This window comes from Pleurodeles waltl, chromosome 1_1, assembly GCF_031143425.1.
Source record: "Pleurodeles waltl isolate 20211129_DDA chromosome 1_1, aPleWal1.hap1.20221129, whole genome shotgun sequence".
In the NCBI taxonomy this organism is placed as follows: Eukaryota; Metazoa; Chordata; class Amphibia; order Caudata; family Salamandridae; genus Pleurodeles; species Pleurodeles waltl.
Window position 1 is genome coordinate 227,504,828 of NC_090436.1, and position 576,716 is coordinate 228,081,543.

The 576,716-nt window shown below is 44.0% G+C and overlaps 1 protein-coding gene across 12 annotated transcripts; it reads right to left on the reverse strand.

The window, feature by feature from the left end:
- Positions 1 to 369: 369 nt before the first annotated feature.
- LIFR (LIF receptor subunit alpha) lies at positions 370 to 478,676 on the reverse strand. Of its 12 annotated transcripts, none has more exons than XM_069221277.1 (24): positions 478,544 to 478,676; positions 382,891 to 382,962; positions 313,084 to 313,145; positions 270,634 to 270,760; positions 234,549 to 234,699; positions 224,492 to 224,609; positions 211,983 to 212,131; positions 195,925 to 196,088; positions 193,473 to 193,647; positions 161,142 to 161,387; positions 136,650 to 136,782; positions 126,536 to 126,702; positions 114,180 to 114,325; positions 92,564 to 92,729; positions 88,523 to 88,599; positions 86,480 to 86,699; positions 66,267 to 66,341; positions 60,000 to 60,179; positions 55,934 to 56,035; positions 46,571 to 46,738; positions 38,705 to 38,866; positions 26,567 to 26,660; positions 18,369 to 18,447; positions 370 to 9,500 (listed from the first exon to the last, which is right to left on the reverse strand). In XM_069221277.1, exons 5-24 carry the CDS (start codon positions 234,643 to 234,645, stop codon positions 8,847 to 8,849), a joined length of 3,372 nt encoding a protein of 1,123 aa, XP_069077378.1. In that variant the 5' UTR covers positions 234,646 to 234,699; positions 270,634 to 270,760; positions 313,084 to 313,145; positions 382,891 to 382,962; positions 478,544 to 478,676; the 3' UTR covers positions 370 to 8,846. The 12 variants fall into 12 exon arrangements, with proteins under 12 accessions (XP_069077378.1, XP_069077382.1, XP_069077373.1 ...); XM_069221281.1 differs by lacking the exon at positions 270,634 to 270,760 and adding an exon at positions 421,139 to 421,311 and having other exon boundaries at positions 478,544 to 478,663; XM_069221272.1 differs by lacking the exon at positions 270,634 to 270,760.
- Between the last annotated feature and the right edge of the window lie 98,040 nt (positions 478,677 to 576,716).

Consider the following 576,716-nt stretch of genomic DNA (forward strand, 5'->3'; position numbering starts at 1 on the left):
AAAGCTCTGTTCTTTCAATATGGATCCTGGATGTGTTTACCTTGTCCTCAAATGTCTAATTGTTGCTTCCTGGACAGCAATAAACCCCCAATTGAAGATGAATAATCAATGTTTTGCAAAGGTTATGTGAACACAATTGAGATGTTGCTTTTTGCATCACAAAATGGATTTTCAAATAAAACATGAGTCATCTAGATAATGCTGAACACGCTTCTAAAGGTTGCATATGAGAGCGATTATTTTTTCCAGATAAAAATTTGTCAAAAAACACATCATTCTGAACTCCAAACACATTTGACCAATAGACAAAACATTGTGCATACAACAGCTCATTGGAAAATACAGGAAAAGTCATGTTCATAAAATGTGTTAGTGTGTAAGAAAATATATTTATTTGTTGATGATCACGGCAAATGTATAGCACTGGCTTATGGCATGCATGTGTCAGACAGGATATACATTAGATATTACACAACAGAAACTTCAGTTTAGAAGAACTTCACAAGGTAGTATCTTCACCAATTATAATATTCTGGATTTGTAGCATAGATATTTGTAGCAATCAAAATTGGAACAATCCAGTGTTTGAGCATGCATGATTAAGATTGTGCTAAGAAGCTTATTTTATTGATGTATTTCTAAGGTAAACATACTGGGTTCCAGTAAAGAGATCCATATTTTGCATTGGAACAACAAGCATTGACTTCACGTCATACATCTTCTCATGCATTAAGCACTTTCTTTGCACCATTTGTGACTAACTGTTTACTATAAACAGGTATACAATTTGTGACAATATTAAAAGCTTACCAAAGCTTTATGATGTTAAGCTGTGAAAACTGTTTGGAAAAACGTAGCTCGAAAACATGAGAATGTCTCAGTGTTGACACCTTAACACCCCATCCTGCAAGCATAGTGCTGCCTTTATTATCATGTTGATATGTACAAATTCCTTCACAACACATATATATTAGCATTAGATGCTCCTCATTACATATCCCCCAGTAAGGATTGCATATCCTGCCTTACCCCACAAAGACACTACTGTAGACTCACAAGATAAATGGATTACATCACAGTCAGTGTTACACAAACAAAACATTTCACAGTATACATTTTGTTAAATTGGGTATAAGATGTGATATGTGCTAGCTTCTACTCCACAACAAAAGGCATAGACCTCTGCTTTCTTTTCTTTGTGAAGTCTTCGGAAAATCCCAATCATATCAGTCAATGGACAAATAATGTTGCTGCAGGAATATTACATTTTATGTAACAGTAATACAAAAACCTTTTATATGATGCCCAACAGATTGGCATTTATTTATTTTAGGATACGTGGGGGAATCGCAGGTGTACATATTGCAATGCATTCAAACACCTTGATAGTTAGCATTTTATTCACATCAAAAGACTAATTTTGAAACCAGCAAAAAGATGTATAACTGATTGATATTCTATAAGGGTGTTAATTTATATACAATGCTATAACAACAAATGCTGAGCTACATCTATGCTGACCTGCAATCCATAAAGCTTACATTCATTTAATTCACTTTAAATTCTATAAATGATAATTCATGAATTTTATTATGCTGCTCAATAATTAGGTTTGTTTTACATGTCAATATAGCTGCCTGTAATAATCAATACTTATAGAGCATAGGGATGGTTTTGATTTTATGCATGATGCTATGCATTACTGTTGGTTGAATAGGCTTGAAACAAATATAGTTGGCAATTATCATTGATGCAGATGACTAATAAACAGTTCTATATTTAATTCTTGGAAACATTGTCAAATTAAATACTAAAACCAAAAGGTTGATATGGCATTGATATTTTATACACAATATTACTAAGTTACCATTGATAATTTGTGATATGCAAGATTTCAAGGAATAATGCAAAAATCAGAACACTTAGAGTGATTTGAATTTAAGATATCAGTAAATTAGGTTGTGACAAGTCAAAGTTAACAATAAGCCATACAGTATTTTGCCAAAATATGTTTGCAAATGAATGCAGGTACTTTAAGAATAATCCACCAATGACAAAGGATATCAAATCATTACCACATTTGCATGTATCATATGGATAACAAATTGGTTGTAATTATTACTGTTTTAGGCAAACAATGTCTATGCACTCAGCATATGAGATGGATTTTAAAGATAGCACAAGAGATGCTGGCACATATAGTGCTCAGTAATATATTTATACATTGAACAAGCTACAACTAAAAAAAGGTTGATAACATTAAACAGTGATTTATAATTGGAATGTACAGTGGTTATTGAAACAAATAATACACTTAAGTTGAATAAGCAATACTAAACAGGATTGTGTGTATATATACAGCACCACTAATGCAGCACACTTTTAGAATAAACGTCTCAATAGTGTTTCCTGATTAATACCCTTAAAACATTAATAAACAAAAAATACTTTCACAAAATTAACTAGATAGGCTGGAGATGCTAAGCAGCCATATCACTTATGTGTTCAATACATAAAACAATCTAGTTATAGCTTATGTGTCAAAAAAGTGATTAAATACATACAAGTAGTGTTCAACACCAGGTTCAAAATATGTAGTGCCTGTAAGTATATTGATGACATTGATTAACAGCCCATTCAAGAAGCTTTTCATTATGCAAGTTAGATGTGCACTTTAAAGTGTGTAATCTGTACTTTTATATTTTTTTAACAATTCACAAAGTCATAATGGTATATTTTTTAAAACCTAGTGTTGGTCATATTTATATGCCTAATGCACAAAAACTGCATAATCTAAAAAACTGTGAATTTTTTTTGGGAATGTTGGGCATGAGTGTCATTATGATAAGACCATGAAAAGAGTGGGCGCTTCAGAGCAACGCGAGGGATATGCAATGCAAATTTCATCCATTACCAAACCGCAGAGGACTTCAATGGAATTCACATGTTTTTCAATGCACTTGCTTCGGGAGAGGATGCAGAGGATGCAGTGAAGTAAGTGGGACTGTGGCGGGGTGGGGAGGTGGATTAAGGGATTGGGGTGGGTGGGGTATCGGGGTGGTCTCTTTTTTTTAAGGGGTGGCGGTTTAGGTATCTTTTTTGAAAGGCTTAGGGTGGGGGGTTGTGCTATTTTTCTTTATTTTAGGGGCGGGAGTGAGGGGGTTTGGGTATTTTTATTATTTAGGACTTATAGTGGGAGACGGGGTAGTTTATTTTTAAAAGGGTGGGAAAAGGTTTAAAGAAGGGCGGGAGGAGAGAAGAGAAGGAAGAATCGGGAGAGGACGCTGTGAGGCAAGTGGGGTTGGGGCAGGGTTGATGGGTCATTTTTAGCGGTGGGGTGGATTTAGATTTAGGGTGTGTGGGGGTGTTGGGGTACTTTTAGGGACAGGATTTTGTTTAGGGCTCGGGAGGGTGGGGGGCTCGAGGTGATTCTGTTTTTAGTGGTGGGGTAGGGGTCAGGGTATTTATTTTTTCTTTTCAGGGCTTAGGGTTGGGGGTCAGGGTAGTTTACTTATTGGGGGGAAGGTTTTAGGGCTCAGGGTGGGCGGGGTGTGTTGAGGTAGTTTATTTTTTAGGGGTAGGGGGGTCAGTAGTTTTTTTTTTTTTTAGGGCTCAGGCTGGGTGGGGGGGTCAGGGTAGTTTAGTTTTTAGGAGCCCTTCGGGATAGATTATTTTTTTGTTTAGTGCGCAGGGCAGGTTGGGAGTGTTGGGACAGTTCAGGTTTTAAGACCAGGGGTGGTGGTCCGGGGTATTTTTTTTTTTTTAGGGTTCATGGCGGGTGGGGGGTTGGGGTACTTTAGTTTATAGGGCGGGGTGGGAGGGTGGGGATTGTTTTTTCTTTAACAGCTCAGGGCAGGTGGGGAAGTCGGGATAGTTTAGGAATCAGGGGCGGGTAGTTTTGGGCCTCAGAGCGGGTGGAGGGGTTGCATGACAGAACGACGCATGCCGCATTGCATGCGTTTCCCCATGTGCCTTTACTAGGCATGCTTTTACAATGAAATTCGTTGTAAAGCCATGCATAATATAGACATGCAGGGTAAACAATGCGGTTGTGGTTCCGACCGCCTTAAGGCATGCATTGTTCCGACATGCACGGTTCCATCATACAACCATCTGTAAATCAACCCCTTAGTGTATTTATTTCCATTGAGGGCTAAAAGGTTCATTGTGTAGAAACAAGGGCAAACACTTACAAATACAACTTAAAACAATTCATACGAAACAATTTAAAAACGACAGCTTTCAGAACAAACTGAGCTTATTGAAAAAAGAGACAATGCTTGCATAATGTCTTCATTTGTGTAAAAAAACTTAAGCATACACACTGAAACAACCTGAATAGAAAGAATCTTATTGCAGAGCAATATGAAATAACTTGATGTGAACAAAAATTTATCTGAGGGACCTTCTTTGTAGCAGATACCAGAAAGTACCACTAAAAGGAATATTTTATAAAAATGCTAAGAGCAGGCAGATGATAGATTTTCAGATGTGGCTGCCTATGTGAGAGAAGTGCCTACTTTCAGTGCCTTGATCACCAGTGGGTCACCCACCAAGTCCTGGATACGATGGTTATGGCTCATTTAAAGATTAATGCTCCCCATCTACTGCAATAAGGGAGCTCTAAAACGAGGTTAGTTCATTGGCATGAACCATTTATAGTATAACATTTTAATAGGCAGAACAGCAGCACTGCTATCCCCGTTACAGGACACCTACAGCCGTGGCAATATTACAGACAAAACTTATAGGGTTAAGTATGAACTAGACTGTACTCAGACTCTCTGCACCTGCTGCATTAGACTAACTAACTAATTGCCATGCATCATATGTGCCAGAAATAAGGCAAATATATGTTTTTAAGTAGTATATGAAAGAGTTTCAGAAACTATTTTTCCTACTTGCATTAATTTGAGACTTATAAAATGAAGTTATCGTTTTACTTATGATAACAATTTTGAAATATAAATAAATCCACAGGTGTGACGATGATGTAGATAGGATGAATAAAATGTACAGATATATTTAACAAATTCGTCTTAGAAACTTTGAGTGCACACACCTTTCTATGCAGTAGTCTGTGATTTATTTGATAAAATGGGCATAAATGACAAACGAATCCTACAGCCCTCTATGGAGAATCAGGCCCCGATGTACAAACGATTTTGCATTTCTTAACAGACTGAATTGCTATTTAGGGCGGTTAAGAAATGCAAAATCTGCATTCAGTATGTACGAATGCCAAAAACGTGGTCGCAAAATGCGATTGCTACCCTGTAGGAATTGCATTTTGGAAATCACTAAAATAGGGAATCGCTATTAGCGATTTCCTCGCTATTAGCGATTACCTATTTGCGAACTGCAACCACATACACTAAAGATTTCCTATTTGCGACTAGGCAAAAAATGGCCTGTTAAGAAACGCAATTACCACTGACAAAACAGGTGGTAACTATGTGTAATCTATAAAAAGAGCCCAAAGTGCATCTGGCTCTTTCACAATGTGGCAATATATATCCTAGAGAGGAGGATGAGGATTTAGGCTCTGAGGGACAGGCGGAGGAGGAGGCAGGCGAGGATACTTAGGGTGAGGGTACCCTCTTCAACCCACCAGAGGAGGAGATAATAGACAAGTACAGACTGACTAGTCAGGTCATACTTGTCCTGATAGTTGATATAGAACCCCAGTTACTTGCCCCTACATGAAGCAGCAACGTCATACTTCCCCCTGTGCAGGTATGTTGCCTACATCTCCTTGCATCAAGGAGTTCCCAGCCAGTCATAGCAGTTGTAGAGGGGGTGTCAGAGCGCATTTATCAAGGTTCCATCACAAGTTCCTGGATGTAATTGTTGTTGAGCTGAACCAACACATGTATTTTCCAAATACCCCTACAAACATTGCAGCAGACAAAACTTAATTTCTATAGTGTGGCACAGTTCCTCAATGTTATTGGCTAAGTGGATGGCAACACATATTGTCATATGTCTCCTGTCAGCATCAGAATACATTTACAGGAAGAGCACACTCACTGAATGTGCAGCTGGTGTGTGACACCTCCTGTGTCATTACTGACCTTGTGGCTACGACCCCACGCAGCACACATGGCTCATTCACATTCTGGCACAGTAGAGGACATAACTGACTGGCACATGGGGAATATGGCGATGAGTTCCTGCTAGGTAAGGGGATCTCAAAATCAATGAATGCACTGGCCAGGAGTATACATGTGAACTGACCATATGGTTTTCCCTCTCATGCTCCAAAGGTGACAGTGCATATGCCTTGTACTCCTGGATCGTCACACCTTACCTGGCCCCCTGTTAGGAAATTGCATTTTACTCATTTCCTAGATACCGATTTCCTAATTACGATTTCTACTCTGAAGAAATCGCTATTACGAAATAGCTGGCTTTGTACATACAAATTGGCGACTTGGAAACAGCGTTTTCTATTGTGTCGCTATTTGTGAGTCACAAATTTAGAATTTCATACATCTGGACCATAATCTTATAAAAAATATCACATATGATTGGACCCTGATTGGCACAAACATCCCAGTTGTATAACCTAGATGGATTTTATGGAGATGGGTGTTCACTTCCAGCCTTATCCAAACATTTGAAAACCAACTACAATCACAGCTGCCAAGGCAAATATCCAATGTAAGCACATGTACTTTTTTGTACAAAACAGTTAGCTCATTACATGAAGTCTGGACACTGTAAAGGTGCAATGTATGTGAGGCCGACTATACTGTTAGCCAAGAAGGATCTTATTATAATGTAGGAACAAGAACATTGCTATCACATAAAAAGATGCAGATATCAAGCGCACTTCGGTATTCATGAAAGGAAGACTATAATATATTTGGTACAACACACATTTTCCCTGCATTGTGTGAGACCTCACACACAGTTTTCTGGAATTTCATTTGACTGGGCCCGTCTCGAAGACACATATTTTCAGAGTTCAAAATGCAGTCCTCAAGTCATCGACATTCAGACCTTTAAGTGACCATCTAGGAGGTTAATTCTTGTATCACAATAACACTCAACTCTGGTTTCCACAGTGTGGGGGCAGGGAGTGGTCACAGAATATATTGGTAACAGTGTGCATGATAACACATCAAAAATAGCTCAATTAAAGCAAGTTAAAAATAAACTACTTATTTAAAGTTAATTATTTTTAAAACAATGCCATGCTGTCTCTGGAAGTTACATACCACGCCCGGTCAAATCACTAATGACCAATTAGCAAATGCAATGGCATACTGATGCATAGTGGAAGAAGAACTATTAAGTGCATAGTATGGCATCTCCGTAGGCAGTTTCCAAACAATATCTCTGTTTACATTTTTTTTTGTTCAATAACCTACTGTATACATGGCTACCTTGCACATAGCATTCTTCTGAACGAATCTGGAAGTTTTAACTACTAAAGTCTCCACTGACACAGCATCTGGGGTTAAGTATAAATAGCTAGCAACCATTTCTGATTTTTGGAAAGAAGATAAAAATGCCTAAAACCTATCCAAGTCATATAGGTCATGCAGGTGCGAACATCTGTTTCAGAGTGTCCAGGAAGAAAGCTATGTAGGAATAAAAACAGAGGCAAGCAATACCAAACACGGAAGATGCTTAGAACACGCTAGAGCTCAGAGGCAAGCGCTGCAGACTATTCACCACACAGAAAGTTTAGAAGTTTCATGGCCACTGTTAAGAAGCTGTGGCAGGCACGTTTCTCTCTGCAGAGTCTTGGCATCCCAAAAAGGCAGGGTATAGGTATCTTTTGATGGAGGTGAGCCATGCCCCAGACATCTGTAATTTGAAGGGTTTTGAGCGTGCTGATTTGGGGCGAAGAAGAAGTAATTCGCCTTGAGTTCATTAGAATTCTGCATGAATGACAAAGAAATCCATCCTATCAGCGTTCACAATTTCTTCAAGCCTATTACCACTCATTTTAATGCAACAACTGTGTCTTTATACCCTTGGTACCAAACCACACTGTACTCGATTCAAATGGGGCTCAAAACTTATATGAATAGTAACAACTGTGTGGTGAAAAAGCAACACAGTTTACAGGTGTCTGAGGAACGAGAACAGAAAACAAAACAAAAAAACAAGAGCGCATGCTCATCCCTTTTATATCGCTAAGCATAATCACTCTGTGTTTGACTAAATAGTCTAAAACCTTCACAATTTCATACAAATGAGAACCCTGAGGTACAATATTTCATCTGCTTCATTTCATAAAAAAAAAGTAAAGGATGACTTTCCTCATAACTTCGAATAATGGAAGACCCAAGGACTTTGCAGCATTATCCCTAGAGAAGAAGGTGATATTTTGAGGGTGTCAGACCTGCAAAAACAAAGTATATAGCACTTTAAAGAGTGAGGCAGGCATCTATCCAGGACAGCTTTTGATGGTAGCTGGGCATAGCTTACTGCTATGTTCTGTCACATTTTTATACAATAGTCTATTGACCATTTTAAAGCATGCATGCCTACGATACAATTTAAACAGAGAGGCCCTAGATATGTTCACCTATCAAAGTGACGCCTACAATGAAAGAGTAGCTAAGATCGAAAACATTCTTTGGCTAAAACTAAATGTCATCATTTTCATGAATTCAGAGAAACCATTCCAGAAACAGGTTTATTGGACGTGGATCTTAAATTCCTAGAAATGAATACTAAAACTGTAACAAGTGTGGTAACAGCCATCCTTCTGAAATATTCAGTGGGCCTCTTGTAGCAATAAACTCTGTTGCTGTCTTTGCAACACGAGGAAGACTGCACACTTGGGCAGCAGTTTGAAGATGAAGCAAACAAGGCTCTTCCAGAAGCTACTCATCAGGTTTGGTTTGAAAAAGGGAGGTGAAAGACCATCCGACATGGGTGGGTTTGAGCGAGTCCTTTTCATCCTCTGGGGGAATCAAGAAATGTCTAGAATTAACTGAACATGGGCTGCCAAAAGAGGCATTTTCACCATAACTTGCAGCTGATGTTGGTGAGCCTGGAGAGTCTGCGTTCCAATTATTTACATTCACTTGAGGCTTATAACCTGCTGTTTGGTCTATGCCTTCCTCAGCAGGCAAATGCCCATCCATATTCACAGTATTAATAGGCAGTTGCATTTGTGGCTTGTAGCCCGCAATGTCCTCCAAGTCGACATCGGTTTCACTGCTGGCCTTTGTTTGAGGTTGGTACATTGATTGAATGTCAAGATAGATTATTTGAGAAGCATCTGCATTGTCGTCTGCTCCCAGGTTACACATCTCCTCCTCAATAATGGGTGGGCAGTAGGACACAACAACATGATTTTCACTTTCCGAGTCAGTGTCATCTTCAATCAAATTATCTCCAAGCTCATCACTGTATGCAACTGGTGATGTAAGTTCAGTATCCACTATCTTCGGTATAGTTGACAGGGTTTCCACCACTTCTACACTATTGGGAGTGCAAGGATTCATCTCCAATGTTTTAAGGGAAGGATTACCCTGAAATGTAACAAAAAATGAAATTATGTTTAGTCTTTACTGTTAAATAACACAAACACAGAAAACATATTTCAGCAATTGAAAGCTCCGGCACCTAAACAGGTGCAGCAAGACAAGTCACTTTCAAAAACAAGGTAAAGGGAACATTTAATATGTTACAAGTCACTGATCACTGAGACAGACACTGATGTCGATCATGGAAATCAGAAACATTTTGGGAGTACAAAATATGGGGTCACATAAAGTAAATATCTAGAAATGTTAAGTCATGAAACTAAGTTGGAGCAAGAATGTAAAGGAAGAAAAACAGTTTTTAGTAGGGACATTCACAATTCCCTGGAAAAGTACATAATGCGAATGGATCTCAAAAAGGGCAAAACATTAGACCCTGACAATCACCATGCAGTATGCCAAATTTTTAATTATTGTACAACTCTGAGACCCTCCACTAAGATATGCACATCCAACAGACACCATTAAGACACTGCTCCTAGCAGGTATACTACACAACCACAACATGCCATTCCATGGTTATTTCAGCTCTCAACAGTACTTACCACCACTAATCATCTAACACACATGTAATTCTGGTGGGCGATAAACAAGCATGAGCTCCTATAAGATATAAAAGCAATTTGGGACAGACCTCTGGGTTCACTTTCAAACCCGAAGAATACTCACCCCACAATATACTGAAGTTAATACACTGACTTAACATAGGACCATACCCATTCACTCTACCAATAGCACATCATCCCAAACTAATTCATATTCTGGGCTGCAACTGAAATCTCAGATCTGTTTGGAAAGTCTTCCCTGGATTACTAATAGTACCATAATTCGATCCCAGTGCCATATTGTGCTCTGCCTAAAAAGAGTGATGAGAAATCTGCAGTTATATAGAATATCCACCAAGGAGATCGCTACTGAAGATTACTTCTAATCAGATTCTTCACTATTTTAATCAATGCCAAAGCAGTACCCATACCAAGGAGGTGGGTCTGAGAAGTGGGTTTCATAAAAGGAACCCCCTAGCAAAAGCTGCAACAGCAGTGTTTGCACTGGCAGAATGAGCCCGAAGACCATCAAATAGACTCTTCCTTGGCCATAACATAACTTGATACAAAGGACAATCCACCATATTAAGGTCTACTTCTGGATGGCCTCGCCCACCCGGTTCTCCTTAGTCCTATCAATGCACAGATGAATGGCCCATTTGGAATTCAGCGCTGTAGTCTTTCCTCCCCCTTACAGGGATGCGGTGGATCCACAAAAACACATGGAGATTGCTATGGGCTGCCGGACATGGAAGGTCAGCATCACTTTAAGAAGAAAAGATGCCCTACTTCTAAGCACAAACTTGTCAAGACAGAAGGTGGAGTATAGCAGTTGCACAGACAGTACCTGAAGCTCACAGACTCAAAGCACACATCTAATTGTAATAAGGAAAAACATTTTCAGAGTCAATAACCTAATGGAACAACTGTACAAGGGCTCAAAAGGAGAGCACATCAAAAATGTAACCACCATATAAAGGTCCTACTGGACCATAAGAAAAGGCGCAGGTTAAAATACATATTTAAGCCCTTTCAAAAATGCATCACAATAGGCTTGTTGCAGTACCAGGACCTGGACAAACATGTCCTTGATGAGAATCAGTCAGCTGCAGAATAGTGATATGATGCTGCTGTTACATCAAAGACCAAAGTCCTCTAATCTTTACACTGTCCAGTTGGCCCCCTAAGCCCAGAGTCCACATATCCATCACCACTGTGAGATATGGATGAAGTAACACGAATGGTCAGCCACAAGTCAGATTGGCATCTGTTAAGCACCACCAAAATATCCCATCCCACCTCTGCCGAGACGTGGATTTTGTTCAAAAAGCACTCCCAGTGCTCAGTCGACTTAGCCGAAGCTTGCAGTGCAGAGCCTGCATGCACCAACAGATACAAGGCCAGGAAACTAAGCTTCCAAACCAAGCAGGCCAGAACAAAAGTTCAAGTCTGAACTATTGGGATCATTGCTTGAATGCCCTTGACTTGCTGCATGGGCAAAAAGGCTTGCCCGTGAAGGCCCCAACAAAGGTAATCTGTGAGGGCAAAGGTGGGATTTCAGCTAATTGATGGAAAACCCCAGGGTGGAAGGCAATGAGATTATCACCTACAGATGGTCTGAAACTAGCTGACATGATGCTGCCTTTGAAGGCCAATTGCCAAGGTACATGAATAAGTGAACTCATAGAGCTCCATCGCGGCCATAAACAAAAGGTAATGCCTGTGTGCTGCAGGATTGGCACATCAAAGTACATGTTTTGTAACTCCAAGGACACCATTGAGTCTCTATGATCCACAGTTGACAAGACCTGGCAGCATCAGCATTCTGAACTTGTCCTTCCTTAGAAAGGTGTTCAGCAATCTGGAATTTAAGGTTGTGCTCAATTCCATCATACTTCTTGGGAACCAGGAATTATCAGGAATAGCATTCTGTGCCCTTTTCAGCCTTGGGTGCAACCTTGATCATACCCTTGGGAAACAGAAACTGAACTTCCATGTAGAGGATAGTATCTTGACCCACTGGTGTATAACTAGAAGAACATGGGAATGGAGGGACACAAAAAGGAGAGTATAACCAACTTCAACAACCTGAAGGACCCACTGATGATATGAAATAACAGCATTCAAACAGGCAGTAAAAACCTGGATTAGCTAACGTTTCTTGATGGCAATCGCAACAATAGAGGAGGAGGAAGGCATATTGCTGGTGGCCATGGCCTCTGCTACCTCTCCGTTCTTTGGAGCTGTTAAAAGGCTGGACAATCTTCCAAACAGGTTGTGAGGGCTGCTGTAGCAAGGCCTATCAAATAGCTCTGGAACTTTTGGTACTGCTGGTAAAGCAGACGAGTGGGGAAAGAAGCCCCAAAAGGCTTACGATATACGTGTGGTCTTTAGCAAACTCTAGACTCAAGTCTAGAATTAAGTCTCCTTTTTCACCTAAGATCCTGGTTCCATCAAATGGTATATCCATTAAAGAAGCTTGGACATCACTGGAAAAACCAGAAGCACGCATTCAGCTGAGGTGATGAATCACCACACTGGTGACAATGGTAGAAGCGACAAAATGTGGGGCATCCAGGCTGACCCTAAGTATGTTCTTAGCCATATCATGGTTATGGGAAAGAATGTATGAAATCATTCCCATCCCATATCATGGTTATGGGAAAGAATGTATGAAATCCTTAGGAGGGGCAGGCAAAATGTCACTCCTCATGTTCCAAAGAACTTGAGGGTGAAACTGGATGATGACAACATGCTTTTACGCAAAGAATCAATCCTCTTGGATTTCCTGTGCAGCAGAACCATTTGAAAGGCATTAGGGTTAATCTTGCTAGTGGAAGCCTGCAACAAATTAATTTCTAGAGTCAGGTGCAGAGGCAAGAAGAGGGTTTCCTGGGAATGGGCCGTGGGACATAAAATTAGCTGGCTCACCAGTGGACAAGAGCAAGGTTTAGACCATGCTATAGAAAGAAAGCCTATAAGGGCCACATTAAGTAGCACAGAGGTCTTAGAGTAAATAGTGCAGATTGAAGAATTTATTTTCATTTATTTACCTTGGCATCTACCGTAGGCAACTGCAAATCCAAGACCTCCACAGTCTTGCATACCACCACCACAAAGGAGGCATTTTCCTCAGTTGGAGGACCAACAGGAGAATTATGTTTAGTTTAAGGAGTTGTGAAAATGGTCAATGCTACGATCATTCTACAAAGCCATTACAGGCCTTCATCATTATAATTATAAAGGGAGGGGTGAGAAGCTGGACCATATCATCATCAATGTGGGTAATGGATCAAGCCCAAGGATGGTGTCAGACTCCGAGCAAACCAAGGCCCAAGACATTTGCTAATATTGCCAACAAGGCAGGGGGAAACAGTAGGAGTCTTCCAAAACCACACATTGCTCATTTTTTATCTCACAGCATGACATGTAGGAAGCTGGCTCTGTGCATACTATCTCAAAGTGAGAGATAGTGTGCACAGGATCCAGGGGTTCCCCAAGAGGCTTGACAGAGGTAATAATAGATAATACTAATGCTCTATTTGTGGTAGTGTGGTCCAGCAGTTAGGCTTATCAGAGGGTAGTGTTAAGCATTTGTTGTACACACACAGGCAATAAATGAGAACACACACTCAATAACTTAACTCCAGGTCAATAGGTTTTTATATAGAAAACATGATATTTTCTTAATTTATTTTAGAACCAGAAGATTCAAATTGCAGGTAATGGCATTAAATGTAAGGTACTTTGCATAGGTATAGATAGGACATTGAATCAAAACAGTAATGTACACAGTTTGGCATTAAATGGCAATGAGCTATTTTAAAAGTGGACACTGCAAAATTCAACAGTTCCTGGGGGAGGTAAGCACAGGTTAGTTTTTGAGGTAAGTAAAGCACTTACAAGTTCAGTCTCCGGGGCATAGGCAGCCCACTGTTGGGGGTTCAAGTTAACCCCAAACACCCAGCACCAGCAACACAGGGCCGGGCAGGTGCAGAGGTCAAAGAGGGGCCCAAATAACATAGGCACCTATGGAGACTAGGGATGCTCCGGTTTCAGTCTGCTAGCAGGTAAGTACCTGCGTCCTCGGGGCACAGGTGGGCTTCTCGGGCCAGCCACTGACTGGGCAAGGGTGAGTGCTGCCTGCTGGTCACTGCTGCACCGGTAGTTGGTTCCTCACGGGCCTTGGGGCTGCATGTGCAGTGCTTCTTCCAGGCGTCGGGTTTTTTGTTACCAGGCAGTTGCGGTCAGGGGGGTCCTCTGGTTTCCCTCTGCAGGCGTTGTTGTGGGGGTGCAGGGACGTTGGCTCAGGATGGACACGTTGTTGGAATCGCCTGGGGGTCCTCTCTGCGGCGTTGGTTTCTCTGGACACGGGACAGGGGCATCAGGTGCAGAGTGGTGGGGACTCACGCTTCAGGAGTGAGGTGGCAGTCCCTTTAACGATGGTTTCTTGTTGCTTTGGACAGAGCCGCTGTCCACTGAGTTTTTTGGTCCTTCGGAGTTACAAGGCAGTCCTCTGAGTCAGCACAGGACGCTTGGCCCGCAGGATGCGTCCCTGTTGCAGGTTCTTTGAATCAGGAGACAGGCCTGTAGGGCTGGAGCCAAAGCAGTTGACGTCTTCCTTCTTCTCTGCGGGGTTTTCAGGTCAGCAGTCCTTCTTCTTGGTAGGTCATCAGGAATCTAAAGTTCTGGGTTCAGGGTCGCCCCTAAATACTGAATTTAGGGGTTGTGTTAGGGTCACAGGGCAGTAGCCAATGGCTACTGTCCTTGAGGGTGGCTATACCCTCCTTGTGCTCCCTCCCCTCAGGGAGGGCGAGCACATCCATATTCCTATTGGGCTAAATCCTCCAAAACAAGATGGAGGATTTTCCAACGAGTGGGTCACTTCAGGTCTGGTCACCTTAGGGGTGGACCTGGCTGAGGGGGTGACTCCTCCTTGTTTTTCTCATTATCTCCCTGGACTTTCTGCCAAAAAGTGGGGGCTGTGTCTGGGGTGGGGCAGCCATCTCCACTAGCTGGAGTGCCTTGGGGCATTGTAACATGAAGCCTGAGCCTTTGAGGCTCACTGCTAGGTGTTACAGTTCCTGTGGAGGGGAAGTGTGAGGTACCTCCACCCAGTGCAGGCTTTGTTTCTGGCCTCAGAGAGCACAAAGGCTCTCACTTCAGGGGGTCAGAAACTCGCCTCTCAGTGGCAGGCTGGCACAGACCAGTCAGTCCTACACTGAAGGATTAGGTCAAATATAGGGGGCATCTCTAAGATGCCCTCTGTGTGCATCTTATAATAAATCCAGCACTGGCATCAGTGTGGGTTTATTATTCTGAGAAGTTTGATACCAAACTTCCAAGTATTCAGTGTAGCTATTATGGTACTTTGGAGTTTGTTTTGACAAACCCCCAGACCATATACTTAATATGGCCACACTGTACTTACAAAGTCTAAGAATGGACACTGTAGGGGCATATTGGTCATGCAGCTATGCCCACACCTGTGGTATAGTGCACCCTGCCTTAGGGCTTTAAGGCCTGCTAGAGGGGGGACTTATCTATGCCACAGGCAGTGTTTTGTGGGCATGGCATCCTGAGGGGGATGCCATGTCGACTTTGCATTTTTTTCCCCACCAACACACACAATCTGCAATGACAGTGTGCATGCATGTGTTAGGTGAGGGGTCCCTTAGAGTGGTACAACACATGCTGCAGCCCTTAGGGCCCTTGGTACCACTGGTACCTTTTACAAGGAACTTATCTGGGTGCCAGGGGTGTGCCAATTGTGGAAACAACTGTACATTTTTAGTGAAAGAACACTGATGCTGGGGCCTGGTTAGCAGGGTCCTAGCACACTCTTAGTCAAGTCAGCATCAATATCAGGCACAAATTGGGGGTGGGGGGGTAACTGCAATAAGGAGCAATTTTCCTACAACATGCAATTGGATCAAGCTAAAGTCTGCTCTGGATATGAGATCAAAAGTGTGGGATGAAAAACTGGTGCAGATTTTGGGCCAATTGTATGACCCGTTGTGGAGGCACTAAGGCGTGTGCGGAGCATGGTAGGCCAGACTGAGGCCAAACAGTGTCAGATGGTCCCAGGGAAGGATCCACCAGCGGTATTCCAAATGGAGCCTCCTATGGATCCATAAGGCCCAAAGAGGCGCTACAGGGAACTGGACCTGCTATAAACAATTGCAGCATGTCCTATTTCAAGGCCTCAGTTTGCTTTGGAGGCGACAATGAAAACTTTGGATGCATTGGCTCCAGGACTCGAATCAAACACATCACACAGAAGTTATGTTCAGACCTCAAGCACCAAAGGCAAACCTTGTGCAGATCAGTGATTTACATCTCCTTCTGGCAGCTGAAGCACAGTTTGTAATCTGTTATCTTTTGGGGGGGAGGGGGGGCGGGGCATCACTAACACACTGTGTTAGAAAATGTTTTTCCCCCAAAAAAAGCAGGACCCCATACAGGGAGAAAAAGGGGAAGCAACATCAGCATGCAGGGGTGATGCCCATATGTGGCTGTGTTTGGTCATGGCTGGAGGAGGTGTTGATGTGACGCAGAACCCGATTGCGCTACGGATCCGTGTGCAGGAGCTACTGCAGAATTGGGGGAATTCAAAAATTGGGGAATCTGCAGTTAGAATGGTCTATTAGAAACCAGTGACTGACAAGGCAATATTACTTCACCAGAAAGGGTTATTGAGGGTAAGGTTGAGACTCATGATCTAGAACCTTGTTGAATATGAGAGTGTAGCTTCTGAAACTGTATATATCGAAAGAGTTAACAAGAAGCATTGTTTCTGAGATGAGTCCCACCATACTAGAAGAGGCAGAAAACAGAGTCAGTATGGAAAAATTTACAGTCTGATGAACAGAGGGGAGCAATATAAACCGCCCTCCTGCAGTTTCAAAATCAAATTCTAATTTAGCAGTTACTGGCAACAAGTCAGATATTGAAGATCGTACCTCGAATAGAGTACCCAAAGAAAGGTCTTTCTCCTGCTTACTAGGTGCATCTCCTGAATGAGCTTAATTTGGATATGGAGGGGGCAAATGTAAAATATATCGCAACAATGACAAAAGCAGAAACGTTCACTGGGAAATCAGAATTAAAAGCTTAATTTTCTACTCAGCTTAGTGACTTAGAAAGGCGAAACACAAGAGACATGTTTTACTGTGCATGATATTATAGGTTTTTGAACCAAAGTATCCAAAGTAGGATATCACAGGCAGATGGTAAAAACCCTATGTAAGTGACTTGCCTCTACTACTTGGCTTCTTTAATCGCTTCAGGACTTCAGAAAGTGGGCATTTAAGTTCTATATCATAATAACTGTCTGCTGTAATTTTGTACTGCGTGTACCAAATTCTAGCCTTTTAAGCATTACCCTTCAATATGCTTTTGACAACATGCATTTCCCTGGTGAACATGGGGTAAAATCCCAAAACATAACAATATGGATTACCATAACAGGACAACCAATTGTAGTTTTCAAGACATTTACATTACCAAATGAATGGGAATATCCCTTTCTAATCGGCCACTCATAATATATGCAATGTGGTCAATAATCAAATATTGAACGGCATTCTAAGCTCTGGAAACAAGCGTCAAAATAGAGATTTCAGCTTAGAACTCGTGTTCTCCTCTAGCTCTCCCCCTGCCTTCCTTACAACCATCTCCTCGCTTCAACATCTGCCTCTCTTTCCCCTCCTCTCCTCCCTATGGTCCCTGCCTCTACTGTTCCTGACGTGAATCACAACTGGACTTTCTTTAAAGGGAGGGAGAGAGATGGAGGAATGAAGTGAAGCAAAAAAAAGACGGGAGAGAGTGGAATTCGCGAACCTTCAGTTGTAGCCCATAAATCAGTGGTGTTGGTGTTCAGTCTGCTTTTCAATAGCACCGATCTTATTGCGTGAAATCAGTTAAGCAATTTTAATCATAGGAGCACATGTTTACCAAAAGTGCTCACTTCAAATGTGAAGGTATTCCCAACTGACTGTTTGAATTATCCATTTTGTGTCTAAGACAAATAAAAACACGTCAAGTAGATGCTTCTGTCCTTCAACTGGTGACTAGAAACACATTTCTGTAGTTATCACTGCACACACTCTACTCTGTGGACTGACTACAAGTTGAAAACTTGCTTCTAATTCCAGTGCTTTACTTCTAGCATGGAAAAAGCAGTGCTATCAATCTTCCACTTTTTATTCCCACAAAAAAAAAAACTACGCTTTAACCAAAATAACTGCATGAAATATATCAATGTCCTACCAATACATGAAAATATTTAGAGTACAATGAAAATTATTACCTCACTGATACTGTTTTCAAACTGCAGTGCCTTGCTGTTCTGTGGATTTGGAATTTCAGGGTAAAAGGTTTCCTTTAGCCTTCAAAAAATAATTAAATACATTATTTGAACATTATTAGCATTTACAGAGAGACAGTAGGGTTTCAATCATGCAAATTGTATAAAATGGATACAAAATAAGGAAAACAGATGGAACTGTAGAAAAGTGAAAATAACATCTGTCAATCTCACCCATTATCATGAAACTATCTGACAGTGATTCCACAAAAGAACACAAACCAGAATAAAATCGTGGGCAGTGGCACAAAAACAAGGCGTCATTTGTATACATTAATTAAGCTAACTATCTCCAGGAGGGTTGAATGATGATGGGAGATGTGTAGCACTGCCTGAAAAAAAACGCCTGTCTGCTTTGAAGTAAATAAGTCTACTTGAAGGATGCACGTGTATGCTTTCAATCCTTGTTTCTCTCAGTGCATCTTTTATTGCAGAGAACATGCCTCTTATGAATTACACTTAGATGTTCACTATACATTCCCAATCCTTAACCACTTACAGTGTCTTCACAATGAATCAATGGAAGCACTACATCATGAACTATGTCTGGCTACAAACACTGATAATATTTAAGGACAAAGTGAAATGTATCAACAATAGACAGGTATGCCCCAAGGTTTATTTCATGATAAAGACGTATACGATCATCAATAGAAACCATAAGCTACTTCTGATCTGATAACAGCTTGTAGGAGTTGCAGCATCTCTAATATGAGAAATGACTAGTGAATATTTTGATGGGCAACTGGAGATACTGTTTCCACCTATTGCCTCAACTGGCATGTTTCTTTTACTTAAATAATCATTTCTCTCCTTGCTGTTATCACTTTTTTCAGATAAGGCACATAATAGTGTGCATCATCTGCATGAATGCAACCTCTCTACAGATAGCATGTAATCATCTTAGTTTTTAATGCGTCCCTCTTGTCAAAGTCTTTTCGTCCTCATGAGTTCTTATATTCCTCTACTCACTATCAATAAATCAATCAAAAACTGTATTCAATCATAAGATATATAATCATCAATATTAAAAACAGTAAGACAAATCATTACATAAATAGTCAATCATACATTGAATTACGGCAACACACAATGTATTTAAGAAGACTCAACCGTGAGGTGAACCTCACCATCCCCAATAATTATAAAACATGTGAAGCAAAGGCACAACTTATAAAATTCATTTGTTTTAAAAGGGGAAATAAGAAACTCCTCATGTAAAATTCATAAAATGAAAAAAAAAAAAAAAACATGAAAAGCAACAACGTCTGTTTGGAAGAATCATCGCAAGGGCAAATGTCGAAAGTGGAAATGTTGTATTAACCAAGGAGAAAACACAAGTATCGAATAGTGCCTGACCGAAGCCTGAATAATAGACATAGGGGGTCATTACAACATTGGCGGGCGGCGGAAGCTGTAACCGCTGTGCGGCCGCCAATGCGGCTGCACTCCCGTGGTGCCCATTTGGATATCCCCGCTGGGCCGGCGAGCGGAAACCAAGTTTCCGCCTGCCGGCCCAGTGGGGATGTGGGCCGCAACATGGGAGCCGGCTCCAAATGGAGCACAGCAGACAGCGAAAAGCAGCATGGGGCCCTGTCAGGGGGCCCCTGCACTGCCCATGCCAGTGGCATGGGCAGTGCAGGGGCCCCCAGGGGCCCCACAACTCCCCGTACCGCCAGCCTTTTCCTGGCGGTTCAGACCGCCAGAAAAAGGCTGGCGGTCGGGGAGTCGTAATTCCCTGGGCAGCGCTGCCCTGGCGGATTACATCCGCCGGGGCCATTGTGGCGGTAATACCGCCGCGGTCATAATATGCCGGGAGGCACCGCCAGCCTGTTGGCGGTGCTCCCGTCGTTTTGGCCCTGCGGTTGTAATACCGCCAGGGTCATAATGACCACCATAGTTTGTAACATCACCCAATGGCAAATACTGGGCTTACACAATTCAGTTTGTTCTCATTCGAGACGTTTTACCTCAAAAAATAAAGTCTTATACTAATGTCCTGCTTGCAAATGGAAGTAGGATTGCCAAACTAATGGATTTTGTAAGTATGTTTGATATAAGACAACCATGGAATATCTAGACATCTGTTACACAGCAAGCAGTCAATGATGACATCCTGATTAAAAGCGGCACGCTCATTACTCCAGATAGGTATCCAAAGTACCAGAAGAACAATTTTTAAAATATCCTTGATGTAAGAGTCCAAACTCTTCATGACAAATGTAATGGGAACTACTGGGGGGTAGTGAAAGTAAGAGCGGACAAAGTCGTTTTTCTTCAGTTTGTAATGAAGAAACATTAGTGTACTCCCAAATCCTGTCACCATATATAGCAGCTGGAACATACCGGGTTTTATAAATATTGAGAAAAGACACTAGGGCTGTGCCTCCTAGAGCAGGAATCAGATTAGAAAGTGCACCAACAGCTTGGGGCCATTCTAGTCTCCAGTCGTGCTACTGTGCCAGCACTCGGTAGACTGAAATGTCACAGAAAGAAGTATGGGAAGCTATCGACCTATGTGAGTCTGTTCTTGTTGACAGTAATGGTATGCATACTCATGACTTTTTCCTCCAGAAAATTAGCTGAGTCCTGGAAAAAATAATATCCAAGTCTAGGTCGGTCGTAAAGCTTTCAAAAGTCTCCCATCAAGTTTTTAGATCGAGCATAGCAGCGCACAAGCGCTGCTTTTTCCACATGTTGGTATCTATGTAGGCTTTTAACCATGCCCACCTCATGCCCATCACTTTCACTCGTTCGAGGGCTTGCCTTTTAAAAATCCTTTGTTATCATTGGTAAACACTTTATGTTTGTCCCTCCTTGGGACAGTTTTGTTACTGCCTTGGCCATCAACCATGTTACATGGATAATTGTATTGGTGACCGATATGTTTGACTGAGAGCGAACCGTGGCGCTTTGAATCGGCTTGTTTATGTCAACTGTTTTACTTTACATTTATCAATTTATGGGCAAGAAAAGTCCAGTAAGGAATTTACAGCGCTAATTATTCTAACTCGAGCAAACGCGAGACCCATTGCACTGCAAATGCTTGTTTAAACTGTTAGAAGTGTGTACAAAGAATCTGCATTGTCAGCATACAGGAGTGCTGGGATGGCTATGTATCTAATCTTAGGCACATCCTGTGATAGCTCTACCAGTACAGTGATCAGTTTATTTATAAACAAAATGAAAAGAAGAGGGGCTAGGATACAACCCTGGCAACTCCACTCTCTTAGCTAAATGAATCAGTACACTCGCCATTAGTGCCAAACCCAAACCTGGCAGATAGGTTATGAAGCACAATAGAGAGAAAACAAACTAATTTAGGGTCCAGTCCATGCCCAAGAGCATTGGCCACATTTTAGATCTGTTAACCCTGCCAAAGGCACTGGAGAGATCCATTAAAGCAAGGTACAGTGGCCAATGATAGGTCAGGATATAGTTACCAATGATAAAATGAAGATTTAAGCACTCCTCCATTGTACCAAGACTCACATTAAGCCCAGGTTGACAGATACTCAGAACCCTATGCTCAGTAACCCATGACTTAACTCGATTAAAAATGACTCTACCATATACCTTAACAGTGGAGTTTTTAGGGATACTGGCCAATAGTAATGTGGATCGGCAGGATTCCTCTTAAAAAAAAAAAAAAAGAGGCAATGACGGAATTGAACCAAGAGCAAGGCAAATTGTTCACATTTAGCTTGTTAAAGACACTGGTGAGCAAAGGAGCCCACAGGGCGACACTATATTTAAATAAGTCTTTAGCAATGCCACTAGGTCCGAGGGCCTTGTTGGATGGCTATTCATGCAAGGCATCAACTAGTGGCTGGAGATACACTTCAAGTTTAAAGCAGAAGTGTGATCACCCATGGTCACTAATCGGTAAGGAATAGATACTAGAAAAGTGTTAATATTGGGTTAAAAGATGTCGATGTGCAAAGTGATATTTCATTAACGAATGTAGTCTCATCACCATTATTAGATTCCCCCATTGTGAACTCTCCATCAACCCCAGCACTTAGCCACGTGGTCAGGCTGCTCTGAGACCCAGGCCTGAGGGTTAATATCTGACAGGTCATAGATGGGGTAACAGCTGGCAGCCAAATGTACAAAAAGGGAAAAAATAGATAGGATCCCATAGATGGGCAGCAACACCATAATGGTTCCCAGAGTTTGACCAGAGGGATGCGTGCATTCCCAAAAGCACTATAAAATTAGATATCACATGTAGTTAGGTACACTTTACTAATCCGGACATAGCACACACAGCACATGCAGTGATGATGCACCCCTCAGGCCGGACATCTAGACACATTCTTGCTGGTCCACATTGTGTACATGCAAGGTTGGGCCCACCTGTGTCCACTAGCTGGAAGTGTGTTTTTGACTCCTTGACAACTTTTCAAATTTCTTTTCCAAAGAATACCTTTTATGGTTTTATTGCACTCAGAGAAATGTATAAAAACTTGCTTCAGTTCGATGTACAACGAGAGACAGTCCTCAGACCTCGGTTTTGAAACTGCTCTCCCGACTGTAATGTTTAATTAAACAAACCTTCCTGTTTTGCCAGACACCTCTTGTCTTTTGTTTTTTAAGGTAAATTCTCACTGGAGCAACAAAAGTGTAAAAACCCACTCCTCTGCTGGTATATGGGCGCTCACAAGCAGTGAGTGTCTTATGTTAGAAACAATCGAGTTAAGGGTATACCAAATTACCTTGGTGTTTTTTTAATTTGGATGCTGTGGTCAAACCTTGGCATTTGATATGCTTAATCATCTCCTTACGCCTATCCATTAGGGAGCACTTATATTCTTTGTAATGGGTGGCTACTAGGCTGGTGGACAAAGGTTTAGCGGACAAGGCACTTCTCAGATGCCTATTTGCTGCTGAGTAAGTTACATGAAACCACCTTGGAGTGGATGGCTTTCTGGATTTAAAGGGGTATAGTTAAAATACTTAATTGCAGCACCTCGCCTGAGAGACCAATAAGGAAGGGACATAGACTAGACTTAATAAGAGGCTCCAAAAAAAACACCAGGACTCAGTAAATTCCATACAAGCTGCTATTATGGGCTCTCATAGTAGAATGTATCTTAGAAATGTTAGGAGACACAGGTGTGGGAGCTACCAGCTTGGTAGTTAATGGATTATGGTCTCTAATATTCATATTAATGATTTTGCTGGAATATAGGTGACTGAAAAGACTACTTAATAAAATAAATTGTCTATGGTGGACAAACACCCTCTTCCAAAAAAGATAAGAATAAGGTACAACCTAAAGGCAAACCATTTGTGTATGAATAAAAGACGTGCGAACTTTAGCACTATTTTTTTAGGCCAGCCCACAATGTTCTAGCTAACTATACTTCATGTAAAAACAGAAAGCACTGATGGAGAAACAGTGCAGTGACGTTTGGACAAAGTACACAAAGTTGAGGAGGAATCACAATAGGCACCAAACAGAGTGTGTTGCTGTCAATCCAGGTGATCAAAGCTCTGCATAGTGAAGAATTTGTTATAAAGTGGTATAGGATTACTACACTCAATTGGGAGTGTGTTGGGAACTGAATCAGAGTGAGACATAGTACAAAATAATGATGGCCTATAGAAAAGAAAACAAGTGGCAAGGCTCTAATACAACTGCGCTCATCACATTGATACAAGTAGCTAGCTCTCCTAATAAGAATAGTCTTTCTAAATTTATGATTATGCAGTGACCTTGAAATAATTTCGGGGAAGGCCCAATACACAAGACTCTCCTCACAGTCAAAATTTGATTAAGACTTATAAGCGTTAAATCCTAGATTATAAATTCACCGTAAAACTTTGTTCCATAATTGTGAAGCATCTTCATCTAAGACTGCTCTTAGTACAGGAATGTTTACAAGGATTAAGACACATGGGCAGGCCTCTAGAGAGAGGTTCAAAGTGGACTGTGGAATCATATCCCACTGAATACCAGCAACCTCCCTAGATTCTGCAAACCAACACCACTGCCACACTTAGCTCTGTGTTGATGGATCTAGAAGTCCCTGTGGCTTTCACCATGCCTCCTTCTGGATATAAAACAGGGCCTAGACAGTTCGACCAGCTGCAGACCCAGGGCCTGCTAAAAGCCAGAACCAGAGGAATGGTTGAGTCCAGGGAGGATTTCTAGCATTGACAGGCACACCTTGGCTAAGCATTTCCGGAATACGTTCCACCTTTTCATAGATGGACTTGGGTTGCCCCTTGACTAAAATTTCAGGTCTCAACGACAAATTCAGGTAAGGGGGGGCTCAATACAAGTTGATACAGTTAGATCGGACATACAAATTACCTTTTCAAGTAATCTTGGATTCTTTCCGCTCTCCTTTTTCAGTTTGTAAATTGACTCACTAATAACTTCTTTTTTTGTACAGGGCTGAAAATGTCCAATGATTCAAGGGGTGTGTCACATGCAAGAACATTAACAGGTGTAGGGACAAAGATCTTTGAACCAGTGCTTAATTTGTCAATAAAAAGGTGCCAGCGCCCAAAGCCCTCCCTTGAAACTCGTGGCTGCTGCAATTAAATGTGTGAACACGGAACACTGCGTAATCCTGAAGCCATCTCGGGCCTCTTCAATCCATGTAAAGCCACTGCTTGCCCCTTCAGCTCACTTTTGCAGCTTTCTACTTTCTCCCTTTGTGACACTTTTTTGTTTTCCAACCTCCGTCTTTCCCATATGTGTCTTTTGCTCGCAGCAAATGCTTGAGGCAGAAGAATAAGCCCCGGCCCTCAAAAATAAGTGCTGGTGCTCAGCACCGGAAACAACAAGCACAAATTAAGCACTGCTTTGAACACAAGAGAGCATCACTGTCAAGTGAAAGTCTCCTTTCGACCAGCTCGATTTTCCCTACTCACACCCCCTGCTCTGTGGACTAAAAAAACAAACCAAAGTGAAACCTGTGGCAGTAGTACTGGAAGTAGCAGTGAAAGTAAAAGTGTTCTTGTTTTCACATAACCATAAAAAAGCTTCTGTTGCAGGTGAAAGAGGGGCGACTACCTGGCATCTGTCGAATGCAGATGGACCGGCTGGTTGCCCAGGCCCAACCTGCACTGCAGGACACAAGAATGCACTATAAAGTGCTAAGCCACTCGTCCAAGTACAGGGCCGGCTGGAAATTGAATCCCCCCCTGCTTCCTGGACGGGTCCCAGGCAGAGTACAATCTACAACGCACCCCCTTCTACCACCCTTTGTTTGCTTCCATACCCTGTGTTTTTGCTTTGGCTACTTTTCAGTTTGAAATACTACTGATTGGACTAATCAGGTACTGAAATTCAGACCAATAAATATAAAAATGGCTGTAACTGTGAAGTGTGCTAACAGAACTACCATTGTTTTGATTGAATATCTGTTGCTTAGATGTCCAATGTTGGTATTCTGCAAGGCGTCATACTTCCATATTTTCGATCCTTCCATAGTAATGCTTTGTGGATGACATCTGTAACTTACACACCTGCACAGGTTGCACATCAATAGCACCGCAGACAGTGACATCTTCCTTCATCATCAGAACATTTGGAGGTAACTACTGTTTAGTGCTTGTCAACTAAACAAAGAGCCTCCATAGGAAAACATATCTAGTGGGTTGGTCAACAAGGGTATCCGCTCCTCCACTGTGCAGGCATTTTTTGGTATTGGTGGGTAAGCCAGCAGTTGTACCCTTTCAACCACTGTGCACTTTTCCTTGATACAACAATGCACCAGAACATTGTTCAAAGAACATTTTCACTATACACCAAAAATAACAAAATAAACTACTCACTGTATTTGCAATAAATAAACAGAACAACGAAAGAAAAATGTAATTAGGAACTTCATACTTGATAAACAGTTTATATCTCACCACATATTCTGGAAGTACGAGATGACAAAGGCTCACTGAACTTACTAATAAGCAAGTAGTAAAGACTGCACTATTGTTGCCAAAGGCAGTTCAAGTAAGCTATCCTGTCTAATTTTCTCTTTGCCACTGGCATTTCACTGCAAAAAGTAACTATAATGACAAGGAATACTTTTCTAAACTCAAATAATCTGTCAAAGAAAAAATGAAAAAATGAAAAAATGAAAACCTAAGACAAGGAACACAAAACATGTTAAATTGTGCTTTACCATTCTCTTTTCCTGTAGCAAACTGTACTGGTCACAACGCCAAACAGCAAAGCAACAGCAATTGGGATGAAAATAGCCAGGATTAGGCCCACCACTAGGAAAGAACAAAAAGCACCAAATTAAAATCATACTAATTTAAAGGTCACGTTTTTCTTTTTTAAATCAAAGTTGCCATAGTTTGGTACTAAGATATATTATACAATTCTTTATAGCATGGATGCCAAACAAACACGTTTTTCGCTGACACAAGTTGTTCCTCTCTAGCACATCGGGGAACCAAAATGATATGTGCGATGTAACAGAAACCTAACATCAAGGAGCAGAAGGGAGCTTCACTGAAACCACTTTTATTGCAAAAGGAGGACCTCAGCCTTTAGATGGTGTACAAAGAACTTTGCACACATTTAAAATCCAGGTCAAAGAAACTGTAATCCTAGAAACTAGAATGAAGTCCTTCAGTTTCAAGGTGAATAAATAAGCCATTAGACCCCATTTCCTAGTATTTTACCAAAATTACTATATATTTGAGTTACAAAGTTTTTCATGAGTATTACCTAGTGGCGGTTGCCACTAGCTAGTTATAGTGAGGACTTAGTTTCTATAGAAAAAGCGTTAGTTTTTGCTAAAAATGTTGGTGCCGTTTGATGAATCATCAGAAAATTTTCCCCCAAAATATGACGCTCATTTCAGCGTCTGTCTGGAAAGTTTCGGAGTGATCTGTCAAGTGGGGGACGAGAAAAAGGGGGCCGTCCCAAAATGCTTTTTTCCCATGCATTTTTCCATCAGGATTTTGAAGAGGAATAGCGCTTGAACCAGTGGACGGAATTACACTAAATTTGGCAAAAAGGTAGCTGTTGGTCCAGAAAGGACCCTTTTGTTATCTGGTATAAATCCGTTCAGTAGTTTTGAGAAATTAAAGAGAAATCAAATTTGTATATATAGGGATGCGAAGGCTACGAGAACCCTCCCAATCTTGTGCTGCGATCTGATTGCCTGCCAACACTTCAACAAGGAAGTAATGGCAGCCATGTTGGCATTCAGCTTAAGCCGATTCCCAGAAAAAAAGATTAAAAAAAAAAAAAGAAAAGAAGAATAGTGGTATGGGTAGGGATACCCTCACCCTATAGCTCTGGTGCTGGGTCCCAGAGGGATCCTCCGCTTCCCCAACCACCTCCACCCCAAAAAGCAAAAAAAGCATTTTTTTAAAAAAGAATATTCACCAGGAGTTGCAGGTATCCAGCTAAAAAAAAAGAAAGCACAGGCTCCCTTACTTGTCCCGGGGGCACATAAAAAAATACTGAGGGTGGCACATGGAGTCCCCCTCCTGTATTTACTAAAGCCCTAGGACCGCCATCTCTACAGCCCCGGGGGCTGCCACCTCCCCAGGGCAAAGACTGAATTGAATGCAGAGGAGCTGCCTGTCCACCTCCCCAGGGCAATGACTAAGTTGTATGTGGGGCTGTGCGGCCCACCCGCAGCCCCGAGAACCACCACCTCCCCGGGCTACAATAAAAGAAGGAAAGGGATCGGATGCAGGCTCTGGCCCTGGGGATAACCACGTCCCCATGGAAAATGCAACAATGGAGGGGGGACACCAGGCCTCCCTCATGAAGCCAATAATGGCCAGGGACCGCCACACCCCCCAGGGCCGGCTACCACTATGCCCATGACCAACGGCGCAAGTTATAGTTACCTTAAGGCACGAGCTATAGTTACCTGAGATAACTCTAACTATAATGTTCCTGTAACCCTTGTTTTTTTAAGTGAATTCTACTGATAAACAAGAAAGATTCATATTTACAATAATTAGCAAATTATTCATAATTACGAACTTTCAAATTACAGCAGTCAGTGCATATCTAATGATGCTCTGTATTTTAAATAATGCTTTTCATCAAATCTGTCCAGGAAGCATGGTTAAAGCACTAGGTATAGCACTCCAAACCGGTCATATCACGAGGCTCCTTCTATTCTGCACTTCCGAACAAAGACAGACTCTTCTCTTCAAGCAATACCTCCATGCAGAGTAAGCACTCAGCTGCTGGATCCACCTGAAGAGTCCCTAAAGCTCCGCACTCTCCCTCTCCCTGTTCATCTTGCCTCACTCTTATCCCTCTGCAATCGTCCCTCATACTACTTTCCCATTCTCAAATCTGTAATCCTCCATGCTGCCTTACACATGTGAAAGGCCTTAGAACCAGAGTCTTCCACCTGGGGAGCCTCAAGTGAACCCAGAGAGGGCGCCAAGCTTTGGCAAAAAGAAGCATTATGGAGATAACAATGCTTTGTTTTAAGCAGAACAAAAAGTTATTGTTTTTTAAAAATGTAACAGAACTCAACTGCAATGTTTAAATATATAGGCGACAAATTTAAACATTGCTAACTTAATAGAATAATTGTGAATAATTCTGAGGAGGGGGGGCTGATTTTTTTTTTTCCCACCGGGGTGGGGGCGTGGCATTAAAAAGTTTGAAATCCACTGCCCTAGAACCTACTATCACTACCCAATGATAGGTAGTAAAAACAAAATAATTTCAGTTACCCTAAAAAAAAGATGAAAAATGCAGTCGGCTAATTAGTCTTAGGGGCCCTCAAATCAGAACATCAAACATAACAGGGTTGAGTGTGGTACAACATTGAAAAGCACAATGTGTGAAATCGAAATTAGTGATGTTCAAGTGACAGTTTTTAAACCCCAAACGGACACGGCAAGATACTGGATTAAGAACCTTTTTGAGGTTTTAAAACTTATCTTGAACTATTTATGCACACAGCCAGAAATCGAACAGAAAAAAAATGTCAAGAATTCACCAAATTTTGCCTTCCTGCTAGCACGAAATTGGCAATTTTTCCATAAACCAAGCAATATTCACGGATGCTATGAAAGGTAGTGCAATCACCACCTCGCAAAACAAAGGTAATTCCATTTGATCTAAACAGCTGCCATCATCTAATTGCCCTCTCATTTCCTGAAAAAAATATAATCTGTAGCTTAATTATTTACAAAGTGTATCATGGTAAACATCCCACTTGGTAGTCCACAATCATCAGGCCTGGCAGGAGTAGAAGAAAAGCTAACTTGAAAGTGGTGGATGATGCCCGCTTTGTGCAGTTTACAGTTGAAGGCCGTCTTATAGCTGATGAAGCAGAGATATGTTTTGTGTGATGCTGCTTTTCCACTTGTTCAAATAAGATTGACAGGGCCAGAATGTTTGTAATCATACCAAAGGCTCTTCTAAAGTCAGTTTAGTTGGTGGTATTTGTAGGAAACTGGCCCCTTATTTGCATTACCTCCCCACTTTTTGCCTGATGTCTCATGCTAACTTGACTAAGTGTGTGATCATATCCTGCTATCCAGGCCCCAGCACCTGTGTTCTTTCCCTAAAACTGTACCATTGTTTCCCCAATTGGCACACCTCCGGCACACAGATAAGCCTCCTGTAAAAGGTACCAGTGGTACAAATGGCCCTGTGGTCAGAGAGAGAGTTCCTAAGGGCTGCAGTATGTGTTGTGCTACCCTAAAGGACCCCTCACCAAACACATGCAAATTGCCATTGCAGGTTGTGTGTTGGTGAGGAGAAAAAGGTAAAGTCAACATGGCATCCCTCTCACGGTGCCATGCCCACAAACCACTGCCTATGGCATAGGTAAGTCACCCCTCTAGCAGGCCTTACAGCCCTAAGGAAGGGTGCACCATACCACACGTGAGGGCATAACTGCATGAGCAATATGCCCCTACAGTGTCTTAATCCATTATTAGACATTTGTAAGAGCAGTGTGGCCATATTGAGTACATGGGCTGGGAGTTTGTCATTAGAAACTCCAAAGCTCCAAGATGGCTTCGCTGAAGACTGGGAAGTGTGGTATCAAACTTCTCAGCACGATACACCTGCGCTGATGCAAATGTGGATTTATTGTAAAATGCACACAGAGGGCATCTTAGAGATGCCCCCTGTATTTTAGTGCCCCCTTTAGTGCAGGGCTGAACCAGTCTGGGCCAGCCTGCCACTAACAGACACGTTTCTGACCTCATGGGGTGAGAGCCTTTGTGCTCTCTTCGGACAGAAACAAAGCCTGCTCTGTGTGCCCCTGCAGGAACTGTAACATTTGATGGTGAAGGCTCAGACCTCCTGTTGCAGTGCACAAGGGCACTCCAGCTAGTGGAGATGCCCGCCCCCGGACCAGGCCCCACTTTTGGCAGTGAGAAAATTAGGTAAAACAAGGAGGAGTGACTACTCCAGCTAGGACCACCCTGAAGTGTCCAGAGCTAAAGTGACCCTTTCCTTGCAAAATCCTCCATCTTGGTTTGGAGGAAAAGGACCAATAGGGAGAGGAAAGGGTGTGGGCACAGGAAGAGTGTAGCCACCCAAAGGGACAGTAGCCATTGGCTACTGCCCTCTGACCCCTGTAAAGCCCCTAAATCTAGCACTTAGTGGCACCCCTGAACCGTACTCACCAGATTCCTGGTGACCTCAAGAAGAAGAAGAAAGAAGAAGGACTGCTAAGCCAACCCCAGCAGTGAAGACTACAGATGGAAAATGACTTGGCCCTAGCCTTACCAGCCTGTCTGCAGCCTCAAAGACCCCTGCTCCAAGTAGGCGATGATACTGCAGGACCAGCAACATCTTCAAACCCCAGAGGACTGCATGCTCAGCAGAGGACCAAGAGCTCCAGAGGGCAGCGGCCCTGTCAAGAAGAAACCTCCAAAAAGGACCCCACAACCGCCTCGGATCTGTGAGCCCTGCCCACTCTGCACCTGACGCCCACGGCCCGAGTCCAGGTGGCCACTGGTCCAGAGAAGGTCTTCCGACCTCAAGTCCACCCTGGATTGACCCCTCCTGGCCAACACGACACCTGCAGCCTGAATCCGGAGGACCCCCTGACCATGACTGGATCAGATGAAGATTTCCAAAGACCGAGGAGACCCCTGCACCTGCAGCCCCCTAGCCTTGGGGAATTCAACTAATGGTCCAGCAAACGTCCAGCGGTCACCTCTCCTGCTTATCCAGCATTTGGTTTCCCGGAATGGACCCCCTGGACCCAGCCTGTAGTGTCTTTTGTGACGCCAAGGGTCCCCCCCCATTGAACAGCGTTGGGTGCCCGACTCTGTGTTTGCATCCTGCACCTGGAAGCCCCTGTGCCGCCGAGAGTGTATGTTTATTGTGATCCTATGGCCCCCAGGTGCAGACCTAAACCCCCCAGGCATGTGCCCTGGAACTTTGGGTACTTACCTGCAATCTGCTTTATACTGGGCACCCTCAGGCCCCATAGGATTCCATTGTAAACCCAAAGCCAACTTTGACCTCTGCATCCGGCCGACCCAGTGTTGCTGGTGGTGCACTGTTGGGGTCAACTTGAACTTTGACCTGTGGACATCCTAAACCCTGAAGACTGGAATCGTAAGTCGTGTACTTACCAGTTTTCTGTGCTAACAATTACCCCCTACCGCCACCCCTGGACTCTAATGACTCCTAAGAAAAATTGCACTGTCAACTTTTGAAATAGAAGTGTTACTTATTTGTAAACTGCTTTATCTACAACAACCAAACAAAGTACATTTGATAAATATGCTTGTTACCTATTGACAACTGTACTTACCACCAACAAAGTTCTTCTGGTCCTAGTAATAAAGTAACAAAATATATTTTTGATATATAAAAACAATTGGCCTGGAGTTAGTCATTGAGTGTGTGCCTCATTTATAGACTGTGTGTGTATAACAAATGCTTTGCACTACCCTCTGATAAGCCGAATTGGTCATCCACAGTATTCTACTTCAGCCTCTGGTTTGCTTCTGGGGAACCCCTGGACTCTGTGCACAGTATACCTCATTTTGGTATAGGATATACAGAGTCAGCTCCTACAGTATTATCCTCTTTAATTCCGCTCAGGGAGTCAAGTCCTCTAATACAAGAGTCTTAAAATATTTTGCTTCATTGTCTAGTAGTGTAATAAGGTGGTAGTCCTCTGGTAAGGTCGTGCTCCCCACCCCACTTTATAAATTGGGGAGATGATTGAGCCCGGCAACGACTCGGGTATGCTTCCAATGGAAATTGAGTTGGAATAGAAAAGTGCCAGCTTTCTGGCCCATTACTGCGGATCAGAGCCGTAAATTGCCCTGGGTATTGCACTGGGCCAGGGAGAGCCATCCATCCTTTCTGTTTAAATTCCCCTTACGATTTCTTGTTCAAGAGGACCGTCTTCAGCTAAGCTGAGGGCAGTGTAAGTGGCTGTGCCTGAGATAGATGTACCTTGAGGTACTTGAGCTCTCTGAGGAGGCAGGGGCAGCTGCAAGTCCATAGTGGGAGAGTAGTCTTCAGCTGATGTCGCAACTTTATGAGGTGCCATTTCCGGGGTAGGCGAGTCTTTCCATACTGGCATTCTGCAAAGATGGACTAAGCTCGCTGATGGGGGCAATGTAGACTTTGGATCCCAGAGCGTGGTAGTTTTTTGCTGCCAAATAATGTTTTTGGAAGAAGGCTGCCAAGCTCTCTTCCCTAATAGGAATAATACTTAGAGCCCGCTGTTGTTGGTTTAGATTGTTCACAGATGCCCAGAGGTTTCTAGTTCTATGTTGCTTGCTCAACTTTACCCAGGTCTCCATTTCTTTTTTGTCAGCTCAGATAGACTTGCTATATTCTTTTTTTTGAAGATCTCAAGATGTCTAGGCTACTTCAAGTTTTGTCACTTACCTTCCGAGCAACTCTCAGTGCCCAGTTTAACTTCATGACCAAACAGCAAGCTAGAGATCTTGTTTTTGATTTTTAACAGTTTCCTAAAGGTGCCCTTTTTTTTGTGGTTGGGACCCTCTGTGCCACTGTTGCTACTTGCAAGTAGATCAGTTGTAGACCTGTGCATTGTTGTTGTCTAATCTAGGTTTAACCATTCACACCCTTCTAATATGGCCATTGCAGTATCAGTGATCTTCATTATAGAAGTTTCCGACCATCTCAATTTCTTGTAGTTTATAGTATATTGTTTGCCAAGCATGGTGGGTTCATTCGCGTGACCACTCTTTCCATATCTAAGACCAAAGTTTGTAGAAGATGGTCGCTCTCTGAGCGTTCTGCGATTTGGAAAGAAAGGCCAGCAAGATTAAAGGATGCAAATGTGTAATCGATAATGGTAGTGTTGGAAATGGCCCCTTTCTGTAGGGTCCCCCCTGTTTTTTTGCATCTGACCTCCTGTTTTGATCCTGTGCTGAATTTTGTTTTTGCTTGCTTTAGGACTCTGGGCACCTTACCACTGCTGACCAGTGCTGAAGTACCAGTGTTCTCTGTCTAAATTGGATTGGTAATTTGTTTATCCATAATTGGCATATATGATTTACTCTAGCAAGTTCACTGTAGGTGCCCAGTGCCTGTGAATCAAATGCTACTAGTAGGCCTGCAGCACTGATTTTGCCACCCACATGAGTAGCCCTGTAAACATGTCTCAGACCTGCCACTGCAGTGTCCGTGTGGGCAGTTTGGATCTGCCAATTTGACCTGGCAAGTGTACCCACTTGCCAGGCCAAAACCTTCCTTTTTACTACATGTAAGTCACCCCTAAGGTAGACCGTTGGTAGCCCCATGGGCAGGGTGGAGTGTGCTTAAAAGGTAGGCCATGAACTGGTGTGTTTTATATGTTCTGATAGTGAAATACTGCTAAATTTGTGTTTCAGTATTGCAAGGTCTCTCTCTCCCATAGGTTAACATGGGGATTGCCTTGAAATATCTGTTAAGTGTAATTTCCCATTGGGAGCAGATAGAGGTGGAGTTTGGGGTCTCTGAACTCACAATTTAAAAATATATCTTTTGGTGTACTTGTTTTTTAAATTATAAGTTTGAAAATGGCACTTTTAGAAAGTGGACATTTTCTGTGCCTCTGCCTGGCTGTAGAATACACGTCTGGGTCAGGATGACAGACAGTTGAGCTGTTTGTGAAGTCACTCTAGACAGTCACACAAAGGGAGCTGAGATGTGCCCTGCATATCCATATGGGTCTTCCTGGGCTAGAGTGGAAGGAGGAGCTGAGCCTAGCAGTAAGGAACCAATGCCTCACTTCCCCAGTAGCAGTAAGGAACCAACGCAGCTTCAGTGCCACCTCACTTTCCCGATGCCATGCAATGTATTTGTTTCCTCTTCATTTTCAAAGGTACTGTGCCTGGGGTCTGTGCGACTCCGTGACCTGCCCGCACTCCCTCACGAGTGGCTTGGATGGTTGAGAACACTCCATCAAGAGGTCATGATAACCCCAGTTGAAGCTATTGTGTTTCAGCACTTTACTGAGATTTAGGGCCAGATGTAGCAAGCCTTTTGCGCCTCGCAAACTGTGAAAAACGCAGTTTGCGAGGCACAAAAGGCCTCACGCGATGCACAGCCGCAAATTGCGAGTCGGTACCGACTCGCAATTTGAGGCTGCGACTCGCAAATAGGAAGGGGTGTTCCCTTCCTATTTGCGACCGCATCGCCATGCAGAGTTGCTTTGGGACCGCGAATGCGGTCGCAAACCAACTTGCAGTTACCATCCACTTGAAGTGGATGGTAACTCATTCGCAAAAGGGAAGGGGTCCCCATGGGACCCCTTCCCCTTTGTGAATGCCATAAAAAAAAAAAATTCCGAGTAGGCAGTGGTCGTATGGACCTACTCTGAAAAAAACGAAACCAAATGGTTTCAGAATTTTTTCTTTTTGCAGCTCGTTTTCCTTTAAGATAAACGGGCTGCAAAAAGAAAGAAAAAACTGCTTTATTCAAAAAGCAGTCACGGACATGGTGGTCTGCTGTCTCCAGCAGGCCACCATCCCTGTGAGTGCCTAGACTCGCTATGGGGTCGCAAAATGCGACCCACCTCATTAATATTCATGAGGTGGGTCTTTGCGACCCCATAGCGAGTCGCAGAAGGTGTCTGAGACACCTTTCTGCATTACGTTTTGCGAGTTGCAATTTGCGAGTCGCTGTGATTCGCAAATTGCAACTCGCAAAAATCTACCCTTAATCTTTAACAATGAGTATCTTTGCTTGTGTGTTGCATTTTTTGTTTCTGAGATAAGCTTGACTGCTTGAGCCAAGCTACCAAGGGGGTCAGCAGGGGTTATCTTAGCTGTGTGGATGCCTTACCCTAACTAGACTCTGACTAAAGTGAAGGTCCCTACTTGGACTGGGTGCAAACACTGCCAACTAGAGACCCCTTGTCTAACATGTAGGGTGTACAAAGGTGGGTACCTTGACAAGACGATTGGGTGAGCTTCGGGCGTGTGACCCTACCCACCTCCCTATTACTAAAGTAACAGTGAGCACATGGGAAGTGGTTTAATAAAATAGTGTAAATAAAGTTGACCGGGACGATTGAGCATTATTTTTGAAAGTGACTGAAAAGGCAGGGGGTGCAACACTTCACATGTGTAAATGCTATATACTTAGATTATTGTATGGATGTTGATAATGGATCAAATGATTTGAGAACCCTTTCTCTTGTGGACATGAGGATATCAATGTTTAATTAAATTATTACTATCTTAACTGATTGAAACCACAGAGTGTGTACCCCAGTTACCCAGTTTACTTTCCACTTGTGCAAGAGCTGTTAGAGCATTGCTAACATGGAATTTGATATCAGAGACTATCACAGGGATAGACGGACACTTAAATCAACAAGCACCCAATGCAGTGGAGAATTCAAGTCTCCCTTCACATGTTTATTCTTGTGCTCACTGAAGGCAGAAACTGCCACACACTATCTAACACCTCAGGTACAGAGCTCTTCAGAACCATTAGAGTCAACAAGATAAAAGCAGCTTACAAATAAATTAGACAGTCTAATTCTCCAAATAGGATTAAACAGGTCAACAATGGTTCAACTCCTTTGCAACAGCAGAGGTACCTCTGCCACGAGACAGAACAGCTCAACACCATTATTCAATATTTGTTTGTGTTCTCATCTCACAGTGTAAAGTATAAATAAAGGCCCTTTTGGTTGTATTACAGCAAGCAGTAGTGGTCTTCCAGTCCAATGTCGGCAATAAACAGCGCATCACCCCACTGTCAAGATCCCAAGAAGCTCAGTGAGATTATTCTCCTAGTTGAGAAGTGAAATTTGAAACTGATGGAAAATAAGCAATGGGAATAAAACTAAACACATACGTTTCAAATCAAAACACACTATCTATACTCTTCCAGCTCAATAAGCATCCTTCCCAATCAAACATACCCCTAATCAAGACAAAATGCACTCTTCCTCTTTGAGGAACATTTGCCCACAATAGTCATGCTTAGAGCCAACTATGGCATAATGGCTACTGCAATTGCCTCTAAATTTGACTTACAAACCCCTAACATTCAAATGTTTAAATTGTCATTCACACTCCTTGCATGTGGCTAGTCCTTGTCCATAGCAGACAGTGGTGGAACCTAGCCTAGAGTAATTACCAGTTTCTGAAATTACTTAAAACACTCTGTCCATCATTTTATCCCACTCAAGTTCATTGAATTCCTGTAACTGGAAAAAATATGTCAGACCTGTATCCCTAATCGACAAAATGATTAACAATAAGGCTTCAACTTACCTGCGCTGTACGATTTCTATAAATGTCCCAGCCTAAAACCTTTACCACACTAAATAGGGCAACCTGACAAGGTCATCAGGAAGGTAGCATATCGAAGATCCAGTAATAGCATAAGTCCAAAGAAAGGGAACTACCACATGCAAACCTATAGAGAGGTCAGGGACTTCCAAAGCTTGTAAAAATCTTTGAAATCATATGCCTTCCACTGTTTAGTTCATTAATCTCCATCCTCCCATTCTATTTATGGTACTCTGACATAACCAGTTTTTGACTGTTCTATAGATGTACATAAATGTACTATTAATCAAACTGTTGAAGACATATTTATGCCTGTGTGATGAATTAAGTCTATCAAAGTAGTATTATTGAGAGTTTTGTTGTTCACCTTTACTTGATAAAAAAATAAATCAGTGTAATCCCCCGTTTTAGTGCCCACAGGAGACTAGACACAAATAACAACATAGGGTAAATTATTGCACTGGTATGTCTGTGAGGAACTATACATTGATGCCATACTACTGTATTTACATATTGGGCGTAATTACTGGGAGGTCTTAAGAGTATTCAGTAAGGACATATAAATAAGCAGCAGTAAGAATGCTGCTGCTACTTATTCAAACAATTTAGAGGGCACTGTATAAATAATGCCGTTTTGAATGTTTTAAAGGCTATTATTTCCACAGCACTGAACAAGATTTTAATAACTAAACCTTAGTTTCTTAAACTATATTTAGGCATCAAGTACCCTGAACTGAATTAAATAAAGGTTTCAATTTTTCTCTTTAAAAAACATCTACTTTATATTTGGAGCTGGAATTTATGGTACAATATTGCCATTTCTGTAGTGCTACATTAAGGAAACCTGTATTGGTGCATCTAAGAAAACTGACAGAACTCTGATTCATGAATAAAACCAAATCAACAATCTTAAGATTGCTAATGACTGAACAATTCTAATAGCGTCACCAGGATTTCGAAATTTGTCCAACCTTAGTCCTAGATGCAATCAACTACATATGTAACACCAGGTTTTTTTAATGCTGCTTGGCCGTAACTATGAAGTACAAATCGTTTTCAAGCACATCCTTAATGAACAATCACTTCAGAAACTAAAGCAACATAATAACAACAGTCTTTGTGAGTCAAATTATTAGGTAGACCTATTTAGTAAAGCATTGCTCCATTTCTATAATCTTTGTAAACTAGTGTTGTTGTGGGTACCTAAAAAGCTAATAAAAAGAGCAAGACTCTCTATGTAAAACTCAGGTTGACTTCTGTCCAACCACAGTGTCCAATATATTAAAAATAATGAAACAGCAAGTTAAAGATCTATAAAAGTAATTCACTATGTACTTCTTAGCTATTCAGAGCAAACCTATTTGCTTATCTGCTTGGAGGATAGTGGCTATCCTTTCCTGCATTCATCCACGCAACTATCCATCTGCCTAGCTGATGATCAAATATGCCAGTTTCTAGCCACATAAAGATACAGGACTATAAGTAAATGTGGTTCTGAAATTAGCATCTTGATTTTAGGTACAAAACTCTTGTAGTGAAACAGCTAGAAACTTACACTATATCAGTGTCTTACTTACAATTGTCTGGTGTGTCCACGAACAATAAAGTCAGTGGGCTTTTTCCACCTCCAGTATAAGCTTGCAAGCCCAGCATATAACGGGTTCCACTTTTTAGGTCATGTATTGTCAATATCTTTGTTTCTGTATCAGTGATATTCTTAACTTTCATGTCTGTACGACCTAATTAAAAATAAATAAAACATTTAAAAGGTTATAGCATGAACTGATGCAAATTAGGTTAAATGTGTATTTGGAAAGAGAATCTTACAAAAGCTCTAGTTTCAAGAGACAATAAAGGTCAGAAAGACAGACTACCACTGTAAAAAACATGTCAAATGTTACCAGTAAATAAAGAATAGATTAAGAAAGCACTAAAGCTTTGTCCATATATGCCCAATGTCTGGGTAAAAATAATTTAGAAATGGAATCAGTATTACAATATGCGTCAGAAATGTGCTCTACAATGATCCCATCAGCAATGTAGGCATCAAACTGTTGCACCGCAGATAGTAGAATGGCTGAGAGGATCTTGCTTGAGGCCTGATTATAGCAAAGGAGAGGCTTACTCAGTAAACGTGAAAAGATTCAGGGTCCCTGGTGGAGTTACTCTTGACATCTCTGTTCTACAGACAGCTCACCCCAGTATCTCTATCTGCAAGAGTGATGTGATTGTCCTATTGCACATTTACCATTAATAACAACTGCTCCATCAAATGCCAATATATATGTGAACCAAGCTTTTGGATGTAATTTGAAACTCATCAATGCATAATTGGTTCCATAGCTCAACAATTTAAAGTAACTGTTGATGCTTTTTCTTTTTGGTTTTTATAAGTCAATAAAATACTTAATATTAAAAAACAATACAGGAAACAGCAAAATTTCATGGGAGATCAATCACTATTTTTGGGACCCCATTCTTAAGACGTTTAGTTGCCACAGTTAAGCAACTGATGTAATCCCCAAAGTATAATAGTCAACATGGGCTGGGAACTAGTGTACAGTCATGTGGCACAACAGTGTGCATGCAGAGAGTGAACCACTTAGCTGCCTGTAAAATATTACCCATCTACTGCTCCAATCTATGGTATCAGGGTATCTATGTCTGTGAGAAGAGTCTGGTGGATTTCTATGAGACAATATGTATTATCAATATCATGCGGAATGAAGGTTATTCCTCTGCTGGAATGGAAAAGTGCTCTGCATGGTAAAGATGTGTACCCCTAACCTGAGTGCCCAACTGTACTTTTGTCTTGATCCCTAATGCTAATTTGTTGTCACAGGGGAACACGAATCATGCATGTGTGCCATGACACAGGCTTGTCTCAAGAATTACTGTCTTGTTGGACTGGCAGAGGAGCCCATAGCGCTACCCTCACAGTGGTGGGAGGCTACCATCTTCAACAGGAATACGGTGGTGGTAGCATATTGTGCAGTGATCCTTAGAAGTGAACATGACCTTTTTACCTTGCGTCACTGGAACAAGGCCTACAGGCACTCTCACTCTTCTAGAGGTTCTGCTGTTGTGTGCTTAACTGACCCTTGGCCTACATCAGGTAAGATAAAAGTACTGCGAAGCGCAGGAGTAGTGACTGTTTTGGTTGTATGAGCGCCTGGGAAGGGTACACTACAGCAATAGAGCAGTACTGTGTGGAGCATGCGTGGTTAGTACATGTACTGGGTGTATGTACCCTAGGAGGAATACATAACATGAGAGATGTAGTGCTGTGCAGTGCATGTGTGTATAAAGTATGTGCTGAGAGTATATGTGCTTGCATGGAGTACAATATGGAGGGTGATGTGTTGTGCAGCGTACATAAAGTGAGTGTGTGTGTGCTGGCAGTGTGTGTGTTTGCAAAAAGGACACCCTGGTTAAAGCTTGAAAAGTTTCAGTGCTGAACAGCGTGCGCAGATTGAGTTTGCCTACTGGATGCATGTGTACGTGTAAGGATACAATGCATGGAGGAGCAGTGCTGGATTGGAAGTGTGCTCTTAGCGTGCTGTGCTGAGTGAGCCTGCAATAGTTTATTGTATGGAGGAACTCGGGTTCCATTTTGGGAAGCCCAGGCCTGCCTTTAAAGAAATGAAGAGGACAAGAATCCTCCAAGACAGATTTGTGTTGCTGAACTCCTGTAAGATGGGTGAGGGCACAATGAATGGAAAAGTGAGAACATCCCTTTACATTTGATAAGACTGTTCTTACATTTAGTGATGGATCACAAGGAAGGGGCCTGGAAACATCTCAGGAAGGGAGTTGGGGCTGGTAAGAGAATCATAAAGAGTAGGTATAGGGGATTGGGATTAACCTGTTGATGCACATATCACTGTGGCTGACATCCAGGTTAGCGAACTCTGGTCAATCCCATAAATTGTGTAGTGGACAATCAGCTCCGAGTCACGCTGTGACTAGCATCGTTTGTAAAGGGAGATGAAAGGTAGAAGTGCCCATTAAAAAAAGCAGAACCCCAACATAAAATTTCAAAGTTTCAGACTCTGAATCACATATGGTGTCTGGAAAAGGACTATAAACCGAGAGGTTGCATTCCCAAAAATGTGTTATCTGCTAAGCAGCCAGACTGGCAGTGTAATAAGGGAAAGCTCTGCAAGACTTCTGCCTGTAAGCAAGATGGGAGCCGGGTTGGGGGGTGATACAAGGCCTGCTAGTCTCTCTGCTGGGTGATGGGACATCACCCAGGGAAACAAAGCCCCCCTGCCCTGGAGCCTGGAGTGCCTTCCTGTTTGCCAAGACTAGTGTGCCCTGTGAGGAAGAGGAGAGGGTTGGAGGGAGCAAGGTCCAGTGGACAAGCCCTACTGTATGAGGTGAAAGGTTTTGGTTGAAAATGATCGGGTCATCACCCATGTGCAAGATAGCTTTCAGCACCTCGTGTATGCTGGAAGAGGGCTGGCGTAGAGTGAATCATACGTTAAGCGGGTATTGCTATGCCCATACCGCTGTGCTGCAGTGACCCCCGTAAGCCAGAGGGCGGCCACCAGTAAAGTTACTGCTTCAAGGAAGGCCAAGACTTGTGGCTGTCTGGGTTTGGGGCAAGTGTGCTGGGAGAGTTTGCGCCCAGATAAACCTGCACTGTGGCAACCCCATATGCCAGCAGGGGCTGCCGGTACTAATGTTGCCAAAGGATTCAGGCTGCCACCCGAAGGAGAGACTGAGGCTACAATCCATAGTTAGAACTACACTGCAAGGGAACTGCCCCCAACTCACCACTGAGGACTGCCCCGAGACGCTGTGGACAGTGCAACCTCATTGGCTCCAGTCGAGAGCTGAAGAAAGAATGAAAGGATTAACTGCCCACCCCTCCCACCCCATTGAGCAGAGTAAACTTACTGCTGCTCCAACATCTGGGTGAGAGAGCCTGCGCAGCTGGGTGCAACCCAATCTCTCTAAACTGAGCAAGACTCACAGGTGTGCATTTGAAGGCGCCTGATGCATTGTTTAACTCTTCTGTACTGCAAGAGCAGGCAAGACATGAACTGGGCAAGTTGGGCACTGGGAGAACTCTCTGCTAATGGTGCTCCATCACCACAGACACTTTTGTCCAAGGGACTGATTTAGAACTCGGCAAAGGGGTTACTCCGTTACAACTGTGACTGATATCCAGTCTGAGGAAATCTAAATCCCATTGTTTTTAACTTCGCATTCCCTGTTGCAGCTACAGTGAAGCGGGAATAACTCTGAACGTTACATGAAGGAAAGTGGGACAGGGATTCGCCTGACAACTCCTAGAGTCCTTACCTCATGGGGGATTGTGCTATTGCATCTTAATGACACATTTCTTTGTTTGTGTAGAGTTAGAGATGAACAATTGCTTTATCTCATAAAAACAAGTATTTGGCTGGACAGTGACTTATTGCTCATACTGTTTGCATTGTGAGCTATGTTCACTGACCCGTATCCACATTCCCTCTAATGGAGCCTTGACTGCTAGACCACTGGTACTACTTAGAATCAAGAGCAGAAGGGGTAGATGGCCCAGTTGAGTGGGATAAATTGTAGGTCAGGCTACGGGACAGCAAGAGTAAAAGGTCTCTCTCACTGCGTTTAGCCATAAACGCCCCTGTGTTCCCCGAGGCCGTCTGAAAGGGGTTCTGACAACCTGTCTGTACAGGTTATATTAGCTACACATAAACTGCATCTAAAATATCTTCTTGAAGCTGACCTTTTCTGTAAATTTGACCAGCACTTGCTAATAGTGTATTGGAATCAACTGCATAAATCTATGTTTTGGAACACAAGAATATTACTATTTAGTTTTCTGAATGCACACAATATCTGAGAAATACACCTAGTTTCTCAAATAGTGCAGAGAGTGGGTAGGATTATGGCTCTAATGTGAGTACAGGCTGCTCATCAACCCCTGGGTGCCACACTTAAATAAAAAAATTATATATATTCTCTTTTTGCCTTAGGGACTTATGTGCAAAGGTATTTTGTGGTCCCAAAGCCTGTGATTCACAAAATCACAGGGTTTAATGAGGCTAAATATGCTTTTACTATTTACAAAAGTTATTTTACGAGTTGTAAAAGTCTTTTTAACTCTTAAAAAAGCTTTTGCAACTCTATCCTAATCACAAATAGAAGTGGGTGGTAAAGAGTTATCCTGCTGCTATTTGTGATTCTGAACAGAATTTATCAATGGTTTGTGACTGCAACAGTGATCCCAAAACACTGATTAGATACCAACAACCCAAAGTGGGAGGTCTCTGATTCACAAAGAGGAAGCTGTCCCTGTGGAACAACTTGTCTTTTGGGAAACATACCCGCAGCCTAAGTGAAAGCAGGCAGAGGTCCAGAAAAACCAGTTTCTGCTTACCCACAATGTCTTCTCAAACAGATGTTTTTTTTCTTTTAAACACCGTATAGGTCTTTTCATTAGGCACAGGTTGCTTTTAAAAACATTTCCTATTTGGAAATACAAACTCAGTGATGTCCCTGCATTTGTAACTCCCAAACTGCCATCACCAGAGAAGCAAAGCAAGTGAGGGCATAATCTGATAGAGCTTTCTTTTTTTCTAAAAACCTCTGGTTGCATAACAATGAAGAGATCAATTTCTCTGTGCTAGTGATTCCTTATTACACTGAAACAAATTCCAGCTCAGAAGATTTTTTTTTAGAGATAGGTTCCCTTCATATGCCTTTGGTCTCTGCCCTAGACTCTTGCAGTATACTGCACTGGAAAGGATTGAATTTGCAGTCAGTCCATCAAAAGAATCTCTGACACAGCCAGGAGCTGGTCAGTATGGGGCCCAGAAGTGGCTAATGGACTGCTATAATCATGGAACCCAGAAATCCCTGATGTAGCTTTTTCAAAGCAGCCACAAATAAAAAAACACTTTTCTTTTGTAAGGTTCTTTCTGGTGGATACTTCCTATAACTGCAAATTTCTCAGCTTTAGAATATTCACCAGGCTTCACACTGGATGCAGATATTTTTACAGCAGTGCTCCCGTGGGGGCCCCGAGATGGCCCCATTTGGCTCAGTGTTGGCCTCATTCTGTCCTGGAAGTTACAGCTGCAAGTAAATGCCACTCCTGCACACCAACGTTAAGTTTCTTGCTTGATTTCTTTCCAGGTCCTTTGGTAAGTGCAGAGCCTTCCCCAGAGGCTTTTTGGCTCTGATTTTGATCAGAGTTTGCCACCAGCTGGATTTGACAATGGGGATGATTTAACCTTACATTTTGATGATGGAAGTTTATACACAAACTTATAGCAGACCAGTGGGCTTCATACCTCTCTGGATACAGGGCTGATTTAGCCCCTTGAACTCCTAGATGGAAGAGAGTGCTTCCTTTGCTGCCATAATTAGAAGAGCAGCTGAAGTTCTGAACCTACAACTGGCTTCTCTTGAAGTCATGACAAATGTCCTCAATGAGGTTTTGCACCCTGGGCCAGACTCTGGGCCCTAAATTCCACTCAATGAAGCCCAACCTGAAACCATTATGGACACTTGGTCTAAGCCTTGATTTTGTCCACTGGTGAACAAGTAGATGGTCAGACACCACACACTGGTGCCCGGCAACCAAATTGTTCTTACACTGCACCCTAAACTTGAGAGTTTGGTGGGCCAGGCTTCCACCAGCAAAGTGCATCCTAAAGCTGTCCCTGTGAACCCTCCAGACAACGAGTCAAAAAGGAATGAGGCATCCAGGAAATTAATGTTCTCTTCAGCCAGCCTAGCCCTGAAGTCAGTCAATGTAGCCTGTCTATTAGGCTGGTATATGCATGCCCACGTGGGCATGACCAGTGAGATAATGTCAGCGGTCTCGGAGGCATTAAGGACCTCCTTGGCTCAAACCATTCAAAATAGCCAGAATATGTGACACAGGCTGGCTCGAACACTAATGATTGCTTGGGGTGGGTGGTTGGCACTACAGTCATGCCCCATCACCATGTGTGGATGCAACCCACAGGCTTTTCCGGAGACGTGCAGGCTTTCATTATGGATATGCCTTTTGATGGATCTTGCACTTTTATTCAGCTAGTAGTTTCTCCTTTTTTTGGTAGGGCAAGTTATGGTATGGCCTAAAGCCGTTAATGGCCACTGACAAACTAAATTGAGGTTCCTTAGCTGCTTATTATAGAGAAGCTTTGGCTCCTCTAGTAAGGGGATGTGACCGCTAAAGAACATTCGCAAGTGGATAACAAAGTTCCATCAAAGAGCAGCAAAACTCTTCTCAAAGAACTCCATGCATCACTAAAGGATCCTCAGTACTAATTCAGCCTGTACTAAGAAAAGAGATACTGGATCCAGAGACCTTTTCACTAGAAGTGGTACTATTGCGATCAGAGGATTGGTGTGGAGAACTTCCCTCCCTTCGTAAAGATGACTCACAAAAGCAGAATATCATGCCAAGTAGTCATCTTCACAGTGCTAGAATACAGAATCACAGAATATGGAAGGGCTGAGCTGACACATTTACGACAAAGCATCCATGCGGGAGCACGCAAGTATAAGAATAGATATCGGTGAAATTAAGGTCTGAAATGAAGGATAGAGCTGAAGTCATGAATAATTCTTCTACTGGTGCTCAAAAGAGATAGTTGCATAATACTGAAAATCAAAAAGAAATTATAAGGGGTGAGGAGATAGACCCATCTATGCTATGTGGTAGTTTAGGGCACATGTTTGGAATCGTGTATTCGAAAATAAACTACGGCAGACATGCGATTAATATTCTTATCTGCAACACCTAATATGGCGACAATATTTCCTCACTAAATGCTATGTGTTTAAGAAAGAAACGCACCTCTACCATAGTTACTATGGGTTCTACCATCACCGTTTATTTGTAGTTAAGCTTTGTCTAGCTGTCTGTGTGCATGGCCCTATCACACTGGTACACCAGACACAAGTATTTCTTCACCTGCCCCTTCAAGACTGCAGTGTCTTGACCTTTTTGTAGTCTGCAAACAGCAACACAAATCTTTCTGCCCCCACGGTGGTAGCTGACTGCACATTAAGCTTAGCCTCATTACTTTGTTAGTAGCTGCAAGCATATAGAAAAACAAAAGACAGCTATTTCCGGAGAACGCAGCATTTAACAAAATTAGTATTCCGTCTTAAACATGTTGAATAACAAACAATATCAGTCAAGTAAAGTCCAACTGATTTTACATCGTAAGAAACCAGATACCTACATTGTTAACAGAGTTTTATAATGATTTCACAACTTCTCTTTTAACAGAAAATACATCTTCTTTCATGAAAGTATAGTATTAAAGCAAACATTCTCATCTCTTTTTTTGTTAAACATTTACTAAATACAGCAGACGTCTTAATTCTAGCATTAGACAAATCGGGGTGGGGGTCAATGCAAATGACTGCCTTGAGTCTAACATACAATACATCATTTATTGTGTTTTACTTACCATTTCCCATAAAACTGAGCACTGATGTGTTTGTGCCCTCCTTAGAAATATAAACCAAGTACCCCTTCAAAAAGCCTCGAAGTGCTTCAACAGGCATATCATCCCACTTTATCTGAACTGAACTCGAAGTGGTTTCTTTCACAGTACAATTTGGAGCTAAAGTTGGTGCTGTTGAAGAATGAGAAAAGATTTTATGGAATATGAATGCATTCATTAATGCCGCCTAATATGCTTTTAGTATAATCACTTTGAATACAACATAAACCCATAAGTAAAAACTTCAAATTCCAGGATCAAAAATAACCCTGTTGACATTACTGTGACCCAAATTTAAGGCTGGGATTTTTTTCTTTATTCTTTGTTAAAACTAAAATGATTATTCCTTTTCAAAACCATACAAATTCAGTAACATATTATCAACGTTTAAAGAGGCAAGGCTCTAAGGGCTATTCTGAGTGGCTTTATCAGAATAGCCCTTGGTGTTTTAATCTTCAAGGGTGAAGAGAGCAGTGAACTGCCAAGTGTGAACGAGAAAAACGGGTTGTGACTTGTGATGTGGAAAAGGGACTAGTAGATTGGGTAGTGATGGAAAAGTAAGTGAAGTTAAGAAAAGGATATGTGCTGCAGGTCGGGTAAGCAATTTCTGGATGATGTCCACAGTTCATAGAGGGTTTGGTACACCTTTCATGTTACAGTTTAGGTCCATTTTCTTTTCTTTTCTGAGGTGATGACAACATACGTAATAGAAAATAAGGCAGGGATATGTATTGCATAGGACATGGCATATTGAGTTTCACCATTGGGTCACTGTAGGCAATCAGAGGATTTCAGCAGGCTATTATCTTCTATGGGGCAACTGGTATTTGGACACGTGGAAGCTTAATTCTCTGTTTCAGAATAGCCTAGGCAGGTCCCACTGTTGAGAGTAGAATCTACTTCTTCAGGGCATAATAGCATCAATGATTTCCCAATAAACTTTGTTACATTAGAGGTGTAGTTGCTGGGAGGTAAAAAGCATGTGTTTATAGTGGAAGTAATGTGGTGGTAGATCCAGCAAAAACTTGATTCTAGACCAAAAGCATGAGGTTTATCAGGCGATCTGTGGAGTATGAAAAGAATAAATGTGAATACAGATGTAGATTTAAGCATTTAGTTTAGTCATGCCAGGATTTCTTTATGACCCTGATATACATTTCTTTTTTTGGCCTACCTGCGGGATTGATTGGGTTATGGGTATTTTTATTCACAATGTTATTTCACATGTAGCACTATTTTTGGATGACGTTGGTTTGTTTTCTGGTGGAGGCTGATGTGAGTTACATTTGCCTGATATGTAGTTGTGTTTTTGATGAAGGATGTACAGTTGATGTTTTTAAACGCAAGAGCCATTAAGGGTTTGTAGTTTCTCTTTTCTTAGGTAAAACATTGAAAAAAATGTTTGGCTTCTGAAAATGGGATGAGGTCATTTATACAGTACACTGATCTTCAAACTCTTTTTTTTTATCCATGCTTTCCAGAAGGGTAATGTGCTATGCGATCATTCTGAGGTCGTTCTCCAACCAAAGCACTTGTGCATCCTGTTCATTTTGGGGAGTTCAAAGGTTTTAGCATATTTGTTCAATATCTTCTAGATATATGCTAGCAGTATGAGATCGGCTTGAGTTTTACAACAGTTTATGGAGGAAAATTTACAAGTCGGCATTATATTATGTTTTACTACATTGCCATGATGCAGGTTTTATAATAAAGAACCCTAACCTCCGAACTGAAAAATGGCTCAAAAACAGACAGAATATAAAAACAAAACATACCTAACTTGTTGATAGTTGTGCATGGACTCTTGCCCAGGCGTCACTGACATAATATCGAAATCAACATTCTCATGTTACTGAAGTATTGCAACAAAAATCTCATTTACAAAAACATGAATTACCTATTCTTATAATAGGAAGTACAAAAATATCAGAAAAAATAGTTTCACACTAATATTGTTAAAAACACTTATGAACATATTGTTTCTTTATATATAATTTAAAGTAGTAAATCTTAGATACTTTAATATGTGCTAGTATATTGTGAATTAAATACATCTCACTAACATTTAATACTATATGTAAATATATACTTACATGAACACACACATATGCATGTATGCTTATGTATATGATAATAATTAAAAATATATATTTTACATTATGTTTAATTCTTTAAATGTAATACTATACAAAGCATATATATAACACAACACAGACAAAATATTAACAATTCAATTCCACAAGACATTTAATAAATTACCAAACAAATAAAATAAATAAAATAAAAGCTAAGAAAAACAATAACGAAAAATATTATAACATTTAAAAACAAAAATGTAAATACTGTAAAATTAAAAGTGTATACAAATATTAAAACAAATAAATATTTAACCAATACTAGGAAAAGTATTGGAGTCTGGGAATACTAAATATACTAATCACATTCCAGATTATACAAAAGTGATGAAACTGTAGGATTTGGAAGGGTTAAATATATTATTAACACTCCTAACAGTGCAACAGTAGGGAAAATGTTGGACTTCAGAGGGGTCAAATTTACTATGCCCGCTCCAATCTGTGCAAGAGTAGGGAAAGCATTGGACTACGGAGGGATTACATTAACTCATCCCACTCCAGTTTGTGCAACAGTAGGGAAAGCACTGGACTTTAGAGGGGTAACATTTACTATTCCCACTCCAGTCCACGCAACAGTAAGGAAAGCATTGGACTTTGGAGGGGCTAACTTTATTACTCCCACTTCAGTATGTGCAACAGCAGGGAAACTATTTCACTTCAAACATATTACATACTTGAATAACCCTATTGATTTAGAAAAAGTAAATATTAAAGTCTAAATAGAAACATGACAACATACAATATATATAAAAATTAAAAAATAAACAACAATTATCAAATTTACAAAATGAATTAACAATGTAATAATTAATTTTCAATTAAAAAGAATGCTTAGTTAATTGTTACTTAATTACCTTTCCACCCTGCTCCCCTACAAGCCTAGCAACCCACACCTAAAATATAATGAAACTAAATAAGTATAACACAATTTACATAACTGAGAAATTATTACATAAATAATTAATAGTTAATTGTTAATCACCCTACAACCTTAGAAACCCAGCAGCCCTCACCAAAAAAATAAATAAAATATATTACACAATTTACATAATTATTAATTCAATACTTAACTGTACATTACTAATTATTACTTTTAATTATAATTTAACTTCTCACCATATCCTCCTACAAACCTAGCAAATGACACCTAGAATATAACTAGAATAAATAGAACATGATGGACATAATTAAAAATCAATTCAATAATAATAAATTATTGATTAACTGTTATTACTTTAACTTTCCACACTATACCCCTAAAAAACAAAGCAGCCTGCACTTAAAATACAACTAAAATATGATTACTATACAATGTACAGTTAAATGAATTAAATAAATAATAATAGTTATAAATGAACTGTTATATAATTATGTTAGTAACTTCCCACCCTATGCCCCTAGAAATGTAGCAACCCGCACCTAAAATAGAAGTGTAATAAATCAATATTACATAATAATATACATATAACAATTACACATATTTAAAAATTATTAATTGATAATTATTACTTAACTTCCCATCGTATCCCCTACAAACCCAACAATCTGCTAAGAAACTATAAATTACTGTTAACAATTAAATTAAAAATTATAACACTTAAAATTACAAACTATATTTTTTTAAAACAACAGTTATGCAAATACTAACAAAATAAAAAAAACTTGAACACGTTAAATTAAGAGAATATATTCACCACTATATTATTGACAAAGATATTTACAACAGTGTTATTCTTTTTGCGACATTTCTGGCTCCTGATATTCACAACTCAATACTTTGTCCAAATACCCTTGCCCAGTATACACAATTATTGCTTGAACTTTACTGAATATCCTATGAAGTTACTGTTAATTTTAGTGTTTAAAAATACTTTTATTTAGATTAATGGTTAACAAAACGTATGTTTGGGTCATCTTCAAATTGAGATGTATGTAGATAATAATGAAATTTACTTCTAGCTCGAGTAGATGTCTGAGCACTAGTACGGCATCCTGAATGGGCTGACCAATATATTCAGAATGAAGAAGGATATATTTTGCTTACATGTCTATGAGAAAGAAAGAAGGCTGGAATGTAGAACAAAGTTAAACTCCTTGCCCTTCACATAGCAACAATTACTCGACAATTCCACTTTTAAAAAAAAGTCAAGAACGTTTGTGTCCTATTTAATTCTATGTTTTTCCTTCTTAGTACAGAGGATTGTTCTGGTCATAGTAGTCATTTTCAAACTTTTTACAAAGTTAACACTCATTTTTAAAATCCAAATAACAATTGGATTGTACTACCGTATCGATCACAGTGCTGCAGCAGACTGAACAGATAACTGAACCATGTGAAATAGCCTGTAGAAATTTCAATTTACTTTTCAAGATTTCAAGATCCTCAGAATAAAGACATTTATGTATGAGCATAATGTCTTAAAGGAAATATGTTTTTCAAATGGGAGCCTAGTAATAGCTGTTCGAATACCTGGCTGAGAAAATACAAGGGGAGAAAGTGGCAACCATGCCTCTACTGAAATCAAATCAATAATTCCCAGTTATACCCATAACATGGCCAGTGTCTGATCCGTAGAATGAGTTAACTCATTGATTAACTGGATAAGACCACTGTCTGATTTACGATCTTCTAGGAGAGAAGCATTATTGTCTTTTTTTTTAATCAAAGTGAAAGTTCATACCACCTCTGATTATACAAAGAGGGTATTACATGAATTAGCACATATGACATCTTTTAAAACTTAGGGGAACTAAGTGGACAACAAATTATTAAGAATGACAAACACTCCCAGGGACAGATAAGACTATTTGCTGACAAAAATTTGGTATCAACTATAGACAAAGAAATTGTGTGGGAGATTTTAAAATGGTGGCAGCACCCACACCATTTTTTCAACCAGGCAGTTCAATTTAATAAAGTTGTCGTTTGTAAAATATAATCTAGAACTTTAGAATCTGAACCTTCATTAAGTTTTGACTCAGGGTCTAATTACAAGTTTGGATGTCTTACGACCGCCAAACTTGCAGTGGTGGTTGGACCACCACACTCTTGGAGGTCCGAATGCCAGATTACGACCTTGGTGGTCCGACCTCCACCACTGCCAGGATCATGGATCCTGAATGGTTGGTGCTGGTCGAGGTCGTGGTCAGCCACGGTGGAGCTGAGTTCAGCACTGGCATGCTGATCACAATTTCCTTTTCCGGCACCATGAAAAGGCTGGCAGAAAGGCAGTGGTGGTGGCCACAGGGGGGGTCCCTTCATTACCCACGACTATGTTGTGGGCAGTGCAGGGCCACCCCTGCCCAGCACCTTCGGAATACGCACTGTCTGCAGTGCAGGGCCACCCCTTCCCAGCACCCTAGGGACCCTTGCTACAGCAGACAGTGCGCATTCCAAAGGTGCTGGAGGCCAAGGTCAAGGTCGCCACACTTTTTCCACCAGGCTCACCGCCGGAGTCAGGCCAGTGGAAACACTGTAGTTGTGCTGGGGGGAACCCTCAGCTTCACAACAGTCTCCTCCCTTTGGGTCAGAAGGGCCGACTGACAGTTGTCCCACCAAACTTGTAATCAGGCCCTCAGTAAAAGAATACTACATCTGGAGAGTTACCAGTAACTCTTAAGAGTGTTTAGTCCATGAGTAGGCAACACTTGATGTATTGGCTATGTTAAGCTGCTGTTATATTATCTTTATAAATAATCAAGTATGAGGTACTGATACAACTTTCTTTATTTTGTTCAGTGATGTGTATGGAATTGGAGGAAGTCCTCTATGTAAAAATAAGGATCACATAGGATAAGGTCTAAAAAACCCTTCAATAGCTTAAAGTCATACAAAGACCAACCATACTGAAAGCGAACTCTAGGAAATAGTTGCGAGTATCATAATCCCTTTGCACACTACGCTCCAAACAAATGCTTCAAATTCAGATGCCCCGTTATCCGAGACTGGTGAAAATGTATTTCGGCCAATTATTAAAATGTTGACCATTTTAATAAAAAGAATTGTACAAAAACTGTATCCATAATTGATTAATAAGACCTGTAGCAAATAAAGAAACTGTAAAGTGTTGTACAATTATTATTTGTTTAGGAACAATAACTATAATATGTTTTAGAGAAAACACATTTAGGTAATGTATTTACAAAAGGAGAGGCTAAAGTGATCTTTACCACATCCTCAACAGGACAGGAAGCACTGGAATGCTGTAACTGGTAACAAGTGGAATTTGTATTGAAAAAATATGAACGGCAACAACTTTGGTATGTGTAACCCATGCATTACATTACCCAAAACATGTGATGTTCATTATTTCTCCAACACATGCCACACTTTAAGTAATGGATATTGTGGTACATATGTAAAATTGGATTTAATGTGTCTTGTTTTAGTGTTGATTCAATTCAGTGCTTCAGAAGTTGAAGACAGACTAAAGGTAAAAGGAAAAGGAATAATAGAAGTAGTATACACGTGGGTATGCAAATCTTAGCATGAAATGTGCACAAAGCAAATTAAGGCCCATGTTTTACATTGGACACCTGACTCACTTTGCCTGCAGTCTATGGGTGGGGAAGTACATCTTACTAGCACATCAGGAAGAGCAACTAGTGTCTGCTTTGATGTCATGCACAAACAATTCTATGGAATAGGTGATGGTTCAGGTGTTGCTGCAGTGGCTGCTGTTCTTGTCACAAACAACAGGTACAGAAGTCTCCATCCTGTGTTGATGGGATGTCAGTGAATTATGAAATTCCAGAGCTTGTTATAGCCTTTATGGCTACTATAAGAATTCCCAATTAGAATAGGCCCGACTCATGTTTATTATATTTTCAACAACAGAGTATTGACTTTATAAGCTAAAAACACCTCTGCAATGTGCTTCTAATTTTGTATCGTGTTGCTGAAATGTAGAAGTTGGGATATAGTACACCTTTATTCCATTGCAGTATGTGCAGTGCAGTCTTGCAAACAAAAGGTGAACAGGAAGTAATTCAACTTCTGGTCTACATTTTTAAATTTTTTAAAGGTGTCTTGCAAGTGGAACTGGCTGCTGTGGTGCCCCTGGGGCACAGATGTGGGCGCAGACATTTGTGCTATCCCTCCTGTGATAGTCTTTGCACGTGGGCAAAGTTGATTTCACTTGCAATGCAGGGACTGCAGTGCCAGTTTCTGCACAAAGGCACTTCGAATGCTGGTCCCTAAGGAAGTAACTAAATGTCACCAAAGTACAGGTGTTCTGGGAGTTTTTAGGAGACTCTAACATGTTTCTGTGTGGGAAGCACACAGTGAAGCTGCATAGAGGTGCAGACTAAGGGTCTCAGAGAGTTTGGCGGATGGAAAACTCTGCCCTCCAAACTGCCGACAGGGTGGCAGCCGCCTACGTTATTAAGAGTTTCCCACTAGGTTGGCAGGTGGAAACCAAAGTTTCCGCCTGCTGGCCTAGCGGGAAACAGGCTACAGCATTGTCTCCAACTTATAATCGAGCCGGCGGCAATGCTGTAGTCAGCAGGGTGCACAAGAACCCTCATAATATTCACTGTCTGCAGAGCGCGAGAACGAGGTTGTAATCCGCAGGGCAGTGCTGCTTGCAGCGCTGCCCTGGCGGATTAGGATCTCCACCACCGCCAGACCACTGGAATCCAAGATCTTGGCAGAGCTGGTGGTTCCCTGGCAGTCAGACCGCCAGGGTTGTTATGTGGTGATCGGGCCACCGCGAGTGTGGCGGTCATAAGACCGCCACACTCTTAATTAGGGCCTAGGTCTCAGTGCATCTTCAATAATAGGCTTGCTGTGTTTCCATTATTTCTGAGCTATGTTAGAGCAATTTTCTCCAATCCCAGAGGTTTCATCCACACAGGTTTACTGACTTGTTTGTACTTAAGTAACTGTACACACTTACATATGACTAATAGGTGAAGACAGTAAAACATCACTGAAATTTAGAACCTGAGATGTACTCCAATAACTGCAAAGGTTGACATGAAGAAATGCGATCATATGCTTACCACAATTTTCACAACCAAGCAGCATATCATTATGGACACTGGGGCCATACACTAGCTAAAAAGCAAACGGACATAATGCTTAAAAGGATCTGGCAAGAAGGAAAATGCTAAATTTTTGAAAAATATTTTAGCAGGGTGGACAGCCACCCAATGTTACTGCAAAATGTTCCAAATAAGATGGGTGTACAACTCTTACTCTGGTCTCCCGATTCGTATTTCCTCACCATTATGTTAAACAATGGCTCAATTTGGTATCATCGCTTTTTCTTTGGCATCTACCTGTCACTACTTTTCAACATCCCTTCCAATCATCTGAAGTCTTTGGTTGAAGGCCACTTCTTGACTTTCTCTTTGACTACATACAAGATGTCTGAATACATTTGGCCATGGATATATTTGGAGTACTCAATTTACCCTACTCCTTGGTAACATTCTTATGCAATTCTTACTTGTGTCCTCCTGTTACTGTGAATCATTTCACATGGCTCACAGGTTGTCCTTCCTCCACGGCAGACGCACGCTACTTATTGACTGTAAGCATTTACACCTGTGCTGATTTAGTGTATATAATACAAAAGTAAAAACTAGAATTAAATATTTTATGGTAAGATTACAGTTATTTAAGTAATCACACCAAGTGATAAATTTTATTTCTGTGGTTTTAAAGGATCATGTGGACAGGGTGCCTACAGAAAGAACATTCTTTCAAGTGGGGAAGTTATGCACCCAAAGCAGTCAGTGCTACTGCCTAAATGATAGTAGAGAGCTTTTTCTGTGAGAAAAAATGTGAGGCTAGCATGCTGGCATGTACGTGACTAAAAAGCAAGACAAAACATCTAGCCATGTCTAAGAAAGGGAAAAATATGTTAAGAATAAAAACAAATATAATATTTAAGTGCATTACGAGATTCTAAATCTTAACACTCAAGCATAGGATATACAACAAATATTTGTTTAAATCAAACAATATATGCTTTAAGTTATTTTAAGATATGCATTCCATGACAAAACAGCTTATTTTAAGCCTGAGTTGTAACAATGTTTTAAAACAAAACAGTCAAATATTGTTTGTAATTCGATTTTGTCTGGTTGCCATACCACATCTATTGTGCAAAGAGAGTTTTGACTGACCATTCTTAAATTACTTTAAGGTATGGTTTAATATGCCAAAGCAAATGAAGATACTTACACAGCTCTTGTATGTATCCAGTTACATTCTTTATCAACTGATACTCATAGTTGTTGCAACTATAGACTAAAAAGGTGTATCTTACTCCAGTCTGAAGTAGTGCTGCAAAGGAAGACACATATTTGTTTTAGTCTTTCAAGCTTAATACTGCTAGAAACATATCCTAATGGGGGAGGCACTCCGAATCCAAAGGTTCCAGATAAGAACAAAACACTTTGGCTGGGCTGATGTGTTTAATTTACAAGATTGACAGTAAAGGATCAAGAGAAACAAGTACTAAATGTATGGTGACTTTGAGCTTTTATTTGAATCCGAACCATGAATTAAAAGCTATGAAGGTACATGCCTAAGGAGTTGTGGCGCACATCTGAAAAGTCTTTGTATTTTTGGGTTCTGGATGTCTCTCCCAGTAGTTCATTTATCGCTTATCTGCTTAGCAGTGTATTCAAACAGTGTTGTAGATGGCTAGGCTCTAAAGGATGAGCACATGTTGTTTGTATGAACATTTTCATGGCAATTAGAAAACCCAGTAGATCTACCCACGCCAGTCTTTGTAAAACAATTTCAGGATTCTGCTACTTAGGACTGATAAGGCTTTCTTCTGACTCAACCCTTCTGGAAGCAAAAGCTGACAGTCTATGGCAATAATGTTCTTGTCATAGAACACTTAATCAGGTCATGTTCTACTTGCAAACTATAAGACGTACATGTGTAACATGAAAATTCCTATTGAAGACGGCCGTCTGAAAGCACTTTCTAATATTTTAACAACTCCTGATAAAAAATGGCTGCCTTTTTGCATGTGCATCCCCGGTAGCCATCTTTGAATGGACTACTTTAAAGTAAAACTAAGTCCTTAAACGATGATAACTGCACAAATGTGCACAGGATGCCACCTTGAAATGGTTACAAAACTATTGTAAAATGACCACTCAACGGTAGTGCACCCGAAGGAAAAAAAAACATCAGGGAATGCTTAAAGAAGGTGGTAGGGATGGGAGAAGGTGATGAGAAGGACCTGGAGGAGAGGCAGAGAGAAGATCATAAAATAGTCTCTCTCCTGCACTGCACTGCAATATAAGGTCTGATGTTACCAGTAAAAGGATACCTCAACCAATCAAGACACAGAATAAAATGCTCCTGCTTGGAAATACACAATAAAAGGGGGAAGAGATGTGGCCTAACGGCCAGAGCTGTCAAATTTGGAATAGGGCAACCAGGTTCAAGTACTGGTATTAGCTCAATCTAATGTGATTCTGGGAAAATCACTTATGGCCTCTTTACGAGTGTTGCGGTCCTCACGTGAACAGACGGACTGCCACACTCTGGGCTGTCTGGCCACCCAAATACAACCCTGGTGGGCGGACCCGCCAGGTTACCGCCGTCCCCGCCAGGAACATTGTTCCCGGTGGGCTGATGGCAGTCTTGGTTGTAGTGAGCCAGGGTGGGGCTGAAGTCAGCGCTGCCTGGCTGATTACAACCTTATTTTCTGTCAGCCTTTTCATGGTATATTCCCTACTATAAAACAGCAGGTGGAGAACAAGTGCAGGGGGCCACAGGGGGGCCCCTGCACTGCCAATGCCCAGCCGGCACCTCTGCCCAGCACCATCAAAATGTGCATGGTCTGCTTTGCAGACAGCGCACATTCTGAGGGTGCTGGACAGTCCCCTCTGTACTATGAGATAGCACTCGGCTCCTTAAAGGGAGGCGAGTGCTATCTCGTAGCACTGTTCCCGCCGGACTGACAGACGGGAACGCTCTATTACAATGTTTCTGTTGGTCAGACAGGTGGGAACATAGTAATAGGGCAGGGGGAACATGGTGCTTCCGTGTTGGGGCTGCCAAACTCGTAATGAGGCCATTAATTTCCCTGAGCTTAAAAAAGGGAAAAAAATAATATGACCTAGTGCAATGTAATGCTTTGCTCAGGCAGAGTGCTCTAGAGCCCTTGGGTCAAGGCTGTGCTATGTGAAACTGCAAAAAATACCTTAAATATGGATGCACAAGAAAGCCAGATGGACAACAAAGTCATCCAATCATATGCAAGGAGATGATGCAAACCACATTCTTAATACATGATATGTGATGGAAACAATATGTCTCCTACAGACAATTAAAGCTGTTAATATCACAGACTTAAAAGACATGGAAGAGAGGCAGAGCATTTTATGGTTGGGTGAAGGCACTGTAGAACATCCTGCCACCAAACTCAGTCACTGTGGACATCTTAGCATTAGGAAGGTGCCAAATTGTGCCTCAACACCATAGAAAGTGTGTTATGTTAGCTACTGAGTCACAATAATATGTTCAGCAAGAGAGATGTGCACCCTAAAGAGCATTCCACATTAAATGGCAAACACAGAGTCCCCATTCCATTAACAATGTGGGCTACAAAAACTTTGTATCTGAAACACACGCACATGCTACACTACAGATATGTGGCAGCAACCATGGTACGTCATGCTATCTTTAATGTCCAACTGTTACCAGTACAAGGGTGAGTTGTAACTAGGCTTTCCTTATAAGTACTAATTGCAGGTATATTAACTATGTCTTCAATTTAAGCTGTACTTTGTGTGGGCTACATTCTGCTTTTAAATGATTGTGTGTCCAAGATGGGCTGAATTTGTGCCAGAATTTCTGACAACTACCTAAGATACATTTATATACCATGAACCTAATGGTATTAATAGACATAATCAGTGGTTAGCCTGAAAATATGGCATCTGTGATATTAAGTGATATCAGAGATGTGAAGTGGTATTAATTTGTGTCCTTCACATATGCATCTTCCCTTCTTATTGCGTATGGATTTTCCATGCTGCCTATCCACCTCTGTAGCTGATGTTATGGGGCTAGCTTTTGTTGTATCTCCTCTGGCAGGGAGCTCAGACAGAAAAATGTTGGAGGTTGGTATCAATCAACAGAGGGATGAGTTCGCTTTGGGGTTCAAAATGACACCACAGTTAATTCAAGCTTTGTTCTTGTTGTATAAAATGATAGCTGCAAATCGTTAATGGAAAACAACCCATCTACATTTTTCATTGTTTTCATAGCAATCACAGAATAAAACAATTTTTGTTAGTACACTGTCTGCGTGATGCTGCTATGGAACCTCAGATGTCGGATTCTGCTGGAGTTTCTGTCTATATTTGTGTGGAATTTGCAATAGACAGGAGAACAATTATAGGACCTAAATCAAAAAAAAAAAAAAAATGTACGTGGATGTACATGCTTAAAACATTAAGGGCCAGATGTAGGTAGGTTTAAAATTGCGACTTGCAATTTGCGGGTCCGTGTGACTCGCAAATTGCAAGTTGCAATTTGCTATGCAGAAAGGTGTCTCAGACACCTTCTGCAACTCGCAATGGGGTCGCCAAGACCCACCTCATTAATATTAATGAGGTGGGTCGCAGTTTGCGACCCCATTGCGAGTATGGGCACTCACGGGGATGGTGGCCTGCTGGAGACAGCAGACCACCATGTCCGTGACTGCTTTTTAATAAAGCATTTTTTTTTCCATCTGCAGCCCGTTTTCCTTAAAGGAAAACGAGCTGCACTTGGAAAAAAAAAAAAAAAAAAACTTTTGTTTCGGTATTTTTCAGAGCAGACAGTGGCCCATAGGACCACTGCCTGCTCTGAAAAAATATTTATTGTTTCCATTCACAAAGGGGAAGGAGTCCCATGGGGACCCCTTCCCGTTTGCGACTGGGTTACCATCCACTTCAAGTGGATGGTAACTGCGATTTCATTAAGCGGTCGCAAATGAAATTGCATAGCATTGCGAGTCGCAAATAGGAAGGGAACACCCCTTCCTATTTGCGAGTCGGAAATGCATTTTGCGAGTCGGATCCGACTCGCAAAATGCATTTCTGCATAGCGGAGAGGCTTTTGCGCCTACATCTGGCCCTAAATATTGAGGGATTTTGAAACATAATAGAACATATAAAAACAAAATCTAAACAAAATACGGATCATGCATTTCCATTTACAGTGCTCAAAACTAAGATATTTAATATGCTACATAAGTCGAATATTTAAAAAAAAAATGTCCACTCAGACTTACAAGAGGGAATCCATGCATCTGCTGTATCCGAAGAATATGTTTTCCAATCCAAGGGTGATGGTACAGACCATAATGAGGGGCGCCACTGCACTGTGATTCCACAGGTGGCACTTGAACCATGATGCCACGAGATGTTGATGCCATCACCTGTTCCTACAGCGTACTCTGTTTCAACTTTTCCTATGAGTAAAAGATTAAGTAACATAGAGCAAAACAATTGAATAGGTATGAATGAGAGAAAACAGATTTTTTTTTTAATTAAAGCAGATACATTTATGGATGAACTTGATATATGGTGGACGCTGTTGAATCTGTTAAAGCTTATGACTATTAGGAGTAGGACTGTGTATTAGGACCACTGAGTACAGCCCATGGCAACTTTCTGAACTGCTTTCCATTTTGGAATTGACCACTACTCGACAGGTAATGGTCCTGCCTGCTTACACTGAGACTGGCTAAAAATAAAATTGGAAATGTTATCAAGAATGCTGAACTAGTTAGGCCATAATGTTTTAGAATGCCCGCTATGACCCTCATTATCAGTTCCCTGTTAACTCCTTGAGGAGAGACTGGGGCCATAATTAAGAATTTCAACTGGCAACTCTCCATGAGTAATGGGGGATCGCGTATAAAACTCCCAGAATGGGGAATAATCAGCTGGACCGGGAAATATTATAGGCCATTTTATGCAGATAGATGGCAGCGAGGCAGGGAGTTCAGTGCAGGTGACAGCAGGTGTAGAGGTCATTTGTTGTCATTCTAGTGGGGACAAGTGTGGCCTCCTGTGTCTCCATACATTTGCAGCTGAGGACTTACCGGATACAGATTCGCAACCAGTAAGACCAGGTCTGATGTTTTCACATCCAGTCATTTCAGGTCCCAAAAGGTCAGGCTACTAGCAGTTGCCTAGAGCATTATCCCCGTGGGTATACAATTTTGATCAACTTGGAATGATAGCCTATAGGTCTTTATTATTGGAAGGTTTTCCAGAATAAATGCAAGTATGCCCAGTATGTGTCAAGGACGACACTCTTAAGCCATAGATAGGAAAATGTCAAGAGTATGTACTATTATCTGCTTTGCCCTCTGTGGGGGTGGGTTTTCAGTGATATCCCCCTTGCCTAAGTCAAGGCCATGGCGAATATGTGCCATAATGTAAGTATTACGGCAGTTCACAACTGTTCGCACTTGCAACAGGGTACCTGAACAGCCGTCATATCTCTTGGGTCTTGCTTGACATCCTTTCTGGGACAGTACAGAGGCATAAGACAGCTGACAGAAGGTCTAGTATATGGTTCGCAATCGCAACCATGACACTAGGGTATTGCCAAATGTTCCAATCCTTCTTAACCCATATCATTTTCTGGGCTCAATAGAACAAGAGCAACTTAAAGATGCCTCATTGCTCAGTTGCAAACAGTGTACAATGGCATCTGTAACCTGCCCTGGCACTTTACTCCCCCTTAGTGCAGAATATTCCCTGCAGTTGACCAACAAGGGAGACGTTAGGGGGAAGTAAATCGTAGTACAATGCACATTTTTTTAATCGCTACCTACGTTGGAGAACCTCAAGAAAGATTACACAGAAGAAATATTTCTTATTTGCTATTTTTTTTAAACATTCCCTGCTCTCTGAGAATAGATAAATCCACATAGTGGGCCAAGGGAGACAGGGTTAAATGTTTCGGCCACTTTCACTCTATTTTTTACAACACCGGATCAGCACTTAATTGCCTTGATCCTACTCTGCTCACATCTTTTTGTGGTCGAAGGGGTAGCAGGGTAGCTAATGACTGAGGCATGTTCGTAACTGTAAATTTAACAACAGGGAAGCTGCCTACTGACTCAAGATTCCCACCTGCCGTTCACGAAAGCAAAAGGAGGATTCCCCTCCACTGTTGGTCAAGGTGTAAACCACCAAGTAAATTACCACTCTGGAGCAAAATAGAGAAGAACACATGGAGGAAAGAAGAAAAAACACAGGAAGGTCTAAATAAATTACAATCCTTTTGCCACTGGGAGAGGCGTAGGGACAACAACCGTCCCAGCTCTTAGGCATGTGTAGGAGAGTTTAAAATATAAACACACTTTCTGTCTTTGGGTAGAGGGTTGTTGGGAACATCAAACTTTCCAACACTTGGTCATGGCTAGGAAGGTCATGTACCTGATGAAGCAAAATGAAATACCCCTTCCTGTCAAATAAAATGGCAGGGTTAATAATGGCCTTTAGGCAAGGCTGAGGAGAGATCAACAAATCCACGTTTTTGGCACTGTAGAAGGAGATGGTAAACAGGACAAAACCAGCACAATAATCTCCATTAATTTGGCAAAGCCAGAGACTCTGTTTTCTTTTGAATCCTATGCCATCTTGCGAGGCTAATGGTCTGCCTTTCTCCCCCATGGTCTCGCAAGGAGTGGGGAAGTGGTGGGTGGCCTTTCTTTACATTTTGCCTCTCTTCTTATTTTCAAATGGGTGGTATTATTTTTTCAAATGGGTGATTTTATGCACATGAACACAAGTCACTGCATAATGGTGGTTAAACCATTTGTGTTGTTTTCTTTGCTTTGATTTGTGAATATGCTAATATTTGTGAACTAATCCTTCTGAAGGATAAAAACTACCAATAGCATTTCCTTCTAAATGGAAAAAACACTTGTATTGTCGTAGTTTTGACTCTTGCTATAGGCAAGACTGCTGGTTTAAGGATGACAGTACTTAATGTTTGTAGGAGAATATGCTAGTCCTACAACAAGTCACAACTGTCATCCCAACCCTCCCGTCTCACAAGCAGCACCTCACAAAAAACCCAAAACAGTAAAAGGTGATTTGTGGCAGCCTTCATGCATGGACTCAAGAGTGCGACATCTCAGGGAGTGCCGTGGATAAACGGAGATTACCCCTTTCTCACATGAACAACGTCTCAATGAAACACATGCAATGAAGGAGATGCAGTAAGGTTTTCAATAGGTTTTATTAATAAAACAGCAATCTACGATAAGTTGCATGGGCTGCAATGATAAGGATAATGAATAATGCAAGAAACAGAATCGTGAACACGAGAGTCGTTAATACAAAGACCTCCACCATCTTGCAATAACATGAAATATGAAATATGTCCTACTACCCTAGCAAGATAAACCTAACCCCTAACCTAAGGAGAACTAGGTGTGTTAAACCTAATCTGCCAATGCCATGTCCATGAGAAGAGCTCCCCAACCCTCATTATCTTGGAATTAAGTCTCTAACTCGGACTCCGTAGGGACAGAAAGACTGAGTCAGCATTAAGGTGACGTGCAGCATCGATAGGTGCAATGCCATTTGGTCGGAATCCCTCTGACTATCTGTCTATGTAAGGTGCATTTATACAATTCTGCTCAGTCCCTTGACGTAGGTCTGATCCCAAACAATAGATAACAAGACATGCTTGGGGCGGCAATTACATAAACAATTAATCGAAATCACAAAGTGGGAAAGTACCTAATGTGAATCCCTACATCTTATCTATCTCTGGCGTTGATAGTGACACCTTAGCAGAGTGGCACTGATAGCAGGAAACTAAAACACTGTCCTAACTGAAAACACTGAAAGATATAATTAAACAATTGAGCTAAAACAGAGCAAGCTAAGTAGGGTAAAAGTCACTGGGTGACGGGGGCACAGCCTACAAGCCAGAAAGCTCAGCTAACTCCTGATTAAAACTCCTGATTAAAACAAGATAGGATTAGCTACACCCTTCCCATTGCCGGAAGTATGACGCCACTGAAGGCGAATGAATCCAAGCTAAAATGCTCTGGAGCAAAAAGGTTAAAATCATTAAAAACTAGCTGAAAAATTGTGTTTAAAAACATGTTGAAAACTAGCTAAAACATACAATGAGATATAAGGTCGACCATGACAAGCACAGCAGGCCAAAGCAAGGGCAATAAATGCTAACTTTGAATTTGGTAAGATAAGCCAATCATCAAATCCATTTAACAGTAGTCATGATATTGAAAAGCATCTTCGAAGCCATTGAAAGGAAAGGACCTCAGGAAAGAGGCCACATCGTCAGATGTTAAATTGGTGACAGGATAGGCAGATGGATCCACGGAGCAGTAGTGCGTGGCAGTCTCATGTGCAGGTCCACCTGCAGGAGTGGCACTCTCTCCAGCGCCACAAAGAGCCAGATCGTTCAACAAGGGTGGCTCATACGTGGCCTCGCAAATCAGCCTTAGTCTCAAGGGGCACAGCTATGAATGAACCCTCATCGGAGACATCAGCAGATCTTGGTCCACAGGAGGCAGTGGCGGAATAGCAAGACACACTGTAGGCAACTGTTCGAAGAGACACCATACGCAGCGAAAGACTACCTGCACACACCATAGGACTGGTTGGAATGACAATGACCAGTCACGCTCCAACTCTTCCAACAACGGAGCAATAAAGAACTGAACCATGCCTTCACAGCACAGTTGAGCTGCTACTCCGCTTAGCTGGAAAGGCACAACCACTGCGAATCAGAACCAATAGCAGTAGTATTCAACGCCAAAATTATAGGAAGGCCGCCAAACACACTTGAAAAGAATGAATGGATGGCTGAAGGAGTGACTCTGAAGACAGTCTGAAAGATGGACACGAATCCAGACCCAACAGTCTTACAGAAATGGCCAATCTATGTAGTGCTTGAAGCATTGAAAATTCTGCATACCAGCTCTCCAAAGTGCACAGGGGAGTTGGTATTTAATAGGGATTGTATTGTGGCTGATGAACTTGCTATCTGGAGAGCATACGTCTCTCTAGCCGATGTCAACGCAACTTGTTTTTGGAACAGTAGTGCCTTTAGTCTGCTTAGCCTGTCATAATTTACCTTAGCAGTATCAATGTGAGGCCACATTTCTGATACTCCTATCTCTCGTGTGTGGGGGGATAAAACATGTCTGCTATACTTTACGACCTTAGAGACTGAAATTGCGTAGGCAATTACTGGTCGCATATTGCAACAGCTTTGGTCGCTCAGCACCACTTAACTTCAATTAGAAAGTACATGAAATGCTGTTCGAATCAAAGGGACAGGAGTACCCTTCAGAAAACAGGCCACGTTTGCGACCCCCGCATTTCAAAGGCCGTGAAGGGACACCTGTTTGCACATCATTGAATGACTAACAGCAGTCTCACGTTTGCTTCCCCTGAGAAAGACCTCTGTTTCGCCGTTTAGACACTTATATTTAAAGGGCAACTCGCACCCTTCTTTAATATAGCTATCGCCTAGCCGCTCGTATCTGACAATGGCAAGATGTTTCAGGCACTTCGAAAAATGAAAAGTGGAAATGGGCAAGTTAATAGTGCCATGTAAAAGCCATACTGTTGATGGACTTTCTACAACAGTAAAAGGCAACTTCTCTAACTATTCTATGTGATGCATGGTGAAACTCGCTTCCCTTTTAGCCGTTGTCTGTTGTTCCTTGGATAAAAGAAAAGTAGTAAGCAAGTCACTACCGTCGATGTACTTCCATGGAACATGTCTGTTTTTCAAAATTTGTAATGTCCAACCTAACTGCAGGATGGAACGCAGTTGACTTTGCCCATGATATAAAAGGGAAATGTCTGTCTGAATTATATCTATCGCAGACGACACTGTTTGTTAGGGAATAAATCCTGCTGGACAGAGTGTTCATGCCATTGTCGACAACAGCTAAAGCCTTTTCTAAGTCTTCCTTGTCTGTCTGTCTTAAACGTGCAGCAGCTTCTCTCTGAGAAAGCTTCCAGATCTCATTAAATATGGCATAGATGAATCTTGTGTGGCTTTCTAGGACCTAACAAAAAGACCTGCAAGTCTACATCTTCAGAAAGAGTGTTAAAATGTTCCTTAACTGTGGCTAACGTGTTAGTATGTACCCACTGTTGGCACAATTTACCCACACTGTATGTTGTAGCTATGCCTGTATGTTGACCCAAAAAAAAGCAAGGGTCTGACTGGCTAATCTTGAACCTCCCTCAGGAATTCACAAAACATGTATGACACCCATTTGTGTCAACTGGCCATAGTAACCACCCGCCGGGACTGGAAAGTGAAGAGTATTAGGTACCAGCCTGAACCTTTGCATCTAGTTTTTCCTCAGTGACATTCAAGAAGGATTGCCAGTTATTAAATTTTGCTGGTGCGAGGATACTGGGCACATTTATTTCTTTAATGTTCGCTATCCCCAGACAGGATGTTTGCTGAATGGTGTCATTTAAAAAGATAATTTGCACAGGAATAAGGAACGCTCTGAATAAAGATTCCCTACCCAGTATTTGCCAATCTTGTATTCCCCATACACTCTTGACGTCAATAGTGTTCTTCCAGTATTCATAACCTTCAACTGCAAGAATGGAAACAAAGGAATCTGAATAAATCAGTTTTGTATCAGTTAGCAAAATTTTCCTAATTTTCGAAGAAGGTAACTTGAAATAATATGACTCTGCATTTTTTGTGTCATGCTCATAAAAATAAGTGAATTTATCTGCATAATGTTTTGGGCTCCCCACTGGTGGTGTTGAACAGTGTTCCCACTGTGTGTAATTAAGTACTTGTCTATGTCTAGTGGCATGGTGCAGGTAGTAATGTCCCCAGTTGTTAAAGCAGATCATTTCTCCATAATTCTTTGTGTTAGAATACACATCATCACTTTCAAATAATGGATAGTCCTTCCTTTCAGTTCACATTGAATCAACTGTCTGGACATCCCAATCATCGGATACAACACTAGGTGTAATTACATCAGTCATAGATATGTTGAAGACATATGGAATTTGAATGACCTCAATAGGCCCGCATATATCAAATGGAACTTTACCCCACACAAACCCATCAGGAATCGGTACAGCTGAAATGTTCACCAGGGACAAGTCTCTTAGGACCTTATGTGAGGAACGATATGGAGTTAAGACTATCCACAGGTTCAACAAAGGAGCGTTCAGAAAGGTGATGACCATTTATAAGCAGAAAGAAAACAGTCACAAAACCAATCCATAAAAACAATGCAAAAAATGTCAAGCAGAACCATAAATAGTTCCAAGGGTGAATTAGATGGTTATTTATAAGCCATATATACAGCTTGCATGTCCTGGAAACCATTTAATTCACAGGAGTGGTTGAAGTGAAAGAAAAGTCATCAATGTCAATGAAGTAAACAGAAGCAGTCTCTGCAAACGCAGGAGCTGGTGCATTACTGGTGGATGGATCCACTTTGCATGGAGGCTCATAGTAGATGATGTTGTCAGTTTGTGTTGTGTTGGTGTAGAAGACAACCAAATCTTGGACAGGTGTTGTCATTGAAGTGGTAACTGCAATCAGCAAGTGCTCGTTTTCCGGCCTCCCCACGGTGGAAGAGGTATTTGTACCATTGTTTGACATGCTTGTGTAGTCAGAAGTATTGCTAGTTCTGCTCTGAAGAGGTATGTTCTGTTGGGTAGTTAGAGGGGACCGGGAAATACCCAAGGGACCCTCTGGCTTTACTATGCAGGATCAGCCACATAGTGAAGTTTGACGTCCTCAATGGAAATGAATCTGTTAGCTTTGGAGCCTGGCAGCGGTGGTAAGATGGCAGATCTGGTACCTTGTATTCCCAGGACTGGAACCCGTGCTCTGTAGAATGGACCGAATTCCTTCTTCACAGCGATCTTCACACAAACCAGATTCACCACTTTAGAAATCTTGCCAGTAGAAGTTGTTGGTAAATCCCTTATTCCTAAGGTGGCAGCACTGATGGATGATTTATCATCACAAAATTGCTGAAGCTCCTGTAAGACAGTGAGATGTTCATTTATGTCAAAAGGTGAATCTGCTGCCACCAAACCAGGGCTATCAAGATCTGGGATATACATAGGCATTCCAAATAGAACCTCTAAGGGAGTGCGCCCCCCCAGGACCTTCTTGGCAGATTAGTCAGTGTTCTTTGGACCCCATATAGGTGATGAAGCCACCTGCAGCAAAACCTAATACTCTACTGGTAAGGACTGCTTTAGATCACGATTCCTCCACTCCACGACCGAATTTCCCTTGGGATGGTATGGTGAGGAGTAATGGACTGCAACACCCATCGCGTTCCTGAATGCCTTAAAGGCAAAGGCTGGGCCCTGGTCCGAATGAAATGCTGCTACCGCATATGTACCAATAAAGATCATCAAGTATTTTTATAACAGTTCGAGCGTCAGCCGACTGCTGAGGCCATACCCACAGGAATCTAGAACAAGAATCTATAGCGATTATGATGTATTTGTATGCACCGTCAGGTTGGAGTGGACCGCAATGGTCCAGATACACACATTGAAGTAGCCTGTTGGACACTAAGAGGGAGAGCGATTAATGTTGGAGCCCTTAATTTGTTGGCAAATGTCACAACAAAGGATGTATTGTTTTGTCTGTTTGTATAGACCTGGCTACAAGAAGAGTTTCTGTAAGAGTATTACCGTGGCCGAAATACCAGCATGAGCAGATGTGACACCCTCATGCGCTGCTTTTATTAGATCTAATCTCTGGTCTTGATTGGGGATCACTTGAGCTCCAACCCCAGGAAGTGTTGCGTAGGCAACATTCTGTGCACTGATGTGGTAAGAGTATTTTTTAGGGTATGCTTTTGGGAGAGGCTTGCCTTCAGCCGAAGCTTTCATGGAAGCCAATATTTCATCATCCAATCTCGTCTGAGAATGAGTCACTGCAGCCACAGAAGCCCTAGCTACTGCAAATTTGGCCACTTCATCAGCCAAATTATTGCCACGTTGGTGGCCCAATGTACGTACTACATGGACACAAGGTAGCATATCCTTGAGATCAGCCACCCTCCCTCGCAGAGATCTGTGTTTTATGGTATTCCCTTTGGAATCTCTAAACCTGCTCAATCGCCAATGATTAAGATCATCATTGTAAGACTGGACGCAGTAGTATGAGTCACAGACAATCAAAGTCAGTAGTCCTGGCTCTGTGTGATCATCAAAATGATAAAAGCATTTTTGTGAGCCAAATGAGAATGCACGCAAGTCCCGACTTTTGTGTGCTTTGTTGAAAACATCCAATATTATTTGGTATTTTTTGCGCATTATGTTATTACTTAGTGCTATGCTGTGTGAATTTTGTATAGCATCTGTGTGTGTATGACTGTTTAAGTGTCTGTAATCTAAGACTATTCTGTAGGAATCGTCTGGTTTGGCAACAGGAACTAACGGGTTATTCACTGCAGAAAGACACAGGGCTCAATTACTCCCTGGTACTCTAGCTGAGTGAGGATCTCCCTCACTGGAGCCTTAGCTTCAAGTTTAACAGGATACAGTGGCTGAGGCTGGAGAGTAGACCTGATAGGTATTACATGACAAGGTGAGTCCTTGTCCCAACCTATATGATTGCAGTACAATGCAGGTGCCTGCACTAAAGCCCATTTGACAGTGTAGGCCTGTTTTACCGCTTCTGGAACAAGATTAGAGAAAGAAGGCAAAATTACACCTTCCCCATGTGGGAGCTTACGGACGTGCACAGGTGGCCAATCCCTCTCGGCCAGCAGGATATCACAATTAAGTACATCCCAGATTATCATACCAATGGTGCGCTCTACGTCTCTCTCAATTTGGATTTTTAGATCATAAACCCTGTCAGGTGGGAGGACACACCAATACGCAGTCTCAACTACAATGTAATTGCTAGTTGCTGTCGCATCCAGATGATCTTTCAGACTCTGGAGACATATTGTGACCTCTGTTGCGCTGTCTAACAGTGTCACTGCCCACATCTTGTTCTTCAGCAATGTTCTCAAGTGTATTGGCATTTTTAATGGACAGTGTTGCCACCTTTTTCTTTTTAAACTGTGGATTTTGTTGTGGGGACTAGTCTTCCTTTTTGTCTGAAGACTGTGGTGACTTTTTCTATTGTTTCATATAGTCAGGACGTCACTCTGACCTGCCCCCTCTCTCGCTATGTCCATCCGACACCTTAGCAGAGTGGCACTGATAGCAGGAAACTAAAACATTGTCCTAACTAAAACAATGCAGCCATCTTTGAAAGATATAATTAAATAATTGAGCTAAAACAGAGCAAGCTAAGTAGGGAAAAAGTCACTGGATGACGGGGGCACAGGCCTGCAAGCCAGTAGGCTAAGCTAACTCCTGCTTCCCATTAAGACAAGATAGGATTCACTATAGTATTTGGATCCACCTTCCCTGATACACTTTGCTTTCTTTGCTCAACCTTACCAGCTGTGATAGGATTAAAGCCTACATTATCTAATATTGTTTCCCAAGGGTTTGGTGCAAATTGGTTAGAGGGGAGGATGATGCAAAAATCAGATTTCCTAAAAAGTACCGTGTCCGTTTAAACTAAGTGCAGCGTGTAATATGCTTTTTATTGACACTGATGAGAAGGTGACATAAATCATGAGAAGCAAAGGCTTTAGTGTCATGATGTCTCTCCTCTTCCTCAACAATAGTAATAGTACATGGCAAACTGATAAGATGCTGTACCTCGTGCTAGAATCCAGACACTCTAAGCCAGATGTGGCAGTGAAGCAGGATGCCGGTACTGGTGCCGCTTGGTTCACAAGATTCACCAATATGCCGGATGTAAGGAAATGCCTCCTTGGCATGGTTACCGTCTGACTTTTTGCCTTTGCTGATGCCAAGTTATGATTTGAAAGTGTGCTGAGGCCTGCTAACCAGGCCCCAACACCAGTGTTCTTTCCCTAACCTGTACCTTTGTCTCCACAATTGGCACACCCTGGCATCCAGGTAAGTCCCTTGTAACTGGTACCCCTGGTACCAAGGGCCCTGATGCCAGGGAAGGTCTCTAAGGGCTGCAGCATGTCTTATGCCACCCTGGAGACCCTCACTCAGCACAGACACACTGCTTGCCAGCTTGTGTGTGCTGGTGGGGAGAAAATGATTAAGTCGACATGGCACTCCCCTCAGGGTGCCATGCCAACCTCACACTGCCTATGGCATAGATAAGTCACCCCTCTAGCAGGCCTTACAGCCCTAAGGCAGGGTGCACTATACCATAGGTGAGGGCATAAGTGCATGAGCACTATGCCCCTACAGTGTCTAAGCAAAACCGTAGACATTGTAAGTGCAGGGTAGCCATAAGAGTATATGGTCTGGGAGTCTGTCATACACGAACTCCACAGCACCATAATGGCTACACTGAAAACTGGGAAGTTTGGTATCAAACTTCTCAGCACAATAAATGCACACTGATGCCAGTGTACATTTTATTGTAAAATACACCCCAGAGGGCATGTTAGAGATGCCCCCTGAAAACAAACCCGACTTCCAGTGTGGGCTGACTAGTTTTGCCAGCCTGTCACACACCAGACATGTTGCTGGCCACATGGGGAGAGTGCCTTTGTCACTCTGTGGCTAGTAACAAAGCCTGTACTGGGTGGAGGTGCTTCTCACATCCCTCTGCAGGAACTGTAACACCTGGCGGTGAGCCTCAAAGGCTCACCCCCTTTGTTACAGCGCCACAGGGCATCCCAGCTAGTGGAGATGCCCGCCCCCTCTGGCCACGGGCCCACTTTTGGCGGCAAGGCCGGAGGAGATAATGAGAAAAAAAAGGGGGAGTCACTGGCCAGTCAGGACAGCCCCTAAGATGTCCTGAGCTGAGGTGACTCTGGCTTTTAGAAATCCTCGTCCCAATAGGATTAGGGATGTGCCACCCTCCCCTCAGGGAGGAGGCACAAAGAGGGTGTAGCCACCCTCAGGGCTAGTAGCCATTGGCTACTAACCCCCCAGACCTAAACACCCCCCTAAATTGAGTATTTAGGGGCCCCCAGAACCTAGGAAGATAGATTCCTGCAACCTGAAGATGAAGAAGGACTGCTGACCTGAAGCCCTGCAGAGAAGACGGAGACACCAACTGCTTTGGCCCCAGCCCTACCGGCCTGTCTCCCCACTTCAAGAAAAACTGCAACAGCGGCGCGTCCCCCAGGGTCCAGCGACCTCTGAAGCTTCAGAGGGCTACCCTGCATCTAAAAGGACCAAGAACTCCTAAGGACAGCGGCCCTGTTCCAAAGAAACCAAAACTTGCAACAAAGAAACAACTTTAAAAGGACTCCACGTTTCCCGCCGTAAGCGTGAGACTTTCCACTCTGCACCCGACACCCCCGGCTCGATCTGCGGAGAAACAACACTACAGGGAGGACTCCCCGGTGACTGCGACCCTGTGAGTACCTGTGTACTCATTATGTGGACACAGGAGACAGCATGCCTGTCAAAAACCAAATTTTCAGACAGTCTGACCAAGTTAAGGAAAGCATCAAAGTGGAAGTCCACAAGATGCTGGAATTGGGAGTCATTGAGCACTCTGACAGCCCCTGGGCTAGCCCAGTGGTCTTAGTCCCCAAACCTCACACCAAGGATGGTAAGAGAGAGATGAGGTTTTGTGTGGACTACAGAGGACTTAATTCTGTCACCAAGACAGATGCCCATCCCATTCCAAGGGCAGATGAATTAATTGACAAACTAGGTGCTGCCAGATACTTAAGTACCTTTGATTTGACAGCAGGGTACTGGCAAATCAAAATGGCACCAGGAGCAAAAGAAAAGACAGCATTTTACACACCTGATGGGCATTATCAGTTTACTGTTATGCCCTTTGGTTTCAAGAAAGCCCCTGCCACCTTCCAAAGGTTGGTGAATCAAGTCCTTGCTGGCTTGGAGTCTTCTAGTGCAGCTTATCTTGACGATATTGCTGTCTTTAGCTCCAGCTGGCAGGATCACCTGGTCCACCTGAAGAAGGTTTTGAAGGCCCTGCAAGCAACAGGCCTCTCTATCAAGGCATCCAAATGTCAGATAGGGCAGGGAACTGTGGTTTACTTGGGACACCTTGTAGGTGGAGGCCAAGTTCAGCCACTCCAACCCAAGATGTAGACTATTCTGGACAGGCTAGCTCCAAAAACCCAGTCTCAAGTCAGGGCATTCCTTGGCTTGACTGGGTACTACAGGAGGTTTGTGAAGGGATATGGATCAATAGTGACACCCCTCACAGAACTTACCTCCAAGAAAATGCCCAAGATGGTAAACTGGACTGTAGAATGCCAACAGGCCTTTGACACCCTGAAACATGCTATGTGCACAGCACCAGTTCTAAAAGCTCCAGATTACTCCAAGCAGTTCATTGTGCAGACTGATGCCTCTGAACATGGGATAGGGGCGGTTTTGTCCCAAACAAATGATGATGGCCTTGACCAGCTTGTTGCTTTCATTAGCAGGAGGTTACTCCCCAGGGAGCAGCGTTGGAGTGCCAGTGAGAGGGAGGCCTTTGCTGTGGTTTGGTCCCTGAAGAAGATGAGAACATACCTCTTTGGTACTCACTTTGTAGTTCAAACTTACCACAGACCTCTCAGATGGCTAATGCAAATGAAAGATGAAAATCCAAAACTGTTAAGGTGGTCCATCTCCCTACAGGGAATGGACTTTATAGTGGAACACAGACCTGGGACTGCCCATGCCAATGCAGATGGCCTTTCCAGGTTCTTCCACTTAGAAAATGAAGACTCTCTTGGGAAAGGTTAGTCTCATCCTCTTGCAACTTCCTACACCTGAAATACACAACTCTATTTGAAAGTCTCCTCTGCTTCAGATGCTCAATGTCACTGCTTGCACATCATCTAGAACTGGATGTTCAGTTCCTAAATGAAGGTCTATTCCACTAAGGCAGAATTTATATTATTTACTAAGAACAGAACATAGTATAAACCTGGCTCAATGAAATGAAACGTGAAGGCTTTGATCCCAAACTCTCACTAATTGCCAAATCTCCTGAATTCACCCTGGACACCAACCTCTCCCTCTAGAAACATATTGCCATAAAATACTTACTTGTTACCAGCTCTCTCTCCTAAAGAAAGTCAAACCATTTCTTTGAGAAAATGCCTTCAGAATTGCTGTTCAAGGCCCTGTATTCTTGCATCTGGATGGTGAAAATGACCTACTCTATGGCCTTCCAGACACAACACTGGCATCCCTGAGGGGCATCCTACACACTGGAGCATGTCTCATCCAGGCACTGAAGAAATCTGACCACATCATACCACCATGCCGCTGGAACTCCATTGGCTCCCCTTGTCAGCTACACTATCTGCAAAGCTAACTGCATCATTTACAAAAGCCATAATAACAATTACAACCATTTATCTTGCAGACTAGCTCACCATCTCTAGGGGTTCTCAGCATATCTACATTCAGGACACCACCAGACTGCAGAATAAGTGCTAAAAAAAACCCAAGAGAACAGGTGTTTTCCAACTATGTAGGATTTAGAACAAAATCGCCCTATCCATCAGTGCTGCTCCAGTTTTGGAAAGAGTTGAAGACACTTCTTTAAAGAACAGTACATCACAATGTATTAACTGTCCAGAACTCAGTTTCCTCTCATATTACTCAGAGACCTTAAGTTTTCCTTTGACTATGTGCAACGTTTGTGCTATAGAAATTCCACATATATACATACAGGACTCCATGAATGCAAAATCAGCAGCATCGATTACACATACCTAGTATTACCATTTGAAAGAATTTTGCACTTCTGGCAAACTCTTTCCCTTGCTTTTGTAAGCGTCAGGGTCGTGCTTAACCGGATCCCACATCTCCTCCCACAGATAACAGTTATATCTTTAAAGCTGGTCAATGTAGTTGGCATCACATCATTGTGTAGCTGACCCCACTGCTACCCACTTCCCTCTGGAATCGATTTTCTTGCATCCCTTGTCAGGCGAAGGGGTATACCACATGACTTGTGTGAAAGCCCTTGTTCGTGCCATATATACAACAAGGGCATCAGATGGGACTTGTCCTGTAAGGTATATAGGGTCTTGTGGAGAAGCTTTATACTTCTTCTCCACCCTTAATGTGACCCTCCTTGCTTCTACTGGGACACTAAAGTTTTAGTGGAGCATTTAAATACACTCTTCAGCATTGGCAAAATTGTAAAAATGGCTCAAATCTTCAAGAGCGCCTCAAAGAGGAAGTCATCTTCTTTCATTGCATTAAACTTGACCTTGTATCTGCTGCCCATTGCATGACTGTGTGATATGTGGTTGTGTCCTATGGGTGGGGATGGCCTGATTGGCTATGGCTTCTAAGACAGATCGCTTGAGGTCTCCACATTATAGTCAGGTCAAGGGTCACCTCTGTCATCTGTGTGTTACTGGGTCTTCATTTAGTTATGGATGATCTGCAGTGGCTGGCTCATCTGAATCTGAGTACAGACTGTGCAGAGGATGGTGGCGATGAAGATGAGAATGCAAGTGGTTGTGTAGGCTCCCTGGGCTTTTTCTTTTTGGGTGTGGGATAAGCCTTAAACTCTTCTGAAACGGCCTGTTCAGGGAAGGTTGTAGGTTTTAGGTGTGAGGTTTAAACTTTAGTGGCCCAACCTGCCTGGGCAGCCAACCCTCACCGTGCATATGGCTTGGGCCATAGAGATTTTTCTTTTTTTTTCTTTAACGATTTTCAGATTTGTGAATCCAAAGTATAATTTTAAACACAAAACTCAGAGTGCACAGCGCTAAGTCATTTGATGTAACCGATGATGTTGTTTGTGATGCCATTGGTAACGCATGCGCTCAACCATGTGTGCTCAGTTACTCATACATGGAGCATTTCAGTGGTAGTATAGCTGACATTTCTAACCATAACTGCACATTGTAATATGATACTATATTGCTACTGGGGGACACTGGTGAATTTACACATCATAAACAATAAGGCCTAAAGCAGAGTAGCTTGTAAATGTCACCAGAACCCTTATGTGGCCAAACTGTACAAACTACATAGTTATCCATACCTGTTACGAACTTTTAAATTACATTTTTTTGGGACAGTTAGCTTGAGGAAGGGTGTTTTTTCCCAGTGAAATGTGAAAAAAAAAATGCTCTAGCCTGTTTGGATAGCTTTAGTAAAGAGAGCAGAAAAAATAATTATGTCACTAAAAAAGAATAATTTTACAGGAAAAAAATCTGTTTCCTGAAGCGAGACATTGTTGATGTTCTTCCCCATGAGGTGCAACAAGGGGCATTGAATGGAATTAGAATGTTCAGATGTTGTTTACTTTTCATGAATAGAATGCTAATTAAACAATGGGAAATGATAAAGCCCCTGAGAGTCGTTTGGCTCTGCAATTATAATGATAATACACATATTTCACAGGCCCCCTGTAAAATGTTTTCCATATTTTACAGGGTCCCTTGAAATATTTTCCTTAGATCATTGAGTCTTGTGATATATGGAGTTCTTATACCACTGCATTGTGAGGTAGAAAATCAACCTTGTATGTATTTTTTACATACACACGCATGCACACCCTCCCCCAATCCCATATATTCCCATAAAAAAAGACATTTAAAATAATGGCAGTCCAGTAGCGCAAACACTGCAACATTTGCATATAAAACAGATATATATTCTAAGAGATTCATTGAACATCACTCAAAGTGACAAAGTTCTACATAAAAACTTAAATCATCCCTAAACATCACCATTTGTGGTCCCCAACACAAACCATAACCTGTGCACCCATTCAACACTTCTGGCAAAGGGTGTTCGTTTGCACATTCAGTGTTACAGAAAATAACAATGTATTTAATAAGGCTATACTAGTTAGCATTCTAAATGAGGAACATATAGGCAAAAACGGTGATATAAGTATGAGCAACACTTTCCCACAGGACACAATGTTCCTTTTGAATTGATTTAATCTTACAATAATGCAGGGGTGGCTGCTTTCTTTGGGCAGAGGGGCTACGCCCCATCACAATCACCCTGCTTGATGTACCATTAATAAGTAATCACATTAAAAGCTGTCTACTTTGATTATTTATTTAAAAGTTTAGAAGGCACATACAGCAGAAAACAAAACACACCTTTCAGAGAGCCGACACTGCCCTTTGTTGGAGTTCTACTCTGACGCTCGCTTTATGCGAGGGTCAGGCAGGCAATTTCACTGACATGCGCACTGGATAGATGACGTGCAGAAGAGTTGCTTTTTGGAGCAGCCCCGGGCGGCATTAGCATCAGCTCAGGTAGTGGCTAAATTGAGGTTATTAATGGTTCTCCATCCACCCCTTCCCAAGTTGACATAGGGTGGGGTGGGATAATTGAGCATCACGGACAAGGACCCTATGATGATTTAGGAAAGGGTGGGATTACCTTACGATCCCAGCCTTCTAAAGCCTTCCTCCCGGCCACTGCCACCCATCACGACTGGGCCACAAGAACAATAGGTAGGCAGGCCAGAGTGGTTAAATGTTGCTTGCTAAGGGACATAGCTGTTCCTGGGGAGCAGGGAGGAAATGAGTGTTTTTGTGTGTTTACATTTAGGAGTCGCTATTGTGGCATCCTGGCAAATATTCATTTCAGGATGTAATTTTTGGGCACATACAGTGCTATTAAATAGCCATTACAACCTAGTAATTGGACAAACTCGAGCTTGCATTGTAGTGTGGTCAGTTTTATGTATCCTTTGCGCATTAGCTGCAGGCTTTAGGCCTTTGTGCACTTTGCCCTGGATGTATTTTATTCCTTTGCTCGCAGCTTAGAAGCCTTTGTGCACTTTGCTCAGATGCTTTTTATTCGGCTTCGTACTGTTATTTTTCAAATAACCAGTTCTACGGTCTTCTTTTATTTTTTATATCACACTGTTTAACCTACTTCAGCACTGGAGTTCTCAATAACGCATTCCTGTTCACTCTGTGCTTCAGTCAAGGATACAGTCGGGTACATTGCCGATAGACGTGGTAGGAGTTTAGTCTTTGGCGTTCTTGCGTAGGGACATTTTGTGATCACGCTGACATGTTAGTTATAAAAACATTTCCTTGTCCCAATACATGCAAGAGGGAGATTCCGACCAGGGAACCACAACTAGGCGCTGACTGCCTTGCTGCAGATGCTGAACCAGATCACAGGCCTTTGCTCAGGTATGAGGGTTGATGTCTTCCCAGGGAATCTGAAATGCAAGTTAAAAGCTTAACATGCTGTGCTCGAAATAGAACTAGTTGAGAGAGAGTAGAAATTGTTAACACCATGATAGCATTATTCTTGTTTCACTCTCCTCGTGACTATTTCAATCCTACTGTGTTGTATGGTTCTGGTTATTGCGGCTCACACCTTAATATCTAAAATGCAGTCGTTTTATTAAAACAATATATAAAACTTAAACTGCCTTTGTCATTTGTATATGAGATCATACTGTAAATGAGAGAGTTGGTTTGGATCTGAGTGACCACGACTTCCCTGAGAGGTTACAAAGATGTCATGCGCTCGGCTGCCCAATCATCCCTTCCCCATGGGAGAGATGAGGCACTGCTAGTTAGCCGGAGCAAAACCGGATTTAGGGTGACAGAGGTCCTTCCAAGTGGGTCAGACTCAGTCCCCCACACCGTGAACGATCCTGCTACCTAGAAATCCAGTAGTCTGATTTAGAATAATGAGAGCCCACGCGACAGCATAAAAGTGGCTAAATAAGTCCATCCTCCAGCACCTCTCTTGGCACGGGACACTAGGATGACCACCTGTCCGTAAATTTCACAGACTGCCGTAATTTCGCCCTGCCGTCCATTGTCCGTGATGAAAGGCTTAACAGACGGCATTTGTCTGTAATTTTAGCCTTTCACCAAAAGGACGATGGATGGTGGGGCAAAATTACGGGCAGATCATTTTCCCCAGCTGGATTGAAAGGCAGGGAGTCTCCTGTACTCCGAGGGAGGGAGGGGCAGACAGATAAGAAATAGACTTTCTTGCCAGGGTGTCTCCTTCCCTACAGAAATGCAAATGTGGACAACTGGTAAATCTGCAAATGCAAAGGGGCTTGAAAACCTGCATTGACTTCAACCACTTGAAGCTTTCTGATGGCAAATACATTTTCTTTAGAGAGGTACTGTAATGGTGTTCCAAGGTGAGCTGTGGAGAGTTTGGTTTTAATGGAGTGTTATAAAAAAGGTTAGTACTAGGTATAAACTGTATATTATTCAAATCTGTATTTGAGAAGCACTTTTTTAATTTAACCAAAATGTATTTGTGCATTTTGTAGCAGCCTATATGATGATGTAATTGTATTTATATAGCACTTACTACCCCTGACTAGGCATCAAATGCATGTTTAAAGTAAGGACTTACACATTCACTGTTTTTCAGGCGCCTCGGTACCTCATAGTACTAACAAACATTGGCAAAGCCAATGGGTCTTGTCTACGCAAGAGTTACGAGCTTTGCTAATGTGTTTTAGCCATGTTATACACCAGAGTGGCTGCTGTTCAGCACATCTAAATGTTAGTGGCATAGTGGTGTGGAGTGGAGAGGAGTAGTGGCGTAGAGCCCAGTGGTGCAGAGTACAGTGCAGTGGGGTACAGTGCAGTTGTTTAGAGTGCATTGACGTACAGTGCAGTGGTTTAGAGTGCAGTGGCATGGAGTGTCGTGGGACAGAGTAGAGTGGCATAGAGTGCAGTTGAGTAGAGTGGCATACAATAGAGTGGCAGAGTGGCAGAGTGCAGTAGTGTAGAGTGGTGCAGTGGCATAGAGTGCACAGTAGACTCACGTGGCAGAGAGTGCAGTGGCATTGTGTAGAGTGGTGCAGTGTAGAGTGGTGCAGTGTAGAGTGGTGCAGTGCAGAGTAGAGTATAGTGTTGTAGAGTGCAGTCGCATAGAGTGGAGTGATGCAGAGTAGAGTGTCATGGAGTGCAGTGGCAGAGTGCAACGGCGTAGAATGCAGTAGTACAGAATAGATTGGTTAACAGTACAGTGGTGGAGAGTGCAATGTTGCAGAGTATAGTGTCAGTGCAGTGATGTAGAGTGGAGTAGAGTGGCACAGAGAGCAGTGGCGTAGAGTACAGTGGTGCAGAGTAGAGGGCAGTGGCGTACAGTGCAGTTGTTTAGAGTGCATTGACACACTGAGTGCAGTGGCATAGAGTGGCATGGGGTAGAGTAGCATAGAGTGCAGTGGAGTATACTGGGATACAATAGAGTGGCTGAGAGTGGAGTAGAATCATGCGGCATAGAGTGCAGTGGCGCAGAGTTGAATATTGTAGAGTGGTGCAGTGCAGAGTAGAGTATAGTGCCTAGAGTGCAGTGGCATAGAGTGCAGTGGCACAGAATGCAGTAGTGCAGAGTACAATGGTGTAGAGTGCAGTGTTGCAGAGTAGTGTGTCAGTGCGGTGGTGTAGAGTGGTACAGAGAACAGTGGCATAGAGTGCAGTGGTGCAGAGTAAAGTGCAGTGGCATACAGTGCAGTTGTTTAGAGTGCACTGGTGTAGACTGCAGGTGCATAGAGTGGCTTGGGGCAGAGTAGAGTGGCATAGAGTCCAGTGGAATAGTGTATTGGCGCAGAACGTAGTAGTACAGAGTAGAGTGGTTTAGAGTATAGTGGCGGCCAGTGCAGTGTTGCAGAGTAGAGTGTCAGCATGCAGTGGTGTAGAGTGCACTGAACTAGAGTGCAGTGGTCAGAGTGGCATAGAGAGCAGTGGAGTAGAATAGATTGTTTCAGAGTAGATGGCAGTTGCACAGAGTGGAGAGGTGCAGGGTAGAGTGCAGTGGCATAGAATGCAGTTGCATAGAGTGGTATAGAGTGTGATGGCATAGAGTAAAGTGGTGTAGAGTGCAGAGGTGCAGAGTAGATTAGAGTGACGTACAGTGTATTGATGTAAAGTGCAGGGGCATAGAGTTGAGTGTTAGAGTAAAGTGCAGTAACATAGAGTGTATTAGCTAAGAGTGCAGTGGCGTACAGTGCAGTGTTGCAGAGTGGCATAGAGTGGAGTTGTGCAGACTAGATTGGTGTTGCCTAGACTGGAGTGGTACAGCGTGCAGAGGAGCAGAGCGCAGTGGTGTAGAGAGGCTTAAAGTGCATTGGCATAAAGTACAGTGGTACAGAGTAGAGCAGAGAGGCATAGTTTGAAGTAGCATAGAGTGCAGTGGCATAATGCGGAGTGGTTCATAATGGGGAAGAGTGCAGTGGCGTAAAGTGGAGTGATACAGAGTAGGGTGCAGTGGTGCAGAGCAGAGTGGACAACACACTGCCATTACAAACAACACATTTTTGCTTGAAATTACCATTACATTTGCACAGATATACAGTTTTTCAAATCAAACTATACTGTGCACAGACGATGTGTGGAAATTGCATCACCTCATGCAATGATTTGTTTTAATCATATAAAGGTATTTGTTTGCAGCACAGATCAGAATTAACAAAAATGTGCTTCATTTGTACTCCTAATTCTGATATATTCTGAAGTGTATTTAAATGTTGTCATGTGATAGAAAATCTCTTTCCTAACCCCAGTATCCAGCAAGATTGTCGCAAAAAAACTCTCACTTTGAAGTCAGAGAAAGAAAAGTAAACACTACGTTCCCACCAAAGACAGAGCCTGACATTTGACTTTGTTCTTTGAATGCACAGCAAATGTGATGAGATTAGAACAAGATTTACAGGCCTGTTGACAGAAAGGGAGCACGTGGAAGGATACTGTAAATAAGGTTTTGCCAACGGAAGGGACGAACTCAAGCTGCATAGCCTAAAACAAATAAAGCGAGCAAATTGAAAGCAACAAAATGTGAGTTCCAAACGACAAGGCCAATGGAAAGCAACGGGCGGAATGCATTCCCAAGGAAGCTCTATGAATGTACTTGAAGTGACAGCCGCGGGATACTTTGTGGGGAAAGTCCAGTATTTAGTCCATTCCATATCTTGCAGAGATTTGACCACATAAATCACCCAGGCAGTAGGACGAGAAGACCTGGAGTGGTTTCCATGTTGCAGGAAAGGTCTGTACACCCATTCTATCAGTTTGCCACCAGTTTCTATGGTGTAGAGCTTCTGGCACACCTCTTGTAGGGTTAGTGCTAGGTGGCAGACATGAAATAGGACACTTAATAATTATTTAAGGTGGTTGTAAGTAAGGAGTTGACTGGAGTGGGGATGGTAGTCTGCCATAAGGGTTTGGAAATTTAGTAGCCCGCCGTCCAGAAACAAATCCCCCAATTTTAAGATACCTGCAGCATTCCACTGATGGAGCTGCACTGAGCACAGCCGTACTGTGCGAGTGGGAAGGCTTAGCAAAGGTAGTGCAGGAGCATAGGGTTTCTTTGTGTCAGTGAGCTTACAGGTTCTAGCAAGGCAAGAAAAAGCTGTGCATGATAACCCCGGATGGTGAGCCGTAGAATGGTCAGCAGGAAACAATTAGCAATGCAGTAAACCCTCCTTAAAACTCTTTATGGATAAACCCCATCTCATGCCAGGGGGCGGGCAGAAAGACAGCAAGCCACCCACTGGAACTGTGCAGCTGAATAATAGCATTCTAACTCCAGAAGACCTAATCCACCTGCAGTCACGGGTAGCTTTAAAGGAAAGAGCTACCTGACGTTGCCACAGCGACCAAATCAGATGTGTGGCATGTCTGAGGAAGGAATGAAGGACGAGCAGGGGAAGGTTTGCAAAATAGTACTATCATTGGGATAGCGGACCATCTTCACTAGTGCCACGTGGCCCACTACAGAAAGCAGAAGAGAAGACCAAAAAGCAAACTGGGCTTGGAGGGACTGTGAAGCTCTGCCGAGATTTCCAGCCAGTAAATCAGTGGGGGAATGGTAGATATTAATCACTAGGTGTCAAACAGTAACTGGTTCCCAGTTCAATCTGAGATCTAATTGTATATAAAGGGGGGAACAGTGGCATATGTTAAAGAAACACTAATTACATTTTACATTTTTTACATTTTGTTTGTGCAATTTACATCCCAAATATTTTGAAGATTATATCTGTACTTGACACTTTTAGGGATAACCCAGATCACTAGTTTGGCTTTTGCTCAATTTCAAAACCATTTAAAGACACGGCCAAAGTGGGCAATTGCCTTGCACAACCTTGCAAGGGGTCTGGCCCCTGCTCACCCTTCACAAGCACGAACAGCGGACCATTGCACCAGAAGAGTTTGCCAAGGTGGATGGGTGTTGCTTGTTCAACCACTTGTCAGTGCCTCTTCTGTTTCTCTCCTGTGTTTCAGAGACAACTCTCCAGGTACCCAATACCTTCTGATAGTCACGGTGGACCCATCTTGTCTAATTTTAGTAATTGTCCCACCTTGTTCTTCTCTTCCTCATTTATCCAGTTCTTAGCAACAACCCTTTGAATCACTTGCCATGGATCTCCTATTTGATCTCAATTTCATCCTCCTCTTTTATTATCTTTGATTGGTAGTCCGGGCTCCAATTTCTGAGATGAATGTAGAGTCCCTGACATACACTTTAGTGCTGTGAGACTACAGACAAGTTGTGGGTTCCTCACATCCTGACATTAGGTGTGAGACTGTCGCCCACACCATGTGTCCTGCCTCATTAATTTTTTTTTTAGGTTGAAAGTCCATGGGCGGTTGGGGTAAGCCAGATGTGTGTGTTCAATTTGTTTAAACTAGCATAAGGTTAATTACCTTAATGCTTCCCAAACTGTTTGCCAGGGGTTTTAAAATGTTCAGAAACATAATAAAAATGTTGCTGTTACTTTCTCTTCAAGAAAGATTGGGTAGATTTGGGTAGGGGTGATGGCCTTTCCGCAGTATGAAGGGCATTACTTTACTACTGAACAAGGACGTAATGTGACACCTGAATGTGGCATACCAGGAGGCAATCACAAAAACACCACAGTGAATAAATAGTGCTATGTTAAAAAAGAGTAAATAAATGCACTGACAACATAGTGAGGCATGGCCTCTCTTGCGTGTGTCTGTAAAACTGACATTTGTTCTTGAATTTTTTTCCCAAATTTTGACCCTTTGTCCTGCATTTTTTACAGTCCTGTCCAGAATTTGCCTCAATGCCAGGTGGTCACCCTACGGGACACCCGGGTAAACCTTTTAAACCTCTTTTCTTGTAATGCTCATTCCCAAACCTTGCTGTCTGACCCCCCAGTTGTAGTTGGAGGGAAGCCTTAGGCTTACATAGCTCCAGTTTTACAGGCAGAAAGGGTGGGGGCTGCACTTCACACAGGCAAGTGTTCGAGTGCCAGTGGCTGCAATCACACCTTTCGTGTTCAAGTTCGCTGGCAGTTTTTCCTGCACCTCACGTCTGAGCAGTGCTTAATTTGTGCTTGTTGTTTCCGGTGCTGAGCACCGGCACTTATTTTCAAGGGCCGGGGTTTGCTCTTCTACTTCAAGCATTTGCTGCAAGCAAAAGACACATATGGGAAAGACGGAGGAAGGGAAAAACGAAAAAGCATCACAAAGGGAGAAAGCAGAAAGCTGCAAAAGTGAGCTGAAGGGGCAGGGAGTTGCTTTAAATGGATTGAAGAGGCCCGAGATGGCTTCAGGATTACCCTGCCTCAGTATTCGGTGTTCACACATTTAATTGCAGCAACTGTGTGTTTAAGAGGAAGGCTTTGGGCACCGGCATCTCTTTATTTACAAATTAATCACTGCGTCTGAGTCGACTTGGATGCCAGCGCGGGTCGCTGCTTTTCACACATTTTAAGTTGTAATCCCAGAGAGAAGTGCAGCATTTCACACGTGTTTTTAGGCGTAAGCTCAACATCCTGTGAGTCTGGGTAAATCACTTGACTACCAAAAATGAATATGCCCTTGTGTAATAAACTGCCACTTACGTAAAGTGCTCCAATGCCTTCAGTTCGAGTTTGCGCTACACACACAAAAAAAAACAAAAAAAACTGTAAACTGTTTCTTGCCTTTTACTAGTTAATACGTGTTTGTCATGTTGGGGCATTTTGACTGCCCAAACACACAAAGGGACACACAGGGGTGGGGGTGAAACTGACAGCTAATTCAAGCTCAAGTTCAGGTGCCACAATAGACCAAAGCCTGCATGATCGGTCCGGTGCCTATTTTCGTCTCTTTCCAAGTGTACTTGCTCCACACCGCACACATTTCCAGTACGGTTTAGTGGATGAGCGCTGTACACAGAAAATAGGTACTTCAATTAAAAAGAGGCATAGATGAAGTAAGTAACAAATACAGTAAGCCAATTATTGAAAGGTATGGCAGGGATCATATTAACATTATGCAGACCGACTCAGGGAGCAACAATAAGGACAGGCACCTCTCGGCGTTCCTCTTTCTGGGGTCGATAACATGGTTACTATGCATTTACTGTTTTGATATGACCTGTTCTCTTATTTTAGGTTTCATATGTGTAGTGTGTTGGTTTATGGAGCACACTGTGCCCCTACCATATCTAATTGTGATCCTACCTTATCACGCTTTTAAAAAAAGTCTCTTGGAACTACAGTGATTACTACTTAATATATAATAATGTTTTATACACTATTGAATAATGGATGGCAAAGTTATCCACTCAGATATCCTGATTTGCAGCCTGTGGTTTGCAATCAGAGCTGGAAGTTGGGGCATAAGTCTATCTTAAATGCCAATAGGGCTGCCCATTAGTTCTTACGTTTAAGGGCCATCGGAATAGAGAATAATAGCTCTCTAGGTTATATGCCCACTGCAGAGAGGTTTTTGTACAGTGCACATCCTGAGCTCACATATTTGAAGGAACTTTTGTGTGTGATAATGAAGAAAAATGGGGGTTGGTGAAGTAAAATATTTGCCTAGGATCTCACACTAGTAATCTGGGATTGACCCAACGTTTTCTGGTTCACATTGTGCGAAACAGTCACTAGATGGGTATCTCTTTCTCCCATTTTACATGAAAGTGTGAAGTGCATTCTTTAATTCTTGCCCCATGAGGTTAGAGCATAAGTAGAAAGTGAAAGCCATAAGAAGAGAATAGGGATGTGAAAAGGATAGGGATAAAGAAAACAGCATTATCCAGAAGGTGTAAACTATAGGGAGGGGCAGACAATATTGGAGAAAGGCACCGGGAAATAGAAACATGGAGAGGTGGTGAGAACAAAACTCACATTTTAATTTTCCAATGACCATGCTTCTTAAGAGACCATCAATCAATATGGCAAGAAGATGTTTCATTTTTACCAGCCAGCTGCAGTGCAGAGGTAACTGTGTGTGCAGGTAAGATAATTAAAAACCTTATTCGTCGCAGTGTACAATCTGCACACTACTGTGAATGCTGAACACATTTAATGCAGTAAGATACGAGGCCATGTTTTCCTGTGATTACATTTTTCAAGCCCAATATTCACAATTGTTTCTTAAACCTTCTTGCTGTGTCTCTAAATCCTTTATTAAAAGTTGCTCTATAATGCTCCACTCTTTTTCCAAGCTTTTCTCGGGGGAGAACCCCTTGCACCCTTCTTATGTCAGTCGGACTTGTGTGCTTTACTCACTTGCTGCGTAAAACTAGGCCCTACCTTTTATGCCCCACCACTCTGAAATGTCACCAGCTGCCACTAAAATAATGATTATTTTATATATAGCATTTCATAACGTCCGCTGTCTTTGGCAGCTGTAAACGTTACCATTACCCAAATGTAAAGGCATTGAATCTGTGAATCGAAAGCTTTTTAAAAAGGGATAGAAAATATTCCGGGGACTGCACAGCAATAACTGAGCTCACATTGAAAACTCACCACTTGTAACCTCCAGTGTCGATAGGTTTGCAGGAGGGGAAACCCCAGCAGCGTTATTTGCCACAACACTGATTACGTAATCTTTGTTGGCAAGCTTTATCCGTGTAGTGTTCTGCGGCCTGTCAACAAGGCGTCTCTCCGGCAAAGAATTCCCTTTCAGTGCCGTCCACTGGACTTCATAATTAAGGATCTCCCCATTGGCAGCATCTTCAGGTATAGGCTAAGAACAACAAAAACGTGTACACTCTTAAAGCAGATGACAGGAAAATAAATTAAATCAGTCAGTGTCAAGAAAAGAACAAGTCATAATTGTGGCATAAATGGAGAAGATATATTTAGAATTACAGTGGACCCTTCCTTTAAACTAGGGCACCTGTTGTGGGTAAGTTCACTGACTAGATCCCATTTCACAATTCCTATTCTCAGAGTAGTTATGTCATTCCCACAAAGGTTACTTACATGGTACCTGCCATGTTTGCCTTACAGTATGATGGCACTTCTTGTTACATCTGATGTCAGGAGTCATTGAGGCAGTACCATTAACACAAAATAAAGAGGGTTCTGGAGTCCTGTTTATTGACCATACTGCCCACTGTAGTAGCAGCTTAGCAGCAAACAAGAGGCAAATAAGCGGGGGGCGAAAATGCACGATGGTACTTCAGTTACTTCTGACATTTTAGTGATTTGAAAGCCATGAGCTTACATACCTGTAACCTGTGAATTACTTCGGAATTTCCCTGGTAATACACTTTTTCTTGTGAGTAGTAGTAGTATCTTATTACAAACACAGATGTAACTTACTTATGAATTTCTGTCACAAAGTGTATGATTCGAAGTGAGGGTGAAGTCTGATCGTCGGGAAACCCCTTTTATGCACAGGAGCGAATTCCGAGCTAGGAATAAACACTGAATCACATCTGTTTTGCCCTAATGAATCTTAGTAGGTCCAACATGCTGGTATTTACTGGAAAGGCCAAGAGGTATATACCAAAACAATCAATATTTTTGTGCAAAACCTAATTTTCCAGAAGAAAACTCAGAATGGACATATTAAGTACACCCGGTGAAATCCGTCGTCTCACCATTTACTGAGTGTAGTAAGCATCTTCCTCGTCCACTTGGAAAAAGGTACATGATAAAAGTGAAGCTATTTTCCAATTATACAGATTCGCTAGGAAGAAAATATATATGTTTATGAGGCGAATTGTTTCAACTTTAAAGACATGAAAAAAATTACTAGAAATTACCCTCTCACACACCTAAGTAAAATGGGTTGATGTCCCATAACGTTTTAGAAAAAAATAAAAAAAAAATCCCACCTTTTGAGAAAGTATGTTTTTCTCTCATTGTGTTTAAAAATGTGCAAAGCTTTAAACCTAAAAAAACAATTCCCACTTTCTGTGCAAGTTTGTTTTTCCACTGCACCTGGACTTTCCAAAAGCTGAAGTGGGTTGTCTTCTCATTGACGCTTGGAGCATTCGTTTATGTTCGCGCCCCCATTGTAAACTACCTTACCGAAGTTCAGGCTCACGTTACTGAAAACAGCTCATAATTAAAACAAACACAGTGTGGAAGGACAAAGGTACAGGCCAAAACCCAGCAAGTAAAGGTCAACCTGGTCAGTATTTAAAGGCCTGGAGATGAATGGGTGATCTAGCACTTTGTGATGTTCGCTCAACTGAGCTACCTGCGTAGAGACTTTGCAAGGAGAGCTGAATGAACTGTTAACCAAGAGTATACCAGGCTGCCTCTAGGTTACACTGGATGGCTACCAATGCTCACCACAGCCAAAACAGGGAGCTAATATTCTGGCAAACCCAGTCCTTCCCGGTCTCCTTTTCCTTTAGTGACATCCGCTCTTCCACTGTTAAGTTATACTGCACGTCTTGCCCTTTTTCCCAACTTCCGGATACAAATGACTTAGGACCAGATGTAGCAAAGGGTTTTACCCATTCTGTGTCTATGGGAAAATGTGTTCGTGTCCATTTGCAGTAAACACAAGAACACGATTGGGTCGTGTACTGTAGTCGCACTGAAGCCTACCTTCCAGTATAAGAAAAGTGTCCGTCCTTCTGAACTCCACACGATTTCTCTCCAGGCATCCGGTTCTCTTTCAGGAGCTGAAGTAGCAAGAATTTAACAACACAATTAGTGACACAAACTAAATACATGCATGTATGTGTGATACAGGAGATGGTGTATATGACCTTTTCGAATTTATTTTGTTTTTAATTTAAACATTTTTTTTCTGCTTACATGAATACAAGACACGTTAGTTAACTAATGAAAGTATATCCCACAGTAGACAATGCATTATCTACCGTTTGCACAAAATTGTAATTATCCTATATCTTTTAAGTTATTTTAAATAGTTAGAAATGTAGTATCCACACTTTTCCGTTGAATTTGCCAAAATATACTACAGTTTTTTTTTATTTTAAAGGAAAGCATGGGTCAGTTCCAGTATTATTGACAGTTATATATACTAAACAAGTAAATCTAGTGCAGCGGTCTAATCTAGATATCTCAATCAACCTAATTTCTTGCCTCATTCCCCCTGCGGCTTAAATACCTTTCAAGGTTTTACGCCAACTTAAATGCCCCTCACGCTACAGGTGTGTAAGTGTCTGGAAACTGTTAAGTATTGTAGCTTAGTTTATTGGTCACAAAGTGCAGCACTCCATGTCCCATTCAGACATCATATTGAAAACAAGTATTACGTTTGTGAGGAAGCATCCCATTCTCCAAACTAAATAAGGCTCTAAGACTTGTCAAGGTCAGCCGAACGGAGCAAGGACGTAATGAGCTGCACACGCAGGCAAGGCAAGCTTGGTAGCACCTACATGTGAGTAAAGGCCCAGCTTGGACAAGTGACACCAGTGGGACTGAGGCAGTGCCTGGCCTCTCTCCCACTCAATATTGTGCAGGCAAATGAGTAGCCAGAAGATTAAAATACCCCCCCACCCTGAACTAAACCTCTGATGGCACCAAGTAAGCGAACCAAAGAACACCAACCCTTAACTAAAAGAGCTTACTTTACCTTTCCATTCAACCATCTATCCATTCATCCTTACACAATTCCATCCACCCACTGATATTCACTATTTCATCTTTACAATCGGTCATCCATGAATTCTTTGATTTATCATTCAATCTTACCCTGGTCCATCCATCCATCCACTCTGCCATCCATCTGTTTACTCTTCTATCCACACCTTCATCCATCCATCTAGCCATCCACCCACCCATACCCTCTGCCATCCTTCTGCTCGGACATCCATCCATCCACTCTGCCATCCATCCATCTTGCCATCCATCCATTTTAGATTCATCCACTATGCCACCCACCCACTAAATTAAGATATTGAGGACTGGAAGTGAGATCTAACCAGAAACAACATTTGCATATTAAACCTGTGGGAATCCACTGATAACAAAAATACAATAAATTTGTGGAGGAACGCCTCTAGGAGCATTTCAGTAGAGACAACCTCTCCCCCCTGTTTGTTGGAAAGAAGGTACACAGATCATTGGACAGTAAGACCTTCACCCTGGTGCTCCACTGCGACTAGTAATCATACGTCTGTAAACTCCTGTGATAGAGACCTGAAGATAGCCAAAGGCAAAATAGACATCCAACATCAATGTGCTAAATTGTCCTTTACCTTCACTGTAAAACTACTGTGCAGGAAGTAAGGGCGACATCAAGAAGAAGCTACACTCCTGTGAAGTACAATACACAAAGCTTTATCCAGCCTAGATACATATACGTTGGGCAGAAAAGACACCTATCGTCATCAACGCAACTGGTGTTACTAAAGTTTTTAAAAAGAACATAACAAGCCAAAAGGAGATGCTAAGAAAGATAAAACTGTGCAGTCAACTGCTTCTCACAGTGATTCCTTGGCCTCTGGCAATATTGACTAAGTAAGCTCCATTATTCAATAAAGAGACTGACTGTTTTGAGGGGTGGAGGATGTGGCAGACAGGTCAGATTTACAATTAACTGTTCTCTCACTGCTGTGTAAAAAACCTCATCAATTTAATATCAACTGATCACTTATGACGCTAACATATGCTACACTGTAAGCCATAAACATACAGTAAATGTTCAGCATTGACGTGGTCTGTGGGGTGGGACTGTTACATTATGTGCCCAATAGCATGCATCACAAGTTTCAGACGGTAAATTCATGGGGAGGGGGAGTTTGTTAGGATGTTTTTGGTCACTGGATGTGGGTGGGTGAACAATAGCAAGACCCTAAATTGAGTCAAAGTCAACCAGATTACCCCAGAGATGCAGAGTTTGGGATTCATATTGCCAGAATTATGTCACAAACCTTACAAACCCTGACTGCAATATTGTGTCAAATAAACATTGCCTTTTGGTTCCATGTTTCTTGACGAAGAGAAGGAATTTGATTCCTTAGGGTATGTATGAAGAAAAAATCTACGGTAGGTTAGGGATGGGAAACCATATGTTCCACCATAGTGACATATTATATGCAGATCCGAAGATTCATGTAAAAATCAATGAACCCCCGTCTTAACTTTTGTTTACCTGCAGGGGAATGAGGCAGGGCTGCCCTCTCTTGCAGCTGCTAGTCGTAATTGCAAAGGAACTGCTAACCTGTCAATCCACAGAGGAGCATCCCTATACAGGATGTCTTCGGTAACAGACGGATTGTACTGTCAATATAGGTAGACAACATCAAACTTTTTGCTAAGCATTCTGTGACAAACTTACCGGTGATTCAAAAGCTGGTGTGGTTTAGCTTATACTCAGGTTTTAAGATCAACTGAGATAAACTGGGAGTGAATTAGGTCAATTGTTTTAAAGTACATGTTCTGGTGGAGCAAGAAGTCTGTAAGAATAAATATTCATAGCTCCAAAGAAATTGCAATCAAAGACAATTATGGGCCTGTCATGGAAAAGTTAGCTAGAAAGCAGATAGATGGATTCACTTAACAATATGTATAGTGGGAAGGGTAGACTCAATTGAAATTATGATTTTGCCCCAATTTATTTCATTTCACAAATATTTTATCCTTCTACCACAATCCTTATTTGCTAATATTTGTACTTTACTTTCACAATTGATTTAATTTGGAAAGCAACCCAGGTTGAGGTGGTATGTCATGACACTGCCATATGAAAAATGTTTTTTTAGTACTTCATTTGGAACCTTATTTATTTGTTACTCTGGCGCATAATGTTGCATACGGGTTCTATCCACTGCCACTCATCCTGCATATAGTGGTGGAAACTGACCTCACAGAAAAAGGTACACCTCATAATGTACTCAAATGTCCCATCCAAAGAACCATGCAGATAATACCACTAATAGAGCGTGGTATATATACACTATGGAAATAGGCAGGCTATTCACAGCTGTATTCTCTACCGATCGCCCTTTAAAACAACTGTACTATCCGTCTCTCAATTGAACTTTCAGTTTGAGACCCACTTTGTTGTAGAGTGGACTTGGTATCTGCACATAAATAAGAAATGTATTTTCCTTAAACAAGTTTAAATAATAATGTTTACCAGACCCCTAGTTAATTTTAGAGGCATTATCAAAATGAAATGCACCTTTTTAACCAGTGAACATTCGGAGTTCTTGCCACAGTAATATATATGAAAGGGGTCAGTGGATGAATAAATATGTTGGATGCCATGATGAGCACTACTGGAGTAGATATGGATGCCCCTGCCAGATGACTGTGGGTATCTCACTGCAGATACATTGCTGATTGCTGAGCTCACACATCAGTCACAAATATAAACTACAGGCATAATCTCTTCCACTTTAAATTCTTACACAGATTGTACTATCGCATGCCAGCCATTGGACATAAGTTTGACTCAAGCGTGGATCATTCATGCCGGAGATGTAAGATCCTATTTGCAGATTCATTAGTATGACCCGGTTTCACAAGCATTCTGCAGTATTGGCAGAGAGGATTGCAAACCAGTTCAGAAATGCATGTTCTTATGCACGATTGCTTTAATTGTTTAGACATCATCATGGAAGAGTTTGTGAAATAAACTCTAAGTGAAATGTAATAACAAAGAGAACGTACGTGCTTCAGGTGTGGTATGTGTCTTTTCAGAACTCCAATAGCTCCACTTCCAGAAGTGCTCCGAGGCAGCGCACCTCACGCGGAAGGCGTAAGTGTTAAACGGATGTAGGTTATCCACAGACGCGCTGTATAAGGCGTTGTAGTGTCCACTCAGAGTGACATTTCGCTGTTGAAAATAAGAATGCACACACAATAGTTATTACCCACGCCTCTAGAAAGCAACAGTTAATGTTACTGCAGGAAAAGGAACTCTAAAGAGGTTTGTGACGAATGTTTAAAACGTTGACACAGTGAGCATGGCTATACAGCAAGTGTGACAGGCTGTTCATTGGCGGGGGTGGGGGGTCCATGACGAACCAGAGCCCCTTAACAACGCTAATAAATGCAACATATTACTCCGCGCTTTTTGCATGTGCAGGAAGTATAATCAAATATATTGAGATAGTACCAAGGTGTGTGGAGATAAATCCACGCAATAATAAAAAGTCTCATTAAAGTGACTGCAGCGTGGAGTATGCGACGTGTAGACAGTGATTTCCTTAGCTGGGCTCAAGCACCGGTAATAATGTGGAGACTGACCCCGGCACTGTAGTGAGAGCTGACCTACATTTATTTTCATTGTGTGACATGCTGAGTTTATATACATTTTGAACAAGTTATGTTCTCTTTTGAAACACGTGCCAAGTAATCATGGCAGCTAATCTCAGAAGGACTGACACACCCTTGTAAAACTTGTTTCACGTTAAATGCTATAACAAAAGAAAGGACTGATAACCTGTCCTTTGGTACAGATTGATTGTTTCGGATGCCCAAGAGGTTAACCTCTCAGTTTCATGCCACAGGGGCAAATCTTGAGTGTCACACGAAAATGATACAACAGGTTGTAGGGCCGAGCTAGGACCTGGAAACATCATATCATTGGCTTGTATAACTTGACTCAGAACTGGTGCCCGAACAAACAAAACAGTCATGGCAGAGTGTATCCACAAGATTCCAAGTGATCTACCAAAGAGCATCACTACACCAATGTGTCCATCACACCAATACGTATTTGTTCTAGCTATGCAAGTGGAAGTCTGGAGGAATACATACAAAGCAACCAAGAAGTAAATTGAGCACTTCCTCAACACATTATCTACAACTACAGTGCTTTATCTCTGACCTTAAAGGAAATTAAAAAAAATACAGAAATAAAAATGTAACATTTTCATAAAGTGTTTCTACTATATTTGTGGAGCATTTACAATACACAAAAACGGCCTTTGGCCAAAAGGATTATTCCAAAGGACAGTATGTTCTTGGCTAACATTGTATGCAGATATGAGCAAAACAAAACAGCAGCATGGATGCCAAAATGGCATGGATATTGAAAACTAAATATTCCAAAATTGATCTGATGTTGCCAGGGATGATCAAAGTTGTGTGGCTGTCTTGGTTTTCTTGCTTTGCTAGTGTGCGTAATCAAAAGAAAGGAGTAAGAAATAGGACATTTAAGCTAAATTATGTATAAAACCTGTACATATTGTGACGGAGAACATTCAGCTACAGATTCCAGAGTGCACTAGGAGAGCATTGGAAAACCTTGGTACAGGCCAAGAATACAAAGAAACAGAAAACAGACAAGTAAATCTAGGCCATGAGCAACAACTTTGTGTCAGAAACACATTGGTGTTCGAAAGCTGTTGTTGTCTCATCTTTTTGAAATAGATATATATATATATATATATACACATATATATATATCACAAATCTAGCTCGGCATAGATAGCATGGTGCTGATCCAATGCTTAAAAACTTTGCTAGATAAACAGACATCTGAGGTGAGCAAATCTAGAGTGTCGCTGGTGTTGCAGAGTGCTCCTTATTAGAGCTGCTCTCCACCTAAACTTGGGAACTACCCAGAGTTCTCTATTCTTTTTTGCATACATATATATATATAAAGATATATTCATTGAAAAAAACAAACGTTACAGAGACAGTTATGAAATAGAATTTAAAAAAAGCATAGAACTTCACTTAAAAAAAACAAAGGTTACAAGAACATTATATATAGGCTCACATTTTTAATGTACAGAACCATAGAAATTCATCTGTTAAGATTTATCTCAAGTAACTATAACTCATTCTCTAATGTAACGATAAGTCGCGCCACTGCCGTGCACAGTCAAAAAATTTACTGCAAATATTACATTGATTTTATCAATGATATTATCAAAGATGTCAGGAATGTCGTAATTTGTGGGGTAATTAGCAGTGCAATGCGAGAACACGAGTTATTGTTACTTGAGATAATTCTAATTATAACAGGTGAATTTTTATGGTTTTGTACGTTTAAAGCGTGAGCCTAAATATAACTTCCCTGTAACCTTTGGTTTTTTTTCAGTGAATTTCTATGTTTTTTTAACATCAAGTAATTTTCATTACTATATGTTAATCCAAACACCGCCGCCCACGGCCTTTGGCCGTGCATGAAGCAGTGCTTAATTTGTAAATAAAAACGTGCCGGTGCCCAAAGCCCTCCTCCTACACTCGCGGGTGCTGCAATTAAATGTGGGAGCATGGAATACCGAGGCAGCGTAATACTAAAACCATCTTGAGCCTCTTTAATCCATTTACAGCCACTCCCTGCCCCTTCAGCTCACTCTTGCATCTTTCTGCTTTCTCCCATTGTGATGCTTTTTCGTTTTTCCCTTCCTCCGTCTTTCCCATATGTGTCTTTTGCTTGCAGCAAATGCTTGAGGTAGAAGAGCAAGCCCCGGCCCTCAAAAGTAAGTGCCTGGTGCTCAGCACCGGAAACAACAAGCACAAATTAAGCACTGCTCAGACGTGATGTGCAGGAAAAACTGTGTCTTTTGCTTGCAGTAAATGCTTGAGGCAGAAAAATAAGTGCCAGCCCTCAAAAATAAGTGCCAGTGCTCCACACCGGAATAAACAAGCACAAATTAGGCACTGGTGTGGTGGAGGTTGGCCGTAGGGCCTGGCCTGTGGTCCTGCAGATAACTCCCTATAACCACCCATGTGCCACACCCAGCCTTCAGCCATGCACGGTGGCATTGGCCACAGAGCCTGGCCTGTGGCCAGTACCTGTGGCCAATCCCTCCAACCACCCAACCCCACACTGTGCACAGCCTTTGGCCATACTTAGTGAGAGTTAATCGAAGGTCTGCGTGGCCCCTCTCCCCTAGATGATTTCAGCCCGGAGACCCCATCCCAAGGGCCTGGCACTAATATATTCATTTTTTTAGGTGGCCCCCTCCTGAGGCTGAACTTGGCCCAGGCACCCCATCCCCTGGGGACTAGTCAAAAAACATTTTTTGGGGGGGGGAGGGGGCCATACGGTCACCTTCTCCTGACCGATTTTGGCCCCAGGGCCCGGCATCAATATATATTTTTTTCAGGGAGGGGGGGCATACCCACCTCCCCGGGCCAATATTGGTCCCAGGGCCCCAATCCCCCCATCCTCCGAGGCTAGGCCTTCTAAAAAAAAAATTGTTGTTGGAGGGCCAGGCGACCCCATCCCCAGGGCCCGGCCAAACATTTTATTTATTTTGGGGGAGGGGGGACATGCGGGCTCCCTCCTCAGGTCAATCTTGGCCCCAGGGACCCATAAACTGGGGCCTGGCCATGTCACCACACCAGGGTGCCCTGCAGGGCAGCCAGTCAAAGTGGTTGGGGACCATGGGGGAGCCTCAAGGCCCCGTGGTCCTAGCCAGCTTCCCACCTCCTGCAAAAGCAGACATTGCTGTTACAGAGAGGCAGCTGCTAGGATGCAGGATGCCCCTATCCTGGAGCCATTGAGGGCTCTGGGGACCATATCTCCCAAGGCTGCCTACCTCTATGTCTTGGGTGCCCATCCCGGAACATAGTGATTTACCTGCTTGCACTGGCGTGGGCAGGTAAACCTGTGTTTGCTCTCACTTGGTAGGAACAATTTCAAAGCTCCCGCCAAGCGAGAGCAAACACAAAATCCACTCCCAGCGGGCGGTAGCATAAATAAATGCTCCTGCGCACTGGGAGTAGACATTTCATATGTTTCCTTGCCCACACTGAAGTGGGCAGGGAAACAGATGAAAATTTTACTTAAACCCACAGGGAGCTGCACTTGTACAGCAGGCAGCAGAAATGCTGGTTCCTGCTGGAGGTGGGGAGCTGGCTGGGGCCTTTCGGAGCCCTCACTGGGCACTGGCACCAATCAGGGTGGGTGTGGTGGGTGTCCTGGGGCGGCAAAAAGAGACCCAGCCTTTGTTATCCGGGCGTAAGAGGATGGGGTTTCTGGGGCCCCTTTTCCATTTACAAGGTGCTGGGTCCCTGGGGATGGGGTCTCTGGTGATGAAATTTGCCCGGGGAGGGAGACTGCATATTCTCCCCCCAAACAAATATAGTGATGGGGTCTCTGGGGTGTAAAATGGCCCAGGGAGGGAGGTCACATATCCTCCCTCCCCTACAAAATAACACTGTGTCCAGGGGATAAGGTTCCTGGGGCAAAAGTCGGCCCAGAAAGTGAGACATGTGACCCCTCCCCAAAACAAGGTGTTGGGCTCCGGGGGATGGGGTCCCTGGAGCCAAAATCAGCCAAGGCAGGGGAGCTGAATGCCCCTAGCCCTCAAAATATGTGCTGGGCCACGGGCCCACAGGTTGGTTGACTTTTGAGGGTTGGCCACAGGGTCTGGATGCAGTCCAGAGCTTGTGGCCACTGAACTGCTGCGCACGGCCAAAGGCCATGTGCCGCGTGGGGATAGCTGAATGCGGGGGCCGTGCGCAGTGGCGGCTGGATTAGCGTATGGTAATTAAATATTCGTTTATTTTAAGAAAAACCCTAGAAATTCTCTGAAAAAAGATTACAGTGACGTTATAGTTAGGATATAGCATAAAACACCACAAAAAAATTCACTGACAAAAACAAAGGTTACAGGCACAGTATAATTAGGAAATAGAATTTTAAAAAAACCTTAGAAATTCACTAAAGAAAACAAAGATTGAGGGGACGTTATAATTCGGTCCAGATTTTACATTTAAAAAAACCCATAGGAATTCAACAGTTAGAGTTCTATTTATCTTGTGCCCTAAGGTAACTATAACTCGTGCCCTCGCCATGCATTGCTACTTACCACACATATTACATCAGTTATGACATCTAATAACACTACAACATTTCCAATTAAATTATTGATGACAAAAACTGTGCATGGCAGGGGCGCCATTTATACATACCTTAGGGAGCGAGTTATAGTTTCTTGAGCTAATTATAACTATAACTGCTGAATTTCTATGGTTTTGTGACTGCCAGTAGATTATACATATATATACACCCATAAACACATACAAGGGAGAATGCCATCTGTATAGCCGAAAACAAGAAATGGCGTAATAATAAGGAATAAAAAGGGACACTTTCAATGGAAGGTATACCATGAATTTGAAAGCAGAACACCTCCAGTCATCCATTGGGAAAGGACAGGACCAAAACACAGCTGGACTCCAGACTTGCCCTGGATCCTTGAGTCCTGCCCACTCTGCTCCCGATGCCCACAGCCTGAGTCCATGTGGCCACAGGTCCAGAGCAGGTCCCCAGATGACTCTGACCTTGTGTCCTCCCTGGGTTGACCCCTCCCGGCCAACAGGACAACGCCTGCAGCCTAAATCCGGAGCACCCCCATGAACGCGAGAGAACCGGTCGAAGATTCCCTACGATTAAAGGTACTGCTGCACCTGCAGCCCTCTGGCCTTGGGGAATCCGACCACCAGTCCAGCAATGTTGAGCAGGCAGCCCTCTTCCTTGTCCAGCCTGTGGTTTTTCGGAACTGACCACCCTGTACCCAGCCTGCAGCATCTTTGTCACCTTCGGGGTCCCCTATTGAAAAGCACTGGGAGCGCAACGCTGTGTTTGTACTCTGCTCCCTGCCACCCCTGTGCCGCTGAGGTGTATGTGTTTGGTGCTGACCTGTGGCCCCCCTGGTGTTCACCTAAACACCCCCAGGTCTGCCCTCCGAAGTCATAGATACTTAGCTGCTAGGAGATCTGTTTACCCCAGTGTCCATAGGATCCCATTCTAAATCTACCTTCAACTTTGACATCTGCAGCTGGCCAGCCCTGTGTTCCTGGTTGTGTAAGTTTGGGTTCATCCTGAACCTCGATTAGTGGACATCCTAACCCCCGGAGACTGGAACTGTAAGTCCAGTACTTACCTCAAAAATGCACTAACACTTTTCCTCCCCCCAGGACTGTTCTGAAAATTGCAACTTTTGTAAGTGAAAAGTGTTACTTGCTTGTAAACAGTTTTCTTTTCCAAATCTAAACAAAGTGCTATTGATACATATGTCCGATACTTACTTGCAAATATACTTACCTGCAAGAAGATCCTTTTGGTTCTAGAAATAAAGTAACAAAATATATTTTTCCAATACAAATACATTGGCCTGGAGTTTGTCATTGAGTGTGTGCCTCATTTTTATAAGTGTACAACAAATACTTTGCACTACCCTCTGATAAGTTGAAGTGATATTGGTATTTTGACTACTGACTTTGTGTCGCACCCCTCTGCACTTGGCTTAGATGCCCACCGTCACATTAGTGGTCACCAGTTACAGACTCCATTTTGTATTCAGATTAGCCTTAGCTTCACTGCTACACTAGAGGTGCAAGTAGTTTTCCGTACAAACATGGTATGTTATTTCTGTGTGTTCTCTTTCTCACCGAAGAGCTGGGACATATTATCACAAAGAGCTAGGTCATAATATGGCGGAGTCAGCACGATAAGGCTGTACTAGACTGATGATTATGGTACAGCAGGGAACGGTTTAGCTTTGGGAGGGACGCCTTGGGATTTTGGCCAATTCCCAACGTGTTTCTTTCAAAGCTTACCTAAACTAGCCAGCATTTTTTAATACTTCTCTATGGGAGGGGTTTTCCAGAAAGCTCCTTCTTTGTTTTTTTTAAGATTAAAAAAAGGGGCCCTGATCGACAGTGAGGGATTCAGAGACTTCAATCAGGATTTTAGACGTCGAATGCCTGATATATTTTCCGTGAGGGTAGAGATCTTTCTCGCAGTCAAACCGGGTCATCGGACTGCTGGCAGGAGAAAGATGAAGCACCTGACAGGCCCTACGGTGATGCATTTTTATTAATTATTTGCTTTGTGTATGAAAATATATGTATACATATATTAATTTAAGTGTTTGTATGCTTGCATGTATATAATTGCTGTTTATAGATTGAAGATTCTTTATACATGGTCTTACTTTGTTGTCGCACATTTTAAAAGTACATTTTTTGCTATTCAAGCCTTCCTTCACGAGCCTTGCAAAAAGCTATAATAAATGTCTTCTTCAGATCAAGAAGTGCATTCCAGAGAATCTTTTCGACTCCTTTCAGTTTGTATATTTTGGCTCAGTCAAAAGTAAAGCAAAACATAAGTCTAATTGACTGACCAGACTGCCACAAAAGAGAGCATTAGTATTATCTATTTTAGCCTTTGTTAAGCCTCTGGCGAACCCCTGGACTCTGTGCACGGTGTATCTTATTTTGATATAGTATTTACAGAGCCAGGTTCCTACACTTGCCTAGAGGCACCTCAACTAAAGATATTTATGGATAAAAGTCATAGTAACGGTACCCTAGTGCACACTAGAAGACAGAAAATTGATTTGTTGTACATAGATAAAGCCCTCCTATCAAAGCATGCGCAGTTCATTGAGCTGCTAGTTTAGCATAAAAGAGTAGGCACACAAACCACATAGCATATGTATCTGTGTGGGATTTATAGAGTGGGAAGTTGGCTACAAAGCAACACATCGCTGCAGTAAGGAATGGGTTCCATGTTATTGTGGCAGAGCAGGAAACAGCGTGGTGCCTTGTATTCTGCTGCTTTCCTGTCCAGCAATCCAGTTTCTCTCTTCTTATGTAGCCCAACACAGGTTTTGACTTTGAAAGTCAGGTGTAGAAGGATGCCTTCAAAGGCTTTTTCATATGTGATGAAGCATGACATAGATAGGGGAGGAAATCTCTGAGTGTTTAAGTGATCTTTTGAACTTTAGTAGACCCTAGATGAACACTTCTTAAAGTGGTAGGTGAGGCTCTTGGGTGCTGGTAGGTAATGCCAGCACAGCTATTCAGAGGATGCTACCTGGAAAAACTGGCTTCACCTTGAGGAGCTGTGTCAATTGATGCCAGGCAATCCTTGTTTTACTTGCGACATGGAACCTGAAGCTGAGGTTCACATTGATGGGGAACCCTAGTGACTTGTGTAGTGTATGAGCCTTTGTTTCTATATTCATTAATAAAGCCAGCACTGGATCTGGAGTTGCATTCTGAGTTCTGTTGATGAGAACAAGCTCAATATTGGTTGGATTGAGTTTGAGGTATGTTTTGGACACCCAAGCTTGGGCGACAGTGAGACGGACTTCAATCTTGAGATGTCAAGAATTCGGTTAATCTTCAGGTAAACTGGTAGTTGTCAGCACCCTGGTGAATGCTTATGTCTTGCCACATTTTAAAATGATTGATGAGAGGCTGTAGCCTCGCAGGTGTCTGCAAGTTACAGGGATTGCATCTGACCTGCAGGAAGTTATCTGTACCAACGATGCTCTATTGTTCAGGTATAACTCAGGAATACATTAATGAAAAAAGTATAAAGCCCAGTTTCACTCAGAGGCATCTTGGCAGTAGAACTGTATTGATGATACTGAATGTGAAAGGAGTGAAGGTTACTGTAATTGGCATGTTTTAAGAGGTTTATGGGCACAAGACCAGAGATACTAAGAAGCAATGAAGGGAATTGGCTGTATAGGTTTGGGGCTATAACTGTAAAGGCTCTGCCTCCTGAACGCTCTTGTCTAATATGAGGATGTGGCTTTGAGATGGGAAGAACAAGCGTATTTGGAAGTGAGTGACTTGATATTTTAGCCTGAATTACAAGGGCCAAAATGCCATGAACACCACCCTGCACTAGAAAAAGAGACTTAACTGTAATTGCTTGTTCAACAGAAAACCAGTGTAATTCGCCACAGCCTTCAGAAGCATGAAGAATTCATTCATCTCACCATCCAGTTTTGAACTAACTGTAACTTGGAGACAAGCTTCTTCCACTAGCCATAAATAACAGTTGTTAACAATAACAGAGTCTGAATAAACTGTGTCATCCAATAATGCCTTCATTTTCTGAAGAATCATGGGGGGTATTGTATTCAGGAGTTTTGACTAAAAGACACAAGCAGCAGTAACTGAATCAGCTTGTTTCTGTAAGAGAAGATCTTGACAAAGTCAGAAATTCACATTTCTGACCAAACTGTAAACAGGCTAGGCCAGAAGCCAGCTTCCATAGATGGTCTGGGTCACAAATGAATACCTCTGTCTTCTTAGCATTTACCTTTAAAATACTGCTTGTCATCCATGCGTGGATAACTAAAAGCCAATTGAGGTGTGTGTCAAGTTTCATCAGACTGACTAGTCTAAAAAGCATGAAAGTGAACTGGCAGTTGGTAAGAGAGAGCTAGCATTGACTATGTTATGGAATTGGCAGATCCAACAACCCTGGTGATGTCCTCAGGATCCAAGATGGGGGTTTTGAGGAGTGGCAGTATCTGTTCAGTTTAGAAGGCATCTATCAAATTATTTTGAAGGCAAGATTGATGAGGACTGGAGTCAGTGTGTGTGTTGTCTTTGAAGAGAGTAATGAATGTGGGCAATGTGGGGTTCCTAGAAAGCTAGGTCAAGGGACCATCAGCATTAAGTGTGCTTTCGATACTGTCTTACATATAGTGCATCTCATTCATTAAGTTGTTGGCGGATTTTAATTCTCAGAGTTAAAGGCAGTTGCTAATTAAGTAGGACAGAGCTGGACTACTCTGTTGAGTTGGCACTTTTATTGGAGGCCTTGCTGATGTCGTATTCATAGTGGGCAGCCTTAGCCTCAATAAAGAGCTGTCTGTTTATGGAGTGGAGCTGTTTCAGGGTTGTGAGTTTATCTAGTACGTGTGTGTGTCTTCACTTCTTCATCTGATGTAATGATTTCTGCAGATGAGCTTCTGGCTGTACCATGGTGCATATGGCCAGGTTTTCTAGCAACAACGTTTCAGTGGGTTGAGGTTATCTGCTGTAATCTAGATACAGTAATAGAGTAATAAGAGCTTCAGCATTGGAGCTGTTCCTCAAATGACTGCTATAGCTGTCAGGTCTTGGCAAAGGGCATCCTGTGAAACGTTTGTGAAGGATATGCTTATGGTCTCTTAGTTTTTTTATTCACTCTGGTGTATGATTCATTGCAAGTTAGGTGGAAGGGGAGACAACCCTATCTATGAGTAGATAAGGACCAGGATATCTCCTTTATGCCAGTCCAGTTGTGTGATTAGTTGTGTGATGTTGTCCAGAAGGTCCAAAAAGGTATTTTTCATCATTGTATAGGATGGTGGAAAATTGCTGTCCATATTGCTTGCAGTGTTGGTTGAGACTGATATAAAAATGTCAAATATCTTATTGTGGAATGCTAAGCTGTGGCCTGTGGGCCAACAGATGAAGCTTAAGGTAATGGGTTTGGTGGGGGTCAACAGTAAGGGGAATGAAGCGAGCTCAAAGTAGCAGGTTTTTAAAAGCTACTCAAATGCACAGGGACAAAATGTTTGGTGAATGACTACAACACACCCCTTGGTCAGTTCAGTCTGTTAATATTGTGAATACTGTAATTGTGTAGTACAAGGAGGTCAAGGAAGAACAGTTTTGAGTCAGGGTTCTGTAACATAGATTGCATCAATGTTGATGCGGGACTTTAGGTCAGCTCTACACAAGTCTGCTGGGTTTGACAGATGAGAATGAGTTAATGCAAGGGCTATGTCTGATCGAAACAGGTGATAAATAGAATGCTCATTAAGTTGTTTTGTGTCCTGGCATGTGATAAGCTGTTGTGGGGGTGCTCTCTGTGCCCTTATGAGTGATGGACAAGATGAGCCATGATATTATACTTTGTTGAGAGGTGTGAGATTTTGGGGTGTCTGACTCTAAACCAGAAAGGTTATGTTGCCCTTTGCTCTGGAAATATGTGGCATAAATGCCCTTAGAATAGAAAGAAGAAGGGGAAGGCAGAAGTTGATTGGCTGAGATATAAAGTGAAAAAGGGTCTGCTACAGAAAATTCAGGGTTTCAGAGGAAGGAAGGAAGCCTCTGATGGGCAGATCATCATGTTGACAAAGGGCTTATGTTAGTTATCTGTTAAAAATGTACATATTTTAAATGCCTCTGATGTGGCTGAGTGAAAAGATAAAGATGGATGATGCTATTTTGCCTTCTTAATGGTCCAAGACACACACCCAACTGCACTCCAAAACCAAGTAATATCGTTATCAGGATGATGCCAACACTATACTTCCAGAAAAATAAGCTATCTGATTCCTGACTAACCAGTAAGTGACAGCGAAGTGACGTTTCGGCACAATTTTGGTGTAATTAATCCTCACTAAAAATCAATGTGAAATTCATACTTACCTATATGTATTTATATAAAATAATTAGACTTTCAGCAGGAATAACACTAATATTAGTAAGGTTATGACTTGTTATTTGGGATGTTTGTGAACTGTTATTGAAAATAAAAGAGGCGTGCATGTGTATAAGTAGAGTCTGGTACTGTGTAAATCTTATTGCACACCAAAAAAAAAATGTTCCATACAAAAAAATCAACAGGCAAATGGGTGTATTTAAGGTACAAAGGATAACAGACTATGAGAGGCAGATGAATATAAACTAAACGTTGGATATAAACCTTCACAAAGACCCACGTACAACTAATGGAGTATTGTATAGCCTATAAATCATATTTCATTTGATCTCCATTTACAACCTTATAGGAAAATCTGTTTATTATATCACAATCTATATCATATCTGTTGGAAATGGCCCTTTTTGCAGGGTTATCTCCAAACTTTTTGCCTTCTTCCTCCTATTTTTGAGGTCTGTTTTTGCTGGTTTCAAGTGCTTAAGTGCACATGCTCCCTATAGAAATTGTACAGTTGATTGGTTTATCCATGATTGGCATATTTGATTTACTAGTAAAGTGCACGAGAGGTGCCCAGGGCCTGTAAATCAAATGGTACTAGTGGGCCTGCAGCACTGGTTGTGCCACTCAAAAAGTAGCACTGTAAACATGACTCAGACCTGCCATTGCAGTGTCTGTGTGTGCAGTTTTAAACTGCCAATTCGACTTGGTAAGTGAACCCACTTGCCAGGCCTCAACCTTCCCTTTACTACATGTAAGGCAACCCTATGTTAGGCCCTAGGTAGCCCTATGGGCAGGGTGCAGAGTATGTTTAAGGTAGGACATATACTAGTGTGTTTTATATATCCTAACAGTAAAATACTGCCAAATTCGGTTTTCACTGTGCAAGGCCTATCTCTCTCGTAGGTTAACATGGGGGCTGCCTTTAAATATCCTTAAAGCGCAAATTCTCTTTGAGAGCAGATAAAAATGTGGAGTTTAGGGTCTCTGAGCTCACAATTTAAAAATACATCTTTTAGTGAAGTTGGTTTTTAGATTGTTAGTTTGAAAATGCCACTTTTAGAAAGTAGGGATTTTCTTGCTTAATCCATTCTGTGACTCTGCCTGTTTGTGGATTCCCATCTGGGTCAGGTTGACAATTGGGCTGTTCACACCTTTCCTCTAGACAGTGACAAAAAGGGGGCTGGGGTGTAGCCTGCATATCTTGATTAGCCATCTGTGCTGGAGAGGAGGAGTGGTCACTCACACCTGAAAGGACTGTGTCTGCCCTCACACAATGCCGTCTCCGACCCCCTGGTGAGTGTCTGGGGCCTGGCCTTTGCCAAGGAACACTTGAGACTTTGCTTTGAAGTTTGCCAACTTCAAAGGCAGAACTGGGTATAAGAAGAAGACCCAAAACACCAGACTTTTAGAATCTTTCTGGAATCCTGAGGAACCTCTGCCCAGGAGAAGAGCTGAAGGAGGAGTACTGTCCCTTTGCTGAGTTGCTTAGCTGGACTGGCCTGCAGTTGCTGCTTCTGCCTGAAAAGAGTGCAAAGGGTGAACTTTGCTGTGTGTCCTGCTTGAGGAAATTCTCCAAGGGCTTGGAGTAGAGCTTGCCTCCTGTTGGAAGTCTAAGGGACACCAAACACTTCAGTTTCCTTGACCTGCAGTACTGGGACCTGTATGTTTTGTGCTGTTCAAGAGGAAAAACCACTGCGATGCCGGCAACGATGCCGATGGCCTGCACAGTGACCTGCAGACACCACACAGAGTCGCACTGTCCCGCTTCGCACCGCGACCCCGGTCTCCCCGACGCTGCCATAGGATGACTTCACCGAGCCGCTGCTCGCACCGCGACCTATGGGCTCCGCACTCCGGCATAGCCTGCTCATACCGCAGCCTGGGCATCCCCGATGACGACGCTCCTGCTGACACCGGCGCCGCTGCCTGCACCATGGCCTGTGGACACTGCTCGTGAGGAACACGAAGCACCGCCCCATCCCGCACCGCAGCCCCAGTCCACCGAAGCCAGCACCATCAACTCCTGTGTCGTCACCGGGCATCCTGCCTGCACCGTGGCCTGTGGACACCGCTCGTGAGGGTCACGAAGCACCATCCAGTCCCGCTGGCTTGGGCCTACCGAATACAGAGCTTCATTAATGATGCCCCCTCTGCCTGCACGGACCTGTGGACTTTGCACCGCCCCGCTCCGCTTCACACCACAGCCGTGGTCTCACTGACGCTGCTGGACGCCGCCGCCGAGCCTCTGCCTGCACTGTGACCTGTGGACACCGCACGTCGTATTGTCCAGCTTCGCACTGCAGCCCAACGCCATCCACGCAGGTGCACCTGACTTCATCAGCCTGGAATTCGATCTGCAGTGCGTGTGACCACAAGGGCCCGACGACTTCTGCACCGACTCCGGAACCAACACCGCAACGTCAGTGACGCCGCTCTCCAGAGCTCACCACGAGGATCACGACGTCCTGCAAATCCAAGGTACTGTTTGCAGGTCTTCCGGATACCATAGCTGGCCCGCAACGCCGTGGCCGGCCTGAACTGTTGGTTTTGTTGATCGTGACGCCGTGATAGCCCCAGGTGGAGCTATCGACTTCAAGGTACTGTCGTTTCGAGTAAATCTTGCAGAGTTCATATTTTTCTTACTGTATGTTGGATTTTTTATCGTATTTGGTCTTGTTTTATATAGATAAATATTAACTATTTTGCTAAAACTGGTGTGGTGTCCTTTTGTAGTGTTTTCACTTATTACTGTGTGCTATTTGCAAATGCTTTACACATTGCTTCTGAGATAAGCCTGACTTCTCGTGCCAAGCTACTAAGGGGGTGAGCAGGGGTTATCTGAGTGGATATCTCCCTTATCCTGACTAGAGTGAGGGTCCCTACTTGGACAGGGTGCAAACCGACTGCCAACTAGAGACCCCATTTCTAACATTGGTTGTCAGCGGTGAGGATAGGACTTGCATTTGCACTTGACATACAGTGATTGGTGTATACTACAACCATATTGCAGACCATTACGTGCCACATACAGTTTTTTGTTTTTGATTTTTTTCTCTTTGACCTATTTTTGATCTTGAGTTCAAGGGAACCCCAACAACATCATGTCTCAATCAAGAGCATCTCCAGTTGCATCCCAGGATTTGGTTTTTGAGGAGGATAGGTTGGAAACCTATTCCATGAAGGAACTGAAGGCAGTTTGTAAAAACCTCAAAGTTCAGATTAGAGGCCTCACCAAAAAGGAGGAGCTACAGAAGGCACTGAGGGCCTGGGTAGCAGCCAGAATTGCCAGTGGGCAGTCTGAGGATCCAAATGGAGAGTCTGCTGACACAAAATTCTAGGGAAGATGTACTGAGGGTGCAGGAGCTGCCGGGGGGGAGGTACCCCCTGTGCCAAGCAGCAGTGGTGGATCAAAAGGCCTGACTCCAGAGGAGCTGGAGGACAGGATAGAAGCCAGGAGGCACCAGATTGAGGTGGAGAGATTAAAAATGGAGGCTCAGAGAGAGCAGTGAGCCATGGAGAAAAGAAAGAGGCTTTTGGACCATGAGCTTAAAGTAAAAGAGCTGGATGTGAGGAGCAGGTCCACCCTAGATGGTGGCAGCAATTCCTCAGTGCAGTCAGACAGAATTGTACACATTCCTAAAAACGTAGGGAGAGAGTACAAGAAGGGAGATGACATACAGAGGTGGTTTCAGGGATATGAGGTGTCCATCCACATGAATGGGGTCCTCGAGAAGAACTGGGGAGCAGGATTGTGGAACCATTTCACAGAGGAGGGGAGGGACACTTTGCTAGCTTTGGGTAAGGGGTACAACCTCACCTACGCTGACATGAAGGTGGCCCTTCTCACTCGGTATGGTCTAACTCCTGACAAGTACAGGGATCAGTTTAGGCAGAGTAAGAAAACTGAGTCCCAGACCTGGTTAGAGTGTGTGGATTCATTTTGCAGAGCACTGGATGGTTGGGTGAAGGGCAGTAATGTGACAGATTTTCAGGGGCTGTACAACTTAATTGCGAGGGAGCACTTATCTAGTCTGTGTTTTGCAGAGCTGCACCAGCACTTGACTGATAGTAAGCTGACTGACCCCTGGAAGCTTGCTATGGAGGCGGACTGCTGGGTGAGTACCAGGGTCAACATGAAGGTTTATGGGGGAGACTCAGCCAAAGGTTGGCAGGGTTCACAGAAGAAGAAGAGGGAAGTCAAGTGAGACGCAGAGAGGTCCCAGGATAAGGAGGGAGAAAAAGAGCCCCAGGCCCCTTCTGACAGGAAGGAGAGAGGTTCTGGTAGGCGGTGGCCCAGGACACCCCATTTTCAACCCTGGTGCTTTGAGTGTTCCCAGTTAGGACACATGAAAGGGGACTCTGTCTGTCGTAAGGCAACCCACATTGGTGGCCCCTCTACTGAGGTGGCTAATGTGGCCTTAGGGGGAGGTAGCCCCCAGGGGCAGGTCATAGACCATGCCATGATATCCCTTAGTTGGGAGGTTGACTCAGAGGGTGAGTTGGTGATCCCTGAGGGTGGGAGTCGTCACTTCCACCAGGTAGCAGTGAATGGGGTCCCAGTCACTGCTCTGAGGGACAGTGGGGCTAGTCATACAATGATTATGGAAAGGCTTGTCTCCCCATAACAGTACACTGGTCAGGTGTGTAGGGTAACACCAGCCCATGGGCAGGACTTCTTCCGTCCTATGGCCCTGGTATCCCTAGAGTGGGGTGGGGAGGTGACCCAGACGCGGGTCATAGTCAGTCCCCAGATGCCCACAGACTAACTTCTGAGGAATGGGTTGCCCCAGGTGTCAGGGGAACTGGGAGGGGTGGCCCCCAGAGGCACCCTCACAGTTCAGTTGTCTGGGGGTACCACTCCAAGGCAGAGGGTACCGGATCCCAGCACGACGGACAGGAGGAGGGAGGACCCACCCCTGTCCCCTGATTAGCCTGAGGGTACAGACCCAAGGGTGAGTGAATAGTCTCAGGACACCACTCCTGAACTGGTGGGAAGGGAAGTAGAAAAGGGGTGCAAGTCACCTGGGGTTACTGCCCCCCACTTTTTTTTAACACCACAGAGGCTAGAGACCCTAGCATGGCCTGAGTCCTGGCTCTTGACACTGACAGCTGTCAGTGGCCTCTGTTGGTTGTTATCTTTGTGGTCAGAGTTTTCCCTGGGAGGGGGACTGAAGTCAGACCCCAAGGGTGGAATGGGCCACATCATACTGTTGGCTCTGGAGGTACTGTCTGCCTACTGGGATGCATTTGTGAGCAAGGTAAGGTTAGGTGCTTCACAGATGAAGTTCTCAGATGAGGAGAAGAGGACCCCCAAGGTTAGTTCAGTGGGCCCCGAGAGTGTTAACCGAGGGATCAACCTGAGTTCAGAGAGGCGCAGAACTGGCAAGAGCTCCTGCAGTAATGGGCCATTGTCCAGGTTCTATCGCCCTGACCAGGTAAGTCCAGCAAGATATTGATTGGCCTACCCTGGCTTTAGGCTGGGAGGCGGTTGTGTTGGAAATGGCCCTTTTTGCAGGGTTATCCCCAAACTTTTTGCCTTCTTCCTCCTATTTTTTTAGGTCTGTTTTTGCTGGTTTATTGTCTCTGCGCACTTTAGCTCTGCTAACCAGTGCTAAAGTGCAAGTGTTCCCTAAAGAAATTGTACTGTTGATTGGTTTATTCATGATTGGCATTTTTGATTTACTAGTAAAGTGCACTAGAGGTGCCCAGGGCCTATAAATCAAATGCTACTAGTGGGCCTGCAGCACTGGTTGTGCCACCCACATAAGTAGCCCTGTAAACATGACTCAGACCTGCCATTGCAGTGTCTGTGTGTGCAGTTTTAAACTGCCAATTCGACTTGGCAAGTGTACCCACTTGCCAGGCCTCAACCTTCCCTTTTACTACATGTAAGGCACCCCTAAGTTAGGCCCTAGGTAGCCCTATGGGCAGGGTGCAGTGTATGTTTAAGGTAGGACATATACTAGTGTAGTTTATATGTCCTAAAAGTGAAATACTGCCAATTTCAAATTCACTGTGCAAGGCCTATCTTTCTCATAAGTTAACATGGGGGCTGCCTTTAAATACCCTTAAAGTGCAGATTCTCTTTGAGAGCAGATAAAAATGTGGAGTTTAGGGTCTCTGAGCTCACAATTTAAAAATACATCTTTTAGTGAAGTTGGTTTTTAGATTGTTAGTTTGAAAATGCCACTTTTAGAAAGTAGGAATTTTCTTGCTTAATACATTTTGTGACTCTGCCTGCTTGTGGATTCCCCGTCTGGGTCAGGTTGACAGTTGGGCTGTTCACACCTCTCCTCTAGACAGTGACACAAAGGGAACTGGGGTGTAGCCTGCATATCTTGATTAGCCATCTGTGCTGGAGGGGAGAGGAGGAGTGGTCACTCACACCTGAAAGGACTGTGCCTGCCCTCACACAATGCCAACTCCGACCCTCTGGTGAGTGTCTGGGGCCTGGACTGGCCAAGGAAGGATCTTGCACACACTTGAGACTTTGCTTTGAAGTTTTCCAACTTCAAACGCAGAACTGGGTATAAAAAGAAGACCCAAAACCCCAGACTTTTAGACTGTTTCTGGAATCAAGAGGAACCTCTGCCCAGGAGAAGAGCTGAAGGAGGAGTACTGTCCCTTTGCTGTGTTGCTTTGCTGGACTGGCCTGCAGTTGCTGCTTCTGCCTGAAAAAAGTGCAAAGGGTGAACTTTGCTGTGTGTCCTGCTTGAGAAAATTCTCCAAGGGTTTGGAGTAGAGCTTGCCTCCTGTTGGAAGTCTAAGGGACACCAAAGACTTCAGTTTCCCCGACCTGCAGTACTGGGAACTGTGTGTTTTGTGCTGTTCAAGAGGAGAAACCACTGCAACGCTGCCAACAAGCCGCTGGCCTGCACTGTGACCTGCAGACGCCACACGGAGTCGCACTGCCCCGCTTCGCACCGCGACCCTGGTCTCCCCGACGCCGTCATCGGACGACTTCACTGAGGCGCTGCTCGCACTGCGATCTGTGGGCCCCGCACTCAGGCATCGCCCGACGCCGCTGCTCCTGCTGACACCGGCACCGCTGCCTGCACCGTGGCCTGTGGACATTGCTCGTGAGATACACGAAGCACCGCCCCATCCCGCACCGCAGCCCCGGTCCACCGAAGCCAGCACCATGGACTCCTGTGTATTCACCAGGCATCCTGCCTGCACCGTGGCCTGTGGACACAGCTCATGAGGGTCACGAAGCACCGTCCCATCCCGCACCGCTGGCTTGGGCCTACCGACGACAGTGCTTCAGGAACGACGCCGCCGCTGCCTGCACCGTGACCTGTGGACACGCACGTCACACTGCCCCGCTTCACACCGCAGCCCTGGTCTCACCGACGAGACTGGACGCCGTCACCAAGCCGCTGCCTGCACCGTGACCTGTGGACACAGCATATCGCATCGTCCCGCTTCGCACCACAGCCCTGACACCATCCACGCCAGCGCACCTGCCTTCATCAGCCTGGAGTTCAATCTGCAACGCGTGTGACCTCAAGGGCCCGACGACTCCTGCACCAACTCTGGAACCGACAACGCGACGTCAGTGACACCGCTCTCCGGAGCTCACCGTGAGGATCACGACGCCCTGCAAATTCAAGGTACTGTTTGTGGGTCTTCCCAATACCATAGCTGGCTTGCAACGCCGTGGCCGGCCTTAACTGTTGGTTTTGTTGATCACAATGCTGTGATAGCCCCAGGTGGAGCTATCGACTTCAAGGAACTGTAGTTTTGAGTAAATCTTGCAGAGTTCATATTTTTCTTACTGTATGTTGGATTTTTATCGTATGTGGTCTTGTTTTATATAGATAAATATTGGCTATTTTTCTAAAACTGGTGTGGTGTCCTTTTGCAGTGTTTTCACTTATTACTGTGTGTTATGTGCAAATGCTTTGCACATTGCTTCTGAGATAAGCCTGACTGCTCATGCCAAGCTACCAAGGGGGTGAGCAGGGGTTATCTCCCTTATCCTGACTAGAGTGAGGGTCCCTACTTGGACAGGGTGCAAACCGACTGCCAACTAGAGACCCCATCTCTAACAATATCAACAGATGATTTAGTTATGACTAGATCATCTATCCTTTCCCTGGGACTTATGAATCTACTGTGTAGTTGGGACTAGGTTGTTTATTGAAAAGGCTCAATTCCTCAAAGCATAGCTATACCCCTCTAAGCATCTAAGGGCCTTTCATGCTTTGCTTAAATCTGATAGAAGTGCTGTCACTCCAAAAGCTGACAGTCAGAGGGTGGTGTCTATTTTATGTTGAACACAGCAATAAGTATAAGGGATCCTTGTGAGTCATATAGGACCCTGACTGCCAGAGTGACACAACTGGACCAATCCGAGCTCCTTGAGCTGGAATCTGCATAGATAAGGCCAGTGGTGGCTGCTAGCAAGAAAAAGTGGTGGGGCAGCGTGGGGGGAAATAAAAAAATAAGAAAAGAAAACGTACCTGCCTCACACCGCCTCAGTGTTCTCCAGCTCCTGACCAGCATGAGAGAAGCACCGGAACTGGGCAGAGTGGGCTGGCTTTACTCTCAAACAGGGAGTGGAAGCCTGTGCCTGCTATTCTCTGTTCAACAAATCTGGAGATATCTAACTGTGCATGCCGGTTTGGCCATCCTAAGACAGCTGGCCAAACCAACATGCGCACTTGCAGTGCCCTGCACCCACCACTCCTCCTGCTGCTGTTGACGAATGGCCACGGTCTCAAGACTCGGCTCCAGCTTCATCACGTACAATTAAATGATCATAAAGCAGTTTTATTAATTGCTTGATTATCATTTTATTTCACATGTATTCATCTGCTGGCTCCAGTGGTGGGTTGATGCTCCACCACCATAACCGAGGAGCCGTGCTGGATAAGGCAGGGATACCGGCTGCAAGTAACCTCAGATAGAATCTCTTGGGGTTCAGACATGTTCCATGCTTTGCTCTATATTCACACTCCAGAGCTTACCAGTCTACCTGTCAAAAGGATGCTTAATTTTCTGACATGTTTTGGACATATATTTCATAAGCATATCTCAATTCCTATTCAGTGTGCACGTGTTCTCTCATCGACGTCAGCTGCAATTCAACTTGAGTGCCAACGATACCAAGACCCTTTTTCTGGCTGGAGCAAGATTTGGATGATTAAAGTATCACCTTGACAGGGGAAAACAGAGGTTCTAATATTTGGGAGTTTTAATAATACCAACGTTCACCTAAACTTTACATGGACTTCTGACCCAAACTAAACCTAGTACAAGTCTCAATTCCTCCAAAACAAAAAGAAAGAATCAGGTTTGATACTGAAAAAGTCCTTTAGACGGCCACGAATGCTTATATTATGAGGAAAGATCACCAGTTTTAACAGACCAAAACAAAAACTAATCAGAATTGAGTTTTAAGTGGCAAGAATGTGCCTGTATATCATTTAAAACAACACACAAGCTCATCCCCCACCCCCTCCTCTGATACCTCCCCACTTATTCCAGTAAAGTGAATAATTTACTTCATGCATTTTACACATGCATTAGAGTATTTCCCTGTCTGCAAATTCTGGCCTCACAAAACCGATCAAGGAGGAATCTGAGGCCCAAGGATGTTTCTCATGTCTGCCAAAGTAAAAGTAGACAAACCAAAGAGAGGAAGATCCCTTAATGTCCAGGGCCTCTGCATTTTGATTGTCATATCGTCAAGAGCTCAGCCTAACTACCCCAAGTTTAGGAAATGTTTAAAGATCTCTCCCTTTAAAGATGCCTTCAGAACACAAATAGCGGAACAAGACTGCCCCAGTCCCCTGACTAGGGATCAAGAACCTCTCTTTAACAGCTTGTATCGAAGAAACCAATCCTTTGATGGGATGCAGAAGTCTGAACCTTCCAGTCTGCCTGAAATTCTCGCTCTCAATTGAGTCTTAAATGGAATCAATTACCTAGCACTCTCAAGTGAAGCAACATGTTTCAGATCTACAAAACTCCTCACATAAATAAATACATACACCTTATTTCATAACATACAGTAGGTAAGTCAGGAATAGGTACTTGGTAACTGGAAAGTTACTGAACTGTACTGATGCAATATTCTTTCTTACAACCATGTTTTTAACAAGTTGAAGGAAAACATTTTTTTACCAGTTCTGAAACGCCAGTTTTTTTGCTAGTTTCAATTTGACAATTAAGCTTCAGTAATGTGAAGTTCCCACGTAACGACCAAGACAGGGTGACATTTCTTGGGCTGGTACTGGAAACGAAGAGGCTTTCACAAGCTTCTGGATGAACTGAAAGGGAACCGGAATCACAAACGTGAATGACCTTTATCAGACCTTGAAAGCCAAAAAGTATTTGTTACTTGTGCCCTGGGTATAAAAAACGGAACCCAATTTGTACCGTTAATATCAATAGCCAAACAACAAAAATACATATAATATAAAATTACAATGCAAATATCTGTTTTAACTTGTATTTCATTTTTTCTTCATTTGTGGACCTGCAATACACTTACATATAAGACAGCCTACTCCATTCCGATATTATACCACAATAAGTTTAGAGTCTACTACACTTTCAGCCAAAGACACGTATTGCTGGTGCAGATTCTCAACATGTGCTCTATTAGGTAAGGATCAGAAAAAGGCCAACACTGCTTTATTGTATACTGTGTACTGCCCCCTTGACAGATTGGTGAAATGTTCACGTGTTCATTGCTATTACTTTCTACCACTTCCCATTACAGTAGATAATACACACATTAAATCTCCACCTCTCATCGCGGAGCAGGGCACAGAAGGCTACATGTGGATGTCAGTGATGTGTTTCTGTGAAACTGACATTAAATGCCATTCTGCAGAACACAAATTTGAGTAGTTGGTGACTGTTTTGGGTGCCAAATCTACACTGCTCACAATACCCTGCACAGGCGGAGGAGTAGGAAAACGTTGCTGAGCATTTCAGACACCAGCAGCAAGGGATGTTCGGATCTGTTTTAAGTAATTAGCGATTGTTTTGAGACTACACTAACCCCAATAGCATGCACAGGTGGAGGAGGAGCACACACGCGCTGCGAAAATGCGTGGGAGGAAACAGAGCCAAAAGTGGTCCCGTGTGCACCATTCAGCAGCTGGAGGAGGCCAGACTGGGCTTCCCCTCTTTATTCCTTAAAATCTGAAATTGTAAGGTAGCAGATAAATCTACTCCCTCTTCTAAGGACTCTACTATTGATTGCTTTTTAGAGAGCCCATTTAGCGTCGTCTCTAAGGAGACAGAACTGGCAGAGACGTCTTTTTGTGGATGGTCCTACTCTCAGGCGCGTAACTTGGTAACTACGCTTGGTGAGATGTGAGTTTCAGATTTCCCAACAACTACACTGGCACATAGGGGTCTATTGCCTAAATACTCTCACAGCGCAGCAGCCAAAAATGCTGCGCTTCGTGCAGGGCCGGCTTTAGGATTGGTGGTGCCCTGTGCAACAGTTTATTGTGGCGCCCCCCCACCCCATTACCTCCTCCTTGGTTTCACTCACTACCACCCAGCAAATGTGCTCCTCATCTCTCCATCGCTCCCCTTTCACATACATTCAAGTGTTTTAAAGCACTTGTACAGGCTGGCTTTACTAATCCACTCCGTAAGCCACTTAAAATATAGGGACAAATTTAACAGCCCCTAGCGCCATTCTAACGCCACATTAACGTAATATTTTTTTACGCTAATGTGGCGTTAGAAGGCCAAAAACGCTGTGCCATAATTACAAAGTGGTGCAATGCATGCATTGCGCCACTTTGCATCCCTTTGCGCTACATTATGCCTGCACCAGGCATAATGTATGCAAAGGAGACATCAACCAGTAGGAGGGCCCAAAAAATGGCACAGAGCCGGCTTTAAAAGGAGGCTTCCATTGGCTACAATGGGCCTCTGGGTGCTTTGCAAGATTAGTGTAAAAAATGTTTACACTAATTCTGCAATGCGCCGGACTAGCGTAAACAAATATGACGCTAGTCCTCTAACAACCGCCATGGTGCACCATATTTTAAATATGACGCACACATGGTGGCATTAGGGGGTCGCTAAGGGGTGCAAGAAAAGTGGCGCTGCACTGTGTGCAGCGCCACTTTTCTTAAATATGACCCATAGTTTTGTTTTTTGCAGAAGGCATATTAATTCTCTATGCTATTTTATGTTGAGCCAAAGCTGCCACTAGGCAAAACTCCCATCTCTCTCTCTCTCTCTCTCTCTCTCTCTAGCAGGAACATTAATCACAAGAGGTATCTTAACATTTTAATCGTTTCTTGAAGGCTAAAAGCACAAGGAACTTTTCAGCAGATGCTTTTAAATTGCACGTTTAGGAAGTTATTGCTAAACACAGCGCCACCCTGAGGTCAGCGCCCAGGGCGTTCCCAACGCTCGCACCGCCCAAAAGCCGGCACTGGCTGTGTGAGAGGCAGAGAGCAGGGGAGCATCATATCTACAGAGATATGACACTCTCCTCCCCTCTCCCTAGTGCCTGTGCACAATCAAATAGCTGTGTGCCATGAACACACCTTTGCACAAGTAGCGGTTCCTCCACTATCGCAGAGGAGCGTCACCCCCCCGCCTGAAGCAACTGTTGCAAATCCTTTAACAATGAAAGGATAATAAACTATGTTTATTATCCTTTCATTGTTAAAGGGGCGAGGCATTGGGGTCCAGTCACGGCCCAGCCAAACACACATGCGCAGTAGGCTAGAGAGAGGTGGCACAGTCTGCCTGGGAGTGTCCTGTCTGGGTGCTCCCAGCCAATCCTAATGCTGCTCTGAGCAGCATCAGGACTGGCCACAGGGCAGGCTGGGAGCTTGTGCCTGCAGCCTGCTGAGGAAACGGAGGAGCAGCAGCGGAGCAAAGCGTGCCAGTAGGTTTTTTTTTTTTTTTTTTTTTTTTTTTAAGTTTTATCAATATTACCTCCCCCGCCACCCGCCTGCACTTCGCCCCACCCCAGGAACTCGTGAGAGTCACAACTGCTTTGCACCATAGTGCAACTGTGGCTGTGTGAGTCTAGCATAGCTTTTGTACTGGAGTGGTACCCTTCCAGTACAAAAGGCAATGCTTTGTATGTGTGCTGTACAGTGCAGCACACATGCAAAGTTGGAAAAGAAAGGAGAAAGAAAGCATTTATCCTCGACACTGCCTATTTTAAATTGGTGCAAAATAATGCAAAGCAACGTTATTCACTTTTTAAAATTACTTTCAAGTGAATTTCCAGCACAAAACAAGTTTATGCTGGAAAGTAAATTGGGAAAAAAAGACATTGCATTGATTTGTGTCACTCTTGTGACACAAACACAGCGCAAAAGCTTAGTGAATATACCCAATAATTTTAAAATACATCATCTGTCAAGCACAAGGCATGAGAAGGGTTGAGGAGCTGGGAAAAGAGAGTAATGTGGATTGGTAGGGGTATTAAGTGAGAGCAAACACATTATGTTGTGGAATAACCAACATTTTCTCCATTCTCTTCCCAAACAGGGGGAGAGTGGGTGCGTGAGTTTTTAATCTGTGTGTAAAAATTCCTGGTGAAATCTAACAGACACCTCGCCATACCTGACTGAAAGCACCAGTACCCAACTATTACAAAATACATCTATTAGGGGGTTTAACACCCCAAACAACCTCCCCCCCCAAGCTACGTCCCTGACTAATCTACCAACTTGTTCTATTCCTTTTGTACATTTTGAATCTGTAACACATAAATCAACTAGTGCTAATCAATATATTACAAGCTGGGGATGTTGAAAATAACTGCTCCCCTGCCCCTCAAATGGGCCTGCAGTAAAGCGTAAGAGGAGAGGTGCTTGTTCCACCAAACATGTGGACAGCAGTATTAGTGCATCTATGGAGCAGATGTTTTCAACGCTGGTGGGGGAGAGATTACCCACTCTAAATTCCAAAATTGGTTGCCTGTTAAAAGCCACTTCATATTAGCCATTTTATGATAGATACCAGCATCCTGAGACATTATTGGTAAATGTAAGTGTGTCCTAATGCATTAGCTGACTTACCCTTGTTACCTTTGTTACCTTTGCTTTCCGCATGTGTGCTGGCAATGACTGCTTTTGCTGACAATGTTCAGACAATGATATCTGGTCCATGTACTGGCGATGCTCCAGTCATACTTCATACTAATGGCAGCCCTGGTTCTGTCACTACCTTTATTCCACCACAGGATATTATGCATCAGGAACCCTCCTGTTTACCTAGCTCATGCACTAACAATCTGAACCACCAGTACTATTGCCCTGTCACCTCTTTTTAGTTCATCCCCTGAAGCTTGTCCGAATACTTGGATAGTTGCCAATGTTTCACATTTCTGTTCTGGGCTGAGGGCATATGCCTCACAACTGAAAAACAAAGTGGTGCACTGGATGGCAAAGCCCCTGGATTTCTACAGTTTTAATTACACGGAGATTTTGTTTTTGAGAAGTGTTCAGTGAATTGATCCCTCTAAAAAACATAAAAGGGTGACTGTGTTGTCATCAATTTGTATTTATTTTTTTAATTTCAATACCGGGCCCATAGATGGGGCTCAACTGAAGCCCAAACACCGTTTTTTTTTTTTTCATAGGCCGACATTCCTGTGTGGCCATTCTGAACTGTTAATTATTCGCTCTTTAACTGTGCTGAGAGCAAGCCTTGCCAGGCTAAGCATTTATAAGCAACACCACTTCGGGGTGCAGAAAGTGGGTCAATGTGTTTCTCAGAGCTCCAAGCCACAAACTTTCCCAACAGCAGATGTATAAGGTTTTTAATGATGGATGCCTGGCTGCCAAGAGGACCCCAAAGACTACAGGAGCAAGTCTGAAGACTCAGAACTATTGTTGTTTAATCTCCAAGCATAAAAATAGAGAGTGCACAGGTTTAGATGTAGGATTCTCCCATGTTGTTTTAACAGGGAGTCAGTCCCGAAAGGGCAGCCTTATCTGAGGAAAGATTCTCATACCCAGAAGTTTTGGATACCATACTCTCTTCACCCAATCCGGAGCCACCAGGATGACTTGGGCCCGGTCAGTTCTGATCTTTTTCAGAACTCGGGGAAGGAGCGATATCGGTGGGAAGGTATATAGGAGCCCCTTGTTCCAGTCTAGTTGAAATGCATATTTTGAACGATAGCTGCTTTGGAAATTCCAGCGTACAGAACTGCTGACATTTCATATTCTTTGTGGTGGCAAATAGATCAAGCCAAGATTCTCCCCAGTCCTGAAAGAGACCTTGAGCCATCTCCGGATGCAGATGCCATTTGTGATCTCTAAGGCATTCACAGAATTTGCCCTCCCCAGCGTTTAGCGATCCCTCTAGGTGGTGCACGATCAATAAAATGTCCTGATGTCCCCGCCCTGTCCAGAGGTGCTGAGCCTCCTAAGACAGAATCAATGACTCAACTCAGTCCTGCCTGTTGCAGTATCGCATGGGGGGAGTGCTGTCCATGAACACCTGGGACAGTTTCCTTTTGATGAATGGTAGGAAGGCTTTCAATGCCAAGCAAATTGGTTTAGTTCCAGAAGACTAATGTTGAGTTAAGTCTCAGATGGAGGCTCTGGGTGGGGAAGGGAGAAAGGTCTGTGAATGATCCAATCTTGCTCCAGCAAACCCACCACTACATATCTTTTGTAGTCTCCTCTGATATCTGGACCTAATCGGAAAAGTTTCCTTGGTGCCGTGCCCACTAATACTTAAGATCCCAATGCAGAGCCTGTAAGTGCCATCCGACATGGTTCACTAGTGGGATGCAGGAGGCCATCAGACCCAGCAATCTCAGAGTTTGAAATAACTGAGATCCAGGGCTGAGGCTGAAACATCTGGATCATAGCCCAAATATCCTGGACTCTCTGCTTGTGTGGGTAGGTGCAGAATTGCACTGTGTCCAGGAAGGCTCAAAAGAAAGGAAGTGCCTGAGAAGAAATCGATGTGGCTTAGGCATGGTGAAAGGGAGCCCCAGCGAATACAGGAGGTCCGCTGTAGTTTGAAGGTGGGTAATGACTGCCTATAGTGAACCCACCTCAAGCAGCCAGTTATCGATGAAGGGGAAGACAGGCATCCCCAACCGCCACAGATGTGCTGCAACCATCACCTTTGTGAACACCCAAGGGGTACCGGAGAGGCCAAAAGGCAACACAGCAAACTGGAAATGCTTGTGGCCCACTGTGAACCGTTGGTAACACTGATGGGCCTGTAGGGCAGGGATATGAAAATAGGCATCCTGGAGGTCCAACGCTACTGTCTAGTCTCCAGGGTTAGGGGCAGACAAAACCTGGGCCAGAGTGAGCACTTTAAATTTCTTCTTCCTCACAAAGGCATTGAGAGGACACAGATCTAGGGCAGGGCAAAGATCTCTGTTCTTCTTTGGTACCTGAAAGGATCGGAACAGCAACCATGACCTGCTTCTGATATTATGATGCCAGCTCCCTCTCAATGGCTCCTTTGACCAAGAGCCTGCAGTTTCTGGTGCAGAATTGAGAGTGCTCCTCCTTTAGCCGATCTGACGGTGGCAGGGGCAATTGGGATTCTCGAAGGGCATAACCTAGCTGAACAATTTGGAGCATCCAGTTGTCCAGTGTTATGGCTTGCCACTGGGGCAGGTTGTGCCTGACCCTGCCTCTAAATGGGTACAAGTGGCGGGCTGGGCAGATCTCTGGCCTTGGTTTCCACAGGACATGCGGGAGCCACATTTGTGCCAGTGAAACTGCTGGGAAGTCTGTTGGCGGTGGTGGCTTTTTTGGAAAGGACATGGATGGTTTCCCCCACCATAGACATGGAAGATGCAAAAGGAAGAGTGTGGCTGGTGTGGTGCCATGGTGCTCTCCAGAGACAGGGCAGTGACCCTACTTTGCCTGTGCCATTAAAGGGCATGTCCATAACGGATGCCTGGGCATGTCCATAAGGGATGCCTGGACATCCCTTGAAAAGCCAGTTATCTCAACCAGGCATGCAGCGGAGTGCACCAACGAAGCAATGGCCATGACCAGCGAGTCAGTTGTTACCAGCCCACACCTGATGGTGAAATATGCTGTGCCTCTGCCATCGGTGATTGTTTTCAAGATGGTTCAGGCCTCCTCCGAGATCATAGTGAGCACATGCACAACCAAGTCCCTCATAGTGTGACTATATCAGCAAAAGAGGCATGGTGTGTTTACTGACCATATTGCAAGGCTGGGGAAAGAGAAAATCCTCTTCCTGAAGATATCCAGCCTCATGGATATCCTATCTGGTGGAATGGTAGCAAACGCACCATGATTCAACTTTGGGGGCTCATACCTGCGCCAACAGGCTCTAGGTGAAGAAAGCTGGGTCCCCGGGAGTGGTACGGTCAAGACGTGCAATATTCCTGTGCAAGGGGTGGGATCGTGCATGGCTTCTCCCAGACCCTGATCAGGACATAAGAGAGGGCTTCGTTGAAGGGCAGTAGGGGTTCTGTGTGGGATACACTCAGCTGAAGTACCTCTGTTAAAACACTAGTCCTGGCTTCCACAGAGGGTAGCTGGAGGTGGAGGCCCTCAGCCACCCTCCTCACCAGTATAGTAAAGGATGCTTACACTAAGAGGAGAGACCAGGCTGTGTTTGGTGAGGTATCCAGGTCACTGACATCAGCCATCTCCTCATACAAGTTGTCTTTCAATTGAGCCAAAGGGTCCTTCATGGGGATTAGGGTAGTCTTAAGCATCCACAGAGCCACCCCAGTCAAAATCTCTGGAGCGCCAGTCAAAGGCCCACAGATGATCTATGGGGTCTGGTCAGCACCAGTGTTGGCATCAAGTAAGTCGGGAATGTGGCCTCAGTGCCTCACAAGGCATTGGCGATGCCAGTAATGGTGCCACAGGGCTGAACCTCAACAAAGGTTATGGATCTGGAATTGGTTCTGATCCTGGAACAGATCCAGAGAGCCCGACTGGTCCCGAGAGTAAACCCACCAGCAGAAATCCAGTCAGATCGCCTCTCAGAATTGTGAAAGCCTGAAGGCCCTCCAAAGGGGTCAGAGTACCCAAATAGGAACTCCCTTTAGTTGGGAAGGGGTCACTCAGGCTCCAGGAAATTCAGGGACGAGCAGAGCGGACTGAGGCTCAATCTCTGCAGATGGAGTGCAGGTGTGGGGCCTCAACTTCATTCCAGCACCTCGTCCCAGGATTTGGACCAGCATGGCAGAGTTCAAGAGCACCTCAACTTTTTATGTTTCTTGAACTTGCACGTTGACAACTTGGACCATGACAACGACCGTCGGGAACGACTGAGAGCATGACCGGGAGTCCTAGAGCAGTGCAGAGTCTTCTGATGTCGGGAGAGTAGCTATGCTTACTGCTCCTGAATCACCTTTGGATTCATGGAGCTGCAGTCCAGACAGTTCCTCAAGTCATGGTATGGCTCCAGGCACCACAGACAAACCAGATGGAGGTCAGTCACAGACATTAAATTGTGACTGGCTCTGCAGGGTTTAAAAATTCACTGGTTTCTTAGGGTACATCCAGAAGGCAAAAAGCTCAAAAGAGTCCACAACATTTAAAAAAAAGTGGTAAAAAATTGATAGAGGTTGTACGTCTGTTTTCACACTGTTGGCACTGAAAGAAAGGTACTGATGTCAGTATACTGGGTTGGCACCTATAGAGGCACTACCCATGTCACACCCGGTGATGACAACCCCTATGATGCTGATGCAGAGCCCTTCGATGCCTCCTAAAGGCACACAGAGGTGCTGCTCAATATTTGCCAGATCCAGTCTGATGCCTGGAGGATATTCTAAAATAAGTAATCAGAGGCTAAAAGTCTCTATCAGATACATTTTTGTAGTGACGATTTTTCTAATTCTGTTAATTGCAACTTTTGTTCGTTTTTCAAAGTTATTGATGAATTGGTTTATTCTCGAAGAAATTCTGGTCAGAGTTTTAAGTTAATATTGAGGGTGATTGTAATGCCAAGATTCGTTCTATTAACTTGGCCTCAAAACCTTTCAACCTATGATATTCTGATCATTCTTACATTCAATCCACTGATCCTTGTGGTTTAACTTATTGTAACTACCTTAAAATGTGAGATCTGCTTAATGTCCACAAACCCGTAAAGAAGGGATGACAAGTTAATTCCCATGTTTACTGGGTGGAGCAGCTCTTCTGTTATCGATTATATTTTTGGTTCAAGGAGTTTGGGTAAGTTCATACTCAAAAGAGAGGTTCAAGTGAATTGTTATATCAATCACAATCCTCCTGCTGTTGATCTTGAAATACCAGTGGCTATGGTACAATTCTTGCCTAGTGTTAAATCACGTGTGTCAAGCAACAATAAAGATCTAAGGTTTGCTTGGAGGTTCCCAGGTCCTTGTAAATTTCGAATTTTAGAAAAGGTAACATGGTTCATTTTGACTCATGTTTATCCAAAGTGGGAAGCCATGTAGAAATTCTTCTTTATAGACATGGATGACTGCATTAAAGAATCACTGCTCAAACCTGCCAGGAGCAACATTTGTGATACTCCCAAATAGTTTGATTCTGCTTGTTCTCTGCATAAAAGAGGACTTTGTAGGGCTCTATCTATTAATCCTAAAGAGAAGATTGTCCTTTGCTGAGCTAATTATAGTCTAGCCTTTAGCCTCTAGCCTTTAACAACAGGACAACTTAAATTAAAACCAAGACTTAGAATGCTGCATGCAGGCTAATAGACCACAGATTATTCTGGAATGTGGTTAACTCAAATATGTCTACTAAAGCATGGAGGCAAATATTATTGCTAACTAGTGGCTATCTCATTTCAAAAACATCTATTGTAATAACAGTTTAGCAACTTTGCTGGCAGTATTCTCTTCCTGATTTTTCACTTGACATTTAATTTGAATATTCAGAAGTTGTTTTTGCTTTACAGACTAGCCCTTCTGGGCTGCGTTGCTTACAGTTCCTGAACTCTGACAGAAAAACAGGCTCCCCCATCCATTGTCTTTTTCACCATTGCCCCAGTGTTTAAAATGGTTAATCAGCTTAATCCTCACTGTTAAAAAACAATTTCCTTGATTGATATGATAGTCAAGGTGGTTGTTAGAATTCTGTTAAATATAATTCTGCACTGGCCTGCGTTGCTTATAGTTCCTGAACCCTGCCTGAAAAACAGGCTCCCCCATACATTGTCTTTTTCACCATTGCCCCAGTGTTTAAAATGGGTAATCAGCTTAATCCTCACTGTTAAAAACCAATTTCCTTGATTGATGTGATAGTCAAGGTGGTTGTTATAATTCTGTTGAATATAATTCTGCACTGGGCTCACAATTGTAATTTTTTTGTGGGAAGCTCAGTACAAATTGCAGTATTAGTTTATCGCGATGACACTGGGCCAGATGTATGAAAAAGTTTTGCACTCGCAAACGGTGCGAATCAGTCAATTCGGCCGTTTGCAAGTGCAAAACAGTGGTTTGCAATGCATGAAAGGCATTCGCAGACCACAAATAAGAAATCGCTAAAATTGCGATTTCTTGCGTTGTGACCTGGAAATTGCGAGTCGCAATTTGCGATCCGCAAATTCCAGGTCGCAAGGCAATGCTGCAAAAAATCGCAAATTGCAAAATACCATGGACTGCAACCAGGTGGTAACCTGGTGCAAAATTTAAAAATGCATTTAAAATGCATTTTTACATTGAACATGTAAAGCACACATGCCCTTATGGCATGTGTGTACTTTACATGTCCCCCAAAACATTTTTGGGGTGCAGCAGAGGGGGCCATAGGCCCCCAGCACCCTGGGGATTTGCATTTAATTTCCAAAATTGCGATTTCTAGTTCAGAAATCGCTATTTTGGAAATGCAAACAGTTCGCAGCTATGGGCCAACAGGCCCATAGCTGCGAATGGGGCCGGTATCGCAATTTGCGATTCGGTAATAGCATTTGCGATTTTTAAGAAATCGCTATTACCGAATCGCAAATGTGATACATGGCACTTTGCGAGTCGGTACTAGCGATTTCTTAAAAATCACTATTACCGAATCGCAAAGGGCCGTGATGAAATATCTGGCCCACTGTCTTTTACACACAGTTGTCTTATGAATTTGGTTTATGCTTTAGTTTTGTTTAGGGGTGATTTGGATCTCAAGACTAACTTCTCGAAATTCCATGTTATGACCTGTGGACCTAAGTTACAGAACTCTGGCAGTAAAACAGTTAAGGGGCAAGTAATCTCTAAAGTTTATGGGCTCAGTGTTGGGCCATCAAACACAAACATTTCTCAGTTAGAAGCGTTGTTGTTTAATTTTGCTACTAATCTAGGAAGTAAACCTATCCCCTCCACAACTAAAGATATATAAAATGCAGAGTGATCCAAGGCTACTGCATGGAACTGGGCTTTGGGTTTATACACCATTGAGTAACCTACAAATTGAGGAGAATCGTTTTGGCCATTATCTCTTTTCTCCCCTCTCTAGTGTACCATTATTGTTGCCATGCAGAACTATGGTTAGCTTATAAAGAAGATGTCAGTAAGTTAGCTCCATTGTTGTTATGGGCCACGGCCTGGATCAACCCTAAAGCAACTTTGAATTAAAATAAATAAAGACAATTGTCTAAAGTGGTCCAATGGCTTACAAATTTCATGGCTATTGTAAACAGAGGCATTAGGAACAGTGTTTTTTTTCAATCCTACTCTCGTTCAGAATTTGAGCAAAACTTGAATTAAGAACTCTTCTGAGGAAAGCAGATGCACTCTGAGAGGCACAGTTGAACTTACTAACCCCTTGGTAAGAAAGAATGTAAATGTTCAAATTACCTGAGGTATGGAACCATACCTTTATATTGTTACACAACTCTGCAAGAGGGATCTTCCTACAAGATTTAGTTCAGTTAAATTTGATGGCATTTGGCTGCTCAACTGAGTCAGTATAGTAGTGATTAAATATGTATTTACTAATGTGAGGAATTCTCCTCTTAGACAATATTGCACTTTATTTTCATTTACAAATTTTCTTGATCGTTTACATTTAGATATTTAGTACCCAGCTGCAAAAATCTAAGTTTAACAGAAGTAGAGCTGCAGTGTGTTTTGTATTGATGTTTTTGTCTCTGGGTTTGTTTTTAAAATTGGCTGTTAGGTAGTGTAAATCTATTTTTCTAATTAACGTCTATCATTCGCTAGCATTTTTGAAAGTTCTATTACATGTGTTAGAGTTATGTATATTTATACATTTATAATTATAACTCTGTAATCAAAGTTGTTGATTGATATGCTATTCTGGAAATCTGACCTTTTAAAACAATTTGAAGACTGAAAGCCACTGTCAGAGTATTAAGAACGGGAGAATTAGAAGAATTTTAACTACTTCAAAGTTTATCAAATAAGAGTTCTCACTCTGCATTGAAAGCCAGAAAATGGCAAGCATGCTTTCTTACAAAAAAGGACAAAGACACACAATGGTCACAATCATACATGTGGTAAGTCCATACACAAAGCGAATATGAATCACATTGCAGTACTTCATGAAACCATAAACACTCATGATTCTCACCTCTTTGTCTAACATCGATTGACAGAGCAGACTGAGATTTGCCTAATGGATTGACAGCACTTAATGTAAAATTATATCGATTTTCATTTTCTATGATTTTAAATTCACAGTTAAACCTCTTGCTGTTTACGGGAGGTGCACCACATTCAATGGCAGTTCCGGAAACCCTAAGAAATAAAACAATAATCTTGTAATTTGACTTCTTTTTACTTAACTAAAACATGTTTATATTCAAGCACATACTGAAGTTTTTACTCGCCATAGATGTTATATATATCATATATTGCTACAAATTATTTATTCATTTGAAATGATTGATACAGAACCAAACATTTTGCCTTTTGGTTACATTGCAGCATTTCTGCAGTGACAAATGTGCCCTAGGTTAAAGAGAAAACAGATGTAAGGTAGAATTTATATCTTGCATAGTCTGGTGAGGAACAGGGAAATATAGCTGTTGCAGAGAAATACCTTGTTTAGGAAGGAAACATTTGATTGCTGAGAGGTTAATGGAAGAGGTAAAGAAGTTAGGGGCAATAGTTGATACATGTGGCAATGAAGGTAGTGCTTAGTTTGTTAAAATAATTACACAAATAAAATAATGGTGGTCATTACGATCTTGGCGGTGTGGTCCACCATGCCGATAGTGGTGGGAAAAACTGCCAGTCGGCATGGCAGGCCACACTGCCACAAACACCACCATGAGGGCCGCCATCGGCAGCCCTCACTCACCGCCAGGCTGCCTCCACCAGGCACCCTGGTGGTGGTCGGAATCATTATCCGACAGGGCAGCAGTGCTGCCCCTCGGATAATGATCCCTAATCCTCCAGCCTTTCCCTGGCGGGTAAACACTCCAGGAAAAGTCTGGCAGAGGGGGTGCCCCTGCATTGCCCATGCACTTGGCATGGGCAGTGCAGGGGCACCCGTGCAGTGCCCCATTGCGCAGGTCAATGCCCGATTTTCAGGCAGTGATCTGCGAGATGGGTGCAGCTGCAGCCGCCACACAAAGGCATTGGCGGCGGCTCCATGTGTAGCTGCCATCAATGTCCCGGCCAGGCATTCGTCTGGGCTGGCGGGCGGAAACAATGTTTCTGCCCGCCGGCCCAGAGGAATGTTCCTAATACAGCCGGCGGGGATCCGCGGACGCTGGCGGTCAGTGTTTTGACCGCCAGCATGAACCCGGCGGTTTCAACTGCTGTGTTCATTATGAGGGCCAATAAGTCTAAGTCCCAAAGATTTTCTTATGAACCCATTGATGCCGAGGGTCAGGGTTACAACATGCGACGTTTGGCAGTCTTGAATTTACCTCACGACTCTTTCTTCTATTACCCTACACTTCATATCACTTTCCTTTTCATCCCTGCTTTCTCCCTTGGCCACTCTTATCATGTCTTCCTCTTCCTCCTCTTTTCTCTATTTGTTGCCCTTCTTTCTTTTGCTTTAGATCAAAGTGATCATAAATAAGTCTTGGTCCTTAACAAATAGTGTTGATGACCACCACCTGCAAAAACCAGCACAAATTAAGCTAATTTTCATTTGTTTACTTATTGTTTAATTCATTAAAATTAATAAAACAGCATTTTTAAGAATTAAGATAAACCTATGATATAAGATGAGAACAATGTGAAGCCAGGCTTTTTATACAAAACCTCGACTGAAGATTAACCACAGCTTCATAAAAGTATTTAGGTTAAGATATACCTCTTCCAACGAGAACAGTTTTAAAAAATATAATCCATAATTACCACTAACTGTGCAACTGCAAAACAATTAGTGATTTTTAAACAAAATGGAATTGCTTCTATGCAGGTTCTAATCTTTGCAATCTTAAATTCATGTTACAGACATTATCTCAAAGTGAACAAAGGCACAATATATTTTACAAAGTTTCTTCCTGGAATCCACAATTTTATAATTTGCCAATGTGCTTTTCAACAGATTACTTATGCAGTCTAAACTGCCACACTGGGATTTGCTAAAAAGAAAACTTAACTGTAAAAATGTAGAGCTTGTCAAATTAGCCTACCTTATTCTCCCTTTGAGTCTAACAAATTTTTTGAAAAAGTGCTCTAAATGTTGTAGTATTGGGCAATCTTAATTTGAGCCTCATCCACTCATCTGTCTATCCTCCCTGTGAACACTTCAGCTCCATGAGCATGTGCAGCTATTAGTCGTGAATTCATCACAGTTAGGATAGGGCCCAGTAAATTGGAGAGGATGTTTCCATGAATATGTCTTAAACCATCATTTATGGCACTTTAATCTCGAGTGCAGAAATTTGTATTCTAGCACTCCCACGCTTACTAAAACAAGTTTCTGCATAACTGTTTGAATGAACCCTTTCCATTTCCACCCCCTTGAACCAGCATTTCCAGCATCACTAATGCACTTTCTAAGCATTGCTATTTTAGTTTTGGTGATGTATGCTGTCGTCTTATTTCTGATAATATAAATGTTTATTTCATTCAATACTCTTAGATGCCAAATCGAGACATAACCAGAGACCACAGAGTCATCAGCATATCACAATGATAGCAGAAAGCAGGACCAACACAATAGCAGGGAACTAGGGTCTAATTTACTCAGGAACCACACTTTGCCAGGCAAAGCTCTAAGAAGTTCAGGTGAAAAGGAAACAAACATGGCCAGGTAGTGAACTTGTTACTTCAGCTTCGAATAGGATAGGTGAAGGTGAGATATTTTATTGTAGGCACATCAGTGTGGAGATGAAAGTGCTGTGTGTTATATGTTAACCTGGGGTGGTTCGTCCAAGAGAGCATTGAGGCTCCACCCCTTTACTTTTTGCCTCAGAATTGTTTCTAATTTCCCATATTATTATTTTTTTAAGTGTTAAAAATAAAGGTGAAAGGGAAGCTCTTAAAAGCACTCACCCTCAATCTCACTCAGGTGGACCTCTGATGCTGCACATACACAGCTATCAGCAGACAGTTTCCTTCAGTCACCATTTGCTGGGCTTACGAGGTCGCAGCCCCGAAGCCTGTGAGGTTACTGGTTCGGCAAAAACATTGCCCCTGGCCTCAACTTCAACCCCCTGATGGCATGGGAGAAAAGTTTGCTCTCAAGCGCTTCAGGCTGAAGCCCTGCAGCACCAGTGCTCCATATCAGTCAGGGACTGGGGTCACGCCACCCTTTCACAACCCGTCAAAGGCCACCCTGCCCTTCCACAACTTGTCACAAGGTGGGGTCAGCAAGCTAATCTGACACCACCTTTCCCAGTGATGGTTAGTGGAAAAGTGTGTTTAGAGGCTGCAGGAGGCAAAATGGACATTGTAGTTTGTGTAGTTTATGAAAAATGTGGATGACACTGCTGGTTCCAGTGCTCAGTTTCCATGCTATCTTTAGTGCCTGTCAGTTTGTGGAAGGGGACAGCACTGAGAAGCAGTGTTCTTCCTACAGAGGGAGTCCAGCAAGAGCGTGAGCGCAGAGCAGGAGAAAATGTAAAGTGCAGCAGGTGTTGCAACTGCTGCAAAACTCATAGCTACAAAACTCAGAACAGCACATGCATGCATTTTGAAAAGCATCTGTATCAACAAAGTACCCGTTTCCAGTGCTGACTGAGTCTCTTCTGTGACTGTGGTGCAGCAGAGAAAGTAAGTAAAATAATCTCACCAGAAACAGAAAGTTCTTTTGTGCAGAAATGCTATAGGTAAACATTTCTTACAGAATGCCAAGCCACAAGGTGATGCAATCCATACCTGTACTTCTTGTTGTGCTGACCACATTACAGTTCTTTCGTTGCAAGCAACTAACAGACTTTTAAAAAGGTAACAGTTGCAAGAACACAGATTTGTTGGGAGTCATTTTTCACTTTGGAAATGTATAAAAACATATTTATTTAACTTAAAATTGTGCTATAGTTTAATACATTATGGCTGCCTAATCCCAGTCCCTCATTCTCTTCACAGGTCTTGGGCTCTGTTCTGCTTTTCTGACAGACAACTATGTTCTCATTTCTAGGCTTTTAACGCACTCGTGTAACTTCTGAGATTAGAGTACATATGATCTAGTACATTTCTGAAAAGCAACCTTACATGTTACAGTCTGAGGTGGCTCTGGCCTTTTGGGTAAGATGGCTGGGTTTTGAGGCCTACACTTCAAATGGTAGCAGCCAACTTCAAATGGCAGTAACTATAGTGTGTGTTTCCTCTGTGTCATATTTTAGGAGTCTTTTGCCACGTGTCTCTTCAGAGGCAACAGGATAAGACATATCACACAAAGTGCAGAATTAAGTTCCTACTAGCCTGATTTTAAAACAGGTGCTTCTTCTAATATGTGCTTTCATCCTGTTTATTGCAAAGAGTGTGGTACGGATGCACCCATCATATGCATCATAGAAAGCACATTTAGTCCGTAGGCTTCTTCATTTCTTTTTACTAAAACTAATGATTTTCATATGTTCCATTATTATCAGACCAGACCTATTCACTCAAAAACAGCATGTCTCCCTGCAAAGCATAGCCCTTCTGTTCACAAAGACTGCAATCTGCACATGCATCTTTTGATTCAGCCCTCCGAAAAACCAGCCTGTGATCACTCATCAATGGAAAATTAGTGGTTTCATTTCACTTTCAAACTTCACCAGCTGCCCCTAATTTTTACTGTTCACTGAGCCACTCTCTCTGCTTGTTTGAAATTCTTGAATGCCCCACGCCTTGCTGCACACACTTGTGAAGTAGCAGCATCCAAAGACAGCATGTACAATTTTTCTAATCAGCCCTGGAACAAGGTAAGTACAAAGCTGGTGTTAGAGAGCAGATTAATCAGTACAATTTTGAAGTTTTAACCTACTAATTAAAAGAATGAAGTGTGTATTAAAAATCTGTTTTGAAATTAATGTGTTTTGAAAATGTGCAGGGTGTAAAGTGGCAAAGATGGCGGACACCATAAACAGTGTATGTTTAATAATGAATAACAATGATTAAATGTAGACATTTTTTATAATATACTAATCCATATTAACATAAATACTAATATCCATGAAGTAAATGATTATTTGATATCAAATGTGAATTACATGCTTTGTTAAATGAGGGCCTACATGAAAAGGCCTAAAGCTAATGCTACATTTTAAAAGCTTGTGCAATGGTTTCTATCTCAGCAATTTCTAGGAGCTTGATGCTCAATGTTCATTGTTCACATAATGCTGACCTCACATAACATTTCAAATGTTTAGTGAATAGATTTTCAATATCCTGTGTAGCTCGTACACTGTGGAAAAGTTATGTTGTTATGTTGTAACATTTGTTTGTCTTCCTGGGACGAGATAATGTGTACCAAGGAACAATAGTCTTCAGTGCTCATGTATAACCTGCAACAACCGTATTCTACTGCGGAAACTGGTGACTGCAGTGAGAGAAGATGAGTCAATCATGAATGCAAAAAAATGAAGAAAATATACTTCTGAAACGTGGAGAAAAGTTAATTGGTTTTGACCTACACCACCCCGTAGTCTGACCAATTGAATCTTAGCTAGTTGCTTTCTAGGACTTTAATATAGCAACGTTTTAGGTGAGGTAAGAGAGATTCCATTTCACTTTAGTGCTGTTTAGATGTCTTAGCTTTTGTCTATGAATCTGTCAGTTCAGATGTATTAAGGCCAAATATTACTGAACTGTTCCCTATTTTGCCATTGCCCAATGAAGAAGACCAAAAAATGCTCGACTGATGAAGACATCGCTGCTTGCTGATCCATTTAGGAGAGGTATAACCAAATGTGCATTTCTCTTTCTTGCAGATTTTTATGCTTTCTCTTTATAGAAACCCAATCACTATTTTTGGTTAGGGCCATGCTCAGATGTTTTCCAAATTCATTTTTGTCTTCTTTTCCTTTTCCTTTCTTTTGCATGAAGCCCAAACATGCTTATCGAAATAGAGTAAAAGTTAAGGATGCCACAATCTAAATGTGACTGTTTAATATAGATTGATTGTGAACAAATTAATCTGCAATAACTAAATGTATTCTGTCTCTCTCAATTATTTGTTATTGTTGTTGTTCTGCCTGGTGGATCTTGAATGTTTCATGATGAATATTTTTCTAGGCTAAGATTCTTTTGAATGTTTGGTCAGCCTGTGCTATTCTTGTACTTTTATCATTTGTCTTTGCATTTGATTTACGTGATCTTAGCATTGTTGATCTAAAGGGCAATAAATGTTTGACCTTTATTAAACTGGTGTGGTGATTCATGGCCACACAGGTCATGGTGCATGTAAATTACTGACTTCAATATTCAAAGTGATGTTTATTGATTAGATCCTATTGATGGTATCTCACTCCTATCCGAGTCCAAAGATTTGTGTCGACTTCTAAGTGTAATTGATGGTTACCCTGTACGTGTTTACCTTATAAATGAATTATCAAAAGAAATATAAGGCTGGACACACCCAGATCGGTGAGAGAGGTATAAAACAGTTGTAACAGGGGAGAGCAAAGGCAAAGTGTATCGAAGTATCTAGGGTCTATCAATGGATAGGTAAATGGGAGAAACCGAGCTCATATGTGAAGTAGTGGTATGCACCCAGAAGAGAGCTGCAAAGTGACCATGATGTCATGCGTGTCACCTTCACCAGTCCTGTCTATTTAGCAATCAGCACCTCAAATACTGTGATTTGGAAGCTCCTATAGGGGGGCAAAAGAAAACTACAAGACCCATAATGCAAAAAGATCTTAGCTAAGAAGCCAGAATTGGATAAATGTGTCAATCAAATATCAATGGTCAAGTTGGCAGCTATTGAGAATGGTGTGAGTAGAAATGTGTAAATGCAGTGAAGAATAAGAAAGAAAGGTGCACTGGAAAGGTGAAGGACAGGATGAAATGAAAATGGACTAAAGAGAACACTCGTAGTCAGAGGAGCCTTGGAACGGCGGGGAAAGATGGACAGTAAAATCAAAACAATTGTTGTACCCTACCTAGTATACTGTTAAAATTGACAGTGAGGTCCCACCCAATGTTAATCCCCCGACCCGTCAGATGTTTACTGGAACATAGTTTGGACCTGATATCCATCGCTTTACTAAATGGTGCTCATCAACAATTAAAATGGGCAGTGCAAGAAAATGGCACAAACTGTACCAGTGATGAATATTATCAAGAGAGGCTTTGCCGCCTAATAGTTAGGATGCACAGAGCCATCATCTATCTGTGTTTCTGTATTAGCATATTTCAACATGTAACCTTCATGCTAAGTAATGTGCTCTAAGACGTTGTAGGAAGCTGGGTTCAGGTTGCAGTATCCCCCCACTTTTTGCCTGTTTTTTTTTTTAATGCAACTTTGACTGAAGTGCACTGGGTCGCTGCTAACCAGGGCCCCAGTGCCGGTGTTCCTTCCCCAAAACACAACACCTGGTCACTTGATACCCAAGTGACCAGGCACTTTAGCACCTCCTGGAGTCCCTAGTAAATGGTACCACTCGTACCTAGGGCTTGGGTACCCAACTTGTGCCACTCTAAGGAACCCCACACCAACCTTATGCAGACTGCCACTGCAGGCTGCGTGCACAGTGCTCCCAAAAAGTGAAAACAAGACATGGCACACACTCTGTATGCCATGTCTCCTCAAACAATGCCTGCAATATTTGGAAGTCACCCCTACAGCAGGCCTTACAGCCCTAAGGCAGGGTGTATTATATTACATGTTCGGACATCTCCACAAGAGCCCCTACTATGTCTTTTTAGATTCTTAGACATTTTAGCATGCAGTGAAGCCATTGTAAATATATGTGCTAGACACCGATCAATATGAGTTCCCCAGCTACATGATAGCTTTACTGAAAATAGGGACGTTTTGTATCAAACATCTCATATTAATAATCCTTTGCTGATTCCTGTGATGGATGTGTTACTACATGCACCAAGAGGGCACCTTAAAACTTACCTACTGCTGGTGAGCTCACTGACCAGTTCTGGCCAGCCTGCCACCAACAGAGTGAGTCTTTGCTCTCTGGAGATCAGAAATGAAAGACTGTCCAGGCTGGGGTATTGAACTCCCCTCCCCAGAAGATGACCTGCATTCCAAGCAGGGAGCTTCAAAGAAGCCCAACACCTTTGGTATGTAGATCTGTCCTTTCTCAGAGGAAGATGCCAACCCCTGTGCCCCAGGGCCCATCTAGCATCTAGACAGGTTGGAAAATAGCTATGCAGGAGGAGTGTCACATTTCCAGACATGGAACACCCCTAAGGTGATCAGCCTGAAGTGGACAGGACTTAGGAAATTCCATCATGTTGCATGTGGTGGAATTTAGGAACTCTGGACAGTTAATGGACAGGGTGTGGCTCACTCCCCACAGGAAGTAGTCATCTAGGGGGTGTAGTGAACCCAAGGGTAAGTATCCCATTGACTACTACCCTTCACTCCCCTTAACGCCTCCTAAATTGAGTATTTAGGGGACCCCATGATACCAGAACCTCAGATCTTCGCTGGACACAAAAGAAGGAGTGGGCAAGAAGCTTGCTGAACCCAAGGACCGAGGAGTACGACTGACTTGGCTTCAACCCAGCCGGCCTGCCTGCTGCACCTGACCCGTGAAGAGCAACTGACCTGCCCTGCTGCCTCCAAGAAACCTGGATAGCTGCCAGTGCTTTGCAAAGCACCAAGAAGAACTCCCTTGGAGTAGAGGAGCTGTTCCCCTGCATCCGCAGGCACCCAAGCAAGAACTGAGAGGACCGGGACGCTGGACATCACCACTGCACCCGAGCCGCCTAGCCCGAGCTGAAGTGGACCAACGGTGTCAGGGTGGTCCCACGCCCTCCAGAAATGAAGCCCACCATGAGTTCACTCACTTTGGTCTTCGAGGTGGCGTGGTCTACTATACAGTGAGGCTACAAATAATTGACAGAGTTGGCAATGTCCATGGTGAACAGCAGAGAAAAAAGGCAATAGCAGAGGCAGGATTCTCAGAGGACGAGACCTATAGGCGTTGCCAGTGCTTGTTAGGTCTTGGAACAACCCCTGTGTGATTCAGAGCAATGAAAAAAAATGTAATTTGGCAAAAAAAATCCTATCACATAAAGAAAGTAATTGCACCCATTTGTTAGTGAAAATGTATTTGGAAGCAGGTAGTGTCTGTTATCACAATAAAAGGAGAAAACATATGTTGTCATATTACACATTTATTTCAAAGGGAAAATGGGCTTCCTTGAGGTGTGCTTAGCATACTAAAAGCATAGCTACAGAATGCAAGAGGTTCAAAAAGATTGGCAGGGAAGAAGAATAAATATAAGTAGTGCCTCAATCACAGTGTGATCAGTGGAAGGACCGCAATGAAGCTGAAGCCATCAGCATTTGGTCAATGCTCCGGCAGGGAGAAAAGGAAGTGAAGCCAGCAAATGCTGGCCAATTAGAAAGCAGCAAATAAGAGAAACCATGAAGTCAATGAAGGTTAAGCAATGGAGGGACTGCAAGCCCCTTGTTATACAATATTTTTCGCAAGAAAGAGCATATGCATGTATATACACGCTGTTGCAGGTGAGACCTAACACTCACAGAGCACTGTGGTGTCCACGGAAACTGGAACAGAGTCGGAGCCCAAAGTTTTTGGATGAGCATGTAAATAGCAGGAAGTACATTTGAACATACCATTTAAGTGTACTTTGCACATTTGGCCAGTTAACAGCATTCCCAACAGGTTCCAAATTAGGAAGACAGATTAAGATACCAGAGCACAATAGCTCAAAACAAGAAGCCCTAAGAGGTACTATGTAGACTCCTGTAGGCTCTGCAGTGTGGTGGAGATCCATCAGTGTGGGAACCTCTCACAAAGTTGTGCAGGATGCTAATGATTCTGGATGGCACCATTGGTCTAGGCAATGCAAGCAAATGGCACAAGCACCGCCACTGATGAATATTATGAAGAGAGGCTTTGCTGCCTCATGGTGTGGATGCATGTTCACCATTCCTTAGTACTACAGGAGTTCAAGTTTTAAAACGCACTAACTTCTAAATGTATTTATGTAGACTAGAAAGACTAACAAACTGGCAACCATAATGTTTCTTATACTAATTTTGCCAACTAACCATAAAATGTAAAGAACAGTATAAATAAGATTAGTAAGTTGTATAACAATTCTAAAATCACTTCAAACAATCACTGCCATACCTTTCGTACAAGAAATACTTTGTTTCACGGCGGTCTGAATACAATCCTGTTGGTCTCCCGACATTCCAACTGCATATGATTACATCATACAAGCGAGTTTCACAGCTTAAGTTTTGTGGGACATCAGGAGGGTCTGCAAGGAAAAACAATAAACATCATCATGGAGGTGTATCTATGCAGCACATTCTTTACAAGTACAATTTATTTGCTGTACACAAGTTTGTTTTTATAACAATAGGCCACCTCAAGGGTGCAGAATGAGTTGGAGAACCTTGTGACAGGATGCACTGCTGTTTCCCAGTTCTAACGTTAATAGTTTTTGGGCAAGTGGTCATATAATTGTTCCCTACTGCTGCTTTGCTTTGTGGGCTCCGGTGGACATCTCAAGGGAGATCCAAGGTGACTGCCAGACGAGCTTCACTGGAGGTGGACAGTGTCAGGAATAAATAAAGCACCTGTCCACTGTTCAGAAGAGGGTTTAATCCGTATTAGAACACTGGAATGTTGGCAGCTCCATTGAAAACAATGGAGTGCTCCGGGCTTTTACTGGCCGGTAAAAGCCCGCAGCACCAACATTCCAATCTTCTTTGTTCACAGCAGCAGCTGTGAATGAAGCCTCACAGAGCCTGATGGGATTGTAATCCCCTCCGGTTCCGTGAAGCCTTTGTTTTATTTAGGAGAACATTCTGCCCTCTAATGGCAGAATGTTCTAATAGCCTTAGGTAGCGGGCTCTACCGGCTATTAAAGGCCCTCTCCCTTGTTAAAAGCCCTCGTCGTGCTTTGAGGCCGTCCGTCACCCTCAAGCATCAGATCCTCAGAAGCATGCTTGGTTAACAGGAGTAACTGAAGACAATTTTACAGAGCACTACTTTGTTAAACAATCCTTCTCCAGAAACAGAAGGGAAACAAGTTAGATGGTCCAGATTACTCTGTAAGTGTGTGCTGACTACTCTGGAGATGAAAGCGTACATTTGGATGTCAGGTGTTGAACAATTGAAGGGGATGGTGATACAGGAGAATTATCATCTGGTTTCTCTGATGTCCTGTATTGTGGGATGACTGGAATACCTAACAGAGCTCTTCCCCATGCTACTTACTCTGACTGGTTAAGTGAAGTTGATGTGCAAGGTAGTAGATTGCAAGGGATATAGCTAAGAGCATGCTGTGTGGTCTACTGTGACTCTTTATTGCTAGGCTGGTGTATGAAAAGGGGTATCTGGGACAGATTGTATATCTACTTCATACATTTAGTTCCCAAGACACAATTCAACTGAGTTAAGCCACATTTAGTGACAACATAAAAATGACAACTAGTAACCAGTACATCTGATACTGGTCTCTAAAAATGATGCAGGTATTATTAAAGCTATAGAGAGAATTACATTTTAAGTTCTAAGGTCACTCTTTACACTGTCGAAGTTAGCTTCTATCGTACCTTCTACATTCAAACAACATATGTTTCTGTGTTGTTCAGTAACTGCGCTAAGCTCTTGCTTGGGAGCTTTGGTGGTTTAGGCATTGGTTGCTGCTACATTATGTCAGCATACTCCAGTGGCTGGCAGCAGCAGATAGGACAAAGCCTGACCTGCACATCTGCTGCTTCTCCTTTGCTATATATGCTCTGCTCCCAGTAGGTAGCAGAAGTCAGGTGGAGAAATATGTGCTGCGTTTGTCCAGTGCTATTCAGGCGTCAAAGCAGCACAAAAGATGAGAAAGGCCAGAGAGTTTCCTAAGGTGTATCGAGCAGAGGTAGTAGGGGTATGTGACAGTGGGCCGCAGTCAGTGTTCAGACCTCTCCTCTGTACCTCCCCTTACCTCCTAGTCTGCACACCATGAGATTTATGGTAAATGATACATGCGCAATAAATGTGACTAATCCTACAGCGACCCTCGCTCACTCACTCACTCTGGACGGGACTATGTCCACAAGAATGTCATTCTACTTCAAACGACCACTGAGTGAGCAAGCAAAATCCGACTACAACTTAGTTCTTCAATGGAACTGCTCTTATCAGATACTCTCATGGGGAAGGGGGGGATGTGGTTGCGGGCTGCAGCCATGGTTATAAGACGTGGTTGCCACAAATATAGCACAAATACTGGCTCATACTCTGAACCCTGCTTCATGTAACAGGAGCAGGAGAAGAAGAAGCAGACGATTAGGGGATATGGGCATAAAACTAAGTTAAAAAGTGAAGAAAGCCACTCACAACGCTCAACTGAATATCGATCGGTGGTATCCTGGAAACTGGAGGTTTCACTCCCTTTGAATTGCTTGTATAGTTTGGCTCCAAACCTGGGTATTACCCAAGCAATGAAAAACAAAAGTGCATTTAATTACACAGGTTTCATGGAAGTAGCTTTGAGCATACAACTGTCCAAGAGGTGTTGATGTTTTTGTGCAGATTTTGTAACATGTTTTATCTCCCCTTGCATGTAAACCCCTTTATTTATTATCTTATTTCATGTATTTTTAAAGCACATAGGCTACCCTGCGGCTAGAGTATTATGGCCCTATCAGCTAGATACTGAGAGCTTGGTCCCATGAAAAAAAATACCTAAGAAATAGAAGAGGAAAAGAGATGAGTTTTCAGCTGTTTCCTGAAAATAAGCCAAATTAGACATTGCTCACAAGGCTAGAGTAAGAGAATTCCAAGTCTTGGTCAAGAGTACTGGAAATAACCTTCCTCCTAAACGTACTTGGTGAAGACGATGAACAGTTACAGGAGTGGCACTGACTGAGTTCAATGGTCTTCTTGTGGTATGGTGCAAGACCAGCTTACATAACTACAGCAGACGTGGTCTATAAAGAGCCATAAGACAGACACAAAACTTTGGTTAGGCGTATTTTTAGATTAAGCAGCCAATTAACAGGTCAGATGAGAGGATGTAACAGTTCTCTTGTTTAGCCTAAGAATAGAATGCACAGCTGCATTGTGTTTGCCCTGGAGTCCACCTATAGGGTGTGTAGGCTAAGATAAAGAGAATTACAGTTTTCCTGAGGCTGGAGGGAAAAAGATGGATCTTTGTCTTAATAATGCATACCATAAAGAATCAAATACTTGAAAGCTTGTAAATTTATGCTGTGGAACGGAGTTGTTAATCGAACATTAACCCCAAATTGTGCACGGTTGTTGCAGGGGATGGAGCAGAGCTCAGAAGTCCACCAATTATGAGTCCACAGAGATTGACTTCTGAAAGACTAACAATTCAGTCTTGCCATATCTAGCTGTTATGAATTTGAGTTCATCTAGTTCATAAGCACACACATGCAATCTTTGAAATGCCCTTGAAGCCAGTAAAAGTTACTTTTCCAGCGCAGAATGAGGTATCGCCTCCATACAAGTAGAAGTTGAGGCCATAGGACTGGCGCCACATAAATAGTGGACAGGATGGCATTGTGTTCAGTGGCAACCGGCATGGAATATGTTTAAAATCCTATTGAACAAGGAAGTGATTAAGACTGCTTGAAAGGAGGCTAGCAATTTCCATGCAATCTTGAATGCAGATGGCTGCGAAGTGAGTCCTAAGTATGGCAAGGGGTACGGTATTGAACGTTGCTCATAGGTACATTAAGGTCACGGCAGCCTGACCTACTTTATCTTGGATCATCCGAATATCACTGACAGAGAAGACTAGTACAATTTCCATGCTAAAATATGAGCAAAATCCGAATTGAACAATATCGAAGTCACTGGAATATGATGAATACTCCGATAGCTGGAGACTTATTAGATTTTATGACAAGACCGGAGGCTCTATTATGCATTCTTTTCTTACTTTATTCTCAATAGCAGCAGTCAAGAACTACAGCTCCCAAAAGGACTAGCAACAGGCTAGCCAATGGGAGAAAACAGAATCCGAATCCAATGTTAGACCAATAAGGGAGACTCTCCAAACCATAGAGACTACCCTTGACTGCAAGCAGCTGTCTTTTCTTGCTGCTCGCAGTCAAGATAAGTACTCTTTCATGGTTTTCCTTTATTCACTGTGAAAATGTATGTTGTTTAACTTTGTACATTAACTTTTATTTCTTTAATAATTCATTTGTCTAATTACTCGGTTTTGCTGCACGTTTAACTTATTCTGGCCCTTCCCTTCCCGTTTACTGTGTTCTTAGGTGGCGCGCGGCTCAACCACTGCGCGTTCTATTTGGCCGCCTTTTCTCGTCCCTGTCAGCGTGCTGTGTTTCCTCGCGCGTCTGACCTCCAGGACGGTTTCGTGGACTGTGCACCGCTTTGGAAGCCATTTTCCTTTCTCAGAACCACTTCTTGGGTGCCCTCCATAGTTCGGGAGGCCCGACTCGTCGCGCTGCTCTTTCCGTCTGGCAGCGAAGGTCTGAGGGGTGAGGCTTGTCCTTCGACCGGCATCAGAGTGCGGCCCCGCCCTCGGGGAGTGGTCTTTCCTCTCTGGAGAGCGTGTTGCTCATTCAGTTAACCCCTGCCTGCCCAGGTTTTTTATATACACTCCAATTCCTACATATTTACAGTTTTTCCTTCGTTTTGGCAATAATTCTTGATAATGGAGCCTGACAGTTCCCCCATAATGCCCGATATTAATGAGGATGAGGAAACCTTTAAACAGGATTTAAATATGTTTATTCAAACATCGGTAAAACATGCTCTACAAGCATTTATGGACAAAATGTCAAAAAACATTGAAAATACTGTAAAGTCCATGGTGTCCAATTCTCTGGCCCATTCTGCGGGGGAAGGCAGAAAACGCAAATTAACTGTGACTAAACCGGGTAAAGGCGCACAATTGGAAGGTGAGCCTGCCTCACAACAGACTGAGGACTTGATTCCTCCCAGGCCTCCTAAGAAGGAGGGGAATGTTACTAAAAAACTTTCATCTCATATAAAATGCAAATTTAAATCAAAACATACTACCGCACCGAAAAAGATAGTTATCTCAAAAATATTGGACACAGATGATGATGACATGGACGATTTATCGAATCTGATAATCCTGATGATTTTATTCCTCCATCCTCTCCTCCTCCTAAACGTTCCAAACTCTCTTCTAATGATCCCGCTCACAGTATTGTCGATTCAGAGGGTGTCCCGATGTTTGATTCATCCCTGATCCAACACCCTAATTCCACTGAGTGGCTTCGTATGGATCACGTGGGCGATTACATAGCTTCTCGTTTGCGTCTTCCTTTAGACAAGCAAACACGATCGAAGTTAAAATCTGAATGTCCTAGACCTACGTTGGATTCCAACATCACAGCCACTCTGACTATTGACCAGTCGCTTATAACTTTTCTCATAAAATTCTGCAAGGATCCCCGTAAAGAGGTGGACAAGGCCTGGACGACGTGCCAGGATTAACTTCTGGACGTAGTGGGACCACTCGCTAGAATTTTCGATTTAGCTGAATCAGCCAGGTTGGAAGATTCTCTGATCAATCCTTCGGATCTTTCTCTTTGGACCCAAACAGCCTTCTGCTTCATGGGAAATGCCAATTCGGCAAACATTCATGAGAGACGTAAGGGTCTCCTTCTTAAGATGGACCCTAAGCTAGCTAACCTTGCCACTTTGGATCCCGGCATTCAGGCCGATGGCAAACTTTTCGGCGATTCTTTCATCAAAGACCTCAGCCGTTTTGTTTCCACTTTCTCTTCTTTGGACAAAGCCCAACAGTCTTTAAAAAAGGTCTTTAACCAGCGGGTTTTTGCCAGGGCCGGTAGAGGCAGGAGCCGCTTTACCGGCCGCACATTTCGGAACCAAGGCTCAAGAGGCTATTCCAACTCCTTCACTACCTACAACCAAGAATTTAAACCCCAGTTTTACCCACAAAGATCAAGGGGCTTCCGCAACCGTGGTCACTGCTACTCCAGGTCTTCCAGTACTCAAGGTAAGCCAACTTTCTGGCCTTTCTGTGGGAGGCCGGTTACGTTTCTTCCTACCAAAGTGGAGGTCGATTTCTTCAGACCCATGGGTTCTAAGCACAGTTCAGGGTTACTATATCGAACTCCTCTCTCCTCCTTTCCCATCCCATCTTCCTCCTTCCTCAAGATTTTCTCTCTCAAAGTCCTCTCTCATTTCTTCAGAAATGAAGTCACTTTTAGACAAAAACGCGATTCAACCTTGCGTCCCAGATTCTTCCGGTTTCATCAGTTCCCTTTTTCTCGTCCACAAAAAGAACAAGAAACTAAGACCGGTTATCAATCTAAAATCTTTTAACCAGTTTGTTGTCTACCGACATTTCAAGATGGAAACCATTATCCATCTCAGGGATATTCTCCTTCAATACGATTGGTTGGTCAGATTGGATATGCAGGATGCTTATCTTACCATTCCTATTCATCCTTCTCACAGAAATTTTTTACAATTCCAATGAAAGTCAAAAACGTATCAGTTTTCCTTCCTTCCTTTTGGCCTATCTTTGGCACCCTGGTGCTTCACGAAGCTGTTGAAACCCGTCGTGGCCTATCTTCGATCTCTGGGCATCAGACTTATAATTTACCTCAACGACATTCTTCTCATGCATCAGAATGTATCTTCCCTTCTGGCTCATCCACATACAGCAACTTCACTCCTGTCAGAACTAGGTTTTCTTATAAATCACGAGAAATCCATGATTGTTCCTTCCCAACAAATAGAGTTTCTAGGTTTTCAAATAGACTCTGTTTTGGCCACTCTTCTCCTCCCTTCTTCCAAGATGGCCGCAATCAAAAGAGAACTGACTCTAACACTGCAAAAAGACCTAATTTCCCTCAGGTCTCTCGCAAGGGTCGTAGGTCTTCTCTCCTCTTCAATCCAGGCCATCTTCCCAGGACCACTGCATTATCACGCACTACAACGTCTCAAAATCCTTCATCTTCGACGAGGTTTGGCCTTTTCCGACCTCGTGTCTCTAGACGAGGAGTCTCGAATGGAAATTCAGTGGTGGATATCCCATGCCTGTAACGGCAGATCCATCTTCCCCTCTGTGCCCGATCTTGTGTTAGAATCAGATGCAAGTCGCACGGGCTGGGGCGCCCGATGTGGTTCGATATCGACTGGCGGTATATGGTCCACAGAGTAGTTAAAATTGTACATAAATTGTTTAGAGCTTCTTGCAGGCTCCTTTGTGATCAAAAGTTTTACAAAAAACAGAGTGCGATGCTCCATTCTGTTCCGTATGGACAACATATCCGTGGTAAGATACATCAACCATCTTGGAGGTACCAGGTCCAGGCCCCTCGCCCTTCTGGCCAAGAGCCTTCGGGAGTTCTGTCTGTCCCACAAATTTTCCCTTCTAGCCGAGTATCTCCCAGGGTCCTTGAATTCCACTGCAGACTGGCATTCCCGCTATCTCACAGATTCCAGCGACTGGAAACTGCACCAGTCAGTTTTCCTTCAACTCGTAAGAAAATGGGGTCCTTTTCACATAGATCTTTTCGCATCGAGACTCAATGCTCAACTTCCTCTTTTCTTCAGTTGGCGTCCCGATCCTCTGGCCATTGCTACGGACGCTTTTCTCCAAGATTGGTCCCGTGCGCTCAATTATGCCTTTCCTCCCTTCATCTTAATCAACAGAGTCCTGAACCAAGTCAGGAGTCAGAAAGCTTCTCTCATCCTGGTAGTTCCCTTTTGGCAATCCCAGGTTTGGTTTCCTCCTCTACTCGAGTTAGCAGTAGATTTCCCAATTCTGCTTCCAGTGTTTCCGTCTCTTCCCCTAGACCCTTTGGGTTCTCCCCACAACCTAATTCTCGACAATTCTTTGACCCTCTAAGCTTGGAAGATCTCCGTCTTCCCCAGCAGACCTTCCCTATTTCGTCAGAAGTTCGGAATTCATTAGCAATGCATGGGCACCCGGTACAAGACGAGCTTACAGATCAGCTTGGTCTATTTGGTCAGGCTGGTGTATGGGAAAATGTGCCAATCCCTTTTCAACAGATCTGAATCTAATTATTAATTTTTTAGCTGCTCAAGCTGGTACAGGTAAATCTTATCGAACTATAAACCTTTACAGATCTGCTATATCTATGAACCATTCGAACATTGACGGCAGGCCAATCGGAGAACATCCTTAAAATTGTCGACTTTTGAAAGGTGTCAAACTTTCGAGACCTCCGACTGTCAAGTATTCCCATGTTTGGGATGTTTCGTTAGTTTAAACATTTCTTCTTTCTTGGCCAGACAATCCAAGTCTTTCTCTTAAAATGCTTTCTGCTAAGTTAACTATGTTGTTACGTTTAATTTCTATTAAACGAGTATCAGATGTCAAATCTCTAGACGTTTCCGCCTGGCAATTCTTGCCTTCGGGTGTTCTATTTCATATTTCAAAACATACCAAAACCAATCTACATTCTGTCTTCTACCCTTTCTTTCCTGACAAACCAAAGCTGTGTGTGGGTCTCTGTTTAAAGGAGTATGAACAAAGAACCTGTAACCTGAGAACGTCCTCCGCGAATCAACTTTTGATTTCCTTTCGTAAACCCCACAAACCGGTTTCTTCTGCCACTTTGGCCCGCTGGGTTAAGTGGGTAATGTCCCTTGCGGGGATAGATATTTCTGTTTTTGGAGCCCATTCCTCTAGGGGAGCAATGGCATCCAAGGCTTTCTCCCTGGGGTCCAGTTTGGAGGACATTCTCAGGTCGGCAGATTGGTCTAGTGACAATGTTTTTAAAACCTTTTATTGTAAACCTGTTAGAACTGCATCTTCGTTAGTTGTTGACAAGCTTTAAACTTGCATAATAGAGCCTCCGATCTTGTCATAAAATGTAGATTTTCCTAGTAATTTATGACGGAAGGTCTTCATTTTATTAAAGACACAGAGGCGAATATTATCCCACCACAGTTTCTATTAACAAGTATTTTCTTTTTCCCCCCCAGCGACTCCAGCATTACCTTCGGCTTCGGAATAGTGCCAGTGGCTCCATCTCCTCCATTTTCAAACGAAATCCTCTGGATTCTTCTCACCAAACTCCTCAGGATCTCCATCCTTCATCAACGGCTTCATGGTTTATTGCCTGTGTTCAGGACTTCTGCTCCGCTTCCCTCGCTCTAACAATTGTTGGACTTATTTACCCTTTGTTTTATGACTCTGTTTGATATGCTCGCTCAAGAAAAGAGGGCTGCTTGCAGTCAAGGGTAGTCTCTATGGTTTGGAGGGTCTCCCTTATTGGTCTAACATTGGATTCTGTTTTCTCCCATTGGCTAGCCTGTTACTAGTCCTTTTGGGAGCTGTAGTTCTTGACTGCTGCTATTGAGAATAAAGTAAGAAAAGAATGCATAATATTCACCTCTGTGTCTTTAATAAAATTAAAACTTTCCGTCATAAATTACTAGGAAAATCTACATTTCCACTATTTTAGCAGGAAAGTTACAATGGGAAATGAGCTTGCACCTGTCCACGATGTTTGGGTCAGCTGTAAGTTTGCCCGTGAGTGGGGTGATAAGACGTAAAAGAAAGACTCATCCTTCAAAGCCGTAAAGGCAGAAGAGGCCAGATCTTGACATCTTTCGTTGGGCAGGGATATAAAGAGAGCTAGAGGAAATCTCAATGATTTTAGAGGTAATCATACCTTCTAATAATACAGGTGAAAACTCTACTAGAGGGGAGACTGAGAAAGACTTTCTTGGCCACACACGGGAACTGGAGGTCACTGTAGAGACCTCATTAAAAGTACTACCAATTCCTTTGATTTTATTATGAAAAAAAAAAATCACAACTCCAAGTTACATTCATGAGAAGGCACTACAGTAGAGGGACATGGTGGTGAATGAGCAAGGCTAAAAACAAAACAAAAATCTCTCCATGAGCGTTTATATTATGCATTTCAGAGGCGTAAGCAAATTTGGCCTCGGGGGGAAATTATGACCCCCATGACTGTAAATGATACCTGCAGTTCAGAGTAATTACAAACAGCTGATATTAAGTCAAACATTTCTCATCACTCTTGTGATTTTCCCAACTTCCCTTGATCAGCTGAAGCAAGGTTTCCAAATAGCAAAAGGAGATTGAAGCCAGACCGTAAGTGAACTGACTGTAAAGAACACCTTGTGAATGAGATAATGCTGCATGACTGCAAAACGTTTCTGTAGTTACATATATAGAATGTTTATATTATTCCAAGGACTAAGTCCACACTCCCATCTTTTTAGAAACAACAGAGTTCACAGTTTTAGTGAATATTAAAGCTTTAAATCCTAAATGAAAAACAAAACTAAATTGTTTGTCTGAAAAAGATGACTGAATGAGGAGGCTAGCGTAGAGCAATAGTTCTAAATTACTTCTGGGTACTTCCAGGATGATCTTTTTAGTGTAGTGAACAGAATGTTTGTTGACTGTTCTTTCCAAGTACTATTTACTCTGAAAAGTAATGCAAATGAGCTGAACTCATTCAATAAATATTACATTATTTGGGTCAGTGAATGAGGACTCATAAATGAAAAGACAGTATTTCAGATCCTAGCCCACACTGCTCAGAGCAGAACAGGTTTGGTATTGAATGGAAGGGGAATTTTCTGGTTTGTTTCAAGGAAGGTGACTTAAGATTTAATAGATCACTACTAAAGCATTCAACTCACTGCAATGTATTTCATATCTCAAGGATTTTCTTAAAACCCTAACGTTGAAACTCTTAATGGTGGCTGTTAAACCTGGCATCTTTTGGTGTGTTTCCCCTGACTTTTTGCCTTCTGACCTCCTGTTTTTATGGTATGCCCGACTCTGTTTTTGATGGTTTATTGTCTCTGCACACTTTACCCCTGCTGATCAGTGCTAAAGTGCAGGTGTTCCCTATGTTAATTGTATTGGTGATTGGTTTATACACGAATGGCATATCTGATTTACTCAAAAGTCCACAGTAAAGTGCACTAAGCGTGCCCAGGACCTGTAAATCAAATGCTACTAGTGGGCCTGCAGCACTGATTGTGCCACCCGCATGAGTAGCAATGTGAACATGTCTCAGACTTGCCACTGCAGTGTCTGTGTGTGGAGTTTTAGACTGCCAATTTGACCTGGCAAGTGTCCCAAACCTTCCTTTTTACTACATGTAAGTCAACCCTATGGTAGGCCCTAATTAGCCCCTTGGGCAGGATGCAGTGTATGTTAAAGATAGGGCATGTACTGATGTGTTTTTTATATTCTGATAGTGAAGTACTGCCAAATTCGGTTTTCACTGTTGCAAGGCCTATCTCTCTCATAGGTTAACATGGGGACTGCCTTTAAATATCTTTTAAGTGCAGTTTCCCATTGGGAGCAGATAGACAATGGAGTTTGGGGTCTCTGAACTCACAATTTAAAAATAAATCCTTTGGTAAAGTTGGATTTTAGATTGTCATTTTGAAAATGCCACTTTTAGAAACTGGGCATTTTGTTACTTAAACCATTCTGTGCTTCTGCCTGCTTGTGTAGTCCACATCTGGGTCAGATTGACAGTTAGGCTGTTGTGAATTCCCTCTAGACAGTGACACAAAGGGAGCTGGAGTGTAGCCTGCATTTCCTGATGAGTCTCTTGGGCTAGAGTGGGGAGGGAGGAGCTGACACTTACACCTAAAAGGCCTGTCCTCACAAAATGCAGTCTCCAACCCCCTGGTATGTGTCTGGGGCCAGGCCTGGGCAAGGCAAGATCTCGTCAACAACAGAGACTTTCCTTTGAAGTTTGCCTCTTCAAAGGTGGAAAGGGGTATAAGTAGTGGACAGAAAACCCCAGACTTTTAGAACACATCTGGATCAAGAGGAACCTCTGCAAAGGAGAAGAGCTGAAGAGATGGAGGAGGAGTACTTCCCCTTTGCTGTGTGTGCTTTGCTGAGTTGGCCTGCAGTTGCTGCTTCTGCCTTAAAGAGAACAAAGACTGGACCTTGCTGTGTATCCTGCTTGTAAAGTTTTGCCAAGGGCTTGAAGGACAGCTTGCCTCCTGTTGGAAGTCTCAAGGATATCAAAGTCTTCAGTTTCATCTGCCTACAGCACTGGGAACTCTGTGTTTTGTGCTGCAAAAGAAGAAAAACCACTGCGATGCAGTCAACGATGCTGTTGCCTGCACGTGACCTGATGACACCACAAGGAGCCGCGCCCCATGTCGCACCACAACCCTGGTCTCACAGAGGCCGCCACCTGATGCCGTCACTGAGCTGCTGCTTGCACCGTGACCTGTGGAACCCGCACTCCGCATCACCTTGCTCACACCGTAGCCCTGGATTCCACAACGACAACGCTCTATGCTGACACCAGAGCCGCTGCCTGCACTGTGGCCTCAGTTCACCACTTGTGAGGTACACAACACACCATCCCATCCCGCAGCCCTGGTCCACTGACGCCAGTGACATCAACAGACGCTCCTGTCTGCACTGCGACCCGTGGGCGCAGCACGGAGCCTGCCCCGTGCCGCTGCCTTGGGCCTACCGACGACAGCGCTTCAGCAACAATTATGACACTGCCTGCACCATGACCTGTAGACACCGCAGGTCGCACTGCCCTGCTTCACACCGCAGCCCTTGTCTCACCAACACCGAGCCGCTGCCTGCACTGTGCTCTGTGGGTACCGCACCTCGCACCGTCCTGCTTCACACCGCAGCCCCGACGCCATCCACACCAGCACTCCTGACTTTGTCATCAGCCAGTAGTTTGACTTCAAGAGCCCGACGACCCCCGCACTGACCTCCGGAACTGACGCCTGCGACGCCGCACTCCGGATCTCATCGTGACGATCACGATGCCCTACATTTCCAAGATACTGTTTGCAGGTCTTCCCGACATGAACTGTTTGATTTGTTGATCACAACGCCGTGATAGCTCCAGACAGAGCTATTGACTTCAAGGAACTGTATTTTTAAGTTAATTCTTGCAAAATTCATATCTTTATTACTCTAGGTTGGATTTTTCTCGTTTTGGTCTTGTTTTACATAGATAAATATTGCCTATTTTTCTAAAACTGGGGTGGTATCTTTTTGTAGTGTTTTCACTGTATTACTGTGTGTTATGTGCAAAAGCTTTACACAATGCTTCTGAGATAAGCCTGACTGCTGGTGCCAAGCTACCAAGGGGGTGAGCAGGGGTTATCTGAGCTGGGCACCTTCCTTATTCTGACTAGAGTGAGGGTCCCTACTTGGACAGGTTGCAAACCAACTGCCAACTAGAGACACCATTCCTAACAGTGGCATGCATTGAATTTATATTTGTAAGAAATTAGGGTATTAGGAGAAGGAGTTCTGTGAGTGTATCTAAAATAATAACCACAATCCTTACCAGGATGAACCAAAAAGTCACTAAATAAACCTACACTTACCCCTCTGTTTGCTTGGCACAAGGCAGTCAGGCTTAACTAAGAGGCAATGTATAAAGTATTTATGCAGTACTCCAAGACTAATAAAGTAAAAACACAACCCAAAAAATCCTAAGTCAAACCAGCAAAGCAGAGTAAATTTTAATAAATAAAACGATGACAAAAGGACAAAAATCCAATAAGTAGAACTAGAGATATACATCTTTAAAATTTGAATTAAAAATAGTAGTTGACGAAGATGGGAAAGCTCTGAACAATCGAAGTCCGAAGTCTGTGCCAAGGAAGTCTCAACATAAATCGGCGTCAGTCTTGGTGAAGTTCCGTACAATCAGACTTAGAAATGTCCTAAAAGGGAGATTTTCAGCAGGACAAACTAGCAAGCTGAGGCTGACTGGTGATGTTACAGCCGAAGCTTTGACAGCAATCCTGGTCTTTGATGGTTCTCCAGGAAGAGGGTTTGCAAAAAGTGATTTAGTCCCAGCTTTTTCAGTGTAGACAGGAGGAGTATACACAGACAAAAGTCCAGTTTCATGACACCATCTTGTGCCCTGTGTGCGGTGGGTATTACTAGCCGGCCTTATGTCATTCCTTGTCCTGTGGTGCCTTTCCATCTTGAGTACTCCATGGCGTCCCCCTCTAAGGAAACCTGAATCTATAACCCCCCCTGTTCTGTTGCATTGCAAGTTTAGTCTAGTTTGCATTTCCAGATGGCACATGCCCATTTAGGATAGTCACGTTTCCACTGTGAACCATTGCATTGTACCATCATGCACTTGGGGCTCCATTGTACCTTGTTGTCAATTACCGTTTGCACTTGCTAGGCCTCATATCCACTGTATGTAACACATGATTTTCCCCAAGTTAATTGGAATATTCCACGCTGCCACATAGGACACGTGCCTTTCTGGAACACTCTTGGCTTTCGGTATAAATAACCCCCTGAAACATGCATTGGGGCTTGGCCTCATAGCTATTCCAGTCCTGCACAAGTAACTGCACTCACCTCATGAGTCGCCCAGATCTTCCTGCTTTGTGTCCAGCACAAGCTTCGTCCCTGCACTCATCTCCCAAGTCGCCTGGACCTTCAGCACTCAGCCCTGTGCAAGCCTCATTTATGCATTCATCTCCTGAGTCACCTAGAAACTCCCAGCGCTCTAGTCTTCCAAGCCTTACTGATGATTCTGTGATCCTGACTTCTGCAACACTTCCAGTGTCTCCCTTCATGAGCTACAATTCTGGAACCTCTTGAACTTTTTACACTGACCCGCCTGCCATCTTTGAACTCCTGTAAAAGTACTAGACAAGGCTAAGTACTTTTCCTTCAGGTTAGTGCACACTAATCCTTTATAGTAGTAGCATGCCTGTCTGTTAACCTTTCCAAAACTCCAGACTTTGCTTCAGTTCCCTCTCCAAAATTCTCCTTCAGCCCTGCTTGATTGTGTTTGTTCCGGACCCTCTCTCCAAACCTTGGTGCTTGAACTATGTTGCTCATGGACTAGAAACTAAATTCTGAATAAACCTTGTAACTTCAATCCATATACCAAGAGTAACCTTGTTTTCTAGCATACCTTGGGAGTTTCAGTAACTCCAACCTTGGGATGAGTGTAACTTTGTGCCGAATATAAACAAAGTACAGAGCGTAACCTATTCCTGAGTGTATTCTGGTCTCTAGCATATCTTCAGAGTTTGTGTAAATTCCAACCTATATACCGAGAGTAACTTTTCTTCTAGTATTCCTTCGGAGTGTCCCCGACTCCAATCCATGTGCTAAGTATAACCTCAGGAGTGTAACTCCAACCTATGTTCTGAGTTTACCACAGAAGTGTCATAGGCTCCAATCAGTTTTTCAAGTTCTTCCTCAAGATGCCCAGAAGATTCTCATTTAAAAATATGGTTGCTCTTTTTTCGTAATTATGAAGAAACCAACAAATTGCAAATGTATTGATGGTAATTGCCTCTTCTTGTTGTTCCCAGTGTATTGCTGCTTCATGAAACAGAGATGCTGGTTCTGTAAACGTCCACCTTCCCATACCCAAAAGATTCCAGGAGTGACGCATCCTGTTAAGCAGAGTAGTACTGACGCTGAGCAGAACCTGTACCGCAAGTTTTCTTTTATTATTTTGGCCCTTACTACTCTGGATGCGGGCTGGATCTAGGTGTCAGTCCCTGGATTCTGAATGTTCCAGAGAAGGAGTGGAGGTCCAGCATCGGCTCTGTTGTCGTCCCCGCAGTTGGATCCAGGTGAATCCATGACACCAGGACCTGGAGGGGCATCATTTGGAGGTTAGGACTTACTTGAACAGAGGGCAGCAGCAGGGGCCAGGACAGGTGCAGTTAGTACTGGTCAGCTGGGCAGTTGCAGAGACAGATGTTTGTGGAAGTTTGCTGTGCTCCTGTAGCTCAAACAGGAGGTAAGTCAACTGCCCCATGGAGTCCCTTCTGGAGGCCTGGGTGCATTGGAAGCAGGCCCGGTCTTCATTCAGGTTCTTCAAACAGCAGGACCGTCCTCTTCCTGATTGTCCACAGGTCCAGGAGTGTTTCAAGTGAAAAAATGTGGTGTCCACTTTTGTGCCCAGTGCCAGCCCATTGCGAAAGGGCAAGCCTTTGTTCAATTAACAGTTCAGTTCTGTTTAATTCCGCTACCCCCACTTGGACTGGTGCCAATGTGACTAGCAAGGCAAAGCGGAGTCAGGCCTAGGTGTGAGCTTCATCTGCCAGGGACAAGGTAAGCTTCATTTGAACCACTGGGTCCATCTCCCTGAGACTGACCCGGCTTATCGAATAGACAGTGAGGCTATGAAACCTGGGGGCTTCCAGCCCGCTGTATGGAGGGAAGAAGCCCAGGACCTTCCCTGTTTCCACAGCAGTGACCCTCACCATCTGGCATGAAACACTTAGTTCATTGGGTTGGAAAACACGATTAAACAGGCTACCCTGTTGTGGAACACTGGACACTTGGGCATTCTGGGCATACACCTGGGCTTTCACAACTGGGACACCATTGATGTAACAAAGGTGGGAGACCTGTGGAGAAATGGCTCAGTCCTTTCTTTCTCAGATCTTCAGGTGGAATACCAATTGGCAGCCACAGACACATACTGATACCTACAAATCCAACACGCACTGGTTAGGCCGCTTCTGAGGGGGGTGGACCCCCTTGAGTTCTACCTGCTCGAAGAGCAACTACTTACTGACTATATGCCCAGGGAGGCCATCTCTCTCACATACCAGAGACCAATAACTCCCCCAACGCTTTTGGGACCTTGAGGAGCCAGTGGGAGCGAGACCTGGGCAGGGTGGATGACGGGGAGTGGCAGGAGGCTCTCACTTCCCCGAGGGAGGTGTCTGTGCGCTCTAGATTCCAGCTAGTCCAGTTGAAAATCCTTCACAGAAGTTACTACACCTGCACAATCTTGGCAAAGATGGGTAGAGTAGAAACCCCCCCTTTGCTCTCGAAATTGCGGCCAGGGTGAGACTTTTTACCACATGTTATGGAACTGCTCGGTCATACAAAGTTACTGTGAAGCAGTGCAGTTATGCCTAACTACTGTGAGTGGGAAGGTCGTTGAGCTTTCCCCTAAATGTTGCTTGTTGAACATCTGGGGTGAAATGGATATTGCCCACCTGGACCGAGTATGGATGACTCTGGGACTGATCACAGCGAAACGCAACATAGCCCATGGGTGGAAGGTGAGTCACCCGACGCACTGGCGGCCTGGAAACAAGATCTAGACAGGTGCATGCTGGCAGAAAGGGTGGTCTATGCCAGTAGAGGATGTCCAAGGAAATGGACTGGGATTTGGAGAAAATGGTACACCTACATAGGGGTGTTTGTGCTCTCTACCCAGCCCCGCAAGAGTGGAGAGATACAGTCAGCTATAACCATATCTTTACCTAACACTTTAAGTGTGCTGGGGAGGGAGGGAATGGGCTTCAGGGAGCCCCCTGAGGGAGGTAGTGGAGCTAAACTGCATCTTAATATTGTCTAATATGCTGCTGCAATGTTATTTGTTGTTGGTCACATGAAATAAAAAGAATTAAAAAAAAAAGAAAGGTAGGGTTCCTTTGAAGCTCAGGAAGAGTTTGGGCACAGCCCCCAAGGCCATCCTGTCAAGGGAGGAGTCACCCCAGCCAGCCTCCAGTCTACTATCGAGGAGCAATACACATCTCACCACAGGAGAGTCAGCAGGGGTTAGGTGACATGTGGAATTGGAAGGAAAGGCTTTAAGTTTTAGGCATAAAAACCCACAACTGTCTAAAAGTGTCATTACCAAAATTGTAAGTTACAATCCGGCTTGACCATTAAGTTGAATTTAAAATTATAATTAATAATGGCCTTGAAACATGTTTCGAGCCGCTCATAAATGGAATTTAGCACCTATTTATTGTGACAGTGTAAAGCAGTGTTATCCTAAGGGGAAGTGAGCCCTGCCAACGTAGACAAGCATTGGCAAAGCTGATAGGTCTTGGCAATCGGAGAGCTACAGGCATTGTCAATGTCCTTTAGCCATGTTCTATAGCAGCACAGCTGCTGTTCAGCCTGCTGAAAGGGATGTAAAAAGCGCTATGACCCAGCCAGTGCTGTATCCTGAGCTCAAATATTTAAAAACGCTTTCATGGACGATAGTGAAGAAAAAAGTTTGGGTGAAATAAAATATTTGGACAAGAGCCCACATTTTAATTGGGGTAGCTGCGATTTATCCAGGTTTTCTGGTTTCACTTTGTACAACTCAGACAGGAAATAAGTATCTTTTGTCTTTCCTTATGTTAAGGCTTTGTTTTCACGTGTCCATTTTGTTGTAGTTTTTAAATACAACAAACTTGACCGGAGGTCGAGCACTATACAGGAGCACTAGTTACATTACACAAGCTCCCATGCATTGTTTATACGGAGAGATTAAGTGATGTGCCTAGAATCACAGGATGCCGAGAGGGTTGGTGGGCGGTTGGTAGACATGGTCAAGAAGCAGATCATATTTCTGCTAAAGAAGACATTCCACAGGGAGATCAATTGATTTTAAGTGCCCTCGAGAGATCTCAGGGACCATCTGTTTTCATTGAAAGCTGAAATACAGGCCAGCTTCGGGGTGGAAACCCAGTAGTAACAGAGCCAAGAAACACACAAAATAGAAAGCAATTCAGGAGCTGCTGCTCGCTATTGTACACAAAGGAGCATCTGTGTGTCCAGTACCCTCTCCCAATCTTCTCCCTTTATCAGAGGGTATGCTTGCAAAACACACCAAAGATGCCTGAAGAAAAAGACATAAAATGGAAATCAAAGCACGACGGCACCAAACAGCTCTCGGCAAGAGGATTGCTGGAGCGCATTGCTCTCCCACTAGAAACTGCTTCATTTCACAGGCACAAAACAAACAAGGACTGGTGGTGGGTGGTTTAGAGTGGATGGATGGGGGATTTTATGGAACAGGGAGTGGGTAGGTGTGGGAGGAGAAGAAGTGGACTGAGCCAGAGAGGAAAACACAAACACTCATGTGGAGTGCTGGAACACAAAAGAAACAGAGTAGGGTAGCGGGGAAAACAGAAGCAGTAATGCAGAGTGTTGTAACGCTAACAGAAAAGTAGCTCTAAAACCGGGAGCATTGGATGGACACAAATACTTGGTCCATGCTCCTGGGCATGGCCAAGCACAGCAGAGGACATGACATAGACATGCCTGCACAAACTGAAATGAAGAAAATGAAAGCAACGCTGCAGCAAGCCAAGGAAATGCTGTGGGCGGGCTGTAAGCCCACAGTGTGTAAACATGTCACATGTCTAGCAGAGACCTAAAAATGACATATAGGTTTTCACTGCCAGGCCATGTAAAACAATAAATGTACATGTCTTACTTTTTAAATACCATACAGCCTGACCTATGGTCCTTTTCGAACCTACCTTTAGGGTTACTTAGAAGTAGTAAAAAAGAGCAAGGGGTTTCCCCAGGTTGAAATGAAGATTAAACTGTGCATCTAGGTTGTAAAGATAGACATGTTTTTAGTGTTATTTTAGTGGGGGAACAGCAAGTGCTGAAGTCCACTATTAGTATTTGTTTTACAGGCCCTGGGTGCATGTAGTACCATATATTAGGGGCTCTCAAATAAACACATCTGAAAATAAGCTGCATATCAGTTTTAAGAGGGTTAGAGAGGAGAGCACTGTCACTTTACCACCAGTTAGCCGGAGAAAAATGTATAGAGTCCTAGGGCCAACTAAAAACTGCAAAAATCTGGGTAACTGCAAAAAGGGCAATTTTCCAACAATACTGAAAATCACAGTTTTGCCTGAAAAGCATACAAAGTAAAATGATTTAGGATATCAGTGTTAATGTTAACAGTTTCTTTGTCAATCTGTACTTCAAGAGTTTGCAGATACACTTTTCCACTACTAGATGATCCATGCATCCACTTGTACATAAAATGTAATATTAGTGTTAATTGTAAAATACACCACCTGCCAACTGAAAGACAAATACTCATCTGTGCTACTGTAGATTTAAATGGATTGTTGATGGTGGCGCATTGTTGTCTTCCACATAGTGAATAGCCCACTTTATAATCCATTGTGGCTGTTGAAAACACACTTACCATTCATTGACTTTGTAGCTTGCTAGAGTATGTGCTTACACACTGTTGTACGACTTGCAGGTCACAATTACAAATGTAGTTGTCATACAGAGAACATATATGTTTGTAACAGTACACAATTTCTCATTTGAAGCAAGTGGTCCTAATTATATGTAGTTCAAACCATACAGTTAAAAAAATATACGCAGTGAGAAAGAAAATAGAAGATAATTAGATTTGACAATAATAAGGAGTTAGACTGTGCAGTAGGATAAAATGTTTAGGGCTAAAGATAGAGTAAGAATGATGTTGAGGGTGTGGCTATGTGCTAGGGTTAGGATTAACATTAGAGTTGTGAATGTAAAACTAGCCTTCAAACTAAAAGACATTTTCAAACAATATGAATTGGGTCCATTTAATATGCACTAGATGTCAGTTCTGTTTCAGGTAAATTGGCACAGTCCAGAATCCTTAGCTGAGGTCACATATAGGAAGAGAAAAATAAAGTAAATTATTCACCAAATAAACTCCTGTGTATGACCTTATCCATTACTGCCCCCAATACTTAGACACTCAAAATTGCTTTGGAGGTGTGAGATGTAAGGAAATGCCTCCTTGGCATGGTTACCCCCTGACTTTTTGCCTTTGCTGATGCCAAGTTATGATTTGAAAGTGTGCTGAGGCCTGCTAACCAGGCCCCAGCGTTCTTTCCCTAACCTGTACCTTTGTTTCCACAATTGGCACACCCTGGCATCCAGGTGAATCCCTTGTAACTGGTACCCCTGGTACCAAGGGCCCTGATGCCAGGGAAGGTCTCTAAGGGCTGCAGCATGTCTTATGGCACCCTGGGGACCCCTCACTCAGCACAGACACACTGCTTGCCAGCTTGTGTGCGCTGGTGGGGAGAAAATGACTAAGTCGACATGGCACTCCCCTCAGGGTGCCATGCCAACCTCACACTGCCTATGGCATAGATATGTCACTCCTCTAGCAGGCCTTACAGCCCTAAGGCAGGGTGCACTATACCATAGGTGAGGGCATAGGTGCATGAGCACTATGCCCCTACAGTGTCTAAGGAAAACCTTAGACATTGTAAGTGCAGGGTAGCCATAAGAGTATATGGTCTGGGAGTCTGTCATTCACGAACTCCACAGCACCATAATGGCTACACTGAAAACTGGGAAGTTTGGTATCAAACTTCTCAGCACAATAAATGCACACTGATGCCAGTGTACATTTTATTGTGAAATACACCCCAGAGGGCATCTTAGAGATGCCCCCTGAAAACATACCCGACTTCCAGTGTGGGCTGACTAGTTTTGCCAGCCTGCCACACACCAGACATGTTGCTGGCCACATGGGGAGAGTGCCTTTGTCACTCTGTGGCTAGTAACAAAGCCTGTACTGGGTGGAGGTGCTTCTCACCTCCCCCTGCAGGAACTGTAACACCTGGCGGTGAGCCTCAAAGGCTCACCCCCTTTGTTACAGCGCCCCAGGGCACTCCAGCTAGTCCCCAGGACCTGAAGGATCCGACCTCCAGTGCAGAAGCGACCCCCAGGTGGCCCTCTTCCTTTCCCAGGTGGTGGCTACCCCGAGGACCCCCCCCCTTGCCTGCCTGCTTCGCTGAAGAGACCCCTGGGTCTCCCACTGAACTCCATTGCAAACCTGACGCCTGTTTGCACTCTGCACCCGGCCGCCCCCGTGCCACTTAGGGTGTACTTTTTGTGCTGACTTGTGTCCCCCCCAGTGCCCTACAAAACCCCCCTGGTCTGCCCTCTGAAGACGCGGGTACCTACCTGCTGACAGACTGGAACCGGGGCACCCCCTTCTCCATTGAAGCCTATGCGTTATGGGCACCACTTTGACCTCTGCACGTGACCGGCCCTGAGCTACTGGTGTGGTAACTTTGGGGTCGCCCTGAACCCCCAACGGTGGGCTACCTTGGACCCAACTTTGAACCCTGTGGGTGGTTTACTTACCTGCACAACTAACAAACACTTACCTCCCCCAGGAACTGTTGAAAATTGCACTGTCTAGTTTTAAAATAGCTTATTGCCATTGTTGTGAAAACTGTACATGCTATTTTGCTGATTCAAAGTTCCTAAGTTACCTAAGTGAAATACCTTTCATTTGAAGTATTACTTGTAAATCTTGAACCTGTGGTTCTTGAAATAAACTAAGAAAATATATTTTTCTATACAAAAACCTATTGGCCTGGAATTGTCTTTGAGTGTGTGTTCCTCATTTATTGCCTGTGTGTGTACAACAAATGCTTAACACTACCCTCTGATAAGCCTACTGCTCGACCACACTACCACAAAATAGAGCATTAGAACTATCTCTTTTTGCCACTATCTTACCTCTAAGGGGAACCCTTGGACTCTGTGCATGCTATTTCTTACTATGAAATAGTGCATACAGAGCCAACTTCCTACGTGTGACTATTGTCCAAACAAAATATAGGATTGAGTATGGTTTACTTCACTACAAATGGGGATGTTTTTCAACCAAATATATTGCCAGATGTTGGACTTGGCCATATCTGCAGGGTGATCCCAAACTTTTTGCTTTCACCCTCCTGTTTTCTGAAACTCCTTTTGTTGGCCTTTAGGACTCTGGGCAGTTTACCACTGCTAACCAGCGCTAAAGCGCTTGTGCTGTCTCCTTTAAAATATGGTAAAACTGGCTTACACCCGATTGGCACATTTAATTCTCTTGAATGCTCCTAGTAAAGTGGTATTACATGTACCCAGACACTGTAAATTATATGCTACTAATGGATACACAACACTGATTGTGCCACCCTCTAAAGTAGCTCTTTTAAACATGTCTCAGGCTTGCCTCTGCAGCCTTTGTGTGCAGTTTTAAACCATCATTTCTACCTGGCAAAGTAAACATTATCCCAGGCCTAAACCAACCTTTTTAATACATACAAGTCACCCTTAGGTTAGGTCCTAAAAACAGTCAATAGGCCAGGTGCAGTGTATTTAAAACGTTAGACATGTACTTTTAATTTTTACAGGTCCTGGTAGTGAAAAACCTTTACATTTGTTTTTCACTACTGCAAGGCCTACCTCTCCCATAGGATAACTTTGGGTTACGTATTACTTTTAATAAGTGATAACTTTCAAATGGTAGGAACATTAGGTTTTGCATCTAATGAATGGTAACACTGGATTTTAAGTCACAATTCTGAAAGCGCCACTTTTAGAAAGTTGCCATTTTCTTGTCCCAACCATTTGGTGCCTGGCCTTGTGTCATATGACTAGTTGTAGTTTATGGTTGGCCTTTGTGCATTGCTCACAGAGAGTGAGACAAAGGAGCATAGGTTTTGGCAGGATGTGCCACCTTTGACTTGAGGAGTTGTCACCTACTACACTTGCATATCATAAATGCTCTGCCTGAGCACACTAACAAAAGGTTCAACACTAGTCTATTATCACTCCAGACAAGCTGGGGCCAGGGTAGGGAGGCACAACATTCCAAACACCTCTGGGGTGGAAACCTCCATAACATTTTCCTACTTCAAAGTGGGCACCAGGGCCAATGGATCCTCAGACACAGTTCTTCAGTACACCTCTGGACCTGTGGAAGACTCAGAAGGACTGCTGTGCTGCTCTGCAAGAGTGACTCCTACTCTGCTGCCTGTGTGGAAGGACTGGAACTGCATCTTGAACCCAGGACTACCACTGCTACTTCAAAGGCTAGTTGGCTGGCCTTCTGATTAGAGTCTCAGGGACAGACAAGGCTCTAAACTACCTCGAACCCAGTCACCTGGACTCGGTCTGTTGTGAGTTCTACCCCATAAGTGGTGCCACCCCAGTACTCGACCCTTGGAAGTGGGCCTAAAGGTGCTCTGACAGTACAGCTGTGGTCCTGTGGGCAGAACTGACACAACGCAACCCATCTCATTGCAGCTCCTCCTCTAAACCGCCTCTGCATGATGCATTCGAGACGCAGGACCTTGTATCGCAGCCTGCCATCTGAAACAGCTGGTGCACAAAATATCTTCGATGCAGGACTTCGCACTGCAAGCCTCACTTCGATGGCACCCTCTATGACGACACAGGACATCGCATTGCATCACATCACAGCCTCAGAAGAGGATCTCGCAATGCTCGTCAACCAGAACTTAAGGTACTCTTGTTCAGCGTCCCTAACTTAGTCCCTGTATGCGGCCCATTCTCAATCATGGCTGGCCTGAACTTGTGACTTTGACCCAGGCTGGTACAGCCAGATTACCACAGTTGGTGCTTTATGCTTCTAAGCACTATTTTTACTTAAAGCTTTAAAATTGCATTGTTCTACTGATTGGATTTTTCTCTTTATTGTCTGAAAGAATTTATTAAATTCTAATCTATTTTTCTAAATTGTTGTGGGATTTTCCCTGTTGTGTTTTCACTTTAAGAGTGTTTGAAGTGCTGCATAAATACTTTACACATTGTATTTAAGTTAAGCCTGAATGCTTTGTGACCGGCTAACAGAGGGTTACGCACAGGTTAATTTGGGATCTGCTTGTGTTTCACCCTGAAACATACTGTGGTTCTTGCTTAAGCAGGGTTTCACCCCTCAATCAGTAAACCAGTTTCAACACAAGCTATACTTGATATCGCTTTAGACAGAATGTGAAAAGAGTAAGCAATGTTATGATTAAAATTATACTAATTAATAGGGCAAACAATGTTTTATGAAATTTTATGTTACTCACATCCAACAAAAACAACAGCTCCATATTCCATATTACAGACAATATTTGTCCCACTGGAATCTGAAACATTCATGTCCAAGACTTTAATTGCACTGCTGTGACTGCTGAGGGGAATAATTGGATATCTTTTAATTCCATACACCAGGGATGTCACCTTCTCTCCTTCACCTAGTATGCAACAAAATGTCATGTTGGAGCCGACAGGAACAACCTTTTCATCAGGAAAGACAAATGGTCCAGGTTTCCCTGTATACAAGAAAAAGCAAAATTACTCACCATATTCTCTCACTTATAAGCACACTCATATTTATTACAGCATTTAGACCACCACTCATATTCATAACTGAGTTTCTGATGATCCAAGCAATCATCCAAATGTCAAGGAAGCACACTCATGTACTTATCACAACATTTCCTAGGAACACCTAAATTCATATCAGAGTTTCTAATGAGCCAAGCAATCATCCAAATGTCAAGGAAAATCTTAAAACCCACCAAAACTATATACACCTGAGCCAGCTATGCCACATAAGTCAGAGATACTACTTCTTGATCCAGACAATGAAAAGTAATTCCTGTTTAACTGGCCTCTTTATATGGAATACCACCAACTAACTCTCTGACCTTGATCTGGGTGTTGTTTTGAGCAATCCAGCAAGTGAACAATTACATTAATAACAAATGTTTCCCTCTGCGTCTTAGAACATGACCTGCCTCTAACTCAAAGGCTTGCCTTTGGCCTTGCAGTGGTGTTGGCCTCTTTGCTAAAGTCATTACTAAATGGGAGGATCCAGAGCTAAGACACTCATTCCTCCTGGTAGGTGGGCTTACTTTAAGGTAGATATCTGTAAACACATTTTCCGGCAAGAATGTGGCCTCTGAAAACAGTGGGGTGTAGGGAATAATACCTTTCTAACCCCTACCCCGGTGACCACTCTGATCTTACCTTTCACGAAAAAAGGTGTGACAATTGCTTACTTCTTCCCTATGCTTACAAGACATCTTCCTCAAGGTAAAAAAAAAAAAAAAAAGAAATCACTGAATGTTAACCTCTTTTGATGAGCCTTTGAGATGCTCATCTACCGATATTAGCTATATCATTTGACTTTAATTTAAGATGAATACTCTTCTACATGGAGTTTGTAACACCATCCTTAAGGTACTCTGATCAGACTGCTGGACTGCCCCAGTACTATATAGTAACGAATAATATAACATATTATAACTTAGCATGCACTTACAATTTACAGGCAATTTAACAGAGGCTCAAATATTTCAAGAGGTTCAAGATGATATAAGTTGTGTGTCAGAAGCCAAACACCATATGCAATGCCTTTTCTGTACATGCCAGGTAAGTTCAAACTCCTGCCTTTAAGTTTCGGATCCCAAAAGCCAAGTATGATTTAGGTGTATGGCTGTCATCCCAGAAAACAATTTCTATGTCAAATGTGATTTCAACAATGAAGTTACATGTATTCAAAGGTGTGCGAAAAAGCAATTTACCCCAAGTAGCTTATTAGGTGTATCACCTGTTTTAAGCGTACAATCATTGATGTAACTGCATGTGTTAAATGTAGTCAATAGAATTATATACTGGGCACCTAGATTTACGTATTTATTTTCATGACGTTTTAGGCGGTGTTTATTCTTTTTTTGCATCTTGTTGTTATTTGTCCATATTTATTTCTATTTTCTGGTCCATGGAAAAAATCAATTTGCAGTTAGTTTAAACATTTTTTTAACTGGTAAACGTAAACTCACACTCCGATATCAGTAAGATTTCCGTGACTAATGCACTCACCTGGACACATCAGTTTAGCAGTACAGATGTTAATATCTTCAGTCATTTAAGTTATATTTCAAAATCGCAGCCCTTGTTTTACCTCATCAGTTAATTTATCTTTCCATTTTTAAAAATGAATATGGACTGTGAAACATGAATACCAATAATACTGGAAAAAAACATTGGGGGTTGCAGACACAAACTGATAGAAAGCACGAAAGGTAAGGAATAATTAAAAGATGAGGGACAAAAGGAAATACATCAAAGAAGAATAAGAGGATCTAATAACAATGTATTTCTTTATTTGAAGAGCATTTTCACAAGACGTGCTGATACATAAGTTAGGATGAGAACAATAGCGTTATGGAATAGTTGAATGGTGGATTTTAACACAGACCACAGAGTAAGAACAAACATTTCACAGATAAATATTTACCATACAGGATTAGTGAGAAGGTAACATGGTGAATGGTTGTTAGTTAGGATGCTAGCAGTCTTGAAGGAGGTTGGCAGAGAGACAGCACATTGGAGTAAGCGGGGAATTCAAGTGCAAGGGCCCTAGTAAATCCAAGGAATAAAATGGATGCTGCATATGGAAATTTGAGACTGAGCACAAGATTAAAGCTGGCTAAGCACAAATTGTGAGTTGGGACATTTTGGTCAGGAATGCGAACTCTATTCTTTGCTGACAGCCACCATCTTGGTGACAGTGGTTAAGGTAGGCATATGCGAGGGAGACTGTAAAGTGTCCTTTGTGCTAACATTTCAAGTGCGGATATAAATACCTTGAATGCGTGGGAGGCTGTGTATGGAATGTTTTTTCAAATGTTCATTAACTTAAATCTGGGCACTGCGACTATGAATGTCCCTAATGATCCTAGAGATGTTGAAGTGTACTCTTGAGAGTCCTGGCTGAAGACTTGACAGGTGGAATAAACAGGAAGTGAATAGGGTAAGGGAGGGAGGCATGTGCTATGTGGCAGAATGTAGATTCTCGAAGTTTATGATGAGAGAATCTGTATTTCAATAAAGACATGGAGGCTAGCATTACACATCTTTAACCAAACCACCTACAAATAATAATCCTTTTGGATCTTGTTCTGGCTCTATTTTTGCAAAATCTGCTAGTTTCAGACTTATTTCCATTAACACTGCTTTTCTACGTTGTGCAATCAAAACAGCATTAATATTCCCTAAAAAACAAATCGCTCTTTGGGTCCATCCACGTAATAACTTTACGTCCATCTAGACCGCCTTATATTTAGCCTCCTCCGCCATACCTAAAAGTCTGGCCAAAGGGCCATTTATATCCAACAGCGTATCCTGGCACTGTTTCAGTGTCCTTTCTAAACCTTTTCAGGAATCACAACCCAATTTAAAGAGAGAACTTATCAGATCAGGGTCTAAATCAGGTGTAACACATGCTTTGTTAACCACTGGATGAGAAAACTCAGATCTCATCACCAATATGGATTCCTTTTCCAGAGGCCTTTTAATCCAAAACTTTATGAGCTCTCTCACATGTGACATCAGCCACTAATCAGCACTTCTATGGTGCCTTATTAAATCAGGACATATTCATTGCCTGAGGATCCTTTATGATACCTTTATCTTTTCGATCTTTTTCATTCTTATCATCATCCATATCCCAACCATTATCATCATAGTTATCTAATATAAATTCATCATACTCATCCTTGTCCTGATCTTGAGCCTCAATATCAGCAGGTCTCACCTGACTCATTTGTGCAGCAAAGGACACCCTCATGTGTGCCGCATTGGACATCTTTTCTCCTCCTGGCACTAAGACCACCTAAATACGAAGACACTAATTTGCTGTTAATCTCTAAATTTTTCTTTTTCATCTTCCTTTTACCTCCTCTTATATCACCAGATTCCTCCTTACTTTCTAGAGACCAATATTCTTCCCCAGATATATCAATAGTTTTCCTTTGTTTCCTTTAATACTGCCTCAAGAAGCTCCTTAACGGAGGCTCTTACCTCATCTTGAACTATTTTTTTTTACAGAATCCTCAGCCAAACCTGAACATTCCCCTACCTCTGACATACTGAACTAATTTGAAAAACTCTTCTCAACAATTAGAAATTCTCAATGAAAAGTAAACGAATTCCTTAAAAGTCTAAAATTTCAATAAATGATAACTATTATTTTGGTAACTATTCCCTGAGCGTCGTGATGAAAAGTAGTTGAACCGCACAAAATCTGGAAAGTACGTTAATTTCAAATGCAATGCGTTGCGCACCAGTCACTTAATCGACATGGCTGCCGATGCCTTCAAAACTGAGAAAAATCACTGGCTATACTGAGCGCATTCAGACGCACGCAGTGTCCTATGTCATTCACTTCGTGTTGGAAAATAATTGCTATGACCGACTGTTCTCTGTCCGCAAGGCTGACATGCGCACACTACAAAGATTAGGTGTCAGCAACCCGGTGCGAGCAGAAAGAACGCCTCCAGTCCCAGCTGTTACTTCGGCCTAAAATCACGCTGCATCAAACAGTATGAAAAACACCTAATACATTTAAAAACATTGTTGAAATTAAAATACTACTAAGATAACCAAGTAAACCACATCAAGATCATTCACAAAATAAACTTCCCATCAATTGGGAAATGTAGAAAAAAAGACTCAATAACCTACTAAACATCAATACCAATAATAAGAACAATAATAAACATTGAAACTCTTAGTTAATCTTGTTTACTGTAACACTAAAAGAGCTAATAAGTATACTTAGCTGACAAAGGATCAGCAAACATTAGAAGAAGGCTGAAGTAATAGGCTTTATCTAGTCATTGATTCTAGATTTTTTAGTTTGGCTACCGTTTTTCTTTGAAGTGTTGCTTTGGAGTAGTAAATAAAAGACTAAAGCAGAATGCTAGCCTCTGGTCTTGACATGAAATTTGTATTTTGCTTGAGTTCAGCACCAATGATCTGATGGTCATTCAGAGAGAGATTGCTTTGAGGCAGCTGGAAAACTGACTGCATTAGTAGATAGGGATGCATATAGTCAGACTATTAAGGTAATAGAAGTTAAGGAAGTGATGATTTGGCTGAGGGAAGAGAGAGAGAGACAAAAGGAAAGGGTTCAGGACTAAGCCCCCTAGGTTAATTGATAGCAGAGGTGAGGGATAGAGATTTTGAAGCAACAAGAAACAGGGAAAGAACATTCAAAGAGATAGAAGGAAAACTAGTTAATGCAACGATATGATGACTGGATAATGTGGACAGTATGGAGGGTAAACAACAAAGCAAACATGGCGAAAAGATTGAGAAGTAAAAGAATAAGGGAGAGGTGATAGTGATAGGCAGTGGTCGTGAAGTTGGGAACAGGTAAGAAGGTAGTTTAAGTAGAATGCATGGCATGAAAAACAGACTGAATAGGCCAGGAAAAAAATGTTTGATAATTTTTTCAGAAAAAACACACGTAGGGACAAGAAGATAATTAGCAGGGGCTGACGGGTCAGATGTGTTTTTTGTGAGTAGGGAGAGGACTAAAACATATTTAAAGAAGGGTGAATAGATGCCTGTTTTAAAAATGATAAAAAGGAGAAGACAAGCAATATAGGTGAAAGAGAGCGGAAGGAGAGTGCCCGGAGTTTGATGATTTGGTGACTGAAGGGGCCATATGGTGTGCAGCATGAGTTGGCAGTATATATTTAAGTTCAGCGGGTTATACAAGAGGGAAAACAGCTAGCTAGATGTAGATATTGGGAAGATTACATATGTTGTAGAAGAAAGGATGTGGGCTTGAAGGGAGTTTGAGGTTACTTCTAATGTCCAACATCAGAGAACAGATGAAAGGGAAGAATGAGAGACACGTATGTGAGAAGGGGAAAGAAGAGTATTGATGCAGTGGGTAAGATGTTGAGTGTAGGTGTGAAGTAAGGAAATGAGGTTAGCTTAGTAAGAGGGTTAGATCCAGCCACTTGTAAGGAGAAATGTGAGTGTGTTCTGGTTGTGTTTATAAGAGATGAGGTGTCCTGTGGTTGAGTTTTTCTCCATTTTCAAAGGATTGAACTCTTGTTGGTTTTTTAATGCTCAAATAGATGAAGACGATTCAAAGCTGTCGAACTGCTGGGGAATAGTATATATCAAATTTAGTTCTCAACGTTTTGTAGAGCTTTTCAAATGATGCAACGTTCAATAAATGTGTGAGTTTTTTTAATGAATTTAAATTAGGCATAATTGCACTGTGTTTGTGGAATACTTGTCTTTAGTGATCAAGGATTTTAGTTAGGACTGGCGGCAGACATTTATATGATGGCATTGTTAAAGAGGGGTGAGCAGTAAACAAGTGTTTTGAAACCGGATCAGAATGAGTGGACTGCCATGTGGGTGTGCATTAGAAACAAGAGGAAACAATGTTTCCAGGTGTACAGTTCCTGAACATAATATGGACACTGAAAGTTGTGATGATCGTACTGAATCACAAAGGATGCAGTAGTCGAGGCAAACATTGCGGTGGGCGTGGTCATAAGTGGCCTGTTGAGCAGGAGGAGGTAAATTCCTCAATTTTTTTCACTGTTATGAGCCATGTGGAAAAGTCCAGTGAATTTGGCATGTAAAGCCGCTAGTGATGCAGCAGGGCTCAAAAACCTCTCAGTGATAGCAATGTAGTAGTGGAAGGTTTAAGTGGTAAGCCATGGCAGCTATCTTGTTGCAGTTGTACCGGGTGCTCCTTAAAAAGAATGATGTGGGAAGAAGTTCACTGTTTTGTATTTGTCTTTGCTTTGAGTTTAATAAAGGGAGATACACAGGGTAGTGAAAGATCACTAAGCCTAAGAAAACGCAGAAAGCGAGGCAGAGGCATAGAAGAGTGAGAGTGAGTAGTGTTGGTAATGTTTAGGGTGACCATGAAAGCACTCGACTTTGTGCAGTAGAAGGCAGACACATGATGTGGGATGGTGTTATAAATATATGTGCCTGTTCCTGGGGGACAAAAAAGAAGGGGTGTTTTTGTTTATGCTCATTTGTTGCAAAATAACACAATTTATTCTGAAGTAAAGGAGTATACCTTGCTTAAAGTACCCCATAACTGCAGGTGCAGAAGCCCCATGTGTTGAGACATTGAAAAATAGTGGCATAGGGAAATGACCAAAATGTACATGAATTGAGTATAGCTTATACACATTTCAGTCATATTTACAATATAATACTAGGGCAGTGTTCTATTAAACATATAGATGTTATGTAGAGTGGATAATATATAGAATGGTTTACAGTTGGCAGTCTTACTGGTTTGAAGGCATTCCAGATCAGTGTAGAAAGCCCCGGCATTATAAATGAATACATGTGTTGTGGTGGTATGCCATCAGTCCAGATTACCATAACATAATGAGTATTGAATGCTGTAAACATATCAGTTTATTGGTTTCCATGGCAGAAAAAAAATATGGAGCCTAAGTTGAATACAGCATGGAATTGGTAACATTGCTTATGGATGGCTTGTATTCGAATAAAAAAAAAAATAATTTAAATGCAGAATCCATCCGGATCTACCTCAAAGTTCTAGACAGTAGCTTGGGAGATAACTCCGAAAATACCTAGAGCAATGTTTTTTTTTTAACTGAAGAAAGCATCAACCACTATGTATTTATATATATATATATATATATATATATATATATGGAAAATGTCACTTACCCAGTGTACATCTGTTCGTGGCATGAGACGCTGCAGATTCACATGCTGTGCATTATCCTGCCTGGACTCGGAGTGTTACAAGTTGTTTTTCTTCGAAGAAGTCTTTTCGAGTCACGAGATCGAGGGACTCCTCCCCTTTCGGCTCCATTGCGCATGGGCGTCGACTCCATCTTAGATTGTTTTCCCCGCAGAGGGTGAGGTAGGAGTTGTGTATATAGTAATAGTGCCCATGCAATGGAGTAAGTATGTATGTACATAATGGGCCTGATTTTAACCTTGGCGGACGGCGGAGGCCGTCCGCCAAGGTTCCGCCGCCAAATGACCGCACCGCGGTCACAAGACCGCGGCGGCCATTCTAACATTTCCTCTGGGCCGGCGGGCGCTCTCCAAAAGAGCGCCCGCCGGCCCAGAGGAAATGCCCCTGCAACGAGGACGCCGGCTCAGAATTGAGCCGGCGTAGTTGCAGGGGTGCGACGGGTGCAGTTTGCACCCGTCGCGTATTTCAGTGTCTGCATGGCAGACACTGAAATACTTTGCGGGGCCCTCTTACGGGGGCCCCTGCCGTGCCCATGCCATTGGCATGGGCACGGCAGGGGCCCCCAGGGGCCCCGCGGCACCCCCTACCGCCATCCTGTTCCCGCCATGAACAGGATGGCGGTAGGGGCTGTCAGAATCCTCATGGCGGCGGAGCGCGCTCCGCCGCCATGAAGGATTCCCCCGAGCAGCGGTAAGTCGGCGGGAGCCCGCCGACTTGCCGCTTCTGACCGCGGCTGAACCGCCACGGTCAGAATGCTCGTGGGAGCACCGCCAGCCTGTTGGCGGTGCTCCCGTGGTCGGTGGCCCTGGCGGCCACCGGCCGCCAGGGTCAGAATGACCCCCAATGTGTCTAAAAGTGATATATATTTACAAATTTACAAATGTACAAGTTTATTTTTATCAACTTATAACGGCTACAGGCTCCCGGGGAGGTGGGAGGGCGCATGTGAATCTGCAGCGTCTCATGCCACGAACAGATGTACACTGGGTAAGTGACATTTTCCATTCGATGGCATGTGTAGCTGCAGATACACATGCTGTGCAGAGACTAGTAAGCAGTTATCTCCCCAAAAGCGGTGGTTTAGCCTGTAGGAGTTGAAGTTGTTTGAAATAATGTCCATAATACTGCCTGTCCTACTGTGGCTTGTTGTAGTTAACACATCCACACAGTAATGCTTTGTGAATGTATGAGGCGTAGACCATGTGGCTGCCTTACAGATTTCTGTCATTGGTATATTTCCTAGAAAGGCCATTGTGGCGCCTTTCTTTCTAGTGGAGTGTGCCTTCGGTGTAATTGGCAGGTCTCTCTTTGCTTTTACATAGCAGGTTTGAATACACTTAACTATCCATCTGGCAATGCCTTGTTTGGATGTTGGATTTCCTGCATGAGGTTTTTGAAAAGCTACAAACAATTGTTTTGTTTTTGTGAAATTGTTTGGTTCTATCAATGTAATACATTAGTGCCCTTTTAATGTCTAATGTATGTAATGCCCTGTCAGCTACAGAGTCTGGTTGTGGAAAAAATAATGGGAGTTCTACAGTTTGATTTAGGTGGAACGGTGATATAACTTTTGGCAAAAATTTGGGATTTGTGCGTAGAACCACTTTATGTTTGTGTATTTATATAAAGGGTTCTTGTATGGTAAATGCTTGTATTTAACTTACTCTTCTAAGAGATGTGATAGCTATTAGGAAGGCTACTTTCCATGTTAAGTATTGCATCTCACAAGAGTGCATGGGTTCAAATGGTGGACCCATGAGGCGTGTTAATACAATATTGAGGTTCCATGAAGGAACTGGTGGTGTTCTTGGGGGAAAGATTCTTTTTAGACCCTCTATAAATGCTTTTATGACTGGCATTCTAAAGAATGATGTTGAATGTGTAATTTGTAGATAGGCAGAAATTGCTGTGAGATGTATTTTAATGGATGAAAAAGCTAGCTTAGATTTTTGTACGTGTAATAAGTAGCTTACAATGTTTTTTGTGGACGCATGTAGAGGTTGAATTTGATTATTATGACAGTAATAAACAAATCTTTTCCATTTATTTGCGCAGCAATGTCTTGTAGTAGGTTTCCTAGCCTGTTTAATGACCTCCATAAATTCTTGTGTAAGGTCTAGATGTCCAAATTCTAAGACTTCAGGAGCCAGATTGCTAGATTGAGAGATGCTGGATTCGGGTGTCTGATCTGTTGTTTGTGTTGAGTTAACAGATCTGGGGGGTTATTCCAACTTTGGAGGAGGTGTTAATCCGTCCCAAAAGTGACGGTAAAGTGACAGATATACCACCAGCCGTATTACGAGTTCCATAGGATATAATGGACTCGTAATACGGCTGGTGGTAAATCCGTCACTTTTGGGACGGATTAACACCTCCTCCAAAGTTGGAATAACCCCCATGGTCTGTTTGGTAGTTTAATATGAGGAACTACTCTAGTAGTGTAGTGTACCATGGTTGGCGAGCCCAAGTTGGTGCTACTAGTATTAGTTTGAGTTTGTTTTGACTCAATTTGTTTACTAGATACGGAAGGAGTGGGAGAGGGGGAAAAGCGTGAGGAAATATCCCTGACCAACTCATCCATAACGCATTGCCCTTGGAGTGAGGGTGTGGGTACCTGGATGCGAAGTTTTGGCATTTTGCGTTTTCTTTTGTTGCGAATAGGTCTATTTGCGGTATTCCCCAGTTTTGAAAGTAAGTTTGCAGTATCTGGGGATGAATTTCCCATTCGTGTATCTGTTGGTGATCTCGACTGAGATTGTCGGCCAACTGGTTTTGAATTCCTGGGATGTACTGTGCTATTAGGCGAATGTGATTGTGAATCGCCCAATGCCAAATCTTCTGTGCTAAGAGACACAGCTGTGATGAGTGTGTCCCTCCCTGTTTGTTTAGGTAATACATTGTTGTCATGTTGTCTGTTCTGACAAGAATGTGTTTGTGGGCTATTAACGGTTGAAATGCTTTCAATGCTAGAAACACTGCTAGTAGTTCTAGTTGATTTATATGAAGGTGTCTTTGTTGAGTGTCCCATTGTCCCTGGATGCTGTGCTGGTTGAGGTGTGCTCCCCACCCTACCATTGACGCATCTGTTGTGATCACGTATTGAGGCACTGGGTCTTGGAAAGGCCGCCCTTGGTTTAAATTTATAGGATTCCACCATTGAAGCGAGGAATGTGTTTGGCGGTCATTCAACACTAGATCTTGAAGTTGACCCTGTGCTTGTGTCCATTGTGTTGCTAGGCCCTGGAATATGTGGGTCTGGCCTGTGAGGTTGAAGGTTCTGTGCTTTGGGCTTGAAACCCCCCTCTAAAGTGTGGCTTCCTAAAGGTGCCTCTGCTCTGTGGGGAGTAGAGCGTGCCCATGGCTTTGGCCGTGTCCGTGTCTTTCTTTAGCTTTTCTATAGCTGTATCCACCTCCGGCCCAAACAACTGCTGTAAGGGCCGAATGTGTAATCTTGCGTTTGGGACAATGGCTATGCATGAAGACATCATGCCTAGAAGTTTCATCACAAACCTTACTTGATACTGTTGGTTTGGGTGCATGTTTAGTATTACATTTTGGAATGCTTGTACCCTTTGTGGACTTGGAGTGGCAATCCCTTTTTCTTTGTTGATTGTTGCTCCTAAGTATTGTTGTATTTGACACGGTTCTAAGTGTGATTTTAGGTAGTTTATTGAGAACCCTAGTTTGTGAAGGGTTTCTATGACGTATTTTGTGTGTTGAAGACACTGTTTCTGAGTGCTGGTTTTTATTAACCAGTCGTCTAGGTACGGGAATACGTGTATGTGCTGTCTTCTGATATGTGCAGCTACTACCGCAAGGCATTTTGTAAATACCCTTGGTGCTGTTGTTATCCCGAATGGTAACACTTTGAATTGGTAATGTACTCCTTGGATTACAAACCTTAAGTATTTCCTGCGGGAAGGATGTATGGGTATATGGAAGTAAGCATCATTGAGGTCTAATGTTGACATGTAGTCTTGTTGTTTGAGCAAGGGAATCACGTCTTGAAGTGTCACCATGTGAAAGTGATCTGATTTGATGTAAAGATTTAGGGCCTGATTCTAACTTTGGAGGACGGTGTTAAACCGTCCCAAAAGTGGCGGATATACCACCTACCGTATTCCGAGTTCCATAGGATATAATGGACTCGTAATACGGTAGGTGGTATATCCGCCACTTTTGGGACGGTTTAACACCGTCCTCCAAAGTTAGAATCAGGCCCTTAGTGTTCTGAGATCTAAGATGGGTCTCAGTGTTTTGTCCTTTTTTGGTATTAGGAAATACAGGGAGTAAACACCTGTTCCTTTCTGATAGTTGGGTACTAGTCCTATTGCTTCTTTTTGTAATAACGCTTGGACTTCTAGTTGTAATAGATCCAGGTGCTGTTTGGAGGCACATTTGGTGGTAATTGCAGGAATTCTATGCAATAACCATGTTGGATAATGGCTAGGACCCACGAGTCCGTAGTTATGTCTTTCCAATTTTTTTAATAATCTGTGAGTCTCCTCCCCACTGGTGTTATGTGTTGGGGATTTGTGACATTGGAGTCACTGTTTAGTTTGTAGGGTTTTTGGTCTTTGGAATTTTACTCTTGTTTTAGGGAACTGTCCACCCCTATATTGTCCCCGAAAGCCTCCTCTTTGGTATTGGCCCTGGTATGTGGGTCTGGCCTGTGAGGTTGAAGGTTCTGTGCTTTGGGCTCGAAACCCCCCTCTAAAGTGTGGCTTCCTAAAGGTGCCTCTGCTCTGTGGGGAGTAGAGTGCGCCCATGGCTTTGGCCGTGTCCGTGTCTTTCTTTAGCTTTTCTATAGCTGTATCCACCTCCGGCCCAAACAACTGTTGTCCATTAAAAGGCATATTAAGCACAGCCTGCTGGATCTCTGGTTTAAATCCGGAGGTGCGTAGCCATGCGTGTCTCCGAATGGTGACCGCCGTGTTTACTGTTCTAGCGGCTGTGTCCGATGCGTCCATAGCCGATCTTATCTGGTTGTTGGAGATACTTTGGCCCTCCTCCACCACTTGTTGTGCACGCTTCTGAAACTCTTTGGGAAGATGTTCAATGAAATGTTGCATTTCGGCCCAATGAGCCCTGTCATATCCTGCCAATAAAGCCTGTGAATTGGCAATGCGCCATTGATTGGCTGCTTGTGCTGCATCCCTTTTCCCTGCTGCATCGAACTTTCGACTTTCTTTGTCGGGTGGTGGTGCATCCCCAGAAGTCTGTGAGTTTGCCTTTTTCCGGGCTGCCCCTACTACCTCTGAGTCAGGTGTTAGTTGTTGCGTGATGTACACAGGGTCCGTAGGGGGAGGTGTGATGGCTCTGCCTTTGACTGGGTCTTGAAACACCTGTTTCGCGTGTTTTAACATGCCTGGTAACATAGGCAGACTCTGGTATTGGCTATGTGTTGATGACAGGGTATTGAATAAGAAGTCATCCTCTATAGGTTCAGAATGCAGTGCTACGTTGTGAAAATTAGCTGCTCTGGACACCACCTGCATGTAAGCAGTACTGTCTTCTGGTGATGATGGTCTTGCCGGGTAGCAATCCGGACTATTGTCAGATACTGGTGCATCATATAGATCCCATGCATCTGGGCCATCTTGGCTCATCCCTGTGTGCGTTGGTGATTGCATCATTGGGGGTGTTGCAATTGGTGACAGTTGCGGTGAGTGCTGTGGCGATGGCTGTGGAGAAAAACGTGGTGGAGTTTTTTCTTTAGCCACTTTTGCTTTTGGCTGTTTTTCAGTTTCCTGGAAAGCGAGTTTCCGTTTCATTTTAATTGGGGGAAGAGTTATTATTTTCTCTGTGTCCTTCTGAATATGGAGCCTTCTTTGTGTATAGTCTGGCTCTCCCATCTCTAGTTCTTGTCCAAATTTATGGCCTTGTAGTTGTGATGAAAGGCCTTGTTCTTCGTATAGGAGCTCTGTTTCAGCTCCGAGGCTGGATGTTCGGCACCAAAACCTTTTCAGCAGTCTTTTTCGGCTTCAAAGCCACCTTTTTCGGTTTCGGGGTGCCGATATCTCGGTGCCGAGTTTGGTCGGAGCCAGTATCTCGGTGCCGAGTATACTCTGCCGGTATCTCGACCGGAGTCGGATGTCTTCGGCTGGTGTGAGCCCTTTTTCGGTGCCGATGATTGGTCACCGTGTTTACGGGTTAAGCCATGGCCTGTCGGCGGTGGCATCCCCTGGGCTTTCATTATTTTTGTGTGAGTTTTGGCCGGGGCAGTTTTACTCACTGTTTGTTGCCTCGCCGGCTGCTCACTCTCGGCCTCGTCCAAGTCTGAATCCGGAATGGAGAAAGTCTCCTCTTCTTCGAAGTTGGGGTGTCCTGCCGGCGTCGACGCCATTTGAAGCCTTCGAACTCTCCGGTCCCGTAGCATCTTCTTCGAAATGCCCGACAGGCCTCGCAGGTATCCTCTTTGTGTTCCGGGGACAAACAAAAATTACAGACCAAATGCTGCTCTGTATAAGGATACTTAGCGTGGCATTCGGGGCAGAAGCGGAATGGGGTCCGTTCCATGAGCCTTGAAGACGCACGCGGTCGGGCAGACCAGGCCCCGCCGGGGAATGGAAGCCCCGAAGGGCTACCAGAGCTCTTATTTTCTTCGGTGTCGATGTGCTGTTACTAACCAGATACCGAGCGCAAACAATACCGTCAAATTTTCCGATATTAAACTAACTTTCCGAACCGAAACACAGGAGCGAAGAGGAACACGTCCGAACCCAATGGCAGAAAGAAAACAATCTAAGATGGAGTTGACGCCCATGCGCAATGGAGCCGAAAGGGGAGGAGTCCCTCGATCTCGTGACTCGAAAAGACTTCTTTGAAGAAAAACAACTTTTAACACTCCGAGCCCAACACTAGATGGCAGGATAATGCACAGCATGTGTATCTGCAGCTACACATGCCATTGAACATATATATATATATATATATAAAAATTCACTTAAAAAACAAAGGTTACAGGGACGCTATAGTTAGGTTCTGAATTTTCTCGCACAAAACCATAGCAATTCAGCAGTTATAGTTAGAGTTACGTCAGGTAATAATAACTCGCTCTCCTGCCATGCACAGTTTTTTCTTCAATAATTTGACTGCTAGTGTTTCATTGATAATTTTATTGACATTAGAAAAGTTGTCATGAGTGCTGTAATATCTGGGGTTATTAGCAGTGCATGGCGAGGGTGCGAGTTATAGTTACCTTAGGGCGCGATTTATAGTTATTTGAAATAACTAACTAAAAGTGCTGTAATTCTATGGTTTTGTTTGAGTAAATTCAGAACCTAACTATAATGTCACTCTAACCTTTGATTTTTTTTAAGTGAAATTCTATGTTTTTTAAATTCTATTTCCTAACAAACAAGTTACTTACCTTCGGTAACGATTTATCTGGTAGAGACTGTTGGAAGCTGGCTCTTTTTATACTATATCAAAATGGAATACAGTGTGCACAGATTCCAGGGGATCCCCGGAGGCTTAACGGAGGATAAAGTAGATAATACTAATGCTCTCTTTTGTGGTAGTCTGGTCAAGCAGTTAGGATTATCAGAGGGTAGTGCAAAGCATTTGTCGTAAACACACAGACAACAGAAGACGCACACACTCAATGACTGAACTCCAGACCAATGGTTTTTATATAGCAAAATTATCTTTTCCTAATTGATTTTTAGAACCACAAGATTCAAGTAGCAGGTAAGTACCTTAAAAAATGTGTATTTCACACAGGTATCAACAGTACTTTGTTTGAAATCGGTAAGTAAGATAGTTTTTTAAATATTGGCAATTATCTGTTTTAAAAATGGACACTGTACAATTTTAAGAAACAGTTCCTGAGGGGAAGAAAAGTTAGTTTGGTTTACCAGTAAGTACAATACTTACAGTTTCAGTCTCTGGGTTTTAGGAAGTCCACTGGTTGCGGTCCAAGTTAACCCTAAACACCCACCGCCAGCAACACAGCGTGCAGAGGTCAAAGCTGAGCAATTTTAACGTGGGCTCCTATATAGACAGGGGTACTTGGAATCAGGCATGCCTGCAGGCAAGTACCCGCAGCTCAGAGGGCAAACCGGGGGGTTTAAAAGAGCACTGGAGGGGCAACAAGTAGGCACCAAACACACACCCTCAGCGGCACAGGGGCGGCTGGCTGCAGGGTGCGAACAGGATGTCGGGCTCCCAATGCTGTATTATGAGACCCCATGGGTCACTCAGAGAGTACAGGCAAAGTCCAGTGTTGTGTCTCGGGCATACCACTGGTCAGACAGGGAGGAGAGCCGCCTGCTGAACGTAGATGGGTGTAGGTTTCTCCAAGGCCTGGGGGCTGCGGGTGCAGTGTGCCTTTAGGCACCGGATATCTTCGTCTGGAGCTTTGCGGTCAGAGGGGTCCTCGGGATTCCCTCTGCAGGCGTCGTCGTGTAGAGGTCAACCCAGGGTGGGCACTTGCTCGCAATCGCAATCGCCTTGGGACCCTCTCTTGCTGAGTGGACCACCTGGACACAGGCTGTGGGCATCGGGTGCACAGGGGTCAGGACTGCCCGAAGGAACCAAAGAGGGGTCAGACTGCCCAAAAATGAGACAAAAGGCCTCATAGAATTCTTTCAATTGGGCAGAGGTCGCTTTAGCTCCTGGAAAGTTGGAGAGGTGTGGAACGGACCCAGAAGTAAGCTCAGAGGACGGAGGCCTAGAGCGTCGACGCTCATCCTGCGTCGCATCAGCTGAGCAACGGGGTGAAGTCGAAGGATACCTAGCATACTTCTTCCTCTTACCTGAGGGACTGGAAATGTAGGACGACGAGTGGTGGTGACTCGAGCGCCGGGCCGTCTTAAGCTTGAGGGAACGCCTTTGGGTGCATAGCCCGGAGCACGACTACGGGTTGTGGTTGTGCTCCAGGCACCACAATCAGACCGCAAGGTTTGAAACGCACATCCTTGATGAACCAAAAACTTCACCAAAAAACTTGTCAAAAGTGTCAAAGCCGGTTAAAAAATTACCTAGGGTAGCTCTCTCTGGATCAGCATGTGGTGCAGAAAGAAAAGAACTGACGTCACCGCGCTGAGGCAGTGTCTATATACGACTCCCGGCGTCATCGCGGCAACCACGATGCCAACGACATCCGTGAAGTTGATTGCTGCCACCTAACCCCGAAGTCCCTGCACGGTGCGGGTTGGCCGCAGGTCCTGGCTGGCAGCCAGGCCCTACAGTCAGCCACCATAAACGTACGGCCGTGCACAGCAGGAGTTGGCTGCAAGGCCTGTCTCTCTGGATGTGAGAACGGGTGTGAGAAGGTGTCTCTGGGTGTGAGAGTGTCACTGTGGGTGGGTGTGTGAGAGCCTTAGTGGGTCTGGGGGTGGGTGCATGAATGTCTGAGTGGGTCTGTGAGTGGGTGCATGAGTGTCTAAGTGGGTCTGTAAGTGAATGTGTGAGTCCCTGAGTGGGTCTTTGAGAGGGTATGTGAGTCTCTGGGTAGGTCTCTGAGTGGGTGCGCAGGTCTGAGTGGGTCTGTGAATATTTGAGAGGGTCTGTGAGTGGGTGCATGAGTGGCTGAGTGGATCTGTGTGTGGGTGCATGAGTCTCCGAGTGGGTGTATGAGTGTCTGAGTAAGTGTCTGAGTGCATCTGTAAGGGGGGGGAGAGAGTTTCTGTGTTTCAGTAGCTGTGTGAGTGACTCTGCCACAAAGGAACTTCACTTGCCCTTTTATCCAATTTCACAAAATATCTACCCAAGTAGAGTTCTGTCTGCCTCCTTGGGTAAATGTCCAGTATGTATTCTACACTAAAGTTGTGTAACATAGCACAAAGAAATGTCATCTTATGTGTGTTTTGGCAACATGACTGTTCCTGTTGCATCTTTCTCTAGAATTCTGTGATAACATAAACCCTCCTATAGAGAGGACAACAAGACTACAAAAACGTAAATTTCCCCCAAACCAGGGTCCTTCCTCTTATCTAAATGACGTTATTACTTCTTTGTTTTGGGGGGATGTTCCTTGGCATCAAGAACACGCCACCAAAATTGGTGGGAAATGCACTGGGGGGCCCCTTTGGTAAGCTGCACATCATCTTAACAAAAGGACGGGAAGACATATACGTACCACTAAGGTGGGACAGTGCGAGGACAAGCAGGTGCAGCTTCCAGGTGATTTGCATATTTGCATACTTGAAGCAATTTAAAGGAGAACCATGGACTCTGGGGAGGGGGTGCTCACCCCTTTCTCAGGCTGATTTTGGCCCTAGTGCCCCCGTACCCCAGGGCCCAGCCAGGTCTCCTGCATGTTCCCCCAGGGCACCCAGTGTGTAATGGGACCACAGGGGAGCCTCAAGGCCTCCGCGGTCCCAGCTGGCTCCCCACCTCCTGCAGAAGCCAGCAGTATTCGTGCACACAGGGAGCTGCTAAACATGCAGCTCCCTGTGCGCAAGAGCAATTGTTTAATCTCTTTCCTCTACGGGCAGGGAAAAAGATGAAATCTCAGATTCCAGTGGGCGAGAGCACTTTGACAGCTCTCGCCCACTGGAAGCAGAGTGTTTGCTCTGACTTGGAGGGAGCTGTCAAAGCAGACAGCTAATGTTTAACTTAGACCCTGGGGGATGGTAGTCCCCGGTCCGGACCCCCTTTCTTATTTTATTTTAGCCCAGGGGAGGTGGCAGTCCCTGGGGCTGTGGTGGGGCCATGTGTCCCTCCCTTAATTTGCTTGAATTGTCCTGGTGAGGTGGGGGTCTCCAGCGCTGTGTGGGGGTGATGGGGGATGGTATATGGGCCACTCCGCATTCATTGCATATTTAGCCCCAGGGAGGTGGAGGTCCCCAGGGCTAATATAACCCCTACAACCCCCATCCACCACCCTCTTTTTTTTAAGTCCCAGTGACCGTAGACCTAGCCCGCCTGGGGGCAAAATAAAAGATTTTTAGGGGTCTTTTGTGGACCTCTACACCAAGGATAGAGGCTCAGAATGTCCCTACCCTGGACTCTTGTTTTGTTTTTAATCTTTTTTTGTGGGACTCAACTGAAGTAGAGTCCCAAGATAACTGCCAACACTTCCTTGTTGAAGTGTTGGAAGCCAATCAGATATCAGCATGGGGACAGTTGGATCTGCAGAAAATCTGTGTCCCTAGATATCTAGATTTTTAAACCTTCAATATCTACAAAACTACTGAATGGATTTTCGCCAGATCACACAAAGCACAATCTTAGTAACAGGATATAGCTTCCTGCCACATTTGGTGTAATTCCATTCAGCGGTTTGGGCTGTAGGCGTGTCTAAAGGCCCTATGGAAAAATGAATGGAGAAAATGTGTTTTGGGATGCCCCAACCCCCTTTTTCTCAGCCCCTGCTTAACAGATCACCCGGAACCTTCTGAGACAGCAGCTGAAACCGACTAAAGTAGAAGTTGTGAAAATTTCGTGAAGATTCATCAAGTGGCGCCAAAGTTATTGGCAAAACAAAAAACCCTCTTGCTATGGAAACTAAGTCCTAACTTTATCTATTGGCGACCACCAGTAGGAGATATATGTAAGTATGAATTCCTCCCTCCTGGAAAACTCTTCCCGTTACTTGGACCTCTTTTTATGGCCTTATGTAACTGAACTGCCCTCATATTTACGAGACACCAATGACTTCCTAGCCAAGATTCACAACATTCCATGGCAATCCAATTACTTATTGGTGACCATGGATGTGACCACTTTATACACCTCATTCATGCATGAATATGGTATTCAGGCTTTCAGTCACTTTTTAGGCACTCAGAAAATTGAATTCCTCCAACATACTAATATGCTTGTTAGCATGCTTGGATTCTGTCTTACCCACAATGCCTTTATATTTGATAATCAGTATTACTTACAAAAACAAGGGACAGCAATGGGAGCTTCATTTGCTCCCACGTATGCTAACCTATATATGGGCTGGTGGGAAAAGGAAATAGCCTGGTCTGATTCCAACAGCAAGCATATGGAACAAGTGATACTATGGGTTAGATACATAGATGATCTTTTCCTTATTTGGGATGGTGATGAACATTCTCTGGCACAATACGTCAATTCATTAAATAATAACAAGCTTAATATCCATCTTGACTTAAAATATAGTGCACAGACTATAGAATTTCTTGATGTTCAGATCACGGTCCAAAAAGACAGCTTACAGACGACTATATATCGTAAACCCACAGCCTGTAATTCCATTCTGCATTGCAATAGCGGACACCCGAAAGCGTTAAAGTGGAGCATTCCATACAGTCAATTCTTAAGGGCTCGTAGGATTTGTTCTAATGATGAATGCTTCAATACTGAGATTGGGATTATGACACAAAGATTTCTTGAAAGAGGTTATCCTCTAAAGATTTTAAAGGATGCACAGTTGAGGGTGTCAAACATGTCCAAAGACAAACTTCTCTTCAAATCTGGAGACATTAGCAATCAGGATCTAGATGATAGATCATTGCCTAGACTCTTTCTTGAATTCAATTTCCAACATTCCCAATTGAATAAGATCATACAAAAGAATTGGCATGTTCTCAGACATGATTCATCTATTAGGGACAATATAGGTTTACATTCTCAAATAACATATCGCAAAACTCAGTCATTGGGTGATCATCTCACTAGAAGTCTTTTCACTTCTAAAGCCAATTCATCCTGGTTATCAAAGAAGAGTTTGGGCTTTTGGAAATGTGGACATTGTAAATCTTGTTTATATGCACAAAATACCCGTTTTTGCACCACATTTGAGGGAAACATCTGTGAAATAACTGATCGAATTACCTGTGAAACTGAATATGTTGTATACGTCATTGAATGCGGCTGCCATAAAAAATATGTAGGCAGCACCATTCACAAACTGAAAGTGAGATTCTTACAACATCTTAGAGCTATCAAGAATCATGATCCTTCCTACCCCTTAGCTAAACATTTTTGGGACATCCATGAAGGCAATTGTAGCTCCTTAATATTTTGTGGGATAAAAACCATTGCTGCTCACCCCCAAGGGGGCAACAGAACTGCCCATTTAAGACAAACTGAATCCAAAATGATTTTATCATTAGGCACTGAAAACCCCTGGGGTCACAATTTGAATGCAGAACTTCATGTACATCTGTAAGTGTAGATATCATTGAAGTCTCTTATTAGATCTAAGAAGATTAATCTAATTATAAACAACAAGTGGAATTATGACTAAGAACGTGTACGGGATATGACATTGATAATAACAACATTTCCGGACAAGGACCCTGTTTCTTTGCGAAACTTATACATAGTATTTTAATGTTTTTACACCTCATTCTTTGTTTTTCTCTTAACCAGCATTTTCAGGGGTACCTTCAATAATCTTCTCTTATATATGTCCATGTCCTCGGTATCATATTTATCTTTTCCTCATTTTTACATTGTCCTTGATCCCCTTTCATTGATCATGCATATAATAATTTTTTGCATGGATATAATATCTACTTCTATATTATCTTGACCCTTTGATAGAACTATTTATTATTCATCTTCTTATTTATAGATATTAATTTGATATTATTACCAGGATAACTTGAGACATCTAAATGTTTGTATCAATTCATGATCATACTTTGTGTTATCGATATATATTAACTCAGTAACTGTCTCTTTTAAAATCTTCCTATTTATCATCTTCTCTTGTATTTATAGGTGAATTAATTTATTTCTAAATTATATTCAGGTTGAAGATACTAATGATATTTATTAATTGAAGATGTTTAGATTATAATGCATATTTGCTATTTATATATTAGGTTTTGTAACAAATAAGTCAAAATTATTAAGTAGATTTGAACAAAATTCATTTATGTATGTGGGTTATTGGTTTTTACAGAATTTTCAATTAATAATTGAAAAAGTATATATTATTTATTGGTGAAAATATTTGAATAAGATCTTTGGGAATCAGAGAATATATAATTATGTCATATTTGGAACTTTGAATTGTATCCTAGCACAAGGGCATAACATTTTTTATTTCTACTTTAAGATTGTTATGTTACAAAATGGCCGCCCCCTTTTGCACATTTCTCTGTGGTTATGTGAAAAACAAAGAAGGACTACAGCATATAAATATTTGGTGTAAAAATGTCTCCCAATGTCCAGTTGAAGGCTGTTGCCGAAACGCGTCGACATTTGGCTGGGACAGCGTGTGTTTATTCTGTTTGTTGTAGGCACTTTTAAGATTTTCTCATTGTGGGACTATTTTTAGAGTTTCCATTTTTCACGCACCTATCATATTTTTCATCATTAATTTTTGCCTTGATATGAACTTATTTAATAAATTGAAGCCGACGATTTTGTACATGTGAGCGATCTCTATTTTTACCGCACTCTCTACATTCCACGAGCTTTGGATATTGTGCAGCCCGTTTTGGTGTCTGATCCAGTTGCACCTTTTCTTGCTTATTATATATTCACATATATATATATATGTATATATATATATATATATATATATATATATATATATATATATATATATATATATATATAGCCACTGCTACTTTCCTGAATTGGTTGTTCTGTTTAAATCACAGCTTGATTTTTACATGAAAAGGGTTATAACTGAATGACAACACCTAGGCTGCTGGTCTCAATTAAATTATTTCATCATTGTACTTGTAGAAATGGCATAGTTAGGGGCTTTGAATATGTCCTTGCGCTCTTTCGTCCAACAAAATGCTATCTGAAGGCCATAAGGTGACATCTCATAAGTGACATCAAGCTCTTAACAAAATGACCATAAGATTAAACTCCTTCTCTGAGGATGTTTGTTCAGCTGGGCCTGCTTTAACATGGTTTTGTGGTGAGTCTACTGTCGGTAAGGAAAATGTTACTTACCCTGTAAGCATCTGTTCATGGCATGTAGTACTGGAAATTCACATGCTGTAAATACTCCTGCCATCTGGTGCTTGGCAAGGACGTGTGCAACTTTTTTTTCTTTGAAGAAGTCTTTTGAGTCATGAGATATGGTGACTCCACCTATTACTGTTAATGCACATGGGAATCGGCTCCACTCTTTGCCGCACAGAGGGCAAGGATAGAAATGGAGAGAAGAGATACAGAATAGGATGACTATGCAACATATGAAGAAAGAAGAGTCTCTGCAATGACCAAAGGCTTCCAGGGATGAGGTTGGGTGCAAGTAAATCTACAGCACTACATGTCACAAACAGATGTCTAGAGGGTGTGTAACATTTTCCGTTCATGGCATGTGTAGCTGTAGATATGCATGCTGTGCACAGACTGTAAAGCAGTTCTCCCATAAGTGGTGGCGAGCCAGGGGACTGAAAGAGTGTACGATTTCAGTACAGTTTGGCCAACGTTAGCTTGCTGAGCGCTAAGACATCCACACAGTAATGCTTGATTAAAGTATGTGGAGTGGATCAGGTAGCTCCTTTGCAGCTGTCAGCTATAGGGATGTTACCCAAAAAAGTCATAGAAGCTCTCTTTTGAGAGAAGAGATGGGTCTGGGAGGGACAGGCAAAGACCATCTGGTGTTAGCATAACAGTTCAGGATACCTTTGACTAACCAAAGCCCACTTTAGAGCGAGCATGGCCTTTATGTAGCTTGGAGAATGAGTTCTTATGTCTTACAGAAAGAATTTGTTCAGTCAGTGTTACAAAAAAGTGCCCTTTTGACATCTAGTGTGTGAAGATGCCTCTCTGCCAGTGACCCTGGATATGGGAACTGCACTGGGAGTTCAATAGTTTGATTGAGGTGGAAAGAAAATACTACCATGGGGAGAAATGTGGGGTTGACCTAAGGACTGCCCTAAATGCATGAACTTGGAAGAAGTGTTCTTGAAGGGTTAGGGCCCGCCGCAGACGTGACCGCCATTTTCTATCTGTTCAATCACTCGATACCTGATCTTTGACAGGAGAGGACCTACACTGCAAGTGCTGCTGTGACCTCGGTCTGGAAGCGACAATGGCTTGTGCGTCTGGGTAAAGGGCCCCTGCCTTTACTGCAGAGGAGTTGGAGAAGCTCGTGGCCGGGGTCCTCCCCCAGTACACGCTACTCTACGGTCCTCCAGACCAACAGGTAAGTACACAGGGAGCACGTTGTATGGGCTATGCCTGTGTGGAGAGGGCTGGTTGTAAGAAGGAAGGGGGCACAGTTCTGCGTGCATGAAGGACTGTGAATGCATGTGCCACATGGCAAGGCTAGGGATGTGGGCCACTCACTTTGACGGTGCAGTTGGTAATGACTTCTCTTCTTCCCCTGTACATTTCATGTAGGTCAGCGCCCACCAGAAGAAGGATATTTGGCGTGCCGTCGCCAAGGACGTCCGGACCCTGGGGGTCCTCCACAGACGGAGCACCCACTGCCGGAAAAGATGGGAGGACATTCGCCGCTGGAACAAGAAGACGGCAGAGGCTCAGCTGGGGATGGCCTCCCAACGTGGGAGGGGTGCCCGTCGAACCATGACACCCCTGATGTTCCGGATCCTGCCGGTGGCCTACCCTGAGTTGGATGGGCACTTGAGGGCATCACAGCAGACACAAGGGGGTGAGTACAACATCATTCAGCTGTCTTTGCGCACGGTGAAGGTGTCTGGGTGGGGAGGAGGGCTGTGGGTTTCCCTAGGCCAGGGCGAGTTCCGTAGGCTAGGTCCCTCCATAATGCAGGCCATGTGGCACCCCACCCCACCTCTGTACAGTGCCAAGTACAGGTATACATGCCCCTGTGTCATCTATGTGTGCAGATGTCGACCATAGCCATATAGGATATATCCCAGGAATTGCATCTGCAGAGCCCTAACAGCACGGCTTAGTGCAGGGGGCTTCTGTGTCTGTATTGTCCGCCAACGGTAGCGGTAAGCCATGCACTTAACCTGTCTTTCTTCTGTCGTCCCCCCTCTTTTTGTGGTCTCCCTGTTCTTGTGTGCATCAGCATCATCAGGCGGAGGTACGGTGGCACCGGAGCATGAGGGAGCTGCATCCCACATGGCCATGGAGGGCCACACCACAGACTCTTAATACACCAGGAGGGCAGCCCGATCGTCACTGGCCAGGAGGCCACCGCCAGAGTCTGTGACCAGGAGGGCAGCCCAATCGTCACTGGCCAGGAGGCCACCGCCAGAGTCAGTGCCCAGGAGGGCAGCCCGATCGTCACTGGCCAGGAGACCACCTCCAGAGTAAGTGCCCAGGAGGCCACCGCCAGCCACAGCCCAGCTACCCAATGAAGGACCGCCAGCCCCAGCCCAGCTGGGCAATGAAGGACCGTCATGGCAAGCTCCGCTGAACAGGGAAAGCACCGCTGAACAGGTCAGAAACTGCAAACTCAAGCACTGCTGACCAGGGCAAAGACCGCCATGGCAAGCACCGCTGAACAGGGCAAAGACCGCCAACGCAAGCAACGCTAGCCCATGGGTGGCAGGGGCAGTGACGCAACTGGGACCGTCACGGGGTGAGTGATGCACTCTGGGCACCAGTCCCCCTCCAGAACCAGTGGAGACATGCATCCACTCCGTCTGTCCTTCACAGGATGAAGCACTCTGGGCACCAGTCCCCCTCCAGAACCAGTGGAGACATGCATCCACTCCGTCTGTCCTTCACAGGATGAAGCACTCTGGGCACCAGTCCCCCTCCAGAACCTGTGGAGACTGTTATCCACTTGAGAGACTGTGGCTTTGCACTCCCCAGGATGGTACAGTGGGCAACCCACCCACTGTAGAGACTTGAGAGACTGTGGCTTTGCACTCCCCAGGATGGAACAGTGGGCAACCCACCCACTTGAGAGACTGTGGCTTTGCACTCCCCAGGTTGGTACAGTGGGCAACCCACCCACTGTAGAGACTTGAGAGACCGTGGCTTTGCACTCCCCAGGATGGTACAGTGGGCAAACCACCCACTGTAGAGACTTGAGAGACCGTGGCTTTGCACTCCCCAGGATGGTACAGTGGGCAAACCACCCACTGTAGAGACTTGAGAGACCGTGGCTTTGCACTCCCCAGGATGGTACAGTGGGCAAACCACCCACTTGAGAGACTTGAGAGACCGTGGCTTTGCACTCCCCAGGATGTTACAGTGGGCAAACCACCCACTTGAGAGACTTGAGCGACTGTGGCTTTGCACTCCCCAGGATGGTACAGTGGGCAAACCACCCACTGTAGAGACTTGAGAGACTGTGGCTTTGCACTCCCCAGGATACATCAATGGGCATGGAGCCCCCTCGTGGATCTGGCGTGGTGCACTCATACGGCTGAGGTGCTCCCCCTTCCCTTCCCCCTGAGGTGCCTGTTGTATTTCTATCTGATGCCCCGGCAGTGTTCTCTCTGTTTTGATCAGGTATCTGGTGTGGGCCTCGCCCCTGCATTTTGGGCCCAGTGGTCCACGGACATTGAATGGTGCATTGCCTGCACTACTAATCGTGATGTATATTTTGTTTAATGTGTATATATATCATCTGTATATATTTGGTTACTGTATTTTGATATATTACAATGGTTGAACTAATTTCCTTTTGTCTTTGCATTCTTCAGGGGGGGTTGGGGGTTGTTACTGTAATGTTTGGATATGCATTGGTGTGTGTGTTCTAGTGGGTGAGGGTCGGGGTGGGGGTTGGGATGTTGGTTGTGTGTGTTCCTGTCTTTTGCCTCCCCCTCCCCTATGTCGTAGGTGCAGTACTCACCGTTGTCTTCTCCGCCAGCGTTGATGATCGTCTTATAGGAGCAGGAAGACTAGTGCAGGAAGAATATGGAGTTCCAGCTCCATGGTGCCCTCCTTCCTCGTGGAGTGTGTAGAGGTGAGCGTTTTCTCTTTGAAATGGCTGTTTCTGCCGTGTTTTTATCCGCGGTGAATCCGCCCCGGAAAAGGTGGCGGATTGGTAGGTTGTGATACTGTGGGAGGTACATTGTCTCCCGCCTGTCTGTTGGCGGTGACCGCCAAGCTGTTTGTCTGTACCGCCGTGGCGGTAGGAGTGTTAAAGTGGCTGTCTTTGTTGGCGGTTTCCGCCACGGTCGTAATTCAAATTTTTTTACCGCCGGCCTGTTGGCGGTCTTACCGCCGCTTTAACACCGTCCGCCAGGGTTGTAATGACCACCTATGTGTTGAAAATTGTGAACACGTACTGGATTGGGGTAAGCGAGGCCCAATTATGTGTTGAGTATAGCCCCCAGGTATAGTTGAATCTGTAGAGGCTGTAAGTGTGATTTTCTGAAGTTTATTGTGAACCTGTTTTTGTGAAGAAGGTTTACTGTGATTTGAGTGTGAGACTCACATTGACAAAGTGTTGGCTTTGATCAGCCAATCATCCAAGTAAGGAAATATGTGTATGTGTTGCCTTCTTGGATGTGCTGCAACTACTGCTAGACACTTGGTGAATACTCTGAGAGCGGTTGTAACCCCGAAAGGTAGAACCTTGAACTAATAGCGTCAGCCTGCCACTACAAACCTTAGATACTTGCGTTATACAGGATGAACTGGCATATGAAAGTATGCGTCTTTCAGATCTAGAGCGGTCATGAAGTCACCTTTTTGTAGCAACGGAATCACATCCTGAAGTGTGACCATGTGAAAATGTTCTGAGATAATATATTGATTTAGGGTTCTCAGATCTAAAATAGGCCTGAGAGTGCCATCCTTTTTGGGAATGAGGAAGTAAAGTGAGTACACTCCTGTTCCTTGGTATTCTATAGGAACTTTTTCTATAGCTTGTTTTGACAGTAGAGATTGAATATTTTCGTTTAAAAGAGCGAGGTGGTCTGTTGACATTTTGTGTTTGTGAGGTGGAATGTTTGGAGGTGTTGATGTTAGTTCTAGACAATAACAATTTTGTCTAATGGAAAGGATCTATAGATCCGAGGTTATGTCTGTCCACTGTTTGTGGTAAAATTGAAGACGCCCCCCCTACTGGAGTGGAATGAGGAGGGGGAATGTGGAGGTAGTCAATGTTTGGCTGCGGATGGTGAACCACGAGTGTTGGTGGTTTTTCTTCTGCCTTGGAGCTGTTTCCTCTATATGTTCCTCTTAAAAAACCTCTGGAATAGGAGGAAGAGGTTTGACGCTGCTACGAAGAAAAAAGTGATCAGCGATAGTTTCTGCTTTGTAGCCACCCCTTTACAGTGGGTGGCAACAACACCCCTGTTTGGTTGGTTTTATAAGGCACCAATCGCTCTAGCAGTGTTGGTGTCTTTTTTGAGTTTTTCTAGGGTAGAGTCAACCTGGGACCCAAAATAGGTGCTCCCCATCAAAGGGCATATTGAGGACAGCTTGTTGTACTTCTGGTTGAAACCAGAGCACCCTAAACAGGTATGTCTCCTAAGAAGTATACTAGTTTTGACCCCTCGTGCAGCTGTGTCAGCCGTATCTTGTGCACATCTAATTGAATTATTTGCAATTGTCTGACCTTCAGAGACAATTTGCTGTGCACATTTACGGTATTCTTCTGGGAGGTGTTGAAGCACTTCGAACCCAACACTAGATGGCAGGATAATGCACAGCATGTGTATCTACAGCCACACATGCCATTGAACCCTTTTTTATAGACGTTGTTTGAATCATAAACACAACATTTCTCAGCAAAATGTCTGCACTAGGCTCCCACACACATTAAAAATATATTAAAGGAAAATGTTTTTTAAGACAAATTAATCAAGGTAATCAGGACAATGCTTTCTACAGAACAGAGCTGGCTCTATTAGGGGGCTCCCTGAAAGCCTGGGGCCATGGGCCAGAGCCCACTGTGCCCATGCCTTAACACATCTCTGGTAAGAGGGGCTCCCTTTCTCATAAGAGTAGCATGGTGATCACTTCGGTGTGTGTGTTTGAGGAAGGAGTGGTGGAGCTGGAGGTCAAGGAGGAGGAGGATGGAGTGTCAGAATAGGTGGAGGAGGTGGTGCAGAGTGCTGAGGTGGTGCTGGACTGGTGCCCCTGTCATGGTGTTTCCTCAACTTAAGTGGAGGAGAGGATTCCTGAGAAAGCTTTGCCTCAAAAGTCAACTTTAGTTTGTAGGACAGATAGTCTTGCTTCTTCAGAGGTGGCTTGGTTATAATTCTCCCTGTCTGAAGGTGGATGGCACAGCACTACTGTCTGGCTTGGGGCCCTCCTGGAGCCAAAGAAGGATAGCCTACCCTTGGTCCCCACTCTCCTCCAACGACGGGGCTTTAGGCGCTGAACACTTTGATGTAGGTTTCTGCAAACTGTATGCCGAATGGCTTTTCAGAGCCAAAGGAATCTTGGGAGCCAAGACAGGTTTCGGTACCTGCTTTGAAGGCATTGTTAGCACTGATGGCCAGGGCTTGAGAGGTTCTTTCATTGCTGGTAGCTGGCTCGGACTCAGCTCTGAGGCCTTCGTTCCATGAGAGCCATGACCTTTAGGCAGTGGAGGACTTGAAGTCTGAGCAAGGATTTTGAGGCTCGATACCTGACCCTCCCTAGGGCGGTGCTCAGCCTAACAGTGCTGGTGTGGAGGTGGACAGGGTGGGGGTGTTGTACTCAAACTCAGTGTCTACTGTTGGATGATAGGCGGTCCCACTGCCTTGGAGTTGGAGTGAGAGCTTCATTCTGGGCTGAAGGGAAGGGCCTCGTGGGCCGAAGTATTTGGCTGTGGCTCCAACTTAATGCCTTGGTCCCCTCCAAAAGTGACCAAGGATGTCATCTTCTTGAAGTTGTGCTACTGTACATCATGCTAGGCGCCAACCTCGTTGGTACTGGAGCATCTTTTTGGATCGGAAGGCAAGGCAGGCGGCACAGGATGCTTCATCGTGCTTTAGGAAAAGGCACGGGTTACAGACCTGATGGTGAACCGCTAAGAGGCATTTCGAATGGCACTGTGGACAATAATGAAAAGGTTTTTTTTTTCTATTATGGAGTGTTCATTCTCGGTGGAAGAAGCTCACGAAGCCCCGAGGGGGATAGTGAAACTAACTCAGATGTCGAAGTTGATGGATGTCACTGTTGTTGAAGCAGACAAAAAATGTTTTTGCGCATCAAGGTGAAAGAACCGAGAGGTACACGTGCTGAACAGCAGAGGTCATTGACCAGGAGCTCACAGGATGCTTGTGTGCACCAAATGTCGGAAATAAACAATCTAACAATCGAGCCGATGCTCATGCGCATTACCAGTAACAAGTTGCACACATCGGAGCCCAACTTACATGATAGGAGCATGCAAAGCATGTGTATCTTCAGCTGCACATGCCATGATCTGGCATTTACCAGAATATCATCACGTTTAAAAAAATCTTTGTGGTACTAGTGATGATAAACATGAGACAAAGTGGTGGAATATCAAGACTCTGGATCAAATATGAGTTGCTGGCATCCTGGGTTTCACTTTACGTCAATGAATGCCATTCACCTCAGCATCCAGGTTGTCCACTGTTAAGAGTCATGTGGCATATCGTGTAGTTCAAAAAGCGCCGGTCCGTGGGTATGAAAAGTTCCCCGTGTTGGACACATGTGCAACAACTGAAGAAACTCAAGGGGCAGTTCATGATAACGTCTGCTTTTCATAGCTCTTCCTGTTAACTTATGACCTCTTTTCTCAGATTCAAGTCCACCGTACAGTGGCTAAGTGTGACTAAATGCACAGTTTTGCCACCATGAATTTTAAAAACAACATATTTTCAAGTTCTAAATCCTGTGAAAAAGATGCTGGAATTCTTCTAGCCCAGCCTCAAACTGCCTAGTCTAGGTGTATAGTGCAAACTGAATGGGGCATAGATTCTCAGCAGAGCAGCAGCCTGATCAGCATCTCAAAGCAATTCAGAGCATTTTTCAGCTGCAAAGATGGTGTCATTAGCCATACGTTTTGTGGCTGAATAAAACCACAGAAGATAGCACGCAGGACGATGGGAGTGTTACTTCTATATATAACCATAGATGCAGAACCTGGTTTTCATGAGGGTTCATGCTGGTTTAAAATACTTCAAATGGTTCTCAAACATGTTTACAACAGTACCAATGTCAATTAAGACTGTCATGGTTTATCCCTGCATGTTGCCTTGGTATTTGGAGTGCACTTTCCAGCAACATGCAATTTTGTCCATCATATAGATAGCACAGATGGTTCAATTTTCTTCAATTTCACCAGTGGAGCAGTTAGTGTCATTGGGCAGATGCAGAGCAGGTGCCATTGGTCCTGCACACCTTTGTGAAGTGACTGATCATTCCACAAGTAAGGAACTTATTTCTTTTGGCTGATAACACTGTGGTTTGAGAGTAGCTGTCACCACAGCTATCCTCCTGGCTTCCTACCCTCAAAATACCAGGCCAGTCAAGTAAAGAAAAGAAGCGTGCTCCATGCTGGACGGTAGAGCTCTGGGAGCAGATTTAGATAGGTAGTGTGGGCAGCAGATCTAAGCAGCTAGGTATACAGTTATCAAGAAATTAGCAGGGCTTCCCATCTGGTCAATAAAGAATAGGGAGTGGAGCCCCATCAACTCCTCTGTAAAAGAAGGTACACTTTCTCTAAGAAATAGTAGTTCCTTCTTCAATTGTTTCTGCAGGTCATGTGAATTGTTTTTACATTTCTTGCAAAAGAATGTGAGACGCGGAAGTAGCCAATCGGGTCTATTTTTAAGTTAGTGCCATTAGCATAACTTACAGTATGCCACTGGTATGGCATTCCAGCACTTTTAGACATTCAGGGGCGTCTTTTCCAATAACCGGGTTGTCAATCACAGGAGTCCAATTGGATGAAGATTCGCTTGTGTAATATGAGTTGGTATGTATTACATACTTTCTCCATACGCATAAGCAATGAAAATCTTCTCTATTATTATTATTAAGAACCACCCATCCTGTTATACAGGTCCCACAAAAAGTAAAACTGCATATTAGGATGACAGAATCTTCAAGACGTGGGGACTGAGTCTGTCCACATTATCAGGAAATGTCAGCCAAATTCCTAGCTACCACCCAGTCCTCCACCTGAACCCCTAACTTTCCCAGGGTAGCAAATATTTTGGCCTTCTCGAACATGAAACTTCTGATTCCCAAGGAAATTGTGAAAACATATCTTACCCTTTTGTTTACTCATACACTCTCAGGGTGAACACAAGAAAGATACAAATAAAGGTTTTCAAATATTTATTAAAATAATCATATTCTTACATAGAGAGAAGGAGCTGTGATTATTATGCAGATAAAACAAACAATTGTAGCCAGCATCATCAACATGGTGAATAGAATAAACAATCCAACCATTGAAATCTTATTTCTCTACATACCTACCTATAACTACCTTCACTCTGAGAGCATAGTGGGTGTACCCTCTGCCAGATCTCGAAGAATAGCTTGAACCCCCATACCTAGATAGCTGGGCTAGGAAGCAGGTCTGAAGTAGAGTTGGTTATCATTCCCTGCAAGATAAAAGGTCAGCGCATCACCAGCGCTGCATGTCGAGCACAACATCGGGTCCAGGACAGTCACTGCTAAAGTGCTCCTCTGATCCGTATGGGGCAGTACACGGTTTATATAATCAAAACCACACTGTGCTTGAGATGCTTGCGATGATAAGTCTGTTTAGACGTTGTCTCCAAATGGACAACGTAAGCACTGGGGTATCTTGCTCTATGTTCATAGCCTTAATCAGAGTATACAGATTACACGGAGAGAAAGGCTTACTGGAAACTAACCGCATGTGCAGTGCATTCTCAGTATATTATTGTGTAAGAGTCAAACATGTAAAATATAATTGCTATAAAAAATGTCAACCTAAAATATGCAACTAAAAATGGAGAAACAAGTTGGGTCCAAGAAGGCCATACTACAATTCCTTTTACCTTTCCAAAACAATGCTTCATACCTGCTCACATTTGTAATAGGACTTCAAACAAACATCAATAAATCAAGTTTCTCAAATAATTGAACACACATTTAAAAGCCCTACCAGGAACTGTCTCAATACTGCTCCAATCACTCCATTTCTTGTCGCCATCATAGTATTTCTCATGCAGGTAGCATCTTATTCTCACTGAGTGTGAGGTACACTCCAAAGCCATATCAGAGGTCCAGGTATAATTAAATGTTTCAGCTTTTTCAGCCCAGGTTGTACTATACAGGTTCTACAATGAAAAACACCCATTAATTTCTTGTTATGAATCATACATGGAACAGTGTTTAACCAACAGCAAAGCATGCTTACTTCCGTTCTAAAACAGCATGTCCATTACTTCTGCAGTAAAAAGCATTCACACTACAAAAGGCATCCATCAATCCATTCCATCAAACAAGTGCATTATGTCTTTTGAAAATCTGAATGGTGCTGTGCATCAGAAGCAGAATTTGGCCCTGTGACATAAAATCAGATTTCAATTAATTAAGTGCCTAAGTCAGTAAACATGGCAACACACTGGTAAATGTTTAGAGAAGTGATTCATTAACAGCATGGCACAAAGTTCCAGTGAACAGATTTGACAGGCAACCCTACCCAAATGTGACAGAAACAAAATTGTTTTTTTGTTTTCAGAAGTTCAATATACAACAATAAGCCATAACTAGTTGAAGGGCACCTCTCTCCTTCAGGCGGGACTTGATTTCAAATCATTCTTTAAAAAAGAGCAATGAAAATATTATATCAAGTCTGAAAACCACATTCACAATGACATCAGGAGTTCTTAGAAATGTCCAGACCACTTTACATTATGGGACATCAATGCAATAAGAGAATGTTAATCACAGACTGTCATAAAAAGACCATCTGGAGATTCAACAGGGGGTACAAACATTTTGGTGGTAGATTATTCTTTGCTGAAGGCTTCTCTCTCTCTTCCTTTACTCCTTCACTCACAACAATATTATCTAGAACTGAGGACCTCCTAAAATACATATCTCTTAAAACACATCAGCTGATATAACAGACTTCTCATCATATTCCTTGCAATGTCTTTTGCTTGCTGGTTATCCTTATACCTGCTCCTTTTACTTCATCCAATCAAACTCATCTATAGCCACCACCTGGTTGCACTATTGCCAGATGCTTAATTTGTGAATAAAAACGTGCCAGTGTCCAAAGTTCTCCTTTAAAACATGCGTCTGCTACATTTAAATGTATGAACACTGAATACTGAGGCAGTGTAATCCAAAAGCCATCTGGGGCCTCCTTAATCCATTTGCAGACACTCCATGACCCTTTACTTAACTCTTGCAGCTTTCTACTTTCTGTCTTTGAGATGCTTTTCCATCTTTCTCTTCCTCTGTTATCAATGTCTTTTGCTCACAGTAAATACCTGATGCAGAAAACTAAGTGCCGTCCCTCAGAAATAACTGCCGGTGTCCCGCACTGGCAACCACTGGCTCAATTTAAGCACTGACTACTGCGATCCAAGAAAAGGAATTAAAATAGAAATCTGATGACAGAAATATTCTGAAAAATAATCAAGACAGCACAGAGGATTGAGAGTCCACGCAAACACTTGCTGGCCAAAGGTTTACAATGAGGAATAACATCAATTATTCAAGTGCTGCAAGTCCTTCAAATGGCTGTTTTATGGCAGTGAGGCTTTTTTATAAAGCTGAGAAGAAGGCAGGACTCCACAAAGCAAATCGAGCATTTACTAGTAAATTCCTCTTACACAGCATACAAACAAAATAGGTCAATTAGTCTAATGTGGAATCGAAGCAGGACATATACTGGCTGATTGTTGCCAAATACTTCAAGAGCACTTTTTAAATAATTTAGATGCTGGTGAACAGGTGCTTTCCTGCTCTATCTGCTCACCGCCTCTGCATATACATTCCACTCTCATTATACTGGAATCACAGAGATGCCAAAAGAAGATGAAACCAAAATGTGTAGATCACATATTCAGACTTCTGTTGTTATCAGAAAACAGAGCTGATTCCCAACAAGCAATATATTTCTAAGAGATACTTAAAACCATGTCTGATTTAAGACATTAAAAGGGAAAACAACCTTAGTATTTTAATCAGCCTTGAAGAGAATGGGTGAACTTTCAGGGCAGCACTGCAGAAGGAAGGAAAGATGGCGGAAGCCAGCAGTTGAGCGTTTGTAGTAGATTGACTAGGTATATAAGGTTTCACAAATAGGTAGAAGCACCACCAGTGTGCAGAACTAAATAATTATGACCCAAGCTGGAAAAATTACAGGAATCAGACTCTTTTGCCTCCTGTGCTCTCTGCTCTGATATGGTCCATTTTACAAGTGCTAACTAGACAAAGTACATTCACCACATGACAAACGTTGATTTGCTTTGCATTGTCCTCTGAAAAAAAACAAGAGTCTCCCCCCAAGGCATTCTCAGCAAGAGTGAATAAAACTAATAGGAAGAATCCTTATTTTGTTCAGTCATACATATGCATATAGAATTTAAAGTACATACTGTTGATGCCACTTCCATGTTTTCAGTGCGCAGAAACTGAATTTGCCAACTTGCTTTAACTCTTCCAGGAAAGCTAGATTCATTTCCTTTCCATTCCACGAAAAGTGAGCTTGTTGCATAGTCAGGGGTCATCCGCACTATTTGAGGTTCATATGGAACGAAAGCTTAAAAGAAAAGCAGGGGTCAATAAGTATGACCGTAAACATAAACAGTGACTACGTTTAAATTATTACAAAATAACATTTCAGGAAAAGTTATTAGAACTACCCATTAAATTTTAAGTTTATACATACATATTGCTAAAAAATAGTAGAAATCAAAGCTACAACTAAGAAGTTCTTAAAATACAAATTATATTTATTTAAAGACGTTTAATGTGTGTTTTAGACTTATGTGGACCTGGTTTAACAGGCCAAAACATAAGACTAAAAATAACTAAGTTTTCTTTCTTGCTTTAAAGTACACAGTGAGGGTTTGGGATGCTGCCTATACGTACACATCCAACTTCAGCACCACCTTAGAGATTTATTAAAAGAAAAATATCATGATGTCGGGAGACTACTCTAGCTCTGATGTGTATTAATTGTTTACCTGAAAGAATATAAGCTCATGAAAACTCAACATTATTAAATGCTCAAAAAGAAGACTGCAGAGCTCATTATGAGGCTGGTGGTCTTAAGACCACCATACCTGTGGTGATGGTCAGACCGCCGCACTCCAGGCGGTCAGACTGTCACATTACAACCCTGGTGGTCTAGTGCCAGGGGACCACCATCACCGCCAGGAACATGGTTCCCGACGGGCTGACAGGGGGTGTAGACTCGTGGTCAGCCACGGTGGTGCTGAACTCAGTGCAACCATGCTGATCACGACTCCTTTTTCTGCCAGCCTTTCCATGGTGGGGCTCCCACCATGGAAAGGCTGGAGGAAACAGTGCTGGGGCCACAGGATACCTGTGGCATGGGCGGAGCAGGGGACCCCCCTGCTCAGCACCCTCAGAATACACACTATCTGCTATGGCAGACACTGTGCATTCTGAGGGAGCTGGAGGCCCCTTTTGTGTGATGACATTGGCCTCAGTTCCATTAGGAGCCCAGACTAATTCTGCTGCACGGTTTCCACTGAGCTGACCAGTGGAAATCTCAGTTTTCTGTGGTTTCCGCTGGTCAGCCCACGGAAACCTTGTAATGGGCTTGGGGGGAGACTGCCAGCTCCGCGGTTGTCTCCTCTCCATGGGGATGGCGGGCTGATGGTCGGCTCGCCAGCTCATCATGAGGCCCTGAAAATTTAAATTAGAAATGCAAGGAATATTTAAGGGTTTAAAAAAAGAACAACACTAAGGAGGTAAGTACAAATTTGTAGCAATTTAATTAAGCAAATGTGTATATAGTGAAATTATCTAGTACATCTCGGTCTGAGCCATCTTTGTTAGGTTCTTCACCCTTCAAGGAAAAAATAAACGGGGGCTATAATTGAGTCACAAAATAAAGGATACCCTGTTACATTTCTGTAATTGATATTCAATGTAATTGTCTGTAATTGACAATAAATGTAAATAATCAATACACAAAATGTGACAAACTATTTTAACAATGAATGCATGGTGAAATATAGAAAATTAGATCCTCAGTCTGAGTTACTTCTCAGTTAATTTGTCTCTTTGTTTAATCAATATCCTCTGTTCAGTCATGTACTCGTCAAAAGGAAGATGTCTAAATTCTTCATGCAAATATCCATTCATTGGCAGATAAATATTAACAAAAGCAGCTGCGAAAGCCTATCCTTCCACTAACAAACGATGAATCTAAAACAACAAAAATATATTAATTAAAACTTCACATGTGTTTAAGGTTCGCAAATGCCATCTTGGAGTTGCTGCAACACTTAGAAATGATTTGGCCATTAGTAATCAATTAAATAACACACAAACACACACACACAAATATATGGAAAATGTCACTTACCCAGTGTACATCTGTTCGTGGCATTAGTCGCTGCAGATTCACATGCTGTGCACATCCCGCCATCTGGTGTTGGGCTCGGAGTGTTACAAGTTGTTTTTCTTCAAAGAAGTCTTTTCGAGTCACGAGACCGAGGGACTCCTCCCATTTCGGCTCCATTGCGCATGGGCGTCGACTCCATCTTAGATTGTTTTCCCCCGCAGAGGGTGAGGTAGGAGTTGTGTATGCTAGTAATAGTGCCCATGCAATAGAGTAATGTACATAATGTAGTTTAAAGTAATATATTTTCAAATTTACAAATGTTCAAGATCAACTTCTTAACGGCTACAGGCTCCCGGGGAGGCGGGTGGGCGCATGTGAATCTGCAGCAACTAATGCCACGAACAGATGTACACTGGGTAAGTGACATTTTCCGTTCGATGGCATGTGTAGCTGCAGATACACATGCTGTGCATAGACTAGTAAGCAGTTATCTCCCCAAAAGCGGTGGTTCATCCTGTAGGAGTTGAAGTTGTTTGAAACAATGTTCGTAGTACTGCTTGACCTACTGTGGCTTGTTGTGCTGTTAACACATCTACACAGTAGTGTTTGGTAAATGTATGAGGCGTAGACCATGTAGCTGCCTTACATATTTCGGTCATTGGAATATTTCCTAGAAAGGCCATGGTAGCACCTTTCTTTCTGGTTGAGTGTGCCTTTGGTGTAATAGGCAGTTCTCTCTTTGCTTTAAGATAGCAGGTTTGAATACACTTAACTATCCATCTAGCAATGCCTTGTTTAGAAATTGGATTACCTGCATGAGGTTTTTGGAAAGCAATTAATAATTGTTTTGTTTTTCGAATTAGTTTTGTTCTGTCAATGTAGTACATTAACGCTCTTTTGATGTCTAATGTATGTAGTGCTCTTTCAGCTACAGAGTCTGGCTGTGGGAAGAACACTGGTAATTCTACTGTTTGATTCAAGTGGAACAGTGATATAACTTTTGGTAAAATTTTGGGATTTGTCCGTAGAACTACTTTATGCTTGTGTATTTGAATAAATGGTTCTTGTATGGTAAAGGCTTGAATTTCACTCACTCTTCTTAGAAATGTGATGGCAATTAAAAATGCAACTTTCCATGTTAAGTATTGCATTTCACAAGAGTGCATGGGCTCAAAGGGTGGACCCATGAGTCGTGTTAAGACAATGTTGAGGTTCCATGAAGGAACTGGTGGTGTTCTTGGTGGTATAATTCTCTTTAGTCCTTCCATAAACGCTTTTATGACTGGTATCCTAAATAGTGAGGTTGAGTGCGTAATTTGCAGGTAAGCTGAAATTGCGGTTAGATGTATCTTTATGGAAGAGAAAGCTAGCTTTGACTTTTGCAAATGTAGTAAGTATCTTAGGATGTCTTTTGCAGATGCGTGTAAGGTTTGAATTTGATTATTATGGCAGTAATAAACAAATCTTTTCCACTTATTTGCATAGCAATGTCTAGAGGTAGGTTTTCTAGCTTGTTTTATGACCTCCATACATTCCTGTGTAAGGTCTAAGTGTCCAAATTCTAGGACTTCAGGAGCCAAATTGCTAGATTCAGTGATGCTGGATTTGGATGCCTGATCTGTTGTTTGTGTTGTGTTAACAGATCTGGTCTGTTTGGTAGTTTGACATGAGGCACTACAGAGAGGTCTAGTAGTGTTGTGTACCAAGGTTGTCTTGCCCATGTTGGTGCTATCAGTATGAGTCTGAGTTTGTTTTGACTCAATTTGTTTACCAGATATGGAAAGAGTGGGCAAAGCGTAAGCAAATATCCCTGACCAGCTCATCCATAACGCATTGCCCTGAGACTGATCTTGTGGGTACCTGGATGCAAAGTTTCGGCATTTTGCGTTTTCCTTTGTTGCAAATAGATCTATTTGTGGTGTTCCCCAATTCTGGAAGTATTTGTTTAGTATTTGGGGGTGAATCTCCCATTCGTGGATCTGTGGGTGATCCCGAGAGAGATTGTCTGCTAACTGGTTTTGAATTCCAGGAATAAATTGTGCTATTAGGCGAATGTGGTTGTGAATCGCCCAATGCCATATTTTTTGTGCCAGGAGACACAACTGTGTTGAGTGTGTCCCTCCTTGTTTGTTTAGGTAATACATTGTTGTCATGTTGTCTGTTTTGACAAGAATGTGTTTGTGGCTTATTATGGGTTGAAATGCTTTTAGCGCTAGAAATACTGCCAATAGTTCTAAGTGATTTATGTGAAACTGTTTTTGCTGAGTGTCCCATTGTCCTTGGATGCTGTGTTGATTGAGGTGTGCTCCCCACCCTATCATGGAGGCATCTGTTGTTATTACATATTGTGGCACTGGGTCTTGGAAAGGCCACCCTTGGTTTAAATTTATACTGTTCAACCATTGAAGCGAGGTGTATGTTTGGCGGTCTATCAACACCAGATCTAGAAGTTGACCCTGTGCTTGTGACCATTGTGATGCTAGGCACTGTTGTAAGGGCCGCATGTGCAACCTTGCGTTCGGGACAATGGCTATCCATGAGGACATCATGCCTAGTAGTTTCATCACCATTTTGACTTGTATCTTTTGTTTTGGATACATGGTCTTTATTACATTGTGAAATGCTTGAACCCTTTGTGGGCTTGGAGTGGCAATCCCTTTTGCTGTGTTGATTGTCACCCCTAAGTATTGCTGTGTTTGACACGGCAGAAGGTGTGACTTTGTGTAGTTGATTGAGAAACCTAGATTGTGGAGGATTTCTATGACGTACTTTGTGTGTTGTGAACACTGTTTTAGCGTGTTGGTTTTGATTAACCAATCGTCTAGGTACGGGAAGACATGTATTTGCTGCCTTCTTATATGTGCAGCTACTACTGACAGACATTTTGTAAAAACTCTTGGCGCAGTTGTTATTCCGAATGGCAACACCTTGAACTGGTAATGTACCCCTTGGAATACAAACCTTAGGTACTTTCTGTGTGAAGGATGTATCGGTATATGGATATATGCATCCTTTAGGTCTAGTGTTGTCATGTAGTCTTGTTGTTTGAGCAGTGGGATTACGTCCTGTAATGTCACCATGTGAAAGTGATCTGATTTGATGTATGTATTTAATGTTCTGAGATCTAGTATAGGTCTCAGACTCTTGTCTTTTTTGGGTATGAGAAAGTACAGAGAGTAAACACCTATCCCTTTCTGTTGGTTTGGTACTAATTCTATTGCTTCTTTTTGTAGCAATGCCTGAACTTCTAGTCCTAGAAGATCTATATGTTGTTTTGACATATTGTGTGTTTTTGGTGGGACGTTTGGAGGGAATTTGAGAAATTCTATGCAATAACCATGCTGGATAATTGCTAGGACCCAAGTGTCTGTTGTTATTTCCTCCCAATGTTTGTAAAACTTGGTTAGTCTCCCCCCCACAGATGTTATGTGTTGGGGATTTGTGACTTGGAAGTCACTGTTTATTTTGAGGAGTTTTGGGGCTTTGGAACTTTCCTCTATTCTTTTGGAATTGTCCCCCTCTAAATTGTCCCCGAAAACTTCCCTGCTGATACTGGCTCTGGTAAGTGGGTCTTGTTTGTGAGGTTGTGGGTTCTGTGCTTTGTCCTCGAAACCCTCCTCTAAACTGTGTTTTTCTAAATGTGCCTCTGCTCTGTGGGGAGTAGAGTGCGCACATGGCTTTGGCCGTGACAGTGTCTTTCTTAAGTTTTTCGATCGCAGTGTCCACCTCCGGCCCAAACAACTGCTGTCCGTTGAATGGCATATTCAGCACAGCTTGCTGTATTTCTGGTTTAAATCCTGATGTACGCAGCCATGCATGTCTCCTTATTGTTACTGCTGTGTTGACAGTTCTAGCAGCTGTGTCTGCAGCATCCATTGCTGACCGTATCGGATTGTTGGAGATACTCTGTCCTTCTTCTACTACTTGCTGCGCTCTCTTTTGGAACTCCTTGGGCAAATGTTCTATAAAGTGTTGCATTTCGTCCCAATGGGCCCTATCGTATCTGGCTAACAAAGCCTGTGAATTGGCAATACGCCACTGGTTTGCTGCCTGTGCCACCACCCTCTTGCCTGCTGCGTCAAATTTTTCGACTTTCTTTATCTGGAGATGGTGCATCTCCTGAACTATGTGAGTTCGCTCTCTTGCACGCTGCCCCTACTACAACTGAGTCCGGTGTTAGCTGTTGTGTGATGTACACGGGGTCTGTTGGTGGCGGTTTATATTTTTTCTCCACTCTTGGAGTAATGGCCCTTCCTTTTACAGGCTCTTCAAACACTTGTTTGGAGTGTTTTAGCATTCCGGGTAGCATAGGAAGACTTTGATACTGGCTGTGTGTGGACGACAGTGTGTTAAAAAGAAAGTCGTCTTCAATGGGCTCAGCATGCAGGCTGACATTATGAAATGCTGCTGCTCTTGACACCACCGGTGCGTAGGCTGTACTATCCTCTGGTGGCGACGGTCTAGTTGGATAACATTCAGGATTATTATCTGACACTGGTGCGTCATAAAGGTCCCATGCGTCCGGGACATCTTGACTCATTCCTGTATGAGTTGGGGATTGCATCATTGGTGGAGTGGCTACCGGTGATGGTTGTGGAGAGCATTGTGGAGATGGTGGCGGGGTTACTTGTTTAGCCACCTTTGCCTGTGGCTGCTTGTCTTTCTCTTGGAAGGCAAGTTTGTGTTTCATTTTAATTGGAGGGAGAGTACTGATTTTCCCTGTTTCATTTTGGATATGGAGCCTTCTTTGTGTATAGTCTGGCTCTATTGTTTCCAATTCCTGTCCAAATCTATGTGTTTTCATTTGTGCGGACAGTCCTTGTTCCTCAGTGTAGGAACTTGTTTTCGGTTCCGAGGCCGGATGTTTCGGTATCGAAACCTTTTCGGCTGCTTTTTTCGGTTTCAACGAAACCTTCTTTACTTTTGGCGTCGTGGTCTCTCTGTGCCGACCCATTTCGGTGCCGCTATCTCGGTGCCGAACCTGTTCGGAGCCACTATCTCGGGCCCGAGATTGCTGTGTGGCGGTATCTCGACCGGAGTCGGATGACTTCGCCACCAGTGTGCCCTTTTTCGGTGCCGATGATCGGTCACCTATTTTCCGGGTTAAGCCATGGCCTGTTGGTGGTGGCGTCCCCTGGGCTTTAGTTGTTTTTTCGTGAGTTTTGTGTTTCGACGTCTTACTCATGGTTTTCGGCGTTTCTTCAGGATCGATCTCATCTGAGTCCGATTCCTGGATGGAGAATGTTTCTTCCTCGCTGTTGTCCTGTCGGCGCCAACGCCATTTGCAGTCTCCTTGCTCTTCGGTCTCTTAGTGTCTTCCTGGACCGAAACGCTCGACAGGCTTCACAAGTATCTTCCTTGTGTTCCGGCGACAAACACAAGTTACAGACCAGATGCTGATCTGTATATGGATATTTGTTATGGCATTTTGGGCAGAAGCGGAATGGGGTCCGTTCCATCAGCCTTGAAGAGACACGTGGCCGGGCCGACCAGGCCCCGACGGGGGATCGAAAAAAAAACCCAAAGGGCTACCGGAGCTCTTCCAAAGTCGGTGTCGATCTGTTGTAACTAACCCGATACCGAACGCAAACAATACCGACGATTTTTCCGAGATTCTAACTAACTTTCCGACCCGAAACACGGAGCGAAAAGGAACACGTCCGAACCCGATGGCGGAAAAAAAACAATCTAAGATGGAGTCGACGCCCATGCGCAATGGAGCCGAAATGGGAGGACTCCCTCGGTCTCGTGACTCGAAAAGACTTCTTCGAAGAAAAACAACTTGTAACACTCCGAGCCCAACACCAGATGGTGGGATGTGCACAGCATGTGTATCTGCAGCTACACATGCCATCGAACATATATATATATATATGTATCTATCTATCTATCTATCTATCTATCTATATATATATATATATATATATATATCTATATATATATATATATATATATATATATATATATATATGGAAAATGTCACTTACCAAGTGTACCTCTGTTCGGGGCATGTTCAGCTGCAGATTCACATGCTATGCATACCGTCTGCCATCTAGTGTTGGGCTCGGAGTGTTACAAGTTGTTTTTCTTCGAAGAAATGTTTTCGAGTCACGGGATCGAGTGACTCCTCCTCTTCGACCCCATTGCGCATGGGCATCGACTCCATGTTAGATTGTTTTCCCACAGAGGGTAAGGTAGGAGTGATACAGTATAAAGAAAAGAGATGTCCATGTAAAAGGAATATATATATACATATGTACAAGTAAATGTTGAACTTAAACGGCTACAGGCTCCCGGGGAGGTGGGAGGGTGCATGTGAATCTGCAGCTGAACATGCCATGAACAGATGTACACTGGGTAAGTGACATTTTCCATTCGATGGCATGTGTAGCTGCAGATACACATGCTATGCATAGACTACAGTTTTTCCTCCCATAAAAGCGATGGTTAGCCTGTAGGAGTTGAAGTTGTTTGAAATAATGTTCTTAGTACAGCTTGTCCTACTGTGGCTTGCTGCGTTGCTAAAACATCTACACAGTAATGTTTGGTAAATGTATGTGGTGTTAACTAAGTAGCTGCTTTACAAATTTCAGCCATTGGTATATTTCCTAAGAAAGCCACTGTAGCTCCTTTTTCCTTGTGGAGTGTGCTTTAGGTGCAACTAAGAGCTGCCTTTTAGCTTTAAGGTAACTTGTTTGGATGCATTTTACTATCCATCTTGCTAAACCTTGTTTTGAAATGGGGTTACCAGTATGTGGTTTTTGGAAAGCCACAAATAACTGTTTAGTCTTTCTAAATGATTTAGTTCTATCTATGTAATACATTAGGGCTCTTTTAATATCTAATGTATGCATGGCTCTTTCTGCCACAGAATCTGGCTGTGGGAAGAAGACTGGTAGTTCCACTGTTTGATTGATATGAAAAGGTGATACAACTTTTGGAAGAAATTTAGGGTTAGTTCATAGTACGACTTTATGTTTGTGTACTTGTATGAACGGTTCTTGAATTGTGAAAGCTTGAATTTCACTAACTCTTCGCAATGAAGTAATTGCAACTAGGAAGGCAACTTTCCATGTTAGGTATTGAATCTGACATGAGTGCATAGGTTCAAATGGTGGGCCCATAAGTCGTGTGAGCACTATGTTTAGATACCATGAAGGCACTGGAGGCGTTCTAGGTGGGATGATGCGTTTTAACCCCTCCATGAAGGCTTTGATAACAGGAATTCTAAATAAAGAGCTGCGCTGTATATTTTGCAAGTACGCGGAAATTGCAGTGAGATGTATTTTTATGGATGAAAAAGCTAAGTTTGCTTTTTGCAAATGAAGCAAAAAACATACAATGTCTTGTATTGATGCTGAAAGTGGGGTAATTTGTTTAGATTGACAGTAATGCACATATCTTTTCCATTTGTTGGCATAGCACTGCCTGGTAGTGGGTCTTCTTGCTTGTTTAATTACTTCCATTCATTCAGTTGGTAGTTGTAGATACCCTAATTTTATGACCTCAGGAGCTAAATCGCTAGATTGAGTATGTTGGGATGTGGATGCCTGATCTGCTGTTTGTTTTGTGTTAACAGATCTGGTCTGTTTGGGAGTTTGATATGTGGTACTACTGACAGGTCTAATAGTGTTGTGTACCAGGGTTGACGTGCCCACGTTGGCGCTATGAGTATTAGTTTGAGTGTGTTTTGACGTAGTTTGTTGACTAGAAATGGAATGAGCGGGAGAGGGTGAAAAGTGTAAGCAAATATCCCTGACCAATTCATCCATAGAGCATTGCCCTTGGATAGGGGATGTAGGTACCTGGATGTGAAGTTTTGGCATTTCTTTGCGTTTTCGCTTGTGATGAACAGATCTATGGGGGTGATTCCTACCCTGGCAGTCATAGACCGCCAGGGCAGGGGACGGAGGAAGCACCGCTAACGGGCTGGCGGTGCTTCTGGGGCAATTCTGACCGCGGCGGTAAAGCCGTGGTCAGAAATGGGAAACCGGCGGTTTCCCGCCGGTTTCCCGCTGCCCCAGGGAATCCTCCACGGCGGCGCTGCAAGCAGCGCCGCCATGGGGATTCCGACCCCCTTCCCGCCATCCTGTGTCTGGCGGTTTTCACCGCCAGAAACAGGATGGCGGGAACGGGTGTCGTGGGGCCCCTGGGGGCCCCTGCAGTGCCCATGCCACTGGCATGGGCACTGCAGGGGCCCCCTAACAGGGCCCCATTGAGATTTTCAGTGTCTGCTTGGCAGACACTGAAAATCGCGACGGGTGAAACTGCACCCGTCGCACACCAGCAACTCCGCCGGCTCCATTCGGAGCCGGCTTCCTCGTTGCTGGTGCTTTCCCCGCTGGGCGGGCAGGGGTGGCCTTTTGGCGGTCGCCCGCCAGCCCAGCGGGAAAGTCAGAATGACCGCCGCGGTCTTTTGACCGCGGTACGGTCTTCTGGCGGTTCCCGCCAGGTGGGCGGCTTCCGCCGCCGGCGGGGGTCAGAATGACCCCCTATGTCTGGTGTTCCCCATTGCTGAAAGTATAGTTGAAGCACTTGAGGGTGAATCTCCCACTCGTGTGTTTGTTGATGATCTCTGCTGAGAACATCTGCCAATTGGATGTGTATCCCTGGAATGTATTGTGCTACCAGGTGAATTTTGTTGTGGATTGCCCATTAGCAACTTGTTTGTGCTAGGAGGGAGAGTTGGGATGAATGGGTCCCTCCTTGTTTGTTTAGGTAATACATTGTTGTCATGTTGTCTGTTTTGACAAGGATATTCTTGTGAGTGAGAAGAGGCTGAAAAGCTTTGAGTGCTAGGAATACAGCTAGCAACTCTAAGTGATTTATGTGTAACTGTTTGTGTTTGGTGTCCCATTGTCCTTGGATGTTGTGATTGTTGAGGTGAGCCCCCCAGCCAATCATTGATGCATCTGATGTAAGTATGATCTGAGACACGGGGTCTTGAAATGGCCGCCCTTTGTTTAGGTTTGTGGAATTCCACTACTGAAGAGACATGTATGTATGGCGGTCTATCAACACTAGATCTTGAAGTTGACCCTGTGCCTGTGACCATTCTGTGCAAGGCACTGTTGCAAAGACCACATGTTCAGTCTTGCATGTGGGACAATGGCAATACAGGATGCCATCATGCCCAATAGTTTCATGACGAATTTGACAGTGTACTGTTGGGCTGGCAGTATTTGTGGTAATATATTGCAAAATATGTGGACTTGGGCTTGCGAGCGCTGTTTGAGTATTTAGTGTTGCTCCTAAATACTGTTGAACTTGCGCAGGTTGTAGGTGTGATTTTTGGTAGTTTATGGTGTTATGGAGAACCCTAGGGTGTATAGGGTTTGTATTACATATTGCATATGGGTTTGACACTGTGTATGACTGTTGGATTTTATAAGCCAATCGTCCAGATATGGAAAGACATGAATGTGTTGCCTTCTTAGGTAGGCTGCAACTACCGTCAGGCATTTTGTGAATACTCTGGGAGCTGTTGTTATTCTGAAGGGTAACACTTTGAACTGATAATGCTTTCCTTGAATGACAAACCTGAGATATTTTCTGTGAGCTGGATGGATGGGTATGTGAAAATACGCATCTTTGAGGTCTAATGTTGCCATGAAATCGTGTTGTTGAAGAAGTGGGACAACATCCTGTAGTGTTACCATGTGAAAATGTGCTGACAAGATGTAAAGATAGAGGGTTCTGACATCTAATATTGGCCTTATGGTTCCATCCTTTTTGGGAATGAGGAAATACAGTGAGTAAACTCCTGTTCCTGTTTGATTTTGTGGCACTGCTTCTATTGGTTGTTTGAGTAATAGAGATTTTACTTCCTCTTGCAACAGGGTGATATGTTGTGTGGAGAGGTTGTGTGGTTTTGGTGGAATATGTGGTGGAGTTTGTGTCAATTCTATGCAATAGCCATTGCGGATAATTGATAATACCCAGCTGTCCGTGGGAATGGGTAGCCAATTGTTGTGGAACCTTTGCAGTCTTCCCCCCACAGGTGAGGTGTGAATTGGGAATGTATGGCTCAAGTCACTGCTTTGCTTGTTGTGAGGCCTGTTTTGCTGACTGATACTTTACCCTGCCTCTGGGGTACTGGCCTCTGTAAGTACTTTTGAAACCACCTCTTTGATATTGAGGTTGGTAGGCCGGCTTTTGATTATGAGGTAGTTGCCTCGGCTCTTTGGGTTCTAAATCCACCTCTGTATTGGGGCTTACGAAAGGATCCCCTGTATTGCGTAGTATACAAAGCACCCATGGCTTTTGCTGTGTCAGAATGTTTTTTCATTTTTTCAATCGCTGTATCTACCTCTGGGCCAAAAAGCTGTTTTTGGTTAAACGGAATATTGAGGACAGCCTGATGTATTTCAGGCTTAAATCCTGAAGACCTAAGCCATGCATGTCTTCTTATAGTTACAGCAGTGTTGATGGTTCTAGCTGCTGTAGCTGCAGAGCTTAGGGCTGACCGGATCTGGTTATTGGTGATGGCTTGCCCTTCCTCTACTATTTGTTGTGCCCTCTTTTGTTGTTCCTTGGGGAGATGTTGTATTATGTCTTTCATCTCATCCCAGTGGGCCCTGTCGTATCTAGCCAACAATGCCTGAGAGTTGGCTATCCTCCACTGGTTGGCTGCTTGAGATTCCACCCTTTTCCCCGCAGCATCAAACTTCCTACTCTCCTTGTCTGGTGGGGGTGCATCCCCTGATGACTGAGAGTTTGCTATTTTCCTGGCTGCGCTTACCACTACGGAGTCTGGAGGCAACTGTTGTGTGATAAAGACAGCGTCAGAGGGAGGTGGCTTATATTTTTTCTCCACCCTAGGAGTAATTATTCTAGTTTTAACTGGCTCCTTGAATATTTGGTCAGCATGCTTTAACATGCCGGGGAGCATGGGAACCGACTGATAAGTTGCATGTGTAGAGGAAAGTGTATTAAAAAGGAAGTCATCTTCTAACGGATCAGTATGCATGGCGACACTGTGATAGGATGCCGCCCTAGCTTTGACCTGAGTGTAGCCTGTTCTATCCTCTGGTGGTGATGGCTTAGAGGGATAGCAATCTGGGTTGTTGTCTGGAATAGGGTCTGGATCATAAAGGTTTCATGGATCAACATTGTCCTGCTGCGAATCGAATGAGTGTGTGGTGATTGCATAGGTGTAGGACTAGTAGGAGAGATAAGTAAATGAGGAGAGTGAAGAGGAGACTGAGGAGGAGGAAACTGAGGAGGTGGAGGTTTCTCTTTGGTTCTTGGCACTTTAGCTGGAGGCTGAGCAGTGTCCAATTCTTCCTTAAAGGCTAATTTCCTCTTTGGCTTTAGAGGAGGTGCTGTTAAAATTCTGCAAGTCTCTTTATGGATGTAAATCCTGGCTTGCCTTTCATCTATTGCCTCCATTTGTGGGTGTTTCTCAGTAAGTTTATGGCTTTCTTTGAGTGTTTGTGAAAGTCCATGTTCCTCTGTGTAAATTGGCTTTTTCGGCTCCGAAGCAGTTTTTTTCGGTATCGAAAAAGTCGGGGTCGAAGATGGCCTCAGCTCCTAAAACAATTTTCGAGGTTTCGACTCGAAGGATCGATGTTTGGTGGGCTCGGAGACAGAGCCTCGGCTCGAGTCGGATGGCTTGGGTGGCATGGCCTATTTCGGTGCCAAAGTTGTGGGTTGGTCTTTTTTCGGGTCGAGTTATGGCCTTCCTGCAGTTGCGTTCCCAAGGCCTTATGTTTGGGCTTGGCTGGGGCAGGGACAGGCGTACTCACATGCTGTCCTGACGTGACCGGTCTGTCCTCCTCAGACTCTTGCTCGGAGTCGGATCCTCAAACGAAGACAGCTGTCTGCATGATCTCCTCCTCTTCGACGTCGAGACGTTCAGTGAACTTGTATGCCATCTCGAGTCTTCGTGCTCTTCTGTTGCGGGGGGTTTTCTTGGAGCGGAAGGATCTGCAGGCCTCGCAATTTTCTTCCCGATGGTCTGGGGAAAGGCAGAGATTACAGATGAGATGTTGGTCTGTGTAGGGAAATTTAGGGTGGCACCGAGGACAAAAGCGGAATGGGGTCCGGTCCTTGAGGCTTCCACGCAGTCAGCCCGACCAGGCCTGAGTTGGGCGCAGGCGCCCGGCAGGGCGAATAAAGATGTTTGACCCGACGGTACCGAAAGTGTGGATAGGAGATGGAACGCGATCAAAACAATACCGACGAGAATTAGAGAGTTTTGAAACTTGTCTGACTCAAACTATCGGAGCGAAAGGAAACCCGTCAAACCCGATGGCGGAAAGAAAACAATCTAACATGGAGTTGATGCCCATGCGCAATGGAGCTGAAGAGGAGGAGTCACTCGATCCCGTGACTCAAAAACACTTCTTCGAAGAAAAACAACTTGTAACACTCCGAGCCCAACACTAGATGGCAGACGGCATGCATAGCATGTGTATCTGCAGCTACACATGCCATCGAACATATATATACATACATACACACACAAACACAATAGACATGAGATTGCAGCAAATTAGTAAAAGTCACAGTTACTTATTTATTTACATACATCACAGAGTGTGATGACAATATGCACACTGTTTTTAAGAAATTCCCAGAAATAGAGAAGGAAAAATATTGATAATGTAGTGGTTGTGTGTACCACCCGGTTCACTGCCTGAAATTTGAATCTGAGATGGTCACCATATTTAATAAAAGGAGCAGAACATTTTTGCTGTGCCAACCATTTATTGAATAATACTTCTGACCCTGGGGTAGATTGAGGCACACTACTACTAAATAGAGGAGCAGAGCATATTTAGAAGGGTCACACGAATGCCTTTGAATGAAAAATGTTCTGAATAGTTGACATTTTTTGTCAGCGTTTTGGGCTAAATGTCTCACTTGTTAATGCTAGTAAAGAATTTATGGACCAGTCGTACTATGCATCAATATGCTCTCATTTACCTAATGGTGGAATCATGAGTAAAATAATCTTATTATTATTGAGAACACATGGGACGAAAGTCTTTTTACTCACGATAACTCAGATTATCTAAACAAAATATTAAATATTCTGAAAAAATGTTACATGGCTCAATGAAGCTTTCTAAATGAGTATGAAGTAGTATTTTTCTGGAAAAACATTTGTATTTCTATTACTAGAAAAGTTTACACACACTTTCCACAGAGCAGACTTCACCACATATTTCAAACTATAATACCACAAGTTCTGTAAACTGTAATAAGTCACCACTCATACTATAATAGAAAAGTGCTTAACAGCTGCCTTCCTCTGGGTAATTGTTTCCTAGAAGATGACAGCTTGGAGCTAATTTCATTGTATCTCTTTACCTATGATAGATTATATATTGAATAAGTAAGTTAAACAGGTTGAAAGATGTTTATGGTAGGGTGTTAGCTGTGGGTGGTTTACTATTTCAGTTAATGAATTTGTTCTTCTCTCTAATTCATATTGCTGCTTTGACTTAATGGTAAACCGTATCTGGCAATTCAAAATATTGATATTTGCCAACCTTTAAAACCAATATACATGACATTGTATAATAAGTTCACAGGCTGGTCTAATTCGCTGCAAGCTAATTTATCAGACAATATAGACAAAAGTAGGTAAATACCAGTGAAAATAACAGTGAATGCTAACTCCATTGAATGTATTACTACTATGTGTGGGGGTTTGGAATATGCATCTACCTAAGTTAGGACAATTCTACCCTTGAAATTCAGTATTCATAAAGGAAAAGATCAACCTAACTCCCTACTAGGTGGCACGTTACCAAATGTTTGGAAGTCAGGGTTTCTACCCACTATGACATGGCAATCACTGCTAACTAACCACGAGTGGCAAATTACAGTAGTTTTATGCTTTAGATTTACAGTCTAAGGTACCTTCAAGTGCAGTTTTCTACACACACTTTTTCACCACATTTTGATCTCAAGTTTTTTTCTGGAAGCTCTTTAATATTCTTTTACATTTCAGCTATGACCACATGAATTCAAACTCTAGCATTATATACTTTAAAACACTGTCTCAAGGCAATCAATAATATTCTTAGATGTCTGAAAATATTTTAAAATTATATTTACAAACACTATCGTTATGGGAACGAAACATTAGGTTTTATTACTTACGAACATCATTTTCACTCAGTCGAAAAGTTGTTTCAGCACTTCGATTTCCATTTTTTGCAATTATCCTCACTTCTGGTGTATGAAAAGACATTGCATCAAATTCAATGCTTGTTTCTTCTGTTACAATGCACTCTTCAGGAGCAGATGTTCTACATAAAGAGAAATCGTTCAGCTCAATGATGATTGTTGCTTCTTCCAGCCAAATTCAATGGCCTCAAATATATTCTGCACAAACTGTTAGCAAAACCCTGTGGAGCATTACGTTTCACATACACTATTTTGATCCATTGATTGCCTAACACTTCTGAGCAATATCCGCAAACTTTATAAAGGTAACATTTAAGATCCTCAATTACAAGTACTTTTCCACATCTTAGTTTTGCTTATATATACAAAAAAAATCTTAAATTAGTTAAATTCAAAACATGTTTCTAAGGCTATCTGAAACTCTTTCCACTTCTTCTGCATTATTTGGACACGCCCCAGAAAAACTTTAGGTAGTTCAGAAAGAAGTTGTGTTAGGAAGTTAAAAAACCCTTAATATGGTATTACAAATTACAATTTTAAGACAAATATATATGTTTAAAAGGTAGAATATAACTTTTAAAATGTTTTAAAGAAATATTCAATTTCCATTTATTAAAATAAATGTTCTATTTTTTTAACCCTTGCATGCAGGTCTGAGTTTGCCAAATCGGTTAAAACATCTCTAATGAATTACAGCCATTTATAGAAATCTAAAACAATTACTATTCACTTTTTTAAAATAACCAAACCATTTTCGTCAATTACTGTTTTTTAAAGTAATATTTCCAATTATTTTGAAATTCAGTTTTTTAACTGTTCAACCACAACTGTACAGAGCCTGAGGATGCACAGTAAGACACAAAGATAGACCTGGATAAAGGGTAGAAATACCATATTACAGGTTCCCCTGGATCTTTACGTCTTTATTTTTGTACCTAGATAGCTGATGTTTTTGATACTTGGGCGGTGAGAAGGTACAAAAGAGAACCTCACTGCATGCACCTTTCGCTAAACTTGGCCTCCATCTTGGATTAATTCAGTGTATGTCAGGGGCAGCTCCTCCATTAGGGTGGACGAGCATCGCCCCCCCAACACCCTCAACAACAGCAGCAGCAAAACCTTTACAAGAAAACAATGATAAACAGTGTTTATTATCAACAGTGTTTATTATTGTTTCCTTGAAAAGGGGCAGGGCCACGAGGTGACTAGCAGTGCACATTACTCCCCCTCAGAGCCCATGTGTGTTTGGCCGGCCATCTCGGGCTGGCCAAACACATGTGCAGTAGGCTCTCTCCAGCCCAGCAACACAGTTGCATGCACAGGCTCCCAGTCTGCCTGGGAACGCCCTGGCTGGGCACTCCCAGCCAGTCTTAACGCTGCTCTGAGCAGTGTAAGGATTGACAGCAGGGCAAGCTGGGAGCCTGTGCCTGCTGAGGAGAAGTGGATGGAGCTTTGCGGCGGTGAGCGAGGTATGTGTTTATTTTTTTAATTAAATTTTTATTCCCATCTGACCCTACCCCGCCCCTTCAGCGAGCAGCGACTGAGAACAGGGCAAAAACTGCTCAAGAATCTGAACATTTTGGCACCCAAGACTTGAACTAAAAAGCAGCAAGACCTGGCTGTGGGTTTGGCACCTAATGATATTTAAATACTAAGTTTGTGATTATATTAGTCATTTTTTCTTGTGCTTTTTAAAAGTAAGGTCCATTTGCATAGTGTTCAAATTTAAAACATGTAGGTGTTAGACCTGACAGCCTTGGTGTGGGGTTCCCCCCAACTTTTTGCCTGTCCCCCCTCACTTTTTGACCTCATTTGTGCTTGTTTTAGTACTCCATGCACTTTACCACTGTTAACTAGAGCTAAAGTGCTTGTGCTCTCTCCCCTAAATCATGGTAACATTGGCTCATACCCAACTGACATGTTATATTTATTTATAAGTCTCTAGTAAAGTGTACTACATGTTCTCCAGGCCTGTAAATTAATTTCTACTAGTGGGCCTGCAGCACTGATTGTGCCACCCAGCTAAGTAGCCCCTTAGCCATGTCTCAGGCCTGTCACTGCAGAGCCTGTGCATGCAGTTTTAAACTGCCCTGCCAACCTGACAAGTTAAACCTCTTGCCAGGCCTTAACCTTCCCTTTTTATACCCATGTCACCCCTAATGTAGGTCCTATGTGACCCACAGGGCAGGGCGTGATGTATTTAAAAGGCAGGACATGTACTTTTAAATTTTGCATTTCCTAGTAATGAGAAACTCATAAATTCGTTTTTCACTACTGCAAGGCCTATCTCTCCCATAGGATAACACTGGGATTGCCTTACTACATCTTATAAGTGCAATTCCACTTTGGAAGAAAGAGGTTTGTCGAGTCTGAACTCATAACCTAAAATCACAACTTATGGTGAAGTCAGATTTTAAACTGCAGTTCTGAAATGTTAGCTTTTTTTTAACTTTAGCCATTTAGTGCCTACTGTCCGTCTCCAATACATGTCTGGGGTGAGGTGACAGGTGGGCTTGTGCCTTTCCTCAAGACAGCCACACACAAAGGGACCGCAGGTGTGACTGTTAAGCCATCAACATCCTGAGGGCCATTCCAGGCAGGAAGGGAGGGCCTCGGTGCACTTCAAAGACCCTTCTTTGAAGTCTCCCTCACTTCAAAGGCACAACTAGGTAGACGTACTGGACTCATGACACTGGAACTGCAGTACACTTCTGGACCTTTGGATACTCTGCCAGGAAGGACTGCTATGCTGCTACAAGGACTGCCACTCTGCTGAGCTGCTACTCTGCTGGACTCCTACTTTCCTGAGCTGACCTGCTGCCCTCTTGCCTGTTAGTGATCTACAAACAGCACCTGAACTTTACCTGCTGTAGGTCCTGCTCTGCCAAGTGGTGCCAACCCAGTGCAGGGCCCATGGAAGTGAGTGCAGAGTGCCGCAATTGCCAGGACTGGTACATCGCACTCAGAACCTCCACATTGTCCCGGATCCACTGCTTTCAAACAAACACATCACTGCCGCTGCATGTGGAAGATCGACATCGCCCATCCAGCGTGAACTGACCCGGCACACAGCATTCAGAACCGCTGCAGAGAATTCCCACACAACACCTCAACCGCGTGGGGATCAACGACGCATCTTATGCTGCAACAAGGATTAAGGTACTGTTGCTCAGCGGACCCTATGTGTGTCCTGTAGCCGGCCTGCACTTCATTGCGGGTGGCCTGAACTCTTGACTTTGTCCCAGTCCAGCACAACCAGATATCCCAATAGGTGTTTCTTGCTTTTAAACGCTAATTGCGCCTTTAATATTTAAACATTAATATCTCTTTTTCCATTTATTGGATTTTTGTCGTTTTGGACTTGTTTTGTTCATTAAATTAAGTTTTATTTTTCTAACTTTATGTGGATTATTCTTGTATGGTGTTTTCACTGTTTTGCTGTTTGAAGTGTTGCACAAATACATTCCACATTGCCTCCTAAGTTAAGCCCGGCTGCTCTGTGCCAAGCTTCCAGAGGGCGAGCTTAGGTTAACTTTTAGTGTGTATCTGATTTACCCTGACTAGTATTGTGGTTCATCCTTTGACAGGGTGCATACCTATGCCAACTAGATCCTCAATTTCTAACAGTAGGATTTAGATATTTGCATGTCCAGCAGGCTCATATGAGCTACTATGCCAAATTCCAAAGTGAGGCCACAGCCACCTCACATTTTGATAAATTTGCACGGAATCAAACACCTATTTGTTCTAACTGTGGCTAAGAAGAAGGGTAAGGACAGCATTCTTGCAACATACAACTAATTTATAACAATACAAATTATTAGTCAAAATACATTTTTAATATACATGACACAAGAATTACTTCTGATAAGATTGAAGTAAGATTGAACACTTGGAAGTCTAAACTTGTTTTTTAACCAATTGTTTAGTCATTTAAGTGATGAGTACATATAAAGACATACTAAAGCACAATCATACGCTAAAGAAAAGAACAAACAAATTGCAGTGTAGACCTCAAAAATGATACTCAGGAGTAGTCCAAGAGTTAACCTAAGTGGCAAAAAGGATTAAAAAGTCACCACAATTCTAATGTAGAAATGACTCTTGCCCATCAGAAAAGGACCAGATGCTCTGAAATGACCATATATTTATCAAAATCCCATGTCCCAAAAGAAAACTGATTTAATCAGCTATCATTGCCTGGTTCTATCCCTATCACCAGTAAATGGTCCAGCAAAAAAGTGAGGAGGTGTCAATAGCCCACAGACCTGAAGATATCAATGGGATTTTCTGTGCTACACTCCCTCCTGTTTGGCAGCTATCCATCAAAGGATGAGCATCCCTTGAAGAAAAGGCTGCTCAGACAAAAACATGAGAGCTTATTATTACCTTCCCCTTCAAACAATGAAAGTTTGATGCCTGTCTTTTCTCACATACAGCAGTGTGCTTTTTTATATGTATATGGAAATGAAAGAGAACAACTAAAGTGGATACCTTTGAAGTTGCGGGCAAGGAAACAACCTGGAACCTGACAACAGAGGCATAGTGGGGGTTGTGTAGAAGGAGCGCTTCACTTCGAACATGAAAGCAGTAGAAGTGGTGGGCTTTTGCAGAAGCTAGGGAGCAGGAAGAAAGATACTTAGCCAAGGGAACCATGAACAATTTAGCCTTGTGGAATAGATTCTACCATATGTCATCAGAACTGGTTTACAAGTCTTGATAATGACAGGGGGAGACTGTGCTGGAATTGTGATGTGATTTGTCCATAGAATTCAGCCTGTCAACTTGACAAAGAACTACTCTCATCACTCACAAATCAAAGAGCTAATTGGATACAGAGAAGAAAAGAGAAAAGACGACTGCCTGAATGGTAGAATTCCGATAAGATGGTGGAGGAACAGCCCACAGTTTTGCCTGAATCTCTGGACCGAAAAGGCTATTTGATGACTAAAGATACGGGTAATTTGCTGAACCCATGTGTGAAACATGGGTCCATGAACGTCCAGGAGAATATTTCCTGCTATGGAGCTTTTTTCTTGTGGCTGAGCAAAATACGGAAGGGTCAAGACAAAGAGGGACCAGCATCAACCTTCAGGAAACCAGACTACTGGAGACTGGACTTTCAGCTATGGTCATGACTATGGGTAGAAATGTGTCTTTGAAGGAAAACATGTATGTTTTAAAACCATACCCTGGGGAGGCATTGTTTTGTTTCAATGTCCAAAAAGAATGCTTTGCTGCCTACCATTGTATTCTTTAAAAAAAAAAAAAATCACAGAACGTTCAATAGAGTGGTTACATTTTAACATATATTGCATTTCATTGAAAAGGTGTCCCATTGATTTTTTGACTATCTACTGAGCTACACATCAGATTTCTTCGTTTCTGTGCCATTCAAGTTCAATTTTTTCATTTTAACTAACTTGGTGTGGGAATTATATCATATGTTATTGGTAATTATAATACTGTTTTGGGTGCTGCTGTTAAAGTGTCTTACCCACGTCTGGGAAGGCCTTGTTGCTTTTGACAAGGTCCTAAGGGTAATCTTGGGGTTTCTCACAAAAACTGTTTATGTCTAGGGGGTACACTGTTTTGACTGTACAGGACCTCAGCCAACTTTCTCATCAAGAGTGATGGTAGTGTCTTTGAAAGCAGAAGCACAGAAATAGGAAGGCATTTCTATGCATAAATTTATGGATGGCACAGAAGAATTTAAAGGCTACTCTTCACTGAATTGGTAACCACTGGATGTACTTAAGCAATGTTTTAGGCATGTCGAATCGTGGGTGACCTCCTGTCTGCAAATCTGGCCACATTGTTCTGTCTGATCAACAGAGGAGACATCACATTGAGTGAGAAAGGCATTTCCATAGTTGAGACAAGAACCTATTGTGGCTGAAGCTATCAAATATCTGTAAAGTAAGAAAATAATTACCTTACGGAGCCTCCGCTGATGGAAGGAACAGGAACACACCACAGCTGAGATATATTCTGACAGACTCAAGTCACTATCAAATTTGAAGCCATCTTTTGTTAGCAGATAAACAGCCAAGGGTAAGAACAGACTATATTAGAGAGGCATGAACCATTACTGACATCTCTCATATATGGGTGGAAAGATTTAGACATTGGTTCTTAACACCCCCACCAAAGGATGAGCTGGGTATCATCAATGTACACATGGGTTAGGAGACAATTGGAGTCGACAAGCCTAGCCAATAGTGGAAAGTACTTATTAAATGCCTACAAGGAAGGGCGGTTCACTGGAGGACTCCATAAACAAGCTGATGCCTAGCTGAAGAGAAAGATGGGATGGACACCCTTCGTCAATGTTTTGAATTAACAAAGGTCAGCTATTGCAGGGCTATGTCTATAAAGCCAGCCTCTCTCACTCTCAACGTCCGACAGTATTGATAGCTGCAAACAGGTGTGATAAAATTAAGTCACTGACAGCACCGCCATCTTCTACAAACAACCAAAGGTTGTACACTGCTGTAATTAGTATATATCCATGCAGCAAGATGGGTGAAAGCCAGAATAGCCATCATCAAAACAGCTTTTTCTAGGTTCTAACATAGCTAACCTTTAGATTTGTGAATACTAAAAATTATAACGTTGGACTAGATGGCTTGTTGGCTCCAGAAAAAAGTGCAATTTTTAATTCTAGACATCTCCTAAGAAAGAGCCTCTCCTTGTGCCTTGTGTTGAATCCATAGCATTGCTAAATGGTCCCTTCTAAATTATCACCTAGAGGAGACCGCTCATGGTAAACTTGTATAGCTTCTTAGCAAAAATGTGCAGAATGCTACACTTCCTTTAAATGCAACTCCTACTGTAGAGTGTATTACTGTTTGTGGAAATTCCTGTATTCTGGGACTGACATAAGAGGCCCTTGCTTTGTTTGTAAGCACCTCTATGTTGCTCAGTGGTCTTGAAAGAAGATAAACACTTTCTGAACAGCAGATGTATGATTTGTCTAAGGCACGAGGGGATTATGCCCTTACCACCACAGCTCTACCAACCATTAGATTAAGGATCCAGAGTTTAGGCTATGTCCAGGGCCCCACACTTCTAACTCGTAAATTTTATTCAGAAAAACACACTATGCTGGGAGAGACACACCATCCCTCTGAACCGTTGCCAGGCCTCTGTCAGCATTATGTTCACAATGTGGGCAGTTTTGAACATTAAAGCAGCTGGGCCATGCAACTCCTCCTTAATTCTTTTTCAGCAGAATGTTTATTTGGTGTATGGAGCAACTTGTATTATGTCAGCAATGTTTTTCTTTGCCATTGCTGCTGGAGAAGACGCTCACTGTTTCATGCCAAAGGTGTGGCGCTGCAGTCAAAAGGAGACTACATCTCTCTCTATGGTCGCCTTGATGTGCATGCCCTTTGGCCATGTGCGGCAGAAGTTGGCCACGGCCTCTCTGGGTGTGAGAATAGGTGTAAGAGGGTGTATCCTGGTGTGAGAGTGCCTACATTAGTGTTTTCGTGGATGCGTCCGTTATGTGCGCGGGTCTGTGAGTGGGTGCATGAGGATCTGACTGGGGTTGTGGGTGGGTGCATGAAGCTATGAGCGAATCTGTAAGTGTCTGAGTGGGGTGTGAGTGGGGGAAACTGATTGAAAGAGAGAGAGAAAGTGAGAGGGAGCGAGATAGAGAGTTTTTAGGATTTGATGTATGATATACTTAGAATGACATTTCTATATTATTTAAAATAAAAAATGTATGTAATTTTTTTAAAATTAAAATAATTTGTACTTTAACAACAACAAAAAAAAAGTCCACCTAGACTCGAACCCTGAGTGTTCATTGCTTTCTTTTTTTTTTACCCTTTTTGGGCTATCTGGGACCAGGAGGAAGCCCTCAAGGGCTTCCATGCAGTCACTTCATATTTATTTATTTATTTATTTTTAAATTATTTTTACAAAATGCCCTTTATGGCCTGTCTGGTACAGCAGGGGAAGCCTTAAGGCTTCCCTCATGGTGCCATTTCTTCAGCAAGCAAGGAGCTGCTTTAAGAGCAGCTCCCTGCTTGTTGAAGCATTTCATCTCTGTTCCCTGCACACATGCGGGGGACGGAGATGAAAGTTTCAGTTTTTGACAGCGGGACCTGTTTGACAGGTCCTGCTGTCAAAAAGCCAAGTGTTTGCTGTGGCTTGCCGGGGCATAGGAAGGGCATCCCGAGACATAGCGGGGGTGGCAGTTTCCAGTTCCATCAGTGGCTCCTTGAGGGAGGTCGCATGGCCCACTTCCAACATGCACATAGCCCCGGGGAGGTGGTGATCCCCGGGGCTAAAGAGGGTCAGAAATGGACCCACTTCACTATCTTTTTTTATCTATGTCCCGGGGAGGTGGTGATCCCCGAGCTAGTGGGAGCACCACGCGTCTTTCCCCATCCCCCGCCACACTAAATGCTACTGAGGCCCCCGGGAGGTGGTGATCCCCGGGCAGCAAGGGGGTGGGAGGGGAGCCAGATGGCCCCCCAATTCCCTGCTTATTAAGTAATTGAAGCACCGGGGGTGGGGTTCCCCGAGGCTGAGGGGGAGACCAACAGGTCTTTCCCACGCCAATGAACAATTTAATCCCGGGAAGGAGGTGATCTCCGCACATGATTTTCATTTCACCCCAGGGAAGTGGTGGTCTCTGGGGCAGGAGGGGAAGCTAGAAGGTACTTCCTGCACTCAAAAAAAGATTGCCCCAGGACTTTACCCACCCGGGGGCAAAATAATCAGAATCGTGGGAGCCCGCACTTCTGTTTTTTCTTTTTAATTTTAGGCAGATCTGTATGAAAATTCCCCCCCCCCCACAAAACAAAAACAATGCTTTTAGCCTGGGGAGGGAGGCGGGGGGACCCTGGGACCACACCACAAATCTAAAGGGTCAGGGAGTCTGTACCATGTCCCCTTTTCTTTTTTCGTACATTTTTTTCTGGGTCTCGGCTACCGAGTCCCAAGATGGCTGCCAACACTTCGTTTTTGAAGTGCTGGCAGCAAATCAGATCTTTGCACGAGATCGGGAGGGGTCGCAGATCCTTCGCACCCCTATATATACAAACTTGGATTTTCTTTCATTTCTGTAAAACTACTGAACGAATTTACACCAAAACACAAAAGGTCGCTTTCTGGACCAGGACCTACCAAATTCCAAATTCCATCCAGTAGTTTTGGTGCTATCACTGTTCAAAATCACTATAGAAAAATGAATGGGGAAAATGTGTTTTGGGACCCACTGTTTTGCTTGGTCCCCCCTGGAGGGATCAGCCTGAAACTTTGCAGACAGCAGCAGAAGGTGACTGGCAAATTGTTTGGGAAAGTTTTGTGAAGATTCATCATGTGGCGCCAAAGATATAGGCAAGTAAAAAAAATGCTTTTTATATAGAAGCCAGGTCCTAACTATAACTACTATATATATATACAGGGAGTGCAGAATTATTAGGCAAGTTGTATTTTTGAGGATTAATTTTATTATTGAACAACAACCATGTTCTCAATGAACCCAAAAAACTCATTAATATCAAAGCTGAATATTTTTGGAAGTAGTTTTTAGTTTTAGCTATGTTAGGGGGATATCTGTGTGTGCAGGTGACTATTACTGTGCATAATTATTAGGCAACTTAACAAAAAAAAATATATACCCATTTCAATTATTTATTATTACCAGTGAAACCAATATAACATCTCAACATTCACAAATATACATTTCTGACATTCAAAAACAATACAAAAACAAATCAGTGACCAATATAGCCACCTTTCTTTGCAAGGACACTCAAAAGCCTGCCATCCATGGATTCTGTCAGTGTTTTGATCTGTTCACCATCAACATTGCGTGCAGCAGCAACCACAGCCTCCCAGACACTGTTCAGAGAGGTGTACTGTTTTCCCTCCTTGTAAATCTCACATTTGATGATGGACCACAGGTTCTCAATGGGGTTCAGATCAGGTGAACAAGGAGGCCATGTCATTAGATTTCCTTCTTTTATACCCTTTCTTGCCAGCCACGCTGTGGAGTACTTGGACGCGTGTGATGGAGCATTGTCCTGCATGAAAATCATGTTTTTCTTGAAGGATGCAGACTTCTTCCTGTACCACTGCTTGAAGAAGGTGTCTTCCAGGAACTGGCAGTAGGACTGGGAGTTGAGCTTGACTCCATCTTCAACCCGAAAAGGCCCCACAAGCTCATCTTTGATGATACCAGCCCAAACCAGTACTCCACCTCCACCTTGCTGGCGTCTGAGTCGGACTGGAGCTCTCTGCCCTTTACCAATCCAGCCACGGGCCCATCCATATCTGGCCCATCAAGACTCACTCTCATTTCATCAGTCCATAAAACCTTAGAAAAATCAGTCTTGAGATATTTCTTGGCCCAGTCTTGACGTTTCAGCTTGTGTGTCTTGTTCAGTGGTGGTCGTCTTTCAGCCTTTCTTACCTTGGCCATGTCTCTGAGTATTGCACACCTTGTGCTTTTGGGCACTCCAGTGATGTTGCAGCTCTGAAATATGGCCAAACTGGTGGCAAGTGGCATCGTGGCAGCTGCACGCTAGACTTTTCTCAGTTCATGGGCAGTTATTTTGCGCCTTGGTTTTTCCACACGCTTCTTGCGACCCTGTTGACTATTTTGAATGAAACACTTGATTGTTCGATGATCACGCTTCAGAAGCTTTGCAATTTTAAGAGTGCTGCATCCCTCTGCAAGATATCTCACTATTTTTGACTTTTCTGAGCCTGTCAAGTCCTTCTTTTGACCCATTTTGCAAAGGAAAGGAAGTTGCCTAATAATTATGCACACCTGATATAGGGTGTTGATGTCATTAGACCACACCCCTTCTCATTACAGAGATGCACATCACCTAATATGCTTAATTGGTAGTAGGCTTTCGAGCCTATACAGCTTGGAGTAAGACAACATGCATAAAGAGGATGATGTGGTCAAAATACTCATTTGCCTAATAATTCTGCACTCCCTGTATATATATATATATATTCTTCAGCAATTCCATAAAGTCACACACGAGTCTCGCAGGAATCCCTTAGTTTCTTTTTTTAGGTGGTGTTGGGTTAACTCGACTTTTGTTTATGAATAAAAAAAGAAACTAAAGGATTCCTGCGAGTGCCGTGTGTGACTTCTTGTCAATTGGTGAAGAACTAATTACAGGGCTGGCCCGTCCCTGACACGAGCACGCCGAGAAGGGCCCATTTGGAGGAAAATATATACGTATCTATGTATATGTATATATACCACTATACCTACCTAATTACAGTGTCATCATATAATCCCTTACTAATGCAATATTTTACAGCTTTAATTATTTTTATTTCATGGTCATGTATTCTAAAATTTCCTAAAGTAATTAAACACATTCTGACACAAAATGTATACCACTGCATTCTTAGAAAAGCCAACAACATTGTCTGGGTGTTGTGTGATCTGCACTGGTGTTGGATTCGGCAAAGATCTCACCCGTGTATCAAGTAGTCTATCATTCTAGTCCTCATTTCTTCCAGAACAAACTTGTCCTCATATATGCCCTTACGTATTACCTCGTTTCTCAGTTCAGAAGGGTAGAAGGCTGTGTCTTTTTAGTGCTGGCTCCATTTGGTGGAAAACTCAACCTCTTTAGAACCAATCACAGACTAATGATTTGGCAGTTAGGAAAGCCGTTAAAATCCGATGTTATGCTAACTAACTAGAAGTATATTTCGATCTAGATCCTGCTTTATCACGTCCGGGCTGCCTTCAACCCCAAGGCACATTTCGCAAGAGCTCAGAGGACTGTTTTTTGGAGGCCCAGGGCCTCCCCAAATTTAACTGCAGCAGCATAGCGGGGCTTCAGAGAGAGAGGAGGAGGAGGAGGTCATCGAAGGAGAAGAGCGCAAGTGGAGAGAGCAAAAGAGACTAAAGATGGATGGGCAGGAAGGAAGGCAGTAGGGCTGGATTTAATAATTTTGCCAATGTTGCTTTTGTTTCCCAGTACAGCCCTATATTTTATCGAGGTAAAACCTTCAACCATATGTGAACTTTACAAGTACACAAATTAGAAATTTATAACAATTAGCGTATGGAAAATGAAAGAAGACTACCAATCTTCGAAGTAGAAAAGCAAAGTTAAAATAAGGATATTGTTAGTGCACGGTTAACTATTTGCAGGTTTAAACAGTGATGGCAAAATTACACAAACTGTGTGCTTTGAAAAAGTTAAATTAAAGGAAATGAACAAAACATACACAAGACTGGAGTAAAATGTTAACCATAACATATTTTAACATAATCAATATCCTTTTCTTTATAACATATAAATATTTTTTACGCCTTATTTACTTCCAAAGTGCTTACAAATCGTTTAAATGAATAGCATCTCCTGTGATGCTAAAAGCAACTTACATAACCACAGTGCCTTACAATAAAACAGTACTAATTAATTCAATCAGTATTACCTTAGAACTACAAACGATACAAAAAGTTAGTGTTAAAGTCTCACCGATAGCACACTTGATAAGTCGTTTTGTTATCTGTATGGGAGGAGCCGTTCCACGAGCACACCCAAGTCTGCAAATTGTGTGTAATACATTTTAATGTCTCTGGTGCTTCGGGGGCATCTGAAACAGCAAATGGAACAGGTGTCACACAAAGTGTGTTCAATCGTTTACTCACTTGCTGTAGAAAAATCTGGTCAACAGAGTATGAATAAGGTCACATACATTTTGAATATTCTTTTCTATTTCTTCCAGTGTTTGTATTCACCAGGGGATTAGAACCCCCAACAGCTCATGTAATTTTTCAAGGTCTATGTCAGGTGCACTTTTCATAGCTTCCATTACCTTAGTTAGCAACTGTCAAACTCAGGTATTTTCCCAATATTAGACAGTTAAAATGTCACGGGATTGTCATGAAGGCTTCAACGTTGATGCTGATGTCAGATGCCTCTATTTTATGAGTTGCCTTCCCTTACTCTGGGAGCATCTATCTGTAGTCTCAGCGGCTTAAAACACAGCAGGATTTTAGGATATCCACAAAAGACAAATGCACATACACAAAATGTAAATGAGACTTATTTACTTAGCAAATACTCTAAAAAGCTGGCAACATTGCGTTCCTTGAGGACTGCGGCTGGGCACAATCAATAAAATATAAGGAGTATACAGTTAGATAATAAACACTATGCAAAGCATTGTTGAGAGAGATGAGGCTTTATTCAGAACTAACAGTAATAATTCAAATCCCCAATGTGACGGGGATGGAAGCATGAACGAAGAAGGGGGTTTACATGCAAGCGTGTATGTATGGGAGGGTCACTGTAATATTTTGTTGTTCTAAGACCAACCTGATTGTGGCTCCTCATTTTCATTGACTGTAGGGTAATGAGCATAGTGTACGCCTCACACAGCATTATGAAATTCGGTTTGACCTTATGCACATGTACATGTGTGTTTGCATTTTTAAGTTTCACGAATCTAGCTAGCAAATAATAAAGCATAGATAATGTGGTACATCGCTTGTGGGACATGTGGCAGTGACTATACTTTTGTATGGGGCATGAGTGAGTCATCAGAGCATACAGACTTCTTAAAAAATGGGACCGAGAGTCTTCCTTGGAAGCAGGACTGTTTAACTCTTTCCTAAACTGCAGGGGGGATTTGATAAGCCACATTTTATTCTACATGGATAGCTAAAGAATGTTTCCAGAGAAAAATTAAATGAGGCTAAACAAGTGAATAAACTTAAAAAAGCAAAATGATTGAAACTCAGGACTCATACATTCTAGAGGTATACTTGGAGATTGTTCAGAACAAGATTGCACTAGCACTAGACATACTGCTTTAGTCTGGCCTACTCGATAATGATACACTTTGGGGGTCTGGTGAGGACAGAGGTGTTGAGTATGCACACTGGGGTCTTGTTGGAAACAACCTACGATTAATGAAACTGGGACAGGCCACTGACAGATTTTCAGAAATACCCAAAATGAAAAGTGATTGTAGCTGACTGCTTCAAGAATAGGCTTAATCATTTGATATTCAGAATATGGCAATCTTCTCAACTTCTGGGGTCAAACAAACAAAGCTGACTAAAGATGCGGACTCTGAGAGAATGATATAAAGGCATGTTGATCATGAAGGCTATTAACGATATATGGAGTAAATTCTTAAACGTTGATAGATTTGACGGTTTAGCAGTAAGTGTAAGCAATCTTTTGCCACACTAGGAAATAGTATTGCTTATCAAGAAATGAAGTGTATTCCTGTATACCTGTTACACTCTGCTGATGATGAACAAGAGTATGTAGTGGTTGATCCTGATGCAGCATATAATCAGCGGTAAAAAGATAAAAATATCTTTTAAAAAAGCCAAGTAAAAAAATATGTACGCTGAACAGGTACAGAATTGTATGGTGGATGCTGTCGTCCGACCTTGGGTCCACGCACACACACTACTGATTCTACATTTCAACACTTCTGAACTCGTCTCCTCACTTTTGTGCGGTTTTTTTTCTTTTATTCAGTGCTTGTGCTTATGTCTCTATATCGTTATGACACAGGGTAAAACAGACCTTGGCGTGCTGACAACATATACATACTAAATAGAAATCGTACTAATAAACTGTGGTCATATTGTAGATGACTTTACAAATCAAAAGGGAAAGCAGTGGTTGCAGTCCCACACACAGTCCTTCATCTAAATGAGGTGAAGGAAACGGCTCCCCCTTCGCTTCATCTGCAGATGAATCTGACCAACAGTTTATGAGGGCAGACATAATTTATACAGCCAGGCTGACAGGGCTAATTCGAATTATGTAGGAAAATTCCAGGCATTGCAACACCGAGGCTTCAAAACAAAAAGGTTTACATTTATGTTAAGACATCTAATAAATAGGCAATAGTAGATGTGCCCCTCCTTCTTGGGCATTACCCAAGGTCACAAGATGGACAAGCCATCGTCAAGTCAATGCATGAGTTTTAACACTATACAAAGGACAACTTAAGACATCGAACTATCTTTACTCTCAGTGTGAGGAAGATAATGATGGCTCGCGCGTTTAAGCAGTTAAACAGTGAATTATGCCCTTCTTCTAAAATGATGTATGTATCGACTATTGTTCCTACCATCTGGATGATGAATATGTATAAACTTGTGGCGACAGTCAATTATTATTTATTGAGTTTCTATAATGAAATTAATTTGATAAATGATTTCTGTTCTACAAACATTTAACACAAATGGGATGTGTAATTCAAGGAGTAAACTACAATGATTTAAAACAGACCCAGATGGCAGAACACAATTTTCCCGAAAAGCTAATTATGGCATTATTTACCAAATTACTTATGTCGGATTAAACAAACCACCAACTGCAAATCAAATTTAACATGTAAAAATGATGCAACAGAATTTAACTGCTGGTTACTGGTAAAAGCATTTCCAAAAATACTTCCATCTCTGTTCCTTTTGTAGCTATTTTTAGGTTTCGGCTGCACAGAGCTTACGCGCTTTCACTTACGCTGTGATTGCAAAATCTCTCGTAAACAAAAAAAACGTAAGATGAGCTTGAAGCCTGTCCCTTCCTAACCATTGGTTGGCTCTGACATCATTCTCATTTCCTTGCTTCCTACTGGTCAAAGCCTTCATCTCGCCCTCCTCCTGGGGATTTGTGTGTCTCCCTGCCTTGAAGCATGGATGAACTACAGGTTTCCTATCTGTGGCCAGCGTGCTTCCACTGGCTGTTGACTACTGCATATATTCTTTTTCCATTTTTCACCCTGCAGTCCGTGCCCTTCACCCCTGCCCTGATCCTGGTATTGCTGCCTCTTCCCTCGTGTTGCCTGCCCCTGTCATCCTCCAGCTGTTGCTTTCCTACCCCGCCCTTTCCCCGCTGTCTGTGCTTGCTTTGACACCCCTTGCCCTCCTCACAATGTTGGTACTTTATTTCCCACCACCCACCCTCCTACCGCTGCCAATGCTTTATTTGCCACCGCGCACTCGCCTCCCACTGTCCCTCTTCTCGTTGTCCATGCTTTTTTCCCCACCCACATCCTCCCTTGCTCCCTCCTCCATCATGTTGCTTGTCCCCTCACCCGTGTACTTTTTACACATGCTGCACAGTGATATGATGCAGCCAATGTTGACTGCGTCATATCGTTTTTAAGGTAGAGCGCAAAGCACTCTGTCCCTGGTGTAATCTCTCTACGGGCTTTTAACCACACCCATCAGTTTGGTTGGTTCGTGGGATTGCCTTTTAAAATTCGTTTCATTTCATTAGTGTAAGGCATGCATAGGTCATGCCTCTTCTGGTGTTTAGCTCTCCTCAAGCGCACAAGCCAACTACTGAAAACATACGAGGCTCCATGTTTTCTGTATGGTTTCTAGACTATTTTTTCTCATTTAGCAGGCAGCACGATCTCGCTGGGCAGTAGTCGAGGGCTTTGCATGACATCAAACTTGTTACATGGCTAATTGCACTTGTGCCGGTTACATGGCTAATTGCACTTTTGCCAGTTACATGGATAATTGCACTTTTGCCCATACATTTCACCGCAAGCAAACTTCTGTTTCCTTTTCTGTGTCTCGTCACGTTTCATGGTGGCTGTGGGCTCGCTTATGTGAAACTGTTTTACTTTTCAGTTTATGTGGCAAGAAAGGTCCGGTTAGTAGTTTAAAATGCGAATAGCTCTAAGTCGAGCAAACGCGAGACCCGTTGCATTGCAAATGCTTGTTTTACTTTTATTTTAAGCCATATTGTACACCAGCTCGTGCTCCTGTGCAATGTGTCTAAAAATCATTGACAAAGCCAACATATTTTGCATAGGCAAAACCTACTGGCTTTGCCAATGGTTGTTACTTCTCCTGTTTATAATGACTAAAGCCAGTAAGCAACTGTGTAAAAGACGGTGTCAAGGAAGCAGTGCATTATAGAAAGGATGTGATGTTTGTTATGTGGCTGTTTTAAGGATTTCTCTCTGAAGCAAATGAATCTGGAAAGTGATCCATTCTCCCTGTTTGACTAATGTATATGTGCACACTGGATGGAATGCCCTCTAGATGGCATAGGTCAACAGATAGATGGCATTTTGATAAGAAATGTAAGGCACCATCCACTGGGAAATTAACACTTTGAAGATCTGCCTGTATGGCGTAATCCCTTCTTTGGTGACAAACAACAAACGTATTTATTTAAAATTCAAATTTATGAAGTGCCCATGGAAGAAGGTAGGAAAATAACCTTGCAGATCGTGTAGACTCAGTGAACATTGTAGGGATGAATATCCTAAATATGTCCTTACGAAAGATGATCCACTACCCGGAGTGAATGTAATATCTCTTGGTCATAGGGCTAAGGTTGGTGCAACAAAAAGCTGTAGGTCAGGAAATCAGTTCAATGCCACTGGCAAACAGGCCTCTAGCCATCATGGCTACAACAATGTGAAAACCAACTGTGCATCGGGCTACTTCCCAAAAAGGATTAATGTATAGGGCAAGTGAAACAATGCCCAAAAGTGAATGGTAAAAGATAAAAAGCCAGTTAACATGGGGAAAAATAAAGCATCGACACTAAACAAATTAAAAGTGAGGCTTTCCAGCTACCTGGATGTCCTCTAACTTTCTATGGTTAAAAGCTACAAAATTGGTAATGAGTTCTGATCATCTGTTATCGACTTACACGTTATAGAAAGAAGAAAAAAGCAAAGGGGAAGAAAAGAGTAAGCCTGTTGTAATAGAAACACTAGGGTGGTCATTCCAACCTTGGCGGTCAAAGACCGCCAGGGCTGTTTTGGTGATTGCACCGCCAACAGGCTGCCGGTGCAATCTTGGCTATTTTGACCGCAGCGGAAGCGCCGCGGTCACACCGCCGGGCAGGCGGTTTCCCACCACGTTTGCCCCGGCGGTGATAATCCACCTGGCAGCGCTGCTCCCAACTGCCAGCCTTTTCCTGGCGGTTTGAACCGCCAGGAAAAGGCTGGTGGTACGGGGAGTCGCGGAGCCCCTGGAGGCCCCTGCACTGCCCATGCCAGTGCCTTGGGCAGTGCGTCGGCCCCCTGACAGGGGTAGGGTGTGTCCGTAGAGCCTGGCCTTAGTTTCACCCTGTGCCCAACCGGCAGGGGATGATCAAAGCTTTGCCAGGCCTTTGTCCAAGCAAAGCTGCGACTGTCCTCAAGGCCAGGCCTTTGATCTTCGCTGAATCTGCCTGGTGCTCACAGTGTACAAATTATGGCTTGCGTATGTATCGACCGAGCTAAGGATTGAGAAGCAGACCATAACAGATGAATTTCAGAAGATTTTGGGTATTATTTGTAATCACAACTGCTCTTTAACTGTACTTTTTAGGTATACATATTATATGTATTCATATGCATATGTATATACAAAAACACAAACTGTATTCTGCAGAGAAATTAATAAGCCTCACTGCAAAATTATGAAAGGTTTTGTGCACAGGAACAAACATGGGTCTGATAAGGCTTCAAAATCAAAGTACAAGAGCTAAACAATGAAATTTTTTGGCATGTGTATTTTCTCACCAGGGAGGGAATCCTAGTACAAAACTGAGTGATTACCCAGTATCCCACTAATGACTCAGAAGGCATTAATACGTCTTCTGGAGCAGCAGTTTTTTTCAGTGATAAAGAAATGTTACAATTGATGGGGCCCATAATAAAGACTTCTACCTCAAGGACGTAGAAACCAAACTACAGACCTACAGGACTCAACATTATTTGTGCAGCATGAATTACAACCTAATCTCATTTAAACATTCCTATTGTGTGACAATATTGCAATGATGCATGACTCTTTTCAGAAGAGTGCATAAACCTCACTGCATAACAAGCATTTGCAATGCAACGGGTGTCGTATTTGCTCGAGCTATTAGCATTGTAAAGTCCTAACCGGACTTTTATTGCCACATAAATTGAAAATGAAAAGTAATACAGTTTTACATGATCTGGCCGATTCAAAGTGCCACACCATGAGCATGAAGGAATACACAAAAGAAAACAGAAGTTCGCTCACAGTCAAACGTATCGGCAGTTATGAAATTATCTATGTAATAGGGTCGATGTCATGCAAAGTGCTTGACTACTGCCCAGTGAGATCACGCTGTGTAGGAGATAAAAAAAAAGTTGTCCAGAAGCCAGACGGAAAACACGGTGCCTCGTATGTTTTCAGTAGTTGGTCAGTGAGCTTGAGGAGGGCTAAACACAGGAAAAGGCATGACGTATGCATGCCTTCCACAAATGAAAGCAAGCGATTTTTAAAAGGCAAGCCCATGAACCAACCAAATTGATGGGCATGCAAAGGGCGTGGTTAAAAGTCCACAGAGAGATTACAGCAGGCTAGAGCGCTTGCGCCCTCATCCCTAAAAAAGGACATGTAGCGCATTCCAAATACCTTTCACTAAAGGCAATCACTACCAACATATTTTCACTGGCAGTGGCCAAAACCAATAGCAGAAGGAGTCTGGTTGGAAGATATCCTTTCGGGAATCACTTCCTGTATTTGGTTCAGCCACAGAAAAGCTTCGGATTGCTAACGAAGCTTCAAGGGCTTATTAAACCCAATAATTACAGGGATGCCACTTGTGCAAGATGCAGTTCTCTGCAGTACATATATATAACACTGAACTCAATAAATGTAGTCTGTTAAGCACACATGGCCTTATGGGCCCTACCATTTATCATCATAACATCAGAAATAGCCAAATAGATATTGGAGACACCCATCCTTGCAGCCTACTTGAAGTGTAGTGACTAAGGATGTCCACCTTAAGGCATGGACACCCAGCTGTCTTTGGACCATCTCCTGTCTCGAAACCGGAGGCAAAATCTAATGTACTCATTTTTAAACAGCTCTTAAACCGTCAGTGTTTTGTTTCCCAGCCAGGTTTACACAGTATTCATAGGCACATACGTGTCCATAGTTGTGATCTAATTACAATAAAGCTGCAATCTGAGTAGGACCACTAATTCACAATTCTCTTTTCGTATAAATAAATGTAAAGCAATTGCAGGCCTTGGCAATCATTATAAGCCATTTATGCAACGTAAAAAAAATATTTAAGGGGTGGAATGAGAAGTGCATTGTCTTTCAAGAACATGCAACATGTTCTGCACACTATCTAATATAACATGGAATGAAAACAAGGCCTCCTTTGATCGTCGGAGATTAAGAGTGACTACTTGTATTGCATGCATGGTTTCCTTAATAAGGACACCCTGTGGGTCTGGACGTTTTTATGTCAATTTAGCAATATAAAGTGCAAGGTGAAAACCATAGCTAAAACAGAGGACACAGAGGACTGTCGGAAGATCCAGACTCGGCATTTTATCCGAGCAAATCTGTGTCCAACACAATCGGCAAGAAACCAGGACAAAATTGTACCTGGACATCCATGCATCCATAAATTAGCCCACACTGCTTTCCACACATTGCTTTAGTACGGTCTCGTAATGGTTGCAATTTCTCTTAGGACCAATAACTGGTAACTCAGTACAAATTGTTCTGTTTTTCACTCACACCAGGGTTTTAAGTAAAATTATATTTTTCACTCTTTTCCCATGTTTAGTTTCTATGCCTTTATTCTTTATCTTGCACTTGGCTTTGTAATTACTATCTTGTGTCATATTTCATACTTTTCGCTTTTGTCTTCTTGCGACTTAAATTTTCACAGTCATATCTCTTTTCATTTTCATCTCTACTTTGCCTTCTGGATCAGTCGCTTGCACCAGGGTTTTGCCTTTATCTACTTGTACCTATGGTGAAATGTGGAGATATATAGGTGCCCTAATCTAATTCTTCACACAATATATGGGCTTTTCATGAGAATAAATAATAAGAGAGACATAAATCAAGTTTTTAGGGTCCAGCCTGCGAGTGCATGCACTAGCGCATGCGTCACGCTTGCGAGACTCTGCTGTGTTCAGTACAGGGCTTGGAGCCTTACTGTCGCTAACCATTTGTTGGTTTGCGTGGCACTCTTCTGTACAGCCTCGTAATTCGTCAAGGTACGCCTGGCATCACTTCCGTTTCTCTGTGTGGATCAGGGATCAAGCACTAATTGATGCAACTTAATTAGTGCCTGTCCGATGCTCCTGATGTGATCGAGGTACTATTTTTTTTTTTTTTTTTTTACTTCAATTGCCCCGCAAACAGAAGGCTTGTGACTGGCAAAAACATGCCAAAAAGGCACAAAATTGCATTTTGTTTTTTAAAGCTAACTTTATTGTATTTTGCCAAGTCATCTTTTCTCAGTTTCTTCTCATGTTTTCTTCTGTTTTTGCTCATGGGGACTGTTGTCAAAAGATGACAGTTAACTTGTTCAAAATATGTGAAACCTATTGCAGTGCAAATACTTGTTCTATTTTCTCCTCTCTTTTGTTTTCTTTTCTGCTATCTAGAACTCTACTCCTGCTTCCCACCAGCCCCACCAGTTCATGAAGTTCTCCCTACCCATTCCCACCCTTGAAACAGGTAGACCTGAAGTCTACGTTTAGACTTGAAGTCTATGTTTAACCTTCAGGTCTAGAGACAGACTTCAGGTCTACGTTTACGTTTGTGGATAGGGCCCCTGGTGTTTGAAAAATGTAAATAAAAAAAGGAATCCACAGTGCTCAAATTCACACCATCAATATGATAAAACAACACATGATCATACGTTTTGAGTGAGATGATTATAATACCATATTTGTACAAGCAAAAATGTTTAATATAAGATCGCAACAAATGTTTTAAAATTCCCATGCATGTTTGAATCAATACAACTGTTACAGAATTAGCCTAAAAATCAGGTATAAGTGCGATAAGAAGTGTAATTCTAAAAACTAGAAAAGTAAAAGTTTGACGGTACACGAAAAATAAATCGTTTTTCGGACTACTGGTGAATTATGACAGGTGGAAAAACATATACTGGCACTACCTAAACATCCCACTATATTCCGCCCAGGAACTGAGGCTCTTCACCCTGGGGGAGGATTTACCTATGTGGAATATCGCACCATACCGTTGTAAGGCACTGCATACATAAATACCTTTAGAAATGCAAATTCATGTTGTGTGCATCACAAAAGCAAATGTGTACTCATAGTAGAGCCATTTGCCCATGTATATTGAAATTATTGTGCATATGGATGGATTTTTCATCCTTTCAAAGTGAATAAATAAGAGTTACTGAGTAAAGTTGGTTATTAGAGCCACAATTGCTAACGATCAAAAAATTAATTCAGTATGTGCTGAGAACTATATATTATCAATTGATTACAATAGTAGGGCTTTAATATTTATTTAAACGGATTATAATAAAATGTGTCAGTATACATATTGTTTTCCTAAGCAGTGAAAGAAATATGTAAGAGGATAATATGCTTTCTTACAGGACATATATTTCCAATAAAACTACTTAATATGCAGAGTGACATTAATTTAGAGTGCATCGTTTCTAAAGTGATGAAATGCTCATCCACGTTGAAATAACATTTATATATGCTCAAGGAAGTAATGTTTAAAAAATAAAATGGAAACATTAACACACAGGTACTTTATTAACTCACCTTTCCCTTGGCAAACTACATGGCTCAGTAAACAGAAGACAACAGTCGCAGTTAGAAGCCAAGGGTGCGGATTACCGCCCATTCTTACACCATGCATTTTTTATGTAGGTAAGTAGGAAAAGCGCTTCATTGTCCTCGCACAGAATTCACCCTGCAGCGAAAAGAAAAAAAATACTTTGTTTTGATATAATAAAACAACTTTCTCAAAGGACAAGCAACAATGTAAGAAGTAAAAATACCACTGTCTCCGTCCACCGCCAGCTTCCACATAAGGCCACGGCTTAGCACACTGTTGCATTCAATGTGAAAATAGTCAAGACCCCAAGATTATACCACTCTTTGTCCTTCCACCAACCTCCCCCCTCCACAAAAGGCCACCACCAACAAACAGCCTGTTGGAATGCATCGTAAAAGACAAGTCAGTACCCAAGGTTATTCTACAATTGTTTTATGATGCATAACAGAGATCTGATCTAGTAATTTGCCAAGATTCCTTAAACAATTCAGGTTCCATCTCTAGAAAAAACAACTGCTGCACTGTTAAAGCAGGTTGAAAAAGGAGTGACCTCACCATCAATTATACGAGTCATCTGTACAGTGCAGGAGTATGGCTGCATTTACCATTGGCCAGAACTGATCAGCCGTTACAAAAACACAGCCCATTTCCTATGGTGGCTCGCAATAGGCAGGACTCGGCACACACACCTACGTAGCGCCAGGATACGCTCACAGGTAACAGTACTCTTTAGAAACATGCATAAGATGTGTGGCTGGCAGCACAATAACAGGGCCTTCTACTGATTTTATTGGGGGCAGTTTGTTGTGGGCCCAAAAAAGAAGGACTGCCTGGGATATTTCAGTGTGTGGGGCCAGGAGCCATCTCCACTCCAATGAATGGGCCGCAGAACTCCCTTAAAGATGGTGGCATGAGCCCAGCCCAGACAATAGGGACTTCACATCCAGCAAAGACATAGCTGCCTTCCACTCCTTTAAAAGGCAGAGCTTCAAATTCTGCGCAAGTGAGAGAAAAATGACTTCAAAGGTCCCACCTCGCTCGGGTCAAACCGGGAAAGAAAGGAGGGAAAGACAGAGAGAAGGAGAGAGCAAACAGGGGATAAAAAAGAGAGAGGTGAGAGCAAGTGAGAGAGGGAGTAGAAGTGCAGGATGAAGGGAAAGAGTGGACATGGGCGAGAGAAAACGACAGGTGAAAAGCGAAGAGAGAAAAAGGTGAGCTATTTCGAGAGAAAAAAACAAAAGAAGAGGAGAGATCCATAAGTAAAGAGCCTTTTTCTCCTCTCTAAGCTGGCCAACACCAGTCTCTTTGGTTGAGCAGAGGGCACTCTGTTCTTCTACCACGGCCAATGGCCCATGATGGCCAACCGGATGTGACACAAAACCCCCTTAAACACAGCAAGTAATGGTCTGATCCATGGTTAGTTATCCAATGGGAAGTGGTGCTTGAGCAATTGAAGGACTTTTGATTCTCTGCTTGGTACTGGCAGTGGCAGAAGCCAAGGCGCCACCTCCACTGCGCTTATGATTACATTAGTGCAGTAACTTCGTAAATATATATATTAAGTGCACGGTCTGCATTCCAGACATATTCAAAAGCATTCTGTGAACAGCTCATAGAAATAGCCAATTTAAGCACAGGGATGCACAGAGATTAAATCCCTGTCCTCAACCACAACTGCAATCCATTGTCCAAATTAAGTGCCGGTAGCACCCACCCACAACCACCAGCACAAATTAAGCACTGCCTTCCTGCCTGGATACTATGGACATACTTTTTATGCAAAGTGGATCTTTGTGTTTTGAGGGATAACACATAGAATTTATTTCAAGATATGGTCAGTTTGGGTAGTGGCGTCAGCAGCAATGGGTAGTCAACGCTCGTTTACAGAGGCACGTTTAGCTTCAGCAGGCAGTAAGTAGAAGGCTGTGCTGTGCAAGTGATGAATTATAAGTGATGCTGGCTGCTGTGCATTTTCACAAAACTACTAACTACATTGGGACGTATTCAGTTGGTATTGAGCTTTCAATGTGACGTCACAGAACAGTTATCTTGCAGGATCAAATTGTTTACACTAAATTCACTTATTAAACAATGGTTCACTGTTCGTGAGTTTTTTTGTTTGCTCTGCTAGGAAAGGTAGGTTTTAAAATACAACTTTATTAAGGTATTTTATTAACTAAAAACAACCAGTCGGGGGTATAGATGACTCAAAAGTTGACATTGCCACAAGCAATAATGCAGTGAAGATTACGGAAGCTTCCATCATCGATTAAAATATATATATATTCACGTTCAAGGGTGACAAAATCAACAAGTCATCTTGACCACCACACCCCTGCCTCTCTAACAGACATTTTCCCCAGCTCCGGAGGCTCTTGATGCACTCGCAGCAAGAACACCATCAGAATGGAAATGAACAGGTGCAAAAAAGAACAAGCATTTGCAATGCAATGGGTCTTGCATTTGCTCGAGTTAGAGCTATTAGCGCTGTAAACTCCTAACCGGACTTTGCTTGCCACATAAATTGAAAATGAAAAGTAAAGGTTTCACATGAGCGAGCCAATTCAAAGCACCACGGCATGTGCATGGAGGAGACGCACAAAAGAAAAAACAAGTTCGCTCACAGTCGAACGTATCGGCAAAAGTGCAATTAGTCATGTAACAGGGTCGATGGCCAAGGAGGTAACCAAAGGAGGGTGAAACGTACAGCATTTACCAATGATAACAAAGGATTTTTGAAGGGCAAGCCCATGAACGAGCGATAGTGATGGGCGTTAGGTGGGCGTGGCTAAAAGCCCAAATAAATAACAGGTCAGAAATGCTCGACCTAAAAACAAGGCAGAAAGGCTAGACCAACATCCCTTTACCCATCAGGATTTCCCAAATTTAGAGAAGAGCTGGACAGATCTCTTTAAGTAATACCCCAAGATTCAGTAACAGGCCTCTTTCGCTATTGGAAAACAGCTTCCCCTCAATCACACAACTATCTTTGTCCTTTGACCCTCTGCAGCACTTAGCAGTCTTTTGGCTACGTATAAGCTATTGAAATAGCACATACACACATGCATTCATGCATACGTACATGAAAGATAATTTAGTTGAAATAATTTAGTTGCCCACAAAATGATTTACTGGCATTACAGATAAATGCCTGCAGTAAATATATATGTGCGATCATTTTACAATAAGCAAAACATCATAAATTGGCTTGCATAAAAACCCCGTATTTCTTTTGCCTGTAAAGAATGGAACCTAAATTTAACAGGAACATAATGACTTTTGATTAAATCGCTACTGAATTGTTTTGTCTTAATTTCCAGAATGGTAGAAAGGGTGCACGTTTCCCTGACGCTTGATGAACTTGGCTAAAGATATAGGTTCGCACAGATAAACTCAGTTCCTATCTCGCCATCATTCAAAGCTGGTCGTAAATAGTGAGTGTGAAACTCAATTCAACAAAGATGGTGTTTTTTTGCCCTCCTTATGGGAGAAACCCGAAAGCTCCTTAATCAGGACTTGCCCATTAACTGGAACTAAGATGGTTTCTCCCCATTTCTTTTGTTCCCTGAAAACTCTTGACATATATTATGGTCCCACCTCTGTAACAATAAAAATGCAAAAACATTATGGTTGAGGCTCACATTCCTGTGTAAAATCGAGTCTCTCTCTATGAGCTTCTGTCCCACTGCCCAGGCCCCGTCTTATGACACATCAATGAAGGAAATTCAATACACCCCTGACTCCAGTGTATTACATGTGTCTTGGGATGCCACCCCTTCTAGAAGCACATGCCTTACGAAGAACAAACGCCAACTTGGTGTCTTGGCAGGACGACAAACAGCCCCCCTCTGAATCTCATACCTGTTCTTCCATGGGGTGCAGCCCTTCCATCCTCCACCTCGTCTCACTGAGATGTAGTTTTTGGATCTTCTCTGTGTTTGTACATGACTGCAGTGCCCAATTTTCATTGTAAACTTACTTCCACGTCCCTGGAGCCTGACATCTCACCTACGTATTTCTGCTAAAGTATACAGCACAAACATATCCAATGGTTTTCGGATTGAGCTTTATAAAAACCCCAATTAAACAAAAGAATTTATTTTAAAAAACAGCGGACCGCATTTCTGTGTCTCTTACTGTATATCAGATGTCTCCATTTATCTCAAGTCAAACTTTTGTGCCCCGCAATTATGACCTTAATTGTGAGAGTGTAAAGGTCAGATAATTTTCAATCGAACCTTTTAATAAAGCACGGTGTTGCTAGAACAGACTTTATTTTGGAAGTGCTGAAATAGTGTGAACTCACACAGTTCAACACCCCTTTTCCTTGAGCTTCGGGTGCAAAAACACAACACTCTCGAAATAGTAATTTTTAGCAACTGTTTTAAAGAACTGAAAAAATAAACAGCAAAGGTATAATTTTTGGGGTTCTGTGAACCTGGTGTCTCTTGGAAAACAACTAATGCTCTCAAAGAGATACTGCCAGTCCTTTATTTTAAACCTTATCCACTGTGCACTTACCATGGATCCTACCCTTTCCCACCCTCAACGCTGCTACAGTCACAATGGGCACAGCGAAACACTGGAATAATTTGACATCTGAGAGGAAAGGAGTTTTGAGGTTATAGAAAAGATAAGGTATTGATTTAAGACTCGAGATGTGCAAAATTAACCACTGTGCCACTCATCATACAGAAAGGGAGGAATCTGCAGTGTCACTATAACCCACTGTTTTGGAGAAGTTGTTCAGATTGTGGCAAGGCTCCTTTGGGAAGTTGATTAGATGCGTTTCCTCGGCATGGACACTGAGGTTAATTTAACAGGAAGCAAGTTCCAGTCTCTGCTAGATTCAAACCCATCAGGGTGACACCTCCCAACCCCAGTAACACGTGTTATGCTGTTTCACTTCTTGCAAATATACCATAACCAAAACCAAAGAGAAAGTAATCTTGCTAGAGCAATATATTTTCCCTAATGTATACTTTCATAGATAGCTTTCAGGACCACATATGCCCCACAAAGTCTGGATGTATTGAGTTCCCCTTCCCAAACTTGTGAGGATTTGGGTATGTTATATGATAAGGCTGAGGGGCCTTATCTGGGGTTCACTCACAAATTCCATCTTGGGTCCAGTCAGGCTTGTTTTCTTAACCTTAAGCTCAACCCTGGGTAGCTGTGGCTGCGAGCAGTAAGGCTTGGCAAGTGAACAATTTGTAAAGCCTTTAACAGCACCACACAACAAAATAAGAAAGTAACATAACAAGAGACACGACATCAATTTATACAAATAGAGCATATTTTAATGGATTTTTAGAATCCTTGACCATCAGACTCCACTGGAAGGTTCCATAGATATGCATTTTTAAAGAATTAAATAACCTTTATATCAACCACAAACAAGCATTATCAACAAAAAGTTTATAAACTTTTGAAAAGTTTGAAAGCGTTAGCCCATCAACTCTGACCCGAGTTGGGTGACCAATTCCGACAGGAAAGAAGTCTAGAAGACCAGAACAGATACCTTAGACAGTAACCTGGCCACCAGACCCTTTTCCAGTCCAGTTCCAGCCTTTAGGATGTGGCCACCATGGACTACAATGGAGTGGTCCTAATGTTGGGGATGCAGGAGGGAAAGATGTTCCAAATGATGTGCAGTCAACTGGGTTAAGCTCAGGGTGAGTTCTTGGTCCATAGCTGAGGTGGGGTGACTTTGGACACTGAACTTGGGGGCTTCACAAAGTCCTCTTTGCAATGGTAGAAGGGCTGTTGTGACAGTCCCTGGTTCTTGCGACACAGTGGTCAGGCTACAAATCATTGGTGGGAGCCCGTGTAACTCTGGGGAGATTAATCCGAGAGCAGACAACACCCACGGGTCCATCAGACATGGGTGCAACTTTTGGTTATCTCAGATAAGTTCCTGAAGTGCCTGGCATTCAGTAGTGGCACAAATTCTAAGGTGGCTACTAAATTGGCGACTTTGGCTCTTCCAGCTTTGATGTCCCTGGTGCTGCTTCAGTTGCCCAGCTGACTGACCCTTGAAGCCACTGCTTCGATCTGGGGCTGGGAATATAGTTTTCTCTGAGACAGGAGTCAAGGACATGATCCATGCTTTAATAGCCCAAAGTGCAGGAGGTGCGTGCAGTCCTTCTTATGGTGCATCATCTCTGTGTGCTTTCAGTGCCAGCAGAATGTCCTCCTTTGGTCCTTTCTCCAAATCCACAGTGTACTTAAGTCTAGAGCACCAGTGGTGCCATATTTTTCCCAAGAAAAGTGCCATGAGGGGACAATTCAGCAACTACCCAATAGGCTGGTAGGTCCCCTCCTCTTGGTTGATTAAGTTCCTATGTGGTGTGGCATCTGGCTATCTCAGAGTGCAACATTTTTGCCCCTTCCCAGATGACACAACCCTCCCACGGTCGTCAGGAGCATGGTAGCCCACCCCAGAGGTGTGGCTACCTAAGGCTTACACGCCACGTGAAAACCGGTTCTGACAGTGGGTTTCTCTTTCTGTCCCTGTCTCCAACCGGTCTGCAGGAACAAAAGGCACCTGCTCTGGACTGTTTTCACCATTTGCCCTTCAAAGGCAGCTTCCTTTTTGAAGCTTGCATTTTGGGCTAACACCCTGATCAGCCATCCCGGCGGAGGAGGTCACATCTCACTCTGTGACAACTGCCGTTGTTTCTGAGCCTGGGAATCGTTCACACATCTCCCCATGTGGTCATAAAGCTATCTATATGCCAGGGCCTTTGTGAGGCCACTTGACTAACCAAGGGAAAGAGTGGTAATTTTCTAAAAGTTGCAGAACTTTAAAAGTGACATAAACGTCGACATGACCATCAAGTTGCATTTAATGCCATGATTAATTTGATACCTTACATGACCATATTAGGTAGTCCCATTAAGGAGTTCGTCGAGTTGGGGTGCCAACTGCTAACCCTGTGTTAGCCAATGGGGCTACTAGCTTTATCCACAGCAAAACGACAATCTGGAAGTGTTGTTGTCAAGACATAGTACAAATATATGTCCTACTTAACAGAATACAGCTCCCTGCCATAGGGCTATATATACCTTTCTTGGGAGAGACTCAAATGTTGTTCAGAGATAGGGGGCCTTTTCCACTGGTGTGAAAGGCAAAGTCGAACTGGCAGCGCAAACACTGTCCTTCCAGTCTGCATTGGCAGGCTGGGAGCCATTTTGCACTTTGTCACACACAAGGTGACACAAACAGTGCTGCAGCCCTTGGTGGACACTCCGCCTTACATGCCCTGGGTACCATACACTAGGGACTTATAAGTAAGTCAGTCCTTGACAACTGGAAAAACCCAATTCAATACAACTTTTCTAAAGGGAATGAACACGGTCAAAGAGGTCTGGATAGCAGGCCTCAGTGCACTCTCAGTCGAAAAACCAGCGGCTAGTAATCCAACTGGGGGCAAAAAGAGGGGGGATCCATGCAAAAAGCCTGTTTCCTTAAAACACTGAATATGGATTTTCTCTAGCCCCAGTCCGGAGTACCTCTACAACATACCCAGGAAGAAAAAAACTTGCAGAGCAGTTTGTAAAATGCCCACAACTAACATGTTTACTGACTTTTGAGACTGGGCACATCTTGAACCACCCACTCACAACTCCTTGCAAGAGATGTATTCCTGTTGAATATTCCACTGTTGAGTATAATATCCTGTGGGAGTAAATGATTTTGTCTGATTGGTCTCCATTTGTGAATAGCTAAAATTTTAAATCCAGCCTATCTTATAGCAAAGTTTAATTTCAGACAGAAAATAGCTTTGTGGATCAACTCAGTTATGTTTTAATCCGGCAACCATAGGGTTTCATTTTTTGGGAGCAAATTAATAATGAAGAAATAAAACATAACAAAATGCTCAAACAAAGAATGCAAATGTATGGTAATATTTAGAAATAGTAATAACTAAGGCTTTAAAACTACTACTGTGTTGCATATAACCTTCAAGATTCTTAGCTAGAGTGCGACGAAAATGTATGCAAAAAAATTAACAGAGACATCAAGATATTCAGAAGGAAATGAAAGGAAATGAAAGCATGTTCGTCATCTTTCAGGCTATAGGAGCCGCTCTGCAGTCTCCTTGTGTGGTTAAGTAAAAAACCCAATCATATTTACAATAACAAATGATGTATCTATTGACTATCAACAAACCTTAAAATCCAGAGTGAAAAACGTATCTGATACCATAAGAATGTAGACATTTTTATGTTAATAGTTCCTGTGTACCATCAGATATGTCAGAAAGACAAACGGGAATTAAACACGATTATTTTTCACTTATTTGTAAGGCTGACAAACTTTAAAATTAGTTGATGACGAGCACATTGAAGTCACGTTAGCTAACGGTGTATTTCACAGGTCCTCAAAGGAACTGCTTGATTGAACTGACAGCATCAGGGTAAAGGTCACGGCATCCTTTGAGCTTTTATTGCTATGAATTACACCACAGGAGAAACAAGAATGACTCATAGAAACAAGCACAATGACAGATACAAACTAGACTGGGAAAGAAATATGAGTGCCCAATTAGATTAGCAATGATGTGTTTTTAACATGACATCACAGAATAGCGTTCTCTCAGGGTCACATATTGTCACTAAATTCATCTTATTTTTTAAGTGGTCTGCTTTGGCCTACAAGCGATTTCTTACACGTGACAGCGTTAATGCGCTCAGACGCCCGTGACTCAGAGGATGACGCAGCCACATCATTGCAAACAGTGATGAACTGTCAAGACGCAATCCTTGCGTGATGAATCGTGTGAGCAAACTAAAGATGAAGAGACTTGATAAAAATAAGACGAGCCTTCAAACCCAACATAAAAATGTGTGTGATGTTTGAAATACCTGAAGTAAACGTGCACTGTGGGACTAACCACGCCTCACGAAGTATCTTAAAAACAAAAGCTCAGCATTTCTTTCACCTCAAATGAATGCGATGTGATTACAGCAGCGAATCACGCACTAATTAAAGTGCTATTGAACTGTACGGATTTATGGTGCAGGTTTGGCAGAAAAGAGCGCATTCATCGCTTTGGCGTCCATGTCCCAGGGTTTGCGGAGTACGAGATTTGCAGGTTTATCGGAAGCCCGATGTTATTGCGATTCACAGTAGCTCCGTAGCTGTCAAGGTGACATCTTTTTCGAGCCGCACCCTAAGGTCAAGCAGACTGGTGCTCATCAGTATTTGCTGTGGAAGCCCTGAAAGCATTTCACTTAAGAGTTTAAACTCAGTTAACTTAATGGAAACCAACACTTTATCTAGGCATCTAAATATGCAGTTTCAACTCATGCAAACCAATATACAGCATATTAATAGCTAGAGATATTCACAATGTGCCCCAGTTTGAGTTTCTTCTAGACAAGAAACTTCTCCCGCAGACCCACACATATTCCAGTGCCTGGATACCCTATCAGGCGATAAGTCTCGCTACAAATCCAGCTAACATAGCAACACAAGTAAATACACCTCAGCGAGATGATAGGCAAACTACAAGCTGACCTTGGAACAGCAGGGTTGAGGGGATAACAGTTTGCTCATCCCTTTTAAAACGTGCTCAGTAAATGTTTACATATTGCTTATTATTAGATTCAGCACATGTGTAGGCATTTCCAATGTTTGTCAAACCGACAGACTGGATTCAAAGGTTCACCCTTTAGAGGAAACAAAATAAATGTTAAAGTGGGTAAACTGAGATGAATACCCAAGTCCCTCGTTTTCTTGTAAATTCATAGTCCGCTATTTAGCCACCAGTACATACTCCTCCTGTTCCACGAGGTGATAATTAAAGGGTGTTCACAATACAGACTCACATAAAGGTAAAGTGGAAGGGACTCACAAAACTATTCCAACAGGCAGTAAACGGACACACCATGCATAAGTACAAGTCAGGGCCTTGACCTAACTGCATAGCAAGCAGAGATTCGACTGCTGGTAAATGTAGCGGGAGACAGAGGTAGCCACTGCAAAATGGAGGTTGTTATCTTGCGAAGAGTCCCTCCCAACATGCAGCTGGTCTATGCCTTATTTTTACTTTAGTATGGTTTCCGATCAGCTTCCGGATTCAAAGGCTGTGGTATTCACATTTTGGATTGGGTCTGCTTAGTCAAACTTGCCTTATTGAGTTTTCAAGTTACAACAATGGCAATGTGATCAGCCTTCACATAAAAGCATAAGCATTACTTCCGGTTGCTAGTATAACTTACAGTCCCCTACTGACCTCGCTTGTCTTTACCGAAATAAGGGTATTTGCTCTATAGATGTGCTTGTTCAAATATCACATGGAGGCTATCTTTGTGTAAATACACCATTGACTGAAGAAATAATAGTGATTTGGTAATTGTTCTGGTTTTTGTGTTGTCTTTTTCACTTGTGGAGCAGCGTCTTGACTATTGCATCTTTTGTGATGACTATGAAAAGATATTTTATGCTTTGATGATTACTCCCAAAAAAAAAAAAGTGTTTTTTTAACGCATCAGAGTACTGGTTGTTATGTGTAAAATTTAGATGTTTTTGACAGAATTGACAACTGTCTATATATGAGCATTGTTATAAATTTACTGATTAACTCAGTGGCATGATTTTCTGCTTTAGTGTATATTTTTCCTTAGGTGAGATTCACATGAATGTGTGCTTTTTTAGATTTTAACCCAGGTTCACATGAACATTTTGGGTTGCTCTTGTGTCTGAGCTGAAGTCTGGACATGCCAATTCTTCCAGAGCCTTCATTAAGGGTGGTCCAAGAGTGAAGTTTCTGTTTCAGAAACCAACCTGAGATCCCTCTCGTAAAGAGGGATCCAAGGCTCCAGAGTTTTGCCCCAAATCGAGTCGAATCAAATCCTTACATTAATGTGGCACTGGGAGGTGAGGAGCAGATGTTGTGATTGTACAACTACCAATGAGCCAGCAGGATTAAGTGACATTAAAAGAGCATATAATTCCAAAGACACTCACTGACGGGCAGGCAGATGCGACTGAATGTATGAAAGAATGAATAGTGTAGCCTGCGTGCTCTGGGAGTCCAGCATAAATTGTGTTGCAATAGTGAAGCATGTAAATCACTGCTAGCAAAAAGGTGATTTGGTGACAAAAGTGCAGTAGGGAGAGTGAACACAAAGTTAAATAAAGTAGTAAGATGCAGAATATTGAATTACAATAGTTATTAATAACACATGATGGATATGTTTTTCTTTTCACTGAGCTACATAATAGGTTTTAGAAATAAACTGGATAAAGTAAGAGAACATTGTAATGACATAAAGTATGTTTGACCACTGACTTTGTGTTTCACCACTGTGCATATTAGTTGTTCAATGTTCACCAGTAGCACATTACATTTTGTATTTGGTTTAGCTGCCTATTGGCTTTAACGTGGCATTAGACATTGCATTCTGTATTCAGTTTAGCTGCCTACTGGCTTTAACGTGGCATTAGACATTTTGCATTCAGTTTAGCTGCTTATTGGCTTTATCGTGGCGTTAGACATTGCAGTTGAGACATTGCAGATGAGCTGTGTTTTTCCACATGGTAAACCAAGCTGTGTTTTTTGTAGATTCTCTCACCGAACACTAGCATGATAAGGATGCGCATATTTTGTGTTTTTCTGTAGTGCAGCCTTGGGAAAAAGAGGCCTTGAAAACTTGGCCAACCTTCAATGCTTGTTTTCTTCCAACTCTGACCTACAGTAGCCAGCATGTTTTGACTATTAGAGGGAAGGGCCTGTTAGCAAGCTTTTTCATTATAAAAGGTGTCCGTGGGCAGCAGTGAGGGGAATTTTCCAAGACTTCAGTCAGGAGCGGACGTCAGCTGCCTGACCTGTCCCGTATGGGTGGACAATCTCTTTCTCGCAGTTGAACAGGAGTCATCAACTTGCAGGCATGAGAAAGATGACGAGCAGTGATAGGCCCTACGGTGATAAATTTTGACTTTTATTCTTTGCTTTGACGATATGCTATAATAATATAACATATATTTGCTGTGTACATTGCAATTGAGAATCACTTTGATATATTTTCCTTTCATTGCTGTGACTATTTTTAAACGTGTGCCTCCAAGCTACTAATCTCTCTCAGGAACCTCGTGGTGAAGTAATAATAAATGTCTTCTTTAAACTAAGAAGTGCATTCCAGAGATTGTTTTCAGCTCAGTCATTAGTGAAAGCAAAACAAACATACATACATAAGATAAAAAGATCATTACTAACAATTAGGTTCTACCTGTTAGTGAAACCAGATAACAATTTCAAACTATCCCTTGCTTTTTAGCAGCTTAAATATTGTGCGATAGACCTGCCAAGATTCACACTTTGTGTTAAAATAACACATTTTTCAATTTGTTTTTTACGTCTTTGCAATGTCCAAATATGCCCCAATATATCATGCAAATCAGGTGATAGCATGTTCCTTAACACATAAGTTGCTTGGCGCTTCATAGACTACGCAGCCTACTGCTTGCTGTGCACAAGAATAGATTAATGACCTTTGGTGGGTCCTTTTCATACATATTCTGTATGTTAGCATCTGCAGCCCATGACCAGTGTGTCTACATGGGTCTGCGCCAGCCCTAGTACCTTCATTTGCAACTGGGTGGCCTAACATTTGCACCCTGCCTGCAGGTAACCTAAAAACCTGAAATCCCTGTGGCAGAGCCTTAAAATGTGCATTACGCAGCCATCCAGGGCGATCACAGTCTGAATGGACAAGTCATCCTTGGCCTGACTGGGCAGCAGGGTGGATCTGATCTGTATCCCAAGCTCAGCCAGAAACGCAACCATGAATAGATCTAGATAGCATGAGGCAAGTGCAGCAGACAACACTCACCCTGAGCTCTATCACATGTCAGAAAACACTAGACAGTTTGGTCGCAGTTATGAAGTCACATCCATCGACAGGCTCAGATGAATGATCCTACCAGCTGCTCTGCTCACTGTGTTACTGGATATTCAGAAGAATCGTGGTGGATAGGCTGTGGGGCCTGCATTAAGGATCTAATGCATGGAGAAAAGGAGGGCTGAAGCGTACAAAGGCACGAAATGCTGCATATGCATGGAGGGACAGAACACAGCTGAAGCCTGGCAATGGAAGGAAGGAAGGAGGGAGCGAGCAGTGCACGAGCAGGAACCAGGATTGAGGAATCATTGCTGAAGATGGACCTGAGGAAGCACAGTAGAGGAAGCGAGGCGTGCAGTAGCATAAAAGGAGGCAAAGGTGCAAGAGGAGGGAGGCAAAGACCACAGCGGGAAGGAGCAGCATTTGAGCAGGGAGTCAGAGAAAGACAAACTGAGAGGTAGAGACTGCTTCAATAGACAAAAGAAACAGAACACTAAAGAGGACTGCAGGGGTGAATGCTGCTTGGACCACGAGGGAGAGCTGCAGAGAAACTGGCCACCTCAAGAGCTTAGCCTGAGTGCCACTGGAGCCTGGAGCTATGGAGCGCTGCAGAAGCCAGCAGCCTTCAGAGAGTGCAGTAGCTGCAAGGGTGTAGCACAGAAGGCAGAAGAGAGGAGGAGCAGTAGGAGTCTAATGGTAATGATCTCTCTATACTCAAGAGAAGAACCTGAAGGTAGGGGTACAGCAGAAGCCTGGTGTGGAGGACCTGCTGAAGCATGGAAGTGGGGTATGATCACAGAAGACTGGAGGAAGGGAATGCACAACAAGCCTAGAGGCATGGATTTCTGTAGGAGTCCAAGGGAGTGACTGCTACTTCAAGCTCAGGGAAGAAGGGCTGATGATAATGGTGTCATGGTATGGAGAGTGGCCACAGAAAGCCAACCACAGTTCAGACAATTCCTTCCAAGCACAATTTGTAAAACCACATGTCCTTTTTAGGGTCGAGCCTGCGTTGCATGCGCTCGCGCATGCGTATTGCAGCGAGACGCTTTAGTGTTTAGAAAAGGGCTCGGAGCCCTGTCAATATCACATCAGTGTTTTTAATTGGTTCGTGGGCTTGCCTAATAAAATCTGCTTGCTTTCATTAGTCGAAGGCATGCATACGTCATGCCTTTTCCGGTGGCTAGCCCTCCTCGAGCGCATCGACCAAGTACAGAAAAGATGCTAGGCTCGCTGTTTTCTGTCCGGCTCGTGGAGTACTTTTTCTCTAATTTCCTAGCGCGATTTCGCTTGGCAGAAGTCGAGCGCTTTACATAGTTAATTGCACTTTTTTGGTTACGTACATAAATGCACTTTTGCCGATAGGTGAAAAGTCGGGCTAGGAGTTTACAACGCTATCAGCTCTAACATGAGCAAACGCGAGACCCGTTGCATTGCAAATGCTTGTTGTGGTTGGGTATCACTCATTCTACCTGTGATGGCCAATTAGGTTTTTTAATAAGGTGTCAATCAAAGTGGCACACACGGCTTCGAAAAGTCACTGACAGGGGCACTGAACACTCGACAACCAATGAGGGATTAGGGCACTACGGACTGAAGGTGTAGCCAGAATCTTATTCAAAATCTATGTTAATTTCTACACGTTTTCTTTAAACAAAATTAAACATTCACATAAAGCCTCAATTGGACAGTGGCAGAAAACGCCAAACCAGACCTTTGGCAAAAATTAGTATTCATTAGGACCTATCAATGTTTTGCAGTTCAAATGCTATATTAAGTTGGCCTGGTTAAACTAAATGTCCTCATTTTGCCTCTCTTCACTTGACATGCTGCTCTGTTAAAAGCGAAAGCTGCAAACCAGCAGGTTTAAAATTGAAGTTTTCCTCTTGACGGCATACAGCTGTGACTGCGGATCAGGCCTTCACAATAAATACTGCGTAGGCGTTTGAGCCTTGGAGAACAATCTGGGCTCGGTTACTGGTGTCCCATGACACAATCCTGTTCCCAAAGACGCCCCGGACGAGAATTTTAGAGGGAAGAGAAAAGCATACATCCCATTTGTTTCAGTGATGCGAACCATGCAGTGAAAATGCATGCAGCTTAATAGCATATTGTTGTAAATAAAGATATATCCTTTGTAGATTACAAGATGTAGGTTTATTCAGCTTAGTTACAGTTAACGGCCCACCAGGAGCAGCATCCTTTCTGCTCAGCCCACTCTCACCAACTGACCATTCGCACCAACCAGGCACTCATTAACATTCCGTGACACACCACACCACAACACACACTTTCTGAGCAGCAGGGAACTGGTAACTAAAGAGAAAATGCATAGCAACAATTCAAGTCACAACACATGTTATTTAGAGGAATTTCACTAACGAACAACATTCAAGCATTTACTTGTAAACTGCAAAGTTTGAATTCCAGTATACCACAATAAGACAACATGGGCATGTGGAAACCACTTTTTACTGACTTACAAGTTCCATGCTATAGTTGCTTTGACATGGAAACAGCTCTTGTTGTGGTCAACAGTCCTTACCTCACTGTATAAATGTAACATTTGCATTTTGGGTTGGTTAATTAAAAAACAAATTGACAAGCATAAAAATTTGCCATGGTATAAACAATATACGCAGGTGGAGATAATTTATTATGATATTTACGACCACAGCTGAGTGTGGGAGTCATGCTGTCCTTCCCTCCCATGAGAATAGTGATAAATTACATTTTACATTCTGTGCAATGTTAGTATAACATGCAATCTGTGTGGTGTTAACTGTAAGGCATCAACAGTATGTACATACTCTATTACATTCTGCACATCTGTATTTATAAAAAATATTTAGGGTGGGGAGAAGGAGGCCAGGGGTGGATCAGGACTCTGTTTTACCATTGCAATTCTATTTCAGGGAAAAATACAACAATAATAGCAAGAACAACTAGACAGATCTATGGACTGTTGCCTTTGAAGAGTTCGTTTTTTAGACAAAGTCAAAATAAATCATGCCTGACTATCATATCGGATTGTCAACACGCCAGCCATTCACTGGTCTGTTTAGGTTAGGAGAATATTTAATCCAAAAACAGGTCAGATGGCTGGGTTGAGCTCAGATACTCCTTAGCCAACACTGAACACTTTCTCGTAATTACCCCCCTAGCATTCTTCCTTACCCCGTCCCAGTTATACAAGGCCACACTATTGTGAGCAAAATGTAGGCTGCACACTCAAGTAACAATACTCTCCTCCCCAGTGATAAAAGAAAGAGACAACACATTTAAATACCCCATTGTTGGCGATGTAGTCCTGAGCCATGGTTCATTTGCAGAGAAGACGCACCAGTTGTGGAGCATACTACCACTCCAGTTCAGAAATATGCCAGAAGATTTGGCACCTATTGGTTTACTATGTCATCTTGATGATGACGGTTTGGTCACCCTGTGTTCATGTCCAGGGTTTCGAGCCCCGACAGCGGACACTATTCAAACAGATACAATAAAATGTAGAAATCCAGATGGTTTCTCCAACTGAGAACACTAACGGGGCTGTTGACTGGCAGCAAGTGGCTTCGGTGATTCAGAGGCAATCCCAGTGCTGGTTAGAGAAATACAACCACAAAACCACTTCACACAGACCACCACTCAGCTGCAAGGTAATGAGTGTCAATTAATGACAACCTGAGTCAGGCTTGAGCCGGCAAGGCTTTAAGACCACTTCTTCGAGGACTTGTCCTTTTACTTTTCACACATGCTGTAAAGTTCAAGAACAAACATGTGAACATAGGAGTTCAATAACAGTATTGTTTTCGTTAATGAATACTGGCACTTTCACATTTACAGTTACACTTTTAATCACAGATTTCTACGGCTGATTTTTGGGGGCTCAGAGGTAAATTCACATGGATGAATTGGTCTTCGAAGGTAAAACATTTGCTGTAATATCCCGCATTAGTATTAAAAAAATGACATAAAGATTGTATTTGGTCTAGATTAACACTTGTATATCTAGCACTATACCTAATTAACAAAAGACAATTGTAGGAGAGACATTAATCTGCCAGTGCAATCCTAAACAGGGTGGTGCACCAGTAGTTAGTTCAAGGTGAGTCTCAGATACCACAGTTCTCTATGTCCTTCTGTAGTCCCTAGAAAGGCCATCGATGTCAGGAAGCATAGATGAGGACTGAATAAAAGCCCTCCTGCCCTCCAAAGGATGGCAGTAGGTGGGTACACACCCACTGTGGTACGACTGATTGTGCGACCTCTAAACAGGGCTACTGTAATGGTGTCAATAGAAGATCAGAAAAGACTAAATTATGCGGCAAGAAAAAAACAAAATATTGACCATATTATCCAGTGCCTTTTGTGGCATCATTGCCTAACCATTGAGGGATTTTAACTCACCGTTTTTGATAAAGCAATACAGAAAACACTATAGAAAATACAGACCTTTTCTAAGAAAAAGAAATATACAAGAAAAGTATACTGGCTATGTTCAGCCGATCGAACGCAAAACGTTATTCTCCAGCAATTCATGAGTAGTGAAACATCAGAGGCACAGAGTTAAGATGCTGAGTTAAAGAAAATATAAGGCAATTAATACCTAGGAAATGAGGACCTTTTTTAACTGATGTAGAGCTGAGACCATGGGCATCGACAATCTAGTAGTGAAACTTCACAATATACAGTCTTACAGAAGAAGGAGATGGCTTTGATTAGACATGTTACAGGGTATGCATGCAGGAATACTGACAGCTGGGGAGTGGATGGGAGAATATCGGCAATGACACAATGGAAGAACGGTAGCATTCTAGGCTTCAACAAGGCTGCCAAAGGAAACTGTACAGTCGCACAAGGAAGGCGCATTTTAATAAGAGGGTCAATGTAGGACACGAAGATATGTTTTTGAATGTTTCTGTGCTGAAGGTGGCTATCAATATTTTCTTCTGTAGTTTTTGGAGGCAACGAATGGCTGGTGTGGATACAGAGGGTGTTTGCATCTTAGGGAGACATTATTTGCAGCTCAGAAGGCACAATTGATCAAACACAAACCACTATATAACAGCCAACCAGGGTGCTCAAGTCATTTGTGATTGTACCTGAAAAAGTCTGGATGAGGTAACAGACCACAGGAGACAGAGTACTTTTACTCAACTGTACAAAGAGGAGGCAGCTGAAGTGGAGGCCACATGCTCAGAGACAAGAGCTAAAAGCATCAGACCTTCTGAACCCAGACCAGGGATAACAGAATGTGTTGTGCCATGTCCTGACCGTCTTCAGCACCCACTTGATTAGAGGCAGTGGTGGCAAGGCGTATAAAACAGACCAAAGTGGCATCAAAGGCAGAACACGTCACCCAAAGACCCTCGAGAGCGAAACTCTACAGAGTAAAATGTTGGGCACTGAGTGCAAACCTTCTGATAGAGATTTGGCAACCAAGATCTTCTACTTCAGAGTGTCTATCTCAAATCAACAAGGCTCTGATCGACCCCTCATGGCAACTTGGTTAAAAGCATTATTTTCTGTGCCCGGTGGTGAATCGCCTACTGCTAGGCATATAGACGAGAGCCTGGTGGCACTAATTTGTTGACTCAGCATTCCACCTTGGAAAGCTTTATGATACAGGTTTCCAGTTTCTAAGTGAAGGCTAACTCCATCCCGGCAGCCCCTCTGGATATGGAGTTTAAGAGAGTTGATGGAATGAGCAGGATGGTTTTTCTATGGCCAGTCTGACACTGTGCCCACTGAATGAGGTATAAATGATTGAGCACTACAGTGACAGCCTTTGGGACATGGACTGTAAGGTTCTTTCCACAGTGCCTGAAAACCTGCATAATGCCTTTGAACGAATGGTCTAAGATGAACAAGATTCAGATTCTACATTTCTATCAGAAAATAATGTACTGGTCAAGGTTTCTGGGATGTGAGGAGCATCCCAGAGGATGTGACCTGAAATGAGGATGAGGGTCCTGTATATAGAGATGGGGCGAGGGCTGCAGTGGATCTTAGTCCTTTCAGAGGACCCTGAATAGGGTTAGCTTGTGAGTTGGGAGATAACCCTTTGTGACCCAAAACGCTGGATAAGGCATTATTAAGCTGAAACAAGCCACCAAAGGGCAGAATGCTGAGCCATTTCAATCCCAACCCCATCTCTATAGCTTCCTTTGTCATGGCTGTAACTAGTAGGAGACAAAGAACCCCAGGTTCTTCTAACTCCTAGAAAGTAAGTAAGGGGATTGAACATGGCGTATCATCATAGCCGGACTGCTTGGCAGAAGAGTAATAGTCTTTATTTGTTGTTCAACATTTATTGTTCTTGAGCCCAGAGGGGAAAAATATATATATATATACACACACATGTACACCCACAGCCACGCACACACACAGTCAGCCTGAACCCATCACCAGACTCCAACAAGCTACTCCTCTCCTGTGCCCCACTGCAAATCATAGGATGATGGATAAACCTGATAGTGGTTTACTGATTACAGAAAGTCCACAGAAACGCTTATAATAACACTTTTTAAAGTAGAAATCTTCTGAAAACCCATCTAATTTGCCCTCTTGCTAGTTAACAGAAGCCTTGCCATTGTGGGTGCCTAGTGTTGTGCACCTACTGATGGAACACTGCAAACTAAAGCCAACTAGAACATTGACATTAGCACATTTATGAAACACTTCACAGACAGCTGGATTTCAAATCAAAGTGCAACTACTAAGGCCATTGTTACGGGTCTCCTGGAAACAGGCTGGATTTTCCCACCTTGGAGTTACTGATAGCAGGTGCACTGGTAACTTGATTTCCAAGTGGCCAGGCCTTTCAGCCCCCAGTAAGTCCCCAGTAAATGGTACCTCTGGAATACAGCATGGATACTGAAGAGGGCCCCTAAGAGCTGCTGCACAACTTGTGCCACTCTGAGGGACCCAGCACCAACCTTATGGAGACTGCCATTGGAGGCTGCATGAGAAGTGTAGGAAGCTGGCTCTCTATATGCTGCACTAAAAAGAAGTAAACCGAAACCGTGCAGAGAGTCCCGTGGATCACCAATTGGTTTGCAGAGCCAAGGGTCAATAGTACTAAGGCTCTATTTTGTGGTAGTGTGGGCAAGCAGTTAGGCTTATCAGACGGTAGTGCTAAGCACTTGTTGTACTCACAAAGGCAATAAATGAGATACAACACTCAAAGAATACATTTGAGACCAATTTAGAAAAATAATGCTTCTTTTTTAAACCAAGGACTTTGTTACAAGGTAAGCATGTTTTTACGCATAAATACTTTTCATTTGCAAAAGTGGACAAACTGCAGTTTTTGAGTTCTTCAATGTTAACATATGGGAGGAAAACTAGTTCAGCAATCAGGTACTAACAACAACTACTGAGCAAGGGTCAAGATCACACCAACAGGTCACTCTGGGCAGCGATGGGGCAGCCGGGTGCAGAGGTGTACCCAATTTATTTCAGTGGTAATTGGGCTCAGTGGAAATAGGCTGCAGGCTCTGCTAGGAAGCCAGTTGGGGAAAACCAACAAGTAGGTAACAAACGTGGGGTGCTCAGGGACGTAGGTGCACCTTTGGTCCTCTTCTCCAAGGCCCAGGTGCGACGGATGCAGAGGAGTCCTTTGATGTTGGGTTTCTGTGTCTGAGAGCATTCGCAGCTGAGGAGTCCTGTGGTCTGAGGCTGCAGGCATCCTCGTGGAGTCGAGGAGTGGTGAAACCACAGTGGACCCGAGCTCAGGAGAGCTGGGGGATGCTGTTGACATCACAAATTCACTTCAGATAGGGCCATAGGCGAGGGGTGCAGTGGTGTCGGGCTTCTCTCACCACACAGGCTGCGGGAGGGGACCTGCATGCAGAGGCTGCAGACGACTTTGGGGAGTTGAAGAGGGGTGAAACCACAATGAACTCGGGAGCTGGGGAACCTTGTTGGCACCAGAGCTCCACTCCCACTCAGGTTGGTGACAGCGGGTGCAGTGGTGACTTCAGATGTCGGGTCTTTGCGGTTTCGGAGGCTGCAGAGTCCTTTCTTTGGAGTTGGTTGGGAAGCAGTTCCGCTGCTCAAGGAAGTCTTGAGCCTTTTTCGAAGGTAGGCAGTCCTCCTGGGTTTCTGGAGGGTCAGCTGCAGGGCAAGCCATTTTTTAGTGCAGAGTCCATCAAGGCTTTAAGACAGGCCGGTGGGGTTGGTAACAGGTCAGCTGCTTCTTTTCTCCTCTTCTGTGGGTGTGACTCTTAAGTGACCTTGGGCTTCTTAGGTTGTCAGGATGAGAGTTCTTGGGTTCTGGGGTGCCACCTAAATACTCAACTGAGGGGTGTTACAGGGAGTGCCAGGTGGCAGTCCATGAGGTGCCCACCTTTAGAGTGACTACACCCTGGCCCTAGAGGTCTAATTCCACCCAAAACAAGATGGAGGAATTTAAAAAGCTGTGTCCACTTCATTTCATCCACATTAGGGATGGGACTTGCTTGATGTGGGCACACTTCCTAATCTAATTAGTCTTCCCGCCTGTCTTGCCACGCAGAAGTGGGGTCAGGACAGGGTGGTTGGTCATCTCCGCCATTTGGAGAGACTTGGGTCGCATTACAAAGGTGGCTAGGCCTTTGAAGCTTCCCACCCTGGAATGTTCATCCTGCCTGGAGGAGGTGTCAATGCCCAGTGTGCGTTTGTCTCTGGCCTTGAGCGCGCAGGATCTCATCTTGGGTCAGAAAAATGGCTAAGGTGGCTAACTGCTCAGGACCAGTAAGTCAACACACTAGTAACGGGTAGTTTTTCAGGGGGGCACTCTAAGGAGCCCTCTGGGTGTGTGTATTGGTAAATCCAACACTGGCATCAGTGTGGGTTCACCAATACGAAATGTTTGATACCAAACATGCCTATGTTCAGTGAACCAACCCATCAAGCAGCTGGGGAATTCGTAGTGACCAGTGTCAAGCACATGTATTTAAAATGGCTTCCCTGGTCACTTTCTATGTCTGAGATTTGACAAAGACACAGCAGGTACATATCTGCTCATGCAGATATCCCCCTCACATGTAATATAATGCACCCTGCGCCTTAGGCCTTTAAGGCCTGCTAGAGGGGTGACTTACCTATGTTACATGCAGTATTAGGGGACATGGCACACAGGTTGTGTGCCGTCTTGTTTTCCCTTTTGTCTGCACCAAGACATGCAGCCTGCAATGGCAGCCTGCCATGTGCTTGGTGAGGAGTCCCTTAGGGTGGTACAATTTGTGCTGCAGCCCTCAGGAATCCTCTTTAGTACCCAAGGCCCAAGGTAACAAGGGTACCATTTACAAGGGACTTAAAGATGGTGCTAAAGGTTTTTCCTATTGAAGAAACAACAGTGCAGTTTTGGGAAACAGATCTGGCATTAGGGACCTGGTTAGTAGGAACCCAGCACACTTTCAGTCAAAATTACATCAGATACCAAGAAACTAGTGGGGGCTCATCATGCTGAAAAGGGTGTTTTCCTACCGCAATGTGCTCCCAAAATTGAAATCAATACATGGCACACACTTGTGTGCCATGTCCACTAAAACACTGCTTGTAATACCTGTAAGTCACCACTACAGCAGGCCTTCAGCCCTATAGCAGGGTGCACTATATTACAAGTGAGGGCATATATGCATGAGCCAATATGCCCCTACTATGTCTTTGTTGATTCTTAGACATAATAAGTGTACAGGGAAGCCATGTTAAATACATGTGCTGTACACTGGTCACTATGAGTTACCCAGCTACATGACGGCTTCTCTGAATCTAGGGATGTCTGGTATCCAACATCTCGTATTAATAAACCATCACTGATTCCAGTGATGAATTTATTAATACATGCACCCAGAGGGAACCTTAGAAGTGTTCCCTAAAAAAACAATCAACTGCTGGTGAGCTCACTGACTCGCTCTGGCCTGCCTGCCACCTACTGACGGGAATCTGACCTCCCAGGGAGGGAGCCTCTGCTCTCAACAGGTCAGAAACAAGAGCCTGTCCGGTCTGTGGTATTACCCACCAATCCCCACAGGATGACCTGCACTCCAAGGCAGGAGCTTCAAAGAAGCCCACTGTCTTTGATATGCAGAACTGGCCTTCCTCACGAGAAGATGCCAACCCCCCCCCCCCCCCCGACTCATGGCCCATCTGGCACCTGCACAGGTGGAAAAATTAGCTATGCAGGAAGCGTGTCACACTTCCAAACTGGGAACACCTCCGGGGTGGCCAGCCTGAAGTGGACACAACTTAGAAAATTCCACCATCTTGCGTGTGGTGGAATTTAGGAACTCTGGACAGGGTGATGACCACTCCCCACAGGAAGTGGTCATCTAGAGGGTGCAGTGACTCCAAAAGTAAGTAGCACATTGGTTACTACCCTCCACTCCCCTTAATGCCTCCTAAATTGAGTATTTAGGGAACCCCCTGATACTAGATCCTCAGATCTTCGCTGAAAACAAGAGAAGATGTGGACAAGATGCCTGCTGAACCCGAGAACTGAGGAGCATGACTGACTTGTTGCCAACCCTGCCAGCCTGCTTGTTGGTCAGTATTTTTCAGCCTAGTTAGCTGTAGCATAATTTATGGCACTGATCAGTTCCTGCTTTGGGGGAGATTAATTTAATTACCTAACTAAATCACACGTTCAGGCTTGGATGTACACTTCAGCATACTCATTTACAATGTATACAACCATAAATGCTCACTCGTGCAATTCCTGTGACACACTGTCTTATACTTTACCCGTAGGTGTGCACTTTTGAATCGTTTTAAAAAATGCCGCAGCAAAAATTACCTAACTGGTTTTTGCCATCTGTTAAATAATAATATTCAAACGCAGAAACGGAAAAAGTGTGTGATAGTAGAGTGCCTGGTTTCAAATATTCTTGCAAGGTTTGTTAGTTCGCATATAGTCATTTAAGGATGCAGAATTGACTGCAAAAAACCTTCTATATCATTTGATTTTTTCAGGTTCTATATATCCTCTATATTGTAATTAAATTTGGCAACAATATAACTGTGTCAAGATTCAGAATGGATTAATCCAGTTAGAGTAAACATGCTGCTAAGTCAAAAGATGTCCTTCATGCAAGGTTTCTCAAACCCACCAACCAGGAGCCCAGAGGTGGTGAATTTGTATAGGGCTCGTGGGGGTGGAATCTGTCCAGGGCCCCCGTCTTCCAATTGTCTTCTGTTATGTTATAGTGTTAAGGAAAAACAATTATTAAATTAAATGATCTAGTTCTTTATGGCATACTTGCCTTTGGTTAGAGACCAGCGTATACAGAAGCAAATAAATAAACCAATACCATGGTAGAGGTAAGGAGGGGGGGTGTATATTGGTTCCAAAGAAGCCAAACACTGTAACCAAACGGAGAGAGCAGCAGAACTTCTTTATAATGGAAAGAAATACCGAAGTGTGATCTGCTACCGCGCCTCCTCTCCCTCTCTTCCTGCTCGTTTCCCCTCAGCTGTTACCTCAAGTACCTTACTCCTTTCTTGCCACCTCTTCCTTTAAGGAAAGATAATGCTCACTTTCACTAAACAAAATGTACAGCTGACGTGAGGACTGTGAAATCCATGACAAATGCAAGGAATTATGTTTTTCTTCTTGTGCACATAATTTACTTGTTGTCCCTTAGGAAACTGCCCTTTGAACCTGCTGGGATCTTGGATTTGGGCTAGAAGAGAGACATGCCACCAGGGCCTGGGAGGCCTACAGCCTTGGATCTGACACGGAAGAGTCTCCGATACCACCGTCTAGGAAAGACCATCCCCACTTGTACTATTACAATTAGTTGGATCTCTTTATCTCATCTTCCTCCGTCTATCTTATCTGTCTCACTACCTCTTTCTAATCCACCTCTCCCTGTTGTACCACGTCTCTCTGGCCTTCAGCAATCACTAATTCTTGCTCTTCTCTCTACCACATTTCTCTAACTTCCCTTCTGACTGCCCCTGGGTCACCTCCAGGGCCCTTTATCGCTCTTTCTCAGGCTTATCACTCTGTCTTAATGCCTTTCCTTACTTCATCTACCCTCTCCTACTGCACCCGTTTCTCGTTATACCTCGCTCAAGCCCTATCTCTACAACTCATGCACCTTCACCCCTTCTCTAACTTTGCTCTCTCTGTCTCACCTCTGTCTTCCTTACCTCCCAGTCAATACACCTATCCCGGACCCTCATCTCTCAGTCTATCTCATTACCTCAAGGCTCTGTATCACAATCTGAGCATGAATCTACCTCTCTATCCCTCTACCTTAAATCTATATCTCACCTTCTCTCTGATCATCAGTGCTCTCCTTCCTTTTCATCTTCTTATATGTCTCCATTTCACTTCTAACTCGCCCACCTCTCTCTCCTTCTCTCTAAAGCACACTTCCCCCTACAATTCTTGAACCTTTTCCTCTTCCTCACCACACTCTACCTCAAATCTCACCTTCATCTCTTTTTCTAAATTTACATCTCTCACTATCTAACTTTTCCATTTATCTCACCATTGATTTGCTACCATACCTCTCCACCTCCTCTTTCCCTCTTTCTACATGTTTTCTCTCACCTATTATCTCCGTAATCCTTTCTTACTACCTCTTTCCTTACATCTACCACGTATTCTGTATCATCTCCTCTCTCTGTACCTTCTCTCACCTCAACTGAGAATCTATCTCGCCTCTGTGCCTCGCCTCTCTTTTCCGCCCTCTCTAGCTCACTACTCAGTGTACCTCTAACCCTCATTTTATTTACATTTCTGTCTCTCTAGCTTCCTCTGTTGCTATATTTTAACCTGTAACCTTACTTAGCCCTTGATCGCTGTTTTACTACCTACTCATCTAATCTTCTTCCCTGGATCTTTCATGTCACTTCTCTCTCTTCACCATATATTTCTGCCTGTCACACCTATCTCTTGACATCATCTCTGTCTTCCTTCTCCCTCTACTTTACTTCTCCTGCTGTACTATTCTCTTTTGTCAAGGCAGCAGAACAGAAAATAGAGAAAAATATCAAATGCCCTCAAAAAGGAATGGTGAAAAATCCTTCGAGTAGTGATTTGATTCTCAATGATGCTATTAAAATGCTAGTTGTGAAGGGGAATTAATACGTGTTTAGGAAACCCTGGAAATTAAAGTTGCAGTTTCAAGCACTCTGTCATATGCACTATTTTCATATTGTGGACCAGCTGAGTCACCTTTACTCTGTTTTTCCTCTATCAATGTTGGAAAGAGCTGTTTTCGTTTGGTTTGATTTGTCTTGTGGGCATTGGGGAACCTGTGCTTTCAGCTGATTTTGCATGTTCCTCTTTAAAAAAAAAAAAATTAAGCTATAGTTCAAAGCTTGAGGGCATCTTGAAGCTTGAATTAGCTGAAACTAGGAAGTCCATTCAAAGCTGTTCCAAGAAAAGGAGCCCAATGTTTTGGCCAGTCCCAGAAGTCCTTAAGATGGCACTGGGTGGGATGAAGTGACCTACATGCTCACTGGGAGTTTAAGGTGATGGTTCTCCATGCCTCAACTATACTGTACTCCATGGGAAGCTGTTGTCTGTTGCAGCACAAAATTCCTAAGGTGTTAAACTGTTACAGTCAAACTTAGTCCTGTTTGCCCTACGTGTGTCCCTCTCTGCACTTAAAAACACTCTATTAGATGACCCTTTCCTCATGATGACTCTAGTGCACCATTTAGGGCCACGCCTCACTGCTCCTTCCTTCTGTGGGAGCCTAAATCCTCTTCCTTCCCTGCCTTTACACCTCCTGTGCAGAAACAGTGCCATCCTCTCTGTCACTTAGGCTAGAAGCACCTACCTGCATTGTCAGATATGTGGTGGTATAAGTAATGGAAAAATAGGCGTGTTGCGGGTCAGATTTTAGTAGAAGAAAAGAGCTCTGGTACTCCACTGGTATGTCTTTTTTAATCTTTAAATAAGCACATTCATATATGAATGTTGCTCAGTACAGCTAAGTATAATACAAACCGCAGAACGTAAACCTATTTTGACCCGTACTTGTGTCAGTTATCCATTTATTTACTTCTATATCATTGCTTGATATTGAGGCTGTGTTTGTAAAAAATACTTTTTGCCCTGAATATCTGTCCTCAACTTGATCCTTTGTCCTTAATTTCAAGAGTCACTGCCCAGATTTCATCTCCATGCCAGATGGTCACCCTAACTCAGCAGCTGAGCCCCTGAGTGAGGGCATCTAGGACGGGCTGCTGGTGCAGGTGGGTTAAAACTCAAATTGCTGACGATAATCTTCCTATTAAGGCAGATATACGCAACTGTAATGCATCATTTTGGTGGAGGGGTGAATAAAATCCTTGGCAAATAACATTTTGAAGAGCTTCAAACAACGCAATAATGTTTATTGAAATGTTAGGAGTGTTAAAATGAATTTCAAATTTTCAAGCTTACGCATCAAGAATTTTCAATTCTATTAAGAACACAGAGACAAGGATTATGCTTCTCTTCCATCACGCAGAAGTCCTCTTTCTTTGCATCTCATGACAACCTTCAACCTGACTACATATGAGCAAACAGAACTGGAACTCTTACAGAAAAACTTGCTTCTAAAAATCAGCACTCCCTGCAACTGGTCAACGAACATCTTGGACTGGCTAGAACCCTCCAGTTGTCTGCTTTGCTGAACCTTGAACTTCATGTCATTAAAACATTAACGCGCCCTGGATATGTGCTAATGAACCTTCTGAACTATTGAGCACCTTCAGGTCATCTTCCTTTCCGAACCTGGAATGAAAAACAGGTAGCAACATCTCATCTATAGGCATATAATACACGAGAGAGGGCGGGGGAAAAACATCCATTGCCATATACATATATAACCAATAAGAGACATGGTATATAATCTAAACATATCCTGAACATGTTCAGTATTCAGTGGTATAATCCTCGCCTCCGTGTCCTTAATGGAATCGAACATTCTTGACACGTAAGCTTGAACATTTTAAATTCTATGTCAGGACCAGAGGCTTCGGATTATGCTAGTTTAAAGTTGATTCACCACTACAGAAGCCACATCCACAATAGGCTTATGATAAAACACTTTAAATTGTTGAATAGGAAGACCAATCCGCCACAGTCATAATAACCTCCAAACGGGAACCAACATAAAAAGTCTTAGAAGCCATAGCGCCCCTCACGAATGAGCACAAAAAATTGAATCATCAATTCTTGTTTCATTTAAAAGCCATTTAACCAACATAGCCAGATTAGCTGATAAGATTGGGTGGAAAGGTTTCAAAAAAGATATCAATAACTGACCATTACCATCCGTTTTAAACTCCTGAGTGCAATCCTCATAGGCTTTGATACATTTAACCACACACAATTTCTGATGATGTGGAAAAGCAGGATAACTAATACAAGTAGATGCCATTTTTGTACGTCTGGACAATGTAAAGGATACCCCCAGAGGAGTAAATACTCTGCCTGCCAGATCCAAAGCACATACGTTTCACACATGTGTGTATATCAGACATAACAGAAGAATAAATTTTTCTGACAATTGCTTGCGAGATAGATCCTCGTTTGCTGGCCAATATTTTATAGAGCTTAGAACCACATCCACATTCCACAAAGAGAAATATTGTGGTTGCGGTGGGCGAACCAATCTAATACCTCGGAGTACCTTACAAACTAAAGGACGTTCCCCAGAGGGTTTAACATCGAACAAGGAACAACCCGCCGAAATAGCAGATTGAAAGCTATTAACCGTATGATAAGCTAAGCCTTGTCCAGCCAAGTTTGAAAGAAAATTCACAATCATATGCGCTCCGGTGCCCATGGAGTCCACATTTTGTTTGTGACACCAACTAACTCATATTTGCCAGGCGGCCTCATCCCACTAGTGAACAGAGGTAGCCCAGGACTGGACAAGAAAAACATAGCGTCCTGCGATACTCCAGGCACTTGCCAATGATTCCTGAAATTCTCCAAGCCATGAGGGACAAAAGCCCCTGAACCACCAGTGGATGTGGAAGGTCCATGGTATCCAAAAGGAGACTTGGGAAAGAGAGAATCGTCACCTGAGGTGCACATGCCAGTGTCAATGCCACTGGAAACCATGACTGCGTAGACGCAAACAGGTCTATCTGAAACGGTCCCCAACGAGCATTCAGTTGACAAAATACTTGCTGGTGAAGTCTCCCATTGCTGGAATCTCTCAGAAAGCGAGAATTCCAATATATGATGACATTTTCCAATCTGTGATGGCATTTTTCTGGCCAGGAATATACTCTGCCGTCACAGATATCTGATATTGGAGGCAATAATGCCAAAAATCCTTGGCGAATTCCACCAGGACACAGGATCTTGTTCCCCCAGGTGGTTGATATAGCGTACCGCCGAGACATTGTCCATTTTTAACAATATACAGCAACTGGTCCTCCGGGGAAACAGGGTGTGGATTGAAAACTATCCTACCCAAAGTTCCAAGCAAATGATATGGAGGCCACTTCCTCCAGGGACCAACGGCCCCCGTTTCCAACTGGCCACATCTGGCACCCCAGCCCTAATGACTGGCATCAGACTCTATTATTACCTCTGGAACTGGAGCAAATATCGCTCTGCCATTCCAGGCATCCGTATCATCCTGCCACCAATTCAATTCCATCCGGGCTTCTTCCGAGAAGACTATTTTCTCAGAGTAAGCAAGCCCCTGATGAAGATGTAAAATCTTTAACCTTTTTAGGGCCCAATAACGTAGTGGGACAGGAAATATCGCCTGAATTGATGATGCTAACATCCCTACCAGGTGAGCCAATATCCTCAAGGATATAGTCTGAGAAGCAAGCACTCTCCTCAATTCCTTCTTGATCGAGATACTTTTCTTTAAGGGGAGAAGAAGTTAAGCTGTGATAGAGTCCACCTGAAAAACCAGGAACTCTAATTTCTGAGTCAAGACCAGAACAGACTTTCCTGAATTTACAATTAACCCAAGGTCCTGAGGGAGCTGGACTGTTCACGACAGATGAAGGACCACTGTATCTCTGTCCTGAGCCATAACAGGATGTTGTCCAGATATATAATTAGACACACCCCTCGTTCCTGCAAAAACTGAACCACTGGTTGTAGTAACTTGTTGTAACACCAAGGGGCCGAGGACATGCCAAACGGCATGGCTGCAAACTCGTACCACTGGTGAGGCCACTGAAATTGGAGATACCTTTGATGTGGCAAGAAGATGGGAACTGATAAGAAAGCGTCCTTGAGGTCCAAACGGACCAACCAATTTCTCTCCTGTAATAGGTCGCAAAGCAAGTGTATGTCCTCCATTTTGAAGTGGTGATGCACAATCCACGATTTGAATCATTTGAGATTGAGGAGTAACCGAAAGCCCTTATCCTTTTTCTGCACTAGAAATACTGTATTGACAAAACCCTGTGGATGCGGCGTAGTGTAAGAAATGTCCCTTTTTGTGAGCTGTGACAGAAGCTCTTCATCAAAAAGCTCTCTGTGCAGACAAAATGGAGCGGGAGCGGGTGGGGGCTTTGATATAGGGTCGAATAAAACTCCAATCTGAATCCCTGAATCGTTTTTAATACTCAGGAGTCTTGAGTAATCAGTTTTCACTGACAGTGAAACACCTGAATCCTTTCCCCAACCAATGCCTCTGAAGCTGGAATCACACTTACCGGAGTAAGAGGAATTGGTGGTGTTAGAGCCCCCCTCTTTGGGCACGTCCTCTTTCTACTCTGCGGAAAGCATAAAAGGAGGACGATCCTGAGGGAAGACCTCTGCTTCTTTGATAGCTTCTGGAAGCCCGATAGGTGCCGAAGCTCGGTGCTCGTCCTTGGAAGCGTCCAGCCTTGGTAAAAAGGCCACTATGAAAAACCTTTTTCATGGAGATTTGAGCCTTATCCAAGGCTGCAAAGGTCGACACATACCTGCGAAGGTCTTTCACAAACTTGTCACAAAACAGAAGACCATTCGCCAAAGTTCCTGCCTCTATGGAGGCCAACTTCGTCAACTTGGGGTCAATACGCATTAACATCAACTTTGGTTGTTCAATGGACATAGCACAGTTTGCCTTGTCCAACATACAGATGGCTCGTTGAGCCCACTCCAATACCTCTCCTGGATCCAGTTGCGTATTTGGCTCCAGGGCTTGGACTGCCAACTTTAAAATCTTAGTAAGAGGCCCATAAACATCTAATAATTTGTCCTGACAAACTCTCCAGGCTTTGCCCAGACCGTTTTTAGGGTCCTTGGTGAACTTCTTTAGGAATGTCGCCATATTTGGATCAAGTTCGGGCTCGTCCTCCCCTTTCCCCAGCAACGATGGGCAGAGCACTTCGCACTTGAAACCCTGTCTGTCTCTTATGCACATTGTGCAACGTCCATACATAGAATCCATTCCGTAGACCTGGGGTGAATAATATTTCCGGGTTCAAATAACAAAGTTTTAGACTGCACCATAGCTTGGTCCTCCGTAATATTGTGTGTTTTTGTGTTTGCGCTTGATGGGGGGATGTAAATCCTCCTGTGAAGCATCTACGTCTGAGGAGGCCTGCGAAGAAGTGGGAGAGACCACTGTGATCTGGGAATTCGCCCCAACAGGATTCTCTGAAACACCAAAAGCCATTTCATATCCATATTCATGGTCCCTAAGAACCGATGTCGCAATTTGCAACAAAACCTCTGCTGACCTTGAAGTAGAGTTCAATGTAGTACTCTCACCTGCGGCTCTGGGTGGGAAATTCCCTCCGTAGTCATCCTGGGCAAGGATTCATCCGATCCACCCCCAAATTCCCTTTGGCCAAAACATACCAGGGGCTGTGTAAATGGCCTCAAAGCTTTAATTAAAGCTTGGTTCACGGAATCTTGCATTTGATTATCCACAAGACGCACTTCCATATGTTGGTCTTATGGTACTTCAGCATACTCTGTGCATTCTTCTCCATCACCTGCGTAGTACACCATGATGTCTGACAGATCTCAAGCAATGAGGGTGGAAGAGGTTAAGGGGGGAATGAGTCCTGTGCAGGTGACAGACTTTAAAGAAGCACCAGTACCAGTAACGCTGTAAGTGTTGAAAAAGTGTGTTAAAACCCTAAATTCAAAGTGGAGGGAGCCACCTGCCACATTCCTTAGAGCGAAGCCCTAAAATTGTTATATTTATGTTATTTTCACCCGTCCGGCGTTCTAAGGGGATTCAGGCTTCTGTGCGCCGCTGTAGTGCACGTGTTACAAGCAGATCAGAAGAAAACCCCTATTCGGCTCATGACGCATTCACGAGCGTGGCCACGGAAAGAGGACAACATTCCTCAACTAGATAACAAACACGATAGGCAGAAATGTTGCGAAAAGTGCTACCCGTCCAACAAACAATGTTTTATAAATATCAATGCACAAAAAATATCGTGAATGAAAACACTTATCTTGGCTGCTACAGCAGCAAAGAAAGAGGAAGGACTTCTGCATGATGGATATTTATAGAGGACTTGAGGCCTATGATTGGAAGGGAACAAAGGGTCATGGGATATGTAGTTTAAAGTTTACTATTTTCTGATGGCTGCTATTATAAGGCAAGTAAGGAGAAGCATAATCTGAAGCCTCCGGTCCTGACATAGAATTACCTTCTTGACCCGAAAAAATTCATTCTCAATGTAAACGACTGCCATGGATAAACTTTGGAGATTTGAAACAATCTAAACAAAACAAGGAGCAATCTTCACCTAATACAACTGACAACACCCTACCCGAGCCAAAATCTGATACATTATTATGTTGAGATTAAGGAGGACAAAGGAGTGAGAGACGGGGGAGAAACGTAGGTGGGAAAGGAGTTAGAATAAAGAAAGAGGTGAAGACAGACAAGAAAGCAGGTATAAAGACAATACACAAATAGTGTGATAAAGAAAGGAGAGAGTGGTCGAGATTATGAGAGTGGAAAAGGATGCGGTTAGAGTGAAGAACGAGGTAAAAACAAGGAACGGAGTGAAGAGAAGGAAAACAGCAGGAGGGCGACGGAAGGTAGGAAAAGAAGCAATGGGAGGAGGAAGATGGGTGAGAGGGCTGAAAATCTTTGCTTTGAGCTTTTTTTTTTTTTTTTGCCGCAACCAAAGGATGGATGGTGCCTCATATATACTATTGTAGGCGCCTGGCAGTCTAGCAGTCAAGGTGCCTCATTTAGAGAAAATACCAATGGATAAACATGAACCTTTTATGAGCACTTTAGAAGAGTTGCTAGACTGTTACATGTCCCAAATGTGGAATCTTCCGATATTTCTCTCATTACATGAACATAACTTCTTCAACTCACTATATAGTGTCACTCAAAGAGGCACACGGCACATTTATATGTCACAGGCGAGCACAATAAAACATGAAAATGCCACATGCAAATTGAAAACGTGCTAGCTATGTGCGTGTTTGGCTTTAGAATGCATACCAATGTTGTTCACTGCTAAAATTAAAAAGCATATACAAAATGAAATATACAACATTAAAAAGTATACAAATTTATTCAGTAGTGACAAATACTGTTTCACAAAAATAGTGGCTGAAAATTCTCAGACCTTGTTAAAATATTTCATCAATATGATATAATAATACGTTATTTGCATGTTGAATGGGCTCGTGTTGTGTTGCTACAGGCCTGCAGAGTGATGTGTTATCACCATTACAAAACTAACACTTGTAATGTGCGTGCATCGGTTACCCAGGACAGGCAGCTGCAGCACGAGCGCCGGTGAAGAGCAGATATGATGCTGTGTGAATTGTGTCACCAGAGTTAAAGAACAAGAGCCCCCCCGGCGGGCCCCCTCAGTACAAAGAGGTGCCATATGGCATTCGCACAGCGGGAACAGTGTGTGGGAGTTTTTCTGCGCGTCTGTCAACAAACCCTATTAGGCGTACCACAAAGCATGTCGGTCAGGTCTCTGTTCACCCGATATCCTCATCCGCAGAGTCAAGAGAGCTGTGCGATGGATTTAACTTTCACTTCTGCATTTGTTGACTCGTTTCCGTTTGTACAGCGCTCTCCGCCTGCGCTTGATTTAATTACTCCATCTTGTGACAAAGCCCTGAGATAACAACATATTAAGCAGGCTGTCTTCTACTGCAGTGGTCCCCAACCTGTGGTCCGTGGACCCCGGGGGTTCCGGGAAGCCTTCTCAGGGGGTCCGCGCGACTGCTCAGAAAATTAAATAATAACAGTTTAGGTCCCCAATGACTCATTGGGAGGTCCCTGGATTCCAATAATGATTCATCGTAGGTCCCCGGGTTCCAGTAATGATAAAATGGGGGTCCACAGAAGTCAAAAGGTTGGGAACCACTGTAATCTACTGAGATCCTATACCTGGTGCTGCTCTCATGCACATCCTCCTGAACACATGCTGTGCCTGACTGGTCTCCGGACCAGAGGCTACCCACACTTTACGCTCGGTCTAGAGACTGTCCTTGCCTACTGGAGACCTCACAGGAGCCTTCCTTCCCTCTCTCACAATGGATGCATCTCTGCTCTTTTAGCCGTAGCGGGATCTCCTCAACTACTGCAACACTTTCTACTTAGGCATATGAACATATCGGATTCGCCTCTTGTAGGGCAAACTCAAACCAGTGGCTCCTTACTTCTCTCCTATGCCTTAGTTGGGCTTTTACTCTTCAGGGCCATCTCCACGGGCTGACCATTCAACAGTAGCTTTCTTTTAATGTACTTCCCACCCTTGACACGGTGCTCTCACTCCCTCTGCGGATTCTTCAGATCTACCAAAGAGCACATTGTGGCCACTGATGACATCTGGACCACCCTTGACCACTGGGAGACCGCAACCCTCATCCTCCTCCATCCCTCTGCAGCTTTCAACACTGTTTTCTCACCACAGCAAGGAGGCTATCAATTTTAGAGCTGGTCCTTGTATTTCGGTGTGGTGCAGTCTTGAGATGAAGGTCTGGTGACAGCAAGCAGACTATTCTTGTGTACAACTGATAAGGATGAGAAAAGAATATACATTTATTGTTATCCCAGTCCAAGGCCCTCCAACTATCTTTCTAGGTTAAATTGTGGCCACAGTTTTTATACTTGCTTTTGTGATTTGGAGTACTGCTATTTATTTTTATACTGCCTATCCATGTTTCTATAATTATTTTAGCACAATAATCGAAGCGCAGAACATCTGTGCAATACTGAAGAAGGTAGCTCTACAATTCCCTTTCCAGCAGCCACATGTAGCTCTAATGGCTAAAAATGAGTACTAGCCTAATCAACAATTACATTCAATCCTGAAAGTTTACTTCATTTTAAATGCTCACGTCTTAAGCAGGTAAATGTGTGCCTATATCCTTTGTGCGGTAAGTGTGTCTTCCTTTTTGGAGATGAGATGACTATTTTAGATGGGAAATGTTATTTTGGAGTAATTAAATTTGGGAGACTGAAAGCATTTCCATTCTTTTCGTTGTATAAAGATAGTTTTAGTTCTGGATGTCACCAGGAATAGTATAATATTATTGCACTGACTGCTGTGCTTATCACTCGTGTCCTAGTATCAATGGTCCCAGTGGCTCCCTGTACAAGTTAAAAAGGCATGGGTGAATGATCACACTCGTTTTTTTAATAAATACCTAAATAAAGTAGGTGTGATCAGTTATTATGAGCCTTAGCAGGTATCTGATACCTGCTGTTTTGTTGATAACTAGTTCCTAGTGATAGTGGTAAGAGATGGATTAGAGAGGCCCTCAATTGGACCCAATTTTAAGTATTCAATTTGATGGGACTGAGATATGAGAGTCACAGGAGAGTAGTGCTGTGAGGTGTGCAGGCCAATCGGTATCATTGCAGATAATGGCACATGCATATTAACATGCACTCTGATATCACATCTGCATCAGTTTTCAGGCAAGCAGTGATTATTAAATGATTCCTACTTTAATGAATTATATGTAACAGAATCATACGAGGATACCCTGAAAATGTGACATCGCGCCGACACCTAAGGACAATTTAGACACTACTGAATATTTTTTTTAGGTTTTCAATGTACCAGAAAAATGTCTAACAAGAGATGCTATGTATCAAACAGTACGATGCGTTGGGTCCAGTTGAGACGATTACAGAAACCAGGATGTCAAATGATAGGGAAAAGGGTAGTAACTTTTGATCAGGACAGTGAACAGATATTGGTGCTGATAACATAACCACACTAGATTAGGCTATATTTTTAGGGTGGAAGTGTGATGGTGCTTGTATCATTAATGGCAAATATACTGTATTCTTTACTTACTCTAAGATCTTTAGTACAGTTTCCCTCTGCTGTTGCCTTCTTTGGCTCTGTAACCTTTAGAACAGTGGTTCTTAACCTGTGGCGGGGGCTCCTTGGTGTCGGCAAAGCCTACTTTGGTGGTCCGCAACTGCTCAGAAAATAAATAGCAGGTTAATGAAGTGTATAGAAGAAGAATCAAAATGTAAAATTTTAGATTAAGAAAGTTCTGTAAATGCGAAGTAATTTGAAATTAGAGGCTATAAATTAAGATCATTTCCTCAGACTGGTTTTTGGAAGCAGCATACGTACATACAATAGAATAGACTTTGGACAATGAATGGTCTCAAATGGTTTTAGGAAAGCTGCAAACTGACATTAAAATTTTGATTTTTTATATTTGTTTGTGAATTAAACAAAATATTTCATAATTTGTTTATTTGTTTGATGCTTGTTTCTGATTTTTTTCTGTATTGTTTGGCGGTTTAAATCATTGAAAATGTTTAGGCAGAGGGTCGTGGATTCCAGTAATGACTCGCTGGGGTCCCTCGATTCCAATGACGACTCAGTAGGGATCTTCTGAATTTTAGTAATGATTAAGTTAGAATCCACAGAAGTCAACGGTTAAGAACCACTGCTTTAGGCCACCTCCTCCTGGGGATCAACAGATGCAAGTATTTTGGTTTCATTTTCCTTCTTTTGCCTTCCTGGGTCTACCCATCCTTCCCATGGCATTAATGAGACTATTTTACATCTGAAAAGTACGTTCTGTTATCACACATGTAATTATATATATATACACACACATATATATATATATATATATATATATCTACATCCATGCATTTTATAGACAAAGCAATACTTTGTAAAAGAAGAAAAGAAAACACACAGAAGAAGCCACTATTTATATTTTTAAGCACTCAAGTGAAGCTCCAAACCTATTGGATTTGTCTACGCTTCTTTCCCTTCGTTATGCACGGAGACTAAAGAACGCCATGGATCAAACATTAACCCAAGTGCATAAAGTACAGCACCGCACATCTGGTCGCTGAATTAGGTGTCCCGTATACTCTTAAGGCAACAAAGATGCCTAGTTTCCTATTTTTACAATAATATTACAGTTACTTTTATCAGGACAAGGAGTCATCAGTTAACCCAGACCACACTGTGACAGATCCAGTGCCACGCAGCAGAGGGCAGCACTCATACGCCTGCAACAGCCAGCCAGGCTCAGCCTCGAGGCGACGGAGCAAAGCGCTACAAAGAGTTACAGAGCTCTTGGTTGCAATAGCCTCGTATTCATAAGGCAAACCAGAAAATGTGTTGTCGTGTTTGACAACAGGAAACAGGCAACATTCTGGAAAAGAAGAGTTGCATGCCAAGAGCACAGTGGTTCATTCTTTACTCCTCTATTTGGTGACAAAAAGAACGGAAAGAAAAACATTAACAAACTCAACCAAAGAACAGCACTTCGCTAATGCCCAATGGGTGGATATGCATGGGCGTAGGAACTGTGGGGGACGCTGGGGATTTATACCCCCCCCCAGATTTTGGAAGTGGGGGGGAAACGGGGTACGGGGGACAAATGATCCTGAAGATTAAAAAGAGACAGTGATGCAGTCCCTGTTGAAACTCCATTCGTTTTTTAGTGCATTAAAAGCAACAGAACTTAAAACGAATGAAGTTTAAACCGGGCTGCTGACTATTTAAGCTGACTATTGACTATTTTCCCAATCCAAGCTCCTAAAGCCCATTGCCCAGGCTGCTGCAGCTTCCATGACACTGAGGTTTATCTGATCTGTGTGCCCCACTCCAGTATTTCACAGGTCATTCAAATGCCTTTCAAATGTAAAAGAGGCTTTGTTTTTTTTATTGCTTCTTGTGCCGCCTGCAGTATCACACTTTTTCAGCCAACTTGCAAGGTGTCATTTAAACACTTGGGGGCATATTTATATTCCATTTGTGCTGAATTTGCATCTTTTTTTTAGCAAATTCGGTGAAAAACGAAATCCATATTTATATTTGGCGCTAGATATGTCTAACGTCAAAATATTGGAGTTTGCACCATCTTTTAGATGTGTGAACCTACCTTGCGTCAATGAGATTGAAGGTAGGCATCCCCATCTAACAAAAATGGTGCTAACTCCATAGCCCCATATTTATTCCCCTATGCTAAAATGACGCACAGGTGGGAGGAGGGGCTAAATAATGGTGCAAAGCTTTGCCATACAACCATCCATGGTTTTTGATGCAAAGTCTTATGTACTAAAAAAAGAGGTAGATGGGACCTTGTGCCAAAAATGTGCACCTCCTCAAGGGAGGCATAAAGAATGAGTAAAGTTTTATTTTCTCTAAACTTTTGAAACTTTATACATGTACAGCACTTTACAGCAAGCACACAGTGGTCAAAATATTAAACTGTTAGAGCATAGGTTTTGTACAGAAGGGTACCCTTCCACTACAAAAAACTTTACTTGACTTCAAACACACACTCCCATGGACCAAAGTGCCTGGCTGTGTGCATTGGTGCAAGGAAGACAAAGGAAGACAAATGTGCACCAGCACAGGGAGAGACAAAACTGGTGTTATATCTTAGTAGATGTGGTGCAGTTCTACTCTCTCCTATTGATGAGGAAAGCAACTTTGGTAACTGTGCTATGTTGTATCAAAAGTTACAAATTTGCACTCAATGTTTAATTGCTCACAATGCTTTCAAAACACATTCGGATTGTATCTAATGCACACCTTTCCTGGATTGGTAATAATCTTAGAGTGCCTTTCAAAAAAGAAAAACTCTTTGACACCATGAAGCTTCAAATGATTCTATGAATTAAAGCCTGTACTGACTCCAAAGAAGACCTTAGAATTGCTTATCAGCCAAGCATCACCCACACTCATCTCATCTGAAATATTTTACTATACTGAATTTCTTTGAGCAAAAAGAAGTTTGCTTGCAGTCAAACATATCGGTAAAAATGCAATTATCCAGATATGCAGGTCGGTGTCGAAGGTGGTAATAAAACCGCCCCAAGAAGGGACAAACGTAAAACATTTACCAATGATAACAAAGGATATTTGAAAGGCAAGCCCATGAACGAGTGAAAGTGATGGGCGTGCGGTGGGTGTGGTTAAAAGTCAACAGATAGATTACAACAGGCCAGAGCACTTGCAAGCTCAACCTAAAAAGGATCCCATCCTACAATGATCAAAGCACATCAATCTATGCAGAAAAAAGGTTAAACAACATCTATTGAAACTATATGAACTCTGTAATACTACCAATGGAATGTACTACTTTGTTTTGAAGCATCTTAACTACAATTTATACTAATTCCGTTGCTGTGGTCATGAAATCTATGCATTCTAAACATTTTTTTTTTTTAATTAAATGGGAGTTTGACCAATGATGCTCCCTGATTTACGTAATATTCATTTTAGCACTGGGGATCTCAATGATATTCACAAAGAAAATGTATCACTTATAGAAATAAAACTTCACAACTCTTCAAAACAAAATACATCGAAAACAAACACTTCTCACAGTGTTTGATTCAAAAATACAATGAAAGAAGGACAAAGGGTTTACGGGCCTGGGGGTAAAGGGGACAGAGGTTAAGAATATGTTTGGGTGGGGTGTTAGGAATATATATGCTTCTAGACTATAGATTTATGAGCTTGGAGTCTAGGGTTGAGGGTGTCAGGTACAGTAATAATGGTAAAGGGTTTTAGTGTATGAGGTAAGAGATTAAGAGTTTAAGATTTGGGGTTAAATCAATAGGTATAAGTGGCAAGGGATTAAGGGTTCCAAGTTAAGAGGTAAGGATTTGTGGTATAACAAAGGATGCGGGTTAAGAGTATGGGGCCAAAGGTATGGGATTAATGAATTGGGATATAAAGTTAAGGATATAAGGGTTAAAGATACTCGTTATGGGTTTGGGCTTTTGTGTACAGGTGTTATGGGTAAAGGTTAGGGGAACAGAATTAAGGGTGTAACGTTAGGACTGGGGTTAAAGGTTTGTGGTTGAGGGTTTGTCGTATAGGGGTAAGGGTAGAGGGTTAAGGATTTATGGTAAAAAGTATAGGGGTTTTGTTAAATGGTTATCGTTAAGTCTTAAGTGCGAAGGATTAAGGATCTGAATTAAAAGTTTTGGGTATCCGGTAAGGGGGTTTGTGTAAAGGGTTAACGACTGTGATTACATTTGTTAAATGTCACTGTTGGAAATGTGTTGATGATTGTTGCAGTTATTTTTAGTCTGTCCTCAAATAAAAACAAACAAGGTTTTACTTTTACCAGTAACACTGCCCGTATTTTATTTCAGTGGAGTAAACTAAAGTTTCAAAGTGGCGCAATCAAAAAATTAACTGATGCTATTTCTAAGTAAGATAATTTTAATGAACAAGGTACAACCACTGGAATTCAACAGGCACTGTAGCTTAAGTCACTTCTTGAGGACATGTTAGTATGAATGGTGATGCAGGCATAGCTACACCAAAACTCCCAAACTATTAACAACGTTTGTAAAAAATAAATAACTTAAAATCAATAATAGAAAATGAGGCACACTAACACTGAAGACTAGTCTGGCCCATTACCGGTCAGCTTTTTTTTTAACGTACAATCAAGAATGAATCTTTTAAAAATAATTGTTCGCCCCAACATACTTAATTTAATAAACAACTTGAGGGTTAATAATTCATGCAAAGGCTTGCAAAAATAATCTCTTCAGGTAGCAAGTTTGGGAAGGGAAGACACCAGTGGGTTCAATGAAGAAATCTGTTTGTGCTTCCCAGTGCTCTGAAAGTGTTGTGTTACAGTACACAAGTAGAGCATGTTTCAAGCTCATATGCTAACCCGCCACGGAAATCACTGCTCTGCATAAAGTTCTTCAATTGCTCAAATAGCTAAAACTCTAAAATCCAGTGCGTTTACAGTCCGGTAGAAAAGTTTAACGTAATTTGATTAGCAATAAATGTCATTTGTCGGTGGTCGGCTACAATACCCTAGTCAAAATCAAAAATCAAAATGAAGGTGATGTAATTTCCTACAAAGCCCTAGGAGAAACTTTGGTCCAAATAACCCAGATCAATTGGTTTTACTCGATTTCAGAAAAGAAATGTAAGGTATTCAAGGACGCAGAATAGAAGGAAGCCCCCGTGAAGAAATTGTCATTGCAAACATTGTTCAAAAGGGCAACTAACTACTATCAAGAGATGATTTGAATGGAAATCACTCCAGCCACAATGTGATGTGGTTATCTCCAACATTCCACCGCCATTTGAAGGGATGTGGAAAAATGCAAACTAACGTCAGGCATCTGGCAGTTTTGTTAATATTATGTTCTTATATAGTGTAGTTCAACCCAGAGAAGGGTGACAGTCCACTCCACAGGGATCAAAATAAACAGCAAAGGTAATACACAATAACATATTACAAACAGAGACAAGACACACAGCACAGGTGCAGAACACACATACTGCAGAAAAAACACAAGAAGAAAGGATGAGGTTGTAGGGGAAAAGGGATAACCAAGGACAATGAGGACCAAAATGTGGCATGTGCCAGGCTAAGGGGTGTATAAATCTATCCAGAATTCATTGGAAGCTTCTTCTAGTTGGATGTGTCCATTGGGAAGGCAGTGCCAACATTCAAATGGAATGCATTCTAGGTTTTAGGCACATTACTTCACAAAGCTATTTTGATGGCGAAATGTTGTACTTTTAAGTTAAAATAAAGGGTTGCTTGTCCTCTCTTGTTCCACCTGAACAAGTCAGTTTGGGGGGTAAAAATGAAGCAGATTCTGGGTGCAAGGTCATCTATGTCATACAGGCAGGTTCCTCAGAACAGTTAGTTTAGAGAATTCAAAACTTGAGTGATGAAATGAAATTTCTGACTCCTAGCCATGGCGAGGACGGGGGATTGGGGCTCACAGAGCAAGGCATGACTTTTTTTTTGCTTCTTTTTCAGATTTTATAGGAGAAAAACAACAACAGGGTACACTAATCAATACAATGCAACGGCCACCTGTAGGAGCCAGGAAACACAAGGGAACACATGGTACATAAGGAGGACACATCACATGGACTGATTCTGGGCCTGGGACATCCATTGAGGAGTGGGCAATCCGAGGACAAGAGGAAAACAGGGGAGTGGGGAAGGGGGAACGAGAAAAGAGGAAAAGGGAAAGGGAATGGGGAGGGGATCGGGATGGGTGGACAGAAAGGGAGAGAAGAGGAAGGGAAGAGGTCCCCCAGACCCAGACGAGGAAGGGGCGGAGCGCAAGAGGGGAAGGGAGAGAAGAAGAAGGGAAGGAATGGTGGGGAGGAGTGAGAGGAAGGGAAAGAAGAGGACGGGAGAGGGAAACTGGAGAAGCAGAAAGGGAAGAGGAGGAGGAAAGAGGATAAGGAAAGCTCACAGGGAGGCAGGTAGAGGCTTGGAAGGGAGAAACAGGGCCATAGGCGTGACCGTAATCCAAGAAGAAGCACATAAATGCAGTGCCAAAGCTCGGGGAACCCCGATAACCCAGCAAGTCCACCCGTTGTGCACCCAGTGAAGGGCACTTAGCTCATGTCTCCTTGGAGAAAGGATGCCCACGTGTGGAGGAAAGTCTCAGTGTTGTCTTGTAGTTTCCAAATAACTTGCTCGTACGAGGCTGTACGGTACATGATCAAGATCCATTCATTATGCTTGGGGGAAGAGGGGATTGCCACTGACAGAGGACGCAGTTCTTAGCTGTTGCTGGTGCCATATGGAGCAACCGGTGCTTGCAGCAGGATGAGGCTATGGAATCCGCAAAGTAATGGAGAAGAATCAAGGATCAAGCCAGTGGTAATGGGATCACCAGAGCGTCACTAAGCATCATGCCAACTGCCTACCAAAAGGGTCAGACAGTGAAGCAGTCACAGAGGCCGTGAACCAGGTTGCACAGGTACCATTGCAGCACCACCAACTGAAGTGGGGTAGGAACTGCGCCGCCCATAGTTTCGCCGGGAACCAGTGCCAGTCATGGAGCGATATAAAAAGACACAACTTCAATCTGGCTTCACTGCCCAGGGCCTCCAGGAGTTTGCGAAGTCTTCTGGCTCATGGTCCACCTGGAGGCAAGCCTGCCACAGGGTGCGCAGGGCGTCTAGCAGGGGTACAGAGTATAAGTGTTGGGTCAGGAGGTTATACAAGCCAGTCATAATCCCCTCACACACCCCATGCTTTCAGGTATGATACCAACAGTAGCGGTGGAAGAGCCCAGGACAGAGGACCTAGATGTTGGGCGAGACAGTGACATGCAGGTTCCACCAGTATGGACCAGATGGGAAATAGAACTCCTCCCACAAAGCCTCTAAGCGCTTGATGGTCCCCTGGGAGAATATATGATGATGGGTAAGTATCCCCACTGTTTTCCACACACTCCCTAGTCTATTACCCCACAGGAGTGCCTGTTCGTGGAGGCAGGCCTCCACTGAGAGCTGGTGGTGGGCATGTGATCAAGATTTTGCATCGGTCTGGAACATCAGGTTCCTGAAAGTGGGGGCAAAGGCATTGTACCAGTAGATGGGATACAGCCCCCAAATGCACTCCAGGAGGTTACGCTCAATCATGACCCATAGCAGAGGGTCCGTGGGATAATATAGGCGAGTTGCGCCAAGTGCAAGACCAGGGCGCAATGCTCAACAGAGGGTAGGCCTAATCCACTACATGAACAGTGGGCTATGAACTGGGCAAGTGGCCAGCCTGGCCAGGGACGACCCCCAGACTATACTACAGATGTGAGGTAAACACCCACCCTCAGCGAGTCCGGTGAGGATTCCAACAGTTGGCCAGAAAGACTGTTGCGGAAACAGTGGAGGAAGAAGAGAGTGGACTCCCTGGATGTCTCAAATGCCATGTGGTTCCCTGGACACTCACCACACTCCTCCTTGATGGGTTTGACAGGCCGGAAAAAGATTGCGCTGTTCTGCGTTGATGCTGCGAGTGCCTCAGCCATGCAGACTTCGACTCCAGGTGCAGTAAACAACAGGGGGCCTCCAGCAGAGAGATCAAAGAAGCAGGATGGGCTAGGGAGGGGTGGGCCGGCTGTCATCCCCATTACCTTGCAACCAGCAATGTGCCCATGGGACAAGTCCAAAGGTTGGGGGAGGAGATCCCCTAGAAAGGAGACCAGGCATGCAAGTAGGGTGGACGAACATGGCCCCTGCCCTTTGTGTTCCTTGTCCTGTACTAGGCCATGGGCCATCCCCCAGTCCCAGGACAAAAGGGTGGGAGAGATCAGGGAGGGCATGCTGTGTCACCTTTAACCAGCCAGGATAATATTGTTCAGTTACAAACGATAATCTTTCAATATACCACACCATAGAACCACAACATTTGCATTTCAAAACTGCTGATACATCTGTGAGAGATAAGCTTAACTCTGCCAACACTTCTTAAGCCTAGGTATACTACATTACAAACAGAGCAATAGCTTGACAATGTATTCTATGTAATCTGTGTTGAAGCTCTCGTGATTGGCTATTGGGCCTAGGCCCCATCTCCAGGAGGCAGATGGGCAAAGATGGGGGAGGGCAGGCCATCGCCCACGTGCCCTGGTGTTTAGGAGTGGGTGCCGCAGGCCAAGTCCCAGTTCTGCGGCCTCCTCCAGCCTGGCCACTCTCTCATTGGAAGCAGGCCGGGCCAACCAGGAACTAGCATCAGCTCCTCATGCTGCAGGCGGCAAAGTAGTCTGCATGGGGGCAGCTGTGTCTAGAGGCCAGCCTCTTGACTAAGCTCCAGCTCCTTGGAGGCAGTAATGGCAAGGATGGGGGATAACAGGCCATCACCCCCACTCTCAGGTTTCTGGAAGTGGGCCCATAGACCAAGTCTCAGTATGCGGCTTCTTTGTGGCACGGCCGAACCCTCAGTTATATCAGGCTAGGTTCGCCAGGAACTGGCGCTGGCTCCTCGCTCTGTGGGTCACCACAGACATTAAAGTGGCCAAAGGGACAGCTGTGTCAAGAGACCAGCATTGGCACCACGATTAAGGAGCTACTGGTTTCGTTTGGTCCCTTGGGGCCTCCTGATGCCACGGAGCTCGATGGACAGATGACCATTACAGTTGGTGGCCGACTCCACCCCCTGAAGAATCACTTTTAGAGGTGCAAATCTGTATTTAGAGAGGCTCCTGAAGAGAACACTGCAATATTTAATATGCAATATTCAATTCCCGGTGTGGCCAGTGCTTCATCTAGTTTAGTGCAGATCTGAGAAAGAAATGCCTGATACATCTTACAGTGTATAGGTAAAGGGATGCACATTAACAATACCTTTGACAGCTTTAAGAGTAGGTTTGATGTGTGGGCTGAGGCTAAGCTTAGAATCCAGAATGACATTTGGAGGCTTCTGTGATGAGATGGGTGGAGGGATGAGGGGTTGAGGGACAATACCTAGGGTCCCTAGCTTTACAAGCCATAGTGGTGGTAACCCTGGTAATCCATTATTAGGTTTAGAGGAGAAAATGAGCAGCACTGTGTTCTGTACATCATGTTTCATGTGACAAATCCAGTTCTGTACATTCTCTAGGCAGTATATTAACGATTGAAGGTTTGGGGGCATTCGAGCTTTAGGTAGATTTGGGTTTCATCTGTGTATTGGTAAAGTTGCTAGGAGACACCACTCTTTATAACTAACAAACATAACAAATGCAAACTTTCCACGGCAGCTGTATTGACCTTGTCTACAAATCAGTACTTGGTGGCTTAAGTATGCATTGAATTAAAATTATCCAGAACGTATTTGCAAACTTTCAGCAACAGAAAGTGTTTCCATCTGGTATTCTGTTATATTGTGAGATTCTTAATAACACTCTTAATCGTGTTCAATACACAAGTCTAAGCTTGGCAGACTGTGTCACCTATAACCTGTCAGGATAATGTTTATCAGTTATAAGCCATAATCTTTTAATATATATCAAGTCCCAGAACCATAACACTGGCACTGCAAGAATACGGATACATCTGTGGGAGATAAGCTTAACTCTGCAAACATGTATTATGCCTAGGTATACTACATTACAAACAGAGAAATAGCCTAACAATGTATTCAATGTAAACTGCCTTGAAGACCATGGAGCCATGTGGCACAATGGACAGAACACACATAAATGAGATCAATACTGCCATTTTCTGCTCCAGATGCGATCATGGTCTTGGCCAGGAAGGCAAGAGGGAGGCAAGCAGTGAAATAAAACCAAAGAGTTACATATTAAAATGACCAGCAGTTGGTCACGTTGACATCTTTCCATACTTTATGATGTTCTCAAGCCACCTTTCTGACATATAGGTACATCATATATCGCTTGTCCTTCCAGGCCCAAACACTTGTTTTTTTAGGTCTGGTGTTAGCCAAGACATTTTAATATTTAATAAAATATATATATATATATATATATATATATATATATCATGCTTATTTGTGAGGCCTTTTAACCAGATTTCTCCATCCATTGGTCTGTTGGTGTGTTATTCACATTTTGCTTCCCCCACTACAGCATATAGCATGGGCAGGGAGTCAGCCCACTTCAGAATCTGGATAACTTCACTTTGAGTGACTGCATTTTGCTCTTTCACAAGGAGCACATCCACACAGAAGCTAGCACCCTTCTGTGCTAATGTATTTTTTAATTCATTTAATTGTGGAGTGCCTGGTCTCTATCTGAGAGGGAGCCATGATGGTCCAGGCTCTCCCTCTTTATCAGCACCAAGTAGTCTTTCTCCTCCCTAAATATATCCGAGGTGTCTGAGATGTCTTCCCACTGCAAGGTGTGTGCCCACTGACATTCCCTTTGGTAGAAAAGTGTTTTCTTTGACCTGAATACCTGGCACACTAGGTCATTGCTGTGGTCACACAAGAAGAAGAGATTGCAGACCTAGTGGTGATCGTTACAGAGCTTCTTAGCATGGTATTGTGGGCAGTATTGGAACAGTGAACAGTCCACACCCATGCTCACTGTTGCATAGGATGCCATATGGAGAGGTTTTTAGGTTTCCAAAGGGGCTGGTCTCAAACCCCGTTGCAGAATGACCACTGAGTGAGGGTTTGGCTACCGCCGAAGAAGATGTATGACCGAAATACCAAGAAAGGACATCGAAAGGGTCCTACAACCTTATGCGTACTATGTCAAAACTAGGAGCTTACTGGGGTGTGCATCTGTACCTGATGCAGAAAAAAACTAACATGGGGTCAATATTCATGCAGTAAGATGTACTATGCTCAGTATGGACAGCTGATGCCCAAATAGGTTTCAAAGTAAAAAAAAAAAAAAAAAAAAAAGGCCATCAAAACTCAATCAGAAAAACAACAACTTATAAACACAGCATATCAACCACAGTGTTTAAAAAAAACAACTGACCGGAACAATATGATTTTATTCAATAGTTTTCACCCATCATCACTAAAGCAACACTGGCCTTTTTCACAATTTTTACGCATGAAATGGATTACATCTGATGCTGGCATCTGTGCACAGATACTCCCTGCATTCAAAAGGCAATTCATAAAGTGAGGCCGCCCATAACAAATACTGGACTCATCTTCACATCGCATGTCCACTTTGGAAAGCCCCAGGTTGTTACAAAAGAAACAGCCAATTAGCTCTTCACGAGAGGTTTTTGTGTCCAGATTCTCCACCCAGTCAACTGCCGTAAAAAGGATCATCATTCGGCATTGGGAACTACTTCAAAGAAAACCAGAATTCAAGACTCTCTTTTGTGACAAACCTTTATTTGCACATGGATGCAAACGGAAATTTGAAAGAAATGTTATCATCCACCAAACAGAAACCTGATACAGCATACAAGGGTATGAGCAAATGTTATAATTGCATATATTGTGATAATGTAATTGTGGGCAGCACTAGTTCTCACTCACAGACGGGCAAGTTGATTTAATTGCAATATACAGCCGACTGCAATACTCAAACAAAGATTTACGCCATCAAGTGCCTGTTTTGCCTCTTTTTATATGCAGGCAAAACAGAGAGGCGTATTACCATACGCATTACAGAGTACAAGGACATGATTAGAAACAAGAATAGAAACTCATCTCTTGCAGCACATTGGATTGGCCTTAAAAATAGCATTGCTCAACTCCGACCCACAGTGCTGCAACGCATCCTGACGAACTCGGAGACTAACATTCAAAAACAGCTATCACAACGTGAAATTTATTGGATCCAGAAGTTGAACAGCTTCATTCCCACAGGACTGAATGACAAATTAGAGATGGCGTGTTTTTTTATAAATCTGTGGACATTGGTGTCTAATCAGCCTTTTTTTTGTCACAATCGGCACCCTCGAGAACCTGTTCAGTAAATGTTATTCAATATAATGGAGGTTTAGACATCTCGCACGTGTTTACAAATTTACATTATCACATGCTCTCGGAGCTGAAGAGGTCTCATGCTTTATTTTCTATTTTCTTCTTTTTTGATTCCAAGCTGTCCTTATGATTACATTATTAATGTTCTGCGTGATACATCATGTATTATGTTCTATTTTCTTCAGTAGAAATCTCTCAATAGATAATAATGTATGGTATGACTCTTGGACTTCTACATTCATCATCATTAGGCAATACCGATATTGCTTTGCATTTGACAGTGTTATGTTTTTGGAGTGTTAATTTTGTGCCCGTTGTCCTGGACAATAAGCGTTGACTATGAAATCTCTTAGGTATTTGACCCTTTGTGTGTCCTTCATCATGCACGTTCGTTTCATTTTGGGCTTTGTGCACAATTAGCACTGTTTGTCTATTTCTTCATGTTTATTTTTCACTATTTATTAGGGTTGAGCGTACAAAGCGCTCTGTCCCTGGTGTAATCTCTCTACGGGCTTTTAACCACGCCATCACTTTGGTTGGTCCGTGGGCTTGCCTTTTAAAATTCACTTGATTTCATTAGTGAAAAGCATTGACTTTTCCAGTGTTTAGCCATCCTCGAACGCACCAGCCAACTACTGAAAACATACAAGGCTCGATGTTTTCCGTATGGTTTCTGGATTACTTTTTCTTTTTCTTTCATAGGTAGCGCGACCTCGCTAAGCAGAAATCGAGTGCTTTGCATGACATCCACCTTATTACATGGATAATTACACTTTTGCCGGTTACATGGCAGCAGTCGGGTCGGCTAGCCTTTTGTGAAACTGTTTTACTTTTCAGTTTATGTGGCAAGAAGAGTCCAGTTAGCAGTTTAAAACACTAATAGATCTAACTTGAACAAACGCGAGACCCATTGCGTTGCAAATGTTCGTTTTTCACTAGTATTTTTCAGCACTTGCAGTTAGCTCTTTAATTGACAGGCTGCTGTTCTGTGGAAGTCTCTCGATTATTTCCATCCATGTGGGTTTGTTTCTGAAGTGAGATTCGCGTTTTATATTCCCAACATTCCTTCAGGGACACACATGGCGCAGAGTTCAAACACAAAGGTTTGGGGTCTTCTTGACCCCCAGGTAATATTTGCACTGTTGACTGTGCACTGCATGTCTGTTGTTTATTTCCACTTGTAATGGTTCGTTGTGTTTCACAGAGCCTGTGTACTGAATTTGGTCATCGGTTCCCGCATTATTGGTATATCAGACTGCTGCTTTTCGTTATTTACAGCAACTTTCATGGTCACGGTGGGGGTGGTGTCTTTGGCTTTTCCTGTTTGCCAGTTTGACTAATCCGGGTTGTTTGTCTTTTATGCAGCACATGCTGCGTATTCATCTGCTGTGAAGCACCACAAGAATGGTTTGTTTTTCCTTTCAGTTTGTCGGACACTGTTCACTGCGGGACGATTCTGCATGGGTTGGGTACTTTCCTTTGCCACCACATTTTAGTTTTGTGCATTGAACATTTGAGCACTTGCCTTTTCGGCACAATCCATGGCACACATTATTTGTCACTAATGGCATGTGCTCTTTCACTCAGGGCTCTGTTTCATGCAGCTCCTTTTCATGTTACAGTTCCGCTTTCTGTTTGTGTTAATTAAGGCACAAGTTATAGTTACTTAAAATAACATGTGAATTTCAGTGGTTTTGTTAGACATTTCCACCTAACTAAAACATCCCTTTAACCTTTGTGTTTTTCAGTTAATTTCTAAGGTATTTTTAAATGTAAAGTAACATTATTACAATTCCTAAATATAATGCCACTTTAACATTATTTTTTTCAATGAACATATATATGTGCATAGAAGTTTTATATATATATATATATATATATATCTATTACAACACAATATCCTCATATGTCAAAGGAAATGTTCGGACACCTTTGGAATTGCGTGCATTCTTTGCTTAAGCAATACTTCCTCCCAACACGTTTCAGCCGTAGCCTTGATCACGGATGGGATGGCCGTAAAATTTACATATTAAATACTAAAATTCACAAATACATAAAAACAGACTAACAAAATAATATCCACACATTGCATTGTAAAGCGGCCGCCATGAAGAAATGTCAACCTGTATCAGTTTCACTGCTATTTTCCAGTACATTTGTTAACGTGAGAGACTGGAGGAAGCAACTGCATGGTACTAAAACTGTTACGTGTTCACTTTCAAAGTTAATTCCAATATTTCACATACTAATGGGTACCAATACATTTAAGCCCACCATATTGCACACTAGTACAAAACCTGTTTATAGTTACCTACTAACATATATACATATATATATATATATATATATATATATATATATATCGAACCAACCAAATTCATCATCAGGTGCAGTTTCAAGAATTGGAACGGCGGTGCAATTATGTACCTTATCTTGGATCTCAGATATCACACAACCTTCAATGCTTTCTCAAGACAGTCTCAATTTCGATCTGCTAACCATACTGCCTAAATGGGGTAATATATATACATTATTCCATTTTACCCATGTCAGATTACTTTCCATTTTACAATTGCATCGTTTAATTTACATATTAGATATTACAATTCCAAAACAAAAAAACAGACTAACATTATAACACCCATGCATTACATTAGGAAACAGCCACCATACTAGAATATCACCATATGTCAGTTTCACTTTTAATTATCAATGCCTTTATCAGCTGTGGGAAACAACTGCACCACACTAAACCTATTATAAGATCATATTGAAGATAAACACCCGTATTTCCACTCCTAATGAGCAACAATACATTTTAACCCGCAATATTGCACACTAATGCTCAGCCTAACTTTAATTACAAATCAATCAAACTCATTATCAAAGGCAATTTCAAAGATAGAACATCAGTGTGATTTTCTTAATACTTTCTATAAATATCCTCGATCACAATCTGTTAACTATACTGCCCAAGTGGGCTAATATAAACTCCTCATTTCATTTTACCCATGCAAAATTACTTCCCCCCATGCTGTTGCATCGTCTGATCAGATATAATCAGCCCTTGTTTTGCCAATTTTTTCCTTGGCACCGGTATCTGTGCCACCCTGCTTGTCTGTGACATTGCCCAGGTAGGTGAAGACCTCAACTTCTTCCAGTGCATCACATTCAAGAGTGACTGCAGTTGTGCTGGCCTCATTAACCTTCAGGATCTTATTTTTTCTCATGTGGATGTTAAAGCCAAGTTGTCCTGATGTGGCTACCACATTGTTGGTCTTCTCTTGTATCTGCAAATGGGTATGGAAGAGCAGGGCAATGTCGTCTGCAAAGTCCAGGTTGTCAGGCTGCGTCCAAGGTGTCCAGTGGATCCCATTTTTTGTCCTTGCTGTGGATGTGTTCATGATCCAGTCTGTGACCAACAGGAAGAGAAAAGGCGATGGCAAGCAACCCTGCCGAACTCTAGTCCTCACTTCAAAAGCTTCTGTGAGTTGTCCTTCATGGAATATCTTGCAGGTAATTCCGTAAGAGTTCCTGATGATTCTTGCAAGTTTAAGTGGCACACCATAGTGGCATAGGAGTTTACAAAGGGTCTCTCTGTCCACGCTATTGAATGCCTTTTCATAACTGATAAACTTGACATAGAGGGGAAGTTCCTTTCCATCTACAGCTCAATGGTGATGTAGTCTGGTCTGTGCAGGAGCTGTCTTTGTAGTAGCCAGCTTGCTTTTCTTGCAATTGAGCATTGACTTGTTCCTTCATTCTGTTCAGAATGACTGTTAAACACTTGACTGGGGTTGATGTTGCATTATCCGCCTTCAATGCCTCAGCAAGAATGTTTTCAGGTCCAGCTGCCTTGCCATTTCTCAGATGTTTGATGGTTTGAGAGGGAGCCTGTGGCACAGGCTGGTGTTCAGCAGTACTTCAGAGTGCTCCATCCATTTTAATTTTTGGTCTTTGTTACCCATGATTGTCTTCCCACCTTTGTCTTTAACAGGCCCTTCTGTCTTGCTGTAACTGCCGGAGAGTTTCCTTGTTATGTCGTTGAGTTATTTTAAGTTCTCATGGCTTGCGGCTTCCTGGGCTTCTGTTCCAAGACCATTGATGAGTGTTCACTTGTCAGCTCTTAAGCTTCTCTTTGCTTTCTTGTTGGTTTTGGTTTATTCGCCTTAAGGATTCACTTATTCTGCTCCTGTTCGGCTGGTGCTGACGCAGCTTTCTTTTCCTTTCTTGCTTGGATTTTGCAGAGAGTCTCGGTGGGAATCCATTCTTTTAGCTGGTGTTTCTTGGGACCCAGTATACCTCCAGGCAGGTTTATATCACTGTTTCTTTGATCGTCTTCCACTAACCTTCTGCTGCATCTCTGTCATCATCTAGTTCTTGCACGATTTTAAACTTAAGGCTGAGGGTGACTGAGTATTCACTAATTTCTGTGCGTCTTTGAGGAGGGTGGTGGTATATCACTGGCTTTGGTTTGTTGGTTCCATTCATGCTTTACTCAGCTTCAGCTTTATCTTTAGCTTGGCCATGACAAGGTGATGGTCTGACTAGTGGTCTGCTTCTCTCATGACTTTTATATCCTTCCAGGACCTCTGGAACGTCTTGGCAATGTAGGCATGGTCAATCTGATTCTCTGTTGAATGCTCTGGTGATACCCATGTTGCCTTGTGTATTCTTTTGTATGAGAATACTCTATCCCCTATCACCACACTTTTCAGGACACAGACATCTGAAAGCCTTTCTACCATTCTAGTTCATGTCACCAAGGCCATGGTTGCCCATGACTTCTGCGTACCCAGTGTTGTCACTTCCAATCTTGGAATTGAAGTCCCCCGTCAGTATGGTGAAGTCTTTCTATAGGACTTTCTCCAATATGGACTGGAGTCTCTTGTAAAAAAAAATATATTTTTCTTCATCTTTGCTGTCATTTGTAGGTGCATAGCACGGGATAACATTAATTTTGTTCCCCTTTCTCTTTGTGCAGAAGGTCGATGTGATTATTGTGGGACTGTGGGGTTTCCATCCAATCAGAGCTAAGTTGGCTGCTGGCATTAGCATCAGTGCTACTCCCTGATTATGTGGGGCCTTCTCTTCCACAAGTACAGAATACATCAGCATTCCTCCTGGAGCCAGTCTTTTCTGTCCGGACTGTGTCTGTCTGGTCTCGCTGATGCCAAGCAGGGCAAGGTTGTATTTTTCATCTCTGCTTCCACTTGGGCTGTCTTGCCTGTCTTGTGGGTGGTCATCACATTCCATGTCCAGATGTTTAAGGTCTTGGTCAAAAGCAGGTGAATCAGCTTTGTGGCTTCCATGGATCACCTGCTTTCGCCATAAGCGTCATAGCTCTCTCTGAAGGATATTCCTCTCTCCCCAGTGCTGAGATGTCTTTTGGTCTTATGGCTGATGTTTCTGTAGCTAGGATCAACATTTTTCAAGCTGTTGTGCAGAATAATGTTAGTAGACACCCCTTGAGGGCCATGGTGTAAGGCACTACCATTGGCACCAGGCAATTGTGTTCAATAATAAACCCTCCAGTTGGTACAACATGCATTATTGCAGGGATTGGATGAGCACCAAATTCAACAAATGCAAGCATTTCTCCCACTACCTTGTGTGGCTGGGGAATGGGAATTTGAATTTGTCTAGCAACAGACAGAGAACCACATACACCTTTCACCCCACAGACCCCAGGTGTCTGGGAAAGGACCACCCCACAAGGCCAGCAGGCAGATCCAGGATAAGGCAACAGAGCAGCCAAAGCAATCTAAGTCAAATAGTCACCTCACCCATCCTCCTGCTTGACAATAAGTAAGGCTTGTCGTCTGCATCTATCACCATGCCAGATCATACACCAGGCAGGATGGATGTCTTCTGTCAGAATATACTGTAAAATGATGATGGTTACCGCAAGGGACTAGACTGTTCTGTTGACCTGTCTACTAGAACAGTATGTGTGAAGGGTAGCCCCCATGTACTGGACCACCTGATCTCTGAGGTAGTTAGTCACCAGGTAGAACTACCTTTGCTTTCTCGGTGTGAGAACACTCAATTTGGTATGGAATGGAGCTTCCCAGAGTAGGTAGATTTATAAATACACCAACAACACCATTCAAACACTTATTCTTGAATACAAATGATTTAGACTGCCCGAACAAGAGTCAACATTACAAATTCATTTAGGAGGCACGACCCTGGTAACATCTTCCAGCAAGAGACATAGCTGTTACAGAGGGACCAATGAGACACAAGCTCTATCCCAGTATTGGGCTTCTGCACAAACAACTTGCCACCATGGCCTCTGGGTGGTGGGTGGAGATGTTAACTTAGCATGGGATCTCAAAATTGACAGGTCCCAAGCTCCATCCGCCTCCAGAGAATTTCTCCTAATAGGAGTACATAGCTCCCCTTAACATGGAGGCAAAAATATTCACAAAATCCTAGCAAATAGGACAGTCTGGCTGCTGGCTGGGCTTAATCGATCCCAACGTAGTAGGTTCCATAAAGCGTAAGCAGGTAGATATAACATCAGTTGACTTGTGTTCTACTAGATAAAGTGCAAGGAAGGATTGGAGAATCTGGTCTCTCCTAGATGCAGGGAGAGTACATAACTAGATAAACGTTGGTTTTCTCATTGCTGTGCTAGATAAAAAAAGAACCGGGAAGCAGGATGAAAAACTGGATTCTGGCGAGCTACAAGTGCCCTACAGCATTCTGTTAAGGTGCATGGTACGCAAGCTCTCAGCCTTTCTCCCTAGGGGTCACAAGGCAAGGCTGCCCACTCTTCCCCTTCCTTTTCACCATGGTAGTGGAGTCACTGGCCATAAAAATTAGAAACGGAGGGGAGATTAAGGAAACACCATTTGCCAGCAAGAAGCATATGCTGTGCCTCTCCATGGATGCTGCTCACCCTAAATGATCCTGAAAGATCCTTACCGGAGTGCTTTTTGAACTTAGCAGTTTGAAAACGTTTCTGGTTTTTAAAGTTAACCTGCACAAATTGGTTGTTCTAAACCTAACAATATCTCCAGAGGTAGTGGCCAACTTGTAGCTTCCATTACTCTTTAGATCAGAGACTCAATCAATAAGATAATTACAGCTCAGTTTAACCAACACCATAGAGAGCTTGAGGTGGCCTAACCTTCTAAAACAAACATATGAACCCCTGCAGCATTGGCACTCTCATTATTTTTCATTTCTGGGGTGCATAAAATGCAATAAGATGAATACATGAAAGTGGGTCTAGTATTCTGGTTAGCCCCTCCTAGTGAGTATACCCAAGTCGGATATATGGTCAGTGCAGAGATGCCTGATGACCTTTGTGGGGTTAGGGTGTGAGTTTGCGTCTTGAGGAAAATCCTGGTAGCCCTAAGGAATAGGTGCAGATTTGCTTGCCACAACTTCCTACAGTCCTATATCAAGACTTCATATAAACAGAGTTGGACATTCAGAGAATCGAAGTAAAACATGTCTGTTTATGGATAGTGTGTTTTAGGGCATTCCCTATGACATTTAGCCTGGCTGGCAAGGGCACACCACTTCTGGGAATGATTATGTGGCAAATCCAGTAAAAACAGTACTCAAGGCATGGGAACAAAGAGTTGAGCAAAGGAGCCTCGCTTCCTTTCCATCACAGCACACAAAGAATCATCAAAACCCTGCTTTCTCTCCTAATTTGAAGGGGGTTGCATTCCAGAGGGGAGAGAGTAAAATGTAGGACACTAGCAGACCCCTTCCACCGGGTAAATATGAGTCATTCTTTCAGTGTAAGGCACACTATGCCATCCACAAATCTGACCGGCTCCAATGCTATCAGCTAAGGCATGGACTAGCCATCCCTCCAATTCTGTAGTCGCTACTGAAAATCTGACCCAATTTGAGAAGCTGGCATGGTCCTACTCAGGATTTAAGGGTCTCATCTTTATCTTTACAGGATGCTGCAGGAATGTGGCCCGGGGTAAAAATGGGCCTACTAGCATAGGTGGGAGAGTGATCTACATAGAGACGCTTCAAAAGGAGAGTGGGACTCTCTTTAGCTAGACACCCCAATAACAGTCCAAAGCATCCACACAGGGCACCAATATATAGGGCTATGTAATGACAATAAAAGAGCCCCAAAACACCTACATCACATCAGACGTTTGTTGGCGATGCTTGGAAGACAGGGGGACTTGTTGTGTATCTGGTGGTCCCAGGCGACATTACAGACATTCTGGAAATAAGTCCTCAGCCACATCAAGGGGTTACTGGGCTTTCCAGTATCAGGGCACCCAGTAACAATTGTACTGGGCCTGAAAGAGAACACACTGGAAAGGATGATCCCATGACTGGGCCCTTATCTTCTATATCACCTATTAGGAGGGGAAAGTAGTGCCCCTATTCAGGAAAAACTGGGAAGTGCCACCTGTTGCTCTATGGTTCACCAGACTACGTCATGTATTAGTAATAAAGAAACTAACCAGCAGCATAAGGCACACAGAATACAAATTCACCACATGATGGACACCGCTAACACAGTACTTTACAAAACTGAAGCCCAAAGCATCTTACCCCAAGGCTGAAAAGCCCTTGAACTATTCTACATGGGTCATTATTTTGTTGTGCTATTACTTTGCTGGCTCTCACATATATTCTCACTGATACTGGTATAGGGGTTGGATGTAGGGGAATTATTATTTCTGTTTTGAACTTACTAAACAACTTGAGCAGCCGGTGTACGGATGTTTTTATGGTCTTGAACTTTATCTGAAAGTTAAACGAGGATGCTGAAAACAAATCACCTACAATACAATACTTCATACACTTTTAATCTGTTGAAGGTATTGATTTGATGCAAGTATTGTGCAGAAAATGACTCCCCTTGGTATCCTTTTTTTAAATTTACTAGAACACACAGATTTTATAAATGCTTTGTAAATATTCTTGCCTTATACTTGTAGAAACTCACAAAAATCCATATAGGGTAATATCCTTATCTTCGCCCAATAGTTTTATTTTAAGTGTCTATGGTGTGGCATTGGTTTCCAACACTTTTACTCATTATATATTTTTTAAGTTGTTTAAAATGTGAAAAACTGTTGTGTTTTAAAATTAGCAGCAGTACATAAAAAATCTATGTCTGGAACTTCCAAAATTCGAATGTGAAGCTGATTTTAGAGTTGTAAAAGAGAACTGTTCCTGCCAGCCCATCCCATGGTAATATGGTTGACCACACTAAGAACAGGGGAAATCTTGTGCCTGTACTTACTGGGGTCTCAGAAGCAACCAATGTTTTTGACAGTACCCGTTTTTATCAGAAAACTTTCCTGCCTTTCTGCTTTTTTTCGTCCTGGATCTCAGCCACATTTTGGATATTGCGTTGCAGTATTAGTTTGGAAAAACTAAGTCAGGCAGGGTTGATGCATTTTCCAAGCTGTTATGACAAACAGACAAAATTATGATTAATTCCCAAACTTTCCCAGAACAAACAAGTCAACGTCCGCTCAACCAAATTCTGTGAACTAAAATAACCAATGTGCACAGTTCACTCATTGAACATGGAAGCATAAACAAATTACCCTACTGTGGTAAAAATGTTAAGAGTTCGACCTTCCACATTTCAATGTCTTTGAAATTATCTAACATCAACCTTTTAAAGGTCAATGATAGTTTAGTGCAGCGGTTTAAGAAAATGAGATATTTCACAGGAAGCGGCATGATATTTCCAGTAGGTATATTTAAGATATCATTTTTTGCTCTTTTGTGCTCGATGCAAGGAAAACAGGATGTGCACGCTGACAAACACAATTAATTCAGTCCCAGCACAAAGAAATATAAGTGCCAAATAATTGGCAAACAGTTCCTTACTTGTTCAATGAGTTATATTTGAAAATGGAATCCCTCCAAAATGCAAACACCAAACATCAAATAACAGATTGAAACTGTATTGTTTTCTTACATTATATTTACAACATGTAAGACCTATTTTAATAAATGTGAAGGTACGAACTAGATATACTGAATAGTAGTACATGAAAAACAATATACTTTGAAGTGTAGTGGCAAGTCTTGGTCTCAGCATTTTCGTTTGTGTGAATACCACAGCTGTTGCCAAGAGCAGCAGTATGCTCTGTTTGAACAACCACCACATCAAGCACAGAATAGCAGTTTCCCCTTCTCCTTAGAATGTTGATGGGTTCATTAAGCTTATTGTTAATTCCTCTGTTAGAAATGGGGTCTGTAGTTGGCAGCGGTTTGCACCCTCTTCAAATAGGGACCCTCACTCTAGTCAGTACAAGGGAGTCACACAACTAAGATAACCCCTGCTCACCCCTTGGTAGCTTGGCATGAGCAGTCAGGCTTATCTCAGAGGCAATGCGTCAAGTATTTGTACACACACACGCTCTAACACAGTGAAAACACTATAAACATACTTCACACTAATTTAGAAACATAGTCAATATTTATCTAAATAAAACAATACCAAAACAACAAAAATCCTACATCCATAAGCAAAGATACACATTTTTTAAAATTACATTTTAATAATAGCTCTTAGGAACTCAATAGCTCCACCTGGGGCTATCACGACGTCGTTGACGGAGTCATTCCCAATAGTCTGGCATCACTCAAGTGGGAGTGCAGGCCGGTCACGGCGTCGCATAGACCCCAGGCACAGTACGTTTGGCAAGTCAGGACTCTCAGCAAGAAAGTCCAAGGGCTAGCAGATGAAGTCTTTGATGTCAGGCAAGCTCAGTTCAAGCTCTTCGTGAACCTTGGAAAGCAGGATGTAGAAAGCAAAGCCCAGTCCTTTCACCCCAGGACAGAAGCAGCAAGCAGCAGACCAGAACAGCAAAGCAACAGGCACAGTGGCAGTGCCTCCTACAGCATCCAGCGCTTCTCCATGGCAGAATGTCCTCAGCTCAGAATTTTCTGAAGTTGTGTTCTCAGATGTCCAATATTTATATTGATCTCTACCTTCGAAGTAGGCAAACTTCAACGGAAAGTCTTTGTAGTGCACAAGACCCTGCCTTTCCTGCCCTGGTCCAAAACACACCCCAGAGGGTGGGAGACTGTTTTATGCAAGGACAGGCACATCCATATTCAGGTGCAAGTGTCAGCTCTTCCCTCCACTCTAGCCCAGAAAGACCCATTCAGATTTTCAGGGCACACCTCAGCTCCCTTTGTGTGACTGTCTAGAGTGACCAGCCCAACTGTCATCCTGACCCAGACGTGTATTCCACAACCAGGCAGAGGCACAGAGTGGTTAAGCAAGAAAATGCCCACTTTCTAGAAGTGTCATTTTCAAATTTACAATTTGAAGAAAAAAAACTTCACTAAAAGATGTATTTTTAAATTGTGAGGTCTGAGACCCCAAACTCCAAATCTTTATCTGCTCCAAATGGGAAATTACACTTAAAAGATATTTCAAGGCAATCCCCCTGTTAACATATGGGAGAGATAGGCCTTGCAATAGTGAAAACCGAACTTAGCAGTATTTCAAATATTTAATGCATGTAAAACAGACTAGTACATGCCCTACCTTTTAAAGACACTGCACCCTCTCCATGGGGCTGCCATGGAACTACCTTAGGCGTGACTTACATGTAGTAAAAGAGAATGTTTGGGCCTGGCAAGTGGGTGCACTTGCCAGGTCGAACTGGCAGTTCCAAAATGCCCACACAGACACTGCAGTGGCAGATCTGAGACATGCTTATAGGGCTACTCATGCAGGTGGCCCAATCAGTGCTGCAGGCCCAATAGTAGCATTTGATTTACAGGCCCTGGGCACCTGTGGTGCACTGTACTAGGGATTTACTAGTGAATCAAATATTTCAATCATGGTTAAACAAATCACAAATACAATTTAGAGAGAGTGTTTGCACTTTAGCACTGGCCAGCACCGGTAAAATGTCCAGAGTCCTAAAGCCAACAAAATCAGGTCAGAAAAAATAGGAGAAAGGGGGCAAAAGGTTTGGGGATGACCCTGCAAAAAGGGCCAGGTTCAATATTCTCATTAAAAATATTTATATTAAGGTTATTGTTAATTTCTCATTAAAATAAAATATATATCTGAACTATTCTGAGGTACAAGTCAAACCATTTCAGGACCATCCAGTTAATGCCAATTTATTTCAAAGTGGGTTGGTGTGATTTTTGTTATTCTACAGCATTGAATGTCACTGTTGAATAAAGTAGGATAGGATCAGGAGCGACCTTCATTGAAGTGGGAAGAATCTCTTCAATAACAATTAGTGCAGCATCTACCGTTCTGTAACCAGGTGGTCAAAATCTAGATGAGGAGTAACAAACACATCATTAGTTTGGTGAGTATGACTGTGTGATAGCTGAGTCAGATGGCGTGTTCTGGCCTATGGTGAAGTCTCCTCAGAAGATGGAATGACGTGTGTGGTTCTGCAACCTAGTTCACAGCAAGGATTTTCTCCCAGGAGGGGGTATATATGTACATGAACCCCATATTACCATTCGTGTGATGGTGATCGCTGCTTAGAGAAGTTCAAATGTAGAAAGTGCTGGGCTGGGATGGGTCAAGTAGGTATACTGTTTCATGTATCCAAGCAATTTAACCGCCCATGTTGCCAAGTCAGTCATGACTATGGATGGAGAAGTTTAGTAGTACTAGAATGCTCATAATAGGAAAAGATGAGTAACTTAGCCTCGTCTCTGTCAGCATGAGGCTGTCGATGTTGTGACCGTTTATGGTGGCAGAGATACCTGTAAAGTTAAAGAACAGAGATCTGCATTTAAGTAAAGCACAGTTCAGTAAAAAGGAGTTGATACTTTCAAGTGAGGAAGCAATGTGTGGAAGGTTATCTGAAATGTGATTGGAGGGTCATGGTTGTCTTGTAGATGTGTGGTGATTCTAGGGACTTGAAAAACTGGGCTATGGGACTTCATATTTAAGTTAAAGATCTCCTACCTTGGCAGATTAGTGTGCAAAGATAAAGCCTTAAGTCAGAGTTTCTGTTTTAGATACGATTAGCTACTTCACTGTGATGTCAAATTTAACAAACTGTGTGCCCATTTACCATGATCCCTATTAGAGTTCCACAGTTGATACAGAAGGAAAACTGTTTTATTAGATGTCCAATTAATGTCGTAGGAAGCGGGCAAAATGTCAGAACCCTAGCCCATGATATTATTTTCCATAAATGCAGAGCTACTGTTCTCATACAAAGACACATCACTGAATACACATTACGTATGGCATAAAGATGCCATGCATTTTACTAACTCTATAAGAGATCCCCCAGTGGAACATTTATTTCTCTGAAAGTGACATTACAAGGACATTTTCCAACCGAAATACTAATCTCTCAACATCACCATTTCTTCCCCCTCTGTCCAGAGAACGATGGCACATAATCATGAGCTCTTCTTTTGATTAAATTATTATAACAAATAAGATTACTTCTTGCTTGAGCATCAACAATTTTAAATAAAATAACCAGGAAAACCTACAAAAAGGTGTATTACCACCTGTTATTAGTAAAGTTACCAACTGAGATGACTCCAGTATTTGAGAACGGAACTGCAGAGGTTGTTCTTTCCAATTTAAAGGCAGTTCTAGGAGACGATGTAAGAGGAGGGTGGTGATTCTTCTTGCATTTTAATAAACAAATATGAATGGTTTCCATAAAATAACCCAACCTAATCAATTGCCAACTGAATTGGATGCATCAGTTTGAATGAAAGCTAACTAAATATCAGGCCAATATATCTGCTCATCAAATTACTTAGCAATATAATTACAATCTTAACAGTCATGTTTTACTACATGTTAAGATTTTATATAACTCAATTTATTCATTTTTTAAGCACTATTTACTCTAATTTAGGCATCACTGCGCTTCAGGCTTTTACTGCTGCTAGGAACTGTTGTACATGTTTGAATGTTGTATTTTTCTGAAGATGGCACCTAGCAACATTTTCAACCCCTCTGTTTAACGCAGTAAAGTATATTTCCTGGTGGAACCTGTCATCTGTATCTGTAATTGCATTTTAATACTGGTCTTCCTTCAAACAAAAATGATTTTCATGGTACCGGTGGTGGCAATCGCAACACAAGGTGTGCCTTAGCTCGTCTTTTTGTTGTTGCGGTTTTGTTGTCTCTGAAAAATAAGATGGCCAGAGAGGCTATGTTGCTAAATGTTAAGGGCGCCGTGGGAGACATTCTCTTCAGAAGCAGAGAGAACAGAATAATTAGCAAAGAGAATAATTAGCTCTCCGAGGCGTTTCTTGTCCTTAAAATGAATGTCAAGTAGAAAAAGGCTCCTAGTGGAAACAAATAAACCCATTAGAAAGGATAAGAAGCAACAGGCAAAAAATTTAAATATGTCTAGATTATATATTAAATTTAAAAAAACTGTGCCATACATTTATATAAAGGTAGTGCCTTGGAGAAACCTTTCTCTGCAATTTGGTCTGTCAAATAATTAACATGTAAACTAAATTAGAAACAAAGAATTTCTTAAACAATATCCAAAATGTTCAAACAGATATCTATCATTGTTTGAATATAGGCAAATGGACAAAGGTCCTATGTCTCTAATCGCAAGACGTTATTGTTGAATTAATTAAGATTAAATAAAAAATGCTTCTCAGAGTACACTATCAACACTGACCTAAAAAAAACCTCTTTTTATGCTGCCTTAAATCCTTTATGTTTTGGATTGTTTTTTTTTATAAACAGTAAAATGTTAGCTCTAAAAATGCTTCACCCATGTTCATGTACCAAATGTACATATTTGGTAATGTAGCTTGGCTATAGGGATTTGGTACTGAATTATGTGTGTAACCTGCCAATACCAGGTTTTAATCCCATAAACGGGGCTAAGCACTTCATTCTGTCAAGGCTGATGAAGAGTAAAATTAGGTTTGGTGACAGTAATACCTTTCACTTGCAGAGCACGGCAATTAACAAAAATGTGCTGAGAAGCGCAAGATAAAGTAAAGCACAGATAAAGCCATTCGTTTTAGTTTTTTTAAGTAAAAGGAGTTTCTAAAGCCTCACTACAGCACAATCTTCTAAACTAAATCCTGGCTATTAAAAGAGATATAAATGTTCATTCTCTGGGTAACATATCATGCCTTAATTAACTGAAGACAATGCATATTGCTTTATCGTATCATATATTGCATATGGAGATTACCATCATTGTTTTAGTCGGCATTTTCTACAAAATCAGAAAGTTTATTTTGCTTAATGTAACCTGCAACAGATCACAGTATTGGATTTCTCCGATTACATCACCCTCTATTTAGTGGAGAAGGTAATTGCTCAGAATGCTGTAATGTTTATTGAATTAGAGTGCAAGATTACTTTAATCGCTTTAACTAGAATTAGATTATAGAAGAAGATCACAAATATTAGTTTACCGACAATTACACTGCAGGAGATTACTCCGAAAAGTTCACTAAATTATTCACTTAAATTAATCATTAAAAGGATTACATAAAGAGAGGATTCCAAATATTTTACTCAACATCATGGGCCAAATGTATGAAAGGTTAGATTAGCAATTTCCAAATAGCGTATTTGTAGATATCGCTATTAGGGAATCACAAAATGAAATGTATGTAGGAGTGTATTCCTCTAAGAGCGATTTCTACTGATTTGTAATCACAATTAGGAAATCGCAATTTAGGAAATCGTTAAATTGCAATTTCCTAATAGGAAACTGCAAAGTAGGAATAGTCATTTTACCTTAGGTTTGGGCTGCAAATGCAGCCATGCCTTCACCCGTCATGCACCCGACACCTCACATAGCACAGAGGAGGATGGAATATTCCCTTCTACCAGCACACATCTCTGCTATTCTTTCAACAGTCACTGCCTTAACTCCATTCCAATGTATCACCTTGTGGTATATCACAGTGGATTTGTCCTCCAAATAGGGACACCACATCTGGATTTGGACCTGGCAATGCAGGGCCCAAGTGTTATTAACCATTCTGGGGCAAATATTCGTAATAGACAGATTTATGTGCAAGGATACTGGCCAGGAAATGTTATTGCTGGTGACATGGTATCCCTGCACATATATCCACCCACCTCATACCTGGGGCCTAAGTGGTTCAGCATTTTGTCTAACCCCCCAATTTCTACTCAGTTTGAAAGAGCACTGCATGTAATGCTCACTAGCTTACATTAGGTAGTGTGATGAAGGACTATTCCAAAACCCAGGTTTGACTACTGTTATAGCATGTCATTACAGATAGCAGTGGCTAAGCATGCACAATATTAAAAAAAGGTGATCATTCGTATTTGACTGCTTAAGTTCTTTTGATGTGGTAAATCACAGTGCTACTGTAATATTGGTAAAACATTCCTGGACCATGCAAGAGATTGCTTCACAGAAATGCAGTGGCTGACAAACTGCCATTAAAATGTGCCCCTAAATCCTGCAATATTGTGTTGAATTATACAGGAAGAGTAATTGTGCATTTAACACTACTTTCATAGTGCAAAAATGCCCCCTTGTGTCCAAAAATGGAAACGAGGCTGCATCTTGAACTAAGAAATAACAAAGAACATGAATAAAGGTACGAGTAGCCACCCGGGCTTGCAAAATGTACCCTCGGGTAGGATTTTCCCCAAATTTACTTCGGCCATTTAGTGCTAGTATCTTAAAGTACAAAGCACCCTTGCATCCAAATTGGACCAACTGATACATTTTGCGCTATGAAAAATGCACACAGCAGTGTGAGCAGACTTGAGCTCACTAAATGTGTTGTTGCGGTAGGATTTTTACCTCCAAAATTACTCTTAATTACATAAGCAGGCATAATTAGGTTAATTTTGGTGATTCTGCATCAAAGTGTAATGCAGAATTACCGAAATTACTCCAATTTCTCTGGTGTAATTGGAATTTCATCCATGCATATAGAATACTTTACACCCCTTAGAATTTAGCAAACTATTTTGCAGATTATCATACTACTGTATTACTCTACAGATTTTTACTGTGCCCACCAAGGAGTTACAAGAGACTCTTCAGATCATTTTCCCCTGCATTACTACAAATGTATTGGATTACAAAAGACAATAAACTGCTCTGACCTTTAACGGGTTACAAAAGATCACTTGGTTTATGGCACCTGTTTTATATCGTAAAAAACGTATTGGATTAATTAACTCACAATACATGAAAGGAGTATTCCAGGAGATGCCATTGTGAGCATTGCGAAGATGTATATAACGTGATGTCACACTAGTGGGCAGAGCATTGGTAAGCAGAGAGAAAGCTGGCACCAACAGGCAGTGAGAGAAGTAGGCACTGTTTAGAAAAATTAGTAAACAAAATTTGTGAGCAGTGAATGCAGCAGGAAATGTGAAAAGTCCGCCTAGGTTATGCACTTCACACAATCCTTGCCAATTCTGGCACCATATCCAGCTACTTCCCTCTTAACTGGTCTGGTCATCTGGTAGTACCATTTCTTTGGCCCCCAAGCAGTCTGTATGACCCTCGCAATCTTAAGAATCACCCACAGTTCACCACACCTTTCTGCAAGATTACCCCCTCTTTACTGATCCCGTACTCTGCAAGCCAAACAGTACTGCCCGTCCTCTTACACCACTGCTACCAAAGACACCTTCAATTTATGAATTATGAATACTTTGAACGAAATATCCCCCCTCATCGTTCCTATCTCCTGGTTTCTTGCTACTTGGAAGTAGAAGACCTCAGACTTGCAATACTTCACTTGGCACAAACTGGCCATCAAAAACATCAATCACGGTATTCAAGATACTCTGGCCTTGTATTACACAGATAAACTTGAGTCTACTCTTGAGAGATGTTTAACTGTCAAAGAACTGCTCTGTCCCCGGGTCAGCTACTCCTCCATCTTACTCTCCCTAAAACTCTCCAGTTCTTCCACTCTACAATCAAACTGTTCCAAGACAACTATCTTCGATAGCACATGGATTCAGTTTTGTTCTTTCCTAGTTCTAAGCCATTATCCCATACAAAAGGCCACACAATTCTTAAATATATTAGGCCAGGTTGACCTTCTGACCCTTGTCCACCCCACATTCTACTCTGAGCCCCTGACAGGGTGATCCCCATCACGGACTTCTGTAATCTCTCAATAGCTAAGGCTACTGTTGCAGATGACTGGAAACATACCCAGGTCATGCCCTTGTATACAAAAATTCCTTAGCTTAACAATAAAATAACCTATTTTGGGTATTCCGGACTACCTCACTCATTGTCTTCAAGTCATCCAGAACTCAGCTGTCTGGCTGATGCTAGGGCTCTCCCTCACTAGTGCAGTTGACCTCCTATCGTAAGTCACTCTACTTGCTTCCCAAGGCTTTTCCACGGCCCTCAATGGAGTAAACAACTCGGGTTCCATCTATTGTAGGCAGAAGTTCACTCTTTATCTACTTTCGTCTTATTTCCTTTGATCTACCTGTCTCAAGAAGCTCATGAGTTCTTGGGATTTTAAAGTCTCAAATGGGACATTCTTTTTCTCACTTGGATGCCAAACTCTGGGATGATCTTCGCCTCCCTTTCAAGTCTGTGGTTTGCCAGTTCACATTCAGGAAAAAACTTAAAACAGATTGGTTTATTTAACCTCAGCCTGTACATAGTTTTCTCAGGCTGCCAGTACTTCCTCCCACCACCCCTCCATTGGTTTCAGGACGCCTTAATAAAATGCATAACAATAACATAACGGAACATAAGAATCAACACAATGATATGAGAAGCTGGTAATGGTGGTAAATGTGAGAGCTTGCCAGTGTTTGGCAATATACAGAGATGGCATCAGCAGGCAGACTATCACCTGCTTATTATGAAATTAGGTGTGCCATTTGCATACATGTGGTCTTGTTCCTCAAATGGCACAGCATTAGTTTCCCCTGGCGCACAAATGCATCAAATGTCCAAAACCATCCAACATGCAAATATATACGTTACAAACACTCTATCCTATGTAGGACATTCTGTTTGCCAATGATCCCAAGGGGAATATGGTCACCACTAATACATCGTAACACTTTGGCTACAATGTAGTGTGCCCTCCACCCTATGTGCTCCCTGAAAAACGTGTGGTCCTCATTAAAGCACTGTCAGCGCTGGGGACAGCTATCAAAGAGGTTTCATGAACTTTAAAGGGTCCATAATGGAACCGCATGACATATTAACCTGCACCAAACATTTAATGTGTGCATTATGACGATTCCCTTGTTACCTATCAAAGAAAGGCACCTATAAGGGTTGCTACGCCCAGTTCCACTACACACAGCTCTCCTTGGCATGGCCCTTGGTCACAGGGCACAGTAAATTAGTATTATAAACCTCCGAGGCTGGCCTCATTAAACCTACTGACCATCCACCTGCTGAGGCTCAAAAGATATGGGGGCTGATCTGTTTGTGTATGAGGATTTATACCCTGAAACACCTACCTCCATAGATTTGAGAAGAATTCTTTACTTGTTATATTATGGTATGCAGATTTGTAGAGCGCACAATCACCCAGGAGAGAATCCAAGCTCCAAGTATGTGAGAGCTTAGCCAAGTCTAGGGCTTCATTGGACTACTTGAAAAGCCAGTTCTCCAGTTTTTTGCGTAATTCAAGAAACAAGGCGGATGCTCTTATGTGTAGGGGAATGTCGGTCCATGCTTTAGGAGCTACGCAGGAGAAGGTATGACCTCTGATCTGTTTTTTGGATGCATGGGGTGTGTGCAATTAGGAATCCAGATAAGTGGAGGTGTCTGGAATTAGATGCGATTGCTGAAGTATGCTCGGCCAGTGTTATTTAGTGCCTCAGAAGTGTGGGTGGGGTCTGAATTGTGCTAGTTGATGTATAGGGGGCCAGTGGAGCTCCTTTGCGTATGGTGTGAAGGGAGTGCGGCGTGGAAAGTTGAGTGATTCTGGCTGCCAAGTTCTGCATGGTCCACAGCCTTATGGGGATATTTTCTGCTGATCCTGGCGTATAGGGTGTTTCTATATTTCAGCTTCTTTGCAACCAGGGCATGTTTGATGGTTTTCCAGGTGCTGACTGGGAGCCATTTGAAAATCTTTCTCAGCATTTTCAGGGTATGGAAGCATGAGACATTTACTTGGGAGGTCATATTGAGTTCCCTTTCAATGACAATCCCAAGGTTCTTGGGGTGGGTGGTGGGGTTGAATGTCAGTCTTACCTCTATTGACTACCAGGTGGAGTCCCATGATAAATGGCTCATCCCGAAGGACACAATTTTGGTCGTATCAGTGTTTAGCTTTAGACAGTAGGTCTACATCCAGTGGGCAATTTCAGCAATACAGGCATTGCTTTTAATCCTGGTACTGGGTGTCTTGTTTGAGTGAGAGTATGAGCTGTGTGTCATCTGCGTAGGAGAGGACGTTGATGTTGTGAGAGCTGATGATGCTGGCTAGAGGGATTATGTATGTGCTCCAGAGTGTCAAGCTCAAAGAGGATCTTTGCGGAACCCCACAGATGAGGTTGCGGACTTCTGAGGTGTACTGTGCCAGGCTGACTTAGACTGGGTCAGGAAGAAGCAGATCCAACAGAGTGCATCTCCTTGGATGCTTTGTAGGCGTTGGATGAGGATGGGGCCTGAGACCATGTCAAATGCTGCTGAAAGGTCCAGGAGGATAAATGACTGCTGTGTCCCCTCTGTCCAGAATCATGCAAATGACATCCACTGTGGCGATCAGGGCAGTTTCCGTGCTGGGGTTAGGTCTAAAACCAGACTGAGTGGAGTCAAGGAGTTGGTGGGCTGTTGAGGTATTTGATGAGGCATCTGTTTAAGTTTTTCTTTAAGACTTTGGCTGGGAAGGCAAGCAGGGAGATTGGGGAGTGTTAAAGGATCGGCAGAGGGTTTCCTCAGCAGTGGGAGGACAGTTGCTTGCAGGTTTTCAAGCATCTGGGAAGGTCATTGAAGAGGTGGAGGCATTCAGAGTGGGTGTGAGCATGGCACTGATGAGTTGCAGTCCCCTAGAGTAGCCGTCTGATGGGGACCCTGAGTGGATGGACTTCATGGTGGTAGCGGTTTCTTCTGCAGTGATGACAGGCCATGTAGTTAGCACTGGTTCTTTGGATAAGATAGGAAGGTATTTTGCTCGATCAGTCAGATCCAGTTGCAGTTTGAAGTTGCTGTAAACGGCTATGATTTTGTTGCTGAAGAACTGAGAAAGACTGTTGCAGAGCGCTTGTGAGGGGGTGATTTAGTTGGAGGCGGCAGCTGATAAAGTGAAACCCTTCACAATGACTTAGAATTCTTTGCTTCTGTTGGTGCTGGCATTGATTCAGTCTGTCATAGCAGCACGTTTGGTGGTAAAGATCATTTGATGGTGGTATCTCAGGGCAGGTTTGAATATGCTGTTGTCTGGCATGTCCAGGCTCCTTCTCCATTTGCGTTCCAGTTGTTTGCAGTGACATTTCATCAGTCTGAGTTCCTCTGCATACCAACTGGCCTGGAGTCTAGATCTTGTTGTATGTGTTGTGGTGTTGTTGTATTATGGTGCCTGAAGAGGGCAAGAGAGTCGGAGCACAAGGTGATTCAATTGCTGAAATTCTTGATGGTTTTGAGGAGGCCGTTGCTGTGTTTAGGTCAGAGGGTGTTGACAGAGGTGCTCCAGTTCTTGCCAGTGATGCTGCTCCAGTTACTGCAGGCTGGTCTGGAGGTTGTGCATGTGTGTTGGACCGGGACAGAGATGCTGAACCTGATGGCAGCATTGTGTGTTCAGGAGGCTGGTGTGGCCTACTCAACTCTGATATTGTTGAAGGTGGTGATAATAGGGTACAGGAGATATCCTTAGATGTGGATAGGTCCTTTGTTGGGTGAGGCCCAGGATTCCAAGGCCTTCGATGGGTGCTTCTGAGTACAGGTTGGCAGGTCTTCCAGAAGGAAATTCAAGTCTGCCAGTAGGATGCAATTGCTAGCATTGAGAGTGAGTGGTGCGATGATGTCTGTGAACGAGTCAGTGAAGATGGTCTGCGGCACTGGTGGTCTGTAGATGAGTATGCAGCTTGAGGTGAAATTGGCTGTGATGTGGAGCTTGAACAACAGGTGTGCTATGATGGAGCATGATGGGTCCGTGGAGGTGGCACAGCTGAAGGTGTTCTTGTGGATGATGGCAATTCCCCCCTCAGGCTGATGAAATCTCTTGCTTGGTGTTTTTGTACCGAGTTGAGGGGGGTGGTGTCTGTGGCAATGTCAGGTGCTGAGGCAGGGTTCATCCAGGTTTCCGTGAGGAAAAGAAGGTCTGGGGCATTGCTGTGCCAGGTCCTAGAACTCTGTAGCATGTTCGGCGAGTGAGCAAGTGTTGAGAAGCATGCATGCAAGAGGGGAATTTTGTGTTAGTGAAAGAGAGTGTGGTGTTGGGTGCTGTAGGTTCAGTAGTGTTGGGTCTGCATCACTACATGAAAAGTTGCAGGAAACAGGAGACCGCACCCTCGGTGTTGTGTGGTGTAGTGAGGCAGCAACATGTAGACGGGCAGCATGATTTGAGGCACAGACTTTTTTCTTAAGTCCGGGAGATGTATGAGAATACACTTTTTCCCTTCGGCCAGCTATGGGGTTGCACTGTGTTAAGTGTAGAATTTCCCAAACAGGAATCACATCAAATTTGCCTATTACATCTTACTCTTTTGTCAATTAGAATACAAGGTTCAGACCTAAATAGTCCCTACTAGACTTCAAGACTTGAAATGAAAGGAATTAAGCTTTTGTCAGTAACTTCAATGTATCATCTAAATCAAAGCATTTCAGAAATTATGTTGAGTTGCTACAACAAGCTGCAATGATATTGAATGTCTAAGATCCCTCCTACGAGCCTGCACTTCAACAACTGGAATGTTTACATCACTCATCCAGGTTTCCCTTACAGACAATAGTGGCAAACAACAACATGGTTGCAAGGGAACTCTATGTGACAAGATATAATATACAGAAATGGGTAATAAACTTAATTTTACAGCACAATATTAAACAATTGGCTAAAAAACAAAACATTTGTCAATGCTTTCAGGGTCTGGGACAGCAATAAGGGACAATATTTCCCAGTATCACAGAATCAATAATGCAGGTGCATCTTTCTTTCGACTTTGGATACTCAAAGCATCCCCATTTATATATTTAGCACTTTTGTATTGAGTCTACGCGCCTCAAGAGCATCAGGGAGCTCGCACAGACAAAGTTAAAACAGTAGCAAGTAAGTGAGCAAAACTAGTAATACAATGACATGTAAAACAGAATCTATGCTGGTAGGTAAAAAACACAAATAGACAGATAAAACCAGAAATAGACAAGTCAAAATGAGAATGACGAGAAATTATGTACTGTCTGGATAGGAGTTAATGTCACTAAACAAATCATTAGACAAATCTCTAGAGTCCAACAAGAGAGTCAGAAAACATATAAATCAAGATGCTTGGAGGGAAGTTCCACTCAAGGAGAAAGTATGTAAGTTCTCATTTTAAGTCTCAATCTATCTCTGTAGAAAAGCAGAGATATTTAGCATAGGTCCAAAGGAGTTGGCTTCAGATCAGATTTTTAGAAAGTCTGTTTACAATAAACACATTTTGGCCTTAAAGGACCTTACTTGGTAGCCCCTCTAAAAACTTCATCAAAGGCTGGTTGTAGGTCTTCATGAACAATCGCTGCTCTTTTATATAGAGAAGTTAAAAGGGTTGACAATCACTTACCTACAGCCAACCTGAAACTGGAGGAAAACCTCAGTCTTTACACAACATACCAAGTATGCTGTCAGCTCTGGGTTTGGCCAGTTCTCATCTCTACCACCACACCTTGATGAAGATCCCTCGCCAAGGATTTTGTAAAACGCAGTCATCTGGTTTGTATAAAAGGGGCTCATCTGATTTTAACTGCATGAACTAACACACCTTTTGTGTAAACATATTAAGTTCTCTAAGTAACACTTTAGCTACTTTTAACCTTTAAAAGCATTGTTGATTGCATTATGCATTGCATGTTTTTAAACTGTGTATGCATTTAGACAAGGTCAATTGTCGATGAATCCATAAAGCAAATAGCAACATTTCATTTTGTTTTCTGTTACCTAGTGAACTAAGTCCTAACACCAATCACCCAAAGTCCAGGTCTGTCCATCTACATCGCCTATCACATCAAATCCATTTATTTCTTTATGGTTTCATTGGACTGGGTTTAATTTTAAAGTACAATGGTGAAAAGGCTGAACAAGATTAGGACGCACAATGATAAAAAAGAAAACACATTTAAACATCACTTTCTAAACTCTATAGGTAACAATTTTAAGAACGCTCTCATTTCTACAGCTATAAAATTGAAAGTTTTTTTACCTGCTATAGCTGCAAAGGTCAATGAGTATAAATGTCACTTTTCAATTAAACCGTTACATTTGTACTCATTCCTCACGACATGAGGTCGTTATCGGCAACAACCAATGAATTTCAGCTCCTGTGCTATAACTATGCAGATAAAAACACAAATACTTCTAAAACTGGAAAGCCTCAAAGACACTGGAAATTCAGAGGTGTAAGGCATCCATTTTAGGACATCCTCATTCCTCATTACTTCTCTTCCATCATCCCTACTTCTCATCCCTGCTTCTCATCCATCATCTTCACTTCTCATCCCTGCGTCTCATCCCTGCTTCTCATCCATCATCTCTACTTCTCATCCCTGCTTCTCATCCATCATCCCTACTTCTCATCCCTGCATCTCATCTCTGCTTCTCATCCATCATCCCTACTTCTCATCCCTGCTTCTCATCCATCATCCCTACTTCTCATCCATCATACATCATCCCTACTTCTCATCCGTCATCCCTGCTTCTCATCCATCTTCCCTACTTCTAATCCATCATACATCATCCCTACTTCTCATCCATCATACATCATCCCTACTTCTCATCCATCATACATCATCCCTACTTCTCATCCAGCATCCCTACTTCTCATCCAGCATCCCTACTTCTCATCCATCATACATCATCCCTACTTCTCATTCATCATACATCATCCCTACTTCTCATCCATCATCCTTACTTCTCATCCCTACTTCTCATCCATCATCTCTACTTCTCATCCATCAAACATCATCCCTGCTTCTCATCCATCATCCCTACTTCCCATCCATCATACATCATCCCTACTTCTCATCCATTATCCCTACTTCTCTTCCATCATCCCTACTTCTCATCCCTGCTTCTCATCCATCAACCTTACTTCTCATCCGTCATCCATCATCCCTACTCCTCATCCATCATCCCTGCTTCTCTTTTATCATCCCTGCTTCTCATCCATCATCCCTGCTTCTCATCCATCATCCCTGCTTCTCATCCATCATACATAATCCCTGCTTCTCCGCCATTATCCCTGCTTCTCATCCATCGTCCTTACTTCTCATCCGTTATACATCCTCCCTACTTCTCATCCATCATCCCTAATTCTCTTCCATCAACCCTGCTTCTCATCCATCATCCCTAATTCTCATCCATCATACCTGCTTCTCTTCCATCCTCCCTACTTCTCATCCCTCATCCCTGCTTCTCATCCATCATCCATCATCCTTTCTTCTCATCCATCATCCCTGCTTTTCTTCCATCATCCCTGCTTCTCATCCCTACATCTCATTCATCTTCCATCATTCCTACTTCTCATGCCTCAGCCATCATCCTACTCTTCATCCATCACCCCTACTCCTCATTCCTCAGTCATACCAGCACATTTTCAGTTTTATGAAACAGGTCACACTGATAGATATGAAACTGAAACCAGAGAGGGATTTGGTTGAACTGTAGATGACCTCTATAACCCTTTCTCCAAGAGCTGATTTGTGGCCCAAGCTGGGGCTCCTTGTATTTCCCAAACCAGCAGAGCTTCCTGCAGAGGCCTGTGTAAACAGAAAAACCCTTAGTTAAATAAAATGAAATGTTGTACAGCCTTGAATTCACTGGAAACAAACACAGAGTTGCATTTCCTCTCCTCAGTCTTCACCCAGCATATGCAATGAGAAGGCTGTTTTTCAGTGAAATAGAATGCAGCTCTCTCTCATAACTCTGATTGGCTGTTACCAACCAATCAGTGTGAAGGTGTGTTTCACAAAACTGAAAATGTGTTGGTATGACTGAAGGATGAGGATTGAGGAGTAGGGATAATGGATGAGGAGTAGGGATGATGGCTGAGGCATGAGAAGTAGGAATGATGGCTGAGAAGTAGGGATGAGAAGCAGGGATGATGGGTGAGCAGTAGGGATGATGGATGAGGAGTAGGGATGATGTATGATGGATGAGAAGCAAGGATGATGGAAGAGAAGCAGGGATGATGGATGGGAAGTAGGGATGATGTATGGTGGATGAGAAGCAGGGAAGGTGGATGAGAAGCAGGGAAGATGGATGAGAAGTAGGGATGATGGAAGAGAAGCAGGGATGATGGATAAGAAGTAGGGATGATGGATGAGCAGTAGGGATGATGTATGATGGATGAGAAGTAGGGATGATGGAAGAGAAGCAGGGTTGATGGATGAGGAGTAGGGATGATGGAAGAGAAGCAGGGATGATGGAAGAGAAGCAGGGGTGATGTATGAGAAGTAGGGATGATGGATGAGAAGTAGAGATGATGTATGAGAAGTAGGGATGATGGATGAGATGCAGGGATGAGAAGTAGAGATGATGGATGAGAAGCCAAGATGATGGAAGAGAAGCAGGGATGATGGATGAGAAGTAGGGATGATGTATGATGGATGAGAAGTAGGGATGATGGATGAGATGCAGGGATGAGAAGTAGAGATGATGGAAGCAGGGATAAGAAGTAGGGATGATGGATGAGAAGTAGGGATGATGTATGATGGATGAGAAGTATGGACGATGGATGAGAAGCAGGGATGAGAAGTATAGATGATGGATGAGAAGCAGGGATGAGATGCAGGGATCAGAAGTAAGGATGATGGAAGAGACGTAGGGATGATGGATGAGAAGTAGGGATGATGGATGAGGAGTAGGGATGATGTATGATGGATGAGAAGTAGGGATAATGGATGAGAAGCAGGGATGAGAAGTAGGGATGAGGAGTGAGGAATGAGGATGTCCTAAAATGGATGCTGTACAGGTGCCTCAGAGTCGTTGCTCAGTGGATGACATGGAGCCACCTCAAATTGAATACTTCCAAAAATGAAATTCACATATGTGGTGATTGGAAAAAATATGACCCACTCCATCTAGGACCACCTTCTAAAGAATCTAAGGAAGCAAGAAACCCTGAAATTACCATGAACTCCATCTTAGCAATGAATGCCCAACTGGACTAGTTAGTAAGATCAAGCTTCATTACTATGAAAACTCTACTACACATCTTCCCCTACCTAGGATTTCCACACAAGGACCTAGCTATTATCTCTCTTGTACTGTCTAGATGCCTATGGCCTCTACCATGGATCATCTTTATCAACTATGAAAAAACGACAACAAATTCAGAAGTCTGCTGCCAGACTGCTCCTATAGGTAAAGCCACAAGCCCACATCTCCCCTGCCCTAAGGGCCCTATATTGGTTACCAATTGCCAGAAGATCCACATTCAAGCTGCTTTGTATCACCCACAAAGTAATTTACGGAGCAGGATCACTTTTCATGAGGAATACAATCAACAAATACATACAACAAAGGAACCGCCACTCATGATTGGCACAGCCCCTCAAAACTCCAGCACACAAGAAGAAAAACATGGGAGGTACTTCTTTTCTCTGTTCAAGCAGCAAAACTATGGAATTCATTACCCCCAAACATAAGAGCCTTAAATAACTAACTTTTCTTCAGAAGACTACTCAAGAGTTGACTCTTTCCTACATGATCACCACACACAAACACAAATGTACATTTGCCTGTGCATGTAAACATGTATACTTTGATTATGTGTATGTATTTAGATATGTGCATTTCTTTGTACAAATAAATATATGACTTCTGGTTTAAAAATATAAATATATATATATATATATATATATATATTACTTTAGGCTTAACATGTATTTAGGTCACTGCATTGTATTCATGAAGTATTTGATTAGTTGCTTATGTCACTCTATTTATTTTAATTATCTATCACAATATGCAAATATAATCATAACAATTACATGTATCCATAAGTGCTTTCACTCATGCATCGGGACCGGCGTTTTACTCTCACCGGCCCCGTAATGATAACAGCGGTCGTTCTGACCGTGATACTGGCTATGGACCCCGCCTGATCTACATTATTAATATTCTCTTGGTGCCTTACTTATGACTGTATTATTGATTTTATTACGACCGACTGGATACTACTTTGCCCTGAAGAAGCCCTTTGTTGATGGGCAAAACACGTTGGCTGTTAATTCTATGTACCTTATGCTGTAACAAGACTACTGTGCGAATACCAAGTATTGGAATTGAAAAGAATGAAATGGAAGATTTGCTATATCACCACTACCGGAGTATTGGACTTTCTTTTTGCTGTATCTAAATAGCTGTTGTCTTAGTGGTGCACCGCCTTTTTGAGTTCATCTATCCATAAGTGCTTCACTATTGAAAGAGAGGAAAATATAACAATAGAAAAAATATATAATAAAAAAAAAAAATATATATATATATATATATATATATATATATACACACACAAATACATAGCTTTACATACTGCAACACCTGATGGTAGGAGTTTCTAGCTATGTATCCATATATGCACAAACAGAACTTTATACAATATAATGTTATATCTTGTTATTTAACTTATACATGTATACCCTTTCTATGTATGTATCTATATATGTACTCCTGCTGTAAAAAGAAATAAATCAGTTTTAAAAAAAGCCTTTAACTCCCGCCAATGCACTACTCTATGTCTCATCCTATACCTGTATCAATATGTCCTCTACCTCCACTCTCTGACTCATCCCAAACCTCATTCTACTACTATGATCTCTGTAAGAACCTTTCTTGGCTCTTACATCCTCTATCTCTCTGACTCACCCCCAAACCTCATTTTACTACTATGATCTCCGAAATAACAGTTCCTAGACTCTTCACTCCTGCATCCCTCATTTGACTCATCCCAAACCTCATTTTACTACCATAATCTCCCTAATAACCCTTTCTAGATTCTTCCCTCCTCTAGCCCTCCTTTATCCTATTCAGTCAAAGTAACAGACACACATGCCCACTGCTCAAATGAAGAACTTATATTTCCCTATACTAATCCACCTCCAATCTATTGGGCTCCGGAGCAGCTTGCTACTTGCCGAAAAGCGCTTCAACGCCTCGTTAGGGGTAGCAGGCATTATATAAACACAATTACAGATGTACAAGCAAAAAAAGATAAAATAGCCCATCCCATAATATTAACTTACACCCAATGGAAGGTAAGACAGTTATTAGAGTTATACATTTAATTTGTTCTAACAGATTGATGCATTTCACTACTATTTTGTTTTGCCATATTTCCGAAGCAACATGATCGCCTGCATCACAGTAGTCCACTCTTTTGATATCCAAATTCTCTCTGCCTGCTAATCCACTAAAACAATATGTAAAGTATTTCCACATCCTTGGACATGTTGGACCATGCCCAATATTGTAAGAGAGATGAGTTGCATTTTGGGTTTCTCCTGCAGTTGCATTCCAAAATGATGTGGAAGTCGTCACTGCAAGATAATGTCCTACCTGTGTGGGGGCAGGTGTTTTTACGGTTGCCCGTGAGATGAGGATTTTCTCTATAATAGTGCTGCGTAGTGAAGGGAGAGACCTGTTGACTCTATGCCCCCAACCTAAGCTGAGTTAGTCAGTTCTAATTCTGGTGTACTTTTAGGCGTAGGTGTGGAGGTGAAAGATGTCTTAGGCCCCGGATAAGCTATGATAATGTTGCCATGTAGGGGCTCAGATGAGTGGACGTAGACAATCGTTCTGCTCTAACTCTGGCATGCCACACCACTAAGTTAATCGACTGATGCAATTTGTGAAAAACGCTGACTCTGAAATAATCGATGTAGTACTGTAATCTCCTCGTCCACACGAGGAAAGTCACAAGAACTTCGATACTCTCGGTTTCCCAGGAAAAGTACTTAAGGCTTCAATTGGATCAATTTTGAATCAATACATTCATGCCTAATTTTAGAAAAGACAAATCTGGAACTTCTTACCTGCCTACAGCTGCACTCTCTGTATTCTAGCAGCATGCCGGATCATTTCTCCCCAGTCACTGCTGTAAGGAAAACATATACATTAATAAAAGACATACAGGTGCAGAGGTTTTACTCAAGCAGTTTAGGAGCCATATTAATCCTATCTGAAGATTACACACGTGCTCAAGAAAAATCCAAAGAACTTTCAAGTAAAAAGAATCACATTGTGTTGTTTTAATGTGTGCTTTCCTTACACTCAAAATTGATGCTGAGTTACGGATAAAATGTAAACTTGACATGCCAAACCAGGCTTCAGATTATTTGAAATTACAAAGCTTGGGAGGATACTTTAAAGGTGGGAAAAAACCCTCATTAACAAAACATCTGTGGTGCAGACTCTTTATTAAAAACACAAGTCTATACACATCTTCCATCACAGACTCATTCTTTTTGTGCTTCAGGAATCTCGGTTTCCCAAGCAATCTTACCACTGTATCGAACAACTGGGAACAAAAATTTGCAATCCATCAATATGCAAGTTACACAAAACCACACATAAAAGTCTCTGTTGTATCGAAATTCCCCTTCCAAAATACTAGCAACCACGTCTTTTGACGTGATGACCTTAAAAGAAATGGTACCAGTAGGAGTAGTTTTGCAGCCTGAAGAGTTTTTTGGATTCATATGTTGTGCATCATTCCGCCATCTAGTGCTTGGGTCCAAAATTGTCTTGGTTTCTTTTTTTCTTTTTTTTTTTCTCTCCTAAACGTCGTCGACCACCATTTGATGTTAGGTCCGTCCCCATAAGACCTCAGACGGTGCTCCGGAAGTTCCTGTGCATGGTAGCCATCTTCAGATTCTTTTTCCATTTCTTTGTTTTCATTTCTTCTTTTTCAATGTCATTTTTTTCTTTTTTCATTCTTGACCTCTTACCCCACCTGTTTGTCTTGTTCTGTTTTTCTGGGAAGGTGAGCGGGTCACATGTGAAACCAGAAAACTCTTCAGGCTACAAAACTGCTCTTTTAATAGAGGCCATAGTTAGATGTTTTTTCTAAATTCGTGTTGCTAAATTGTTTTTCATGAAGCATAACATGCTGATGCTAATTCGAGGTTAGTTAAGGAGTTCACTAAAATCGGATGCAAATAGACAAATGACTGAATTCTTGCTTTGCTGAATAACGTGCTAATGATACTCTGCTAAAGTTGATTCATGTTAACATTGTGCTTTGTTCTAATGTTCATGACCTATGCACTGATAAAGTCTTACTCAAGTTGCCATATTGTAGTGGTTTTGATGTGCTTATTGATATTGCGATTAATGAATATGATCCTAGAGTGTAACTAATACGGAATAAATATCCTAATTCTTACTAGATTTGTGTGGTTAGACATGGCTGAAAGGTCATGGTGTGTTTGATTCTTAACAAATGTTATTGGTTAGTTTAATTGATTAGTTATGGTAAATATTGATGAGGTTATTGATCTATTGATTGCAATGCTAAACAGAGATCTTGTTCTGGGAAGTCCCCAAACGTGGTCAAAAGATTCATTGGCCTAAAACGAATCCCCTTGTAAGTTACATTTCCAAGGTTGGGACGTGTTATCACAGGTGATCAGGGTGCTTATGGTTTGAAAGTTGACCTTAAGTGTGACGTTGTACAATATGTTTTACTAACAAAATAAAACCTTTCTCTGTTTTTCTTTTATCATATTTAGATTTTTCAAGAGTACGTTCTGAGAAGTAAAACTCCAGTCTTGTCTGATGTAGCACTTTCAATTACCTGACTAGTTTAGAGAGTGTCCCTGAAGTTGTTATTCTTTTCCTTTCTCATGCTTTCTTATGGTGCAAAGTGATAGGTTATTTTGGGCGTTCATTTTTTGTATCTTTTGTCCCATCATTTTTTAGGCTGTTACTTGATGTAGAAGAACAGAAGGAAAGATCCACAAAACAAAGAATTTATCTGTTTAAGGCAAAGTATCAGTTGCGAGGAGATTCAACTCTTTATCTGTTGGCACGTCTTCTTCTGAGCATTAAGTTAAATACTGAGTCATGAATTCCAGCTCACAAGTATAAAATAGCATTGGCTAAGCCAATAGGTTTCACAATCGAGATCTACTGGCTACGCAAATAATGACTTGGTTTATTACTACACGATAAACATTCACTTCATTTGTTTGGATTTTATCATATCTTGCCTCTCCAAGGTTGCTGCTAAGAACTGTTGTGCTGGCTTATCTTTTTAATTTATGCATTTGTTTTTACACTGTGTCATGCTTTCTGTGTCCTCTGAAGGGCTCTGCCCCTGCTTCTGCTGTCCCTCCTCCCACAACTGCCGATTAAGAGTTCTGAGTGCAAGTCCCTCCTCCCACAACTGCCAATTAAGAGTCCTGAGTGCAAGCCCAAACATTTGTTTTAAATGCTGTTGGCACATAACTTAGGTAGCCTGCTCCAGAGGTCTGCTTTTTATCTCCTTTTTATCCTTTATGTTGCAAATTGGTATGGACTTTGACAGGGCGACAAGTCAGAGTTAGAAGTTTCCATTTTTATGCTGATATTGTGTTTTTTTATTTGTTTATATTTTGTTTATTTATTTTCTCTCCATTTTTTATACAGCTAGTTCACATCTTTTAGGTATGCTATGTTGCAGGAGAGCAAATGGCAAGCACACTATGTGTGCATGGTGACAACGATCTCTATTGTGTTTAAATGACGCATGGTTTGTAATGAGTTCAGTAATACTTTATTAAGATAAGGAAGCAGCGCCAGTTCAGCACATCTGATTTTCAGCGCAGATTTCTATAACTGTCCCCAGGAATTCCATAATATTACAATGGAACACCATGACACACCATGATGACATAATCCAGATTCTCTAACTAAACACAGATAACCGCTATGCCTAATCCTTGCTATGACCCTCTATTTTCTATTGAACCGTCATAGCTGCTTGGTATGATCAAGCATTTGTGCAACTTTCAGACAGTAATAAAGTGAAACACCACACAAGAAGAATCCCACACCAGATCATAAAAATAGAGAACTTTTACTACATAAAACAAGATCAAAATGGCAAAAATCCAATCAGTAAAACAGGAAAAATGCAAGTAAAAATAGTTCAGTGAACATAATACTTAAAAGCACAAAGCACCAACTGTGGTTATCTGGTCATGCTGGACCAGGATAAAGTCACAAGTTCAGTCTGACTGCAATGAAGAGTGGACCAGATGCAGAGACCCAGTTAGACCTGGTGAACAAAGTACATTAAATCTGCATCGAAGATGTGTCACACAGCCAAAGCAATGCATTGGTTCCAAGATGAGGCGAGCCTGAGATGTGCGGTCCTGCGTCATCGTCAAGGATACCATAGACAAGGGCTTGCAATGAAATGCCCAGTGTCAGGGATGAGTTAAGCAGTCGAGGCGATGCGTAGGTTCCGAGGAGCTGTAAGGCGAGTCCGGCATCACCGTCAAGGCTGCCATCAATGAGTAATGCGAGAGCCTGTGCTGTGGATATGTCATGCAGCAACTGTTCTGATGAGGAGGCGGGCTGCATGGGAAAGATCCATACAATGATGAGGATGCGTTGATTCTGCTCAGGGCTGCGCTGCACAACAGAAGAGATGGTTCAGTTACACAGAATCCACAGTGACTAACAGAGCACCTGAGGCCCACTTCCAAGGGTTCAAGAATGTGGGGGCACCACTTGGCAGGGTAGACTCACAGATGGCAGAATCCAGGTGTGGGGGTCGAGGTTGGGGAGCCTTCTGTCCCTGAGGTTTGAGTCAAGAGGCCAGCCAACTAGCCCTTTGGGTCACTCTGGGGACCTCAGTTCAACAGATGCAGATCCAATTCTTCTCTCCCAAGCAAGAGAGTGGCACACAGCAGGGCAGCACAGTAGGTCAGCAGTCCAGCAGCATGGCAGTCCTTTCAGCAGCACAGCAGTCTTTCTTCTTGGCAGAGTATCCACGCATTCAGAAGTGTACTGAAGAGTTGGTGATTGAATCCAATATTTATTACCCAGTTTTGCTTTTCACATGGGAGATGCTTCTAGAGGCTTGCCTTTGAAGTGCACAGGTGCGCCGCCTTCCTTTCCCTGACTCAAGACTAAATACAGGGGGCATGCAGTCCTTTGTGTGGAGGCAGGACACAGCCTATTAAAGTGTAAGAGAGGCTGTGCCCAGCTCATCCCTCCCATCCCACCAGTGATGTCACATCCAGGCACACCTAAGCTCCCTATTATGTAGGGCTGTCTGGGTCAACTACACCCAGTCATACCACCCAGAGACAGGCTGCAGGAACCAAATGACTAAGGCAAGAAAATGCCAACTTTTTGAAAGTGGCATTTTCAAAACTGTAATTTAAAATCCAACTTCACCATAAGTTAGCATTTTTTATTTCCAAAGACACCAAACATGGATAAGTTACCTGTTCCCATTCGGAAGATACAGCTTATTAAATGTAATAAGGTAACACCAATGTTATTGTATGGGAGAGGTAGGCCTTGCAGTAATGAAAAATTAATGTAACCATTTTTCATTAACAGGACATGTAAAACTTAAACGTACATGTCCTACTTTTTAAATATATTGCACCCTGCCATCTGGGCTGTCCAGGGTCTAGCCCCGGGGTGACATATGAATTAAAAAGGAAGATGTGGGCCTGGCAAAAGGTTTATTTTGCCAGCTCAAAATGGCATATTAGAATTGCACAGATAGGGTGGAATGACAGGCCTGAGGCATGCTTAAAGTGCTACTTAAGTGTGTGGTACAATCAGTGCCGCAGTCGCACTAGTAGCCTTTAATTTACAGGCCCTGTGCACAGGTAGTGCCATTTTACTAGGGGCTTACAAGTAAATTAAATATGCCAATTAGGTATGAGCCAATTCTACCATGTCTTAAGGAGAAAGCACAGGCACTTTAGCACTAGTTGGCAGGGGTAAAGTGAGCAGAATCCTAGCACTAGCAAAAACAAAGTCAGCAAAACAGGAGACCTGAAGGCAAAAGGTTAGGGGGAAACCACACCAAGGATGCCAACACTCACCAATCACAGACCCATGGTTAACTGATGCAAATCAGGAACATCTTGTTACAAGCTGTACATGAAGCTTTAAGACTCCTTGGACTTCGTCATTACCTTTGCTGTGCATCCTGTTATAAAATCACTTGCAACATGCATTCCACTCATGAGTTGTGTGACTGCCTTTAGCAGCTTCCTCGAGTATGAATACCATCATATGGAAAATTATTCAGAAGCAAAATGTCAGAACTACCTTAAAAAATTATACAAAATCTCATTAAAACACGGTTGGTAACTTGCCGTTTGACAGCTGAAAACATACTGAGGTTTCTTAAAAGCAGTAAATGCATGTCAGTAATAGGCCGGGATCCACAAACAATCTTTTCCACATTTACCCAGTGATCATTTGCTTTTCACGCCTCAAGTGGCCATGATTAACTCTGCACTACAATTAAGTACTATTACTAGCGCTATTTTTCTATTTAAACAACTTAAGGCCAATTTCAGATTTACACAATCGTCTGAGAGAGCTATTGACTCAAATGCAGCCTTATCTAGAAACAAAATATACCATTTTGAGACACCTTAAAGCAAGTTTTAGGTCTTAAATCTGCACAGGATCAGATGTTTTAATCATCTTGTGTGATTTGAGAGTGGGTGTGGGTCAAGCTAAGGAGACAGCATATCTCTACTTGTCTCAATCTATGTGTTTTGCTGTTTTATATAGTGTAAACTTGGCACAAGGGCATATAGCACTTTCCACGAGGACCAGACATTTTTTTTACATGAGAACAACATGTTACAGTTTAGTTTTTTAGGCATTGAGGAATAGGTGATTTGCCCAGAATCCCAGGATGTTGAGTTGAGTATGGGATTAGAACCTGGTTTCCCTAGTTCCAAAGTTGGCACATCTTGTCAGTTGGCAGATTCTTCCTTTCAGACATACATCAGCCATGATTAATAGGAATATACTGAAGACCAATCCTGCAGAGAATGAAGTGTGGCAGCTCCCCTGCTACCTGGTGTGAAGCATTGAGATCACATCTCTCCAATCATCCAATCTCTCCAAAGGTTGCAGAACACATAGTTTTAAGATACTGCGCATACGTTGCCATATGTTCTGTTAAATTTAACACAATGTTCCAACGAAAATACAGATTTGAAAGATTAAAATATCCAAAAATAGTTGTGTGGGAGGAAGGTCCTTTTGAGCATTTGCATCTTTTTGCCTTTGTGTGATAATCAGGACAAAATTGCCTTCAGAAAGATCGCGGAAAAAAATATAACTCCTGTTTATATGGACTCTAGTACACACGGATTCCAGAGTCTAGTGCCAAGAAACAACATGAACAAGATCACATCTTGCTTTGTTCGCTCTCCTATATCTTTTTGTCCATAGCTATTTAATGTTCTTTGTCACCTTCTTTTTGAGATTTATGCATTCTGATGTATCAATCTTTCGGTTTATTGCTTAGCTCTGTTTTTTAATTAATACTTTGAACTATTGGGTTATGCTTTCAGGTGTCTGTTGATGCCTGACTGGCTCTTGAAATAATTTGGTTAATTTATGCTGAGCACAATTTAGAGCTTATTTTGGCATCTTGTGATTTTATTTTACTTCAGCTGATCACACTAATGTGAATTTCTTGATCCTGCCCCGTTCCCTTCTAGATTTGATTATGGGTGATGGTAAAGAGCTCCTTTACCCAAGGGTATCCTTAAATTGCTTTGTCAAATATGCAATCATAAAATGATCTTAAACTATATGAACCACTTTTTAAACATCTTCCAATAACGGAGGTATTTAAAACTAGCTTTCAGGGCACGTGGCAAGCTGCATCACGGCCACAGTGCCAAGACAGGAAAGAAGCATCTAGTAAGGCAGCTGTAATTAGATCATAGTTTTAACACGTGTTAGCGCAATTAGGGGTAAAACCTCATGGAATGAGGAATCATCATGTGGGACAGATTTTCCTGGCCATAACCCAAACGGAATTTGCAATCCAATGGAGTTATACCGCATACATGTCCCACCTGCTGTGAGCAGTGTATGGGCTTGTTTCAATACAATGCAAGGGCTAGGTCTTCTGTTAATCTGAGGTCACATTTTAAGGACTTTTTTTTTTTTTACCAGAGCCCGATTCTTGTGCATAATAAAGACCCAGAATGGCTAGATGTACTCAGTTCAGCTAGTCTTTTAAAACTCAAATACTATTTAATGGCTCAGTTCGCAATGGGCTAATAACCTGGTTTTAAAACTACTTGAATGGATGAGTTACTGCAATATTTGTCAGACCCTCATGATAGGAGGGACACAGAATTCGTTAATGAGGGATAAATAATTTCTAGAACTGGTATAAGATGTGTGCTGGATGCAACATGTACTGCTTTTTGCCAGATTAAAACCAGCATGTTTAAAGTTTATTGACAGATCGGAATATCATTTCACCATCATACAAAGGATAAAGCAATTCGACATTAAAAAAATAGCAATTACAAACATTGGATTAAAATATTAAGCTAATGATAAAAAAATCGGTAAAACATCTGTCATAATTTTTTTAAAAAATCATAAAGTTTGAGAGTCTCTAAAAAGGCTTAATGTACATTTATAAAATCGCTCTTAATTCCAGGGCTTGAGACACTGGAGTCTTAATAGTTATTTACGTATAATGGCACAAGCTGCTAAAATGAAATTTAGAAACTGACACCACTACCACTTGAGCTGTATCAGTTTTACAGATCCTGAGGATGTTTATTCGGTCTGCAAGTAGCAGGTTCCTACATATTCGTCAGTACCTATAGAAAATCTGCAACTTCTGGTGCCATCTACCGAAGAAGTTCAATGTGCAGTAAAAGCAGCAATAGGGCGCAAAACCAGCATGTCTTCAAAGCGTTCTCACCAAGGTAGTTCAGATTTACTGTGCTTGCATGCCACCATCTTACAATGGTGCCAGAACAGTGTGGATCCCTTGGCCCTCTTTTGAGAAATGCGAAACACTCAAAAGACATGCGATAAACCACACCAAAAAAGCGGTCTGAACTACTTTTGGAATCTGAATTATATTCCTGAAATTGTTGTAAATTTGCATATGAGGCAGAAGAATGCACAGGGTGCCAGTCTGTCCACATCGCAATTTACGTGCGCTAGTGGGAGAGTATTAAAAGAATGTTTTGTTGGTGGTGTTTTCCCTCCTTCTCTCCACTACCCAAGCTACCGAGAAAAGTTGTGGCGGTGTTCCATCTTGCTCCCCATTTCAGAGAGCCTTGTGCATTCTCACTCACTGCTCTTCAACTCTTATGTAACCACTGCCCCCAAGGTGTTCGGCTCGTGCATCCAGGTGAACGGTTGAATGCCATTTTCCAGTGGCATCTCTCTGCTTGGGTACCGGTAGGGTAAGGAAATTGCCTATGGCAAGCACTCCTGCCTGTCACTGTTATTCCCCCCTTGGAATATTTCATTGTCTTTCTCCATTCCTATTTTCTATCTACATTCATTCCAAAGGTGACAGAGTTTTGTTGTATCACTCTCAGCTCCCATTTTCAGCCACTCAGATTGCTGTACTTTCCGCTTCTGTGAGGGATTCCATAGGCCTTTTAGTGAACAGTCTTTGGTTTCCTTGGGTTATCACTACTGCACTTCTGTATCCCTCCTTGGACCTTTCAATGAGCGGTCTGTGGTTTCCTTTGGGTTTTGCCTTCAGTAATTCGGGGTGGACAAATATAATGTGGCATTACCTGGGGTTGTGCCTTCAGCACTTCCAGGTATTTTCCCAACAGACCCTTTACTTTGTGGCTTTGTAATTTCCTTTAAGTTGCACCTTCAGCTCTTGCACGTGGACCCACTAACAGACCATTTGCTGGGAATCTGAGGGTTTCATTGGTTTATGCCTTCAGCACATCTGGGGATTCCCCCGAAGACCCTTGCTTCCCTTTGAATGCCTTTGGATTGCACCTCAGCTTTTCTGAGTGAACTGCATTAACAAATACTGAGCTGCATTACTTTTCTCCCTCAGGACCATACAACTACCCTAACACAAATGGGATACCAGTTAGTGCCGGCATGGTGGCTCCGCCCCACCTCATTTTCAAGAGCATGTGTCGGTCACCCTGTGATGAGTTAGGGAAGGTCTTCCTCTCGTTGGCTGATGTATGACAAGGTTAGCCAATGGGAAGAGGCGGTGGGATTGTCTCCTTTCTGATACATGAAGTTACCTAAAGCCGTTGGGATCCCACTGCAGCATCAATCTTTCAATCTCCCACCACCTGCTGGTGCTGCTGCCTTCTTTGTGGAGCCCTTGTGACCACAGAAACCCCCCAGTTAAGCGGTTCATTGAATGTCTGGGCGTATGTACGTAGATGTATGGGTGATTGGTAAGGGTGCGTATGAGTATGTGCGTGTGTATGCTTGTGAATGGGTGGATGTGAACGCACGTGAGTACGCATGCGTCATTACATGCCCGCATTGACCCACATCTTAAAAAACTGACCGGTTACCACTGGTGGATTTGAAGATGGGTGAATCTTATTTCAAAGTTATCTGGGAGGTAACATACACATTTTATTTAGAATGTTAACTGATGATGCAGGGCTGTTTAAGGATGACATCGATGCAGATTGCAGGGCAGTTAATGCCACAGCAGTATCATGAGACCACAGCCTCGCTTCATCTCAGCTCTTCTTAAGTCCCGTTGATTCATTTCGATGCAGTCAGCGCGTTAATGTCTGTTTAACAGAGGCCTTCCATGTCTGTAGTTAACTGTGGTTATTCTTCAATGACTATGTCGCAATACACGCTTCATCTAAATCCCCCGTTTCCTTCCACCCCCGCTCGTCCTGCTGGGCTATAATCCGTGGTTTTCCTAAAACAGCCGGCTGGGAGGAGGAAACAGCTTCTGCCAGCTTTTTCCTTTATTCACTGTGTTAACGTCAAATAAAGCCAAACCTTTCATTTAATAAGCATTCCACATTTCTCCAATTTACTTTTATGCATGAATGTGTGAATATCCTTACTGCGTTTATGAGTGTCCCACTGAACACACAATCATTATAATTTCATATCAGATGATGCAAGAAGTGTATGTATTTCAAGGAGAAGGGTTTCATTTTTTGTTCAGCCGCATGGTTTAAGCACGCAAAATGCAAACTATGAAACACAATCTTTCGAAGTACTGGAAATGCAGAGACCACCCAGGAAAGGGACGAGGTCTCCATCACCAGTCTCGGGTGGAAAGAAATAGAAAGTCTGGGGAACGAGGCGCGGGGTGTGCGCGGTCTTTCTGTTCAAGCATACTCAGATCTTGCTGTAATATACAGAGCGCATATAGTGCCAAATACAATGCGCTCTGTATATTACAGCAAGATCTGAGTATGCTTGAACAGAAAGACCGCGCACACCCCGCGCCTCGTTCCCCAGACTTTCTATTTCTTTCTGCAGAATACAGAGTCCACCCTAATTGCTCTCCATCTCCACAACAATAACACTCTCCAAGGCGGCCTACCCAAACCTACAATTTTGCCTCCAAAGTCCACCCTGCAGCACCAATGGTTGTCAATGCATACAAATCCAAAAGCATAGTGTCTATCCTGAAATAACTACACGTTTTACTATTAGAAGCTTGCATCAACATCTAAATACCATTCAAAACAGATAAGACTCTTCGCTATGGGCGTTTTTACAGTTTTATCACTTTACACACAATCAAGGGACGATTGCACTTAATACCTTGGGATTTTCCCCATAGTGATTAAAACACTAGTTTCAAGGAATTAATCATGTACACCGTGCGTGAGATCCACACAAAATGTTCTGTCTTCCTCCTAGGTGTCAGCTAAGGAGATAGACAAGTGCAGGATGTCAATGTCATTGTTTAACCTGAAAAGTTTAAATAGCACTGCTTATCTTTCTAGAGCATCCATGATCATTACAAAGCCCGTCAAGGATGAAAGGACAACAGCACATCTGAATCCGAAAGAGCGAAAAACACAGAGTGAAACTACTTGGGCACCAAGGATAGCAGCATACCTTAGTTACACAGGTAGAGGTCGAATAACAAAGCATTCTCCTTGTTTCCATGTTCCAGAAAGTGCCTAGAACTTCCATTAACCAACTCAGAAGGACTGTGGTGATGCTTTCTTTACAACTGATGGGATTGCCAGGTAATGAGTGCAAGTCACTCAACCACATTAATGAAGGTCTCTTTGCATGAGGCACTGACCTTCCTCAGTCTCTTTAGGATGGTCATATTTCACAGGGTTCGAATACAGTTAGCCCTACAGATAACTTCACTGCAACTGTGCACCCTTTTATATGACATTGGTCAAACCTTACTTACCACCAAACAATATTTAACATTCTCTAATGCCACTGTGCTCTCCTTCATGCTAGTTATTTGAATACAAAATGCCTAGGCGCCCCACTCCTCCCCCCCCACTTCCGTAAGGGCCCCATCTTTCCTTTTCATGTGAGGAACGTAGATTGTATCCAAAACCAGTCTGATATAGAGAGCGAACGAAGATGAATTATAAAAGGAACAGAGATACCTATGAAGGACCTAGGAGAGAAATCATGGATCTTGGGAGTAATAATACTGATCGATACCTGCTGGTCAAGTGTCCTCTGTGACCACAGTGCCAAAGGAGATCAAGAAAATCTTAGCCTGCTTCAGACTGTCTGAAATAATTCTTATTCGCAGATTTCATAGTGCTGACAAGTACTGCCTTTTAACCACTTCACAGTGCTTGACTAAATTTCAAAAGACGAGAATTCACTTTCCTGCCATACGAGCGCTCACAAGCATTTAGAGTTATGCGTAACTCTGAGGAATGTGACCTGGACCAGGAACATAATCTGAAAAAGGAGTTTTGGGCAGATTTTTATATAGCACAGGCTTGGCCGAAAGACATCAGAGCGCTTTACATGAGCACCAGACTACATTACACAAGGTCATTTTTTTTTCTTAAGGCACAGGGAAATTAAGTGGGTTGCCTGGAATCACAGTTGTTGAGTGGACGCCAGGACTACCCAGTCCCACAGTTGACAGCTCAAGCCACGAAGTCACATCTCCTCCCCTAAGAATGTTTTGTCCTCAAAATGAATGTTAACGGAATAAGGATCCTTCATAGGTGGTGCTACTTGCTTGAAAAGCTATGTACACCGCTCTACCGTCCTTCAAGCTGCTGATGCAAGTTATGAAGTAAGGGGGAAGTGTTTTGACATGAAGTGAGGATGTGAGAAAAATATCAATTTTTTACTGAATTTCACTGAGAGATTAGGACGGTGGTGGTAGGTGGTCAGATTGCCAAGGTCCCACTGTGTTATTCTTTGGCTACCTTACTCTTAACAGAGAGAGGAAAAAAATAATGGTAGCAAGGAGAGGCCTGGTGAGTAAAAATAAAGTGAAGTGCCTCCCCTAAAACAAAATGGATCATTAAGGTGTTGGAGGTACACAAGATGAAAGAAAAAGAATACAACGTGGTACATAATTCTGAGTCCCTCAAACAAAAAAGAGGTACTATAGGAGGCAGAGGAACCACGACAGAGGCAGGACTTGGCAACAATTTGAGGGGCGGGGTTGAGGGGCTGGGCTGAACAAAGGGGTCTTGAATAGAAGTTCAACACAGCTGTTTAGGGGTATATGTAGGCCACTCGCGCCCCTTCCAAACGAAGGCCGGTTACTGGTTAACTAGCTGTTGTACTAATAGGCAAAATAATGGGGGGCATAGATAGTAATGTACCACTTTTGCCAGTTGCTTTTTGCTTTGGTGCTCTCACTGAAGTGTCCTGAGTATGCGCATGGGACAGTGAGACGTACTACCATATACCGGAAGAGTGGTGTATACAAGGGCTCATCGGGTGAAAGAAAATAAATCAGCACTCTCATAAGGGATGTGAGTTTTAGACCAAAACTACTGCATCATAAATACTTTCTTTCTTGCTGGTTTTTATTGTGTGTGTGTTGACAATTATACAACTTGAAAAGAAACAACATCCATCTTTTACCTTGAAAACGTAACAGGAGTAAGAATACCGATTACCATATATTGCTGATATCTCGCTATCTCTCAGGTACCTCAGAAGTGAGAAAAAGATATATCCAGCGATAGAAAATATTTTTGAAAAGACCTCTAAAGAGACATGTCACACAGCACACCTTGAAAGGAGAACTGAGTAACATCCGCCGTAAATGATTTAAAGCACCTTCTTGGGCAAATACATATTATTTTTTCTTCGAAGGTATTTGTCCAGACAATACAGAACCTGCCCCAGATTACGTTTTTCCAGGATACATTTGTGGTAGGCAAATTATCAAGAATTAATACAGTTACGGGTGCACTTCCTACAGGGTTTTGTACTGTTTAAAGACCGCATCATGTGTAAGCATACTCTCGGTTTTGAAGATGTGTGCCAATGAATGCCCTGCTGCAGCCGAGCGGCTCCCCAAAATCAGCTTTCAATATGTACTACCTGTGACCCCCTATATTCAAGATGACGCCTTAGCAAGAGCTCTACTAAAACACACTGAGCTAGGCTATACGTTTTAAGGCTCATTGCCAGGAGACAAAAGCAGCTTTGCTGCAAGAAAAAAAGAAATATCTCCATTTAGCAACGTGCCTATAACTTCTGTTCACCTATATCAGTGGTTCCCAACCTTTTGACTTCTGTGGACCCCCACTTTATCATTACTGCAACCTCGGGACCCCCACTGAATCATTATTGGAATCCAGGGAGCCCTCTACTGAGTCATTACTAAATGCTAGGAACCTAATCTTTTAATATTATTTAATTTTCTAAGCAAGCGCGGACCCCCTAAAGAGGCTTTGCGGACCCCAAGGAGTCCCCGAACCACAGGTTGGGAACCAGTGACCTATATTATTTGGGAACTTGTAAGACACAGGGGACAAAGACGATGACGGGATACTACTGCTTTTACAAACACATTTTCTGTTGGAGGACACATTTGACTTTTTGATACGGTAGCTAAAATGCAAATATATCTCCAGTAACCTTAAAGTCTTATGTAATAATATTTAAAAGCTCACCCCAGATTTTCCACAACAAGCTTGGGTAATCTGAGGTTATTTGTTTTAATGGCTTACTCAATCATAAACCAACAGTTGCCCATACAAATGTATTCACTTTTCTTTAACACTGGCTTATATGACTATTTCTGCACCACAGCAGAAGTCCTGCAAAACATTTAGTCATATCCGTCAAACGCCGACCCGGGGTCGGTCTCAAAGCCCTCCCTGACAGGCCATCCTTGGTAAAGCAGCCATTCCACTGAGATGACCGGGTTTCACAAACGTTACGTTTCTCTACAATATGCAGCTCTTGAACCTGCTCTTTCAATGGGTGTTCAAATGATAATACCAGTACTAATCTTCCATCCGAGTAGAGTTCTTGCTCTTGCATTTCTACAATGTTCCTCGTCCAATCAGAATTCAAGAACAGCACAAGCTCCTCATTAGTGCATTCAGACCATTTTAGAAATCTAAAAATATTCTGTATTTGTAACTCAATCTCCTTTCTCCAACATGAACCTTTAGCTCGTAGGTTCATTCGGCACTTTAGGATTCATGGTTCCTTTCTCAGTTTTCCAAAACTGAAAATCTGTAGCTATCCCACAGGCATCGAGGTAAAATCTTTCCCGTTTTTAGGAACTTTGCAGAATATGCATGGAGGTACAATCATCGTCTTTACTTTGTTCTCCGATGTTCAGTACAGCAAGGTACTGCATTTGTTAATCAAATACTTGCCATAGGGGTTCGGCTAGTATCAGGCTGCCCCTAAATTATGTATTATTCCTACAGAAGCGGGTGACTTGGTTCTTAACCTTGAACCAGTAACTGCGCCACATTCCCTTCTCTATAACGAGCATCTTCTCTACTAACCCTCTGATGACTCAATTTGTTTCCCCAAATTTCTAACTAAGAGCTACTCATCGACCGCCTGCTGGTGCCAGGGCTTGAGGAATGGTTTTTAAGTCGGGGTATTTTACTTTCATTTTTTCAGGAATTCAGACTAAAATGGTGTATTGGGATTAAAAAACTGTCCTTATTCTTAAGGGTAGTTTATTATACAGGCAGAAATGGTACAAACATTTGTTATTGCTTAACCTTGGGCATGTATTTTATTGAACCCAAACTTACTTTCTAACTGAGAATGTGTGTAATTGAAATTATGTATTGATCACTTTAAAGCGTCTCTTCTGACCATGAAGCACCAACACCAGTGCACAGTCTTGAAGAACCTTAGAGTCGATGTAACCGATCTGGCACAGTATTACTAGACCAGTGCAGAGGGAATTTTGGATAGTTCTGCTCATCCACTACTACCTACTTGAGTCAAAGTTAGAGGTTTTTTTTCTGCAATTTTATGTAGCGCAAACTCGATCGCAAGCCATTGGAATGCTTTACATTAGCACTAGTTAGGTTAGACAAGATCACATTTTTATTTCTAGGCACAAGGAGACTAAGGGGGTCATTCCGACCCCCCGCCCGCCGGGCGGAGACCGCCAGAACACCGCACCGCGGTCAAATGACCGCGGCGGTCATTCTGACTTTCCCGCTGGGCGGGCGGGCGACCGCCAAAAGGCTGCCCGCCCGCCCGCCCAGCGGGAAAGCCCCAGCAACGATGAAGCCGGCTCCGAATGGAGCCGGCGGAGTTGCTGGTGTGCGACGGGTGCAGTGGCACCCGTCGCGATTTTCAGTGTCTGCTTTGCAGACACTGAAAATCAGAATGGGGCCCTGTTAGGGGGCCCCTGCAGTGCCCATGCCAGTGGCATGGGCACTGCAGGGGCCCCCAGGGGCCCAACGACACCCGTTCTCGCCAGCCTCTTCCTGGCGGTGTAAACCGCCAGGAACAGGCTGGCGGGAAGGGGGTCGGAATCCCCATGGCGGCGCTGCTTGCAGCGCCGCCGTGGAGGATTCCCTGGGGCAGGGGAAAACCAGCGGGAAACCGCTGGTTCCCCTTTTCTGACCGCGGCTTTACCGCTGCGGTCAGAATTGCCCCAGAAGCACCGCCAGCCTGTTGGCGGTGCTTCCTCCGTCCCCGGCCCTAGCGGTCCATGACCGCCAGGGTCGGAATGAGGCCCTAAGTGATTTGCCCAGAATCACAGGGTGTTGAGTTGACACCAAGATCAAACCTGGTTCCCCAGTTCCTAAGTGGACAGTTCTGGTCATAAAGCCACATCTTCTCCCTTATCTTATTGCCACATCCTAACTGCTTATCGAGGGCTGTCTGTGGCAACAAAAAATGAGTTTCAGTGCAAACGCATACAGCTTATCCATCAATACCATTATCTAAAGCATCAGAGTGCAGGAATGGAGGGGTGGTAGCTTGGTGAAAGACCACCCTAAGGCTGACAGGTCTTTTTGCCTTCCTCTTCCACTTTATGCAGATCTCATTTTTGCTGCCCTTAGGACTCTGTGCACTTTACCATGGCTAACCAGTGCTAAAGAGCATGTGCTCACTCCTTAAAACAATGGTAACATTGCTTATCCCCAATTGGCACATTTAATTTATTTATAAGTCTCTAGTAAAGTGGTAGTACATGTACCAAGGGCCTGTAAATTAAATTCTACCAGTGGGCCTGCAGCACTGATTGCCCTACCCACTTGAGAAGTTCCTTCAAACATGTCTCAGGCCTGCTATTGCAGCTGGTAAGTGCAGTTTTTAAAATGCCATTTCGACCGCAAAATAAGCCTTTTGCCATGCCCATACCTTCCTTTTCAATACAGATAAGTTACCTGTCGGGTAGGCCCTGGGCATCCCAGATTGCAGAGTACAGTATATTTAAAAAGAGGAACACATAATCTTAAGTTTTACATGTCCTGGTTGTGAAAAACAATTAAATTCATTTTTCAATACTGCAAGGCCTGCCTCTTCCGTAGACTAACATTGGAGTTTTTTTTGTTTTACATTAAATAAGCTGTAATTTCCACATGGGAGGAGGTCCCCAACCCATGTTTGGTGTCTTTGGATTTATAATGAAAAATCCTAATTGATGGTAAAGTTGGATTCTAAGTTACAGTTCTCAAAATATCACTTTTAGAAAGTTGGTATTTTCCTGACTTCACCACTTAGTGGCTGTAACCTATCCCTTGGTCAAATGACTGGGTGAAGCTGACAGTTGGGGTTTGTGTATTCCTCCTTGACAGCCACACATAATAGGGAGCTTAGGTGTGCCTGGATGGGCCGTCACTGGCAGGATGAGAGAGAGGAGCTGGGCATAGCCCCACTTACCCATGAATGGGTTGTATCCTGCCTCTACACAAAGGTCTGCATACCCCCTGCAGTTAGTATGGAGCCAGGACAGGAAAGACAGGATGCCTGGGGACCTCAAAGGGAAGCGTCTCCTCCACTTTAAAGGCACAAGTGTGTATAAATACTGAACCTCAGACACCAACTCTTCAGTACACTTCTGGATCTGTGGATAGTCTGCCAGGAAGAAGGGCTGCTATGCTGCTGAAAGACTGTCACTGTGCAGGACTGACGCCCTGCAGGACTACTGCCGTGCTGGACTGCTGCCTTACTGTGCTGACCTGTTGCTCTTTTACCTCATTGAGGAGGACTGGACCTGCATCCCTTGAACCCAGAATCTCAGGGTGACTCCAAGGGCTAGTTGGCTGGCCTCCTGAGATGAAGTCTCAGGGATACAACAGGCTTTCAACAACCTTGCACCTTGACTCTGTCACCTGTGAGTGTACCCTGCCAAGTGGTGCCCCCCCAGTCCTGGACCCCTGGAAGTTGACCTAAGGTGCATTGCAAGCCACTGTGGATCCGGCAGGACCGATGCATCCCCTCTGCTGTGAGGTGCAACCCCAAGCAGAACCAATGCATTGCAGCTACTACGTGAACAGGGACCACTACAAAAACCCACATCACAGCCTATAACCTCATTGAAAGTGCAGGCTTTTTGCATCCCTCGTCGGCGGCAGCCTCAACGACAATGATAGACTCTGCACTACAGCCTCACAGCTCCTCAGCACTGACGCATCGCCTCGACTGCACAACACATCCGTGATGCTGTACTTTGCATCGCAGACCCTCATTGATGGGATCCTTGAGGACGATGCAGGACCTCGCACCGCAGCTTCACCACATCTCAGAAATGGCATTGCTTCGGCTTTGCAACGCAGATCCTCACACTGCTTAGCAAACAAGGACTTCAGGTACTCTGCTGACCGGGCCTAACAGGGTCCCTGTAGCCAGCCCGCGCTCGATCACAGTTGGCCTGAAACTGTGACCTTGTTCCAGTCTAGCATGACCAGATATCCACAGCTGGTGCATTGCGCCTATTGACATTATTTTTTATTAAAACCTTTAAAACTGAATATCTCTGGTTCTACTAATTGGATTTTTGTTGTGTCGGTCTTGTTTTATTTATTAAAAATTACTCCTTTTCTCTAAACCTGTTGTGTGATCCTTTTAAGTTGTGTGTACACTATGTTACTGTTTGAAGTGTTTCACAAATACTTTACAATGCCTCTGAGTTATCTGCTCCTTACCAAGCTACCTCAGGATTGAGCACAGGTTATTTTAGGGTTGATTACGGTTTCATCCTGAGAAGAACTGCAGTAGTTGCTTGAGAATGGTTTCACCCCCTCAACCAGCAACCCAAGGATATGGGTCTGCATTGCCAACCATGTGTTTAAATGAGCATTATGGGGGACACAAGTGATGTCAGTCTCTCTCTCCTCAACTAAGTTCACAAAGGCCTCAGGCGTAAACTGCTTGCATTACCTTAAGTGAGAAGTTTGTCAAGATGACGTCAGGTGATCACTTGTGATATGACAGAGTGACCCAAATAGCGCTCAAAGTTTTGAGGTGAAACATGGGAGGAAAGGAAGGAAGGTGAGCGGAAAGAAGGAGAATGGCGGGTAAAAAAGTGGGAGTAGAAGGTGACAATGTTATGTCATTCTGGTTGCTAATACAGTGCCTACATAGTCGTAATGCAAATTCAAAGCACTGCGGGAAGTGGGAGAGGACACATTAGTGGTGAGGCTGATAAAGAATATTTTAAAATATTAGCTGGTTATGCACATAATATGAAGTGAAAAATATCTGAGAGACTGTACGAGCCAAGGGCGAGGGTGTTTGGGGACACAATGATGAAGTAGGAAAAAAGATCAGGTGTGAGAAATACTTCAGAAGAAAACTACGAGAAAAAAGGCGTGAAACAAGATTTGCAGAGAAAAAGGGAGATGTTCTTAAAAATGGAAAGTTGTCCATTGTGCTTTAGCACTGTGAAAACCTTTTATGTTTCAAAGTGAAAAAACAAGGTGGTGGCACTGCCGAACGACCCGAAGCCATGCAAATGGTTGACTTCTGTTATTCAAATACAAAACGAGAACAAAAGTACCAGCGGACATTCGTTAATGAGTGTTAGGATCTGCGTTTATATTGCATGCCACACGACCACACAACCGAGACTGAATAAAAAAAAACTGCGCTGGGAAACACAAGGAGTTCGAGGGCACCCCGTCGAACAGAAACCTGCAGCAGCTACTAAGTGTAGCTGATTAAGCAGCAAAGCGACGTTGGCGAGACGCAAATATACGCACATTTCTGAATACTTTGGTAAAGGAAAAAAGAACAGACAGAAGAGGTATGTCTGAGATACCTACTCCAGCACACGCAAGCGCGCCTCCTTCCTGTGAGGATTCTGGTAAATTAATGCATCTTCAAACGAGGGACCAAAAACAGCAAATATTTCTTGCATGAAAATATTGGCAGAATGTGGCTTGACAAGCGATTTTCGATTATGTAAGAGAGGGGATGCCAAAGGATGAATACGGATCTAAAACGAAAACAAAACTTGGGATGTAATATATTTAAAGGCACTTTGCTAAATTTTACATTGTTAAGAAAACTAGAACTGGCATTTACCTAACAAGTGACTCCCAAAGTAACTGGAAAACATAATAACTTTGCTTAAGTCATTGGCTCAGGTCTGCACATGCAGTAATCTGCCCCACTCCAATTTGTGCCTATGCAATCCAAAGCAATCTACCCCACTCTAATACAGCCCACTCCAATCTGCCCCAGGGCAATCCAAAACAATATGCCCCTCTCTAGTCCAAAACAATCTACCCCACTCTAATATGGCCCACTCCAATCCAAAACAATCTGTCCCACTAAAATCTGCCCCTCTCCAGACCGCCCAGCTCCAATCTGCCCCACTCCTATATAAAATAATATGCCCCATTCCAATCCAAAACAATCTGCCCCGTTTGAATCCAAAGCAAACTGCTCCACTCCAATCTTCCCCAATCCAAAGCAATCTGCCCCACTCCAATCTTCTTCACTCTAATCCAAAACAATGTGGCCCACACCAACCCAAAACAATCTGCCACATTCCAGTCTGGTCCTCTCTAATCTGCCCCACTTCAATCCAGAACAATCTGCTCCATCCCAATATGTCCCACATCAATCCAAAACAATATGCCCCATTCCAGTCTGCTCCAATCCAAACCAATCTACCACAATCCAATCTGCCCCTCTGCAATCCAAACCAATCTGCCCAATCCAACTCCACTCTAATTCAATCTACTCCGATCCACCTACATTACTGCAGTACAACCCACCCCAACCCAAACCAATCCAAGCCACTCCCATACAATCCACTTCAATCTAGTCCTATCCACCCCACTCCAGTCCAGACCAATCTACCACACTCCAATGAATCCAACCCACCCCACTCCAGGCACATCTAATCCACCCTATCCCACCCCAGTCCAAACCACCCCAATCCAATCCCCCCATCCAGTCCACTCAAACGAATCCACCCAACTCCTCTCAATCCACACCACTCTACCCTAATACAATCCACCCCAATCCATTCCAAACCACTACCTCAATTCACTCCAACCCACCCCACCCTATTTCAGTCCACGACACTGCACTCTATGACACTCTCTGCCACTGAACTCTAGTTTCCTCAACTGAGCTCTGCAACACCCTACTCCAACCCTACTCTACGGCCCTCTATTCCAACAAATCCACTCTCCAACACTCTACTCCCGCACTCCTCTCTAAAACACTCCACACAACTAACTTTCAGCCATGTTGAATAGCAGCCACACTGGTGCACAATATGGCCAAAACACACTGCCTACACCAATAGCTCTTGTGTAGGTGAGACCTATTGGCTTTGCCACTGCTTGTTTTTCATCAAGCAAGGTCCAATACTGCCATTTTCATAGCAGCCACTGGATCCTTCTGGTGGAATCCATGCACTCATTAGGAGGGAAATATAATTCAATCTTATTTTTAGAGGTGGGATTCAAAATGATATAAGCTAACAGCCTCCAAATTAGTTCCTTTGGCCCAAAACCACCCTCCCACTTAGCTGTTAGAGGGAAGGGAGAGGCAGTAATCATTGGAAAGCACCTTCCTTGGAGTAAAAACGCCGAACACAAACAAGTGGTTGAGGCTTGAATATGCCTCATGTGCCGGCAAGTGGAACACATATCCTCTGTCTTCATCACCCTGCACGTATCAGTCCATTCCAAATGAAATGCTGCCTTTTTGGCAGCTGAGATCTCCCACCCAAATCAACATCAAGAGAACACTGTTGCACCAGTGCTGGAAAAACTGCTGTCTTCCGAACTGGAAGCACCATCCTGCAACACGAAAGACCTTCTTGTATGGTCCAGCGTCATGGTTGTGATAAGTAAAGGGGTTCTTGGTGCACTCCAAGGTTCAAACTCCCGGGAGAAAATGGAATATGATGAATTCTAAAATGGCCCATCCATCTTTTAGACACTTTAAAGCTCTCCTCAGTGGGCTGCGTCACTTGGAGGATCATTACATTTACTCCTGCAATTCTGATTGATTCTTCATTTTATTGATAAGCCTTGTGAATAGACATTTTTAAATTTCAGTCTAAATGTAATATTACTTCAGTTCTGCAGAAAGAAAGCAGAAGTTCAGCCATCACTTAGCTACGCTTTAAGATTTATTTTCACCAATGCTTAATCGTCCCAATAGTGCCGATGCCCAAAGCTCTCCTCTGAAACACGCTGCTGCTGCAGTTAAATGCTAACTGAGGTAGCGCAGTCCTGAAGCCATCTCGGGCCCTTAAGACCATTTACAGCCACTCCCTTCCCCCTTCAGCTCACTCCTGCAGATTTCTGCTTTCTCCCATTGTGACGCTTTTTCATTTTTCTCTTCCTCAGTCATCCCCATATGTGTCTTTTGCTCGCAAGTAAATGCTTGAGGCAGAAAAATAAGCGCCGGCTCAAAAAAATAAGTGCCAATGCCCCGCACCAGAAACCACAGGCTCAATTTAAACACTGATTTTCACCTTAGTCTAGGAAAAGTCCAAAATGTGGGGGAGCCACAGCAACACCAGGCCCCTTCTGAATTTGTGAACAGGAAAGTAATGCAAAGCATAGGTCAATATTTATTTTCCCAGCCCAAGAACACAAACTCTACTGTGGGTGTGAATGTCGAAGATATGTGTATCTGGGTGTGTTTCCAATAATGTGCGGGTGTCACTGGACAGATGTCCTAGGCAAGCCCACCCAGGACCTCAAGAAAGGGCCACCCCAATGGTGAAGGCCAGCTTGGCATAACTGTCCATGTTAATCAATTGTGCAGGTCTTTCTGATACTTCCATGACCAGCGAAATCACGTTCTTCAGTCCAACATGCCATATCATCAGTAGGAACTCATCTCAAAAGGGGAATAACAATAGTCCCCTGTATACTCCTTTAGTTAGGAGCTAATGGAATACTGTGCTATGTTTTCTTTTAAACAAATTGTGAGGCCTCTATGAGCACTGATGGAACGATAGGACAGATTTAGGGGATGTCTCTAAAGCTGATGTTAGTGATTGGGCAGATGTGCTCTCCTTTCACTGGATGTGGTACCAAATTCCTCTTGCCAGCTAGTCTGTCATGAAACTATTATTTGGCAACTGCCTGCTCGTGGGGATCCCCTGGATCAAACTGAATTGAAATGTGCATGTTCCTGTCTCCTGGTAGTGAATGGGAGGTATCTCAACCCAGACAGAACCGAGACAGGGCCTGCTGAGGCAGAGCTAAGCAAAACCCTGCAGGCGCATCTCTGTGAAAAGGAAGGGGGCGGCTGCTCGACTCCCTCCGGTACTTTCCTCCCCCAGACTGAAGTGTGGGCAAATATGTAACTTTTACAATCCCATAAAACAGAAAAACTGCTAAAAGAGTGAGCATTATCGACCGCAGCATGGAGCCTCTCTGCTAATTCTAAAATACACAAATCTCCTCCCCTCCTCCGTCAACAGCAAAGGACACTGTGTATTGAACAACTGATCAATACCACCTCAGCCACTGCTTTTTGCATTTTACAGTAAGCGTTTTATTGCAGTTTCACGACCGCATGTTTTCATCCCTCATGCACGGACAAGAGAGTTATATCTCTGAAATGGGTAAAGAAATACTTCGGATTTGCACGGTTGTCCTACTCACAAGGGGCTGAAAGGGCCTGAAGGGGACTTGTGCAATGAATTATAGTGAATATAGACACCTAGACGTGACAAAGGGAGAAACTGCATGGAGAGTCATAGGGTCATGAAGGCAGGACGTAAACTACGACTGCAGGATGGCAGCGTACCGCACCACCTCCACGACCCTCCGCTGTCCCTACCCAAGACTCTTTGGGTTATTTCATACCCTACAAGCACAATTCTGCACCAGGGGCTTTCAAAACCCAACCAATGTTTTCCTCTATTTGCCACTGCTCTAGTGTGCGCGAGGACACGGATAGCACTTCCAACTGTACCGATTAATGAGACTGGATAACTCCCCACGGACATTTGTGTCTACATGTCAACTTTGCTACTTATGAGCACACATTCCGAGTGCAGTCATACATCTGTGCCTACACTCGTCATATGTTCAACTTGGATTCCTTCCGAGTTCCTGTTTGAACTCCTGCACCGCACAGGTGTATTAGCCCGTATGCTTCTTTTGAGAACGTGGCCCAAAATGTATATTCTGTAAAAGAATAAACAAGTTTTACATAAAAAAATTAAAATGTAATACATACAATATTTAATGGCACAACTATATTAAGCCCTTCCTTGAATTTATTGGCATATACCCCACTTTTCCTTACCACCTCACAAAAACATCTAATCTGTCTCTGTGTGAATCCAAGTAGCATCTTTAACTCCAGGACTCAGGGCCTGCCTTTGCCAGTTCTAAGCACAAACACATACTGCGTGCCAATCAATTTAAATCTTCTCGTTCTTGTGCTAAATGCAGCTTTGCCCTTCCACCTTCCCCCAAGAGGATATCCAAATCTGCCTCAAAACCAAGGACTTTACAGATCCAAAGCAAGATAATTATCTTAGAGTTTCCACTCTAGCACAGCACAGCCTGTGGATAAACATGCCCGTCATTAACCTTATACTGCCATGTGCGGCGGCCAAGTTCCATGACACTTTGTATCTAAATATGAAAAGAGAACATTATATTAAAATGAGAACTTTAGTCTCATTAGGAATTTTCTCTGTAAACTCCAGAGTGCCCGGAGGTTCACAGTCACTAGGACAGAGTTTCCCGTCCTGGGTTTTCCTTATGTAAGACAGAAGGGGGAGTGAGAGGTTTTAAAGGTGACCAAAATACACACTCCTCATCATAACTAGCCACACAAGGGCACCTGGTCCTGGGATGGTAATTTCCTGGATTAGTCATTCACGACGTGGATGCAGTTTTTTGTGGGATTTTTCATAAAAAGGAGAAACGCTGAAACGTCTGGAGCATGTGTGGGCTACACCTGGAGCTCGTTACAACCATAGTTTTATTTTTTATTTTTGAATTATTTCATTACTCCTTACTTGTTAGGAGCACAAGGACACTAACTGAAAAAAAGTTTGATTCTAGGTATTAGTATACAGTTGTTGGCATGTGTGTACAGGACGAAGGTTCCTATTAATAGTTCATCTAATCAGGATTTCCTACAATATTAGCCACATCGCTGAGAGGTAGTAGCTCATAATCAAAATTAGAACGCTGATGTATTTCTTACAATGGTTTCACGTCATACCCAAACACACAAGAGGTCATAACGCTGCTACAAAACCTTCTGGGAATCTCCAGAATGCTGGATAATTTCACATATTAGTAATCCGGCACACGTGATCAGACTTCATTAACACGTGTGTGCATACTCCTGGCCCTCGAAAGACAGCACAGCACTGTTATGGGATCATGTCCACGTCCTTCGAAGTTCTGTGTATGACTCACTGCAACAAAATTACCTGCTTGACTCGCTCGGCAGGCACCACACAAAAATGTGGTACCTGTGGTGAGGAGAGGACCGATGATGAAGCGTACCACCTCAGTGGGTGATGTCTGTTAGGAAAAATCTGAAAAGGACAACTTAGAACTAATGCACCGAGTTATCTTCTCAGGACCAGATACATTTCTGGACCGAATTTTCATCTACAAAACATTATTATAATAAGATGAGCTGGTCCAATGTATTGAACTCAGGAGAAACCACACCACGACTCTGGTAATGAACTGATTAGTTAAATGTTAGACCAGAGCTGCTAAAGTTGGTGTTGTTGTACAGAAGGCTTAGTAACCCTAAACCTACAAGAAAATAGACTTAACTTCCTGTTTAAAGTTGAATTAATTGATTATTCTGCTACAGAGCAGTGTCACCTCAACTGTCTGTTGCCTTTCAAATAAAAAATTATGTAGTGGGAAAAAATAACTGAGTTGCATAGAAACCAGATGGGGAGAAGGGAAGAAACATTAATCAAGCAATGAAAATGTAACACGCACAGTGATAGTGTGAAATAAAGGAAAAATAGAGAAAAATAACTGAAATATATAAAAAAGAAGATTAAGAGAAGTGCAGAATTACATTAATTTTCTAGAGACCAACCATGTAACATATATGAAGGGGTAGTAAAGGTGAAAAGTGCAGCACATCCATGGAGTAAATACAGTGTAAGTTGCTGATGTAAGCACAGTTCAATATTGGTGCCAGTGGTCAGGTGCCTTACTACCCAGTAGACACAAAGTTGAGTACCAATGTACACAATTCCAATATACACAATATGACCACAGCACACAGATTAATAGTCCAATCAAAAATGCACGGATAGTATCCCTGGTAGAATGTAGAAAGAAAATGCGAGTATTCCAAGTCCGTAGGTAAGGGGGTGTGGGAGGTCTTTTTACTCGAAGGTTTATTGTGGAAAAACTTTTTGAGTTTGAGATGTCGTATGAATTTGAAAAGGTCAATGTGTATGGTGGTTAAGTCAGGTTTGGAAGTAGGACAGAAACCCAGACACTTTTTCATAATATTTATTTCATATGTGGACAAGTCAAGGGTAGACAGATTGATAACCTGCACGGAATCTCCTAGTGGTGGGGAGATATCCTAATTGTTACAGTTGTCTATGTTCTTTGGGTTCTTGAAGTGGAACGAGTTGTTACACCCTCTCTGTTGCTTATTGTTGTGCTTTCTCCCCCCCCGTGGGTGGGTTTGGATTTGTGTTTGGTCTGTTGAAATTTTGACGTATCCCTCTCCTGTATCGGCCCAGTTCCTCTAAAAAAGACAATTGCTGGGGGGCACTTTGAAGAGTAAGGTTATTAGAGGTACCTTCTATGGATGACTCCAGACTATTGCTAGAAAGATTGGAAACGTCCGAAAGACTACTGGTGGCAGACCCAAACGGGGTGTTTATCTTGGTTAATTTATTGCTAACATCTTTGTTGATCTGATCAAATCTGCGTGCAAAGGTATATATTCGACCATTACTATAGTCGCTCTCATCCCTAATTAGTTTCCTCATTTTCTTATCCTTGATGTACAACTGGTACCCATTGAGTATCTCCTTTAAAACAGTATAGTTTTTATTGGTTGCCTCCGGGAGATTGAGATTCTTAATCTCATCCTCCAGGGAGGCAATGTCTAGTAGTAGTTTATTCCTCTTCCTGTCAGCATGCTTGATGAGTATGTTAATCATGCCAAAAGAGGTAGAAGAGATTAAGTGTTCCCATTCCCCTAAGAGGTCAAGGTCGAGATCTTCAAAGGAGGGAAAGATTATAACTCGTAACCACCTGGGTACCTGTTTTAGTTCTAGGTACCGTTTAAGGGTTGTTACGTCCCACCAACGCGCTAATTCCTGTTTTTTAAGTCTCTCAAGTTTAATAAATTTGTGTCTAAGTCCTTCTCTAATAGGTGCGTTATTCCCAGTTTTTGCAGATATAGGTTTCTTGGAAAAGAGTTCAGCAGCTAAGGTGTCACGGTTATCATCAAAAGAAGCCATGCCCAGTGAGTTGATATATAGTAATACGTAAGAAATCAGTCATCAAGTAGTATTATGACTCGGAGTGCAGCTCACCACAATCGGAAAAAGCTAGGCCTAGGACAATATGAAGGGGTAGTAAGGGTGAAAAGTGCCGCACATCCAGGGAGTAAATACAGTGTAAATACAGTGTAAGTTGCTGATGTAAGCACAGTTCAATATTGGTGCCAGTGGTCAGGTGCCTTACTAACCAGTAGACACAAAGTTGAGTACCAATGTACACAATTCCAATATACACAATATGACCACAGCACACAGATTAATAGTCCAATCAAAAATGCACGGATAGTATCCCTGGTAGAATGTAGAAGTTAGAGAAAGAAAATGCGAGTATTCCAAGTCCGTAGGAGAAAGTGTCTTTAATTGGAGGTGATGCTTTTCTGAACATGACCTCAAAGAATCGTTGATCTGTGGAGAAAAAGAGCGAGTTTCCCAGTAGCAAGAGCTAGAAATAGTCCTTGGCTCCAGTGAAAGGTCTCACTACACTCCCACCTCCTTTCCTTGCTGGATGAGGACTGGCTGGCACCATCAGCCATAAACGGAAAGGTGGCTAGCGCAGAACTGTCAGTGTTCACTGTCCCTGCCTGTCTTCACTTACTCCCTCACGTAATTCCACAGTTATCAGGCTCAGGGCCTGGGCCAGGCACTGGTGCTGTGGAAGGAGTATTTGTACCTGGATAATATAAACTAAATTTTCTATAATACCCTGTGGATCTGTGCCATGTGGCCATGATTCATGCTCCATCCCATGCCCTCTACCAGGTCGGCCTTGGAGTGCGGAGCTTTAGAGGACACACTTGAGTGGAAAACTGCTGAGTGGAAATTATGGTCAAAGGCCAGGCGTGCCAAGGTCTCTTTTCTTCTTCTTGCAGTGAAGACAAGAAGAACTGCTTCTTCCTGTCAGTCTGCTGCTATCACTCACCTGACTACAGAAAAAGAGTGCAGATGCAGCAACCTAACGGAGATTGCTTAGAGGGAAAATTGATAGGTACCATCAATCAGAAAGATAAAGGAGCATAACAGAGAAACAGCACAGGAAAGACAGTAGCCATCAGAACAAACTTTACTAAAGGTACATAACTTCCTATAACTAACCGCATTTGTTAATTCTGTACTACGGGATAGAACAATTGAGCCTTTCTCCAGCAGCAACGAGGAAGGTCTACCAAAAGGTCGTCTGTGTTTGCGATACAAATATAAAACCTCCGTATGCATCAGTGGCAGCTACCCAAGAAGAACAACATTCAAAACACATACTCAGGTCATCTGTGAATAGAAGGTCTGAGCAGAGCTCGGCAAACATTACCAGCCTGACACGAAGAAGAGAAGCTTTGTCTCTTCTGGGTTATATTTCCAAGATTAGTCTGGTTTCTGCTCGCATGCAACTGAAGAGAGCAGCCACGTTCTTGAGTCTGGTTTCTGCTTGCATGCGAATGAAGAAAGCAGCCTTGTTCCTGAGTTTGGTTTCTGCTTGCATGCGAATGAAGAAAGCAGCCTCGTTCCTGAGTCTGGTTTCTGCTCGCATGTGAATGAAGAAAGCAGCCTCGTTCCCGAGTCTGGTTTCTGCTCGCATGCGAATGAAGAAAGCAGCCTCGTTCCGGAGTCTGGTTTTGGCCTGCAATGAAATGAAGAGAGCAGCCTCATTCTTGAGTCTGCTTTCTGCTCGCATGCAAATGAAAAGGGCAGCCTTGTTCTGCCGTCTTGTTTCTGCTTGTATACGAATGGAGAGCAGCCTCATTCCTGAGTCTGGTTTCTGTTTGCATGTGAATGAAAAGAGCAGCCTCATTCATGAGTCTGGTTTCTCCTTGCATGCCAATTAAGAGAGCAGACGCATTTTTGAGTCTAGTTTCTGCTCGCATACGAATGAAGAGAGCAGCCTTGTTCTTGAGCTTGGTTTCTGTTTGCATACGAATGAAGAGAGCAGCCTCGTTCTTGAGTCTGGTTTCTGCTAACATGCGAATGAAGAGAGCAGCCTAGTTCTTGAACTTGGTTTCTGTTTGCATACGAATGAAGAGAGCAGCCTCGTTCTTGAGTCTGGTTTCTGCTAGCATGTGAATGAAGAGAGCAACCTCGTTCTTAAGCCTGGTTTCTTTTCGCATAGAATGGAGAGAGAAGCCTCTTTCTTGAGTCTGTTTACTGCTCGCATACGAATGAAGAGAGCAACCTCGTTCTTGAGCTTGGTTTCTGTTTGCATATGAATAAAGAGAGAAGCCTCGTTCTTAAGTTTGGTTTCTGCTAGCATTCGAACGAAGAGAGCAGCCTTGTTCTTGAGCCTGGTTTCTTCTCGCATATGAATGACAAGAGCAGCCTCATTCTTGAGTCTGGTTTCTGCTCACATATGAATGAAGAGAGCAGCCTTGTTCTTAAGTCTGGTTTCTGCTCGCATGCAAATGAAGAGTGCGGCCTCGTACTTGCGTATGGTTTCTGCTCTCATGCGAATGAAGAGAGCAGCCCCGTTCTTCAGTCTTGTTTCTACTCGCATGCGAATGAAAAGAGCAGCCTCGTTCTTGAGTAGGGTTTCTGCTCGCATGCGAATGAAGAGAGCAGCCTCGTTCTTGAGTAGGGTTTCTGCTCACATGCGAATGAAGAGAGCAGCCTTGTTCTTTTGTTGAGCCTGGTTTCTGCTTGCATGCAAACGTCGACAACAGCCTCATTTTTGGGACTGGACTTGTTGGGTTGATGCCCAGTGCTGCAAGTAGCTGTGCATTAGTCTACAGTTAAGTTGAGCGAGCTTTATGTTTTTTGGGGACTACTGGACATCATCGTCGACTGCTGCAGTGGGAACTGTACAAAGACACAACTTCTAGAGTAGGAACAACTTTCTGTTCCAATCAATCAGCTAAAAGCAACACTGGGTGCACATTTTATAGCACCGGTAGGAAGTGAAAATTTCTTTTCCTCAATATGGTAGTGCAGTATTTCTCCCAGTGTAGGCATTTTACTCATACGTGATGGAACACTATTTGCCTTTAATCTTTCCATCCCATTTGTTTGACTGATGGTTACCGAGGTGAGAAATGGGCCCTACTAAGTTCACTAAAGTATTGTAAAACTACCCATAGGGAGCCCATATGTGGAAAAAGCATCAAAAATATAGTAACTGTATTGGAAACTTAGTTACATCTCATCTCTAAATAGGTTACATCTCATCTGAACATAGGTTACATCTCTTCTATAAGTAGGTGAGATCTTATCTGCAAAAAGGTTACATCTCATCTGAAAATATAAATTCTCATCTCAGAATTCATATTACATATCAGAAAAGTGCCTGAACTCTGTTGAAATTATTAGCCAATGCAAAGTACGAATCAGTCCTTTTCCTTGAAGGCATACGGCAATGCGCAAGTGGTAAACCTCGGACAGAGTTTTTGTAAAGTTTATGCAAACTTGGAATCACTAGTAACAACCTCAACATGTCCAACTATCCAATTCTTCTTTAACAATTTACAGTAATTTAATAAACCTGACAAAAAAACAGAATTTGAGCGGGAGACTGGCTGCTAGAAGATAGTCTCTTGCTATACCAATGACTCCTAAGCAATGTGTCCGCGGAGGGCGAGACCAGTACTTGCATGCTTCGGATAAGTAAAGAAATATCAAACAGCTGAAGCTCAATCGAAAAATCAAAACACTGTCATAACAATAAATGGATTAAAGGATAATGAAACATAACAGTTCTCAATGAAGAAACTTTCAGGATTATACTAACCCCATTCATTGCATGCAGTTCTTATCTAATAGCACTGCCATAAGAAGTGGGCCATGCTAAGGAAGCCCGACCAAACAGCACGAGTGGCCCCAACGTGTTCCTTCTTGCAGCTAATATGCTGTGCACGGTCACTGCAGTAAGAAACTAACTGGACCTTAGAATGTCTTTTTAGTTGGTGTAGGTGCCAGCTGCTCAGTGCAGGGTGACCACGGAAATTGCTTTTCTTAGGCTCGGAGGATCAAACAAAATAAAACACAACGCAAGGTAACAATCATTGAAGTACCCAATCGATGTGCGTATTCTTATCAAAGCAAAGATATGCTGGGGTCAGACATTGCAAGTGTGTGAGCTCCTTTATGAACAGAGTTGACATGTACACCACATCCTTTATGTGCATTGCATACCTGTTCAGTGGCTATGTGTTTACAAACAGAACTCCGCAGTACAGGTGACTTAGCAATGGTCAGATCAGTTGTACACCCCTTAAAGGGGGTTTTAAAAATGCACTCTACAGGAAGTAAGATTTATGCGAGCAGCCATCAGTTCACTTGAGAAGGTTAAACAGCACTCTCGGATGTACATAAACCACAGGCGATGATAAGACAGGCAGTTCTCTAGAGTAATCAAGGTAGATGTTCTTTCACTAAAACATTCGTCTCTGCAAAGTATTTACACAGAGATCAAGTGGTTGCTGCAGCAGCAGGAAATTAGAGGGTGTAACTTCTGCATGGTAGCGCGCATTACAGAAGTAGGATTCGTCATGGTTATAGGTTCACGAATAACAAAGCAAGCAATCAGGCCTCCATTATCAGCCTAATGAGCCCAATAACATGCAATTATATCTCCTAGGCGTCAAGTGCCCCTGGGAGGAATACATCAGCACTAGACTTCAAAGATAATACATGCAAAGAAACTAGCTTCAACGCCATCATCACAGCTCCTGCTCCAAAATGAAAAACGCGTGAACATTTGTGAGTTTAAAACACGATTTGCCCCGAGGTGCAAACAAGGGAAATCAATCTATAAGGAGGTGCACAGTCAACACTACAGAACACAGTAATTCAAACGTGGTGTAGTGTATCAGATGTAATACAGCACAGGCTCCTCTTATGAAGCCATCCGAGAAGGCACCTGGGTGCACTGGACAGCTAATGCACCCGTTGATTATTTGCATAAAGCACAAGCATGGGCAAAGGCAATAAGGGGGTTATTCTAACTTTGGAGGAGGTGTTAATCCATCCCAAAAGTGACGGAAAAGTGACGGATTTACCACCAGCCGTATTACGACTCCATTATATCCTATGGAACTCGTAATACGGCTGGTGGTATATCCGTCACTTTACCGTCACTTTTGGGACGGATTAACACTCCTCCAAAGTTAGAATAACCCCCTAAGTCTTGCCTATACATGAGCTATTTTCTTTGTCAATATGTCTTAGCCATGTTGTACACCAGCGCTGTTGCTGTTCAGCATGGCAAAAGGATAATGGGGTAAAAGAGAGTGGCGCAGAGTGGAGTGTCACAAAGTGGAGTATTGTGGACTGGTGTAGAGTAGAGTTGAGTGGTGTGGAGTGTCATGGAGGAACATGAGTATCAGAGTGGAAGTGAGTAGAGTATTGTGGGGTAGAGTGTCACAGAGTGGGGTGGCCTAGAGCAGAGTGAAGTGGTGTAGAGGGTGTTACATAGAGTGGAACAGAGTGGCGTAGAGTGGAGTAGATTGTGCAGTGGCATAGTGCGGAGTAGTGTGGTAGAGTGGAATGGCACAGTGTCATACAGTGGAGTAGGGTGTTGTAGAGTGGACTACATTGCTGTGGAGTGGCAGAGTGTCACAGAGTGCAGTGGGGTGGAGTGTGGTAGTGTGTCATATAACTGAGTGGAATAAAGTGATATGGAGTGGCGTAGAGGGAGATGTAGAGCATCATAGAGTGGAGTAATGTCGCAGAGCGGCATAGTATTGAGTAGAGTGTCAGAGTGGAAGTTAATTGAGTAGAGTGTCAAAGAGAGGAGTATCTTGGAGTGTAGTAGAGAGGAATGTTGTAGAGTAAGTAGAGTGGCCTATAATAAACTAGCGTAAAGTACAGTGGTGAAGTACATTAGCGCAGAGTGCATTAGCATAAAGTGCACAGCTTTTGAGTAAAGTGGTGGAGCGTGCAGTGATATAGAGTAGAGTGGAGCAGAGTGGGGTGGGGTGGGGTGGTGCAGGGTGGAGTAGAGTAGCATAGAGGGCAGTGACAGAGTACATTGTTTCAGAGTGGAGTGGTGCAGGGCAGAATGGAAAAAGATAGAGTGTAGAGTAGAGTGGCCTAGAGTGCAGTGGTGCAGAGTAGAATAGAATGTCATAGTGCAGTGGTGTAGAGTGGAGTGATGCAGAGTAGAGTTTTGTAGAGTGTAGTTGTGTAGAGTGCAGCAGAGTGGCATAGAGTTGAGTGGTGCAGAGCACAGCGTAGTGCAAAAGAGTGCAGTGGTGCAGAGTAGATTGGTGGAGAGTTCAGTGTTGGAGAATGCAGTCTTGCAGCGTAGAGTGTCAGAGTGCAGTGGTGTGGTATAAAGTATATTGAAGTAGGGTGCACTGGTGAAGAGCTGTGTAGAGTGGCATAGACAGCAACAGAGTAGAATACAGCTGTGCAGAGTAGATTAGAGTATCAGAGTGCAGTGACAGAGTGCAATGAGTGGAGTATAGTGGTGTAGGGTGCAGTGTTGCTTAGTAGTTTGCATAGAGTGAAGTGGCGTAGAGAGCACTGGTTTTGAGTAAAGTGGTGTAGAGTGCAGTGAGTGCAATGGTAGGGTAGATTGGTGCAGAGCGCAGTAGCATAGAGTAGTGGTGCAAAGTAGAGTGAAGTACAGTGGCACAGCATAGATTGCCATGGTGTATACTGCAGTGGCGTGGAGTTGCACAGAGTGGAGTAGAGTGGCGTAGAGTGCAGTGGGGTAGAGTAGATTGTTTCAGAGTAAAGTGAAGTGGTATAGATTGGAGTGGTGCAGGGTATAGCGCAGTGGCTTACAGTTGTGGCTTAGAGTGCACTGGCACAGAGAAAGGTGGTACAGAGTGTATAGGTGTAGAGTGCAGTGGCACAGAGGGCAGTGTTGTAGATTACATAGCGTGGAGTGTCAGAATGAAGTGCTGTGTACAATAAAGTTCAGTAGCCTAGACTGGAGTGGTATAGAGTGCAGTGGTGCATAGTAGAGCAGAGTGAGGTAGAGTGCACTGGCGTAGAGTGGTGCAGAGTACAGGGGTGTAGAATGGATTGGCATAGAGTGGGGTGTTACCGAGTGTTGTGTCATAGAGCATTGCCATAGAGTGCAGTAGAGAGGCACAGAGTAGAGTGGTGCAGTGGCACAGAGTGCAGTGGTGTAGAATAGAGTGGCCTAGGGTTCAGTGGTAGAGAGTGCAGCATTGCAGAGTAGAATGTCACAGTGCATTTTTGTAGAAAGATGTAGAGTAGAGGGGTGCAGAGCACAGTGATGTAGAGAGCAGAGGCACACTACAGTGGTGCAGAGTAGAATAGAGTGGATTGGCATAGAATGTACCGGCATAGAGTTAAGTTAAGTGGTACAGCGTAGAGTGCACTGCATAGTGTGTAGTGGCACAGAGTGCGGTGTTGTGGAGTGGCGCAGAGTGCAGAGGTGTGAAGTGGTGCAGAGTGGAGTGGCATCAAGTGGATTATGCATGGTGTGGGAGTGCACTGTCATTACAGACAACACAAGTGATGATTACTTTTGCACAGACTTACAGTTTTACTGATAAAAGTATACCATACACAAACGATGTGTGGAACTGTCATTACCTGGTGTATTGATTTGTTTTGATCTTATTAAAATATTTGTTTCCACCACACTTCAGAATCACCAAAATGTGTTTTGTGTGTACCTTCCTAAATCCGATATATTCTGAAATAGCCACACAGTTCATTTACAGACATTTATATTTTGTTTTGTGCTAGGAAAAAATAACATCATACAGCCTTCCTCCAGCACACCCCCAGTAGCCAGCATGATCGTCACATAAGTCCTCTCTATTTGAAGTCAAAGAAAAAAAGTAAATACCAAGCTCCTCAAGGCACAGCATGACATTTGACCTCTGTCCTTGGATGCACAGACAATGTGAGAGGACAAGAACAAGATTTAGGGGCCTGTTTACAGAAAGCAAGCACTCAAAAGAATACAGTAAACAGGGGATGGGCTACGGAAGGGACAAACTCAAGCTTGATAGCCTAAAATAAATAAAGCCAGCAAGGAGAAAGCAAGCAAATGCGAGTTAGACACCATAAAGTCAATAGTAAACAATGGTCGAACTACATTTCCAGGGAAGCTTTCGGGATGCCAACAAAACGTTGTTACCAAACCAGATAGCTGTGATGTCTGGTAGCCTTTGACTAACAACAAGGACCCAAAATCCATTTTGAGATGCTGCGAAAAACTTTTAGGAGATTTCAACTCCTTAAGCCCACTGAGAATGTTCCTCAAAGTATGATTGCAAAGTAAGAGGTGCAGACACATCACCAACACTTCTTAGGACCATTACAATATTGTTAACTTAACCATACCTTCATGCGCACTAAACAGCATAAGAGGTACTACTCTGGCCAGTGATTGATTCTTTCTAATGATCAAAGGGTGAACAATGATCAACCTATGACACAAGTCAACAAAAAACAGAGCAGTGTCTTTAGGCATGCCCTTCCATAGATGATACATTACAAAGATCTTAAATATGATCGCCCCTTGGAGAATTGCCAACTTGAAGTGGTTGAAGGGATTGCATGTCTCTGTAGCGTGAAGAGCTATGCCGACAGCAGCACAGTCTCATAGCAGGATCACCCAAGCCAGACAGGTCAAACTCTAGAGACCAGGTGATGTGCGATCCACTGGTCCTCCAGGTTGGGCACAAGGCTAACAATCTTGTTCCATAAATGAAGCATATGTTACAGAAACAGAAGCAAATTAGCTGACCCTCTACATGCCAGCTGGCATAATGGGCAATTGTATTAGTAGTAGAAGTAGTAGTAGTAGTAGCATGATCAAACTTATTTCAATTTAACTACATGAACAAACTGAAACGTAACATATTTAATAACCTGGGCAACCTTGCACAGGCAACAAATGGAAATGCCAGGTGCTAGTTAAAGAAGGTGATACAATAATAATTGCAAAGAGCTCTACATGAATGCTAATAACGTATGATTGTATTCAGTTAAAACTAATATGTTTAGTGTCATTCATCACAAGCACAATCTCAAAATCAGGTACTTTTTACCAATGGCTCTATGAAAGTGGACTAAGACAATATTATACATCTATTTCTTCGTATGGGTTCGTCATTACAATGTAGTCAACATTCTTTAAGAACAGCAAAAATGTGATCATTTATCAATTCCTAAACATGTAAATGCTTACTTAAGTAAAATAAAAATGTAAAGACATGCTTTAATGAACAGTGTGTAAATCGAATGAGGAGTCATTTACATGCCAAATGTAGGTGACCTGGGTCGATGTTGTGAAGAGTGGGACAAACACATTTTAATCCAAAGTAGCTAGAGACACTAAAATTATGTAATACTGAAGGACCAAATTAGAGTAATTTGGCTAAATAATATGGTAAAGAAAAACAAAATGAAATAGTATATTAATACCCTCAAACTTCTGTGGCATTATTATTTAAATATTTTAATATCTTAGAACAAATTGACACAAACATGAGATCTATGGAAAATTATCATTAAAAATGTTTTCTTATGCATGGCCAACAACATGGCCAGATAGTCTCATTGTGTGGAACTCCGGCCCCACCATCAATACCCCGCCAGTAATCAAGCCCTTCAAGAAGCTGATGTAAGATCACTGGAGACCTCCCGGGTGGTGAGAGGGCCCCCGCGCCATGAACATTGCTGTTTCTGTGTCCACGGGTGCTCCACTGTATTGCCGGCCGCACTGACCGGAAGGAGCGCCGGCCCACGTCGGTTCCCGTGAGGATGTGTAGGAGCTGGACTGAGGCCCTGTGTGTGGAGCTGGCACCACAGTCCCTGGAGGAACTGCGGGTCCAGGGGAGCCGACGGTGTGCCTACGGTGCACTGGGGCTGTAGGACTTCCTCTCTGCTTCTCTGTTGGTGGCGAGGGAATCGCCGTTCATTGAGGGGCTCCCCACCCCCTAGAGGTGAGGCTACCCCTGGAGAGGCCTCGTCAGCAGGGAGGACGTGGGACCCCGGGGGCAGGAGGCTATAAAGGCAGGCTGCGATTGGGATAAAACTGTTTCCTCCCCCCCTCTGTGCCAAGGGGATTCATAAACTGCAGTACAACTGAGGGGTCCCATGCAAGACTAGAGAGGCCCCCCTTCTACTTCACAGAATCTTGGCACCCTGCTTCATCCCACAAAAGTGACCACCTGCACAACACCACAACCCTCCCGGGTGACCATAAGAATCTCTAGGGGTGTTGACTAGACTGGACCTCCCTGCTGGCGGGGTCTGACCACGATTAGGATGCTCCTCCAGTCCCCTCCAAGATGGCGAGCTGAATGACCACTAGATTACTTGTCTGAATCCCATAGGGGTCAAACTCACGACGAGTCCTGTCCTTAGGCAACACTGGTAAACCCCGCTCCCCTGAGAGACTTTTTGCAGCTATGGCCAAGGACAGAGAGCCCAAACAAACGCAACAGGGAAAGATGGACCACTATAGGAGGGCAGTCATGCCGCCACCAGAACCAGGTGAGCCTGCGGTCAAAGGCCCAAGCAACACAGACTTACTACAAGCCATTCAGGCCTCTAGGGACATGCTCAACATTAAAACTGGAGAGGTACACTCCGAGGTGTACCTCCTACGCCAGGACCCCCGCAAGGTATCTGATAGAGTAACAGCAGTCGAGACCAGACTCAACGACATGGAGGAAACAGTTCAAACCCTCAAACTAGGAGCGAGAGAACAACACAAATCCAACACGGAGGTTATGTGGCAGATTGAAGATGCAGAAAATCGAGCCAGGCGCAACAGCCTCTGCTTTGTTGGGTTCCCAGAAGAAGTTGAGGGCACCAGCGTAATGGGATTTCCTTCCACTTGGTTCAGGGCTACTTTCCCTGCTGAGCAATTCTCTTCCTGTTTTGTAATTGATAGGGCAAACAGCCCTGCGGGGTAACCCCCCAGTACCCATCAACATCCTATCATCGCCAAGCTCCTACATTTTCTGGACAAAGCTATGATCCTCCACGAAGCACGCAAGATGGGAAATCTACATCATGAGGGCACCAGGATAATATTATTTCCCAATTACAGCCTGGAGGTGCAAGGCCAACACCGGGCATTTAACTCTGAAGACGAAGTTCTGTGTCTTACATCTCCAATACATGCTGCTTTTTCCGGTCAAACTAAAAGTCCTCTATTAGAGAAAATCGATCTTTTTCCACTTCCCAGACGAAGCCTGGACCTGGCTAGAGGAGCGCCCACAGACTCGGAATGACCCTACACCCGAAACAAGTCACCCATCGCCCCACTCGAATGGAGCTAGGCCCAAGACTGGCCAGTGGCGACAACGACGTCGGATCCACAAAGCAACTTCTACCAGACAAGGAACCCCATACTCAACCACAGGTTTACGAGAACTGATAGACACTGGTCATCAGATGTTGAAGGAAACAACCGTTAAAAAGCTATCTCACCTAAAAGACACCCCTCCTTGAAAGAGGCACAGTTTCAGGGACAAGACATGGATTCCTCATTGGAGGCAGAGAGCATCCACCCCATAGTTAAAGACATCATAGCGCTGGAACAAAGCCAGGAGGGGGATACTCTGAGGGCCCAAACCCAGCTTATGGATATGAAGCATCAAACTCCAGAAGTGACTACTGAATAGCCAAAGGGCATAGCAACATCATGGTGCAGGCTCAGAGGCAACACCCCCCTCCAAAAGAGTTTGATTTGTCACAACACATTATTGACTTGCTAGCACTACATTTTCTTCTTCTCCCACCCCCTTCATTCTTGTTCCTCTCCTGTCTTTCCTCCCTTCCCCAGCTTGGCCTCTTTTCCTCCCTTCCCGGATTCCGTTCCTGCCCCTATTATCCATTCGGCTTTAGTAATCTGAATTTAGTTTTGACCTGTTGGGATGGGGAGGGCGACTGATCCCCCATGTTGGGACTGTCTTGTGTAAGCCTCGCCAGTTTGGGGGTCTTGCATGATGGCAGGATGGGCTGGAGGGGGGTTACAGTCACACAGTTATGCTGTTTTTGTTGAAACAGTATTGATGGGGGATCAATCGGTTGGAAAACTGTGAAGACGGCTTAGTTCACACACGTTGTGGTGGGAGTATGCGACAGACCACACCAACTAACTAGACATGTCACACTCCACTGATAAGGGCTCACAACAGCATTCCGTCCTTACATGGAACGTAAACGGGATGGAGAGCAAGATTAAAAGGGGACTTGTCACAGCCTACCTTAAACACCTAAAACCAGATGTGGTCCTCCTGCAGAAGACCCATCTCAAGTAAACACACTGCGCCCCTTCTTGGGTAGAGGGATATATTCTGTACTGGCACAAACCAGTTTTACGACTGGGTCTAGAGGAATGATGATTCTGATTAGGAAGTCCCCTCCTTTCCAGGTGCAGCAACTCTGGTTAGATCCATTAGGAACCTATGCAGCAGTCCAGGGAATCTGGGGTAGGACAACAGTGACCTTGATTAGAGCCTATGCCCCCCAGCCTTCAAGTATACACATTAACTAAACTTACCAATATCCTACTCGAAGCTCAATCATTGCTACATATCGTGGGAGGCAATTTTAACAACGTGATATCCCCAGACTTAGATAGAACAAGTGCGACACCACACCAGCCTAGAAACACACCCGTGGCTCACTTTGATGACACACTGGGCCTCACAGACTTGTGGTGACGGATCCACCCCCATAGTCGCAACTACTCTTATTATTCTGGGGCACACAATGTCTACTCCAGACTCAACTACATCCTAGCACCGGCCGGGGCGGTAGCCACGGTACATAGGGCAGAATATTTGGCACAAGGACTCTCAGATCACTCCCCCTTATCGGTAACAATAAGCCCAAAACCCCGGAACACCTCCAGTGTTTGGAAACTCAATGCTTTGGAACTCAACGACAAATCCACTATGCGTGAGGTTCATACTGAAATAGAGCTTTACTTCTCTACCAACATTGGTTCAGTGACATCCCCCACCATGCTGTGGGAAGCGTACAAAGCAGTGATGTGAGATAAACTCCAAAACATTGTCACATATAAGGGGAAAAAGGCTACCAAAGAAGCGGAAGCCCTAGAAAAAGAGTCTCCTAACATTAGATGCTAGACACACCCTTTCACCAGACCTATTAATGACTCGACAAAGCCCTACACAATGAACACCGGGAATTGACCACTGATGCAGTCCATGCCCAAATGCTGGCTACCCACCACTGCCTCCACGAAGCAGGTAATAAGGCTGGAAAGCTACTGGCCTGGCTGAACCGCACAGAGCTAGAGACTTGATGGGTTCGACAAATACAAGATGGAGAAGGCTCCCTACACACCACGGATGAGGCCATCACAAGAGTGTTTGCATCTTATTTTGCAGCCCTCTATGAGGCTCACCCCCTAGTAGACACTACCCAGATCAAGGACTACTTCGTGGACATAGATCTCCTGACCCTTACTACTGAGAGCTGCGACTTATTGGACGCAGACATTACCTTAACGGAAGTTCAAAATGCTATACGTCGCCCTCCTTCTGGGAAAACTCTGGGACCGAATGGCCTCCCAACGGAAATTTTTTAAAGAAACAAGCAGACTTACTGGCCCAACACCTGCTCCAGCTTTACTCTAGAGTGTGAGAAGACGATATACTTCTCCCTGACCTTTGAAAGACCATGATTGTAGTCATACTTAAATAAGTCAAACCCCTGACCTCATGTGGCTCCTACAGATCGATTTCTCTGATAAATGTATAGACTAAAGTCCTAGCCAACATTTTAGCCACCAGACTCCTAGAAGTGATTACCTCACTGATACGTAATGATCAATCAGGCATCATGCTGAAATGCTCTACCAGGGGAAACCTATGTAGACTCCGTAACTCGCTGGCGGCAGTTACCCCTAGAGAAGATACCCACCTACTAGTCTCCCTCGATGCCAGAAAGCATTCAATGCCATCCACTGGTCCTTCGTGACTCGGACTCTGACACGAATGGGATTCAGACCACACTTCAGGGATTGGGTATCTTTGCTCTACAGGGACTCAGTGGCTGCAATGGGGGTGAACGGACGGCTGCCCCCGATTTTCCCACTGGGTGGGGAACCCGAAAGGGATGTCCCCTCTCCCCGCTCCTCTTTGCCCCAATGTTAGAACCCTTGGCTTATCCAGGGCTGCCTAATTTCGGAAGAAAAAAATCTCTTTATGTGCAGATAACATCCTGCTTTACCTCTCCCATCCTAAGGATTTACCCCCAGAGGTCCTCTGCTCATTTCAGTTCAGCGCTACAGAGACCATTCTGGCTATGCGATCAATTGGGAAAAATCAATAGTATTCCCACTTGGAGAAAGCCTCGACCCAACGGCCCTTCCGCACACACTCAAAATAACCACATAGGGATTCCAATCCTTGGAGATATATGTTACACCAGTCCCTGTGAAATGCATAGAACATAATGTCCTGACCATCCTAACTGACTTTCAGGCAGAGGTACACAGTTGGAAATGTCTTTCCCTGATGCTGCTAGGCAGAGCGGACCTATTCAAAATGATCACACTCCCGAAATTCCGGTATGCCCAACAGAACATATTCTATAAACTCCCAGATTGCATTTTTACCAAATTAGACAATGAATTACAGACACTATTATGGGCTGATGGCCACTGAATACCCCTCTACTCCAACGAAATGCCTACAACAGCGGCATCGCCCTTCCTGACCTAAGGGTCTATTACTAGGCATCACACCTGATAGCCATCAATGACTAGGACTCTGTAGATAGTGGTCACCCCCACCTACACCCTGGAAAAAATGCAATTTTATCCCTAGCCCTAGCAACACTACCTCTATGGAGGTGGAGGGTGGAGTGGCCTGTTACCCGCCACCCAAGTGACACTGCAGGCCTGGGATAGGGCAACCTCATATATGGGTTGGAAACACAAGAACAACTGTGAAACCCCCCTATGACTGGGCAAGACTCTGAAAGAAATTACCAAGTTAAAAGGCTTCAAATCCTGGGACCAAATGGGCATTTATAAAGCAGGAGACGTCCTAGAGAGGGGACCCTAATGCCATTTGTATTTATAAAGAAAGAATTCCAACTACATGACCGGCAATATTATGAATACCTGCAATTTTCACAATCTTGGCGGGCTGAACACAACCCCCAGACATTCCTGAGTATGCACCCCTGGAAAATAGACTCCTAATGGGGGAAATACTAGAGAAAGCAATACCCTACACTTATAGGACGATTAGTAATAAAATGCCCGATAACTTAATAATATTGTGAGCTACATGGGAGACAGACATCAGTAACCTCTATAATCTAGACTGGGAGGCAGCACTGATGTTCCCCCGCAAAGTGACAATTAGAGCCAGACTACATCTCATACATTTCAAAATCCTACATCGGATCTACTATGACAGAAGTTGCCTGCACAAAACGGGGAAAGTGGACTCACAATGCTGCCTATGATGTGATGTGAGCAAAGGGACTTTATTCACATGATCAGGAAATGTTCAATTTTACAAACCTACTGGCACCGCGTACTCTCAGAGCTTGGCACCATTCTGGGACTGCAACTCCTGAACGACCCTAAGTATGTATTGTTGGGAACACCCAGTGAGACAGACCTACCATGAATGAAACTACTGTTGTGTAACATGGGTCTGATGTTTGCTAAACGTGACCTTACCAAGCGGTGGGGTTCACCCAAGGTACCTATGATGGGGGAATGGCGGAAGAGAATGGATTTGTTTACGGCTGCAGAAAGAGTGACTGACAAAAGTATAGGTTGCCCTTCCAAATTTCAAAGAATTTGGGAAAGGTGGATTGACTTCTGTGGTCTGCACGCAGTGGAAGAAAATAATGCTGTATCACACGACTGACCACGTCACAGTAGCAACTACTTTGTATAATGTTGATCTCTTATTAATTGAAATGAATGCTGTTCCCACTCATGTTGACTAGCAACACAAACGTTTTGAGAAAATGCTGATTCGCTGACATAATACAAGATTCCAACTGAGCGACTATTGGTGCCCCCTATGCTTATGTCTATGTTTTTTGTTGCAAAAAAATAATACAAATATTCAAAAAAAAAATTTGTATGGAAGCACAGGAATGGCAATTGATTAACACTGACCTTTCTAATTCCATGATTAGTTTGTGTAAAAGAAGACAACGTTGGACTCGGCCGAAAACACGCCTACAAGTGCTTAAAATGTGTAATAAAAAGGTGCGTCCACTTTATTCTGTGAATACTAACATGCCATTAGCACCTTTCCTCAGGAGCTAGGTTTATTCTGTGTTACTGAAACAAGCACTTCAAAGCACAACTTTCACTAGCTAACAATGATACAATATGAAGCATACGTTTTGTGGGGAAGGGATTGATGATTCTTGTGCTAAATGTGCCTGGGTTCTTTTTTCATGCCCATGCTTTTTCTCCAGGATCAGGCCTCCAGGGTCAGGTTAGCACATTATTTTTAAAGTTTGATGCCTTACAACCAAGTGTTAGTGCCACCATGTCTGCAGCCCCACATCCAGGGGATGTGACCAACTGATGAACTGAGATGTGGACCCACAAGCACAAAGGACCCCGCACAATTGTTTTGAGCTTTCTGATATGTCTAGAGCTCAAGTCAGGCATGTGCTGGACTTCTGGGAAGCAAGACCACGTCAGAGATCGCCTCGTCCTTTATCTCCTCTGGCTCCATAAATTTGCCTCAAACACTCTTGAGTCTCCAAAGAAAGGAGCCAGGTCTGTGCTCAGTGCAACACTGGAGAGCGGCTAGCAGCCTTAGAACCTGCATCTGCCTGAGAGGAATGTGGACAGTGGGAACCTGCCAGTAACCACATCAGAAATGGTCTGCAAAGCTCTCTGAAGCCGTGTTATAAGGTAGAGCACTGGATCTCTAGAGAGTTTAAAATAGTCTGGGATGCTCTTATCCTTTGGACCTTGTGGCACTCTGCATAGCCATTTCACATGTCGGTGACGCGGGGTGAGCCTGGTCAGGCAGGTGGGATGTTTGGCTGCAGACTAACGACCTAAATAGAACAAGTGAGAACCTTGGCTTTCGAAAGGTATGCGGAGACTGACGCACGTTCCTGACCTCTTCAAATCGCAGCCAGGAAAAAACGAATGGTGCATAAACTACACCTGAAAGACAAACAGAAGGTAGCAGAAGATGCAGTTGTCATATTTTAAATAGCAACAGCAAGATAGAATTTCAAGTAGCAGCAGGGCCGGCTTTAGGACTGGTGGCGCCCTGTGCAACAGTTTATTGTGGCTCCCCCCGCCCCATGACCTCCTCCTAGGTTTCACTCACTACCACCCGGCAAATGTGCCCCTCTTCTCTCCATCACTCCCCTTTCATATGCATTCATGTGTTTTAAACCACTTGTAAAGGCTGGCTTTATTAAACCACTCAGCTAGCCACATACAATATAGGGGCATATTTAAGTATTTAAGAGCCCCTAGCGCCATTCTAACACCACATTCGCGTCATTTTGTTACGCTAATGTGGCGTTAGAAGGCCAAAAACACCGTACCATATTTACAAAGTGGCGCAATGCAGGCATTGCGCCACTTTGTAACCCTCTGCGCTACATTATGCCTGCGCCATGCATAATGTATGCAAAGGGGGCATCCCGCATTAGGGGGGCCAAAAAAATTATGCAAAGAAATCTGTTAGATTTCTTTGTGTCATTTTTTTCTGGCACTTTTAACCGCTGCTCAGAGTGGGCATTAAAAGGAGGCTTCCATTGGTTACAATGGGCCTTTGGGTGCTTTGCAAGATTAGCGTCAACATTTTTGACGCTAATCTTGCAAAGCGCCAGGCTAGGGGAAAAAATTCTGATGCTAGTCCCCTAACTACTGCCATGGTGCACAGTATTTCGAATATGACGCACACATGGTGGCGTTAGGGGGCGCTAAACGGTGCAAGAAAAGTGGTGATGCACTGTGTGCAGCACCACTTTTCTTAAATATGCCCCATAGTTCTGTTTTTTGCAGCAGGCATATTAACCCTCTATGCTACTTTATGTTGAGTCAAAGCTGCCGCTAGGCAAAACTCCCATCTCTCTCTAGCAGGAACATTAATCACAAGAGGTATCTTGACATTTTAATTGTTTCTTGAAAGCTAAACGCACAATGAACTTTTCAGCAGCTGCTTTTAAATGGCAAGTTTCGGAAGGTATTGACTGGTACTTGTACCATGGGGCATTTGTATAGCTTTCTGATTTGATACATAAATCCGCCCTTTAAATTCTCAGATTATCTCATTCTGAACATGACTAAAACCACCAATGTATGGTTCATTTTTAGACAAGTTCCATTTGCAGGAGTTTATACAGCAATTATTTTGTCTACGTGGCATCTTGACATGAATTCCAGTTCTCTAGTCGTGTTTGATGAGATCTCGTTGCTGGAGCTCTAACCAGTCAGGATCGGACAGTAGACCACCTTTTCCCACTGGGCCGCTCCCTTACAATGCATTTAAGGGTGCTGGTCCGCATGCAGCTCCTGAAGGGAAACAACAGCCCTTAGCAGCGTTTCCTCGAGTGGGCTGGAGCCTCACTTCGTGGTTCACAGGGTGCTCCGGACTCCAGGCTCTGCGGAGAGTCTGATCGCGCCAGCAGAGAGCACTACAAACTTGTTTGCGTTCATTCACCTAGTGCCTACCACGTTTTTCTTCTGGACTGAAAAGCTTTGTACTTTACCTTGGTAATACTGTGTGGCTTGATGGTTTGCTTGTGCTAAGAAGAGAAGGACGGAGAGACCCATCGATGTCATTTAGGGGTCGCAGCTGGGACCCCTGCCTTGCCCCTTGCCATCCCTGACAGTCCCTTTGCGACCCCTGGCGCCAGAGGGGACAAAATCAGTACCAGGAGCCCATGGGCAGCTCCGTCCTTCAGATATCAGTTAGAGACTCATTATCCTTGTTTTCTGTTCAGTGGTTTGTTACACTAATAGTGATTAACATATTATTCAGTATTAGTGCAATAAAGAATGGAGTACAGTTAGCTGGGAAATGGCCCTCGCTGGCATCTGAGGCAAGGAGAGAAAGAGAAAGAGAAAGAGAAAGAGAAAGAGAGAGAGATATATATATATATATATATAAAGGTCAAATGGCTGTGATGTCATTTCAACTACCCCTGGCGTTTTGGCGAATTGACGTTCATGACCAAAACTTACATTAACATTTTATCAAAGAGGATTTTTAATCAAGCCTCGAGGTGCAACAGCTAAGAGTGAGACTGTAGGGCTCAGTGCTCTCATCAGCGTAGCTGCCCTTAAGGTGCTAATTGTACGGCGCCTTATCCCAGATCACCAGAGTGGAAACTGCAAGGCGCTTTATTCTGTTGCGCTGTGTGTCTAGTGCAAACAACTAAGCAAGAAATAAAACAAAGATGGTTTTAATCCACATACTGGGCCTCACGAAGAATGACCGGAATTACAATTTCCACTAACCTTTGCTGTAGCCTTAATATAACAAAATTGTTAATTATACACTAAAAAAGTATTACTAAATTCGCGTTCATTTTCTGCATGTATTTGACTACGTTTTGAGCACAATCTAGCACACTGACAATGTGTTCAATATTTCATGAAGTGCCAATTTATTAAATGTATTCCTGTCCGCCTATACTTAGTAAGCCACCGGATCGGAATATCACAGCTTTTTGAATTGTGCTGAGCTCACTTAGCTACCAGGTTGCGTCAGGTATATTTTTCGTCACACATTAAATAGTTGTATAAACGAGACTACAAGTCCCAGAATCCAACAAGAGACTGGGTGTGAAGCAGGACCAGCTGAAGGTACCACAAAACCCAAGTTGTCTCCGAATTAATACCTCATGGTTCAGCTCTCTCGTTCTGGAAGAATCCGTGCGCATCTACCATTGCGTCATCAATAAGGGCATTTAATTGAACTGTTTACTGTGAGCTGCAGCGCGTGCGCCCTCAGGAGAGCAGCAAGGAAGCCGAATGGAATGAGGAGAAAGTTATAGCATCACATTTGAAAAAATAAGTCCTTCCCACAAATGATAATGCGTAAAATAACGAACACATTCAGCGTATGAACATCACTCCCAGACACTGGTATGAGCTGATGTGGAGGGAAATTAATAACAATAGTTCCTAAAGGTGAAGCTGGAGAATACTGCGGGTTCTTGGAGAACACGTTCGGATTTATAATGGTTATAATAGTTTTTTTTCCTGTTGTCCTGAGCATGTAGTTCTTACTGCAGACCCAGAGGAACTGCATTATGATCGGGCCGAATGCGGACTAAGTATTTAGTGCATCGGGTAAATAACCACACAGCAGGGTACAGCATTTACTAGGCGCGGCACGCGCCTTCAAAACACACACGAGCAACTGCACATGGAACCTGATGTGCTTCACCCAGCAAACTTGGCATCGGGTACATTTCAGTAGCTTTGACCTACAGCAAACCAGCAGGATAAAACTGCAGAGGTGCACTGTACAGTCAACGAGTTGCAATCACGATCCGTGAACAAGCAGAGCCTGGAACTAAAGGTCACACTTAAAAATCTGAGTCAGAGCACCAGGAATGTTATACAGATGAGACTTGTGTGAAGGTGACTACAACTGACACTCGAGAGGTCTTGAAAATACTACTAAAGAAAGCGAGCGAGATTCCCTGTGTCCTGCGGTTAGGTTGAGTAAATACATTAGAATTACAAAATATTACAAACTGATTAGTATGCAATTACACACAGCATGAAACTAACTTCAGGTCATAATAACGAAAATAAAAACAATGAAGGTAGAAGAGGGAGGCGGCAAGGAGTGACTGGAAGGAGTAGTTGGGTAGAGGGCATTTAAGGCAGGGAAGGCTGCAGCATCGGAAGTGGCTGGGCATGGCCAGGCAGGAAGGTCAAAAGAAGGGAGATCCTGACTGAAGATTCCTGCGAGAAGCAGAGAAACAGAACATAATGCAGCCGGGCGCTCCTTCTAATCAAAGTCAAAATTCGAAATAACTCACAAGTCAATTCATTTTTAATGCAAAGTTTTGAACAAGATGCTTTCAAACCTAAGGATGAATAACAAATTCTGAGTGAGAACACTTGGGTGTATGAGCGTCAGAGGTAAGTAAAACAACTCTAGTTTTACGCTATTTTTCTGTTTTAGAAGAGGAGTAATTACCTCTTCGTTCCCTTTTTCTGTTCTTTCCATTAATTTTGAGACCTTCATGCCTTGCCTACGTGGGATCACAAGCCCAACCGTGTGTAAAAAGTTAAATACAAACGTAACTCCTCTAACCAGGTAGATACAGCTCCAAACCTTTCCATGTTATTTCTGGTTATATTTTCATCCGGAGGGGTGGTCAGCTGAGTTCGTGGCATTGGCTGCATCAACAGCGGAGTGTGTCCCACTGCTTCTGCAGCGACTGGGTTATATTTCAGAAAAAAAGGCCAGCAGGCCACGAAAAATGCTAGGTAAGTGTCCATTTATCTAAGCATTCTTTAGTCCCAGAATGTATGGGCAAGGTGGATAGCCAACATGTTCCGAGCCCCTCAGAAGATGCAGAGCCAGAGGAATGCGCATCAAGTAATCAATAGGGGGTGCACTAAGGGATGTGTAGAAGGTACGCCCTCAGACATAACAGACTGAACAGGACCAACAAGGGAGCGAGCATCTGTAAATATAGAGGATTTTAAGAACTGAGTTGTATGTCTATTAAAAAAATAGAGAACTTGTGTTCTTAACTTGTTAAAAAGTAAACATGACTGCTGTTCAATCATTCGCTTCTCCTCTCCCTTGTACTGATTGGTGGCTGGTTAATCCTTCTCTCCCTATAGAAGTTATTTTTTTATAATTCTTTTTTCTGAAAACAATGAAGTGCAAGAGAAGATCTTAGAAGAGGCATCTGTCTCCTGTTAATTGCTCATATGAAGATTGAGGGGGGTGATGGCAGAAGTACTTATAGGGAGCCTGCCAGATCAGAATACTCCAGGCGTATTGCCATCCAAGGAAATTCATGCACTAATTCAGGATGCATTGTCCAATGAGAGAAAGAATCAGAGAAAGAAATATCACAGTCCATTCCAGCATGATAATATTTATCATCTCCATCAGAAACAGAAACAAGTGCTTCTTCTCTTCCTACGTGTTTGCCAGAGATAGAAGTGGCCCAGAATCTGGGATACATTAGGAGCAACTTAGGGTTTCCACACACTGACTTTATGGATGAAGAAAGAGGTCTGCTTCTGCAGTGTGCAAGGCCATCCTGTTTATCAATGCTTTTCCATGAAAACAATCAAAGACTTAATACTAAGAGAGTTAGGGGATTTGAAACATGCAAGATTCCTATATCTTTTTTTAAACAACTGCAAGTTATTGACGAGGTGAAGCAAATCTCCCTTATTCAATAAAGTCTGATGCCGTGTTAGTGACATGGACTGATCACACATTTTTGTAAATCATGAAGAAATGAAAGGGCTACGAAAAGTCTTTTGACTGAAACAATATTGACCCAGAGAGACTCGACGTATGCTGCTTATAAAGCTCAGTCTTTGGTTAAACATTTTGAGTATTTGGCTGTATGGGAGCAACTACTGATCAAATAAATGGGTCTTTAGAAGTTTCCAAAAACAGATTCAGAAGCTGACATACGGAGACAATCCAGAAGGGTATTCTAATGTTTGGTGGTCAAATGAGAAAACAAGCAACTGCCCCTCCTTGTCCTAATGATCCTCTGTACCAGAAGCAAGTTTTGTCCGCTGGGCATGATTGATCTGTCCTGCCGGTAGGGCAAAAGTATTTTCCTCAGGTAGTCAGGACCTTGTAAGACACACACTCTGTAGGCAAAAGTAAGGGCTTTAAATGTAATGCAGCTAATGATGGGCAGCCAGGGCAACCTGAGCAGCAATGACATGGAAGATGTGCAAGCTAGAAGCTTCAAACCCGGCCTGGCTGCTGCATTGTGGATAATCTGTAACCTATGAAGCAAATAAGCTGGAAGACGCAGATATAGACTATTAGCATAGTACAATTTCGGGGTCATCAAGGAATGGATGGCAGGTCTGCAGTAATCTTCTGGGGTCAAATAGATCATCTTCGTGATCAATTTCAGCATAAGGAAACAGCTGGTATAGACAGCTTTAACTTGGGGGTCAAATGAGAGATTAACATCAAACTTTACTCCAAGTTCCGTACCACTGAGGCCGGCTCGAGGGGAATTCCTAACTCGGAAGGCCACCAGTTGGAAGCATCCGGGTATGAATTTGTGCTAAAGAAAATTATCTCAGTTTTATCCAGGTATAACTTAAGGCAGTTTGCAGTCATCCAAGCCCCCACATCTCTCAGACAGTCCCTGAATGCAGCCAGTGCCCCATACTCCTTTTACCGACAACAGAGCATCAGCTGCGTATCATCTGCATACAAGACACTTCTTATGCCCCTAGTTTCAACCAGACTGTCCAGTGGAGCCAGACAGATGTTAGAGTGTAGGGCACAGAATGGAGCCTTGAGGTACCCCTCATTCCAATGGTTTAGCAGAAGACATAAAAGATGTAAGGAAAACTTTGTGAGTGTGTCCCTCCAAATACAATTTCAACCAGGCCATGGCAAGATCCTGAATACCCAACTCCATTGAGAAACAGCTGCGAGGCGCAATGTGGTCAAGCGCCAAAGTAGGCCAGTTATCAACCGAGGATACATGCGCGCAGACTGCCCCAGTATGTTTGGTGGCATTTCCAGAAGTACCTCAGAAAAAAAAGGCTCAGGCACTAGTCTCCAGGGTCTGGATATTTTATGTACAGTGGGTTGTTGGCTCCTTGAGCAAGGCATAGCCAGTTTTAACATTACAAGGGAATGATCAGACCATAAAACTTCCAGTACGTTTGGGTGGCATTTCCAGAAGTACCTCAGAAAAAAAAGGCTCAGGCACTAGTCTCCAGGGTCTGGATATTTTATGTACAGTGGGTTGTTGGCTCCTTGAGCAAGGCATAGCCAGTTTTAACAATACAAGGGAATGATCAGACCATAAAACTTCCAGAACTGAGACTGACTGTATATGCAAAGAATTAGAAAAATCACATCAAGAGTGTGCCCGCCCAATGAGTAGGGTCAGCCACATGTTGAGTAAGACTAAAACCCTCTAAGGTGTCCAAGAAAAGCATTCCCGGGGCACAATCTGGATCACCAATTTGCAGGTTAAAATCACCCAGAAACAAAAAATTGGAATACAAAATCAACAGCTGTCCAAATAAGTCCATTAAGGGGTTAAGCGCATCAGATGTACAGTTGGGAGGTCTACAGACCAATAATCCGAAAATCGAGAAGGAATGGTCGAGGGTGATAGTAAACGAAAATTGTCTCACTGGCCCCTAACTTAGAAGATTTAGTGAACACACAGTGATAGGTATCCCTGACTACAGGAACAACTGTTTTGGCCAGGTACCATATGTGGCTCAGATATTGGAAAGCTGATACCTAGGAGAAAGAAGCCGTGTGGAAAATTCCTTTACAACTATTTGGAGATCAAGTCGATCAGAGACAAAACCCTTGTAAAAACTGGAAACATGCCCTGCCATAAAAAAGAATAAACTTATGGAGAAACTGAGAATAATTCCTATAATAGATCTTCCTGTAGAACACGTTTCAGCCAAAGAAAAATGAGAAGAATTCAGATTCTTAAACTCATCAACCATAACAGAAAATTCCAAGGTCCTAACTATCAAGAGAACGGAGAAGGACTTCTCCCCCGGGAACATTGCAACCCATCATTTTCAGGAGATCTGGATGAAAAAACGTCACATCAATGGGTGCTGAATATAACTCAAAGCGGTTAAGTTATCAAGCTCACCTATATGCCTTCAGAGTCAGGAAGCATTCTTGAAAGAGGAAATGATTTTAGAGAATTATTTTTCTAGTACAGATAGTTTTGGGAGGTTTTAGGCCAGTACTGGACTTAAAATCAGTTAATAACTGGATAAAGATGATCCATTTCAAGATGGGCCGTCTGCAAAAACTTCATTGTAATACCAGGAGAGTTTCTTGCAGCAACAGATTTGCAACATGTGTATCTGCACATCTCAATTTCACAAGGTTACCAGACGAACCTAAGATCTGCATTTCAAGATCGTCACTACTAATTTGTGATCCTTCCATAAAGGCTAAAAGCCTTTGAGTATTTATGAGAATCCTAGCACCACTGGTAGGTATTCTTCAAAAATAGGTTCTTCTGCATCAGTAATTGGATGACTGACTTGTGCTTGCCAGTTCAGAAGAACAAATGATCAAAGACAGATGCAGTTCTGAAAGTTCTTCAAGACCAAAGGTTTCTAATAATTTGGAATAATCTTCGTTGCAACCATCTCAAGACCTGGAATTCCTAGTGTTTAGACTTCAGACACAGGGAAGAATTGTTTATATTCATAAAAGAGAATAGGAATCATCTGCAGCTTTTCCTGTCACAAAAGCCCTGAAAGCAGGGAATGGCTGACAGCACAAGAGGACAACATACATCAGGTAAGCATTTTTGTAATGTATGAAAGTATGACTCAAGAGCTGTAGGGGTACAAAGACAGAGTAAATATAAGCAGCCAAGTGAGAAGAGATCTCAAATTCTGGTTGACTTCTACAAATGTGACAGCAGGATGTCAGCACAGGATAGGGAGCCTGGATGGAGGAAAGGACTGCCGGCAAAATTATCTTGCCTATGAGCTCCATTCTGACTGAGCCCAGACACAAGGCCAATCAGTACCTGATTCACAATATGTAAACAATACCAGTGTTGAGCACCATAAATGAAAAGCAGGAGGATTTATACAATAAGACACACAGGCAGAACCAGCAGACAGATTACTCCCATGTCACCATAAAGTGCTCTTTCCAAGCAAACCACTGAAGTGATTTGGTGGCCATCATTTTAGCCCTTTTCTGGTTTGTTTCTTTGCTGAAGAAGAAAACAGTCTTAGTATGAACAAACAACATGTCTGCAAACGTTTACTAAAACAGACAAGTCTGAACTTTTGAAGTCCCTATTTTAACTGCAATAGCATTTTTCAAATGGGCAGAATCACATCTAAAAATTCTTGCAGCAATGCATATGCAATTAATTCAGATCTGAAGGCTGACCAGTTGAGCAGGATTTTTCCCCCATCACTTTATCAGCTAGATCTCCTTTCTGTTCTGTATATTTTAGGAGACTGGGAACCTGTGATAGAAGTATTTGCAACCAGCACAATGCACATTCATATTCTCCCTTTTTTGTTGAAACATCAAGCAGAAAGGAACATTCAATTTGGAAGCACGTTCTCCTCTGTGGGCACAAGAAATGCTGTAGGTCTTATCTCCATTCTCTCTGATCTTGAAATTTCTGACCAGGGTGAGATCAAAGATGACTATGGTAGATCTGCTTGTAACACTACGGCTCTGCTTGGTTTCTTCTGATAATGCAAAAGAGGGCGGAACACGGGTTGGGTTTTCCTATAGTTCTATCCTCCGGCAGTCTCTTGGTTGCTGAAGAGGCTCTATGTAACGCATGAAGGTTGAAAGGGTAGGGTTACAGGGATTAGGTCTGTCAGAAAGAGTTTTTTAGGTTCAAGCTTCCAGAAGACGACACACTTTGAAATCATATTTGCATCATGATTTACATCTACTTTTGTTACACATTATAGGAGGGGAAATATTGACCAACTGGAGGATGTTTTTGGTTTGAAAGTTCTATCTTCTATGAAGTAATAGCGGAAATTAATTATTTGTGAATAAATGAAAACAATGCAACATGTAATTTTGTCTCTAGTTTACTCACTACAATCATATCTGATTAAGCCTTTGGTACACCTAAAAAGAGGTAATGATTAAACAACTTACAAGCAATGTCACTACTCTGAGTCCATACTTCCCTGTTCTTATCATTACATCCCTCTAACCCTACCTTGCTGACTGAGGGCCTGATTTAGATGTTGGCGGACAAGTTACTCAGTCACAACAGTGATGGATATCCTGTCTCCCGAATTATAAATCCCATTACCTCCCGTCCCTCCCTCGCCTTCCTTTCAAACCAATGAGGCTTCCTGCCTCCCACTAGACCCTCCCCTTCCCTTTTAAACCCCCCCCCCCACCCCTACCCCCTCCTGTTCTTTTTGTCTAGCCCACGCTAGACTTTCCCTTTTCACTTACCTTCACGGCGGGGCCTGGAGGTCATCGTTGGATGCACTCCTCGGGAAGCGGAGCTCCGCGAGGTGTGCTTCGGCCGGGCGCGTCTTTTCTGAGCAGGCGGGGCTGCTCGTAAGACGCGTCCTGGGAGGCGGCTGACGGGGTCGGCCAGCTCTTGGTGGCTGGGGCGTTCAGTTCTGGTTTTTCTTCGCCGCAGAGACGTGGAGGGATGCCGAAGAGTGTTTTTGGGTTTCTGTGCGGGTAAGACGGGCGTTCTGCCCGCATTTTGACTGAAATTCTTGTTTTATCCTTTATTTGGATTGGTTCTGGGATATTGTTCCTGGGCCCTGTATATTTTATCTGTGGATGAGATTGTGCCTACAGTTCAGTTAATGGCCGGAATCCAGGTGCTAGAGCTCAGTGGCAAGGTCAAGTACCTTTGGTGCAGCGGGTTACCTGTGTACAGTGGTGCGACTCCCGCCTACACCCTTAAAATTTCTTATGAGGATTATTTCTTCTTCCTCCTCAAAGGAGGGTGGTGCTGATGGCATTTCCACTCCTGGGAGCCCCCTGATTCAGGGTGGTGGTGCTGCGCCCATCATGTCCAGGGAGGAGGTGCAGGAGATGTTCGAGGGGGCTGTTTCCAGAGCTCTTCATGCGGGGATGGCCTGGCCTAGTGGGGCTGGGCTACCCATTCTCCTGCAATTGCAGGGAAGTCCTCCTCTGAGAGTGTGGGAAGGGATGCTCCATCTACGTCCTCTGGGGGTGATTTTGGCTCCAGGAAGGTGATGTGGGTTGTGATGGCACATGTAAGGGTTTCCTGTGTTTAGTCCTGCCAACGCTGGCTCTCTCTTTTTCCATGATATCAGACGCTGTCTGTATTTTCCATGCCTTTTCGGGGACCTGTGAAGGATATGGTATTTTGGGAGTGGAGGATGTGGATATGGCTCAGGTTCCACGGTTTATTCAGATACGTTCTTTACTTTAGGGTGAGGAGGTATGGCCTCCCTCGGTCCTCCTGGATTCACGTTTGGCTACCCTGATTGGCAAAACAGCTGTCAATCCGGAGGATTGTGTGCCTGCTGATGCCACGGCCCGTAGGGTGGACTCAGGGCTTAAGAGGGCTTTTTGCGGCTGAGAATCTGGCTCTGTGGGCAGGTATTTCTTCGGCTTCTGCGGCCCAGTCGTTGGTGCAGGACTTGGATGAACTGGCAGTGGCTGTTCAGGATGGGGCAGTGTGTTCGGAGCTCCTGGCTGGTATGGGGCAGCGGCCTGGTTGTTGGCAGATGTGTCTTTAGATGTGGTCCGTACTTCGGCTCTGGCTTCTGGGGCTTTGATTGGGGCTCGTAGGTCCCTCTGGTTGCGTTCCTGGAAGGTTGATCCAGGGGAGAAGGCGGCCTTGTTGAGACTGCCGTTTGAAGGCCGTAACCTATTTGGTGGGCAATTGCCGTCCATGCTTTCCAAGGCATTTAAGGAGAGGAAGCATGCCTTACCTTATAAAGGGGGTTCTTCTTCGGGTGAAGGGTGGAAGAAGCATTCCTGATCTTCTCCTACTAGGGTTGCTAAATCCTTTTCATTCAGGAAACAACGTTTTCAGCCGCGTTTTTCGCCTAAGTGGTCTGCTCCTGCGACCCGGGGTGGTTTCAAGAAGGGGTCCTGACAATCACTGTGGGCCTGGCAGAGGGCCGGTTGGGAGAAGACTGAGTCGCTTTCTGTCAGCTTGGGAGGACAGTGTAAACGATCATTGGGTAATAGACATTGTGACCAATGGTTATGTCATAGATTTTGTTGTGGTTCCTCCAGATTCAGGGGTACGTCCCACACCTCTGCCTTCAGGGGGGTCACGGAGAAGAGCATTGTTGAACAGAGTGCGAGGCTTACTGGTCAAAGGGGCCATTTCCCGCGTTCCGCTAGACGAACGGGGTCGGGGCACTTATTCGGTCTTGTTTCTTGTACAGAAAGTTTCAGGGGGATTTCGGCCTGTGCTCAATCTAAAGGAGGTGAATACCTGGATCAGGACAGTGCATTTCCGCATGCTGTCCATTCAGACTATTTTTCCATTGGTCAGACGAGGGGACTTTCTGGTGTCACTGGATCTGCAGGATGCTTGCCTACACGTGCCTGTGGCAGGATCCTTTCAATAGTTCCTGAGGTTTGCTGTGGATCGGGTGCACTGTCCGTTTTGTGTTCTGCCGTTCGACCGCAAGACTTCTCCTCAGATTTTTACGACGGTACTGGCCCCCCTGGTGGCTTTGCTACATTCAGAAGGGGTGTTTACTCATCCATATCTGGACGACATTTGCTCCGTTCTACCTCGCAGGCCCTATTTCGGAAGCAGGTTGCCCGAGTTCTGGTGTCCGGCAGAACCACGTTTTTTTTAATCAACGGGGGGCTGTCGGTTTAGTCCCATCCCAGGATCTGGTTTTTCTGGGGTCTCAGTTTCAGACTCTTCTTGGCTTGGTGGCAGTGTCAGTGAAGAAGTTTGTGGTGCTCCGGTCCATGGTGGGGATGGTTGTGGTGCAGACGGCCCTCCGTGCTTTTCTATGATTGCGGCTGCAAGGTCATTTGGTGGTTCTGCGGTGCTTGTTCGGGCATCGTAGTGGCCAGGGCTTATGTCATACTTCATGGGGGGACCTGGTATAGGGCTTTGTTCGGTCTGGCCTGGAAGATTTCTTTGGTGTGGGCTCAGGAGTGGGTTTCTGCTCTCAGGGCTGCATACGTTCGGGCATTGTGTTACTTCCTCTCAACTTTTCTCCATCCAGAGTTCACTGTTTCTTCATCTGGTTCGGCTCTGGGGTCTTTCAGTGCTGGATGTGTTCGCGTCCGAGTAAAACGCGTAGCTCGGTCACTTCGGCTCCCGGTTTTCGGTGTCCCCAAGCCTGGGAGGTGGACGGGATGTCGTGTCCTTAGCCGAGGGGCCTTTTGTATGCGTTCCCGCCGTTTCAGCTACTCGGGCCTTTGCTGTTAAGGGTGCGGCTTCTGGGGGCCAGGGTTGTCCTGATTGCTCCCCATTGGCCTAGGGCGAATTGGTTCCCATTGCTGCAGCTGAGGGCATCCGGTCGGATGTGGCCTCTTCCTCTGTGTCCGTCTCCCCTGGAGTTTCCCGGCCTCTCGTTGAGGTCTTAGGGGAGGTTACGCTTGACTGCCTGGGAATGGCCCGCCGAGGTTTGACGGGTCTGGGGGTGCCAGTGGCTTTAAGTTCTACTTTACTGGGTTCCTGGCGGCGTTCCACTTTACTTTCTTAGGGTAGGCTGTGGTAGGTTTTTTTCTTCTTGATGCTTGAGGCATGTATTGGATCCTACCGGCACGTCTCTCTTTGATGTGATGCAGGTCTTGCAGGACGGTACACAGTTGAGGTTGTCTGGGGTGTCTCTGCTGGTACAGTGGGCGGCTATTCAGGCATTTTGAGGTCCGTGGCGCAGCCTTCCGGTTAAGGGTCGTTTGTTGCCGGGATTTTTTCAGGGGCTTTTTCATTTGTTTCCTCGCCCTGTACGTTCTTTTCCTTCAGGGGATCTTTCTTTGGTGTTGGAGGTTTTAATGGATTATCCTTTTGAACCTCTGGGGGACTGTGTTTACGTCTTCTTTCCTTAAGGACGTTCTTTTTGGTGGCCATTGCTTCGGCTCGCCGTTTAGTAGACTTGGGGGCCTTGGCCTGTTCCTTTCCTTTTTGGGAAGTTTTTCCGGATCGGGGGGTTCTGGTTCTGGTACCTTCTTTTATCCCGAATGTCAATTCTTCTTTTCATGCTCGCCAGGAGGTCATCCTTCCTTCCTTTTGTCCGAATCCCGCTTTGGTGGTGGTGGTTCGTTTGCTTTTGTTGGATGTACGCAGGGCTTTGTTGGAGTGCCTGAGGGTGGTGGCTCCTTTCCGTAAGGGTGATTCGCTTTTTGTAAATTTTGGGCCGGCCCGTAGCGGAGATGCCTTCCACGGCTTCCTTGAGTCGGGGGTGAGATCATTGATTCTGTTCGTTTTTTTCCTTGATGGGGGTTGTTCCTCATCAGGGGGTTTGGGGTCATTCTACCGGGGGTATGGCGGCTTGGGTGGCAGAGTCTCAGGGGATTTCAGTGGTGGGAGTTTGCAGGGCCGCCACTTGGGCCTCGCCTTTGGCGTTCGTTCGGCATTCTGGCCGGTCGGACTTGGGTTGTTTGGAGTCGGTATTGGTTCACCGGGTCTTATCCTCTATGTAGTCTTAGGGGTGGGGTTTTGGTGGCCTTTGTGCATGATATTGAACTTCTTGCAACTCAGTGTCCGTCTCCTGTGTGCTTCTTGCTATGTCTCATTGGTTTGAAAGGAAGGCGAGGGAGGGACGGGAGGTAATGTGTCCATTTTCTTGCGATAATGGCATTACTCCTAGTCCTACTCCCTCGCCTTCCTTTCCGTTCCCTCCCGCCCTCCCGGTACGGACTGTCTGAGTTGCTGCTTGGGCTTGGTTTTTGTACAGGAGGGGGTAGGGGTGGGGGGGGGGGTTTAAAAGGGAAGGGGAGGGTCTAGTGGGAGGCAGGAAGCCTCATTGGTTTGAAAGGAAGGCGAGGGAGTAGGACTAGGAGTAATGCCATTATCGCAAGAAAATGGACGCATTATTTCCTATGGGATTTATAGTTTGGCGGACGGGATATCCGTCACCATTGTGATGGAGTGACCTGTCTGCCGAAAACTAAATCAGGGCCTTAGTTTCATTGGAGTGGAAATAATTTTATTTTAGCACAAATATTTTGGATTATTTTAGCTTGATGTAAAAAGAACAAAGGAAAGTTAGGGAGCTATGGGCCTTTTTTAAAGTTTGGCAGACAGGACACAATGAAAACATGGCAGATTTCTGGTCTGCCATATTACAAGTGCCACGGGCTAAAATGCACTTGTAATACCACGGACAGGACATCGGCCACCACTCCGAAGGGGAAGCCTATCCGCCAAACTGCAAACAAGGCCCTCCAGCCTTCTGGTTAGAGGTGGAGATTTGTCTGTCTTTATTGTTTTCACACAGAAGGTAAGGCTTGTGATTCTCTCTAGACGAGGCATGAATGCCTCTAAAGTAAGGATCAGAACAAGGAGCAATGGACTCAGATTAATGGAATTACTAGTATGCAACTTATGCATTCAGCTGCGTCTTCGAGTCTTATTACAAAACAAAAACAAAAAAGAAAAACAAAACAGACTGAACAGTGATATTGCTTGCTTATTTGTTTTTGTACCTCGCAAGATTATATGCTGCAAAGAACAACTGCATAAAAGCATAGATTAATAAAAGCTGAAGATTCAAGGGGAGTGTAACAGGTGTAAGTCAGGAATGGTCTGTGGTGGAGCTGGACAGAGGACTGCAAGTGTGGGTTTCTCTTGAAAATATGTTTTTCTCATGTTCCACCAAAAGAATTGCTACTTAGGCCTGAGGCCTGAGTTCAAAATGTTTTTTTCGAAAATATGCAACGCTTTCCTTAGCACTTACAATACTAAACACCGAATGTGGCTCATGGGGTTGGTGCAAAGACCCTTTGTAAACTAAAGCATAGTTTATAAACTATACGTCCGAGACAACAATGGTTCAAGAATAAGATTGGAAGTTTCTTTGGACCACAAATTCCAGCCAGCATAGATGTGTTGATTACTTTGCATTCTCAAAGAGACTGCAGGTCAAAAATCTTTAGACATGATGACAAATGTGTCACTTTATTAAAGATCAGCACCTTCAAGACTCCTGAAGCGAACCTCCAACTCGGCTGTAACAGTGAAGTGGCTGCCTTTGTGCCTCTTAATATCCCTTCAGAAAAATGATCACTTCTTGCTTCTATTTACCGGGCTCATCATATAGGTCAGACAGTCAAAGCTCGCTATCTGCATAACCTGCACGCCAGATACTGGATGCTGCTCACAGTAGCACTGTGGGGGGTTTAGGCCATTTAATTATTTACTAGGTGCACTAATTCCGTTTTTGCACATGCATACACCTTATACGTTCTATTTTTATGAAATGTGATATTTAAATAAATAAATATATAAATAACTCCATGGTTATTTGCGTTAACTAATCTTCAAGCTGATCTTGTGTATCTTCATTAACACTGCAATAGTTCCAATAAGCATTGGCAATGCCAATAGGTCAGGCTAATGAATTCATTGTCAAACCAGATCTAAAACTTCATGTGCGGGGACTGCCCTCCCTTCATCTGTGCTACCTGAGAGAAACACTATAAATTATCTAGTTATCTAATACACTTCAATAGCATTGTTACGGCATGTGTATGCCCCTAAAATTTCAAACTGGGGCAACTGGATAAATATACAAAATGATCACAGCCGTGTGGAAGGCAAGCACTTTTTTTGTGGACGCACACAACTTCTGCCCAATCAAAACAGGAGTTCCTTGCTCCCAGCTTGTGGGCGGGGACAAAGCTGCTCTCCTGATGCTACTCACAGGAGGCCTTCAGCTCGTCTATCAGCATGGAACACTTCACGTGATGATCCGAGGTGATAATCATATCATATTATAGAAAAAAACGGAACAGGAGCCTAGCCCGGCCACTACTTTCCATGTAATAGTTTGTTGCTACTCTGGGAAAGAATCGTTGATATGATCCCAAAAGTGAAAGGAGGTCACAATCACACTGATCAATAGGAGTCCCATATTCAGAGTTCATAATTTTCTCTCTCCTGCCCCAAATCAGTTCAGCCCATTTCGAGTACATGTGTTATGCTTAGTTAAGGTCGTGAGACTTTCAGCAAACTCGGGTTTCATATCAAAATAATGGTTCGGTCTTGAAGAATCTACTGACAAGTTTTAGAGCATCGACTTTTGCTGGGTTAAGAAGGTTTCTGTTTGCTTTTCATATTGGGTTAACTGTAGCTTTTCAAACTCAGACAGCTTCAAAACTTTTCTGGGGTTGCTCGTATTTCTGTCTGGAGTGGACCATGCCTCACAGTTCGGACTGCCATGCTCCTAATGGACACGATCAAGACTCATTTGCATATGGCTGTTTTTTTACATGGGGTGGGGGGAGGGGATGATGAACTCACTGTGGCCCTAAACCATGGGTACTCGCAAACATTTCCCTGGGTGCCACACACAGTGTTCAAGGGCCGAACTGATTCCATTAGGCCGAGAGTAGGGGGTGATGGAAGGTGGACACAAGGGGGGGCGCAAAGTAAGGTAAAAAGCTCATGCATTTAAACACTTTTTTGAAGTTTGCTGACAGTTTATCATGTTCTTACATACCTAGTGCAAGATATCTTTAAAACTAAATGTGTTCCTAAAGATAAGTTGTCTAGGCCACTTAGTTAATGTGTAAATAAATTATGCTTTTTCACAGCTTTCTGAATTGTTCTGCTTTGTCAAGTGAACAGCAGCCCAGTGTTGCTGTTCATGTGGGGGCCGCAATTAAAGGTCAGGAGGGCCGCATGCGGCCCCCGGGCCGTACTTTGAGTATCCTTGCCCTAAACAATTGCCAGTAGCTGAGATTTATTCAACATTTGTTGAAATGGCCTTGTTATTTGCTGCAGTGTATGCCATACGTACAACGGGTATGCCCAGATGTGGGTCCCTTGCCCACTGTGCCAGAAGACAAGTCACACCTCACACATGAGACCAAAGTAGGTTAAAACCGGACTGGGGTACTTTTATTCCTTTATGGAGAGGACCAGACCTGAAAATGCTAGCTGGAGTATTCCTACTCGAGCAGGACCAAGAGTGATTTGGATGTGGCTGTTTTTTGCCTAGAGTGTCATTATGGTAAAAAAAAAAAAAAAAAAATGGACAGGAATGCTACCTGAGAGACTGCCAGCAGCTAAGATTACTACAAGTGTTCCTGTCATTACTTTTGTTGTTTGTTGCAGAAATTGAAGTATGTGAAAACAACAGAAAAGAATAATTGTTCGCTGTATAAAAAAAAAAACAACAGAAAAACTCTTCAACACTTAGCAAAAATTTAGAAAAAAACATTGTGGCTTATTCTAAAAACGAAAAAATCATTTTACGGAACTCTGGACATAGGCTCCAGGACATTGAACCCCATTTCTGTGTTGAAGTCCAGGTGTAGAAGCAGACAACGGGTCATGATCTTTTTATCAGACAGCCTGGGCTTCTGTGCAGAGAAAGTCCTAATTTCTCTCAATGGGCATTCCCACAAGAACTCACTGACACAGTACGGGGGATGTCACACAATTACCAGAAACCCACAGCCACCAGTACCAACTCAAAGGACTTTAAATTAGAGAACAGTCGGAGTCTATGTTCTGCCCACAGCCCTGCCCCACTCAGACAATAATAAATACCAATGCACCAGGCACACTGCACCTCACAAATCAAATCAAATCAAATCATTAACATTTATAAAGCGCGCTACTCACCCGTGCGGGTCTCAAGGCGCTAGGGGGGAAAGGGGGGGTTATCGCTGCTCGAACAGCCAAGTCTTTAGGAGTCTCCGGAAAGCGGAGTGGTCCTGGGTGGTCCTGAGGCTGGTGGGGAGGGAGTTCCAGGTCTTGGCCGCCAGGAAGGAGAACCACAAAATCACAGCCACCAGGCCCGGAGGCAGGGCACCTTTCATCTTTTGTGTTCCAGAAACTAGAAGTGCTTCCACTAGGCAGATCAGGTGCACTACCAAACTTGAACAAAGCATATTTACAAAGTTTCCCAAGGATTTTTCATACCCATTATAAACTAATTACACTAAGAAAGATCAGTTACCCAAATCTACAAACCTAAAAAAAAGAATTGGACAGTAATTACCAATTCTATGGCACTATTATCCATTAGTTAGGGAGCAGGGAGGGTGGGGTGCATGGTCTGCTGACAGAAGGGTCACTTTGGGGGAATATCACAAATTTACATAAACGCAATTTGTGGTAAAACAATACATTATGTCGAATTGTAATCAAGCTTACTGTGAGGAAGGATAGCATCTGCGCGCTCCTTCACAACTGCAGGGCGAGGAGGACCCATTAGGGTCTTCTCTATACCCCTAACTAGGGTACAACGAGGACGTCTTAGAAAGCACAATTTTTCATGATCGCTAGCAAAATCTTCCACAAAAAACTGCTTTGTGAAGCATGACAATAGTTTCTTTCAGTTTGCTCGGCTAATGGGACGGAAGGTGGCTCAATGTCGAGCAAAATGGCTGCACAATAGTTAGCGAGAATGCCTCGGGTGTTTCACGGTGAAAGTTATACAAGGGCTTTGGTATGCACGAGAAATAAACGCAAGGTCAGGAAAGCAAGCTAAGGGAGAACAAAGAATTCATGAGCGGACTGGCGCTTGCACGCGGCTGTTGAATCAGAGGTGCGTCCTTAAGAAAGTTACAACTCTCGTGTCGAGAAAACCTTATGACTGGGAGTTCAGTGAAATAAAATGCACAACTAGGCCGGTGTCAGATCACGATGCATATATAAGCATGCAGTTCTTTGCTGTGCAGCTGCACACGTGGCGAATACTGGTGTGCAAAGGAGCTCAGCTTACTAAGCACGTGAGAGAGTGCTCCAAATAGGGATGGAATGTCAGTCTGGCATATCCTAACACCAGCACATGCCTTGTGAGAGGAGCTGTATTACCACTGCACGCGTGAATTTACATTATGTAAAGCGTCAGGCGTGGCCTGCTGTGTGCCAGTATGTTACAGGCACGCCTACTGAACTTCTGAAGACATGGGAGTGAAGTAAGATCTCAACGCGGAGCAGAGGACTGAGTATTATTCACTGTCATACGTAGACAGGCCCAGTTCAGTACTGGTGTTTAACCTCGCACCAGTTCAGGTGCAATCTTCAGTAGGTTCTAGGCGCCCCACGAGGTGTTTTAATGCACTTCGATCATCTTCCTAATGATCCCTCAATGGTGAGATACTCAGGACTCGCGGAGCTCCTCCCAGCAAGGCTGCTCTTGCGCGCTCCACTCAGACAGCAGACACCTCACCCCTAGGTACTACTGACTGCCAGCTTCAATCCCACCATCAGTTCAGCTGTTGCGTCTGCTTAGCTTTTGGCCAGTAGCCAGGAAAGACTCATATCTATTCGTGCCCTTAGCTTTTGAATATCACGAGGGACAGTGCATGGGGGGGCGGAGCTCCCAGCCTCCTCGCATAACCAGCCAACATCAGCCCGTGCACAGATGCTGAAAACGGGAAAGAGCCTCTCCGGCTGGACCCGGGCTGGCTGGATCTTCAGCCAAACCATCCCCCGCAAATGTACTGCACCTGTGAGGTACACAACTGCAGGCTGATGTGCCCAGCTGTTATGGAGTCAGGTCCAGCGTTACATGCCTCTGACTAAGCAGGACTATCTCCAAAACCAAGATCGTCTGAGCCCAGAAAATAAATATGAAGCAGAACAATATTCAAAGAATTCACCATGATGTATAGAAAATCATAATGAATGCTAAGCCCACGCCCTTGTGGGCTGTTACAGAGAACATTTACTGTTACAACAGCAGCAGCTCAAACATTATGTTACTGGAAGCGCACTGTATGGGGGCCCGGAAGAGACAGGATTAGAGTAACCTTGGTATGTAGGGGAGGAATGGGGGAGCCAGACCTCGCCACTGCTGAAGGACACACACCGTGGCCGGCTTCTACATACTTGATTGTAATGTGTGTATGTAATCATTAGTTGTTACATTCTACAATACAGAGTCACAATTTGGTAGCCAAGCTTGCAGATTCAATTCACAAACGCGGAAATCCACAAGGAGGACAAGCTGCCTGTAAATCTTCATTTTAGGGTGGGGGGGGGAAAGGGGGTTTTGCCAGCGGACGGCAGAGGACAGGCTTCTGGGACTGGGACGAGCATCAACAAGTAAGCAACACTAAAGATGTTCAGAAACATTCCCCATGGCCTTGGCAACCTTACTTGCTACCTTAAATTCGCTCCTAAAATGGGTTGGAAGAAGTGGTGGGAACGTCTTCTTAACACCCCAGTGATTTTAGGGGGTGAACGGAATGGATACATTGAAAAAGAAAAAAATCCATAACGAGAACACAAAATAAAAATGCACATTTATGCAATGCTTACCCCTGGGGACTGCCCGCACATGAGTAGATCGAGGGAAGGAAGAATACGCGTGGGAACTGCAGGGCTGTGTTTCGTCACAAACACACGCTGACACAGAGTACACGGCGTGCCTGCTTGTGGAACTCGACAACTGATGTGTCACGACATCCTGAGGACACAGGTCAACACTAGAAGATGACTAAGAACATTATCAGGCCCTCGGCTGGCTGAGGTGCACGCTGCGAGTGAAAAGACGGATGGGACCACTCCAGCAGGATGTGAACAGACGTGGCTCACACAAACAAAGCATCCTTTGTGGGCGCCATCTTAGTTTCCCACTGCACGAGCGCGCCGATTGTCAGATTGTAAGTCTCCGGTAAAATGACACCAGGCTAAGTGCATGTGTGCGCCGAGGCTTCGGTGGTGCAGCTCGCCCCCTCTTAATAATGTATTATCCTTTCAAGAAAGCGCATTGGGGCTCAGAGTTTTTGTTTTCCTTGTAAAATGTGAATACTTCCCTCATAGCTATAAATACGAGCGAGATCGTCGAAAATAACAAGCAAATGTGTCCTTTGTGCCGTAATGTAATCAGGTGGACTTCTTGGCGCTCGACGCTGATCATATATGATTTCGAAGGTCTAAGTGGAAATCTTATCAAACAGCAGTAACCAGCATGTAATTAACAGAAGTGTAAAAACGAGGTCCTGCTGGCCGCGTCAATCATTTTATACCAGTTACTAATTCTCTGCGGGGATCTTCTGCAATTCGACAAGGTATCGATTCGCAGAATCCCTCTTTATTTAGGGCTTCAGAAACTCTCTCTTTTTTTTTTTTTTTTTTTTAACTACTGCTCCGCAAAGGATACAGTTAGTTATTTACAGGAGACTTGTAGATAAAACATATATCGTAAGTATGCAATTTTACATAGATTTGGTCATGCCCATTAATAGTTACACCCAGGGCCACTGGAATTATGGGCCGGGCAGGACCAAATTATGCAGCAAGATTAAATAAATTATGCGGCAAGGAAAAAGCAAACTATGCGGCGTAATGCGGCACGGGTTCTAATAATTTTACTTGAAATGAAAAGAAACGTGCATTTATAAAGTACATTACATCTGAGGGTAGCTAAGCGCTACTTCGTTATTTTGTCATTATTACACTTGTTAACACTGTTTAAACATTGGTTGCACCTCACTGGTGCCAGCTTAATATCCAAATACAGCCATAACGAACAGAAGGGTGACCAGGCTAATGCATCTACTCGGAAACCCGTGTTGACCTTATGGGCACAGTTTCGAATCCCAGTGGCTCATCTTAGCCTTTCATCCTTCCAAAGTCGATAAAATGTGTGTCCTTAAATTGGGTAACAGATATTTGTTATTCAGTTCTTAAATGCGCCACGGAGTAAAACCGTACTTCTAAATACAAGCCACCTTAAAGCATTAATAATTATTTTCCGTCAGCTGAAGGTCTTTCCGAAATATCATGAAATATCAAGATATAGAAATAAAATTATAGTACCTGCCTATGTTCCTCTAGAGAAGCGACGCATCTAGCATTCTCGGCCTTCACGCACTTCAAATCTGAGGGAGGACGCTGCTTTTAACCAGGCAGGGACCACCCTTTATCGTGAAACGGCTGCTGCTTCAAGGTTCTACCGCCGTGTCCCCCTACTTCCTGCAGCTATCCACCCAAACGGCGATCCTTTACCACCAATTAACACATCAGCCAAGTGCTACTAACAATAGCGGGGCTTTCTAAACCCTGCTTCACTTCCCTTTCCATCACCGAAGGAAGGTGCATTCCAGGAAAGGAAACGGGCTCAGGAAAGAAGCAAACTTGGTTGGCTGTGAACGCCTTTCCTCTCCGCTATAATTAAGTAAACTATTCCCTTTAACTGGTTTCTTAATGTGGTTTTGTGTATGTTCTTTCTATCTCGTTTCAGTTCCTCGGACACTATAGATATGTGCATGTTTTTTGTCTCTTGAAATTGCAAATTAAATACAAATTGAAAATTAAAGTTGTGTGTATTTAGACCTCTCTTACAAGACAACAGGGGGGGCCTGAATCCTACCTTGGTGGACGGGATACTCCGCCATAAACGTGACGGATATCCCGTCCGCCGTACTACAAGTTCCAATACATCCTATGGAGCTTGTAAAATGGCAGGGTATCCGTCATGTTTGTGGCAGAGTATCCCAATCACCAAGGTCGGAATCAGGCCCAAAGTGTCTGTCTGAAAAAGAGTTTTTGTGGGCTTACCAGAAACCTCCCGTCTGCTTACAGACCACCACCAATTACCGTTGGGTCGCTTTAGTGTCACTATCACTTCTTTATTTGTCCCAGCTGGTGTGTATCTCTCCCCTGGAGAAGTCTCTTTACAAACCTTTTGATTGGCTAACTTGCTTTCTTCTGCTGTTCACTTTCAGGGATCTACTTTTTTAGGGGTGAGCGCAAAGCACTCTGTCCCCTGTTGTAATCTCTCTTTGGGCTTCTAACCACACCCATGTCATGTCAGTCACTTTCATTGGTTCGTGGGCTTTCCTTTTAAAATCTGCTTGCTTTCATTAGAGGAAGGCAAGCATACGTCCTCCTTGAGCGCATCAACCAACTACTGAAAAACATACAAGGCTCGATGTTTTCCATCTGGTTTCTGGACAACTTTTTTGTTGTATTTCGCAGCACAATCTCGCTGGGCAGTAGTCAAGCACGTTGCATGACATCGATCCTGTTACATAGGTAGTTGCACTTTTGCTGGTTACATAGATATTTGCACTTTTGCCGGTTACATGGATAATTGCACTTTTGCCGATAAATTTCACTGCAAGTGAACTTTTATTTCCCTTTGTGTGTCTGCTTTGCGCTGATGGTGGCCGTCGGGTTGCTTATGTGAAACTTTTACTTTTCATTTTCAATTTATATGGCAAGAAAAGTCTGGTTAGTTATGTGAAACTTTTACTTTTCATTTTCAATTTATGTGGCAAGAAAAGTCCGATTTGGAGGTTACAATGCTAATAGCTGTAACTCAAGCAAACGCGAGCTCCATTGCATTGCACATGCTTGTTTCTTTTTGGCTAGGCATGCTATGAGAGTATGTGGGTTTTCCCTCCCTTGTGTGCTTCTCTCCCTTGTTCAATACCCACCTGTGTGCTTCGTGTTGCTCTTTCCCCAGCCTACTTTCCCCACCTCCTGCATTCTGTGTTGTTCTGCCTTTGTCTGCTGCTTTTCCCTCTCTCTCCTACCTGACTTTATATGTATTTTAATCCCCATTCCCCAGTGTTCCCTCCCATCCGCCTCAGGTAATGACATTATTTTTTGCATTTTTTTGGAGGGCCTAGCAGCTTGCTGCCATTGGCTATTTTCTGCTTGGCACTTCACTACAAGAAAAGTGCTTTTGTGCACTTAACATTTCATTTTTTGTATTTACTGATCCAAGTGTCCATTTTAAATCAGCCAATAAAAAAAGGGACCTGCATCACAGTGCATACATGCTCCTACAAAATGATGCTTCCGACAATGGCCTTTTTAGGTCGAGCATGCGAGTGCTCTGACGTGATGTAATCTATCTGTGGGCTCTTGACCACACCCACTGCACGCCCATCACTATAACTCATTCATGGGCTTGCCCTTCAAAAACCCTTTTTCATTGGTAAATGCTCTGCGTTTGGCCCTCCTTTGGGCAGTTTTGTTACTGCCTTGGCCATCGACCCTGTTACATGGATAATTGCACGTTTGCCGATACATATGATTGTGAGCGAAGTCCTTTTTATTTGTGTGTCTCTCCTTCGCGCTCATGCTCATGGCAGCCGAGGTGCTTTGAACTGGCTTGCTTATGTCAACTGTTTTACCTTTAATTTTCAATTTATGTGGCAAGAAAAGTCCAGTTAAGAATTTACAACGCTAATAGCTCTAACTCGAGCAAACACAAGCACTATTGCATTGCAAATGCTCCTTATGGTCTGGTGTGACAGTGTAGCTGTCATCTGATGATTATGTGAGTACCACTAGAGAGGGGCTTTGCCTTTGCCCACATGATGGGGGGCAGGAGTACATGTTTTGATTAGGCAGAAATTATGTCCTTTTGCAAATAAAGTGCTTGCCCTCCACCAGCTGCAATCGTTTTATTTATCCAGCTGGCTCAGCCTGAAATTTCAGGGGTACTCATGTCATTGTAATGGTAAAGGCGGTTTAGATAACTAGATAATTTATGATGTTTGTCTTCCTTTGCAGCAGCACAGATGGGAGGACGGCAGTCATTAACATACATTGACTGTTAGGTATGGCTTGACAGTGAACTGTTACCTGGTCTTTTAACCTATACCTGGACAGTAATTATCATCTGTACATGCAAGGGAGATTACAGAAACATACTGTTCACCAAAAACAAAAGAAAACCAGGCAACACCTACAGGTGCGCATTATTCACGAGGGAATGAAATGGGCAAACAGCAGTTCCTAACCATCTGTTAAACTAGGCACTGACCTCATTTGGGGGAGTCACACTGAAAAGACCGATTCGAAAATGTCTCCCAAACTGGCAGCACTGTGTCCGTGCCTGAAAAAAGAAAAACAAAGTGTCAAGGCGATTATCCTACACTGACAAATCCCTCTAATATGTAGAGTGGCTGAGACAAATGTCACTAGAAAGCTCTCCTGAAAATGCAAAAGCAATAACCTAACGTTAACAGGTGGTTTGTATTGTTTCAGATGAAAAACAGTTTCCAGAGTCAAAACATTATTGGTGCCCATACGCTGGACAAATACCTCCTGGAGTTTAATAACAAATCCAACAAATATAAGAATAAAGATATAAATCCACTGATGAGAAGATCTGCTGAAATTAAAGTGAATCCCTTTGACCACTACTCACACCTCATCGTTGGACTAATTCTGTGAAAAGAATTCAAGATTAAAAACACTAAAACTAGAGCTTAAAATTAAAATTCAAGTGAAACTCTAGACTCAGGATGCAAATCACCAGTACCACTGAAACTCCGACAACTACACTAGCATATAAACACGATTATCACAAACAACAAAGGCAGTGGTTACAAAAGGATCGCTCCACCCCTCATAGTTAAGCAATGTAGTAGCAAAACAAACAGTATAAGGCTCCACGGGTGAGCTACCAAAAGCGTGCTACAGTATTGGGAGAAAACTGCTATATAAAAAATAACAAAACGCCACCTAGAGAGCAAAGCTGTAGTTCATTGTGCCAGGCAAATGATGTCCATAATAAAATATCCAGACTTGGAGCTCGGTTGGTGAAACATGGTCTTTGCTCCACGAAGAACAGGTAGCCGACACGTGTTTCATCAACAATGACTTTTTCAAGGCTGCAAGAAGATGTAATAAGAAAATGCAAATATGACCAAACCTATTATTCAAACTAGAATTAGCAAACTAGCCCCAATCACTATGAACCCTGTGTAGCTAAGCATATTGCCATGTTCATGACAGCATCCGAATTAAAGGGTAGCGGAGTAAGGGCCAGGGTTTAAGTAAGCCTGTGCAAACCATTTTGAGAATTAGAGGCGCAGCCACCACCTGTCACTGTACACATGTGTAATAAGAGTGAATAATGAACATGGGGTGAGGTGCTCTGAAACAAGATAAATTTGTGGTTTGAGGCTGCATTAATATTACAAACCAAGTTAAAGAGATATTTGTAAATCAGGACCAAGAACCAAACTCTACTTTTATCCTTGGCAGAGGTGGTCTTTAGGGATTATTGTATACTCTATTTTCATTTGGTCTGCACATCTAACAAGTATACTCCCCTTCAGTGAAGGGCATGGCGATTACATAAAAAATATCCAGGCTGCTTGCAGAAAGCCTTAAAGTAGTCTGTTGCTACACATGCATTGAAGAAGCACTGCCAATCGTAAAGTAGACACCAACAATCAAACACTTTTATCTCTTAAGTATTAAAGAAAGAAGCCCGTCGTTTTTTAGGAAATGGCGTCCACGTCCCTGGCTCTACCTCAAGTTACTTACCAAAATCCAAAAAGGCCAGAACACAATCTGTTGAAACAGCAAAAACATAGGAACAGATCTAACAGTGCTGGGTGGCAAAATCTGGGATTTTCTCCAACACATTTTGAGAGCACAGGCAAACTGGCTGCTTTCCAGAAGAGACTTGCAGACTGGTGTGATTAAGCAAGCCTCCACGAAATGATTCTAACTCCGATTCTAGGGCTCGCCTTGAATCCTGCTTAGACTAACAAGCCTCACACGGTGCCTTGTAATTTACTTTTACTATAATTTATGTGGCCGGATCGGGGTTTGCACGGTTCATCGCATGAAGCTGTGTTGTCCTAATCTTAAACCAGACCTCTTCCACCCATTCTTGTGCCCTCCCAAAAGATGCACCAGTATGTGTCAGCATACAAAGTGGCTTATGTGGTTTGACCAAGAATGCAGATAGTATAACAGTCCCGTCATCTTCACCACTGAGATGCATTTTTGTTCGGTACAGGGGATTAGAAGCCCATGAATCCGAGTCCGCAAACTGTTGTAGCGGAGAATAACTGGGCAGCGTGCCCTGTATCACACCTTTCTAGTTGTTGGTCGTGAAGGGAATTAGTCTATCTATTGTATTACCTTTCTTGTAGACAATGGCCAACAACCTTCATGTACCACTGAAGGGGTACGGTTTGCAGCGACATTTAATATGCACAACGTTTGTCACTCTCGCCTGTCCCCTACACTTCCATCACCGCATCAGGACGCTCTAAAAGGCATTCTTCTGGTGTACACCAAGATGAGAATATTTTTGTAGCTAATTTCAATTAACCAGCCCTGCAGTTATGCTACATTTAGGAAACGAGGGCAGAAGAAAGGTCATGGACTAGAACTCAAAGCAATCATGCTTGACACAGGAACTCCTGCACAATGGCAGCTTCACAGGAAATATGGATCTGCACTTGCGGGAAGTGAGCCGCTCAATTCCCCAACTCCCTGCGCTACCAGACACGCCAATTACATTCCTGTAAATCTTTTCTCGTCTAGATAAAGATTTTTTTTCTTTGCATAAGGGTCTTGGCAGCAATGGGTAACTGGATTGTCAGTATGTAGAGCTGATTCCATTTCATTAATTTCAATAGGGTTCAATCACCTAAAGTGCAATAGAGCAAAGCATTAACAGCGGTGATCCAGTCAAGTGGCCAACACCGCTAATCAGGTTTTAGTTACTTTACATGGCACCGAAATATCATGTGCACTCCATTCTAACTGATTTCAGTGAAATGTCTAATTAACATGCATGTACAGGAGTCGAATATGGTTTTGTAGATTTGTGAGGTCAGTTTAAGTAATTTGTAGTTTTTTTGGGTGGGTAAAATTGTGTATGCAGTTCTTCATTTGAAAGGGGTCCCAATGCCCAGCAAAGGTATATCTCTGAAAAGTTTCTCCAGGATCAAAAGTCTAACTAGTCAGTTAATTGCAAATTCTAGCTATTTAGGGTAAACGTTTAGAGCTCGGTCTTAATGTTTGCTGTTGTAAGGTGGAGTGTCACAGCTTGGTAGGTTTTGCAGTTGTGAGCACATTGAAAATCAATTGTATGACATGTCCATGCCGTGTCTCTACAGAGTACTGTTTTGTCTTTTTATTGAATAACACAATTATGTCGATTTAACACATATCTGAGCTGTATTGTGACTTTCTCCTGTTTTGTTCTAAGTGCACTCCACTGGAGTAACCTACAGAGCATCTCAAAATAAAGCAATTCATCCAGGATACATGCATCTCACCAGGGTTTTATCAGATCAATGGGTAAAATCGGTGATTTCCCTTGATACATGATAAGTATTGATATTGCCACCCTGCTCGCAGAAATAGGTACTAGAACTCAGTTTTACGCCAAATGATGTGAAGTGGAAGCCACAAGGGTAACAATTGTCAAAACAACTCTCAAATGGAGTACCATTTCAAGGTGAGGCGAGGCGTCAGTATAACCCTGCCGAGCCGGCCCAAAAAATTCACCAGCCCCCATTTCACTTTCCAGCATGTTTAAGAAAATAACAATCAGGGTATTAGGTTGATATGGCGCCACATCCCAGTACTTCTCAATATTAACGTGGAAGGCTGCTGGAAGTTGATGAGATCACGACTAGTTCCTCTGGAGCCGGCTGTGGCAGGTTGGTCAGGTAGAACTAGAAGGAACAGATGGCTTGGGTAAATTATCCAGCCAGCATGAAGAGTATTAGAAGATTTCACCTTCACTATTTTTATTTTGTGATATTGTTGCAGGGTGTGGCAAAATGGGTCTCTCGGTGGAATCAGAACAAAGACATCCCTGAAACCCAGTGTCAAATATCATTAAACATCCTCAGTGTCCTGTTTAAAAAATACTATTAGGGCCAAGGGTGTAAAACTAGAAGGTTCTCAATTTATGTAAGATGCACCTGAGAATTGGGCAAATATTAACGTTTGCTGACACTACAATTAAATAATAAACACATTAACTTTTTTATATTGTAAGTTCTGTAAGAAATAATGTAAATGTAGTGATATTTTTCTACACATTGCTTTTAGTTTCTTACTCCCACACGAACTTATTTTGAAAGATAATAAAAGCAGGTCACTATAGTGTTTTGGTTATTTCACACATAGCAGTAAGTTTGGATCCAAAATCACTTTTACTTCAACTGTGTACTACTGAATGATTGCGCGGCTGAGTGCAGAATATGCCAGCCACAAGGTAATATGACAGCACGAAAAGAGTCTGTTTGGTAGCCAAGAGACTGGGTTGCGCCATACTACCAAGGAAAAACTCCAAATCTCAATTCACAAATAGTTATTTTTCTACTGAATGGACTTGTGCCCAGAATAAATGCACATCTGCAGAGACACCAAATGAGCATGATTCACTGCCTATCTGGCAGCGGTACAACATCTGGATCAGTGGGCGCGGGTGGAAACCGGACTTTTCTTGCCACATAAACTAACAATGAAAAGTAAAACAGTTTCACATATGCAAGCTGTTGTTCGCCATGAGCATGAAGGAGACACAGAAAAGGAAACAGAAGTTCGCTTGCAGTGAAACTTATTGACAAAACTGCAATTATCGATGTAACAGGGTGGATGTAATGCAAACCGCTTGACTTCTGCCCAGCAAGATAGCGCTCCGCAGGAAATGAAAAGATAAAGTAGTCCAGAAACCAGCTGAAAACACAGAGCCTCGTATGTTTTCAATAGTTTACTGGTGCGCTCGAGGAGGGCTAAACACTGGAAAAGGCATGACGTATGCATGCTTTTCACAAATGGAATACATTTTTAAAAGGCAGCCGACAAACTAATGAAAGTGACAGGCGTGACATGGGTGTGGTTAGAAGGCCACAGAGAGATCACAACATGGTCCAGAGCGTTTGCACGCGCTCGATCCTAAAAAGAAGAACCGGTGCTGTGTCCACTGGCAGACAGGAGCTGCTGCTCCATGGAGAACACTGCTGCTGTTTCAAAGGTATTGGTTCTTTATTGGTTTTACCAATTATTTTACATATTCTTCTGAACCTCGAGACTGAGCACTGATTTGAGTAAATTCACCTAGCTTGCCGCTAGGCCTAAAGATAGGCATTCTCAAAGGTATTAAAAAACCCTTAATTTGACAACAAAAAAGTTCTTCTAACACCTGGTATGCTACCTCCCCATTTCAAGAAGTTAAATGGTGATTTTGCAATTAAAAAAACACAAGGCAGATGCCTCTGATGAGTCCATCTCAATAATGCCATCCTCGCTCTGGCCGCTGCTAGAGTATGCAATTATACAGCATCACAATATTTTTTAGTACAGAAACCTTTCTGAGCCAATCAAGCGAGGCCTTGCACCCTTTTGTACTTCAATTCTTCAACAATCTCTGTACATGAAAATCTACGCGTGGTGGTGGAAGCCACAGGTGTCATTTCACAAATCATATTACAACTTTTTATATTCACTTCCTAAGGTTATATTTTCTTGTGTACAAGTACATCTCATACCCTCAGCTCCAAACCTGAGCCCTTTGACTCAGAATGTTAATTAGTGCACCCACAATTTCAAAACAACTGACAGCCAAACTTCCTCTGACCAGTCAGCAAGGCTGGGATCAGGTTACCAATTTATTCTAAAGGCTAACAAGGGCTCTCTGACATTCACTGCTTGATTTGGCACCAAGAAGCCAAGTGTTAGTCCATATGCTGCACTCTTTAAAAAAAGTCCTAAGATAAGGTTTTGGGTTTCCAATACCTGGACAGATTCCTGGAAGGCCAGACAGTGTTGTTCTTTTTAGACATTGTGGTACCAACACTGCTTTTTAGAGTCACTGAAATATAAGCACTTCACCCTCCAACTGATTTCATCAATAATTTAAACCAATGTAAATGTTACACTGGCATTAGTTTATTGTATTTTCTTTAGCTCTTTATTCTCTCACAATATGTTAGAAAGTGGCAACAATTTTTCGAGTGCATGTAAAAAGCACATCTGGGGTAAGAAGAGCGCAGTGCATACGTCTGGAAAAGAATGTTGGGTGTCCAGGGTTAAGATAGCATGCAAGGAAATTTACGTAGACCAAAGGGAATATATGTATTCTAGGTCAGCTACCTTTAGGCAGAAGGGTGCTGAATGCATACATTCCAGTTCAGATACCTTTAAGCAGAAGGGTACAGAATACGTTCATTCCAAGTCAGATGTCTTTAAGCAGAAGAGGACTGAATACATACATTCTAGGTCAGCAACCTCTAAGCAGAAGGGGGCGGAATACATACATTCTAGGTCAGCTACCTTTGAGCAGAAGGGTACTGAATGCATACATTTTAGGCCAGCAACCTTTGAGCAGAAGGGTACAAAATACATACATTCCAGGTCAGATACCTTTAAGCAGAAGGGTATAGAATACATACATTCCCGTCAGATGTAAACTGAATACATACATTCTTGGTCAGTAACCTTTAAGCTGAAGAGAACTGAATACATACATTATAGGTCAGATACCTTTGAGCAGAAGGGTACAAAATACATACATTCCTACTCAGATATCTTTAAGCAGAAGGGGACTGAATACATGCATTCTAGGTCAGGGTCAGCAACCTTAAAGCAGATGGGGACTGAATACATACATTGTAGGTAAGATACCTTTGGTAGAGCGCCCCCTTGAAACGGGGGGGGGCGCGGGCCCTTAGATCACGGTCCACCATGGCCTGAACCCTGCGCACTAGTCGTGCGTCGCCGCCCTTTCACCTCGCGAGGTGTGAGGGCAGAAGTGCGTGTAATGGGGTCGCGTGGGCCGCGTCATTTCCGGGTCCGCCCGCTGGCGCGCATTAGATGGGGGGGCTATTTAAGTGCCCTCCCAGAAAGGGCCCGGCCTTTTTACTGATGCGACGTCGGGGCACCTGGAACGACGTAATCCCACCCACCCATCCACTGGTTTTAGGTTTGGAGAGGAGATACTAAAGTCACGGTAAGCAACAGAGGGGTCCCCAAGGCAGGGTCCCCTGGATAACACCAGAGGTAGGATCATGCAGTCCTGAAAAAACCTGCGGATGTACACACCAGCTTGGGGGTTAGGGAGCCCAGATAGCTGGGGTTGGCATGGGGCTCCCGATCCTGACTCCCCGTTACACCCCCACAGCGGATTGGTGTTTGGGGAGGGAGCGAAATCCAGAGCATGAGGACAAGGGACGGTGAACTGTGGGGAACCGCCCCTCCCCCCCCCCCGGGATACAGGTGAGGTACGGTTCACCTGTGTGGTCCAAAGGAGGTTCAGGACGGGGAGGGATCCTTTCACATTGATTTATGATTTAAATGACTGAAAGTTTTTTTATTGAAATGTTATGAAGTTATTGAGGTATTGTTTTTTAATTGAAATGTAACTGCGTGTGTTTTTAATCCCATTGTTTTAAATAAATTCCTTCCAACAAAATAACACAGTCTTGTCAGTCTGCGTGTGACGGGTGTTGGGGTCAGGGCCTGCTGGTGGCCTTTGGGTTCTATGAACAGAAGGGTTCTGAGAACAAGGAGAGGATGAGAGGGGTGAGCAGAGAGGTTGGGGTGCAGTGAGTGTAATGTTAATTTGCCACTGCCACTGTTTTGTGACAATTAAAATGCACATATTTTTCAAATACCTCAGATTAACGTCATCCCAACCAACTAGAATGTGTTATTTCAACAAGGAGCAGTGGGCAGATGTTATTGTGCATGTAGTGGGACAATTATCTCATAGGTACAACGTAGAAATGCACTCAAGGTTTTCCTTTACTGAAGCCATAGGTTTAATGCTAAGTTTGCAATAATACACATTAAGCAGCCTATGAATCTTGATCAGCTACTTCAAGTGCTCGCGACAAGTGAGTATAATTTATATTCCACATTGCGATTATACCAAATACACGGGCACAAATGACACCAAATTCAACTAAGCTGCAATACAGCTTTACTGTATCAAGCACTTACAATATATGTATGTCATGCTGGTGTGTTTTATAGCACTTTACACCACCCTAAAGGTTGGCTCTGAAAGCTCTGATGGGGGAAGGAGATACAGAAGCGAGAGAGCAGAAAAAAGCGAGGGAATAATTTAGAGGTACTATGCGAATGACATTGTGAATGGAATGACACCTAAAAATGTATGCCACAGTGAATGGTGCGTTGTGGGTAGCTGGCTCTAGGGGATCTTATGAGTGGGTTTACCTTTAAAGCAAGTTACAAAAAAAAATAAAAAACACACACAAAAAAAAAAACCCAAAAGGAACAGAAGCACTCTGCTGTATCAAAGCAAGGCAGGCATATAGATACCCACGATGCTGCGCCTGGGCTTTCCTTTCACATGTCATTGTTATTAGATTCTACCCATTGGTTCAACTGAAACAAAGACTACAAGTCCCAGAATACACCATTTAAAAAATGAAATGGACCAATATATTACCCCTTCTTTACCAAGTGTGTGCCTGCTACGTCACAGAATGAGTACACGACAGCAAAACTTCATCGTGCATAACGGCCTAAATCTATTGAATTTGCTGCGGGCTTTTTTCCAGAGCGCAAAGAAAGGAGCTGTTGTTGCCCTGGCTGGCGAGGCGCAGCAGCCGCCATCTCGCGTGTCCGTGACGGCAGCGGAGAGGGGGCCCGGTCTCCAGGCCGTGGCACACTGCAGAGCACTGCGACCTTTCCCTTCCCGGAAGTAGAGACCGGGGTGCGCTCTGCGCCCCAGTATGCCACGTTCTGAGGAGCAACGGAGTGTCCAGGCACTTTCCCACAGAAGTCCTGGGCCACAGGAGGCGTCCGTGCACTAAACATTACCACCTAAACACGCTGGCCCTTGGCACACTGTGACCTCGCACCACAGAAACGGAAAAGAGCAAATGGTTCTCTCTCTAGCAGACCCCTGACATAAACAGGCAGATCTGAACTCCTACCTGTCAGGAGTGAGGGAAGAGAGTATTAGACACTCGGTGATAACCCTGTTATTTGAACAGAGCGCCTGTCACGGCAGTTGTCGGTTTCCGCGCCAGCTGTCGCTAACAGTCCACATGTGGATTAATCCTGCTCACACAGGGTGACATTATTCGGCTTAACGAATGTTTGTTTTGCCAAGTCCCTTCCTTTTTTTAAAGCTCGCCTCGGTACCTGTTTGGAATACAGACACTAATGCTCTGTTTGCACCCCCGTTAACTCCAATGATGGATTCAGTTTATGGTCTAAACAAAATCACCATCAGCCAGCATTCTGACAAGTGGCCACAGAAGAAAGACCTTTATTTCTGATTACTTCAATGTTTAACCTTCCACACTATAGCTGCCCTTCAGAAAGATTACTTAGTAGTGAAGGGTTTTAGGTTCCTGGTTCAGATCTTACTAACCCTGCCGGTCTCTCGGTTTGGGTTTGTGATCCATTCGGGCATAATTTCTCCGTATCTTGGTTTGGATCCTCCCTCTTAATTGTGCTGTGTACCACGACATTAGGTTTCCCTCCCCCACTCCTCCGGCCTCCGCTACACCTCTGTTTGTGCCCTTCCAGGTGTCACGGTCTGTGATGGCCGGATCGTGTTATCTTTTGGTAGAGTAACCGCACCCACACTTTCGATTAACACGACTGCCTACTAAAAGCCAAATGTCACTTCTCCTCTGCAATCTGCTTCTATCCTTTCATTATTTCCTGCCCTGCACTTGAACTCATTGTGGCAAGCTTATCACTGCCACTTGGTTTCCCCATGCACATCACTCGGTCGTTTCTTGTTAATAATAATCTAAAACTATACTGATTAATCGTTTTAAATACCAATGTATTGTATGTCAGTGTAATAAGGCACATGTTGCAATGGCACTTACCTGTTCTGGTTTCCCCCATAATTTTCATGGCATGGTATGAACCTTAGAATCTTGAAGTGAAGCTGATTTAAAAAGCTGAAAGTGGGACAGTCAGCGCAGCTGGTGTCGAGACTGGAGATGCGCTTACTGGGATGAATACACTTTAGCTTTGACTATCACCTGCTTCTCGTTTTCATCATAACAAATGGCGACGGGGATTTTGATAGCTGTGCAGGCGGCAGCCGCGCTTTTCCACCTCTGTGATGTTCTGTTTGCCAACCTTGTGTGTAGATATTTGACGTTTTGACAGTTACTAACTCGGTACGTCTCCTCATAATCTTGGAGTGGAGTGAGATAATGGGCAGTCAGTCACTTAAACAAGATATCGTGCCTAATAAGAGACGGTTTTGAAGTAATACATCTGTTTTCTTGAAGTATGGGGAACCGCGAGCCTTAAGGCTTAGTGGCACAGAATAAGCCAGTGAAGGTATGACTAATATGCTGGAAAAGAAAAAAACATACGTCGCACTGAGTCAAAAGGCAGCGCTGTTTTTCCAGATGTGTTACTCCGCGAAGACATTGCGCGTTTGAAACCTTTGTGTGTGAGGGAAATGTTTAATCTGGCGAGGGGCGCGTTGAATTTCAATAGCATCATCAAATGGACAAGGAGACAGAGAGAGACCCTGTATCACCTGCAGTAAATGTCTCTCCTGCCATCCTGGTATCAGACATGCATGGCGGTGCAGTTTCAGTCACCTGCATGGTGACGCGTTTCTTGTGTTGTCATAAGGAAGCAAAACGTACAGCATAACCTTACGGTGACACGCACCATTAAATGAAACATAGCGTATCGCCAAATGTTTATGTCCAGCGCTATACAAAACGGTGACACGCGAACCCTGACTTGAAATACAGCGTGCCGACAGATTCACGTCCCGGTAAAACACCACGCGGTGTCTCGCGCACCTTTGTCTGAAATACTGCGTGGCCCATTTATTTATGGAACACGCAGGCATTACAAATTCACACCACTGTTAAAATACAGCATTTAAAAAAAAATCGTTTGCTATCCTTTATGAAGTGTTCATGCATATGCTTTTTGCTTTTTCTTAAAATGTTATTCTATTTTTAGGTTAACGAGTTTGCATTTGGGAAGTTTTCATTGATGCTGCTCCAGCATGCAATGTCATGTAAATATTTTATTGCATTTTTAGTTAATCCCTTTTCCATTTCAAATTGTTTTGCATTATTTAGATCTTATTTATTGTTGTTCAGTTTTCCTTTGGGATAAGGAGATGTGTTATAACGTACACATTGCAATGGTACTTACCCGCTCTGGTTTCCACCATAATTCCAATGGCGTGGTATGAAAGTGGGTCAGTCAGCGATGCTGGTGTGGCAGAATTTACTGTGATGAATAAACTTCAGCTTTGACTATCATCTGCTTCTCGTTTTCATCTCACGTCCTCACTCATAAGTGACGGCTATGTCTCTTCTAAGATTCCCCATCAAAGCGTTTTTACTCCCTGAATCTATGTTTTTTCTATCTTATTCTTAACCAGATCTGTCACGTCCCCATCTCCCTCCTCTGTTTTTCTGGTCAGCCTTTCACTCTTCCATGCCAATTCTTGTTTTACCTTTCACCACAAGTGAAAGGTAGACCTCTCTTCCCTCCGCGGTACAGTCTACTCACACCCACCGCTCTTCTCGTACCCTTGTTACATCTGTTGTCAGATAACTTCATGTCACCACGGGATGCGGTCCTGGGCTTTCCCTTAAACAAATCACCATGTTTAGGTGTGCAAGTCCAATTGATCAGTTCAAGTGAACAAAGACTACGACTCCCAGAATGCGTTGCATTAATAAAGGAAAAAGCAGTGGAGTGCTAGAGCATCGACTCCCTGATGACAGCGACTTATCTAGAAAATTAAGGTGGTCTCATGATGTCAGAAAACATCTCAATATCCCAGGGAACATCACCAAAGAAAGGAACGTTCTAGAATGCGTTTTGTTGGTGACTGAGGGATGCAGGACTGGGTAACAAGAACCGTGTTTTACTCCTCAATGGGCGGCCCCAATATCTGAAAAAAAGTGGCACGGAGGGGTGAAGAGGAAGGAGGCACTGAGCGAGACTTGGATCAGTATCTGGCACTAAGAAGATGTGGTTGTAACAGGACAATCGGAGAAAGGTGAACGGAATAATAGTGGTAAGGGCACAGAAGCAAACATACGAGGAAAAGAAGTAAGACGGGATCGGGGGGGCTGTGGAGGAAGGGCAGGGGTGGAGCTGTAAGTGGCTGAGTCTGACAGGGTGAGTAGGAAAGGCCCAATGAGACCAGACATCTGCTAGAAAAGGTGACGTTACATGAGGTGAGGAGTGTAAGAGGCGAGAGGGCTATAGTAATGGGTCGATGTAAGAAGTGCGAGTACGAGCGCTAAGGAAAGTGGATAAGAAACGGATCGTACCATTTGGCACTGGGAAAGGGGGGTATAAATATGACATATGAATGATTAGCCATTAACTCCAGTTGTGACCAACGCATGCCATTCCACAGTGTCACATTGAGAGTCTCAGACATATGTGACTGCGGGCCACAGAACCAGGACATCACAATGGTGTCAAACTGGCATTTGGACGTGCCAGATTACGATCCATTGGGTGGCACCTCAGGCTCCCCAGGTCCCAGTGTGGAACAGAGATTTATTGGAATGGGCAATAGCGGAGACCCAGTATATGAAGCAACAGGATGACAGAGTAGAACAGGACAGAGGTCTGAGAGGGGATGGTTAACAGGTTTGTGGGACCAGATACTGAGATCGCTCAGGAATCAAGAGGGGACAGCACAGTTATAGAAAATTAAATAGCGAAACTATTATACCAAGAGCTTTTGGGTTGATGATACAGAGCGTAAAAGCATTGTACTGTTTCGTTGTGATGTCTAATACCCGTGGACACTACTAACTGGATGAAATTACAGCGTTCGTGTGTTTAACTTCGCAAAAATCAATAAAAAAAGAATTTACCAAAAAACTGGCATTCAAACAGTGGAAGCAGTACGTAATGTAATGTTATGGTGTGCAGCAGGTTGTCATAGTGCCAACTCTGGTACAGAACTCATCAGCCTCAAATGATACCCAAAGACACAAGGTCTCAGACTTCTACTAAAACAATACCTGAGCAATGATTAAAAACACATCCTACAGAGGTTTAGAATGCATTGGCCCACTGGAAAAAACCTTCACGTCAAAGGTTGAGAAGTCAAAAAGCTCCTTATTAGGTTAGAGCCCACTAGAGCATGTGCTAGTGCACGCGTCTCGCTTGCGAGAATCCATTGTTTACAAAAAGGGCTAGGATCCCACCCATTGCTTACCATTTGTCTGCTCTAGTGTCATTCTTCTTTGCAGCCATCTTAATTGGGCAGTGCAGCTGAAACGTCACTTTCAATGCTTGCTGTGGAGCAGAGACCAGGCACAGATTGATTCAGCTTTATCTGTGCCCGTCTGCTGCTGCCAACGTGATTCAGGTAATATTTCCACTCATGCTGCCTGCGTTCTCCCTCCCACTCTCCCCATCCCTCCATGTTCTTGCAGGTCTTGTTCATTAAGCACTCCTTGAGTGTGTTTTTTCCAGATCTCTCTTTTATGCTGTTTCCCCCACTCCCACAAGCACCCTCCCCCATTGGTTCCCCTTCATTTATCTCCGTTGCTCCCCTGAGCTTTCTGGTTCCTAAAGAAAATGTTTTCCTTTTGTGGAGGATCAGTCAGCTGCCATTTGCTTAGGCTGGTCAGCAGTCCAAAAAGTAATTTTGCCTGCCGTTGTTGCTATGTTGCCCTGCCCCCGTTGCTTCATTCTCACCCTCCCCTGTTTCCTGTTACTTGCAGTCCTTTAAATTTGCTATTGGGCTGACTTGTATTACAAAAAGTGCTTTGCCAACAATAACATTATTTCTTTTATCTACAGCCTGCCACCTTTGATCGGTAAATGAAAAAAAAAAAAAAAAAAGAAAATGGGGCCGCCACCAGCAACAGTTGCGTCACTGTGCCCTTTTTCCAGCAACAAAAAAAAAGCATTGACAAAGCCAGTAGGTCAACAAGGCACAGCCTATTGGCTTTGCTAATGCTTGTTTTTCATGCTGTGATTGCCTTTTCTAAACTGGACACTGGAGAACACCAAAGGTGGTCACCTCACTCTATTTCTTCTTGGGCATCGTTTTTAGTCCATGGCTTTTGTGTAAAAACGTAGTGCATTCTAGATGCTGATGTTTTGGTTTGTTTACATTAACCTACTTAGGCTAACTCACATGATAGCAATGATCGAAAGTAAATAAAAGTGCTAGACCTGGCATCCTTGGTGTGGTTTCCCCTGTCTTTTAGCCTCTGCCTCCTGTATTTTTGACTGTGTGCTGATTTTGTTTTTGTTGGTTTTGGTACTCTGAGCACTTTACCACTGCTCATAATTGCTAAAGTGTTGGGGTATGTGGCTTGGCGCCAATGGAGTAGGGCGCAGAAGAGGAGTGCTCCCGCATCGGAGTTCCCCATCTGGTTACATCCTGCAGCAATACCCCCTGGAATACGTTGATTACGTGCGCCTGACACAGTGGGGAGTGGTGCCACCTGGTGGTGGAGAGCTGGGATCTGCGCAGGCCGACCAAGGCGGCCCAATCAAGAGGAAAGGCCGGACAAGGCAGAAAACAAGATGGTGGGTGCGGCTCTTTCCCAGCGTAGAGTGGCCATCCCGGGACCCTCGGGCATGGCACCACCGGGCACCCTGTAACACAGTGCCGCTGTGGACTGCCCTCTCACCCTGGCTGCTCTCCTGGCTTCCTGCCGTCTTTCTGCTGAGCAGAGGGGCTGGCCCTGGAGAGGCGGTGTGGGCCAGGCCCGTGAGGGGGATTGGAGCCGGACCTTAGACGTGGGAGGCCCTGAATACCTGCTCTCTGTGACGTTGGGGCCGGGCAGCAGGGGAGCTTGTTGGAGGAGCTTGGCTGACAGGAGCGATCCTTCCCTGCTCCTGAGTCTTCGGCCCAGAGTCTGCCGGTCAGGCGGTGCTGGGAGCACGGGATGGTGGCAGCTGATTCCTCTGCCTCGCCACATCTGTGAGATCCCGCCATTGCCCTGCGGAGCTGTTTTTCCCTGGGGCAGCGGTGGGGGCTGTCCTACGAGGAGGACTGGAACTAGGCCACCAGTGGGAGGGGCCCTTGGAAGGGTCCTGCTTTGACCACCTAGAAGCCAGGTGTGAGTGACTATATTGCGACTGGTCCCCCTACTTTGACTTCAACACCCCATAGACTGTCACACTGGGCCTAGAGGGGCCTTGGGGTGTGGGGGGGTCCACCACCCGTCTCGACCAAGCATAGTTGCCAGGCATTGGGAGCTTTGTGGGGCCAAAGACGAGCCGCGGCTTGGGGCCTTCAATGACATTGGCTGAGCTGCTCCACCTGCAGTCGAGGTGAATGGACCGGCAGCATAGTGATTTGGACTACATTTAGCGGGGTTCGAGCTGGGTGCGGAGTGAGTGGTCGGGCCCTACTGGGAGCTGCACGCATCACTGCCACCTCCTGACCCGCACTGCACCTGAAGGACACACCCCAACTGTCATAATGGGAAAATCAAACAGAGAAAGATCTCGGAACAGACAACACCTACCAGTAGATGACATCGGGAAGATTATTCATGGAACGGGTGACAAGGCACCCATTGAGAGACCTCCTGCAAGCCCAACTCTCCAGGACATTCTCCAAGCTATCATGGCCTCCCGCAAGGCCCTCAAGACCAAAATAGACACCTTGGCAACTGACTTGGGCATACTATGAGAAGACCAGAAGCGGCTCGCAGAAAGTCACATTATCAGAAAGGGGCTTAGCAGAGATCCCACTGGCGCTCTCCTTCACCAATAGCCAGCTGTCGCCTGTCTACATGCTCAGGGGACCCTCATTTGGATTAGGGCGGGAGTCCCATTCCACAAAACAGGGGCAGTCATAGACCCAGAAGGCCACTTTGTGGTGGTCACTGGCCGCCTGGAGGGTCGCAATATTGCTCTTATTAGCATCTATGCACCAAACACTGACCAGGAAACGTTCCTGGCCCATCGTTAAGGGCCACTGGCCCCTTATCTACTGCAATCAGTATTGATGGGGGATTATGTAACATCCCCCTCTCAGGTGTTCCCTTGCCCACTGGACCTCCCATGTGTTATGGGACTGGCAGACCGAGTGGGGATTAGTGGACTTGTGGTACTGCCTCTACCCACATGCTCGGGACTATTCCTTCTTTTCTAACTTGCATGACTTATGTATCTGTTTAGGCACATTCCGTTGCACACCAGAGGTGCATGGCAAGATAAGTGGTGTAGAATACCTTGGGAGGACAATCTCGGACCACAACCCCGTCCTTCTCCATCTACACTGGGAACGAGTCAAACTCCTTATACCGACTGAAACCAGAATCGCTGGAAGACCTGCTCTTCCGACAAGCGATAGGGAGGCACATCAGGCAATATTTTGCAGAGAACGGGGACACCACCTCCTCCCCTCAGATCTTATGGGACGCTTTCAAAGTAGTGATCCAAGGTAGATGTATAGCCGAGTCCCTAGGGATCCGTAGGACATTGAGAAACAAAGACCAGGTCACCCTGAGCTGCAGCAAGAGTTGCTGGAGAGGAGGGAGGGAGTTGCGGAGCTTACAGAGAGGCTCTGTTGCTTTGAGTACAAGAACTATATGATAAGGGCACATGGGGAAAGGGATAAGACAGGCACCCTCCTGGCATGGTTAGCTAACCGGCCGAAAATGGGGCCGCCCATTGTGGAAATTGCCACCTCTGAGGGGCAGAGGGCATACCAGTAAGAGGAGATCAACCAACATTTTTACAGATACTGTACCTCTTTCTATACCAGCCAAGTTCAAGGAAGGGAGGCTGTTACAGACCTTCCGGGAACCACTGCCAAACCTGAACCTCACTAGCAAGGAAAGGGAGGCGTTCATGAAACTACCTGATATCCGAGTGGTCAGTAAGGGCTTTGCGCGGGGGGAAAACACCAGGCACCGATGGACTCCCTATTGAATTCTATGCCACGTATGTGAATGACCTAGCCCCCAGAATTGTAGAAATATACAAAGCTGGCAAAGACCGAGGGGGTCTACCTGACACATCCAAAGAAGCACTGATAGTTCCGCTGCCGAAGCATGGCAGCCCAGCACACAACAGTAAGGCCTATAGGCCACTGTCAATGCTCAATAGGGATAATAAAATCCTCAGTCGGGTCCCAGCAACAAAACTATCGCCCTTCATGACTTGCCTGGTCCATTCTGACCAAGCAGGTTTTATTCCCGCACGGAACACAGCCCAGAACATATGATGCCTTATCAATCTTCTTGATGCTGACATCCCAGGTAAAGCATTGGCTGCCGTATTTGCTCTTAATATAGAGAAGGCCTTTGACAGTCTGGAGTGGAGCTGCCTATATGGAGCACTCGAACACCTGGGAGGTGGTTTTCTTGGGTGGATGCAACTTCTATATACTGACCCTAGTACCAGAGTGCAAACTAGAAGTACGATCGCTGAAATATATGGAGTGGAGAGAGCCACCAGGCAAGGGTGTCCCCTCTCGCCCTTGCTGTTCGCGCTGGCCATGGAGCCATTGGCCAGCCAGGCACGGACAGCTTACTGGTATCAAGGGCTACTACACGGGGACACCTTCCACTGCACAGCACTCTATGCAGATGACTTGCTCATGTTTCTACAAAACACAGCATCGTAATTGAGGGCAGCCAGGGTACTCCTGGAAAGGTTTGACTCTCTCTCGGGCATGCAGGTGAATTGGCAGAAATCACAACTGTAACCACTAACAGCAGACCGAGACCCACCTGCGGACTTGGACCATGCCCCCTGGGAGCCTAGGTGTATATCCTTTGTGGGAGTCAGAAATTACCATTCTAGAGCTGACTTCCAGGAGGGAAATATAGATGTGTGCACAGTGCCCCCTTCAACCCCATGTCCTACATTCTATGCCCATTACAAAATACTTTTTTGAGTCAGCCATGTGGAATATGCTTCCACACTTGGTACTCTGCTTTGCTCCCTCTTTCACAGATCTGCCATACACCAATCATGGTGTACAACTGGTAACAGCCTTTCTCCCCACGGCGTTCACTTCAGACGAAGAAGTCTCAGTTGCTGCTATGTCACTATAGTTAACACCTTTACCCCTCTAACTGCTCCAACTCTCTCATACAAAAGTGAAACTCCTCAACAACCTTAGCTATTGCATCCTTGAGTGCGGGGTTACTGACTGACCAAAATCTATCCTAATTCTTGTTTTCATGCAGCACTGCATAATAATTTTGATCCTTAATTTGCTTGCCAGTTAGCCCTCCAAATTAACATTTAATAGTCAGTTCCCTAAACTTCACCACAAATTCACCTATCATGTTATCTGGTCATAAGTAAAATTTGTCACAGGTTGTTGTAAAGCTGGTGGATTTGGATAACCTTGTTTCTAACCAGAGCCTTGCCTCTTTGGACACATCAGGCACCACGACCAATCAGGCATCAACAGATGGAGGAAACTATCTGAAAACATGTTAGCCCTCTTTTCCTAATGTGCTACATAATAAATAATTCTTCTTAGCGGAGGGGAAGTAATTCCCATCTAAGGCCTTTAAGTAATTTTCAGATACCTCTATCCACTCCTCCCATTCGAAAGAAGGGATGCCTGATTGTACCAAGAAGTAAGATGGCAGGATAGCAGCCAGTTAAATATCCATGTTAAATGGTTAATGTTGAAAATATGAAAAATAGACTAAAGCTGGCCTACGAAGCTATAGTACCTGTGATTTAAGACGCATAGATGGAGTTGAATGTGTGCAAGTCACTGCTAACGTTTGATCACAAATACACGTGTTCCTATCTCTGGAAGAATAAGCTGCAAATAATGCCAGAACATTGTAGTCTTTCACCAGCAGACATCAGTAGATTGGGGTGCTCATCACCGCTGAGTGACAAACACATACACAGGTAGTCAGCCATAAGTCTTTTGTGTCAACGAGCTGCTAGATTACCCTGTTTAGCAACACCCTGGGAAGTTTAATTTCTCTTACTAAACCTCACAATGCACTTTGGATTATATCTGGTCATCAGGATTTTTGGCTTCATAGGGATCAACTGTGCTTTTCCCCAAGCTCAAAGGTGACCAGAAAGCAAGCATGGTAACATCTGCCTGCTGTCGCTGACTAACTTACAGGCCATTTTGTTTGGGGCCTTGTGCACCCACCGCAGCCTCTGGAATGCAATGGGCCTTGCATTTCCCTGTGGGAGTTGCCTGCAGATCATCAAAGATACCTTATTACTGATTTTGGAGGAATGGCGTCACACACAGGATTTCAACAGCGGGTTCACTGATGGTGCTTGAGGGTGATATGGCGAAAGATGCGCTGGAGCACATGGTGGCCTTCTGAGCACTGCTGTTTAATTGGGGTCCCAGGCTGCTGCCAACCAGCTCGTTGCCAAATATGGGGAAGCCACTTGAGGCAACCTGGATTGTTTAGTAAGAAGACCACCTCGGCCAACAGCAGTGTTCATCACCAAGCAACTCCATCTAACTGAAGTGGAATGACGGCCAAAGATTTTAAGAACAATCTGAGAACTTCTGGATCATGAAACACTGAGGTGTTCCGTGATCTACACAGCATCATAACACTGTACTCCACACCAGTTCAGTTAGGTACTGTAAGGCATGATAGCTTATAACCGATTCTATTGTACTGCCTTTGTGACGTCAGTGTTCTCCTGAAATGTGATGGCTTCAGCTTTCTAGTTCCAAATCTATTAACTAATTTTACCCTGCTAGGATTGCGCCCTTCAAAACGCTAGGGCAGAAGGACTGGTGTTCTACAACGGACTTGGAAATCAGGCCACCATCCACGCGGTCCATCCTAAACATTTACAGCCAAGAGACGCTGGCGCTGACAGGCAGTAAAAAAAGCGAAGTATTTCCCCATAGAGCTGCACATAAAAAGAAGCAGCAATCTTTCTAGCAGCAGATGCAGTCGCGGGTGAGGCCTACACCAATTAAGGATAATTTCTACTAAATCATTTTTAAGGCAGACAAGGAATTCGGCATGTCAGCCTCCTAGGCCAAGACCCTACATTCCAGGCCAAGCTTGATACCAGCAGCAAAGCTGCACCTGAAACTCAGCAGAAAAACTCAAAATGGGGTAAAGGTGGATCAGGTACAACAGGAGCCAGTAAATGATGCTACTCTTCTTACATACACATTGCTGCCTAAGCAGTATGCACAAAAAGTACTGCTATGAAAATGCAATCTTTACACCAAATAAGGGCTTAAATAGTCAACTGTTAGATAGTTACTTGTGAGAGTACACATTTAAGGGAGGTTGCGCATCGCATCGAGTTGAACTGCGCAGGTACCAACTAGTCCAAGAAAGGATCGACAATGGGCCGCCTCGCCAGGCAGTTTTGCTAGTTCTCTGTGAATGCTACTGTGTGCAGTTAGCATTTACTGTCTGGGGAGGGCACGCAACAAATAAAACTCGGTGCCAAAGCAAACACTGAAGTATTTGCGTTTCTCTTCTGGCAGATGAGGGCAACTATTGTGCAGCATGCGAAACGAGAAACGGACACCTACAACGAGGAAGCCGCACTCAGGTCAGTTTAGCAGCACACTTTAGCTCGGGTGTGTCTAAAACGAGATCCTCCCTCGATCGAGAATGGAGACCAAGGCTGTCAACTGTTTTCTTTGGGCTGCCTAAAAAAAACTGTTGGAAAGGTGAATTTACATAGCTGATATTATAGCTATTTACTCTAGCTGTTTATTCAGGGTGGGTGGGTGACTTGTGATTTAGGTTATGCACACAAGTATCCTGGCTTCCAGGGACTCCTTGTGCAACATATATTTAGCCAGACTGTCATGAGGCAGACGCTCAATAATATTATACTGACAGGCATAACTCAGGCACTAGCACACCACGGTGGCAGTGCAGAATAGGCGTAAAATTAGCATAACTCGGGCTAGCACACCACGGTGGCAGTGCAGAATAGGCGTAAAATTAGCATAACTCGGGCTAGCACACCACGGTGGCAGTGCAGAATAGGCGTAAAATTAGCATAACTCGGGCTAGCACACCACGGTGGCAGTGCTGAATAGGTGTAAAATTAGCGTAACTCGGGCTAGCACACCACGGTGGCAGTGCTGAATAGGCGTAAAATTAACTGCAGCCAGATTTTAAAAAAGCACAGTTTGAAAAGCACACATTTGAAGGGACAAAAATATCTTAACTCCAGTACAAATGTCTTACCCTACTCACTTTAACGGATGGGTAAGGAATTAAGAAGTGTCAATGCTTTCTCAAGTCACTTGTTCTCCACTGTGGTAGTAACACCTTTGCACCATCGCAATAAATGTGTTAATCTAATTAGCACAGTACATATACGAATATGTGTTTATTAATAGGGTTGCTCCAAATAATGTTTTTTTTTTATTTTCACTGCCATGGCATGCACAAAATACTTCCATTCTCACGAGGGAATTGGTTTAATACACTCAATGTGGTATGGAATGTAAAAAAAACACAATCAGAAGACCACATTCTCGACCTTGTCTTCTCAGCATCACCAATCCAGTGCAAACCACCCATATGCTAAACTTGGACTGACCACTTTGCCATGCCATCTCTACGTCGGTGCTCCCCATCCTAACAAAAACATAGGTCAACCCAAAAGAGAGAACCAAACCTCTGGGTCCTTCAAAGATTTCTACACAGATAACTTAATACTTGAACCCATCTATCATCTTACCAACTCCACATCTGACGCCAACACCCTTGTAAACAACTTCAAGACTTTTGTGGAAAACATCCACAACTAAAACATGCAAGTGCAGGCCAAAACCTTCAGCACCCTGGAACGATAAGGACTTTGTTGACAATAAACTGTCCATCTGCAAACAAGAAAACAGAACTCCTGATGACCTCATGATACTGAAGCCTGTTAAGGCAACATGCAGGCAGCTCATCACATCAGCCAAATCAAAATACTATACCAAAACACTCTATTAATCCATCAACAGAAAAATAATGTTTTTCAAGAGGATGAAGCACTGCATCAATCCCCTGCCAGACCCACCTTTTCCGCACTCCAGAGAAAAGTGCAATGCAGTAACCCTTTCTTCAGTGAAAAAACATGCTAGATTCAACAGCACATCTCCAAAACTGAGTCTGCTTCTCATCTTAACCTCACCCTTCCAATTAAATCCTGCAATGGTCGTCCTTCAGAGCCCGATCTTTCACCAATCTTACAAATATACTCAACTTCCTAAAAGCCAATTCCTGTGAAGATGATGTCTACCCGCATTTGTCATCAAAGCCCTCTCTAGGGAAGCTCTCTCATCCCTATGCCCTATCGTCAATGTCTGCATCACTCGAGGAGACTTCTCAGGAGTTTTCAAGGCAGGTTGGATCCTTCCATGCCTAAAGAAACCACCACCACACCCTGTTGAAATTGCCACTACCAGCCCATCACTCACCTACCACTGATTTGCCAGATGACTAAAATTAATGGTAATCATCTTCCGCATGACTACCATTATGGGTTCAGATCATGCGGAGGCAGAGAAACCTCTGCCTTACACACGTAGACTACACCCTCTTCATCACAAATGAAGATGACTCCTGCTTACTGATATTGTTGGACCTCTCAGCTACCATTGACACAGTAACCATTCCACCCTCACCCACACCCTGGATGTTTTAATTGGATGATTTGATATACTGCCAAGGTCCTTCCCTGGTTTACCTGCTGCCTTTAAAAGTGCCACCATTTTGTTCACACGGGGACCTTGGGGTTCCAAAAGACCACTATCACCTGCAAAGTCTCACAGGGGTTCCATGTTGTCTCTGTCATCATTAATCTCTACCTGAAGGCCCCTTAGGGCTACTCAAAGATAATAGATAGCATTAAGATTCACCAACATGCCAATATCAACTCTATCTGAAAGCTTCCTCTGCATCAGACATCCTATGCCGAAAAACAGTGGCTGCCCTCATTCAGATTTGGCTATCCAACTCCCACCTGAAGCTCAACCCAACCAATACAGAATTCCTGTTATTTACCCTGAACACGCAAGAAACAGTGCAAATCTGGCTCAATGACATGAACCCTAAGTTTAACAGAATGCCAAGGTCTCTTGGATCCACTTTCAAGGACTACACTGCCAAAATAACACAAAAACAAATACAGCCGGGTAGTAACTCTCTTTTCTAATTAAAAAAAAAGTGACACTTCTTCCTTACAGAAAGCAACTTCAGTACTGCTGTTCAAGCCCTGCCCTCAAACTCCATACATGCCCCTGCATGACTCAATGGCCTCAACACATGTGATCAGATCACCGCCATCCTACTGAACTCCACTGGCACCTCTTTACGGCCCACAACACCTTCAAAACCAGCTACATAATTTACAAAGCTATCAATACTAAGGATTCTGGTTATGTTGCAGACAAACTCATGATCTCTGGTGGCTATCAGCGCACCGGCAGCCTGGGCACAATCAGACTGGAGACTAAGAAGTTTAGGAAAGACAAAAAAGGCAGAAAGCATTCTCCATCTGTGTACCCAGAAAGTTGAACAAAATCCATGAGAGAAAATGGCACTTTATGCATGGTCATCCACATTTATTCTTAACAATGGTGTCCAGTTCCCAGTTTATGTCCTCTGGCCCCAATAACATGGTAAAATTGTCTAATCCCCAATTGGCCTATTTAACTTTCCAATACGGCCATTGTATATGGTGTAAGAAAATACACCCAATGCATATAGAGCCACTCACTAGGCAGTCAAGAAAAGCATGGCTTCCGGCCTATATGTGTAGCCTATAGGTGTAGTCTGACGTCTGCAAACCTGCAGGCATGCCTGTCAAAATAATTTTTTTGGTAGTAGTAATTGTAGCCCACAAGGTATGGTCGCTAGTATTTAAAAGTGGAATGTGTAAGAATTTAACGTTTGCATGTTCCTACACTAACTAGCCCCCATAGCTGTTTTCACCATTACGATTATAGCTGGTTCTATGAAGAAAAAGGTTCAGTATGGTGAATGAGTTAAGCCTGCAACTTGGGTTTGGAATAAGCTATAGACATAGTTAAACATGTTTTTAATTTTTATTAAAAATCCAATTCAGTGGCGAACATGAACTTTTGATAAATACAAAGTAAAAGCAACTTTTAAATGTGTGATTTAAAAGTTATATTTTTCCTACCTGCCAGCTGGCAATTAACATTGGTCTGCCTGCAGCTAGCCTATCAGCGCCGTGTTGATGAGGCATGAAATACTTCTCTCAGGGCAGAGACAATGTTTTGTGCCTGGTAGGATGGCTTGGGGGAGGAATGTGAACCTGCTTAACTGAAGTAAGGTAGTTTACGAGTGTCAAGGAGCTTCAGACACTTAAAAGGAGCCAGGGGAAACCTGTAATATAATAGTTAAGTGATAAGGAAAGTCTGGGCCAGAAAGGTGTTTTATTCCCAAAACACATTTCAACCTCCTGGCTTCAGTCGCAATGGCGGAGGGAGCTGGCCCCAGAACCAATTTAAAGTGGTTCAGTAGATCGGATTGCTCACTAACTTCAATACACCCCTAGGTGTGCCACAAACTCTCTCCATGGGCAGAAATATTTTGTCATGTTGAATTTCAATGATAATGGTGCACTGTGGGATAGTTTGCAGTGTAGCAAAGTATGTGCGGCAAACGTGGGAAGGTTTGCCCTTGTGAACCTTTTGCCTATTGGTCAATAAGTGTCCAGGAGTCACTCCCACTCACTAGCTAGTGAACTGAACAAACTCAGTAGATTGCTTAAGCACCCCAGAACACTTTATCGATCTGTGGCAGAACAGAAGAGGACTGGACCTGATGCCTGTAACCTGTGTGGAGACTTGAAGGGCTCAACCTGCTCCTACTTGTACCAAGGACTAAAGAAGAGAACTCCAAGGGTCAGTTGGCTAACCTCCAATGTGGCTTCTGGGATGTAAAAAGTTTCAAGATACCTTTTTCCTGGTGTGGCCAGCTGACCAGTCAGAAATTAAACTGGAGAATAACTTGCTGGTGGCCTCTGCTGGAGTTTGTCCTGGCCCCTAATTATTGTTCCTGGGAGCCTTAGAAATGGTAAAGAGGAACATCCCCAGGAAGTCTGAAAAGCTGGTACTTAGACATTTTTTGAACTTCCAAACATTCCAGAGCTTCAGGGGGACCTCATGCCAAGGATGTGTAATTTTGAAAGGACTTAATCAAATACAGCTTCAGGCTTGACCCGCTGGAAGATTTTGAGCTCCAAAAAAATGACTGTCCTGAGGTGGAGATCTTGATTGGGCTAAAGCGTGAAAAGTAACAGCAGGACAAGAGGTCTTCAGTGGGTGCAATATTTGAATTTTTCTACTTGGAACATTTCCTGCCAAAAACAATGGTTTCAGCAGGACCTTGATCAATGGTTACCCGGCTTTGAAAGAACTTCAAAATATATAGCCTTCAACCTTGCCCTGCTAAAGGATTTTGAAATCTATAAAAAAGACTAAGGGCGTGATTAATAGTTTGGTGGACAAGTTACTCCATCTCAAACTGGACAGATGTCCCGTCCGCCATATTACGAGTTCCATAGGATAAAATGGAATTGTAATATGGCGGACGGGATAGCCATCACAGTTGTGACGGAGTAACCCCATCCGCCAAACTCTAAATCACGCCCCAAGACAAAGGGTTAAAACTTTGATGACCCACTTGGTGTAGCTGACCGCAAATTCATCGTGGATTGTCTGGAATTGCCCCTGGGTCCTGGTTAAACACAAACCGTGATTTCTGTTTGGCACATTACTTTTCAAGATGCTTTTTGCCTTAAAATCTCATTCATTCTCTGGTCCCCCTTATTGGCTTTTAGTTAGATTGGTGTCATTTTTTTCTTATTAGATATTTCCTCATTTTTACAGGTTGGTTGTGTGTTGCTTTATTGTTTTCTATTTTGACTTTGTGACTGTTCTAGTGTTGCTAAATACTTCACACAATTTCCCAAGTTAAGCGAGTCAGCTCTGCACCATAGCTACTAGAGCCAAGATTTAAATAATTGAAGCAGTGTGTTGAGCCTAACAGGATTTTGAGACTTGTTACTTGGGTAGGACTCGCATCCTCCACAAGAAATAACACATTTTCATTCAATCCTGTACCCATTAGAACTGCCCCAACGCTGGTCCAATTTAGAAAAGAGTTGAAGATGCACTTCTTTAAAGAATACTAGAACAAAATGCATCAACGTGCCAAAAAACAGCTATCACTCACTGACTGTACATTTGCATTCGATCCCGCAGAGTGCTCCACTGGCTTTCACCTAGGTCAGCGCTACAGAAAAACCAAATACATACATTTGCTGCATTAGCAACAATAAAAACATCTTCACACATTCTGGACAGAGATGTAATCCTTCCCTCCCTTTCTACCCCTTTTCTAGGGATAGGATGTTGTGCAATTACATCACTTAAACAAATTCGTAGCAGAAGTGCAACACACACCCCCTTTAATCTTCAGCCTGCTAGTGTCACATGAAATATGACCCAGATGAAAAAACAAGTGAATTAAAAATATATACGTAAAATTAACAATTTGAAAATCTCAGAGAGTAAAAGAAAGCAAGTCAAGTGAGTAACAAAGAGAAGCTATTGCAAACACCTCTCATTCCTAAATTGAGCTCCTTCTATGACCGTGCCACAAAACACACTCACTAACTGCATGTAGGTTAATTTGACAACCGGGTGTTAAGAAATCGTCTCGTAAATTTAAAAGCCTGAGGGTGGCGAGGTGAGGGGAGGGGACAAGAGCTTCCACAAAATCCTTACTCAAAAGTAAAGCAAGGTCTCCTTAAACGTATCCTTCACTCACACTTAGTAGCAAGTGCTGCGTCAACACCTCAAATAAAAGATATGGTCACAAAACTAATGTCTCTAAGATCCTAATGCAGCTCATAAAAAGGGAAATGCCTTATCTAAGTGCCACAACATACTGTCAATTCAGTCACCGGAAGAGCCTTCTGCTGCAAGGGGACTTCCAGTCATGTCTCTACTGAGGCAGAGTCCAGAATGATACTGTAAGCATCCTTTGCTTGTGTCTTTTCCACAACATGAAATCTATATCCAAGCTTTTGGTCTGACTTCCTCGGACTCACAATAACTCAAACATCTCAACTTAAAACTGTGCAGCTGCATGTAATTGTTCTTGATAGGTCTCTAGGCTTTTTCAGACCTTCAGATGTTCACACAACCTTGCCAAGTGCAAAGGATTTGGCAGAAGACTCCTTCCTCAACAAGGATGTACTCTCATGAGTCTTAATCCTCTGCATCCAATGACCCATAAGTGACTTCCTGAAATGCCATAGCATGCAGAAAACCGAGCAATTTCAAGAAGCCAACCGCCTGGCAGGAACAGAGGACTCTCAAGGGTCTGTTTACCTACGTTGGTATTAGCACCCGGGAGCAGTAATATAGCATTTAACTCAAGATACATAAACTTGGAACAAATTGTATAAAGTTTTTCCCTTTTGACACCTTGGGTACATACAAAGTTAATTAGGGTGTCACGCTATGAAATTGGATATGACTCAACAGTCTGCAGACATATTCTGTTCTTGTTTGATAAAGAGCCTAAAGTTACAGAATGTCCTGTTCCTTGTCTGATAACCAACGAAAATAGATTTGTGCTGGTGAAACTGTACAGAAGCAAACTTGTCAACTGAGGCTAATACATCCGCCAGTATCTTGGCAGGGCACTGACGTCATCGGCAATGACGTACTTGCAAGATGTCTCATCCAGCTCCGGTTTACTTCTTGAGGAAGAACAAAGCGTGCAGCGTTTATGGAGAGGGGTGCTTTTTACGGAAAAAGGACGTTCTGTCATTTCACCTATAAGTGATATTATCACACACATTGTGCATACAACATGATTCAGGCACTTTCCATGACGCTTTTCCCTGATGAAGAAACCCAAAGCAAAAAGCGTGTTAGGGTTTTAGGATGTACGGCTGGGATCAGAAGGGAATAGGTTCTGAATGTAATGAGGGCCATTCTTTGCATTTTCCAAGCTCCAGTGCCTTGGTCAGTGACAACGGCCATTATAAGGGAAATAAAGATATCAACAATAAAATACAGGCCATGCCAAAGAAATAAGAATAAAACTAAATAATGCGTTATATTATGGATGCAGGAGGACTTGCAACAGTTTTCAGCAGAGGTGTGCAGGTGTACTTCATGTGCACACTCTGAAGATCAGGCATGGGTGCAGGAGGACTTGCAGCAGAGGTCTGCAGGTGTACATCATGTGCACACCCTGAAGATCAGGCCTGGGTGCAGAAGGACTTGCAACAGTGTTCAGCAGAGGGCTGCAGGTGTACTTCATGTGCACACCCTGCAAATCAGGCATAGATGCAGGAGGACTTGCAGCAGAGGTCTGCAGGTGTACTTCATGTGCAGACCCTGCAGATCAGGCATAGATGCAGGAGGACTTGCAGCAGAGGTCTGCAGGTGTACTTCATGTGCACACCCTGCAGATCAGGCATATATGCAGGGGGACTTGCAGCAGAGGTCTGCAGGTGTACATCATGTGCACACCCTGAAGATCAGGCATGGATGCAGAAGGATTTGCAAGAGTGTTCAGTAGAGGTCTGCAGGTGTACTTCATGTGCACATCCGGCAGATCAGGCATGGATGCAGGAGGACTTGCAGCAGAGGTCTGCAGGTGTGCTTCACGTGCACACCCTGCAGATCAGGCATGGATGCAGGAGGACTTGCAGCAGAGGTTTGCAGGCGTACTTCACGTGCACACGTTGCAGATCAGGCATGGATTCAACTCTCATTGACATTCGGTGAACACTGACAGCACACACTGATGTACAAGAGCTACACTGACACAGACCTATGAAAGGGTCTGGATATATTTACAAATAACAACAGAGGTTATGTCCTTTATTCCATTGCAGAAAGCTTTCAGAAGCCCAACAAAGGAGGAGGGTGGAGAAGGGCTTCACGGGCCACCCTAATTGAAATCATTTGCATTTCTTATGCATGGAACCAAAAACAGCCAGTGCTCCTTTCTCAGTCGTAATATAGCCCTTACAAAGAAAAGTCCTGGAAAACACGAGGGACAGAAAAACTGAAAAACAACATTTTTATTGAACCTCCCTTGCCGTTCTCCTTGTACGTCTCCGCAGAAACCAATCCACCTCATTAAACCCCGCTCGACTACGTGAGTGAGGCGAAACACACAACAGAGGAGTCTTTCAAGCAAGTAACTTCTTGTCCACAGTGTAATGCAAATGAGAGGGGGGCGGCAGTGGAAATATTAACACGCACGCCAACCGACCCTCTCAAAAACAGGGGCACTTGTTTAACACAGGAACGAGATTCTCATGATCCCAGGATGACCTTGAAAACCGGGACTGTCAGGAAATCCGGAAAGATTGCTCACCCAGTACGAGTAGAAAAATATTAACGTTATAAACATTTGTAATGCACGGGTTTGCTCATAGCCAGGGCCACTGGAACTATAGGGCAGAGGAGGACCATATTATGTGGCAGCGTTGACTAAATTATGCGCCAAGAAAAGACAAATTATGTGGCTTAATGCAGTACATTTTGTGATAGTTTTACTTCATTATTTTGACATTTTTACACCTGGTAACAGTGTCTGGGAAGAGAGTTCACCTTATGTGTACCAATTTAACAAACGCATACAGCAATAAAAAAAAAAACGAAAGAAGACGAGCCAACCTTTGTGAAAAGCATTCTAATGCGTAGGAACCCGAGGTGTCATATTTTAAGTAATTTTTGATGTGTTTGAGCGAGAAAGAATGTGTTGTTAACCCCTTGGTCATCATGGTGTAACGGTTACGTCCTTGGCTACGGCACCCTGTGGTGCAACGCAGATGGTCTTGGTGGCTTCAGATAGGAATGGAGGGGGGTGGACTCTTTGTGTTCTGTCGGAGAGGAAAGAGGGCCTTGTCGCAGATCCATTCATCGTGGAGGCGTGTGGGCAGGGTGTGGTGGCAGACGGTGTCAAAGGTGCCGAGAGGTCAAGGATGATGAGGGCTGCGGTTTCACCTTTGTCCAGGAGGGTCCGGATGTCGTCGGTGGCAGTGATGAGGGTGGTCTCGATGCTGTGATTGCTGCGAAAGCCAGATTGGGACGGGTCCAGGGTGTTGTTTTCCTCCAGGTGGTGGGTCAGTTGCCTGTTGACAATCTTCTCGAGAACGTTTGCCGGGAACGGAAGCAGGGAGATGGGCCGATAGTTTTTGAGGTCCTTAGGATCCACCTTGGGTTTATTGAGTAAGGCGTTGATCTCGGCATGCCTCCAGCTTTCCGTTAAGGTGGCAGTCTCGAAGGAGCTATTGATGATCATATGGAATTGGGGGGCGATGATGGCGCTTGCTCTGTTGTAGATGTAGTGCGGGCAGGGGTCAGATGGAGAGCCGGAATGAATGGTGTTCATTACTTTGTTGATGTCAGCGACGTTGATGTGAGTCCAGGAGAGCAGGAGGTTGGTGTGGTTGGGGGGCGATGAGTCAGAGGTGTTGGTGGCTGCTGGTTGGGTCTTGTTGTTGAAGCTGTCGTGGATGTCTGTGATCTTGCAGTGAAAGAAGGTGGCGAGGGAGTCACAGAAGTCTTGTGAGGGTGGGATGTCGTTGATGCTGGAGCTGGGGTTGGAGAGTTTCTTCACGATGTTGAAGAGCACTTTGCTGTTGTGCTCATTGTTGTCGATACATTCCTTGAAGGGGGATCTCTTGGTGGTCCGGATGAGCTGGTAGTGCTTGCAGATGGCATTCTTGAGGGCCGTGTGGGTGGCTGGTGTCTGTTCCTGGCGTCTCGAGTTTTCGGCAGGCCTGTTTGGAGGTCCAGAGGTCGGGGGTGAACCAGGTGGCCTTTCTGAAGGCGCGGTTGTGAGAGGGTTTCTAGATCAGGGTGAGGGTGTTGGCGCAGTCGTCGATCCATTGCCCGAGGTTGCGGGCGGCTTTGTCGGCGTCAGTGGTGTCAGCTGGTGGGGCTCGGGCTCGGGCGTAGATCAGCCGTTCATTGGTGACCTTGTTCCAGCTGCGGCGGCGGAATCGATTGCGGGTGGTAGTGGGTGGTGGGTTTGTTGAAGGTGAAGTGGACACAGCGGTGGTCGTTCCATTGGAGTTCAGTGGTGTGGCTGAAGGCGATGTAGCTGCTGGCGGAGAAGATGGGGTTGACCGTGTGTCCGGCGGAGTGGGTGGGAGATGTGACAAGCTGCTTGAGTCAGAGGTTGGCAAGGTTATTGAGCAAGGCGGAGGAGTTGCTGTCATTGGTGTTTTCGAGGTGGAAGTTCAGGTCTCCGAGGAGGATGTAGTCTGTAGATGCAAGGGCTTGAGTGATGATGATGTCGGTGATGGAGTCACTGAACTGAGGCCGAGGTCTGGGGGGGTCTGTAGATGAGGGTACCCCTGAGGGTGGTCTTGGGATCGATGTGGATTTGGAAGTGCATGAGTTCGCCGGTGCTGAGCGTGTCTTCAGTGTTGGTTGAGATTCTGATGGTGTTCCTGTGGACAATGGCGATCCCTCCTCCCGGTCTGTTTGTGCGGTCTCTGCGGGTGATCTTGTAACCGTCTGGGATGGCTATGGCGATGTCGGGTGCTGAGGATGGGTTCATCCAGGCCTCTGTCACGAAGGCGATGTCCAGGGAGGAGAAGACGAGAAGGTCATAGAGTTCGATGGTGTGCTTGTGGATGGAACGGGTGTTACGAAGGATGCATCTGAGGTGGTTGCGTTCGGTTCTGGTGGGTGAGGTGGTGGCTCAGAGGGTGGAGAAGCTGCAGCTCCGGCAGGAGAAGGGTCTGTGGGTGAGCTTCGGTGAGGCCTGAACGCAGGTGGTAGGACGGCCGGTGTTGAGGGCCTGGAGGGCGTTGGTGTCATAGTAGCAACAGGTGCCAGTGGGGTCGCGGAGGCCAGGGGTCTGGCACTTGGCGCGGTCCAGGTGCAGACAGGCTTGCCTCTGGCGCACCTTTGGCGCTCCTCCGGCATGCCCGCTGCGCGTGGCTGCCATTAAGAGGTGGAGGTGGGAGGGAGGAGCAGCTGGGGGGCGGTAGGGAAGCGCGAATGGGCGCGCGAGGTGGGGGCAGGGCCGCAGGGGATGCAGCGGCGGGGAGACCACGGGGAGAGAAGCAGGAAAAGCAGAAAAAAGGCACAAAAAAATGCACAACAGAGAAAAGAGAGCAAAAAAGTGAAAAACAGACAGACAATACTTACGGCACCACTGACCACCAGGGATGAGGTGCAGGCGGAGCCTGCGGGTGGAAGAGGGCCTCGAACTCGCAGTAGCAGCTGCGAGGGCGGGGAGAGGGACGGGGGCACAACGGTGGAGCTGTGCGGCGCAGGGAGCTTCTCCTGACCTCAGAAGCAGGTCAAGGGTTGCTCTCCTCACTGCGCAGCGGGCGCCATTAAGAGGGGGAGGTGGGAGGGAGGAGCAGCTGGGAGGCAGGAGGGAAGCGCGAATGGGCGTGCCAGGGGGGCGGGGCAACGCAGGACGCAGAGGCAGGGGAACCACGGGGAGAGAAGCAGGAAAAGCAGAAAAATAGGCACAAAAAATGCACAACAGAGAAAAGAGAGCAAGAAAGTGAAAAGCAGTGAAAAACAGACACAAGGCAAACAGACAGACAATACTTACCGCAACACTGACCACCAGGGATGAGGCGCAGGCGGAGCCTGCAGGGGGAGGAGTGCCTCAAACTCGCAGTAGCAGCTGCGAGGTCGGGTAGAGGGACGAAGGTACAACGGTGGAGCTGTGCGGCGCTGGGAGCTTCTCCTGACCTCAGAAGCAGGTTAAGGGTTGCTCTCAAGCTGTCTAGTACCCCTGTGGCTCCACTCCAGCTCTTGTCCAGGCCTTGAGCTGCTTGGTCATGAAGTGACCTTGAGAGCTAGACAAACAATTCAATGAAAGGGAGGGGACATATGGCAGGAAATGTTTGATCAGTATCCTGGATCCTCTTCCAGCATTTCTGTGACATTCAGAGCAGTCTCATCACAGTATCCGGTGTGGCCATTCACCCTAGGGGCATGTTGGGATTCTTCCCTCAGTCTTATTATCCGCTCCAAGGAGGCCTGTTCCATGGAGAGGTCCCCTGCAGCCCGCTGTGCTATTCGTTGCAATTGTGTAGATAAGTAGTACTGATCAAGATTTGGGGCTTCAAAAGCCCCTTGTTATCAGAAGTTTAAGTTTGCTAAATGCATCCCAGTGTCAACCAGTTCCCCAGATTAAACTGGGCACCAGCAAGGATTCCATCCAGTTCCTTAAAATGGTCTAGGCATCCATTCTGGTAAACTGGACGCGGTGCAACAAACACCTTGGCAAGTGCTATTTTGCCCATTATACAGCTTGGTTGGTTTCTCCAAAATTCCTCTGAACCCTTAAGGGGCTGTGCAACCCTTTGTAGATTCCCAGGCAGTAGGTCAAATGTGTGTATATGGATCACCAAGTATTTGAATGAGACTGTTTCCCAGGCTATGCCCATGTCTACCAAATCATGCAGAGTATCGGCAGATGTTGGTGCAAGTGGGGAGCCACAGTTTTGTTCCAGTTCATCCCGCAACACTAGTGACAACTGAACTTCACTAACACTATCAATCATATGGGTCAGATTTGAGTTACAAGCCCTTACAAAAAGTAATAGACCATCTGCATAGAATGACACGGGAAGTACCCTGTTGGCCGCCAACTGATGTTCTCTCTTCTGCCCTTCATTTCTGGTAATGCAAGCAAAGGGCTCCATCGCCAGAGCAAATACTTAAGGTGACAAAGAACATCCCTTCATTGTTCCAAAGGATAACTTGACTCTTGCGGTGAGATTGCTATTTAGCAAGTAGATGGAGCATATTGTAATTGTATTCATATAGCACTACTAGCCCTGACGAGGCGTTGAAGCGCTTTTCAGCGAGTAGCACGCTACTCCAGAACCCAAGAGGGATTAGTGTTGGATTAGTATAGGGCAGGGTTCTGCACAGTCGGTCCTGGAGAGCCAGGTCCATGCCAGGTTTTTAGCATAGCCACATTTAGAAAAAAGATGTTTCAGAAATCTACATTTTTCTAAATGTGGATATGCTAAAAATCTGGCATGGACCCGGCTCTCCAGGACCGACTTTGCAGAACCCTGGTATAGGGAAATATGAGTACAGTGTTAGTATTATTATGAGTTGATTTGAGCAGAGGATAGGTGAGTTTGTTAGTTGGACTGACTAGAGGGATGGAGGAGGGAAGAATCCAGAAGTGTTCATTGGGAGGTTATAGTAATAGGATAAGGCTTGGGCTGAGTAAAGGAGAGATGGAGGAGGGAAGAGTCTGGGGAAAGGGTTAGGGAGATCATAGTAGCAAGAGGGGTTTTGGATGAGTCAAAAGGGAGATAAATGAGGGAGACTTTGGTAGGGTTGTTTGGGAGATCAAGGTAGTAAACTGAGGTTTGGGTGAGCTAGATGGAGTAGAGGAGGGAAGATTTTAGGCAGAGTTATTTTGGAGATGAAAGTAGTAGAATGGGTTTGGGATGAGTCAGAGTGGGGATGGAGGATAGATTGATGGAGACATAGGGTGATGTGGACACAGAGTAAAGCTTACAAGAAAGTAAAATGTATATTATTTTACTTTTATATATTTTTTTATGTAATTATTAATAATTTGAATTTTATTTATAGATTTAATTGTATTTATTTTTATTTATTTTACTCTAGTACAGCAGGACTAGAGTAATACATAGATATGTAAATAAATAGTAAGGGAATATATGTGCAAGGAATTAAATAATGGGTATAACAATATGAGAAGAAAAGTAGTATTGTATAAACACAGACTTTCAAGATTTGATATATTTGAAGTTAATTAATAAGTGTACTTTACTAACATTCATTTATCTCTCCTCAATTTTTGAATAGCAAAATGCTTGCTGTTAAATAGGTAAGATAACATTTGATCACTGTGATATAAAAAAGAAAGCAAGGATTCATAAGTATCTAATATAACAACGTATCTAGGAGCTATTCAATGACCAATTAACATGCTAAGCATAGAATAGCATATGCATATATATGTATATACACAGACACATATATACATTTAACCGTGAGTAAATATACATTTGTTAAACAGGCTTTAAGAGAATGTATATAATTTATTATTAAGAAATAGTAATGATATACGCATATAATGTTCCCACAATTTACATGTGACTTGAGTATGGCAACCATATACCTCCAGTTAAGCATATCAAATACCTTTTTTAAATCAGCTGACATCACCATTGCTCTTGGGTGTTTGTTAGAGCCTGCCTCGATTATTCTGTGAAGGCTACAGAGATTCAAAGAGGTGCTATGTTTAGGAATTCTTCCATTATGGTTCAGGGGGTGCCAGGCTCTGTAGCAGTAGATGTACACATCTTGCTAGGATTTGGTAACTACTTTATAGCTGCAACTGAGCATGGACAGCTGTCTACAGGAGGCCCTGTTCAATAGGTCACATTGGGGTATAAACAGTGAGATTATCAGCGTGCCCCTAGTGGTGGTCAACAGGGCATCCAGTTTCAGTGCAGCTGGAAAAAAAAAAGATAAAAACATCTCCGCTCGTCTACATAATCTAGCACCTTTCTCCTGTTATTGAAATGAACGTAAGTTTGAAAACTGTAAATGGAACACTCCAAAGTTAAGACCTGAGTGGACTATTTTAAGAAATCCGGTGAAAATATTAATAAAGATGTATGATTCGCTCAATAAATCTAACAGCCTGAGGATGAGAACAAAAGTATAATTATTTAATCTGAACGGCTAAAAAGTCTTACTACTCAAACAAGATCCAGTCAGCGGTAAAAGCACAGCTGGGATATTTTAAAACACATGAGAGTTTAGAAGCTCACAACAAATAGCAGAACAACAGAGGTCCCTCTGCTATTACTGGTTGAAACGTTGCCCTGCTTGTTTGTAGGAAGTCATAAATGGCCCAGCATTGGTTTCTACACCATAAGTTGCTGCTTGAGATAGCTGTGAAACAGTGCAGTTTGAAGGATATGCCCTGACGTCTGTCCCATGCTCACTGCCCCTGGAACAAAGCTATACCAAACTGATAAGCCCCAATCAAGGCAAAACCAGACTTGTTTTGCTTGTTCTCCAGCTCAGGGAGGACCTAGTGTGGCAGTTCCAGCTCGACTGTTACAAATGGAGCAGTCAAAACTGATTTGCATATGGCTGGGTCCAAACTGAGGTGGCATGGTGGGCAAAAGAACCGATGGGTTGGAATACTACCCAGAGTGATTGCTACTGGTCAGGCTTATTTCAAACATCATGCCATCACCTTTTAAGTGTTTAATATCTATTATGGAGAGAAACCTATATTTGTGGTGAGAAACTTTAGTAAATACAATCTCTGAGCCCTAAGATCTGCAACAAAACAGTTGGCGTCCTAGTCTGGAATTCACATCTCTTTGCACCTAAACAGGAGATACATAATTTAAAATTACAGAAGAAAATAAAAATGTTCCTGTCCTCCTAATCTAACATTAGGCAATTTGTAAAACTACATATTGTTTTGAGCGGGCCAAGAAACTCAACTCTGGGTAACTGTTGCGAATAAAAATAATGATTTGTAATTATCATCTGTGGGTGTCAGTGGTGCAGTGGGAGCCAATTCTATAACTTACTAAATTCTCATTGATGTTAACTTCAGCAAATCAAATCTAACGTGTAGGCAGCATGTGGAACATTTCAGTACAATATCCTTTAAAATTAGACTAGACTTTAAACTTCGTGTTAATGCTTGTTTATTGCTCTGCAACAATAGACACTATGTTTACACAGATCTGGAATACTGGTCCAAGCAGCAGAAGTAAAGGGGCTTCCCTGAAGAACATTCCATACAAAGTTTACTGCGAGGTAAAGGCTATATTTGGACGATAGGTTTCCTGTAAATTGTCCTGAAACCACGACCGATTCCTAGCTATGGTTTCCCAATTCTAAGACAAGCAGTGCACAAGAACAAAGGAGGGCCGCGTATCAGGAGTTTAGTTGGACAGTTATGAGAGTTGTTAATTCTTCCCCTAGGGGGTTCTGATGCTCTTGTGCTCTGGTTCGCTATGAGAAATTACTTTAAATAATTACTAATAAATATTTAATATCTATGGTTTAACAAAATGTTTTACTGATTGCGAGTTCGCAATCGGGTTTAACCGATTACAGATTAAACCAAGTGATTTTAGTATTGAAACTGAATTTAAATAACAATTTGTAATTTAAGATTTAATTCAAAGATCAGACAATAAATTTGTATCCAGACTCGTCCTACCCATGGATTTGTTTTGGGGTTGTCTGTAAATTTAATTTACTCACCTTGATAAGGTCAGGCATATTCTATCCCTGCTATTACTCACTGCCTCCTTTAAATCAAGCATGTCCATCACACGTCCAGGAGGGCTGGATTCAAGCCGGATGTGTAGGATAACCACAGAATATTCAAATATGTTCTATTCAAATTAATTGCATGCACATTTATCTCACATTGATAACCTGAAAATCTAGCATTGATTTTACCCACGTTGGACACCGCAGTTTTACATCATACTATCACAATGGCTCTTTCTAAGACAGAGGACATTCGATAACGAAGAGTACGTTACTGTGCAGTAGGAACACAAATGTAGAAGCTTGCAATCCAGCTTTCATCAGGTCTCATTAAAATCGTGTCTGTTTTATATTAATTTCTGGCCTTGTGTAGTATCCTAAAAAAACACTTTGAATGATAAAAGATCCCTTCCCTACAGTTCCGCTAAGCTTTAAGTTTAAATGAAACCCCAAATGGAGAGGCAGTTTTATTGCAGATTACAATAAAACTATAAACTTTAGATTTGAAGTGCCTTGAAGAGTGATGTGAGGGGACAGACAAAGAGTCTTCTGACATTCCCAATGCGCAGTACAAGCAGCAGGACACTGTGTGCGGATCCCGCGCCCCACCACAGATGAGGTGCCAACAATAACACCAGACTGCGCTCTCGCTCGAGAACTTGCCAGGAACGTCTTAGTGACACACGCAAGCACTGTGTATCATGCTGTCAGATCAGGAAAATCACAGTGTGCTCGGTGGAAAATCCCATCAGGTTCCAGAGTGATAAACACTCATCCCATGGGTGGTGCGGGGAGGCCCCCAGGCTTACTCACACTGGAGGTGGCTCCCTCAGCCCCTACTGTTGTGAGTGTGGGGGGAGTTTCAGCATACCTTGCGGGGGGACCCTCACGTTTTGTTACGCCACTGAGTGGTCCTTGATTAGCAACAGACATTCACCCCAAGCTAACACATCTATATTAACGAGGTCAAAGGGCCTTAATGAAACGCGGCTACTTCTGTAACCATGTATGTGGAAGAACACATATACTTCTATACCTGCACCATACAACCACTGTGTGATGTTTCCTCCACCATGAGAAGCTGGTGAGTGAGGATGATGGAGTTGGAGGTGGTCGGGTCTTCAAGGAGTCTGGAACCAGTCTCTTGCAGCAAGTGGTTGGGTTGTCCTGGCAGGATGCTACCAGCCACGCAGGCGATGTCTGAAGCGCCTTATCAGAGAACAGAAGAAATGTTCATAATGACTTTGCAGTACTGCCAGTACTTTCCTCTTCCCGATTACGGGACAAGACAAACATGCTTATTTCTTCACCAGCATCCTGACATTAGTTACAGGAATCCAGAAAAAAATCCACTGGGATGTGACCATGCACACTCATAACACATCCGCTTCCACCCAGAAGCACTACATGTACGTTTCCAGACAACCTCAAGGGTTCACACAATCCTTGTGAAGGCTGGGAGGTAGCTAAATGAGTTAAGTGCTTGCTGCTGAGATTATTGAACTAACCCAGGTCACATGGACAAAGTCCAGTAGGGTCAAATAACCCTTTTATCCTTCTGAAATCAATTAATAGTGAGTATTGAGCATAACACGAGTAGTAACACTTGTCTACACCCTAGACGGTGACAATATGTAGTAGGAAGCACTATACGGTACAATATAGCCTTAGAACCCGCCGTAGCGGGCTCTACCGGCTATTAAAGGCCCGCTCCCCGCGTTAAATGCCCGAGCCGAAGGCGAGGGCATTTAACAAGGAAGAGGGACTTTAATAGCCGGTAGAGCCCGCTACGGCGGGTTCTAAGGCTATTAGAACATTCTGCCACTCAGGGCAGAATGTTCTATTAAAAAAAAAATCCCCTCGGGCTCCGTGAGGCTTTGTTCACAGCTGCTGCTGTGAACAAAGCGAACATTGGAATGTTGGCGCTGCGGGCTTTTACCGGCCAGTAAAAGCCCGCAGCACTCCATTGTTTTCAATGGAGCCCCCAGCATTCCAATGTTCTAATGGTTATTTGACTCAGGCAACTGCTTGGAAATGTCAAACGATGGCCTTGACAGCCTTCTATGTCTCGCTGCTACAATGCGTGTTAAGGAGCACACGATAAACTCTAATTCCAGCTTCTTGATTACTCGCAGAAGGCAATTCTGACTTCGCTATAGCCAGGCCTGTTAAACAAGAGGCACTGTGCTTTTATGAGCATGTGAAACGGTCTCGTGAATCAAAAGATGGGCAGTTTGTTGGGATTTCTAAGTATAGGTTGCTTAATTGAAAGCACATAGTTGTTAGCTCGGATGTTGCCTGCCCTTCAGCCAAAGGACTCCGTGTATTAATGTATATCCACAAGAGAGAGGTCACATTATTATATAACATTGGTATCATACATTAGTTTGCTCAAAGGATTCTACATTTTGGATTATCTTTCTGCAGCAAAATGCAAGGGACTGCGTTGAACAACTCACATCCACTGGCCACTGGGTGGCCAACACTGTGGGTACAATAAAACAGGTTTCACTGTGATTGATTCCCCCCCAATTCGGGCGTCCTAAAAATATTTCATGTGGCTGGCTGAAACAAGAGCCTGGTTAATTTCTGACAGTAAATGAATGAGCTCCGTTCCAAAAACTGTTTTTATAACTATTTTTTTCCATTTTGATTTAGTAGTGTTTTAGTGCTGCTACTCTGGTGTATCTTCCTAGAAACATTAGTCATCAGCAGAGACTGGTGGATTCAACAGAATTCCTCACATTCTACTGTACATCTTCAGACAGCCAGATAAGTGCTTTCATTTCGCTGCATGGATGGTGAAACGTCCATTCAGTGCATACAGGGCTCAAACATCCACTTTTATGCAAATGTTTTTCACCACCTACCAATGGCAGTTATGGCATCGAGTAACACGACATTGTATCAAGTCACAGCAAACGGAAAACAGGGCAAAAAACATTAGGAATAACTTGCTCACGGGTTGATGAAAAATGTAACACGAGCATCTATCTAATCACAAGAGAGAATATAAACACAAACTGATCAGACATGTAAATAACAGAAGCAACTGCGTGCAGTGCTGGAATGAAGAGGGGGGGTGGGGGGGGTGGGGAGGGGGGGGGGGGGGGCAACCGGATCGGGGATCCGCCTGGCCCCAGTGAAATATGCTGAATTGGTCCAGGCGTGATTTGCCTACACCGGGACACACTTCGGCAGGGCCTGCATGTTGTCTACTTTCTGTTCAGAGCAACAACGTACAGGCGGCGAGAGGACTTTATATATGTTCTCTTTCAGCTGGGTCTAAAACAAAGGGCATACTTAAAGGGACAGCAGCCCTCCTTTTGTCGGAGTGGAACCCGGGAGCTATCTGCAGCCTCACACCCAGATGCCATGCAGGGAAAGAAACAAAGCCACACAGCTTGCTATCACTTCCCAAGTATTTATGAGAAACAAAATACTTAAGAGATTTGGAGGCAGGTTTTGGGCTTTGCGCAACCCCCACATGTAAGAGATGTGCATGCACTGTTAAAATTGACCAGTAAATGCACAAATAACAATTTAAATAGTACTTGCTAATTTTGTTCAGGTAGCAGCACCACACCACTCATCCCACTGTAGGTGGTAGAGAGCTTTACATTGACAATAAATCAGACAACCGTGAAGACTAAATAACTGCACAGGTAACAAAATAAAAAGGATTTCCAGGTGTATTTACATCGTCTTTACTGCTAGCAACTACATGCTAAGAGTGTAAAGTCGGGAGAAACACAAAGTCAGGAGGCTAACCATAACAGTGCTTGGGGTTGCCTTTTATTATTACCCAAAGGAACCCTGGCTTATAATAAAAATGTGGGAAAAAACAATAAGGTCCATGTCTTGTAGTTTGCACGCAGGTCTCTGATGGTAGCTCATAGCTCACTGAGCTATAGTCGAAGTAGTGAATGGACCTCTGTGTCAAAAGCAGTGACCCACTTACCTATCTACATAACATACTAATCTGTAGTCTGCATGTAACATGATGTGCTTTGCAGGAAACGCAATAACCCTCTATGCTACTCTAGAACTCAAAACTGTGAGTGAACAAAAACACAGCTCTCCCGGTGAGTGCTTTAACCACTAGAGTTATCGTGCCATTATTATTTACTGAGCACACAAAGCTCTCTCCACAGGTGCTTTAACCTCGTAAAGTGTTTTAACCTGCAGTCCTTCCGACCAATTAAACCAGAACAGATTTACTGCCACATTTCTTCTCGGTGCCAGTTTGTTTGAGACATCTTTGAAAAAAATGTTTTACATTGAACGGCAGACTGCCCTTCATGACTCGGACCCTTGTGACTCCACCTCCTTTTTGTCGACCAACTTGACCCCCAATGTATTTCCAATTCCAGCACTGGCTGCACGTCTGAGGGGCTCGCAAACCAATGTCGCTTCAGTCTCGCGCTGTTTATCGTTCTTCCTCGTAAGTTAGAGGGAGGAAATGTGCATTAAACACACAATCGAAACTACCTGTTCTGGTTTCAAGCCTTTGTTCGGAAATCCAAAGCAAGCGAAATTTCAGTGCAATTAGGAAAAAGTCCCTGTCCGGTGCGGTTTGTGATTCGTGTACATTTTTTTTTAAACCATGAACATCACCGCGTCCCGGTTACGTTAGCTGTGGCTCACATCTGAGCACACATCAAACCGCCATCGAAAGCAAGGCCGCAATTACACTTTTCCCTCTCCTAGGCCACAGCCACCTCTCGCGACGAAACTCGTGCGCGCAGCCGCACTCGAGGCACGCAGGATGCTTTCAGCTTCGTTTTCTTCTGCATCCCGCCTATCCTTTTCCTTACAAACCGCCAACACAGCTGTTTCCAAAAACACAGCTGCCCGGCAGGCAGAGGGAGACTCGCGCACAGGGAACGAAAGGTCATGCGCTGTGACCACTGAGACAAAAGGTCAAATAAGGGGGAAAGGACACAAAGGACATTTGAAAAGTGGAAAAATCAATCCTGTTCAAATCTGTTTACGAGCAAAGGTTTGATCCACGGACCACAAGGCCGTCTCTCCAACAACTGCAGTACCATTAAAGAGAGCTTGTGCCTCGCCTCTCCCTTCCCACGGTTCTCTCACACCGAGATAATGTGTACGCTTTTCAAGCCAATCCCCTCAGGCAGGCCAAGCCTTGTTTCACTTCGTTTCAGTTTTAGAACAAAAACATCTGGAAGATGGTTTCATCCCAGCAGAAGAGCGTTAAAGTAAATAAAGGGCTGCTATAAAACATTAAACTCGTGAGGTAAAAATAACTCCTAGCTTAGTGGCTGCTTGGGTTAATACAGGGCATTTCAAATGTAGCTCAGAGTCTAACCAGCGTGCATGAACAACCTCACCAGCTCTGGCCTCAGGGAACGTGATGCTTTGGTTATTTTATTTATTGGAATACCATGTTGATGTAGGAAGAATAGGAATACATCACATACAAACAAACATAAGTTCCCAAATCCCAATACAAACATTTTAGGCTAGATATTTGTAAACCAATGTAAGTAGTGAAAGGCTTAAACATGACATGTTAAAAAAAGACAGACTGTGGGTTCAATAGAAAAGGCAGGTCATATTTAGGACAAACACATTACTTAGGAAACTTATACAAATGCTGCATTGTTAAGTTAGCTGTGATGAAACACACAAGAGGCCCAAGCCACATTAGAATGAGAGTTTTTCTTTAACCGCTTGGGTGCCTTGGACGAGATGATCTCGTCCAAGGCTACAGTTCCCCTGTGCCTTGGACAAGATCATCTCGTCCTAGGCACAGGGGAACTTGGGGGCGCGCTAGCGCGCCCCCGTGCACCCCTCCTCCCCCCCCAGGCGGGGATGGAAGGGGAAGACCTTCCCCTTCCACCCCCGCCCCCCCCCACGGCAATCCGATGACGTCAGCGCGTGCACAGCGCGCTGACGTCATCTAGTGTTGCCGGGCGCGCTGGAAGCCATTTGCTTCCAGCGCGTCTACCGAGGAGGACACAAAAAGTAAGTCCTCTTCGTTTTTGGGGGTCGGGGGGTGGTGGAAACAGACACGGGGGGAAAGGAAAGGGTTTTTCCTTTCCCCCCGTGCCTGTTTTCATTAGATTCCTGCTCCACGATCGCGGGCAGAGCCCGCGATCGTGGAGCAGGAATCTCCACTAGCCACCAGGGATTTACTGTGTTCAATATTTTGGGGGCGACCCCTTGGGCAAGGGTCGCCCCCCCGGGGGCAATTATTTTTAGTATTTCTCCCCCCCCTGGGGGCAGATCCGCAGTTTTTTCGGCGGATCTGCCCCCAGGGGGGGGCGAAAACCACTAGACACCAGGGAAAATTTATTATATTGATTATTTTGGGGGCGACCCCTTGGGCAAGGGTCGCCCTCCCCCGGGGGCATTTTTTTATTGTATTTCGCCCCCCCCCTGGGGGCAGATCTGCCGATTTTTCGGCGGATCTGCCCCCAGGGGGGGGGGGGGGGCGAAAACCACTAGACACCAGGGATATAGTATTTTATGTTTATTTTGGGGACGACCCCCTTGGGCAAGGGTCGCCCCACCCCGGGGGCAATTTTTTTTTGTATTTCGCCCCCCCCTGGGTCAGATCCACTGAATTTTCGGCGGATCTGCCCCCGGGGGGGGGGGGCGAAAACCACTAGACACCAGGGATTTTATATTTTGTGTATATTTTGGGGGCGACCCCTTGGGCCAGGGTGGCCGCCCCGGGGATTTTTTTTTGTATTTAGCCCCCCCCCCCCCGGGGGGCAGATCCGCGGATTTTTTGGCGGATCTGCCCCCGAGGGGGGTTGAAAACCACTAGACACCAAGGATTTATTTTTATTGTAAAGTTTTTTTTGGGGGGCGACCCTTTGGGCAAGGGGCGTCCCACTGGGGGACAAATTTTTTAGTATTTGCCCCCCCCCTCCCCCCCCGGGGGCAGATTGCCAATTTTTGGGCTGATCTGCCGCCGGGGGGGGCGGGGGGGCAAAATCCACTAGACACCAGGGATTTTGTTTTTGTTGTTTATTTTGGGGGCAACCCCTTGGGCAAGGGTCTCTCCCCTGGGGAGTTTTTTTTTTCTGTTTCGGCCCCCCGATGGCAGACCAGTCATTTTTTGGACGATCTGGCCCCGGGGGGGTGGAAGCACACTAGGCGCCAGGGATTGTGTGGTGTGTGTAATTTTGTAGGCCCATCTGCCCCCAAGGAGGGCAGAAACCACCAATACGGCAGGGATTTTTTTGTTTTGTGCTGGGGGTGCCCCCTTTGGGAAGGGTCGCCCCCTAAAAGGGGGCACAGAGGTGTTGCCCATTTCGGCTATTTTTTTTACGCCCATCTACCCCCGAGGGGGGGCAGGATCCACTTAGGTACCAGGGACAACTTCTAAGTTCTTGGTGGTGGGGTGTTTGTCAACTGGCAAAGTATTTGTATTTGTGATTATAACAATTTATGTCTTCTTTTTCTTCTAGTTCAACGCTTTTGCTTCCTTTGCTGTGGATCTTAGCGGTTTTGGCAGTAGTTGTCCAGTGGTTTGCATAGCTGCATGTTTTAGGTAAGTGAAAGCAATTTACTGCAAAGGAGTATTGTTGACATGCATGAATGACATGTTTGTAGGTGGTGTACTAAATGCAGTATTGTGTGTTTGACATTGTCCTTAGATTTGAGCACAGTAATGTTTGTGTTGTCATATGTCTAATTTGCTTTTTTCTTTTTTCTTTTAAGTGGGATATCATTGGTGATTGCTGTGTCTGTGCAGAGTAGTTGCTTGGTGAGTAGCTATTTCAGGCAACTGAGTGGTATAGTTTTTTGTAGTACATAACTCTTTGTGATAAAGCTACACTTTGTTTATTACTTATTTTAGTGCTAGTTGTTGTTGGCAATCCATTTGTTGTTAGGATCATGGCTAGCCGCAAAGTGACCGCTCAGCAGGTTGTTCGCATGCTCTTTGAGTCGTCTTCAGACCATGATTACGACACTGACTCTGCATCTGAGGCAGAGGAGGAAGCAGGAGATTCTGGAAGTGAGTTTTCTGTCCAAGAGTATTCTTCTGATGAGGAAGCTACTCTCAGTGCAGATGAAGGGCCTGAGTTAGAGGAGGACATTGATGTGCCAAGAGTGCAGCAGCCTGGGGCTGAAGGGTTTCCCATTAGAAGACCTGACACCTGGATTGCCCCAAACATGGAGCAGCCACAGTTACCTGCATTTACTAGTCTCCCAGGGTGTAGAGTTAATACGGAAAACTTTCTGCCTGTCCATTTCTTTCACTTGTTTATGGACGATGTATTTTTGGAAGAGATTGTGGAGCAGACAAATGTGTATGCAGAGCAATATTTGCGGGACAACGCTGCCAGACTCAAGCCTCAGTCTAGAGCTACTCAGTGGGTTCCCACATATCTGGAAGAGATGAAAAGGTTTTTAGGTTTGTCTTTTTTGATGGGGTTGATCAGGAAGCCGTCACTGGCTTCTTATTGGTCTACTAGTCCCTTGATGGCAACTGCTATATTTCCTGCAACTATGACACGTAATCAGTATTTGCTTCTTCTTCGTATGCTGCATTTTGTAGACAATGCTTTAGCCTTGCCACAAGATCACCCTGATTGTGACCGCCTTTTTAAGATTAGGCCTGTCCTTGATCATTTTGTGGATCGGTTTTCAGAGGTCTATGTTCCAGGCAAAGAGATAAGTGTGGACGAGTCTTTGGTCCTTTTCAAGGGGCGTTTAGTTTTTAAGCAGTACATTCCTAGTAAGAGGGCACGGTATGGGATTAAATTGTATCTGCTGTCAGAAAGCAGTACAGGATATGTTTATAATTTCCGGGTCTACACTGGTAGGGATTCCAGTATTGACCCTCCTGGTTGTCCGGCCACTTTTGGAGTTAGCGAAAAAATTGTGTGGGAACTTGCTAGACGGCTGTTTAACAAAGGTCACCATTTGTACGTAGATAATTTCTACACTGGAGTGCAGTTGTTCAAGGAGTTGTTTAGGGTGGACACTGTTGCTTGTGGCACAATCCGTTCTAACCGCAAAGGCTATCCAAGGGAGCTTGTCTGTAAAAAACTTGAGAGGGGACAGTGCAGTGCCTTGCGGAATAATGAGCTGTTAGCTATGAAATTTTCAGATAGGAGGGATGTGTACATGCTATCGACCATCCATGATGAGAGTACTTCCCCTGTGGCTGTTTGGGGTCAGGTTGCGGAAGTGCGCAAACCTGCGTGCATTTTGGACTACAATAGGCACATGGGTGGTGTTGATAGAGTAGATCAGAGGTTGGAACCTTACACTGCTCTTCGTAAGTCGTATGTGTGGTATAAAAAGTTGGCCCTACATTTATTTCATTTGGCAACTTTTAATGCCTTTATTGTATACAAGGATTGTTCACCTGAGTCAAGGATGACTTTTGTTAAATTTCAGGAGTCGGTGATAGAAAGCCTTATTGTGGTGGAACCGGCAAGAGTTCCTAGAGTAGAAGTGGTGGAGGATGTGGCTAGATTGAAAGATCGGCACTTTCCAGATCACATTCCTCCCACTCCCAAAAAAGACATGCCCACAAAGAAATGTAGAGTATGTGCCCGGAGATCAATCCGGAGGGAGAGCCGGATGTACTGCCCCGAATGCCCTTCAAAGCCTGGGCTGTGTGTGCCCAGCTGTTTTAGAAGTTACCACACAAGGAAAAACTTTTGGGAAATACCGTGAGCGTAAGCTGTCTGTTTTATATTTTCATATCTTTCACGGTTGGCATCTGTCGTGTATTTAGTTTGAGGTTTTGTGTTTGTAGTTTTGTGCCTATTTTATAATTAGTAGTTTATTTGTTGTTTATAAATAAAAAAAAGTGATTGCGGTGTGCGTGGGGTGGCGCCTGGCTGGCGTTGTGCGTGGGGTGGCGCTTGGCTGGCGGTGTGCGTGGGGTGGCGCTTGGCTGGCGGTGTGCATGGTGTGGCGCTTGGCTGGCGGTGTGCATGGTGTGGCGCTTGGCTGGCGGTGTGCGTGGGGTGGCGCTTGGCTGGCGGTGTGCATGGGGTGGCGCTTGGCTGGCGGTGTGCGTGGGGTGGCGCTTGGCTGGCGGTGTGCGTGGGGTGGCGCTTGGCTGGCGGTGCCAGCCAAACGGCAGTCCACACTCCCATCAGCTGGTGTGATTCTTGTATCAGGCATGTGGGCGTATGTAAGTGATGGGCCCTTGAGTGGCGCGGTCTGTCGATGTGAGTGTTGTAATGTGCTGGGCCCGTGGCTGGTGGTGTGAATGGTCTTGTGCGTGTCATGTATGAAAGGTGTGTGAATGGACTGTAAAGCGGTTGGTGCCTTGTCGCGGCTTTACAGCTCACGAGCTGTGAGTCATTGGTTCACTTTTTTGCCTTTCAGTTATTAGCAGTGCATTTCATTTTTGTGAAATCTCTTGTTAATAAAATTTGATCCACTGAACCATCACTCACCCTCGTGCCAAATCCAACCAGTATGTGTTGCAAAAAATGACAAAACCTGCTCCGCTGTAATCAGGCGTCGCAGCACACCTGTGACACGCTAGGTGCCTCGGGTGGGACCCCGATGATGAAGCATGCCACCAACTTGGTTGGTGGGTGAGGGGTCTTCTTCACATAACCTAAGTGTGTTTCTTTTCACAATTTTAGTGTTTGGCACATCACGGACGTATGTGCACACATCAAAATGATATATGCAAAAATACCTATCCCTTCTATCTCTTCAGGTTTTGGGCCTTATTCTGTTGCAGGCACCTGGCCCACCCACACAAGTGAGGTATCATTTTTATCGGGAGACTTGGGGGAATGCTGGGTGGAGGAAATTTGTGGCTCCTCTCAGATTCCAGAACTTTCTGCCACAGAAATGGGAGGAAAAAGTGTTTTTTTGGCCAAATATTGAGGATTCTGGGTAACAGAACCTGGTCCGAGCCCCGCAAGTCACCCCTCCTTGGATTCCCCTAGGTCTCTAGTTTTCAGAAATGCACAGGTTTGGTAGGTTCCCTAGGTGCCGGCTGAGCTACAGGCCAAAATCCACAGGTAGGCACTGTTTTCTTCCAAAATTTTGGTTGTGTCCACGTTGCGCTTTGGGGCGTTTCCTGTCGCAGGCGCTAGGCCTACCCACGCAAGTGAGGTATCATTTTTATCGGGAGACTTGGGGGAACGCTGGGTGGAAGGAAATTTGTGGCTCCTCTCAGATTCCAGAACTTTCTGCCACAGAAATGTGAGGAACATGTGTTTTTTTAGCCAAATATTGAGGTTTGCAAAGGATTCTGGGTAACAGAACCTGGTCCGAGCCACACAAGTCACCCCTCCTTGGATTCCCCTAGGTCTCTAGTTTTCAGAAATGCACAGGTGTGGTAGGTTTCCCTAGGTGGCGGCTGAGCTAGAGGCCAAAATCTACAGGTAGTCACTTTGCTAAAAACAGCTCTGTTTTCTGTGATATGTCCACGTTGTGTTTTGGGGCATATCCTGTCGCGGGCGCTAGGCCTACCCACACAAGTGAGGTATCATTTTTATCGGGAGACGTGGGGGAACGCTGGGTGGAAGGAAATTTGTGGCTCCTCTCAGCTTCCAGAACTTTCTGCCACAGAAATGTGAGGAACATGTGTTTTTTTAGCCAAATTTTGAGGTTTGCAAAGGATTCTGGGTAACAGAACCTGGTCCGAGCCACACAAGTCACCCCTCCTTGGATTCCCCTAGGTCTCTAGTTTTCAGAAATGCACAGGTTTGGTAGGTTTCCCTAGGTGGCGGCTGAGCTAGAGGCCAAAATCTACAGGTAGTCACTTTGCTAAAAACAGCTCTGTTTTCTGTGATATGTCCACGTTGGGTTTTGGGGCATATCCTGTCGCGGGCGCTAGGCCTACCCACACAAGTGAGGTATCATTTTTATCGGGAGATGTGGGGGAATGCTGGGTGGAAGGAAATTTGTGGCTCCTCTCAGATTCCAGAACTTTCTGCCACAGAAATGTGAGGAACATGTGTTTTTTTAGCCAAATTTTGAGGTTTGCAAAGGATTCTGGGTAACAGAACCTGGTCCAAGCCCCGCAAGTCACCCCTCCTTGGATTCCCCTAGGTCTCTAGTTTTCAGAAATGCACAGGTTTGGTAGGTTTCCCTAGGTGGCGGCTGAGCTAGAGGCCAAAATCTACAGGTAGTCACTTTGCTAAAAACAGCTCTGTTTTCTGTGATATGTCCACGTTGTGTTTTGGGGCATATCCTGTCGCGGGCGCTAGGCCTACCCACACAAGTGAGGTATCATTTTTATCGGGAGTCGTGGGGGAACGCTGGGTGGAAGGAAATTTGTGGCTCCTCTCAGATTCCAGAACTTTCTGCCACAGAAATGTGAGGAACATGTGTTTTTTTAGCCAAATTTTGAGGTTTGCAAAGGATTCTGGGTAACAGAACCTGGTCCGAGCCACACAAGTCACCCCTCCTTGGATTCCCCTAGGTCTCTAGTTTTCAGAAATGCACAGGTGTGGTAGGTTTCCCTAGGTGGCAGCTGAGCTAGAGGCCAAAATCTACAGGTAGTCACTTTGCTAAAAACAGCTCTGTTTTCTGTGATATGTCCACGTTGTGTTTTGGGGCATATCCTGTCGCGGGCGCTAGGCCTACCCACACAAGTGAGGTATCATTTTTATCGGGAGACGTGGGGGAACGCTGGGTGGAAGGAAATTTGTGGCTCCTCTCAGATTCCAGAACTTTCTGCCACAGAAATGTGAGGAACGTGTTTTTTTAGCCAAATTTTGAGGTTTGCAAAGGATTCTGGGTAACAGAACCTGGTCCGAGCCCCGCAAGTCACCCCTCCTTGCATTCCCCTAGGTCTCTAGTTTTCAGAAATGCACAGGTTTGGTAGGTTTCCCTAGGTGGCGGCTGAGCTAGAGGCCAAAATATACAGGTAGTCACTTTGCTAAAAACAGCTCTGTTTTCTGTGATATGTCCACGTTGTGTTTTGGGGCATATCCTGTCACGGGCGCTAGGCCTACCCACACAAGTGAGGTATCATTTTTATCGGGAGACTTGGGGGAACGCTGGGTGGAAGGAAATTTGTGGCTCCTCTCAGATTCCAGAACTTTCTGCCACAGAAATGTGAGGAACATGTGTTTTTTTAGCCAAATATTGAGGTTTGCAAAGGATTCTGGGTAACAGAACCTGGTCCGAGCCACACAAGTCACCCCTCCTTGGATTCCCCTAGGTCTCTAGTTTTCAGAAATGCACAGGTGTGGTAGGTTTCCCTAGGTGGCGGCTGAGCTAGAGGCCAAAATCTACAGGTAGTCACTTTGCTAAAAACAGCTCTGTTTTCTGTGATATGTCCACGTTGTGTTTTGGGGCATATCCTGTCGCGGGCGCTAGGCCTACCCACACAAGTGAGGTATCATTTTTATCGGGAGACGTGGGGGAACGCTGGGTGGAAGGAAATTTGTGGCTCCTCTCAGCTTCCAGAACTTTCTGCCACAGAAATGTGAGGAACATGTGTTTTTTTAGCCAAATTTTGAGGTTTGCAAAGGATTCTGGGTAACAGAACCTGGTCCGAGCCACACAAGTCACCCCTCCTTGGATTCCCCTAGGTCTCTAGTTTTCAGAAATGCACAGGTTTGGTAGGTTTCCCTAGGTGGCGGCTGAGCTAGAGGCCAAAATCTACAGGTAGTCACTTTGCTAAAAACAGCTCTGTTTTCTGTGATATGTCCACGTTGGGTTTTGGGGCATATCCTGTCGCGGGCGCTAGGCCTACCCACACAAGTGAGGTATCATTTTTATCGGGAGATGTGGGGGAATGCTGGGTGGAAGGAAATTTGTGGCTCCTCTCAGATTCCAGAACTTTCTGCCACAGAAATGTGAGGAACATGTGTTTTTTTAGCCAAATTTTGAGGTTTGCAAAGGATTCTGGGTAACAGAACCTGGTCCAAGCCCCGCAAGTCACCCCTCCTTGGATTCCCCTAGGTCTCTAGTTTTCAGAAATGCACAGGTTTGGTAGGTTTCCCTAGGTGGCGGCTGAGCTAGAGGCCAAAATCTACAGGTAGTCACTTTGCTAAAAACAGCTCTGTTTTCTGTGATATGTCCACGTTGTGTTTTGGGGCATATCCTGTCGCGGGCGCTAGGCCTACCCACACAAGTGAGGTATCATTTTTATCGGGAGTCGTGGGGGAACGCTGGGTGGAAGGAAATTTGTGGCTCCTCTCAGATTCCAGAACTTTCTGCCACAGAAATGTGAGGAACATGTGTTTTTTTAGCCAAATTTTGAGGTTTGCAAAGGATTCTGGGTAACAGAACCTGGTCCGAGCCACACAAGTCACCCCTCCTTGGATTCCCCTAGGTCTCTAGTTTTCAGAAATGCACAGGTGTGGTAGGTTTCCCTAGGTGGCAGCTGAGCTAGAGGCCAAAATCTACAGGTAGTCACTTTGCTAAAAACAGCTCTGTTTTCTGTGATATGTCCACGTTGTGTTTTGGGGCATATCCTGTCGCGGGCGCTAGGCCTACCCACACAAGTGAGGTATCATTTTTATCGGGAGACGTGGGGGAACGCTGGGTGGAAGGAAATTTGTGGCTCCTCTCAGATTCCAGAACTTTCTGCCACAGAAATGTGAGGAACGTGTTTTTTTAGCCAAATTTTGAGGTTTGCAAAGGATTCTGGGTAACAGAACCTGGTCCGAGCCCCGCAAGTCACCCCTCCTTGCATTCCCCTAGGTCTCTAGTTTTCAGAAATGCACAGGTTTGGTAGGTTTCCCTAGGTGGCGGCTGAGCTAGAGGCCAAAATATACAGGTAGTCACTTTGCTAAAAACAGCTCTGTTTTCTGTGATATGTCCACGTTGTGTTTTGGGGCATATCCTGTCACGGGCGCTAGGCCTACCCACACAAGTGAGGTATCATTTTTATCGGGAGACGTGGGGGAACGCTGGGTGGAAGGAAATTTGTGGCTCCTCTCAGATTCCAGAACTTTCTGCCACAGAAATGTGAGGAACATGTGTTTTTTTAGCCAAATTTTGAGGTTTGCAGAGGATTCTGGGTAACAGAACCTGGTCAGAGACACACAAGTCACCCCTCCCTGGATTCCCCTAGGTCTCTAGTTTTCAGAAATGCACAGGTTTGGTAGGTTTCCCTAGGTGGCGGCTGAGCTAGAGGCCAAAATCTACAGGTAGTCACTTTGCTAAAAACAGCTCTGTTTTCTGTGATATGTCCACGTTGTGTTTTGGGGCATATCCTGTCGCGGGCGCTAGGCCTACCCACACAAGTGAGGTATCATTTTTATCGGGAGACGTGGGGGAACGCTGGGTGGAAGGAAATTTGTGGCTCCTCTCAGATTCCAGAACTTTCTGCCACAGAAATGTGAGGAACATGTGTTTTTTTAGCCAAATTTTGAGGTTTGCAAAGGATTCTGGGTAACAGAACCTGGTCCGAGCCACACAAGTCACCCCTCCTTGGATTCCCCTAGGTCTCTAGTTTTCAGAAATGCACAGGTTTGGTAGGTTTCCCTAGGTGGCGGCTGAGCTAGAGGCCAAAATCTACAGGTAGTCACTTTGCTAAAAACAGCTCTGTTTTCTGTGATGTGTCCACGTTGTGTTTTGGGGCATATCCTGTCGCGGGCGCTAGGCCTACCCACACAAGTGAGGTATCATTTTTATCGGGAGACTTGGGGGAACATAGAATAGCAAAACAAGTGTTATTGCCCCTTGTCTTTCTCTACATGTATTCCTTCCAAATATAGGAGTGTGTGTAAAAAAGACATCTATTTGAGAAATTCCCTGTAATTCACGTGCTACTATGGTCACCCCGGAATTCAGGGATGTGCAAATAACCACTGCTCCTCAACACCTTATCTTGTGCCCTTTTTGGAAATGCAAAGGTTTTCTTGATAGCTATTTTTTACTCCTTATATTTCAGCAAATGAATTACTGTATACCCGGTATAGAATGAAAATGCACTGCAGGGTGCAGCTCATTTATTGGCTCTGGGTTCCTCGGGTTCTTGATGAACCTACAAACCCTATATATCCCCGCAACCAGAGGAGTCCAGCAGACGGAACGGTATATTGCTTTCGATAATCTGACATTGCAGGGAAAAGTTACAGAGTAAAAAGTAGAGAAAAATTGATGTTTTTTTCACCTCAATTTCAATATTTTTCTTTTTCAGCTGTTATTTTCTGTAGGAAACCCTTGTAGGATCTACACAAATGACCCCTTGCTGAATTCAGAATTTTGTCTACTTTTCAGAAATGTTTAGGTTTCTGGGATCCAGCATTGGTTTCATGACCATTCCTGTCACTGACTGGAAGGAGGCTGAAAGCACAAAAAATTGCACAAATGGGGTATGCCCCAGTAAAATGCCAAAATTGTGTTGAAAAATTGGGTTTTCTTATTCAAGTCTGCCTGTTCCTGAAAGCTGGGAAGCTGCTGAGTTTAGCACCGCAAACCCTTTGTTGATGCCATTTTCAGGGGAAAAACCACAAGCCTCCTTCTGCAGCCACTTTTTCCAATTTTTTTTAAAAAAAACGAAATTTTCACTGTATTTTGGCCAATTTCTTGGCCTCCTTCAGGGCAACCCACAAAGTCTGGGTACCTTTAGAATCCCTAGGATGTTGGAAAAAAAGGACGCAAATTTGGCTTGGTTAGCTTATGTGGACAAAAAGTTATGAGGGCCTAAGCGCGAACTGCCCCAAATAGGCAAAAAAAGGCCTGGCACAGGAGGGGGAAAAGGCCTGGCAGCGAAGGGGTTAAAGCTGCACCAACTGTTGCTTTCAAAATGTTCACTTAGCATGAACATGGTGGAACAGAAGGGTGTATCCTTCCTTAGCACAGGGGTCCACAAGTCATTCATATCATGTTAAGGGGAACGGTGTAAGGGTCAGATAAGTATTTGCAAGGCAGGGCTACCATGAGCAGCACGCAACATATAATCTCTTGTTGTGCAGAAAGATAGATATGGTGAATGACGTCAGTGTAACTTACCCACCCATGAGGCCAACAAGTGCATGTGCTTCTTTCCAGAGGCACCTCATTATCTTATCTGTACTGCTTGTAGTTGCTTACGTCACTGGTGAGCTCTTCACCACAGTTTTTTTGTGTGTTTTTACAGTATAAATGCTACTGGTGTTTGAACCAGAACTTTGAACTTCAGTCATGGCCTCTATGTTGAGACTGCCTGTTGTTCCCAGCTGAAAATCGATTAAATCTTTATTATTGTGTCAAATTGATCTGTCTTATTTTATTAACAGATTTTCCTCTAACAATGCCACAAAAACAAACAAAAAACAAAAAAAAGAAAAGGAGTCAAATGCTTGCGAGAAAAAAAAAATCAATTAAAAAAATAAAACATTTTAATTTTACTAGAACATTACATGTGCTACCTAGGTGTACTGAAAATTGGTATTGGAGCCCTTTTTAATTTTAATACACCTCACAAAAAAATATTCTTACAAAACGGTACAACTATTTTTTGGGTCGAGCGTGCAAGCGCTCTGGCCAGTTGTAATCTCTCTGTGGGCTTTTAACCACTCCTTATACTGCTATTCACTCTTTGTTGTGCTTGTCTTAAATGCTTCATTTTTATTGGTGCATTTTGAGACATGTCCCTCCTTTGTGTGCCAAGTTCCCCCCCAGACGATTTCACTAAGTGAATATTTTTGTTGGCCAACACAATACATAACGCTTTCTCCTGTTACAGCATGTGTTGGCCCCTCCTCCGGTTTGCCTTTCATCCCAGCCACGGTCCTTTTCAGACATTCATGCAGGGAGCCAATAACTCTTGCTTGCGCTCATGCTCATAGCGGCCGTGGCGCTTTGAATTGACTTGCTTATGTTAACAGTTTTACTTTTTATTTTCAATGTATGTGGCAAGAAAAGTCCAGTTAGGAACTTACAACGCTAATAACTCTAACTCGAGCAAACGTGAGACCCATTGTATTGCAAATGCTTGTGTTAATTACTGTGACTGTAACCTGAAGACAATTTAAATATACACAATGAAAAAAAAAAAAAAGAACAAAGAATAGAAAAACATTGGCAATGTATTGGCACATCAATCCAATTTCTGAGGCGGACTTATTTTCTTCTTTTTAGGAAAATGTGCACGTGATTAGGGAAAATGCTGTCATTCACAGAGCTGTAGTGGGCTGACCCTCTGCCCCACGCTCCATGCTGTGGAAGCAAAATGAGAATGCCAGCTGAACAGGTCACACAATGAAGAGGGCTGGCCCAAATCCCCTTTAGTACGTATATACAGGGAGTGCAGAATTATTAGGCAAATTAGTATTTTGACCACATCATCCTCTTTATGCATATTGTCTTACTCCAAGCTGTATAGGCTCGAAAGCCTACTACCAATTAAGCATATTAGGTGATGTGCATCTCTGTAATGAGAAGGGGTGTGGTCTAATGACATCAACACCCTATATCAGGTGTGCATAATTATTAGGCAACTTCCTTTCCTTTGGCAAAATGGGTCAAAAGAAGGACTTGACAGGCTCAGAAAAGTCAAAAATAGTGAGATATCTTGCAGAGGGATGCAGCACTCTTAAAATTGCAAAGCTTCTGAAGCGTGATCATCGAACAATCAAGCGTTTCATTCAAAATAGTCAACAGGGTCGCAAGAAGCGTGTGGAAAAACCAAGGCGCAAAATAACTGCCCATGAACTGAGAAAAGTCAAGCGTGCAGCTGCCACGATGCCACTTGCCACCAGTTTGGCCATATTTCAGAGCTGCAACATCACTGGAGTGCCCAAAAGCACAAGGTGTGCAATACTCAGAGACATGGCCAAGGTAAGAAAGGCTGAAAGACGACCACCACTGAACAAGACACACAAGCTGAAACGTCAAGACTGGGCCAAGAAATATCTCAAGACTGATTTTTCTAAGGTTTTATGGACTGATGAAATGAGAGTGAGTCTTGATGGGCCAGATGGATGGGCCCGTGGCTGGATTGGTAAAGGGCAGAGAGCTCCAGTCCGACTCAGACGCCAGCAAGGTGGAGGTGGAGTACTGGTTTGGGCTGGTATCATCAAAGATGAGCTTGTGGGGCCTTTTCGGGTTGAGGATGGAGTCAAGCTCAACTCCCAGTCCTACTGCCAGTTCCTGGAAGACACCTTCTTCAAGCAGTGGTACAGGAAGAAGTCTGCATCCTTCAAGAAAAACATGATTTTCATGCAGGACAATGCTCCATCACACGCGTCCAAGTACTCCACAGCGTGGCTGGCAAGAAAGGGTATAAAAGAAGGAAATCTAATGACATGGCCTCCTTGTTCACCTGATCTGAACCCCATTGAGAACCTGTGGTCCATCATCAAATGTGAGATTTACAAGGAGGGAAAACAGTACACCTCTCTGAACAGTGTCTGGGAGGCTGTGGTTGCTGCTGCACGCAATGTTGATGGTGAACAGATCAAAACACTGACAGAATCCATGGATGGCAGGCTTTTGAGTGTCCTTGCAAAGAAAGGTGGCTATATTGGTCACTGATTTGTTTTTGTTTTGTTTTTGAATGTCAGAAATGTATATTTGTGAATGTTGAGATGTTATATTGGTTTCACTGGTAATAATAAATAATTGAAATGGGTATATATTTTTGTTTGTTAAGTTGCCTAATAATTATGCACAGTGATAGTCACCTGCACACACAGATATCCCCCTAACATAGCTAAAACTAAAAACAAACTAAAAACTACTTCCAAAAATATTCAGCTTTGATATTAATGAGTTTTTTGGGTTCATTGAGAACATGGTTGTTGTTCAATAATAAAATTAATCCTCAAAAATACAACTTGCCTAATAATTCTGCACTCCCTGTATGTACTATTTATTTATGAATATCTTGACAACATGAGGATGGCAAGGAAGCTAAAATGCCTTTCGGCGAGACCTAGCAAGTGAAGGACTTTTGCTGACACCTGTTACATACTATTAAGGCACATGCAAAAGTTATTTTACTATCAGTCTTTTGTCATCGTACATCACAAGGACAAAGTTGGTGTCAGCAGATGGGCAACAGCCCCTAGCCCCCCCCCACCCAAGTCTGAATGGTCATGTGCTGACAGGTAAGTTATAAACTTAATAAGGCAATTAAAAATAAGGCTAGAAGATTTCCACTGAGAATACATCTACTGCGGGGGAAACCATGAAAAGTAGAACATTATGCACTGCATACTTTTAGCTAATCCCCTCCTTTTTCTAGTTCTGTATCAATGTTCTACTTTTCCTTAGCCAAACCCCCCTAATTTGATTTGAAGAATATTAGGGTTATCAGTCCCATGTCAGACAATGGATAACTTTCTTAAGTGCGCTGTTGGTAGACAGATATCTACAGGAGTGAGGGCCACAGAAGAAACTACTGAGTTATGACACCAGTGGTGCTCTGCACGCTTCATCTCAGTCTGCTCTATGCCAATCCTCACTGCGCAGAAATCAGAACATTTGCTGTGATTGCACACCGGGTGTTGCATCCTCCTCAGTACCAATGGCAAGGTACACTAAGGTAAGGAAACTTAACAAATTCTCCTAGAGAGGCAGAAGAGTAGCTGAAACAGGTTGGACCAGCCTGCAGTTATACCCTTCTGGCCTGCAGGTGTGGCAGTGAACTCCTGCTATCGTGGTAGGCCTATCTGTGTGTCCCTACAAATCCTCAACCACAGTGTCTGCAGCACACTACAAATACTCCGCACTACTGTACCATCTCACCACCTCACTGCACTATTGTGGCTCAGGAGCTTGAACCCTCTCCAGGAAAAAGGCAGCAGAGGTCAGCGGTGGATTGTACTCACGGATGGTCTGCAGCAACAGGTGAGCAGTATGCTTCAAGATAAGTGGAGCCCGCAAGCAGGAGAGTGCAGAGGACCTGATGGTGAATCCTGCAATCTCACTGAAGGATGAGTTGAGAAGTCTGATGGGCCATAGTGAGGCCCTCTTAGTTTCTACACTCAAGGAAGATGTGAGGGGCAATTGCCCCCAACAGCTTCATGGACATTTCAGCTAAGTATCATTTTACTGCTGCTACTTCAAACATTTTAACATAGCAGCTAGGTAATACAACTTGCATATCCAAGACTGTTCCCAGGCATTTATGTTGGTGCACACACTATACAGTACTGGCTGCTGGCGGAACTTAAGTAGACACATAAAGAACAATAAACATAGAGGTGCACCCAATTAAATGTAAATCACAAAGTCCAATGAGATTGTGTAAATTTCTTGCGTCTTCCTTGTTAAATTCCCAAAATGTTATTCTTCTTTTTGCTTAAAAATAATTACAGATGCAGCCTACGCATTTTGTTTAGATGAACTTCTTCAGGGTGTATTGATTCTAAAGAGTATGCACGAATAGCACCATTTGTATGTTATCACATCAGCATCTCTACCTCTCAGTTTCTTTCTATATTCACTCAAGATATACATTTCAAATCAATCCGTCACAAAACGGTATTACGCTGGACAAACAGTATTCACCACCACAATCCAGCTATTATTGACTGGGTCTGCTACATATTGACACCAAAATCCGTGTCCAGCATAATGAAAGGCATGCAGCTTTCCAACAAAAAGAATATATACCTTGGGCGAAGATGGAGCCATTCAAGAGATATAAGATGCTTGAGGCATTTAAACTCTGCTCCTCCCTAAATGATATAGATTCTAGAGACCTACAACAAGTGAGACTTACGGAGGGGCAAGTGGACAGAGAGAACTAACCAAAATCACACTGTTGTCCCATTTCATCTAGAGCATAATTATAGTAGCAGCAGAAGAAATAGCATCCCAAGGGATTCGGATAGTGCCTCCCTCAGAATTCATATGCCAGGATGTAATTCCTTTTTTGAATTGTCACATTAGTTACAGTTGGAAGTATTTGAAAAACTGTTGGAGGAAAATGCAGTTTTATGTTTTTAGGAAACTTGGCTCCAGGGGGATACTACAACAGTACCTCAATTTATTCAAATATCGTCTGATGCAGCTACTAATACTTCTAACCACATCTCAGATGGGCTAATTATCCTGGTGTCAACCCAGACTGCAAAATAGTTTATTCGGATATTTACAAAAAGCAATTGGCTACATGCTTGTAAGATCACCTTGTTTCCTAACAATGCAGCAGTAGTGAGCATTATTATTGTAAATGCGCATGTAAATCTCAGGGAAGCTATCTATAATTCCCAACAACTTTCACTATTAATGGGAGACTCAGACCAGATTTTCTCCCATGGTACCAAAGTTATTATACTAATTGTAGGCGAGTTCAATATGCGCCTGGTACACTGTCAAGAAGATCTTAATTTTAGAGAACTAATGAAGGCTTAATTAATCCTAAAGGCTTGTTTCCCCAGGTGTATAAATTCAGGAATTACTTTGTCAACAAAAAAAACATCTAGAGAAGGGGGTTTCTTCTGTCTAAATGGGTAAATTTAATCAGTCTCTCCGGTGATCCAGACTTTTAAACGTGGGGAAGTTAAAAGGTCCAAAATACTATATTTTTGTGCAGGAATGGTATTTTCACCCTAGTGTGCGCTTTTCAACCACTCACGTCGAGAGGAAGTGATCATCTCCCACTAAGGGCTTGTTTGAAGTTAGAAATGTTGCCCAAAGATAGAGTTTTAACCATGTAAACCAAACTTACCAGGTGCCTTCTGGTGAAAATCAGCATCCAGCACATTAAAAAATGATGTTTGGAAAACCATATTGACCTTGATTGCTAAATTTCGACAAGTAGTAATCCTATACACATTTTTTAGTAAAGAATAATAGCCGTAGTCAGCTGTCTGAAAGGCAACAGGAATTTTGCCTTTACAATACCCTTCATTTTGGGTGGACAGCTGAAAAGAAAATCAATGCCAGGAGTAGAAAAGTAAGCTAAGGAAAATGAAACGGGTCAACATATTGCATATGGCTGGCAGTTCCTACCTCGAAAGTTTTTGGAAACCTAAAGCTACGTTAAAAATGAATAAATTGCCAGCATACAAAAGGAACTGGGATGAAATGATGACAATATTTTCTACCAATGATCTGATGGAATGCTGGAAACTGGTGTACCTAGAGGTTCATGGTATGAACAAGAAGTATGGTATCTGAAGTGGGTTGGATTGATCATTTAATGGCAGTACATGCAGGTAAAGAATGCTGGCCAGATTTTCAATGTCTGTAAATGATAATGTATTAAAAGATTTGCTGTCAAATTATTTGCTATTTCAACCTAGGTGTGTTTTTTAGCTTGGTTTTAGTCTAAGCACTATACAAATGATTTGCTGTTGCACTATTAGACAGTGTATGTGATTATATGTTGACTTTTCATTATTCATTGCTTAAGAGACAAGGTCTCAAATGAACAAATATATTGAACTGAAGAATACTTTCTTATAAATATTCCACCCCTTCAGGCACGTTGTACAGCATCTGAATGTTTACAGCCACATTAACCGGGCTTCAGAAGGTCAATGAGTTCTGTGTTCGAGTTCAAGCAACCTCACACAAAGACCACAGAAAGTAAACATCAACAAAGTCCTGAGACTTTATCACTCTGAATCGGACACCCTGGCATGCCTTAGCACAGGGAATACATAAAGCAAGTCTTAAACACAATTCCATCAATGCCAAGCATGGGTTTTCAGAAACAAATTCATGATAGTAAGCACATGGTAATAACAAATGTACCCAAAAGTCTTCACGATGCAGCCTTGGGAGGGATGTCAGAAATGAAATCTTGGAAGACTGGATGAAGAACACTGGCCCGAGCGTCATCTGGATTAATTAATTGAGAACACTGAAAAGAACCACAATCACTGAATGGTGCCCGAGGCTGGCCACATCCAAAATAGCTCCAGAGGAACAATCTACACATTTTCTGCAAATCCCATGGATGAGAAAGACTCACCACGAATAGGACTTGTAGGAAGCTGGCCTGGCACGCGGTGGGTACCTAAGGTACTGACATCTCACACTAGGACCAGGTATCTCCCATTAGTGTAGTGTAGGCAGTGTCTAGAAGCCAGGCTCTACAGAGGTAGCTGTGGATGAGCAGCCAAGGCTTATCTAGGAGACATGCAAAGCTCATGTAATACCACTGTAGTCACACAGCCCTTACACACATTAAGGAAACAATCAGTGTTCCGAAAATAAAGGTTCTTTATTACAGTAACACAGTACCAAAACACTAGATAGGCAATACTCCCATAGGAGGTAAGTAAACACACCAAATATGTACACTAATAATCAGATTTAGGCATAAATAGCAGTAGAAAAACAGTGCAATAGCAAATAGTGACCCTAGGGGGAGCCCAAACCATAATGCGAATGCCAGACCCCCACCTAGGTAATTGGGATGTGTAGAGGGGAGCTGGAGGAACTAGGAAACCCCAAAGGTAGGTACCACAGTGCACCCCAGCAACCAGGAAGAAAGGAGTAAGTTATTGGATTTTCCCCCAAACCACCCAAAACCACCCAAAAGGACTAAAAAGAAGATAATGCAACACCCACACAAGACTGCAAGAAACTAGCCGTGGATTCCTGAAGAGGAAGATCTGTTGATGAAGAGGACCAATTCCAGAAGTCACAGAAATGTCCGGTGGGGGCAGGAGCCACTACCCACCCATCTGTGGTAGCAGGAGTTGGTCGACGGTAGGATGAAGACGGTCAGCAATGCAGCCCTGGAGTAGGTGAAGAGTTCCTGGAGGATGCTGTCGAAGTCCCAGACTGGATGGACGATTGCAGATGGTTAGAGGCATGGAAAAGCCACCAACATGCCAAATGGCAAAGGAAGAAGTCGGGATGAAGCAAAAGTGGGGCTGCTGGGGGCAAGCAAGGTCCAGGAGGACTCAACCCACAGGAGAGGGAGTCTTGGGGGGACCCTCAGCAAGGTAGAGAGTCCACAGAAGAAAAGGCAGCCCCAACAGGAAACCCACTGGAAGAGGAACCAGGAGTCGCAGAGGAGCCCATGCAGCACAAACAAAGAAGGTTCCCACGCCACAGGAGAAGCACGCAGAGGGCTGTGGGACGGAAGGAAGAGTTGTGGGCCGGGGGCTACACGGAGCCTGAAGATCACATGGAGGAGATGCCAACAAGCCTTGGGAGCTGCAAGAGACATGGTGCACGGGGGTACTGTCCTGCGTGGGAAGGCAAAGGATTTCCTCCACCAAAGTTGGATAGCTGGTAGAGAAGACCAAGGGGACCACTCCAGACTACCACCCGTGATGCAGTATCCACACAGCTCAGGATGAGAGGAGATCCACGCAGCCGGTCGTCATTGCAGTTGGTGCCTGCAAATGCAGGGAGTGACTCCCTCACTCCAAGGGAGTTTTATTCTTCCTTCTCACTGCAGACTGAAGACTTGCCACCCTCAGGGGCTGCACAGCCAGGGAAGTGTTGCAGAAGCTGGAAGGAGCTGTGGAAACAATGTTGCAAGCAGAGTCTTCGTAATTAATGCAGATAGTCGGTTCCTAGAGGAGCCAGTCACGGTTCCAGTGGTTAGAAGTTGAAGAAGAGGTTGCAGAGGAGACATGCTGAAATCTTGCAACCCGAATCTGAGAAGCCCCTCCCCCAGAGAAAGACCTAAATAGCCTGAAAGGGGGATTGGTCACCTAGCCAGATGACCAGCTAACAGGAGGGGGCTCTGACGTCACCTGCCTGACCTGGCCTCTTACCACCTTGGACTCAAAGGGACACTCTGGAGGAGCTCTGGGAACCACCCCTGGGGTGGTGATGGACAGACCACTCCCCTTTCCGTTGTCCAGTTTCATGCTAGAGCAGGGACTAAGGGCCCCTGAATCGGTGTAGACTGGTTTATGCACAGAGGGCACCAAATGTGCCCTTCAAAGCATACCAGTGGCTTGGGAAGGCCACCCTTCACAAGCCATGTAACACCTATTTCCCAAGGGAGAGGGTGTTACCCCCTCTCCCAAAGGAAATCCTTTGTTTTTCCTTCCTGGACTTGAGCAGATCAAGCAGCAGGAGGGCAGAAACCAGTCTGACGGGTGGCAGCAGCGTGGGCTGCCTGAAAACTCCATAAGGCTGGTAGGAGCAATGCTGGGGATCCTCTAGGGAGCCCCCAGAGTGCATGGAATCATACTTCCAATAAAGACAACAGTATTGGGGTATGCTTCCAACATGTTTGATACCAAGCATTCCTAGGTTCGGAGTTACCATTATGTAGCTGGACATAGGTAGTGACCTATGTCCAGTACACACATAAAATTATGTCCCCGCACTCACGAAGTCCAGAAAAATGGATCTTGATCTTGTGAGGGCATCTCTGCTAGTGCATGGGTGCCTTCACACACAGGTACTTGCAATCTTCCCTCTGGGTGAGGAGGGCCTACCATAGGCGTGACTTACAGTGACCTGGTGCAGTGACCTGTAGTGAAAAGGTGCATGCACCTTTTCACACAGGCTACAATGGCAGGCCTGCAGACACGTTTTACATGGCCTTCCCATGGGTGGCATAATACATGCTGCAACCCATGGGGATCCTCTGGTACCCCAATGCCCTGGCTACCATATACTAGAGACTTACAAGGGTGTAAGAATGCCAAATGAGGGTGTGTGTGGTTCAAGCAACCAACTTTACAGGGAGAGAGTATAATCATTGGGGTCCTGGTTAGCAGGATCCCAGTGAACACATTCAAACACACAGGCAGAAAATGGGGGTTACCATGACAAGAAAGACAGTACTTTCCTACAGGCCTCAAACGCTAACCTCATCTGAAGTGCATCCTCCAGTACTGGCATAGCCACCTTAACACAGCAGGCAGCCTGAACACAGACCAATAGAGACCCATCAGTCCCACCTTTCAGTATGAACAAAGGAAACATATTTAGACTGAATCCCTTATCCCATCTCCCAGGTGCCTCACGATTAGTCCTTGCTTCGTATCACATGCAATGCTTTTGATATGTTCTAATAACTGTGTTATACTTTATTCACTTTTTGTTATTAACTCCGTTTTGCAGACATTTCTATTACTTTAATTAACGTCGAGCTCCAATCACTCACAAAGAAAGAGTGTTACATAAGCTTAATAATTGTCCCTCGCTCCACAGGCCTCAGACAGCTGCCAACACCATATTTAGCTCCGTGCCTACTGCATGAATCAGTCCTAAAAAAAGCAACCAAACCCACAACCTACAGCTCACCTTAAACACCACACTCAAGCCGGTCTTACACGTCAACATGCCTCCAGGATCTAGTGTAGAGTGAGCCAGCCAATTAGCATTCTGCACTTTCTAGGCCACGGGTACCTAGCGTAGGCCTAGGACTGACAGACCAAGGCCAGGTTTTCAGGATTTCCACGTCAAACACACTTACAGTAAGCCTCAATGGACCCATTTACATAATGAAGGGTCAACCAGAAAAGGTGGCTTGGATCCGGCCTTTCTGGGCCTACATTGGATACACTGGCTGTAGGCTGCCCAATGCACACCATCTTCAGTCTACTACAGAGGGTACTGAGGCCACCAAACGAGCTAGCCTGGCACCCTGGCTACCTTCTGCGTATTTCCAGATACACAACTTACACTGCTTCTGACTTCCGGGTAACATATAGCAACCTAAGCACTCCGCATTTGCGCGTGGTTTTTCCCCCCAACTAAAACAACTCAAAGACAACACAATAAAAACGAAACATTTGTAATCTGCCTAAGTGGCCTCTGTGGAACTCTCTGTCCAAGAATAAAATATATGCCTCAGCTAAATAGATTTGTCGCAAAAGGAAAAACACTAGGCAGGAAGGAAATCCAATGCTGTTGCTCTGGAAAAAGCGGACGGCAAACAATACATTTAGTCATTAACTATGCGTTTATTTCTCAGAAAAACAGTAAGTTGATTAACAGAACAAAAACGACCGAGATCCGTATCCAGATTCAAAGAAGTCATCTGAAAGCATCCTTGATTCTGCCATGAAGAGCATCACTCGACGTTGGGTGCTTCTTACTACAATATATTCCCTTCAAGAAAAAGACAGAATAGAAGCAAAAAAATACAATATCGGTCAAGAACGTCTGTGGCAACCACAGCCTGGTGAAATCGAAGACAACATATATATACACCCTGGAACAAAAAAACATATGACCATGCAAGCAACACGCACAACACAGGCACCGTTTAAAGCGCCCGCAAGGGAGACAGCGGTAAGATGTCTGCGAAAGAAGCGCACAGGTAACAGTAAACTGCTCGGGTGGGACATGAGGAGACCATTTGGCAGAAGAATACTTCAATAAACAGTAATTATAAATGGCATGTGCTACAACCGCATCCATTTTATTGCTCTGGGTTATAGGTGTCTGCACTTCTCTCTTAACCTGAAGACTCGGAAAAAAGTTTCACAATTACACAATAAAAAAAGCTGGAAGTAGGCAACATGGAAGTAAAGTATTTAGGGCCGCTACAAAGACAAACTGTGTCCCTCGCCAAGTTAAAGATGGACATGTTTAAGAGATTAGAAAGCAATAAAAAAAAAATCTTTTAGATACATGAGACTTGATATAGCCACCCACACAACACTCCCGACTCTCGAACTTGTTAAAAAGCGAATCTGAAAACCATTTGACTCAGTACTGGTTGTGTTCTTTGGCTTTCGTGATCTAAATAAGTTACTGGGCTGGCCACTGCATCATATCAACACACAACAAGCACTGGCAAAGTCAAAAGGTCGCACGTTCCTTGAATAAAACACGGAAAAAAGCCAAATGCAGTGAGAATGAAAACAAAAAAAGCATTGCATTCTGTATCCAATGCATCTGAAATATAGTTTATTTATTTATTTATTGTCCCCTGGTGCTAAATTAAAAAAAATCATCAATGTAGCTCAGTGTTGAAGAACATCTATGGGTTTCTAAAAGGTTTTTTTGGACAACAGGGGAGACTAGAGATGATTCTGAGCTCTGATATTAATGAGCTCCTGGTCCTTGCAGTAAGAGCCAAGAAGGCCAGTCCCAACAGCAAGCCTACACGAAACCTGGGATGACTAGCACCTTGGCAGACTGATCTATGGGCAGGGGCAAACAGCTTAAATGCCTTGGCTAAGAAGGCAGGCGATAAATAGTTTTATGGCATACCACTAGGGCCTTGAAAAGCTAAAAAAAAGACCTCTTTTGCCTGGAAGCCAATGTAAAAAATGTAAGCGAGCCATTAAGTGAGCTTTTTTTTTTTTTTTTTTACTCAGCCCTAGTATACAGCAAGCTGCCACATTTTTGAACAGGTGGTACTCTTGATGTGAAAGATGCAGGAAGCTCCAGAGAGAGTGAATTAAGGTAATCTAGCTGGGAGGTCACCAATGCCTGGACAACTATCTTCCTATTAGATGTGGCAAACACATGAAGTGTTTTTCTTGGAATTCGTAAAACAAGAAAGCAACTTGGTGACAGCGTATTAATATAAAATTCTAACTTGTAATGAACGAGTGCACTTTTGAGCCCCTCAAGCATTTCAATGCAAGAACCCCACAGGAGGAGTAAAGGTGCATCAAATAGCCAATAGCATGAGCTGGAAGACAAACATTCCACTAGCTGGAGCGAAAGCCACTCCATGGAGATTTTAAAGACCCTGTAACAAGAGCACGGAGACAGCTGCTGTGTGAAGTCTAACCTAAAAACTTGAGGACGGCCAAAATGGCAACCAATGAGTGAGGGATGAAGCATTTCAAATGCAGTTGTAAATCTATGCGTGGTTTACAAAAGAAATGCTAAATAAACAATTGAGTCAGCATTATCCTTCAGTATCAAGTTGTATGAGCACAAGAAACCCCAGGCTACAAAAGAGCCTTCTTAAATTATCTTGCTCCTTTCCCGACATCCTACGATGATATGCAACATACTTAACGGCAACAGGCAAAACTGTCTCTCACACTCTAAGAACTGCCTGAAGAATCACCTACATCTGAAATGTGATGCCCTGATCTGTCTGAAGGAAGGGCGATATTATGTCAACTTCTTTTACATCAGTGATGCTTGGTCACCCTTCCAGAACCTACCTACCTTATGATGAATCTCTGCCCTCACTCGTTCCTCTCATTCCTCTTTCAAAGAACACTTTTATTCACACCTGACGGATATCCTTTACTCTTATGTCACAAAGTCTGCCCATACATACATGGTTCTACTGTTCCAGACTCAGTGAGTTTGCTATTAAAACTAGTACCTATATGTTAAATGCAATGATCACTGTAAAGATGATACTATTATACACTACTATGAAGTATCAATATTCTGCTCACATATTTTTGTAACCTGAGAAGACTACCAGTAATATAGAACTGCAGATAAACAATGTTCATATACACGTCATAAAGCACTCACTTTAGTTATGCTAAGCGATTTGTAAAATGCTCTGTTAGCCAGAAAGTGTGCCCTGGCTTTAACATGCTCTTTAATTATGTCACTCCTGTAGAAACACTTTATTAATTTAAAAAAGTCCTAAACATCACACCACCTTATTTTAATTAGGATAGCACTGACCTAAGAGAAGTTTTGGATAAGGACCGTATAGGAGTGGTGGGTTGCAATCTGGAACATTCCCAGGAACTCAGTAATGGAGATCCAGGTGGGAAACCAACAGGGAAGGCAAATATTAGAGGATACCCACTGTAAGACATGCCCCTAAACATGATGACAAAGTCTAGAAAAGAATGAGAGTTCTGAAAGTCTTGATTATGAAGGTGACGTCTGGTTTAGGTGTTTAACCAGGCAGGACTAGTCCTCAAACTTGAGAGGAGAGTGGTAAAGATGACAAACTGAAATCCAGGTGGAAGAGATGGGCTTTTAAGGATCAGATGGATCGGAGAGGATCATTTTCGAGTTTCAGTTGTAGTGGCAGAGAAAAGCAAAGGGCATGAAATGATCATTCAATCTCTTGTGTCTAAACAGTAGGGTTGTCAAAAGGCCCAAAGTAGTGAACCAGATGTTCTGGTCAGAAAGTAAGAGAGAACAGGCCAGGTGGTGTCATACATACGGGTCAGTGTTTTAGAGATCAGTATTTCCTTAACTTGAAGCCAATGGATGGATTGCATGACTCACAAGCTGCAATTTTTTAGTTTCAACTAAAATCATGACATGAGCTGCACAGCCATGGACTCTATTATGCTCTGAGTGAGAAATGCCAAAAAGATAAGTTTATAGACAGTTGCAATATTGAAATAATTGAAGCTGTCTGATAGCAATTTCAGAAATGACATAACACTAAGTCTACAGGATATACTGGTACTTTAACTAGTTAACTACTTAAAAAAAGCAATTAAACAGGTTTGAGCAAGACAAGAAACCTCTCTGTCTATAACATGCCTAAAAGTAACAATTCCATAAACATGGAAGAATATGCTGTGTTAGGTTAGGGCTTAACAAATGCAGTTTGTATTCAGGAATGGCAGCACAGCTAATTTTAAAAAAATGCAGGTGGGAAAAGTTTTTTTTTTTTTTGTTGGAGCCCAGCACAGGGACTGCCTCATACCGAGGCTGCATAATTTTTTCACTTTCTTGCAGGGTCTTCTGCCTCTCTGCCTTCTCCTCCTTTTTCTGCCCTTTCCTCTCTTGCTGTGGGTCAAAGTCTGATGATGAAAAATAAGCTATTATCCCCAAACACAGACGCTGGTGCCCACCACCTCACATATTAAGCAGAGAGTAATAACTCAGTAGCAGTGTGAGGGATACAGTCCTCTTATCTGAAGCTGCTTGGCCGAATAATCTCAGCAGCCGACACTTTCAGGAAGAATCCTTACAGTAATGCGGGCTTGATACATCCAGGAGCCGAGGGCACGCACGCGCCTTACGGCCTCTTATCAGAACGCACTGCGTCTGCCCTGCGCTGTGGGCGTCAGACACGGTAAGGCATCTCCGTTTACAAAGACCGACAGGAATGATAAAGGGCAAAGGGGAAATGCAGTTAATATTAAAAAGGGAGACGTTATCGAAGAGAATATTTAGGGCAGGCCATGGGCTATCATTTCAGAAGACATCTTGATCTGCTAAATGCAAGTTAACAAGTAGCTCAATATGGGAGCGTGCCCATGCCTGGGGCAAATGAGGGACGTCTGTGGAACACCCCCTCTCCCCAGCCCCACTTCTGGGCCCACTCCCATCAATGGAAGGCAAAGAACTGATAAAACTGAACGGAGACAAGTGGGTTCGCATTTTGAGAAACAGTTCTCAGGCAGCTTTTATTACAACATTGAATATTACTATTCAAAACATTTGGACCCAAAGCGGGATCTCCCTGGCATGCTTTGGGAGATGGGCCAGGGCAACCGGGCCAGATCTTGGTCTCCCGACACAAGCTCCAACTCCCCACAATCTCAGATAAAGTACCCACAGAGCCAGGACAATCCCTGGTCCTGCCTTACAATCCGTAGTACTTCTGCCCCTACTTGATCAAACGTTAAAAAACAAATGTATCCAGAATTCGTCCTGCCTTCTTGTTCTCGGTGCCAAGGTGCCTACCAGCTTTGTGGCCAAACCTGACTCCATCACTGTGATAAATAAGACAAAACAGGAGATGCTCCCAGATGCAGCAGGTCGCGTAGGCATGGGCACAGCACACCACAAAGATAAGTGGGTTTCACTACTATCCACGGCTTAAATGCCTCTACCTGTGACCCTGCCAGCCGTCCTTGTGACCCCGCTGACCTCTGGCAGCCAATGGGCATCAGGCGCGCGGAATTTAAAATTAAAAAATAAACACAAATTACAGGAATGCCGTTAGAGCACCACCTCCAGGTCACGCATTGGCCCCACATGTGCTCGAGGCCCGCCACTATGGCTTGCCTGTCTCTTTCAGCAGTTGCACTACAAGACTAACAAAATGAACCACTCAAAACAAGCTGGAAATTGCTCCAGATTGGAGACTTGACAAGACAAAGCTCTGATTTGTGTACGCAGAAAGATATAAATGACAATGTTTTGGCAGAGATTACGTCCCGTTAGACACGGTGGCTCAGTGAGTTGAATGTGTGCCACTGACCAATGCATTCATCTAGAGTCACAAATCCTAATCCCAGAAAGGCAGACTCTGCCTTCAATCTGTCTGACCTCCATAAATTCAGCAGCACAAGTTGGGTTGGGCAAGAGTAATTTATCGCTACCCCATCATGTAGCTTACCTATAACACATAGAAAAGCAGTACTTGTAAAGGCAAGGGTTCAGGAAAACAGCAATGTAAATGTGGGAATCCTTCAAAAGAAGCATATAAAGGCTCAAGATAAGATGAACGAGAAGGAACCTTTATTAGAGCAACAAAGTCTCAGGTATATACAAAAATGACAAAATGCATCAGCACACATTAGTTCCTCTACTCATCTTGGCTAAAAAGCTATGTTAGTCCCAGACTCCTTCACTACAGTGGTCAGTAAGAAGATATGCAATGAAAAACTGCTTTCCATCTGTCATACTCTTGGTAATATAAAAGCAGTGCTGTAGATTCACAAGAATATGAATGCACTTTGTAAATCCACACTACATATAAACTATGAATCTTTTGGATTTTATAGACAGACACAGAGAAGTACAGATGAGAGAGCTTGTAACATAAGCTCAATTATGTTTATATGAAGGTGTATTTGATAAATCCACACAAGTGCATTATTCATCTTGTGAACACTACAGATAGAGAGATACAGAGCAAGGTAGGCAGACATATAAAGAGACATCACTTGATAGAGACAAACATACTCATTCGAATTATCCAGTATTTTGTCAAAAAACACATTACAAGATTAAACAATAGGACACTCCAACTAATGTATAAAAATGTCCCAGTAGATATTGTCCAAGCACTGGACCTCACTGGGTAAAAAGAAGGGTAATAAAATGAAAACAAGTTTTCCTGTTAAAAAAAAACCATCCTGAAAGGATTTGTGCAATGCCAAGCCACTCAAACAGTGAATGTTACTCTCAGGGAAAGTAAGTACCAACTTAATGGCAATCTTATCAAATCTGATGCACAAAGGTATATGCATACCTTCATGTGTGTGGAAATATACTCTTTTGTAAGGACACTATTAATCAAGACTGGTAAAATATGTAGAATTATAGTTGGGTGACAGTATAACGGGATATTTTTCACAGAGGGCATCAAGCAACATCAAAAATACAGAATGAAGCTTGATTTATGTTTGATACCACTCAGAACTCCAAGGTGAAAAAGATCCCAGTTAGTCACAGTTACCAATCTTCAATTCTATGTTGTTTAGGACTGCTCCATATTATCTCTCACTGTTGTCATCAGCTGTGCAGGAGTAGGAAACACACAGGTAAGCCATTCATAATATGACCACACACCAATATTGATATCATAATAAACCTGATGTTTAATTACCTACCCACACCACCTTTGGGCCATCCGTCTCTTCACCTTCTTTTTAAAAAGAGTACCTGGCATTCTGCCCCCCTCCTAGACTGTTACCCTTCCGTGCCTGTCCCAAATTAAATAAAAACAAAAAAACACCTCACATAGGGTCCCACTAACCTCTGCATTTACTTTCCCCTCTTCAACCAAACACCCTCTACATTTACTCTACCACCGCCTAAACTGAAAATAAATGTTTGTGGCCTGACACTTACCCACATCACATTCACTTCAATTTACCCCTCCCCCCCATGTATAAGAATGATACCGGGCCTCCTGCCATCCAACCCAACCCCGCTCTGTGCCTTCTCTCCTCCGCCCTTCCATCCTGAAGCTGTGCTCTCTGCTTTCCTTCGGAGCAGAGCGCCAGCACATCTCTGACAGGCTCTTTGAAAGCCCTCTCAGAGCAGCCTGGAACTCCCTGTGCCTTCAGAACAGTGGAAAAAAACGGAAAATGTTATGTATGCAAGGCATATAGTGTAGCAGTGTAAATTTTGTGGAATTTAATTTGTAAATCTAAGGTCGGGGAGGGGCAGTCTGTGTCCTGCAGGAAGGTCCTGGCTAAAATGGATGAACATCTACATATCCCTTGAAGGTACTGTCTCACCACAGAAATGCTCACAATGGTACCCCTATTGTAGGCTTGGGGGAGCGCATTTCCAAGGTGGACATGTAGAGGAAACACTACAACGGAAGGAACAAGAGGGTTCCTACTGTAGAGAAACAAATGGAGTTAAATGTACTAACGCACATTTGCGCATGCAGAATTTTTCATTCGATGGAAATTCCACAGGAGTAAAGTTTACATATGTGAACACTCCTACACATCTAGAACTGGAACATATTTCCCATGAGCGCTACAGCAATGGTCCATGAATCACTAAAAACTAGGAAATTTTCTCAAAACGTAATAGTGTTTAGAGCGAATTTCTGACTCTCTCCCTGGGCTTTTTGAATCAGGACAATTATTGGTGGATGACAGCTATGGGCGAAAGCCAGGATGTTAAAAATTCTATAGTTTATAAAATACAGTTCGTTTTTTATACATTTTACTAAACACATATCCAACCAATTTTTTTTTTTTTTTAAATGAGGGAAAAAAGGTACTTTAAACAAACCAGTAGATGAAGAGGGAAGAAGTGAAGAGGGTGACACAAAGGCCCCCATTATGAGTTTCGCAGACGGAAAAGTCCGCCAGCCAAACTCCTGCGGTCAGGTCCGCCAGTCTGCTAGGCAGACAGTGAAAAGCGCGACAGGGCTATCCATGGGGGCCCCTGCACCCCGTCTCTGTCAGCTTTTACATGGCGGTTGCAACGTAATGTAAAAACTGGTGGAGAGGGGAGTTGTAATCCCCAGGGCGGCGTAGTATGCAGAGCTGCCCTGGCGGATTAGGACCACCAGCACTGCCAGTCCCTCCAGTGGACTGCCACAGCCATAGTGTGGTGGTCTGACTGCCACCGTGGTTAGACTGCCACCGCGAATCTTGCGGTCCTAGGACCGCCAGACTCGTAATGAGGGCCAAAGTCTGTAAGTATGCACAGGTATATATGTATGTTGGTGAAATGATGCTGGCCTCACAGATAAAGCCTAAATTACCCCTAAAAAAAAAGTTGCATTAAAAGTAACTCTGCGTTATCTGTAAAGTTCGCCAATGAAATCCACGTTTTAGAATTCATTTAACCTTTGAATAAAAAAACTTTCCATTCACAGTGCTATTACCCTTGGTACACACAGTGGTGGAAATTTGTCTGGCAAGTAATGTCCAACTAAGGCTGTAAAGAACTCCAGATACCGATTATGTAATTTAAATGCATATTTTGCTACCAATTTTTGTAGTTCTTTTGTGTATCAAATTGAAAGTTAAATGTGTAATATGTTGTGAATTAATCACATAGCCATCCTTTGGATGGATACAGTCTTCGTTCAAACTCTGGTGGCTTTTCACTGTTGAGACATATCTTTTGCATATCATATTTAGCAAAAATACATTTCAAATTATTATAAATATAATTGTATTTTATACTGGTGAGTGCAATTGTCTAATGCAAAGTCTACCTGAAATTTGCTTATTAGTAGTCATTTCCCTGGTGATAGATTTCACAAATAGGCCCATTTTAAAGAATGGTTAGATTTCTTCCAGTGAGACTCCTAGAGATCGAACTTAATGTCAGAGAAGTGCACGCAGGACCACAAAAGACTAATGGTTACGAATGTGCTGGTGTCATACCGGTGCACCCAGCCTCATGTCGCTCGTGTTATAGAAAGTGGGGTAGCACAGCATTGACTTGTTCTGCATGGGAAATAACCTAGTATTAAAAACTGTATGTTGGCTTATGGGCCACAGAGTAAACATACTCAACTTTCAACATTAACAAAAGAAGACTTTGCACAAAAAGCAGTGGTAAATTCTGTACTTGATGCCATGGTTTGATAAAAGACACCTTAAACTAAGATGGATTGCTGGGCAGCCATCATATCATTTGTAGCTCCCATGAGCTGCGTTGCTAGACACACGATATTTTAGACCGTGGTCGCAATGGGAGGTGATCTAAGCATTGCACATCTCCACCAAAAGTTCTGTTTACTTCATCCACATCAATGTACATAGAAAGGTACAATTTAGAAATGTACGCCTCATATTTCCATTTGTACTCCAGATGAATTAGATACATTTGCTTGTCATGAAAGTCAAATGCCTTGAAGCTTCAGGCTAGTCCCAGTTCAAGCAATTCCTTCCCATTGAGTGGGCCGGGCACTTACAAGCAGCGTCATCTGATCTTCATGGGTGAGGGTTCCAGATGCCAAGCTATACCTCCAGCGTCATCTGATCTTCATGGGTGAGGGTTCCAGATGCCAAGCTATACCTCCGTGGCGTTTCCCCAGGTCACTGCAGTCCCACGACCGCCGGCTCTGGGCAATTCTTTGGTAATGGTTCAGTGTTGCTTGAGGGCTAGTTGTACCTTTATGTCTTGCTCTCAGACTCTTCTGCCAGCAGTTTCAGGCTGCCCAGGACCTGGTCTGAGAGCCTACGTGGCAAGAAATGCAGGCAGGCGCAGGCACTGCACACAGGGTAGGTGCCATTAAAGATGGCTGCCTTAAAGGACGTGTAGTGAGCGACCCTCCATCTTTCACTAGTGGAACCAGTGGGCTGGCTTTTCAAAGGTGACTGTGAAAAGTTCACATACTTGCCTAGTGGTGAAGCAGTCCATTCCTCATTTAGGATCTTTCTAAGAATAACCTTTTATTTTAAAGAAAGGAACATATGGAAAAGTCAACACAAAGCTATCCAGTTTAAAACTACTTTAAGGCTTCTTATGAATTTTTCGTATTTGTGGAATAAATGTTGGCCCTTCTGTGATGGCTGCTATATTAACAGCAGCAGTCTAGTGCTGAAAACCATAGTCCTTTTTTAGGTTTAAAACGGGGATTACGAGGGTGGGTCACAGCAGACTCTGCACTCATTTTTCGTTCCTCTTCCTGACTGTGCAGCATGAGTTGATCTTTCTGAAGGACCATGTCTAAAGAATCTTCTCACACCGTGGTTCCAGGGCTCCTGGGTAAACCCTAGTTGCATGTTGTTTATGGATGCGTTACTGGGCTTTGCACAGGTTATCCTGTATTTTCTTTTTTTGTTTTTGATATACATTAGTGAATGCATTTATTAATCCTAGAATTAATACACCCATACTTTAACTTGATTTTCTGACAATTGGCTCTTCTGGTCTTGGTCTGATCAATTAATTTAGTGCGACTTTACTGACACATTTGTCAGGCAAAAAAAGACTGTTTTGGTGAATTGAGTCAGGCGACTCAAAAAAGTGCTTCTCTCCTTTTTATGGTCTTTTCCAAAATAGGTAAGCAAGTCAGAACATTATTCTAAGGGCGTGACATAAATTGATGTAATAACTTGTATGTTCACTTACGCTTTTATAATCGCACAGGTTGAAACACTGCAGAATATGTAATCTTTTGCCAGGAGGCTGCAAAATCTAATGCTGAAAATAACACAGGGCAGCAGTCAAGAGTCAGATGAACTGTCTGATTCGCAGCTCCTCGAAGTCACAGACTTGGCATCAGAGGAAATGTTTACATAACTGCTTTGTGAGCTGCTCTGAGAGTTGCACAACCACTCTTATCGTGTGAGACACTGCTATTGACTTTCACTTTCGCACAAGATAATCGCAGTCGCATGAGATAAACTTGAGCAATAAATCATTTCATAGTCAGACGAAAACCTAGGACACCACTGATTGAAGGAAAGCAGTGCATTTCACACACTACTTGGCAGAACGGCCAGCCCAGGGAGTAGATGACGGTCCCCAGGGAACCAGGGACACTGGAGCCCTAAAGCAGTCCTGGCAAATTTTGTCAGACCAGCCCACATAGGGTGCATGGCGAGTGAGCCTGAGCACTACAGGGGGAAATTCAGGGGGTCTTCCCCCCGCAAGAAAATTTGGGAAAATGACAAAAACAACATATTTTTCATTATATAGTCAACTGTATTCATTTTTAAAATATAGTAAACGATGACCTCACAGTGCACCAGGGAACAGCAATCTTTATTGGGGCTCTTCAATAATTCCCTCACCATCACCCTCTAACAGAGCTTCTCATCTTTCCATAGCCCTCTCTCACATGTATTTCATTTGTTTTGTAGCACCTCTCTTACCAGTGTAAGACACACACAGACAGTGAATTATACGTGAGTGAATCAGTGTATAGAAAATGTTGACAAAGGGGATTACAGGGTGTAGGATTCACATGTCATCGATACAGGTAGGCATTTTTCTTTTTAGAGTGAATGGTGTGGGATAGCATAAACTCAGAATTCAGAACGTAACACAGTGTCTGGGGTTGACATTACTAATATTTTTTTTCTACCCAATAAAACACTTTTTATGAACATTAGGATGATCAAAGACAGGGAAAAAGCATATCTTTCTAACTCGTACCATGCGGTTTGCATACAGCTCTTTGATGACAGTTCACAGCTCACTCTAGTAGGTATGATTGCAACTTATGAACTGCACAGTAACAAAAGGAGCTCTGCAACAAAAGGTATCCCACTGAGCACGCACATGAAATACTGTTGCGGTTTCCATAGTACTTGTTCTTTGCAGCAGGCAATTTAACCCTCTGCGCTACCTTAGATGAGTCCAAACTCCCACTGAACTAACTTGATCTTTCTCCAGCAGGTAGAGTAATCACTAGAGTTATCTTGGCACTTTTATTGTTGCCTGAAAACTCATGGACATACAAACAACTCTGCAGCGCTTTCAAAATTGCTGCACTACTACAAACCCACCCCCAGTAATAAAAGCAGCCCCCTACCCTTCCAGCCAAACGCTCGATGCCTGGCAGGGCCAGTCCAGCCTTGTGGGGAACTGAACAGCAGCTTACTTTGTACTATATTTACATCCCAGGGCCCTTCTCCCAGCTCTGGCACAGAGTACTGCTTCTGCATGGCCGTACTTGTCCCCTTAGAGGAAGGCCACATTCAGCATGGTACAGGCTACTATGCACTGCAAGATGTCTGTGCCATTCTTCAAGCTGGGGAAAACCCCTCCGTTTCTGAATACTGATTTTCAGCCCTCTATCAGCGTTCTCCCTCTCCTTCTGCTGCCCACTACCTTCTAGCTGTCCTCTATCCACTCCCTATTTCGTTGCCCCTCTGTCTACCATCCGCCTACCTTGCTTCTGTCAGTCATCCACCTACCTCGCTTCTGTCAGCCGTTCCCCTAGCTCGCTTCTGAAAGCCATCAACCTACTCTGCTTCTGTGAGCTGTCCTCCTCCCTTGCTTCTGTCAGCTGTCTCTATGTTACTTGTCAGCTGTCCTTCCTACCTCACTTCTGTCAGCTGTCCCATATCTCGCTTCTATCAGCCATCCCGCTAACTTGCTTCTGTCAGCTGTCCTCCATCTCACTTCTGTCAGACATCCCCCTACCTCGCTTCTGTCAGCCGTCAACCTACCTCACTTTTGTCAGTCACCCCATCAAACGTGTCGGCGGGACTCAACTGTACCCCTGTCTCGCTTCTGTCACCTGTCCCCCCCTACCTGGCTTCTCTCAGCCGTTTCGCCTCCTTGCTTCTGTCAGCCATCATCTTACTTCGCTTCTGTGAGCCATCCTCCTCCCTTGCTTCTGTCAGTTGCCCCACCTCACTTGTCCGCTGTGCACTTCGCTCACTTCTGTCAGCCACCCCCTACCTCATTTCTCAGCAGTCCTCCTACCTCGCTTCTGTCAGCTGTCCTCCTACCCTGCTTCTGTCAGCTGTCCCCAGCTCACTTTTGTCAGCAGTTCTCCTACCTCACTTCTATCAGCTGTCCTCCTACCTCGCTTCTGTCAGTAGTCTCCAGCTCACTTTTGTCAGCAGTCCTCCTACCACAGTTCTGTCAGCTGCTCCTTCCTGCCTTGCTTCTGTCAGCCATCTCTTCTGCCTCGCTTTTCAGCCGTCTCCTCTGCCTCGCTTCTGTCAGCCGTCCCCCCTCCCTGCTTCCATTAGCTGTCCCCCTGCCTCGCTTTTGTCAGCTGTCCCCCTGCCTCGCTTCTGCCAGCCACGGCACCTTCGTCAGCTGCCCCCCCTCCCAAGGTGCCTCAATCTGCCGCTTAACCCTTTCATTCAATGACACCTCTAATCCGTTTCCTCCCCTTTTGTCACCCCCTGTTCTGATACCTCTTTTTCATTCAGACATTCCTATATCTGCTACCTCCCCCACTTTCTTTCTGCCACCCCATCTCCTGCTAAATGTAGAGCTTATTTGTGCTGGGTCACAGCATAAACTGCTGCCTGGCACCTCATACTTGAAGAATAAAACACAGGGCACCGACTTCGAAAGCCAAGAGGAGGTAGTATGCATAGAGACCCTGCACAAAGACTGGTTCCACATTTAAGCATGCTTGTCTAGTGGTACCTGCAGCTACGACATTGCCTCAGTTGTCGCCTGGGTGCGCGACCCTGGGTCCTCTAACCCTCTCCTATAGTCTCCTATCTTAGGACGTGGGGCCACTTCCGCTGGGTGATGTCTGGCTTCTAAAGCCTCTTAAGTTGTCATCTTTTTTCCCTACCCCTCCTCAATAGTCTGCACTGGAAAACCAGACTCCAGACAGAGTATGAAAGGAGGATTGGGCTGACCTCCTGGAGACACTGGACCATGGAGCCCGAGAGACACAATTGCCATTTTGTCTTTTTAAATCACTGCATGACTGGCACTGGACTCCTGTGAAGCTGCGCGCAGCGGGGCTGTTAGCTCATGCAAATTGCTGGTGCTGCCCCCTTGACCGCTGCGACCTGATCCATGTCCTCTGTGACTGCCCCTCGATAGGATCTTTTTGGAAGGCATTTGGCACTACATTGAGTGAAACTCTACCAGTTGTGATTCCTGTGTCTGACCCCCTGATCCTTCTACATGACCTTGTGGACTCCCCGGGCCTCTCCTACCTGCAGCATATGGTACTCGCCATGACTAAGATTTGCATTCATTGGTGTGCCCCAAACCCACCTTTCCCATGATGAATCGATCTCGACGATGTACCTGACTACCTACAAGGGGCCATTTACAACCTCCAGGACACGACGGAGGCCTTTCTTCACACCTGGGCGCCTTCCTCCCGGACACCACCCACTAGTCCTTAGCTGAGTGCTCCCCCACCCTACGCACAGTGGCAGATGCTAAACCACACTGTACTGCCAATGGGATCCTACTTGGCCATGACCCTTGCAGATGCATGCCTACTTTATTTGCTCTTTCTTTCTGTTCCCTTTCTGCCTTCTCCACATCTCTCGTCCTTCTTTCCACCCGTCTTCTTCCCTCCCCTCCGTCTCTTTCACTGCTCTCCCTCTCTTCCCCCCCACCAAGACATGTGGATGTGAGAATGGAGCCCTGTTAGTTTCTTCTTTTCCTTTCATCCTCCTTTGCTTTTGGTCCCCCCCTTATCCAACTGATTATTCTGTACACAGTCGTGGCCCTGCAAGTCCCCCTTGATATCGCCCCTCCTCACCCCTCAAGGGCCCCGTTTCGTGGGGACTCAGCTTGTCATGTTGCCAGTGCTCCGTTTCATATTGTATTTTTTCACGCTGTAATATTGTTTCACAAACGGCAACTCATGTTCCCCGCCCCCCTCCTTTAACACTGTTTTGTTTCGATTTCTCAGTAAAGAATTGTGAAACAAAAAGCATACTTCCCTTCAAATGTGTTGGGACATGAATGCGTTGCTTGTTAGAGAGTGAATCTATCCCCTGGGGAAACTCTGTGGCCCGTGTGCTATCAAGGCATGCTTTTGAGGGTTTACATAGGGGTGCACTATTGGGCTCGCAGGCTGTTTTGTAACCTCTGGGCTGCAGACGTCCATCTCCGATAAGGGTACAGAGAGGGCTCATTTTGCAGCTCTTAACTTCAGAGGGATCTGCCCAATATACATTTTCATCGTTTATTGAGCGGCAAATATCTTCTATGGGATAATGGCTTTTTGCTTTGTAGTGAAAAAATACGAACCAGAAGGAAGCAAACACAATAACAGTAAAGGATAGTCTATAAAAATAAAATACCCCCAACATATTTACAATGGGAGATTTTAAAAGTAAGTAACAATTACTACGTTTGTTTAAATGTTTGTACTTGATATCAGTCACCCATTTCCATAGGAAAAACATACATATAATTTATATTAAAAAACGAAATCGATAGTTTCTTCTAGCACTAATGCACCCAAGAGACCTCTTCCAAGCGCTAATAAAAAAAGAACATGGTCACAAAGCGCACAGGAGATCTCACATCACTTAATGTATCAGATATGACTGCTTTGGCTACATAGCTAGTCAATAATTTCGACCCGAGTTTGAAATATAAACAATCATAGTTAAAATGACACAGCTTTTTGATTCAATTTCTGTATTCATTTATGTTTAAGCCATACCAGATGTGTGCACATGTTCATTATTTCACACTTCTGAAGTGACTATGGGCCAGATGTAGGTAGGTTGAAAATTGCGACTTGCAATTTGTGAGTCCGTGCGACTCGCAAAATTGCAAGTCGCAATTTGCTATGCAGAATGGTGTCTCAGACACCTTCTGCAACTCGCAATGGGGTCGCAAAGACCCACCTCATTAATATTAATGAGGTGGGTCGCAGTTTGCGACCCCATTGCGAGTATGGGCACTCACGGGGATGGTGGCCTGCTGGAGACAGCAGACCACCATGTCCGTGACTGCTTTTTAATAAAGCAGTTTTTTTTTTTCTATCTGCAGCTCGTTTTCCTTAAAGGAAAACGAGCTGCACTTAGAAAAAAAAAAACGAAACCTTTTGTTTCGGTATTTTTCAGAGCAGGCAGTGGTCCATAGGACCACTGCCTGCTCTGAAAAGTTGTTTTTGTGATCATTCACAAAGGGGAAGGGGTCCCATGGAGACCCCTTCCCGTTTGCGAATGGGTTACCATCCACTTCAAGTGGATGGTAACTGCGAGTTCATTTGCAGCATTGCGAGTCGCAAATAGGAAGGGAACACCCCTTCCTATTTGCGAGTCGCAAATGCATTTTGCGAGTCGGATCCGACTTGCAAAATGCATTTCTGCATCGCGGAGAGGCTTTTGCGCCTCGCAAACTGCGTTTTTCGCCGTTTGCGAGGCGCAAATCCTTTCCTACATCTGGCCCTATATGCCCAAGCGCTTGTGATCTGGCCAGCTTCACTGTAAATTCACCTTGGTTACCGCTGGTTGCATTATATTTTAGGCACTTTTATTCATGTGGCCCGATGGTCTAAATGTTGTTTTTATTACGTTTTACAATGGCTATTTTGATAGGGATAGCACTGCCAGCTTTAAGTAGTTACAGACTGCAGAATGGCTACTTTTCCTGTTAATCACCATGAGATATGATCGCATTTCCACAAAGAAGACAAGCTTTGCAAAGGTAGACCTATTTGGTTGCCAATACTTATTCTGTTTAACATCGGTAAAAAGAAAAAAAAGAAAAAACAGAGAAGAAATACTTACTATAATGGCAAAAAACAAAGTGGTGCAACTGTGAAGCAATCAGGGGTGGAGAGGAGAATTAAGCAGTAATAAGCCACGGGGGCAGTTTGGGGGGCGGGGGCAACAGAGAAGATGAGTACGGGGTGTAAACATGAAAACAAAAGAGACAAAGCCAAGCAGGACAGGAAGGGGCGAGGGGAGGGAGCAGGTATGCTTGGGGGTCCCTTACCAAGAGCACAGGGGATGGGGATTTGAGGGGGGTGCTAAACAGCATCAGCAAAAGGCACTTGCAAAAGTCATTCGCTCTGCAATGGTATCGCCAAAAGATGAGACCAGATGGCTTTGCCAATGCTTGTTATCGCTAAGGACTGATTAATTCATTAACACTACCATGCGTTGGAAGCACGCTCAATAATGAAGCAGATCCATCAGGGAGTGACTTCCAGTTTCATAGCAGTGCCTACGAAGTGCATGCGCAAGAGCCCTCTCAATCAGTCCCCTACATTCTATCAAAATATTAGGCCACTCAGCTGGGCATCCGCCTGCATCACTCACAGGGCTGGTAATTTCAGACAGATAACCATGCCCATATTAGGAGTGTCAGAAGGATATTTTGCTTGTCTTGATGCATTTTGCTTGCATCAAGACAAGCTAAGTATCAGAGACGGTCTCTTTTTTTGTACCCGAAAAGTATTTTTACTTCCTTCCTCCAATAAAACCCCCTAATTCTCATCAAATACGTTGATAAATAACAACCACCCTCTTTCGGATGTACAATATCCTGCATCATTGTTAACAAACGTCGTGGAGGTCATACCCACAGGAGAGAAAGTCCCCAGCAGCTCGGATCTGAAAAGTATTGGAACTCAAAGTAGCCATTCCACGGTCCCCCGCCTTACATTTTCGCGCGCATGGATTCTAGGATGGAAACCCCCCAAAACATAACAAGCAAGTGGCCACGTGTCATGTGAAGATCACTTAATGGTAACTCTTAACACACTATGTTGCTTCTATCAGGAATTCCCACATCTCCGACAGACTCGCTTGTCCCAAACCATGACGTCCGAGTGAAGCTTTCCCTCTGTTCTGGTTCATAAAAGGGCACCCTGTCGCCACCCTGCAGGCAAAAGTGGCCCATCCCACACACAAGAAAAAAAAATGGGGGGTGGTGGAAGAGAAGGAAGCAATGTGTCAAGGATGGGAGATACATATGTCATTCAATGCTTTATCGAATTCACAAAAATGTAATCAAGGTTACATTTCCATTCCTAACTTGCAGGCTCAACCCCCCTCCCCCACTGAGTCATTACTGAAAACTGGGGACCTAATCTGTTATTGTTTAATTTTCTAAGCAGTCGTAGACCACAGGTTGGGAACCACTGGTGTAGTGCATTCATAAAAGAATTTAGATTACATGTTTGTATTCACTAAAGTTGACTTTTGCTAGAATAAAACCTCACATGCCTCTAGACAAAGCAAGGAATGTGCGACAGTTAACAGCAGGAAAGCAGGTAGGCTAGAGAGGGTACTGCCAAACGTGAAGGAGTGCTCCAAACTGGAGGCTGAGTTGGAAAAAAAATGAAGTAAGCAGTCCACCTCTTGTGCACTTTAAGGGTGGATTCACAGAAATGCCAGAAATACATGCAGGTGTGCGACTGGGCCTTCTCAAGATTTCCACCTTTAATCCTCTTCTCAAATGAAGCTTTGCAAAAGCAATGACAAAACAAAACATGCACTGGCAAAGTCAGAGGCCTAGCAGCCAACACCATAGCTGTTGACTCTGCCAATGCTTGTTTCAAATCTGGAGTGTGGAACTTTTCCAAACTCTATAATCGGATTTTCGAAGTCCGCCTTACATTTTATTTTTAGATTTACAGCAACATTTGTTAATTCGAATACACTATATGTAGAGCTGAGATTCCTTTGAAAGGCGACAGTGATAGTTGTAAATAAAAAGTTCACAAAAATCAGTTACAATAGCATAAAGTTCTGTGTTATTGTAAAAACTCGGAGGGATACTTTTCTTGTACAAGTGTGCAGTAAGTGGTCCAGTGAGCCAGGTCACAGAGTGCTATCCTTTTCTGACACTGAAACAAAGATGCAAAAATATGTTTTTCATCGAAGGTTCCAGAATATGCATCAATGTTTACAAATGTACAGGAAAAGGAATTTGCTTCGTGTTTTTTTTTATACCCCACACAGGGCTTAATTTGAGATGGTGGTGCTCACATGCACTCATTTTTGGGGACTGGACCTTATTTTCCCTCAGATATTTACTCAGTGCTTGAGAGGGAAAATACATGAGGCGGAAAAAAGAAGGAAAGGTGAGTCAGAAAAACCGTTCCAAAGAGAGACAGCAGGGCCAGCAACAGAGATAAAGGGACAGGGAGTGCCTGTAAGTGGATTAAGAAGGCACGAGGAGGGTTCAAGACTCAGCAGCCTTGGTATTCGGCGCGCGGACATGTACTAGCACCAGCCAAGGCTTCTGGGCGGAGCTTGGGGCACCATAATGCACCGACACCACCTCTCACTTGTGAGGCAAGTGTACGAGTATTAGTGACAGAACTGACCCACTTATGTTTCATATTACTTCCGATTCAGTTTCTCCCTTAATTTCCTTTCGGTTCTTTGCTTTTCTGTCGATGACGCGACCAGTCAGTTGTGAATTCGGAAAAACAAACTTTTCTATAAAGAGATAATGGCTACGAGGTGAGCAGTCCAGAAAACGAAAAGGGAGGGTCAAGCCAGAGCCGAGCCTAGGATCCGAGCCCTAGCAGGGCCACAGGCTCTGTATCCCTTTAGAATGAGGCGTTTCACATCAGATGATAGCGCTGCACTGAGTGAACTTGATTAGAAGAGATATTTCTAAACATGAACTTAAAACCCTCGGGTCGCCCGCCTCCACCCTGGGGATGATGCTATTAGTGAACCGAAAGGCGAGGCCCGCACCCCGATGGGCCTAGGTGGATGTCATGCGCGGGGCAATAATACAGGCTATCAAGTGAGACATGGGAGGTACCTGCACAGTGCACACTCTGAGATTCTGTCTCTGAAATGTGATGATGAAGGAAAACTAGCTCCAGTGAAGGAACTGCCCAGGATAACACAACCTGGCAAACTGGGACACGCGTTTGCTGGTTTCACGTTGTGCAATTCAGCCACTAGGTCAGTATCTCTGTCTCGCATCCTTTTTACATCAAAGGTGCGCGCTCTGTCTTCAACAAATAAATACAAGTGTTAAATAAAAATAAGTGCTACTTGATAGAAGTAATTCACAAAAGAGGCATTTCTGAAAACAGAAAGGTATTCGAAGTTAACGGAAGGCAAGGCACTCTTTAATCTTGGTATCATTGGCTCCCCCACCTAAGGAACAAGGTAAATTAGGAGATGCTCAAAACCTCGGTGGGGCAATTACCCGTATTTGTAAAACAAAAGGCAGTTATGTGTTTTCACATCAACACAAGAGCAGAGCTCAGCTGCAGCCAGGCTTCCAAGCAGAGCTCACATTTTAGGCATCTTACATTTTTTATTACGTCCTAGAGGTGTGATGGCTGCCTGTCCTGCAGACAGTGTGAAAGGGCTCACAGAGGAACTGTTTGAAACAAACATTTGCAATGTAATGTGTCTCGCGTTTGCTCGAGTTAGAGCTTTTGACTTTTTAAATTCCTAACTGGACTTTTCTTGCCAAATAAATTGAAAATTAAAAGTAAAACAGTTGACATAAGCAAGTCAATTCAAAGCGCTATGGCCGCCATGAGGGCGAAGGAGAGACACAAAAAGAAAAAGAAGTTCGCTCGCAGTCAAACATATCTGGCTAACGTACAATTATCCATGCAACAGGGTCAGTGTCCAAGGCGGTAACAAAACCTCCCCCGAGGCGGGACAAACGTAGAGTATTTACCAATGTCATCAAAGGATTTTTTAAAGGCAAGCCCACCAACGGCTGAAAGTGATGGGCGTAAGGTGGGCGTGGTTAAAAGCCCACATAGATACTAACATGTCAGAAAAGCAGCGCTTGCGCGCTGCTATCCCCGACCTAAAAAAATGATCTGTGTTGTATTCCTCTTTCACAGAATTCACAAAAGTATTTGCTGCTGCTATTCTCCAAGGCCCAGCTCGGGGTAGCGCCTCTGCTTCCAACAGAGGAGGAAGTAGAGGATTGGAGTATGGGCTTAAAAACGTGGCACCAGGCAGAAGCCACGAGGGTTGGACTCGTTTAGGCCCAGAGTGTGCAACAGGACGTTGAATTGTGCCACAGCCAGGCCTCTGTCTCGTGCCTTCAGTGGCCCATCCATCTCTAAAGGGTATACACCACCATATACTCCATGTAGGCATAGAGTTTTTGAAAACTTACATTTCTTTTTTTCCTTGAACAGTGCCAAATTTTGTGTAAGTCAAGTAAAATGACCCAAAAGCAGGCTAGAAACGATCTATCAATGGCTACATACATTTCTAGAGACTTTCCCACTGCAAAAATAAATTGTGTTTTTCTTGATCAGGGAGTGTGGCTTGGGAGTTGCACAAGCCCTCGTGGTTGCCTTTTGTGAATCACAACTGAATTACGCAGCACGAAGTTGATGTTCAATGCCACACCCATTATTTAACCTTATGCCATATTACTGAAAACTACATTCCATAAAGGCGTTATATTTTTATAAATGTATAAAATATTTGCTTCTAATATTTGGATATTTTACTGCTAGTTTGTTGGTAAATTTGAAGCATTTTTAGACGTACATATTTGACAAACATAGGTCTGCTGTGCCTTCTTTGGAAATGCGTGTTCCAGCCTGAACATAACAGTAATGTGCCCGGTCATGAAACTGTCCATAAAGCTCTGTGGAAACGGCCGAGCTAGTAACAACACCAACAACCGTCATTCATGCAAAATATAAAATAGCTCTGTACGTTTTGGGGACATAGGTGGATTTATTGTTACCATCAGTTATTATGCGAATATTCTCCCAGTAAAAGGCTTCTAGAAACACTCATGGAAAATGACCGCTATGTATGATAATATCAGTACATTTCTCTGAATTTTCCACAAATGCTGCAATGCTGCAGACACACGAAAGATAGCAAAAAGTGCCAGCATCCAATGGGCCAACACTAGTTCTTGTATGTCTGCGTGTATGGTAAACAGCAGATTTAAAATGACCAACCAAGCTGTGGCTGTCTACAAGATATTTTCCAAAGTTGGGCACTATGATGATTAGAAGGCAGGGAACAAGGTGGTTAAGGAAACGGCACTGGAGTCAAGCAACCTGGGGACTCTTCCTGCACTCTGTATTTCGCCTCATGGTGTGATCATGTGCACCACAGTGTGGGAAGCTGCCTCTCTATGTGGTGCACTAAAAGTAAGTACACTGTGCAGAGTCCAGTGGATCCTGAAAGGATTGCAGAATCAGAAATAGATAGGTCTAATGCTCTGTTTGTGGTAGTGTGGGCGAGCAGTTCGGCTTATCAAGGAGTCGTGTTAAGCATTTGTTGTATTCAAAGAGGTAATAAATGAGACACACATTTAAATGATAAATCCGGGACCAAATTAGGAAAATAACATTTGCTTTCATATATGCTTTGAACCAAATAACTTTGTCATAAAATAAGCAGTTTTTAAGTTAAAATACTTTTCAGTTTCAAAAATTGACAGTGCAATTTTCAGAGTCTTCAATGTTAACCAATGGGAGGAAAACAAGAATGTAGTTTTGCATGTAAGTACTCGACTTACAAATCCAGTCTTCGGGGTTTTAGGTCAACACCAGGCACGGATAAAATCAGCACCAAGAGTGCATCTGCAGCAGCACAGGGGTGGCCGGGTGCAGAGATCAAATTTGGGATGGGGTGCCCAATGTCAACCAATTGAGACTGGGGTGAATGAATAGGCGCTGCTCACAAGTGAGTAAAGCGGTGTCAGGGGTTGATCTTCTGGGGTCGAGGCAAGCCCTGGTGGGGCCACAAGGCAGCATCAAACTCACACCCTCTGCGGCACAGAGGCGGCCGGGTGCAAAGTGCCAACACAGCATCGGGCACCCAATGCAAGTCCATGGAGGAAGTCGGTTTTAAAAAAAGGCTGCTGGCTCAGGCTAGGACACTCAACAAAGAAAACCCACAATTGCCCAGGTAAGTTCAGAAGCTGAAGGACTCAGGGACACCATTGGTCCAGCTCCCCAAGGTCCAGAGGCTCCGGATGCAGGGGTGTCCTTTCACTTTGGAGAACAGCTTACTGGGTGGTCACGGTCAGGGGGTGTCTTCGGATTGAGGCTGCAGGCTTCGAGGCAGAGTCCGGCAGGGGTCAGTCCATGGTGGACTCAGAATCACTGGGAAACCTTCACAGGACCGATGTGCCACTCGGGCTTTGGGCGTCGGGTGCAGAGGTGGGTCGGGGTGCGGTTTCACAGTTCCTCATGGCAGAGTTCTTTTTCTTTAAAGTTGGTTTCTTTTGGACACTTCCACTGTCCACAGGAGATCTTGTCTTTGTCGAAGTCCTCCCAGGGATTTGGGGGTCACTGGGCTGCAGGACGGGTCATCTTTGATACAGAATCGTTGAGGGTTGCAGACAGGCCGGTAGGGCTGGGGCCAAGTCAGTTGGTGTCTGCAGTCGTCTCTGCTGGTGCTACGCTGTAGTGCACAGCTCTTCTTAGGGCATCAGGCATCTGAGTTCTAGTGGTCAGGCGGGCCAGCTAAATACTGAATTTAAGGGTGTTACAGGGAGTGCAAGGTGGTAGTCAATGGGCTACTCACCCTTAGGGGGACTACACTCTTTTTATTACTACTTCCACTTGGAAGTGGGCATAACCCTAACCATCGTGGCCTAATTCCTTCCAAACAAGATGGAGGAATTTAAAAAGAAGTGTCCACTTCAGCTCGTCGTCCTTAGAGATGAGACTGGCATGAAGTGGGCACTCCTCCTAATTTATCTAATTTTCCCGCCTGTGGTGCCACCAAAAGTGGGGTCATGACAGGGGATTTGGTCATCTCCACCCTCTAAGGAGACCTAGGTCTCATTACAAAGGCGGCAACGCCTTTGAAGCTTCCCATCCTGGAATGTGTATCCTGCATGGGAGAGGAGGTAACACCTCTGCCCAGTATAAGGTTTTGTCTCAGGCCTTTGAGAGTGCTGGCTCTCACCGTGGGGGGCCAGAAACGTGTCTGTGGTGGCTGAACTGGTCAGGACCAGTCAGGCAGTACACTACTAGTTGGGAGGTTTATAGGTGGCACCCTCTGTGTGCATTTTTTAATAAATCCATCACTGGGGTCAGTGAGGGTTTCTAATTCTGAGATGTTTGATACCAAACATCCCAGGATTCAGAGATGCCATCATGTAGGTGGGGAACTCGTAGTGGCCAGTGTTCAGCACATGTATTTAGAATGCCCTCCTGCACACCTATGTCTGAGAATAAACAAAGATATAGCATAATAATAATATAATGCACCCTGCTGTAAGGCCTGCTAGAGGGGTGACTTACATACACTGCCTGCAGTGTTTAGGGAACATGGCACACTGGCTGGGTGCCATGTCGTGTTTTCAATTTTGGAAGCATCTTGTCACGCAGCCTGCAATGGCAGTCTGCATACGGTTGGTGCTGGGTCCCTCAGAGTGGCACAAAATGTGCTGTAGCTCTGAGGGCCCTCTTCAGTACCCATGACCTAGGTACCAGGGGTATCATTTACTAGGGGCTCATAGGGGTTTAAAGGCCTGGTCACTTGGGGATCAAGTAACCAGGTGTCTTGTTTAAGGGAAAGAACACTGGCACTGGGGACCTGGCTAGCAGGAGCCCAGTGCACTTCAGTCGAAATTCCACCTAAAAAACAGGCAAAAAATGGGCAGGATACTGCAACCAGAATCCAGCTCCCTACACACGGTGTAAATTAACGTATATTAGAGATCCTTTGTTGCAACAGAAGTGCGTAAAACCTTATTGTCTAAATTATGGTGCGCGTTTTTTATAGTGAAATCTTATTTGTGGATTTTGGGCACCCTTTATGATTCTTAGATTTTTGTTGGTCAAAATTAAAAAGTACGTTTGGCATGGTATTTGGGGATGTTTCAAATTGTTTAGAGATAAATCATATTGGATAGTAAAACACTATTAAATGAAATTGCTGCAACAAACATGCAATTGTGTTATGTAAGAGAACCCACCTCTAAGGAAATTGATTTAAGAATGTTTCGAAACAACATTCCAAGCAAGAGCTCAAAGGTCACTCCATTCAGTCCACCTTTCTCTATTCCTGCAGCGGGTCCATTCTGGGAAGTCTCAGAATGGTGCAGAGAAGAGGGTCAAGAAATAAGGTGCATCTTGGAACTGGACTAGAAAGATGGCTGACCAGTTCATTAAACTTTTTACCAGACTACCCCCGCGCTAGCATAACTTCCGCCCTAGTTTACTGCAGAGATTTTCTATCACTTTCACATTTGGTTTATTTTTTCCATAATCATAAAAAATACATCTCACAAGAGATTAAGGTGGTCATTCTGACCCTGGCGGTCTTTGACCGCCAGGGCGGAGGACCGCGGGAGCACCGCCGACAGGCCGGCGGTGCTCCAATGGGGATTCCGACCGCGGCGGTAAAGCCGCGGTCGGACCGGCACCACTGGCGGGGTCCCGCCAGTGTACCGCCGCCCCATTGAATCCTCCGCGGCGGCGCAGCTTGCTGCACCGCCGCGGGGATTCCGACCCCCCCTACCGCCATCCAGATCCCGGCGGTCGGACCGCCGGGATCCGGATGGCGGTAGGGGGGGTCGCGGGGCCCCTGGGGGCCCCTGCAGTGCCCATGCCACTGGCATGGGCATTGCAGGGGCCCCCGTAAGAGGGCCCCTACATGTATTTCACTGTCTGCTGCGCAGACAGTGAAATACGCGACGGGTGCAACTGCACCCGTCGCACAGCTTCCACTCCGCCGGCTCGATTCCGAGCCGGCTTCATCGTGGAAGCCTCTTTCCCGCTGGGCTGGCGGGCGGTCTGAAGGCGACCGCCCGCCAGCCCAGCGGGAAAGTCAGAATTACCGCCGCGGTCTTTCGACCGCGGAACGGTAATCTGACGGCGGGACTTTGGCGGGCGGCCTCCGCCGCCCGCCAAGGTCAGAATGACCACCTAAGAGAGCAGAGACACTCCACAGAAATTACAATTTATTAACTGCAGAGCCTCGAAATTTGTGTTACAAATAGCTAATTCCAAGTTGAAAAGGTTGCCAGTACATGCCGGTCAAACGCTTACCTTTGGAACTTACTGTGAACACTGATGGTTGAATCTTTATCAAGAAACAAAGTACACTGCACAGCCAACCTCACCTAAAAATACCTACATCTGCCTATTCTTCCCACACTCGGTGCACCTGTTCCCAGTTCAATGGTGTACTGACTACTGAGGGAACCAGACCCACTGATCAAGGCCTCTGAAGCTGTACTCTAAATACAGCACAAAAACGGACACAAATGATCCCTGTGAACTGGTGTCTTTTACACTCCACTGCCCAGTGCTTCTTCCTCGGTGAACTTCAAATCTACCGAAGTGAGAGACCATGCCGACTGGCCCGGCGGCATAAATGGAGAAGAGATGTATACATGTGGCCATGGAAGCATAATTGCAACAATTAGTTACAATGTAGTAAACCTATTCCGGGTGAGAACATATTTCCGTAAATTCGACCCACCCTTAACATCATTATATTTAATTTAATTTTATTACTTCTGTTTACATATATATCACTAACTACACAGATAAAACCTCCAACTAACTACATATATATTTATTTATTTACACACACAAAGGGAGAGAGAAAGAGTGTGTAAATATGCGGAGAGTGAATTGTTATTTATTACCGCTGTTGAGTATGGGAAGGTCCATTAATACGAGGTCAAGAAAAAGTAATAAATGGCATATTATACTCTCTTCATCTGCATATAGGGCTATTGGCATTTTATCATGTGTATGTTTTAAGAAACAGAGTAAACTAAAACCTGGAAGCAAGGGATTAAATCTGCGCAGCAGTCTGAAATCACACTCAAGACATATTGTGACTATTAAAAGTCGTTTTACTGTGTAAAGTGGTTTTTACATGAATTCTGTGAGGCAGTTTAAAGTGTTTCCCTTTTGCTGTACAGTGAGAATACATTAGAATTTGAACTTTGCACAGCAATAACATGTTAAAACATATTTGTTGTCACAGTTGCTCTAAATAAAATGTTTTTGGTTCACATTTATCGGCACTACTATAACACGCATATTATAGTTGGTCTGTTTTCTATTGTTTTGGCAGGAAAACAATCTCTCTTCACACGTTCATGTGTTTTATTATGTTAATTGTACTTGGGGGGGGGGGGGGTGAGGGAGTCCTCCACATAATCCTTAATGTATAAAATACATATATTTTGTTTTTAGATTGTGTATATTTGTTTTTGGTGGTATAACACCAATTAGCATTCGTTACATTTTATATGTGGACTTATTTTATCTCTCTAAAAATACACACACACAATTTAATATTATCATGGTAATTCAGTTTATATGATATATTTTGGCACCTCTATTCATTGTATATATTCATGTCTTTATTTTTTAACCTTAGAGTTCATTATAATGTTTAGTTGAAAACTACGTTATCCAGAATGCATCATTAGTGGCTTCCTGAATTGTTTGTATATAAGTAAAAATGGCAATGGGACTCACTACGGTGATCAAGACTCAAGGCGAGTTGAAACACGTTGGTGGCAATGCTAATGAAATAAAGGAGAACTAATTGGACTTGTGAAGTGCTGTGAAAATTCTTTGTTTTTTATATATTAACGTGGGTGGTCCCCATCGTCACAAGCACCGGCAGATGAGTGCCCCACTCGAACAACAGACTACCTCTGTTTTGATATATATATATATATATATATATATACACACACACACACACACATCACACACACACACACATATAGATATAGATATATATACATGTTCATGATTACACATACCCTTACTCTTTCATCTAGTTATCCTCAAAATGTCTTGATTGTCTATTTACTATTCAACAACATTTATCTTTTAAATTATTTACAAAATGTTCTTCAGTAAAAGTTAATATATTTTACTTCTGACAATTACATACACACAAACTAAATTACAGTATTTTGTACAACAGAATACAATGATTAATTTGGTGTAATATATAATGGCAAAACAACGTTATTGTAAAGAAATATTTTTAAAAAGTACGTTTTACAAAAAATATTGTTCACCCAGTGAGTGGAATCCTGAGTAGGGATTGGTTTTTAGTATTAATCTTATGTTCCAGTCATTCTTCCTCCACCTCTCCTGACTAAACCTCCAAATGATGTATGTAGGCAGCATCATCCCCTATGGGAATCACACTTGCTACCCATGCAACATTAAATTGTTCACCATTACAACTAAAGAATAGCCAAGCCCACCTTCCACCTCTTAGTGCAGTGAGTAGCTCTTAAATATTCAGGGTCTTGGTTCTCTGTTGTATGTACTCCACTAAAAGTCTGTCAACATTCCTGCACCTGATCTCTCTACCCTCCACACTTTGGTTCCTGGCCCTCTTCTCAAAACTATATTCAAGTTCTACTACAGCAGTGAAAACAAACATTAACAACGTGACAAAGTCAACTGGCCCTGGCAAACGAATGAACTGATTATGTTTTATTATTTTTTTCCTTCTGCAAGCATATTCCACAACAATAAAAAAATAAGCATGCCCAAAGCCAGCAGATCCTTCCTTTTTGATCTACTGGCTTTGCTAATAATTTTAGACGATGCTCTTTGCAACTGACCACCAAGTTATTTCGTAGGGGCTAGTATGCATGAATACTTATGCATGTATCAGCATTCGTGCACCATTAGAATGATGCAGCCGTCATTCTCTTATTTTTTAGTTATCAATCCAAGATGGCAGACACGATTTGGAATAGTAAAAACATAAAATTACATTTTTGCTCGTGTGAAAATGTATTTGACTTGTGGAGCTGGCAGCAAGTGTCAGCTGCTGGGCCTTCCAAAATTTTTCAAATTTAAAAGATTTTAAGGGAGATGAAGAAGAAGGAAAGTCATTGAATAAGAGGCAAGCAAGTGAAAGTGACAATAAAGACAATCAATGGTAAGCAGTGGAAGCGGTCTAGACCCACTCTATGTTTTTGGTATGTTGCACAAGAGGTATTATTATCACACTCATTTGCTTCTTCTTACTCAATGGTTTTCATTACTCTTTGTGTGCTTGCCCCGCCCATGGAGCATAGTCATGATTTTCTACCTGACATCATTCCTTTTTGGTTAAGCGCACCATGAGAGTGCATGTGTTTTCCAGCACTCTCCCAAATCTGCGTCTCTCTTCACCAAATACCCACACCATGTGATCTATTCTACATTTTGTGCTGCTTTTCACTTCCTCTCCTACCCAGCTTTATTTTGATTTTTTCTCCCTCACCCACTCCCCGGTTGCTTCTTGCAAAACCCACCTCTCCGTTGCCCTGCACCCATTTTATGCTACTATGGTCCCCCCTCCTTACAAAAAGCACTTATGCTCAACTTAAATTGCATGTTTTTTTTCTATTTTCCCATCCATCATATATATTTTAAAAAAAAGGACCCAGGTCATTTCACAGGTGCCTTTCTGATAAAATGACGCAGCCAATAGTAGCAGCTATTCTATTGTGCTTTCTCTTTTTATTAATAAGCTTTTCTGCAGTGCGCTGGTGTACTAATGCAGCATCCTGCCAACATTATGCCAGATACTGCCCTGCTACTGCAATTTCCCCTTTCCAGGCTTTAGGGTTCAAAGATCAGCAAATCTGTCAGGACACCACATTCACTCTACACCATTTCCTTTGCCTGTCATGAGCAGAAATCAAACGTGGTTCTTGTCCATGGATTTTGCTACAGTGTGCTGCTTGCCTAGTGAACACAAACTTCAAAATATGGTTTATATACGAAAACTACATTTGTCACCCGTTCCAGTTGTCACAAGACAACGTTATTTTTTGATAGAATGCCATCTGTATTTCATCCCATGTTGTTCAACTAGGGTTGCCACCTTTCTCTGAAGAAGAAAAAAAACATTGTTTCAAGTTTTCAGATTCTGGAGGGACCAGGAGCTGGTATCTGAAGAAGAATTTGAATAAAATCATGTACATTTTTTTTTTAATCATAACAATTCTGTCTCTCTTTTAATATTAATTAGGAATCGTTTGGACAGCGCCAAAACGTTATTTTCGCTTACGTTAGTTGTTTTATGATGAAATATCAAGGGGAAAGAAAAAACATTTTTTCAAGCCTTGACCCGAAAAATGCTGGCCAGGTCGGTAAAATACCGGTTGGGTAACAAAGCTAACTTCAATGACATGTTATATTTGTCTGACGGCAACACAATCTCCAATTTTGCCCCAAACTTTCACAAAAATGTTTTATAAGGAGAGGCACTGAACTATATTTTTTCAACGGAAAAAACGCAATTCCACTGACCAAGTAAAAAATAATAATGCAATTATACTCCAGAGAACAGGAGTAACCAGTTGAAAGATGTAGCTGAATAGTTCTCCCTGGAAGTTAATTACTTGATCAAACAGAAACGCCACCAAGATCACAGAGAACCGAATAGCATTGCATGCTCAAACAGCAAATGTCACTATGATCCCAGTTATCCTCTTTGTAATTGGTCAACTGGACTTTTTACCAGCAGAGGAAAAAAACAGTACAGTTCACAAAACTCCATAAAGCGTTGAAACTGTTTCCACGTGTTGCTCACCCCTGAACCCCAAACAAGCCAAAAACATCTCAACACATAAACAGGACACTTTTCTAATGCCCTATTCCCTAAAACGATTCAACTTTTCCACTCCACATTTAAATACATCCCATGGCGGACACTTGCTTAGCCAGAGTGATTACATCAGTGCATAATCCCATATGGGAACACTGCCGTGAAGCCACAACGATGAAAGCAGAAAGGAAAGCCGAGCTTCCCGGGCGCGCAGGCAAAATACGATGTACTGAGGTGTTTCTATAGTATGAGGCTTCGTGAAAAACCGCAGCAATTTTCGTCCCGCTCCTCCATAAACATGATGTGAAAAATCAAAACAAACCGCGGCCGGGTGCAATTAGGGCACTTGGAAATTCTGCCAGATGAATCAGACCCCGAGAACTGGAAGCCACGTAGGGCAAGGGTCGCCCACGGCTACGTACCTAACACCGACATAATTCAGACACAAGCGAAGCGTGAGAAGATCTTACCTGCAAAGGGCCCTCTCCCAGCCGCTCCTCCCTACTGAGCCGGCGACCGCACGGCCATGTTCTCCCTGCAACAGCTCCAAAGACGAGCCTATGCGTTTGTCCCTGCCAGGAAAAGAGGAGTGGTGCACTGATTCCCATGTCCCGCAACTGCAGAAGAGTAGTGCCACCTAGCGCCTCTGACGCACACTACACCCAAATCCACTCCTACTTTCTCCATTCCAATACCTGTGGCTGACAGATGAAGCGGACGTCTCAGCGTGCGTCTCCACGGGTAACTTTGCCCTATGTGTTCAAGTGGACTTCTCCCATCCATGGTAATAACGCACCCGTTTGTAAAAATAATCGACCCTGAATACGTTTTAAAAAATCACACTTATAAAAAATGTTTTATACGGGTTCAAATAATTCCGCACGGTAAACCTAATAAAACTGATGCACGCGTTGATTTTTTCCTGACTGGACATTTGAAACATCCGAGTTTTCTGCAATAAAATTGTTGAGGTTAGACAGTTATTTGCACGGTCGATTCACTCAAAAGGACTGCATGCGCATCGATAGTGTTTTGTGTATGTTATAAATAAATATATAACATATGTGCACGTATATTTATAAGAATAGGACACCTGAAACTATTATACGAAAAATTATTATAATAATATAATGTATTGATTTGCACAAGTAAATTATCTAAATATTAGTTTATTTGTTCGTGTTTTTTTTAAACATATTAAGGTAAATATATCACTTATATGGGTATATAGTATTTTTAAATAAATTTGAAAGGGTAGCAAGGGCTTTTAGGGTTCAGAAATGGGTAAGGATTAAGGGTAGCAGAGGTGTTGCAGGGTGTCAGGGTTGGATAGTCTAACAGGGTAGTACAGCGTTTTTGTAGTTGAGGGATGGTTAAGGAATAGGGGCTAGCAAGAGTTTTTGTAGGGTTAAGTGATGGTTACCGAAAGGTGATAGTAAGTGTTTTTTAAGGTTCAGGGATGGTAGAGTGTAGAAGTAGTAGTAGATTTTTAGGATGCAGGATTAGTAAGGTTTTTTTTAGAGTTCAGTGGTGGGTAGGGACTAGAGGAAGAAATATCAAGTGAATTAAACTGATGCATTGCACTTATGGCATTTTGCAAGACTCGATCATTATTTAAATGTCATTCAGGGTATTTATTTAAATTTAACCAGACAACTTTAATGACATCATCAGCTGTCAAAAGTACATTTTTCTAATACACCATTCACCTGCCTCTTCTCTAAGACAGCTTGATTGGACGCTATTTAGAATATTTAGAAGCGACTTAAAACAGCATGTGTCCTATAATTCAGTACGATGAATGCTTTTTATTCCATCAGATGTGTCACTGTTTTAAAAACAGTACTTCTGGACCATCCGAATGTACTGAGACGGAGAGACAAGCTGTATTTCTTTTACTGTGTGCTATTTCCTGAACCAAACAACGCAGATAACAGTTTATTTATCTTGACAGTGGAGATTAAATGCAGGTTACCCAAATGAGCACTGTGGAATTATTTGCCACATAAATAGGGTCTCATACATGCGAAGGATAACACCATTATTCCAAACACAAGAGACACCATTTTAAGTGAGTTTTGTTTAGATTTGTCATGCTTCAATACAATGTGCTCCACCTTTAACATCTAAAAACACTAAGGTCCTGATTATGAGTTGGTCACAATTTTCCGACACTCCTGACTAAACCCATGTCTGCACTGGGAATGAAATTCTGGCATAGCTGATATAAAGATGCTAATGGCTGCATTATGACTGATATGGCAAGAATTCCTACTCTCAGATACTTTATTGGCATGTTTCGATTTGAGATCATAGCACAGCGTTTACTCATTCACAAATAAATCGAATAATTCTCAATCATGATTTACCTTAATAGTCACAGAATAGGTTCTGTGACTTCCTGGTAATGCTAGAATGTACTATTAATCACTGCTGGATCACCCCTGTCTCCCGCGAAGATTACAACAATAAAGCCTGATTAACAGAATCAAATGCCAGCTTCATATTGTCAAAAATGAGGTAGAACAGAGATCACTGTAGGGTTTGTAGGGTTACATATTTGTTAATAATCCAATTAAATCATAAACATTGGTTTAACGCTGCTTGTCTTTTAGGAAAGCTCACTGGGGCACTAGGTTAGCCAAAGTAGAAAACAGTCCCAAAGTTTGCTCATTATTTGAACAACGTTAGGGAACGTAGGTGATGCGTACCTGGTAGCACCTAATTCCTCTTTTAAAGGATCATAATTATTAAGATTGTCTTCCAGGTAGCCACATTGCTGCTCAATTACAATATCAAATATTTTCTAAAGAAAAACCCCTCTCCCCCAAAGGAGAAGGTCTGAAGAAGGGTCCCTAGTGCTTTATTATTACTTTTCCGTGCATACTAAGGTCTTCTTACTCTTGGTCATGGAAATCTTATCAATAGTATGTCGATTAAATTGCATATTATTTATATTTGTAATTCCTGAGAACATAATTGTAGGAATCTGGCTCTCTATATAGTGCACTGAAATGAAGAACACTGTGCAGAGAGTCCAGAGGATCCCCAATTGGTATTGCAGAGGCAAAAGCAGATAGGACTAATGCTCTGTTTGTGATTGTGTGGGCAAGCAGTTAGGCTTATCAGAGAGTCGTGTTAAGCATTTGTTGTACTCACAGAGGCAATAAATAAGACACACACTCAAAGAATAAATCTCAGACCAATTTAGAAAAATAAAAATTATTTTATGTATGTTTCAAACCCAATGACTTCATAATCTGGTAAGTAGACTTTTAAGCATAAATACTTTGCAGTTTCAGAAATCAACATAGTGTAATTTTCTGAGTTCTCTCTATATTATTCTATAGAGGAGAAACAAAGTTCAGCAAACACAGAGTTCACAATGGCTTACAAAGCCAATCTCAGGGAGTTAAGGTAAGTACTGAGCACTGATCAGAACCACTTCAACAGGTCACAACAGGCGGCACTGGGGCAGCCAGGTGCAGAGGTGCAGTAACTTGTCATTGGTTTCCTTTGGTCCTCGTGAAGAAAGGCAGCAAGCTCTGGCTCAGAAGCCAGTCAGGGGCAACAAGCAGGTAAGTAGTAGACCTGAGGTGCTCGGGGATGTGAGTGCACCTTTGGTCCTCTTCTCCTGTGCCCAAGGGCGGCGGATGCAGGGATGACTTTAGGCCTCAGGTTTCCACTTCTGGGTGCACTCACGGTCAGGAGGTCCTGTGTGTAGAGACTCCAGGCATTGTGGGGGAGTCCAGCAGGGGTGGAGTCGAGCTCTCAGGAGCCAGGAGACATCGTTGGAACTGGTGACCCATCCCAGCTGGGATCAGATGTCATGGGTGCAGTGTTTGCTGGAGTTGTCAGATTTTCTTTCTCCACAAGCCTGTAAGAGAGGGTGCCTTCGTCCCAAGGCTGTAGGCATCTTGGGGGAGTCCAAGATGGGTGAGACCACACTAGACCCGGTCTCTGGGCAGCTGGGGACATGCGTTGGCACTATCAGTTGGCTTCATTTCAGGTCGTGGATGTTGAGTGAAGTGGTCACTTCTGGTGTCAGGTTTTTGGGGTTCCAGTAGCTACAGTCTTTTCTTTGGAGTTTCTTGTTGCAGGGCAAGTCCATTACCCACAGGAGACTTGAGTCTTTATTGAAGGCTGGACAAGTTGGCTTCTTGTGCAAGATCCTTCGAGGTCAGCAGCAGGCAGGATGGTTTGGGTCCAAGTCAGCTGCTTCTTCTTTTACTCTTCTAGGGGTAGAACTCTTCGTTGTCTGGGTCTTTTCAGGTTGTCAAAATCTGAGTTCTGTTGTTCCGGGTGCCACCTAAATACTCAATTTAGGGGCATTACAGGGAGTTCCAGGCGATAGACAATGGGCTGACCACCTTTAGGGTAACTACACCCTTTTTATGACCACTTCCACTGGGAAGTGGGCATAATCCTAACTCTAGTGGCCTAATTCCTTCCAAGCAAGATGGAGGGATTTGAAAAATAGGGTCCACTACAGCTCATCCACCTTAGGGGTGGGATTGGCATGAAATTGGCACTCCTCCTAATCTAACTAATTTTACTGCCTGTGCAGCAGCCGAAAGTGGGGTCAGGACAGGGGGGTTGGTCATCTCCACCATCTGGAGAGACCTGGGTCCCATTACAAGGGCCTTTGAAGCTCCTCGCCCTGGAATCTCCAACTTGCCTGGGAGAGGAGGTCACACCTCTGCCCACGGCAGGTCTTTGTCTCAGGCCCTCAAGAGGGCTGGCTGTCTCCTTATGAGGAGAATGGGGGCATTTGTCTTTTGCTCCAGGGGATCAGACCTATCTGTCAGGACCCTGAGATATCAAAAGTACTGAGATATTTATCTGCCCCTAACCTGTCAATTAGCTCATCAGCCCAAGGAATGGGGTTAGCATTGGTTTTTGTCACAACTTTGAGGCCACTTTACATTAGTTAAAACCCCATTTCTTTCTTTCTACCCTAGGAATGAGGCTTGGGGACTAAATGACTGGGCTGACCCAGGGACTTTCAGAGAGCTCAATGACTCCCAATTACAGCATATTGCAGACCTCAGCTGTGATGCTCTCTTTAAAATGATCAGACTGTCTGTAAGTTTTGTTTTTGTCAGGTAAGATGTCCCTAGTGTCCACATCATATGTGCACTAGGTAGTCTGACCAGGGATCAAGGAGAAGAGCTCAGCATTCTGCTGTAAGACTTGCTTACATTCAGCCTGCTGTTGGGCAGTGAGGGTGTCTGAAAAGACCACTCCCTCAACAGAGCAATCCTTTGGGTTTGTGGAGAGGAGATCACGGAGAGGCTCACTTTCAGCTTTCTGTCCCTTATCAGTGACCATGAGCATGGTCATCTCAGCTCTGTCATGATAGACTTTCGGACAGCATACATGGATAACCCTTTTGAGGCTCCTGCAAGAGCCAAAGTCCACCAGGTAGGTGAATTCTTTCTTTCTTTCTAGTGTGGGGTAGAGTCCACTCTATTTTTCCTGGAGGGCCCTAGGAGCCGAAGGCTCCAAAACCCATACCTTCTGCCCTGGTTGTAACTCCACCAGGGCACCGTTTTTGTCAATCCAGAGCCTCTGGAGCTCTTTGCTGGCTTCAAGATTTTTGGAAGCTTTTTTCATGTGCTCAGCCATTCTGGAATGAAGGCCAAACACATAATCCACAATGCTTTGCTTAGGCTCTCTGAGAGGTCTCTCCCATCCCTCCTTCACAAGACAAAGGGAGGGATCCTCTTACAGGATGCCCAAACAGAACCTCCAAGGGGGAAACATTTACTCCCTTCTGTGGCACTTCCCTGGAAGCAAATAGCAGGCATGGAAGTAAGACATCCCATCTCCTTATGAGTTTTTCAGGGAGCCCACCAATCATACCTTTCAATTTCTTGTTGAATCTCTCAACAAGACCATTGGTCTGGAGGTGATTTAGGGTAGTGAGCTTAAAGGTCACACCACATTCAGCCCACATGTGTTTTAGGTATCCAGACATGAAGTTAGTACCCCTGTCTGACACCACCTCCTTTGGAAAGCCAGTATAAATCTGTTCCCTGATGCTTTTGGAGGGTCAAGGGTACAGACAATGTTAATCCCTACCCTTTTAAAGAGAAACCCAACCACTGGAAGTGGAATTAAGGGTGCCTTTGCCATTGTCTTGACAGGTGGCACATGAGCTACAAAACTCCTTCACCTTTTGGGACATACCAGGCCAGTAGAAGTGGTTTACCAACCTAGTCCATATTTTTGCCTGGTCAAGATGCTCAGTAGGGGGATATCATGGCTGAAATGAGGAGAAATTCTCTAAATTGCTGAGGCACTACCACTGTTCTAGTGGCACCAGGTTTGGAGTCTCTGGTCTCAGTGAATAGGAGTCCCTCCTCTCAATAGGTTCTGCGGGAGCCACTTATATATTAGTTTTCATGATCAGAAGCTTGCCATTTCAGGTCTTCAAGAGTGGGATATGTACTCTGTCCCTGGCACAGATCCACCCTAGAGCATCCCCTGGTCCTAGGAGCCCAGCCCTGTAAGGCCTACGCACATGAGGCTCAGTTCCCTCTGGGGTTGTCAGGTCTCCTCCTTGAGGAGAGGAGGCCTGTTCTGGTGTCTGATTGGAAGCTGTTTTCCCAGACTTTTTGCCTTTGCTCTTGGTAGGTTGGATCAGTATTTCAGACTCCAACTTCACTTTCTCACCCCGGGCCATGCTTTGTGCTCTTGTTTTTACACAGACCCATTCAGGAATACCCAGCATAGCTGCATGGGTTCTTCTTTTTACCTCATCCCATGCTGAGGACTCCAGATCATTTCCTAACAGACATTGCACGGGAATTGCAGGAGATGCCACCAAATTCTTCTGGCTAGTAACCTCTCCCCATACTAAGGATACCATGGCCATGGGATGCACCTTAGCCTCACTATCAGCGTATGTCTCACCAGTCAGATACTGTTCTGAGGACTCCAGTTGCTTAGTCACCATGGTGACATTGGCACCAGTGTCTCAACTCAAATCCCATTTATATGATGCTTTTGTCTGTATCTCTCCAGATTACTGGGGCAGACAGCCAGGGAAACTACATCCAGCCCACCCTTTGAGATTAATATTGCCTCAATAGGCTCACTGACATTGTCAAGGCCTACTTGGAATCCGATCTGGAGATTTACCTCTGCATTTATTGCAGGTGCACTAGAGACATTATTTTTGTTAGGACAGTTAAGATTTCCAGTATGGTGTCGATTGGTTATGCAGGTATGGCACCAGGCCTTTCTAGGATCCCAATCTGTACCCTTCTACCTACCCGGGGGCTGGGAAGAGTCTTAGGGCCCACCCTCTAGTACAGGTTTTTGGGGGCATTTAGAATACTTCTTGTTTTTGTCCTTGTTTTGGTCACCTTCTTTCCCTTGGGGGACCTTTGGGCCCCATATCGTAGTCTCCCTCACCAGTGGAAGTTTTGGTCACCCTTGTTTTGACCCAGTGGTCTGGCTTCTTCTCCAGTTCTTGTGGCGAAAGTGGACTTAGGCCTACCATTTACCGATGTAGCTTTTCTTGCACACAATTACTCAACCGATGCTTTTTCATTACTAAATTGGAAAGACATTCATAATCATGCACATTATTATCTTTTCCAGCCACCTAGTGTCTTTACTGAGAAGTCCACAAAATCAACCCAGGACTGACTTTTCAAGTTTTTTCTATTGCTAGGATTTTATCTTCCAGGGCAAGTCTCCTAGCTAATCTCCCTATAAGCATCTCCTCTTCAGAGAGTCTCTCTCTGGACCTTGATGAACCTGAGTCCTATTCACTATAGGGAGATTTGCTAGACACTTGTGGTACAGAGTCCACTCTTTAAAGTTTGGGAGAGGGTCCTATTCCTCCCCACTTGCACTGCCCTGATCTTCATGGTTAGTTGCCTCATCTGCAGGATGGGCCTGCTCATGCTCTGACAGTATCTCCTGGACCCTTGTATTGGTACTGTTTGAGTCTGTTTTTATTTTGTACCCTTTTACAGAGGAACTTTAACTGCTTGTGGGAAAGTTGGAGGCAAGGGGTGAGGTCAAGCTCCACAACCCTGTCCTCTGAGGTACTCATGATTTTACTGAAGTGGGGACCTTTTTGAGCTAGAGAAAAAATCCTAACACAAGTTTTTGCAGTCCTAATTGAAGTAAGTTTTTACAAGTTTACTCTTAAGCTGCAGGGACCTAACCAGGGTCCTAACAGTAGGTTTAAGAATTTGAAAAAATACCCAATTAAAAAATGCAATTTAACTAAAGACAATTTTTGGATTTGTGTAGTCACTTGTTGAACCAGTGGTATCAGCAAATGCAAAGTCACAGACCCCACTGTTGGTCCACCAATGGGGGAAGCTGGCTCTCTATAGAGTGCACTAAAATGAAGTACACTGTGCAGAGAGTCCAGTGGATCGCTAATTGGTATTGCAGAGGCAAAGGTAGATTTGACTAATGCTCTATTTGTGGTAGTGTGGGTGAGCAGTTAGGCTTATCAGAGACTCATGTTAAGCATTTATTTTACTCACAGAGGCAATACATGAGACACTCACTCAAAGAATAAATCAGAGACCAATTTAGAAAAATAACAATTATTTTTATATACGTTTAAAACCCAAGAACTTTGTAATCAGGTATGTGGACTTTTAAGTATAAACAGTTTGCAGTTTCAGAAATCAACATTTAGTGCAATTTTCTGAGTTCTCTCAATGTTATCCTATGGATGAAAAATAATGTTCAGCAAACACAGGGTTAATAATGACTTATGAAGCCAATCTCAGGGGGTTAAGGTAAATACTGGGCACTGAATAGATCCATACCAACAGGTCACACTGGGCGGCACTGGGGTGGGTGGGTGCAAAGGTGCAATTCAGCGTCGGTTGTCTAATGGATTCCTATGTTTGGTCCTCATGAAGACAGGGTTTAGTTTCTGGCTAGAAAGCCAGTCAGGGACAACAAGCAGCTAAGTAGAAGATTTGGGGTGCTTGGTGACGTGGGTGCACCTTAGATCCTCTTTTCCTATGTCCAGGGGCAACGGATGCAGGGGTGTCTTTAGACTTCCAGTTTTCACGTCCAGGAGCACTTGTGGTCAGGGGGTCCTGTGTGATGAGGCTGCAGGCTTCGTGGGGGAGTCCTGAAGGGGTGGACCCAGGGTGGCTTGAGCTAAGGAGCCGTGGAACATCATTGGCACTGGTGACCCACCTCAGCTTGGGACAAGGGTCACGGGTGCAGTGATTGCTGGAGCTGTCGGACTTTCTCTCCCCACAAGCCTGTGGGAGAGGGGGCCTGCATGCAGAGGCTGCAGGCATCTTAGGGGAGTTCAAGATGATTGAGGATTCTGGGCAGCTGGGGACCCGCGTTGACAGAGTCGATTGGCTTCACCTCGGGTCGTGGACGTCAGGTGCAGTGGCCACTCCTGGTGTTGGGTTTCCGGGGTTCCAGCAGGAGTATAGTCTTTTCTGTCGAGTTTCATGTTGTTTGGCAAGTCCAGTGCCCACGGGAGACTTGAGTCTTTATTGAAGGCTGGATTAGCTGGCTTCTTGTGCAGGATCCTTCGAGGTCAGCAGGCAGGCCGGAGGGGCTGGGTCCAGGTCAGCTGCTTCTTCTTTTCCTATTCTGTGGGTGCAAGATGTCTTTGTCCGGGTATTCTTGGGTTGTCGAAATCTGAGTTCTAGGGTACAGGGGTGCCACCTAAATACTCAATTAATACTCAAGGAATGGGTTGACCACCTTTAGGGTGACTACACCCGCCTTATGACTACTTCCGCTGGGAAGTGGGCATAACCCTAAAACTAGTGGCCTAATTCCTTCCAAGCAATATGGAGGAATTTGAAAAGTAGTGTCCACTTCAGCTCGTCCACCTTGAATTTGGCACTCTTCCCAATTCGACTAATGTTCCCACCTGTGCTGCTGCCAAAAGTAGGGGCAGGTCATATCTACCATCTGGAGAGACCTGGGTTGCATTACAAAGGCAGCAAGGCCTTTGAGGCTCTCCTCCCTGGAATGCCCATCCTGCCTGGGAGAGGTCACACCTCTGCCCAGAGCAAGCCTTTGCCTCAGGCCCTCATGAGCACTGGCTCTCACCTTGCTGGGCAAGAAACGCGTCTCTGGTGGCTGAACTAGTCAGGACTAGTCAGTTAACACACTAGTAGGTGGTAGGTTTTCAGGAGGCACCTCTAAGGTGCCCCCGTGTGCATTTCTTAAATAAATCCATCACTGTGGTCAGTAAGGATTTATTGTTATGACAGTTTTGATACCAAACATCCCAGGATTCAGAGAAACCATCAGGTAGCTGGGGAACTCTAATGACCAGTGTCCAGCACATGCCTTTAAAAAGTCTTTGCTGTGCAGTTATAATGTCTCAGAATCGACAGAGACATAGCAGGGGCATCTCTTCTCATGCATACATGCCCTTACATGTGCCTGGATGCACCCTGCCTTAGGGGTGACATACACCCAGCACAGGCAATGATAGAAGACCTGACACACAGGTTTGTGTGTGACAGGTTGTGTTTTCAATTTAGCCTGCACCACCACACACAGTCTACAATGGTAGCACTTGTGTAAGATTAGTGAGGCGTCCCTGAGGGTGACACAAGTGGTGCTGCAACCCTCAGAGACCTTCCTTAGTACCCTAGTGCCTAGGTGCGAGGGGCACCATTTACTAGGAACTTACAGTGGTAGCTAAATAGTTTATCAATTGTGCAAAACAACTGTGCAGTTTTGAGGAAAGAGATCTGGCACTGGAACCTGTTTAGCAGGGACCCAGTGCATTAACAGTCAAAGCCACATCAGAAACCAGACAAAAATCAGGGGCTAAGCATGTCAAAAATGGTGCTTTCCTACATAAATGTTATTTGAGTTAACATGGTGTTAGAAATTGCGTTCTAGGTTGACTGGGGTGTAAGCCGTAGTCAAACAGCAACCACAATACCAGTCAGGGTAAGTGGCAGGCAAACCCTCAATTAATCTTTGCTCACCCTCTAGTACTAAGTGTACGGCAAAATCTCAATTAAACTTTTCTCAACGTCTAGTAGCTTAGAGGCAGTGTGTAAAGTATTTGTGCAACACATCAAATAGTAAAACTGTGAAAATGCCACACAAAATGAATCTACACCAGTTTACGAAAATAGAGTAAGATTTAATAAATAAAACAAGACCCAAATGACAAAAGTTCAATATGTAGAACTTCAGTTATACATTTATAAAGATTAACTGTAAAATAGTGCTTAAAAGCAATAGGCTCCAATCAGGGGTATCTGGTTTCGCCAGACTGGGACAAAGTCTAAAGTTCAGGTCTACTGAGATGGAGCACAGGCCGACTACAGGGACCCAGTTAGGCCTGTTAAACAAGCAATAGAGGTGATGCTTTCAAATTCTCCGCACAACAGTGGTGATGCATTGGTTCTGAGATGCGATGGAGTTTGGGTGCAAGTTCCTGCTGCATCAATATCAATAAAGCAGGCGCTGGGGCTTGCACTGTGAAGACCAGGGACGAGAATGTGTTTTGCACTTGAGGCAATGCATTGGTTCTGATGAGCACAGAGGCTGCGATGCAGACTTTCGGCGTTGAGGCTGCTGTTAATGAGAATTTGAGGACTTTTCACCCAGATAAGCATAACAGTGTAAGTTCCAAAGGTGATGCACCAGTTCTGTTCCACGCAACTTTGGGAATGTGTCGATTCTGCTCCCGCAGCAGAGGATACATCGGTTCCACTGGAGCAAACACCTTATGCTCACTTCCAAGGGTCCAGGACTGGTGTGGACCCACTCAGCAAAGCAGCTCACAGCTGGCAGAGTCCAGGTGTGGCAACACGGTGGTTGGAATTCTTTAATGTCCCAGAGACTTCAGATCAGGAGGCCAGCCAGCTAGCCCTTGTTGTCACTCTGAGTTCAAGTGATGCAGAAACAGTCCTTCTCGCACAGGCAGGGGAACATCAGGCAGCAGGGCAGCTCAGCAAGGCAGGAGTCCAGCAAAGCAGCCGTCCAGCAGAGTGGCAATCCTTCGGTAGCACAGCAGTCCTTCTTCCTGGCAGAGTATTCAATGGTCTAGAAGTGTACTGAGTCTGTGGTATCAGAGGTCCAGTACTTATACCCAGTTGGCTCTTTCAAGTGGGGGAGACTTGCTTCCAAGACAGGCCTTTGAAGTGCACAGAGGTCCTGGCCTTCCTGCCCTGGCTTCAGACTTACTGCAGGGGGTTATGCAGCCCTTTGTGTGGGGATAGGGCACATCCTATTCAGATGTGAGTGAGGCTGTGGTCAGCTACTCCCTCCCATATTGCCAGGGTGGCCCATCAAGGCCCATCAAGGCACACATAAGCTCCCACTGTGTGTAGCTGTCAATGGGGAATACACAAAGTCCAGCTTTCACCCACCCCAGACAAGCGATTGGAGACAGCCAGCAGGTACCAAATAGCTAAGTTAAGAAAATGCCAACTTTCTAAAAGTCAGAATTGCAATTTAAAATTGGACTTCACTATAAGGTGTGACTTTAAATTGTGATTCCAGAGACACCAAACTTGAAAATGTTATCTATTCTAGATTGGGAATTACACTAATAGGATGTGCTAAGGTAATTTCGGTGTTATCTCAAAGGGAGAGATAGGCCTTGCTGTAGTGAAAAACGACTTTGGGAGTTTTTCACTACCAGGATATGTAAAACTAAAAAATATATGTCCTACGCTTTGAAAATATTGCATCCTGCCCTCTGGGTTGTCTACCCTCTGGATTGTCTTGGGAGTTACTCATGTGTTTAGAAAGGGAAGGTTGGTGGGGGGTGTGTGGTCAAGATGGCAGCACGGTAACAGCTTAATCGTAGAGCTCCGCCGAAAACCATAAAAGTACCACTGACCGCACTGCTGGGGCAGTTATCTTGCTGGGGTGGCCCCAGAACACCTGTGGGCAATAGCTTTGCCGTTCATGTTGGTGGCACCACCACAGGGTGGGGACTGCTAAGACCATGCAGTGCCATGGTGGTCAACCCTAATGCCCAAAAATGGGGCATGCTTAGTGCTGAGCCTAGCCTCTTCGGAGTCACTGGAGCACACCAGACCCCAGCAGACGAGTCCCAACTGACTGGGAACATTAACCTTGGCCTCAGACTTTAAAGGAGTAAGTGCACGCTGCCTAAGGGGTGCCGATCACCCACGATGGAAGGAAAAGGAAGCTGCACTAGGCCCCACCACAAAAATGGCTGCCAGTCAGTCGTGCTCCTGGTAGAGGAGCAGGAAGACTATTGCAGGGAGAATTTGGAGTTCCGGCTCCATGGCGTTCTGGTTCCTCGTGGGGTGTGTAGAGGTGAGAGTTTTCCATCCCAAGTCTTTTTTTCCGCCGTGTTTTTGTTTGCATTGAATCCGCCCCAGAAAAGGTGGCGGATTGGCCTCTCATAATGGTGTGGGCGGTACATTGTCTTCCGCCTGTCTGTTGGCGGTGACCGCCATGCTGTTTATTTCTACCACCGTGGCGGTCGGAGTGTTAAAGTGGCTGTCTATTTTGGCGGTTTCCGCCACAGTCAGAATTCCATTTTTCTTACCGCCGGCCTGTTGGCTGTCTTACAGCCACTTTAACACCGACCTCCAGGGTTGTAATGAGGGTCATAATGTAGAATCTTTAGAACATTTTATTGTCCATGTTTACAGCCCAAGAGGATGAGGAAGTACTTCACGCATAAGGCCCGAGCATGAACAAATAGCGTCAGAGCTATTTACACAAGCTCTAATAGTGCATGTGAAAATAAAAGTAAAAAACAGCCAGTATAAGGTGGATGGCATTCTCCAACAGCTGATTTATGGCTGATTTGTGGGCTCTTTGTTTTTCCAAAACCAACAGAGCTTTCTGCAGAGGCATGTGTAAACAGAAAACCACTTAGTTAAATAAAATGACATTTTCTACAGCCTTGAGTTCACTGGAAACAAACACACAGTTGCATTTCCTCTCCTCCATCTTCACCCAGCACATGCAATGGGAAGGCTGTTTTTCAGTGAAATAGAATGCACCTCTCTCTCATAACTCTGATTGGCTGTGGCCAACCAATCAGTGTGATGGTGTGTATGATGTGTTTCACAAAAATGAAAATGTGTTGGTATGACTGAGGGATGAGGAATGAGGAGTAGGGATGATGGATGAGGAGTAGGGATGATGAATGAGGTATTAAAAGAAGGAATGATAGAAGATGGATGGGAAGTATGGATGAGAAGCAGGGATGAGGGATGAGAAGTAGGAATGATGGAAGAGATGTAGCGATGATGGATAAGAAGTATGGCTGGAAAGCAGGGATGAGAAGTAGGGATTATGGAAGAGAAGTAAGAATGATGGATGTGAAGTAGGGATGATGGATGGAAACTAGGGGTGATGGATGAAAAGTAAGGATGATAAGTAGGGATGATAGAAGAGAAGTAGGGATGATGGATGAGAAGTAGGGATGATGTATGATGGATGAAAAGTAGGGATAATAGAAGAGAAGTAAGGATGAGAAGTAGGGATGATGAAGAGAAGTAAGGATGAGATGTAGGGATGTTGAAGATAAGTAGGGATGATGGATCAGAAGTGGGGATGATAGATGAATAGTAGGGATGAGAAGCAGGGATGAGGGATGAGAAGTAGGGATAATGTATGATGGATGAGAAGTAGGGATGATGGAAAAGAAGCAGGGATGATGGACGAGAAGTAGGGATGATGTATGACAGATGGGAAGTAGGGATGATGGATGAGAAGCAGGGATGAGGAGTGAGGAATGAGGAGTGAGGAATGAGGAGGGATATATCCCACATCACCAGGATACTGATTCCACAGGCATCAGAATACATAATGACAATTTATTTTGTCATTTGGTTTGCCAGAGATTAAGACACATTTATGTTGTGCAGTTGCTTCTTGTCTCATCGTTTCTGAGGCCACGTAAGTTATTATTCATTTCCAATCATTGAAAAAAAACAAATGTATAAATATAGAACAATGTGTAGTACATTTGTCATGTTTTCTGATAGTATGCATATTTGTTTGAATAGCTGATGCATTGAAGAAGTGCATAGGGTCTTTCATGTGAATATGTAAGTGAATTCTCACTTTACTTCCCACCATACACATCATGACTCACAAGGTTAATTTTTCCAAAAAGAAATGGCAGCAATAATAAAAAAACAAATGTTCGCAGCCCTCTCAACAAGAGAGCGATGAAACATTAGACTTCTGGACTAGCAGAGCAGTTCTCCTAGTTAATGTGCCAAGACAATCATTCGAAAACACACCTGCCTGCATAAACATAATTTAGGATTGTCTCTGAAACAGGCTGAGCACAGAAAAATGAATGAAGTTCAGATATGTGTATGAGACACTAACATCTAAATACCGAACCCTCATAGAACAGCAGACTTCGATGTAAATATGTTTATCCGTTATGGTTAGGTATGTAGCAATCCTTTCAATGTGCTACGTGCTATGCTGCCTGCTTTCATGATTAGTTCATGTTTGCTATTTTTCTGAAATCTGCAATAATATTTTTTACACTTATCATGCACTAAAATCAGCTTCAAATAAAGCCTTAAAATGAAGAGTGGACATTTCTTGTATTGGTGAAAAGGTGCCTAAAAGTCACAACAATAAATCAAAATACCAAACAGTTTTTGTCACATGCATGACAAGCTTTCATTACAGGTAAGTTGAGGGGAATGTGTGGGCTATAACTTGCCCATTCTTCCTGGTGAAGCAGGTAAGTTGGTATGCTTGTGCTTGCTATAAGGCAAAGTGGGTTCTAACTGGGTGGTGATCTGGAAAAGTCCCTGATAATGTAACACTTTCTAAACTGTCAAACATGTGAACAATAGATTTGCAACCAAAACTTTGCACATTTTGTAAATGACACAAAAAAGCCAGTGGCAAGTATTTATTTGCTCTGGTGAACACTGCCCCAACCCTTCCTAATATTACTCACCCTATCTTCAAATAACCGATCGCCTTTTTACTCTGATCCATTAGCCTTCATAAATCCAGCTATCCCATCTTCTAGCTAACAGCAACCCTAACCCTTCTGCTCCAGGATATGCCGAATCCCTTACATAATTATGTACAGTTGTCTTTTTTTGCTTTTGTACTGGTGACTCACTTTGTCCAACATATTGTGCCAGCGGGCCTGGACTGAGAGCCCTGGTGGGATTGAGAGGCTGATAAGGTAGAAGAGACAGATGCAATGTGTGTGTGTGTGGGGGGGGGGGGGGTACCAGTGCTCATAGAGTGGGCGGTGGAGGAAAGTGTCTAATTCATGCAGTGTAAGATTTCATCTGATGGCAGGGAACCAATTTAACACTTTGTAATGCTGTCCTTTGTCTGCTGACTGTATTTATTGAAGCCATCAGGCAGTTTAGAGTGCAGGCCATCATGAATCTTATCCTGCCTATTACTCTGTCTGGAGCTCGCCTCCCTCACCAGATTGTTCCAAATGCCTCTCTGGGTGAATAGCAAAGCTGTGGAATTCCTGAAGGTCCTCAGAAGGGAAGTCTGCCTTACTTCCACGTTGGCCAACCCTATTGTGATGTTCTAGGAGTGTAAAAACTGGCCCGATGCAGCAGCACCTGCATCTGTGATGCCCAGAGAGGGGGAGTTAATGCTCTAAAACTCACCATCAGGGAAGCCTCCAGTAGTGGGACAAATTATTATTTGCACATTTGTGGAGGTAGGGGTTACATGTCCTCTTATGGTATGATGTTCATCACCTCATCACAATGGCAGCTGAATGAAGAGGCTCCATAAGTGTCTACAATACTTACAGTTAGTGATGTAACTGTGGCAGGTGCAAAGGAGGGATTAGAACCTGCAGCTGGCAGCATGTGTGTGGCAGTTGAAAAGGAAGAGGCAGCACTTGAAGTTAGTGATCTAACTAGCAGTTGCATAGGCGACCCTGGACCTGCAGCTGGTGGCATAGCTCTGGTGGTAGCAGGGAAGGTAGCAGTCTATGTCTGTGGTGAGTAGATATAGCAGTTACAAAAGAAGCAGCAGATACCACAGAGAATAATCTAGCTGAGGTATTTGCAGATGAGGCAGATGTGGGTAGTAGTCTCTTGTTAGCTGAATTTTCACAGCTGTGGGGGCTTGTCCCATATTTTAGGAAATTAGGTTACTGGTTGAGGGGGTGTGTTGTAAGCTTACAGGCTTGTGGTATCTGGAACCTGGAATGCTGTCATAACTGGAGTTCCAGGTGCTAAGCTGGCGTTCCAGTGATGGCAGTTAGAGGCTGATTGGCTGAGGCATAGCCATGCTAGAGTTGCAGAGCTTCAGTATAATAAATACATATCTACTCACCTTCCTGAGTGATTACTGCGTTCCATACTCAAGAGGGTGAAACCCTACTCAAGCAAAAACCACAATCCTTATCAGGGTGAAATCCTAAGCAAACTCCAAATTAACCTGTGCTCAGCCCTCTGGTAGCTTAGCACAGAACAGTCATGCTTAATTCAGGGGAAAAGTGTAAAGTATTTGTGCAACACTTCACAGAGTGAAAACACACCACAAAAGGATCCCACACCAGGTTAAAAGACTATAGTTATTGTTTATAAATAAAACAAGACTAAAACAACAAACAACAATTGGTAGAACCGGATAATGCAATATTAAAGATTTCAGTAAAAATAGCAAAAAAACACAAATCGTCAACTATGGATATCTGGTTGCAGTGGATAGGACAAAGTCACAATTACAGGCTGACCGTGATGGAGCACGGGACAACTACAGGAATCCAGTTAGGCCTGCCAAATAAAGGGGGTCATTACAACCCTGGCGGACAGTGTTAAAGCGGCGGTAATACCGCAAACAGGCCGGCGGAACAAAAAAGGGAATCATGACTGTGGCGGAAACCACCAACATACACAGCCACTTTAACACTCCGACTGCCACGGCGGTACAGACAAGCAGCGCGGCGGTCACCGCCAACAGACAGGCGGAAGACAAAGTACCGCCCACAGTATTTCAACAGGCCAATCCGCCACCTTTTCCAGGGCGGATTCACCGTGGATAAAAACACGGCGGAAACAGCTTTTGCAATGGGAAAACGCTCACCTTAACACACTCCACGAGGAAGGAAGGCACCATGGAGCCGGAACTCCAAATACTCCCTGCGCTTGTCTTCCTGCTCCTCTACGAACATCAGCAACGGCGGCGCCGAAGACAACGGTGAGTACTGCACCTACGACATAGGGGAGGGGGGAGGCAAAAGTCAGGGACACACACACGCAACACCCCCACCCCCACCGGACCCTCGCACATTACAACACACACACCAATGCATTTCGAAACATCACAGTAACAACCCACAACCCCCCCGGAAGAATGCAAAGACAAAAAGGAAGTCAGTACAACCATTGTAATGTATCAAAATACAGTAAACTCAAATATACATAAATATATACACATTCCAAATATATACATCACGATTAGTATTGCAGGTATGCACATTTCAATGTCCGTGGACCACTGGGCCCAAAATGCATGGCCGAGGCCCACACACAATACCTGTCCAGAAACGGAGAGAACACTGCTGGGGCATCAGATAGAAATACAACAGGCACCTCAGGGGGAAGGGAAAGGGGGCATCTCAGCCGGATGACAGCACCACGCCAGATCCACGACTGGGCTCCATGCCCATTGATGTATCCTGGGGAGTGCAAAGCCACAGTCTCACAAGTCTCTACAGTGGGTGGTTTGCCCACTGGACCATCCTGGGGAGTGCAAAGCCACAGTCTCACAAGTCTTTTCAGTGGGTGGTTTGCCCACTGGACCATCCTGGGGAGTGCAAGGCCACAGTCTCACAAGTCTTTTCAGTGGGTGGTTTGCCCACTGCTCCATCCTGGGGAGTGCAAAGCCACAGTCTCACAAGTCTCGTCAGTGGGTGGTTTGCCCACTCTACCATCCTGGGGACTGCAAGGCCACAGTCTCACAAGTCTCGTCAGTGGGTGGTTTGCCCACTGTACCATCCTGAGGAGTGCAAGGCCACAGTCTCACAAGTCTTTTCAGTGGGTGGTTTGCCCACTGCTCCATCCTGGGGAGTGCAAAGCCACAGTCTCACAAGTCTTTTCAGTGGGTGGTTTGCCCACTGGACCATCCTGGGGAGTTCAAGGCCACAGTCTCACAAGCCTTTTCAGTGGGTGGTTTGCCCACTGCTCCATCCTGGGGAGTGCAAAGCCACAGTCTCACAAGTCTGTTCAGTGGGTGGTTTGCCCACTGGACCATCCTGGGGAGTGCAAAGCCACAGTCTCACAAGTCTTTTCAGTGGGTGGTTTGCCCACTGGACCATCCTGGGGAGTTCAAAGCCACAGTCTCACAAGCCTTTTCAGTGGGTGGTTTGCCCACTGCTCCATCCTAGGGAATGCAAAGCCACAGTCTCACAAGCCTTTTCAGTGGGTGGTTTGCCCACTGGACCATCCTGGGGAGTGCAAAGCCACAGTCTCACAAGTCTTTTCAGTGGGTGGTTTGCCCACTGGACCATCCTAGGGAGTGCAAAGCCACAGTCTCTCAAGTGGATAACAGTCTCCACTGGTTCTGGAGGGGGCTTTGTGTCCAGAGTGCTTCATCCTACCAAGGACTGAGGTAGTGGATGTATCTCTCCACTGGTTCTGGAGGGGGACTGGTGCCCAGAGTGCATCACGCTCCCCGTGACGGTCCCAGTTCCGTCACTGCCCCTGCCGCTCATGGGCAAACGATGCTTGAGTTGGCGGTGCTTGCTCTGTTCAGCGGTGCTTGCCATGGCGGTCTTTGCCCTGTTCAGTGGTGCTTGCCCTGTTCAGCGGTGCTTGCCCTGTTCAGCGGTCTTTGCCCTGTACAGCGGTGCTTTCCATGGCGGTCATTGCCCTGTTCAGCGGTGCTTGCCCTGTTCAGCGGTGCTTACCCTGTTCAGCGGTGCTTGCCATGGCGGTCTTTGCCCTGTTCAGCTGTGCTTGCCCTGTTCAGCGGTCTTTGCCCTGTTCAGCGGTGCTTTCCATGGCGGTCATTGCCCTGTTCAGCGGTGCTTCCCTGTTCAGCGGTGCTTGCCATGGCGGTCTTTGCCCTGTTCAGCGGTGCTTGCCCTGTTCAGCAGTGCTTTCCATGGCGGTCATTACCCTGTGCAGCGGTGCTTGCCCTGTTCAGCGGTGCTTGCCATGGCGGTCTTTGCCCTATTCAGCGGTGCTTGACTTTGCTGTCTCTGACCTGTGCAGCGGTGTGTGCCATGGCAGTCCCTCATTGCCCAGCGTGGCTGTGGCTGCCGGAGCCCTCCTGGGCACTGACTCTGGCGGTGGTCTCCTGACCAGTGACGATTGTGCTGCCCTCCTGGGCACTGACTCTGGCGGTGGTCTCCGGACCAGTGACGATTGTGCTGCCCTCCTGGGCACTGACTCTGGCGGTGGTCTCCGGACCAGTGACGATGAGGCTGGCGGTGGCGTCCTGGGCAGCGGGGAGGATGGCGGCCTTCTCCGCCGTGCTGCTCTTCCCAGACTTTGGAGACTTCTTCTGCCCCTTCACCACCTTGGGAGGAGTCACAGCTGACTCAACACTCCCCCTGGGACCCTTGTGAGCTGCTTTGCCGGCAGGAGTCTTTCCCCTCTCCCGTCAGGCACTGATCAACTTCTGGTGCTTCACAGGGGGTGGACTGGCAGTGCTTTGGCTCCGTGTCACACTGGCTGCCCTGGTGCCCGATGAACTCCACATACCTCTAACAGGCACCACTGGTACCGGAATCTTTTTGGCTGAGGTGCTAGTACGGGACCTATGAATTGGAGGGGGGTGATGGGACAGAGGTCAAGGTTGCTCAGAAAAAGTTTCTGACGAACACTGGGATGGGTAGCTGGAGGGGGTCTGGGAGTGGAGGAAGAGGAGGTGGTTGTAGGAGGTGTAACTTTTGATGCTTTGGGTGCAGGTGCATGTTCTGGAGGCTGTCGTGAGGTGGATGGATGTTGGGTGTGTGTGTGCCCGCGTTTGTGTACTTTGGGAGGGGGCGTCACAGACACACTGGGAGAGGACATGGGGATGTGTAAATGGTAGTGGGGGTGGTGAGTGCAGGTGAGCGGGGTGTGGTGCTGGGTGTTCTGGTGTGAGTCCTAGTGGCTGTAGTGGTAGTGCATGCAGGTGAGAGTGTAGACGACACTGGGAGGGAGGAGGGAGACGACGACGAGGGGGACACAGTGGAGGCAGTGGATGCTGCTGTGTCTGTATGTGGGTGATGCCTGTGTGAGTGCCTGTGGGATATGTGGTGTCTATGTTTGGCTGAGCTGCCCTTGTGTGTTGACGTGTGTGCAGGGTGGTCTGATGGTGTGGTTGGGATAGGCAGAGGTACAGGGGATTGGGCCTGGGTGGAGGAAGTTGGAGGGGGGAGGCTAGACACAGGGACAATGGCTGCCATCAGTGCTGAGGCCAGAGATTGCAGGGTTCGATGATGGGCAGCCTGACCAGAATGAATGCCCTCCAGGAATGCATTAGTGTGTTGCAACTTCCTTTCTACACCCTGGATGGCATTCACAATGGTAGACTGCCCAACAGTGATTGAACTGAGGAGGTCAATGGCCTCTTCACTGAGGGCAGCAGGGGTGACAGGGGCAGGGGCTGAGGTGCCTGGGACAAAGGTTATGCCCACCCTCCTGGATGAGCGGGCACGGGGCAAAGGCTGAGGGGCTGCTGGGAGGGCGGTGCTGGTAGGGGGGGTGGCAGCTGTACCTGTAGAAGTGGGGGGCACAGATGTTGCCGCCACCACAAGGGAGCCCCCATCGGAGGACGAGTCCGTGTCGCTGGTTGCTGATCTGGTGACCGCCGTGAAGCTCCCCTCGCCCTCCGTCCCACTGGTGTATTCCGAGTCCGTGGTGTGGCCCTCCATGGCCATGTGGGATGCAACCCCCTCGTGCTCCGGTGCCCCCGTACCTCCGCCTGATGATGCTGATGCACAAAAGGACAGGGAGAGCACAAAAAGGGGTGGGGAAACAGAAGAAAGACAGGTTGAGTGCATGGCTTACCGCTACCGTTGGCGGACAATGCAGACACAGCAGTCCCCTGCACTACTCCGTGCTCTTGGCCTCTACAGATGCAGTTCCTGGGATATGGCCTACATGGCTATGAGTGTCATCTGCCCACATAGACGACACAGGGGCATGTATACTTGTACTTGGCAATCTACAGAGGTGGGGTGGCACATGGCCTGCATTACGGAGGGGCCTAGCCTACGGAACTCGCCCTGGCCTATGGAAACCCACAGCCCTCCTCCCCCACCCAGACCCCTCCACTGCGCGCAAAGTCATGAGAATGTGAGTGTACTCACCCCCTTGTGTCTGCTGTGATGCCCTCATGCGCCCATCCAACTCAGGGTAGGCCACCGCCAGGATCCGGAACATCAGGGGGGTCATGGTGCGACGGGCACCCCTCCCACGTTGGGAGGCCATCCCCAGCTGAGCCTCCGCCGTCTTCTTGCTCCAGCGGCGAATGTCCTCCCATCTTTTACGGCAGTGGGTACTCCATCTCTGGTGGACCCCCAGGGTCCGGACGTCCTTGGTGATGGCACGCCAAATATCCTTCTTCTGGTGGGTGCTGACCTACATGACATGGACAGGGGAAGAAGAGAAGTCATTACCAACTGCACCGTCGTAGTGAGTGGCCCACATCCCTGCCCTTGCCATGTGGCACATGCATTCACACTCCTTCATGCTCGCAGAACTCTGCCCCCTTCCTACTTACATCCAGCCCTCTCCACCCAGGCATAGCCCATACAACTTGCACCCTATGTACTCACCTGTTGGTCTGGAGGACTGTAGAATAGCGTGTACTGGGGGAGGACCCCGTCCACGAGCTTCTCCAACTCCTGTGCAGTGAAGGCAGGGGCCCTTTCCCCAGACGCACATGCCATTGTCTCTTCCAGACTGAGGTCACAGCAGCACTTGCAGTGTAGGTCCTCTACTGTCGAAGATCAGGTATCGAGTGATTGAACAGATAGAAAATGGCGGTCATGTCCGCGGCAGTGACGTCCGCGGCAGTGCGTATCATCACCGCCGGCGCACTTCGTCATTGGCTCCTGGGACCCATAGGGTCCAATGTTAACCAATGCAGCATTGCGCCGCGGTCTAAGACCGCCTACCGCGACGGTGTACAACGCCAGCGCAGTTACCTCACATCCCATTGTCCCACTTTAGAGGTCAGGCATTCGCCATTTCAGGGGCCCACATGGCTTCATTTACAACTGGGTCACACATACCTAGGCCTGGACTCAACACACATACAGGAAGATTTTTGTATTTTGTGTCGTGTTCTGTGTAGCTGTGGGTACATACCTCAGAATTGGTTGACTCTGTGGTCGCTGTTGTCCTTCCTAGGCACCGTCAGCTGGGACATGTGAGGAGATGGCGGAATCCTCCAGTGTACCGACCGCTGGTGGACCTGTTGACAATGGAGGAGTGACATTTAATCATCACCTACAGGTTTGACCGTGCCACAATCCAGGAACTGTGTACCCAGTTGGAGCCAGACCTGATATTCACCAATCAGCCATCCCACAGGAATCCCCCCTCAAGTGCAGGTGCTATCAGTGCTCCATTTCCTAGCAAGTGGGTCATTTCAAACAACAGTGGCCATGGCATCAGGGATGTCCCAGCCTTTGTTTTCCAACGTGTTGTCCAGAGTGTTGTCTGCCCTGCTGAAACACGTGAGGAGCTACATCGTTTTCCCTCAGGTGGAGGATTTGGCTACAGTTAAAGGTGACTTCTATGCCCTTGGACATATCCCCAACATCATAGGTGCCATTGATGGGACCCATGTGGCTTTGGTTCCCCCCCACAGGAGTGAACAGGTGTACAGGAACCGGAAGAGTTATAATTCCATGAATGTACAGATGGTATGTTTGGCAGACCAGTACATCTCGCAGGTAAATGCTATGTTCCCTGGCTCAGTGCATGACGCTTACATCCTGCGGAATAGCAGCATCCCTTATGTGATGGGTCAACTCCAGAGGCACCGCGTGTGGCTATTAGGGGACTCTGGTTACCCCAACCTGTCATGGCTATTGACCCCAGTGAGGAATCCCAGGACCAGGGCAGAGGAATGCTACAATGAGGCCCATGGGCGGACTAGTAGGGTGATCGAACGCACCTTTGGCCTCCTGAAGGCCAGGTTCAGGTGCCTCCATATGACAGGTGGTTCCCTATTCTACTCACCAAGGAAGGTGTGCCAGATCATCATCGCCTGCTCTATGCTTCACAATCTTGCTTTGCGACACCAGGTGCCTTTTCTGCAGGAGGATGGTCCAGATGACGGTGTTGTGGCAGCTGTGGAGCCTGTGGACAGTTATGAGGAGGAAGCAGAGGAAGAAGACATTGACAACAGGGACTCTGTCATACAGCAATATTTCCAGTGACACACAGGTGAGAACACTTTCTTTACTATTACATTTACTTTCACACTTCTACCTCTATCCTGTCTGTCAATTTGAAGAAGTATTTGCTAACTGAGTGGTACATTTCCATTATGGTTTCACTGGTGTGCTTACCAACGTGTGTCATCTGCTTGCATCCTTCATGGGCTTGTGATGTGTGACATTGTCATAGATAATACACTATTTCAAGATCACAGACTGACTCCAGATTGTTTTGTGGTTCAAGGGTGTTAATAGAAGTGCTAATTATTGGAGGGGGTGGCAAAATGGTGATGGGTGATGGTGGAGGAATGTCCATGGCAGAGTCCAGTCTATTAGTCTCACAGGTGCACTGCCCATATGGGCATAGGAAGTGGAGCTGGGGCAGTTCCAATCTGGACAGGGTAACAAAGTGGGACAGTGGGATGACAATCAGGGTGGTCTCATTTCCTGGCGGGGGTCTTGCCATCTTGCTCTGTCCTGTTCCTGCATCTCAGGGACCGCTTGCGGGGTGGTTCTCCGTCTGCAGGGGGTGGGGTGCTGGTGTGGTGGTCCTGTGGTGGGGCATCCTGTCCACTAGCGCCGGCGGAGGTGGTGGGCAGTTCATCGTCCAGGCTAGTGTCAGGGGCCCCTTGGAGTGCCAAGGTGTCCCTCATGGTCTTCTGTATGTCCTTCAGCACCCCTACGATGGTGCCCAGGGCGGAGCTGATGGTCCTGAGCTCCTCCCTGAACCCCAAATACTGTTCCTCCTGCATGCGCTGGGTCTCCTGAAACTTGGCTAGGACCGTAGCCATCGTCTCCTGGGAGTGGTGGTATGCTCCCATGATGGAGGAGAGGGCCTTGTGGAGAGTGGGTTCCCTCGGCCTGTCCGCCCCCTGTCGCACAGCAGCCCTCCCAGTTCCCCTGTGTTCCTGTGCCTCCGTCCCCTGGACCGTGTGCCCACTACCACTGCCCCCAGGTCCCTGTTGTTGTTGGGGTGGTGGGTTATCCTGGGTTCCCTGTAGTGGTGGACACACAGCTGATTGACGTGTCCTGGGTACGGAGGTATGGGCCCGCTGGGTGGGTGCTGTGCTGGTGTTACCAGAGGGTGGAAGGTCAGTGTTGGGCTGTGCCTGTGCGAGGGGAACCGACTGTCCTGAGGCCCACGATGGTCCGGGCTGGTCATCTGGATCCAGTTGGCCAGAGCTGCTGTCATCACCGTGGGCCTCTTCTGTGGGTGGGGTAGAGATGTCTGGACCCTCCTGTCTGGTGACGTTACGTAGTGGTCCTGCAAGGGTATAAAACCATGATTATTGCATGTGTGTGCAATGGGTGCGTGAGCGTGTACCCCAGTGCTAGCATTCCTGTGTGGTGGCTTGTGTGATGATGGTTAGGGGTTGTTATGGGTATGTGCAGTGGGCATGCTTTAGTGATGGGTGTCCATGCTTTGTTGTGTCATGCAGGGCTTGGTGTTGGGATGGGTGGTTTGTGTTATTAGTACATTAGTGAGGAGTTGGAGTGATAGGGGAGGGGGTAAGGGTGGGGGTGTGTGATAGCATGCAGGTAGGGTGGGGCATACGATAGTTAAGATTTGACTTACCAGTGTCCATTCCTCCACCGACTCCTCCGAGGCCCTCTGGATGCATAATGGTCAAGACCTGCTCCTCCCATGTTGTTAGTTGTGGGGGAGGAGGTGGTGGTCCGCCGCCAGTCCGCTGAATCGCGATGTTGTGCCTGGAGACCACGGAACGCACCTTCCCCCGTAGGTCGTTCCACCTCTTCCTGATGTCCTCCAGATTTCTTGGGTGCTGTCCCACTGTGTTTACCCTGTCGACTATTCTTCGCCATAGCTCCATCTTCCTATCTATAGAGGTGTGCTGCACCTGTGATCCAAATAGCTGTGGCTCTACCCGTACGATTTCCTCCACCAGAACCCTGAGCTCCTCCTCCGAAAACCTGGGGTGTCTTTGGCGTGCCATGGGGTGGTGTAGGTGATGTGTGGGGTGGTGTATGTGGTGATGAGTGTGGTGATGTGTAGTGGTGTGGGGTGTTTTGTGCATGGATGTTGTGTGGGTGATGGTGTTGTGTGCCTCTGTGTGGTGGGGTTGTCTATTGCTGTGCTCTCTCTCTGTCGCCTTCGTCTCTAATTTTGGGTCGTAGGGGTTTGTGGGTGATGTGGGTGTGTGTTTTATATTGTGTTGGGTGTGTGGGGGTGGTGTTTGTATGTGTATCAGGTGTGTGTATTTTGAAATGTCCAATGTGGTGGTGTTTTGGAGATGTGTGTGTATTTTGAGCGTGGCGGTGTGTACCGCCAATGGAATACCACGGTTGAAAGACCGCCGCGTGGATTCTTGGGTCGTGATAGCATGGGCGTGTTTCTGTTGGCGTGAAGGTGGAGGATTTGTTTTCGCCAGTTTATCACTGACCTTTGGTGTGGCGGACTTGTGTGGGTGTCTGAATTTCGACAGATTCCGGGATGTGGGTCATAATAGCTGTGGCGGAATTCCGTGGCCGCGGCGGTTTATTGGCGGTCTTCTGCACGGCGGTAAGCGGCTTTTACTGCCAATGTTGTAATGACCCCCAAAGTACCTTAGGTCCTGGTTGCACAGCACTGAGAGCAAACTAGCCCTTGGTGTCACTTTGGGGTCCTGGGTTCAACAGATGCCAGTCTGGTCCTGGTCACCAGGGCAAGAGGGCAGCGGGCAGCAGGCAGCAAGTCAGCACATCAGGGCAGCAGTTTCATCAGATCAACAGTCCAGTATAGAGGCAGTACCTTCAGCAGCACATCATTCCTTCTACCTGGTAGAGTATTCACAGGTCCAGAAGTGTCCTGAAGAGTTGGTGCCTGAGGTCCCATATTTATACCTGGCACCTTTACCCTGGAAGGTGAGAGAAGCTGCTATAGGTATTCCTTTGGAGTCCACAGGTATCCTGCCTTCCCTGTCCTGCTCCACACTAACTACAGGGGACATGCTACCCTTTATGCAGAGACAGGCACAGCCTATTCAAGTATATGTAGGGCTGTTCCCAGCTCCACCCTCCAGTCCTGCCAGTGATGGCCCATCCAGGCACACCTAAGCTCTCTATTGTGTATGGCTGTCTAGGAGAAATATACAAAGCCCAAATGTCAGCAACACCCAGTCATGTGACCCAGGGACAGGCTACAGACTCTAAATGGCTGAGGCTGGAAAATGCGAACTTCTACAAATGGCAATTTCAAAATTGTAATTTAAAATCCAACTTTGCCATGAAAGAGGATTTTTCATTACAATTCCAAAGACACCAAACATGAAAATGGAAATGTCAGTTTATTCAATATATTAAAGTAACCCCAATGTTACCCTGTGGAAGAGATACTCTTTGCAGAAGTGAAACACGATTTAAGAGATTTTCCACTACCACGACATGTGAAACTTAATATTACATATCCTACTTTTTAAATATATTGCACACTGCCCTGTGGGCTGTTTATGGCCTGCATTTGGGGTGACTTATATGTTTTAAAAAGAAAGGCTTGGGTCTGGCAAAATGTTTATTTTGTCAGATCAGAATGGCAGCTTACAACTGCACACACAGGATGCAGTGGCAGGCCTGAGACATGCTTGAAGAGAGGCAAATCAGTGCTGCAAGTCTACTAGTAGCTGGTCAGGACCTGGGCAGTGAACTGCTCTGCCACCACGTAGCTCCACCAGTAAATGAAGCCCATTTGTCTCTGAACTCTCGCCCCGGTCAGTAGTTCGAGGCCCTCTTCCACCCGCAGGCTCTGCCTGCGCCTCATCTCTGGTGTCTAGCGGGAGAGCTATGCTCTTCTGCTGGGCTGCCCTCTGCCCATTTTCTCTTTTCTCCATCCTCTCTCCTTGTTTTTCTCTGAGTGTGCTGTTTTTATGTACCTTTTGCTTTCTGCGCTTTCCTCTAACTTTTCCCTTGTTTTTCTCATTTTACTATCACTCCTCTCATTCTCGCTTCTGTCTCTCTCTCTCCTCTCTCTCCCTGGCACTGCTGCCCCGCATCCCCCCTCCTCTCTCTCATTCTCCCCACTGCTGTTGACCCTGCGGCCCCACCCCCCTTTTATTGTGCCGTTTCCCACTCCCACCTCCCCGTTGTCCTCTCCTTCCCCCCCACTTGATGGGGGCGGTTGTGTGGCCGTGCCTCTGGCACACAAAAGCTGTGCCTAAGGCAAGCCCATCTGTGCCTGTCCGCTACCTGACTGCGGCCAGCGCCAGGACCCCTGGACCTCTCGCCCACCACCGCTACTCGTCAGCAGCACTCATCGCACTCAACCCAGGACACAACAACAACTGTCAGCAGGCATCACCAAGTAACACCAAGGGACCCTTCACCTGTTGCCACTGCAAATTCACCAGCCTCCATCACTCAAGCCCACCCCCAAGGACCCACAAATCTCACACAACCTCAGATGCATCCTGATCGACACTCGCTCCATCCACAGACACGCCATCGAACTCTGGAACCTAATCAACACAACATCCACGGACGTCGCCTTCCTCACAGAAGCCTGGCCTAACCCTTCTTTGGCTCCAGACATCGCCATCCCAAACGGCTACAAGATCATCCACAAAGATCGCACAAACCGCCCCGGGGGAGGCATCGCCATCGTCCATAGTCCCTGCGCCTCTCCACTAGCACTGAAAACTCCACAACCAACATAGAACTCCTTCACTTCCAGATTGGAACCAATCCTAACACCACTCTGAGTGGCATCCTCATCTACAGGCCACCGGGCCCCGCCCCTCATTCTGCAACACCATTGCTGACTTCGCCACCACCCACGCACTTGCTTTCAAGGACTACATACTCCTGGGGACCTCAATTTTCACCTGGAGAACCCCAATGACAACAACTCCATGATGCTGCTCGAAAACCTCGCCAACCTTGGACTCAAGCAACTCATCACCTCGCCCACCCACTCTGCCGGACACACACTTGACCCCATCTTCACTGCTAGCAACCACATCTCAACCAGCCACATCACCAAACTCCAATGGACCGACCACCACTGTACCCACTTTACCTTCAGCAAACCCCCTGATCGACACCTCGCTCACCTACCACCCTGAAGAAGCTGGAACAAGATCACTAAGGACCAGCTACTCACCAGCCTCAACAACCCACCCCCGACGACCTCAACACTAACACAGCTGCCCGAGACCTCCTCAACAGGATCTTAGACTGCGCCAACACCTCAGCCAACCCATCAACAAACCCTCCAACAGATGCACATCAATGAAAGCCAATTAGTTCACCCCTGCCCCCAAGGAATCCAAACAAAACTGCAGATGCCTCAAAAGAAAATAGCGCACCTACAAGACCCCCACCAAGCACGAAGCCTTCATAAAAGCCATAAACACACACCACCAACTCATCAGGACCACCAAGAGAAATGCCTTACAGGAACGCATCAGCAACAACGCACACAACAACAAAGAACTCTTTGTGATCATCAGCGAACTGACCAACCCCAGAGCGAACTCCACGGACATCCTCCCCTCACAAGAACTCTGCAACAACCTCTCCACCTACTTCCACTGCAAGATAGCAGACATCTACAAAAGCTTCCCGACTTAGGACCATCCCACGCCCACCACCGTAATATCCATCATCTCCTACTCTGCTGGGCCACCATCTCCGACAAAGAAACCCTCAACATCATGAACTCCATCCACTCCGGCTCTCCCTCCGATCCCTGCCTCCACCACATCTTCAATAAAGCAAGCAGCACCATCGCACTCAAACTCCGGCACATCATCAACCTCTCCTTCGAAACCGTCACCTTCCCAGAAATCTGGAAACACAATGAAATCAAGCCCTTACTGAAGAAAGCCACCAGAGACCTAGACGACCTCAAGAACTTCTGGCCCATCTCTCTACTCCCCTTACCAGCTAAAGTCATCAAGAAGGCTGTCAACAGTCAACTCACCAAACACATCGAACTCAACAACATTCTGGACCCCTCACAGTCAGGCTTCCGGAGAAACCACAGCACCGAGACTGACCTCCTTGCCACCACAGATGACATTCACATCCTCCTAAACAGGGGTGAGACCGTGGCTCTCATCCTCCTGGACCTGTCCGCTGCCTTCGACATCATCTCCCACCGCACTCTACGGACTTGTTTCCATGACGCTGGCATCCGAGACAAGGCACTAAAATGGATCACCTCCTTCCTTTCCGACACGACCCAAAAAGTCTGACTCCCCCACTTCTACTGAAAGGCCACCAAGATCATGTGCGGCATCCCGAAAGGCTCCTCTCTGAGCCCCACTCTCTTCAACCTCTACATGCCCCTCCTAGCCACCATCGCCAGACACCACATACTCAACATCGTCTCATAAGCAGACGACACTCAGCTAATCATCTCCCTCACCAACGACCTGCACACAGCCAAAGCCAACTTCCACAACGGAATGAGGGCAGTCACCGCTTGGATGAAGAATAGCTGCCTCAAGCTAAATACCAAAAAAACAGAAGTCCTCGTCAACGGCAACAACCCCTTAGCCTGGGACATCTCCTGGTGGCCCACTGCCCTTGGAAGCTTTCCGGCCCCCACCGACCCTGCCCGCAACCTCAGATTCATCCTGGACTCAGCACTCTCAATGAACTGTCAAGTCAGCGCAGTCTCTTACGCCTGTTTCAACACCTTGCGCATGCTCCGGAAGATCTTCAAATAGATCCCAACCGAATCCAAAAGAATAGTCACCCAGGCCCTCTTCAGCAGCCGCCTGGACTACGGCAACGCACTCTACGCCGGAACCACCACCAAGGTACGGAAAATACTGCAACACATCCAGAACTCCTCTGCCCATATCATCAAGAACACCCCCAAACACAGCCACACCTCTGCCCTACTGAGAGACCTGCACTGGCTCCCAATAGACAAGAAAATTAAATTCAAACTTCTCACGCACGCATACAAAGCCCTCCACAACGCCGGACCAGAATACCTCAACTACAGACTCCACTTATACATGCCCACCAGGCAGCTCCACTCCACCGACCTCACCCTCGCCACCGTCCCACGCGTCCAGAAGGCCACAGCCAGAGGAAAGTCATTCTCCCACCTTGCCGCCAAGACCTGGAACTCCCTTCCCATCCACCACAGAAGTTCTCTTACTCTATCGCAATTCAGGAAAGACCTCAAAACTTGGCTCTTCACCTGATCCCCTCTGTTCATCAACAACCACTCACATACGGCCCCCCCGACCCCCTCACCGCCATCCTGTTCCTGGCGGTCGTGACCGCCAGGAACAGGATGGCGGTGAGGGGTGTCCTGGGGCCCCTAGGGGCCCCTAAAAGATTTTCAGTGTCTGCATAGCAGACACTGAAAATCGCGACGGGTGCTACTGCACCCGTCGCACCCTTCCCACTCCGCCGGCTCCATTCGGAGCCGGCTTCCTCGTGGGAAGGGGTTTCCCGCTTGGCTGGCGGGCGGCCTTCTGGCGGTCGCCCGCCAGCCCAGCGGGAAACACAGAATAACCACGGCGGTCTTCTGACCGCGTAGCGGTATTCTGTTGGGGGAACTTTGGCGGGCGGCCTCCGCCGCCCGCCAAAGTTAGAATCACCCCCTTAGTAAATTAAATATGCTAATTGGGATGATCCAATTCAACTATGTTTTCAGGAGAGAGTGCCATAGCACTGATTAGAAGGGGCAAAGTGCACAGAGTGCTAAGACCAACAAAAATTAATTCAGAAAAAAAGTGGAGGGTAAAGGCAAAAGATCTGGGAGTAACCCTGCAAAGAGGGCCAGGTCCAACACACATGATAAGGTGGCTGTGGGAAGAGGTGCACAGTGCAGTTGTGGCGCTCTGAGCAGACAGGTACCTCTGCATGGGTATCCTTATGCCCAGAACCACCAGCAAAGAGAGGTCAGCAGGACTCTCCAGAACGTCGCTAGTCACCCTCAAATATGCACACAATTACCATTGTGGATGACTACCAAGACCCATCAGATTAATGCTCAATCTAAACATCTATGTAATACCGACCATTTCCAGAAAGATATGCTCAGAGATATTCATGTCTGTGTTATTGTTAATGCAAATGTGCAGCCAGTCTTTCATATGTTTTTGATTACACTTACGTCCAGGTCACTCACAATGCCTTAACACTCCCACGAGGAACCTGACAATGTACCTCTATAAATCTATGGAAATGCCTACAGTAACGTCCAAATGTCATCACTGTCCCTTTGAATGGGTGAAGACCCACGCTTCTGCTGTAGATATTCATATGGTGTGTAATTATTGATTTACATAGTGTATTTTTTATTTCACACCTTTGGTCGCATGCATTTGTTTCACATATATGAGTGTGAAATGCCTCTGACAGAGACCTCCTGCCACACTTTTTCTTTCTGAGGTATAGTTCGGAGCTGGTCCTCCTGCGGTGGCCTGCTCATTCCTGTCATGATGTGCAGTGGTCTATATTATCTATTTGTGGTTGTATAAGCGTGTCTTAAAATCTCCCACATCATGTGGGTAGATGGATAAAACATTCACTGTTTGTAGGGTGACCAGAATTTTGAGGAGCAAAAACCGGGGCAGGTCAGACATAAAAGAAGGACTAAAGACTTTACACTCACTTTTATAGCTGGCCTGTCCCGTCTTCTTGCGTAGCTTTGTGAATGTGTGCCCATACATGTGTGTTTACATATACATACATACTGTATACACACACACACACATTTACAAGACTACACATATAAAATTAGCTATGGCGTGACCTCACACCTTGCACCCCAACCCGCCCCACCACCTCTCTCTGCTCCCCACTCCCTCTCTCTGCTGGGAGCAGACAGGGGACTGTGTTGCCTGACAGTAACAGATAAAGTACTTTCATTATTTCATACTTTGTAGGCTTCCATTAAAGAAGAGCATACCTTTAACTTATTCTTCCCTAGACGATCTGACCTTCGTCCCAAAAACCGGCACATTTATGTACTGATCTGACCTTTGGCCCAAAAACCGGGACATTTGTTTAAAATTAAGAGAAGCGTCGGGACACCTGGACAGTGCTCTAAAAACCGGGACTGTCCGGGGAAATCCGGGCCGTCTGGCCACCCTAACTGTCTGTGAAGAACAGCATTCTTTCATTATTTTTGCCTGTGGATTTAGCACATCCCAAATCATCGAATGTAGTAATTGCACATGTGGCAACTTCATATGTGCAAATTTCAATAGTGTTGAGTTCACGAATGCAAACAATCCCTTTACAGGCGTGCAGGATGCAGATAGATTCTGGATTTGCTGGGAGACGTGCCTGAGGCTGTGAGAGGTAGACAGAGAACTATTAACTGAACATTTAAATAATAATAACAGAAAATTGGCAATTATAACTATGAGTAGACGGTGAACACCCGGTGTGATGAACTTACATTAGAGCATTTATTGAGATTCCTGGAACTAGGTCCACGCCTTATTACACTGATATACAGAAAATTCTGCATCAAATATTCTATGAAGGTTTTCAAGAGGGTCAATTACCGTCTTTTTTCCTAAATTGGATAAAGAAAGAATTTGGCCCATAAAGGCTTTTATCTTTCAAGAAGGTAGCCATTAAAGTACTGAAAAACTCAACATGCAAAGTATTACTTTCAAGAAGGTCATCTTCCTTGGCAGGAATATAAATGCCAAACGTGAGAAGTCTGTTTCTCCTTAGGGATAACCAAGATAAGCCATAGAGGTGTGACCAGCTTAGATATGCACATTATTTGACACATTGATTGGCTATCTAATAGGATCGATTTTAAAAGCTGTTGTTTGCCTGCATTAACGTTGGTGGTGCATTAAGCTGCTACATGCCAAACCAATAACTATAGTATCTCAGGTAATGATTTTTCGGCAATGGGTCCTATTACTTCAGGTGTACACACTTTGTATTGCACTATGTGAACGGTGTCCTGTTGTATGTGGAGAAGGTTTCGCTCAATATCGATGGACGAATTTGGATTCTTCTTGGGTCTAAAAGTGAACTGAATAATGTTGGTGCTATGAACTTTGCTGGGATGTGCTCTTTGAGTTGAGGGGAATTTACAGGTCAGGGTGTGCAATCGTTATTTTAATTATTTACGCATTTAAATAAGTATGTATTTAAGTTATTTAAGGTGTATTATGAAAATATAGATCATGTTCTAATTAAATTGGCTAATGAGTTGAATATAGGGCTGTGATTCCTGATGTCCCTAGTACTACGGGTGACATTATTAAAAATTATTATTATTCCTAGACCGCTATATTTATGGTGATAAAACAGACTCTCAAATCTGCAATCACCATATGAGAAGGGTAGCATCAATGTTGCATACTTTGTGACATATTATGACATGGCCAGATAGGAACACGTGTTTTTTTGGTATGGTTAAGGTAAACTGGATCAGCCATCAGAGAAGATCAGTTTAGTTACAGGGCAGAAGAACCTGCTACATAGACTGTAGCGGTGGATAAAGCTAAATGTACTGTGTGCTCTCCAGGATGTTTGGAGTAAGGCATCAGGTATGGTCAAGCACAAAACAATACTTGCCCCTGAATTTCCCATAAGGTATAATAGCACTTTCCCAGGCCTGACTGTGGCCAGACTGTAGGGTTCAGATATGTAGTGGATCTTAAAGAATATCGGGTAGTTGCATGTAAAAGGCTGCTTCAACAGGTCAGGAATACAACAGGAGAGGGATGATCAGCTTTCTTTAATTTGACCACCCTGGCTGCTGGGGTATGTAGAGCCTGGTTGACTTGTACACTCCCACTGCACACATTTAGAGAGCTACTTTTTTCTCTCAGCACTCAATGAGAATACATGTATTTTATTGCCCTTTGCCGCATCTGTTGCTTTCCCTCTCCAATACCACCCATGTGCCCAGTGTTGCTCCAATCTTTGATAACACCAAACTCAATCATAGTTACCTGCACCCTTGCTTGGCATTTATTCACTCTTTCAATTTTTTTCTTCCTCCCTGCTTCAAACGTCTCTTTTGCTCCCCTACTCACTTCCCATTGCTTCCTCCTACCCAGCATTGACTTATCCCTGAAGAGGTCAGCCACTGCTGCCCCAACCCCACTCCTCTCAACATGTTGTGTACTTTAAAAAAATCTTTTAAAACTTTTTGTGGGCACAGCAGCTGTTATTTGCTGTCAGACTGCTCTTTTCATTCAAAGAGCATTTCTGCACTTTCAACTATTTTTTATATTACTGCACAAATAGTAGCCGGGAATGGTATTTGCAATGCAATAGGTCATGTAATTCCAGTCGCCCTGCATATAACTAAAGCACTTCCTTTTACCTTCATCCTCTATTTGCAGCAATTTAGCATCTTAATTTAAATCTGCCATGCTAATTCCAATAGAATACCACTTTCACCACCCCACCATCAGAGTTGGTGGCTGGCTAACACAATTCCCCAAAAAAGACGTCAGCCACAGAGGAGAAATAAACTAGAAGGTTCACCCAAACATATCAAGGGGCATATTTATACTCTGTTTGCGCCGAATGTGCGTCAAAATTTTTGCCGCACATTCGGCGCAAACACTGCCCCATATTTATACTTTGACGTCCGACCATGCGGGCGTCAAAGTTCCACCATGTGCGTCATTTTTTAGAAGGGGGAACCAGCCTTGCGTTAATTATATGCAAGGTAGGCGTTCCCTTCCAAAAAATGACTTTAAGGCCTGTGCCCCATATTTATACTGTGACGTCATTTTGACGCACAGGAGGGGGCAGGCCTTAAAAAACGGCGCCCAGCCTGATGGGCGCCGTTTTTTAACGCCTGGGTCAGGGCAGGCGTTAAGGGACCTGTGGGCTCAGAAGGAGCCTAGAGGTGCCCTCCCATGCCCCCAGGGACACCCCCTGCCACCCTTGCCCACCCCAGGAGGACACCCAAGGATGGAGGGACCCATCCCAGGGAAGTTAAGGTAAGTTCAGGTAAGTATTTTTTTTCGTATTTTTTTGTGGCATAGGGGGGCCTGATTTGTGCCCCCCTACATGCCACTATGCCCAATGGCCATGCCCAGGGGACCTAAGTCCCCTGGGCATGGCCATTGGGCAAGGGGGTATGACTCCTGTCTTTGCTAAGACAGGAGTCATTTCAATCAATCAATCAATCAATAATTTATAATGCGCGCTATGTACCCGTTAGGGTTTCGAGGCGCTGTGGGGGGGGGGTGCTGCTATCGTTCGAAGAGCCATGTCTTGAGGAGTCTCCTGAAGGTGAGGAGGTCCTGGGTCTGGCGTAGTGAGGTTGGGAGTGCGTTCCAGGTTTTGGCGGCGAGGTAGGAGAAGGATCTGCCGCCAGAAGTTTTGCGCTGGATCCGGGGGACGATGGCGAGGGCAAGGTTGGCAGAGCGTAGTTGACGTGAGGGAACGTAGAAGTTGATTCTGGTGTTCAGGTAGGTGGGTCCGGTGTTGTGTAGAGCCTTGTGTGCGTGGGTGAGGAGTTTAATGGGGGTTGGGCGTAAAAAAAAATGGCGCAAATCGGGTTGAGGCCAAAATTTTGCTTCAGACCTGACTTGCCCCATTTTTTGACGCCCAAGCTCCATTTTCCCCTACGCCGGCGCTGCCTTGTGTGAGTCATTTTTTTTGACGCACACCAGTCCGCCGCGCCCGCTAATGTCATCCAATAAATAAGGCGCCCGCATGGCGCTTTGGAATGTCGTTAGCCGGCGTTAACATTTTTGACGCACAACTGCGTTGGCGCAGTTGTGCGTCAAAAAGTATAAATATGGGCCCAAGTGTTTAAACAGTCATAGTATAATAACGATGTTAAGTGTGCCTTGGATTGTGGTCATAATTGTAATAAGGAGAGATATTTAAAATATATACAATTATCATAAAATCCTTTATCAGAAATACACTTTTGGCATTAGACTGTAATGCTCAAAACAGCCCTTAGAGGGCACCCTAACAAAATTATCATTTGTAAGAAACATGGTCATGTAACCATATTGTTAGACCCTAGAAGGGATAACCCCATGAAGAAAAACAGGAGAAAGTAATGCAGTGTAACAATACACTTAGCCCCTAGAGGGCATTTTTAGTGTTGACATGCCTACTGCAATGATATTTCAAACAAGACCTTTAAAACAAAACTTATCCCAACTGTAAAACAAAAATTGTAGCCATGAGAAAGCTTGAAAGACACTGAATGGTGGGAGGAGTTAATATTTTGAGGTCCCCACTAACCTAGTGTGGGGACCCAGAAATGATGTAAACAAAAAGAGAATTTTGAAAGGGGTCCCATTGTCCTAGGACCACAACAGGCTGAGTTATGAGCAAAAATGTTTTGTAAAAGTAATGTCCTTCAAAGCATTATGAGGTGAGTTTGCGTGCTGCAATGCTCAGAACCGCCCCTAGAAGACAGGCCAATAAAAATAGCATTTGGAAGAAACATGGTCATGTAACCATACAGTCAGGCCTTAAAGAGCATAACCACATGAAAAAAGAATGGGAGAAAGTAATGCAGTGTAAGCATATATTTAACCCCTAGAGAGCATAGTGCATTACACATTTTTAAAGCTAGCAGATCTAATACAATAATATTACAAACAAGGTCTATAAACATAACTTCTTTCAGCTGTAAAACAAATATTCCAGCCACGAGGAAGCTTAAAAAGATAATGAATGGTGGTAGGGTTATTATTTTGGAGTCCCAACTAAAATAGTGTGGGGACCTAGAGATGATGTAGATGTTATGAGCAAAAATGTATTGTAAAAGTAATGCCCTGCAACGCATTATGGGACAAGTTTCCATGTCACGAATATTTTCATATGTTGATATGACTGTAATGCTTGGAACAGCCCCTAGAGGATACCACAGTGAAAACAGCATTAGTACGAAACATGGTCATGTAACTATGTAGTTTACCCCTAGAGGACATAATGGCAATAAATAATGCAGTGTAAAAATATATTTAGTCCCTAGAGGGCACAGTGCATTAGTGATATTCAGAGGTTGCAGGCCTATAACAACAATAAAGGCCCTTTAAACACAAGGAACACACAGCTATAAAACAAAAGTTCCAGCCATGAGAGAGCTTAAAGAGATACTGAATGGTGGGAAGAGTTATTATTTTGGGGTCCCAACTAACCTAATGTGAGGACCCAAAGAAGATGTAGATGGAAAGAGCATGTTGTTGTGGATGTTTTGGTGGTGGTCCCATTGTCCTAGGACCACCACAGACTGAGTTATGAGCAAACATATTTTGTAAAAGTAATGCCCTGCAAAACATTATGGGTCGAGTTTTCCCGAGTGCAGTGAATATTGAAGTATTGGTTCTTCCCCTGTGCCAGGAGAGCCGCTTTCACTTTGAGGATTTCTGTTTTACGTAAAGCATTCACCAATTTCAAGTGTTTTAAGGGGAGAGCCACAAGAAATGACTCTGGTTAGGTAACTGTGAACAATGTGACGAGTGATCCAATGCCGCCGATCGAGTTCATGCTGTTGTGCCTGTTCGCACAGTGAGCGCCATGGCTGCCATGCAGCACGAAGGGAAGGAACAAAAGAACTAGTTCACCCATGCTGAAGTATTTCAGCAATCGTGCAACAATCCATGTAACAGGGGCAGTCTGCAAGGCGGCACAAAAACAGCCTCAAAGCGGGACAAACGTAAAGCATTTACCAATGACATCAAGTGATTTTTGTTAGGCAAGCCTACAAACGAGTGAAAGTGATGGGCATGACAAGGGCATGGTTAAAAGCCCACAATACTTACAGCAGGTCAAAGCGCTTACGCGCTCAACCTAAAAAGGGCAACTGCATCATTCCATGTGCTCATGTCAAGGTGGTGATGCATGAGTGTGCATATGGCATTACAATGGCTTGCCTTTGGATCTTGATGTATATGCATGCATGCATCATGACGCATACACGCTGACAAGTCATCCAGCTTTTTTAGATTTTTTTTGTTGCTAATGCTGCAGCATTGGACAAAAGCATTTCTGTCTTCCAATGTGGAACAACATTGGCAAAAAAACTGACAAAGTCAATAGACTGAAAACAAGCGGCCTGTTGGATCTTACCTTGCATGTATAATTAGGGCTGGTGCTGCTGACGCACAGAGTTGCTAAAAATTGGCATGTTGGTCTGGATTGGGTGAATCACCAAGAAGGGGTGAGATGGTATCTGATAAACAAGTGACTGTATGTTATTCCCTATTAAGAAGTATATTCTGTTGAAACAATCTACCAGTTTAAGATGTTTTTTACAGAATTAGTATATTTGTAAAACGGGGCTTAACAAAAATTAAAATAAGGAAGAACTGCAATGAAAGGTTGGTAGAGGTGAGTAGGGTCAATTTTGTGGAGATGCCATGTCAGAAAAACAAAGTAAGGGCCTGATTTAGATGTTGGCGGTCACACTGCCAAGCCACGTCAGACGCGGGCCCGAAAAGACTTTCACGTCAGTGGTCTACCACCCACCGTATTTAGATGTTATAGTTCTGCTGGTGGTCTGAATGGCGGCAGATCGCTGATTGCGGGAGATGTCGGCAGCAGGAAGGCTGGCAGTGGTCCCACCAGCATCCCCTTTTCTCTTTCCCACTGTCGATGCAGGCAGTATTTCTTGGCAGAGACAGCAGTTTGAATGAGGTATTTCGTCTATGGGACTGCCAACATCTAAATAAGGCAGACGGACCGTCACAGTGGGTGGGTTTCTAGACAAAAAGTCGGTGGGACTGTTACAACCAACATCAAAATCAGGCCCAAAATTGTGATATGATACCAGAGTCTATCTGGGTCGGACTATGGTTGAATGTGCCGTAACAGTAATAGCAGGTCCTGGAAAGGGACATTTCCATACTTCTCTGTGGAAACATTTGCAATATATACTGTTTTTTGGTTTATCAATTGAATCAATAAAATATTTTTTTTTTAAAGTGGTTTATGGAAGCAGAATACCTTAAAACGGTAATAGCTGCCAAGGAAGAGCTCTAATTCAAGGCTCTTGAAGACGTTTGCCTGTTTTAAGATTCCTACGAAAAAATGTCTTGCGCAACTGAAAGTTAGTATTAATTCTTATTGAAACGGAGTATTGGAGCCAACCTATCAAATTTGAAAGAATGTATCACATGTGTGCTGGAAACGAAAACAACTATGGGAAATTTGGACTGAATTACCGGATTGCTCTGCTCCCAAGGATAAACAGCTGGATAATCTTTGTAGCGCATATGTAACGTGTTTTATTTTGCCAAACTGTTTCTTTTCACTTCCATCACATTTCTATTTCCTCTTTTGTGCATCCATGTTTAGGCTATCTGTGTGATTAATAATTTCAACTCCTGCGCACTATTAATCTTCGATGATGGGTTATTATTTAGATTTCTGAACTCTAGTCGGAGAGATGGCATTCCCAGATTTCTCTTACTATTTGCCTTTTAACTTTTCAGTCTTGATCACATCTTCGTGTAGATCTATTTCTCCCTCTTTCACGCTAGTAATCATTACCCTGTGGTCAGGGGGTGCTTTCTGCAATTGCATAAAATAAAATGAAAATAAGACACTGATTAGAAAACATGTGTTAATCATGGGTGCAAACAATGCACCGCCTTATTACTGTTTGTAAATGATACTGAAAATAGCAGGTGAGCAATTTAAAAACAAAATCGGATTTGTAATCAAGGTCCTTGTTTTTAAAGAGCTAAATGGAGTTCCTTTATAAAAGATGGCTTAACAGTTTATATGATAACATTGATACCACAAAATATATCTTCGTTATTTCCATATAACAGCTTGAAATGCGCTTTACCTTTTTCATCACATCAAGCATTATTGATCAGGCAAATCAAAACAGTATGTGCAATAATCAGATGGAAAAGTTTCTGAGATCCCAAAACATAACGTTGGATATTTTATCCATAAAGGATAGGACTGAGTATAGGTCTGTTCGGTTTTGAGGCAACAACATCTGCTAGCAATAGCAAGGGAGCAATTACCGGCTTGTCCATTCATAGGCTGGTTCCGTGGTCTTTTGGGACATTTGGGACGAGATCTGTAGTGATGTGCTTGTACAGCATATACAGAATGCCCCCACTTGTACTGTAGTGTTGGGGCCCTACGCCCTCATGCTGGTAAGTAACGTGACGCAGACACAGTGGTAGGGTACTACTAACTGGCCACGGGCACGTGCGCCCGGCCCTTTTTATTGGCAGGGTCACCTGACCGGTGACGCCTGTGTTGGGTGGGTGTGGGGTGTAAATGTAAGGCCCGCCCTCAGCCGAGTGGCTGGCAAAACACTAGAACGTGTCCAGCAGGACACTACATGTATCACAGTGCCCTTCCAACCTGCACCAGTGCCTCTCCTTTGCCCTAGAATGGATCAAGTGAAGTAGCTGTGGAGCGTGGGTACAGTAGGAGGAGGTGTTGTGATACCTCTGAGCTTAGGGGCAATTTTCGGTTAATGGACAGATTCCTTAGTGGTCAAGGGTGGAGGGAGCACACTGCCAGCAAGTAAGCACTAGTTCTCCCGTTGCATTCTGGTAGATGCTGTTCATATATTTACGGATTACATCACGCACAAGTAGAGTAATGTTTGCCCCACTTTTTGGCACAGTCAGTGCTTTTATTTCTGGGCACATGTTTATGGTTCTTGCCCCTCTTCATCAAACAGTATCAGGAAGGTTTGGGGTGCTTGAAATGTACACCAACCAACAGATACAAAGTAGATGAATTATCCCACGATAAGTATCTAAAGTGAATATGTACATTTATTTTTAAACTGCTTCCCCAATAGCACTTGCCTGGAAAATTATCTCTCCATGTCTCTCCTCCACATACATAAAGCGCCCAATTATGGAAAATATAAGTGAAATTTTCATACTCGAAAAATTAACTTATGGGTGAAAAATCCCTGAACCTCATGATTGAATTTGGTGGCATTTTCCCATGCAGATAAACTGTATAATACAAAACTTTGGGCAATATGGCAAATCGCAATTTTGAGGGTAGGATGAGATAGATGGTGTTTCTGGCATTGGGTAGTAAGGGTATATTTAAGGTGGTGAAGTGCTACTCCAAACCTTGTCATTGCATCCAAATGACATGTTTTTTTAAGAAGATCTACATTAAAGGTGGGTGGGCACACTGCCCGAAAGTCAGCACCAGTTCTGCCAAATCCTCTGGTAGATGTAGGTCGTAGTGTTTTCAATTGCTGTCAAGCAGGGTGTTTCTCATGAATTTGGAAGGACTTGATTAATCTGATACATTGTGAACTTGTGTCTGCTGCAAAATAGGGTTCCTCCATCTGCTCCTGGTTTGTCAAGGATGGCAGAATTGGGGAGGAGGTATTCAAAATAGAGAGTCCCTATTTTCAAGAAGGTGTATACCCCAAACCCAAATATTCTGCAAGTAAACTTGTGGTGCTAGTGGTGGCTCCTGGTTCAGTCTATGAGTTAGAAGACAAGGATCAGAAAATTCTTGGTCCCTGGCTTCAGGGCAAGGATTGGTCATATCCCCAAACCTGTTACTCTGAGCAAAGGGTGTTTAGCTAATTTTCTAAACTCCCTATGGGGAGCTATGAATCCAAGGATGTGGTGGTGAATAAAGTCAGGTATTGACTAAGGCCATCTAGGAAACAAGTATTAAAAGGTAGAGTACTGTGGGAGCCAGAAATCTCTCTGTCTAGAGCCAGGATGGTGAAGCCCATGAGGATGAAGCCAAATGAATAACGTGCTATTGCTGAGATTACTGTATTGGATTCTTGGTTTCAGGACATTTGGCCTTGGAGGGTCATCCTCTGTATGGTTATGGGATTATTATCAGTTCAGCATTAGATCACGTAAACTCTATAGGATACAGCTTACTGTCAAATTACTAGTGTCAGGATTTCAGTCCAGGAGCGAAGACAGGAGGGTTCCTGGGGCCATATTCTATACTCGAGATCAGTCCAAACCCCTAATAAACATTCACAAGATCACTGTAATTCTCAGAATCACCTGGTTCTGTCAGAAAAGAGATTGGAACCTTTCAAGAACAGAACATTGTCAATTGGGAATGACCAGACTGGTAAGTAATACATGGTTGGGAACTTCATAGACTGATATCCACTTCAATTTCATTAGTGGTACAGCACATGTAATCACATTCCATACAGGCCTCCTTGCCTAGAATCAAGTTGTAGTTCATTGCCTCTTGGCTCTCTGTCATTGCTTTGTTTGTCCACTTAACTCACACCGTTATTGGTTTTCGCCTTCTCTGTACTCTTCATGTTAATCCATTCCTATACCATCTCTGGCTATGTGTGTGCCAGTGGTGATGGAAACGGGAATGGTGGGCCATATGGGTAACAGGCTGGACTGTTTGTCTAATGTTCCTTTCCTGTGTGTATTGCCTCTGCAGTTCGACACCCATCAAAAAAAGGGTATATGGCGTGCCATCGCCAAGGATGTGCGGACCCTGAGGGTCTATGACAGGCAGAGCACCCACTGTCGCAAACGGTGGGAGGACCTGAGACGCTGGGCACGGAAGACGGTTGAGGTCCAGGTGGGGATGGCCTCCCAATGAGGAAGGGGTGACCGTCGAACCCTATCCCCCCAGATGGCCCTCATACTGGCAGTGGCCTATCCAGAGCTGGATGGGCGCTTGAGGGCATTCCAGCAGATAAAAGGGGGTGAGTACAATGGCTATCATTACAACTTACGACTGGTGTGGTGGTATCCGGGCGGTGGATGTGTGTTAGTGGGTGCCCCTAGGCCAGGCCTGACATAGTAGCATAGGTCCTCTGTTGGCTAGGGTTCTGAAGGGATAATCCTGCCTACCTAGCTTGTAAGCATCCACTACTGGTCAGGGCTGTGTGGGTCCCAGGTGTGCTGCAGTTGGCGGTGTGTGCCCCTCCTCATGCCTTGGTGGCTAGCGATATCAGTGGTTGTGCAATGCATAGAGTGTAGGCCTGTTCCCTGCGTGTCAAGGTGTTATGTACGCCAACAGTGGTGTTGGTGCAGCCATTGACCCAGAGTATCCTTTGTCTCTCTCTCTCCCTTTCTTGTTTTGTCATCATGTCCTTATGTGCATTAGCATCATCTGGCAGAGGAGCAGAGGCACCGGCGATGGAGGAAGCTGCATCCCACAGGACCCAGGAGGCAGAGTCCACTGACACTGATGGCACCAGTGGGACGGAGGGCGAGGGGAGCACCATGGTGGAGACTGGAGGAAGCTCCCTGGTGGTGGCAGACACTTCTGTGACCACCCCAGCTACAAGAACAGCCGCCACCCCGTACCAGCACCGCCCTCCCAGCAGCCCCTCATCGAGTTGCCCGTGCCCGCTCACCCAGGAGGGTGGGCACCTCCTTTGCCCCAGGCACCTCAGGCCCTGCCCCAGTTAGTCCTGCAGCCCTGAGTGAGGAGGCTACTGACCTCCTGAGATCCATCTCTGTAGGGCAGTTAACCATTGTGAATGCCATCCAGGGGCTGGCAGCCAAGATGCAACAATCTAATGCATTCCTGGAGGGCATTCACGCTGAATTGGTGGCCCAACAGAGATCGATCCAGGCTCTGGCCTCCTCTCCGATGGCAGCCATTGTCCCTGTTTCAACTGTCCCCCCTCCAACTACCACTTCCCAGTACCATTCCCCTCAACCCCAACCCATCCCAAGCACACAGCCAGACGAGCATGCACACAGGACACACCCAAGAGTGTGACAGGAAAACACAAGCACCACACTTCATACCACAAGCACTCACGCAAACACCATACAGTGGCAGACACTACAACATCAACTGCCTCCACTGTCTCCCCTTCTTTCCTCTCCACCCCCCTCCCAGTCATGTCCACACTCACACCTGCATGTACTACATCAGCATTCACTACCAGCATCACCACACCAAGCAGAACATACACCTCACTGGCAGACACCTCCACAACATCCATGCACACGTCCCCTGTGTCCTCTCCCACTGTGTCTGCCCCCCTCCTAAAGTACACAAACGCAAGCATTCAGACACCCAACAGCCATCCACCTCACAACAGCATACAGCCCATGCACCTGCAGCCAAATCCAGCAGACAGACACCTCCAACAACCACTCCTTCATCCTCCAATCCCCTTCCTTCTCCCTCTTCCTGCCCCAATGTCCCTAAGAAACTTTTCCTATCCACCATTGACCTCTTCCCTACCCCCCGTCCTGCATGTATGGCCAGGTTATCACAAACCCAGCCAAGCACCTCAGCCACACAGTCCACGGGCCCAGTCCATCTGCATGTACTCTTGGTGGAAAGGACTCCAGGCCACATATACTGAAGGGGAAGGAGTCGGCACCAGCCTGCCGAAAGGGGAAGGAGCCTACACCAGCAAGCAAGAAGGGCAAGGAGCCTGCACCAGCAGACAAGAAGGACAAGAAGCCTGCACCAGCAGTTGTCACTGAGCCCCCACCACCAACCCTGGTTAAGCATCCATCCGAGGGTGCAGGGGATGTACAGGAGCCTTCCACCACCACCACCACCAGCACCACCACAGTGCATCCATCCAAGGGTGCAGGGGACGTGCAGAAGCCTCCTACCACCACCACCACCAGAACCATCACAGTGCAGCCATCACCGCCAGCGGAGACAAAGTGATCCTGCCTCCATGGGCTGCTGTGTGGCTTGTCCACTCTAGAAGCAGTGGGCAAGTCACCCACTCGAGAGACTGTGGCCTTGCACTCCCAAGGGACAAAGTACAAGGCATGTTGCCCCCTCCAGAACCAGTGGGCAAGTCACCCACTCAATAGACTGTGGCCTTGCACTCACCAGGACAAAGCACAGGGCATGTTGCCCCATCCAGAACCAGTGGGCAAGTCACCCACTCGAGAGACTGTGACCTTGCACTCCCCAGGACTAAGCACAGGGCATGTTCCCCCCTCCAGAACCAGTGGGCAAGTCACCACCTCTAGAGACTGTGGCCTTGCACTCCCGAGACCAAGCACAGGGCATGTTGCCCCCTCCAGAACCAGTGGTCTTGTTTCCCCTCCCGGCTGAGGTGCCCCCCCGAGGTGCCTGCCTATTTGCCAACTGATGCCCCTGCAGTGTTCTGTCCGTGTTGATGCAGGTGACAAGTTGGGCCTTGAACTTTGCCCTGTGTTCATGTGGCCAATGTGAACTGAGGACTGGGCAGTTTCCCTTTTTCTGTACATTTGTAGATATCTGTAACATTGGCTAAATTATTAATTATACTGTGTTGATCTTATTGCATTCACCTTAGTGAATTTGTTTTGTCCTTGCATTATTCAGCCGATTTAGGGGGATTGACTTGTTTTCTTGTGCATCTCGTTGTGTGTATGGGGTGTGTGTTGTGTGTGTCACTGTCGTTTTCCTCCCCCCTCCCTTGTGTGCTTTGCGGCTGTACTCACCGTCGTCATCTTCGCCGGCGTTGGTGTTCGTGTTGGAGCAGGCCGTAGAATATCATTTGAAATACATGCAGTTCGGGTTTCATGTAGACGTAGTTCTTCCCTGTGTCTCCAATGGTGAGTCCTTTCACTTCTGAGCTCTGTTTCCGTCAGGCTTTGATGTCATTGTACCGCCCCAGAAAAGGTGGTGGTTTGCAGGGTCTTAATATGGTGGACAGAACTTTGACTTCCGCCTGTCTGTAGGCAGCTACCGCTGTGGTGGCTGTTGTTTCCACCCTGGCAGTCGGTGTGGTACATTGGCTGTCTTTCGGAGATCTTTCTGCCATGGTCATAATTTGGCGGTAGTTACCGCCGGCCTGTTGGCGGTATTACCACCACTTTATCACTGACCGCCAGAGTCATAATGAGGGCTTTTGTCCTGGGCAGCTGTAATATCAGGTTCAGTACCAGACACGTCTAAGTGTGTCCTCCAAGAAGCTGAGTAATCTTTTGTTCTACTGATAAATGGCTTACCACAATTCTACTGATTATAAAACAATTAAGTCCATAGGATAATTTGTTCCAAATATTTTCCCATAGTCAATGTTGTGAGTCCAAACAAGTTGTTGTGTGCTCAATTTATTGTTGTAGCATAACCACTTTGCTTAAATCCACACAAAGCTGTTTTTCAGCATTTTGTGACATAGCCAACACATGTTTCGCCCTTTAGTGGCCTGTGGGCTTGGACTTTCTCAAGGCTATATAGAACAAGAAAAAGTCATATAAGTGGTTAAGCTACAACACTAAATTGAACTTTGGAACACACAACAACTTGTTTGGACTCTTGTTTGGATTATGGAAAAATCTTTTGAACAAATGATCAAATGGACTTCATGATTTTATGTTGCTTAGACTCTTGAAGGACACACTTAGACATACCTAGTACTCATTCTGAATAAGAGGAGGAGTAGTTGGCCCTACCCTCACAAGAGTGTCTTTAGAGCCTCCAGTAAAATAATGCTACAAAGCATAAACAGGTACTACATGGTGGGCCAGAGTGTGTCTGGCCATATAATCATTATTAGCTGTAAAATTAGGTTGCCTGGAAGGGGTAAGGTCTCTCAGAAAAATGCTGGGAACGAACTTCAGTTGTTCTTGTACCCTTCAATTAAAATACATTTTTAACTAACAATACAGATACTCCTACAAAGTCTCCTACACAGGGAATTGCTTGGTAAACGGGAGCAGCTACTGTCAGTATTTCAGTCCAAGAGTGAAGAAAGAAGGGGTCACAAGAGCATATGTTCAAGTTGGGACCAGTCCAAACCCTCCATAAACATTCATGTCATCTCTGTTGTAATACTGCATCAGAATCAACCATTTCAGATATGGAAGGGATTGGAAAGTCTGCAAAACTGAGCAATGGCAATTGGGAAAGACTAAACTGCAAACTATTGTGTGGGTGGGAACTTCCTAGATCAGGAGTCTACTTCCGGGCTATTGGTGGTTGAGCATATGTAACCAAACTAACGTAAGTCTCCTTGCCTGACAACGATTTGCAGTTGCATTGGCTCTCTACTCTTGCTCCATTTGTCTACTCAACTCTGCTTTCCATCACCTTTATGGTTTTTCCCTTTCTCTGTACCTTTCAAATCAGTGTTTGCCTAGATCACATCCAGCTTGTCCTTTTTGTCTCTTTGTCTGTTATTTGTTACCATCAGGCTGGGGCGGGAGAGAGACTTAACTTCGGTAGTGGTTGATATGAGTACATCTATCTTGCAGATTGATGTTGGAAATCCAAATATTTGATGCATCTCTATATAAAGTGTGACTAATAAAAAAATTGACATACCTCTATTTCATGTTCATAAAACCGATATTAAACCAAATAGTTTTTCTGTAAAAAGTGTCTTCAACCTTAGTACTAGGGCTTATATGGCTTACTTTATTAATGTCATTCTGATTGCAGATGGCCTTAGTCCAACTCCTATGGATTTAGATGAGTGTGAAGTAAAATCTCACATACTCTTTGATGAAAATTCATATATATTTTCCACAATGGCTACAGATAAGCACTGTTAGATTTAAATAGATCTTTGTATTGGACCTGCGATAAGGGCACTGGGTGGTAAGCTCCCTCCAGTAGTAATAGCCAGGATCACATGAACATTGGGCTAGGAGAACAATTATAACACTTGAGCACTAACCTGTTTTCTCTCTCGGTCGTGCAATCCTGTGGGAGCAAGATGTGATCCCAAAAGCAAGTTCCCAATACCACGCAAACGCTGACACAACCTGAATCCTATCTAGAATTCAGGGCGAGCCAGTCCTCAGGAGAAAGGGGAAGTGGATTGAGAAAAGAAAATAACATCCTCTGTTCAGCCTGGTCCCTTTCAGCATAGATACTTCACACTGGTTACCCCTCAGGATGCTAGTGGAAATGTGTACACATGAATCTATCAATGCAGAAAGAAAGTGTGTACGCTACAGAAAGTTCTAACACAAGACTCCTATTAACTAGCACCCTCCATAGCTTACCAAAAACGTTCCTCTTTCCCACCTAGGAATCAGATTATGTGGAACAACATAGGCCATTAATAATTCCTAGGAAAGAAGACTGATAGTGTAAACATGTGAGACCTTCCTAGAACAATGTCTATTTTAAAGTAATCACCTTTAGGAATCCCTCTAATAACCCAAAATATAATTTAGGGAAGTTACTTACTCTAATCAGGTTTAACAATTATATAATCATTCTCCGAAAAATGTCCGACCTATTTTAAGACTACAATAGATACAGATCAGAGGAACATCAAATTAAAATCTGAAAAATCCAGAGGCAGTGGATGTTGGTGTGTCTGCTTCTGGATGGTGTTTGTGCGAGTGCCTGTGTGATGATGTGTGGTGCTTGTGTTTGCCTGAGCCACTCCTGTGTCTTGTCTTGGGTGCATGCTGGTCTGATTGTGTGCTTGGGATAGGATGGGGTGCAGGGGAATGGGACCGGGTAGAGGAAGTTGGAGGGGGAGGCTAGAGACAGGAACCATGGCTGCCATCAGGGAGGAGGCCAGAGCCTGGAATGATCTCTGTTGGGCCGCCACACCAGAGTGAATGCCCTCCAGGAATGCATTTGTTGTTGCAAATGCCTTGCCAGCTCCTGGATGGCATTCAGTATGGTTGACTGCCCAACAGAGATGGATCGCAGGAGGTCAATAGCCTCCCCACTCAGGGCAGCAGGGCTAACTGGGGCAGGGCCTGAGGTGCCTGGGGCGAATGAGATGCCCACCCTCCTGGGTGAGCAGGCACTGGAAACTCACTGAGGGGCTGCTGGGAGGGCGGTGCTGGTACGGGGGTGGTGGCTGTACCTGTAGTTGGGGTGGGCACAGAGGTGTCCGCCACAACCAGGGAGCTTCCATTGGAGGAGGTATCCCTGTCCGAACTGTCTCCTCCTGTCTCCGCCGTGGTGTTCCCCTTGCCTTCCGTCCCACTGGTGCCCTCACGGTCGGTGGATTCGGCCTCCAGGGCCATGTGGGATGCAGCTTCCTCCGTCGCCGGTGCCTCTGCTCCTCCGCCAGATGATGCTACCAAAACAGAAACTAAGCCTGAATTAAGAAATCTTCACCACAATTTCATTCAGCAGTTTCTCGACAACAATGCTTCCCTGTCAGACACTGCCTGCAGGCTTGACTTGCTGAAATTCTACCTTTGCAGAGACTTTTTTATGAAAGTCTGAAGGTAAGTGCCAACCAGGCCCAATCCACTTTTTATAATAGTTCCCGGTCACATATGGTATAGTTACATTTTGCACTGGGCACGGCCCAATCCACTTTTTATAATAGTTTCTGGTCATTTTGCACAGGGCAGGATCTCAAAATAATATGCTAAAAATATCACTCATGAAAGAGTGGAAAGCAGCAGAGGGTCATCTAAGCCAAATAGCAAAAGGAAAAATTCATAATGTCCATACAATGTATTGAATGCTGTTTTCCATGTATTTCCCTCTCTGATTCTTGCAAGACTGTACGCCCCCAATATATTGGCACATTTTATTTGACCTAATAGTGCAGAAATGAGAGGGAGAGGGTAGTGATTCAAGTTGGTGAAAGAGTTTAATTTGACACTCTACATTAGGTTTGAGTAGAAAAAAGATGGGACCTTTGCTGGTGACAGTGAAAGACTAATGAATCCATTGCTTAGTTTTTCTTTATTAGTGTTTGAACACTTTATGGCCCTCATTATGAAATTGGCGCTAAATCCTGCTTACCGCCACAGTGACTGCCGCCAACATACCACTGCAGTGGCGGATATCCGTTCACCATATTATGACACACACACACCAAACCGACAGAATACATCCACATACACAAATCCGCCAGACCAAAGGTCAGTGGTAAACTGTTGGCACCAACACCCATACCGTTACACCAACAAAACAATACCCACCACATTATGACCCACGAATCACCACGGCAGACATTTAATGGCAGTAAACTATTGGCGGTACACACCTCTGCGCCAAGAATGGACATCCAAATACTAAACTACACAACATTGGCCAACTAAAAAGCACACACCTGACACCCATACACACACCCCAACCACCCACCAACACCACTATAAAACACACACCCACATTACCCACAACCCCTTACGAATACAAATCATTGCCACCAGGCAGACATCAAGACCACTGCGACAACTACACATACACACCCATATATCCCTCACGCACTGCACTACGCACACCCAACCACAGTACCCAGCACCCACACACTTACACACCACACAACACCCATGGCCCCACAAAGGCACCCCTGTTTCACTGAGGAGTTGCGGGCCATGGTGGAGGAAATAGTCAGGGTAGAGCCACAGCTCTTTGGAGCACAGGTCCAGCAGATCTCCATTGCAAGGAAAATGGAGCTATGACGGAGAATCTTGGACAGGGTGAACACCGTGGGACAGCACCCAAGTACAAGGGACGACATCAGGAAGAGGTGGAACAACCTATGGGGGAAGGTACGTTCCGTGGCAGCAAGGTGCTAGCTCGCCATACAGAGGACTGGCGGTGGACCCCCACCTTCTCCCCCACAGCTCACAGCATTGGAGGAGCAAGTCTTGGCAATACTGCATCCTGAGGGACTCACTGGAGTTGCTGGAGGACTGGACACTGGTAAGTCAACATTTACTACTTATCATTACCTGCATGCCATCTCAACCCCTCACCCTCACTCACATCACTCCACTCCATCCCACACACTGCACCAACACAGATAACTAACCCCAATGCCAAGCCCTGCATGCCATACCAAGGTATGGACAGCCCTCCCAGCCCTGCTTGAACACCCATCACCAAAGCATGCACAGCATAGGGGAACTAACAATCCCACAATACATCACCATACACATTCAAAGGTGGTAGGGCAACAGGAACGATAGAGGGGAAGCTAGGGTTGTACAATATGTCACAGGCATGAAGCATAATACATAACTTACATCCCCACAGGTGCCCCAGCCAATCTCAGCGGAGAGGAGGTGCCACGACTATCCAGTCTCCCAACAGAAGATGCCCCCAGTGATGACAGTACCCCTGGAATTCTAGATCTGGATGAACTACCTGGCCCATCAGGGACCACTTGACAGATGGTCACCCCAGCCTACTCACAGTCCACCACAGAGCCTCCCCCATCAGTATCCAGCACCCACCCAGTGTCCCCACACCTCTGTTTCCTAGGACACTAGGCACACGAGTCCACACCTTGCCCCCAAGACAATCAGGGCCCTGGGGTCAGTGGCAGTGGGCACACAGTCCAGGGGACAGGGGCACAGGGTAACAAAGACACTGGGTGGACTGCTGTGCGCCAGGGGGAGGACAGGCCCAGGGAACCGACTCTCCAGGAGGCACTCACTAATGTTCTGGGGGCTTAACAACAATCCCAGGACACGATGGGCCAGATCTTTGACAACATGCAGGAGAACAAGCGGCTGCATGAAGAACAACATCAGGAGATCAGGTAGGACTTGCAGGCCCTCAACATCACCATGATCTCCAGAGCGGGGGTGCTGGCAGACATGGCCAACATCATGAGGGAACATACAGCACAGCAGCGGGCCCCTACCACTAGCCAGTCTATTGACCAGCCCACCACTTCCGCTGCAGCTAGTGGACAGGGGCCCCCGCCACAGGACCCATGCACATAAGGACAGGGTGACAAAACAAAAAGGGGGTGGGGGAAGAGACAGAGGATACACTTGGTCAATGCCAGCAACAACACCACAGTTGGCGTACACAACACACAGGGGACAGCCCTACGCACCAGGTGATGCACTGCCACTCACAATGCTAGTCACCAGGCCATGGACAGTAATACCTAAAGCCAATAGCAGCATACCCGAGACCCACAGATCCCTGTCCAGTAGTAGATGCCCACTAGCATGTTTGGGTGTGGAGTGCATCAGCCCGTGCCCCACATGGAACCTACCCTGCAATGTCCGGCCTGGCCTAGGGGCACCCACAGGCCCACATCCCCCACCCAGAGACCAACCCACCATGCGCAATTTGCAGATTTGGAAACTGTACTCACCACCTTGTGGCTGCTATGATGCCCTCAAGCGCCCATCCAGCTCCAGATAGGCCACCGCCAGTATGCAGAACATCAGGGGGGGTCAGCGTTCGAATGGCACCCCTTCCTCGTTGGGAGGCCATCCCCAGCTGGGCCTCCACCATCTTCCTTGCCCAGCGTCTCAGGTCCTCCCACCGTTTGCGACAGTGGGTCCTCCGCCTGCCGTAGACCACCAGGGCCCACACGTCCTTGGCGATGGCACGCCATATACCCTTTTCTGATGGGCGCTGACCTGAAGAAAAATGAAAATAGAAAAAGGGATCAGTCATATTGTTCGGCCTGTTACACCCATGGCCCAACATATCCCTCCCATCCCCTTACGCACATTCATTGCCCACCATACATGCAGCATGCTGCCCAGGACCCCTCCCCCACCCCTCCTTACACGAGGCCTTCACACCATGAATTCATTGCCCCATGCATCGTGCACACAGTGTACTCACCTGTTGGTCTGGAGGCCCTTAAAGCAATCAGTACTGGGGTAGGACCCTATCCACTAGTTTCTCCAACTCCACAGTGGTGAAGGCAGGGGCCCTTTCCCCAGTGACTGGAGCCATGGTCGCTTCCAGACACAGGTCACAGCAGCACTTGCAGTGTAGCTCCTCTCCTGTTGAAGGTCAGGTAGCAAGTGAGTGAACAGATAGAAAATGGCGGTCACATCCGCGGCGGTGCGTACTGTCACCGCCGGCGTACATCACCATTGGCTACTGTAGCCCATAGGGCCCAATGATAACAAATGAGGAGTTGCACGGCGGTACTCGACTGCCTCCCGCAACGGCACACGTCAGCGGCATTACCTCATTTCTACCTGTCCCTCCACACAGGACAGGCATCCGCCATTTCAGGGGGGGGCAGGCCATGGCACCTAACTACGTCACAGCAAACATAAGACCAGATGCTTATCGTTTTTCCCTCTAGAGTAGAACCACTGAGGATAAACAGGAGATGGAGACATCCCCCGTGTACAGGCCCCTGGTGGACTTGGCAACAATGGAGGACAGGCACATTATCCTCACCTACAGACTTGATAGGGCCACAATTCAAGAGCTGTGTGCCCAATTGGAGCCAGACCTGATCTCAGCTATCCGTCAGCCCACTGGGATCCCCCCTCTTGTGCAAGTCCTATCTGTGCTCCATTTCTTGGCGAGTGGCTCATTCCAAGTGACAGTGGCTATGGCAGCAGGAATGTCCCAGCCAATGTTCTCAATAGTGCTGACCAGAATGTTGTTTGCCCTGATGAAACACATGTACAGCTACATTGTTTTCTCCCAGGTGAAGGATTTGGCCACAGTGAAAGCTGACTTCTATGCAATGGGACATATCCCCAACATTGTTGGGGCAATTGATGGTACACATATTGCCTTTGTCCCCCCCAGGAGAAATGAACAGGTGTTCACAAATAGAAAAAGCTTTCTCCCCATGAATGTGCAGATAGTGTGCCTGGTGGACCAGTACATCTCCTATGTCAATGCAAAGTATCCTGGGTCTGTGCATGATGCCTATATCCTGAGGAATAGCAGCATCCCATATGTGATGGCTCAACTCCAGAGGCACAGGATGTGGCTAATAGGTGAGCCCATGGTCCCCACCCAGTGTATGTTGGTATTTGGGTGTGGAGTTGGCCCTAAGGGTGAGTGTCTTGCTAGCAGGTATCTCTCAATATTTACAGGTGATTCTGGTTACCCCAACCTCTCATGGCTACTGACCCCTGTGAGGAATCCCAGGACAAGGGCAGTGGAACGTTACAATGAGGCACATGGGCGAACAAGACGAATTATAGAGCGAACCTTTGGCCTCCTGAAGGCCAAGTTTCGGTGCCTCCATCTAACAGGTGGTTCCCTGTGTTACTCACCCAAGAAGGTGTGCTAGATCATCGTGGAAGGTTGCATGTTGCACAACCTTGCCTTGAGACGCCAGGTGCCTTTTTTGCAGGAGGATGAGGATGGAGATGGGCTTGTGGCAGCGGTGGAGCCTGTGGACAGTGATGAAGAGGAGGCAGAGGATGAGGATGTGGACAACAGAACAGCTATCATTCAACAGTACTTCCAGTGACACACAGGTAAGACACTGTAACTTCACCTTCCATTGCAGTTTTGTGTTGTAAATTTTTACTGGCAGGCTGCTGTTCCCACTACTATGGTCACTTACTGTACCCTTTGACATGTCTATTCACAGATATTTTTTCCCTACTCTGGCTCCTGGTGTATTGACTGCAGCACAATACAGGTCATACCTATGTATACATTACTGTACAGTCTACTTGCAATGTCTACAGGGTTTTTATTGAATTGCTGAAAATTTAATGAGGATGTGCAGTGGGCTTGGGTGATGGTGGAGGAGAGTCCAGGATAGAGTCCAGTCTCTTTGTATCACAGGTGCATTGTCCACGGGGGCATAGGAATGGGAGCAATGGCAGTTCAAGGTGGACAGGGTGACAAAGTGGGACACAAGGGTGACATTCAGGAGAGTCTTATTTCCTGGCGGGGTCGTGGCAATGTTCTCTGGCTTCTGCCTGGATCACAGGGACCATTTGCAGGGTGGTTCTCCTTCTGCAGGGGGAGGGGTGTTGGTGGCTTGTTGTTCCTGTGGCGGGGCCTCCTGTCCACTAGCGTGAGCAGAGGTTGAGGGCTGTTCATCGGTGTGGCTAGTGTCAGAGGCCCCTTGGTGTGCCACTGCCTCCCTCATGGTGTTGGCCATGTCTGCCAGCACCCCTGCAATGGTGACCAGGGTGGTGTGGATATCCCTCGGGTCCTCCCTGAACCCCAGGTACTGTCCCTCCTGCAGCTGCTGGGTCTCCTGCAACTTGGCCAGTATCTGGCCCATCGTCTCCTGGGAATGGTGGTATGCTCCCAGAATGTTGGTGAGTGCCTTATGGAGAGTCGGTTCCCTGGGCCTGTCCCCCCCCTCACAAAGCAGTCCTCCCAGCTTCCCTGTTGTCCTGTGCCTCTGTCCCCTGAACCGTGTGCCCACTGCCACTGGCCCCAGGTCCCTGATCGTCCTGTGTTTGTGGGGTTGCCTGGGGTCCCTGTAGTGGTGGACACACTGCTTATTGACATGTCCTGGGGACAGAGGGATAGGCATGCTGGGTGGGTGCTGTGCTGTTGTTTCCTGAGGTGGGAGGCTCTGTGGTGGTATGGAACTGTGCCTGGGTAACCGACTGTCTGGAGGCCCCTGATGGGCCAGGTTGGTCATCCAGATCCAGACGAGCAGAGCTGCTGTCATCACTGTGGACCTCTTCGAGGGGAAGGTTGGTTGTTGCTGGCACTTCCTCTCAGGTGACGTTGGGTGTGGGACCTGTGGGGATGTAAATGCAGTGTTAATGTTTCTGCATGTGACATCTTGTGCATGGGTGTGTTGCCCTGTATGGTTGTGAGTGCCCTGTCAGCTTTGTCTTGTGTGAGTAGTGAGGCTAGGTGTCTCTCTCTAGTGTGCATGCTGTGGTGAAGGGTGTCCATGCAGGGCTGTGAGTGATGTCCATGCATTGGTGGTGCATGCAGTGCTGGGTACTGGAATGGGTGGGTTGTGATGGTGGGGTGTATGTGAGGTGAAGGGGTGATGGGATTGTGGTAAGGGTGGAGGTATGTGATGGCATGCAGGTAGGGGGGGATAGTAATAGAGATTTGACTTACCAGAGTCTCATCCTCCTGCTACTCCTGCCAGGCCCTCAGGATGCAGTATTGCCAAGACTTGCTCATCCCATGTTGTTAGTTGTGGGGGAGGAGGTGGGGGTCCACCACCAGTCCTCTGTACAGCTATCTGGTGTCTTGCAACCACGGAATGCACCTTCCCCGTAGGTCGTTCCACCTCTTCCTGATGTCATCCCTTGTTCTGGGGTGCTGTCCCACGGCATTGACCCTGTCCACAATTCTCCACCATAGCTCCATCTTCCTTGCAATGGATGACTGCTGCACCTGTGATCAGAATGGTTGTGGCTCTACCCGGATGATTTCCTCTGAGAACCTGGGGTGTCTTTGTGGTGCCATGGGTGTAATGTGTCTGGTGTGTGTGAGGGTGTGTGGGGTGATGTGTTGGGGTGTGTGCTGTGAGGTGCATGGATGGTGTATGAGTGATGGTGTTCTGTGGCTCTGGTTGGGTGGGTGCTCTTGCTGTATCTCTCTCTAGTTGCAAATTTTGTTAGTTGTAAAGGGATGTGGGTATTGTGGGTGTGTGTTTTATAGTGGTGTAGGTGTGTGGGTGTGGTGTGTGTATGTGTGTCAGGTGTGTGTATTTTGAATTGTCCAATGTGGTGCTGTTTTGTATGTGTGTGTGTATTTTTAGCGCGGCGGTATGTACCACCAATGGTTTACCGTGGTTGAATGGTTGATTCGTGGGTCATAATGCTGTGGGCGTAGTTCTGTTGGCTTAACAGTGTGGGTTTTGCTACCGCCAATTTATCACTGACCTTTGGGCTGTCGGACTTGTGTTTGTGTCCGTATAGTAATGGATTGCTATGTGTGTGTCATAATATGGGTAGCGGTATACCGCCGTGTCCCGGTATGTTGGCGGCAATCGGCATGGCAGTAAGTGGGACTTACCGCCAATGTCATAATGAGGGCCTATATTTCTAACTTGCACAGATTCTTCGATATCTGTTGAAGGCATTTTCTGATTAGAGTCATCAGAATATTTTAATTTCAAATTTGCTGAGATGTACGTGTGGTTAGTGGCATAAAGTATGTTCCATCTAGAACATTTACTAATCATGGTTTTGAGGGTAGGGTTTAGATTATTTTACCATCAGGATTTCATAGCTGCCTGCATGATCTTGTTATAACTTGTACAGGCAATTGGTAGATTCTCGAATTGGTGTGGGAATATCTCTTTATTTGCACCAGTTGAAGCATATATGCTAATTAGGAAAATTATTAATGATGTTTATGTGTTTTAAATAGTGAAAAGTCGTAGAGAAATTAATCGTAGAGAAAATAATGTGTACATTTGAAAATGTGCCCTGGAGGCATGGTAGCCATTTATACGATGTTGTACTAAAATAACTGAAACTGTATGAAAATATATAAGAATAATGTAGTAATATGTCATAATGAGATGTATATCCTATGTTTTACATTAACTTGCAGTGCTAACTTAGCTGAAATAAAGGCCTAGTCTTCCTAGGCCTCCCATACGAAGAGCTGAATCTCTGAATGCTTTGCAAGAAACTGGATGTGTAACCTGTCCTTCATCCACCCGATGTTAAAGTTGCTTAGCTAGAGTTTTCTGCAATGTACCGGCAGACAGGAGATGATGAAGACAATTTGATACAATTACGTGTAGAGTAGGCTAAATGTACTTTCACAGGACTTGAACAATGAAGGCACTGACTGAAGAGGAACATGCAACAATTTCGATACTTGAAGAGTCGGATGATGAGGACATCGTATAGCGGACCAATTTGCATCTTGTGAAAGGACTGATATTGAAATTGGCAGATTTGGTAAACAAATACTATAGGTTAAAGTCATATCTGCTGACTGACTGACCAATGGGGAATTAGGGGGGAAGGACTGGGAGACCCTAATAAAAAGTCATGACAAGGGGCAAAAACTTCAGAGAGGCAGCAGATGCGAGGGAAGAATAGATGGCGTCAGAAGACGCTGTTCGAGTTTCTGTTGTTGGGCTCAAACTCTGAGTCTGATGCATAGCTGATCAACTTGATGACCTGAAGACGAAGACTGAAATGTTGCTGGTCCTTTCTGTGGATAGGTAGCTATGAAAATGTGACTGACTAACTTGTGCCTTTTCTTCTAGGTCCCAACTGCGCTACTTTATAGATTTTCACTTAGAAAGATATTTTCCAAATTCATGTTTTTCTCTAAATTGTTGTGCATGAAGCCCCACATGCTAATGCTAATCTTGGTTAGGTAGGCTTCCTAGGGTGACGGTTGACAGTGACAAATGACTGACAAGCTATTTGCTGAACTCTGCTATTGATGCTGGAATCTTTATTGGCTTTTATTCAAGCACATGTTTTTCTTCAAGCTCTGATTGACTGTGTCATTCGCGTTACAATTAACAAACTAAAAATTGAGTTGATTGAATAAAGATTGAGCTAACCCATGAATTACTATTGTAATCAATAGGAAAATAAAACTTGATTAACTTATTTACCGAGTTGTGGTTATTCATGGTAGATGGATTAGAGTTGTTTTTCTATAAAATGTTTTCTTGATTATTGATGTTGATTATTGAGTCAGTATTTGCTGCATGACTAGGATACTCCATGCGATTCAAAAAGTTCATCAACCTATATGCGTCCCCTTCTAAGTTTACTTTCTAAGGACCAGGCGCGCTTGCAGTTTTTTGGAGCAGCTTGATGGTTAGTTTCCTTGGAGAGCTTGTTATGTGGTAAATACTGTTTATGGTGGTAGTTTGAGTTAGGGTTAGTTTGTATTTTTATGAGGTTTGAATTTTGTTTTTCTGAAAGGGCAATTGTAGCAAAGATGATGTCCCCTTAAGCCCAGAAATGACTTTCCCAGATCCTCGATCCCGTTAGTAAGGATGGGTATGTTCTCGGCGTTTTTGTGATAGTATGAAAGGGGTAGGTTGCGCTTGCAAAGGCTTAAGCATATCGCAGGTGAATTGTGATGTACGTGAGGTAAAGTAGGGAGTCTGCGTATTCCAATTGAAGTTAGTAGGAATGTGCGTACTCCGCAGTATGAGAGTAGGAAAGTCTTCGAACTTCATATGTGTGTTGCGCTTTGTGCACAAAAATTATCGACGTGGTTGTTGGTGATGTACGGACCCTGCGTGGTCTACGACTCTGGAGTATATTGACAAGTGTGAGAGACACTTGGTTATATGTTGTAATCTGTCTGGTTTAGTAGGTTGATCGGGCGTGGTCAACAAGTCGGTGTGCGAGTTAACTGAGTAAGAGAAATTTTTGACTGAGATTTGTGCACCAGGACAGACCCATTGATTAGTTGAGAGTGAATTTCGCGGGTCGAATTTTGCTTGCGAATGTGGGAGACTGAGAAAGAGGAATAGCTATATGAGCGAAAGGGCCATTAGTGAAAATCCATAAGGTCTCTGAAGCGATTGTGTACCTTCCTGTAGTAAACCAGCAGGTTTGTTTTAGTTATTGGTATTTGGTTAAAATGCTCGCAGTATTTGCATTAGTTGTGTGAGTTGAAGTTTAGGAGGACAAGCCGCAAGACTTTGTCAGCCGCAGTGTGTGAGTGTGACGTCAGAGTGTGCCACGCTGGGATAGGTTGGATAGTAAGAAGAGTCGCGAGCGGATTGGCAGCCGTCCATAAGAGGCAATTGGTTGAGTAAGCGGGTGAAAGGAATCTTGGGTGTAAAAGTCATTTCATTATTTGAGTCGTAGTAAATACAATAGATAAAATGACGTTTTTCAAGGCATTTAGAAGTGCGATGAAGGGTGATTCTTATATTAAGGCATCAGTGAGGGAGCCGACCCCACCGAAATAGTCTCCGGCGTATATTGTGATGGAGGAGCGAGGTGTCGCACTATGTCTTTGGTTGAAGCAGTGGTGTGAGATGGCAAAGAAGTTAGGAGCTTTAGCGTTTCCAGAGCATGGAACATTTAATTTGAGAATTTTGGATGAATTGCGAATGGCACTATATGAGACAAAGCTATTACCAGGACCAGCACAGTTTGAGGCTTTAGCAGTTTGGGAGCTAGTAACCAGACAGCAACAAGAGATGAAATTCAAGAGGAGAATGAAGAAAGTGGAGAAATCCTTAGCAGAAGCTAGGTGGGATTGGGAACAGAAAAGTTAGGAATTAAATTATTTCCTGCCATCACAGAAGAAGATGAGACAGAGAAGGAAGATGCTACTAGGGGTGATGAGAGTACAGCAAAAGGGAAAAAGAAAAAGCCTTATGTAGACGATGAAGATTCAGATGTCGAGGACCTTATTACACAGTTGTTGAGGAATCGACCTCTGCCATATGCGACCCATCCAGGGGGTCCAAGTACTAGTTCTGCTACGACTGCTCCAGCGCAGGTATCAGGGATAGTGGGATCAGTGCAGACTGATAATGGGCAGGCACAAGGGGTAGCAAAGAGTATTCCTAACGCAGGGAGTACTTCTGTGGTCCAAGCTCAGGTGCATCCGCTCTCGATACAGAGAATTTATCCAGATGTACCAGTTCTTGAGACGATTTCGAATTTAGTGGTGCCTGCGGAACAAGTGCTTCCGAGGCCAATGATAGTTAAGGCTGAGATTACTCCAATGTTATTGCCTCTGGCACCGCCACAGGGTTTGCCGAAGTTGACGCCAATAACAGGGACACAATCAGATGTCACACCAGTGATGAATCAGGCTATGGGGGTAACGTTTCCACAAAGTGCAAGTGTCAGAGCAGCCCCAGACGCGATATCGCTACTGATTACTGTTGGTCCAACAGTACCTCTATTTGCACAAAAGAAAGCGAGTGCAGGAGATCAGCATGAAATGTCACAGAGTCTCGTGAGGAGGGGAGTGAGGGAACCTGTACAGATGGTGTCATCTGTGAGTCAGACTTTTAATGGATCTAGACCGTTGGTGGATCTTAGTCCACTTGTAGCGCTCCCAGATACAGTAAATGGCCCGAGTGTGAGTCAAGGGTTGAAACTTTTGATGCCGCAAATTCCAGGTGCAGCGATGCAGCAGGTACCAGTACCAAATGCAAGTAACATCTCATTACAGGGATTGACAGCTCAGCAATTGAGTGAATGGTTAGACAGTTTAAATACACCTCAAAATACATCCAAGGGCGAAGAGCAGATAAATCGTGTAAGGTTATCTACAGAAGCAACAGAGTTAGTTGAGGGAACGATGGGAGTAAACAGGTTAGAGTCCTACACTGAAGAAGAGCTGAGGTACTTGTGCCCAATAATAAAAAGGGAAGTGAGTAAAATATATCAGAAATTGGCAGAACTGGCAGAAAAACATGATATTGAGATTGAGAAAGCAAAACACTTGAAACGAAGTTACAGGTTAGATTTTGAGGCAAAGGATTTTGAGCATATGAGATCGGCAGGCATGAAGGCTCACTTAAAAGAATTGTTGCAGAGTGCTCAGATTTGGGGAGCATTGGAAAAGTGGGAAGGTAGATAGGCAAAGAAGAAGGATAAGCGAAAACGAGATTCACAAGAAGGGTCTGAAGATGTTCAGAAAGAAAGGGAATCAGTAAAGATGCTTCTGATGAGGGAAATTCCAGGAGGGCAGTTTGTTCATGTCCTATTGTACAGAAGTTATATATTGTCATTTACAAATGATTACTGGAAACTAAGAGACAAACCGGTTGAGTGGTATCGGCAGACAGACAGGTTTGTGAAACTTTCTAAATGTCTGTGGGAAGACTTAAACACATTGTTGGAGATAGTGGTTCTGGCTGATTTGTGGGTCGAGTGTAAGAGAGCAGTGGATTGGCCAACAAGTGAACCGGAGAGTGATAGAGTTACAGGTGCACCATCGCCTGAGGTGATGAAATCTTAATATAAGGTGATTGAGTTCCTGAAGACAAGGATTTCGCCTAAAAATATTGACTGAAAGAGAATTGACGGAACAGTGCAAGAGACTACGGAGTCAATACATACCTACTATGAGAGATTGCTGAAAGCATTTAAAGAGGACAGTGGTAAGGAAGCAATTGAGCCAAAAGACATGCTGCATTTTGTGTTCCGATTTGTCGAAGGGTTAAGACCAGAAGTAGGACAGATGATTAAGAGTCATTTGATTTGCTGGCAGCCAAAGCCGATTGATGAGGTGTTGCAATATGCAAAATACTGTAGTGATGAGATTGAATTGAAGCAGAAAAAAGGAGAAAGGAATGGTGATGCAAATAAAGGCAGCTCAGACAGGAGTGCAAGGAGCTTTAGTGCAACAGATGCCGCAGCAGCAGGGAACTGTCATGTTCCAGCCTCCGATGAGAGGTAGAGGTCATTGAGTCAACATAACTCGTGGTCCGGATTTGGGTACTGTGGTAGTTCAGAATGTAACGCGGGGGATGAAAAATATGTTACTGTGTCATTTGTGCGGAAACGTGGGACACTGGAAGCGGGAGTGTCCATTAATGGCGCAGGAGGGTGTCGTTCAGTAAGGTAGTGATGTCAGTACATTTCAAACTGTGAAAGTCCCAAGAATGAGAGGATTAATTCCAAACGTTCAGAACCGAGTGCAAAATTTCCAACCCATGCAGCAGGTGCAAGTGCTGCGTGCACAACTAGAACAGTTGCAACCGATACAGCAGCAGGTTCCTATGGTACCTAGGCAGCAAATGCAGATACCTCAAGCCCCGATGGAACAGCAACAGATGATGCTTACTCAGCAGGTCACAGGTCAGAAAACAGACAGAAGTAATGACACAGTACACCAATTCCCATTTTATAGTGAGGATGAAATAAACGAAGAATGGATGAGTGACAGTTCGGTTGAAGGACCGTGTATGCTTGCAGCATCCCTAGAAGTAGATCAGAGAGGACCTTTTGTGAAAGGAAAGGTGATGGGTCACAAGGTCTCATTTTTAGTGGACACAGGAGCTACACTCTCTACAGTGAGAAGTGCAGAAGTTCCAAATTTACCTCTTTCAGGCAGGACAGGTCGGGTTGTGGGAGTGGAAAACAGACAGTTGACAAATCCAATCACAGACCCAGTGCATGTTGAGATTGGTAACTTTCATGGACTGCATTGGTTTATGGTCTGCGACTCTAGTCCAGTATCCCTACTGGGAAGGGACTTACTATGTAAGACAAAATGCTCCATCAATTGCTCTGACACTGGGATAGAAGTACAAACTAATAGTGATGATGAAGAAGAACAGGTGTCTGGGACAATGGTTAATGATTTTAATGAGGAATACCAATTGATCAGGTTTTTCCCAATGTTTACTGTGAGAGAATTGTATGCAGATCTATAAGGAACAGTGCAGGAAGATGTGTGGGACCTGACAGGAAAAGAAGTGGGTTTGATTAAAGGAGTGGAACCGATTAAGATTATGTTGAACCCAAATGTAGTATTCCCTCAATTTCCACAGTATTACATACACTGGATGTCCTGATGAAAGTGGCGCAAATAATTGGAGATTTTCTAAAACAAAGGGTTTTGAACGAAGTGTTGAGCAGTCCATTCAATTCACCGATAATGGGCTTAAAGAAGCCATGTGGAAAAGTGTGCATTGTGCAAGATTTGTGAAAGGTAAATGACATGGTAGTCAAGTGTTGTCCAGTGGTGCCAAATCCAGCAGTGATACTGTTTCAGATTCCTTGCAATGCAGAGTGGTTCACAGTGGTTGACTTGTCACAAGCTTTCTTTTTGGTGCCTCTTCATGAGGATAGTCAGTTTCTTTTTAGTTTCAAATTCCTAGACAGAGTCTACAGCTGGTGCAGGCTTCCACAAGGGTATACGGAGTCACCATCACTGTTTAATCAGATCCTGAAAAATAATTTGGAGTCATTGGAACTACCGTACCAATTGACTCTAGTGCAGTACATTGACGATTTACTGATTGCATCCAGGACAAGGGACGAGTGTAAGTACGACTTGATTGCCCTGGTGAATCATTTGGGAAAGTTCGGACATAAGGTGTCACTGTAAAACTGCAGTATTGTCAGAAATCAGTGAAATATCTGGGACACCAGATTAAGAAGGGTTAAGGAGAATCTCCAGGGAGAGAATGACCATGATTTTGCAGAGAAGTCCTCCGACTTTATGGAGAGATGTCAGAATGTTTTTGGCAATGGTCGCCTATTGTCGACAGTGGATCCCTAATTTTGCTGAAATTGCCAAACCATTGCAACAGCTGACACACAAGGATGTCACAGACCCCATTACCTTAGACGAGGATCAGATAAAAGCATTCACTGAATTGAGAGAGAGTTTGTGCAGAGCTCCAGCGTTGGGAATGCCTGGCGTTGGGAATGCCTGATTACACAAAGCCATTCACATTGTTTTGTCATGAATGTGATGCTTGCTCTTTGTTTGTTTTGACACAGGTCCATGGAGGTGCCTATCACCCAGTAGCCTATTTTTCAGCTACCTTGGACTCAGTCGCAGCAGCTTTACCATGTTGTCTGCGTGCAGTAGACACAGTTGGTCAAAGCTTTTCTCAATGTGAGGGGGTAGTCATGGGATACCCTTTGACTGTAATGGTACCACATTCTGTTGAAATCTTACTGACAAGAACGAAAACGCAATATTTGACTGGTGCAGGACTGACAAGGTATGAGACGAGCATATTGGGTGCTCCAAATGTCACATTGAAAAGATGTACAGTGTTAAATCCAGCAACATTGCTTCCAAGTGATACTGTTGAAATTGAAAAAGAAGAAGACATTGAGCATGATTGTCTTGAGGTAACTGAGCTGTGTACGAAACCAAGGCCTGATATTAGGGACACACAATTGGAGGAAAATGACCAAATTGTTTTTGTTGATGGTTCATGTCTCAGAGATGGGACAGGGACATTGAGAGCAGGATATGCAGTATGTACAATCAGAGGCACATTAGAAGCTTCTTGGCTTCGAGGTGTATATTCTGCACAAGTGGCAGAATTGGTGGCTTATGCTAGGGCATGCCATGTATCTGCAAGACTGAGAGTCACAATCTATACGGACAGTCAGTATGGATTTAGAATTGTTCATGATTTTGGTCAATTGTGGTCGTAAAGAGGTTTCCTGACCTCAACTGGTACACCAGTGAGAAATGGCAACAAGATAAAAGAGTTGTTGTACGCAGTACAGTTACCTGAAGAGATTGCAGTGATAAAATGCAGTGCACATCAAAAGACACAGGATTACATTTCATTGGGAAATGGATATGCGGATCAAGTCGCAAGGTTTTGCACATTGAACTAAATATTGTTTAAAGATAAGTGGGAATTGATGCCTGAAGAAGGTGCTACCTGTACAATTTTTGCATTAAAAGTGATTGATACTCTAGAAGAATTGAAGACATTGCAGGAGAATGCAGACAAGGAGGAGAAACGACTGGGTGAAATCCAAAGACCTGATGAAATTTGGGTTTCTGAGGAGGGTCAAATGGTCTCGCCTAATAGCTTATTGTCTCAGATGGTCCGTTATTACCATGGGCAGGTACATATTGGAAGGGATGCCATGGTTAGATTGTTCAAAATTGTTTGGTTCAATCCTAAATTCAGGCAAGCAGCAAAAGCAGTGTGTCATCGATGTATAGTTTGTCAGCATCAAAACGTGGGAAAAGGGACTGTGGTGAATTTGAGCCACATTGGAGAGCAGGAGGTCCATTCAGCAGAATGCAATTGGATTTCATTGAGATGCCTGCATGTGGTTGTCTGAAGTATGTGTTGGTAATTGTGTGTGTCTTTAGTCATTGGATTGAAGCATACCCCACATGAAGAAATGACAGTCTCACAGTAGCAAAACTGTTGCTTAGAGAGTTGATACCACGGTTCGGATTCCCGATATCTTTAGAATCAGATAGGGGAACTCACTTCAATAACGAGGTGATTAAACTCTTATGTGCAGCAGTAAACATTAAGCAGAAGTTGCATTGTAGCAATCGCCCTGAAAAATTAGGACTAGTGGAACAAATGAATGGTACTCTGAAATCAAGAATTGCCAAGATGTGTGCCGCTACCAATCTGAAATGGCCAGATGCATTACAGTTGGTGTTGATGTCAATGAGAAACATACCTGACAAAAAGACAGGGCTGTCGCCTCATGAAATCCTCATTGGCAGAGCAATGAGATTACCAGCAGTTCCAGCAAATGCACTTGTCAATATTACAGATGACATGGTGTTGGACTATTGCAAGGGTCTGGCTGATGTGGTTCTCTCTTTCTCTCAGCAGGTGCAGGCCACTACCCTGCCACCCATCCATGACCCAGGTCACAATCTGAGAGCCGGAGACTGGGTCGTCATCAAAAAAGAACATTTGCAAGACCTGTTTGGAAGCGTGTTGAGAGGGTCCTTACCAGGTGGTACTAACTACAGCAGCGGCTGTAAAGTGTGCAGGACTCCCTAACTGGATATGCCCAAGTCATACAAAGAGAGTAGTGTGTCCTCAAGAACATGAAGAAGTGTTGTTGAGAGTACCAACAACAGCGAAACAGTTTACTACACCTGAACCAGAACGAGAGCCGATAGAACCTGAAGTTAAGTCTGAACTTGTGGAAGATGGGTCTATCACCCCCGTAAGAGTGACAAAGGTGAAGAATTATAGGCAGATGAGCAAGATCCTGTCTCAACGGATACAGCAGGAGAGCCTAGTTCAGTGGAGGGTCTCCCAGAAGCAGACGTTACTGAAAAACAATCAGAACCAGTGCCAGAGCATAAAAGAGTTGAGTCGGATCAAAGTCAAGGAGCTTTGACTCCTCTTGAGCCTGTTGCAAGTCCATCAAGAGAAAACACCATAGATAAAGATAAGGAAAAGAGTCTATTCCTGAGGAGAATACTGACAGAGGGAACGAGAAAAGGAGATCATTGGCCTAAGTCACAGATTGGAAAAAATAAAGAATTGGTCATAAATGAAACAGTAGAAGAAGAAGTGGATACTACAAGAAAGGAAGAACTGAGTGAGGGAGCACTAGGTGGTGAACGTAGGTTGAAAAGAAAGAGAATAGCAAGTCGAAGATACGCAGGTCCTGAGTGGGCATATGCAGCTACCAATGTATGGCAACACAAGTGTATGTCCTTTGGTTTCGATAGAGAAGTTCCGAGTCAATAGTTTGATGTAACCTGAGGGCGATCAAAGGACTGAGTTGTTGAGCTAATCTAAAGAAAACTAAGAAGAAGACAATTGAAATTGAACCTGATGTGACAATTGAAACTGGATGTGACAAACTGCTAATCAATTTTGACTAAGGAAAAAGGGTTCTTGGATGGGAAACTGAACTGTGAGAAAGAGAAAGAGAAAGAGAAATATATTTCTTCATTTTTTATTTTTTCTGTTGCTCTTTATCTAAGAGTTACTTCTGCTTTCTGATTCTTTACAGATCATGGCTGAGCTAAATAACCAAGTTAGAAATGTTAGGTATTGTAGGTATTTGAGTGTTGGAGTGGTAGTCATGTGTGGAATAATGTTCATAATAATGATTGTGGGAATGTCTATTCATGATATGAAAGATATGAAAGAGGCTACTATTGATTCTGTTCCAGAAACTCGTACACTAACAGCTTTAGAGAGGTTTTAGTTAGATGATAAATATTTGCATGATTATACTAATGCTCAAGGAAAGGTTTCTACTAATGTTTTCTATCGCTTCTTGAGTGAGTATGTTGAGACCATGGATGCAAAGAATTGTCTTGTGTGTACGCAAATTCCTTCCTCAGTGGAAGAAGGAGTTACATACCATAGTCTGACATTAACATATGGCATAAGCTGTAGTTTGCTACTAACAAGATTTTATAACCAAGAGTATCTACAATACTTTTATTCCAATTATGATTTAGTGTTTTCATTTGTTCCTATTATTAGATATTTGAGTAAAATAGCTAAAGAACAGGATAAAGTATTAGTTAGAGGCTTCTTTGAACCAACATTAATGTTTGGCACTGCGTACGCGCACAGGAATAACTTAACATGTTTGCTTACACCTTTAGAGAAAAGCTTTATAGAGCATACTGACGACAGGAGAAAAGCATTGAAAGAAAAGTTAGAAAAGGGACTAGAGAAAAGGACTTATAAGAATGATTATGCTAACACTACTATTAAAACACAAGGGAAGTTAGCTTTAGATGCATTACATGTAGGTAAGCTTTGTATATATATAGGCCAAAATCATGCACAGACACTTTATTTGTGGGAACGAGTGAATGTAGGCATGTGTTTTTGTTTCAGAGTAAATGGACTTTTATGCTGAATGGTCAGGATCCTGCGATTCCTGGGATTTACTATATTTGTGGACTTAATGCTTATTACCGTCTTCCTAGAGGATGGTATGGGACATGTTATTTGGGGATAGTTTTCCCTAAAATTTATCAGATAGATGATCTAAAGAAATTTCCGAAAGTAACTGAATTACATCATAAGCGACAGAGGAGGGAAACCTCTTCTGCAATTGTGGGAGACATTTTTGGTGCAGTAATTCCTTCTGTAGGAGTTATTTTAAATGCAATCAAGATACGGAAGTTGTCTACTATTGTGGATAACATGCTGATGAATTTTACAGGGGCAATACTCCCGTTAGACACTGAATTAGCTGCGGATAGAGCTATGACGCTTCAAAATAGGCTTGCTTTTAGTGAAAGACAGCGGAGTCTGTAGGATGATTAATGCTAGATATTGCTGTTCATATATTCCCGATAACGATAAGGAGATAAGAGACTTACTAACTAACTTAACTAATTCAAGTAAGGATTTGAAGGAATTGAAGGAACCAGGAGTTTGGGAAAAGGTTGGGAAAGGATTTGCTTCAGTAGGTAATTGGTTTAGTCAAATTTGGAATGGGGTATTATTGAAAATTGTACAGGGAATATTAATTGTGATTGCTTGTATATTAGGATTATGGGGCATATGCAAATGATGACAAAAGATAAAATTAAAAAGGTCCACAAACAATCAGAGGAGGGAAGAACAACCCAGGGGAAGAATATATAGTGAAACTTTGAGAAGAAGGCAAAATACATCAGAGACAGAATTGTAAAATGATGGTAAAGAAAGGTGTGATGACATATTTAGTCATCAGAAGAGGGACTGTTGAAGCTGATATGCTAATTAAGAAAATTATTAATGGAGTTTATGTGTTTTAAATAATGAAAAGTTGCAGAGAAATGAATCGTACAGAAAATAATGTGTACGTTTGAAAATGTGCCCTCGGGTCATGGTAGCCATTTATACGATATTGTACTAAAATAACTGAAACTGTATGAAATAATGAAAAATATATAAGAATAATGTAGTAATATGTCATAATGAGATGTATAACCTATGTTTTACATTAACTCGCAGTGCTAACTTAGCTGAAATAAAGGCCTAGTTTTCCTAGGCCTCGCATACGAAGAGCTGAATCAATGAACTCTTTGCAAGAAACTGTATGCGTAACCTGTCCTTGATCCACCCAATGTTAAAGTTACTTAGCTAGAGTTTTCTGCAATGTACCGGCAGACAGGAGATGATGAAGACAATTTGATACAATTATGTGTAGAGTAGGCTACCTGTACTTTCCCAGGACTTGAACAATGGAGGCACTGACTGAAGAGTAACATGCCACAATTTCGATACCTGAAGAGTCGGATAATGAGGACATCATATAGCGGGCCAATCCGCATCTTGTGAACGGACTGATATTGAAATTGGTAGATTTGGTAAACAAATACTATAGGTTAAAGTCATATCTGCTGACTGACTGACCAATGGGGAATTAGGTGGGAAGGACTGGGAGACCCTAATAAAAAGTCATGACAAGGGGCTAAAACTTCAGAGATGCAGCAGATGCGAGGGGAAACTAGATGACATCAGAAGACGCTGTTCGAGTTTCTGTCGTTGGGATCAAACTCTGAGTCTAATGCATAGCTGATCAACTTTATGACCTGAAGACGAAGACTGACTTTGTTGCTGATCCCTTCTGTGGATAGCTAGCTATGAAAATGTGACTGACTAACTTGTGCCTTTTCTTCCAGGTACCAACTGCGCTGCTTTATAGATTTTCACTTAGAAAGATGTTTTCCAAATTCATGTTTTTCTCTAAATTGTTTTTGCTTGAAGCCCCACATGCTAATGCTAATCTTGGTTAGGTAGGCTTCCGAGGGGTGACGGTTGACAGTGACAATTGACTGACAAACTAATTGCTAAACTCTGCTATTGATGCTGGAATCTTTATGGGCTTTTATTCAAGCACATGTTTTTCTTCAAGTTCTGATTGACTATGTCATTTGCATTACAATTAACAAACAAAAAATTGAGTTGATTGAATAAAGATTGAGCTAACCCATGAATTAGTATTGTAATCAATAGGGAAATAAAACTTGATTAACTTCTTTACCGAGTTGTGGTTATTCATGGTAGATGGATTAGAGTTGTTTTTCTATAAAATGTTTTCTTGATTATTGATGTTGTTTAGTGAGTCAGTATTTGCTGCATGACTAGGATACTCCATGCGATTCAAAAGGTTCATCCACCTATACGCGTCCCGTTGTAAGTTTTCTTTATAAGGGCCAGGAGCGCTTGCACACCTATCTAAGTGTATTATGCAAACTATATTTTGGCAGCTATGCATGAGGCAGGATAATGGGAACATGCTAGCTGTACACCAATACAGGATTCTGTGAACACTTTATTAGGCAGGTGGGTGACTTATCCCCTTGTTTCTACTATAACCACACTAAAACTAGAATTAGATATCCATCAGAACCACTTCTCTCTTGAGGAGCACCTGAGGGACATTTATCTTTTGGTAGATGTCCAAAAGATCCCACGGTTTGCTTACTTCAAATCTCAACTGTATGAGATGAACTTGAAATATTTGTCAGATATTACCGATGGCTTTTGCACATGGGTGGTCTAAGAATCTGAAAAGACACATTTTTCTTACTGTCATAGGTCTATAGTGAATGCCAATATTGAATACATTAGGGGTTGATTATTTAAAGGCAAAACGATATTGGTAATTTGAAAATATTTTCATTCCATGCATAGACCAGGACTGAGTAGGTTCTCAGTCATGTTTGGACTGGGAACTGTGTGAAAACACAATTTTGGAATTCATATTTGTCTTCTCTTTTTGTGCTTTGGCGAATCATATTGAAGCTGTTAGGTCATGTAGTTTTGGACACTTTTGTTCTTTGCTGATTTAGGACACAAAAAGTCAAATTCCTACACTTAATGCATTTATGCATTATACCTCTATATACCTATGATGCATTAAAAGTTCACATGTACTTATGCCCATTATCACGACACCGGCTGCACAAAATAAGGTAGAAAAGTAATATGGTAATTACCCACCACTATGTAAACTATAAAACAAACTAACACACTCATTCAATGATGTCATCAGTGATACCATCAAATGTCATAAGTGATGTCATAAATCATGTCATAGAACATGTTCTGAGTGATGTAGTATATGAGGTCATAAGCAGTGCATGGTGGTGGGGGCAAGTAATAGTTACTTTAACCTCTGTTGTTTTCAGTGAACTTCTAGGTTTTTTTAACGGAAAGTAAAATTTTATTACCATACGTAAAGCCAACCTCCTGGGGCCAACCCCTCAGAGGCTGCCAAACCTATGCTGCGCACGGCCCTTGGCTGTGTACAGCAGTGGGTTGGAAACAGGGCCTGACCTGGCCCAACTCCCTGCAGGCAGCCACCCAGAGGCAGCCACAGGCTTTGGTCGTGCGTAGCATAGGCTTAGCGGTAGGGCCTATCTTACAGCCACGCCCTGCTTCCAACTCATGCAGGTAGCCAACCCCATGCTATGCACAGCCTCTGGCTGTGCATAGTGGATGTTTTGCCACAGGGCTAGGCCTGTTTACAGGCCCTGTGGCCAAACCCCCAGCTGGGCGCCAACCCAACACCTTGAACAGCCTTTTGAGTGCACAGCATAGGGTTGACCTTCAGGCCAGAGGAACCGCATCCCCTGGGGCCAAAGCATATATATTAAAGAAAGGGGGCATGCAGCCCCCTCCTAGACCTTTTATTGGCCCCAGGACCTCCCCTTGCCAATACCAAATAAAAGGGGAGGGGGGCACATGTGTCCTTCCAGGCTTTAAAATACCATGGGGACCTTATCCGTCAGGGCCAAATACAATTAAAGAGGGGAGGAGGGCATGAGGTCCCCCTCCCAAGCCTTCTTGGGCCTAAGGGACCCCATGCCCCAGGACCAAAATCTAGGAGGAGGGGGCGTGCAGCCCCCCTCCCCGAGCCCTATTAGGCCCTGGGGACAGATCCCACAGGGACAAATATAATAAAAAAGGGGAGGAGTGCTATGCAGCCCCCCCTCTCTTAGCCTTATGAGGGCCCTGAAATCCTATCCTCTGCCCAAACCAGTGGAAAAGGAAACCTTTCCAGAGTCTTCATAGGGCCCAAGGACCACATCTCCTGAGGCATTTTTTGTTTAAAATGGGAGGGGGGCTGGACTGCCCCTACCCTGAGCCTTATGAGGCCCCGGGGATCCAATCCCCCGGGGCCGAAGACATTTAAAAAAGGGAGGGGCATTAAGCCCCCTCCCCAACCCTATTAGGCCCTGAGGACCTGTAAGGACAAGTCAGGCTCTATTCGTACAATAAATAAACATTTATTATGAGGAAAGAATATCATGTCTTCATACTGAAGGGCACAGAGTGTAACTGTCACTTGGGAGGCATTGAATACTCTCACATCATAAAAGCTGTTTATGTCATTGTGTTCCATACTTTCCATGTGACATCACCACACATCTCCCCTTTTTTATTAATACAAAGTCAGCATAATAAAAATGATAACCAAAATACAATCTAACACATCATGTATTGTTCAATATTACAATCATTTTTAGCACCTACAAAATAAAACATACCATGAAGTGTATCTCATAGACTCTAAATTTAAGCTTACCATAAAACCAATAAATCTGAACATAAGACATATAATTAAGCTTACCCTAAAACTAATAAACCTTAACATAAGACATATAGGTGGTCATTACAACCCTGGCGTCGGTAAAACCGCCAACAGGCCGGTGGAAAAAAAAAATGGAATTACGACCATGGCGGAAACTGCCAGCATAGACAGCCACTTTAACACTCCGACCACCAAGGCAGTACAAACAAACACTGCGGTGGTAACCGCCAACAGACAGGCGGAGGACAATGTACCGCCCACAGAATTACAACAGTCCAATCCCACACCTTTTCCGGGGTGGATTCACCGCGAACAAAAACACGGCAGAAACAGGACTTGGAAGGGGAAACTCTCACCTCTACACACCCCAAGAGGAACCAGGACGCCATGGAACCCTCAGCTCCAGAATCTTCCAGCCTTTATATTCCTGCTCCTCTACTAGGAGCACGAACGCCGGCGGCGAAGATCACGGTGAGTACTGCACCTACGACATAGGGGAGGGGGGAGGGAAAAAACAGTGACACACACACGCAACACGCAAAACCCCCACCCCCACCCTCACCCACGACAACACACACACTAATACATCATTAAACATTACAGTTACACCCCAAACCCCCCGTGGAAGAATGCAAGGACAAAAGGAAATGAGTCGAATGATTGTAATATATTCAAATATAGTAATCAAAAATATATACATATATAAAGATATGTACACTATAAACAAATATATACGCAAAGAATACAAGTCCAAGGTATTCCACTATCATAGTCTGTGGACCACTGGGCCGAAAAGGCATGGGCGAGGCCCACACAAGATACCCGAACAAGACGGAGAGAACACTGCTGGGGCATCAGATTGAAAAAAACAGGCACCTCAGGGGGAAGTAAAGGGGGGTTACCTCAGCCGGATGAGTGCACGATGCCAGATCCACGAGGGGGCTCCATGCCTACTGTTCAATCCTGGAGAGTGCAAAGCCACAGTCTCTCAAGTCTCTACAGTGGGTGGTTTTCCCACTGTTCAATCCTGGGGAGTGCAAAGCCACAGTCTCTCAAGTCTCTACAGTGGGTGGTTTGCCCACTGCTTAATCCTGGGGAGTGCAAAGCCACATTCTCTCAAGTGGATAACATTCTCCACTGGTTCTGGAGGGGGCTTTGTGCCCAGAGTGCTTCATCCTGCCAAGGACAGAGGTAGTGGATGCCTTTCTCTACTGGTTCTGGAGGGGGCTTTGTGCCCAGAGTGCTTCATCCTGCCAAGGACAGAGGTAGTGGATGCCTTACTCCACTGGTTCTGGAGAGGGCTTTGTGCCGAGAGTGCTTCATCCTGCCAAGGACTGAGGTAGTAGATGCCTTTCTCCACTGGTTCTGGAGAGGGCTTTGTGCCGAGAGTGCTTCATCCTGCTCATGGCGGCCTCAGTAGCGTCGGAATCTTTGGTGCTCACTGGCCTGCGGTGCTTGTTGCGGCGGTGTCCTGGGCAGCGGTGCTTATTGCGGCAGTGTCCTGGGCAGCGGTGCTGGTGGCGGCGGTGTCCTGGGCAGCGGGGCTGGTGGTGGCGGTGTCCTGGGCAGCAGTGCTGGTGGCGGCGGTGTCCTGGGCAGCGGGGCTGGTGGCGGTCATGTCCGCCGTGCAGATTTTCCCAGACTTGACGGTTTTACTGTGCCCCTTCCCCACCTTGGATGGTGGCGCAGCTGTCTCCACACTCCCAACTGTATCCCTGGGAGCAGCTGTGGTGGCTGATTTCTTTCCTCTCTCCCGCTGGGCACTGGCCAACTTTTTGTGCTTTACAGGTGGGGGACTGTCTGTGCTCTGGCTCCTTGCCACACTGGCTGCCCTGCTGCCTGGCGCACTCTAGAAGCCGGTTACTACTGGCACCACTGGTCCCGCAGATGTTGTGGCTGAGGTGCTGGGTTGGGACCTGGAGAGGCGGGCCCTAGGAGACTGAAGGGGTGAGGGAGGTGAGGAGAAGAGGTCAAGGTTGGACAGGAAAAGTTTTTTGGGAACACTGGGACGGGTAAATGGAGGGGGTTTGGGAGTGGAAGAAGAGGTAGTGGTTGTAGGAGGTATACATTTGGTGACTTTGGGTGAAGGTACATGGGCTGGAGGCTGTTGTGAGGTGGATGGCTGTTGGGTGGGTGTGTGGCTGTATTTGTGTACCTTGGGAGGTGGGCTCACAGACACACTGGTAGAGGACACAGTGGATGTGTGAATGGTAATGGGGGTGGTGACTGCACGTGAGCGGGGTGTGGTGGTGGGTGTGCTGGTGATGGACGTAGTGGCTGAGGATGTACTGCATGCAGGTGTGAGTGGAGACCAGACAGGGAGGGAGGAGGGAGACGAGGAGGAGGGGGACACAGTGGAGGCAGTGGATGTCGGTGTGTCTGTATGTGTATGATGCTTGCGTGAGTGCCTGTGGGATGTGTGGTGCTTATGTTTGCCAGAGCTTCCTTTGTGTGTTGAGGTGTGTGCATGCTGGTCTGATGGTGTGCTTGGGATAGGCTGAGGTACAGGGGTTTGGGTCTGGGTGGAGGAAGTTGAAGGGGGGAGGCTAGGGACAGGGACAATGGCTGCCATCAGTGCTGAGGCCAGAGTCTGAAAAGCTCGCTGATGGGCTGCCTGACCAGAATGAATGCCCGCCAGGTATGCATTGGTTTGTTGCAACTGCCTCTCTACATCGTGGATGGCATTCAAAATGGTAGACTGCCCAACAGTGACGGACCTGAGGAGGTCAATGGCCTCCTCACTGAGGGCAGCAGGGCTGACAGGGGCTGGGCCTGAGGTGCCTGGGTGAGCGGGCATGGGACACACGCTGAGGGGCTACTGGGAGGGCGGTGCTGGTAGGGGGGGTGGCGGCTGTACCTGTAGATGCAGGGGGCACAGATGGGCCCGCCACCGCAAGGGAGCTCCCATCAGAGGAGGAGTCCGTATCGCTGGTCTCAGCTCCTGTCCCCGCCGTGGAGCTCCCCTCGCCCTCCGTCCACTGGTGAATTCAGACTCCGTTGTGTCGCCCTCCAGGGCCATGTTGTCAGAGTCACCAGATCCTCGGGGTCTGTGCACGTTCCCAACACTTCCACCACTAGACAGCTCCAATACTCTGATTAGATTTATCACAGAGTCTAAGAGAGTCCAAGCGAGGAAAACGGGATTAGGTAGGGAACAGCTGGGAAGGAGACCTGTAGGGAGCAAAAAGGTTAAAACACACAATATCAAAATTACATCATAGGAATCAGAGCTAGGCTATGACTCTAACCATTGTCATTCTGAAAACATGAACAACCTAAGCACAAACTTAAAAAGACAAGGCTTCAAGATGACTGGATACCTGTGAGGGAATCAAGAAAGGTTAATTGCAATTTTTAGATCCAAATATTATCCTATGCATGAGGATTAAGAAACAATCTGAATGATTTCTAAAGCATCATATGAATCGTCTGTGAGAAGCATATTAAGAACACATAACATTACATCTAGAACTCTGGCTTTTTGTTCTCTCAAATTGCCAGAACATGAATTGCACACTTTGCGGATTTTCACATTAATAGTAAATACCATAGAATGATTGTGCACCAAGAATAACACAAATTAGACTCAAGGACTAAATCACACGACTTGCCAACTCGAAAGCCACCAAGTAAATGCCTTAAAATGGTAGCGTACAATGAGTAACATGAATTACACTCAGAAAGGGAATCGCCCGCCTTGCTGATTCGAATGCCACCATGTAACTGTCAAGGAATGGTAGCGCACAATGAATAACATGAATTAAGCCCGAAGAAGGAATCGATCGTCTTGCCGATATGAATGCCACCATGTAACTGTCAAGGAATGGTAGCGCACAATGAATAACATGAATTAAGCCCGAAGAAGGAATCGAGCGTCTTGCCGATATGAATGCCACCATGTAACGGTCAAGGAATGGTAGCGCACAATGAATAACATGAATTAAACTCGAGGAAAGAATCGCACGTCTTGCCGATTCGAATGCCACCATGAAACTGCCAAGAAATAGTAGCGCAAAATGAGTAACATGAATTAAGCACAAGAAAACGAATCGCGCGTTTTGCCGATTCGAATGCCACCAGGAAACTGCCTAGAAATGGTAGCGTACAATGAATATCATGAATTAACACACAAGAAAAGAATCGCACGTCTTGCCGATTCGAACGCTACCTTGTAAATGCCATAGAATGGTAGCGCACAATGAATAATATGAATTAAGCACGAAGAAGGAATCGAGCGTCTTGCCGATTTGAATGCCACCATGCAACTGTCAAGGAATGGTAGCGCACAATGAATAACATGAATTAAACTCGAGGAAAGGATCGTGCGTCTTGCCGATTCGAATGCCACCATGAAACTGTCAAGGAATGGTAGCGCACAATGAATAACATGAATTAAGCATGAGAAAACGAATCGCGCGTTTTGCCGATTCGAATGCCACCAGGAAACTGCCAGGAAATGGTAGCGTACAATGAATATCATGAATTAACACACAAGAAAAGAATCGCATGTCTTGCCGATTCGAACGCTACCTTGTAAATGCCATAAAATGACCAAGCGCACATTTACATGCACAAGAATTAAGTTGTTTTGTTTTGCAAGATTAGGCCCAAGAACTTGAGCGCACTCGATAACGGTGTCGGGGAAACAGCCCAACCACCGTCTTACCGCCCTGCTTAAGGATCACCAAATTAGTATGAAGGGCAGAGGCCTGGAGGATCAAAGTATGCCACCGGAACAGGAGCTCAGGAAGTTGCTGCTGCTCTGCACCGGGACCTCTGAATAGTGAGCACGTGGAGCTGAGCTGGCTCCCTTTTATAGAGTCTTGGCCCAGCCCACAACCACACTCAGGCATGCTGCAGGGAAAGCTTCGAGAAGGCCCTGGAAAGGGACCACACCCTGACACACTCTGAAAGCCTGCAGCAATACATTGCAAATGCACAATATTTATAAGCACCTTAAAAATAAGTCTTCAGGATTGAACTCTGCAATGCATAAGGTTAAACAACAACATATCAGCATAATGCATAAATTACATTGTCTTGAGAGTGCTGGATTTTTGCATTCTAGTCGCCTGTAGAGCACGCACTGCCCTGGTGTTGACACATGTGGGATGCAGCTTCCTCCTGCTCCGGTGCCACTGCTCCTCCGCCTGATGATACTAATGCACACAAGAACAGGGAGACCACAAAAGGGGGGGGGGAGACAGAAGAAAGACATGTTCAGTGCATGCAACACCGCTACCGTTGGCGGACACTACAGACACAGAAGCCCCCTGCACTACGCTGTGCACTTGGAGTTCCCTAATCAATCCCAGGGGCATGGGTTACAAGGCTATGCCCGATTGCTGCACACATGGATGTCACAGGAGCCTGACTAGGTGTAGTTGGCACTGTACACAGGTGGAGTGGGATGCCACAGGGCCTGCATTAAGAAGGGACCTTGCCTACTAAACTCGCCCTGGCCTAGGGGAACCCACAGCTCACCTCCCCCACCCAGACACCTCCAATGCGTGCTGAATCAGCAGAATAAGAGTGTACTCACCCCCTTGTGGCTGTTGTGATGCCCTCAAGTGCCCATCCAACTCCGGGTACGCCACCGCCAGGATCCTGAACATCAGAGGGGTCATGGTGCGACGGGCACCCCTCCCACGTTGGGAGGCCATCCCCAGCTGGGCCTCCGCCGTCTTCTTGCTCCAGCGGCGAATGTCCTCCCATCTTTTCCGGCAGTGGGTGCTCCATCTGTGGTAGACCCCCAGGGTCCGGACTTCCTTGACGATGGCACGCCAAATGTCCTTCTTCTGGTGGGCGCTGACCTACAGGAATAGTACAGGGGAAAAGGAGAAGATATTACCGTCTGCACCATCACAGTCATTGGCCCGCATCCCTACCCTTGCCATGACGCACATGCACTCACCATTGGTTCATGCACACCTCATTCTCACTCCCCCTTTCTTTCATCCACACCAATCCACACAGGCATTGCCCATACAGCATGCTCACAGTGTACTTACCTGTTTGTCTGGAGGACCGTAGAGTAGCGTGTACTGGGGGAGGACCCCATCCATGAGTTTCTCCAACTCCTCCGTGCTGAAGGCAGGGGCCCTTTCCCCAGACACACGAGCCATTGTCTCTTCCAGACTGAGGTCACAGCAGCACTTGCAGTGTAGGTCCTCTCCTGTCGAAGATCAGGTATCAAGTGATTGAACAGAAAGAAAATGGTGGTCACGTCCACGGCGGTGTGTACCGTCACCGCCGGCGTACATCGTCATTGTCTTCTGGGACCCATAGGGTCCAATGTTAACCAATGCAGGATAGCGCTGCGGTCTTCGACCGCCTACCGCGACGGTGTACAACACCAGCGCAGTAACCTCATATCCCCTTGTCCCACTTTACAGGTCTGGCAGCCGCCATTTCATGGGCCACATGGCATTATTTTGGACTGCGTCACACATATCTAGGCCTTGCTTAAATACTAATACAGGCATATGTTGATTTGCTAATATTTTCCGATTAAGCTGTGTTTACATACCTCAGAGTTTGTTGACTCTCTGCTCGCTGTTCTCCTCCATAGGCACCGTCCGCTGGGGCATGTGAGGAGATGGCGGCATCCTCCGGTGTACAGACCGCTGGTGGACCTGTCGACAATGGAGGAGCGACATGTGATCATCACCTACAGACTTTATAGTACCACAATCCTGGAACTGTGTGCCCAGTTGGAGCCAGACCTGATGTCAGCTATCCGCCATCCCACAGGAATCCCACCTCAAGTGCAGATGCTGTCAGTACTCCATTTCCTAGCAAGTGGGTCTTTTCAAACTACAGTGGCCATAGCATCAGGGATGTCCCAGCCTATGTTTTCCAACGTGTTGTCCAGAGTGTTGCCTGCCTTGCTGAAACACATGCAGAGCTAAATCATTTTCCCTCAGGTGGAGGGTTTGCCTACAGTGAAAGGTGATTTCTATGCCCTGGGACATATCCCCAACATCATAGGGGCCATTGATGGGACACATGTGGCCTTGGTCCCCCCCGCAGGAGTGAACAGGTGTACAGAAACCGCAAGAGTTACCATTCGATGAATGTGCAGATGGTGTGTTTGGCCGACCAGTACATCTCCCATGTGAATGCCAAATTTCCTGGCTCAGTGCATGACGCTTATATTCTATGGAATAGCAGCATCCCTTTTGTGATGGGGCAACTCCAGAGGCACCGTGTGTGGCTATTAGGTGAGGACATGGACCCAATACAGTGTAACTAGGTGTCTGGGTCTGGGGATGTCCCTATGAGTTAGTGTGTGTGTAACAGTTGTCCCTCGACATTTGCAGGTAACTCTGGTTACCCCAACCTGTCATGGCTACTGACCCCAGTGAGGAATCCCAGGACAAGGGCAGTGGAACGCTACAATGAGGCCCATGGGCGAACTAGGAGGATTATAGGCCAGGTTCCGGTGCCTCCATATGACAGGTGGTTCCCTATTCTACTCACCAAAGAAGGTGTGCCAAATCATCGTGGCCTGCTGTATGTTTCACAACTTGGCTTTGCAATGACAGGTGCATAGTGGAGGAGGTTGTAAAATGGTCAGGGGTGATGGTGGAGGAATGTCCATGGCAGAGTCCAGTCTATCAGTCTCACTGGTGCATTGTCCAAAGGGGAATAGGAAGTGGAGCTAGGGCAGTTTACGTATGGACAGGGTGACAAAGTGGGACAGAAGGATGACAATCAGGGTGGTCTCATTTCTTGGCGGGGGTCTTGGCATTGCTCTCTGTCTTTATCCTGGATCTTAGGGACCGCTTGCGGGGTGGTTCTCCATCTGCAGGGGCTGGGGTGCTGCTGTGCTGTCCACTAGCGCTGGCGGAGGTGGTGGGCAGTTCATCGTCCAGGCTAGTGTCAGGGGCCCCTTGTTGTGCCACAGTGTCCCTCCTGGTGTTGACGAGTTCCTTCAGCACCCCTACAATGGTGCCCAGGGTGGAATTAATGGATTGAGTTCCTCCCTGAAGCCCAAATACTGTTCCTCCTGCAGCCGCTGGGTCTCCTGAAACTTGGCCAGTACCATTGCCATCGTCTCCTGGGAATGGTGGTAGGCTCCTATGATGTTGGAGAGGGCCTCGTGGAGAGTGGGTTCCCTGGGCCTGTCCTCCCCCTGTCGCACAGCAGCCCTCCCAGTTCCCCTGTGTTCCTGTGCCTCTGTCCCCTGAACCGTGTGCCCACTACCACTGCCCCCAGGTCCCTGGTGTTGTTGGGGTGGTGGGTTAGCCTGGGTTCCCTGTAGTGGTGGACACACTGCTGATTGACGTGTCCTGGGGACAGAGGTATGCGCCTGCTGGGTGGGTGCTGTGCTGGTGTTTCCAGAGGGGGGAAGCTCTGTAGTGCCTGTGCCAGTGTGAGGGGAACCGACTGTCCCGAGGTCCCAGATGGGCTGGGCTGGTCATCTTGATCCAGTTGGAGAGAGCTGCTGTCACCACTGTGGGCCTCTTCTGTGGGTGAAGTGGACATATCTGGATCCTCCTGTCCGGTGACGTTGGGTAGGGGTCCTGCAGGGGTGTAAAGGCATGATTATTGCATCTGTATGTGCCATGGTGTGCAATGGGTGGGTGACTGTGTACCCCAGTGCTTGCATTCCTGTGTAGGACCTTGTGTGATAATTGTTTAGGGGGATGTATGGGTATGTGCAGTGGCCATGCTTTGGTGATGGGTGTCCATGCTTTGGTGTTACATGCAGGGCTTGGGTTTGGGATGGGTGGTTTTTGATATTGGGACATACGTGAGGAGTTGGAGTGATGGGGGTGAGGGCGAGGGTGGGGGTATGTGATAGCATGCAGGTGGGTATGGGATGAAGTAGTTAAAGGTTTGACTTACCAGAGTCCATTCCTCCTGCTACTCCTGCGAGGCCCTAAGGATGCAGTATAGCCAAGACCTGCTCCTCCCATGTAGTGAGTTCTGGGGGAGGAGGTGGGGGTCCGCTGCCAGTCCTCTGAACCACAAGGTGGTGTCTTGAGTCCACAGAACGCACCTTCCCCCGTAGGTCGTTCCACCTCTTCCTGATGTCATCCTGTGTTCTTGGGTGCTGTCCCACTGCGTTGACCCTGTCCACGATTCTTAGCCATAGCTCCATCTTCCTAGCTATGGTGGTGTGCTGCACCTGTGATCCGAATAGCTGTGGTTCTACCCAGATGATTTCCTCCACCATGACCCTAATCTCCTCCTCAGAGAACCTGCGGTGTCTTTGCGTGGCCATGGAGTGGTGTGGGTGAGGTGTGGGGTGGTGTGTGTTGTGATGTGTGGGGTGATATTTAGAGGTGTGTTGTGTGAGGTGCTTGGATGTTGTGTGAGTGATGGTGTTGAGTGCCTGTGGATGCTAGTTTGTAGATGGTGGTGTCTCTCTCTGGCCTTCAGTCACAATTGTTGATGTAAGGGTTTGTGGGTGATGTGGGTGTGTGTTTTATATTGTATTGGGTGTGTGGGACTGGTGTGTGTATGTGTATCAGGTGTGTGTATTTTGAATTGTCCAATGTGGATGTGTTTTGTAAATGTGTGTGTATTTTGAGCGTGGCGGTGTGTGCCGCCAATGGAATACCCCGGTTGAAAGACCGCCCGTGGATTCGTGGGTTGTGATAGTGTGGGCGTATTCCTGTTGGCGTGATGGTGGAGGTTTTGTTATCGCCAGTTTATCACTGACCTTTGGTGTGGCGGACTTGTGTGGGTGTCTGGATTTTGGCGTATTCCGAGCTGTGGGTCATAATGACCGTGGCGGAATTCCGCGGCGGTGTGTTGGCGGTCTTCTGCACAGCGGTAAGTGGCTTTTACCGCCAATGTTGTAATGACCCCCATAGTCTCATAACATATCCCCCTTCCTTTTTTTTAAAAGAAAAAAATAAAACTTAACTACAACATAACTTCATTACATTACTTTGAAACTATGTAATCCTGTAACCTTTTAGATTTATTGTGAGTTTGCAGACTTCTCCTTTGTGTCATTAAAACATTATGAGTGACGTCTTCGACTTGTTTCTTATACAGTTTTACAAGTCTAGTATTCATGACACTTCCATGCTTTTTACTAGGATCTAGAGCTACATGAGATGTGCTCCACCAACACCCATCCATCAACTTCACCATTTTTGTGCGTATCTCACAAACTTGTTGAGATTCTTTAAATTTTGACAAGCCTTTCCTCAACAACCTAGGATTTTTTAGTCATACCCAGACCCCAGATTTCAGTTTGCATATCCCTTTATTCAGTTGGTAATTAATTAGTGTTTTTAAATTTGATTAATTAGAAACTCTTTCAGCTGTCTTCCACACTTCTTGCACATCATATCCTTCATGAATTAAATTAACCATCCAAAATAGACACATGTCCGTAAATGCCTGTCTTCTTCTCATTAATTCAAATGGACTTATTCCAGTAGCAACATGTGGTGTAATGTGGTAAGACCATACGAAATCCTTTATCACCTGGTCCACACATGAATTATTCCTGTGTGCAGCCTGAATGCATACAACCAAGATTCTATTAAATATTTCCACTTTTCAGTTACTTTGTGGGTGATATAGTGGTGTTCTAATGTATTTGATCCCTCTATTACTGTTGTAGTTTTGTGGACACAAACGCTACACCATTGTCTGTTAATATTTCTCCTGGAAACCCTTCTCTTATAAATACTATTTTTAGACAATTGATCACACTCCTAGTGGTTGGAATATTTACTGACTCTACTTTACCCATCTGGACAAATGGTCTTTTATGACAATCAAATATTTCATGCTATGCGGTAAAATGTGAAAAGATCCCAAAAATCAATTCCTCATCTTTGCCAATTTTTCTGTGGTGCAGGAACAAAAGATTCTGTCTTCTCCTCTGTGACCAACGTCTTATCACTGGTACTGAAACTTACACACATCTTAGCAAACACATCTTCTTCTCCATTCATTTTGGGCCACCAAAACTCATTCGATATTTTCCTTTTAGCGAGGTTTGACCCCTAAATGATCCATAAGAGCTGTCAAAATTATACTTGGCCTGAAACATTCAGATGGCACCAGCCTATTGCCTCTTACTACTTTCTCACCTTCAATGGATAATTCCTTGGCTGCCTTCCAGAATACTTGCAAATCAGGTGAAAGATTCTGTTCTCTGGACCATCCTAATTTCATGAATTTCATTACTTTGTTTAAGATTGTAGCCTTAATTACTGCATTCACCCATTCCTTCTCCTCCAAGCACATGTTCTTGTCACTAATGCAAGCTACAAAACACTCTTCAATTTCTGTCTCCCACTCCAGCCCTTCCATCTCTACAATTGGTAACCTGGACAAACAGTTTCTTCCTCCTAGAATATATTGAGCTTTAAAGGAAAACTGTAACAATTTAGCAGATAACCTTGCAAAATGGGCTGTGGAATGCTTCACTTTTTTTCCCCAGACAAAATATCCACTAAAGGATGATGATCAGTTTTTAAAACAAATGGTCTACCCTGTAGATACTGTTTAAACTTTTTTATACTCCACACACAAGCTAGAAGATGTTTTTAAATCACTGAATATTTCTGTTCCACCTGACGTAAGGTCCTTGATGCAAAACCTAGTGTTCGCACATATACCTTCAGATTGGGACAATACTACTCCTAGTCCATAATTACATGCATCTACTGTTACTATAGTTTTCCTCCTCTGAACGAATGGTTGAAATGTTTTGTTTTATAATACAGAACATTGTATCACCTTCATTAGACCGGTCAAATAAGGCTCTTTTTTTAAATAATGCTCTGAAGCACTCAGCATGCTTTGCAAAATCTTTTATTAGCTTTGCATTGAATTTACACATGCCCAAAATGGACAATAGTTGTTCCTTGTTAGTTGGAGCTGAAGCTTCCATGATACACTTCATCAAACCTGGTCTGGGCTTTTGATACCTTGTTCTGACAGTACATATCCTAAGTAGTCTATTTTTCTGATTTAAAAGGCACATTTGTCCTTCCTTAATGTAACTTCTCTCTCTTCCAGAACACTTAGCACAACATCAAGAGCACAATCATGTTGCTCTTCAGTGTTGGCAAAAATCAAAATGTCATCCTGGAACACCACCACTTGAAGATTGTCTTGAAACATATCTGACATTAACTTTTGGAAGACGGTAGCTGCCAATGCCAACCTGAATGGCAATCTAAAGGACTGAAATACTCCATCTGGAGTTACAAATGCTGGTAAGTGTCTTTACTGTACATTTTATTCCACCTGGTAGTATGCTACCTTTAAGTCCAGCTTTGTAAACCAACTGGAACCGCCCCCAAACTTTTGATATCAAATCTTCTATCCTTGGTAAGAGAAAATTGCCTACTCAGATGACCTCATTCAAACTTTTTAGATCGACACACATTCTTAAATGCCCTGTTTTTTCTGTGTTAAAACAACTAGTGAAAACCACTTATTTGCTTCAACTTTTTCAATACAACCTTGTTCGGTTAAATCTTTCAATAATATAGGCAAATCTTTTCTGATGCTTAACAGAACATTACGCATTTTGTGTTTTACTGCCTCAGCATTTTTCTTCACTTTAATAGTGTGACTGAAACCTGTTACCTTCCTCAATTTGTTCAGAAAAAGATCTGCAAATTTACTTTCCCAATCCATTTTAACACCACTTATGTTTCATCGAACATTTTCAATAGAAAGTGAGGTTTCAGAACCTGGTTTGATAATTAAACTAAGTTCAGCTTTGTGTAGCCGACCAAGAACATTGATGCCCTTCTTTGCTACATAGCCTTTCTACATATACTTTCACCTAGTACTTCAATGGATGACCAAAAGTTACCACTTAAATCTATTCTACTTTCTTTGAAAGCTACCGTCAATAGATCAGGAGTACATAGAATTTTGTTTTTCCAAAATTGACTAAACCTCTATTGCGACAAAATAGTAATATGTGCTCCTGTGTCCATCAAAACTTTGACTTTCACATTTCTAATAAAACATCAACATCTGGGTCTGCGATTACCTTCTTATTCTGCAAGCTCATACCTTGCGTTACTAGAACAAATTCTTTATCAGTTATCATTTCATGTTCACTTGCTTCATATACTTATTTAGAACACATTTGATGCTATTACTTTTTGTTCCTCTACAGACTTTAGCATAATGACCCATTTTGACAGATTTCCTACACTGTTGGTTCACAGCTGGACAGTATCTAATTGATGACACATGCCTAGGCGAACCACATCTGTAACAAAACAGCTTTTTTACTCTTATGGCTACGCTGCACTTACAATGTCTAAGGTTGTGCTTAGACACTGTAGGAGCATAGTGCTCATGCACATATGCCCTCTCCTGTGGTATAGTGCACCCTACCTTAGGGCTGTAAGGCCTGCTAGAGGGGTGACTTACCTATGCCACAGGCAGTGTGAGGATGGCATGGCACTCTGAAGGGAGTGCCATGTCGACTTAGTCATTTTCTCCCCCCCAGCACCCACTAGCTGTGAGGCAGTGTGCATGTGCTGAGTGAGGGGTTCCCAGGGTTGCATAAGACATGCTGCAGCCCTTAGAGACCTACCCTGGCATCAGGGCCCTTGGTACCAGGGGTACCAGTTACAAGGGACTTACCTGAGTGCCAGGGTTGTGCCAATTGTGGAGACAAAAGTAGAGTTTAGGGAAAGAACACTGGTGCTGGGGCCAGGTTAGCAGGGTCCCTGCACACTTTAAATCATAACTTAGCATCAGCAAAGGCAAAAAGTTAGGGGGTAACCATGCCAAAGAGGCATTTCCTCACAGGGGTGTTAAGACAAAAGCACATTTTTCCACTGATGCATTTTCCATAGACTCTTTACATGAGGTAGCACGGAAATGGCTCAATGGATGTTGACGAAATTTGGCAGGAATATAGACTATGGTGTGAAAAGGGTCCTTTTTGGTGTTTGATGAAAATTGCTTACATATTTTTTTAAATAATAACCTACTGATATATTGGGCTGCTGTATACCAGGGTACCATCCCAGTACTTTTGAGAGAGCGCTGCGGTACCTAGGGAAGTAAACAAATAAATAAGCACATATAACAAAAGATACTTTAAAACACGTCACTCCACAATTACAGCAGTACTCTTGAAATGAAAAAACATTATGCCAGTGCACCATATGCCACTTCACTCTATGCCACTCTACTCTAGTCTGCACCACTCTACTCTGTGCCATGCCACTGTACTCTACTCTGCACCACTGCACTCTACACCACTGCAGTCAACGCCACTCCTTTCTGCACCACTGTACTCTATGCCACCGCACATTACGCCACAACACTCTAAGCCCCTCCGCTGTACCACACTCTATGCCACTCTATGTCACTCTACACAACTCCCTCTATTCCACTCCACCCCACCCCACTTTACTCCACTCTACTCTGACACACTTTATGACACTCTATGCCACTTCACTATAATACACTCTACAAGAAGCTACTCCACTCTAAGACATCACTCCACTCTACACCTCCACAACACTCTACTCCACTCTTTGTCCTTATATTCTATGCCACTCTACGACAATCCACTCCACTCTATCATGTGCCACTCTGCTGTGTGTCACACAAGATCAGTCTAAGACACTCCACTCTACAACACACCACTCTGCTTTATGCCCCTCCACTCTAAGACACTCTACAACACACAACTGTAGGGCACGTCACTCCACTCTACTACATGCCACTCCACTGTACGCCACCCCACGACACACTACTCCGCTCTATAGCACTCCACTCTACAGCACACCACTCCATGAGATGCGACTCCCCTCTACAAAATGCCACTCCACTCTACAGCATGCCACTCCACTCTATGAGAAGCCAATCCATGGGACGCCACTCCACTCCACAACACACCACTCCACATCTATGACACTCCACTCTATGTCCTTTTACTCTAAGACACTCTAAGACACGAAACTCCACTCTACACCCTGCCATTTCACTCACTCTAGAGCACACCACTGCACTCCATGCCACTCCACTGTAAGACACACTCCATGACACTCTACACCCCTACACTCTACAACATTCACAACACCATGTGGCATGCCACTCTGTAGCACGTCACTCCACTTTACTCTATGGCTCTCCACTCCCAACTACTCCACTCTATGCCACTCTACTCTATGCCACTCCCCTCTATGCCACTCTACTCTACACCTCTTCACTGTCTGCCATGATTCGCTATACCACCACAATCTACACCATGAGACTCTCCTATGCCACAACACTATACTACACAACACTGTACAACATGACACTCTATGACGCTGTACTCTACGATGCAAGGCACTCCACTGCAAGCTGCTCACTCCCCTCTATGCCACTCCACTCTATGACACTCCATGGCACTCCCCTCCACTGTACTCTACGACATTCCACTCGATGACTCTCCGCTATACGCTTTGAAACACATTTTGATTTAAAAAAAATGAAATTCACTAAAAAAAACAGTGGTTAAAGAATAGTTATAGTTAGGGAAGCTTGATTTATTATTTCTATACAAAACAAACAAACTACACAAGCATTAGGAATTCTCAAGTTACAGTTATAACTTGTGGTTTATGCCCCGGCCAAAACTTACTATAACTTTCACATCTTGGTACACATTATTGTGAACTTGCTAGGCAGACTACATTAACTATAACTTGCCCTACTACTATGCACAGATTACACCTTTTCATATGACATCACTTATACCACATTAAATCATAGCATCCATAGCAACACTCCCGACATCTGAAATGACTTAATTTATGAGAACACTGTACATGGTAGCATGTTCTTTTAGCTACTCATTTTGATGGTCACAAGTAGCATCATATAAACCCCAAAGGGAGGTAAAAAAAAGCCCTTGCACATGGCCCCTGTAGAGATTTGGGATTAAACAAAAGTTAATAAACAGAGTACTTACTCTAACTTTCGCCCTCTATGGAGTAGGGTGGATTGCATCCATTGTAACTGGTATTTTCAACCTTCTAGGTATGGCCACTTTTCCTGGTGGTGACATGGGAGCAAGTTGTGCACCTTCCCGCTAGTAGTACAAGACTGTTTGCACAGGCAGAAACCCTGGAGCAGCAAAGCACTGTTTGCCTTGCATCCTCTCTGCTGGGCTAAGGGACGGTTTACGTTAACAGCATTCTCCGGAGAGTCTCTGGATCTGCCCCACACTAATTGCTAGGCTTTAGTTTAGAGACTAAACCCTAACAATTCCAGAGACTCCCCAGAGTTTATGTAAACAGCCATGTTTGGCACAGCAGGTATCAGCTTAGGCTGTTGACCTAAGCTGTATAAAGCCACTAGGAGTTGGTGACTCATTTCTTTCAATGACATTTCAAACATTTGTTCATTCCATATGATCTCAGGCACTATGGGGGTCATTCCGACCCGGCAGGCGGCAGGCGCCGCCCGCCGGGCGGAAACCGCCCAAACACTGCCCTGCGGTCAAATGACCGTGGGGACCATTCTAACTTTCCCGCTGGGCCGGCGGGCGATCTTCAAAAGATCGCCCGCTGGCCCAGCGGGAAAGCCCCAGCAAAGATGAAGCCGGCTCCGAATGGAGCCGGCGGATTTGCTGGGGTGCGACGGGTGCAGTTGCACCCGTCGCGATTTTGAGTGTCTGCCAAGCAGACACTGAAAATCTTAATGGGGCCCTGTTAGGGGGCCCCTGCACTGCCCATGCCAGTGGCATGGGCAGTGCAGGGGCCCCCAGGGGCCCCATGACACCCGTTCCCGCGCGCCGCCATGGAGGATTCCTTTGGCCAGGGGAAAACCGGCGGGAAACCGCCGGTTTCCCTTTTCTGACCGCGGCTTTACCGCCGCGGTCAGAATTGGCCAGGAAGCACCGCCAGCCTGTTGGCGGTGCTTCCGTGGTCGTTGGCCCTGGCGGTCAATGACCGCCAGGGTCAGAATGACCCCCTATGTGTTCTCTGAAAATGTTAGCTTCTAAGTGAAAGTGTGGGAGCTGGCTGTCTAGCAAATGGTATTGCTCTAGAGCAGAATCTTCCTCCTAATAGACAGCGTTTCCACCCAGAAATGTTGCAGCAATGTGTCCCAGAGTACTGATGCCTTTTTTCTATGGTAGGGGGTTGGTCCCTTGTTGCAAGTATATTTGTTGAGGACGTTGCAGACTAATTACTACAGTCTTTTTTACTCTCAGTCTTGAAGACGCTACATTACCTTTGACAAGCCAAGCTAGCCAGCTGTTAACAAACTGCAGCCTTTTCATGAGTCTGTTATCAACGATTCTCCCACATTTACCTACAAAGATATGTCCCATGGCGGTTTAGGCAACTACACTGAGTCGTCTCGATAATTGTAATTCATTATAGTTGGGGCATTTCCAAAGGCGATTGCACAGAATACAAAATATAGCAGCTAAGTTTGCCCTACGTAGACCTTGAATTGCCTCTGCCAGTGATACACTGAATGATCTACTGGGGTTACCAGTCAAAAAAGATTTTTTACAAGGCCATGTACCCATTTTTGTTAGCAATTCACTGCCTGGGACTGGTCTATCTCCAGCATAAATTTCAAAAATATTTTCCTACTCATCAGGTGCGATCTTCCATTGCCTTCAAAATCTGATTCCCTTGAGTTAAGCCAACTAGGCCCTCAGACCAGTCATTATGTGTAAGGTAATCCATCTCACCGACAGAAGAAATAACAGAAAATGCTGCTAACCAAGTCCCACCCATTTCCCCCTTTCTGCACCATAAAGGACTTGCCTTACCCAGCATCCTCCTGGCTTTTCAAAGTTAAAGAAAAAAAATACTGAAAGACATGCATGGGAGGGATTGGTTGTACTGACTGCTACAAGGATTTAAGGACTCAGTGTAACAAAGATTACTGACAAATAATCTGGGCCTACATTTTTGTTCTAGTCATTACTTTTAAGGAATACTCAAGCTAGACAATGGGCTTTATTTACAAATAGAAGGACTTCCTGCTGACATTAAAGCCATGCCCGGTGATTTAATCAAGCCATTTTGTAGACTATGACAAAATGTAGCTCAAAATTCCAACACCAAACGTTTGCCATCATAGTCAATGCCTTATATCCTGCTGAATGAAAGTTGCAGAATATGTCAGTGAAGCTGCTCTGCAAATTTCCACCAAGAGAACACACTTAACCTCAGCCCTTTCCCCTTTCCTGGATAGGTTCTGGAAGAGGATGGTGGTGCACCAGAGTAAGCTAGGACAATTGTTGAACAGATCCTTCTGCTAACAGTCATGGAAGAAGCTTTATCTCCTTACATTCAGTTCAAAATCAAAAAAAGATATTCTAACTTTCTAAATTCTTGAGATCTATAAGGATAAACCAAACTAAGGGCCTGATTACGAGTACAGTGGTCCATGGACCGCGTACCCGTGGTGGCATTCGGACCACCGCAACCTTGATGGTCCGACCTCCACATTACAATGCTGGCGGTCGGACCATCAGCACACCGCCGCCTCCACCAGGATCAGATGTCCCAGTGGGTTGGCGGCAGTAAAAGTCGTGGTCGGGGAGGCCGCTGGCTTCATGGGTGCCTCCCCAGCATCCTGTTGCAGTCCAGCCGATGGACTGTCAACTTCGTAATCAGGCCCTTAGTCTTCTGACATGAAGTAAGTTCAATTCTGGAGAAGAAGACAAGAAACAACTTACAGAATCACCTCCTACAAACTTTCTAAAGGAGTTAATACATTCGGAATAAATGCTGGACCCATTCTTAAAATCGCTTTGTCTTCCAGTATTAACAAGAAAAAGCACTGCATCAATGCACTAAATTCCCCTGTTCTCATGCCTGAAATAATTGTTACTAAAACATCAACTACACTGTGGTGAATTTAATATCACATCAACTGACTGAATGATCAGTCCAAAAGTGTGACCTTGTACAGCCTAAAAAACTAAAGAAAGATCACATGAGCTAAGATCTCTCCAACTCCCAAATTTTACCTTTTTTCTCTAAAAGCCCTTATCTCCCTCTTGTGCTCTGTGTGTCACAACAGATAGATATTTTGCAAAACTTTCATGTAAGAACAAACTCATTAAGGGGTCACAATTTAAAGGGCACAAATATTTCTTTTCACACCATTTTTTAAAGCTACGTCAACGCCTGGAAGAGGATTTCAATGTTGAAAGTCTACAGGAATTAAAAAATATTTTTGCTAAATGAAGTGGAATGCCCTTCTTTTGCAACCGTTACCTTTCAAATTCCAAACTGAAATAAGTCACGGAATTGGAAGAGGAAGCAAGAACGGACTGTTCTGGACAGAGGGTTAGGGGAAGGGTATACTCAGAGGAAGACTACAAGGAGATCCCACTGCTAGGGATTGAAGAAGCAGAAGCATTTGCCTGATCTTCTCCAACAGCCTGGGAATAAATGAGAAAAGGTGAGAAGTGCACAGAAGCTTTTGAGGCAACACTTTTGATAAGTTATCTACTCCCCATGAACCGTGAACAAAGATTATGGTACAAGACTGCTTCCATAGTTGTCTGATTTTACTAGGACATTTTCCTCTCAATGACTTATAATTTTTTTCAGCATTCTGAAGACTAGTCTTGGATGAATGAAGACTCTCTGGAAGAGACCATCTCTCTTGTGTTGACTGATCTGTCAATGTGGCCACCCAAAATATCTTGCACATGGTGTTATGACTTAAGGCTTCTCTGGATGCAAAGGGAGGCCTTTTTTCAAATTATTCACATCCAGTTACTATTTCAAGGACTGTTTTACTTAATCTAGTAAAGGAGTCAAAGTTCTGAAGTCATGTGAATCTGGAGACCAGAAATTGTGTAGGTAAAAAAATAATGTGAACATGTGAATGCGAGCCCACAGGACCATGAACATGAGACCATATGGCCTTGCTGACACAGAACCATCCATTTTGAGTGTAGTGGTATTTTCAACATGTTCAAAACCGAACGTCAGCTATTCTATGCAATGAAGAAGCATAATATCCAAATTTGGCCTAAACCTCACACCAATAAATACTCTGTCCTTGAATTGTTCTGTCAGATAATTGTTTTTTGGTTGATCGGGAATCAGTGTTGACTTAGACAATCCTGAAGGTATTCAGAACTTTCTCACTTTGTAATTGTGACAGCATGACGTAGCCAGTTGCCTCAATATGGATAGGTGCTCCATCCCTGAAGGAGAAGCCGGGCTATTAGAGGAGCCACCATTTTCATGACAACTTTGTGATTTGAGTCTACATGGAAGGAGGTGAAATTAGAGGTGTTTATTGAGAATATAAACCCTCAGGTATTTGTGATGGATCTCAGAAGTAGGAATATGGAAGTATGTATCCATCAAGTCCACTGACACCATGAAACTGCTTCCTTGTATTGGTGGAATAATTTTCTGAAGTGTCTCTTATTTAATGGGATTTTCTTTATCCATTAATTCAGAACCTTCATGTATATCACAATTCTGAATCCTCTCAATACCTTGGGGATCAAAAAGATAATGGAATAGATGCCTTGTCCCTCCCTCCTTTTCTGGAACATGAATTACTATTCCCTTTTTTTGCAGGTCCTAAATGGCCTTTATGAATGCTGATATCTATTCCACATTATTTAGCTAAAGGGTTTATTGTAATACCTGGACTGGGCGGGAGTAGATAGCAACTAAATTTATAACAATCTTTGGCCACATGCAACATGCATGTGTCTGAGGTAGAATTATCTTAGTTTTTCCAGAAAAAAAGAATTCTCCCTCCAACTGGAAAAGTTGATGGTTTTCAGCATAGTCGGAATAGAGGCTGCTCAGATGGAGAGGTTTGCCTCTGTTTTTTGTTGAGCTCAGCTAAAATTCTTCTCTTGTCTTCAGCCTTTATTTGATTGTTGCTGATTTCTTGGTGGTTTTCTGAAGAAAAATGTCTCTGTTATTGAATGTATGTTGTCACTGCTGCATAAACAAGGATGATTGTTTTTCTTCTTTGAGAAGACGGTGCAGTCTCTCTATAGCTCAGGACTGACAACCCTCATCCATGAAATGGCATCCCTAATGCTTCTGACTTCTGTGAAGGCTTGGTATGCCAGTCCGTAAGCATCATATTCCTGCAGATTGAAATTAGAACACCTTCTTCCCATGTTGTTACAGCAATGAAGGACACATCAGACAGAAATTGTATCTGCTTCTTCACAACATGCCTTCCAGAATTACTGAACATTCTGTTACTTCTTCTGTTGCTTTGAATAGACGTTTGAAATCCGTGATCAGAGACTAGGATGTATAGGTTAGATATACTCCCTTTACACAGCATATAATTTCTTTAGGAAGAGTCAGTTTTCATGTCTGTTGAGTCTTTGATTACATTATCTACCATTAATGTTCTCACTACTAAACTTCCACTAAGGAGTTCACCGATCCTATAACCAGCTTTTAATTTCCTTTTTCTCTATTGGTACCTCTTTGTCATTAACCTTGGAATGGAAATCTTATCTCAGTCATTCTACTTTCTCAACAATGCATCCAATACATCACGGTGTAGAGGAAGATTCATCTGAGAAGACTCCGGGGCTTGTCTGATCAGGGTTTCTGTGGATGTTCATGGGAGGTCTGAGGCTTGAAGCCCCATGTTTTCACAAACATGGTCAAGGATAAAGGGCAATGAGTCCTTTTGACTATATTTGCCTTTTCTTCCTCTGGCAAGACCTCCTCTTCAGAACTTTGAGAACTAGAAAATGAATCCCCTCCTACGTTTGTGGATTCACCATGCTAACAGACTTACTTGGCTTCTTTTTTAAAGCAGTAATTGCTTCCACAGCAATTCTCAAGGTATCCTCTTCTTTCTCCCTTCTGTGTTTGGTTGCCAGTGTAGTCCTAAATGCTTGCCTATGATGAAGGAATAATAATGCAATAGACTTTCCAGCAAAATCAGAAAAAATACTGCAGATATGGCCCACCAACTCTCAATAAGCCACAAAGGGCCTCATTACGACTCTGGCAGTCTTAGGACCGGCATGCTGGTGGTGGCAGTCGTACCGCCAACAGGATAGCGAAGAAAACCGCCAAATTATGACCATGGCTGCATTCACAACAAAATGCATTCAAAGCCCCGCCAGCACCACCACTGCGGTCTGGCTGCCACAGACAACGATAACCACCTGCACGCCAGAAGAGACCATGTTTCTGCCGAACAGATTACGAGGTTGCAAACTGCCAAGGTTTTTGCCGCCTTCGCACCACCACGGAAACCCAGGCGGAAACGAACAGCATAAAAGGAGACACTCACCTTCAGGATGCCATACTCATCCGGAGCTGCCATGGAACCAGAACTACAAGTCATCCCACTGCTCGCCCAAAGACTTCCGAATCTGTGACAACAACAACGACAGCAACCGTAAGTACACACCCTTTCCTGTCATTGTTGTAAATTGTCAATCTTTGTACACTTATACAACATACTTTTGGGAAGGGGTGTGATGACAACACTGTCACATGACAGCACATTGACACGCACACTCACATTCAGCCACACACTCAACCGCACATACACAACAACCAAGCTACTCGCACCACACACACATGCAAACACACACATGGTAAAACTGCACAGGCCCACCCACCCACAGTACCACACAACACCACAACACGTCCCAACTACAACACTACTGCATCATCTCCAATCTCCTGGCAGAGAACCCCATCAGACACTACCCAGGGACACACCACACAAACATCACAACGTACCACCAACAGAGAACAAGCACCCATAATTATACAATGATACTAGTTACCGATCGACTTACACAGAACGTCATATCCAACATACTGTGCACAAAACACGCACACACAGTCAAAGCACACAAAGCCACACAACACACCAAGAAACACATGTCAACACAAACACCACTCTATACCAACATGACAAAATGTCTCGAACACACAAATGTCCATCACACAACACACACCCTAGCACTGTCAGGAAAAAGCATTGCACAACCCTTACATACTGGCTAAACAACACAGGTAGCACAAGCACCACACACACACACACACACACAAGTACAGACACGCAACTAATGTCAGCCAGGAATAACTCCATAATAGGGAAAGAAATGCATGACAAAGATGTACCCAGTAAACCAACAACAGGTTAGTTCCAGTATATTAAAGTAAATAAGAGATATGTAACACAAAGGCCATAGGCCAGTCCAAAATATTACAGTCTTGATGCACACAGTACACAGATGTGTGCCCCGAACTTGACCCCTGAATGCCATGTAAGGTAGGGACATCAAGGGGGTAGGCAAGCACCTCAGGATGCAGGATGCCCAAGACTTTCTCCTCCCATGATGTGAACTGTGGGGGAAGAGGTAGGGACCCACTGCCATCTTGAGTACCGCCAGCTGGTTCCTGGATGCCATGGAACATCCCTTCCCCCTGAGGTTGTTCCACCTCTTCCTGATGTCGTCCGTTGTGCGCGGGTAGCTGCCTACAGAATTGACCCTGTCAACTATTCTTTGCCACAACTCAATTTTCCTGGCTATTGATGTTTGCTGGACCTGTGCTCCAAAAAGGTCTGGCTCTACCCTGACAACTTTGTCCATCGTCACCCTCAACTCGTCATCTGTAAAATGTGGGTGTTTTTGTGGGGACGTGGTAGTGGTGGTAAAGACAGTGAGAAAGTGTAGCAAACAAATTTGGGCGGAGCCGTTAGTGATTAGGTGTAGGTGCTGTGATGTGAGTGGGTGATGATTGTTGTGTATTATGTGTGATAGTAACTTGTGTGTTGTGTATGTTGTGCAGGTGTGTGAAGTATGCGTGGTGAAATGTGCATAGGTGCCAAAATTGTTTTTTGCTAATTCTGAGATTGAGTGTGAGTGGCGTTCTGTTTGCGACAGAATGTTGGTTATGTAGGGGTGTGTTATATAGTGCACTCTGTAAGTGTGTCAGGTGTGTGGGTGAGTGTCAGGTGTAGGGCATTCAAACTATCCAGTGCGGTGTGGTGTTCTGTGTGATGTGAGTTCAGACTGCCACGGATCACACCGCCAATGGTTTCCTCTGAGGAAGAACCGGTGTCGTGATTTGTGGATTGTAATCTGATGCAAGGATTTTTGTTGGGCTGGCGGTGCTGGTGGTGGGACAGCCTCTTTTCAGTCCTCCAGTGTCCTGACGGTTTCTGAACTGTGACTGTTTTTTGGTGGACTTCACAGTGTGACTCTTAATACGCCAGTTGGGGGACCACTAAAATAGTGGTCTTTTGGCAGCCGCCACCGTACTGCCACCGTACTGTCAGATGGCCAGTCATAATGAGGCCCAGAGTGTGTCAAGCCACACCTTAAATCTCTGCTCTTTTATGTGAACGTAGAGCTGTGGTCCACAGACACTGACACCCAAACATGGGTCCATGTTTGAACAACAAACACTACAAACAGCTTTCCAATTGGTGCAGGATTGTCTGAAAGTTCATCACACAAGCTCCCATTTATTACCTGCCATAACTCACATCCAAAACCTTTCCTGAGACAAATTGGTGAAAAAGATTCTCCTTTTTGCCTCAAGCGTAGAAGAAGGTAAACTTATGAGAGAAAAAAACGTGTTGGAGTCTTGAGCCCACCAGAAGCCTCTAACATTTCTTATATCCTTGTTCCTGTCAGAAAGAGACAAAACAAAGCAAGAGGATGCTGGGTTAGTCATGTTCTTTATGAAGCCCAGAGGGGAAGTGGGTGGGACTTGTTTTGCAGCATTTTCGGTTTTGTTTCCCCTGTCTTGGATTACCTCAAAAGCAATGACTGCAGTAAGGACGTACGATGTAATGGTAATAAGGGAATGCTTGCCGGAGCTTCCCTTAAAAGAGGTCCGATGAGACGAACTCCTGCAGGCATAGAAGGTATACATTTCTTCCTTTTCCTACACATCTTCCTCTGACAAAGAAGGCCAGGATAACAGAGCAGCCTTCTAAGAGGGAGTATTTCCAGTTCACAGAGGTACCTTGAAATTCTGGATGAGGAAC

Coding starts and splice junctions, on each gene's coding strand:
- LIFR (XM_069221272.1), bottom strand. CDS start 234,645: ATGCATGGTGTAAGAATGGGCGGTAATCCGCACCCTTGGCTTCTAACT. Junction 193,648..195,924: donor ACATGGAAGTGGCATCAACA/GTATGTACTTTA, acceptor TTTTCATTGTAG/AACCTGTATAGTACAACCTG. Junction 18,448..26,566: donor TGCTACAGGAAAAGAGAATG/GTAAAGCACAAT, acceptor TATTTTTTGAAG/GCTAAAGGAAACCTTTTACC.